This window comes from Pipistrellus hanaki, assembly GCF_964339955.1.
Source record: "Pipistrellus hanaki genome assembly, chromosome: 2".
Classification (NCBI taxonomy): domain Eukaryota; kingdom Metazoa; phylum Chordata; class Mammalia; order Chiroptera; family Vespertilionidae; genus Pipistrellus; species Pipistrellus hanaki.
In genome coordinates, this window is record NC_140504.1 from 196,440,459 (window position 1) to 196,919,400 (window position 478,942).

General features: G+C 47.3%; 4 protein-coding genes, 2 long non-coding RNA genes and 1 pseudogene across 12 annotated transcripts; 4 read left to right on the forward strand and 3 right to left on the reverse strand.

Moving 5' to 3' along the window:
- Positions 1-5,346: 5,346 nt before the first annotated feature.
- On the forward strand, positions 5,347-33,146 carry LOC311618364. Of its 2 annotated transcripts, none has more exons than XR_014794304.1 (3): positions 5,347-5,912; positions 21,632-21,829; positions 33,010-33,146. It is a non-coding gene; the product is annotated as an uncharacterized lncRNA (long non-coding RNA). The 2 variants fall into 2 exon arrangements; XR_014794305.1 differs by lacking the exon at positions 33,010-33,146 and adding an exon at positions 23,000-23,104.
- Positions 5,745-16,925, reverse strand: CA6 (carbonic anhydrase 6; the record flags this gene model as incomplete). Its single annotated transcript, XM_084873829.1, has 8 exons — positions 5,745-6,115; positions 6,749-6,872; positions 8,749-8,906; positions 10,303-10,372; positions 11,732-11,824; positions 12,928-13,076; positions 13,957-14,136; positions 16,847-16,925. The coding sequence occupies 8 exons, from the start codon at positions 16,923-16,925 to the stop codon at positions 5,994-5,996; spliced, it is 975 nt and encodes a 324-aa protein (XP_084729955.1). The 3' UTR covers positions 5,745-5,993.
- A 22,235-nt stretch (positions 33,147-55,381) lies between the features above and the next one.
- On the forward strand, positions 55,382-66,791 carry ENO1 (enolase 1). The gene is made up of 11 exons (XM_084875796.1): positions 55,382-55,468; positions 58,048-58,143; positions 59,582-59,640; positions 61,122-61,191; positions 61,584-61,717; positions 62,238-62,460; positions 63,461-63,658; positions 64,423-64,624; positions 65,079-65,187; positions 65,469-65,527; positions 66,376-66,791. The coding sequence occupies exons 1-11, from the start codon at positions 55,384-55,386 to the stop codon at positions 66,443-66,445; spliced, it is 1,305 nt and encodes a 434-aa protein (XP_084731922.1). The 5' UTR covers positions 55,382-55,383; the 3' UTR covers positions 66,446-66,791.
- Positions 66,792-91,232: 24,441 nt separating this feature from the next.
- RERE (arginine-glutamic acid dipeptide repeats) lies at positions 91,233-441,288 on the forward strand. Of its 5 annotated transcripts, XM_084875723.1 has the most exons (23): positions 91,233-91,725; positions 211,409-211,877; positions 240,252-240,322; positions 249,281-249,406; positions 288,704-288,809; positions 290,094-290,190; positions 305,881-305,985; positions 327,938-327,986; positions 334,832-334,956; positions 335,914-336,013; positions 353,189-353,287; positions 387,665-387,745; positions 431,044-431,206; positions 432,064-432,156; positions 432,467-432,666; positions 433,476-433,637; positions 433,986-434,099; positions 434,233-435,548; positions 435,626-435,842; positions 436,116-436,836; positions 438,002-438,148; positions 438,526-438,706; positions 438,949-441,288. In XM_084875723.1, the coding sequence occupies exons 2-23, from the start codon at positions 211,553-211,555 to the stop codon at positions 438,980-438,982; spliced, it is 4,632 nt and encodes a 1,543-aa protein (XP_084731849.1). In that variant the 5' UTR covers positions 91,233-91,725; positions 211,409-211,552; the 3' UTR covers positions 438,983-441,288. The 5 variants fall into 5 exon arrangements, with proteins under 5 accessions (XP_084731849.1, XP_084731850.1, XP_084731851.1 ...); XM_084875724.1 differs by lacking the exon at positions 249,281-249,406; XM_084875725.1 differs by lacking the exons at positions 91,233-91,725; positions 211,409-211,877; positions 240,252-240,322; ... (2 more) ...; positions 290,094-290,190; positions 305,881-305,985 and adding an exon at positions 312,455-312,648.
- On the forward strand, positions 308,235-309,506 carry LOC311618346 (mitochondrial nicotinamide adenine dinucleotide transporter SLC25A51-like; annotated as a pseudogene). Its single transcript has one exon. The product of its transcript is annotated as a mitochondrial nicotinamide adenine dinucleotide transporter SLC25A51-like (transcript).
- On the reverse strand, positions 399,399-405,788 carry LOC311618362. Its single transcript, XR_014794302.1, has 3 exons — positions 401,712-405,788; positions 400,595-400,751; positions 399,399-400,270 (listed from the first exon to the last, which is right to left on the reverse strand). It is a non-coding gene; the product is annotated as an uncharacterized lncRNA (long non-coding RNA).
- Positions 441,289-452,502: 11,214 nt separating the features above from the next.
- On the reverse strand, positions 452,503-465,698 carry SLC45A1 (solute carrier family 45 member 1; the record flags this gene model as incomplete). Its single annotated transcript, XM_084875781.1, is given in 11 exon segments — positions 452,503-452,895; positions 456,207-456,412; positions 457,252-457,428; positions 458,225-458,375; positions 459,981-460,627; positions 460,875-461,099; positions 461,420-461,512; positions 462,474-462,891; positions 465,534-465,650; positions 465,652-465,683; positions 465,686-465,698. Coding segments are annotated over 11 exon segments (2,343 nt in total). The 3' UTR covers positions 452,503-452,631.
- Positions 465,699-478,942: the final 13,244 nt, after the last annotated feature.

Here is a 478,942-nt window from a genome sequence, read left to right on the forward strand (position 1 = left end):
GTCCAGTGTTCCGGATGCTCCTTTCTCTTCCTGAGATCGTGGATTTCGGTTGACAAGGACCTTGGTGAGCGGTCCCTCAGTCCCTGTCCCCAGCAGGCATCCTCGGCAGCTCCTGGGACAGCCCTGCAGCTCTCAGGCCTTGGCTTGGGCGCCTCCGTGGACAGGCAGGTCTTTGCCGGCCCGGCCAGCGCCGCCCAGCACGGACGCCGGGCCCAGCCGGGCCTGCACGCCGGGCCCCGCACTCGGGTAAGCAGCTTCCCCGGCTCATCTCCCGCCTGAGACACGGGGACACTGCTGTTTCCGGCCCGCCCACGGGATGGTTGAGGGGATGGCAGTGTCAGTGTGTGTGGGCAGACACCCTCCGTGGGCTCTGGCCGGCTCGGGGTCCCGTCTGCCCGCCTCCCCTCCCCCTGGAGGCATCTCTGAGCCCAGGCTGTCGGGAGAATGGGGAGGGGCCCGCCGCCCAGCTCCTGTGGCTGCTGGAGTTGGTGTGCGGGCGCCGTTCCCCGCCCCCTGTGGGCCCCGTCCGCGTGTGTCCCGGGCCCCGTCTGCGTGTGTCCTGGGCCCCGTCTGCGTGTGTCCCGGGCCCCGTCCGCGTGTGTCCCGGGCTCCGTCCGTGTCTGTCCCGGGCTCCATCTGCGTGTGTCCCGGGCTCCATTGGCACGTGTTCTGGGCCCCGTCCGCGTGTGCCCCGGGCTCCGTCCGTGTGTGTCCCGGGCTCCGTCTGCGTGTGTCCCGGGCTCCACTGGCACGTGTTCTGGGCCCCGTCCGCGTGTGCCCTGGGCCCCGTCCGCGTGTGCCCCGGGCCCCGTCCGCGTGTGTCCCGGGCCCCGTCCGCATGTGTCCCGGGCTCCATTGGCACGTGTTCTGGGCCCCGTCTGCGTGTGTGCTGGGCCCCGTCTGCGTGTGTTCTGCGTGTTTCCTCGCGTGGCTTCAGGGGAAGAAGCCGGTGCCCGCTGGGATGGCAGCTCTCTCCCCGGCCGCCTGCTCCTCTCGGCTCCGTGCTCTCTCCGCCTTCCAGAGGCTCCGCCGCCGGGGCTGGCCGGGCTGGTTCTGGGGAAGGCAGGCCGCACGCCGAGCCTGCCCCGTGCTGGCCGCCTCGCGTGCACGCGGTGCTGACGGCTATCGGGAGCCGCCTCGTCCCATAAAACACGTGTTCCCAACCCGCTCTGATCCCAGCCCCTCCGTGGAGCTCGGCCCCTGTCCCCCCTCTGCCTGCACCCATCCCCGCCCCGGCCCGGACACCTTCCTCTGACGGTGTCGTCCCCCGATGGATCGGTCGTTGTGTGTTTTTTTCTTCTTCTTTTTTTTTAATAAAATATTTTAATTGGTTTCCAAGAGGAAGAAACAGGGATAGAGAGATAGAAACTTCCATGATGAGAGAACCATTGATGGGCTGCCTCCTGCACGCCCCCCACTGGGCATAGAACCGTGACCTCCTGGCTCATAGATCAGCGCTCAGCCACCGAGCTACACCCGCCCGGCAGGACTCATGTCCAGGGAGACGCCGCCTCCTCAGCGTCTGCCCCACAGCCTGGGCCTGGCCGGCCCCGGTGCGGGAGGGAGACCCGCTGGTCAGGAGCCGGCTCGCCTTCCTCCCCCGTCCTGGGGGCTCAGCGAGGGAGACACATGGCATCTTACTGTGGAACTTTTCAAAATAAAGTCATGTTTTGGTATAATACCTTGATTTCACATACAAAAAAAAAAAAATCAATCCCTAAATACCATCTGCTATTCCTCCACGTTCAATACCTGCATCCCCCCCAGATGTGTTGGCACTGCTCCTTTCAGGCACCAGGAGGCGCCATGGAGCTTTCTATTCAGTTCTCCACCGCCACCGCCACCGCCACAGCCACCTGTGTGCTGCCTGCCTAACAGGCGGTGATGTGAATTGGAGCCTGGTGCTTGCCTGGTGCTTGTGACGCTGCAGGCCCAGCTGCAGGCCCAGCTCACCCCCTCCCCCTCCCTCTGGGTTTCCTCCCTCTCTCTCTCCCTCTCTCCCTCTCTCCCTCTCCCTCCCCTAGGGCCCATTGTGCCTGCCCTCCCTCTGGCTGCAGGCATCCTCTCTGGGGTCCCGCTCTCAGTGAGGGCCTCGATTCTCTGCGGATATTTACTGGGCACGTGCAGTGCCATGTCATCCACACGAAGATTCCGATGACCGGTGATGACTTAACCTATGACCTCTCCCTGCAGTGATTCCTTTACAAAGCAAAGCTTCGAAAGGGCTAGCTGCCCCTCTGGTATTTTTAAAAAATGTATTTTTATTGGTTTCAGAGAGGAAGGGAGAGGGGAGAGAAATAGAAACATCAATGTTGAGAGAGTTATGGATCAGCGGCCTCCTGCACACCCCCTACTGGGGATGGAACCGTAACCTGGACATGTGCCCTGATTCCCAATGCAACCATGACCTTCTAGTTCCGTGGTCGGCAAACTGCGGCTTGCGAGCCACACGTGGCTCTTTGGCCCCTTGAGAGTGGCTCTTCCACAAAATACCACGGCCTGGGCAAGTCTATTTTGAAGAAGTGGCATTAGAAGAAGTTTAAGAAATTTGGCTCTCCAAAGAAATGTCAGTCGTTGTGCTGTTGATATACTATTGATAGTTGGCTCTGTTGACTAATGAGTTTGCCGACCACTACGTAGGCCGATGCTCAACCACTGAGCCACGTGCCGGGCCGTCTGGTAGTTCGGATCCAGTCTCCCCGGTTGTTTCTGTGGCGACTTATTTGGAGACTGTGCCCATCCAGCTGGGGGGCGGGGGCAGGCCCCTGGTGACAGGGGCGTGGGTGGACAGGAAGGGCTGGGCAGCTGTCCCCCAGGTGTGAAGGTGCTTTGAATTTCATAAAGAGGACCCAGAGGCAAGAGGGCCACCGCCCAGTGCAGTCCCGTCTTCCTGTGGAGAAAGACTGGCCCAGGAACACACGTGTGCTGCCTAGTCCCTCATACGCCTGTGGCTTATCCTGTGACCTTTACAGGTCCTGTTATGTGCCTCAGTTTACCAATATGGAAAATGAGAGGGGATGGGTAGATCTCCCAAGTCCCCTGGGCCCAGCCAGTGTGGCTCAGTGGCTGCGTGAGTGTGGACCTAGGAATCAGGAAGTCACCGTTTGATTCCTGGTTTAGGGCACGTGCTGGGGTTGCCAGATGGATCCCCAATAAGGGCTATGCAGGAGGCAGCTGATCAGTGACTCTCTCTCATCATTGATGTTTCTATCTCTTGCTCCCTCTCCCTTTCTCTTTGAAAGCAATAAAACTGAATAAATGCATGCATACAAACATACATACATACAATATAATCCCCTGGGCACAGGCCCTGCCATCCTCCCAGCGGCCACTGGAGGGCAGCACCTCCTCTCCAAACGCAGCCTTCAGCTCAGCCTCTGTCAGTCCTCTGCAGAACCCTGGCTTTAGTTACATTTTCACTTGAAGGGACTCCCAGGACCTGCCTTTGGGGAAATTCCTGGCACTGGAGAGAGAGAGGAACACCCCTGAGAGCACCAGGGACCAGCTGCTGGGCTGTTTCTACTGAATATTTTGTTTCTCGAACCTTTTCTGGGGCCACGCACTTGTGGGCACCAGCCTTGGACGTGGGAATCCGGGGGCTGCGAGGGCTGGGCCCGCTGGGGCCCCAGAGGCCCCAGGGAGCGGCAGGGCTGGTCCTCCCGCCCAGGAGTCTCCGGGCTGTGTGAAGGCAGATTCCTCCTGCTCTCCCTGCAGTGTGCCCTCCGAGGAAGCTTCTGGAAAACAAACTTGACTTCAGGAACTCAGGTTAGAAAAGTGTTCCCAAGGCCCACCTGGGGGACACCAGATTAGCCCCAAACTAGCATCACTGAACGTCTTGTCGTTTTCCTTCGATGTTTGTTTTTAGTTTTTAAACTAAATTCATCCCGATTCCTCCTCTGTGTTGTGTGTGGTGGTGAAAAGCTGAAATTAGAAATGAACAGTAAGCAATGACACAAGTCAGCAGTAATATTCGCACTATTCCACAAAAATTATTAAAATGTCCATTGGTGGGTGGAAACTTTCATTTTTTAGCCTTTCAATCTTAAAACAATGCGATTGGCTATAAAAAAAAGTTAAATTTTTGAAATGTTAGAAGATTCTAGATCTTTTTCCTTCATTCTTTTTTTGTTTTGTTTTGTTATTCTTTTCTTTTCTTTTATCTCTTTTTACAGAAGCCATGCTTGTTTATTTAAAAAAAAAAAAAGTATAATCTAAGCCGCTTAGAAAAGGATCATTTAAATCCTTGGTGTGGAACCTTCCAGATCTCTTTGTATATTCACACACACACACACTCACACACACACTCACACTCACACTCACACACTCACACACACTCACACTCACACACACACTCACACTCACACACACACACACACACTCACACTCACACACACACACACACACTCACACACACACACACACATACACTCACTCACTCATACCAGCCTCATCTCCAAACTCGCTCTCCAGGGTGAGACATTAACAAAATGTACAGCTACTTACTTCAAAACTGGGTTAGAACAATGGCTAAAATGTACCACAGAACCTACAATTCTAACTGAACTCTACCCTCAGGAGCTGCAGGTGGCCATCACTCTCTGGTCACCTCCCTGGTGCTGTCCTCCTCCTCCTCCTCCTTCTCTGTCTCTTCCCCCTTCTCCTCCTCCTTCTCCTCCTCCTCCTCCTCCTCCTCCTCCTCCTCCTCCTCCTCCTCCTCCTCCTCCTCCTCAGGGGACTCACTTCCTTTTGGGTCCACTGCCCCCCCGCCGTGTCCAGCAGGCGGACAGGAGGGGCCCTGGGCAGTGATGGAGGCCAAGCCGCTCAGCCGGGCTGGTGGGAGGTGGCCGGGCATGGGCAGCTGCAAACACCCCTCTACAGACAGTTCTCCAGCTCTGCCCCGCCCGCCCTGGCATCCCCACCTTCCTCAGCTCCTGCCTCCATGCCCAGCAGCTCCTGCTGGCCCCTGACCCCTGACCCCTGACCCCTGACCCCCCGCTCACCCAATGCAGCAGGTGCCCCTGCCGCGCCCCCACCAGGACCCCCAGGCCCCTGCCCAGCGGAGGGCGCAGGAACACGCTGGGGGGAGCGGCAGGGAGACCGGTGGCTTCGGGGAGGCTGCCTCAGCCTCTCCCACCCTCGTCCTCAGGGAGGAGCACCGGGTGCCCGGGGCCTGAGTGCTGGTGCCGTCCTCCGGCTCTGGGCGCCCCAGACGGCTCTGCGCCCCGTTGTCCTACAGGAGGCAGAGCCTGGCCTTGGGGACCCCCGTCACACGGGGGGCGGTGCCTGGGGCGGTGCCAGGGGGCGGTGCGGGGGGAGTGTGTGAGTGTGTGTGTGAGTGTGTGAGTGTGTGTGTGTGAGTGTGTGTCTGTGAGTGTGTGTGTGTGAGTGTGAGTGTGAATATTTATTCTGATTTTCTGTTTTGTTTTCATCCTCACCTGAGGACATTTTCCCATTGATTTTTAGAGAGAGTGGAGGGAGAGGGGAGACAGAGAGAGAGAAACAGAGAGAGGGGTTGCCTCCCACACAAGCCCAACCAGGGCCAGGGACCGAGCCTGCAATCGAGGTGCATGCCCTTGACGGAATCGAACCCGGGACCCTTCAGTCCGTGGGCTGATGCTCTGTCCGTGCTCCCACCGTGTCTTAATCTTGGTCCTGGAAACCCTCCCAGCGGATCCCTATCCCGGCCCCGGGGTTCCGGGCGGGACAGGAGGGGCATGTGACGTGGGACAAAGGAGGCGGGAAGAGACGTTTTCCAAAGTCATTTATTGCATCTACACGCTACGGGGAAGGGGTGCTGGTCTGTTTGGAAGCTCAGCGAGTCCCATGGGTGTCGCCTCACATCCTCCTCAGACGTTCCCACCCCTCGCCGCCTCCGGGAGGACGGTCTCGGGTTCGAATCAGAGGTCGCACGGGTGCGTCAGGGGGAGCGGGGAGGGGGGGTCGGGTGGGGCCGCCCTGGGGTGGGGCCCTCCTGCCCCGGTCTCTCGGCGAGCTCAGTGGTACCCGTGGTACCGGCCTCGTCTCCTCCCTAGAACCTCCATGGAGCGGATCATCGCATCCAGCTTCTTGTCGATCCAGCGTGTGTTGAGCAGGAGCTGGGAGCTCAGAGCTAATTCTGTGAAAGGAAGAGCCACAGGAAGAGGTTGGGGGGGTGTGGGGGTCCCCGAGAAACCGGGGAGCGCGGGGCAGCAGGTGCCCTCCCCCCCCCGAGCTCAGGGCAGCGTGGGTGATGCCGCCGGAGGCCCCGTCCCGCCGCCGCCTTCCGGCATCTTCTCTGGGTCTGAGTCTAGGCTGGCCAGCGGCCCGCCTGCCGGGGGAGACGTGCCGAAGGCGGGTCTGTACTCCTGCACCTCAGTTTCCCCCGTGGTGCCCAGCGGGCCTGCCTCGCCGTAGAGCATGTCGGTGCTTTCCGGGAAGTTGCCCGCGGCCAGTATCTGACCAGCTGCTGGGACTAGGAAAATGGGTCACCCCCTTTGCCACGCCCGCACACGTGGGTCCATCCGAGCCTCTGGCTGCTCAGACTCTCCTCCCCTCGGTGGCCAGGAGAGAGAGGCCAGGAGAGAGAGGCCAGGAGAGAGAGGCCAGGAGAAATGGCCAGGAGAGAGAGGCCAGGGAGAAATGGCCCAGGAGAGAGAGGCCAGGAGAGAGAGGCCAGGGAGAAATGGCCAGGAGAGAGAGGCCAGGAGAGAGAGGCCAGGAGAGAGAGGCCAGGGGGAAATGGCCAGGGAGAAATGGGGGTGGATCTTACGGTAGTTAGGGTAGTAGACAAAGTTGGCTTCCACCACCCTGCTGTTCAGGGGCTGGGTCCTGCGGTAAATGTTCTGGATGATCTTGTTGTGGTCATCCACTAAGTAATTCTCTAGCTTCCCCACCTGCAGGCAACAAGGAGTGACTTACGGAGAGGCAGGGACACGGGGGCGATGGGAAAGAGTTGCGTTAGAAATGGGACTCGGCCTTGGACTTGGGCCACTCGGATAAAACAGCTGTGAGAGCCCAAGCCCAGAGCAGGCACGGGACACGCCTCCCTCTGTTCTTATTCAGAAATCTCTCTCATTGTTTTCTACGAGTCTCGGGTCCGCAGTAGAAAGGGGAGGGAGAAGTCTACAACAGAGATGTGCCAGGCAGGCAGCAAGCTCGATGTTCATTTTTCCTGAAAACACCTGCATTCCATCTACATCCTCGAAAGGCACTTTTGCTCCGAGGAGAGTTCTAGGTCAGCTGTTCTTTCTCTCTTTGCTTTGGAAAGATGGTCCCACTGCTTTCCGACTCTCACTGCTGCCGTGCGGAGTCTGCTGTCAGTGTAATCCTGCTCTTTCTTCATGGTAATCGGTTCTTTCCCCCTCTGGCTGATGTTTAAATCGCTTCCTTTGTCTTTGATTTCACTCTGATATGTGTAGTGTGTGTGTGTGTTTTAAAATTTACACTGAGCTCTAGCTGGTTTGGCTCAGTGGATAGAGTGTTGGTCTGCGGACTGAAGGGTCCCAGGTTTGATTCCAGTCAAGGGCACATGCCCGGGTTGTGGGCTTAATCCCCAGTGTGGGGTGTGCAGGAGGCAGCCAATCAATGATTCTCTCTCAATATTGATATTTCTATCTCTCCCTCTGAAATCAATAAAAAATATTCTTTTAAGAAATAAGATGAGTAAAATTTACATCGACTCATGGCGTTTCCTGAATATGTGTCTATGTGACTTGGTCTCCTTCAACTCTTCTGAAAATTTGTCAGCAGATATTCCTCAAATTGTACCTCCTCTCTAAGCTGCCTTCCTTCTCCTGGAGTTTCAACTGGATATTTGTTAGATTTTTCCACTCTATTCTCTGTCTCTTTATTTCTTTTCCATCTATTTTTCTCTTTGTGTTTCATTTTAGGTAATTTTCTCAGCTTGGTCTATTAAATGCATTTTTTACTCTGTTTTTACTACCTTTTCAATTCTAGAAATTGTATTTGGGTTTATTTTTTTCAAGTCTATGTGGTCATTTTTATACTTTTTGCTCTCTTATATTTAAAACTCATATTAAACATATTAAACATGCTTCTACCTATTATGCAGTTTTACATACATGAACATTCTTATTTTATATTAACAGATAACTCTGCTACCTGAAACTTGTATGGGTCTCTTTCTGTTGGCGCTCACTCATAGTGTCTTTTTCCTTGTGTAATTTGTGATTTTGTTTCTAATGAAGCTCATTTCCGGTAACTTGGTGGAAATTCGTCAACATATGGATTGAAGGTGTGCATTTCCAGAGATAATTTACAGTTGATTCTATTAGGTATCTGGGCACTTCCAGCTTTTGGTTGGCGACACTTTTGTGTGTGGGAATGGGTCTCCTTGAACGTGGATCTCTCCACCTTCCCTGGAGGAGGGACATGACCTACCGGCGAAGCTGTCCTGCACAAAGCATTGGTGAAGTCAGCATGCAGGCCCTGGGGGGGCGGGGTTTTGTACCTCCTGGGCCTACGGCAGGGCCTCGGAGAGCCCCAATGAGTATTCGCCTTCACTGGGCGACTTCCTTCCCCTGGCCTGGGTTGGCTCCGTCCTTTTGCTGCCTGAGCTGTGGCTCCTTGGGTGATGCCTGTCTGCCCGTCTCTGCCACAGCCCCGGGAAGATACCCCGGCAACAGAGGGCGGCCAGCAGCCCCGCCCTGGGAAAGCACCGCAGGAGCCCGGCATTGGCCTTGTGTGGGTTCGGGGAGCACTCTTGTTGGCCAGGCGGCCAGAGGGGCCTGGGCGGAGGCTGCACGGTACCTGGGCCTTGGAGAGCTGCACGGTGTCGGCCAACAGGAACCAGCGGACGTTCTCGGTGCAGGGCGGCGTGGTGAGCGAGCCCCCGTAGGTGTAGTAGCGGTGGTGGTCCCTGGGCAGCATGTTCCAGACGTCAAGGCTGTCCAGAGTGGTGCTCTTTCCTAACGGGGCGGCAGACAGAGGGCGTGAGGGACCGCGGCGACTCGGCCCAGAGCTCCCCACCGGCACCCTCCTGGCCACGCGGAGGGTGCTGAGTCCCCGGAAGCCTCTCCCCCAGGTGCTGCTTCCTGGAAGGATGGAGAGCAAAGACCTGGGGGAGACCGCCCCCGCTGCCTCCTCCTGGCCGGCCAGGTCCTCCGCCCTGAAGGCTGCTCCTCCTCTGTGACCAGGGAGCGGTCAGGAGGGCTGTTGGGGGGAAGGGGAGTGTTTTAAAGTGCTGGGTGGGACCAGCACTACGGCTCGAGTGTAACTCATCATCATCATCGTCATCGTCACCGCCGTTGTCGGCTGAGGCCAGGACAGAGGGTTTCGGGGAGAAGAGGAGGCGGGAAGGAGGCACTTTGGAGAGGGGAGAGCCGCGCCCGGAGGAGCCTGTCCACATCTGTAGCCGTGAACAACAGCAACACGATGTCTGTTCCTGCCCAGCCGTTCCAGCCGTGGCCGCCGGCTGGGCATGGTCTGGGCTGTGTTATGGAGGATGGGGGGCAGGACCCGAGGGCGTGGAGGGCGTTGGTCAGAATGGAAGCCCTGCCATCTGCGAGGTCACGAGAGATGAAAGGCAGGAGGCTGACCTGCAGGAGGCTGACCCGCAGGAGGTCCACGGACAGGAGGTTGGGAGGCTTGGGGGAGGGGCAGGAACAGACGTGGCCACAGTGGGAGGCACAAAGCCACGCCTTCAAAGCTGACGTGGTTGTTGCTCAAGGTCAAGGGCTGGCCCTGGGAGTAGGTGGTCCCTCTGACCAGAACTGGCCTCCCGGAGGCAGAGGGTGGGAACACCAGCCCCTGGTCTGCATGTCCCCTGGTCTGTGTGTCCCTGGTCTGTGTGTCCCCGGTCTGCGTGTCCCTGGTCTGTGTGTCCCTGGTCTGTGTGTCCCTGGTCTGCGTGTCCCCCGGTCTGTGTGTCCCCAGGTCTGTGTGTCCCCGGTCTGTGTGTCCAGGCACAATGATGAGGGGCTTCCGTCTAGCTCCATGGTCGGCAAACTGAGGCTCTTGAGCCACATGCGGCTCTTTGGCCCCTTGAGTGTTGCTCTTCCACTCGCCCATGGCCTGGGCGAGTCTAGTTTGAAGAAGTGGCGTTAGAAGTTTAAGTTTAAAAAATTTGGCTCTCCAAAGAAATGGCGATCATTGTCCTGTGGACATTTCACTCTGTGGACGAATGAGTTTGCCGACCACTGGGCTAGAGCTTCGTCTCAGCTTGACACTGAGGGGGACACCTCTCCCACAGGGCTCATCTGCCACCCTCCCCACGAGCGCCACCCTTCCCTGCCCCCCCACCCCCCACCCCTGTCCCCACCTCACACTCCCTCCTCCTCCCTCCTGCCGCTGTGGCCTCCTCACCTGAGAACCTGACATTCGACAGGTGAGAGATGAAGTCGCTGTAATAGGTGTTTTCCTCGTAGTCCTTGATCTGCAGGGAAACAGCAGTGACCTCGGTCAGGAGACCGGCCCTGTCCCCTCCGGCCCACCTGCCGGGCCCTGGCTGGCTGGGCAGAGCCGCGGGGGCTGAGCGGGGGCACAGTCTGGCTTTGCCACGACTGCCTGGGCCCCCCAGCCTCTCCCAGGCGGACAAGCTCTGAAGCGTTTGGGCAGCTTCGTGGGAAGGGCCAGAGGTCACGCCGGACCATCCCAGCCACCCCCAGCGACCCATCAGGCCCTGGCTGCCCGCCTGCCCGCCGCCAGGTCTCTTCCGTTTTCAGATGAGTGTTGACGTTCTTAAAGTCAGAAAAGTTGCTCTGGATGGAATGGTCTATTTTCAGCGTTTCTTTCCCGTCAGTGGGGTTGGTCCAGATTTCTGAGATTTATAACCGCCCCCAGCTGCTGGCTTTCTAAATGTGCTGTGTCCTGCCATAGTCGGTGTGGCTCAGTAAGCCACCTTGCTGACTGAGTTACGGATGGGGATGGGAAGTCCCCCGCTACCACTGCTCTTGCTCAAACTTCTAGCCCAGCGGCAGCATGGCCAGTGTTTGAGCTTCAAACTATGAACCAGGAGGTCCCGGTTCGATACCCCGTCGGGGCACGTGCCGGGTTGTGGGCTCGATCCCTGGCATAGGGCGTGCAGGAGGCAGCCGATCTGTGGTTCTCTCGCATCATTGATGTTTCTCTCCCTCTCTCCATCTCCCTTCCTCTCTGAAACCAACAAAAATATATTTTGTAAACAGTCTAGCTCAGGGGTCCTCAAACTTTTTAAAGTGGGGGCCAGATCACGGTCCCTCAGAGAGCTGGAGGGCTGGACTATATGAACTACTAATTCCTACTGTAACACCTTGGCTGCGCTCACTGCCCAAAAAACCTGGCGGGCAGGATCAGACTCCCCTGGGGGCTGCATGTGGCCCGCGGGCCGTAGTTTGAAGACCCCTGGTCTAGCTACTTTCCCCAAGGAAATGCTGATGTGGTTGCTTGTGATCATTTTATCCGATTTAATACTGGTTTGCGGGGGACGGGGTCCAGCGGCTACTCCATGCCACGGAGCCGCAAGTCCACGCTCCGGGCTTCCATGGAGACTCGGGGGTGTTGCCGGCACCCGGGGGCACAGGCCTCCCCGGACCCTCCCCCCAGCGGAGGTCCAGGCAGCCTCTGCGACCCCAGCTCTCTCAGGTCACCTCGCCCGCGGTCCCCGAGTTTGATGGCGCAGAAGGAACATGCGTTAGAATCTTCCCCGAGTCAGCGTGTCCCAGGGCTGGGGGCTCAGGACCGGGAGCAGGGACAGGAAGGAGCCCCCCTGTGGGCACCGGTCTGCACCGGCCATGCGGTTGTGCCCACTGCCTACCTCGAAGAGGGCCCCCAGCACAGCCAGGCCGTCAGGGGCATTCTTGGCCACGTCGAAGCTTTCGTATTTGGAATTGTAGTGAACGACGTGAATCTGGGGGGGCAAGACAAGGTGGGTCAGGGGCCGTTGTGCCAACTCCGAAGGCTTCAGGTTTGCAGGAAGGAGGGAAGCAAAGGCTCCACCGAGGCCTCAGACAAACAACGCCGCCCTCCGTCTCCCTCCATCTCCCTCCGTCTGGGCCATGAGATCTGTCGAGTCCATAAAAGTTCACCCTGGCCAGTTCTGCTCAGTGGTTAGAACATTGGCCCAAGGACTGAAGGGTCACGGGTTCGATTTCAGTCAAGAGCACAAACCTAGGTTGCAGGCTTGATCCCTGGCCCCGGTTGGGGCATGTGCAGGCGGCAACCAATCGATGTGTCTCTCCCACATTGATGTTTCTCTCTCTCTCACCCCCCCTTTCACTCTCTCTTTTAAAAAAGAAAACTAATGGGGAAAAGAAAAGACCAGAAAGTTCTCCAAGAATGGAAAGAGCAGGAGTGGGAGCCTGGGAATGTGGCAATCCGAGGGCATTTCCCTGGCCCCACCTCCCTCCAGGCAGACAAGCTGGCAGAGTCCAGCGCGGTCACATGAGGCCCCGGGTTCTGAGGTCGCCGTGGGCGGGACGTGAGCGCCTTGCCCGGGAGGCCGCTGTGACCCTGGGACCCCTCAGCCAGTCTGAGCAGGACAGGAAACCCAGAGAACCCAGCGCGCAGAGCCCAGGCGGCGTGGAGAGGGCTCTGCCTTCCCTGAGGATGGGGCCCCGGCCCGACCGGCCACGGCACTGATCCCTGAGCATCGAATGAGTAAAAAATAAACGCCACCTCCGGAGACATGGCCATCGCCACCGCAGAAAGTCTCCGGGGCTGTTTGAATAAGAAAAGTGACTATGGCCCCGGCTGGTTTGGCTCAGTGGGTGGAGCATCGGCCTGCGGACCGAAGGGTCCCAGGTTCAGTTCCCATCAAGGACACATGCCTGGGTTGCAGGCTTGTGGGGCGGGGATGGGGGAGTGCAGGAGGCAGCTGGTCAATGATTCTCATCATTGATGTTCCTCTCTCTCTCCCCTCCCTTCCTCTCTGAAATCAATAAAACATTTTTTAAAACAGAAAACAGAAGTGGCTGTGGGTTTGCGGGAGGGGCCTGGTGGGCCCTCACGTACCTCGGCCGGGTAGCGGACGCCGTCAATGGTGTGCTCGGAGCCGCTGACCTCCTTGGCCGCGCCGCCCCAGTGGAAGTGCAGCTGCTGGGCGATGTACTCGGTGCCCTCGGCCGTGGTCATGCGCATGGTGTGGGGCAGGTTGATCTGCACTGGAAGAGAAAATGGGGGGCGAGGGGGTATCAAGGGGTGCAGGCGGCCGATGGGCCAGGCCTCCTGGCAGGCGGCCTCCCCGGTCCCCGCTGAGCCGGCACAGGCTGGCTCAGCGGCCCCAGCAGGGCCACCTGGACGGGCGTGGAGCTGGCTGGAAACAGCCATTCCAAAGGGTCCCAAATCATCTCCAAAGCAAATTTATGACACTCGTTCACAATGCCCGGGGGAATCAGAGGGACGTGCGTGAGCCGTGAGCGTGTTCTGGCTGACGTTCTGCACACGCACAGCACGGCTGTTGCATTGTCTGGTCCAGACTTCGGACGTGGGGCCCTCCACACCCGCTTTCCTGTCTGCCTCCCCCGTTTCCAGAGGGAAGGGAAGCTAGGGCTTCTCTCCAGCCTCTGGGAAGTGCTGGGCCTCCTGTGGACACTGAGCTAAGCAGGCTCCAGAGGGCAAAGGAGGGCAATCAGACGGCACCAGCCAGGGAGCACACCCGGGCGGGGCTGTGGCTTCGGCAGCATTGCCTGCACCTGGGTTTGCCCCTGTCACCTGAGTTTGCCCCTGTCACCTGGTTTGCTGTCACCTGGTTTGTCTGTCACCTGGTTTGCTGTCACCTGGTTTGCTGTCACCTGGGTTTGCTGTCACCTGGTTTGCTGTCACCTGGTTTGCTGTCACCTGTTTGCCTCCGGTTGGGCCTGAGTGAGTGAGGTAATGGGCTGAGGGAGAGCGGGGACGGGGCTGAGGGAGAGGCGCTCCTTCGGAAGAGCCTCCTCGTTTCGTTTCGGGGCCTGACGCCGGTCACCCTCAGGCTGTGCTCCAGGTCAGCGGTCGCAGGGGTCCGTGAGCCCGTGACCGCCCAGCAGCAGCCCCTCCCCTTACCGGTATGGCCGTTGTTCATCATGGAGAAGGAGCCGTTCTGTGGGCTGTAGCCGGTCAGGTTCAGCGCCCCCAGCGCGGGGTTGTACTGCACCTTCCTCCGCTGCACGTCGATGGGCGACTGCCGGTTCCCCCCGCAGGTGGGGTACGCCTCTTGCCAGTGTGTCTGATCCCCCGGCCCCTCTGGGGGAGAGCAGAGGGGAGCACAGGTCAGGCCCTCCCGGGGCACCCCACCTAGGGCCAAGGTCAGAGCCTGCCGCTCTCAGCAGGGCCTGCCCAGCCGGGGCCCCCAGTGGCCGGCAGGATGCCAGGGTCAAGACCAGGCTGCCCTCCAGAAAGCAGATGTGGGGCCTCAGAAGGGGGTGGGGGAGCATCTGAACCCACTCCAGGGGCTCCGCATCTGGGCTTCCCTGTGGCAGTGCCTGCCCTACAGACAAGACATGGTGTGTGCGTGTGTGTGTGAGTATGTGTGCACATGTGCGCGTGTGTGATATGTGCATGTGCATGCATGTGCACATGTGTATGTGTGTATTTAATATGTTTTTTAACAGAGAGGAAGGGAGAAGGATAGAGAGCTAGAAACATTGATGAGACAGAAGCATCAGTCAGCTGCCTCCTGCATGACCCCCACTGGGGATCGAGCCCACAACCCAGACGGAATCAAACGTGGGTCCCTCCAGTCCGCAGGCCGACGCTCTATCCACTGAGCCAAACCAGTTAGGGCACCACCTGGTGTTTTGAAAACAGTGGTGACTACACAGCCTCCGCTTTCCCTCTGAGGGAGGGCCGCTAGCAACTGTGTGAGGGCATCGCCGGGCCCAGGGCCTGTGCCCATGGAGAGCGTGGACGCCCAGGGTCCTGCGCAGCCCCGCCTCTGACGGTGACTCGGCCCCACCACCGGCAGGGCCTCCACCTGCTTCCTGGCCCGTCCTTCCCCCGGTTCCAGTGCCTGAGGGCAGGTGCCGGGCAAGAAGGGAAGCACCAGGTCCAGAGATGAGCAAATGGTTGGTTAAAACTCATCAGAGCAGCCCGGCCAGGGCGGCTCAGGGGCTGAGCGGCGACCTATGAGCCAGGAGGTCAGAGTTCGATTCCTGGTCAGGGCACATGCCTGAGCTGTGGGCTCCATCCCCAGTGTGGGGCGTGCAGGAGGCAGCCGATCAATGATTCTCTCTCATCATTGATGTTTCTCTCTCTCTCCCTCTCCCTTCCCCTCTGAAATCAATACACTGTGTGTGTGTGTGTGTGTGTGTGTCTCAAAGTAAGGAAAATTCTCTCTCACAGCCACAGTGGGGAGAGTGATGGCCTCAGGACAGCTGTGGGTGTGGGTCCTGGCCTCACCCCGTGACTGTGGGTCCAGCCCCCCCCCCCCCCCCCGCAGCGGGGAGGGCACAGCTGGGTAAGGAGGATTTGGACCAGGCCGTGAGCAGCTTCCTGGCTTTGCAATAGTCATTCTATGCTTCTCTGCAGGACGTGCGGACCAGGTTCGCACAGTTCTCTCCGGGAGGCGGGCGCACAGCTCGAAGGCCCTGCCCCGGCCCTGCCAGCACAGCTCGAAGGCCCTCAGGATTCCCGGGGCCTCGCAGTGGCTGCCCAGTTCTCCGGCCCCGGGAGGCTGTCCGAGGCCCACGGGCCCCGCGGCCGGGCTGTTGGCATTCCCTCTCTTCCTCGCCCTCCCAGCAGGCCACAGCCTCGTGGCTCCTCAGCCCACACCCAGCACCCAGCCACGGCCAGGGCTGGCCAGCCACCCTGTGGCTGGACCCCGGGTCTCCCTGCAGTGTCCTAGTCCCTCTGCCCTTGGCCTGCGGGACATAGGTCCCCAGAATGGGTGCTTCCCCATGTCGGGGGGGCTGTGCCGGGTGCACACCGAATCTGCTCCTGGCGCTGTGTGGCCAGCGGCCGCCCGTGTCCTGTCGGGGCCTGAGCCGCAGGGCAGCTCGGAGAAGATGGGGCCGGGGAGGTGGGAGCTCTGGGACTGCCACGGGGCAGGGCTGTTTTGTGTCCACGCCCCACAGACGTGGTCTCCTATCCTTGGCACCCACAGGGCTAAACGCCAGGGGCTTTGATTTCACAGGTAAAAGTCGGGGTTCAGTGAAGTGTAGATTCCAGTGTCAGCAGGTCCTGGCAGCCGAGGGAGGGCAGCTGGGGGCCCCCAAAGGCGGAGCGGGGGGGGGGGGGGTACCGGTCCTTGGCGTCGGGACGTTCTGGGGCGGCCTGTCTCAGGAGACAGCTGAGAAAACGCTCCCGGGCCCTGGAGGCTGCGAGCAGCCCTTGGTTTCTGTTTTTGTTTTGTTTGTAAATCCTCACCAGAGGATAAGTTTTTATTAGTTTTAAAAAGGGAGGAGGGAGGAAGAGAGAAGGGAGTGAGAAAGGGAGGGAGAAGGGAGGAGGGAGGAACACTGATGTAAGAGAGAAACAGCTATTGGTCGCCTTCCATACACATCCCAACTGGGGATCGAACCTGCAACCTAGGTGTGAGCCCTGACTAGCCATCAAACCCCTAGCCTTTGGGAGTGCGAGATGATGCTCCAACCCACTGAGCTGCCTCCCCCCACCCCCAGGCCAGCGGGCAGACCTTTGTGACAACTTTATTCCCACCCACAGGCCAGGATAGCAAAGGGCTTTGCAGACAAACAGGGCGGGGGTCCGTCCAGCCCGGGCGCAGGAACGGTCAGCGCCCAGGAGCGGCGGGGGGCCGGGGCCTGTGAGGGGCGAGCATCCCTTTCCCGCATCGTGGCTGCAGTCGGTGCTCCTCACCCCGCACCCCGCACCCCGCACCCCGCACCCTGCACCCCGCACCCCGCACCCCGCAGCCGGCAGCAGAGGGCACACCCCATCGTGTGCGGGGCTCTCCCCGGGGTCCCGGGTCCCGCAGCCCGGGGGAGGGGGGGCTCACCTGTGTATGTCCAGTCGTGTGCGGCCTGGGCTCCCAGGAGCAGCAGGGACAGGTACGGCAGGACAACCAGAGACCTCATGGCTGCAGGGGGTGCAGGTGCGGATCTGGAGCCGGCTCGGGGCACCCACCTTTTAAAGGCTGCGGGCCCAGCTGTGGGCACAGGGACCGCGTCCGGCTGGCCGTCCCGCCCCGCTCCCAGGAAGAGCGCCTCCCACCAGGCCCCCGGCTCACGTGGCGGGCGGCATGCCCGTGGCGCTGCCGTGGCCAGGTAGCCCATCGGCTTGGCCGCCCGTGTCCTGACCCGGGAGAACTCACGTCAAGGCCACACAGGGCGGCCTTTGTGGAGGGACACCCCGGAGGGCAGGACGAGCTGCTTCCGGCCCCTCGCTCCCGGCCAGCGCGCTGGGGCCCGGCCAGGGGCCTGGCAGGGGCATCGCCGGGCCTGCACTCCCTTGCCAGGTCCCCCCTGGCATTTCCTGGGTCTCGGCAACTGTCCCGGCCACCGCCGCTGCTCGGCTGCCTCAGCCGGCACCTCCGGGCACGATCTGCCCGCGCGGGGCCGGGACGGAGCCGGCGGCGAGGCCGGCGTGTCTGCGCCTCCCTCTGGGCGCAGGGCCCTGGGCGCGCCTCCGGGCCATCGAGCTGCTGGGGCGCATGTGTCCCCGCGAAATGCATCTGTTCCAACCTCTGGGGTGAGCTCCGTCAACCCCAAAGCAGCGGGACATGGCAGAGCCGAGCCTGGCCGAGCGTCAGAGCGGTGCCTGGCCTGACCTCCTGCCCCCAGAACTGAGCCGCCGAGAGCCTTCTTTTTTTTTTTCTTTTTTTTTTAAATATGTTTTATTGATTTTGTACAGAGAGGAAGAGAGAGTGATAGAGAGTTAGAAACACCGATGAGAGAGAATCATCGATCAGCTGCCTCTTGCACACCCCCTACTGGGGATGTGCCTACAACCAAGGTACATGCCCTTGACCGGAACCAAACCCAGGACCTTTCAGTCTGCAGGCCGACGCTCTATCCACTGAGCCAAACTGGTTTTGGCTTGACGAGAGCCTTCTGATGGACGCCGGCTGATGGCCGCTCTTCGCCTGCCCTTCAGAGAGGGCACAGGCCAAGAGCAGTGCCACTGCTGGTGCTGGAGCCCTGGCCCACACAATGGACCCCTGTTCCAGAGCCCGGAGCTAGGCCCCAGCCTCGACATCTCACTGCCAACTCCCCCCGCACCCCCGGCCCCAGCCCAGGGTGCCCAGGGGCAATGGCACCTGGGTTCAGCTGGTGAAGGGCGTGGGAAGGGCAAGGACTCTGAGGCCAGACAGACGGAGCACAGATCCCGCGCTCGGCGGCCATGGGACGGTGGCGGGCCACTCAGCCCCCGCCCGGGCCTGCGTTTCCGGGGTAAGGGGACGCACCTCCTCCTGGGGGTTAACAGCAAACTGTGTGTTCCCAGAGCAGCAGCCGGGACGTGGCAAATGGCACTTTTACCTACTCGGACCCTCACCCCGTGGAGAGAGGGTGTGAGGGTCATCAGCTCCCAGCCTGTTAGCGGGGGGACGAGAGGCCACAGGGAAGGAGTCCTTCAGCCGCGGAGCGCTCTCCCCGTTTGCTGGGGGGAACCCCGCTGTGCACCTTACAGAACCCGCTGGGCCCGGCCTGGCCCCAGGGCTGCCTCGCAGACCCTCAGCTCCCGCGGGATCCCACTCTGCTGGGGACAGCCGGGCCGGCCTGGCCTGTAGGCAGCGGGGGACCCAACTCCCACTGGCAGGAAAGCACGATAGAGCCAGCAGGGTTTTTCCTGGGATCGGACAGAAGGAGAGCGGAGGGCTGGGTCCCGGCGTGGAGGAGGTGGGAGGACTGGGCGCTCCGAGGCAGAGGGTGGCTGGAGGGACAGGAGCTCAGAGGCGGCGAGTGCAGTGGTCGGCAAACTCATGCGTCAGCAGATCCAAACAACAACAGCACAACCACTGAAATTCCTTTGGAGAGCCGAATTTTTAAACTTCTAATGCCACTTCTTCAAAGTAGACTCGCCCAGGCCGTGGTATTTTGTGGAAGAGCCACACTCAAGGGGCCAAAGAGCCGCATGTGGATCGCGAGCCGCGGTTTGCAGACCACGAGGCTAGTGCAGGACGGGGTCAGGGTGCTGCCCAAAGCGGGGACAGGCGGGGCCGCGGGGGGAGAGGAGCGGGAGCAGAAGCTCGGAGACAGGAGGGCTCAGGAGCGGCCCCCGCAGGCTGCGCCCGGGAGAGGGCGGGTGTCCATTGCCGGGGCTCCTGTCCCCGTTCCGCACGGAGGCCCGGGGAGCCCCGGTGCCTTCACTGCCCCCAAGTCCTCACAGCTCCTCTGAGTCTGTGGTCGCAGCAGCCCCGGTGGAGCCCACGGCAGCTCTTTGACCATCAGGCCTGGGGCTGCTCGGGGGCCTCCGGTCCCTGGGGGAGCCTGAGGGGCGGTGACCCGGCTAAGGGGGTCAGGGTGGGTCACTAAGTCCATTACGCCATCGGCCCAGCCAGGCCCGTCGTTAATGAGGGAACGTGGCCAGGAAAGAGGGTCCCCTCCGTAGGGCCCCCCGTCTCCTGGGACACGTGCGCCGTCGCCGTGAGCCACGGGCAGGCAGCGTCACGCCTGTTGCCTTCTGTCTAACTCCCTGTCCTCTTTGGCCCTAAAGTTTTCCATTCGCCGGGTTTCCTTGTGATCGTGAAGCGCGGTGCTGGTTTGGGGGGGCGGGGGGGGGGCGGGGAGGATGGTCTGTGGTTTCCGAGTCACATTGGACTCTGACTGGCTGCTGCTTCCATCCAACCGCGTCCAGCGCATCGAGGCTGTCTCAGCCTGAGCCTGTCTGGGAGATGAGCTGACAGGCCTGGCATTTTCACCACAACAGGGTGTCAGCACCAGAAAGGAGCCATTGTCCCTCCCTGGTGCCGCCACGGCGCCATGACGCAGGCCGCCGAGGCCCGGAGAAGGGAGAGGGGGATGCGGTGGCCCAGGGGAGCGGGAGGTGCCGTCCGCCAAGACAAACAGGGAAGCACCCGGGACAGGGAGAGGACCGGCCAGGTGCACAGGGAGGGACACCGGGTGCTCAGAGAGGGGACACCGGGTGCTCAGAGAGGGGACAGGCCGGGGGCACAGGGAGGGGACCGGCCGGGTGCACAGAGAGTGGACACCGGGTGCACAGGGAGGGGACACCGGGTGCACAGGGAGGGGACAGGCCGGGGGCACAGAGAGTGGACACCGGGTGCTCAGAGAGGGGACACCGGGTGCACAGGGAGGGGACACCGGGTGCTCAGGGAGGGGACACCGGGTGCTCAGAGAGGGGACACCGGGTGCTCAGGGAGGAGGGGACACCGGGTGCACAGGGAGGGACCGGCCGGGTGCACAGGGAGCGGACACCGGGTGCACAGGGAGGGGACCGGCCGGGGACACAGGGAGCGGACACCGGGTGCACAGGGAGGGGACACCGGGTGCACAGGGAGGGGACCGGCCGGGTGCACAGAGAGGGGATACCAGGTGCACAGGGAGGAGGGAACACCGGGGACACAGGGAGTGGACACCAGGTGCACAGGGAGGGGACACCGGGTGCACAGGGAGGGGACCGGCCGGGTGCACCGGGTGCACAGGGAGGAGGGGACACCGGGGGCACAGGGAGCGGACACTGGGTGCACAGGAAGGCCCCAGCACCCAGGTGAGCCGAGGCTCAGGCTGGCGCAGGCCTGGCCTGGGAGAGGATCTGACTCCAGAGGAATGTGTCCGTTTGGGCCGTAAGTAACACAGACAGGACCTTGTTCTGTCTCCCTCTGAGCTGCTGCTCTGGAGCCATAAAGACAAGCCGTTCTGGACGTTCTGCAGCGGCTATGGCCCGGTGCTCCCTGAGCAGCAAGGCGCCTGGTCCATCTGGGATCAGAACTTCCAAAACACATCACACTCTTCCCCGCTTTTCTCAAAAAGATAAATGTAATTCAACGTAACGGCGGAGGCCCCATCCGTATGAAAATTATTGTCCTGCCTTGTAATATCTAGATGCCCACAGGGCCTACAACTGTACAGGGCTGCTCTCCCCACACGAAAGGAACCCTAGCTCCCTGTTTTTTATTTCCTACACGAGGCCCGGAGCGCAGAATCTGCGCACCCCGGGTGGTCCCGCAGCACGGCGGGGAGCCGGCCTAAGCTGGCAGGGGGACACCCTCAGTGCCGCTGCGGAGGGGGAGAGGCTCTGCCACCGCCAGCCGCTGTGCTCGCCCGCCGCCGTGAGCCTGGCTCAGGGCTTCCAGCCGAGCCATGCTTCCCCTGTGGGAGCACACTGACCACCAGTGGGCAGCTCCTGTGTTGAGCGTCTTCCCCCCCCCCCCGGTGGTCAGTGTGTGTCATAGCAACCAGTTGTTCCTCCATTTGGCCGATTTGCATATTAGCCTTTTATTAATAGAATATCTGATATGGGGGGCGGGCAGTCAGCTAGCTTAGCTACTTAAGCAACGTACACCTACGCTCCATGGAGGTCAAACTATTGACCTCCACAGCCAACTGGAACAGAAACGGGACTCGGTGCAGGCGCAGGTCCATGACCCCGGCCCCGGCCTGGCAGGAGTCAGCCCTGCAGCTGGGCCGGGGGGGCGGGGGGAAGCAGGCTGAGAGACCCGGGCAGGGCTGGGCAGCGGGGCACCTGCAGGGGCCCACGTGCTGAGCTCATTTGTGACAGTCAGCATTGCAATGCCAGCTGCCAGCTGCCGCCTCTGAGGGTCGTCTCTGCCTCTCTTCCCCTCCTGGCTTCTTATTTGCTGCATTTTTATCTGTTTGTCCAGACACCAGATGACTATCCTTCTTAGAGCGGCAGGCACAGGAGGGGACACGGAGGGCCCGAGGCTGGACTGACGCCACGCCCGGACGGCACGCGCAGTGCGGCCTCTCCCCGAGGAGTTACAAGTTGCACAACTTCAATCCCACAAAGAATTCCCTGCGACACAGCCTGGCCGAGATGACAGTGCCCGGCACACCTGGAGGTGGGTGTCTGCGCCGGAGCAGGGTGGGAGGGGGAGAGGGAGGACAGACAGACACAGCCCAGCCTGGCAGACGCCCAGCAGAGGAGTTTGCAGGTGAGAGGGCAGCACCTACTCAGCAACCAGCAGCCCCGGGGCCGCGGCAGCAGCAGCCTGGACGGCCACACACATCACGGCGAGGCCGCAGGGGGTGATGGGGCAGAGGGGCAGGTCAGGGTGCTGGGTTATTGCCCTTCTCAGCGGGTCACAAAGGGGCAGTAGCACCCTTCTAGCCTGAGTGGCCAGTATACGTTCTGGCTAGCCCCTCCCCCTTCACCCATTGCGGGGAAATCGATGGGGGCCAGGCAGGGACCACCCTCCTTTCTCTACAAACCGCTCGGCAAACAGGCAGCCTGGGAAGGCACGTGGCCCAGGAGCCTCCCACGGAATTCAAAACCTGGGAGTCAGACCCTCTCCCCTCTGGAGACCACACCCCGGAGCAAACCCCCCTCCGGTTGGCTGTGGCGTGGGGGTCTAACGGGCAGGAGGACATTGGGAGCAATCAGGCCAGCAGGGGGGGCAGTAAGAGGCAACCAGGCCAGCGAGGGGGTGGGAGAACTGTTAGGGGTGACCAGGCTGGCAGGGGGGGCAATTGGGGGTGACCAGGCCGGCGGGAGGGTAGGGGGGAGATAGTTAGGGGAAACCAGGTAGGCAGGCAGGTGAGTGACTAGGAGCCAGCATTCCAGGATTGTGAGAGGGATGTCCGACTGCCGGTTTAGGGACCGGGCCTAAACCGATCCACGGGGTCAGGCCTAAATAGGCAGTCAGACATCCCCCAAGGGGTCCGGATTGGAGAGAGTACAGGCTGGGCTGAAGGAAACCCTCCCCACTTCACAAATTTCATGCACCAGGCCTCTAGAAAAAAAAATACCGAGCACAGAGTAGAATCAGGAGAGCCAACAAAGAAGAAAAAGTAGAAGACAGCAAATAGCAAGCAATTTTGGATTATGAAACTTACTGAAAGGTCTTTTGTTTTTCTGCGAAATTTTTTGGCAGATAAGTTGATATTGTAAATGATTATTGACCATCTACATGTAACAAATTAACTAATGTTAATTAACTAATAAGCATTGCTGCAGGAACTTTCCACTATTGCATTCACTTTTTATTTTAAAACTTGTGTATGTTATTTAGAGAAGAGAATCCAAGATGGCTGCACAGGTAAACACCTAGCTGCAGCCGCACACAACAATTTCAATAAAATACAACTAAAATATAAAATGGACATTACCCAGAACTACAGGAAAGTCGACTGACTGGAAATTCTACAACGAGAAGCAAGGAAAAAAACGGAAGAGCGGAGGAGCTGTAAAAGCCTAAGGTACGGAGACACGCGGTGTGTGTGGAGAGGATGGAGCCAGAGAGGAGGGGCGGTTGAGTGCCTGGCTGGCGTCCCCTAGAGGGAAGGAGATAAAAGCTCTGACTGTGCTGAACCCCAGTTTTAGGCCAGACCCTGGGGACCCAGGCTCAAACAGAGGAAGCCTGGGCTGTGAGGCGGAATCCCAGGGGAGCGGCGAAAGACAGAGCCCCCAGAGGCACGCACATTGCGTGCAGAGGACGGACTGTTGACTCTGCTGCTAGATTGCCCTGGCGGGAAGGAGACAAAGGCTCCGGACTGTGCTGGGCCCCAGGTCTGACTGCTCTGAACCCCAGTTCTAGGCCAGACCCCGGGGACCCAGGCTCAAACAGAGGGAGCTGGGCTGTAAGGCGGAACCCCGGGGGAGCTGCGAAAGGAGGTCCCAGAGGCGTGCACATTGCTCGCAGAGAAGGGACGGTTGGCTGTGCCACGGGATTGCCCTGGTGGGAAGGAGACAAAAGCTCCACACCGCTCTGAGCGCCACCTCCAACCCCACTTCCAACTGAACTGAACCCCAGTTCCAGGCTCATTGGGGGAGAGCCTAGACTGTTTGGTAGCAGGCGAAAATCGAGGGCACCTTTCTCTCAGAGGTGCTTGCTACAAGTACTGAAGGACCCTGGGGATTACTGAGACTCAGGAGCCACATAGGGCGGGGCTGAGGGAAGCCAAGGCTGTAGGCTCCACCCTGAAACTGCGCCCCATCAGGGAAGCTGCGAAAATGCCGAGACAAAAAAATAGATCACAAACGAAAGAAATGGAGGACAAAAAACAACTGGATATAGCGTTCAAATCTCCGCTTATAAGGTTTTTCAAGAATTTCCTAAAAAGGTTGATAAGACCTATGAGGATATGAAAATGGATCAACTAGAATTAATAAGGAATCAACAAGAAATAATAAGGGATCAACAAGAAATAAAGAATACATTGTCTGAAATAAAAAATATTATACAGAGTCCTAAAAACAAAATGGAAGATCGCAAGAATCAAGTCAAAGATTTGGAACATAAAGAGCCAGAAGACAGTCCTCCACAGAAGCAAGAAGGCAAGAGAATCCAGAAAATTGAAGATAATGTAAGAAACCTCTGGGACAACTTCAAGTGAACCAACATCAGAATTATGGGGGTCCCAGAAGATGAGAGAGAGCAAGATATCGAAAACATACTGAAAGAAATAGTGACAGAAAACTTCCCCCATCTGGTGAAAGAATTAGACTTACTAGTCCAGGAAGTGCACAGAACTCCAAACAAAAGGAATCCAAAGAAGACCACACCAAGACAAATCATAATTAAAATTCCAAGAGCAAAAGACAAAGAGAGAATATTAAAAGCAGCAAGAGAAAAGCAGGTAGTTACCTATAAAGGAGCACCTATACGTTTGTCAGCTGATTTCTCAACAGAAACCATGCAGGCCAGACGGGAATGGCAAGAAATATTCAAGGTGATGAATAGTAAGAACCTACAGCCAAAAATAATCTACCCAGCAAAGCTATCACTCAGAATAGAAGGCCAGATAAAGAGCTTCACTAATAAAAAAAAAAAAAAGCTAAAGGAGTTCATTACCAACAAACCAGAATTATATGAATTGCTGAAGGGGATTCTTTAGGAAGAGGAAAAAAATAAAGATAAAAATTATGAACAACAAATACGTAACTATCAACAAGTGAATCTAAAAACCAAGGGAATTAAAAAAAAAAACTGATGAATGATATTGACTGTTGAATATAATAGAATCAGAGGTATGGAAGGGGAGTGGACTGACGATTCTTGGGGAAAAGGGGAGAGGGGGATGTGGGAAGAGACTGAACATAAACTGTGCACCTATGGATGAGGACAATGGGGGGTGGGAAAAGGGCAGAGGGTGGGGTGGGAACCTGGTGGAGGAGAGCAATGGAGGGTGGGGAGAGGAACATTTGTAATAATATGAACAATAAAGATTTATTTATTTATTTTTAAAATTTGTATATGTTTAAAACTCAGATGGTGACTTGTAGTTGTGATGTTGACAACACTTAGAAGCATTCTTGCTTTCACAGAATTGGTGACATGCTTTGAGATCCTGTCACATGTTAATGTGCCAATGTTCTATGAACCTTTTATAAAAGAACATATGTATATTTTTTTCTGTTTAGAAGGATTTTGATTTTTATTTTTTAAATCTTTAGTGTTGAAAGTATTACATATGTCCCCTTTTATCCCCCATCCACCCCCTCCAGCCCACTCCTGCCCCCCACCCTGGGCCCTCACTACTCTGCTGTCTGCATCCATGAGCTATGCATGTATGAGCTATGCATGTATGCATACAAGGTCTTCGGTTGATTACTCCCACCACCCTCCCTCTCCCGCTTTCCCTTCGAGATTGGCATTCTGTTCCATGCTATGGGATATATTTTTAAAGTAAATCTATTGTAATGCACTAGGGGGGAGAGGGGAGAGAAAAATCCCAAATAAACAATCTAACATTTCACCTTAGAGAACTAGAAAAAGAACAAATAAAGCCCAAAGTAAGAAGAAAAAAGGGAAATTAAAATTACAGCAGAGCCCTACCCGGTTTGGCTCAGTGGACAGTGTCGGCCTGTGGACCAGAGTCCTGGGTTCGATTCTAGTCAATAGCATGTACCTTGGTTGTGAGCTCCTCCCCAGCCCAGGCCCTGGTCAGGGCTCATGTAGGAGGCAACCAATTGATGTGTTTCTCACACACTGATGTTTCTCTGTCTTTCCCTCTCTCCTCCACTCTTTCTAAAAATCAATGGAAAAATATACTTGGGTGAAGATTAACAACAACAAAAATTACAGCAGAATTAAATGAAATAGAGAACAAAAAGACTAGAAAAAGTTAATGAAACAAAGAGCTGGTTCTTTGAAAAAATAAGTAAGATTAACAAACCTCTGTCTGGGAAATAAAAAAAAGACTAAAATATTATCAGAAATGAAAGAGAAGTTACAGTGAACACCACAGAAACACAAAAGACTATACAAGAATACTATGAAGGCCTACCTTCACCAAATTTGATAGCCTGGAAGACAGAAGAAATTCTTGGAAATGTACCATCTTTCTAGACTGAACCATGAAGAACTGGAAAACCTAAAATGATCAGCAATAAGGAAATTAAAATAGTCATCAAAAACTTCCCAACCAGTAAAAGCCCAGGAGCAGATGGCTTCACTAGTGAATTCTACCAAACATTCAAAGAATGTGCAATACCTATCCTCCACAAGCTCTTCCAAAAAATTCAAGAAGAGGGAATACTTCCTAACTCATTTTACAAGGCCAACGTTACCCCAAAACCATAACCAGGCAAGGACAACACACAAAAAAGAAAATCACAGGCCTATTCTGATGAAGATAGATGCAAAAACCCTCAACAAAATACTAGCAAGTTGAATACAGCAATATATTCAAAAGATAATGCATCATCACCAACTGGGATTCACTCCAGGGACACAAGGGTGGTTCAACATATGCAAATTAATGTGATATACCACATTAACACAATAAAAGACAAAAGCCATGTGATTGTATCAATAGAAGCAGAAAAAGCATTTGACAAGTTACAACATCCATGTATTTTTTTTTTTAAATGAGTATAGAAGGAAAGTACCTCAACATAATAAAGGCCATATATGCTCTGACTGGTTTGGTTCAGTGGATAGAGCGTTGGCCTGCGGACTGAAAGGTCCCAGGTTCGATTCCGGTCAAGGGCATGTACCTTGATTGCGGCCACATCTCCAGTGGGGGGTGTGCAGGAGGCAGCTGATCAATGTTTCTCTCTCATCCATGTTTCTAGCTCTCCATCCCTCTCCCTTCCTCTCTATAAAAAAAATCAATAAAATATATATTTTTTAAAAATAAAGACCATATATGACAAGCCCACAGCTAATATTATGTTCAATGCTGAAAAACTGTAAATTTTTCCTCTAAGATCAGGAACAAGAACTGTTATGCAACATAGTTCTGGAATTCCTAGCCAGAGCACTCCGTCAAGAGGAAGAAATAAAAAGCATCCAAATTGGGAATGAAGAAATAAAACTGTCACTATTTGCAGATAACATGATTCTATAGATAGAAAACCCTAAAGGCTCCACCAGAAGACTATTAGACACAATAAACAAATATGGAAAAGCAGCAAGATATAAAGTCAATGTACAAAAATATGTTGTGTTCCTATATACTAACAATAAAATGGAAAAGTAAATGAAGAAAAGAATCCCCATTTGCAATTGCAACAAAAAGAATAAAATCCCTAGGGATAAATGTAGCAAAAAAAGTGGAAGGTCTGTACACTGAAACTATATGACATTGTTAAAAGAAATTAAAGACACAAAAAAATGGAAAGATACGCCATGTTCATGGATTGGGAAGAATTAGCATAGTTAAAATGGCCACATTAACTAAAACACTATACAGATTTAATGCAATCCCCATCAAAATCCCAATGGCATTTTTAAAGAAACACAACCAAAAAAATCATCAAATTTGTATGGAACTGCAAAGGACCCCAAATAGCCAAAACAATCCTGAGAAAAAATAACAAAGCAGGAGGAATCACACTTCCTGACTTCAAATCATACTGCAAATCTACAATTTTTTTTTTAAGAGTATTGGTAGAAAAACATACAGGCCAATGGCATAGAATTGAGAGCCCAGAAATAAACCACACATATAGGGCAACTAATTTTTTACAAAATAGTCAAAAAATATAATGAAGAAAGGAAAGCCTCTTCAATAAAGAGTGTTAGGACAATTGGAATGTTATGCAAAAAAATGATACCACACACAAAAAATTAGCTCAAAATGGATTAAAGACTTGACAATAAGACCTGAAATAATCAAATACATATAAAAAAAAGATAGGCACTAAACTTAAGGGTCTTTGTCTCAGAGAGTTTAGGGGAATTTGACCCCTAACGCAAGGGAAGTAAAAGCAAAAATAAATGAATGGACTACATCAAACTAAAAAGCACAAGAAACCATCAGCAAAACAAAAAGACAACCAACTTAATGGGAGGAGATATTTGCAAACAATACCTTCCATGATGGGCCAATATCCAAAATAAATAAACAATTCATACAACACACCAACAAAAGCAACAAACAACCCAATTAAACATGGGCAGAGGACCTGAGCTGGCACTTTTCCCAAGAGGACATGCAGATGGCCAACAGACATATGGAAAGGTGTTCAGCGTCACTAGCCCTTAGGGAAATGCAAATCAAAACCAAATTGAGATCCCACCTCACACCCCTTAGAATGCCAACTACAGAGAAGACAAGAAATGACAAGGGTTGAAGAGATGTGGAGAAAAGAAAACCCTTGTACTGGGCTAGTGGGAATGTAAACGGGTGCAGCCTCTTTGGAAAAAAGTATGTTCTTCAAAAAATTAAGAATAGCCCTAGCCGGTTTGGCTCAGTGGATAGAGCGTCGGCCTGCAGACTCAAGGGTCCCAGGTTCAATTCCAGTCAAGGACATGTACCTTGGTTGTGGGCTCATCCCCAGTAGGTAGTGTGCAGGAGGCACTAATAGATGTTTCTCTCTTATCGATGTTTCTAACACTCTCTCCCTCTCCCTTCCTCTCTGTAAAAAAAAAAAAAAATTAATAAAATATATATTTTTTAAATTAAGAATAGAGCTACCTACCATATGACTCAGCAATCCCTCTTCTGGGTATCTAACCAAAAATTTATTTTAAAAATTTATTAGTAAAGATATATATTTCCCTATATTCATTGCAGCATTATGCACAGGAACCAATGGATGATTGGATATAGTGATATATGGTAAAATGCTACTCAGTCATAAAAATGATAAAATAATTGTCATTTGATCAACATAGACGGATCTTGAGAGTATCGTGCTAAATGAAGTGTCAGGTGGAAAAGGATAAGAACCAAATGTTTTTACTCATAGGTGAGCTATAAAACAAAAAGCAACAAGCTAACAAACATCAAACAAACTCATAGACACAGACAATAGCACAACAGTTATCAGAGGAGAAGGGAAGTGGGAGAGGAGAAATACATGATGAGGGAGGAGACTAGACTCTGGTGGTGAGCGTTCAGTGCAGAATACAGATGTTGCACCGGAAACCTATATAATGTTGTTAACCACCCTCACCCCAATAAATGTAATTAAATAAAAAAAATCAATTAAAAAAACACATCTTTTTGACTACTCAAAAAAAATTTACTTCCTTTCTGACTTTCGGTTCTGTCCATGTAAGTAATTAATGATAGCAAATAACTTACTTGCGGAACATTCAGTCATATTATCCAGCCGCAGTTCACCAGAGACCAGGGACGCCCAGGCCTTCTCTCCCCAGCCTCCCTGGTGGTGAGTTCCCTAATCTTATAGGGTACCTCCATCACATCTACCCTTCTTCCAGTGACCCACATCAGAAACACTCAGTGCAAAACCCTGGTGGACGTTCTCTATGACTAGTTTATTTATTAGCAAACTAAGAACCCAATACCTAAAAATATGTACAGCTCAGACCGCCATCAACACCCCATGCGCCTTCTCTGTGCAAACTCACCGCACGACCTGCCGCTGGATTCGGATGTGGCATCTGTGTCTCCGGCCGGCTGCACCTGCCACCTCTTGGAATAGACAGAGTCCTGCTTGTGTCCCTCTGAGGGACTCCACCCCGGGTTTGCTTTTGTAGGACAAGTTATGTGTCTCGGGCTCCACCCTTCCTTGGTCAATAAGCAATTCCTGGTGTGTATTGAGTCCCAGCTCTTCCCTGGTTGTGCAAGCGGAGAACTGGATTCATTTCCTGTCGCCACCGAGACAAATCGCCATAAACGCCGCGCTTCACACAGCTCAGACTTCCTCTCTCGCAGACGTGGAAGGCGGAAACCCAGTCCAGTCCCCCTGGGCTCCAGTCAAGGTGCGGCAGGGCTGGCTGCTTCCGGAGGCTCGGAGGGAGGACCCGTCCCCTTGCCTTCCAGCTCCTGGGGCCGCCTACACGCCTTGGCTCACAGCCTCCTCCTCGAGTCACTCCAGTCTCGTGCTTATCGGCACATCTGCCCCATCCATTGATCTTCTTGCCTCCCTCTGGGTCCCTGTGACTCCAATTAGGGCCCACGCAGATAATCCAGAATAACCTCCCCATCTCGAGATCCTTAACTTTAACTTACATCAGAGCAAGTCACTTCTGTGACGTTCACAGGTTCTGGGGATTAGGAGTGGATTGGGGAGCGGGGAGTGGGAAGGCGCCAAGGAGGGGGGTGCATTATTTAAAAATTTTTTAAAATATTTCTGTTGATTTTTTTTTTTTTTCTTTACAGAGAGGAAGAGAGAGAGATAGAGAGTTAGAAACATGAATGAGAGAGAATCATCGATCAGCTGCCTCTGGCACACCCCCTACTGGGGATGCGCCCGCAACCAAGGTACATGCCCCTGACTGGAATCGAACCTAGGACCTTTCAGTCCGCAGGCTGACGCTCTATCCACTGAACCAAACCCGTTTCGGCTGGGGGATGCATTACTTATTCAGCCAATCACAAGGACACGGGGAACCACCAAGCTAAAGTAAAGCATGGGTTGCTGAAGTTTGGACTTAGATTTTAAAAAGAGAGTAGCAGGTCCGCCATGTCATGGAACACAGGGATGGAGGGGCTGCAGGGAAATGAGGCGGGCACCGCGGGTCTATCCAGAGAACCTGTGCCAGGCTCTTCCTGAGCTCTTCGCAGCCGCATGGAGAACCACAGTCAGCTGGTTGGACTGGAACAGCAACCTAGTAACCTGAAAAAGGGGCAGGAGCACCAGGAAAGGGGGTCAGAGACCCAGAGTGACCCATCTGCCTGGAAGGGCAGGGACTGAGGCACAGCCTGGCAGGCAGACAAGGGGAACTTCTGCGGGAGAATCCTTAGCGTGGTGGGCCACATACACGCTGCAATATTGATCTACGGTGAAAAGGAAAACGTAAATACACCGAAATTAAAAATAGGTAACGTTTTCGCACTTCAGCAAAGGCAGCCTAGCTTATTTTATACCAAACCTTTTACTGAGAAAACTAGAAATGCTGGACAATGTTTTTTCCTGAGAATTTCTTGGAAAGCATAAGAAAGCGCCAAAGCAGGGATGTATACACAGAATACTATATCACCAGAGGTTGCGTTTACCCCTGGAATGCAAGGTTGGTTTAATGTTTAAAATTTAATGTAACAAAAATAAAGGAGAAAAAGATACTTTAGCACAGGCAGGAAAAACAATTGAGAAAATGTAAAACCCAAGAGAAAAATCAAAATCCAATTATGATTTTTTTTAAAAATTCCCAAGAAAAAGGGTGGAAATTTTTATTAATCTGATAAAAACTATGCACCAAAAATTCTATCATAAACATCATACTTAATGGTGAACTATGGGAAGTTGCCCCCTGAGTTTGGGAAAGAGACTCAGATGCTTGATACCATGATTGACATTGACATTTTCCTGGAGGTTCAAGCCAGTATAATAAAGGGGGAAAGTTTCAGGGATTAGGAAGGAAGAAATAAAACTGTATTGTTCACAGGTGATATAATTGGATAAACAGAAAATCCAAAAAGATCATCAAATAAATTATTACAGTTAATAAGTACATATACAAAGTTGATATACACAAGGACAATAAACAAAATACAATTATATTTCTATATAACAGCAACAATTATAAAAATGAAATAATTTTTTTTAATTTTAAAAACTATATTACCACAGAAACTCTCTGCAGTATGTTTGTAACTTTTATGTAAATGTGAAACTATTCTAAAATAAAAAGTACGTTTAAAAGATTATATCACTTAGGATGGCATCAGTAAACATCAAATACCCTCAAATGATTCTAATAAGAGATTATTTTTAGAGGAATGACAGACATCAATAAATAGGAAGCTAGGCAAGAATATCTTAAATAAGACAAAGAAAAAGGTTACTTACACATCATTAAAATTAGAAACTTTAGTTTATGAAGGCACCCCATACCAAGTGAAGAGTCAAGCCCCAGAGTGGAAGAAGATACTTCCGACACACATAAGCAACAAAGGACTCATGTCCAGAATGTATAAAGACCTCTTGCAAATTACTAAGAAAAACATTCAGCTGCTTATAGATAAAATAGTGGCCGGTGCACAAAATTTGTGCACTTGGGGCAGGGGGCGGGGGTCCCCTAGCCTGGTTTCTTCCCTGTCACAGTGTGGGAGCCCCGTGATCAATTGCCCCAAAAAAGTAGGCAATGCCCACCCATCTGGGGCTCCTTGATGGATTGCCCCAAAGAGGTAGGCCAGAGCCAGGGGAGGCCTGCAGACCCCCAGCCGGGGCCATGGCAGAGAGGGACACAGGAGGGTGGAGAGGCCTCTCTGCCACAGCCCCTCCCAGTCCCCAACACTGCAAGTCCCCGCCCACCTGTGCCTGCTGTGCACGCCACCTGCTGATTGGTCATTACTGTGACGGTGTCCTGGCCAATTTGCATATCACCCTATAATTAATATAGATAGGCACTCACAAGAAAAAAATATTCAGGTGGCCCATTAACACTACTTAGTGACAAAATAAATGAACATTGAAACCCCAGCGAGGTACACTCAGAGCCATCCTGAGCCTGATGGCACCCATGGAAAGGCTGACACACCAGCTGTCACCAGGATCACAGGACAATGTGAACGCTCACCCAGTGCTCCTTTGTGCACCAAAAGGCTTGGGCAGGAATAATCATAACCGCCCTATTCATTATGGCCCCAGACTGGAAACAGCCCAAATATCCACTCACTAAGCATAGGTTAATGATGTCTTCATTCCGGTGACTTCCCACAGCCCAGAGGAATAACTGAAGGCGCTGTTTGCATCAGGCCTCCTGGACTCACTGCAGCCCAGAGAAGGCATGGCCGGAAGCCCACAGTCAGGCTGGAGTCAGGACGAAGCCTGAGGAAGCCCCTCTCTAAGGAGAAGACCCGTCGTTGGGAAGTAAGGCAGTGATCGTGAGCATCTATCGTCCTTCTTTTAGTTTGCCAAATGAGTGCTCCCTTACTGTCTAAAGCCACAGGGTCCCAGGTGACTCCCCTTTCTTGGTCAGAATACTTGAGCAGGGGCCCCAAATATGCCTGGTGCTAGATTTTGAGTTTCCTCTTATAACTGGTGACCCATTGAAACATTCTGGAAAAGCTCTAGCCGGCTTGGCTCAGTGGATAGAGCATCAGCCTGTGGATCAAAGGGTGCCAGGTTCGAGTCCGCTCAAGGGCACATGCCTGGGTTGCAGACTCCGCGCCCCCCCCCCCCCCCTTCCAGGCCTCGTGCAGGAGGCAAACAATGGATACACTGATGTTTCTCTTTGCCTTTTCCTCTCTCTTCCACTCTCTCTAAAAAAATCAATGGAAAGGGGGAAAAAAGACGAAAGGAAGGAAGGACGGAAGGAAGGAAGGAAGGAAGGAAGGAAGGAAGGAAGGAAGGAAGGAAGGAAGGAAGGCCAATGGAAAAATATCCTCTGGCGAGGATGAACAAAACCAAACAAAAAAGAAATATCTGGGAAGCACCAAGAAGCCAGTGTTGCCATTTCGCTCATCCTCCATCGCCCGCACTCTGCTTCTCAGGGCCCTGCTTTCAGAGACAAACCTCTTTGAGGAACCTCATCGGAGGATGCAGTTTATCGAGCTGAAGCATAGACTGTGCACGCATGACATCTAGTGGCCAGAAAAATGTCGTGCACCAGTTTTTTTGCTGTTCTGTACAAAATCCAGTGTCATTGCAAACAGCTAGTCTATGTGAAGAACCCGCAGTGAGACATGCATGGATTTGTATCTCTTTTCTAGAATGTCAAGGACAGGCCAGGCTGGCCTGCACACCCCTTTGAAGAGGAGAAGAGGCCCATAAACGTTGTTTGGATATCCAGAAAATCCCATTCCCCAGGGTACAGAAAAAACGGTGAATTTTCCTTAATCGAGGTGAAATTCACAAAACACAAAACTAACTCTTTCTAAAGAGTACAATTTAGTAGCATTTATATTCACAATGTTGTGCAACCACCCTCTTTATCCAGTTCTAAAACATTTTCATAAACTCCCCACAATCACTCCCTATTCCTTCCTTCTCCTGTCCCTGGCAGCCACCAATGTGCTTCTGTGTCCTGGCTCACCTGTCCTGGGTACAGCGTGTGAACGGAAGCAGAGGATGTGCCACTTTTATGTCTGGCTTCTTTCACTTAGCACAATTTCCTTTTGTGCTAAGGTTCACCGTGTGGTAGCATTGTATTAGTATTTTATTCCTTTTTCTGGCTGGTAACATTCCAGTGTGTGTGTGTGTGTGTGTGTGTGTGTGTGTGTGTGTCCATTTTGTTAATCCATTCGTCTGTTGATGGGCATTTTGGTGGTGTCCATCATTTGGTTATTAATGGTGCTGCTATGAACATTAGTGTATGAATGCCCCATTTCCTTCTTAGGCATGGCGATGCTAGGTCACAGGGTGATTCTGCTTGGCTTTTTGAAGAAAAATGTTTACGTTCCTTAAAACAGGGGTCTTCAAACTACGGCCCGCGGGCCACATGCGGCCCGCAGAGGAGTCTGATCTGGCCCGCCAGGTTTTTTGGGCAGTGAGCGCAGCCGAGGTGTTACAGTAGGAATTAGTAGTTCATATAGTCCGGCCCTCCAGCTCTCTGAGGGACCGTGATCTGGCCCCCACTTTAAAAAGTTTGAGGACCCCTGCCTTAAAACATGATAGAAGAAATGGAAATGTATATATATATATATATATATATATATATATATGTGTGTGTGTGTGTGTGTGTGTGTGTGTGTGTGTGTGTGTGTGTGAAATATAGTGGCAACCATACTTTGGTAAAAACTGCTGTTTGAATTTTAACCTTGCTATCTGACTTCGACCTTCGATTACTTGCTTAAACAATATGGTAGTTATGGGAGATTGACTCCCACTGACTCGGTGGCTTCGGTAGAAACTGTGAATAACCTTTAGTTCTGCTTTTGTGTTATGGGCAGGGTAGGGCCACATTCCAATGTCTAGCAGGATGTGACTGGGAACCAACCCTGCGGGCTGTCCCCAGTCTTTAGAATTTAGTCTTTAGGATTTAGGAACAAAAGGAAAATGCTTGCGGTTTAAACCTTTAAAAGGAATTGCCTACCCCTGAAACGGTGTTCTCCCGGCTGTCCTGGCCAGTCAATAAATCCTTGCCTGCTTTTTTAAATTAATTAATCAGCCTCCGGTGGTCTTATTTTTGAACCCAGGGTTCGACCCCACAACATTGTGTGTGTGTGTATGTATATATGTATGTATGTATGTGTGTGTGTGTGTATATATATATATATATATATATATGATTTTTTTACAGAGAGGAAGAGAAAGGGATAGTTAGAAACATCGATCAGCTACTTCCTACACACCTCCTACTGGGGATGTGCCCGCAACCAAGGTGCATGCCCTTGACCGTACGTAATCAAACCTGGGACCTTTCAGTCCACAGGCTGGCGCTCTATCCACTGAGCCAAACCTGTTTTGGCAGTTTTTATTTTTTAATATTTTTTAATTTCAGAGAGGAAGGGAGAGGGAGAGAGAGATAGAAACATCAATGATGAGAGGGAATCATTGATTGGCTGCCTCCTGTACACCCCCTACTGGGGATCAAGCCCACAACCCAGGCACATGCCCTGGACTGGAATTGAACCTGGGACCCTTCAGACTGCAGGCCGATGCTCTATCCATTGAGCCAAACTGGCTCGGGCTGAAAGGTTTGTAGACTCCTGAAATGGATAGAGAAGAATGTTTTCCCTTGTGACCCAATCCCCTCACCCCACCTTCATTCATGTGTATCTAACTCCTCAGACCGTGGGAATGAATGCAGATGGATGAGAGCAAAGAGCCCACTCAGGGGGAAGTTCATTTGCCTAAGAATCCTCTGTTGGCATTTGTTTAGCTCCGCAAACAGAAATCCGTGCCCAGTCATGGTATGCACGCTGTCATAACACTGCGCTTGAAAATCACTGGCTGACAGGATGAATTTGGACAGCCAAAGTGAATTAATTAAGCTGAAAAGGGTTCACAAAACAATGTTTTCCCTGATGTGGTTTTTATTCAAGCCTTCCAGGTCACTAACTTAGGAGAAAACAATGTTGAGGGGACGGGGGTTGGTGCCCTCTGCAGTAAAATATGCCGATTTGACATTACTGGAGAAGGAGCAGCTGGGCATACGTGAATTTCCCTCTAAGCATCCATCATAAATACATTAACCATTTTTTAATATGTTTTTGTTGATTTCAGAGAGGAAGGAAGAGGGAGAGGAGAAAGAAACACCCATGATGAGAGAGAACCATTGATTGGGATTGATTGGCTGCCTCCAGAACGCCCCCACTGGGGATGGAGCCCACAACCCGGGCCTGTGCCCCTGACCGGAATCGATCCTGGGACCCTTCAGTCCGCAGGCCGATGTGCTATCCAACTGAGCCAAACAGGCTAGGGTTGCTAACCATTTTGGATGAAATGCTTCCTACAACGAAAGGTCAGTGTCCTGTCTTCTTAAAAGAAGATGCTGAACCTGACTAATTAACCTTTGTTGGACCACGTTTGAGCTACAACACAGAAGTCTTCTCAGGAGCAAAGGGCTCGGCAAGGGCATGATCTTTAAGTCCTTCAGTGTGATCTGTACATGAAGCTTAGCTTCAATCTGCTTCTGAGAGGCAGAGGAGCTGACCTCTGCTAAATCGGAAATGCCAGCTCCGCCGGGCGTTAGAACCCACACTTGGAAGACATCAAACGCTCACTCCGGCTGAGTTGTGGCTCAGGGGGGTGAGTGTCCTCCCACGTACCAAGAGGTTGTCCAGTCCATTCTCAGTCAGGGCACATGCCCGGATTGTGGCCTCCATCCCTGGTAGGGGGCATGCAGGATGCAGCCAACCAATGTTTCTCTCACATCGATATTTCTCTCTCTCTCTCCCTCTCCCTTCCTCTCTCTCTAAAAGAAATCAATAAAAACACATTTTTAATTAAATAAAAATAAAGTTTGGTCTTTGATCTTTTTTATAAAAATATGTTTTTATTGATTTCAGAGAGGAAGAGAGAGAGAATCACTGATCACCTGCCTCCTGCATGTCCCCCACTGAGGATCAAGCCTGCAACCTGGGCATGTGTGCTGACCGGGAATTGAACCATGCCTTCCTGGTTCATAGGACAATGTTCAACCATTGAGCCACACTGGCCAGGCAATACAAATGTATCTTTAAAAGACTCGTTGAAAATGTCAAGAATCGCCCAGCTGGCATGGCTCAGTGGTTGAGCATCGACCTATGAACCAGGAGGTCATCGTTTGATTCCCAGTCAGGGCACATGCCTAGGTTGGGGGCTTGATCCCCATGCTGGGGATCGCAGGAGGCAGCCGATCAAAGATTCTCTCTCATCATTGATGACTCTATCTCTCTCTCCCTCTCCCTTCCTCTCTGAAATCAATAAAAATATATTTAAGAAAGAAAGGAAGAGAGGAAAGAAAGAGGGAGAGAAAGGGAGAAAGAAAGGATCAAGAATCTTCAAGAGGCCTTGTGGTAGCTCAGGTGGTTGAGTATCTTGTTGTGGCCGGCAAGACCCAGTGGAGGCAGAGCTCCAGATGGCTAGCAGCACCCTGTCGAGGCAGGACTCCAGGGCAGGGAAGGAACGAGCAACCAGACCCACAACAAAGAAGGTAGCATAACTTAGTCATAAATTAGTTCTTTTGCAAGGCTCTACCCCCAGGCAGGCACGTCCTGTTTCCAGTAGCCGCAAGGCAGGACAAACAGACCAAGCCAGGTGAAACAGAGACTGCTTAAGCTGAAAATAAACCCCCACCCCAGGTGTTGTATAAACTTTACATGTTACTGTACTAGTGGACTTTTTCTATAACTTATAACTGACGTTCCTTTGTTAAAACTTTTAGCCAATCATAATCTGCCAGGCATCCCTAAGACGGGGATAAAGGTAGCGTGCTTGGAGTGGGTCGGGGCTCTCGTTGCTCGCTGCTGTGTCAGTTGAGGGGAGCCCGGACTCGACTTCGTAATAAAGGCTTCCTAAATCCCAATGTGGCTGACTGGTGGTCGTCATTCGCGGGTCGCCCACAACATCTGGAGGCCCCAGCGAGATCCACTCTGACCTCGTTGTCAGTGGATGGATACCCCAGGGAGGACACTCTGATCTCCGTCCCGGGTTCCAGGGATTCAGAGTGACCTCCGCACAAAACGGCCATCCGGTAGTTGAAGCCATCTGGGCCTCAGACTGAGGTAAGGCCTGGTCTGGTCTGGTCTGGGGAACGTTCCAATCTGGGGGACCCTGGGAGGGCTGGACGCAGGGTAACCTCCAGGTCCAGAATCCCACCGCGACGGCGCTCGGGATTCACAGGTCTGTGGTGTCAGGAGTGGGATTGGACAGGTGTGTCTGGTCTCTGTGTGTTGTATTGTCTTTCTTAGTCTGCTGTTTGTGTCTTTTCTTCGTACGGTCAGGATGGGGCAGGGTCCGTCTGGACCCTCCACCCCGTTGCAATGTTTTCTTAAGAATTTTCAGGATTTCCGAAAACGGGCGGACAAATACGGCTCTGATGTTAATGCTTTTGATTTAACCACTCTTTTTCCCAGGTCAACGCCGGTCTGTGGGATAACTTTCCCCTCACAGTTCCTAGAGTATTAGTCTTGTTTCCTTTGTCCAATATGAGTGCCATTTCTGTTTTGCTGAAACATTGTAATAGTACTTGTTTACTGAAAGGGTATAAGTACAGACGTTTGTTAAATATTTTGTTTGTCTGCTTGGGTATAATTATTTGTTCATGTAAGTGTGAAAATCTGTAAAAAAATAAAAAAAAATAAAAAAAAAAAAAAAAAAAAGAGAGAGAGAGAGAGAGAGAGAGAGATAGAGAGAAAGAAAGAAACCTTTAATTTGTTTAAAGCTGAGGGCTCTGACAGCTAGCAAACCGCCCTGAGTGGCCACTGGGATTCCTTTTTCCCAGGGGTGCTTTGCTTTCTGTCAGAGGGGAATCGGCCCATCTAACAGGATTTATATGTTTATTAATTTAAAGGTATGAAGTTGTAACAATTATGGTCCCAAAAGATTAAAAGCAGAGACCGAATTCTAAAATTAACTATTTACAAGAAGGAAGCTTGAGCTGGCAAAGTCACCAAGGCTGCCCAGCGAGCTCAAAAACTAAATGAATCTTATTTCAGACACCTGCCTCCACCCAGTCTTCATCAGTGGTGGAGGAATGGTCTCAGAAATGTTTGTTTCAATTGGCCATCTAAGTTTAATGTGATTAACGATGATCATTTTAAAATCTTTAGAAGAAAAGGAAAATATTTTGAGGGCAACTTGGTCCTTGTGTGTGTGTGTGTGTCAACTCTTAAGTTATAGTTTTAAAATCAGTAATATTAATGGAAACGCACACAGAGGAGCTTTTCAGAAAGCTCAGGGAGTCCGATTGCAGTGTAGGGGTCACCGGTTCCCCCAAGGCACCTTCGCTAGCAAGAGGCAAGTGGCGGACCGCCTGATGAAAGCGCCCAGGTGGAAGCACTGCCTTTGCCACCTGCGACCCTCGGCTCTCCCTGCCTCCGCCCACCTCCAGGGGTTGTTTTGAGTAGCTGGAAGCGGCTGTGGTGAGGAGGAAAATTCCCCTGTGACCCCCCTGCATCCCAATGAGACCCCAAAACCCCCGGCGACTGCTTGGACATTTTTCACCGTGTTCTGTTAGGGGGCTTAAAGGCGCAGCTAGAAATTCTCCCATTCCCCTTTTCAGGCTTATCAGAATCTGAGATCCTTATCTGTAGGGAAAATGTGGCAGCTTAAATTTCAAGAGGCTGGAGGCCTGGGAACAGGGTACTGAGCCTGCTCCCTCCTCCCTCTGCTTTCTCTAAATATTTTAAAGTAATAGGAAGTTTGAGGCATGGTTATGCATTTTTGAAGAACATAGAAAGAAGATTTGAAGGCTAATTTAAAGTTTTTATGAAGGTTGTGCATGTGATGAGAAGGGGAACAGGAAAGGATTAAAAGGAAGAGAAAGCCAGCAGCCAATAGGACACTGGAAGGGAGGACATCCGGGCAGATGAGCTGGAGAGGCAAGAAGGGAGACTTAGACTCCAAAGGGTTTTGTTATTTTTTTAACTTAGAGGAAGAGAAATGACAGGACCGGGGCTCCTTTTCATCAAGCCCCCACAGGTCACCTCACAAGTGAGAGGCAAACCTATTAATTTCCTGGTGAGCACTGGGCAGTTTATTCAGTCTTGACAGGGCCGATGGGGCCTCTAGGAAGATATCAGTCCAGGGAGCCACCAGACAAACTGCCTGTTTTCCTTGGACATCAAGAAGGACTGTAGACCTAAGAAGGAACACGTACTGGGGGAACGCAGCCACTGAACTGGACCAAAGTGGAACAATGGGCCTTTGAGGAGCTAAAGAAGGCTCTCGTCTCAGCACTTGCCCTAGCCTTGCCAGATGTCACGAAGCCCTTCCACCTCTACGTGAGTGAGGTAAGGGGCATTGCCAAAGGGATTCTCACTCAGACTCTAGGTCCCTGGAAGAGACCTGTGGCCTATCTGTCTAAGAGAATAGACCCTGTGGCAGCAGAGTGGCCATTGTGCCTCTGGGCAGCGGCCACCACTGCATTGCTGGTGAAGGAGGCAGATAAGCAGACTCTGGGCCAGGAGCTAGCCCTGACAACACCCTATGCCGTTGAGACCCTCCTTTGGGTGCTCCAGAGAGATGATGTCAAACACCAGAATCACCCAGTGCCAAGCTCTTCTCCTGGACCAGCCCTGCGTCCGGTTCCATAAGACACTGGCCATCAACCCTGCCAGCCTGCTTCCAGATGATCCAGAGGAACCCATTCATGACTGCATAGAGGTAACAGACGCAGTACTGACAGATGTCCTGCCGTCATCACCAGATGAGGTACTGTACACTGATGGGAGCAGTTACATTTGGGATGGGATCTGATATACAGGGGCAGCAGTAGTCACCCTGGACCACACCATTTGGGCACAGTTCCTGAACTTTTGGCCTTAATCCAGGCCCTTCAATGGGGACACAGTGCCATCCCCCAGGAAAGAGGATTACCAACTTCAGCCAGAAAGAACATTAAAAATAAGGAAGAGATTTTAGCTTATTTGAGTCCATCTGACTCCTGAAAGCAGTTGCCATAGTGCACTGCAAAGGACATCAGAAAGGGGAGACAATTGAAGCCAGAGGAAATAGAGCCGCAGACCAAACTGCTAAGGAAGATGCCCAAAGACCAGTGGGGCCTTTACAAGTCTTAGTAACCCTGCCGGACCCCAACCTACACCAAACAAGAGGAGGAATTGGCTGAACAGAGCAAGTGGTCAAAGGACCAGATGGTTGGTGGACCCTACCAGATACAGACTGTTGGTCCCAGAGGCTCTAGGTCAGACGTTAGTTGCCCAGTTACACCAGATTACCCACTTAGGCATCATCAAGACTTTTGAACTTCTGTGAGGCAGATACTACGAAGCTTAAGTAAGGTAAAAGCATAGTCACTAGAAGTACTGTCTGTGTACAGGTAAATGCTAAGCAAGAATAGAGGGTCCCCCTGGGAATTTGGGCCCCAGGGAAATTCCCTAGGAGAGCATTAGAAGGTGGGTTGCACAGAGATTAAGCCACCAGCATTGAGGTACAAGTACATGCTAGTTTTTATAGACACCTTCTCAGATTAGGTTGAAGGATAGGACAGAAACTGCCTCTACAGTAGTCAAGAAATTACTCCAGGAAATTATTCCAGGAGATTATACCTAGATTCGAGCTGCCAGTAGTCATAGGATCAGATAACAGCCCAGCCTTTGTAGCAAGGTATCTCAAAGTATAGCTCAAGCCTTAGGACAGGCCTGAGTGGAACTCTAAAAAGTTTAATTAAATTTGTCCTGGATACTGGTGAAAATTGAACCAACCCCCTGACCTTCGCCCTATTATGGGCCAGGTGTATCCCTACTGGGATGGGCCACCCTCCCCTTTTTTTTGAGATCATGTATGGTAGACCTCCTCTCCATCCTTCCCAGAGTCAGGAAGAAACTGAAAGCTAGAATTCATAATCATTCCCTTGCTCAAGTCCTTACAGGCTCTGCAATTTACCCGTGTATAAGCTTGTTCCAGATGCACTGCCAGTGCCCCCCGTGGACCCTGTACACCCCTTCCAGCCCGGAGACTCTGTGTGGGTAAAGAAGTTCACTTTCCAAGGACTCACCCCAACCTGAAAGGGACGCTACACTGTTATCCTGAGCACACCCACGGCTGTTGAAGTAGACGGCACCCAAACTTGGCTACACCACTCCCAGCTCCTGCACAGAAAACAACCTGGATCCTGGCAACCAGCAGCCTCACCCGTGAGATCCCTAGCCTGGGCTCCACACAGGCCAGGAGGAGACTTGATGCCTGCAGGAGGGGAATTGGACTTCAGTGAGGACAGTACTAATGGGAACTGTGGTACTAGAGGTTTTGGTAACTGTAAGAACATTTTTGCTAGCCAGTGAGAAAGTCCGGGGCTAGGTAATGTGCAAGGGAACGGGAGAGCAGAAAGAGAGGAACGGAGAAGACAAGAAGGAAATTGGTATGAAAACTTATTTTCCTGGCCCCCCTGGTTAACGACCTTAATAACAGCTATAGCAGGGCCCCTCACTCTTCTCTTACTCGTGTAACTCATTGGACCCTGCCTCCTCCGCAGCCTGACAACCTTCAAACAGGATAGAATTCAGGCAGTAAAGCTCATGGTCCTACATACCCAGTATCAGCCGATCCGGGAGGAGGAATGGGAGCAGCCAGAATCAACGATTTAATTCCCCATAAGACCAGTGGGGAATGTTGTGGCCGGCAAGACCCAGCGGAGGCAGAGCTCCAGATGGCCAGCAGCACCCTGTCGAGGCAGGACTCCAGGCCAGGGAAGGAACGAGCAACTAGACCCACAACAAAGAAGGTAGCATAACTTAGTCATAAATTAAGGCTCTACCCCCAGGCAGGCATGTCCTGTTACCAGTAGCCGCAAGGCAGGACAAACAGACCAAACCAGGTCAAACAGAGACTGCTTAAGCTGAAAATAAACCCCCACCCCAGGTGGTGTACAAACTTTACATGTTACTGTACTAGTGGAATTTTTCTATGACTTATAACTGACGTTTCTTTGTTAAAACTTTTAGCCAATCGTGATCTGCCAGGCATCCCTAAGACGGGGATAAAGGTAGCATGCTCAGAGTGGGTCGGGGCTCTCGTTGCTCGCTGCTGTGTCAGTTGAGGGGAGCCCGGACTCGAGTTCGTAATAAAGGCTTCCTAAATCCCAATGTGGCTGACTGGTGGTCGTCATTCGCGGGTCGTCCACAACATCCTCCCGTCTTCAAATATAAAAATAAATAAATAAATAAAACACCCTCCCCCCAATAAAATAAAAAAACACACGCAAGGACCACTAAATCACCAGGTCACCATCAGCTGACACTGTTAAGCCTGCACACATTGTTAGAATCAGCTAGAATAATAACATGTAAATTTCATTCTTTTAAAAGACAACAAAACCAAACCATCAAGCATCCATTGACGTCTTTGTGTCACTTTCATTCAGCTCAACCTCCGAGATCAGAGATCGCAAAAGGGAGATTCTCACATTGACCAGCCAGAGGGTCCGGGTCACCCAGGAGTCACCCCAACACAGTGGCTGGTCCACCACAGCCGCCCGGGCTGGCACTGCCAGTGCCCTGAGCGTGAACTCCCCATGACGCCCGTGTGCGTGGAGAAGCTAACCTGAGGGGCCCTCCCAGGCCAGAGGCCCCCTTACTGGGAGGTGAGGCCGGTAATCAACCAAGACCAGCCTCGTCCTAAATGTGGACTTTCTGCTCAGCTGTGCATCTCACGCCTGGGGTCCCTCCGGTTCAATTACACAAGGCTTCCTCTACGTGATCAGAGGAACCTTCTGGAAACAGGCCCTGCAGGTCCTTAGCACTCCACAGGGAAATGTCGCTGTTATTTCCTCGGGGGGGGGGGGGGGGGGGGGCCTGGGGTAGCGCTCACAGCAATAAAACCGGTCCTCCCCAGGAAAGAGGAGATGGCCAGGGCCCCAGGGCACCGCCCGTGCCCCACCAAGAGGTCTGCCTCACTTGTGGCTCAAAACCCAGTGGGGGGAGGAGGGGAGAGAAAGGGAAGGTGAAGACCAGCGGGACCAACCACCGCTGCCTCCCTCTTCCTTCTGCCGTCCGCCCCCCTCTCCCTGGCCCCTTTATTACACCCGCCCTGAGTCCCCGCCACAGACAGATGTGTGGTGGGCTCCAAAGATATACAAGTAATCCATGCTTGGAAAAAAAGAAACGAGATGAATAAAATAATGAAGGACCCAGGCAGTGTGCTGAGGAACAAAGGTAAACGCTTCCATTCCCCTTCCTCCCCTTAGTCCATCCCCTGCGTTGGCCTTGTGGTATGTGTCCTCCTAGCCAGCCATGGACGCACGCGCACACACACACACACACACACACACACACACACACCTGCAGGCATGCACGCATAGGATACACACGTGCACAGGCGCACACACCTTGTTTCCCAGTGACTGTGCCTATGAATATTCCTGCTTTATTCCTTTTGTTCTGACCTGGGTTCACAAAGCTCAGGCTGCTTTCAGAAAACAAGGGAATCATTTGATACGACCCATCAGCATTTATGAAGGTCCTGTTGTGTCCTATTTGGCTCTAATTCTCATTTCCACTTGTCACAAGGCTCGCTGGAGACGTAAACCTCCATCTGTAGCTGACAGTAGAGATGTCCCATAAAGACTTCAATGGATGCTCGATGGTTTGGTTTTGTTGTCTTTTAAAAGAATGAAATTTACATGTTATTATTCTAGCCGATTCTAATAACGTGTGCAGGCTCAACAGTGTCAGCGGATGATGACCTAGTGATTTAGTGGTCCTTGTGTGTTTTTATTGGGGGGCGGGTGTTTTTATTTTTTACTTTTATATTTGAAGACCTCTGCTTCCCGCGGAGTTTGTTTCCATCTTGAAGGGCATCTCAATTAACATGCAAAGGGGTCCCCCAGGACCCCCCGGAGAGCCTGAGGGAAGCCACAGAAGAGCACAGCTCAGGTTTCTTTACCTCCCGCCCCACTCCTGTGAGAGGACCAGCGGGGCTGAGGAATAAACATGAAGAGAAGCTCAATTTAACGACACTCATAAAGTGCAAATTAAAGCAAGATGATGTTTTCCGCCCCAGAGACGAGTGAAATTAAAATGCCGGTGTTCTCAAATGCTGGGAACGCGTTTACACCATGGAATGCTGTGTGGCTGGAAAAAAGAAGGATCTGTCACCCTTTGCAGCAGCATGGAGGGACCTGGAGAATATTATGTCGAGTGAAATAAGCCAGAGAAAGACAAGTATCACATGATCTCACTGATTTGTGGGATCTAATGAATAGATAAGCAAAATACGTCCCAAGGCATGGATGCATGGAACAGACTGACAAACCTCAGAGGGGAGGGGGGTGGGGGAGATGGGAAGAGATTAACCAAAGGACATATATGCATATAGGCACAGTGCATGGATACAGACAAGAGTGTGGTGAAGGCTTAGGGAGGTGAGGTGTATGGGTGTAGGATGGCAAAGGGAGAGGGGGGGGAATGGGGAACATTCTGTAATACTGTTAACAATCCTGTATAATAAAAGCCTAATATGCAAATCTACCAAATGGTGGAACAACTGGTCACTAGGACGTTCACTGACCACCAGGGGGCAGATGCTCAACGCAGGAGCTGCCCGCTGGTGGTCAGTGTGCTCTCCTGTGAAGCTGGGCTCACGGCTGGCGAGCACAGTGGCAGTGGTGGGAGCCTCTCCTGCCTCTGGAGCAGCACTCAGGGGCAGCAAGCAGGCAGGCGGTAAGGACAAGGCTCCCGGACTGCGAGGGGGAGGTCTGCCTGCTGGCTTCGGCCCACTCCCGCCCTGAGAAGGCACAGGCAAGCCTGAGAGGCCCTCCCCTCCAGGGCACAAATTTTGTGCACCGGGCCTTTAGTAAGTAAATAAAGAAGAGTGAGACTTTTGGAACAACTTAAATGTCCATTAGCAGGACACTAATTACATCATGTGTGATATTTAAACTATGACACTCAATGCAGCCTTAAGAAGAGCAGGGACAGATAAACCCTTTGGTGTACTCAGAAAGTGTACAGAGGGGTGAGGGAAAAGAGAAAATCACAGACCGATACATCTAGCATTGTTCCATTTTGGTTTTTTGTTTTGTTTTGTTTTGTTTTTAATATATTTTATTGATTTTTTTACAGAGAGGAAGGGAGAGGGATAGAAAATCAGAAGCATCGATCAGCCGCCTCCTGGACACCCCCCACCGGGGATGTGCCCACAACCAAGGTACATGCCCTTGACCAGAATCGAACCCGGGTCCCTTGAGTCCGCAGGCTGACACTCTATCCACGGAGCCAAACTGGTTTCAGCCCATTTTGGGTTTTTTTAAGTATGTCTCCATTTCTGTATGAATGTGTATGTTTTCTTGGCAGAGACAGGAAAACCCTTGGAGAGTCGCATGCAGGACTGTCAACAGTGGGAAGCAGAACACGGAGGAGGAGGGCAGCAGCACGCTTCTGTTTCATCTGGAGTTTTTATGACCAGCAGAGAGTACTTCAATAATTCTTAAAGCAAGTAGTAAAATAACACACCTGCTTCTTTCCTGTCCTACTTAAAAACAAACAAACAAACAGGAGACACTGTAACGATATCAGCTGCTGGGATTTTACGTTGAGAAATTGTCCGATGGAATAAAGGCCACATTATCCATGCACACAGGCTCCGCCGGCGCCCCCTTGCTCCGCGAGAACCTCTGCCAAGGACTGCGTCTCCTTGCCTCCTGCCTGCGTCCTGCACCCAGTGTACCTGCCGTGGCTGTCCTGCCTGCAGCCCCCCAGCGGGGCCTGCTGCGGGGCCTGGCACGGGGCCGGACGGGGGGAAATGTTTGTTGAATGAACCTTGACCAGCGGAGGGAGAGCCAGGGCCTCTGGAACGTGCTCTGGGGATCCTCCAACACAAATCGGAAACCAGAGGCGTCGCTCCCCCGGTCAGACACTGTCAGAGAGGAAATCCTTTCCCCTGCTCTCCCGAGTTCAGGCCGTGGGGCCTGCAAATTAAGCGGAGAAAGCACAGACTATGAGGGGAGCCGACACAAAAGCATGACTCAAGCTGAAGCTGGTTTGGCTCAGTGGATAGAGCGTCGGCCTGCGGACTGAAAGGTCCCAGGTTCGATTCCGGTCAAGGGCATTACCTTGGTTGCGAGCACATCCCCAGTGGGGGGTGTGCAGGAGGCAGCTGGTCGATGTTTCTCTCTCATCGATGTTTCTGGCTCTCTATCTCTCTTCCTTCCTCTCTGTAAAAAAATCAACAAAATATATTTATTTTTTAAATATATTTATTTTTTTTAATACATTTATTTTTAAAATATATTTTATTGATTTTTTTTTTCCATTGATGAGAGAGAAACATCGACCACCTGCCTCCTGCACATCCCCCGCTGGGGATGTGCCTGCAACTAAGCTACATGCCCTTTACCGGAATCGAACCTGGGACCCCTCAGTCCGCAGGCCAACACTCTATCCACAGAGCCAAACCGGTTTCGGCAATAAAATATATTTAAAAATAACAAAAACAAAAAACACACAAACGTGAATCAAGGGGGTGATTAGGGTTGGGGTTTATATACCATCTTCACAGGAGGGGAGCGGAGGGAGGGCCTGAGGCAGAGATGGGAGAGGGACCGCTTTGTCACATGCTGGCAGCCTTCCCTGGTTGCTGCCAGGGTGGGAGGGAGGGGACACTAATGACAACTGAGTCCTGTTGAAAGGTTCTGCTTTTGGCCAGAAAGAGCAGTTCGGGGGGAATCCTGCTCTCAAATACCTACGGCGCAGACGCATTCTCGTGCCCGGGGGCATGCAGGCCCTTCAGTGTTCAAGGTGGCACCGTGGCTGCGTGTGCTTCTGCATCCGCCGGCCGGGCACCTGGAGGGCGGGGCCAGATCTGTCCCTGGAAAGTGTTTCTTAGTGGTCACTGCGCACAGAGCTTTTCAGAAGAGCTCAGAGGTAAAGCAAAGGAGGGGTGCTCTCTCCCTCCCCTGTGTCTAAGAACACCCCAAAACTCTGTGTGAATCCACCCACTATTGGGGGAGAACCCCAGGCTCACCAGCGTGGCTCAGTGGTTGAGCGGTGACCTATGAACCAGGAGGTCACGGCTCAATTCCCGGTCAGGACACGTGCCTCAGTTGCTGGCTCCATCCCCAGTGGGGGGCGTTCAGGAAGCAGCTGATTGATGACTCTCTCTCATCATTGATGTTTCTCTCTCTCTCTCTCTCCCTCTCCCTTCCTCTCTGAAATTGATCAAAATACATTTAGAAAATCCTTTGCGTATCTTAACATAGATGGATCCTGGAGACAGAATGCTAACTGGGGGAATCCCGGCGTTCCTTGCGCCTCTGAATGTCCATGCCCAGAGTCCTGCCCGGGTGAAGACGCTCCATAAATGGGACCAGGCTGGCAACTCCTCGGAGGAGAATAAACTCAGTTCCTAACGAAGCTCCTGCCTCGGGGAGCTGGCATCTGTGGATCCGGTGGGAATCCCGGGGCACGGTGAGGGTGGGACTGAGAGAGACCGTGGCGCTGGCCACAGGGAGTCCCTCTCCCATCGGTGCCACCCCGCAAGGCCGGGGCCGTGTCCAAACAGGGCAACTTCCCCTGGAGAGTAACAGAAGCGTCTTTGTCTCTCCAGGAAACAGAGGTCTGCTCAGGATGAATGGAGGAGCAGGCAGGAGCCCAGGATGCCGACTAATGCTCAGCCTTGGGGCTGTGGCTTCCTTTCCTTTATTTTCATCTCAAGGAGTGATCTTAGAGATGTTCCAGCCCTGGCCGGTTTGGTTCAGTGGACAGAGCATCGGCCTGTGGACTGAAAGGTCCCACGTTCAGTTCTGGTCAAGGGCATATGCCCAAGTTGTGGGCTCGATCCCTGGTGGGGGGCGTGCAGGAGGCAGCCGATAAATGATCAATGATCCTCTCTCATCACTGAGGTTTCTGTCTCTCTCTCTCCCTCTCATCTATGACATCAATAAAAATATAGTTTTAAAAAATGTTTTTTTGTTGTTTTTTTTTTAAAAAAAAAAATGTTCTAAAGCTCTCTGAGGGATTGAGAGGTGACTCATTGGAATTCGCCTTGGGTTTACACACCGGGAAACCCTTTTGACAGAGGGAGCAACAGTCAGCCCAGTGGCAGGAACCTCGAATCATTTTGCAAACTGTTCATTGTTTTTCTCTCAAATGGAGCTGCTTCGGCCTCCGTGGGACCTCCTCTCTGTAGTCATCGCACTCATTTCTGGAGCTCCGAGATTAAATCATCCCCTTTGCTGCCTGATCTTCAATAACCTGAGCTCAGCTCCCAGTTCCTCTGAATTCCGTCTCCTCCTTGGGACGGGGAGGGAGGCATGGTCCTCACCCCACCCTCCTGCCTCCCCAGAAGGGCCCGCCGCGGCTCCCTACGGATCTGAGTTCCCTTCCTGAGCGTGACCTGTTAGTGCAGCTTCAGTGCCAGCGGCTCCGTCGCCCTGGGCCAGGGACTGGGGTGAGGCCTTTTTTTTTTTTTTTTTTTTTTTTTTTAGTTTAAAAAGCTGAGTAAACTTTTTTTTAAAAAATTAGCCGAATTTTTATATGTATATATCTCCATATCCTTTGGCATATCTCTCTCTCCCTCTCTCCGTCTCTCTCTCTCTCTCTCTCTCTCTCTCTCTCTATATATATATATATATATATATATATATATATAGAGAGAGAGAGAGAGAGAGAGAGAGAGAGAGAGAGAGAGAGAGATCTGGGAGCAGAGACACAAGGGGAGGCATGTGACCGCAACCGGTTTAAAGCGACACATCTACAGGCCACGGAGGGCCAGCAACCACCAGAAGCCAGACAGAGGCCAGGAGCAGACGCTGCCTCAGTCCTCTGGACTCCAGACCCGAGAATGCATTTCCATCCTTTGAAGCCACCAGGGACCAGCTCTGAGGAGACCCGCTGGGCAGGGAATAAATGATCCAGTCTGCAGTGCTCTCCTCGCCACAGAGGATGCGGATGGGCTCTGAGCAACGCGGGGCTGAATTCCAGTCTCCCCTCAGCATCCTGACCGTCAGGGAACAAACAAAAACCAACATCAGTCAGCACTTCCAACGCAGGAGGGCAGGGACTCGCTTCAAGGGAACTGTTACAGGTTCCTGGAAAACCAGAGGCTTTCTGCCCTGCCGTTAGGAGGTGCCGGCAGAGCCAGCACAAGTGTGGGGCGGGGAGCATTTTGGACCTGGAACTGGAATTGTGATGCAACGTAACGCCTCTCCCACTCGGACTGCTCTCTCCTCAGTTGTTCTCGAAAGACTACAGCACCCAGCAAACCCTGAGCCACTTGTCTCGAACCCGCAGCTGCCACAGTTCAGCTGTGTCTGTGGGTATAGCCATGGTCTGGACATGCAAAGGATGGGAAGGCTCCCGGGATAAAGTTTAGGGTTGCGGCCTCTCACCCAGACTCAAGGCTGGGGTGAAGTTCACCGTGAGGAGCAGGAGGCTCAGTGGTTGGGTCGGTCCCTGGCCCCTCCATTCACTAGCTGCAGGGTGGGCAGGTCAGCTAGCCTCTGTGCTCTGAGAAGTGGAGATGATCCATTGTCGCCGGGATTAAGTGACTGACAGCTGGCAGAAAACAGGCCTCGCGCCGTTATAATTGGCGACAGGTGAGGGGAGGGGTGTTCTCATTACCTCATGGTCCATGCGGAGCCTCCATGGAAACCCTGTTCTCAGTCAGTGAATCACAAGGAGCCACATGCTCCCGAAGGCTTTTCATCCGGGGCTCACGCAGTCTTTGGTATGTGCAAAACAGTGATAAACACACACATCTTCATGGTATGTTATGTGGAGGGACCATCCACCTAGGTCCTCTAAAGCAGTGGTTCTCCACCTTCCTAATGCCTCGGCCCTTTAACACAGCTCCTCATGTTGTGGTGACCCCCAACCATAAAATTATTTTCGTTGCTACTTCATAACTGTAATGTAAATATCTGTGTTTTCCGATGGTCTTAGGCAACCCTGATTCATAACAGTAGCAACATTACAGTTATGAAGTAGCAACGAAAATAATTTTATGGCCAAGACCGGTTTGGCTCAGTGGATAGAGAGTCTGCCTGCGGACTGAAAGGTCCCGGGTTTGATTCCGGTCAAGGGCATGTACCTTGGTTGCGGGCACGTCCCCAGTAGGAGATGTGCAAGAGGCAGCTGATCGATGTTTCTCTCTCATCGATGTTTCTAACTCTGTCCCTCTCTCTTCCTCTCTGTAAAAAAATCAATAAAATATATTTAAAAAGAAAATAATTTTATGGTTGGGGGTCACCACAACATGAGGAGCTGTATTGAAAGGTCCCAGCATTAGAAGGTTGACAACCACTGCTCTAAAGTCCTTCCTAAGTCCTCTGATCCCTTACCTCCCTTGAACCACGTTTGCAACCCTGAAGACTCCTATCTGGCTGGAGACCTGCCCCTTTTTCAGCCAACGGGCAGTGTTCAACCAGGGACACAGAAACCGCAGGTGGGTCAGAGGCAGCTGCAAATTCACCTTCTCTCAATCCCAGTGTCCAGCTGCAATGGTCTCACAGGTGCCACCTGCAGTTCTTCAAGATGTAGTCTTCTGACAATAGCTTTGGGCACTCGTTACCCCTCCCTGCCCACCAGCAAGGTGAGGGCCATTGGTATGCCATTGCAGTGAAATTGCTCAACTAGCACATCAGTCAGTGCTGACAAACAACTAAACGCCTGTAACAAGGTCAATGTCCCTCACGGCCTGCTAACAAAGCCTCAGGTCAGGAGCCATGGAGACGGGGAGGGCATTTGGCAGCCTGTGGATTTTGGGAAAGGTCTGAGGGCATCATCAATCATTAACGTGTGAACTACAATTTGAGGTCCTAGTGCTGGCTCAGGGTTCTGTGCTGTGGTCCCCAGAATCTTGCAACAGCAGCTATCTGTGATCATGTTCTACATTTGATTTCCTGGGAGCAATTACTGGTTCTGGCCAGAGAGCCAGTTTCTCTCTCTAACCACTTTAAGGCAAAAGAAAATATTGTGTTGGAGCCTGTCCAGGGCCACACCTTAAAATTGCTCTGAAAATGAGAGCTGATTTCTGTAGGGACGATTTAAGAGATGTTGGCTGTTGATTTTGCTGCTGAGTCATAGGGCTGGGATCTTGGTGTTAAGCAGTCTGAAACGTCAGTTTATTGCTGGTGAAATCACAAACTCTGCTTGCAAAATTCATCTGGTGCTTTAGGAAACATTTTACAATTTCCTTGTGTTTTTTGTTTTGTTTTTGTTTTTTTGCTTAATTTAATCCTAAAGGTCTTGCTTATTAGTGGAAAATACCGTGCATTCATCTTTACTGGATGTCTTGGAAACCTAAGCCAGTAGCATCGGGAGATTTATTTTTTATTTTTTAATGCTAGGAATTAAGGAAGAAAGGCAGTTTTTGCCCTGACCAGAAGAAATAATTAAATCCAAATACATATTTGAATGTCTCTATGCAAGGCAATTGGGAAAATATGGATAAAGTCCCCAGGCCAGCGGCGGGGAGCCCAGCGCACAAGCGCCGGCGGGGGCACCAGGGCCCGGAGAGGGGGCGGGAGGACGCGGCTCCGAGGCCAGGGGCCCACCGCATCTCTGGGCCACGGGGTCTCCGACGCCCCGCTGCGGGGGGGGGGGGGGGTCGGCGGAGAGAAAGGGCAGGCCGCGAAGGTCGTCATCAAGGTCGAAGGCCCGACGTGCGGCGCCGGCGGGACGCTGCGTGCGTGCGGGACTCGGAGTACGTGCCGGATCCCGGGAGCCTCATGCCGGCCGGCACCACGCCCCTCCGCTGGGGTGTCCGCGCCCCGGGTCCGGGGGTCCCCACGGGGGGAGGGAGTAAACTGGGCGGGCCTCTCCGCACCCCCCCAGCCGCCGGGGAGCCAAGGCCCCCCCAGCCCTGCAGCGCCCCCTCCCCTCGCGGGTCGCCTCTCCCCCTCCCCCCGCAGCCCCAGGGGCCCGAGGCGCCCCCGTTTCCCGGAGGGGAGGGTCCGAGTGACAGCGCTCCGGGCCAATGGCGAGGCGAGGCGGCGCGGAAGGGGCGTGGGCGTGGGCGGGGCCTCGGGCGCCGGGCGGGAAGTCCCGGCCCGCGGCGCGGGGACGGGCTCAGTGCTCGCCGCGCCGCACATTGTGACTGAGCTCCCTCCTCCTCGGCGACGTCCCGGCCAGGTGAGGGCCCGCCGAGGCCGCCCGCAGGGTCCTGGGGGCTTCCGGTCCTTCGGACGCGGGGCCGGGGGATCGGCGAGGCGGGGCGGCCCGAGGCGGGAGCGCGGCGCCGCCGTCCCCGGAGGGAGCGCCCTGTGGTCGGGGCGGGACGAGGCCGCCAAACTGAGGTCGGGAGGCGGGCGCTCAGCCGCTCGGGACCGGGCGCTGGGAGCGGGAGGTTTGGGGCGATGCAGGCCTGGCCTTTCCTAAAATGGAGCGAGGGCCGGAGCGGGGGAGGCGGGCGCGGGGAGAGGCGGGCGCCGCTGCCCCTCCCTCCCTCCGCCGCCCGAGGGGCCGCGGCCCGCAGTTGGCGGCCGGGCGTCCATCCGCCGCGGCTGCGGGATGAGCGGCGCCTGATGTGACCCCGGAAGGGCCCACCCTGGGGCGGCCGCAGAGCCGTTGGGGAGCGGGAGGCCCTCCGGCCCGATGCCCCCGCCGCCCATCGCACGGCCGGAGGGTGTGGTTTGGGGAAGCCGCCGGCCCGCTGCTCCCTCCGCCCCGCGGCCTCCGCTGCGGCCGGCGGGGATGGCGGGGGCGGCGGGGACTGCGGGTTGAGCCGCCCCCGGGGCACATGGAGGCCGCGGCCACGCGGTCCGCTCCCGCTGCCCGGGTCCGGGGCCGGAGATGGAAAGCTGCGGGGACCCCTGCTGAGACCCATCTTCCTTCCTGCCTGTGCTCCCCGAACCGGAACGCCTTCCCCACAGCATTTAAGCACGAATTTTATTTTCACGTCATGAAATAAGTCGGTTCCTTTGTCTCCTATCCCTAAAATGAAGCGAAAAAATGAGCTCTCGCCCCCGGGTGCGGAGGCGAAGTGAAGATGTGCTCAAAAGTGCATCCAGACTAAAACCCACCCATAAACTAATTGCCTTTTTGTACGTGAGATAAAGAACCAGATTCCTTTCCGCCCGCTCATAAGTAAAGCCCCATTGTTACACAGAAGCGACTGAGGATCTAATTTTGAAACTTTAAAGAAAAAAGATGCCCTTTGCTGTTTCAGAGAACATTCCAGAGGGTATGGGAGGGCGCCGGCTCCATGATGGCTCCTGAGCACTCAGTTCCTCTGCCCACACCAGCCTCTTCCTTGGAGAGGTCAGCGGGAAAGGCCGCTGTCATGTTGATGGGTTTTTAAGGAGGGCCCCTCCCTGGAGTTCGCTGGTGTTCAAAGATGGAATCTTCCCTCTACTTAGAAACCATAACAGCTCATAATTACTTTTTAAATGGGGTAAAATGCCCTTTGAAAGCAATGCTAATTGGGTGTCATTATTGACGTGTCCTTATCTTGCTAAAGACCCAAGTCCTGTGAGTTTTGGAAGCCCAGAGGCTGGAGGACAAAGGTCACAGTGCAGAGGCCACGGGGCTCCCTGGTTATCTAATACCCACCAGTGGAGCGGCCTGCCGCTGCCTCCAGATTTCATTAATGAAATCTGGGCCAGGCTTCCAATCCAATATTTCACTACAAATCACATTTTCCTCCTCTCTCCACCCTCCCTTTCGTCCTAAATGGCTTTGCCTGTGACCTTCATGTCCCCTTGGTGCCTTCCCATGGGCAGTGCCAGCCCCATTGCTCCTGAATGGCAGTAACCAGTCTCCACCCTGATTACCATTCCCCTCTTCACATTCCCCCTCAGCACGGGAATCTCCTGCTGGCTTTGCTTTCCCGGCACACACCTCTTCAGCTTCCTTTGCTCACGGGCAAGGCCTGAGCCATTCCCACTGCTTCCCGCAGGCTTTCCCCTCCCAGTTTCTGGGCGGTCTGAATGCATCCCGTAGTCAGTCCAGGGCAGGTTCCTTCTGGTCTGGGAATCCTCAGAAGTGACCTTGAGTGAATGGTCCAGAGGCTGCATTGTGGCTCACCGTGTGCACTCTTCCACAGAAATTCACCATGTCTATCCTGAAGGTGCACGCCAGAGAGATCTTCGACTCCCGCGGGAACCCCACTGTTGAGGTGGATCTGTACACCGCAAAGGGTATGTGCCACCGTTTCTCTGCTTCCTTCCGCCACCCTCCGTTTTTGAAAACTTCCTTAAAGTGACAGGGTCTGAGGCAGGAAAGTCTCTTGCTGAAATAACACCTTTCTTGCTGCACATGCTGGGGTTGTGACTCCTGGCTGGGGATGGGGGGGTTGTAAGACAGGGGTCCTGGTCTTGCTGTGACCCTTGATCCTAAATAGGCCCATCAGTAGTTTGCTTCCAGGCTTGATGTGACCAAATAAGCAAATGGGAATAGACTATCAACTTGTTTCCAGAGTCACTCTAGCCAGGGATCGGGACAGGTTTTGGGGTGTTAGGCTGTTCCAAAGGCTCTAATTTACCCCTAGGAAGAGTTTGCTCACATGAAAAAATAGGATGGGGACTCTTTTTTTTTTTTCTTTCTTTCTTTCTTTTTTAATATATTTTATTGAGTTTTTACAAAGGAATAGAGAGGGATTGAAAGCTAGAAACATCGAAGAGAGAGAAGCATCGATCAGCTGTCTCTTGCACACCCCCTACCGGGGATGTGCCCACAACCAAGGTACATGCCCGTGACTGGAATCGAACCTGGGACCTTTCAGTCCGGAGGCAGACGCTCTATCCACTGAGCCAAACCAGTTTCGGCAGGATGGGGACTTTTAAAAGCTCCTCTGTAGCCAGCCTCTGTTACCTCCACCAATGTCAGCTCGCTTCTAAGTGGGCATGTGGGGAGGATGGAAGAGGAGGTTGGCCAGAACCGCTCAGTGTGCTGAGCACGTGAACACCTGCCAGTCAGAGCTGAGTCACCCGTGACTCACAGGCCTGCCGAGGAGCCTCCGGCCCTGCCCTTCCTGCCTGCCTCCTCGCCTCCGCCTTGTCCACGGAAAGAAGCCCTGAGTCCCGATGTCATTGGACAAAGTCCGCCTGTGTTCTGCCTCTGTTACCCTCTGGGAGGCGCTCTCAGAGAGGGGGTCCCTCTGAGCTGGGGCTTCGGGCACGTGCATGGGTGCTCCCAGGATGCCCAGGATTTCCTTGCATCTGACGGGGTTGGCTTGCTTAGTCAGCCGGTGGAACTTTCCACTTAGAAATTAATGGGCTTGAAAAAAAACAACATAAAAAGATCCAAGCCACTAGAAGAATGTTGGGAGTGGGGCCATATTCTATTAAAAATCTTTAAAATTTAAGTAAATGGAACTTTCCCTCTTGTGTGTTGTAACCCTTTTCAGATAAAACAGGAAGTAGATTTGTTAGCTTTTCATCACTTCTTCCTTCCTTAGAATGTGTTTTCTAGAGCAGTTTTACGTTCACAGCAGAATTGAGCAGAAGGTATAGCATTCCCATGTAGCCAACCAACTTCCCCCTCCCGAGTGGTCCATTACTTCCGGTCAAACCTGCCCTGACACTTGTCACCCCAAGTCCCTGGGTCAATTAAGGCCACTCCTGCTTTCGTCCCTTCACCTGATCCAGTACTTCATGGACAGAGGAGCCGGGCCCGTGTCGAGAACTTGTGTGTCCTGCTTCACAGTCATGGCAGCGACCAGCATATGAATAGACCATTTGATTGCAGTTCCCAGCTGATTTTTTTCTTTGTTCATTCGCCTTCACATCCCCACACACCCACCAGTTCTTTGCAGACCCCGACTGGGACATTGCCTTACACGTTCAAGAAGGTTGATGAGGCTGCCTGCCCGTGTGGTCAGATCTCCTCTGTACCGACCTTGACACTGTCTGTCCCAGGCTGTGCATTTTCCACTCCACAGTGCAGGCTTGGCTGGCTGGCTGGTTGCTGTATGTGCAGACGGTGGTTCTGGCTTGATTGTGTTCTGGTGTTAAACTCTGCACTTTGTTATCTGGGTTCCTCTTCCCCGGTCTCTCCTGTTTCCTGGTCTCCCGTTCTGCAGAGAACCCCAAGTAGCGCTACCGCTGCTGAAACTGGAACAGCCAGGCCATAGGCTTCCTCTGAAGCCAGTACTTCTAAGACTTGAAAGCTGGCCGGAACTCAAGGTTGTCCCAGGGTGACTTAGCAACAGGGCCTGGTGACTTAGCAACAGGGGCCGGAGCTGGACTGGCTGAAATACCTCGGAATGTCGCTGTTGATTATGAGTTGAAAGGATACATCGGAGACATTGGGCTAAATAAGATACGTTAAATTTACTCCCTGTTTTTAATTTTCAACTTTAACACAGCTGCTAGAAAATCCTGAATCCCCTAAGTGGCTCACGTGTTCTATTGGGCAGTGCTGCTGGCGGGCCCTTGGACCAGCTGTGGGCACAGCCATACGAGCTCCTTAGAGACCCAGACCCACGGCGCTGCGGGTGGCAGTCTGCACTGTTAGGTCCCCAGGGAATATGTGTGCGCGTTGCACTGTGAGAAGCTCTGCTCTGGAGCGTTTTCTTAGCCTGGAGAAACTCATCGGCTTTGCTGTAGGCTCTGCATTGCAGAACCATGCAGACTGCAAGGCAGGACAGTCTGAGTCCCAGCTCGGGGAAGGAAGTAACGGTGTTTCCTAATGACCCAGTCATCTGTGGTGGGGGCCTGGGTGCAGGCTGTAACTTTCTTAGCCATCACTGTCTTTTTCCCTCTCCCTCCCCACCCAGGTCTCTTCAGAGCTGCTGTGCCCAGTGGTGCCTCAACTGGTATCTACGAGGCTCTGGAGCTTCGGGACAATGACAAGACGCGCTATCTGGGAAAGGGTAAGAGTCCGCGCCGCAACCTGCCTCTAGCGTGGCTGCTCCTAGCCTCCTCCTATTTTAGAGAGAGGAAGGTGAGGGTGGGGGTGGAGAAACGTCAGTCAATTGCCTCCCATATACACCCTGACTGGGCATCGAACCTGTGACCCTCTAGTGTAGGGGTGTCGAACTCAATCAGAGAAGGGGCCAAAATCTAAAATCCAGCCTAAATCGCGGGCCGAATGGTTTACTGAACAGTCATAAACTGACAATGTCATAAACTGACAGCGGAGTGCAGTGATGACAGCGCGGTGCGGGCCACATTGCAAGGCCTGGCGGGCTGGATTTGGCCCGAGGGCCTTGTGTTTGACACATGTGCTCTAGTGCATAGGCTGACTCTCCAACCCTGAGCAACATTGGCCAGGCTGGGACACGCCTTACGATGCTATTTCTGTTGTGGCTTGTCTCCAGTCTGTAAAACTGGGTAGGCCAAGGAACCTCTGGGTAAGAAGACATGCTCATTAACTAACAAAAAGCCTTGCCCGTCTCCCTGGCGGGCCCTCAGGGTCTCCCAGACCATCCGCCCTCTGCAGGTCTAGGAAGGAAGTATCTGGAAGGTCTGGCTAACGGTGGCTGCAGGTCAGCGTGCAGCTTGATCTTTGATTGGTCCACAGCATCACTCGGCAGGGCTGGCCTGGGGGCTGTTCGCCGCTCTGTATAGAACCAAATGGGGGGGGCGCTCACCCCAGGGGGTGGAAATTGGTTCTTCCAGAGAGACGGGATCTTATAGAGACAAAATAAAATCTGCATTAGCCCATATGAAAGTCTAGGAGGCTGCGGGGGTGGGGGGCCTGGCCGTGGCGCTGTCGGCAGGCAGTGTTCTCAGCCTGTCCCTGGTCTGCAAAGGGCCCTCCCCCGGTTACCGTGGCTTGGGGCCCAGTCCGGTACTTGTCTGAACCAGACAGGGCTGTGCCTTGACTGTAATGAGGGTGAGCTCAGTCCCTGCAGCATTCTCCGCCTTGTTTCCTCTTTCCCTCACTGCCCTTCACCGCCTTTCTCTTCTGTTCTTTTCTCCTCTGTCCATCTCCACTGGTCAGGTGTCTCCAGACCCGTTAAGTATGTTAATGAGTTCCTGGCACCTGCCCTGTGCACGCAGGTAACGCATCGCACGCCCTTGGGTTTGGCAGCTGGTGTTTCCAGTGCATGGTCTTGCCAACTAACCGCCCCCCGGACACTGCGGTGTCTGCTCGGTGTGCGGCTCTAACCCCGGGTCTGAGGGGAGAGCGCTGAGCCTGGGCCGGAAAGGCCTTTGATTTCTCGGGAGAGAGAGATGGGATTTGAAGGAGGTGCCGTCCGAGGTCTCTGGTGGGCTTCGGACTAGCTGGGTTCGCAGCGCAGTTCTCAGCCATCTGCTCAAGCCTCTTCATTAATGTCAGTAATTTGATGTGATTGCTCCTTCTAGGTGTCTCCAAGGCTGTTGAGCACATCAATAAAACTATTGCGCCTGCCCTGGTTAGCAAGGTAGGCCTGCCTCCGTAACTAATGACTATGAATGCCATCAGAGCTCTCCCGGCCGCGGCTCCCGTAACCGAGGAGCGATTCTGAGCACGAAGAAGCCGGTCGGACTCCCTGTCAGCAGGAGAATAACTGCCTTTTTAACAATTCCCTGTGTGTCCACATCTAACAGTGCATGGAATGGGGGGCAGGGGGGTCCCTGGCTTACAGCCCTGACTTCCCTCCAACTACCTTGCCCTTTGGGGAGTTAACATCCAGGGGTGTTGGGTGTGGTGTCCATGGTGACTGACTGATTTTTCATGAGCTATGGAATTTTTTATTGTATTCCTACTGACTTAACAGTTGACTCTTGTTCAGTCTTGGGAGCTCAGTATGTAAACGTATTGAAAGTAGAGCTGCTGGTGGGGAAATAGGGCTGGGACCCAAACGCCTGACCACCTACTCAGCGGGTTTAGTTCTCCTCCAGAGCTCCTGGGCCCTCGCACGGGGATAGTTAAAGCCCCTGGCTGGAGAAGCTTCTCGCGCCAAACCCTCCACAGCCGCCTGGTCTGGTCCCGGGTGTGGCGCTGCCTCTTCCGAATCAGCCTGTGTGCTGGGGCTGATGTTGGCCTGGCCCTCATGGCACTCTGTAATTGGTCCTGTTTCGTTACTGCCCTGGCGGCGAACAGCCTGCTCTTTGTGCCCTTACCTGGCATGGCTGGCAGTGAGCGGCCTCTCCTGGGCAGCTTTCCCTCGGGGAGGGCATATGTCAGGCTACCTCGTGGTGAGGTAGCTTAAGTCACTGCTGACTTTTCCCACAGATGTCTCATCAAAAAGCAAAAGATGCCAAATTGTTAACATGGCGTGATGGAGTTACATGCAGTTTTATAGTAGAGCTTTCTAGAAGGAACTATAAATAAAATGATACATTGTTGTGATTCAATTAAAGTAATTTTTATTAGAAATTGACATGGAGCCAGTTTTCAGATACCAGTTTTATTACTTTATAATCTCACCAGAAGTATGCACCCTGATCCTTGATCAGCTGCTGAATTTCACCGTCGTGGCGAGTTGCCATGAGGCACCCTGAGGGGGGAGCTGCCTTTGAATGGCTCAGCTTAGCTGTTTGAACAGCGAGTTGCTCACTATTGCCTGGAAAGTCACACTGCGTGTGGTAATCGCACCTCACTTGGCATCACAAGTTGACTGTCGTGTGAAGTGTGACTCTGGGTTCCTCGAGCAGAATAACCTGTCCCACAAGGACCAGACCGTAGGTATTTCTGTGTTGGCTCCTCGGTGCTTGGAGAAATGCCTGGTGGTCTTAAAGCAAATGAAGGGCAGTTCAGTGTCCCGATTCCTCTGCAATGACAGGAAGTTTGTGCGGCTCCCCTGTGGCCTGCCAAACAAATACATAACAACTGATGTGGGCTCCGCACAGTCCACTCACATCGCTCCCACGAGGGTGCAAGGCCGTGCCCGTGGGGTGACCTCGCTTCCTCTCCCCGCAGAAGCTGAACGTCGTGGAGCAGGAGAAGATCGACAAGCTGATGATCGAGATGGACGGGACGGAGAACAAATGTGAGTGTCCCAGGGAGGGCGTGCGGTCCTTTGGGGAGAGGTTGGGTTACATGGTCCCTAACGGTGAACACAGCATTTGTGGTCCCTCCGAATTCCCTGCCTTGCCCTAGTCAGTCACAGCTTCAAGTGTCAGGAGCATAACCAGGTGACAGCAGCTTGTCTGAGCGTTTCTCAGAGAGGAGTCCTTTCTATGCAGGTCCATACATCAAAGGGGCTTTCTCTCAGGGGAAGAGGCAGGCAAGGCCCCCTGGGATGCAGTTTGCGTTTCTAACTTGAACTTGGGGAGGAACTAAGACAGACGAGAGGAAAAGATTCAGGATCAACTCAAGGTGCACTCCCAGGCAGAAAGTTAGTGAGTGAGAATCCCTCAATTTAACTCTGTTCTGTTCCAGCTAAATTCGGTGCCAACGCCATTCTGGGAGTGTCCCTGGCAGTCTGCAAGGCTGGGGCTGTTGAGAAGGGGGTGCCCCTGTACCGCCACATTGCCGACCTGGCTGGCAACTCCGAGGTCGTCCTGCCCGTTCCGGTGAGTGGCTTCTTTGGGAGTTGAGAGTGTTGGCTTTCTTGTGGGACCTAAGACCTCCACATCATGAACTTGTCCACCTGCGACTCCCAACATGGTGGTGCGAGCAGGCACTGGTATTGACAGCAGCAGGCAACCCTCCGGTGACTCAGTTTCCCTGTCCCCAAGTCTTTTATATTGACTAGAGGCCTGACGCATGAAATTCCTGCAAGGGGCTTGGCCCTCACAGCCCCGGCTTCATCCAGACAACCTTCCGGCCGGTCGTTCTGCTGTTCAGTCTAATTAGCACGTTAGCTCTTTATCATACAGAATTATATGGTATAGGGGGTGAAAATCGCACTTGCTGTGCTGTGAGCATTCTCTGAGGAATAGCGGTGCTAGAGGGGTGTGCACCTCTGATGGTGCCCATCGGGGTTACCAGGGTGACCGGGGAGTGGTCGGAGACACGTGGCCGCGCAGTTAGATGCGGGTGATGTGCCGTTGAGCAGCTTCTCCGGACTGAGCTGTCCTCTCTGCCTCCCAGGCTTTGAATGTCATCAATGGGGGTTCTCACGCCGGCAACAAGCTGGCCATGCAGGAGTTCATGATCCTCCCCGTCGGCGCCGCCAACTTCCGGGACGCCATGCGCATCGGGGCCGAGGTCTACCACAACCTGAAGAACGTCATCAAGGAGAAGTACGGGAAAGACGCCACCAACGTGGGGGACGAAGGTGGCTTTGCTCCCAACATCCTGGAGAATAAGGAAGGTGAGCCCTGGAGGGCCCATCTCACTGCCCCGTCTTGGCCACCCACCCCCCCGGCCGGTCTTCCACACCTGCCTCCAGGGAGCAGCTCCCGCCTGCCTTTGGCGAGCATCAGAGTGCAAAACTGCAGAGTTTGGGGAGGGATGTGGGAACTAGCACTTTATTAAAAAAAATAGCAGGAACTTTCTTATTAGTTGGACTTCTGAGTAGCCTGTGGTTTGTTTAAATTGGGCTTGTGGGGCAGAGAGCGGTTGATTCTCTGCGCTGTCTGGCAATGGCAAGAATTTAAAATCCCTGTATTCAAGGCGACGCCATCTGTTCAGGAATGTGATCGATAATACGCCGTTCCTTTAACTCCAGGATGCTCACAAGCTGTCTGAATCCTTAGGCACAGAATTTCGTGGGAATTGAGTGGAGGGTGCAGGGAGTCTTAGCACAAGAGGTCACACTGAGTGTTTTGGGAAGGAAAGGGGGGCTTGCGCTTCTTTGGTCACTTTCAAGGGCACCTGGTCTTCGTGTCAGCCCTGTAGAGGGATGGCCTCGGCCACTTGACGTAAGATGGCCCTTCCGTGGCTTAACCTAACCATCTGCTGGGGGTGTTTGCTGTGGAACAGAGGCCACATGTGTGTGTCAGTTTCCCTATGGGTGCTGCTGCCACGTGAGGCAGCCTGGGCCCGTACCCAGCCTCCCTCTGGGTCCCAGCCTCGCTCCGTTAAAGCCCGTGCCCCGGGACGGCTGGGCTCGCTGCCACTGTCACTGTCCTGTGGCCAGCACGGCGTTCCTGGCGCTAAGCTCGGGAGCAGCTGTCAGTAAGCACCTCTTTTCTGCTTTGGGATTGGGTTTCCACTCGGGGGTGCACTAGGGTGCTGACCACAGCAGAAAAAGGAAACCGGGATCCTTAAACTCTGGTTTTCCAGAGCCCCTCTCTGTGACGGCTCCATTGGCAGCTGGGATAGAAAACTTGACCTCTGGTTTCCAACCTGTGGCCGCCGTCTCTCCCCAGCCCTGGAGCTGCTGAAGAACGCCATCAGGAAAGCCGGCTACACCGACAAGGTGGTCATCGGCATGGACGTGGCTGCCTCCGAGTTCTTCAAGTCTGGCAAGTACGACCTGGACTTCAAGTCGCCCGACGACCCCAACCGGTACATCACCCACGACGAGCTGGCCAACCTGTACAAGTCCTTCATCAAGGACTACCCACGTGAGTGCTCCCGAGCCATTCCCTCCTGCGGCCGCTGCCACGCAGGGAGGCCAGCGCCAGTGAGAGCGGGTGGCGCCGGTTCCGATGGCACCGCGCAGAGGGCCTCGCGGTGCCCTGGGGCAGCAGCGGACTCGATGGCTCCAAGGCCGGTGTTTGCACAGCGGGGCTGCCTCCTGTCACTGTCCCAGGGGCCTCCTGAGCAAACACTGTCACTCCTGTGCGGGGAGAGCGTGGTGGGCAGGCTGGGCCGGCACTCTGGCCCTGTGCTCACCTGGCACGGTAAGTGCCAGTCGGTCTCCGGTGACTGACACTGAACTTCCCATCGGAAGACAACGGGCGGGCGCCTAACGTGTTAGTACACGGGACATGCAGGGGCTCTCGGGACCGTTTTATAAGAGGAACTGAGGCACAGCTGTCAGTACGTTGCCCAAGGGCACTCAGCGAATGGTGAGGTGAGATTTCAGACCAGAAAGGCTGCCGCTAAGTCCCTACGGGTAACCCCCTGCAGGTAACCACGGAGCTAGGTAACCTGGTCAGGGCAGAGCCCGGATGCAACCACCAAGTGCCCGATCACGTAGTCACAGCGGGTCCCAGGGCGGCCTTTCCAGGAGCGTGTGGGGAGGGCAATGTCCTCGAATGAGCCGGAGCCCTTCCTGCCCTGCAGGGGAGCAGGAGGGGGAGGCTGGGCTGCACTGCATGGCGGGGGGGAGGGGAGGCTGGGCCGCGGGCTGGGGGCTCACTGATGAGCGGCCCTCTCTCCTCAGTGGTGTCCATCGAAGACCCCTTCGACCAGGACGACTGGGAAGCGTGGCGCAAGTTCACGGCCAGCACAGAGATCCAGGTGGTGGGGGATGACCTCACCGTGACCAACCCGAAGCGCATCGCCAAGGCCGTGAGCGAGAAGTCGTGCAACTGCCTCCTGCTCAAAGTGAACCAGATCGGCTCCGTGACCGAGTCTATCCAGGCGTGAGTGTCCCCGAGCAGCCGCCCGCAGCAGGGTCCGCGCTTCTGAGAGCTCCGCCCCCTGCCTGGAGCTGTGCGGGGTTTCACGTTTGAACTCGGAGGGGCTTGTGAAGAAAGCACTGTCACCAAGGGGACGAGGGCATTAGGCAGCTGTAGCCTAATCCTGATCCACTACATGACCCCAGCCTTGTAATTTCATTTCACCCGAGAACGGCGGGAAGCCAAGTCCCGCTCCCCTCAGGAAGGCTGAACCCCGGTTTTCCGATGTGACTAGGGGGCTGATGAGGTCCGGGGTCGCGTGAGTGCAGAGGGCGAGGGCCATCATCTCCCCAGGCCGCCTGCTCTTGGGTCCTGACCCCTCTGGTGTCCTGCCAGGGGTGGTGAATCGTCCATCCAAGGGCCAGCGGCTCTGGTGGGAATGGAGTCAGCGGCATCTGGGTTGTTTCCTGGCTTCTAGGTGCAAGATGGCCCAGTCCAATGGGTGGGGTGTCATGGTGTCCCATCGCTCCGGGGAGACCGAAGACACCTTCATTGCCGACCTGGTGGTGGGGCTCTGCACTGGGCAGGTAAGGAGCTCCCTGGAGTGAAAGCTGGTTCTTCTTCCCTCTGAACTCACTCCCTGAGCACAGACTTGGGGGGAAGAGGGTGGTGAATGGGGTCCTGGAAGCCCCATTTTCGTGTGTGTGTGTGGGTGTGTGTGTAGGTCCCTTTTGTCCCGTTCTTCTGAGGGTCAGAGATCCTCCTTAAGAAATGGTTTTCTTGCCATAACACACTCCCCTTGCCCACAATGTCTCCCAAGACTCGATGCCCACTGTAAGCAAGTATGACCTGTGTTTTCTCCTCCCAGATCAAGACTGGTGCTCCCTGCCGATCTGAGCGCCTGGCCAAGTACAACCAGATCCTCAGGTAAAGAGGATGCGTGCCCTGAGTGTGGGTACTGCCCTCCACTAGGAGCCAGGCTCTGGGGCGGGTGCAGTCGGGGGGCCTGAGCAGGGTTAGACTAGAGCAGACGTGGGTGCGGAACCCAAGGTGCCTGGTAGCATTGCCCTGAAACAGGCCCTGGTCGGTACAGTGCTGCCATCTGCTGGTGGAAGAGGGAACATGCTCCCCGTTGCACATGGTGAATTATAAAAGCCTTAATGATTTTATAACTCCCCTCTACCTCAACCCTGGAAGATTTTAAGCACAAAAGAAACAGTGAGCAGAAAAATATATGCCCTTTCCTCATCACCCAGACTCGCCAGCTGTCACTATTCCTCCATGCTTGTCTCCACCCTGCTTGTGACTTGAATGCAAATTCCAAATGACTTAGAATTTCATGTACTTTAGTGTGCATCTTTTTCAGATCAGGGTGTTTTTTAGATAACCATCTATCGTTATAGTGCCCCAAATTAGTAGAAAGTCTATAACATCAGCACTATGTTTTCATCTGTTCAGTATCCGTGTCCTCACTAAGTTCCCTTACTTCCCCGTGCTGCTTGCTTGTTAGGGAAACTGGACTTGCCTTTCATTTTTAAAGACATGACAATTGAAGCATGGAGGGGATGGAGAGGAGGAGATGGGCTGCAGATGGATGACAGTCTGCCGAGCGGGTTGGGCGGACGGGAACTGAGTGTTCTGTTTTCACATCTCAGAGACACTCAGTTTTAGAGGATTCGAGAATAAGTTGTCTCGACTTCTCTGGGTGAGAAAACGTACTGAGTTGAGATTTGACTTCTGTTTCTCCCTCCCCCTCTGTCCATCTGCTTCCCAAGAATCGAGGAGGAGCTGGGCAGCAAGGCCAAGTTTGCCGGCAGGAACTTCAGAAACCCCCTGGCCAAGTAAGCTCTGGGCAGGCAGCCCGAGCCCCCGGTCACCACTCGGCTAATCAGACCCCTGCTCCTGACATCTGCACGGGCAGCCAGGGCCCCCGCCCGTACCTGTGGGGGCCTCTGCCTCTCCCCTCCCTGTGGTGTTCGCACTGCTTCTTAGAGCTGCCACAAAGCCAAGCCTGACATCGAACCCTGGTGGAAACCCTAGCCCTGTAGTCATGTGACTGGTCCAAATCATTGTTCTTCTCACCTCGCTTCTCAAGTGTCAGCCAAGTGCATCTGCATCGTAATCTCCGAGGTGTCCACAGGCGAGATCCCCAGCGGTTTTGTGTGCAAAATAAAGTCTTCGTGTCCTTAGGGATACTCGGTGTGTGTGTATAGATCTGTGAGTCTGTTCTTGCGTCGTGAGTGTTCACAGGGCATTGCCATAGGCCTGCAAGAGTTGAAGGCTGTGTTTTGTGGGGGGAAAGGACGAGTTTATTGACATCTGCCCCTTGAAGTTCAGTGTTTGATGTTTCCTCCCCTGATATAACTTGATCAGCCTATTGAGTTGTGTTTTAATATTTATTTGGGACGAGGCCCCTGGTGGACATCCTTATTCATTGCTTACCTCAGGATTTAACCCACAAAGCACCGGTACGTGAGGATATCTCTGTTAAGAGATTTATCACAAGGAATTGGGCTGAGCAAACCCAAAACCCATAGGGCAGTCCATCAGCAGGGAGGTGACAGGGCACCCTCTGGCACAGGTGAAGTGCCAGTTCACAGATGGAATTTCTCCTTGAGAGGAGGGGGCGGAGCCTGAAGCCCGGATGAAGACCTATCTGATCTGTCAGGCTTGTGCACATCACCCTGGTGATTCCTTACTTAAAGGCAGCTGATTCATGGCTGCATTGTGTCTGGGAAATAGCTTTACAGTGACACCTAGATTAGTACCTGCATAACTACTCCGGTTAAGGTGGCACGTACAGCCACCACAGTCCAGCCCTTGTTAGTGCTGCTCCCGTGCACATCTTAAATCATCTCCAAACTGACCGCACACAGCCCTGCTTCCACCACTCCTGACAGTCTTACTGGCGTGTTTATCCAACTCAAAAGCAGCAAATAGGCTTGAGAAGTTTTTTTTTTTTATTATTGATTTTTCACAGGAAGAGAGAGGGATAGAGTTAGAAACATCGATGAGAGAGAATCATCAATCAACTGCCTCTTGCACACCCCCTACTAGGGATGTGCCCACAACCAAGGTACATGCCCTTGACCGGAATCGAACCCAGGACCTTCCAGTCCGCAGGCCGATGCTCTATCCACTGAGCCAAACCGGTTTCATCAGGCTTGAGTAGTTTTAAGTTTGCTGTAATAATTTGATGCTGGTTTCTAAAGCAGTGACTGGCAAATAGCATTTATCCTATCACATGGGTTCAAGGACAAGTGTAGGCAGGAACCCTTTCTAGTACGCTCCTCTGGGGCTCCAGCTGGGGCTGGTGAGGCTGGGTAAGCACTGGTGACCGACATCTGACGCAGCAGAAATGAAGCCGGTCCTCCCGTTGATTGTTGGCAGAAGAATTGCTGGCCAGGGGACCTGATCCTGGACCACCTCCAAAGCAGGACAGGCCGTGGACCCACTTTCCAGGAAGCCATGTGTGGGCTCTGGTGGCCTGGGGTGTTGCATGTCTCTGGACCACATGAGTTTACAGGAACTTGGTTTTGAAATAAAATCTTCGTGAGCACACGTTTGCTGTCTCTGGGCTTACTTTTTCTCTTTTTAAAATTGGCTTTTAAACCAAAAGATAGATATAGAGACAGTAAAGCAACAAGCAGACTGTCAAATTACAGCAGGGAGGTTGGGGAGATCTGGGGGAGATAAGAGAGCAACTGAAGGACTTATATACATGCATATAAGTATAATACAACCAATGGACACAAAACTCTGGGGAGGGAGGGTATGTACGGGAACGGGGGGCAAGGGTATATGTACAAAAATAATAATTTAATAAAAAAATATATTTAAAAAAATTGGCTTTTAGACGGAAACATAGTATTGTTCCACTTATCCATGACCAGGCATTGAGCCGCAACCTGGATGTATGGGGACAACACTAACCAGCTGATGCCGGGCCGGGGCAGATACACGTGCTTTGAGGGAAATAAAATGGCATAGAATCCTGGCTGGTGCTCAGTGGTTAGAGCATTGGCCCAAGCACCACAGGGACAGGTTAGATCCTGGCCCCCGTCAGGGTGCATACTGCAGGAAGCAGCCATGTGTCTTACATCCATGTTTCTCCCTCTCTCTCCCTCCTTCCCTCTTCCTCTCTTCTTTCTCCTCTCCTCTCCTCTCCCCTTCCCCCTACTTTCTGCTCTCTAAAAATCAACGGAGAAAATATCCTCAGGTGGGGATTAACAAAAAAAAAGCAAGCCCAGCCATAATTGGGTCACAGGTCACAGGTGGTTAGAGCAGCGGTCACCAACCTTTCGGACCTCACGGACCACCAGTGGTCCACGGACGACCTGGGTTAGAGCATCTTCCCGGTGCACCATGGCTGCGGGTTTGATCCAGGCAGGGCACATACAAGAACCAACCAATGAATGTATAAATAAGTGGAACAACAAATGGGTGCTTCTTTCCCTCCTCTCAAATCCATCAAGTTTTTAGGAAGTGGAAAGTTTAAAAAATGTGTATCTCATGTCCTCCAACTTCCAAATGACTACATCTCTGCCATCTGAGCAAACACCGATGGGAACTGTGGCAGTGGGGGTCTAACTCAGCCCGCACTGCCCTCACCTGGGAGGCTCCGGGGCCCCCTGGCCCAGACCAAGGAGCGCAGCCCCACGGGTACAGAGAAAGTTCCCCAGCTGCTCCCGGGGGCCAGGCTCCCGGAAACACCCAGCCCGGAGCTTTTAAATGAGAGCAGCTGAGGCCCGGCCGCGAGCTGGGCCATGTTGCGGGGAGGAGGCTGGGCTGTGGCCTGCTTCCTGGCGGGTTCATGCTGAGGCCCGTGGAAACAGCCAAGTCCGCTCTCCTGTGAGCAGCCGGAATGCCAGCATCTCCGCCTCTGCCCCTCACCAGCAGCCTCGGTGCAGGCAGCGTAGCGGCTGAGCGCAGTGGAGCCCGGCTCTGAACCTCGTCTGCCCACCTGTGAGATGGGGCTAATGGATGGCACAACCAGGTTATGCCAGAGTGAGTACCGGGAATGAGCACATGAATCCACCAGCCAGGTGCTGACACACGTACGAGGTACAGGGACCCGGGAGCCAGGGGGCGGGGGGTGGGGCCTTCTGAGCATGTCCGGTACCCGTGGGCGCGATGAAACAGGAAAGGGGGCCAGTGTGGAGTGGGATGTTCGCAGCAGCCTGGGGGAAGCGCCAGGCCCCACTGGCCCACGTGTCTAACAGCCGCGGAGTGTCGTTTACATGTAATAGCAGGCACCAGTTAGCACGGCGTGGTGTGTTCTCATAGTCACGGCAGCATTTCCCGCCTGGAGCCCCTTCCCTGCCAATCTCCACCCCCAGTCCCCAGACCCAGAGTTTTTTTTAAAGTCTAATTGTCAAAATCTAAAACACAGATTTCCTGTGAACATTACCGCTTCTGTGTTGTAAGGGATTGGAAGGTTGCTGACACGGGGCCTGCATTCCCAGGAGGAACAGGGGGCTGTTCATGGGGCCGCTGTGGCCCCGCCCGCTGCTTCCTTCCACGTGTGGCCCGTTCTCAGCTTTCGAACTGCAGCTCGGTCCACGGTCTCCCCTGCAAACGACCCGCCTGCTCCTCTCCTTTTCCATAACGTCCTCTGCCCCAGAGGCTCCGAGAGTTCAGGCCTCCAGGCTCCCCAGACGCAGCCCCGAGCTCGCAGCTCAGCCAAGACCCAGCATTGGGGCGGGCGGCGCCGCCTTCTCTGATGGCTCCCGCGGTCCGTAATGGGAGGCCACCTGGCCGCGGCCCCCTGCCTCCTCCTGCCCAGCGTGAGGGCTGGTAACCAGGCTGCTCCTGTCCGTGGGGACCAGCAGTGCTTGCAGACTCATTTGCATACGTGACCTAAGACGGTAATTAAACCCGGGCGCCCCAGGGGTGAGAAGTAAGCACATTAATTCGGGAGCAATTAAAGCCCTCCAACATCACCCTCACACAGCCACCTCTCCCGAGGCTGGCTCTGCCGCTGACAGTCACCTCCCGCAACCTCTTCGAGCGACCAGACTGCGGCCGTGGCTGCGCACATTTTCGGGGGCACGCGTGGGCCTCGGTGGGGGCGGCTTCCCTGGCTTGGACTTCTCCAGGGCCCCTGACCGACCCTACTGTGGAGACGTTACTATGCAAGACTGTGCCCCAGTCCTTTTGTTTTTAATTTTGGCAACACGCACAAAGCAAAATTTGCCCTGTTAACCATTTTCAAGTGTACAATTATACTAGCAGTAAGTACATTCAAAGTGTGGTATAATCAACACATTAAGTATTTGCAGAACTTTATTGTCCCAAACAGAAACTGGATACACAATTAGGCAGTAGCTCCCCATTTCCTGCTTCCCTTTCCCCAACCTCTTGTAACTTCTATTCTTTTTTCTGTGAATGTGCCCACTGTAGGTATCTATCTATATAAAAGCTTAAGCGACTGTCTCAGCCGAACAGGCTGCGTGGGGTGACCAAACAACAGACAGTAGGCTGTGTGGGGCCACCAGGCTGGCGGAGGGTGGGGGGGCAGTGAGGGGTGACCAAACGACCGAACAGCAGGCTGCATGGGGCGACCATGCTGGCGTGGGGGGCAGTTAGGGGCAACCAGGCCAACGTGGGAGGGAGCAGGTGGGGACGATCAGGCCGGCAGGCAGACGCAGTTAGGGATGATCATGCTGGCGGGGGGTGGAGGGGTGTTAGGGGTGATCAGGCAGGCAGGCAGGTGAGCAGTTAGGAGCCAGCAGTCCAGGATTGTGAGAGGGATGTCTGACTGTTGTTGGATGTCCCCCAAGGGGTCCTGGATTGGAGAGGATGCAGGCTCGGCTGAGGGGACCCTCCCCTCTTACCTACCCCCACCCCCATGCACAAATTTTGTGCCCCAGGTCTGTAGTTTTATATAATATTTATGTACAATATTTATCTCTTTTTTTGAGGTGGGGGGGAGAGGGTTTGGCTTATTTTACTTAGCATGGTGTTTTCAAGGTGTATACATGTGTCAATACTTAATTCCTTTTATGGCTGAATAATGTTCCATTTTGTGGATAGACCACATGTGTTTGCCCATCCATCTGCTGATAGACACTTGGATTATTTCTACCTTCTGACTACTGTGAGTTATGCTCGTATGAACATTGGTGTATAGATATGTGTTCCAGTCCCTGCTTTCCGTTCTTTTGGATATGCGCTTAGCCGTGGGATTGCTGGCCATATGGTTCTTCTATGTTTGACTTCCGCAGGAACCACCAAACTGTCCCCACAGTGGCTGCACATCCTACTTTCCCTCCAGGAATGTGTGAAGGTCGCAGCTTCTCCACATCCTTAGCAACATTTGTTACTTTCCGCTTTTTATTATGGCCATCGCAGTAGGTATGAAGTGGTATCTCACTGTGGTTTTGATTTGCATTTCCCTAAAGATTAATGAGGTTAAATCTCTTCACGTGCTTATTGGCTATTGTTTATCTTTGATGAGATGTCAAGTCATTTGGCCACTTCTAATTAATTAATTTATTATTTCTTTAAATATTTTTTTTATTGATTTCAGAGAGGAAGGGAGAGGGAGAATAAGATAGGAACATCAATGATGAGAGAGAATCATTGATCGGCTGCCTCCTGCATGCCCCTTACTGGGATGGAGTCTGCAAACCCGGGCAGATGCCCTTGACCAGAATAGAACCTGGATCCCTTAACCAGAATCGAACCTGGGTCCCTTAAGTCCACAAGTTGACACTCTATCCATCGAGCCAAACCGGATCTGGCCAATTCCCCATTTTTAAAATTGGGTTGTTTGTCTTATTGCTACGTTATAGAGTTCTTTATATTTAATGGCTACTATCAGAAATATATGCAAAATATATGATTTACAAATATTTTCTCTCATTTTGTCATTTGTTTTTTCACTTACAATTCTTTTTTTTTATTTCAGGGAGGAAGGAAAAGGGAGAGAGAGAGAAACTTCAGTGATGAGAGAGAATCATTGATTGGCTTCCTCTTGCACATCCCAAACTGGGGACTGAGCCCACAATCTGGTAATGTGCCCTGGCTGGAATTGAATCATGATATCTTAGTGGTCATTGCTCAAGCACTGAGCCACACAGGCCTGGCTGCTTTTCACTTTGTTGATAATGTCTTTTGATGCACAAAAGTTTCTAATGTTTATGAAACCCAATTAATTTTTTTTCTTCTGTTGCTTATGTTTTTGACCCAATTTTTAAGAAACCATTGTCTAATCCAAAGTCTTGAAGATTTGTACACACATTTCTTTTTCAGAGTTCCATTGTTTGGCTCTCACATTTAGTCTGTGAGCTATTTGAGTTCACTTTTGTGTAAGCTGTTGCACATGCATAGCGTGGTCCTAGCACTATTTGTTGAAAAGATGTCATTTTTACCTAAGTCATAACTCCTGTCAACAAGTCACCTTAAACACTGTTGGAAAACCCTAGGCAGTCTGGCTCAGTTGATAGAACGTCGGCCTATGAACTGATGGGTCCTAGGTTTGATTCCGGTCAAAGGCACATGCAGGGGTTGCGGGCTTGATCCAGTAGGGGGTGTACAAGAGGCAACCGATCAATGATTCTCATCATAGATGTTTCTATCTCTCTCTCCCTCTCTCTTCCTCTCTAAACTCAATAAAAATATATTTTTTAAAAAACCTGCTGGAAAGGTAGTATTTATAGAGAATGAGTCCCCTTTTCCCCACTCCCCTCAACCTGCCTCACCCTCCTGTGTCCCTTGTTCTTTAAAAGAAGAGCCCTTAGGAGGCAGTAAGGCCTTCACTGAGCTTAAATCTACCAGGACTGGAAAAACCCCGGTCAGCAAGAAATCGGTCTGTTGTGTGGAGCCAGGACCCCAGACATGTGTGATGCCTGGGCCACACAGGAAGGACCCCGAGCCTCCTCCCGCCTCTGCTGGTGCAGCTTCAGCTACCCCTTCCCTCCTGAAGCCCAAGCCTGGCATGAAGCGAGGTGCCCCTCCTTGCACTGCCCCAGGGTGAAAGCCAGGGCCAGGGCCAGGGAGGGGCAAAGAGGCCTGCAGGGCCCGCCAGGTGGGGAGGCACCCTTCTCCAGGCTCGTCCTGCCCACTCCTTCGCTGGGCAGTGAGCTCCTCCCTGCTCATCCTGGCTGGGGTGGAGGTGGGGGGCCTAGGTTTTCCCTCGGCCACCGGGGGGCACTGTGGGAGCTGCCCTGAGCCCCTGGGCCTCGGCCTGGCCCTGCCCGCTGGGCCCTGCCTGCTGGCTCTGCCAGGTGGGCGCCCCCGCCTTCTCTCAGCCCCAGCTGGCTGGCCCGGGCTTCCCTTCCAGCTGACCGTCCCCTGTGGCGCCCGGGCTCGGGGCCAGGACAGAGCCAGCCCAGAGCGCTGGGCAGAGCCCGGTGAGGTGAATGGAGCTGTCACCGGACGAAGGGAGATTCCTGGACAGCGAGGCCTTGTCAGCACCTCGCCTGTCACCGCAGATGCTCTGGCGAGGCTCAGAGGACGGGCCCCACCGCGCCACGGAGCCCGGGTCAGAGCTCCTCCCTGGCTCTGGATCCTTCGAGGGAGCGCCTCCCTTCCTCCCACTTCTTGCATGTTGAGGGCTTTTGTTCAGTCTTTCGAGGGACAAGGGGCCAAAGAGGGAAACTGAGGCAGAGAAGCAGAAGGACGTGCCTTCCTTCGACCCTCGCTGTGCTGCCCCGAAGACCAGCCCCCGGTGCTCCAGCCGTGGCCTCATCTCGCCGCCCAGCCCTCCAGGGCACGAAGCCAGGTGGCAGCTGCCGAGCAGGAGCCAGGGGGCAGGGAGGGCCCAAGCGGCACAGCTGTGCTGGCATTGCCGGGGAGGAGCCGTGCCCAGGCAGCCACATGTCAGCGCACCAGCCCCCGTCACCTGCCCGGAAGGACACAGGCAGCATGGCTCCCTGCAGGCCGCGGTGGCCGGACCGCATAAAGGATTCCCACAGGGGCCCTGGTGACACACCAGCTGCCAGGGCTGCCCTGGTCTTCCCAGCTCTGTTCTTACCTGGTTCCATCGGAGCATTGGCAAGTCCACAAAGGGCCAGGCCCCTGGACGCCTGGCCTGGGGAGGACGGGTGGGGCGTGAGCCGATGCCTGGTCTCTCCTCCGGGACACCCTGTGCTGTCCTGGCCTCCCTGGATTTCATGGAATGGTGGGCCTTGTCTTCTTCACCAGGCCAGCCGGCCTCCAGAGGACAGGGACCTAGAATAGCCTCGAACCACTGACATCAAGTATTTGAGCCACAACAAAGCACGCCCCAGCCCTCAGGGCTCTGGCACAGGAGGTTGGAGATAGTCACTCAGGAACCAGCTGGGGAGGGGTGGAAGGGGGCGGTCACCAGACAGCACGTAAGGTCCCAGGATGCAGTTCTTTCCAAACACACGCCGGTGTCTGTCACCAAGAGCCCACGCAGAGCAGCTGCATTTGATGGCGGCGGAGCTGGCAGTGGTGCAGACACGGGCTCAGCTGGCTCTGGCCTTATCCGTTCTCTGTAGGGCTTCTCCACTCCCCACTCCTCCTGCTAACACTTCACTGGAGGGTCTGCCTATGACCTTTTCCTGCAGAACTTGATACACAAAGCATGCCCAACGCACAGAGCTGGGTATTCGGAGCCATTTCCCAGGCAGAGAGAAGCCGACCCCCAGGTCCTCGGCGGTGCTAAAGCTCCCCGTGCCTGCTCCTGGAAGCCGCCCCGGACTCGGGCTCTGTCCCGCTGTTGGCCTTGGGACGTCTTCACGGTTTTCCACCTGCTGTCCGCCCTCAGCCCTCTGCGCCTGAGTCACCAGCCACGGCCAGGGTGTGCAAGGCAGCACTCCCTCCCCACCCCCGGCCCCCCAGCACCAACATGTGGATGTCAGAGCTGCCATCGTGACGCTCGGGCCCGTGGCAGCAGCAGGCCTGACGTGCCGGTTCAGACCTTGGCGTGGCTTATCCTATCGGTGTCACGGGTTCCTGGAGTTTTCGCTTCTTTATCCTGGAGGACGGCTGAAGGGATTGAAGGCGGGGAAAGGAGCGGGCTGAGGAAGCCATCAGGAAGGAGCGAGGGAGGGGTCAGGTCTGCGCTCGGCTGAACCTGACGTGGCCACCCGTTGCTGGAGCAAGGCCGCATCCAGAAGAATCACGTGTGCTTTTCTGCCCGGGTCCTTTGCAACTCCTCCCTCAGGAAGAGGCATCCACGCGGCTTCAAGAGCAGGAGAGGCACAGTGAGAACGAAGAGTCAGAAACAATGTCCCGCTCTAACCGGTTTGGCTCAGTGGATAGAGCATTGGCCTGCGGACTGAAGGATCCCAGGTTCGATTCTGGTCAAGGGCATGTCCCTTGGTTTCGTGCACATCCTTAGTGGGGGGTGTGCAGGAAGCTGCTGATGGATGTTTCTAACTCTCTATGTCTCAGTGAGGGTGGGGGTGTGCAGGAGGCAGCTGATCGATGTTTCTCTATCATTGATGTTTCTAACTTTCTATCTTTCTCCCTTCCTCTGTAAAAAATCAAGTAAAAAAATTTTTTTTATTGATTTCAGAAAAGAAGGAAGAGGAAGAAGATAGAAACATCAATGATGAGAGAGAATTATTGACCGGCTGCCTCCTGCACACCCCTCACTGGGGATCGGGCCTGCAACCTGGGCATGTGCCCTGACCAGGAATCAAACCCAGGACCCTTCTATGCAAAGAGCCAAACCAGCTAGGGCCAGCTTAGTGATTCTCAACCATCGGCCACACATTCACGTCTTCACTGACAACCACAGTTGGACTGAAATACTTCAAGATGCCTGCTCAAGTCTGTTCTCAGAAACACAGCACAACTTGCTCACCAGCCTCAAAGGAGCCACGCGCCGGTGAAATGCAAAGCCCGGGGTGGGGGTGGGGGTGGGGGCTTCCCAGACGCTCCCTAGACCCGCAGGGATGCCCTGTGCCCAGGCAAGCGTCTCGCACAGGAAGGGAACCAATACCGGTGTGAGGGCCAGCTCTTAGGATTATAGATAGCTCTGACGTTCTAGCCTTTGTGAATCAACGAAAAGGCCTGAATTTTGAGTTAAAATGTGAATGAAGGACTCACTTTGCTCTTTTTAATGAACATCAAGAATCTAGGGACAGCCCTAGCTGGTTTTGCTCAGTGCATAGAGTGTCGGTCTGCAGACTGAGGGGTCCGAGGTTCGATTCCGGTCAAAGGCATGTCCCTTGGTTGTGGGGACATCGCCAGTAGGGGGTGTGCAGGAGGCAGCTGATCGATGTTTCTCTCTCATTGATGTTTCTAACTCTCTATCCCTCTCCCTTCCTCTCTGTAAAAAAAAAAATCAATAAAATATATTAAAAATAATAATAATTTTTAAAAAGAATCCAGGGACAGCCCTAGGCAATTTGATCAGTGGATAGAGCGTCGGCCTGCAGACCAAAGGGTCCCAGGTTCCATTCCAGTCAAGGACAGGTACCTTGGTTGCAGGCTCCTCCCCAGCCCCAGCCCTGGTGGTGGGTAGGGGGCACATGCAGGAGGCAACCAATCAATGTGTTTCTCTCACATTGGTATTTCTCTGCCTTTCCCTCTCTCTTCCACTCTCTCTGAAAATCAATGGAAAAATATCCTCGGGTGATGATTGAAAAAACAAATCAAGGGAAAGGTTGACAAAGGGGCAACAGTGAGAACGTCAGTGATTTGGCTAATGTGTTCCTTAGTTCATCTCCTCAGTGCAGGGAACAGTAGGGAACAGTACACACTATAAATGCATTTTATCCTTTGCAATGATTTATTGCTTTTATGATTTTTTTATTTCATTGGAAATGCAAAATATTTTATTATGAAAAATATCGTTTAATATTTTTTCCATTTCTTCACCTTTCCTTTTTTATATGAAGGCTGTTATGACTGTGCATTAATGACAAGGGGATACCACTTAGACTACTGATTCCTGAGATTTATAATGAAGGGTAAATGATTCTCAAGAATCAGTTTGCCACATTAAAAATATCTGTTGCATTTTTTTTGACAAGGTGGTAATTCTTTGGGATAAGGACATGCTGAAGGGTATCTGGTTAAAGCAGCCACACATTAATAATCCAAAGATTGACAGCCCGAATCAGATCTTTGTGGAAAAGTAATAGTGACGAAGGTGTTGGTGACATTATTTGTAAACTAGCCAAGTTGAGGATGAGCCAGATGGTCCCATAAAGACATTGCCTTTTAGAGAAGCACTGTTACATTGTGAGCTGAGGAGCAGAGAGGACCACACTGCGTGGTGCGTGATGAGCTCATGGACAGTCCTAACGGTCTCAGCAGCCATCAGAAAACCTATAAAGTCTAGGACATTGTGAAGAGACTGTTTTGGACTCAGACCAAAATAAAAGTGTTTGGGGTTTTTTTAATCCTCACCCAAGGATATTTTTCTTTTGATTTTTAGACAGTGGAAAAGAGAGGAAAAGACAGAGAGAAACATGGATGTGAGAGAAACAAATCAATTGGTTGCCTCCTGCACATGCCCTGATCAGGGCCTGGGGCTGGGGAGGAGCCTGCAACCAAGGTACGTGCCTTTGACCGGAACCTGGGACCCTTTGGTCTACATGCCAGTGCTCTATCCACTGAGCCAAACCAGCTAGGGCCAGACATATATATCACTTTATTCCCAAATTAGAAAAATCTCACTTTAGTTACCAAGAGCTGAGTCTAGTCTATCAAAATCCATACAATATCTTGACTGGCATGACTCGGTGGTTGAATGTTGACCTATGAACCAGGAGGTCACCCTTCGGTTCCCCATCAGGGCTCATGCCTGGGTTGCGGGCTCCATCCCCAGTGGGGGGTGTGCAGGAGGCAGCCCATCAATGATTCTCTGTCACCATTGATGTTTCTATCTCTCTCTGAAATTAATTTTAAAAATGATTATTTAATTACCCAGTGATGATCTTTCAGACCTTTTTACCCCTCTGCCAAGGTGACCAGCAGCACTCAAGATGGTGTCCTGAGCTGAGACATGCCCCTGAGCAGTGACGGTGCTGAGCAGGCCCCACTGCCTGCCCGAGATGGCACACGAAAAGGAAATGATCGCCAATTCAAGTCACTGAAATGGTGGGGTTACTTATCACCGCAGCCTAACCTAGGGCCGTGGTCAGCAAACTGTGGCTCACGAGCCACATGCGGCTCTTTGGCCCCTTGAGTGTGGCTCTTACACAAAATACCACGGCCTGGGCGAGTCTATTTTGAAGAAGTGGCGTTAGAAGAAGTTTAAGTTTAAAAAATGTGGCTCTCAAAAAAAAAATAAAATAAAATAAAAAATAAATAAAAATAAAAAATGTGGCTCTCGCTGAAACCGGTTTGGCTCAGTGGTAGAGCGTCGGTCTGTGGACTGAAAGGTCCCAGGTTCGATTCCGATCAGGGGCATGTACCTTGGTTGCGGGCACATCCTTAGTAAGGGGTGTGTAAGAGGCAGCTGGTCGATATTTCTCTGTCATCGACATTTCTAGCTCTCTATCTCTCTCTCTTCCTCTCTGTAAAAAAATCAATAAAATATATTTTTTAAAAATGTGGCTCTCAAAAGAAATGTCAATCGTTGTACTGTTGATATTTGGCTCTGAGGACTAATGAGTTTGCCGACCACTGACATAGGTCATCTCAATCGATAGAGTCGTCATCAGGTTTTGGAATGAGGAGTGACACTATTTAACCTGCACTTTAAAAGGATCGCTGCTTGTCCTGTTGAAGACAGCACTCAGGGGGACAAGATGGAAACTGGGAGGCCAGCAGCTTGGAGACTATTGCAATAATCCAGGCAGGAGATGACCATGGCTTAGACTGGGGTGGAAGTGGTGGTGGTGGTGAGAAGCAGGCGGCTTCTGGACACTGAAGGGAAGGCCAGGAGGGGCGTGAGAGACCTGGAGCTTTTCATCAGAGCCCTGGGAGGACGGAATTGCCATTGACTGAGACGGGGAAAACCTCAGGGGGGACAGGAGTGCCTTTGTGGACACATTCAACCTGACGGCTGAGTGGAGACGTTGAGTTGGCCATTGGCTAGACAAGTCTGGGGTTCGGACATATGTTTGAGAACCGTGAGCAATTGCATGGTCTTTAAACCATGGCAGTGAGTGAGATCCGTGACAGGCTGAGTGCGCTTAGAGAAAAGATCAAGGACTGGACCTATGGCCTCCAGCATCCGGAGGCTGGGAGGAAGAGGGAATCAATAAAAGTGACTGAGATGGAGTCGCCAGTGAGGTGAGAGGAAACCCAGAGGATGCAGTTTCCCGGCGGCCAAGTGAGAAGAGCCTGGTAGGGAAGAGAGAAGGCTAATTGTATCAAATGCTGCGGGGAACGGAGAGGTGGCTCTTGGTGTTAGCCGCATGAAGCTCCGGGTGACAGTAATGGGAGCATTTTGGTGGAGAGGCTAAGTCACAGTGATATTGCAGTGGATTTAAGAAGAATGGGAACACCTGAAACTGGTACAAAATAATATTGAATGTAAACTGTAACTGGGAAAAAGACTATTGAAAAAAATTGGAAAGAGGAATTGGAGATCCCAAGTATAGATCATTTTATGGACGATGTTTTGCTGCAAAATGGAGCGAAGAAACAGGCAGTAGACACATGTAAAGTGCAGTCAATAGACTGCAGGGCTAAGGGGGAAGAAACCATTTTATTTGTGTTCTGATGGGAATGACCCAGCAGGCAGCAAAGGAATTGATGGAGCCGGAAGAGGGGAGAAGGGCTGAGCGGTACCCTGGCGATGAGAGGGATGGGATCAAGGGCCCAGGCCGAGAGCTGAGCTTTGATAGGACCGCGGGCGATTCTTCTGGGATAGAGGGCAGGAAGCCAGAGTGTGGGGGCTCAGGGATGGATAGACGGATGTGAGGAGGGGACAGTCTGCGGAGTTCCTCTGCCGACCGAGCCAATAGCCACAGTGAATTCCAGAAGAAGGGAGGGATATAGCAGGAGAGAGGAGAGGCTGTGAAACCACTGGCTGAAAAACTGGGAGAGAAATTCACGTCGCCAAGTAATGTATGGATGTGTGCTTGCCAAGGGCGTTCAGATCTCAACTGAGGCTCATGATCACGAAATTAAAACACGGGGACTGTGACGCCAGCCTCATTTGGCTGGACAGGTGCAGTGCCTACCTCCTGGCAGCAAGTCGGAATCATCGCCAGGTTGTGCTTTTGCCCAGACTACTCAGAAGGGTGGGAGAGAAGTGGCTGAGACTTAAGCAGGGAGAGGGTGCTGTGACTACACAGAGCTGGAGGGGAGAGAGGGCATCGAGCCGCTCGGGATGTGCTTTTTTTAAAAATAATTTTTTAAAAATATATTTTATTGATTTTTTACAGAGAGGAAGAGAAAGGGATAGAGAGCTAGAAACATCGATCAACTGCCTCTTGCACACCCCCCACTGGGGATGTGCCCGCAACCAAGGTACATGCCCTTGACCGGAATCGAACCTGGGACCTTTCAGTCCGCAGGCCGATGCTCTATCCACTGAACCAAACCGGTTTCGGCTGATTCAGGTTTTTTTTTTTTAGGAAAACAAGAATCTGAATTCTTCTCAAACACACACACCATTATGTATATACAGTCCAACCACATGCTTTCAGAAAATATTTAAAATGAAAACAGTGCCTGAAGCTTTACACACTTGCCTATTTAATCTGTATTAAGTTAATTAATGTAAGCATGATAGGACAAACCACTTATTTTACACCAGAAAAGAGAAATTGATTTGATGCATTTCAGTGACTTTAAGTTAAATGGTTAATTTTTTCCCATTTTTTAAGTTAAGGTATTATATGTGTACATATCTTACTATTGCCCCTCCCACTCCCCCCAGAGTTTTGCGTCCATTGGTTATGCTTATATGCATGCATACAAGTCCTTCTCTTGTCTCCCTCACCTCTCCCTAACCTTCCCACTGTCGTTTGACAGTCTGTTTGATGCTTTACTGCCTCTGTATCTGTCTTTTTGTTCATCAGGTTATGATGTTAGGTAGTTAATTTTTGTGCTGCCATGCTCACGCGAGCAGGTGAAAGGGTTGTTAAGGTGAAAGAAATGGGCAAGTGGTAACCCAAGCGAGCATGGACTGTTCATCTCCTTAGTATCACCTCTCCATCCAGGCCGGCCCTCCAGATGTGAGGCCTGGGCCTTAGAAGAGAGAAGGTAGAAAGATCAATGATTAGATGTTCTGCTGGGGGCAAACATATTCTAGTAACTGGTACAATGCAAGACTGTTCCCCAGCTGGAGGGCCGGGCAGGGAGGATGGGGTGCCTGCCGTTGAAATTGGGAGGGTGGGAGATTTGGGGTCAAGGTAGAGACTAAGATCATTGGAGGAGAGAATTTCAAGTTCAAAAAGCTAAGTTGGCTGAAACCAGTTTGGCTCAGTGGATAGAGCATTGGCCTATGGACTGAGGGGTCCCAGGTTTGATTCTGGTCGGGAACATGTACCCTGGTTGTGGGCACATCCCCAGTGGGGGGTGTGCAAGAGACAGCTGATCGATGTTTCTCGCTCATCAATGTTTCTAACTCTCTTCCCTCTCTCTTCCTCTCTGTAAAAAATTAATAAAATATATATTTTTAAAAATAGCTAAGTTGTTGGTATTACCTCACACCCATTAGGATGATGGCTATAAAACAAACAAACAAACCGAAAATAAGAATGTGGAGAAACTGGAACCCTTGTGCACTGTTGGTGGGAATGTAAAATGGTGCGGCTGTTGAGGAAAACAGTATGGAATTTTCTCAAAAAATTAAAAATTGTATAGCTGAGCTGAAACTGGTTTAGCTCAGTGGATAGTGCATTGGCCTATGGACTGAGGGGTCCTAGTTTCGATTCCGGTCAGGGGCATGTACCCTGGTTGCGGGCACATCCCCAGTTGGGGGTGTGCAGGAGGCAGCTGATCGATGTTTCTCTCTCATTGATGCTTCTAACTCTCTCTCCCTCTCCCTTCCTCTCGGTAAAAAAATCAATTAAAATATTTTTTAAAAAATTGTATAGCTGAAACTAATAAATTAATATTGAATGTACACTGTAATTGTAAAAACAAACAAAGAAACAAACAAACCTACCACATAATCCAGCAATTCCACCTCTGGAATATACCCAAAAGAATTGAAAGCAGGGTCTCAAAGAGGTATTTGTACCTCATATTCATAACAGCATTATTCATAATGGTTGCACATTGGAAGCAGCCCAAACACCCACCAACAGATGAATGGATAAACAAAACGTGGTGTATACATACACAACGGAGTACTATGTAGACGTAAAAAGGAAATACATTCTAATACATGTGACAACATGGATGACCCTTGAAGGCTGTTATAAACTGAATTGTATTCCCCCAAAAGTCACATGTTGAAGCCCTTACCCCAGGGTGTCTGTATTGGGAGGGGGGATAACCTTAGTCACTTCCTTTACACAAGCCTTAATGCAGGAGGAGGAAGCCACCCTGGGGGTGCCGCTCACAGAAAAGGCCGCGGAAGGCCACGGCGAGAAGAGGCCTGTTTTAAACCGAGGACGGGGCCCTCAGGGAAAACCAGCCCCGCTGGCGCCTTGATCTTGGACCTCCAGCCTCCAGAGCAGAGAGAAGATCCATTTCTGTTGTTAAACCATCAGTCTGCGGTATTTTGTTATGACAGCCATAAGAAATTATTACACAGACATTACGTTAAGTGAAATAAATCAGTCACAAAAAGACAAACACTGTTTAATTTCACATACTCGAGGCATCTAAAGTAGTCAAACTCATAAAAACGGAGAGCATGGTAGTTGCCAGACGCAGGGGGAGGAGGGAGAATGAGGAGTCGTTATTGAATGGGTGTAGAGTTTGGCAAGATGAAAAGTTCTGAAGATTGGTTGCTCAACTACTGAGCTGTGCACATAAAAATGATTAGGTTGGTGAATTTCATGTTCCGTGTGCTTTACCACAGTCCACACACACACACACACACACACACACGAAGCTAAGCTGTTAGAAGGGTCATCTATGTGTATATTGAAATTGTCTAGAATGAAGACACGAGAGACTGAGCATCTTTTTAAAAAGATGTGTTTATTGGCCCTAACCGGTTTGGCTCAGTGGATAGAGTGTTGGCCTGCGGACTGAAAGGTCTACCTTTATGGTTTCATACAGATCAGTTTCACTGCCCTAAAAGCCCCCGTATTCCACCTATCCATCCGTCATTCTCCACCCCCACCTACCCCCACCCCCACCCCCGGCCACCACGGGCCTTCCCGTCCTCTCTCACCACGTCTTCCCAGACCCAGTTCTGCGTGCCCTAGAACGTCTGTCATTGGAACCGCACAGTACACGGCCTTCTCAGACTGGTTTCTTTCGCTCAGCCATGCCTCTAAGGTTCGTCCATGACTTTCCGTGGCCCGGCAGCTCGTTTATTTTTGGTGCTGAATATTATTCCACAGAACGGATCAACCACAGCCTATCCATTCCCTCACTGAAGGAAAATTTGGATGCTTCCAAGTTAAAATGCTCTTTTTAAGAAAATAAAATAACATAGCAGGATTTATTCTGGAAGTCGTTGTGTTAGGAGTTGAGGGGCCTGGGAATGTGGGTATTTAAACATTAAAATGCCTTCCATGTTGCTGAAACTGGTTTGGCTCAGTGGATAGAGCGTCGGCCTGCAGACTGAAGGGTCCTAAGATCGATTTCGGTCAAGGGCATGTGCCTTGGTTGTGGGATGTGCAGGAGGCAGCTGATCAATGTTTCTCTCCCATCGATGTTTCTAGCTCTCTATCCCTCTCCCGTTCTCTCTGTAAAGAAAATTCAATAGAATCTATTTTAAAAAATAAAAATAAAATGCCTTCCATGTTGAAAGCAAAGGAGGGAGGCATTCAAGTGACATGCCTAACACACACAAGTGTGAGTGCAGGGCTGAATTCCTCTGGGTTAGTTACTTGCCTGTTTGCTGTGTGTACAATATAATACGCTTGGACCAACGAAGTGAATTTCGGTGGCAGCAGCACCTGCCACATCCATGCTACACGATTCAATTCTGGATCCCCCACACGACACGGGAGATCTACAGTCATTTCTCTGGACCCTCCTTCCGAGGGCCCCGTGTGACCAACGCCGTTTTCTTCGTTCACCGTTTGGACAAAATCGCGTTGGTGGGTCATTTTTAACTCCCCATAATCACGCCCTCATTTTCTCTAGAAAACCACGCCTTTCCTCCAACGTAAACGTAAGTGATTTACCGGTAGATGTGGAGGGAGTGTTTACCATGAATGCAGGGTCCCCCGGGTGGAACTTGCCGACTCTGTGGCTCCTGGGCTGACAGTGGCAGCTGTTTATAAGGGGCTGCGGGCTAGCGGGTCTCAGCCAGATCTGACCGAGGAGGAGGCTGCTAATGACCTGGACCTGGGCCAGGACAAGGGGTCGCAGCATCTCCTCCCCTTCATACTCCCACCAGGCCCCGGGGGGCTTTTCGGTGACCACTGGCGGTCAGAAGTCAGATGCTGGATGTAGGCCTCACCCAGAAAGCGGCGAGTGCCCTGGGGCAGCACGCTGTGGCGCTGGCTGGCCCCGTGTGACTCGGAGAAGGCGTCCCCGCGCTGGCTCTGATGGGGCTCCGTGGAGCGGAGTTTCCTTGAAACGTAGCCGTCAGCGTGTTGGTAACCAGACCCACTGCTGCTCTGGTGGGAAGAAAAGGCGCTGGAGTCTGGAGTTGAATCAAGAACCTTGATTGCTAGCCACGCTTAGCCACGTCCAAACAACGGAAAAGGGCTTCTGATGTGTGATCCTTCTTTTGGGAAAAGCTGTTTCACTTGTGTGTGTGTTTGCATGCATGGCACAGCCTTCTGCAATCGGCCCGATAATCACCCGTTCTCCGTTCCAACTCAGCGCAGGGACTTGGAGAAAGGCTGTCTAGGGTACTCACTTGGCCTGAGGGAAAAGACTGGAGAGGGAGCAATTCTGATTTACAACAAATTATAACGCAAAGCCCACTGTGGGTAAGTGCGAGGTGTGTGCGTGGGGAGCACCCGCAGCAGGACCCTGTGGGGGGCAGTAGCCAGCCCTCTCGCTCACGTGCAATGGCAGGCAACGGAAGCTCATTACTGTCTTGTATTTGCGCTACATAAACTTGGGAGGCAATTTCAAAGAAAATGCCTAGAAACAAGCTTCGATTTGTTACCAGGCTTGATAAAGCACGCCAGGTCTCCTTGAGACATTTTCTAAAATCCTCACTCGAGGTTATGTTTGCCTGATTTTGAGAGAGAGGGGGAGGGAAAGAGAGAAAAACATGGATGAGAGAGAGAAACATCGACCCGCTGCCTCCTGCATGCACCCGGACCACAACCTAGGTATGTGCCTTGACCAGGAATCAAACCTGGAACCTTTTTGGTGAGTGGGACGATGTTCTAACCAGCTGAGCCACCGGGCCAGGGCATCTTAAGGCATTTTAGAGGCAAATAATTGACGTGTTCTAAAGCTTGAGTACTTCTGGTGAATTAAAAAGACCAGTTGCCAGTGAAATGTTCATAGAACTTATTATTACTTTTTTGGTGAGTTTTTATTATTTATTTTAAAAATATTTTTATTGATTCAGAGAGGGAGGAGAGAGAAACATCAATGATGAGAGAGAACCATTGATCAACTGCCTCCTGCACACCCTCACCGGGGATTGAGCCCAAAACTTGGGCATGTGCCCTTGACCAGAATTGAACTCAGGACCCTTCAGTATGCAGGCCGCTGTTCTATCCACTGAGCCAAACCAGCCAGAGCAAATTTCTTTCTTTCTTTTTTAATTATAAAAATTATACATGCTTGGTGTGAAGAGAAAAAAAATCACACAAAACAGTAGACTGAATGAAAGTCAGTCTTGTGTTCTCTCCTCACTCTCTCTTCTGTGCCCAGCGGACTACATTCTCCTGGCAGCTATGTTTCTAGACATTTTTGAAGCATACACAAACTTGTCCTTTTAAAATTACAACTAGAATTATACTTTACATAACTGCGGCGTGACTTGCTTTTTTCATTTAACTCTGAGTCCTGGTTATCATTCCATATCGATTCAGATTTACCTAATTCTTTTTGAACCCTGTCAAGTATGCCATTGTATGTTGAAACATTATTCATTGTGGATGTTTAAGTTTTCCCAGGTTTTCACTATTATAAATAATGTTGCAAGCTTTTTGTATATATTTGCATATGGTTATGCAAAATTATTTGTAGGATGGCTTTCTAGAATTGCTGGGCTATTCACTATCTTCAGAGATAGTGTCAAATTGTGTTCTAAAAAATGGTATGGTTATATTTTTTCACCAACAATGCCTCAGAGTGCCCCTTTTCCCACATTCCCATCATGCTGGGTATTATGAAGTAAAAACGAGTTCTAATCTAAGACATGATTTTAATTTGCATTTATTTAATTATGATTATGTTGTGTTAAAAAAGTTAGCCCTTTGTTTTAGGTGTTAAAAATATTTCCCCTCTGCTTCTTCGTTGCATTGCTTTGTTGTTTCTTCTGCCTTACAGAGATGTAAAATATTCACACAGTAAAATTTATTGGTGTTTTTCCTTATGGCTTCTGGGTTTCCTGTCATGCTTAGACAGAATCTCCTCAATCATGATTTGAAAAATTTTAGTATTCCTTTAATACTTTTATGGTTTCTTTTTTTTTTTTAAATTATAAAATATCTGACATATACCTAAGAATAAGCATAATCTATATGTAGGTTATAGAGGACAATAATAATAATATAAACACTAGTAAACTCAGCCTAAGAAATAGTCATTTAGTGATTCAGTTTTTACATTTAAAAATATCTATCTGTAATTTTGGGGAGAGTTTAGAAATAATAGGAATTCAGTTTAAAAAATGTTCTGCCTTGATTGTATTTTTCTATATCGCTATCTGGTTGTCACATCACTTATTAAACTTTCCTCCTGGCTTCTTTTAAATAATGGTATTGCATTTCTTTTTTTTTTTTAAAAAAAAACATATTTTTATTGATTTTAGAGAGGAAGAGAGAGGGAGAGGTAGAAACATTGATTGATCGGCTGCTTACTGTATGTCCCCCACTGGGGATCGAGCCCACAACGTAGGCAGGTGCCCTGACTGGAAATCGACGGTGACCTCCTGGTCCACAGGTCGACACTCAACCGCTGAGCCACGCAGGCTGGGCTCGTATTGCGTTTCTGATTCCTCTGTATACAAAATAAAACTACTTCTATCTGTAGTAAGATTCATAAAACAACTAACCAAAGTCCTTGGTATTTTCAGATTCAATAACCAAAGTCCTCCCCATTTTCTAAAGCTTGCTGGAAAGAGAATAGGAAACTTTTTTTTTTTTTTTTTTTAATTCTCACCTGAGGATATTTTTCCTTTGATTTTTAGAGAGAGTAGAAGAGAGAGGGAAAGACAGAGAGAAATAACGATGTGAGGAAACACATCAATTGGTTGTCTCCTGCGTGTACCCTTACCAGGGCCCGGGAAGGACCCAGGACCCTTCGGTCTGCAGGCAGATGCTCTATCCCAGTGGTTCTCAACCTTCCTAATGCCTCGACCCTTTAATACAGCTCCTCATGTTGTGGTGACTTCCAACCATACAATTATTTTCACTGCTACTTGATAACTTTGCTACTGTTAATGAATCCTAATGTAAATATTTGTGTTTTCTGATGGTTTTAGGCGACCCTGCTGCTGTAGAGCCTAAGACCATTGGAAAACACAGACATTTACATTATGATTCATTAACAGTAGCAAAATCACAGTGATGAAGTAGCCATGAAAATAATTTTATGGTTGGGGTCACCACAACATGTGGAGCTGTATTAAAGGGCCGTGGCGTTAGAAAGGTTGAGAACCACTGCTCATCCATTGAGGCAAACCAGCTAAGTCAGAAAACTTTAAAAAAATATATATATTTTATTGATTTTTTACAGAGAGGAAGGGAGAGAGATAGAAAGCTAGAAGCATCGATGAGAGAGAAACATCAACCAGCTGCCTCTTGCACACCCCCTACCGGGGATGTGCCTGAACCAATGTACATGCCCTTGACCGGAATCGAACCTGGGACCTTTCAGTCCGCAGACCGACGCTCTACCACTGAGCCAAACCGGTTTCAGCAGAAAACTCTTAATTTCATGAGTTAAAAACAACCCATCTTGACCTCTTTACCTTAAGCAAGTTATTTAATTCCTCTAAGACCAGTTTCTTGACCTTTAAAATGGAGATAATAGTAATAACGCTTCATGGACTGTTGTCAGGACTAAATGGGCTGGACTCTCCATTCCGATAATTACAGGCTGTTGTTCCTTGTGATTAAGCCCCTATCCCAGTAGTCGGCAAACTTCGGCTCTGTTAACTAATGAGTTTGCCGACCACTGGGCTAAGGGATGCAACATGCATGGCCTGATGCTTTTGATCAATGGTTTCACAGATGTTCTTATTAAAATGCATTATTATTACCTTATCAGCCTCTCTGGCCCTCAGAAGGAAGGCTGTATGTACTCTCTGGCTGTATGGCTGGACTGTGTGGGATTGTTAACAGGTCTAGTTTGCTAATTTCATGGCCCGATACCATACTATTATGCTTTACAACTAGGTGGAATTCTGAGGTTTCTAAATTTACATTGTTATAAATGTAACAATACCATGGTAAATGTAGGTTCCTGATCAGCAGAGCCCCTCTCGTCACTGCTCAATGACCTGCACAGCCACAGGCTCATCTGGGAAGCCACGTCCATTTGCTCACCACCCGCTGACCCCTGATTAGAAGTCACGCTCCTGTAAACGTGGGTTTTGAATGAAACCAAAGCCATCGATACACTTTACCCCTCACTATTTCCAAACTGATGTTGAATGGTTTCATCCATACCTAGGATGTGGAGAGATGTTTACTGAATCTGTTATGTTGTGAGAATTCAGTTCTCACATTATTAGGTGTGTAAGGCAGTATTAACCAGTTTTCCCATTTCACAGCTGAAGGAATTGTAGCAGACCGGATTTTTCTTCCTTGAAGTTCCTGGGGTGGGGTGGAGCGGAGGTAGAAGAGGGTACAGAGGGATAAATGATGATGGAAGGAGACTTGACTTTGGGCAGTAAGCACACTAAGTACAATATGCAGATGGTGTATTACAGCATTGTACACCTGAAACCTATATAAGTTTATTAACCAACATCACCCCAATACATTCAATTAAAACATTTAAATATTTCTTGGATAAGTCCTACTTGTTTTTAGATCTTGTGGGCCACAGTCCAATAATATCTGCAAGTTAAATTTTTCCTAAAAGAAAAATGTTGGTCCAGCCAGTGTGGTTCAGTGATTGTGGGAGGTCACATTTGGGTTCCTGGTCAGGGCACATGCGGGTTTGGGGCTTGATCCTCAGTAGAGGGTGTGTAAGAGGCCACGGATCAATGATTCTCTCACTGATGTTTCAATCCCTCTTCCTTCCTCTCTCTGAAATCAATGAAAACATTACAAAAAATGTTGGATGTGAAACTATAATCTGAATAGCTATTCCAAAGAGAAAAATGTGAAAAAATGAGTTAGTTATTTTGTGCTATGCTCTATCCCTTAATCATCCTTTTATATACAGATCTGAACTCCAGGAAAAGTGTGGCATCAGGACACCCAAAAGCATTTAAAGTCTATTAAGGAGCAAACAATAGGTTGATGGCTCACCCTGGAGGCATGCTAGGGTCTGTGACAGAACCCAAACATGCTATGCATTACAAAACTGCTAATCATACTTAAAATTCCCAAGGCCCCTCAATCCTATAAATTATATTCTATTAAATAGGATGTATTTGCCGAAACCAGTTTGGCTCAGTGGTAGAGCGTCGGTCTGTAGACTGAAGGGTCCCAGGTTCGATTCCGGTCAAGGGCATGTACCTTGGTTGCGGGCACATCCCCGGTAGGGGGTGTGCAGGAGGCAGCTGGTTGATGTTTCTCTCTCATCAACGTTTCTAGCTTTCTATCCCTCTCCCTTCCTCTCTGTAAAAAATTAATAAAATATATAAGCAAAAAAAAAAAAAAATAGGATGTATTTGGTCTGCCCCTCACTCCCTCATGGCATCATAGACCCTGTGATTTCTCAGTCTTGGGGGAAATGGGAGAAAACGATGTTTCTCAAAGACAAAACGGTGATTATTTAGATTTATGGGGGTTTCTCCCCACCCCCAAACTTAAGGCACAGAGTTGGCACATCGCTCTCTCTGAAATCCCCTGACAGTCCCTTCTTTATTCCCTGATGAGATTTTTCAGGCTTTTCTCCTTACTCGATCCTCCAGTCTCGTTTTTCTCTTAACCTTTTGCCAGAGCCTTATTTTGAAAACGTTCATGCTCATTAGAATTTCGAGAGTCCGAAGCGGATGGTTTGAACCCCCTCCGTGTTCCCCGGGGACGTGAACCCGCGTCTTCAGGGCTGGAAAGGCAGATGGTGACTCGGGTAAGAGCCGGAGCAACGGGACCGCGCGGCCCCTGCTGCCCCCGGGACCTGCCCCCGGCGGCCGCGGGCCCCGCCCGCACGACCCCCGCCGGAGCCCGGCCCACCGCCCGGCCGCTGCCCACCTTCCCCGCTGCCCATGTCATGAGAAAGAAAAAAAGAAAAAAGGAAAAAAAGGAGGGGTCCCGCCCCCTCCGCCCGGTCTCCGACTCCCATTGGCCCCGCCTCCGCGCGCGTCACGCCGCGGGGGGCCAATAGGGAGGCGCGATACTGCGAGGTGGGCCGGCCCCGGGCGCGGAGTGGGCTGCGGGCCGGTGCAGCAGCCCCGCCGCGGCTCGGCCTCCATCGCTGAGGCGCCGCTGCTCCCGCAGACGCTCGCGAGCTGCCCCCCGCGCTCCCCGCTCCTCTTCCTCCCGCGCCGCCGAGACGCTGCCCGGCTCGGTCCGTCCCCGCCTCCGCCCGCCTCCGCCTCCCGCGTCGCCCCCACATTGTCCGCCCGCTTCCCTCCCGGGGGAGGGAGAAGCCCATCACCAGCATCCTCAGGGAAACAAAACAGACATGGTCCCCGGCGCCCGCCCCTGAAGCCCCGAGCGAGCGAGGAGCGGGAGCGGAGACCGCGCGGAAGGTCACGGGAGGGCAGCCCGCCGCCGCCGCCGCCGCCGCCGCCCCGCGGCCGCCCCCTCGGCCCGAGCCCGCAGCCCAGCCCCGTCCGAGGGCCTCCGCCCGTCCCCGCCTTCCCGGAGCCGCCGACCCTCCACTGATGGTGTAGCGCCGCCGGGGAGGTAAGTCTGCCTCCTGCCCGCGCGGGGCGGGCGCCCGCTTTCCCGGCTCCCGGTCCGGGTCCGGGGCGCGGGGCGGGCGGCGCGGTGGGCGTGGACCGGCCCGTCCGGGGCGCCGGGGGCGGAGGCCCGGTGTGTCCCTCCCCGCCGGCCGCCCCCCGCCCCCCGCCCCCCGCCGGTGCCCGCGTCCCGGGCCCCCGCCGGGCTGAGCGGTCTGCGGGCTCCGGTGCCGGCGGGACCCGGGGCGGCGGGGCATCTCCCGCCGGTTTGTGGGCCCGGGGGTCTCGGGGGAGGACTTGGCTGCTTGTCTTCATTCTCACGCTGGAGAAGATTCGCTCTTTTTTTTGTTTTTGTATTTTTTTTTTTTTTTTTTTTTTTGTTCTCGATCTCTAGTTCTCCGATGACTACATTATGAGACCCAAAACTCAACTTGCAGCGGAATAGCTGCTTCTGCTCATGTCTTCCTTCTGCTCTGGGAAAGAGAGCGGCTCCTATTTTATTTGTTTTTCTTTTTAAGGTTTTGGAAGCGGGAGAAGTAGTTTTACATGGATGGTGTGCGATGGGAGGCTGGGGGGGGGGTGTTTTATGTTTTAGGTTTCCTTTGAAACGGGTTGCTGCAGAAGTTGTTGAAAGGAACACAGATGATTCATTGTGGAATTGTCATTTTCCTCCGCCTCTTCTCCAAGGGTTTGCTTACAATCCCCCCCACCCCGCTGGGTTACAGACTTCAAACATTGACTGAAGCAGAATGTGTCCTTGTGAAACTGGGTGTCTTAAATGTTTCAGGATGTGTTACTATTTTAAGATACATTTAGAAAGTAGTTTTGTGTGAATCCTGAAATAGCTTTCTCCAGAGGGAAAAAAAATTTTTTTTTAACCCCCCAAGAAAGGTATCTAGTAAAAGATATCTAGCACCTGGAGAATTATAAAACAAACATTTTAATGCAACACAAATGAATGCATCCTGTGCTTAGATTGGAAACAGTTTTGATAGTTGCTTTCCATGTAAAGAGAGACCTTTTTTTTTGTCTGGTGTACACTGGATTCTCTAGCCTCAGTCTGTTGGGGGAGGGGAGAGAGAATAATAAAATCATCTTTGGGTAGCTATTTCCTTCCCTGGGTTTGCTCGGGGAGTTAATCCCACCGTAAATTATAAACCACTTCTGATTGTGAGGGCCTAGGCTGGACGGAAAGCTGGCTTCCAGCTCTCCCTGTTGTTGAGGTCGCAGGGAACAGAGGCAGAAGCTTGGTCTGTCTCTCTCTCTCTCTCTCTCTCTCTCTCTCTCTCTCTCTCTCTCTCTCTCTCTCTCTCTCTCTCTCGGGCTGAGGGCTCATTGTTCTTCATACACACATTCGTTCTCTCTCCCCCATATGTGGGACTAGGTTTGCACAGACAAACACAGCTCTTCTGGGGCCAGAGGAGAGACGGTGGGGGAAGGGCGGGTGCTTTTCTTTCTCAGCTTTCTTTCCGCCCATCTCATGCCTGGCCTCTTTGGCCACCTCGTGAGAGGCAGAAGAGCACATTGGAAGCTAAAGGACACTCAAAAACGTGTTCAGACTCCTCCACCTTCGTCTCTTCCCTTTGCACACCTGGTGTCTGCTGCTCTTTCTCTTTTGTGCACGTGAAGATACACCCCGTTCGTGTGTCGTGGCCTGATAGGCAGTTGCCTCCGCATTCCTCATTGCCCCTGACTTCACTGGGGACGGGGATTTGTTCCGTTGACTCTTATTTGTTGTATTTATTTAATGTGACCAGGGTCGCCTCAGAAGTAGTCGGTCTCGGTTACGCTTCAGATCGCACTTGAGGTTAACATTTAGCCCAGTGTGTGCGGGCGCTGTGACATATTAGCGGTCTGATGGTTCGATAGTCCTCCGGCTCCGGAGCTGTCATTGTGTTTTGTTCTGTTTTATGAATAGGGGTTATGAGACAAGATCTGGTTTTCTGCTTTGGATGCCAGTGTAGAAGCTTTCTTGAACATGGACAGGAAATAAATAATAGGCTGAGAGGGTCCACCCGGGGTGAACCCAGCTCTGGGCCAAGGATGGAGGTTGGTGTGGATGATGGTAGGCTGCAGAAAAGCACCTTCTACTGCTTAATTGCTGTGAAGGATGAGAAGATGAGGATGGGGGAGGGGAGTAACAGTTGAGGCCTAATGATTTTTTTGGATCGCAGTTGTGCTCCTCAGCTCATGCCACTTCTCTGAGCTGCCGTACAGATGACCTTTGACGGGTAATGTTGTATGGAGGTTTTTTGCGTTATTGGCTGTGCACCTTGACATTAATTTGTTGTATTATCAGAAGCATTTACGCATTGTGACTTCTAAGGACTCTTGAACTGATATTCTCATATGAGAAATTTAATTTGTCTTGAAATATTAAAGTAGGGGGTTTATTTGGTTTTTGGTGTGGGAAATTATATATACATTAGCAGTCTTTAAAAAGCTTTACTTAATTTTTAAATCTTTATTGTTACAAGAATTACATATGTCCCCTTTTTTCCCCTACGAACCCCCGCCAGCCCACCCCTGCCCTCCACCCCAAGCCCTTACCACCCCACTGTCTGCATCATGGGTTTAAAAAGTTTTCAGTATCATTAATAAAAAGTTAAATAGACCTACCCTATAGACAAGAAAAATCCTATCACCGGACTCAGAGTTTCCTTTGGGATTTAACCGGGGGAGGGGTGTGTGTGTGTGTGTGTGTGTGTATGTGGAGTAAGGCAGGTAGAAGGTAGAGGGATAGGGGAGAAGCTCACTAAAATCAGCAGGTTTGCATGTGTACTGTCGTTGACTGCAGTGATGTTTTCAGTAGTCATGCAAACATATATATAGTCGTCTGATAGAATGACTTACTGTATGGTTTAGATTTAAAAAGTCAGAGGTAAGAGAACATGTGACAAGAGTGTGCACATAGATTAACACACCAAATTCCTGTTCAAAGGTTTCTAAACCAAGGTGTAGTTTGAGAGATAATCTGCTTGACAAATGCCTCAAAGGGTTTTTATATCATACATCTTTCCCCATGCCAATTGTTTTAATGTAATAGGCTGTTGGAGAGGTTTGTAGTGGCAAGGGGAACTCAGTAGAGCATAAATATCTCTCTTCCAGACTTTCCTCCTAGCAATGTGATTTCTGATTCACTTTGCTTTCAAAACTTAGCGCAAATCTCTAGAGTTGTATATCTTTTACAATGAAATATGAACAGTTGAAATGTATTATTTATTCAGTAGGAATAGAGTCATGTAATTTCAATCCAATATAGTCTTTGCCAGTGTTTTGTTTCAAGGTAACTAGAGTAACTAGAACCAATTCACAACAAAAAGGTAATCCAAATTAAGAAATACATGCACCAATTATTTTTTCAACCTTGACTTATTGTTCAGTCAAAACTCTTTTAAAAAGTGGGACAGGTCCTAACTATTGTAGTTTCGCTCAGTGGCTAGACCATAGGCCTCCAGACTGAAAGGTCTTGGGTTCAATTCCAGGTCAAGGGCACATGCCTGGGTTGTGGGCTTGATCTCCATTAGGTGTCATGCAGGAGTCAGCCGATTAATTAGTCTTTCTCATCATTGATGTCTATCTCTCTTTCCCTCTCTGAAACCAATAATATATATATTTTTTTAAAGTGGGACAGTAACCACTGTCAGGTCCTGCCATAATTGTATATAATATTGGACAAGAATATGCCAGGTGCTGTAAAATGTACATATAAGAATATGAAAAAAAAAAAAAAAAGAATATGATCTGTGATCTTCTAAAAACCAGTGTGTGTTGAATATTATTAGGGACTTGGTAAGCACCCATTACTTTTCAAATTAGTTTTGAATCTTTAACATCTTGTCCAAATTTCATTAATAAAAAAACCCCATTTAAGTATTAAAATGAGTTGTATATACAAAATTCTTTTGGGAATTGTGTGCTTTCCTACTGACTGCTTTTGGCAGCTTCTTTTGCAGTTGATTTAAAGATTAAGATAGCAGAAAATTCAGATGTTTGAGTCATTAGTATAACATAGCTGTGAACGTCATTACATATACACATACTCCCTTGAAACAATGCACTATTGTTTTACATAATCAGTTTCTGATAATGCTGTGCTCTGGTTGATCACAGGGGTTTTCAATAACCAGGAATTTCTCTTGAATCATATTTAAGTGATTGTTAATTATTAGTATCTTGGTAATTATTCCAAATTTATAGTTTTGCTTGTCCTATTTAAGCGTGATTTTGGTGAGCCTGTTGGCTTGTGCTTGGTTTCTTATCAGAGTCCTAGAGTTTCTTAAATAATGAGAAGAAAGCATTTATGTGTTAGAAAATTGTTAGATAACTTAAGCCATTTTAATGAATATTAGGTTACTAATAACTAAAACATTCTCAAATACTAAATATATTTACTAGCTTGGAGTTTGGTTGGAATTGTGATTTGTATAACTAACTTGGCATGCCAAGCAATATAAGGTGTAACACGTATCTGTAATTAGATTGGATAGGATGGCTCATATAAGGACTATTTCTATAAATGAACTATTTGTGCCAATGTAAAATTATTATTTTTATTTGGTAAAATTTGCCAGTATATCATTAACCATAAGCAATATATTTAACTGCAAAAATTTTCCCTATGTGGTTAAATTACACATCAATATGACCTCTAATTCATAGAGCACTTGGTGTTTGAGGAATCCTCACAGCCTATTTGTCTTTGGGCCTTTGCATCAGAAGTTGAAGCCACTAGTCAGGCACCAATTCTAAAGTAGTTATAGGTGTGATTTGTAAGGGTTTTGGTTAGGCTGCTTTGTTACCGAGAATAGGATGTATCCCAAGTCATCTCAGGTGTTGGGGAAAAGTGAAACATAAATGTGAGCTTGGGAGGCAGGCCTGACAGCAAGACAAGAATCCCAGGTTCAGTGGAGACTTACGGGTACTGCAGTACTGTGAGGGATCCCACCAGCTCCAGTGGCCAGACTGCCTTGTTCCCTCCTTAACAGGCAGGCTGTTGAGCCATACCCTCGTGCAGGGCTGTGCATGTATGTAGCATAAGGACACCACTCCAATGGGGACAGTATTTACATTAAGGGCCTGGGCTACTGAAAGAGAGCTTGTGAGCACACATGGCCATGTAGCATCTCTAGAGTCCTTTTCGGGTTCAGTCGGGGTGTATATGTTTATTTTCTGTGAATCTCTACAGCAGGGGAGAGTCATTCCTACAAAATCCCAATCCAGCACACGGCCACTCCGCACACCGCCACTCGCACACTCAGCAGAACATGCACACGTGCATTCATGGACCTATGCATGTCCACCAGGCTCCTAGAGGTCTGACTCCTGACCCTGTTACTTCTTCTGGAGGTGTGTGTGTGGTGGCACTTAACATGTGTGAGGGGAGTGTGAACAGGTGGGAATGTAGGCAAATGTCTGCATGTATGAATTCAGAGAAGCTGCCTGGGAGGCTCTGGAAACCTCTCCCTTCCTAAGCAGAATCTGGCTATACTTGGGAGCTGTAGTCTCTGGGGAGTTTGATTCTTAGTGGGACACATAGGCTCTGGCCACTGACTTAAAAAAATGTTTGATATATGAAAATATCATTCAAGTGACTAAGTGCTCCTTATTAAATCTAGAGCCTGTGTCCTCACTGTCCCCTCATTCCTCTTTCCCTCCCTTCTCCTTTATGTGTGGGTCACTGCTGTGACATCACCAGTCTGTGATCCTGCTCTCTCTGGCAGGGCCACCACCAAGGCTGCTCAGATTGGGCAATACTATACTAACTTACCCTTTTCCCTCATGGGCTGGCTCACCTAATCCTCTTACTTTCACTCCACTGTTTTATCTCCTAAGGTTTCTTTCTGTCTTTATGCTTCTGTTTCCATTTCCAGGGACTTTAAAAAAAGTTTTTATTGATTTTAGAGCGGGGGAGGGAGGCAGGGAGAGAGGGAGGGGGAGGGAGGGAGAGGGAGAGAGGTAGAGGGAGGGAGGGAGAAACATTGATAAGTTGCTACTCATATACACCCCGACTGAACCCGAAACCTGGGCATGTGCCCTGACCTCGAATCAAACCAGTGATGCTCTCCTTATATTTTCTGTGAATCTATCCAACTACTTATCTACTTATTTATCTAAGTCATTGGTTCCCAAACTATATTCATAGCGTACTAATATGCTACAAGTATTTTAAGTGTTCTGAGGACATTTTATTTGTTTGTGTTGCTTGGTTTTCTTTTTTTCTTCCCCAAAGAATACTATGACCATCTTATAAAAGCTAATATTTTGTAGAACAGTTTGTAAAACATGTAAAATTAATCCTTTGTCAAGTGGCTTGTCTATTTCTTCTTAATAAGGAAGTTCCAAATGTTAGTCTTATGTTTTGCTGCTGTGCACTATCTTTTTTTTTTTTTTTTTTTTTTTTTTTTTTAATCCTCACCTGTGGACATACTTAGATAGGAGAAGGGAGGCGGGAGAAAGATAGAAACAGTGAAGTGAGAGAGAAACATTAATGAAAACTGTACTTGGAACATACTGCCTTACTTTTTTTTTTTTTTTTTTTTTAATATATTTTATTGATTTTTTTACAAAGAGGAAGGGAGAGAGCTAGAGAGCTAGAAACATTGATGAGAGACAACGACCAGCTGCCTCCTGCACACCCCTTACTGGGGATGTGCCTACAACCAAGGTACATGCCCTTGACGGGAATTGAACCTGGAACCCTTCAGTCCACAGGCCTACTCTCTATCCACTGAGCCAAACCGGTCTCAGCCTGCCTTACATTTTTTTGTTTGGCCACTTATTTTCTACCAATTCAGTGCATTTTCTTTGGTTCTTTCACTTTCTCACTCATTTTGTCATTTTATATCTTGTGTAAATGTTTACTTGCATTTGTGTCTTAGTTTTAATCTTTTTCTTTTTATTAAATTGTAAACCTCTTGAAGACAGAAAATTTCCCTTTAACTATACTATAATAATATGTATTTTTATACACGGAATTAGATGTATTCTGAAAGTCACAGTTCATTGAATCTAAGATGTCATCGGTAGTAAGATGCATCATTATTTTATGTACCATAGAATGAAAAAAAGATGCTGCAATTAAACTGTAAGACCCGTTCCCAGTTCCAGTGCTATACAAATGTAAAACATCGTGCATCTTAGAATCATTGAAATATGGTCATTTAGGTTATCTTTCTTTTTACAACTGTATATTCCATGAAAAGCATGTCTGAAGATAGATCTTAAAGCAGATTATTTTCTTTTTAGGAACAGTGATATATGTGGCATTCTTGCCTAAAGATTTTGCATGAAAACCTAAGCTATAACCAATGAACAATAAAAATAGATGCTGCCAGACTGTGGAGTCTTAGAGGGAAGGCGGGGGAGGGAGGGTGGGTGCGAAGAGATCTACCCAAAGAACTTATATGCATATATACATAACTCATGGACACAGACAATAGGGTGGTGAAAGCATTGGATAGGGGGTGGGAGAGGGTAAGCTAGAAGAGGTCAATGGGGGGAAAAAGGGGACATATGTAATACTTTCAACAATAAAGATTAAAAAAAAAAAGAATATTAAACACACACACACACACACACACACACACACACACACACACACCACACACGCCCTAACCGGTTTGTCTCAGTGGATAGACCATCGACCTGCGGAATGAAGGATCCCAGGTTCGATTCCAGTCAAGGGCATGTACCTTGGTTGCAGACACATCCCCAGTAGGGGGTGTGCAGGAGGCAGTTGATTGATGTTTCTCTCTCATCGATGTTTCTGGCTCTCTCTCCCTCTCCCTTCATCTCTGAAAAAAGTCAATAAAATGTATAAAAAAACAAACACACAAATGCTGCCATAAATCTGTAGTCTTTTAGTTAAATTATGGTATAGTTTCCATAGATTAGGTATAATCTTTATATATTTTGATTTGAAATAATGTGTTTTATATTTATAATGTGCTAAAATATTACCCTCTTGTGTTATCACTTTCACCTAAAATGTGTTAACTGCGGCCCAGGCTTGTGTGGCTCAGTTGGTTGAGTGCCATCCCATGTACCCAGAGTTCACTAGGTAGATTCACACAGTCAGGACGCTTGTTCTGATTGTAGGCTCGATCCCCAGTTAGAAGGCATGCAGGAGATTGATGGTTCTCTCTCATTGGTGTTTTTCTTTCTCTCCTCTTCTCTCTCTCTCAAATCAATAAAAACATTAAAAATGTGTTAACTGTATTTTGAAATTATTTTAAAATATTTTATTTTTCAATTACATTCTACCTACAATATTATATTAATTTTAGATGTACAACATAGAATTAAACATTTATACAACTTATGAAGTGATTATTTGGATAATAAGTCTGATAAACTCTGACACCATGCTAACTTTGTGTTAAATATTAGTGTGCCTCCTGATTCTGTCCATTAACTTCTCCGTTAGCATTGTCTTCCAGAGTGACCTCATTTCACCTCAAGTTTATAAATGCAGCCCTTCTCTCTCTCCTGCAATCCATATCCATGTTGCCCTCTGTCTCCTTGGATATTTTTTGGGCACCGAGCCTCAAAATTTACCAATCTGTATTTGTCCGCTCTTAACCTCTTTACTATTGTAGCAAAGTATTTAAGAGCTCTAGTCTCAATCCCTAATCTGTTTCTTGTTAACTCAGTGATGTTTCTTTGTCACAGTTTCCTCATCTGTAAAATGGGGATAATAATAGTACCCATATCACAAGTTTGTTGTGAGGACCAAAGTAATTAATACATATAAAGTGCTTAAAATGTCTCTGGTAAAAGTACCTGCTCAATCAATATTAATCTATATTTGTTGTTATTATAATTATCATCAGAGATCTAGCCTTCCACTATGTTCCTTTTTTTTTTTTTTTTTTTTGGTCTATGCAACACTCAACAACCAGGAGATACGTAGAAGCAATGTGTCAACTCTAGAAGGTTTGCATAAGTTCTCTTTAAATAACCAACTGTAAAGTTTTTACTGTTCCTTGAATATAGGAAATATTACAAAACAGTGCATGATTAAATACCAAGTAAATGGAGTAATGATGAGTTTTGGGGTGTTGATAAATAATTCTAATATGATATTAGAACATCATAGCTCTGCTGTTCATCTTATGATATTCCTGAAGGAGACATATATGTGTGTGTGTGTGTGTGTGTGTGTGTATGTAGAACAATGGCAAGTTGGAAATGCGAAGTATTATTTTATTATTAACTAGAGGCCAGGTGCATAAAATCTGTGCGTGGGCAGGGTCCATAGGCTTGGTCGGAGATCACGGCTAATTGGGGCCTTCCCTGGCTGCCAGCTGCTGGCTGCCTGCCAGGGCCTTTGTTCTGTACCGCCCCCTGGTGATCAGGGCATGTCATAGTGAGCGATTGAACTCCTGACCTCTCAAGGGGACACTGTGTGTGTGTGTGTGTGTGTGTGTGTGTCTCTCTCTCTCTATATCTATCTATCTATCTATCTATCTATCTATCTATATCTATATATCTATATATCTATATTTATATATCTATATCTATATCTATATCTATATCTATATCTATATCTATATCTATATCTATATCTATATATACACACATACACACACACACACACACACATATATGACTCTTGGTTAAAATACCAGTGTAGAGCTGCCTAGTAAATTGCTTGGAGTGTATTGCTTAAGCTTAAGGCTTAGGTAAGCGATTTCTCTTCCTTCTAAGTCTCACTAATTTACTACAGTCTTTTAGAGTAGTGGTCGCCAACCTTGGGACCTCACGGACCACCAGTTGGCAACCGCTGCTCCAAAGGTTTACTTAAACCAGTGGTTGCCAACCTTTTGGACCTCGTAGATTACCAGTTGTTGGCGGACCGTTGGTTGGGGACAGCTGTTTTAGAGCATGTTTGAGAGAAATGAATAAGAGCAAGATAGCAGAAGACCCTCATATACTAGTGTATGTAGCTTTCAATCTGCATTTAATCTTCATACTTATAAAGAAGATCTATGCCCAGCTGGGTGTGGCTTGGTGGTTGAGCCAACTGTTGACCCAGGAACTAAGAGGTCACCGGTTTGAGTCCCTGTCAGGGCACATGCCTGGGTTGTGAGCTCGATCCCCAGTAGGGGGTGTGCAGGAGGCAGTTGACTGATGATTCTCTCTCATTGTTGATATTTCTATATTTCTCTCCCTCTCAGTTTCTCTCAGAAATCAATAAAAATATATTTAAAGAAAAGGTCCAATCAATGTTTTTACTTAAAGAAAGCCCAATCATTAACAATATTCCCTCTTAGAGAGGGTCTAGATGGTAGAGAATGGACACACACACACACACACACACACACATGAGTTGTGCATCTTATTGGTATAGCTTCAGCTCTGTAATAGCTTGGTTTAATGGTCTGTGAGGAATAGTTAAAAACAGTTGGCTATATATCCAGCAGCCCCACAGCCTGACTTTATTTATGACAGTTCTGGGACTTGGAGGGTGAGTGGAATGGCAAGGGACTTGCAAAGCATTTTTCAAATTTTAGGATCTTGGAGATGAAATTAAAGAGAAGTATCATATGCTAAATAAGAATTGCCATTCAGAAAAGTGGCCCACCATTAATAAAAACTGCTGTGGCATTTTGGTAATATGCTGATTCTCATTTTGGTAACAAGATTGTAATCTTTGAGACTATGATTATATATGACTGAGGTTAGCAGAGCAAAGCTAAGCCCAATCATATTATATTCAGTCTGAAACAAGAATATGATGACAGGACAGGGATGCTAGAAAAGAGGCATCTGGACTGTTGTACTCAGATTCTGCAACCTCAGTTTTATTGCTGTTTTGTAAACTCTAGAAGGGTTAAGACTACGTCAGCTTTGGCCACTAAAGTTGCACTAGTATACTGAGTGCAACTGTATAATTGTCATAAATAAATTAACTCTTAAATGCCACAAGTTGTTTCTATCAACTTAGACCCAAAGTTATGAATACAGTTCTAGTGTCTAAGGACTTCTTAAAATTTTGTGTTAAGAAGTTGATTAGTGCCCTAGCCGGTTTGGCTCAGTGGCTAGAGTGTTGGCCTATGGACTGAAGGGTCCCTGGTTTGATTCTGGTCAAGGGCATGTGCTTGGTTGCAGGCTGGATCCCCAGTAGGGGGAGTGCAGGAGGCAGCTTATCAATGATCCTCTCATCATTGATGTTTCTATCTCTCTCTCCCTTTCCCTTCCTCTCTGAAAATCAATAAAAATATACTATCTGATAAAATAGTAATATGCAAATTAACCATCACCCTGCTACATCCACCATCCATGCCTACCAGCCATGCCCATCAGCCACTCAAGAGCGGGTATGCAAATTAACCTCAACCAAAATGGCTGCAGCCACTGAGCAGCAGGAGGGAGGCTTGAGTTTCCCTGGCGATGGAGGAAGCCAAGCTTTCTGCATACCCTGGCTGGCCCAGGCCTCCACTCAGGGCTACAAAGTTTCAATTATAGAAGATAAATAAATAGTAACAGAAATGGCTGCTGCCAGGAGCAAGCAGGAGGCTACAAAGTTTCAATTGTAGAAAGTAAATATATCCCAGATACCAGGGCCTCTGCTTGGGTCGCTGGGGGGTGTGGCCAGCCTGCAAATCACCACAGGCCTCTTGCCTAGGCCATTCCATGCCCCAAGGGAATCCTCACCCTGATCCGGGACACCCTTCAGGGCAAACCAGCCAGCCCCCATCCTTGCACCAGCCCTCTATCCTATCTAATAAAAGAGTAGTATGCAAATTGACCATCACTCTAGCTTACAAGATGGCTGCCCCCATGTGGTCAAAGATCCTGCCTCCATGTGGACACAAGATGGTCACCACAAGATGGCTAGCAGGGGAGGGCAGTTGAAAGGGACCAGGCCTGCAAGGGAGGGCAGTTGGTGGCAAGCAGGCTGGCAGAGGAGGGAAGTTGGAGGCAACTGGGCCTGCAGGGAAGGGCAGTTTGGGGGGGAGGGGACCCAGGCCTACAGGGGAGAGCAAGTTGGGGGGAACAGGCCTGCAGGAGAGGGCAGTTAGGGGTGATCAGGCCTGCAGGGGAGGGCAGTTAGGGGCAAACAGGCTGGCAGGGGAGCAGTTAGGCATCAGTCAGGCTGGCAGGGGAGTGGTTAGGGAGTGATCAGGCTGGCAAGCAGAAGTGGTTAGTGGCAATCAGGAAGGCAGGCAGGTAAGCAGTTGGAAGCCAGCAGTCCTGGATTGTGAGAGGGATCCCAGATTGGAGAGGGTGCAGGCTGGGCTGAGGGATACCCCTCACCCCCTCTGCATGAATTTTGTGCACCGGGCCTCTAGTATCCTACCTAATAAAAGAATAATATGCAAATTAACCATCACTCTGCTCCACAAGCCACACCCACAAGCCAATCAGCACACATGCATTTATGTATGAAATGGGGCATACAAAACCACCAAGACAGATTGTGCACTTGATGAATTTTTTCACTAATGGGACGGAGGCATTTACCCAGTTGAGTGATAGATAAAGTGCCTCAAGAGATGTACTACGGGTTAAGAAAGATAATTTGGCCCTAGCTGGGTTGGCTCAGTGAATAGAGCATCGGCCTGCATCGGCCTGCAGCCTGAAGGGTCCTGGGTTTGGTTCTGGTTTAGGGCATGTACCTTGGTTGCGGGCATATCCCCAGTGGGGGGTGTGCAGGAGGCGGCTGATAGATGTTTCTCTCTCATTGATGTTTCTACCTCTCTATCCCTATCCCTTCCTCTCTGTAAAAAAATCAATAAAATATATTAAAAACATAAAATGAAATAAAATAAAAAAATATATATAAAAAGAAAGAAAGAAAGAGAATTTGCCCTCTCTATGTGGCTCTGTTGGAGTGTTGTCTCATATACCAAAAAGATTCCCAGTCAGGGCACATACCTGGGTTGTGTAGTTGATCCCCAGTTGGGGCACATATGGGAAGCAACTGATCAATGTTTCTTTCTCACATTGATATTTCTTTCTCTCCCTTAAAAAAAAAAATCTATATCCTCAGGTGAGGCTTAAAGAAAGTAAAAAAGAAAGAAAGAATTAACTCTGGCTGGGGCATTAGAGAGATTTGGTGTAGGAGAAGGTGTTTAACCTGTGTTTTGAAGGATTGGCAATATTGGACATGTGATAAATAGCTAAGAGGATTTCAGGCAGGAAACTGGAGCAAAGGCACGGAAGTTGGAAAGCATGGGAATGGTGAGTACAGTGCTTTTGTTGCTTGTATGATGAAGATTATTAAATTGTTTCAATTTCCTTTTCAAAAAATTCTTTTAAAATGTTCTGTAACAGATACAGGCTGACATAGTTCTTTAAACTAAGGTAATTTATATTTGGTGGGTGATCAGATTTAAATTGTTTAACAGCGTTCTGAAGAGTAGTCCTTTGGGCTGATATCTCACAGGAAGAAGACTGGTTTGGCTGGAACCAGACAGCACTGAAAGACAGGTGGAGTCATAGCATGGGGAGTTTTGACATTGGGGTCTGACTTTGAGAGCCTAATTCATTCAAATTAATTACAAATTATAATTATAAAACTTATACTCAATCACATTTATACTCTCTAAAAAGAGTAATGCCCACTCCGCAATATTCTTGCAGGCTTTTTCTATAAACTTACAAGCATGTATGTACACATTATACATACTATCTTTAATATTGCTTTTTACTTAATATTTCAAGTCCATATTTTTCAAGCCAATACCTGTAATTATACTTCAGGTCTTTTTTTTTTTTTTTTTTTTTTTTTAAACTACTGCATAATAGGACAATGTGTGGATATACACTGAGTGGCCAGATTATTATGATCTCTGAACGCATTAATCTGGCCACTCAGTGTGTGTGGCCCGGTACATGAATTTGTGCATGGGTGGGTTCCGGCCAGCCTGGCCAGGGAGAGGGGACATGGGCAGTTGGCCGGCCTGCCTGCTGGTTGAACTCCTGGTCGAGGGGACAATTTGCATATTAGCCTTTTATTATATAGGTTATACACTGAGTGGCCAGATTATTATGCATTTAGAGATCATAATAATCTGGCCACTCAGTGTATACTTGAATTTCCTGTTGATGGACAATTAAATTGGTTTTGATTCTTCTTTTTAAATCCCTTGAACATGTACAATTGTATAGCTATATCTGTATAGTAAATTCTTAGGAGTGGAAATGCTGAATTAATAGGCATGTACATTTTTAATTTTGAAACTGTTAATAACTTACCCTTCAAGATGTGCCAGTGTACAAAGAGTGTTTTAGGGTTTAAATTTTCATGTTTCCTCATCAATTCTGGGTATTTTAAGCCTTTTTTGAAAAATATGTTTTTATTGATTTTAGAGAAGAAGAGAGAGAAACATCGATGTGAGAGAAAAACATTGATCAGTTGCCTCCTGTATGCACCCCAAGGGGGGACCAAACACAAACATGTGCCCTGACTGGGAATTGCACTGGCAGCCTTTCAGTGCACAGGATGATGCCCACCGAACTGAGCAACAACCAGGGTTGGATATTATGAAAGTTCTTAATTTTTGCTGACCTGATGACGAGTGTGCAGTATCTTATCTTAACTTGCATTTCTTTGACCAGGAGTGAAGTTGATGTTCTTTTTATATACCAGAATTTTAAAATACACATTTTGTGATCTCTCAATAATAGACCCAGGTGATTTATATGTTATATGTAGTACTTCTTTCTAAGTACCATTTATTTATTTATTAAAAATGACAGCTTTATTGAACTATAGCTTCACCATACAATTTACTCTTGTAAATATATAATTTGTGGGTTTTAGTCTTTTTTTTAAAATTGAGTGCTAACCATTGTTGCTTCACCTCTCCTCCCCCGGAGAGAGAGGGATAGAAACATCAGCGGTGAGAATCATTGATTGATTGATTGCCTCCTGCATGTACCAATCCTCACACTGGGGATTGAGTCCTAAACTGGCTTGTGCCCTGACCTGGAATCAAACCCTGACCTCCTGGTTCATGGGTTGACACTCAACCACTAAGCCACACAGGCCACATGCTTTATTATTTGTAGTAAAATTTATCAAGTTGAGCTGTAGGTCTTTACTTTTTTTCCAAGCTCATTGGCCTATTAGATCCATGATATGAAATGCAACTTTTTCTGTTAGTCTTCCAGGCTGTAGGCCTCTTACCAGTCCCAGTCAGGCAGGCTGGGTTCTAAAACGGAATTATGCATGACAACTGCTTTGGAATCTCAGTGCTTTGGTACTGTTGGGGAGTGATTTCTTTTAAATAATTTGTAGTTGAAACTGATTTCCAACTGCTAGAGGTGATGCAAACTTTTCGATTTTTTCTGAAAAATTTTAATTACAAAAAAGGCTTCTGAGGTAAAGAACTTTTTAAAATGTGATAAGTGTTTAAAAGTAGTTTTTAAAAAGATGGGTTATTCAACTCCTTTGTTAGTTACTCCGGTCATTTTTTATTTCAGAGATTTCATAATGTCTACTAAAGTTGTGTGTGTGTGTGTGTGTGTGTGTGTGTGTGTGTGTGTGAGTGATGATTACATTGCTTAACTTTACGAACAGGAATGAAGTAATGATCTGGTCTGCACGTGTTTCACTTAGCATTCACAGATATTTTCGTGTGGAGAAAAGCATTCAGGTAATTTAGACTGAGGCTCTTACAGTCCTCTAGCATTGCTCCCATCTCACAGGGTCCCCAGCAGCTCCTGGCCAAGGCTGGGACCCTCATCTGTATGCTGTTCCACTTGGGAAAAGATGTCTGCGGAGGCTCAGAGTAGATGGTTTTCTTTTGCTTTTGATAGAACCAAATGTTTCATTCTTTTTCTTTGATTTTGTAAAGTAATGCTTTAAACTTTTAGTTTCCTGTTCTTAGTAAGATATCCTTCAATTTGTGATTTTCTGTCATTTAAGCACCCCTCTTCCATTATTTCTTCATCTTTTTAAAAAAATATATTTTATTGATTTTTTTTTACAGAGAGAAAGAGAGAGGGATAGAGAGTTAGAAACGTCGATGAGAGAGAATCATCGATCAGCTGCCTCTTGCACACCCCCTACTGGGGATGTGCCCTTGACTGGAATCGAACCTGGGACCTTTCAGTCCTCAGGCCGACGCTCTATCCACTGAGCCAAACCAGTTTCGGCATTTCATCTTTTTATGATTCTCCCCCACCCCACCCTTTTTTTTTTGTTTTTTGTTTGGTTTCAGTCCTGTAAATTAGTGTCTCCTCTTTTTTACCCCTTTGACATCTCTTGTTACCAATTTTTTTTTTTTTTCATGTTTCAGGTGTTTTTTGTTTTGTTTTTTGTTTCTACTATAAAGTCTCTTGGCTTTTGGGCTATAATTTTTTATTAGAGTGGATTTTTCCTTGGGCTTTTAATTAGATTTTCTTTCCCTTTAGTTCCTCTTTGGGAGATTAGGTCAGTGGCGTGAATACTAATGTGAACATTGAATGGCTTGAAGATAGCATTTAGATCAGCTTGTGGATATTTCCATTTACACTTGAGGCTGTTTCCTGGCTTAGAGACACTGTCCTAAAAAATACCAAAATAAAGTTCTTGTACATATATTCATCTGAATCAAGGTGAAATAGGAGAATAAGGTAACTTATGGGGGGCAATATAAATCTAGAAACAATGTATTGCTAAGAAATGTGATGTTGATTTGATAGAATAGCAGGGTCTTTTAAGCATACTATGTATGTGCTATGTAATTCATGTTTTTTTCCTGCTTCACCAAAATGTCCTGAACCATGATAGCATATGAGCATTAAAAGTAAACTCAATATATGTCTCTTATTCAGCTTAAGAAGGCTTAGATCCTGATTATGCTTGTAGAATGGTTTTGAAGTATGATGAAGTGCCCTGCTTCCTTAGCTGTCAGATGGCAACTGTAGTATATATATTGAAATGAAAAAGAAAAAAAAAGATATGGAAATACTTGGGGAAGAAATGTTCTGCAAATCTGAACTGTTCTAGCTATCTCTCAGGAACTAAGGACTATTGCAACCAACAACCCTTAATCGAGCCATATTTATGCTCTGTAACATTACCTAGAGAAATCCACTGTTTTCTTTTTAAATTTTTATTTACTGAGTTGAGAGAGAGAGAAACAGAGAGAAACATGGATTTGTTGTTCCACTTATACATTCATTGGTTGATTCTTGTATGTGCCTTGACTGGAGATCGAACCTGCAACCTTGGAATATCTAGACAGTGCTCTAACCAACTGAGCTACCCAGCCAGGATTCCACTGTTTTCTTGATGTGTTTCTTACACCAACACTATATGCAGATGTATATGTTCCACATAATTTGATCCAGATACTATTAAGTGCTCAGTAAGTGTTCAGCTGTAGTAGAGAACTGTTTTTTGTTCTTTGGTGTTTTGTCATAAAATAGACTTTCATTTTCATTTTATGACACAAGACATTGAGGAGGCATTTTTTATGGCAGTAATAATACATGGCCTTTTTCTTTGAACAAATTCAGCAATTTTTTAATCTCCGAAATCTGTAGGTATACTCTTTTGTGTGTGGAAAAATACAATGGGGCTGACATCGATGTGTCTTTGTATGAGTTAGGAAGAACAGTTTTTCTGTCACCTCAATCATGAGCCCAGGAACGCTTCATAGAAAGATTTGGAGGAGCTAGATTTCAGGCCATTTCTCTCTCTCAGGTTGCTTATTTAGGAATGAATCTCTGAAAATTTTTTGTTTTCTGGGAGTCAAAGGTTAATCTGTAATTTTGAAACTTTCAATATGGGCTTTTATAGAAAAATCTATCCTGAATCAGGGGGCAGTTATCTGGGTAAGTGCCTCTTCCGATGAAGTGCACTTGGTTTGGACATTCGGGGTAATTTCTCCTCTTAAAAATTAAGAAGTGGCCATATTTGTATTTATTTTCTTAGAATATAGAGGTAGGGAACCTTCTTTCTGCCAAGGGCCAGACAGAATTATTAACTTAAAAATCAGCCTGCTGTATTTGGTCAAACATTTAATTAACTCACCCCTAATGCCTTGGCAGGGCCAGACCAAATGGTTTCTCAGGCCTTCTCCGTTTCCCACCGCTGTCTTAGAAGAGTACAGGTGTGCAAAGGCCGTGCATCCCCCGATCCTTTGTGCTTGGACCTTCCTGCCTTCTTACAGTTTCCTAGGATGCTGATTGCCAGCCTTGCTGATGTGGGGGTGGTTTTGAAATCCAAGCATCTTTTGAGGATATCAAAGGACTGAAGAGGAGGCAAATGTTAAGGTTACAAAATGCTTACAGAATACCGCATGCTATTGATACGCTTACTACAGTGATTTGTGATCTTTGGAAATTTGGGTATTTGATACAGCTGTCATCAGGGTGGGTCGGAGTCTGTGCATTGTCCTGAGATGATTCAGTCATAAACATAGGCCTGTGCTTCTCTGATGTACTCTCTTTCCCCACCCCTCACAGCTTCTTTAAATCTTGAAATTGAGAAAAAACACTCTGTGCAAGACACCACTTAAAAGAATCTAACATCTGGGGGGAGTGCTAAAGAATTGAATGTTGCTAAAGCACCAAGGAGGGAGGGCTTTGACCTATTTTGAGCTCATATGTGACACCTAAAAACTCCCGTGACACTGAGTTTTAGAGGACACTTTATTGTAGATGCAGTGGTAGTTGTCTGTCTTTTAGAGATGATTGTCTCGGAGTAACTGTATGTGCACCCGTGGCACCGCCTCCCAGTCACTCACAGTGATGGTGTGAGAAGGGCTTTAGGCGCCTGCTCATGGTATTAACTGGAAAAGAAACTGGCCATTTGATCTGGTTCTGGACAGAGACCTGTTGTTTGTGTTACACTGAATTAGAGGGCAGTATTTAACCTGTTCTCTGTTTCTGTGGATATTTAAGAAGGTCCATAGAGTAATGGATGACTGTTAAAAGTGTATTTCAAAGATGAGGTATACCTGTTGTGCTTGTGGCTACCTGTTTCTGCTATCAATTACTGATGTTTATTATTATTTTTCAAAAATATATTTTATTGATTTTTTTACAGAGAGGGAGTGAGAGGGATAGAGAGTTAGAAACATTGATGAGAGAGAAACATCACATGTACCTCCTACTGGGGATGTGCCTGCAACCAAGGTACATGCCCTTGACCGGAATCGAACCTGGGACCCTTGAGTCCGCAGGCCAACGCTCTATCCACTGAGCCAAACTGGTTAGGGCTGATGTTTATTTTTAGATGCATAGGAAAAGTTATACACTTGGGACTCTTTCAATTATAGACTTGTGGGTTATGGAAAGATAAAAGTTGACTTCATTAAGTGAAAAAGGCGCCCTTCTAATTTATCTTTTTCTGTGATGCTTAACCTGTTCTGTTGATGATAAATTCTGAGACGATTATTCTAAGTTTATAATTATGATGTACTTTATTTATCCTTAAAGCATTTCTGACAGAGTTTTTTTCCTTCATATTTTTTATTTTGCTTGATTTTTGAGAGAACTGTAGGTTGAGGCTCATGTCTTTTTCTTATCAAATATAGGAGTCTTCTCCCTTTTCTTCTCTAGTTCCTATGGGTGGCTAGGAGTGAAGAGTTCAATTTAAAGCAGATTTTAGAAGCATCATACTTTTCATGTACCTAAACTAATTATGAAAAGGAAAACTCAGTCTTTATTTTTAAGATGTTTTTATTGATGTTAGAGAGAAACAGAAAGGGAGAGAGAGAGAGAAACATCGATGTGAGAGAGACACATCAATCTGTTGCCTTCTGCATGCACCCTGACTGGGGATCAAACCCACAGCCTGGGCATGTGGCCTGACCAGGAATTGAACCAGCAATCTTCCAGTGCATGTGATGACACCCAACCAACCCAGTCTCAATCTTGTTTTTTTTTTTTTTTTTTTAAAGGAATAAGCAGGTAATTAATAAGTGATACGTAACAATTACTATAGAAATGGTCTGTAATTTCAGGCAATAGCTTCTTGAGGCTGCTCTCATCTAAGGCTCCTTTTCTCTGGGCAGTTGACTATTAATAAGGGAGTATCTGAATGATAAAAGGGGCTTGTCCATTTATTTGGCAGTAATTTTTTTTTAGTGTTTCTTGCAGGGCAATATACAATACTAGGCACTGGGAACATAAGAATGAGTGAGGTGGGTTCCTGCTCTCACAGTTCTTGACCAGAAGAAGGGAACAGCCCAGCCGGTGTGGCTCAGTGGTTGAGCATTGACCTATGAACCAGGAGGTCCTGGATTAATTTCCAGTCAGGGCACATGCCTGGGTTGTAGGCTTGATTCCTAGTGTAGGGGAAACAGGAGGCAGCCAATCAATGATTCTCATCATTGATGTTTCTATTTCTCTTTCCCTCTCCTTTCCTCTCTGAAATCAATACACACAACAACAACAACAACAACACAAGGATCACCTTGGGGCTTTATTAATTAAAATCTAAGCTGTTAGTCATATAGCTATTACCTCCATTTTTCTCTTACTGGTATTAAGTTTATTTATTCATTTGTAGTGTCAAATAGATTTGTTATTTATTTGTATTTTTGATATTTGTTAGCTAATGTACAGGATGATGGGGAGCCTTGAAATGTGGGGGTGTTTGCCTCCATTCAGAATAAATAAATGAATAAGTCTTTTGTTTAGGTTGTTTTTGTTTATTTGTTTTTGTGCCTTTAAGTATCTTGCATTACAGTGTATATATGCTCTGTCGCCTGTCCCAAAAAAGCTTGTACATTCAGTCCCGATCCTGGTGCTTAAACCTGAAGTTTCAGAGAGAAGCAGCTGGCACTGAATTCTCTCTGACTTAACCTTCTACCCAGCATCTGTCAGATGGCAAACAGGTTTGGATGTGTTTTCCAAGTTTAATACTGATGTAAGTGGGATAAAAAAGAAATAAAAATTATTACGTTTGCTCTCACAACTAGGAGGAAAACCTTGCAAGAATACAACATTTAGAGATTTCTAGAACAAAAGTGGACTGTAACCAAACAATGTAGCTACTCATTGTTTAGCATAACAGATAAATATAGATCAAATTCAGGTTAACAAGAGCTTATTGTGGATTAGAGAAATTGACTAAGGATTCATTGGGAAACTAAGAGTAGGCCCTGAGGAATTGGTGCTGTTTGAGCAGGAACTGGGAGAGCGAGTTAGGACCGTCCAAGCAAGGGTCACCCTGAGGCAAGAAGGAGTGTGGTATGTACAAGGTCAAACAAAGAGAGCCTCGAGGGAGTGAAGGAGGAATGAGGTGAGGCCAGAAGATGAAGGCCCGGGATGCTAAGCACAGGATTCCTGTTGGCATCCAAAAGCACAGGGAGAGAAGGAATGAAGTAGCGGGGCAGCCAGAGGTGTGGAGGTCTGAGTACTTTTGGTCCCCAGTTTGTAATAGGAGGGTAGGAGATGTGTTGGCTAGCCCTGGGAAAGACATGTATGTGCACTTGTGTGCTGTGTTAAAATTGCTTCTGTTCCTTCTGTATTTGGTCAGACATATGACAGACAGAAGGAAAGAGACATAGCTGCAGGACAAAATGGGCTTTTAGAAACGAAGTGATTGATGTATCACAGTTAGCTTGTATCATATTTCATGAAAAACCTAGGTTTTTATGACACATTTCAAAAACCCCATCACCAAATTGAAGTATTTTTAGTTAAAAAAATAAAAAAATTATAGCCCTGGCTGAAACTGGTTTGGCTCAGTGGATAGATCATCGGTCTGTGGACTGAAAGGTCCCAGATTCGATTCTGGTCAAGGGCATGTACCTTGGTTGTGGGCACATCCCCAGTAGGAGGTGTGCAGGAGGCAGCTGATCAATGTTTCTCTGTCATTTATGTTTCTAACTCTTTATCACTTTCCCTTCCTCCCTGTAAAAAGTCAATAAAATATATTTTAAAAAAAATTACAGCCCTGACTGGTTTGGCTCAGTGGATAAAGCATCGGCCTGCAGACTGAAGGGTCCCAGGTTCAAATCCAGTCTAGGGCATGTGCCTGATTTGCGGGCACATCCCTAGTGGGAGTTGTGCAAGAGGCAGCTGATCAATGTTTCTCTCTCAGCGATGTTTCTAACTCTATATCCCCTCTCCTTTCCTCTCTAAAAATCAATAAAATATAGTAAAAATAAAGAAGTATAAATTATTAAGTTCTTGTATGATTCAGTTTCATCTCTTCTCTTGCCTCTCACCCCAACTCACTGTAGAGGTTTCAAACTTATTTCCTCCTCCTCTTTCTTTTTTTTAAAAAAAATTTACTATCACCTATCCTTCAGGTATTACTTTAGGCATTATTTCATCTGGAAAACCTTCCTCAGTCTGGGTCTCTCCCAGCTGTGCTCTCCTTCCTAGGGCTCCTCTACTGTCATGAGACACCTCTTATCACACTGACTGTCATTGCACGCTCAGCCTGGAGCTCAGAGAGCTCAGGGACTTAGTCTTGTTTGCCATTGAATTCTCATCTGCCAGGGTGGGTCGGCACATGTCACATGGCTAGTATATATTTGAGCAATGTAAAGGGCTTATTTATCATTGCAATTCATTTTCTTTTTAAAACTTAACATCCATTATGTTTTTAATGTATATATTCCTTAAGTATTTTCCTGTAATTGGGCATGATTATTTTTCCTACATATTAGTACTGGTACCATACACTTTTTAAAAAAATATATATTTTATTGATATTTTACAGAGAGGAAGGGAGAGAGATAGAGAGTTAGAAACATCAATGAGAGAGAAATATCAATCAGCTGTCTCTTGCATACCTCCTACTAGGGATGTGCCTGCAACCAAAATACATGCCCTTGACTGGAATCGAACCTGGGACCTTTCAGTCAGCAGGCCGATGCTCTATCCTCTGAGCCAAGGCAGTAAGGTCTACCATAAACTTTCTTGTACATACAGCACTTATCTTTCTCTTTCTCTCTCTCTCTCTCTCTCTCTCTCTCTCTCTCTCTCTCTCTCTCTCTCAATCCTCACCTGAGGATATATATTTTTTAAATTGATTTTAGAGAGAGAGGAAGAAAGGAAAGGGGGAGAGAGAGAGAAACATCAATGCATTGCCTCCTTATGAGCCCTGACCTGGGATCAAATCTGCAACCCTGGGAACTGAACCCACAACCTTTGGTGAATGGGACAACACTTAGTTGTCCACCTGGCCAGGGCCAGCACTTCTTTTTAATACTTTAAATTAAAAACGATAAAGGAAAATTATACATAAAGTACATTTTATTCTTAAGATATATTGTGTTTGACTTCATAGTGAGTAGCCTATAAAATAGCATTTGTCCAGATTTCATTTTTTCAAAGAAACTATGCCTCTATTCTTATTCAAATTAAACAAATTATAAAGTGAAGCCACTATGTTACTTAGAGGAGAGAAGAGACACTGTTGGGGGTTTGAAGTAGGGCATTTAGGGACAGCTTCTCTGAAGAGCTGACATTTGAGTCAGGCCTTGGTAAGGAACCCTGCCGAGAGAGGGGACAGAGCATGGCAGGCAGAGGGAACTTTTTGCCCAGTACAGAAGTCCTGAGGCAGGAGCCTGCTGGTCCGGTCAGGGGGCAGGGAACTCTGGAGAGTGGTGGGCGCTGAGGTCAGGGGTCAGATCTCACAGAGAGCACTCACTCCAAGTGTAAAGGGTGCCGCTGGGCAGGGGTCTGACAGATTCTCGTTTTCTCTAACCCACTGGCTGCTGAGCAGAAGTTAGGCTGCTGCCAGCCAGAGTGAAAGCAGGGAGTCTGGTGGGGAGGCTGTTTAGTGCAGTAATCCAGGTGAGACATGGTGGGGTTTGGGTAGGGTAGGGGGGCACAGGTGATGAGTGGTCAGGTTTGGGATTTGGTAAAAAGCTGTATCCTGAGAAGAAAATTTTACCACTAGTTAAAAAAAAACAGCAAAAGGCAAACCTCTTGTTGAGAATATCAGTTAGTAGTGTTCAGAATGCCGTTTTTTTCAGAGCATTTGGTGTATTTTATATCCTTGACATTACTAAATTGGTGAAGTGCGAAAAGGAACCCGGAAAGGTATGGGCTGGGGCTTGATTGTATTGGTAATCCATTTGCCGATGGAACAAGAAAGATTCCATAGCAGCAGAGGTGCAAATTTTCATCTGTAACGGTCATTTATTTAATATACAGGGCATGTCTGAAGAATGTATGCTTGGATAAATTATATACTGAATTCTGATGCTTAGTGTGATTGTATTCCATACCTATTTAGCATTAACTGTGAAATATATTGCAACAGTAATAGGGAATGCAGTCAGTGCTGTTGTCAAAATCCACTAACAAGTTTTGTTGTGCTTGGCTGCTTTTCATTGTTACACTTTATGGTTTGTATTAAAGCTGTAGATGTAGATGACATCCATTCTACAATGCTTTCTCAAGGCTTTACAAACAGTGAGGTTGTATTTTGAGTAAACATCTGTTTACTCCATAATAATGATAGATGCTAGACAGGTTATGGCTTGCTTTGGTTCTGCTCTGTATAAGGCTTTAGCCAAGTAGAGAAAAGTATTTGACAATATTCTTTTAAAAAAAATATATTTTATTGATTTTTTTTACAGAGAGGAAGCGAGAGAGATAGAGAGCTAGAAATGTCGATGAGAGAGAAACATTGACCAGCTGCCTCTTGCACACTCCCTACCGGGAATGTGCCCGCAACCAATGTACATGCCCTTGACCGGAATCGAACCCGGGACCTTTCAGTCCGCAGACCGATGCTCTACCACTGAGCCAAACCGGTTTCGGCTGACAATATTCTTGAGCTTTGTGAAACTACATTGGCTATGTGAATGCTTCACACAGATGCGTACTTTTCTTTATTGTTTTAGCTTTAGAAAGACATTAGCTTAGCTCTGGCTGGCGTTGCTCAGTTGCTTAAGCATCATCCATGCACCAAGAGGTGCCGGTTTGATTCCTGGTTAGGGGACATGCCTAGGTTGAGGGTTAGATCCCCAGTAGGGGGTGTGCAGGAGTCAGCTGATCAATGTTTTCTCTCTCCCTCTCTGTAAAATCAAAGGAAAAATATATATTAAAAATGTTTTTATTGATTTCAGAGAGGAAAGGAGAGGGGGCTAGAAACATCAGTAATGAGAGAGAATCATTAATCGGCTGCCTCCTGCATGTCCCACACTGAGGATCGATCCCACAACCCAGTCATATAGCCTGGCAGGGGATTGAACTGTAACCTCTTAGTTCAAGGTCAATGCTCAACTACTGAGCCATGCAGGCCGGACCAATAAAGATATTTTTTTTAAGAAAGGATGACATTAGCTTAGCCTAGGGACATCCTTTAGTGTAGGAGATCCTGTGAAAAGTGGGTGAAGGTACTTCTCAAGCCACTAAATTGAAATGGAGTGTCATTTTTTTTTTTTAATTTGGTTTTGGGAGTACAAAATTTAAAATTAATGATATGTGCTATTCACAAGATGTAAGATATTAAGTCATAGTGTTGAGTGTTTATTGTTTTTCATTTGCTTTTTTTAAGGGTTGGTGTCTTTAAAATATTTTTTTCTTTATTGATTAACGTACTGCATATGTATCCTTATCGCCCAATCACCCCCAACCCCAAATTAAAAAAAATAAATTTTGTTGATTTTTTACAGACAGAAAGGAAGAGGGATAGAGAGCCAGAATCATCGATGAGAGAGAAACATCAATTCATTTGCCTCCTGCACACCTCCCACTGGGATATGCCCACAACCAAAGTATATGCCCTTGACTGGAATTGAACCTGGGACCCTTGAGTCCGCAGGCTGACGCTCTATCCATTGAGCCAAACTGGTCAGGGCTATTTAAAAATAAATAAATAAATAAAATCAATAAAATTTTATTTATTTATTTTAATATATATTTTATTGATTTTACACAGAGAGGAATTGAGAAGGATAGAGAGAAACGTCAATGAGAGAAAAATCGACCAGCTGCCTCTTGCACCCCCCCACTGGGGATGTGCCCGCAACCAAGGTACATCCCCTTGACCGGAATCTAATCTGGGACCTTTCAGGCTGCAGGCCGATGCTTTATCCACTGAGCCAAACCGGTTTGGGCAATAGAAACTTATTTTAAAAAAGAATTACCAAGCTGGAAATTAGACTAGGAAGGGTCCTTCCAGATAAAGTAAATGATAGCTATTATGACTGCCTTATTCCTTGCCATATACAAAATAAGATTTCAATCACTGTGCCATGGTGGCGGCGGTGGCAGTGGCAAATCTTATGTGCTCTAACGCATCTTCCTCCTCGCCCTCCTTCTCCGGAGCGTTCCTCTGTGCAGTGCTGGCGCTCCCGGGAGATGCAGAGGGGAAGAGGTGAGGGGAGCGAGGCAGGTGGGAGGACTGGAGAGGTTGGGTGTGCTAGTATGTTTCACTTCCCATTGTGAAAGTGGGATGCAGCTGACCCTCTTCCTCATCCTCTTCCTCCTGCTGCCCGCCCGCCCTTCCTACATGCCCATTGCCCCTCCCCTCTTGATTTGGCTAGATAGGGAGGAGGGAGATCTGATAATTTGGGTTACTGTGTAGGTGGCCTCTTTCATCTATTCAAAACAAAGCTGAGCTGCCTGCTGCTGCACCATCACAGTGGCTGGCTCAGGGCTCCTGGGCACACTAACTGCACCGAGCGTGCTCCTGCTCGTGCCTGTGCCCTGCCCATGCCATGCCCATGCCTGTGGGGGTGCTCCAAAGCTAGGGTTTTGTTTACCAGGGCAGTGGGGCAGGGGTAGGGTAGAGGGAGATGCCAGACACAGGGAACTATGGCCTCAGGCACCAGAGGGTTGCCTCTGAGGCTGGGAGCTGGGCCACAGGGAGGCTGCAAGGACGGTTGACAGGTGTGGAGCATGGCAGGGAGGCCCTGCAGTGGGTGGGGTTGCCACCATCTTTGTTGTGTTAATTTGCATACTCCTGATGGGCTGTGGACATCACGAAGTGATGGTCAATTTACATATTTCTCAATTATTAGTAAGATTATGCTTTGATTGGTTGAATGGCCAACCAGATGACTGGATACTCAGCATATTAGGCTTTTATTATATAGGACTAGAGGTCCGGTACACAAAATTTGTTCACTGGCGGAGGGGGTCCCCTCAGCCCAGCCTGCACCTTCTCTAATCTGGGGCCCCTCAGGAGTGGCTCGGGGGCTGAGAGGTCTGGGGACTCCGGAGGCAGGCACACACCTGCTGCTTGGCAGGCTAAGGGACCTGGGCACCACCATATTGTGGCTGTGGGCACCACCATCTTTGAGGGTGTGGTAATCAATTAGCATATTCTCTCCTTATTGCCTGTGGGTGCCACCAGCTTTGTGAGAGTGTGACAGTCAATTAGCATATTCCCTCTTCATTAGATAGGATAGTCTGGAGGCCACAAGGTGAAGGTGTGGCAGGGTTATTTTCTCTGGAGGCTCTGAGGGAGAATGCATTCCTTGCTTCTCTCCAAGCTTCTGGTGGCTGCCAGCAATTCTTGGTGTTCTTGGCTTGTAGACATGTCACTCGAATCTCTGCTTCTGTTTTTACATCTTCTCTGTCTTATCTCTGTCTGGCTGCTATTGGATTTAAGGCCCACCCTCGGGTATTAAAAAGTCTAAGAGAAGAACAATCAGCAACAAAAACTGCTGAGAAGAGATCAGTGCAAAAAGAAAACCCAAGAGACAGGAATGATTGTAGTTGGTCCAAGTGAGAAAAATGTATGAAGCCAGAGGGGGGAAATGAAAGTCTCAAAAACCTCCTAAACCAGGTCACAATAGGACTGGGAATTGATTATTGTGTTTAGCGCCGTGGGGTCAGAGGCGATCTTGACAAGATTAGTGTCAGAGGACTGTTTGGGTTTAAGAATGAAAGGATGATTTGAGAAAGTGAATATAGGGAGGATATTTGTTGTAAAGGAGACTAGAGAAATAGGGCTGTATTAGTGGGGATTTAGCGAAGATAATTTTAAGACAGGAGAAATAAGAAATAATAGAAGTACCTTACCACCTTTTTTTTTTTTTAATATAATTTCAGGGGATTAATAGGTCCCCTGAATCTGTTTGTGAACCTGCAATTTAGAACTCGTGGCCTGTAACTTGTCAGTAAAACCATGGGGCAGCAACTTCATTTCTTCCCTAGAGATTTCTCTTTTCATATTAAGAGTTTGCATGGTCTGGTAATTAGACCACAAGGAATGAAAATTTCTAAATGTCTTTAATTTTTTAATAAGGAGTAGGCCTTTGTGCAATTTTATTATCTTACACTAAAAAAGATTATTTTAGGCGTGATACTTGCTCAGGCACTAGTTCTACATGAACTTAATCTTTACAGTAACCCTATGAGCTAGGTGTTATTCCCATGTTACGGTGGTAGGGAATGGAGGCACAGAAAGACTCAGTAACTTACCCAGAGACACTTAGCTAGGAAGTGGCAGAGCCAAATTTTGAACTCAGACAGTCTCACTCCAGAGTCTGGTCTTCTAACCACTGCAGTATGCTTCATGGATTTGGCCCAGGTGATATATAATGAATATAGTAAGACTAGAGGCCCCGGGCACAGGATTCATGCGCTGGTAGGGGGCGTGGCCTGCAGGATCGCCCGCTGTGGGAGCATCGCTCATCCCAGTGACCGAGTGGCTGTGGATCTGCCCTCTGAGCGGCTGTTCCCTGGTCCGCATCTTCCGTGGAGCCAGAGCACTTGCCTCTCCAGGGGACCCGGCCCAGGATAATAGCACTGAGAGGTGGCAGAGTAGGCCTCAGTGCCCTGGCGGCCACAGACCCGCCTGTGGGCGTCTGGAGGAGGTGGCAGGGGACGAGGAGGAGGAGTCTGGGGCAAGGAGGCGATGATCACAGCCTGGGGTCCTGCCTATCGTTCCGGGGTTCGTAGTGTGAGCAGATGCTTCTCCTGGTCAGCCGAGCAGCGGTCCCCCTATGGTAGTGCACCGACCACCAGGGGGCAGCTCCTGCATCGAGTGTCTGCCCCCTGGTGGTCAGTGCACATCATAGCGACTGGTCGACTGGTCATTCTGGTTGTTTCACCGTTTGGTTGCGGGGCTTTTATTAATAGGACTAGAGGCCTGATGCATGAAGATTTGTGCAAGAATAGGCCTTCCTTCCCCTAGCTGCCGGCGCCGGCTTCTCTCTGGAACCCGGGACCCGGGCCTTCGCTCTGGCCTCTGCCCTCTGCCTTTGCTCTGGCCCTGCCGCCCTCCTGTAGCTCCCTCCACCCCTGTCACCCCCCTCATAGCACGCGTCCTGCTCTGCACTGGCTGTTCATGCCTGCACACTTGCGCTGTACAGCGGCCGGAGAGCCGGGGTGGGACAGAACGCCATCTTTGTCACATCAGCTTGCATATTCCCTCCTTATTGGCTGTGGGCACCACCGTCTTTGTCTTGGGTTCGTGATCATTTTGCATGTTCCCGTCTTTTATTTTTATTTATTTATTTAAAAAAAATATATTTGAGCTGGGACCATTTTGGCTCAATGGATAGAGCGTCGGCTTGGGGACTGAAGGGCCCCGGGTTCGATTCCGGTCAAGGGCATGTACCTTGGTTGCGGGCACATCCCCAGTAGGGAGTGTGCAGGAGGCAGCTGATCGATGACTCTCTCATTGATGTTTCTAACTCTCTATCTCTCTCCCTTCCTCTCTGTACAAAAATCAATAAAATATATTTAAAAAATATATATGTATTTGATTGATTTTTACAGAGAGGAAGTTAGAAACATTGATGAGCCGCCTTCTGCACAACCCCCACCGGGATGTGCCTGTAACCAAGGCACATGCCCTTAACCGGAATCGAACCTGGGACCCTTCAGTCTGCAGGCCGATGCTCTGTCCACTGAGCCAAACCGGTTCCAGCCCATCTTTATTAAATAGGATTATAATAGTTTTTATCCCAAGCACTTGAGAATAGCTGCTTTTCCCCAGGCATATTGGTAAATGTCCTTTCCCGTTATATAAAAGCTGTTGCCTGGCACAGGGATCTACATTTTTTCCCAGCAGGTGAGATTGCTCCCTCTTCACCTCTATTTTATTTTCTTGGGTCCTCTGACAAGGAAGCTTGGTATTTTGGTGTACCCTGGATGGCACTCTTCTCTTGAGTCAGATGGCCTACCTTCTCACTGTTCATTACAGCGTGGCTCAGTGTGCCGGTAGGGATCTGGAGTTAAAACGGTGTTTCTGAGTCAGTGTGGTGTGAAGAACACGTTAGTAAGGGTCTCCTAGTCCATTTGGGCAGCTCAGACTCCACTTGCTTTTGGTGTAGATTGGGTCTCCTTTTCTTTACCTGCAGTCAGTCTGTGTTTCCTGAGGTAACTCAGGCGTATTCTTCTCCCTGTAATCTCTCCCCCAGAGTGGACCGGCCAGAGCCAGGTACACCGGAGGGTAGAGACTTCCAGGGCACAAGTCTAATTAGTGAGTGAGATGGCACTGGAACCCAGTTTTCTTTTGATGTCTAGGCCTGTGGTGGGCAAACTGCGGCTTGCGAGCCAAATGCGGCTCCTTGGCCCCTTGAGTGTGGCTCTTCCACAAAATACCACGGCCTGGGCGAGTCTATTTTAAAGAAGTGGCGTTAGAAAAAGTTTCAGTTTAAAAAATTTGGCTCTCAAAAGAAATTTCATTCGTTCTACTGTTGATATTTGGCTTTGTTGACTAATGAGATTGCCGATCACTGGTCTAGGCTAATGCTTAAAAGAAGTTATTTTAAACAGTATAAGTACTTTCGTGCAATTATATAGTTTTCATCATTACAACGAATGTATAATGTTTCATGCATGTTTTTTCTTTTTCACTATTGTCAGTAGCACTGTATGGATCGCCCCACTCAGCCCCCTGTAAATATCAAGTGTGATTGTTCTAGGCCCTGAAGATATGGTAATGAATAAATAGAAAAAAAAATTCTGCTCTCAATGAGCTTATAATAGATACTAAGTATCTTCTTATAGTTATAATTATTTCCCTAGGAAAAAGTATAAGTGAGTTCTGATATTACAAATAAAATTGTTCAGTAACTGCATTTCTAAACATTAAAACAACTTTTTTAAATGGTAAAAAAATAAAGTCTTTTACAGTACTTATTTCCTTTTATTAAAATGTATAGTGTTTGCCCCTTACCACACAAGTGCTATAAAAAATTAAATAGGGACCTCTAAAAGGAAGTGTTTTAAGTATCATCCATTTTTGGTAATTAGAGAACTTGGCTTAATTGCTTTTTTTCATCCATCAGGAAAAAAGTACAAATAGGTCTTGTAATTTTTGGCATGGCTGAGAAATGTTTTAAAAAATGTTTTTATTGATTTTAGAGAGAGAGGAAGGGAGAGGGATAGAAAGGAACATCAATGAGAGAGAAGCCATGGATCAGCTACCTCCTGCATGCCTCGTAATGGGGATCAAGCCCACAACCCAGGCATGTGTCTTGACTGGGAATGGCACTGTGATGTCCTGGTTTTTTGGTTGATGCTGAGGCACTGAGCCACATTGGCCAGGTGATAACACTTCTGGTTTGATTCTTTTTTTAAGTCATTGAAGTAAGGAAGGATGGGTATAATTTATAAGTAGTTTATTAAAACGAAGGGGGAAACATGAGGTTCCTACAGCTGGTGAGTGTACAAGTCAGAGTAAGTAGAACTGAAATCTAAAAGATGCTGACAGGGAGAAAGCAGGATCAAGGACCAAAGGTTCTTTTGAGGCTGGAGGACACATGTATTTGAGTATTCACATTGCTGGGGCCGTGGTTGATCGAATGGGATGCCCTAAATTGGTGGTTTCATACATGGAGCATGTTGTGGCTGGGCAAACGGATGGCGTCACGGAGCATACCCAGGAACCGGCGATCTGGCCGTCAGAGGGGCATCTCTTCTTGTTGCCCTCTTGGTTTTGGCAGGACCCAGGTGAGAGGAAGATACTGAGCAGATGTTAAAGACTTCCAGAAACAGGGGAAAGGACCACCAGAGATCGTTCTGTTAACACTCTGTGGTATTTCTGTTGTGTAATTTCCTTTTCTTTGTATTTCATTGTCTTTGAATATCATTGAAAAATTGATATATATTTTATAATTGGCTTTAAACTATTTTCATGTTTTTTTTTTTAATATTGATTAATTTTTAGAGAGAAAGGAAGGAAGAGGGAGAGAGAAACATTGATTGGCTACCTCCTGTATGCACCCCCACTGGGGATTGAACCTACAATTGACGGGTATGTGCCCTGGAATTAAACCAGCAATCTTTCCGTGCATAGGATGTCACTCAACCAACCGAACCAGGGCATGTTTTTCTTACTATATAAAGTGGTAGTCGATGTTCATTGCATAAAAGTCAGAAAATACAATTAAAAAGAAGAAACTAAAAAAGCATCCATATATAATGTTAGCTACTTGTGATACACTCTCCCAGACGTTTTTTTCTACAGAGGCTGTATAAATACACTTAAAAAATGGTATCACATTGCTCTAGCTGGTTCGGCTCAGTGGACAGAGTGCTGGCCTCCGAGATGAAGAGTACTGGGTCTGAGCCGCACATACTTTGTTGCAGGCTCCTCCCCGGACCAGGTCGGGGCTCACATAGGAGGCAACCAATTGATGTGTTTCTCTCACATCGATGTTTTCCTCTGTCTTTCCCTCTCTCTAAAAATCAATGGAAAAATATCCTCGGGTAAGGATTAACAAACAAACAAAAAATAGTTTCAGACACACACACACACACATTTTTTTTTTTTTTACAATTACTACACATTCAGTACAACATGAGTATTTTCATGTAATTCATGTCAGTAAACATACTTTCGGGATTATTTTTATTATATCTGGCTATTAGAGGGGACAGTTATATGGTGTATGTGGAGAAGTAACTTTTTATATGAATTGACTAATTTACTGACTGAATCTAATTATTATTAAGCATTTCTAACATCTGCTATTTTTTTTCACCGAGTTGTATTATATATTGTGTCTTTAAATTAATGTGCTTCATGATGGGTGGACAGTGTTTTTGGTGGGAGAATGGATGCACTGAGAGTACTGAATAGTTGTTTTTAAGACCTGATTTGACACATAAATTATGGAGGCCAATTCAACTGTGTAGTTAAGGCCACACACATGAACATTTTACCTGTAGTATGAACTTTCCAGGGTTCTTGGAATTGATATTTTTTTAGGAGAGGAAGTTAACCATGCCAGCTTGGGTTTTTGTGCCTTCCTGGGCCAGAAGATTTATATTAAAAATGCCAGATGCTTAACAATTTGGAATTTATTTTGCCATGTTTACAGCCAGATATTCTCATTTGCCTTTCTTTAAGGAAAAGGGATAGTCGTTGACTTTTTATTCCTTAATTAAGCATTAAAAGCCAAATTGGGCATGTAGAATCCTGAAAATTACATAAATTGCCTTGTGTTTTTTCTTTTAAATATATATGGTTTTTATTGACTTAAGAGGGGGGAGAGAGAAACATCAGTGATGAGAGGATCATTGATCAGCTGCCTTCTACACACTCCCCACTGGGGATCGAGCCTGCAACTGAGGCATGTGCCCTGACGGAATTGAACTGTGACCTTCTGGTTTATATATAGGCCAACGCTCAACCACTGAGCCTCTCCAGCCAGCTCTTTTGTTGTTGTTAATACTTACCCGAGCATATTTTCCCATTGACTTTCAGAGAGAGTTGAAAGGAGGGGGTGAGACAGAGAAAAAAAATTGACGTAATAGAGACACATGCCCTTGACTGGTATCAAACCCAGGATTCTTCAGTCTGAGGGCTGACATCTTATCCACTGCGGCAAACCGGCTAGGATGCCTTGCAGTTTTGTGTGATGTCCTTGGAAACAGTACATGTGTTTTGCATAATGCTTTGATTGAAAATATTTACACAAAATGAACACATTGAAACAACTAATTTATTGCTCAAAATAATTTTGATTCTAAAGATAGGATTGGACTGGGAAGACCGATGACTGACTTTTTCACATGATTTCTTCAAAGCACTGTTCTATAGTGAGTTTTTACTTTTTTGTTAACTTGTTTATTATTTGCCTGTGACTTCCCCACATACACCAGCAAGCAAGCCACAGTTCTATTTACACTGTGTTTCTAGTCCCAGTTAATAAAGATTGTTAAATGAATGAATCAATTATATTGGATCTGTTTTCAATACATTTGTTACTAAATAGATTATTGGCTTCTTTACAAGAGTCATTTTCCAGATACACATGCATAATATGAAAGGAAGGCAAGAGTTTGTCTACGGTGTTGTGGTGATACAGGAAACTATAATAATCTGGGCCTCCTGCTTTTACCTAACTAGTACTCTTCCTTCTAAATCTCCTAGGTAAAAACTATAACTTTACCACTTTGACCATTTCAACCTTTGCATATTTTTCTAAGTCTTGATTCTGAAATAGTAGTTCTTATTCTGGGGCTACTTGGATGCATTTAGGGCAGCACTGTGTAAGAGAAATTATAAGGTGAGCTTTAACAAAAGCCACATTTTATAGTAGCCACATGAAAAAAAAAAAGGGTGGAATTAATTTTAACAATATTTTATTTAGCTCAGTATGTCCAAAACATTATTTAAACATGTGACTAATATAAAGATTAATTAAAAAATTTTTCACTTTAAACATTTGAAATCCATTGTGAATTTTACACTGATATGTCAGTTTGGATTAGCACCTTTCAAGAGCTCAGTAGCCACATGTGGATAGTGTTTACTGTATTGGACACTGAAGTTCTAAGAATAATTTAAAAACAAAACTGTGAACCAAAATGCCAATAATGTATGTGATGGCAAAGATAATCCATTTAGTCTTTCTGAGGATAGCTTTAATAGTTTCTTTTTTCTTTAAGGTTATTTGGTAGAGATAAGTTCACATAACAATAGTTTTTGCTGCAGGCTGGAATTTATACATTGAATTGGTGAAGAGTTTAACTAGGATAATAAAAATGTGTTATAGATTTTATAAAAATCCAGCATCCCTGAACTTCTAGTCCCTCCTTTTTAAATGTTTAAAAAAGGGGTTAGAAAGGATCTCTAATTTTATTAGTTGCTTTAGGGGAAGAGAGTTTTGAAGCATATATGGCAGAAGTTTAACATTTGTTATTCTGGGTGGTAAAAACATAGTGTCCCTTATCTTCTCTAATACTTGCCTGCATGTTATGTTTTATGAAAAAATGTAAAGATGTAAAAAACTGGGTTCATTAAAGTGTGAATGAGAACATTATTTGATGTGCTATCTATTCTGGAGATGATGTGCTTGTTCTTTTACATCGTGACCATATTCTTTCTTGTCTCCAGTTACTAGTGAGTTGCAGAAAATGGAACTTATTTTCAGTAACTGCTTTTTTTGGATGAGACTTGTTATGAAAGATACACCATCTGGATATAATTTAATGTAATTTCACATTATAGGTATAACATTTCAAAGAATGTAATGTTTCTTAGACATCTCTATTTAGACAGATGTTTGACTTGTAGATTTTTAAACTGAGATGTCAAGTAGTAGTGACATTTTGAGAGTTTGACTTATTTAAAAACGTAAAAAAATAATTCAGTCAACAAAATTTTTAAAAAATTTGATTTCGGGTTCAAGGTGCAGATCAGATGTTCATTTAGTCAGTGGAAATAAGCCTGGATATGTATGTAATTCCTTGACAGAATCTCTAGTGTACTTTGTAAAAGTTTATTTGTTATGACATTTTGAGAAGATAGGGTAAAACAGTATCATACATTTGGGATAAAATATTTGAAATAGTAGTAAGTTTCAGTCCAGTGTAGAAATGGGTTAAATTGGGGATATAATTAGGAATTATATATATTTAGGATGTATAATTTGATGATTTGGTATACATATACACTGTGAAATAATCACCACATTGAAGCTAATGAACTTATCACCTCAGATAGTCACACTTTTTTGGGGGGGAGGGGTGAGAACACTTAGGATATAATCCTCTTGGCATATTCCAATATACAATAAAGTGTTAACTATGGTTTCATTGTTATGCATTTGAGGAAGTATTTTTCATTAGACAAATATTTATTTGTTAATGAGTACGTATTTCAGTATAAAAGAATGGAAACTTCTGCCTTCATGAAATTTATAGAGATAATAGCTGTTTGCCTTTTGGTGTTTTTCAATCTTTTTCTAATCATATGTATTAGAAAAATTTTTATAGCTTTTCCTAAACCAGTATTTGCAGCATCAGCAATTTCTTACAATATTACAGTCTTTTGCAAACATCTTTTAAAAAAATATATTTTTATTGATTTCAGAGAGGAAGGGAGAGAGGGACAGAGAGATAGAAATATCAATGATGAGAGAGAATCATTGATCAAGCTGTCGAGTCCCCAACTCAGGCTTGTGCCCTTGACCAGAATCGAACCTGGGACCCTTCAGTCCGCAAGCTGATACTCTAACCTCTGAGCCACACTGACCAGGGCTGCAAACATCCTTTAAAGTGCTTCTTGGCCCTAACTAGTTTGGCTCTGTGGATGGAGCGTTGGCCCGCCCCCTGAAGGGTCCTGGGTTCAATTTCCGGTCAAGGGCACATGCTTGGATTGCTGGCTTGACTCCTAGTGGGGGCCATGCAGGAGGCAGCCTGATGATTCTCTCTCATCATTGATGTTTCTGTCTCTCTCCCTCTCCCTTCCTCTCTGAAATCAATAAAAATATATTTTAGAAATAAAAAAGTGCTTCTTACTATTGTCTTTTTTGACACTATCTTTTTAAAAAAAATATATTTTATTGATTTTTATACAGAGAGAAAGGGAGAGAGATAGAGAGTTAGAAACATCGATGAGAGAGTCATCGATCAGCTGCCTCTTGCACACCCCCTACTGGGGATATGCCCGCAACCAAGGTACATGCCCTTGACCGGAATTGAACCCAGGACCCTTCAGTCCCCAAGCCGACGCTCTATCCATTGAGCCAAACCGGTCCCGGCTTTTGACATTATCTTAATTATAAACTTGACATACATAAAAATGTATAATTTGGCAAAGAAAAGTCTCTTAATAGTTCTGACCTCCAAAATGGTAACTGTTAGTAGTAGGTTGGTATGTTATTCCTAACTTTTTCTGTAAAAACATATATAATAGGTGACTTTTCTACTTTTTTAAATAACAAAAACAGTGTTATACTCTACACACTGTACTGTAGCTTACTTTTCACTTAACTACAAATCCTGAACATTTTTCCATAACAGTAGACACAGTCTATTTTTAATAATCATATTTCATAGTATAGTACATTACTGTTGCAATTTAGCCATTTTTCTGTTCATGGATGTTTAGTCTTTTCTAGTTTTTTGCTATCATGAACAATGTTGCAATTAACATCCATCTCACTTCTCCATTTCCATTACCACTGGAAGGGTTAGTTTCACATTACATTTCACCTAGTCACCTAGAAATTATTTTCCTAAAGTGCAACTCTATTTATATCACTCGTGTTTTAGAAAACCTTCCAAAAGAGTTCATTTCCAAAATAAAAATTTAAATAAAAAACTCAATTCCCACTTTATTTCAATCTACACTAATAAAAGAGTGAGATGCAAATTGACCATATCTGTAACACCCACTAGCTAATCAGGAGTGAGTATGCAAATTAACCCAAAGATGGCAGGTTAATTTGCATATGCAGGTGCCAAGTGGCTGAGGGTGGGGTGGCACTTGCATTGTTGCCATGGCAAAGACGCAGGCTTTCTGCATTGCCCCAGCCACTCCAGGCCTCTGGGCAGTGTAGGAAAGCAGAAAGACGGCTCTGGCTGGAGCGAAGGTGGTGCTGGTAGCCAGGGGAAGGAAAGCCCATTGCACGAATCTTCATGCGTTGGGCCTCTAGTATTCAAATAAAACACCCCTTCCTCATGCAATCTTGTCTAATCACTTTCCCCTTGAGAATTCATTGCTTTCTCTGCTGAACTTTATAGCACTTGACCTCATGTCACAAGTATGTGTAAGTATTTATATTACATACATGTGTCTTCCCTACTAAGCTTCATAGTAGTAAGATCAATGTCTGATTCCTCTGTGAGTCTTCCACAAATTCTGGTAAAAATACAGTGTACATGGTAAGTACTCAATTATATGATAATTGAATGAAAAATTCTGACTATAACAAGCTTTTTTTTAACAAAAATATTGTGTCCGTATACTTATTCAATAAAAAACATACAAATCTGTGAAAGATAATCATGCCAGCTCTTTATAAAGTTTTATTTGGTTCCTGGAATAGTCAGAGGAACAGTGCTTATTTTATCTGAGGACAGAAAAAAGCATGTGTTGGCCGGGTCAAGCCGCTTCAGATCCGACTAGTCCTCACTGAGCCAGGGCCATCCCTTGTTGAGGCCTCGGCTTTGGTACTTCTGGATGAAATCTCAAGAGAGCCCTCTTCTGAAAGGCACTAAATTCTTCGAGAGGACCACTCTGTTTAAAACACCCTCCACACCCTCCTAAAACCTCTCTTCCAAACATGTAGATGTTTCTACCGCACAGTCAGCTCCTCTTTCTCATCCCTGTGTGGCGAGGCCTGATGGCATGGTGTGGAGAAGCCACGTAAATGAGGACTAGGAGTTTAAAATGCCTGCGTATCCTGGACCATGAAGTATAGTCCTAGAAGTGGGATCACTGGTCAGATGGCAGTTCTATTTTTTAGTTTTTGGGGAAACTCCACACTGATTCCACAGTGGCTGTAGCAGTCTGCATTCCCGCCAGCAGTGGGGTAGGATTCTTTTTCTCCACATCCTTGCCAGCAGTTGCTGTTTAACTCAGATTTTGTTTGACAGCCTAGTCCAAGGCTGACTACTGGACTGTGGCGATTAATTTTTATAACTGTCCAGTGAAATATAAATTATAGACCTAAGGCTATTTACTTGTGGGGAATTTATTTGGAAATATTTCTCAGATAAATTTTCCTTTTTCCCTATGGGGAATTGGCCTTGATTAAGTAGAGTTGCACAGTGTAACAATGCATTGATCATCACCATATCTTAGATATGTAATAAGAACTAGGAATGACCATCCAGGTGTTAGCAGAAAGCTTCTCTCCCTTAGGAATTTTGTAGGTCACCCCGCCCCCATATTGAATTTGCTAATGTTCTTATCTAACTTCTTTGTGGCTCTTTTGCACTTGAGCCTGGTGGGTGTATTATTGTGCATAAGCTGCAATCAAAACAGTAGAGTAAGTTATTGGGATCTAATTGGAACCCGAATCTCTTGATTTTGATTTAAAAAAACCACAACTATACTAAACTGTATTCTCCAAAGGAAACGATAAATAATTTTGTAGTCTTTATTTTGTTTTTACTTTCCTTTCTTTAGGAATAATATGAACATTTTTAATTTTTGTAAAGTAACTGCAGAAGTCTCCTACTTCTGTTTTACTACACTTTGAGCCTGTACCAAGAGGGAGGCCTGAGCGCCTGCTTTGTTCTGTGTGCCTTTGTCTTCTGTCCAATTATTGGGGTTCTTCAGCCTCCCCTTCTGGAAGGTTGGTGCTCTTTCATGTTACATCTACTGGATTCTGAGGTGGGAGCCTGCTTTAATAATTTCCTCAAGTAAAAGGGTTTTGACATTTAATGTGTGAGAAAGAGGTAATAATTGAAAATAAAAAATGATTTTGAGTTTTTCTGAGGGGAAATGATAATCTTTTAGTGACTTAATAGTTTTATTTGTCAGTCTGTACTAAATACTTTCTTAGACGATACTTTGATTTCCTTTGTGACATTTGCCAGTTGACACTTTGTTTTTTTGTATCCTCATATGAATATTAAAATTCTATATCTTTATGATGGGGAAGATGGGTGTCTTTAGTAAATAAAATGGTATTTTGGCTGAACTTTAATACCTTAGAATGGAGACAAGAAAAACTAAAGCCCAACTAACTAAAAAGTGTCAGTACTTTCTTCTAGTTCTCTTAATCCAATTGCAAAGTTTGATCAGCTGTCGGGAGAGTTGAGCATAACAGGAAAATACAAACCAGCATTATCCCATTTCCCCCTCCTGGTTGTATATTTGTTCCTCTGTTAAGATTATGGGGAGTTCTGTAAAACCTTGGTCTCATTTGGTAGAGCATCATATTTGGTAGTGGATTTGGTAATGCAGAGAGAATTTGATTTTGGCAGTCTATGAAGTTAATTCACTTCCTCATGGGTAGAGGATCACAGTTTCCACTGATATTTCTTCACTGTTAATTTCAGAAAAAAATGGTTATCTAGTGAAGAGGTAATGGAGCAATACCTTGCTAACATGGGATGGTGGTTATTAGAAGTAACTTCTTTATAACTGGAAAAGGAATGTTTCCTTGGGACATTTGCCAGTTGACACTTTGTTTTTTTGTGTATGCGTGTGTTTTTTTGTTTTTTGTTTTTATGTTGAATGGCAAGTAGCTTCATTATTTTTCACCATTGGAAGCAGTGAAGAAAAATCATTTTCAAAATTTTAAATCCACTAAAACGAAAGAGATTATTTTCAGTGCACATTTTTCTCCTAATGTTAAAGTGGTCCTGATAGTCAAAGGGAACTTTCAAAAAGATACACTAGTACAGCAAAGCAGACTTAATATTTTAGAAAGAATCTTACCCGTAATAAAAAGGGCAGAATTCTGATAGTTTGATGCATTAATTTTAATAACTCTTCCCCTGCAGCTCTTGAGTCAAGATGAGAAATGTTAAACAGAAATATGGTTCTCATTTTGATTGTACTGACTTTATTATATGAAATATTATCTTCCCTTTAGATGCAGAATCAGGGTTTTGTTTGAGTGCGGGTGAGGCTAATTTGATATAGCAGGGGAATTAAAAAATCCTCTTCACCATGTATCATTCAAAGCTTGTAATAAAAATGAAATAATTTGAATACAATATTATAGGCAGTAGTTATTTGATTTACAAGTGGTCTGCATTTTAAAAATAACAAATTGTTAGAGATTCTAATTGTTTTATGAAATAGGTATTAGTTCATTAAGCTCATACTTATTCCTTGTCCTGTAGTTATCACAAAACTGACCATTTGTTTTTCCCTCCATAAATTTCTCCTCTTTATAAGAGAACTTGTGTTCCAGTGGTCTGTCACAGATTTGGGGTTCTGCATTTTATGAACATGTTACAAACCCATTCTAAGAATGTAGTTTGTTTTTGCTGATCTGCCTGTCTAGAAAGTCTGTTTTGCTCTCTTGCAGGTTGTCAGTTAAATCATCTGTTTTTTAGATGTTTTAAGTAATTTGTACCAATTCCATGTGCCACTCGGGGTACCATTTATTCTTTTTCTTACAGTCTTTAAATCCTCCCCAGAGGCAGATTGTCCATGGAGCTCATAGAGCTTAAACCAAAGGGACCCTCACTTGTATGAGACCCGTGGCATTTTATATAAAATTTTTTTCTTAAAAAAGTAGTATTTTTCTTAAAGAAGTCTCCAAAATTGTATAAACTTTAGACAAAACCTGCCTTTTGTAAAATAGAAGACTGTTTGAGGAGATGAAAAATAAAGTTAATGTAGATGGTTAGCTTTGTGTTTTAGGTAAAGAAGACATAAATAGAATATTTGAATGGTTTGTGTGTGTGCCAGATTTAATTTATCATGATAACCATCAGCAGTGCACCAGATGTTGAGACTGCATTTAGCTTCACATTAAATTAAGCATAGCTAGTGGCCTCCAGAGCCCGCCTGTACGCCTGCCAAAGGTAGCACTGAGATGGCCTGTCCGTCTCTCCCCAGCGCTGGCTGCTCTTTCCCGCTGGCCCTGATATTTAGGCTGCGAATTGCTCATGCAGTAGGTGAGCCTTTGTGTTTGAAATGTGTATTCTGTAAGCCTGCTGTACTGGATGGAGAGGCTTGCATTTTTCTCTTTATTTCAGTAGGTAGTCGTTTTTAATTTTTCCTTATCTATAAACCAGTCGAAATAAATTAAATGACGTTCCTTAGGAGTTCATTGAGGTGTGAGGTTCAGTGAGAGGGAACCCATTATACACAAGTGCCAGTTAAACCTACGTATTCCTGGGAAGATTTTCCTATACTTGCTTCTAACCAGGGAAAAATTAACTTACTGATTTTGTCGTATAAATACATATTAAGATCTGAAAATTCTTAGTTTTAATAACACTCAGAATAAGAAGTATTAAAATCTCTCAGAACCTTTTGTAAGGATTTAAATGAATACCCTTTGACGTTACTTGATTCCTCTCCATCAGTGTAATCGGAGAATGCATGGATTTCCCCAGAGGAGGGCAGAACAAACATCTGCAGTGTTCTGAGCACGAGGATCATTAAGATGGCAGCCCTTGCAGATCAGACAATTTCCTCTCCCTGTTTCCTGGAAAAGCATTTAGATATCGCTGAAATTAGATCTTTAAAGCGTGCTAACTCTAGAACAAATATCTTAGAAATTTTATTATAATGCTGCCTTTTAAAGTCCTAAATGTCCTCTATTTAAAATGAATTCTTTTGTACTCACCTCCTTTCATATGCCAGCTTTCACCAGGCAGCAGAATTGCCTGATTTGACTTTCTAATGTAACTGTAATGAATCTTCTGGGAAGCCAAACGATTGAACACACATACTCTGCAACTCCATTGTAAAATATTCAGTCCTGTCGATGCTGCTGATTAAAAAAAGAAGAAGAAGAAAAGACTTGGGGGAAGGAGAGGAAAACTCCCTAATGTACACTGAGGCTTAAAACCGAACATGCTCGCTCAGGGGTTTCAGCCTTCACCAGACATCATGATGGCTTAAGCGTATTCAGGAACGCCTTAATAAAAACATGCAGTGGGGGGAGGCAGAGCTGGCTTTGGAAAGCCAGAATCAGGACATATGATTGCATTCAGTTTTGACACATTCACGTGAAGAAGCACTTGGGGAAAAACCTGGCCCATTTGCACAGGCAGACACATTGCTCTCTCGTTATGCTTGAATATCGGCAGAGTTAATATTTGCTAGCCAGTAAACGCAGCACCACACAGCCCAGAGCCCAGTGTGTACCAGTGGCCTTTCAGCTGTGGGACCCTTATAAGATACGCGGGATATTTTTAACAGCCAGAGAAGCATATTACAAAAAATATGCTTGATATTACAAAAAATATTTGTAACTGATTTATCCTAGTATTTATAGTTGTAGCAATATGTGTTTGGCTTACCCATGTGAAAGAAACCGAACACCAGAATTTAATAATTAAGGATATATTAATTAAAACTGTAAATTATAATGAGCCAGATGCTGCTGCATTGAAACAGCCATTTTCATTAGCATTTTGAAATCGAAGAGAATTGAATGTAAATTTGGAGTGCGTTGGCTCTGATGAGTTAACATTTTATAATCTTTAAAAATTCATCAAATAAAAGGTAAATGCCCTTTGATTTTATTGAAAGACAGCAATACTCACTGAAATATCAGAATTAAAGCCTCTAATTTTAAAAAATACTGATTTCATTTTTTTGTATATTACAAACTAATCTTAAAACAATTGCAAAAACTTGTGGAAATAAATAATTTTCCTGTAAATGGAAAAGATATGAATCACTCGTATGGAAGAAGTGGTGAGTGGGAATGTGGAGGTGTATTTTCCCCTCTTATCGCAGGGAAGCATTTTTAATAATAGCTTGAGTGGTTTGATAAAGCATCTGAAGGAAACTCCCTGGAGAGGAAGATTATACTGGAGAGAGATCTCTCTATGAATCATTTACGCTAACCTCTTGCTGAAGCACAGCTTGCATTTTTAATGAAGGATGATTGTGTTTCATAAACAGACCTTTAAAAATTAAAATAATATTGATCCTTCCTCATTTAGACCTATTAAAATAGCATGCTATACATCTCTTTCTAATGCTTAGGACATATTATTAATATTTTAAACAATACATTCACAGCTTAATAATTTTTAATCAGAAATTTCTTTAAATAGGATTTCGATTAAAATGTTTTAGGGGAATATTTTTCTGTGTTTAGTAATAGCCATGAGCGGGAAATTAAAATTATGAGATGGTTTAAAGTTTGGCATTTTAAATTATTTTCAACATAAATTATCTGTGATAAGTTTCATTTGTTTTTCTTTATTCCTTTTGGTCACATCAGTTTCCTTAAGAGGAAGTGGGTTTATTACTTGAACCATTTAATGTAGCGTAGGAAGGGGACTGGCGAGGTTTCAAGAAACCTTGCTTCACTTAGACCCTTGTAACTGAGGGCGAGGCATGTTATGTGTCAGGAGTCAGTGTTCTTCCTTTTGAAATACGTCACTCAGTGAGATGAAATATGTGCGAAGTTACCTTGAAATTTTCTGAATTGGCACTTTACAGCTGTGTATCATTTTGAAGATTCTTCTGTGAACAAGGGTCAGTAGGAATCATGGACTAGTTCACGCCTTACCATGTCTGACTTAACTGGATGCTGCTGCTGGTTTTCTTTTTTTTTAAATATATGTTTTATTGATTTTTTACAGAGAGGAAGGGAGAGGGATAGAGAGCTAGAAACGTCGATGAGAGAGAAACATCGACCAGCTGCCTCTTGCACACCCCCTACCGGGGATGTGCCCGCAACCAACCTACATGCCCTTGACCGGAATCGAACCTGGGACCTTTCAGTCCGCAGACCGACGCTCTACCACTGAGCCAAACTGGTTTCGGCTGCTGCTGGTTTTCTTTTTCTTTTTCTTTTTTAATGAAAATGTTCCTAAGGTAAAGATTTGGTGCAAGAACATAAAACTGCAAAGGCAGTGCTTCTCTTAGGTAGAAGGATTAAAAATATAAAGCAAAGTAAAAATTCAGCAGCACATGACAGTCCTTTGGGTGACAGTCAGTTTGATTTCTTTTCACTCGAGAAGCGGCGCGCTGTGGCGATTAGGGCACAGATGCAGGAGGCATGTGCCTGGCTGCCCTCCTGTCTTCGCCACGCATGAGCCGTGTGACATGGCGCGTCACTCAGCCTCAGCATCTGCTTTCTGTGAGAGGGTCATAACAGTGGCTCTTCAGGAGCTGTTGTGAGAATCAAATTTTTCTAGTAAGTTTTAGCTATTACTGTATTTTTTATTTTTATTTTGTCTTTTTTACTTTTTTTTGCAGTGGCTAAGGAACATAATTATTTGGGGAATGCTCTTATTAGTATAATTAAGTGGGAGAAATTCTATTATAACTCGTGGAATCAGATTTTACCCTCAGTTTGCCTTATATCTCTTTAATGCTTTATGTCATCAGGTGATGATACTGATAGTGTAGTTAATTACCTATGTACCTTTTTTTCTTTTTATAATGAATGATCCTCAGCTAATGATTTATTATCATAATATAAAAGTGCAAAGGCAGGGCCTCTCTGAGGTTGTCCATGGAGTTAACTCTTGGACTATGGGACTTGTTGCTGCAGGAATAGCACAGTATTTGGGGCTCTTCCGAATAAAAGCCATACATATTGTACACGTTTCCCCTGAGATTGTAGAGGGAATCAGCAGAGCAAAACTCACAGACCAGTATAAGTCTAACTTTGGTATAGTTCAGGATCCCTGGCGGAAACATGGAATTTGGCCATCTGTACCCTGACCTTTACATTCTCTGTCAGAGGTTTGCAGGTGGTGCCGAGTATGAAAACATACTTCCTGTCAGAATTTTGCCTTCATTGCCATCCATTGCTGTTTATTTGGAGATAAAATGACCCCCCCCCCCTTTTTTTTTGTAATTTAACCAAATATTAAGTGACATGTGGTCAGGCTGAGTGTTCCTGACATGCCCTAGTTTGTGATGAGCCTGGTGGAGCACGTGTGCATCCAGCTTGCTCAGGGAAGGCCCCTGCTGCTCCGAGACCAGCAGGGTGTGTGGTTCCCCAGATAATTATTTGTCCTTAATGTCTTATCTTTTCATAGCGACGGAAGGAGAGGCTGCTATGGAAAATCAAACAATATAATTCCAGTTGAGTCCCTACTTTATTAATCCTTTCCCAATCCATTGCCAGTCTTGTCTGGTGACCTTTGTCTGAAGAAATACCGCAGAGAACAGTTTCTTTCCTTGGGAACCAGTGTGGACCAGAGACAAACTAGGAAATGGACAGTTCGTTTGGGGACCCTATTCTCCCACCTCCTTTTGTGTGACCCTCCTCCTCCTCCACCCACCTCCCTCTGATGCGGCAGCTGGGGCCTGTCCCTCCTCACCCTCAGGTGCTCCCAGCAGCAGCGCGGCCGCCTCCCTCTGAAGGAGAGACTTTGGGACTAGGTGTTCCTGCGCCCAGCCATCTGATTAAACGGTTACAAATGAAGATGTTTTACTCCTAACTCACCCAGAATTATTTGCATTAAAAGAAGATAACACAAATACTAAGTGGCCTTCATTACGTGCTTACTGTGTGCCACACACCGCCCCAAGCTTGTTGGCAGCGTGCTAAGGAAGTGTGTCATTGTAGCAGTACTGAGAAGGAGACGCTGTTGTTCCTATTTACACACGAGGAAACCGAAGCAGAGAGCACAGTGTGAACAGGGCTGCGCAGGTGGGAAGTGAGAGCAGGGATTCAGACCCTGGAGCCGGGATCCACAGCCCGATGCTGCATCACCAGCTGAGCTAGCTCTGTCCGTGCGAATGGTGTCCGGTTGGCAGTTCCCAGTGACCGAGGCGAACGCCTGTGCCGGTGTGTTGCCTGCGGGAGGGTGGGCAGAGGTGCGGGACGTTTTTACTCTCTCTGTCCCTTCATTTTATTCAGGCTGGCTAGAGTTGCCTGAAAATCAGCTTTCCCACACTTTATCTGCTTGCCCCAATTCTTTCCTTCCTCTCCTTCTAAGTGGCTGGTTAAGAGTGTCAATTCTAGAGAAAGTGTTGCATTTAAATCCTGACTGAGTAAATTTGCGCAAGATACTTAATCACTTCAAACCATGGCTTTCTTTAATTAAAATGGGACTAACACTAATACTACTCTTAGAGTGTAGTCAAGAATAAATGAAAAAATGGATGTAAAGTGCCCGGTATAATTCCTGGAGCATTTTAAGTGATCTCCCCCCCCCCAGTGACAGGGTGGGCAGAGATGGGCGGTGAGTGGTGTAACAGGGACTGCCTGGATAAGTACCTTCCAGAGTTAATGAGAGATGGTCATGTTGGCAACCAAACACCTGCTCAGGAAGTGTGTTGGGCGTTTCAAGTACTCTGGAGCAGTTCACATGGAGGCGGACAGTAATCGCTTTTGAAATGATATGTTCAGAACTGTGACGGAAAATCTTACCAAGAGCTTTTCATAGATGATAAGTAGTGGAGATTATTAGCAGTTCCAGAGAGAATAGAAAAAAAGGCAGATGGATTTTGCATATAGGAATATACTATATTTGCCTTGGCTAGCATGGCTCAGTTAAAGCATTGTACTGTGCATTAAAGGGTCGCAGGTTTAATTCCTGGTCAGGGCACATACTCAGGTTGTAGGTTCGGTCCCTATTGGGGCACATATATGAGGCAACTGATTGATGTTTCCCTCTCTGAAATAAATGAAAAGCATATTCTTGGGTGAGGGTTAAAAAAATACACAGAGCCCGGCCAGTGTGGTTCAATGGTTGAGCCATCGACCTATGAACTAAGAGGTTACAGTTTGAGGTTTGATTCCTGTGAGGGCACATGTCTGGGCTTCAGACTCAATCCCCAGTAGGGGGTGTGCTGAAGGCAGCCAATCAATGATTCTGATCATTGATGTTTCTATCTATCCTTCTCCCTTCCTCTCTGAAATCAGTAAAAAAAATATTAAAACATATCAAGAGGAAGGAATTCATAATGTAAAAAATTATTTTTATGTGGTGTTAGGACCCATTTCCCCAATCTCCAGTTAAATAAGATAAAAAGTTTGCCTTCCCAATCTTACAGCTAAGTGAGAAAACACTTGTTTGACACTTATCTTACTACTAGGTGCTTAAAAATGATTTCTTCTAATTAAAAAGGGTTTTGTAAACAAGCTTTTAGCTCTTAGGCTGTGTTAATATTAGAGTTAATATTTGTGACTCCCCCCCCCCCCATTTAAAAGTAAAAGTGATATTTAAAAAGAAACTCCCAAAATTAAATGAGACCTTAAAAGCCTAATTGTTGCTAATTCTAAAGCATTTCTAAGTTTTTTCTTTGACAGTGAAAATGTCTGATTTTCTCAGTTTAATGTCACCATTAAATCTGAAAGCATGGAGGCTCATAGCCATGGCAGACACTATAGAAAAGGTGTGTGGGAGGAATTATCTGAAAAAGACAGACTGAGTATATCTTTTCTGTAATCCAGTTCGCAGATTCATTTTAAATGTTTAGTTTTTCCTTAATTGCTCTTTCTCATTTCTTCTATTTTAACTATACTATCTTTCAATGTAAAGATTTTTTCACACACAGTTTTCAAGAGCCAAAAGATTTTAATATAGCATTTATTTTATATTATGCATGTACTAAGGAATGGAAATATGTTTATTCATATATTAATCAGAAGTATTTAAATTAATTTAAAAAAACTACTGGTTAAATCCTCATTCACTTTTTCAGAAAAATGTTCCTACAGTGGGAAAACCTTGTTGGTAATTGGCTTGGCATGACATTTTCTTAGTATTTTTTCTTTCTGTCTATTATGTGCAGCTTCTGACAGTTACAGAAGCTGTCCACAGCATCCAGTCCTCCCAGGAAATTCCCTGGGGTGACTGGCTTTGATGGATTCTGGTTGTGCAGTCACATCAATCTGCGCGAGAGCGAGCTGCCCACAGAGCCCGAGGGTTCTCTGTCCTCAGCTTGAAGCATTTCTCGGCTCCTTTTCTTGGCAGTTTATTCAAAGGCATATTTGCTACATTTACTGTCTATTTGCTTCCTACATAGCTTCAGCTGTCACTGGAGAGGAAAACAGTATCCTAAGATTCTGTGCCTAACACCAGTATTTGTTTGTAACAACTTTTAAGGCATTTGATATAAAGAAATTATGTGATTTCAGCAATAGGTAAAAGATGTCTTTGTTCTAACTATTTTTAAAGGCACTTTAAAAACCTGTGCTATTTAGTACGAGGTAGTGGCAAGAGTGTGATTATATTGGTGGCTAAAATTATAAAGTTTTCTGGCAAAAAGGGAAACAATGTAGAATAGCCCACATCAGAGGCAGAGCCTGCTAGGGCACCACGGCTCTCTGTAGGTGACAGTATACCCCTTATGATGCGTGACAGAAAAATATTTTTCTTAATCCCTGGCTTTTGTGAGGAGGGACCGTATTTTGAGAGAGTAAGTATATTGATGGCACAAAATAATATAACATTTTAGAGTTTAATTGGTGTATTTAGTAGTTCTGAAAGATTCTAGAGTTGGTTAGCATAGAAACCTAAAAAAAAGAACAATGATGTAGGTTGGCAGTCAGAATTATTCTGAAGAAAATTCAACATTGTGCCTTCCTTGACAATGCATCTTAGGCTTGGTAGACTAATTTTATTAATAAACTGCGATAGGAATGTTATAGAATATTAAATGTAAAGTCTAAAACTGGTAGTTTGCGTAAGAATGAACCGCTTTAGTTAAGCTCTGTGTAGAAGGGAGAGTTGCACACTAAGCGGATTTATTGTTCACAGTTATTAGGTTCTTTTGGCTATTAGTAGCATTCCGTAAAGGCAGGGAGTGTTGAAAAGGCTGAGATGGGAGAGGAGTTGGGGCTTGTAGTAGGACAGCTGATGATGATGTGCAGAGAAGGGAAATAATAACTTGCTGATAGAGGATGGAACCAAAGTCTGGATCTAGGCAGTTTGATTCAAGAGTCCAAGCCCTTAACCAGGACCTGAAAGAGCCTGAACCCTGCTCAATAAAAGAATGGCGATTGGTTCTAGAGGGTTTCTGTCACTCAGCAGGCATTGATTGCACAGAGGCAGCACTGCGGTGCACATGCAGCTCTGTGCCTCCGGCCTTGGCTCTCATCTTCTCTCCCTGGACTGCTGCAGCATTCACCCACTCGGCAGATTTTTATTGACTACTGAATGTGTCAGGCATGGTTCTAGGAGAGATGGCCTCCTAATTCTTCGGTAGCCTTCCACTTTGGTCCCTCTAAAATCCATGTTTAAAACAGCGGAAATGTTTTTTTTCCTCAGAAACATAGATCACATCATTCTCCAACTTACTACCCTGTTTCCCCGAAAATAAGACTGTCTTATATTAATTTTTTCTCCCAAAGTTGCACTAGATCTTATTTTCAGGGGATGGCTTATCTTTCCATGCGCTAGGTCTTATTTTTGGAGGATGTCTTATTTTCGGGGAAACACAGGCAGTAAAACCCTTTAGGAGTTCCTCATTCACTAGGAATAAAACAGATTTCTTCACATGACCATATGCCAGCATAGTCTGGCTCTTCCAAGCCTCTGGTGTAACCTCTGACCGCTCTCTGCCTGCTCTATTGGCTCAGGTGCAGTGGCCTGTCTGCTTTATTATTCGGAGATCTGCCTCCTCTTCCCCTGGGTCTATTGCATTCATGGGACCCCAGCCCGAGTGGTCTCCCGCAGCTGTGCTTGCTGTGCTTGCTCCACTGTGTAATGCAGGCCTCCTTCAGTATCACTCCTCAGGGAAGCTTCCCTGGCCAGAGGCTAAAATAGCCCATCGCCTTGTCCTGTTTTGTTCTTTTAAACCATTTATCATCTGAATTATGTTGTTTATTTACTTATATATTATTTGACCTCCTCTGCTAACTATTCCCAGCACCAGGAATAGTTTTGAGAACATAATAAACTCTTCAGAAACATTTAAAAAATGAATGAGTAAGCTTACAACCATTTCCTCCACATGTCTCTGTAGAGTCAGCTACTATAGTCAAGCTGTAAGTAATGAGGTAGTTGGGAGCAATGGGTCTAGGATTTTAATCTTGACACCATTTACTTTCTGTGTGACCTTGGACATAGTGACATGTCTCCTAACCTCCAAATCTCAAATTCTTTATCCAAAAAATTGTGATGGCCGAAACCGATTAGGCTCAGTGGATAGAGCATTGGCCTGCAGACTGAAGGGTCCCAGGTTCAATTCCAGTCAAGGGTATGAACCTTGGTTGCGGGCACATTCCCCGTAGGGGGTGTGCAGGAGGCAGCTGGTCGATGTTTCTCTCTCATCGATGTTTCTAGCTCTCTATTCCTTTCCCTTCCTCTCTGTAAAAAATCAATAAAATATATTTAAAAAATTGTGATGATGATGACAACATAATGTACTCACTTTATGAGGTGGTTATGATGATTAAAGGAGTAGATGATTAAATACTTGAAAAGCAAGTAAAACGGTGCCTGGCACACAATTTGCTAGATCTTGGTAACTGTCAGTCATTATTATTATCACCATCACTGTCTTTTGAGACCCATCCTTCCTATATAGTAAAAGGCTAATATGCAAATCGACCAAACGGTAGAACGACCGGTCCCTGTGATGCACACTGACCACCAGGGGGCAAATGCTCAATGCAGGAGCTGCCCCCTGGTGGTCAGTGTGCTCCCACAGGGGGAGCACTGCTCACCCAGAAGCCCTGAGCCAGTGTCATGGCGCTGCGGCAGTTGGACATCCCCTAGGGCTCCCAGACTGCAAGAGGGTGCAGGCTGGGCTGAGGGGACCCCCCCACCCCAGTGCACAAATTTCATGCACTGGGCCTCTAGTTTGTTTAATAAGTTTCTCTTTAAAAATATATATATATGCCTTGATACCTCATTATAAGATACTTTTTATCAAGTCAGTGCCTATTTGGGACTTTTAGTAATGGAAATTTACTAAGTTGGATAAGAGGAAGCAGGAATAAGTTAGGAAGGTGGGATGAACTTCTTGAAATGCTTAATGTCCCAGCCTGTGGGATTGGGAAGATAAAGCCTTTTTTCTACTTGGCAATATTAGCAGTTCTCAAAGTTGGAATGCTGCTAAAAATTGCTTGGTAAGTTGCTGATACTATAATTAATACATGCTTACTGATAATGAAAGCTAAGCTGTAGCCTTCAGCTTTTGAATTTTTAGCTGTATTTTCCTAATCCATAGGGTTCCCAATCTTATGCTGAGATTGGAGCACAAAGTTTGGTTTTGGAATTGAAGAATATTATCTTCTGTCAATATGGGGAAAGAATGGGAAGACATTACAAGAAAAAGCAACATTACCTATGAGACTACTGAGGTAATAGGTTAGATACGAGGAAGCTCAATTAAGGTAATGATGGTGTAAGAATGAATAGAGAGGAATAGAAGTTGGTTGTTCATAATTTATGAGTAATGGGCTAAGAGAGTGTCTAAGAGTCTAAAATTATTCCCGGGTTTCTGACTGATGTGACGGGTGAATTAGGGGCACAAGTTTGAATCTCAGCTCTGCCACTTCCCAGCAGGTAACCTTGGGCAAGTTACTTCATTTTTTTCTGAGCTCAGTTGTATTGTCTATAAAATGGAGGAGGTAAATAATGGTATTTGTCTCAGAATTATCTTGAGGTTTAAATGAGATATTTAGTGTATAGTAAATTGTATGGTAATTTCTAAGTAATTGGTAAATATACTTACTTTCTTTTATTTATTTATTTATTTATTTATTTATTTATTTATTATTAAGGTATTATATGTGTACATATCTTTCCATTGCCCCTCCCCCCCCCCAGGTAAATATACTTTCTTATTATCTTTAGTAACAAATATGATTTGAGATATTACCAATGAGATAGATTATGGGGCAAGGGAGCAGTAGGTTTTGGGGATGAAGTTTTGGAATACAAAGAGGCAATTTCAAAGATTTGGAATACAAAGATTTGGAATACAAAATTTCAAAGATTTGGAATACAAAGAGGCAAAGGACACTCTTTCGGAGAAGCAAGAAGAGAAGAGAATCCAAAAAGTTGAAGATAGTGTAAGAAACCTCTGAGATAACTTCAAGCGAACCAACATCAGAATTATGGGGGTGCCAGAAGAAGAGAGAGAGCAAGACACTGAAAACCTGTTTGAAGAAATAATGACAGAAAACTTCCCCCATCTGGTGAAAGAAATAGACTTACAAGTCTAGGAAGCGCACAGAACCCCAAACAAAAGGAACCCAAAGAGGACCACATCAAGACACTTCATAATTAAAATGCCAAGGGCAAAAGACAAAGAGAGAATCTTGCAAGCAGCAAGAGAAAAACAGTTAGTTACCTACAAGGGAGCACCCATACGATTATCAGCTGATTTCTCAACAGAAACTATGAAGGCCAGATGGGAGTGGCAAGAAATATTCAAAGTGATGAATAGCAAGAACCTACAACCAAGATTACTCTACCCAGCAAAGCTATCATTCAGAATTGAAGGACAGATAAAAAGCTTCACAGATCAGAAAAAAATAAAGGAGTACATCACCACCAAACCAGTGTTATATGAAATGCTAAAAGGTGTTTTTAAAAAGAGGAAAAAGAAGAAAAAGTAAAGATAAAAATTATGAACAACAAATGCGTATCTATCAACAGGTGAATCTAAAAGTCAAGTGAATTAAAAATCTGAGCAACAGAATAAACTGGTGAATATATTAGAATCAGGGGCATAGAATTGGAGGGGATTAATAATTCTCAGGGGTAAAGGGGTATCTGTGTGAGGGGTATGGGAAGGGACTGGACAAAAATCAAACACCTATGGATGAGGACGGGGCGGGGGAGGGGGAGGTAAAGGCAGAGGGTGGAGTGGGGACCAGGTGGAGAGGAGCTATTGGGGGAGCGGGGGGGGAAGGAGAAACAATTGCAATAATCTGAACAATAAAGATTTATTTTAAAAAAAAAAGCCAAAATTCTTACAATGCTATTCAGCCTTTTCACCCCTCCTCCCTCCATTTCCGTCACTCCATGCTTGCCCAGCCACTCCAGGGACATTAACTTTTTTGTTATCTCTCTTACCTGCCAGGTATGATCTTTTCCTTCTGCCCTGAGCCCTATTAATTATAATATAAAACAGACCATGGTCATAACTTATATTAGTACTTTGTTAGTTGACAACTGGCAGAAATCCAGTTCAAACAAAAAGGGAAATTTGAGTTTCTATAATTTGGAAGCTTTGTGGGTGAACCTGGGTAGGTACCGAAATTCAGAGAAGCATTGAGAATCTCTCCCTCCTTTATCTTTGTTTTCCTTTGTGTTGGAGTCATTGTCATCAGGCTGCTCTCATGTAGCAAAAATAGCTGCGTGGCTTTGTGCAGCTCTAGACCTCGTCCCTTTGGCTAGGGCAGTGGTCGGCAAACTCATTAGTCAACAGAACCAAATACCAACAGTACAACGATTGACTTTCTTTGGAGAGTCAACATTTTTAAACTTAAACTCCTTCTAACGCCACTTCTTCAAAATAGACTCACCCAGGCCATGGTATTTTGTGGAAGAGCCACACTCAAGGGGCCAAAGAGCCGCCTGTGGCTCACGAGCGGCAGTTTGCCGACAACGGGGCTAGGAGATCCAGCAAAAATAAATTGTTTTTTTTCCTCTAATGGTTACAGCACAAGTTCGGGGGGGAGGGTTCCAACAGGCTGTGCTCGGGACGTAGGCCCATTCTTGAACCACGGGTGGTGGCTAGGCTGGTTCAGCACACTGATTGTGCAGCCCTGCCTCTACCCAGATCCCTAAAAGAAGGGATTCCTTTCCTAGGAAGGGGTAGGAAGGGGGCAGGCAGATAAAGACTGTTATCAGACTTCAACTTAACATGAACATCAATAAAATCCATTTTAATAGAGGTACAAACAAAATACTTCGATAATGCTCAGGAAGCGCCAGGTAGTTCTGATTGTGAGGAGCAGAGGACCTTCACATAGATGACAGTTAAGCTAGGTATTTGAACAGTTAAGAGGGGTGTTGAAAAATATAAAAGAAAAGGAATGTGCTATAGGTGGTTGAAAAGTGTGTGAGCCAAGGCATGGTGGTTGGAACATGGAGAAGGGCTGAGAACAGAATTTAATCCATAAAATGAGTGCTAAAGAGTTTAGACTTTATTCAGTAGATGTTGGAATCTAGTAGAAGTTTTTGAGTAGGGGAGCAAAACTACCAGACTTCTTTACAGTGAACTAGCCAGTGATCAGGAGGGCTTGAACCAGGCCAAGGGTAGTGTGGTATAGAAGGGAACAGATTGGAAGACATTTGGGACATAGAAATGAAAGTATTTAATAATAGCTGGACATGCCAAGCATCAGTAGATGGGAAAATATAACCGTGGAAGTAATTAAAATAGCCTTGGGGTGACCAGGCCAGCATGAGCAGCACACACCTGAATCTCTATACACTGACCTACTTGACTGCAGGTAGGGAAAACTGCACCAATAGTGCTATTAAAAAAAAAAATGTTTTATTGATTTTTTTTACAGAGAGGAAGGGAGAGGGATAGAGAGTTAGTTAGAAACATTGATCAGCTGTCTCCTGCACACTCGCCACTGGGGATGTGCCCACAACCAAGGTACATGCCCTTGACGGGAATTGAACCTGGGACCCTTCTATCCACTGAGCCAAACTGGTTAGGACAGTGCTATTGATGTCAAAGAAAAATCCTGTTTTTCTGTGGTATGGGGTGTCTGTTTTCCTCAGTCTATATGATTTTGAAATTTTCCATTAGATTATAGGCATTCCCCTTCTTCCCCCCATAACGCTGCTGCAATTCCTGTTTATTTTGTCACAACCAGATTTTAAAGTCTTTTATTATGTTTTATTTATTTTTTGTTTCTGATTGCAAAACTCAGTATGGAATTATGCATTTGTTAACACCTCTCCTATGTTTTTCTTATTTTATTGCCTCATTAAATCTGAAGGTGATCTCTTCTTGACAAAATACATATTGTGAGCTATTTGATCAGTTCTGTATTTCCTATTCTGGTTTAAAGGCCAAATGGCACAACTGATAGCATCATTCTCTTCATCAGAGTTCCTTGAATTTATCTATCAGTTATATTGCAATGTACATGATTTTTAGGTAGTGAGAGTATTTAAGAATGCAACTACCATGACTTACTGTAATGTTAGTCAAGAGTTGTAGTTTCAGAGAAGTCATACCTGCGGGAGATTGTGTAAAACTATAGTCTGGACCTCAGAGTGCTATGAGAGGTATGCTGTCCAATCCCTAACTAGCCATGTGTGGAATTTAAATAATCTGCGTTTTCCATAGCGAGGTGCTCTCCGGTGCTGAAGCAGGACATGTAATTCTTTGCTTTTGTGAAAATGGACGTGAGCAGTTTGTTCCTCAGGGGCAGTCTCAGTGACCTTTGGGTGCAGCTGGAGTAGCAATTTAATTTCACAAAGTCCTTTGGGCTTAAGTTAAATGAAGAGAATCACCACCTATTTGAGAGAATCACCACTCCCACTCGGGGAGCTTCCATGTCACAGCCTCAGTGTTAAGATCAATTTCTGGGGCTCTGTTTTCATTCACTCAGCCAATGTACATTGAGCTCGGAGGTGTGTTTTCCACATGCAGTTCTGAGAGCTGAGGAAGTGGCATTGAATAAAACAAACCAAAACACCCCTTTCTTCATGGAGAAACATTCCAGTGTGTCTGACAAAACAGGCAATAAAAGAGAACAAACAATGTTGATGGTGCTAGGAAGAAAAATAACCCCGGAGGGCGGCTGGGGGAGGTGGGAAGGACCGGAGGGCTGTGGGAGTGGTGATGGTAAAGAGTGATGAGGGAAAGGGGCATTTGAGCATAGAAGTGAGTCATGCAGATATCCGAGGAAAGATCATTTTTGGTGGAGTGAATAGCTCTTAGTCCTTTTTTGAGTTTCATTTTATTGATTAGCTTTCCTTGATTAGACTATGGATGTATATACAGTGAAACTTTATAGAAAATGAACTATACATCGGTTGGAATAAAAACAGTTAAAGGATAATAACGTCATGAACATATTTGGAACTTGAAATTTTCTTGATTTTGGACTACAGTTAAAGCTACGTGTGGAATGTGTGAACATGTGTGTCCCTGACTGTGTGTGTAGGAAGACTTTATAAAGGCGGCCCTAGTAATTATATTGTGGAATGTCTTATAGAGGACGTTGTAATTGGTCATTTGAGTTCAGCAGAGTTTTATTATGCTTTTGCTGTTGTTAGTATTGGGCTGAATACTGGGGAAGATAGAAAAGGACAAAACATAGTGTTCTCGTCAGATTGGCCAGATTGTCCCCTATAGATAGAGTGAAAGGGACCACCGTGGTTGAGTGGCAGCAGTACTGGGCTAGCATTCCCAATATCCTTCCACAGGTGGGACAGACTTCCATAGGGCGGGACAGCCTCCCATAGGGCAGACAGTCTTCCATAGGGCGGGACAGCCCTCCCACAGGGCAGGACAACCTGACATACAATCCTCAGAGCCTGAGCAGATTCCTGGAGAGTCCGCAAGGTTGGAGTTAGGTGTCAGAGACCATCTAGTTTTGATCTGAGACGGCTTTAAAGCGCTTGAGGAGACTGCATTGCATGATGGTTTGAGAACTGTGTTTGGGTAAACAAGTTACCGAAACTGAACATGATGTATTGGTTTTCTACTGTGGAAGCATGGCGTACTATGGAATGTCATATTGTAATATTTGGTTTTTATTATTGGGTATAAATAAACTGAATCCTTTGATATATATACTATATTAGAATGGCACTGTTCACCTTGGAAAATAACAGTCTTTTTCCTTATCTTATACAATATAACCATATAAATTTATATTATCAGTTGGTTGAATTAGTTTCTCCCCCCCTCCCCCAGAGGAATAGACTACCGTATTTTCCGGCGTATAAGACGACTTTGAAAGAGGGGGGGGGGGAAAGTCAACGTTCGAAAAATGTCATTCATTAAAAATTTAATTAAAAAAAGAACTGGTGTTGCCTCAGAAGTGGGGGGTAGTCTTATACAGCGAATATAGGCCTAAACCTATGTTTTAACTGTAAAATTAGGGGGTCGTCTTATACGCCAGAAAATACGGTATGTTTTACTTTATTTGAGTTGTTAAGTATGGAACAAAGACATTTTCTTCTCATCTTTAGCATGAAGTATGAGTCATGTTACCGCAGGGTACTGATCAACATGTCAGGAATAATGTCAAAACCAAAATCTTTTCCTTTTAAGCTATCACTTAGTTCATAAAGTCTTTTTCCTCCTTCATTCAACATTAGAAACATCAGTGTGAGAGAGAACTGTCAATGGAGAAATACATCAGTGTGAGGAAATATCATCGATCTGTTGTGGCTCCTGTGTGTCCCCTGAGTGGGACTGAAACCGCAGGCCAGGCACGTATCCTGACCAGGAACCACACCACCTCCTGTACGTGGGACAGTGGCCAGGGCTGGAAACGTCTTTATTTTTGACTCAAGTCCTTGATATTTACCTCAAACTCCTTCTGGGGTCTGGTTATAATCATAAGTCATAGTCATAACTCTCTCAAACCAGTATACGGTATGAATGAGCTGCCTCTGTCAGTTCTTCCTTCCCAAGCGTTCCCATAATGTTATTTTCTTAATTTGAGCATCTGTAATCCTCTTTTGTTTTTTCAAGTCAGTCTTCTTCCCTCACTTGTGCCCATGACATGCTTCTAAATCTCTGTCTGGAGAAGGCTGAGGAATCTTGTGTTCTAGAGCAGATTTGGCAGACTTTTTCTGTAAAGGGCCAGATAGTAAATGTTTTAGCCCCTGCAGGCCATGGCTCTGTTATACCTGCTCTGCTCCTGTAGGACAAAGCAGGCAGTATGTAAATGAAGGGAATTGGCTGTTACAATAAGACTTTTACTTATAAAAACAGGCTGCATGCCTTTAACCCATGAGTTTTCTAGTCCCTGACCTGTAGAAATTTTATTTTTACTTTTAATGCCCCAAAAGGTGCTGCTATTTTTATTTAATGAATTGGTGCTCCAACATCACTTTTATTAGATTGCTTTAAAAAATAATAATAGCTATTTTGCTGTGGAACGTTGCATCTTAGTTTTGTTTTCTTTTTGGAGACATGTGCTTTCTTGGTGTTGAAGAGATATAGATCCCTTCCACTTCCCCCTAAACAAAGTTTGAGCAGGGTTCATTATTTGTCTCATTGTGAATCAGCAAGAGAAAAAACCCTTGTCACTTACTGTACACCTGAGGCAAGCTACATTACCTGGGATGCATGGTAAAACATGTCTTTTGATAAGTTCTTGAAGGTAAAGGGCAATAGAAAACCTCAGGTTATGGTGTGGTTAGGCGCCTATAGAGTCATTAGGTCAGGGGGATGGCTTCAGTTTACTCTGAGTCCTCGTCAGGGTTCTTCTGCATGCTCAGGAAACGTGGGTATTGCTGTGTGTGCTTTGCAGCTTCCGCAGGCCTTAGTTTCCATGGCTTCTCATCAGCTCCGTAAGATCCCCTTAGGGCTCTGGCTGCCTGGCTTAGTAACGGAGGGGACAGGTGCAGGCTGAGGTGTAGCTCTGGGAAGCCCTGGCAATCTGGGGCCAATATGTGTGTATTCTGTTAAATGGATGAACTTGGGTTTTGCTAGAGAGAACTCTGGCCATGTGGGTTAATTATTATAGGCTATAAGTCACCTTTGTTTTAGAGATCTATGCAGTTTGCATTATTTAAAACTTAAATGTAAATTATAAAATTCTCTTTTGGAAAGTATGGCTAACCTTTCATAATGGTAGGTAATTAAATTATTATAGATTTCAATAACAACTACCAAGCCATTAAAAATGTTTGTCTATAATATTAGAACACTGAAAGCTTGCTTAATTAGGAGGGTCTTATGATTAGAATTGAACAACTTCGAGCTAAAATGAATATCAGAAGGTGGCTCTAGAGGGCAGTATAGCTCAGTATGTTCATGCTGCTGGCATTTAAGTTTTGCTTTGGAAGAAGAACTCATGTGTTCTGAATTTTCCCCACTACACAGTGAGTGTCCCAATTTGGTAGAAAGTGAGTTTTGGAAAGAAGTGCTTTGGTTTGGCTTAGAAAGGTCCTTAGATATATATCATAATTATTGGCCCTAGGGAATGTTCGTACTTAGTTTAAAACATTCTTAGCAAACCTGGAATATTTTAATTGATCAAATTAAATTAAATATAGTTTGCTTTTCAAGCATTTGTGGAACATTAAGAAAAAGGAATGGTATATCTTGTGTTTTCAGATGTTTTGAGGTCTGAAGTGAATGTACCCTTTCTAGAGAATTCAGACAGATGGGAGTTGAACTTATTCTGACACTTAAATTTTTTATTTATTTAATACAGTTTTATTTTTAAAAATGTACAGCTGGTGAGGCTGTAAGTCACCTTTGTTTTAGAGATTTGTTCATGCATCTTCCCCTACAGCGGGGGCATCACCACCTTTGGTGTTTCTGGTGTAAACGACTTGAGCTTTGTGCTTTGAAAGTAGCTTTTTTAAAATATATTTTTATTGATTTCAGAGAGGGAGAGAGAGAGAGAAACATCAGTGATGAGAGAGAATCATTGCTCGGCTGCCTCCTGCACGCCCCCTACTGGGAATCGAGCCCGCATCCTGGGCATGTGCCCTTGATTGGAATCAAACCCAGGACCCTTCAGTCTGCAGGCCGATGCTCTATCCACTGGGCCAAACCGGCTAGGGCTGAAACAAGTTAGTAAGTGCTTTACTAAGGAGTTTCTGCAGGGCTGCCCTGGCCAAGGAACTAGGTGGGGTCTTCAGTCTCAGAGGCAGCAGCTGGGTTATATGATAGTGGGAACTTCCTTACTGAGTGTGTCATTCGTTGCTTTGTCAAGCAAAACTAGGTTGTTGAGCTTATCCAGGATTTTGCGTTTGGACCACGTCTTTTTTTGGCCTTGGTTTTTTTTTTTTGGGGGGGGGGTGGCTTGCCCTCAGATTTGTCACTGGATTCTGTCTGTCTTGGCTGGATTTCTGGCATCTTCCTTTTTCTTGCCGTTCCTGGTCAGCAGAGCAAAACTTGAAAGGCTGCTGCCTCCACTGCGGCCTTAATGAGATGGTTGGACAAAAAGACATGGCGCATTTTACACATCTCTTTAAAATTGGGAAGGTTGAAACCAGAAGGTTGCTTGGTGATTATCTGTATATGTAGAAGTTTTTAAAACTTTTCAAATGTGAGTATTCAAATTATGCCAATAATTTTCTTTTTCTAATTTTTGAGCTTTATATTTTCAGGGAAATCTAATCTGTATGCTTATGACTCATTTACACATAAATGATCAAATATGTTTTGGAAAGAACTACCGTATTTTTCGGACCATAAGACGCACCGGACCATAAGATGCACCAGTTTTTAGAGAAGGGAAATGAAGAAAAAAAGATTCTGAAACAAATAGTGTCCTAAAATATTTTATGTGCATTAAAACCCAACATCACAGTCATAAACACATGTAATCAACCCTGTAAAGTAAACAGCAGCATTTAGAACCATTTTAGAGCCGGGCAAGCACACAGAGACCACACAGAGCCGGGCAAGTAAAAAAACCTTTTTTTTTTACAGTATATGTGTAGGCTATATTTGGACCATAAGACGCAGGGACTTTTCCCCCCCACTTCTGGGGGAAAAAAAGTGCATCTTATGGTCCAAAAAATACGGTATTTTGAAGTCTAAGGAGTTTTTGAGTCTTTTAGCTTTTTCTCCTTTCAAAGCACATACTGGGGATTCTGAAGGACAAACTAATAAGCATCTTAGAATTTTTGGTTTGAGATTTTAAATTTAGGGAACATTTCTTGTGGTTGTGTTTCCTGGTGTTCTTACAGTGTGAAATTGGCATGTCTTCTGTTGTGTGACAGATGGACATTTGGGGTTATGAACATTTCATTTTAATTTTGACCTCATAGAATAACACAATGTGTACTTTTCTTTTTCTTGTTTTCTTTTTTTAATTCCCACCAATAATATCCCCCCCTCCCCCAATTGATTTTTTTAGAGAGTGGAAGGGATGGGGAGAGACAGAGAGAGATGTGTCGATTAAAGAGAGACACATCGATTGTTTGCCTCCTTCACATATCCCGACCTGGGGCTACAGCCTGGGATGGAACCTGCAGCTGAGGTGTATGCCCTTCAGTCCACGGCATATGCTCTAGCCACTGAACCAAACCATCTAGAGCTAAAGTGCACTTTTTAAAGGTTTTTATTTTCTTTATTGGATCAAGAATAATTCAAATGAATGTATTTTTAAAGTACTCTGAAATTCCTGGATGAAGGCATTATGAAAGTGCAAATAGTGCAAAATTAAGCAACAGACTATTGTGGGGATCCTGTTTTTTTTTTTTTTTTTTTGTGTGTGTGTGTGTGTGTGTATATACATTGCTTTATAGATACCAACTAAAGAAGTTTCTTTTTGTTTAGCGATTTATCTCCATATTGCTATCAATCTCGGGTTGTATAAAAATAGTTACTTTGATATACTTCTTCTTTGTTCAGAAACAGATCAGGAATTATTTTCTAACTTGAGGCCCAGAGCACAAAATTCCTGCATAGGTAGGGTCCCTAGGCCTGGCCGGTGATCAGGGCAGATCAGGGCCTTCTGGCTGCCGGCTAGGGCCTGCCTTTGCTCCACGCTGCCCCATGGTGGTCAGCACACGTCAGAGCGAGCGATCAAACTCCCGGTCTCCCTGCCAAACTCCTGAGGGGATACTTTAATATATTTAACACATCAGAGCTTGCACCTGAAATTGTGTGCTTTAAAATTTTATAAGAATTAGTATAGTATGTAGGTAAGCCAGAATTCTATTTTTAAGGAACAAAAAACCCTGAAATTATTATTTGGAGGAAGAAGGTTTGAGGTTGAATATTCATTTATACTGTATCTAGAAAGAGAATGTAAAATTTTAAAGCAACTATAATATGTATAAAAAGCAACTAAGTTTAACTAATTTGCAAAGGATTTGAGAGACATTGCCTAATTCTCAAACTTGCAATTAATAGACTTGTAAAATTAAAACTTTTTAGATTCTAGGAAATGACAGAACGTTACTTTGGTGTGGATATTATTAGTGGTTTTGTTGTTTTTAAGTATAAATTGCCAGTCTGTGGTATTTTGAAATATATAAGAGAAATTTTCCTTAATCTAAGATTTAAATACCATTTAAATTATTATAGTTATATATATATATATAAATATATACATGCACACACACATATACACACACACACACACAAACATATGTACATATACATATGTATATGCCTCAATTTTTTTCATACACTTTTGAAAATTTCCCTATGTATAATCCTTCTACCTTTGGAGAAGATTTTAGTTACTATTTCCCCCAATTTAAAAACAATTACGTTTCTATATTTAGAGAGAGGAAGGGAAAGGAATAGAGAGATAAAAAAGACATCGGTTGGCTACCACTGTCATGCCGCCTTCTGGGGATTGAGCCCCCAACCTGGGTACGTGCCCTAACCAGGAATCGAACCAGGGACCTCTTGATTCATAGGTCCATGCTCAACCACTGGCCCACATCAGTTGGGCCAGTGGTGGGCAAACTTATTAGTCAACAGAGTCAAATATCAACAGGACAATGATTGAAATTTCTTTTGAGAGTCAATTTTTTTAAACTGAAACTTCTTCTAATGCCACTTCTTCAAAATAGACTCGCCCAAGCCATGGTATTTTGTGGAAGAGCCACACTCAAGGGGCCAAAGAGCAGCATGTGGCTCGTGAGCTACAGTTTGCAGACTGGGCTATTTCCCTCCAATTTATCCCAATCTACTGAAACTCATTGTTTTGCTTTCCCCAACTTACCTGTTTTGTTCCCCAATTTGTCCTCTTTGATGGCAGTAGCTTCTTTTGCTCTAGAGAAGAATTTTTCTTAAGTCTGATGATAAAATGTCTTGAGTTGTTTGTCCAGATGTCTTCTTTTATAGGATACACACCTTTGAGAGTACTACAAGTTCTGACAACTTCAGATCGGGTGCATTTCATGAAACAGAGATGTCAGCTGATCAGTGCTAGCAGGAATTTACTCTCAGCTCCAAATGTGCCCATCAGAACATATTTCCTTTCAGTAATTACACCCCTTCTCGTCACTTTTGCTATCCAGTGCTCCTTAATAACATGCTCTGTAAGTCTCTGACAATAGCGATCACATGATGGGCAAGCTTTTTCTGAGGAGGGCCAGATAGTGAATATTTTGGGCTTGTGGGCCTGGTGGTCTCTGTAACAACTATTCAACCTTACCTTTGTAGCACAAAAGCAGCCAAAGATAATTTTTAAGTGAATGGGTGTGGCTGCTTCCAATAAAACTTTATGGACACTAAAATTTGAATTTCATAAGATTTCTATGTGTTACGGAATATTCTTCTTCTTTGGATTCATTTTCCACCCAAACCATTTACCAGTATAGAAACCATTCTTTCCCTTGTGGGCCAAGCAGAAGCAGGCAGGGGGCTGTTTGGCCATTAGCCCACATATTGCCAAACCCTGAGCTAGTAACCTCAAGAAGGAGGTGTAGGAAGAAGTGGTTACTATGGACAGCTTCAGGACATGCACATATTCAGGGCTGCTTTTGTTACTATAAAAAATGAAATAAATGTCAATGTGATAGGAGATATAAATGTCATTTGTCATGGTAAGTTTAAAGTTGAGTCTAGTTATATAGCAGATTAAAGTTGGTTTTCTTGGTGACATATTAAATTTGGAAAATTTCCAAAGGCTATGGAACAAAAATCTTTAATATACACATTGTAAAAAGGTTAGAATATACAGAAACTGTATAGATTCGGTATAAAGGCTTCGTTTTAGGGAAAGAACTGCCTTCAAGACTTTTTAGGTTGTGATTTTTATTTCTGTGTACTCTGTCCCTACCTGATGGGTCGTGCAGTCTAAAAATGGTAATTAAGAGCTGGAAAGTAGGTTGTCTCTTTCTTAGCATCGCAGTTTTTTATCTAAAATACTGAGGGAGCCAAACTGTCTTCGGTACAGGTGGGGGTACTTTTCGTCTGCTGTAAAATACAGCTTGTTTGTGAGCTTCTGTTGGCGCCAAGTGGTGTTTGGACACTGTATTTCACAGCAGACAGTCTTTGTACTCCACATTGGGAGCAGTTGGTTAATTTGAAGAACTGTTACTTCTCTTGATCCTCGCTATGACAAAAATCAATTTACACAGCGCAGTCTGAATTAATAGGGCTGGAACTCATTAGGCCATGGAAATGGTGTCATCAGCAGAGAACCCTTTAAAGACCTGTCAGAGAGTATCCTAAAACATGTTCAAGGAACAATATGGTTAGCACTTACAATATTTGTTGTTTCACAGTTTATGACCATCCTTTTTAAAACCTTCAATAACTTCTGGGGCTGCTCCTATGTTATAATTAGAGGAAAAAAACCCTATATTTGTATGCTCTACATTGAACCGTGGCCATTCAAACTAAATACTAATTTCTTCTTTGTAAAAAGCCCCCTCAGACACTGAAAAGCACTGGTTTATTTCTTTATTTCTAACCTGAGGGTATATTCTGGCTGAGTTGTTAGATTTTCTTCCTCTCTGTTGTCATTCTGCAGTTTCATCCTTCTCTGCCTTTTCACCCCCATTTCTTTCTCCACCTCCTTGTTGTGGCAGTGCTTTGGTGATTTGGTATTTGTGAGGTATTCAGGATTTGATAGCTGTGAGTGAGGATCAGCATTACCTTCCAAGCCTCCTCTTTGCTCCAGTGAAAGTTTGAATTGGATTGTGCTGAGGTTAGTTTGTGAAAGGTAAGTAAAGGATCAAAATGGGAAACCAACTTTCCATGTCAGCTACTCTTTATTTTGGGGTGCAGAGCCCAAGTTTAAGTCCCCGTTCTAAGATTTACTGGCTTTATGAACAGGTAGTAGTTCATACCTTTGCTGCTTGGTTTGTTCGTTTATAAAATGGAGATGATAGTAGTGCCCCTTCTATAGGAATAGTGTCCTGTATGCACAGTGCTTAGAACAGTACCAGGCACCTTGTCACCACCCAGAAAATACACGTATCGTCATTGTCATTCACAGTTTGGATGAAAAACAGCTAATGTGGGTCTTAAACATGAAAAGGAGATAGAAATTGAAACTCAGAAAGATTGCTGGGTGGGATTTGCATATTAGGTTTATGCAAGGGGAAGATGTGGTTAAGCCCCGTTGAGCAAACGTAGAGGCAGGAAGACCAGTGCTACAGGTTCAAGTGCGTCTTCCCCAAATTCCTGTGTTGAAGACCTAACCCAGCTTTGTGAGCGTATTTGGAATTCGGGTCATCGCAGTGTGATTAGTAAGGTGAGGCCATTAGGATGGGCCCGTCCAGCATAACTGGTGCAGTGGGAATGGAGACACAGACATTGACACACACAGGGGAAGCCATGGAGAGGCACCCGGAGAAGATGGCCGTCACCAAGCTGAGGAAGGAGACGGGGAACTGATCCTCGCCTTACCTCCCTCAGGAGGAATGAGCTGTGTGGGCACCTTGATCTTAGGCGGTCAGCCTGCAGCCTGTGAGACAGTAATCCATTTCCATAGGGTAAGCCCCTCAGCTGTGGGACTTGGTAGGGAAGCCCTGGAAAACCATACAGCCAGCAGGGAGATATGGTTTCAGAGCTGAAGCAGGGGGTGGCACTGAAGAAAGGAGAGAGGTTTGAAATGCAGGACCAGCCGTTCTTAGTGCTGGTTGGCTGTGAGCAGGCAGGAGGAGGGAAAGGTTATTTTGCTTGAGTGGGTGGTAGTGCCACTGATTGATACTGAAGATACCTGAAGGGGAAACGGAGTCGGGAACGTGCTGCCTTTGAGGAGGACGTTATGGACCTGCAGCTCAGGAGGAGGGTCAGGCCTAGAGATTACCAATTTTCCATTATGTGACCGGGGTTGCGAACATTGGAGGACAAAATTGCTTAGAGTGAGTGTGTGGTGTGTGACTAGGAGTCCATAAGACGAATACTCCTTTTTAAAAGTGGCCGGCAAGAGAGAGTAGTTGTGGCACAGAAAACGGGAGCTGACCACACACACACACACACACACACACACACACACACACACACACACGTGCTGAGGACTGCTGAGACTGGAAGACTAGATCAGTAGCATTTCCAGTTTACATGTGGAGGTGATTTTGTCACAGGGCCCAGCAGCCCATATATAGGTGCTCATATTTTTAGTTCTTATTAAGTGTCAGGCTTTATGTCAAGTCAGGATTTGAAACCAGGCGGGCTGACTTCTGAGCCTGAATTCTTAATTACTGTACCAGGATGCCTCCTAACCCAAATTCAGGCTTGAACATTTTCTGGGTAGATACGAGGCAGGAAGAAAGGAAATTGAGGGATGAGGTGCTAGAAAGAGCAGTGGAAGGAAAAGGGAATGTTCAGTTCTATATCAGGAGTGATCATTTGGGACAAAAGGAGCAGATCAGTGGACTGTGATGCTCATTGAGAGCCAAGAGGGGGACAGGCAGTTGGGCAGAAAGAGAAAGTCTGTCCACAGGGAACACGGACCTTCTCTTTCTGCTGCCGGAGGCTCAATTCCCCAGAACTGGGTCCTTTTGTCATTTTTCTATGCCAACCCCCTCAACCTCGAAAAATGAAGTAAAAACTTATTGAGATTTTAATGGAAGTAGTTTTAATTAATTTGAGGAATAAGACATAAGACTTTTCCTGGTAAGAACATTATATTACTCTGTTAAAGCCCTCGATAAAATAAATATAATAAATGAAAAATTATTTTTATAAGACAAAGTTTTACTTGTTTATATCCTTTAGTTTTAGAAAAACAATTGCTTTTTCTTAACTGCTAATAGCATTATTAAATTTCTATTAGTTTGATACTTGCCCAGTTTTATTCTCTTAGGTTATTTCTAGTTAGGCAATCATATTGTTTACAAATATAATAGTCTCTTTTTCAAGTTTTAAACCTTGTTTCTCTCTCTCTCTCTCTCTCTCTCCCTCTCTCTCTCTCTCTTTAAAATATATTTTTATTGATTTCAGAGAGAAAGGGAGAGGGAGAGAGAGAAACATCATGATGAGAGAGAATCATTGATTGGCTGCCTCCTGCATGCCTGGGCTTTTATTATTGTATATAGGATGCTTGTATGTACAATGGACTTTGAAAAGAGAAGGAAGATTTACAATACCAAGATTACTGATTTATTTTTTGTTTGTTTTAAAGAATTAGATTAATAATAGTCTGCTCTTACAGAAAGATTTTTTGGACATTGTCAAAATCAGCCCCCTCTTCCCAGTCCCCGCAAGCTATTAACTAGAAAGGAAAGTGCTTTTTCATGCTTAATTCACCAATTCCTAGTTTCTCTCCCCGTTTCACCCTGTACTTTCCATTCCTCAGGCAAGTCTGAGTTATCTTCAATCAGTTGATCATTCCATAAGTGTTTATTTCTTAAAACTTGCTATATATCTAGCACTGTATGTAAATAAAGAGCAGCATCTCTATATGAAAATATGTGTAGAGGTGGAAACTGCTTACTAGAAACACAATGATCTGTTTTAAAAAAACCAAACTCTCATTCCTTGGCCAATTTAATGTCCCCCTTCCCAATGGTAAGCATTTAAATAAATCATTTAAGTGTTTTTTGAAAAATGTGAGTTTTTAATTCATTAACTGTGGTTAGTCCTACATTTACTAGTCCAGAGAAAATAGAAATGAGGGAAATTATTTGAATACAGTACTTGTGACCTTATAGAACGCTTTCTTTGTTTGACACATCTTTCCTCTAACTTGAATTAAGCGGATGGCATGTGTCTATCATTTGTTCTTCTCTCTGAATTATGTTAATTGGTATTATTTCAGTAATTTCATTAGTTCTGCTTTGGTAAATACATAGTAGAATGCCTATTGGAAATGTTATCTGTCCTTCCTGACCCCTCTCCCTCCCCTTCTCCTTTTGTTTCTAATACACCTTGGGTCTCTTTGGACTCTTAATAATACCTTAAGGACATAAATTGGGAATAAAAAGAATAATTTAGTGATGGATCATTTCATTTCATCAAAATCTATGGCCAGAATGCTTAGACAAAAGCACTTTGATATTGTGCGGCCACTGTGTGTCTCCATTGCTCTCTCGGTCCAGGGACATGACTGGTGAAGGGAAGGGGTTTGCTGCTGAGACGGGCATTGCCTGTTGTGATCGATGCTCCAGTCGAGCATCTGTCCAGACACACTCCTCCCCGGTCATATAAATAATGCAGCAGTGGCTGGTAACAAGGATGAAAAGCAAAATACTGATTTTCCTGCCTTTCCCCTCCACCCCCACTTTTATAGAGTGATGTGCTTTGTAAACAAGTAATGAATTGGGAACCTTGCTGAGGGGCAATTTGGGCCCAGGCTGATTGCTTTAATCAGGTTCTTAGAGAGTCCATGATGGAGCTCATGATCACAATGCTAATAATACCTCGCATTCATTGAGCATTTCTTTTTTTCTTTTCTTTCTTGTTTTGTTAGTCCTCATGTGAGGATGTTTTTTCAATTGCATTTTGAGAGAGAGCGATGTGAGAGAGACCCCTGGAATGGTTGCCTCCTGCACTCGCCCTGACCAGGGCCAGGGATCCAACCTGCAACCCAGTTACATGTCCTTGGTAGGAAATCGGACTTCAGTGTGTAGGCCGATGCCCTAACCACTGAGAAACACGGGCCATGGCTCATTGAGCATTTCTTGTGGGCCCAGCACCTAGTGCTTTACGCAAATAATTTCATTCATCGTCCTGAAAACCTGAAGTAGTAGGTATAATTATTGGCCAACATTTTACAGATGAGACTTGCCCAAGATTGCTGTTAGTAAACTAGAGCAGGGACAACTTGGCCATGGGACTCCAGAGCTGGTGCCCTTCACCACTTGGCAAATTGCATGAAGACTGGGAAGCCATTCAGGAGCTGGGGCTGCAGAGATGTGCCTGCTCTTGGAGCACCAGATGAGGAGAGCATCACTCAATTCAAAATTGAAAAATACACAGGACTACACTGCAGCATTGGTGAGATGAAACAACAGCTTTACCCCCAGAACTGAAAAAATCCCAGCTGTGTCTAGTTCATTGGCTGACGCTGTTGCTTTTTTTTGGTCATGAACTTAAAGGCATTTCTGCGTTGGCCTGTCTAGTGGCTTCGTTTTCTGAATTTGCCACTCTACCTTGTGGACACAGGCACCCTGCCTCGGTGGTGGGCACAGAAAAGCAGCAGCAGGGGAGATTGCATGATCTGATGTTATTTCTTCAGAAGATCTGTAAAGTTCTAGAAATCTATCAGCTTTAGAACTTATAATTTTAGGAATTTATGTGAAAGGCTCAACATTTCCTAAGGTAAATTGACTGTTCTTTCTTTCATGTGTCATACCTGCTCTTATTCTTACTCTCATGTTGTCTCTGAGCAAAATAACAGAGGATACAACAAGGATACTATTGATAAAACTGATGTTTTTTTTACTTTGAAATTGCATGCACTTATGGTTTTGTGTGTTAACCACTCTTAACAACTGTGTTTACTGTTGAAACTGGAAATACAGACTTTGATTATAGTTTAGCCAGTTTTTCCTGTACTGCTCTCCTGTAAGTGGATTATTTTTAGTTTAAATTTTTGCTGCAAGCCCTTTCCCACTACTTAATTGACTCTTCAATCATCACTTGCAGTGCACATGTCAGCATTCCTATGGATGCTAAACACACAGTATTGTCGGCACAATGGCGGGTTCACTGTGAATTACTGGACTCTTTCTGTCACTTTAAATATTGTAGTTGGGTCTGTCTTGGTCCTACCGGTTCTTTAATGGAAAATTAGGGAATGTTATAACTGTCTCCAGTCAAAGTTTATCTTAATAGCTCTTGGTGGTCATCATAAAATACCGTAGTCCATCTGAAATTTAACAGATTGCAAATGAAATAAATGCAGTATTTGTTTTGCTGCTACCTAATGATACCTCTATTTGAGTCATTGAATACTTTTAAAGCATAACCTTTAAAGTGTGTTCTCATATCTTAATTTGCCACTTGGCACATTTAGTTCTAACAAATCAGAGCAAATTTTGTTTTATGAGAACTGCTTGCCAAGCTTTAATTTTGGTCTTCTTAGAGGATTACTAATGAACTTGTGAAGTGTTTATTGACAAAACAATGGCATTAAAATTCAGCAGTATTCTCAAACAAAGACAAGGCATGGGGTTTGGGAGATACTGAAAAACACCACGTTAACCTAACGATAAGCTTACAATTTCGCCTCTAACTAGTATTTGGAGATATCCTAAATTTTCGTTTATTTTATCCATCTTATTCTCTTTTTAAAAAACCTTTAGCTGATTATGGAACATAACTTTGAATAAACAAATGGGTAAAATGCTAAATATCTTAAAAATGTAAGTTCTTTGAAGGTAGATAATATATTTATATTTCTGCTTTTTTACCATTTATCTTTTAAAAGCTATTTAGTGGTGACATTTTTCTCATTTATGCATACCAAAATTATAGTGATTGAATCTATTATATCACTAGAGGTCCGGTGCACAATATTCATGCACGGGTAGGGTCCCTAGGCCTAGCTGGTGATCAGGGCCCATCAGGGCCTCCAGCTGCTGGCCAGGGTCTCCTTTTCCCTGACTGCCAGCCAGTGCCTCCCTTTCCTGGCTGCCGGCTGCCGGCTGGGGCCTGCCTTCGTTTCGCGCCGCCCCCTGGTGATCAGCGCACGTCATAGTGAGTGATCAGTCTCCTGGCCGAACTCCTGTGGGGGCAATTTGCATATTAAGCATTTATATATATACTAGAGGCCTGGTGCATGAATTCATGCACAGGTGGGGTCCCTTGGCCTGGCTGACAATTGAGGCCTATCAGGGGGCTGGCTGGTGGGGGGAAGGACCCCAGGAGGTTGGCCAGCCGACCCTCCCCGCTACCCCTGATCAGGGCCTATCGGGCCAGATGGCTGGCAGGGGAAAGGGACTGCAGGAGTTTGCTGTGGGAGTGCACTGACCACCAGGGGGCAACTCCTGCGTGGAGCGCAGCATAGCATCTGGTTGCCCGGTTGTTCCAGTTGTAACAGTTGCTGAGGCTTTTATATATATAGGCATGTCCCCTCAACTGGAATTGAACCTGGACACCTCAGTCAGCAGGCCCACCCTCTGTCCATTGAGCCAAACCATCTAGGGCTACCATTCTTTTTGATAGTCTGTATAAACAAATGCTAACTAAAGACTAGAATTATGAAATTGGTTATTTTGAAACAAATATCTTTGTTGGATATGTTTCAGATTTCTTTTGTACTCTAGTATAACTAAAATGTTTAACCTAACCGTTTCATTGGGGATAAAAAGGTGTGGTTTTTTTTTTGTGTGTGTGTGTTTTTTAGTTTAATCTGCATTGATGCATGTGTGCCTGTGATTTAAATTGATTTGATTTGAGCAGGAGGTTGGGAGAGAGAGAAAGAGAGGTAGGCATACATCTACTTATTGTTTCACTTATTCATGCATTTATTGGCTGATTCTTGTATGTGACTTGACTGGGGATCGAACCTGCAACCTTGGTTTATTGGGTTGAGGCTCTAACCAACTGAGCTATCCGTTGGTTAGAGCCTTGACCCAATCATCCAGGACCTGCATTGATTTGTGTGTTTTCTTAGCAAGAATTTGCATCCAAGAATGATTGTCATTCTAATATATAATTAAAATAATTAATTTTCTATAATCCCTTATAATAATAGGGTAATAATCAAATTGACCCTAATGGTGGAACAACTGGTCGCTATGAGGTGCACTGGCCACCAGGGGGCACTCAATGCAAGAGCTGCCCCCTGGTGGCCAGTGCGCTCTCACAGGGGGAGCTCTGCTTAGCCACAAGCCAGGCTGACAGAAGCCTCTCCTGCCTGGTTGGCAGCACTAAGGATGTTCCACTACGGCGTAGGCCCACTCCTCCCAGGGAGCCGTAGTCAGACATCCCCAAGGGGTCCCGGACTGCGAGTGGGTGCAGACTGGGCTGAGGGACCCTCAGCACGAATTTTCATGCACTGGGACACTCATTTCGTATAATGATAAATTATATAATCTGTTGAAAACATGTATAAAATGGCAAGTATCAATTCTTTAAAAAAATATATTTTATTGATTTTTTTACAGAGAGGAAAGGAGAGGGATAGAGAGCTAGAAACATCGATGAGAGAGAAACATTGACCAGCTGCCTCCTGCACACTCCCTACTGGGGATGTGCCCACAACCAAGATACATGCCCTTGACCGGAATCGAACCTGGGACCTTTCAGTCCACAGACGGACGCTCTATCCACTGAGCCAAACCGGTTTCGGCTCAATTCTTAATCTAACTATTAATTGTTACTAGGTGGCTGTCTTAGTATTGATTACTATGGTATTCCTTTAGCTTTTATAAATTACTACAAGAGATTAAACTATCTTCTTTTACACTTTCTAAATTAGCTCGTATTTAATGTTGAAGGGTAGCAAGGAAATTGATAGTTCAGATTTTTAAGAAGTCTTATTTAGGGTAATGTGCTTTTTAAAGTTGTTTTGGCACCTTTTTGGCCTTTTCCCCAGACATTAATTCTTGGCTGGAAAGAATAAACTCTAGTTCTCCATATGCCTGACTACAAACAGAAAGCCTTAGACTGTTAAAACAAACATTTCTCAACCTTATAGCACAGACTTCCTGTTTTTACAGCTTTTCTGACCTTCCTGAGCAAAAGACCAATTCAGCTATGGTTACATCCCGTGGTTATTGTCATAAAAAAAAAAAGCCTATTGCATTTTTCAGAGCCCTTGAGTATAAAAGTGATTAATGCACCAAAAAATGTAAATAGCGGTGGACTCCTGTCTGATCTTTGCTCGGCCTTCAATAAAAGATAATAGAACCAGGTCAGCTTTCAGTGTGTCTGTGTTCAGTGTCTGCTGCTGGAATGCCAGGGAAGCTCACGCTAAAGAGACCTGCTCTCCGGTCTGGGCGATTGTAAAGGAAGCATTTGGCAGGCATTTCCTTTCGCTTGTGAGAATGAACATGCTTTACGTTCTAATTGTTTAAACATACCAGAGTCTGCTGTTCGGGCTCTCCTATTTTCCCCTGTGGAGTTAGCTTACTCTACAGATGGGAGGGAGGTCATTGTTTAGGATTCATTGTTAGAGTTGATTAAATAATGAAAATGTTAGAATGTCTTTTTTTTTTTTTTTTTTTTTTTTTTTTTGTGCTGTGTTGTTTCCTGCATCCCAAATATTTGCTTTATCTAGTCAGTTAAAATGAAAGGTAAGTGGATGTTCAGAATCTGTCTTCATGACAGCCTGTCACCTCTAACACTTCCCTTCTCCAAAACAAAAGAATCCGCCCTGTGTTGTAAAGGCCGAACATCCTGGACTGTGGCTTTTGATTTTTGTTTTCGCTAATGTATTGCATGTGTGAGTGGATATTTTGAACTAGAATTTTTTGACATTTTCTACAGAGGAGTGTGATTGGGTTTTAAGCAGGAAAACCGGACCATTAACACTACCTGTGATGTTGAAACTGGCAAGTGGTACTGGTTTAATCTTTTGAAACATTTATATTTATATTTTTCCTAAAATAGATGTTTGTGATTATATTTAGAAAGAGTTTAGTTTATTGGAGATATATTACCAGACAAAACATACTTAAAATTTTTTTTAAAGTGCAAAGCAGTGTTTGGGATTTGTAAGTGTTATTTTAGTTGCACAGATATCTATCCATGTGGTTGAAATTTTGAATTCTTGGTATAATAGTTGAAGTTTATCATTGTCATAAGGTTATGGACTTTCAATAAACCTGACTGGATTGCCCCACCGATTTTATCACATATTGTTAGACCTCATTCTCCACATCCTGTTAGGGTCCTGAGTCCCTAAACTATTTCTTCCACAAACCTACCTTCTCTCTTTCTCTCTCTCTCTCTCTCTCTCTCTCTCTCTCTCTCTCTGTAATGCTTTTCCACATGAGAAATCTCTCTTCTTAACTCTCTTTTTGCCTTTTCAAAGTATCGCTCTGTTGGAACATTATAATTTCATCTGTAGAATCTGATATCGCTACTGAGTTGATGAAAAAATGTCCTTAAATACGTTGAAAACATATGTTATCTAAAACATCTCACATTCTTAGTTGCTTTAAGGCTATTTCACATCCTGCATTTCCAAGAGGACTATCCACTTCCAAAAACTGAAGCCTTCAGGCCTGACCTTGGATTGACGTACACGCTGTGTCAGATGAGTTTGCTGTGACTGCATACTGAGCGTCTGCTCTCCGTTCTTAGAAAAGAGGGATTTGATGTGTGGCAAGCTGTGATTTCCCCCTCCCTCTTCCCGCCTTTATTTTATTTTATTTTATTTTATTTTATTTTATTTTATTTTATTTTAATAATGTCAGTAATTTTGTACATTATGAAATCACACTACTTATTAGGAGTTTATCACTCAAATATATGTTTGAGCTATATTGGAAAGTGTTAAAAAAAGGAAAGTTGTAATTAACATCCAACTTGAATGTTTTACCTATGTATGGAGTATGTGCTTTTTATAGTTTTACTAAAAATTAGCCTCTTTTGGAATTTTATTTTTTATTTATTTAGTTCTTTAAATATATATTTTTATTGATTTCAGAGAGGAAGGGGGAGAGAGAGAAACATCAGTGATGAGAATTAAAGATCGCTGTCTCCTACACGCTCCTCCTGGGGATTGAGCATGTGTCTTTTACTGAAATTGAACTCGGGACCCTTCAGTCCACAGGCTGATACTCTGAGCCAAACCAGCTAGGGCGCTCCTTGAATTTTAGAATCTGATGTTATTTCTAGTTATTTTTAAGTGTTTTATGTAGATTCCAATATTATCAAGGTTGATATTAATGCATAAGTTTTATTCTTAAATATAAAAGTAAATATTAAGATTCTGGCATTAAAGGACATAAAAAACTCACTTTCCCTCAATAATTTGGAATATTATTATAATATACATGTTCATGGTTTTCTGGTAACTCTTTTTCTATGGATATAATTATCACCGACCAAATTAATGTGTTTATATTTCTGTTCTTCTGCAACTTTACCACAAAGAAGCTGTGAGTTGATCATTGAATGTTGGCTGGATGGAAAGTGATGTGATAAGTGAACGGATAGGTAATTATGTAGAAGTTTTTTTTTAAAAAAATTCATATTTGTAAATGCCTGACCTTGATTTACCTTTAAGACTTGCAAACTATGGATTAGATGATAATTACCTATTACCTCTCTATATAAAAGCCAAGCAGCTGGGATGATAGAATGACCAGAATGACCAGTCCCTATTACGCGAACTGCATCAGCCAACCGGTGCAATCGGGGTCCCATTGACCCCATCTCATCCTGATTGGGGGTAGGGCTGGCTGGCCAGGCCCCTGCCGGCTGGCCCTATCTCCAGTTGCCACCCCCTATTGGGGGCAGAGCTGGCCAGCCGACCACCGTGGCCCCTTTCCCCAGGGTCCCTGTCCTGCAATTGGGGGCAGGGCCAGCCAGCCAACCTCCTGTGGCCCCTCCCCCTCTCCGGTCCTGCCCCCAGTTGGCGCCATGGGGTGGGCGGGCTAAACCCCACCCACACATGAATTCGTGCATTGGGCCCCTAGTTAAATAATAAAACTCATTTGGTAGTATTAAAAGCTGAGAAATAGTTTATATTTAATGTGCTAATTCTAATTTCATGTGCATTTTAGGATATAAGCCATAATTTTCTTATTTAAAAAAGACATTCTATTAATACTTATACCACGGTAATGAGTCTCCTGGGACTATGTGGGGGAAGCTAGGACACACGGGGAAGAACATTGCTTTGGGTTAGGATGATTTGAGAGGATCTGTGGAATACCATTGTGGTGGAGCGCAGAGGGCATTTGAAACGTGGATCTGTTACTAAGAAGCAAGCTCTGGGAGGGGCGGGGAGTGGGGAGATAAAATTTTGCAATCAGCACAAAGCAGCTTGAGTGAATCTTCTCACTCAGGAGAGATGCTGGAATGTGACAAGAAGTGCTCAACATGGACTACACATTCTTGGGAGAGGAGTCATGGAAAGAAACAGAGAATGGCCAGGGGCTAGGAAATCCAGGAAATGTCCTACCAGGATGTAAAACTTCAACAAACCCCCAGAATGCTAGTGTGGGACCAGGCCTTACCACCCGGAGGAGCATCACTTGGAAGGTAGCTTGATTCAGTCTCCTTGAATGAAATAATGCGTATTGAGATTCCAACAGTATAGAAATGAGAGATTCCAACAGTATAGAAATACTCATATGCATAGATACACATAGAACCTGGTTATGATAATTAATACTTTTAAAAGTATTTATTTAATTGATTTTTAGAGAGAGAAAGAGAGAGGGAGAGAGAAACATCACTGTGAAAGGGGAACATTGATTGGGTGACCCCTGCATGCCCCCTACTGGGGATTAAGCCCACAACTCAGGAATGTGCCCTGACCAGAGGCACAATCCAACTGAGTCACATGGGCAGGGCATAATTAGACACCTTTTAATTATTGTATTCCCATACTATAGAAATCTGTGCAATTAGATAAAGGAATCAAATGGTCTGCTGTATAGTGAGAGAAGCAAGTTGCCATATAGCATGAATAGTAGGATTTCATTTTTATGAAATAAAAGTCAAGGAAATGACAATCTCCCGCCCCCCCCCCTCCCCCCCGACAAATAAACATATATGTCCTCAAGTATTTGTGTATTTGTATACATGAGTTCTAGAAGAAGGTCTGGAGAGATGCACTTCAACTTGAATAGGTTTGGATTGTCTATAGGAATGTATATCATTCAAAATCCAAAAGGCTTTAAAAAAATATATATTATTTTTTTTTTGAAAATGAGGTTTTGTCAAGTTGGAAAAAGGAAAGAAATTATGGTTAGTTTAAAATTATCACTCCTTATTCTGCGTAGTCAAATAAAACCAAACCTCCCATCTTAGGATACTATGGAGACATAGCGAACTAGTACTAGCCCTTGGTTCATAAGTGTTTGCTTGACTTGGGCATTCTTTTGACATTTTGACACTGGCATAAGTTAAGTTACTTGATCTGAATGATTTTACTAGATAATGCTTAAGAAAGAATTTTAATAATCTCAACTTGATAGTTATAAATTTGGCAAACCTTACTAGTTATTGTTAGATGAATGTTTGTTACCTTAAAACTTCCATAAAAAGGTAATCTCCTGTCCTCTTCGGTGGCTGTGGGGATGGGCCAAAGTCACCATCCTTGGAAGACGTGGCCAGAGGCCTTCCTGGCTGCCAGAGTCAGGGCGGTGGAGGAGCAGATCAGTGTGGCGGTGTGAGGTAGGGATCTGGAATAACCTGGGTGCCGCTCAGCTTATACTTCCCATCTCCCCTGTGTACTGCTTCTGGTCACAGCTTTGATGTGGGTTGAAGCAGACTCTGTATTTAGTTATAACTGTTGGGGTAAAGTCAGATGGCAGCCCACTTGGCTGCATGCTGAGGCCTGTAGAATATGGAGTGCTTTGCCTCTAACCTCATCTGTGGTCTCCTCTCATTATCTGTTAATGGCACTCAACTTGACAGGGTTGTTTTGATAAATGAAGGGTGTTATAAAACCTGGTGCTGGATTTTCTGTGGAATGGAACTTAGGACAAAAGGAAGCAATGGCACAAAGCCAGGGTGAGATGTGGGAACTGAGCAGTGCCACGTAGAACATTGAAAATCCGTGGGCATTAATTTGGGAGTGAGGTTGGATATATCTAATTTTTTTCATTCCTCTCACAAACTTACTATTTCTTTCACCGTTTCATGAGCTCATGTGCAAAACATCTGAGAAATTGTCTTGTGATAACTTCTCTATTTCTTATCTACAGATCTCTTAATTTACAAGCTCACATTAATGGGGTTTAAAATTAACTTTTCACTTTGAGGAGTTGGGGAGGGCGGTTTTGAAATGCTATGTCACAACTGCTCTTACAGAGGCTTCCATGCCAGGGAAATACAGGTGTTTGAAAGAGGAAAAACTGAAAATAAAGCAAGAGGGTATGGTAAAAGAGAGGCGAAGGGTTATCCTCTCCCTCATTTACCGCTGCAGTTTGAGTTTCATAGTACTTTTGCATTTAGAGAATTTTGGAAGACAAACTAGTATACAGTTGCTCTCAAATTTTTATGCTCTGTTTATATTTCTCTTCGTGTGTGTACAAGATTTAGTGATGTGTCCAGTTCACCTGTGGCTGTTTGCCTCTTGCATAAATGCCAGGTAAGCAGGAAGACCTTGGCTCGAATAAATTAATGATGGCTTCTGAGTCTCAGTAACTTAAAAAAAGTGTAGCTTGCAAATAGGATCCTGGTTATGGTCTCAGTGTTTTTCTGAGTAACCCCCGGCGCAATTATTTACATCTCTATAAAGTGGGTATGAAAATCTTCATTTTACTAGACTTCTAAAGGTTAATAAAACATGAGTTTATGCTGTTTATTTGGATAGATGCTACTTATTTGAGAGAGGCTTCTTTGTGCCAGGAACTGTGCAGAGAATATACACAAGGAATAAAACGGGATCCTGGAAAGCAATTCATTTATTCATTCCATAGATCTGTGTGCTTGACACCCGGTACAGTTAGGCCCCACTCAGTGACGGAGATTTTGTGTGTAACGAACATCCTATAATATAGTAACAGGAATCTGATGGTGCAGCCTCCTGCACACTTAGGAAACAGAACTGCCTCTAATGGAGCCACTGCCTGAGGGGACTGTGGACCTTCCCCGAGAACCAGCCAGGGAGTTTCACACTGAGACACACGCTCTCAGGAAAGGAACACAGTCCCTGAGAACTTACCACAAAGGAACTTGGCCTAGAATGGAGTCTCAGGGGAGGCTTCTCCGGCAGTCAGACTTGATCTGAGATCTGAAGGAGGAGGCTGCAGCTGTGTGCGGCTGGGCGGTGGGGAGGCTGGGGCAGGGAGATGGGGAAGAAGCCGGCATGGTCTGCAGTGGAAACCCCAATTCCTTGGGGAATTGGAAGTCGGGGGGGGGGGGGGGTAATTGGAAGGTGGGGCTGGGTGTGGATGGCTTATCAGAAAGGATGCGAGACAAGGACAGAAGTGTAGGTGTCAGAAGTGCTGTCAGCATTTAGAGTCCCTGAGAGACAGGTACAGAATGGATTCAGAAGAGCAGTTTGGTGGTTCTCGCCAGCCCTTTCAGTTCACTTTAAACCACCGTTTTCAAAAAGGTGTGCAGGAAAACACCACCAGACACTTCTCTTTACCCCCGCTGTGCCGATGGGGCGGTTAGAAATGGAAGTGTGCCCGCACCGGAGCGGCTTTGTAGGGCGTTAGGGCTGAACCCATCTCTGACTTGGGTGGAGTGACTTCCCAGCCACTTGGTGATGAAGCAGGTTTTCAAGCTGCACGGCCCTCAGGATGGACTCAGTGAGGAGTGGTGTTTAGTGGGGCTTATAGCACAGCTCATAGTGGTTACACTTGCACCCTAGACATACCTGATTTTTTTTTTTTTTTTTTTTTTTTTTTTTACCAGTAATTGATTTTTCTTTGAGGGGAAAAAGAGGGGGCATTTGTTGTTCCATTTATTTATATGTTCATTGGTTGATTCTTGCATATGCCTTGACCAGGATCAAACCTGCAATCTTGGTGTATCAGGCTGAGGGCCAGACCACCTCTGGGTTTTTTTTTTTTTTTTTTAATATGTTTTATTGATTTTGTACAGAGAGGAAGGGAGAGAGATAGAGAGCTAGAAACATCCATGAGAGAGAGTCATCGATCAGCTGCCTCTTGCACACCCCCTACTGGGGATGTGCCCGCAACCAAGGTACATGCCCTTGACCGGAATCGAACCCTGGTCCCTTCAGTCCCCAAGCCAACGCCCTATCCATTGAGCCAAACCGGTTTCGGCAGACCACCTCTGGTTTTTATAGGCCACAGCCACCTTTTAGGTGCAAAAGCTTTATGCTTCATCCACTCTTATTCTCAGGGCCTGTGCTGTTAGTAGTTTTAGATAGATATTTCCAGCTCCTGAAGAATAACTTGATTTTTCTTTAAAAGTGATTAGGAGAATGATGTTTAAATAGTAAATATGCATGTTAGCCTGTCAGCTTGGTTGTCTGTGCCAGGAAGGCTGCAGTTGCCCCCCCCCCCCCCCCCCCCCTAGACTGGGCGCAAATCCCTTATCTGTCTAAATCTTGGACTGCTGGTAAGAGGGTACCTATTAATTCAGCAACATTAGTGGGCCTGGGAAGGCCCAATACATTTATTTGAGAGTTCAGTGAAACTTGCCTGGAAGGTAAAAAGGTGCAATATGAAAGATACTAAAAGTGATCATTTAAATTTTGAGCTTGTGATTTTCAAATTTTGGTTGACACTAAGCCTAATACTTTGAATTCATATTCTATCGGAATATATTTTAAAACGTTTTCTATAGAATGCCTTATTTAATAGGAAAATTTATCTTGGCTGCTACTACTAGAGAGTACATGGTATGAATGTAGTTTAATTTTAATAAATTTCAGCAAGTTGATGTATGCTAACCATATTGGGTGTGGGGAAGAAACTGATTGTAAATTAACAGTTGGTAATCGTATTTAGATGGACATACAGTGGAATTAATGAGGGGGCCTGGAATCTGGTAGCCAGTGGGTTATATGTATATGTAAGGCCACTTGGAAAGAATGCACATTTATTTTATTTCCTTATTAGATGGATAATAAAGCCCAGTTAAAAAATCTGTTTTCATTTATTTCAGAGAGGGAGAGAGAGATAGAAACATCAGTAATGAGAGAGAATCATTGATGGGCTGTCTTCTGGGGATGGACCCCGCAACCTGAGCATGTGCCTTTGACCAGAATCGAACCTGGGACCCGTCAGTCCGCAGGCTGACGCTCTATCCACTGAGCCACACCAAGTAGGGATAAAGCCCAATTTAAGTATGCTTTGTATAAAAGATGTATCTTTATTGTTTTGGGGGGAATGATTGGAGAAAAGCATTTTAAACAAATGACTTAGAAAATTCTTAAATTGTAAGGAAAATTGGGGTCAGGATTATTGTTTGACTCCAAACAGCGATTCTCTCTCCTGTGCATCTTTCAAACACATGTTGGGGCTGTCTGGGATTGTTGGCTATTTCATCTGCACTTCGTTAGACGTCAGAGGCGTTGGCATTAGTATTCCTGGCAGAAGCAGAGGCACCTCTAGGACGTGTGAACTGCTGATCACTCACGGGGCGGTGCTGCCCCTTTAATATCTTGCTTGCAGATGCATTTTCTAGCTGACCAGGCTATTAAGAGCTGCCATCCATCACACAGCCTCTCAGTTCCGCTGTCAGCAGGGAGGGAGGGAGGGTTCGGGGAGGCGCGGCCGCCGGCCGGGAAGCAGAGCATTGCCGCGCTTTGTGTGCGCAGCCGGGCTCCAGGCCGGGTTTTGCGGGCCGCCGCCGCCCGGGGAGCCTGCTCTTTCTCTGGTGTCTGGGCCCGGCATGTGGCGGCGCTGGCCCGGCCTCCGGGGCTGAAGGAGCGGCTCCCACCTCCCCCAGCGCGGGCGGCCCGCGTGGCCGCGACTGCCCCCCGGAACCGCGAGCCTGGGACCCGGACCGCCGCCCCGCCGCCCCGCCGCCCGCCCCGCCAGGCCGCCTTTTGTGGGGCAAGTGCGGCGCCTGCCCCAGCCCGCCCCGCCGCCCGCCGGCCTGAGTGTGCGGGCCTGAGCGGCCGGCGCCCGGAGGACCAGGCCCGGCTCCCAGCTCCGCTCCCGCCGCCGCCCGGCCGCAGGCAAGTGCCCGCGCCTGTGCCGTGCGGGCCGGCTCCGGCCGGAAGTTGGTCTGGTGTGGACGCGGGCGCGGAGGTGGGTGGAAGGGAGGGTTGTTATGACCCTAGAAAGATGAACAACTCGGCTGTTAGTGAGAATGGTGGTGGCTTTCCAGGAATCCGGAGGCGGTGTAGGCTGTGTCCCATTGCATTGCTGTTGGATTGTCTAGTCCCGATCAATTAAGTGAGTTAAGATACCTCTTTAGGGCATAGAAAGCAGGATTTGTAAAGAATGCGTGTGTATTTTTGTTTTCTCTGAAAGGAAAGCCATATTGAACATGAACAATGTATAACCCAAAAGTCACTGGTCAGAAACTTCATTGCTTACTGTGGAGTAAATGTAAATTTAAAAATTAAATGGATTTGATGGACTTGATTATAAAGTAATTTTTGGGTATCTTACAAGTAATTTAGTTCTTAGATCAAAATACAGTCATTTCTTAAATCAAGATACGGTTATTTTATTGGAGTAGCTAGAATGCAGAGACAGAAGAAGGTTGCTTATAGTTTAAACTGTAAAAAATATTTTTGGTTTGAGATGGTGGCTTCCCTGCCCCCTTCCCCGTGTTTACTCAAATCTGTACTCTCTTGGAAACCACGGGCAGACCTGCTTGACCACTCTGCTGGGCAAGAAACTCCGTAATGGATGACTGTTTCACTCCGCTTTCCTGGTGCACATGTGCACTGTGCTCCTGGGCATTGTTCGCTGAAGGCCTCCTTTCAGCCACATGGAAACTAAAAAAAAGGGTATGGCATGAACATGGACACCGGTCAGCAGAGGCATTGATTTTCCCTTTGGAACTGTGTGTCAGTGTGCTTTAAGACAGGCAGTAAAAGTTGAGAACAGAGTTGACAAACTCCTTACAATTCTATGCCACAATTACTATATTGAGTCTGTCTGATTCCCTCCCTCCCCCTCCCTCTCTCCCTCCCTCCCTCCCTCCCTCCCTTTTTTACTTCCAGGAATGCCAAGTTTAAACTAGTGATTACAAACCTTGCAGATGGGAACAATATCCCATGTAAGCCATTGATCTGTGGGCAGTTATTTCCAGATGCACAGCCATCTCTCCATTTGTATGTGAGTTAGATTGGGGCTCTGAGAGGCAGTTGCCTTTCTGAGTATTTACATTGCCTAGTGAAATAACACAAGGCAGACATTTTAGCAGCTTTACAGTAACTTCCAATAGTGTGGGAGTAGCGGTTAGAAGCTGGCGTTTGTCGTTTCTTTTCCAAATGTAATTTAGTAGTGTTTAACCGCTTTATAAAGATCCCTGGGACCAGGGAAAGGTGGCTTTCAGTCCAGAGCACTTGAGAGCTCATTGCGCTCTGGCAGCCCGGTGCACTTGGCAGGCCGCCTGAGTGCTATTTGATCTGCTGGCGTGATAGAACGGCTTAGATTGCACTCTTCCTCCCTGTGGCTGTGGAAAGCATGCATCAAGGAGCACTGAGCAGGAACATACTTAGAGACTCAGCCTACATTCATTCACTCTGAGGAGGCTTCCAGAAAAAAGGCCATTTAGATTTTTGTCTTGTTTTGTGGTTTTGCATTTATGAATTGAGGCAGGAGCTGACGTCATGTAACCAGACCACTTCCTTTGTGTGTATATAGGTTTTTATAGCCCGTGTGTCTATAGGATATGCTCCAGTCTCCATGGCTGTGATTATTTGAATGTGTGTATCTTTTCAACTGGGCACTTTGAGCTTTGTGCCAATTTATTGTTTACATTGTAGGTCTGCGGGGGCGGGGAGGAGGGCGGGGAAGAGTGTGATGGCGAACCCTGCCAACTTGGCAGTAAGGTTCGGTGAATTGCCGGTGCTGTGCAGACTAGCCTTTCACTTATTAGTGCAACTGAGTACGGCTGTGAGGTCAGAGGCACTGGCCCTCCCGCGGAGCAGTGTTACCTTACACGGAGGTTTTGTGCACTGTCTGCCTGTGCTTCTTAATCCCCTCCCACCGCCACTGTGCTTGCTTGTAGGCAAATGACAGAACAAGACAAGCTTTTGTTTACCCATGTAATAGTTTACTTGTGAGGGTTGGTTTGCTTGTTTCATTTATGAGGTATTCCATTTACTATGCTTTCCCAAGGTCAAAGGGTTTGCTTGCTATTGTGTAGTCAGAACCATAAAATGATATAGGAAGCCAGTATTTTTTCCCTTCCAAACTGGCTCTTTGTTTGCTATTCTAGGATTAGTCTGTAAAACTCAAACAGAAATAAATGTTAGCTCAGTGGAGATGATAACATGGATAAAATGTTTCTCCCTGTCTCTTAACTCTTGTCACACTGTACTGAAAGCCTCGGTGAGCCCGCCTAGTAGCAGTTTGGGCAGGGGCTGGGTGATTAATAGAAGGGTTTGGAAATGTGTGCTCAGGGACATGTGTGGTCACCTTTAAATTGTAAAATGTATTTTTGGCTCCAAGTTGTTGGAAAGTGTTTTCTTTAAGAGTGAGTAGCTTTGTGTGAATACAGAGCTATGACAGAATCCTTTTGCAGAGGCCCGGTTTACTGATAGACTGGGGGGATATTGGGGACACTGGTGGGGATGGTGTTGGGTTCTGCTGGGGTGGGGAAGGGGAGGAGGTTGGTTTAGGATAAGAAATCTCTTAAAAATTAAAAAATAATGTTTTAAAAAATTGATTTCAGAAAGAGGGAGAGAGATATAGAAACATCAATGATGAGAGAATCATCAGTTGGCTGCCTCATGTACACCCCCCGCTGGGGATCGAGCCCGCAACCTTGGCATGCGCTCTGACTGGGAGTCCAGCTGTGGTCTCCAGGTTCCTGGGTCGATGCTGAACCACCAAGCTTCACCATCTGGGCAGGCTGAGACAGCTTTTAACTCATTGAAGATACAGGTTCTTCTTAAAATAACCTGGAATGAGGAAAGAAAGTGCAACATTTTAAAACATGTTTTTATTGATTTTAGAGAGAGAGAGAAAGAGAGAAACATTGATTGGCTGCCTCCTGCACTTGGCCCCCACCAGGGATTGAGCCTGCAACCCCGGGCAACCCCTGCAACCAGGAATCAAACTGGCAACCTTTTGGTTCATGGGAAGATGTTCTACCAACTGAGCCCCATCAGCCAGGGTGGGAGTGCAACATTTTTCAGAAAAATCTGATAATTTCAACGTAACTTACCTAGAAAATGTTTTCTTTAATTAAAAGAAATAACATTTAGATTAGCAGCAGAGACTGCTGAATCTAAGGAAAAACAGAATAGTAAGTATCTTTAGAGCTAAACAGGTTATTTCAAAAGTGCATTTATAAGTATTTTTTCTTTTTGAGACTGTATTTCTTGATCCCAGATTTTAATGGTCGTAGAAAATCTATTTAATCCTTGACGTAGTTGACATACTACATATTTGTAATGAAAAACAGTAAAACAATAATGTTGGCATTTAATTAGCAGGGAAATTAGCATAATCATACTCAATTTTTAATGCTGTCACCTGGAGCTCTGGTGGTGTAATTAATCAATTCATTCAGAATAGTTTGGTGGTAAATCACTGGGCTGCCTGAGTTTTATTCCTTATTCCATCATTTACTGTGGGACCTAGAATAAGTTACTTAGCCTCTTTATGACTGAGATGAAAATGTTAAATCTACCTCAGAGGGTGTGCAAAGTTCTTAGGAACGTAATGACAGCTAAATACTTAATTATGGCCGAAACCGGTTTGGCTCAATGGATAGAGCGTCGGCTTGGGGACTGAAAGGTCCCGGGTTCGATTCCGGTCAAGGGCATGTACCTTGGTTGCGGGCATATCCCCAGTAGTGGGTGTGCAAGAGGCAGCTGATGGATGACTCTCTCTCATCGATGTTTCTAACTCTCTCTCTCCCTTCCTCTCTGTACAAAACCAATAAAAATGTATTTTAAAAAAATAAATAAATAATTATGCTAAGATAACTTTTGGGCTTGCCAGTGAGGTTTTTTTTTATTATCATTAATTTTTAGAAATTTAATAATATGGGAAGTGTAACATCTATTTTTTAAAAAGTTAAATATTTTTATTCAAACTTTTTTTTTTTTTTTAAGAGAGAGAGAGAGGGAGGAAAGGAAAGGGAGAAAGAGAAGCATCCATGTGCGAGTGGAACATTGATCGGCTGCCTCCCGCACCTACCAGGGATGAGCCTGTAACTGGGCGTGTGCCCTGGCAGGAATCGACCCAGCACCTGTTGGCGCACAGTACAACTCCCAGCCAACGGAGCCACACCAGCCAGGGCTGACCTCCGTCTTTAAGCCAAGCTTCTTCTTCCTTGATAAAAATGTGTTTCTCGCACTGCTAGATGAATGACTAGCCATTGGGAACAACTTTTGGCTCACAGGGAGAGTGAGAAAAGAGGAAGCTGCTTTTCTGGGGAAGGGAAGGAGGAGCAGAGAAGAAATCAAAGGTATGATTTCTTGGTTTCAGTGCCCAGCAGTAGAAGGGAAGGGAAATGTTGAATCGTGGCCTGTGGCCTATTCTTAAAAAGAAATACCTTGCTTCCTTTAAAAAGCATGATGTAAATAAATCCTAATGTAAACGCCCATCTGTGTATGCAGCATGGTGCCAGTCATGTCCGCGCTCACATTAACTCACTAGGAAGAAGCATACAAAATGGCAGTAGTGCTGATCTCTGTATAATGGGATTATGGATGATTTCATTTCCTTAATAGTGTTCTGTCTTTGCATGACTTACTTAATTCTCCCAGGTTTAAATGCCTCTGAAGTCCAAAGGAGGAAACAGGTTTAGAGAGAGGCCATGTGCTTTGACTGCGGCCCCACAGCTAGTGAGTGGCCAGGCCAGGATTCTAAGCCGCATCTTGACCCCTCCTCTCCTCCTAACTTGACCACCTCTCATCCTGCAAACGTGGCCTCTTCTGCCCCAGCCCAAGCTGTGGGCCAGATGGCTCTGGAATGTGTTTATGTTAATCAGAGGTGCTCACTGACACTTCAGTGGAAGGAGCTGATGCTGAGGTAATGCTTGTACATGTGGTTATTGGAGAACCGTGTTCTGAAAGAGGGGGAAATGGAGAGAGACTTGAGAGAAAGGTCTGAAAGGCACAGCACATAAAAGGATAAAGGTAGGAGCGCTTTGAAGTGGGAGTGGCGCAGCCACACTGTGCTAGGTTCTGTGCTGAGAGTGGGACTGAGAAGAACACGGTTGGAAAAACACCATGTGTTTGGTCAGGAGTCAGGTAGCCCCTGAGAATTAGGTGAGAGCAGAGCAGCCACGGTGGTGGAGGATGGCCAGTGACGGCGGAAGTTAGTTTGCAGTTGGAAGGAAATGTTGAGAAGCTTGCAGTAAGAGAGTGACAGAAGGTAGCTGGAAGGGGCTGCAGGCTAATGGAATGATCTAGTTGATGCACCCAGAGTTTAAGGGCGGGGCATTCTGTAGGTAGACTTGATGATTAACGTGACTGTTGTGGTCAGGTTTGGGGGTTAAAATGAGGCAGTGATTGTGAATCACTTTAGAAAGTAGACAACATTTTAAATTTAGACAATCAGAAGTTTGAAGAGTTTTTAAGAACATGGTAGATAGGTACGGGAAATAAATACTTTATAAAATTAAAGTATTTATGTAGTAAAATTTGCAATAATCACTAGGTTTTAAAGATGAACAGTTAGGTCTGTTTCTCATGTCTTGTTTTCCACAGAGTGAACGAGCTTTTGTAATTGTGGTTTTAAAAAAAAGGGTCAGTTTATGTGTGACTACTGAGCTTCAAAGGAACAAAATAGAGCGAATATATTGTGCATTTGAAAAACTGCTTAAGTCAAAAGCCTCCAGATGGTGTGTGCTGCTGTGTCCACAGCTGCATTTACTGCAAGCTCACCAGCTTACCTACTAATAAGTTAAAAATAGCTGGGTACAAACAGTGGTATATTCGAGTCATCGCTGGTTGTGAACCTCAACACCAATCGTAACTTTTTATTTGTATGCGTTTAGTAAAACACCAGTTGAAATGACTTACTTCCTTTTGTATTGCTTTCAAGATTTCTTATTTGGGCCATTTTATGCTTTGCACAAACAACCAGAGTGCTTACATACAGAAGTAGATTTCCAGGCTTTAAAATTTTTATTTATTTATTTATCTATCTATTTATTTATTTATTTAATGTAGTCTCTTAGGAGTAGATTAAAGAATGGTTCTTACATCTTTAAAAAATGTTTTTTTGTTTCACTATTTTTAAAATTTTAAATATTTTTTTTTATTGATTTTAGAGAGATGGGAAAGAGAGGGAGAGAGAGAAATACCATATTTTGCATTCCCAATTGCAGTGAATGAGAGTTCCCTTTGCTCTACATTCTTGCTAGTATTTGGTGATGTCATTATTTTGGATTTTAGCCCTTTTTATGTAGTAAAAAGTTTAATGCTCGTGTCTGGTGTCAGCTATGGTGCAGTTTTGACTTTGTCTACTCTTTGCCATAAAGAATAAATGAGACCTATAAATATTGTCTCCCTGTGCCTCATTGTCCCATCCTGTAGGGGAAAAGGCATAAAGGAATAAATTTGGGAATAGCATAATCTGATTACACTTAAAAAAAAAACAAAACGGGTGTAATTATATAATTTTAGGTTGATTTATTTTAGTGTTCCCATGTACATATTATTTCCCCTTAGTTACCCATTGCTTCTCATTTTGCAATAGATTTCACTTTATAAAGGAAAAGAAATGCTTTGAATGTTTTGAAACAAGCTCATTCTGTCAAAGCTCTTTGTTTGCCAGATGTTTATGGATGTAGAGGTTTGTGTCATTGAGTGGCCACGGCACTCAGGTAAGAGAAGATTTGACCCTTAATCGCAGCAGAGGACTATTCGGGCTTACGGTAAGGCACATCATGTACACTTCTTAAGATGAGGTACTTTCCAGCTATGCTTACGGAGAGCATTTTGACTTCACATTATACCATTAACCTAACTGTGCTCTGTGCCTGCCCACAGCCGTGCTTGTGAAGATGATTTGATAGGCTCTGCTGATAGGTGTGGAGTTCATGAATTCCCTGCCAGGGGTTCTTAACTTTCTCTCTATCAGGACGCCATCGGACCTTGGTGCAGTGATGGTCTCTCCCCCCCTCCCCCAGCGCCCCCTCCTGGACCGTTTGGTTACATTGCACAATGCACGATTGCAGGCAGTTTATGGCATCCCGAAGCCCCTCCAGGACCTCTCCTAGGATCTCCTGTTCCAGTGAGCTCTGGATCTCTTGAAATGACTAGGAAACCTTTGCATTTCTCACTTTGGGCAGATTTGCTTTACTCGCAGAGTGTGGTGAGGTCACTGAGTGCACGGAGCCTGTGGAGTTTGGCATCTGTGTTCTGGTGTATCCGGGGTTGGTGGTGGTGGTGGTGGGGTGTCCCCAGGCTGCTGTTTGCCATGCAGATTGTGAGAATCCAGAGGAGAGGCAGTCTCAGCTCTTCTAGCGGAGAGAACCGGCCTCTCCTGAGCATGTGGCTTGTGTTTACCTTGGGCATTTAGCATCCTGTGACTGGTTAAGCTTTCTTGGAGGTATTTGCTTATAAAATTTTGGTCACGTCTGAAAAAAAGATAAAAAATGAACTGAATACTTCCCTCGTGGTTTCATCTTTTCAATCCCCTCCCTCCCTTCCCTGCGATGTTCCTTTGTCCCAGCAGAAGGAGCAGCAGGTAGTGGCAAGGGGAGGCTCTGGCCGGCAGGACCGGGAGACTTGCCTTTATGACCCGAGGACCAGGTTTCCCCCCCATGTGGTCAGGGTCCTTATCTCTGAGTCGCTCCTGCTCCGCAGGGCTCTGTGAGGGTGACATGGAAGGCTCCTGGAGCAGTACTGGTGCGTTGAAGAGCTAAATCAATCACACCAGCGCCTTCATCTGTTTTCAGTTTTATTTCAGAATACCATGAAGCTCAGTGAGCTGCCTTTAAAAGTAACCCATGCTTTAGACCTTCCCCACCCTGTTTGCTTTTTGCCTGAAGACAGTCATTAAAGAAATTATGTGGCGGAGTGCTGTGGACTGAACCCTGTCCCCCGGAGTTACTCGTGTTGAAGCCCTAGCCACACATACTGGCATTTGGAGGTGAGGCCAGTAATTAGGCTTAGTGAGGTCATGAGAGCTTGGCGGTGGGTGGGAGAGGGGGGAATGATGAGAATATAAGAAGTGAAAGACCCAAGATATCCCCCCCCCCCCCCCCATTCCAGGTCACAGTGAGAAGGCAGGGAGCTGACTTGGCTAAAACTTTGCTTTTGGGCTTCCCAGCCTCAGAACTGTGGGAAATAAATTTCTGCTTTTTAAGCCACCCAGTCCGTGGTATTCTGTTACAGCAGCCTAATTCGGAGAGTAAATTTCATACGTGCAGAGAAGGGGATCGATAGCTTATCATAGAGGCACCGAGCTTTTTGAACGTGCAATGGGGATCATGCTTCTGTTTGCAGAAAGCTTTACATCTCCCGAACCTTCCCTGACCTGGGCCTGCTCCTCACAGCTGCCTGTGGAGGAGGCAGACAGACGCTGCCTCTCGGTTATAAAGAGAGAGCCGGCCAGAGACGGTCATTGAGTGCCTCCATTCAGTTTCCATTTCGGAAGTGGCTGAGCCTCTTAGTAGCTGTGTTCTGTCTTCTCTCTCTGTTGTCTTCCACAGACACCTTCATATTGTCAGCTCAGCGTTCCAGTTCTTTTGCTTAAGACCTTTATCTTTAGTCTTTGTAGGGATATTATCATCAGAGTGGAGAAATCTCTCACTTTTTACTTTTGGATATGGAAACTGAAATTGTAGAATGTTTCTTAGGGGGAAAATAGAATTTTTGAATTATTTGACTTGATGATAAGATTTGGAGAATAAAATTACTGTGAGGTATTATAATTCTAAGAAATGTCACAGTACCTGAATTAGTACTTGTAACATTTTATCTTATTTTGGTCCAGGTATTGGTTTGTCGTCAATTCTTGCTGATGAGCGTCTGGAATGTAGTCGTTATTAGGAGCTATGTACAGTCAGAAGATTATCACTCATTTTAGTTAAGGTGATTTGATTATGTCTTGCTCAAAAGGATGAAATAGCAGTGAGAAGCTATAAACTTTAAGTAGTTAAAAGGGAAAATAAAATTTCAACCCAAGAACCCTAACCCAAACTCTGCCCTTCATTCTGAAATTCTACAAAGTTAGTATTTATGAGCTGTAGTACATACTGTATTTGCTTCATTTCCCATTATATTTTAACAAGGAAATAAAAAAATTACTTCCTGTTGGTGATAATGATTTGTTTGAGGTTAAAAACTTAGATTAAAAATTTTTTTGAGATAAAATTCTCATAGCAGACAATTCACCCATTATACAAGTGTACAAATCAGTGGTTTTTAGTATATTCAGAGTTGTGCAAATCATCACCATGCTATCATTAAGAATACAATTTTATATGGGAGTTTCTAGTGATTAATTGAATGCTCCCAGATAATCATTATATGTAAATTTGTACTTCTATGAGTAAGAATATAATTTATATAAATCATTTATCATTACAACATATAATTGGCTCAAGGCTTTCAAACCCAGCTTTTGTTTAGCCGGTCTGACATGAGGGAGTTAACTTCAGCCCAAGGTTACATGGCTCCTCCCTGGAAGGGACAGGGCAGTTATGAATGTGGTGTGAAAATGGGATGTCTTCTCTCAGCATATTATCTGGAGAAATCGCCACTTTCCCAGAGCATTGTTTTTATATTTGCTGTACTCAAAATGTGTTAGACATTTGCTATTTTCAGCAGTTTGTGATAAAGAATTTTTCATTTGTTAGTAAAAGGGCAGCCAGCTGATATGTCTCAGATTAGGGGAATTTCTTATTGTTGATTCCTTCCCACGGTTCATAAAATTCAAGTAGGCCCTTAAGGCTATGGAGCAATCATACTCAATTTTCCTCCTCCTTTTCCTCGCCCTGTTTCCTAGATGACTGTTGCATGCTTTCTTCTTTTACACCTCCTCCCTGTTTTTTAAAAATATGTTTTTATTGATTTTTAGAGAGAGAGGAAGGAAGATGGTTAGAGAAATAGAAACATCAATTAGAAACATCATCGATTGGCTGCCTCCTACCTGGGGGATGAGCCCGCAACCTGGGCATGTGGCCGGCCAGGTAATTGAACCATGGCCTCTTGGTTCCTGGGTTGATGCTCCACCACTGAGCCACGCTGGCTGGGCTCCTCTGGTCTTTATACTGGGCTTTGTGCTTCAGTAAGAAAAAATAAAACAGTCAGAAGAGAAGTCACAGATTCTCACACCTTGCAGCCCAGCTGCTGCCTTCCTGGCTGTGTGTGTGGAGTGCTGTTCTCTCGTGCCCTCCAAGGCCAGCCAGCCCAGCTGGCCGTTCCACCCCACCCTGGCTCTCTCAGGTAGTAATTTTCTGTCTCTCATGTTATTAATGTTTCAGACTCTACTGGATCTTTCCCAACAAAATACAAATGTGCTGCTTTTCTCCCAAATACAAAAACAAAACCCCCCTTTTTTGACCTGACTCTCCCTGTTGCTATTGCTTATTTCTCGGCTCCTCTTTGCAGGAGCACATTCCTTCTGCCTGGAATACATTTCCCGGGTATCGGTGTGACCTCATTTCTGAGACCCAGAGGGGCTTACCTTGACCGTGGTGTCTGCTCCTGGTTTCCCTCAGCCGGCTCAGGTTCCCCAAGAACATGGTCTTTTCACACGCTATATGTGTGTTTATTTTCGTTGCTTATTGTCTTGTTCCTCCCACTAGAATGTGAAGTCCTGAAGGGCAGGGATTTTTATTTTTATTTAAGCTGATGATTACATTTACCATCTACCAGGTAAATTGTTAATCTTATTTATTTTTGTCCATGAAACTCTTTCAAGGAATCTTATCCTGGTAAATTAATATATGTTGATAATTTATAGGACATTACCTGGACACTATAGGTGGACTTGTTAGGTAAAAAAATTAATAGTGATTTATTATAAATATTTATTTTAGATAAACATATAAATAAATACACACATATTTAATCCAGTTTTACATTTCTCTGGATGGTAGAGATCAAAGGAACTTGAAATAATGGTCTCTCTTTTTTGGAACCAGTAAACCAGCAGAACAATCCCATTTAGTCTCATTTAGTGCAGTATCATTAGGCAGTCAGATTGTAATCAGAACATGTCAAGACAACCCACTAGATCAGTGAAAATGTTAGTTGTCATTTGGTAGAAAGTTGGTTGGCATTTGTTAGATGGAAAAAGGAGGAATTTGCCTGAAGTTTTTGCTTTTTAACCAATTGCTTTTTCCTTATGCACCCAGTGCATTAATGTAGGATCTGTTTTTATTTTTTTAATTTATTTTTTTACAACTAAATTATTGTTGTAAATCTATTTTTTAAAATATATTTTTATTGACTTCAGAGAGGAAGAGAGAGAGAGAGAGAGAGAGAGAGAGAGAGAGAGAGAGAGAGAGAGAGCGCGCGCGCGCGCGCGTGTGCGCGCGCGCGCCATGAATGATATGAGAGAAGCATTGATCGGCTGCCTCCTGCATGCCCTCTACTGGGGATTGAGCCTGTGATTCGGGCATGTGCCCTTGATTAGAATCGAACCTGGGACCTTTCATTCCACAGGCTGACTCACTCTATCCATTGAGCCAAACCAGGTAGGGCTAGGATCTGTTTTTAATAGCTATTTGCAAAAAATTTAGTATGTGGTAGGTCTATGATGAGCTATACGGGTAGAGATAGTCATTGGTTTACAAGTCTGATAACACTATAAAATCCTCGAAAATCCTCAGTGTAATGTCTTGAGGTAGGACCATAATTCCTGTTTAACAGAGGAGAAAATAGCTGAGAGGTCAAGTTGCCTTACTCACTGCTCCTTAATGTCTAGTGTGATTTCCATGTCTGATGCGGTCTCCATTACACCACAGCCTCCAGGTTTGTTGGGAGAGCTGAGAAAGACAGCAGAAGTGGGCCTCTGGGGGGAGATTTCTGGAGACCAATGGGATTGACTGTAAAGGTGGAGAGTGAGGGAGAAAGCTTATACTTTGAATATGGTTGATTTGGGCAGATGACTTAACCTTAGAGAGGATCCTTAGAAGGTTGATTTTGGTCATATCAAACCTAGCCACTTCTTTGTGTTGAGGTGTATTAGAGAACTGTTTTGAGAGGTAAGATAATTTTATTGTCCTTTTCCTAATAATGCATCTTTAAAATGAAAACATTTAATCTGATTTTAGTTTTTTAATTTTCAGGAGATCCCTGCTAGTGGTTGAATTTTAAAATAAAGGGTCCAGCCGAAACCGGTTTGGCTCAGTGGATAGAGCATCAGCCTGGGGACTGAGGGGTCCCAGATTTGATTCTGGTCAAGGGCATGTACCTTGGTTCGGGCACATCCCCAGTGGGGGGTGTGCAGGAGGCAGCTGATTCTCTCTCACCGATGTTTCTAACTCTCTATCCCTCTCTTCCTCTCTGTAAAAAATCAATAAAATATATTTAAAAAAAAATAAAGGGACCAGGGAGATTGTTTATGTTTGGTACCTGCTTTTTTTTTTTTTTTTAAGTCAATTTTAGCATATATATATATATATATATATATATATAGAGAGAGAGAGAGAGAGGGAGAGAGAGAGAGAGAGAGAGAGAGAGAGAAAGAAAGAGAGACAGGGAGAGAAAGAGAGAGGGGAGAGAGAGAGAGAGAGAGAGAGAGAGAGAGAGAGAGAGAGAGAGAGAGAGGGAGTTGATCCTAACTGTGCCCCAGTCACGACTGGTCAACAGGCAGGAGCTGGTGGGCAGGGACAGGGGTGGGGACTTCTGCCCACACCGCAGGCGCGCTGGCAGGCCTGCCCAGAGGCAGAGGCCGCTCCCAGTGGAGGCATGTGCAGGCAGGAACTGCGGGGCAGGAGGGCGGGCAGGGACGAGGGCGGGAACTTGTGCCTGAGGCTGCTGCCAGGGGCAGTCCCCCTGGCGGAGGTGTTGCCCATCCCAGAGAGGGGCTTCAGGACAGGCCGGGGCCTCATCTGAGATCTCTCAGCACTCCTGTGCTGGGTCTGAAGGCACAGAGAAGAAGGGAGAGTACGTAGGCAGGGAGTTTAGGCCAGGAGGGGAGAGCAGATATGCAGTTAGGGGATCAGACAAGGAGGGGAGAGCAGTTGGGCAGTTAGGGGGAATCAGGCCAGGTGGGGAGAGCAGTTAGGGGGATCAGGCAGGCAGGAGAGCAGTTAGGGGCATCAGGCAGACAGGCAAATGAGCGCTTAGGAGCCAGTGGTTCTGGATTTCGAGAAGGATTCCAGATTGGAGAGGGTGCAGGCCAGGCTGAGGGACACCCCCCCCCCCCCCCCCATGAATTTCATGCACTGGGCCACTAATTTAATAATGAAACATAAGGAAGCAGAGGCTTGCTCTAGCCACAGTGCTATAGGACTAATTTAACTTGTTGAAATTAGCGTTCCCTTGATAAATAAACCATTTCCAGGTTCTTGGTGGATGGATTTAACTAAGAGCAGATTACAAATGATTATATTAATTCATATGAATTGTTCGCCAAATCTGAAACCATAGAAAAAGAAACTAAATTGTTTTTTTAGTTGATATATCATTTAGGATCTCCATCACCTTCATCTTTAATACCGTTTTTTCTAAGATTAAAATAAAATCTTCCATATTGACATGTAGTACTTAGATATTCTTATAATTAATTAACTTCAATTTCCTTTAACTTCTGTAACACTCATTTGAAAAAATATTGATGGGAAAAATTTCCTGGTTTTTAGGTTGGTAGAAACTCAGAAGCTAATAAACTACATTTATAGTTCTTTGATCTATCACTTGGGATATGATGAGGATTAGTTAAGAAAAGGACTTTAATTGAAAACTGATTGCTTACATTGAAGGCATCTGTGAATTATGTATTGGCACTCAGGAGGGTTAGCTTTAAGTCAGTGGTCGCCAACCTTTCGGACCTCATGGACCACCAGTCCGCAGACCACCAGCTGGCGACCACTACTCTAAATATAATGGACTAGTAAAGGGGTTTCCAATCCAGTTTTGGTGTTAGCTTCTTGAAAGTGACAAACTGGTCTTCCATGTTCACTGCCTTTGTAGGAGGCCAGATGGTGGGGATGTACAGACCTTGTGTTAATGGGGAGAGATGGGACCGTGGAGGGCATATGATTGTACTTGATTTTGATTGTCTTCTGTCACAAAGATTACTTAACCAAGTACTTTAAAAAAATATATATTTTATTGATTTTCTACAGAGAGGAAGAGAGAGGGATAGAGAGTTAGAAACATCGATGAGGAAGAATCATCGATCAGCTGCCTCCTGCACACCCCGTACTGGGAATGTGCCCGTAACCACGTTACATGCCCTTGACCGGAATCGAACCTGGAACCCTTCAGTCCACAGGCTGACGCTTTAGCCATTGAGCCAAACCGGTTTCAGCTTAACCAAGTACTTTTAAACTTGATTATTGCTTAATTCATCATTCTTGTGGTTTTCCCCCCTATTTATTTATATTTAATTTATTCATTTTTTATTTTATTTAAAAACTTGTATGGTTTTAGTGTTGTTTTTTAAAACCCTACTTGAGATACATGGTTAAAAATAAAAAGTCCAACTCTTAGTGCTAACAAAGCAATTTAACAAATGATTTCATAAGCCTGCACGTTTCAGCATTAATTCCATCATGTGAAAGGAAGGGCTTTTTGTTTATGCCCAAGATATTTTCTTAAAAATAAGAAATGATTCGTTGTTAATGACACTGGTTTGATAATACTTTCTTTTCTAACAAACTGTCTATTATTGAAGAGGATGTAATTTTAATAATATGCCCATTGTGTTATTTGGTAGGTTAATTTATTGAAAACGTATTTGGTCACTGGTCACAAATGTCTGCTTTAAAATGAAGACAGAATCATGGAACAGATTGTGGAATCTCAGAGGGAAGGCGGGTGGATGGGTGGGTGGGAAGAGATTAACAACAGAATTTATATGCATATGTGCATAACCCATGGCACTAACAGTAGTGTGGTAGGGGCTTGGGGTGGGGGGCAGGTTTGGGCTAGTAGGGATCAATGGGGGAAAGAGGAGAAACATCTATAATAATTTTCACAATAAAGAGAAATTTTAAAAAATGACAAAGCTACAAAAAATAATAAAACGAAGGCTTTTGGAAGTCTTTGAACCATGAAAAATTTAAATCTGTTACTATGATGATAAATGGAAATTTTATTTACTCTCTGCCTATTATTACTAAGATCCTCTAAGGCCAGCTGTATAAAAACACCTAGCATTTAGAACTTGGCTGTTGTTAGCCTAGCCTATGGATTTAATGTGACTTTTTTTTTTTTTTTTTTTTTTTTTTTTTTTTTTTTTTAGTTCATATTAGGTTTAATAGCCCCTTGGAGTTGTAGATGTTATTTTATTTTAAAACAAAATCTGATATTATAATAGGTAGCATATATTTTATTTTCTGCCATAAGTGAGTGTTTTCTACTTTCTATTGTATTGTATTCTCTCCCAGGCAGCACCAGGAGGAACTCTGGGGGATAGTGTCCCGGGGTGCAGCCTGCGGCACAGCTTGCAGGGTTTCCGTGTGTCACTGAGGAGGTGGTGCAGCATTTGTGGTTTCCCTTTTTCCTTTCTGGCATGGTGGATGTAGCAGGTTAATATCTCTAGTCTTTAAATAGAACCATTGGATCTAAGGGTAGTGCCCTTTGATGCTGCTCTCAAGCGGAGAATTTGGGGGAAAGCGAAGAGCAAGCCTGGAGGGAGGAAGGGGATTTAAAGGAAAAATCCCGGGTTTGTGTGGTATTAAGTTGTAGGGCCTGCAACGGGACTGGCTGGCTGCTGTGGGGGAGGGATGCCACTGGCTTCAGTGGGCCCCCATTGCCCCTCCTACTAGAATGTACAAGGTCTGGTGTTCTTACATCGACAGGCTTTTGGCACCTAAAATATTGATAACTCATAACATTTGTTATGTTTGGTTTACAAAGTTACTCCACTGACTATTGGTGAATCATGCCAATAGGACTGTTCCTCCTTTCCCACTCCCACCCGCTTTTAACGTGAAGAAAGGGAGGTACACTGAGTTGGTAAAATTACAGCCTAACCTCCATTGGCCTCTTTGGGCTTCACCAGTGCCCAGCCCACCAGGTCAGAGCATTGGGCAGCTTTATTTCCCACGTTTGAATCTGTTACCTTCCTGAGACCCAGGTTCTCTTTGGATTGAATTAAGGCATGTGAAAGAATTATTTGTCATTTCTAATAAAGGCTTGTTTCAAAAAAGCTGATTGAGGCTGGTGTACTTGTGAAATACATGTCATTACCTGCCTCTATAATTTTTATTGTAGGCTGTATTACTAGAGCCAGCATTTTTCTTAAATAATCATTATATGCTTCATATTCCTGAATATAGAGGCGTTTGTGAGTTAGTATACTGTTATCTCTGTTTTGTAGGTGACATTAGTTTCATCATCTGTACATGGGAAGGCTCGGTGTCAATTCATAGCAGACATTTTGATCTCAAAGAAACCAGGAAATATACTCATAAAACAAGACACTATCACAATTATCTTGTGAGAGTTCATGGGAGGTCATACTCAATTGGACAGATTATTAAAGTCAGTACAACAACAAATTACACTTAGGAAAGTTTCACTTAAACAAAGCAAAACAAAACAAACAAAACCCAGGAAACCACATAAATTTTCAGTGCCCCAGAACAGAAACCCGTTGTGTGGTTTAAGAAGCAAATTCAAGGGCTGTGCTTTTGATAGCAAGATATATTGAAATATGAAGAATATATTGTGTCGTAGTCCTTAAAGGAAGTGAGTTGTAATATACTTGCAATTATCATATTACTCATGAAATTATGAAGACTATAGAGCCTGACTTTATTATTATAGACAGCCCATAGAATATAAGAAAAAGAACAGTCCATATTTTGTATGCGAATGAACAGACTTAAGCTCCTGGTCTGACAGAGTGCTAGTACAGGGACAGTGGGGGAGAGGAAGGCAGAAATCTGTGTCCCTTTGGGGTTGGGAGAGGTTAACCAGTGAGACTTGTGACCAAAATGAGGCCCAGTCTCATTAGGATTCTATATGATTATGCTAAAATGAGAGTAGAGTATATAAAAATATATTTGGTTTGGAGTTTATTATACTTAAGTGCCTACTTCCATACTTAGAACTAAGTTATTTTATTTGTCCAGATTTCTCAATATGAATATTGGGATATATATAATAACCAGCCCTACCTCCCCTCCTTTCTTACTACTACTTTGAAAATTCCAACTACAGACTGATTTTATTTTTCTGGGATCTGTGAAAAAAATCTGTTTATTTAAAAAAAATATATTTTTACTAGAGGTCTGGTGCATGAAATTTGTACATGGTGCGGTGGGTGGTGGTGGGGGGATCCCTCAACCCGGTCTGTGCCCTCTCACAGTCTTACTACCAGAGGCATCCCTCTCCCACCACTGCCACTGCACTTGCCAGCCATGAGCCCGGCTTCTGGCTGAGCAGCACGCCCTCTGTGGGAGCGCACTGACCTCCAGGGGGCAGCTCCTGCATTGAGCATCTGCTCCCTGGTGGTCAGTGGGCATCATAGTGACCGGTCGTTCTACTGTTCAGTCAATTTGCATATTAACCTTTTATTAAATAGGATTGGTTTTATAAAGGGAGGGAGAAGGAGAGAGAGAGAAACATCAATTATGGGAGAGATCACTCATCGGCTGCCTTCTGCACACCCCACACGGAATCAGTCCCACAACCCTAGCATGATCCCTGACTGGGAATCTAACCGTGGCCTCCTGGTTCCTAGGTTGATGCTCAGCCACTGAGCCACATCAGCTGGGCTATGATGTTTATATGAGTATGCATTTTAGGTAATTTCTGTCTGTGTTGGTCTCCAGTGTTTCCCAAACTTTTGACATATGTGCACCCCTTCTATAATTTTCGTAACGCAGAGTACCCCTCGTACTCATGAGAATGTAGAATTAGGCGCAGCTAAGCACGGTGCAGTGCATATCCCCACCAAACTCTGGTGCAACGCGTACCCCCACCAAACTCTTCCAGTACCCCTGGGGGTACGCGTACCACACTTTGGGAAACACTGGTCTATACTATAGATAAATTACATTTCATTTTCTGTGATACAGAACTTAGTGTTGCTGAATCTGAGTCTGTTTAATAACACTTTTTTTTCTTTTGAATATATTTTTATTGATTTCAGAGAGGAAAAGGGAGGGTTAGAAAGGTAGAAATATCAGTGATGAGAGAATCATTGATAGGCTGCCTCCTACACATCCCCTACTGGGGATCGAGCCTGCAACCTAGGCGTGTACCCTTAGCCAGAATTGAACCTGGGACCCTTCAGTCTGCAAGCTGATGGTCTATCCACTGAGCCAAACCAGCGAGGGCTAATAGCACTTTTAAATCTGTTGCTTAAATTTAGGCATTCCTGATTTTAGGTTTTATCTCACAATTCATAGTTACAGGGGAAGGTAGACTAATACATAATGACTAAGATAAGCAAATATTTGCACTTGCCCACAGTGTCAGGTCTTCTAAAGTCAGATCATTGCTATGGAAATGAAAGCCTAGCTCAGCTACAGAACCAGCTGTCTTACCTTTTAAGATTGGTAAGATGTGGTTTCCAAAACCTTTATTTTCATAGCACCTGACAGAATATTAAAAAGACTCCCAGATCACTATAAATAATTTATAAATGAACAGTGATCTATGAGATCCTTATAATTTATTCCTTTTATATAAAACTCATGTCTGGTTTGGTTTGAAAAGTGCCGGCATCATTGTAAGAGCTAGTTGAGAGCAGTGTAGCTTACTGGTGGTTATACATCTCCTGCTGCTCCTTTCCCCTTCTCTTTTGCTGCTCCTTTTTTATTTTTATTTATTTATTTATTTATTTATTTATTTATTTTTAAAGTAGATTTTATTGATTTTTTACAGAGAGGAAGGGAGAGAGCTAGAGAGCTAGAAACATCGATGAGAGAGAAACACCGACCAGCTGCCTCTTGTACACCCCCTACTGGGGATGTGCCCGCAACCAACGCACATGCCCCTGACCGGAATCGAACCTGGGACCTTTCAGTCCGCAGACCGACGCTCTACCACTGAGCCAAACCGGTCACGGCTACTCCTTTTTATTTTTAACTTTGGGTGTTTTCTGTTAGCTTTTTTTGTAGGAAGAGACTAGTGGTTTTAAAAGCCCAGAATTTTTGTTTTTAGGGACCTCCCCTCCTCATTTTTAGTATTTCTTTAAAAAATATTTAATTTAAAGAGGAAGGGAGAGGGAGAGGGAGAGAGAGAGAGAAACACCCACTGGTTAATCATCTGTCCAATTGAGAATCATTGATTGGCTGCCTCCTGCACATACCCCGAGGGGGATCAAGCCCACAACTCGGTTATGTGCCCTTGACCGGAATCAAACCCAGGACCCTTCAGTCTACAGACCAATTCTCTATCCATTAAGCCAAACCAGCTAGGGCCCTCTTTTTTTTTTTTTTTTTTTTTTTTTTTTTTTAGCATTTTTCTTTTGGTGCTTAAAATTGTATTATGATGCCGAAACAGGTTTGGCTCAGTGGATAGAGCGTTGGCCTGCAGGCTGAAGGGTCCCGGGTTCGATTCCGGTCAAGGGCATGTACCTCGATTGCGGGCACATCCCCAGTAGGGGGTGTGTAGGAGGCAGCTGATCGATGACTCTCTCTCATTGATGTTTCTAGCTCTCTATCTCTCTCCCTTCCTCTCTGTAAAAAAATCAATAAAATATATTTTAAAAAAATTGTATTATGATGAATTTCGAATTTTCATTTTCTCTTTTGTTTTACATGCTATCCTACTTCTTTCTTTTCTAACTTTTCATTCAGGTGGTTGATCTGTTGTAAATTTTGACCTGTATTTATCATTTGTAGATGACATGTAATGCTTTCTTGACATGTATTCCTGAAAAATTGACGTATTAGTGGGGAGCAATTTCCCCCCCTTTATTTACCTGTGCCCTTTACATGGGTTATAGTGTTTGTAATTCCTGGTCTGAGCTAGATGTGAACAAGGAAAGGGTGTGCCCTCATTTCTAATTGGTGGGGCACCCAGGTGGTGTAAACCTTTTCCTTTTATCTTAGCCGAGTGCTTCCTATTCTCTCAAGAACCCATGTAAGCATAGATGTTATATTTCAGTCTCTCTGCTTTTTACCTTGAAGCCTACAGTTCTGATTCTCATGCCTTGAGATCTAAGATTTTTTTCAGATTCATCTATCCTCCTTCCGTCCCCCTTTCCTATTCGTATGACTTTATTCCCTTGTTCTTGAATGTCCCTTTGTCAGAATCCTCCTGGAAACATTTCTGTTCCCCGGGGAGATGTGCTTTCTAGATCACCACCCTGCTCTCGCTGGCTTCCTATTAGAAGGAAGAATTCTTTCAGCGGGAAGAATAGCTGCTCACATTTGCCTTCCTCTCCCGGCAGATGGTCGGCCTCTGCCCGCGGAGCTCATTGGTACCTGGGACGCGGGGTGAACGGGAGGCCTCCAGAGGAATGCAGCTCATGCGCACACAGGGGCGTGTTTTTCTTTCCTCTTTATAATGACATTGTAGCCAGAAAGCGTGCTTGGACAAGCTTATCTGGCCTTCCCTACTTCCCCCCAAGCTTCATCAAAGGCTGTTGATGTTATATTATATATCTGCCAGATTCTCACACATTAAATCCCTTTACCCCACACTTGGTGTGTAACAGCCTCTCCTTCCCCCACATTACCCGGAAAACAGGTTCCCCTGGCTATTGTTTTAAAGCCAGTACCGTGGTATTGATAAAGGCAGATGGTTATGGTTGGAATTGTATTAAAATACCAGGCACAAAGTCCCGAGTTCTTCCTCACCTCTGCTGCTTCTCTTCCTGTAAGCAACCCGTGGCAGATAAAGCAGCCAAGAGCTCAGGGAATGCTTCGAGATATTTCAGTCATTATTGAGAAATTAAGTGATTGAAAACATATGCTCCTAAAAGCTCTAGTTTTGTAGAAAAACAGAACTCTGCCTGTCATTTTGTGTTATAAATACAGAGGTAACTTACCGCCTTTATAGAAATTGGGGTTTTATTTTTATTATGAAGAAAAATGTGCAGCCTCCCACAAATGCACAGCAATTGCATAAGATTGGAAAAATCCTTTAAGAGCAGATTTACGATTTTATCCAGACTGTCATTACATATAGCCTGTCTGCCAGAGACTCGGCTCTGGTTTTAGTGATGCCAATAGGCTGAGTGAGTGGAGGAGATCCTGTGGAAAGGAATTTACAATGGAATGCTGATGGTGTAAGATAATGGAACATGTGATTCTAAAACCTGGCAGGTGTGACTATGTTAAAGGTCTAGTGGAGAAAAATGCTTCCTTGCTCTTTTTCCTCAGGTCAAATGGTACAAATCGCTGAAAGAATAGAAGGCAAAGCCTAGATTGTTATGTTCTAGGAGTTGTCATCTATTGTCTTTGTGAAAGTCAAGGATCAAGTCCTTGGGTTTACATTTATGTATATTCTTGTACTTAAAGCTAACCGAGTTGATTAAAAGGGAGTGGATTACTGATGAAATGGGATTCTTAATGTTTTCATTTATATACATTTAAATCTAAATCAGTGCTGTCTACCATGTTTCCCCAAAAATAAGGCCCCTGAAAATAAGGCATCCTCTGAAAATAAGACCTACTTACAGGTTTCCTTTTGAGTGAAATATAAGGCATCCCCCCAGAAAATAAGGCCCCCCCCCCCCCCCAGGCTAAACATGAGAGATTTGGTCCACTGATTCTGAAAGAAATGGAGTCACAAGAAATTCACCAGGAAATTCAGGAATTGGATTGTTATGATGATGTTCCAGAAGATGATGACATGATTGTCATTGAATAAACGAGTAAATTCTTGATACTGTAGGATTCACAGTTTGTCTGGTTTGTGTTGACAACTACCGTACTACCGTACCGTATACAGGTAGTAAATTTCCTTTATTTTCATTTAACAATAAATGTGTACCGTATTCTTCATGGAAAAATAAGACAGCCCTTGAAAATAAGACCTAGCGCATCTTTGGGAGCAAAAATTAATATAAGACACTGTCTTATTTTCGGGGAAACAGGGTAGTAGAACTTTCTGTGATGTTGGAAATATTCTTAATTTGTGTTGTCCATCGTGATAGCTACTAGCCACATGTGTCTGGTGAACACTTGAAATTTGGCCAGAGTGACTAAGGAAATGAATTTTAATTTAATTTAATTTAATTTAAATGAATTTTTAACAGTCACATGTAGCCGAGAGCTACCATATTGGACAGCACAGCTCTAGATGAAAACTCATAAGTGATTTATCAGACCATAGGAATAACATCTCAAGGTATTCTCTCACATACAGACATGTTATAATTTCGTGGACATGTGCTTTTAGTTCTTTATTTTAGAGAAAATTGGAATGAAAGGGAATCAGGCACTGTTAGTGTATAATATGGAGAGTTAAATTTAATTTTAAAACAAAAACCCAAAGGTGGTCTTTTTTAATGTACTTAAGAGAAAGATTAATGAGAACCTTAATATTCTGCTTTAAGAATCTGTGCACTTTGATTATTAGAGGGAAGCTTATTGATGGATAATGGAAAACGAAGCTTAATTAATAAGTATATTTTGTTCACCCAATATTTTATTGCTTTCAAGGTTAAACATGGCACAATTCCTACTCCCAGGAATCTGAACAGAAACCAGGGACCGTACTCATGCAGCCAGGGAGTGAGGGCTGGTGTGGGGAAAGCGGGTTCCCAGAGAGCCGGGAGAGCCCTCAGAGGGGTGTGAGGCGGCCGAGCAAGCTCCTCTGAGAACTGACAACCTTCCTCTTCAGCAATACAAACTAAACGATGTTTCCAGATCAGCGAGGTACATTCTAACAGGGCCTTCTGCAAAGTGTTGCTTGTCTCCCTGTGTGCTGAGGGAGTCTGTGTGGAACGTTGTCATTATCATTGTTAGCGGACACGCTGGGCATCTTGTATTTGCTAGGCATTGTGCAGACTAGTGCTTCTCAGGGCCAGCTCGTTCCTCACAACGACTCCAGGGGCTGTCATCCTATTCTCTTCGTTTCATAGGTGAAAAATCCAGTCTAGGCAGAGGGATTGACTTGCCCACAGTTATAAAGCTAGCAAGGACCAGACTATGTTTCTGAACTTAGAGAGAAGGATGAGAGATTATATATGAAAATTATTCAAATGTTATGAGGTAACAGTGAAGAAAGGGTGAGCAAAGGTGAAAGAGAAAGCCTGAGTGCCGGGGGTACATGGAGGAGCTGTTATCGGAGTGTTGTGGGTGAACAAGGTGAGGACCGGAGAGGCAGTTTGGTGAAGGAGGAAATTAGACCTCATGTAGTCTTTCCTTGAAAGTTCTCTTTTTAGAAAATTAAAAAAAAAATTAAGATACAGTCGACACAAAACATAATAGTGTAGATGTATAACATAATGATGCTATATTTGTATATTTTGCAATAAATCTACTTAGCATCCATCATTACACATAGTTACACATTTTTTCTTGTGATGAGAACTTTTAAGATCTCGCTTAGCAGCTTTCACATATGCATTACAGTACTATTAACTATAGTCACCATACTATTATATTATACCCCTTGACATGTATTTTATAACTGAAAGGTTGTACTTTTTGACCTACTTCATGTATTCTTCAGAAGTCTTGATTGAGGCTATTCAAAATGGAGACAAAAGGTACGATATTTACAGAAAGTAGGAATTGAGGTCCAAGATAGATGAGGACGTTGGGAATGGAGAGAAGATGGACGCATTTCCCCCAATGCTCTCCTCATTCGGAGGACCACAATACCACTGTCCTGCACTCTCCAGCCTGTTCTGTGTGCTCATCACTTGGATATGGGTCCTGGCTGGGACCACCGGGAGGGTCTGTCCCTTTTCCTGGCTTGGCACCTGGGTTGTGGTTAGGGCCCTCTGAGGCCAGAGGTACTCCCACTGCCGTGGTTTTCCTAAAGTTATTCTAGGTTTCAAGAGTCTTTTTTTTTTTTTTTATCTTGAGTTCCTTATAGGTCCCTTCTGTTTGTTAATATTTTAATTAATGTCCCACTCGAGGGAGTTGATTCATCTTTTGCTGACAGGCAGATTTGTGGCATGCTCTCTCCTCCCCTTTCCGCCCTCCCTTCTTCCCTCCCTCCTTCCATCCCTTCTTCCCTCTCTTCTCTCCCTTCTCTTCCCTTCCTCCCCTTTCTTTTGTAAAAATATACCTGATTTGTTTTATTTAGTCCTTCAACTTGCTATCTAAGAATGTTTTGTGAAGCAAATAATTCTTTTTGTGTTTCTGCAGTTTAGGTTTATGTTGATTTCTAACTTGGGAAGACAATACCACTTGGATAGTTTGGATTACTTTTCTACAGTTGATCAGTGGTTAAGACGCATGTTGATGTGTCAGGTATTTGGGTAGTCAGCTTCCCACCAGGAACTTCTGAGATTACTTAGGCTGTAGAATTTCTGTTATTCCTAAGGAAGGATGAGAATTGGCATTGTTCATTATAAATTTTGTAATGTGAACATGAATTACTCCGGGCAGTGTGTTGTGAGTATTTGATTCTGCTGATGATAACGTGAACAGTTTTCTTACCCATAGGTTTCTTAGACCCTTTCATGTGACAATGATTATAAACTTTAAGAGTATTTATAAGCAATATTTCCTACACTTACTTTACACAGAGGTTTTTTTGTTTGTTTGTTTTTAAGGAATATGGCTTGGAAAATGCTATGGTTTTACATTTTTCTCTACACTCTTCATCTAATGCTCTTTCCCGTGTCATCTCATTTAGTGTCTCCTATATGTGGATGACTCCCAAGTCCATGTTCTTGCCTTGGTCTTTTTCCTGAGTGTCATTTTGTATTTCCAGCTGCCTAGTAGCTAACACAGTCTGTATAGCTACTTAAAAATCTCCTGTCCATTCAGTTATGTGTACCACCCGCCAAACACATGCCCCCCTTGTAGAAACGGGATAGAAGCCCTGACATCTTCTTCCATTCTCTGTCTTTGATTCCCACCCGGGTGATTCCCAAGCCTGCACTTCGTGGGAGGTTAACAGGATCACCACAAACATGTACACTACTGGCGTTGATCTTAGGGTCAGTTGTGGATGTGGTGGTAATGGGGCTCCCAATCTATGGGGGGACCCAGGAGTTTTTCATAGTGAGAAGAGCTTCCTTTTACTACTAGGTCTTTTCTGCACAATTCTAAGTTTCTGTAATATTCTAAAAAATGCTTCTTACCTGTTTATATTATATCACTTGTTTAAAAAATATCAAAAGTGACAGACTTATAGGGAACAAGAAACACATCATATCCAGCTGGTTAAAAACAACAACAAAATAAAACTGTGAATTGCCAGTTGCTAAAAGTGACACACATGTCTCTAGGTAGTTAGTCAATTTGCAGGTTGTAAGGGAGGAGTGTGAGGAAAGGAGCTGTGCGCTCCCCCAGGCCCCACAGAGTGCGCCACGTTCACTTCAGTCAGAAGTGGCAGTTGTTCACGGAAAACATTCGGGAAAGACGCCTCTGCTCTGTGAAGTGAGGAAGCAGGTGTCTGGGGATGCTGGGACGCCCATGCTCCATTCCATGCCAGCCTTCCCGGTTGCGTTTGCAGTTGCTTTTGAGATTTATGTTCTTGAGGTTGAATACTGCCTTGCTTGCATTTCCCAGGTGTTCGGAAAGGTCAGTAGAGACTAGAGCTCTTCCATACACGTTCACATTGGTCAGTAAACCGAGCCTCCGATATTTTTGTGGTGGTGCAGTATGGAATGAGTATTTTGCTTGTAGGTTTCATTTTTTTCTTAATAATAAAACAGAGAAAATCTGTCAAGGGAACTTGACTTTGAACTGTAGGGATAAGACCTTATTTAATCTGGCAATAGCTCTACCATCCTTTTATCTCCCACTCTGTGAGAGGAAGATTAGAAAAGAATACCTGTGTGGTATTGATTAGGCCGCCCACCCATGACCAGCACAAGTCTTGTGAGTAGATTTACTTGCCTCTGGAAGAAATGCAGTCTGCCTCCTTCAGTCCTGCTCAGAGTTATCACAGTTAGTGTTCATGGGTGCGATTCTGTTTAGTTGCTTTCATATTTTAAAAAGCTTATTTTGAAAAATTCTGAAGACAGCTTTTCTTTTCTCCTTTCCCTGTATTTCTTCTGTTGCTAATGTTCAGGTCTTTAAATCAAAACGATCTCCTTTAGTCTAGTGGTATAGGGCTGTGCTCATCATTTCTAAATGTCAAGATGAGGTTTATTGGAAAAAGCTGCAACTTTGCAAATATTTAACCTGTGTTTTAAACTGTAATGCTATAGATTTCATTTATGTTTTACTATAAACTATAGCATTAAGCTTTCTCACCTGATTCTTTAAAGAAACATGACAGTTTTTCTTATTTTGGCACATATTTCACAAATTAATGATTTCTCAGGAATGATCTTCTTTCCAAGATCTTGATGGACACTTGCTGGAGAGCGGTGCCATGTCTATATTAGAGACCCCTGCTGTAGACCGATGGTTATTCTCTTCGTTCTCAGGTGGGCCTTGTACCAGAGGTAAAGGATATTTTTATAGAGAATCTCCATGCTGAGCAGGACTGGGATATATTATCTGTGACATGTGACCATTATATCACCCTCTAAAGCAGTGTTTCCCAAACTTCTCTCATGATGAGAATCACCTGGTGGAGTTGTTAAAACACAGATTCCTGAATCCCAACTAAGAAGTGCTAAACTAGAATTTTTGAGAACATATAGGTAAAATTGCATACCTAACTTAGTGCTCTGTATATAACATCTGTGTTAGAGCACTAGTTAAGTATACAATTTTACCTATATGTTCCCAAAAATTCTAGTTTAGCACTTCTTAGTTGGGATTCAGGAATCTGTGTTTTAACAACTCCACCAGGTGATTCTCATCATGAGAGAAGGTTGGGAAACACTGCTCTAAAGCTTGCTATAATAAACCAAGTAAGCTCCTCTGTAATAACAGGGACTATTTTATTCTTGAATGCATGGCTGTTTCTCTTATCAAGATAAAATTTGTGCATGGAGGGGAGGGTGTCCCCTCAGCCCACCCTGCACCCTCTCCAATCTGGGACCCATTGGGAATGGAAAAAAGATTGACAGCTTTGACATATACCATCCTCTCCAATCCTGGACTGCTGGCTCCTAATCGCTTACCTGCCTGCCTACCTGGTTGCCCTTAACTGCCCACCACTGCCAGCCAGGTTGCCCCCAACTACTCCCTGCCGGCCTGGTTGCTCCTAACTGCCCCCTCCCACCGGCCTGGTCACCCCTTACTGCTCTCTCTGCTGGCCTGGTTTCCCCTACTGGCGCCCCCCCCTCCCCCTGCTGCCAGCCTAGTTGCCCCCAACTTCCTCCCTGCTGGCCTGGTCATCCCACCCTAACCCTCTGCCGGCCTGGTTATAGACAGCCATCTTGTGAGGGCGTGATGATCAATTTGCATATCACCTCTTTATTATATATGATTAAGCTTCTTTTTTTTAAGTAGGTAGAATTGGTATTTTACCTTGAGCAAATGGTATTAAAGATTTTTGTGTGTAAACACCTGTTAGAAGGGTAGTGGCATATTCTTAAGAGCTATTTTTATCTTGTGAGAGGGCTCTAAAAGTGACTGAAGTACAATAGGATTAACATAGTGGGACCAGAAGCCAGAATATCTGAAGCTGACACCTGCCGTGGGAACTTTAAATGACATTCTGGAGGTCTGTGCTGTCCCATGTTTCATTTCATAGTTTCTGCCTTTCCACTTACAATTTCCTACTTTCAAGTTCCAAATGGAAAGTGTTCGGTTAGCTTATTAGTGCCTGCACATTTGGCTGTGTGTCTTCGCTTCATGCTATACGCGTCATATGTCACTTGACGGCTCTTGGCAGTCCTGAGTGCCATTCCTGGTCATGGAGAGACTAGTCCTGAGAAGAAGTGAGTGATGCTTCTGTCATTGCCGATGACTATTAGCGGCTAGATATTATACGTAAGACCCTCGTTTTGAAGTCCAGACTTTCTTACTGGGTCGTGACCTCCTCCCCTCCTTTTACGGCTCTTCCTACTCTGACTGGTAATGGAATCAGTCATTTGGTGCCAACAAGCACAGGGAATCTGAAACGGCCAGCTGTGGAACATGAGCGCCCTGCCAGAGGCTGCCTGGAGCTCCTGCTTCCTGTCGCTCCCATGTGGGAGAGGGTGTTTGTATAGCACAGGGTGCATTGGACATTCTGGGGGAGCTCCTATGGGACTTTGTGAAAATCTCATTACGTATTCTCTAATAATGCAAGACCAGAAATACAACAAGGGAAGAGAATAAACTGAATTTGCCTAAAATATGAAATGTAATGTCTTCAGATTTTCATGGGAAACGACTCCATGCAGTTTCTGAGGAAGACATTTTGATGAGCATATCAAATTCTTAAAGATCGCCTTTAGTGGAAGAAATTGGTTCACACAGGAGGAGGTGGCAAATGGTAGAAGAATATGGCATTTTTCTCTAGTTATTGGGAACATCTTTCTTATTAGCCAGAATGTGGTATTTTGATAGCTTTAAAATATCTCCAGAGTATGATTATTCTTTAAATCTAGCTACTTTCCCCCTTTTTAATTGATAAATATAATTGTAATTTCTTGATAATGCACATAGATTTTTTAATCCATTTAAAACTTTTCATATCAAGGTTTTAAAAACAATATGCTCTCCCTCCCCTCTATTTTCCTTAATTCTTCTTTAGGATTCAAATTATGACACCAAATAAACATCACTAGTGAGCCTTTAAAACCCCATTTTTCTGGAATTGCGCTTTTGTTTTAAATTCATATACTTGGTTACATTTTCTTTCTCTCCTTTCATGTAAACCGTATACAATGTTCAGTTTAAGGCCTCAAAATGCTACTTAGGAAAGCTATTTTTAAAATCCAGTTACTCCACTAATTTGCAAGGTAAGCTTTCAGATGGCCTTCACCATCCCTCGTCTTTATTTGGACAGCTGGTCTATTTCCTTTGGAGGTTTGGAGGTGGTGGGGGAGAGGGGTGTTTCTATCTGACAGTATGTGTCTTCCTAGATGTAGCTGCCTGGATTTTATTAAATGCAGCATTTGGAATTAATATGGAATTTGTCTATAGGAAACTTACACAGGTAGAGGGCTTCTCTGTGACTAAAACAGTGTGCTGATTTTATCCAGTACTGATACACCCTTCCACTGGAGCCTCACTGGCAGTTAGCACACTTATCCGGCCTGCCCATAACACCTTATTGCTTCAGAGCATACTCCTGCCACCTGGACTATCTCATCCCCACTTGTTTCTGTGCCCTCCGGTCCATGGCTGTCGGGACTGTTTATATGGGAGGACTCCTAGATTTATCGCTCTAGCCCAGAGTTTCTGACCTCCCACCACCCATGTGCCTCTGCTTTGGGTATCTAGGCATCTCAGACTTCACACGTTTCCTTCTCCCCTCCTCTCAGTAAATGACAGCTCTACTTCTCCAGCTGCTCAGGCCAAGTCTGGCCTCTCTGACTCTCCTCTTTGGCTCACAGTCGGTCACAATCTGACAACAGATTCGAAGGCTCTGTTTGTAGAACTGATCCACAATCTGACTGCTCCTTAGCACTGCATAGCCACCTCCTTGCCTGAATCAGTGATTTTCCAACCCCACAGCCACCAGAGGGAGTCTGTCTCAATTCTCAATCCAACCCCCTACAAGGCTTTTCTATTATTTCAGTCAGTGCTCCCATGCTGCCTCCTTGTTCCTGACTTTCTTCTTCGCCATCACTGCTTCTGCCCTTGCTGTGTGGATATGCCGGCAAGCTTATGTCTCCGGCTTTTGTACTTGCTTTGTTCCATCTGGAATGCTTTCCCCCAGATAACTGTACAACCTGCTCCCTTCCTTCCTTCCCGGTAAATGATCCCTTATCACTGATTGATTACCATAGGTTAACCCTTGCATCCCCTTTGCCCAGCTTAATTTTTCTCCATAGCGCCCATTGCCAGCTAATATACTAGTACAGCGTTTTTCAACCGCTGTTCCGCGGCACACTAGTGTGCCTGGTGTGCCGTAGGTGCAGACAAGACAAGAATTTTATAATTTTTCACTATTTTGTTTACTTAATATTTCATAATAAAGTAATTATAAAATACTTTCTTTGTGTTTATTTGATTCCTATTCAAGAGAATTACTTTATATATAGTCAGTATAGGCACAGAGTTAAATTTTTTAACATTTTCTAATGGTGGTGTGCCTCATGATTTTTTTCATGAAACAAGTGTGCCTTTGCCCAAAAAAGGTTGAAAAACACTGTACTAGTATATGTCTTTACTTGTTAATATTTCCTCTCTCCACTACTAAGCTATAAGCTCTCGAAGGCAGTGGTCGCCAACCTTTCGGACCACAGACCACCAATAGTCTGCGGACCACCGATTTGGCAAGCACTGCTTTAAGGGTAGATTGTGTGTATTCTTAGCAGCATGTATGTGTCTTCAGCTCCTAGGGCAGTGCTTGGCACCTAGTAGGTGCTCAGTCAGTATTTGCTGAATTTATGAGAGAATCGACGGGGACTGTGCTCTGGACATGGATGTTTGATGGTGTTGGGTTAACACTACAACGTGTGGTCCAGGGCCTGGGGTCCTCTCCCCTACACCCCATCACTCACTAGCTGCTGGCATCCGGCATTGGACAGTTCTCTTGGCTCTTCGGCTTTTCTCTTTGAATGACATCAGTTAGCAAAGAAGGCAGGTAAGACATTTGGTCACACCCAGTTAGAACAGCTCAGGCACGGGTAATGCAACTGGAGTTTGGCTTAGACTTTGCTTTTTGTCAGAGCCCCCTTTCCTTTCCGTCTGACTCAGATTCTAGGTGTTTTTAGAAGGACTGCTCCAGTGAGTTTTATGGTCCTATTTTTCCCCTGGATATTACTTGTACCTATAGATTAGAAGTACTTTATGAATGCTTTTGGTTTTTCATATGAGTATGAAGTGTAATTGTCTTAAGTATAAAAGTCAGTCTGTCATTTCCATTCACCAAGTGGTCAGAGCTAATGGCCATGGTTTTACATTACTTCAATAATGAAGCTCTGTAAACGGAAAGAAACCCTGCCCGACTTACTGTGAACATGTCGTGCAGAGGTGGTGAGCCTGACCAGCCATTCTGTACATTAAAGATGGAAATGGGACTTCTCTGTGTTTAGTTAACTATGCTTTTTATAGCGGTAAGAAGTGGTTTTCTCAGTGGCAGAGAGCGCTCATCGTGAAGTTTATAGCCAGATGCTTTTTATTTTTTAGCTGTAGCAAAGCTTGTGCTTTTTCTGATTAGTTTGTAGTGTTGCTGTGTATGTGTGTTTATTTATTTATTTTTTATTTTTATTTTTTAATATATTTTATTGATTTTTTACAGAGAGGGAGAGAGAGGGATAGAGACTAGAAACATCGATGAGAGAGAATCATCGATCAGCTGCCTCTTGTACACCCCCTACTGGGGATGTGCCCGCAACCAAGGCACATGCCCTTGACTGGAATCGAGCCTGGAACCTTTCAGTCCGCAGGCCGACGCTCTATCCACTGAGCCAAACCGGTTTCGGCTGTGTGTTTATTTTTTATTGATTTCAGAGAAGAAGGGAGAGGGAGAGAGAAATAGAAACATCAATGATGAGGATCATTAATTGACTGCCACCTGCATGCCACCCCTCCCAGCTGGGGATTGAGCCCACAACCTGGGCATGTGCCCTGATTGGGAATCGAGTCATGACTTCCTGGTTCATAGGTTGATCAACCACTGAGCCACAGTGGCTGGGCTTTGTGTATTTTTTGACAGCATTATTGAAATGTAATTCCCATATTATGTAATTGACCCATGTAAAGTGTACAATTAATGGCTTTTAGTATATTCACAGATTCGTGCAGCTACCACCACCGCCACCACAGCAGCTCTACGTTTTTATCTTCCCCCAAAGAAACCCCATAGCCAGAGCAGTCTCTCCCAGCGCCCCTCCACCTCCAGGCTACTACCAATCTGCTTTCAGTCTGTGTGGATTTGTCTTTACTGGACATTTGATATAGATGGAATCGTACAATATGAGGTCTTTTGTGACTGGCTTTTTTCACATAGCACATTTTCCAGTTTCAGCCAGGTTATATAACATTAGTATTTTCTTTCTTTTTATTGCTGAATTGGATTCTATTGTATGGCTATACATCTTTTATTTATCAATCTGTTTGGTTTTTGTATTTATTTTTTTCCTACTCTTGGTTTTCTATTTACGGCCCTATTTTGGGAGAGTGAGATTAGGAATTCTATCCCTTTCCCACGAGGGATTTGGTTGATAGGCTTTTGGTTTCCCTTGTGTTTAGCATTGCGGACACCAGGTTTTCTCCTGAGTTTTGTGATAACAGGAGCTTCCCTTTGGCCCATGACCAGAGCAGGTCACCAGTGAGTGATGGTACCTGCAGGGCTTGCCAGGCAGCATCACCATTTTCAGGATATTTACATCTGTTTTCCAAATTCCGCTTCATACATCTGTGTAATTACTATTTCAGGCAGTGTTTTTTAATTAGTCCAGTTTATTTCAGAGAACAAAGAACATGCTACATTATTTTTGTAATGGTGTTAGCTTTATGGATTCCATATTGGTCAAGCACAATTTGAATAAACACAGATGCTTAACCCTTTGAAATCCCTGTGATAGACGATTTTGTTTAAAGTTCTGGTTTTCAACTGTGAGCAGTTTTGCTCCCCAGAGGGTATGTGGCAGTATTTGAAGATATTATTCTGTTGTCCTGATGGGAGCAAGTGGGTTGAGCTACTAAATTTACATGGAGAGAGAACAAAGATAATACACAGGGCAGGCACCACTCCACCCCCACCCCAGTTTGGTCTAAAATGTTCATTGCACCATAGCTGAGAAGCCCCCTGAGGAGAAGAGACACAACTGTAGGCAGTGTGCAAGAAGTGAAAACTGTATGTGATTGGCAAGAACTTCACCTTGAACAGTATGGAAAGCGATGGCGGGTATTAATGAGTGTGTGCGTGTTCTTTAAAGAAAAGGAGGACTTTGTATTTCTTATTTTTAAAATTTCCTTCGGCACCTCCTCATCTTTGGTAATTCCTTAAGCCCACTTAAAAAGATTATGTATTCTTGCTATTTAATTTTAAGTCTTTAATTGTAACCTAGAGTTTTGCTGTTTGGGGTACTTCCGCCTTTTGCAGGCCCTGTGTTTTGTTATTATGTCTTTTTGGAAGAAATTAAGTTTTTGTCAGAGGCCACCGATCTTAGTTCTCCCACATGCCCCCCCAAGCGACTCAGGGAGCGGGGGAAGTGCTGCTTATTGTGAGCGAAAACCACTGCTGATCAGGGTGTTCATTCTGTGCTTCTGTTTTCATACCGCCAAGGCCACTCTCTGAGTTCGGCTAGCTCATTCCATGTCGGTTATTTAGGTGCTTTCAGTGAGACACATGTTCTGGGAAAGAGCGTAAACTCAGGGTTGGTTGGGTTTACATATTCCTTAACCCTAAATGTAGAGAGCCATTGGAGGGCGCTTGTCAGGTGGAGGAACTTCATAATCCATTTATTTTACGTGGAAGAATGATTCTCGGCACCACAGCAGTTTCAGATAAAACCCAGTCTTCCCTCTTCAAGGGTTTTCAGATCTGCTGAGCCCACACTTCAGTGGTTCTCTGGCATAGTTTGATATATTCCCGGCCGCAGGTTGCTGTTTATGAGAATGGCTGTTTCTTATCCAGTGAGTCCAAATATTAGAGTGACATTTCTCTTTCCAGAGCTGAAGTCATTGCATTTTCTTTCCCCAGGATGTGGGAGAAAACTGTTCTCTTTCTTAGGAGGAGAGGGCAGAGTGCTTTTTCTAAACCTGTCTGTTCAGATTACCCGTATGGATACATGTGGGGAAAGTTGGCACCGTGAAGAGCTCGTGACCGTGGCAGTACAGGTTTTAACCTGAGCAGTGGGTAGGAATCGGGTCAGGTGCGGTTCATCGTTAGAACTGTCTTAGAACCTTCCATTGGCTGTGTGGTCGTGTGCAGATGGTATCTTCTTGGTTTTCCTTCTGTGGTCTGCAAAGTGGGCATGGTGGCTTCTGTTTGGCTCAGTTTATTGAGTTGTTGAGAGAGGATCAAATGGGATTATGGCAGGGATCTGGAAACTAGTTGTTATAAAGATGCTGTTGAATTGTCTACTTTATAGATAATTTCTAGTAAATGGAAGTGATAACTGCCTTTCTCAGTGCCATCTGGTTCCTCTCTGGGTTCCTTTTTTCAAATGTCACATTAATATTGTATGTTGGTCATTGTATAATGAGGCTCAGAAAAAATTATAATGTTATTGGAAATGCAGAGGAAAATATTTATAATCTCACTGAGCTATGTATTAGAGTCAAATGTCAATGACAATTGCATTCCCTTTTGCTTTGGAACAGCACTATTCTTAGTTATCTGAAAGTTGGGGGGACACACACATTTTGTTGACACCTCTATTGTTTCTTAAATTTTTCTTTCTAACTCACTGTTGGCAAAATGACTCTGATTTCTTTGTACATAGAAACACAGTATATTATTTTGTAGGGAGTACTGTTAAGTACAAATTTGGATTTCTTTCTTTTTGAGTGCCAAAACATTTGTACAAAATTTTCTGGACCATTTATCTTATTTACTGTAGGGAGAGTGATCTTTTTCTTATATTTATCAGAAGTCTGTATTGCATCCGAGAGGTTTTCAGCCTAAGCTCCTTGTTCTTTTTGGACTGCTGGTAGACCTGGGTGGATACTTTTTCAATGTCAGAGGAATGTTTTAACAATGGTGTCAGCTGATATTTCGGTCAAGGGCATGTACATTGGTTGTGGGCACATCCCCAGGGGTGTGCAAGAGGCAGCTGGTCGATGTTTCTTTCTTGCATGATTGGCCTGTTCATGCTCTGAACTTAAGCCTGATGGAGAAAATCATATGTTTCTGGATTTTCAGTTACTATCACCAGTGGATTACAGGGATTTGGAAGTTTATTACTATCTGTTTAATAGATGATTTATCTAGGCAGAAATTTTGCAGATACTAGAATAATTTTTCTTGAAAAATATTTGAAAACTTGAAATCCTATCTGAAAAGCATCTTTCCTGTGTAGAAGGAAGTAATCTCGGTGTGTGCTACATGTTCCATCTCTCTGACTTTGCTCATAGATGTCAGCATTATTGCTTCATTGGTCTATCCCAAAGGTGGTGGTTAACATTTTTTATTTTCCTGAATGCCAAAGGGTATTTGAAGTGCTTTTAAAGGGAGTTTTTTTCTGGTACTAGGTTTGACCCCCGATAAGAGTATATGATAATTGGAAAAAGTATATGATAATTTTAAAATATATATATTTTATTGATTTTTTACAGAGAGGAAGGGATAGAGACAGAGAGCTAGAAATGTTGATGAGAGAGAAACATCGACCAGCTGCCTCTTGCACACCCCCTACTGGGGATGTGCCCGCAACCAATGTACATGCCCTTGACCGGAATCGAACCTGGGACCCTTCAGTCTGCAGACCGACGCTCTACCACTGAGCCAAACCGGTTTTGGCATTTTTATGATTTTATATATATATATATTTTATTAATATATATATATATATATATATATATATATATATATATATATATATTTTACAGAGAGGAAGGGAGAGAGATAGAGAGTTATAAACATTGATGAGAGAGAAACATCGATCAGCTGCCTCCTGCACACCCTCCACTGGGGATGTGCCCGCAACCACGGTACATGCCCTTGACTGGAATCGAACCTGGGACCCTTCAGTCCACAGGCCGACGCTCTATCCACTGAGCCAAAACGGTTTCGGCAATTTTTATGATTTTTGACATGATCAATGAGAATTTTCTCTGCTTATGGCATATAATTACTTTGTTTGGTGTTGTCAAAGTAAAGAGGACCAATCTTTTGTTTGCATATGTTGTTTTATCTGGCCCTAATAACATGAGAAACAGATGGTTCTCGATCAGTTGTTTTTTCTTTTTTCTTTTTTTCCAGTAGAGCATTGAAGGCCAGGATTCTGAGCTTTCCCCTCATTTATCTTTAGTTCCTAACACCTGGCTCATAGATAATGTTTGGTACAGATTGCTGACCACATTAGATAAGCTACTGGGGAAGATGGTAAAAGATTGCAAAAGATAAATTACTGGTTGTTAAGTCTGTTCCAAACTGACTTGTATCAGTAAACAAAACATTTTTTTCTCTCCTAAGAAATTTTTATTAGAATTGTGTTGGGTTGAAGTTTGGTATTTACTCTTATTTTTAAAAATCCTTAACTTCACACTTTTCTTGTTGGGTTTAGTTTTAGGGAGGAGTTTATTAGGAAAGCTATTAAATAGTAGAAATTTGGAAGAATATAATAATCATTTAATAGTCCCTAATGAAGGTTATTTTGGGGAGCTGTTATATTTGGTGAAGGCAGAGATAATATATCTTTAGAGAAACATTTTTTTTTGGAAAATAACTAGAACAGTAGACTTAGAAGATGCAAACAGTTGTAAAGAAGGCAAAGAAATCTTGCTTTGAAGTCATTTTATTTGCATCACCTCTTATATTTATTGTTGTTGGAAGGCACTCTGGAAATTTTATGTTTATTGTTGGGAGGAAACCTGGAAATTTGGAGAAGTGGATAGAAGGAGTCATCAGAAGTTTGTAACACCTTGGACATTTTCTAAGGCTATCCAAATTTTGTTTTTTTGGGTGGAAATAATTTTTACTATAGGTGCTTTCTCTTTTGAATTAATTTAATGGCTCTGAAGTGCCTTTTATATACTTGTACCCATTATATGTTGCCTACTAAAGTACACTTTTTCCTTAAAAAGGAAAGAACAATTGGTATCTAGAAAGTAGAGTTCATCTTACACATTCAGACATTTTTCTTTATTGCTGTTGTAGAAAATCACAAACCGTATGCCAACTGAGGCCTAAACTATATATAATTAAATTTTTTTCACTTGTAATCTCCCTCCTTCCCCCATGGCCCATGAGAATTTTTTAGGGATAAAGTATGAGGAGGAGATTTATTTAACAAGACATTTCAGGTAGCTTAGCTGGTTTGGCTCAGTGGATAGAGCATTGGCCTGTGGATTGAAGGGTCTCAGGTTCAGTTCCGGTCAAGGGCACATGCCTGGGTTGCTGGCTAGATCCCCAGTAGGGGGAGTGCAAGAGGCAGCCGATCAAATCAATAAAAATACATTAAAAAGAAAGACATTTTAGGGGGGAAATATGAGGAAGTGATGAAGTAAAATCAATTTCTCTCTTTTTTCCTCCTAGCATTTTTGAAACGTTGGGGTTGTTGGAGTGGTTGGATTTTCCCTGGAATTGAGTGAGAAATTCAGAAGACTGAAGCCCAGGCTTACTGTCTACCTTTCACGGAGGCCTAGCCGTGAGAGGACAGAAGAAGGCACGTGGCGAATCATGACAGCTGACAAAGACAAAGACAAAGACAAAGAGAAGGACCGGGACCGAGATCGGGACCGAGAGAGAGACAAAAGAGACAAAGTCCGAGAGAGCGAGAATTCACGGCCACGCAGGAGCTGTACCTTGGAGGGAGGAGCCAAAAATTATGCTGAGAGCGATCACAGCGAAGACGAGGACAATGATAACAACGGCGCCACCACGGAGGAGTCCACGAAGAAGAACAAAAAGAAGCCGCCGAAAAAGAAATCTCGCTACGAAAGGACAGACACTGGCGAGATAACCTCCTACATCACCGAGGACGATGTTGTTTACAGGCCGGGAGGTGAGCAGCGGTGCATGGGGTCTGTGCGTGTTTGTGGGGGGAATGGCACACTGTCGGGCGCGCTGGCCCTGGCAAAGCAGGCAGGGCGCCAGAGGGTCCGCGGTGGGGTGGGTGGACAAACGCAAGGCAGGGAGCACGCTGACCCTCTCTTGGCCAGGGGGTGTGCTCGCTCCTGCTCTGGCCTGGGTCTGCCTCTGCACGGTTCCCTCCCGGTCTGTGCGCTTGGCGGTTCTCTCCTGTTTTCTCATGTCGCTGCTTCTCTCCCTGCATCTGCTCTGGTTTTCATCTGACTTCTTCACAATATTAGGGTGCAGCGACTCTGGTGTGACAGTAAACCTAAGGTTCTTGGGAACAGGACATTTTACATTGGCTACAGAGTGGCCAGAGCTAGGGAGATATATTTAATGGCCTTTGATCGATGTTTATTTCTTCTGACAACCTTTTCTAAAGAACTGAGTGAGTTCAGGTTCTCTAGTCCAGTGTTTTTCAACCTTTTTTGGGCAAAGGCACACTTGTTTCATGAAAAAAATCACGAGGCATACCACCATTAGAAAATGTTAAAAAATTTAACTCTGTGCCTATATTGACTATATATAAAGTAATTCTCTTGAATAGGAATCAAATAAACACAAAGAAAGTATTTTATAATTACTTTATTATGAAATATTAAGTAAACAAAATAGTGAAAAATTATAAAATTCTTGTCTTGTCTGCACCTACGGCACACCAGGCAACATCTCGCGGCACACTAGTGTGCCACGGAACAGCGGTTGAAAAACGCTGCTCTAGTCAATGATAGTAGCTGAAGCCACGTAACCTGCTTTGGTTTCAGACAATGTGCTGTGTTCACTGGTGCACTGAGGTGTATAGCATCGTGTGGAGGAGAGGCAGGCTTCAGAGGGGATGCAGAGCAGCAAGTGTTTGAGAACCTGTCAGGCACCAGCAAATCCTGGTTTTCCATTTGAAATATTGTGTGTATTCAGATACTTTTCTTACAGAAGTCAGTCAAACTAGCTACTAATCATTCTGTTTGAATTACTGATAGGGCTGAGGAATGACATGGATTTCTATGAGCTGTAATTAACAGATTAAAAGCCGCCCAGTTTGAAGCTTTTCCAGGAAAGGGAGATTGTAAGGAGATTGAGGTGTAACTGTTCTGAACCTCACCTAAAGTACCACATTCTCCCCCTGCCTTCCATATAGGAATTAGTTTTGAATTTCAAAAGAATCAATATTAGAACTTATATAGATAAACTTTATTCACAACTACAATTTCTTGGTTGATGATTAACTGAGGAGAAAGATATTTATGTAATATTAAATTACCCAAGTTCAGGTTGTAGAGAGATTAGAGCTCTACACATTTAGAGATAATGTGTAGATTCTGTGTCAGTATCTTTTATCTAGACTTAGGTATTGGACAGTAAGAATTTCTTAGCCACTGAAGACTGCCTCTTGATAGAGTTACTATTTAGTTCTGGATCATAAGAAATGGACAGAATGTGGTACCTCCTTTGGCTGTAGATTATAGTATGATAACTTAAAGTAAGAATTACTTGTTATCCTTTCCTCTGGTGCATAATAACTCAGTATGGTAATGCAACCATTTGGCTCGCTGCCTGGTGCGGTGTTGAATGCCTGCCTCTTTCCCTGGCACGTTATTCCCGTATCAGTAATACCACCCAGTGTTTATAGTCAAGTGAATGTGGGAAGCGCTGCACACAGTGCCCCTCAGGAGAGTGGCATGAATCATGGCTCAGAGAAGCCCCGCAGTTAGGGGGCCTCTGACAGGAAAATAGAAGACAGAACCAGCTGCCCTTTCTCCACTCATGGGACCACGGCCCCCCTTCTGCGTATCTCCCCACGAGAAGCCAGTTTTGAGAAAACTAGTTTGGGAACTGTGGCACATTCACATTGCACCTTCTGCAGAAGGAAGGAAGTCCGTCCTGCTTGATGTTCAGAGAGGGCTGCTGCTAGGGGCTCATTTACCTGGGGTTTGGGAAGAACTGAGGGCCCTGGTGACATGTGAAAATAAAATAGCTGCATCTCTTTGGACTAAATATGTGGTCATAAAGGCTCTGGAACCAGAAATGGTCTGGAAGTTTCCCAGGGCATCCAGAGCGTGACCACTGGTGCAGGGTCCCTGTGCTCGGGTGGGTGGTGTGGCTGTGTGTGGGTCTGGGCCTGCCACCTCTGGTGGATGCTTGACTCTAGTAAGGAGCCTGTCTCTGACCTCCTCAGTGGTTTCTTTTCTTTTTGGGGGATGCATTAGAAGCTGCCTGACTTGGTGGCCTTCTTTAAAAAGTTTCTTTCTAAGTGGAGGTTGTCAGATATTGCCTATTCTTAGGTTTACCTAAACCGAAGAGTCAGAGTTGGGTACTATGATTAGATCCCCAGATGGGACTAGATTTTTTTTCCTTCCTTTGTCTTTCTTTCTGGTCTTTTTCTTTCTTGGTGCAGAGTACTACAATAACACCTTTTGTTAGTGATGAAAAAACGTTATCCTCCCCAGTGGCAGAGATTTAGTATGTCTAGTTGTATCTTAATGTTTAGGTGGGAGGGAACTCCATGGGACATCATAAGTAAGGGATTTCTTCAGTGTGTTATTAGTTGTTGAAAGTAGGTCTTTTATGCTCATTTGTTTCTAGGTTATGAAGCACAGGTTTTTCTCTTGGCTTTGTACTCTGCTGGATTGCTTTCAGTATTCAGATTAAGTAGAAATTATAGGTACCTCTCCGAATGTCATTAGAGCCCACTAGTGAGTGATACCACGAGGATAAAAGTAGACAGTTATGTAACTGTACTACTTAGCCTAGGGCAGGGCTGGGGGACCTTTTCTCTGCCACAGGTTATTTGGATATTTCTGACATCATTCGTGGGCCATATAAAATTATCAGCTTAAAAATTAGCTTTCTTGGAGACCGTTTTGGCTCAGTGGATAGAGCGTCAGCCTGCAACTGAAAGGTCCCAAATACTATTCCAGTTAAGGGCATGTACCTTGGTTGCGGGCACATCCCCAGTGGGGGGTGTGCAGGAGGCAGCTGATCATGTTTCTCTCTCATTGATGTTTCTAGCTTTCTATCCCTCTTCCTTCCTCTCTGTAAAAAAAAAAAAAAAAAAAAAAAAATCAATAAGATATATTTTTAAAAATTAGCTTGCTGTATTGGTCAGACATTTAATTAACTCACCCCTAATGCCTTAGCAGAGCCAGACTAAATGATAAGGCTGCAGGCTAGATGTTCCTGACCCTGTCCTAGGGGAACAGGTCGATAATCTGATTATGTGGTCTGAGAAGAAAGATTTTATTGACAAATTGGGTGTTATTTAGAATGTATCCCTAGTTAAGGTTCAACCTCATGCATGTCAAAACCAGCTTGTTTTGCCCCGGCTCCTTATTTCTGGAGTTATTTGTACTTTGTTTATAGGAGCTCAGCATAATGTACATTTAGCTACACTACCCTTGTTACTATTTGCTGCAGGGCCTTTGTGCTTGCTCTTGTCACAGGCTAGTGAGCCAAAACCTCCCAGTACCCATATTCTCAGGCACACTTACTCAATCCTTATCCTTTCTTCAGCTCTTTCACTCCAGGGCCATTGCCTTTCCTCCCCAGGTTACCCACATTCCATTCAGAGAGACTGTCATAGCATTATGCATCTTTTCTTCCAGCGCAACACTTTCCTACTTTTTTCTGTTACCGTTTTAAGGTTAATATCTCCTCCATAAAAGCTGCAGCTCGGTTTTTGTTTTTCATTGTATTCCTGGCATCTATGACAATAGTGTACACTTAGTGTGCATTCCATAGTATTTGTCAAATAAAGGAATTCCTGAAAACTTTCCAAAGATCTATTGACTGATTACTGATGCCAAAATTAGAATAATGCACCTGAAAGTCTATTTTGAATCATTTATTTCCTAATGATTGATTTAACTGACTTGTTCTAAAATAAAAAACAAAACAAACTTTATGGTGCTCTGTTACATATTGCCTCTGTGTCTAATCTGACTTCTTTGTTGCCTGTCAACCGTTCCTCTACTTTTGAGATGACTGTCACGGTAACAAATTGATTTATTACACAGCTGTGTGCAGTCAAATTTTCCTTTTGGGCTTCTTTAGCATAACATACTGAAACCTAAAGCTTGCTGTGGGTAGCATATAAATTTCTTTCTACTGTCCCCTCCCCCAGCTTTATTGAGATATAATTGACTTATAACACTAATATGTACAATGTAGTGATTTTACATATGTATATATTGCAAAAATAATTACCACAAGCATCCATAAGCTAACATAGTTGCAGTTTGTTTTGTGGTGAGAGATTTTAAAATCTACTCATAACTTTCAAATATGCAATACACAGTGCAGTATTGTTAATTATGGTTATGTCTGTACATTATGTCCCCAGGATTGATTCATTTTATAATTGGAAGTTTGTATGCTTTGGCCACTTTCACCAATCCTTTCCTTCCTCTCTCTTTCTCCCCCCCAAATCACTAATCTGTTCCGTTTTGTTTTGTTTTTTACCCCAGAATCCACTTATAAATGAGATCATACAATGTTTGTCTTTCCTGTCTGACTTTTTCAATCAGGGTTCATTCATGTTGTTACAAATGACAGGATTTTCTTCTTTTTTTATGGCTGAATATATTCCATTGTATATATACTGCATTTTCTGCATTCATTCTCCCCTTGATGGACAGGAGGTTGCTTCCAGGTCTTGGCTATTGTAAATAAAGCTAAAACGAACCAGGTGCAAATAGCTCTCGGAGACGGAGACTTTATTTCCTGCAGCTCTTCACTCAGTGGAGCTTGCGGGATCTGTGGCGGTTACATTTTCGTGAGGAGCCACCATATGTACTATTTTCCATAGCGGCTGTGCCAATTTGCATGCCCACAAGCAGTGTATCCACTATTTTCAGTTTGATACTGTGGCTCCTTTATTCCTGATCAGGTAAACAGTAACAAAATTCAAATTATTGGGAGGTACATTTTCATTTTGGTGTATCAGTTTTGTTTTCTCTTTTGATTATCCATTTCTTGTATTTTTTTGAATATATTTTATTGATTTCTTACAGAGAGGAAGGGAGAGAAAGTTAAAAACATCAATGAGGGAGAAACATTGATCAACTGCCTCCTGCACAACCCCTACTGGGAATGTGTCCCCAACCAAGGCACATGTCCCACATCGGAATCAAACCTGGGACCCTTCAGTCTGCAGGCTGATGCTCTATCCACTGAGCCACACCGGTTTCAGCCACTTCTTGTATTTTGTTATATTAACTGATGATTTTGTGTATATTATGAAGATGCTAGACATTTGATTCTTAAAATAACAGAAATCTCCATCACATGTGAGAGGGGGAAAATCAAGATTCAGGATTTTCAAATTTGATAGTCTTTTTGAACAAGTTTGAAATTTTACTTGAAGATAAATTTTATACATAAAAGACAATGACCCTTTTGTTGTTGTTATGAGGATATTTTTTCTATCTCTTTTCAGAGAGAGTGGAAAGGGACGGGGAGAGACACAGCAACTGGTTGCCTTCCACACGTGCCCCTCTTGGGGCCAGGGAATGAACTCACAACACAGGTACTAGCCCTTGACTAGAAATCGAACCCAAGACTCTTCTCAGGCTGTCGCTCTAACCACTGAGAAACACCAGCAAGGGGCAAAGGACTTTTAAGTTTGTGGTTTATGAAATCTTAGGTGAAATAAATATTTCTCCTTTTTATTGCCAGACTTTCCGCATTATTGGCAAGAATTGGTGACTTGAATTGAAAAAGGACCTAGAATCTAGAATTGGTTATACATTGAAGATTGAGGTGTTAATTTCTTTTGATGCAAATGGAATTTAAGGAGGAAAAAAATCCAAAGTAAACAAAATGAAACTTGGGGATCTAGTTTGCATCAAAACTGAAGTTAAAAGTAGGCTGGTTAATTGAGATAATGTTGAGTGGACACAAAGGAGTGTAATACTATATGGTTCCTTTTCTATACATTTTAAAAACAGGCAAAACTAGTCTTCAGTGTTTTGAAGTCAGGACAGTCGTTACACTCAGGTGCTGGGGTCTGGAAGGGAGCGTGGGGACCCGCGGGGGTCAGGTCCTGTCTTGTTTCAAGATGACAGTGCTGGTCACGTGGATGGCAAACATTTCCTTTTTTAAATTTTAAACAAAACTCTGGCACTGGTGCTTTAGTTCATTGTAGTTTTAGTTTGTTGTGACATGAAAATGCAGGTGTATTTTTGAAGTATCTTTTTCCTGGTGTGCGGCATCTTCTGACGATGGCAAGAAGGATTTTGTGTGAAGCGAAATGAATTCTGGCAGAAAGGACCTTTACACCCTGCTTGAATGAAAGTGGTTTGGCATGTGTTACAAGTTTTATCTGAACTTAATAAACCTAATGTAATCTGCTTAAAGCCTTCAGTGGGTGCCTGTTGTCAGTTGGATCAAGTCCCAAATCTTCACCTGGCACACCAGCTTTCTGTGATGTGATTGCACATCTGCACAAGCTTCTCAGACCTCACTTCCTTCAGGAGGAGCACAGTGAGGCATTGTGCTAGTGTGCGAGGCTGACATGAAGCGCTACAGACTGAGTGGCTAGCAACAGAAATATCATCGTCTCTGCTTTGTAGGCTGGAAGTTGTTGATCAGCCCTTGCCTCTCTCTCTCTCTGGGCTTTGCAGGCAGTCCCGCCTCTCTTTCTCTCTGGGCCTCCATGATCAGCCCTGCTTCTCTGATCAGGCCCAGAAATAGGCCCAGAGACGCTGATTGGCATAGAAACCGACGAATCAGAACAAAATCGGCGTGAACTGTGAGGAACCAATGGCTGCGTAGGAGACAGAGCTTCTGACCCTGACTGGTATAGAAACCAACCAATCAGAACCTAAACTGGGTGAACTGTGAATGGCAGAACCTAAGGTAGGGGCTGAGGACAGGTTTTAAGGGCAGCAGCTGTTTTGTGTAAGGTGTAAGAAAGCATTTCAATTTTTTAATGACCAGTTTGGCAGAATAGTACATATGGCTGGCTATCAGTCCAGATATAGGGATTATGTATTTTTATCTGCCAAGAGCATCTCCTCCTGCTAAAAGAGGCTTCTCCATTCCCCCAATTAAGCAATCCTATGCTGTATAATCTATACTAATAAAACAGTAATATGCTAATTTGACTGGGTTGATTGGCCATCTTCCAGATGTCCGACTTCCTTCCAGACAAAGCCATGGTGGTGGGGGCCGAGGTATAGGCAATTAGGGCGATCAGGCCAGCAGGAGAGAGCAGTTGGGGGAGAGATCAGGCTGGCAGGGGAAGGCTGATGGAGGTGAGATCAGGCCAGCAGGGGAAGGCAGTTAGGGGCAACCAGACTGGCAGGGGAGGGCAGTTGGAGGTGAGATCAGGCTGGCAGGGGAGGGTAGTTGGGGGCGAGATCAGGCCAGTAGGGGAGAGCAGTTGAATTGTGTGCCTTTGTCTTGGATATAAAAAGACAGAAACCTTGATTTATTGCTCCCCTAAATCTGTACATGGTGGGGTTAAGATAATTCCCCACAATGGAATTAGGGAGCTGTTTGGTCGGGGAAATAGATGGGAAAAGGCTAGAAAAACAACACATGTTCACTGTATACCACTTCATCAGGAGAGTCACACCATTACACTACATTCAATGAGAACTTGTAGCAGCATATGGTTATTTATAAATAGCTTGTTTTGCTATGTATGTGATAGGTAAATAGAGGAATGATGACAGTGGAATGTACAACTTGTGCTGGTTTATATGCAACTTTTCCTAGGAAGAAGGCAGAATAGAGAGATAATTACAGTGTATAATTACATGGTATAATGTAGGATTGATTGTATTTTAGCAGGAAAGGAAAAAGTAGGTGAGAATTTAAGCCTCCAACTTGGCAGTTGCACTGGCAAGAACCCCTTCATCTCTGTTTGAAGTGAAATGAAAGAATGAGCACCTGCACCCCGCGGCTCCTGCCCCAGGGAGGGCCCCCCCACTTCACCCCGCGGCTCCTGCCCCAGGGAGGGGCCCCCCACTTCACCCCGCGCTCCTGCCCCAGGGAGGGGCCCCCACTTCACCCCGCGGCTCCTGCCCCAGGGAGGGGCCCCCCACTTCACGCCTGTGCCTCCGAATGAGCACCTGCACCCCGAGGCTCCTTCCCCAGGGAGGGGCACCCGCCTCACGCCTGTGCCTCCGGCGGGTTGTCTCGCCTGCTGTGCTCGCCTTCGCCAAAGCCCCCGATAATCTGCATTGCTTTGGTTCTTTCAAGCCAGCGTCTGTCGTTTAATGTGTTTTAAATACTCCGTGAGACAGTCTTCGGATACTCTGGTGCCTTATTTCTTAAGGTTATAATTAGTGATTATTCAAAAATAGTAATCTGATTTCAGAGTTGCCTAGGTTTTCGGTTATCTGCCCCTTACCCTGTGCTTTATGTAAGTCCTTTAAGTTTTAAATTTTTTGCTCAACGTGAGGTTTTCCCAGCAACATATGTCTTTTCCAAAGATGAAGGTCTTTAACCCTTTTGGGATCTTATGTTCTTACATTTTCATAGGACTATATAATCCTTTTGGATATTTAAAATGTTCAGTGGAATGCTTGCCTGCCTATGGTGACAGTTGATGAAATTATTATGTGACACAAGAGTAGGCTTAAGCAAAACTCTTTATAAGAGGCTCTTTTGCCTGTGCAAATGCTAAAAAAAAATCTCCATGTAAGTGTGGAGAACAGGGAATTCCTGGCTGAGGTTATTCGGAGAGCAGACATTGCTGTCAGGCATCTCCGCTCGGATGTGAATGTGGCTCCTGTTGAATACATCAGGCTCTGAGGACTGCATGCTGCCGGGTCCGTTGTGACACGCTCCCCGTTACATGTGTATATGTGTCTGAGTCTGAGTTGGACTTGCCTCTTGCTATGGTTTCAGGTTGTCATGGTTGACAGAGAGCTTTACTTTTGGTTGTTTTGGTTACCAAGTTTAGTCGTTTCTCCTTGAGACACTCTATGGAGTGCCATGGTAAACATAGAAAGCCCTTTTTCTTGGGGGAGGGGGGTCCACAGTGGAACATGCATCTCTCTAGTTCACTTAGGGCATTATGTAAAGCTTAGATGAGAAGACAGTATGCAGGGCTAATCAAGAGCCCCTACATACTCAATAAGGGTGGGTAAAAGAAGGTTTACAGTGGCTTGTATGGAAAATAATCCTATATGATAAAAGCCTAATGTGCAAATAGACCAACGGGCACAACGACTGGTGGTTATGATGTGCACTGACCACCATGGGGCAGATGCTCAACTCAGGAGCTGCCCCCAGCCCACAGGCCCTGACTGGCGGCGGTGGTGGTGGGGGGCAGAGCAGGCAGCACCAGGCGAGCCAAGGCAGGTGCCAGCGACCCCCAGTCGCCCTGCCAGTCATCCTGCAGAGGGAGGCGACTGGCAGTAGCGATGGGGGGGTGGGGCCAGTGAGCGGGCAGCTCCAGGCCAGCCAAGGTGGGTGCGGGTGGGAGCCCCGATCACCCCGCTGGTCACCCCACAGATCAGCCCTGATCGCCGGCCAGGCCAGGATCCTACCCATGCACGAATTTCATGCGCCGGGCCTCTAGTAAATTAATAATACAAGAATAAACTATTTTGCCTACTCACAACTGTAAATCTACTTTTGCCTGCCCTGTAGTTTGATAGACTTAGAAGCCTAGTTTGTTTGTTCCTTCAATTGGTTGTATCTTGGCCTGTTAATGCCCTCTCACACATAACAGAGAGTTAGCGCACCTGTTCTACTTTCATTTTATGGTTGTCCTTCCTTTCAAGTTCCAAACATAGTTTTCACACAAGCAAAGGATCAGGAACAATGACAAAGGAAGAATGAGTGGTAAAGCAGTCCAAACCAGATGAGACCAGTAGAGGATGCTCTACATTAGGTGGCTGGCAGATGGGGTTCATCTCCTGTCCTAGCGAGCCGGTGCTCGGTCAGTGACAGTGTTTTCCTGGGCACAGGTATGGGAATAGGTACCGTCCACCTAGATTCCCAGCAGGCTGAGTTTCAGCCCCAAGAACATGTGTGGCCAGGAACTGGGGGTTGTGACCTCAGAGGCCCTGTGTTGTCCTGTGAAGGCATTGACGGTCAGGTTTCTTTTGTGTTCTTTGGGCCTACATGCTTGATAATAACCTCTGGAAAAGTTTCTGAGCATTTTATAAACAAAGTTTCTGAGCATATGTGTCATTACCAGATAAAGGCCCATTTACATTGTAGTCTTGTATGTTGTAAAGTTTACGTTGCTGGTTGAGCTGTGTTACTATTTATACTACTACCAGCACGTGAGCATTTCCAGAGCAGCGGCCGCAGCTCCTTCTGGAACGGGTCAGGTTGCACACCTTTCACCCCGTAGGCCATGCCCCTGCCATGCCTGCCTCAGCCTCTAGTCTTTCTGTTCTTACAATCCTTAAAACTCTAGCATTTAGTATTTTACGCTACACTTTAAAATATCATTTGCTTTGGTGGTTTTTTCCAGCTAAGTAAAAAATACAAATTTTTCTTGTTTGTATTATGTAAACTACGCAGGCATTAAGCTGTAACTTTTTTTGCTTTCTGGCAAAGTCGGTGTCTGAGGCATGGAGTGGCCTCTCCCCCCATCAGTTCTGTACGTGCTCTTCTCCAGAAGCTGCAGGAAGGTAGCCTGGGAAGCATGTGCCCTCCAGATGACGCCACTTTGAAACCCAGTGCGTGCGTTCCTCCCTCCCTCCCTCCCTCCCTCCCTCCCTCCCTCCCTCCCTCCCTCCCTCCCTCCCTTCCTTCCTTCCTTCCTTCCCTGTTTGCACATCTCTCTCCATAGAATCTGAGTAGATACTGAATGAGGAAAGTGACTTAGTTAAGATGTCACTCTTCTAAACTGGCATACATTCCGAGTATCTTGAGACCCATTTGTTATTACCTCATGGTTGTAGGATATGTTTTGAGAGTCTTGTTGGCTGGTTGGTTGTAAAAGCAAGCCAGCTGGAGGCCTTCTCTGCAGCACAGAGCCTCGAAGGGCCGGTTAGCACAGTAGCCCTGGGAGCTAGGCGGGGTGCGGTGGGGGGACTGGCTCTTTTGTTCACTCTGAGCTGGACACTCAGCTCAGCCCGCGGACTGTGACGAATAGGCGCAGCACAGTGGAATGGGATTTATGTTTACCTAGGGTCTAATTGGACCGAGATTTCCTGCCGTTCTGTTCACATCCTCTGCCCTTTTGTTTAGTGAGCAAGTGTTTGAACTCCTAAGCTCTGGAGGTTTAACTTTTGCTGGCTCAATTAATTGTTAAATGTTCCCTTTATTATAATTATACGTTGCTGCCTTGCTCTGTAGTAGCTGAGGACATTCTGAAGGAGTTGTTTAATCTGTTATACTCTATCAGTTTTGTAAAAAGCTCTTTTCAAAAGGAAACAATTTTGATGGGAAAGTGGCATGGTGGTATTTGGGTTGGCTAATGTTTGAAGTGAAATGCAGGAATTTGGCTCTGCTCTTGACAGCGATGGTTTTTATTTGACATTGACCCATGTGTTTGTCATCTTTCCAGATATTGCCTTCTATTTATTCTGCCAGCTTCACCAGCTGAGAAAATCAGACTTTCCAAAATTAAAAATATTTTGTCTATGAATTTAAAGATGGAGCAGTGTATTTTCTTGTTGATTACTTTAAAATGTATGTGCACTAGAGTGATTTCTTTTCCTTTTGCAAAATATTTAAATACTCCAGAATAGATTCTTATGTGCATGAATGAATTTTGCTTTGGAGACACCTGAATATCATAAACACGTGAAAAACTAAAAATAATATGATTTTTCTTTTCTACTCCTTTAAATGTTTGTATTAGTGAATGAAGTTTTAAGTACCATAAAATAGATGGGGAAGGTAAGTTATCTTGTTCTTTTACGTTACTGCGTAAGTGCTTGGAAATTGATAAACGTCTAAAGTTACTTTACCAAGTCGATTAAAATCATACATAATGACACCTTATCATTACTTATGTATTAAACCACCCATTCCTTTACGTTTTCCTTCATTACTTCACCAAACTAATTAGGCAGCATGCTATATGCTACATTGAAAGATATTCCATATTTGCTCACTCATTTAGCCCCTACATTTATTTCTACATCTCTGAATTTCCTTATTCAGTTGCCTTTGCAGGGAACACCTTTTAATGATGTAATGTGTGGTAGTCTAATGTGTTAAAAGAATTGCAAAAGGCAAAGAGAATATTTTACATTCTCTTCTGAGGCTGTGGCTGCTGCTCTGGCTTTCTTTGTGTGCTGGGCAGATGCTGCCGCTTGGCAGATGGTGTGTTAGTGTCTCATTAGATTAATCAATGAAGATCAATATAGTAAAAAGAGGAGGTTTTGATTATGGCTGTGTCTTTTAAAAAGGAAAAATAGGGTGAGTTTATACTAGAGATTTTAAATATTGCTGCAATATGTTGCTTTTCATTCTCAGCTTTAATAGTAACATTTTACTTTGTACTTCATTTAGTAAATCTATGCATAAGTGTTGGCTCTAAGGCAAGCTATTATTATTAGGTGGTACTTAGTTTTCAGATTTTACTTGTCATTAACATCCCATTGTACTTTGTATTATCAAATACAGGTATTGCATAATCAAATCGATTGAGGGAATGTTAATAACCCTATATAATAAAGAACTTATATGCTAATTAGGCTGAACAGCAGAACAACCATCCGGACGACCTTCCAGGCGACCTTCTGGCCGAAGCCGGGGCTGCAAGGGCTGTCCAAGGCTTCGAGGGGCTGCGAGGGCCGAGCCACTTGTACGGATTCCGTGCATCGGGCCTCCAGTACTTCGTATAATGACGTATTTTTTCTTTTTAGTAGAGGGAGGGAAATGTCACAAGATGGTCTCACCTGGCATGTATTTATACTGAAAAGTAGTGTTTGCATTTGAGAATAACTCCAGAGCACTCAGACTTGGGGAGAGTCTGCTTCTTCCTTACAAGGGATGCTTCAACCTAGACAATGCAGGCTTGATTTCCAGTTTGCTCTGGGTCCTGACTAGAAGACATTTTGAAGGAGAAAAACCCTGAGTATCTTTCTGGCAAACTAGAATGCTCCCCCCATTTTATTTTATTTTATTGATTATGGTCTCACATAATTGTCCTCATCCCCAATCCCATCCCAAGCCCCTCCCTACATATGCCCTCAACCCCCCCCGCTCCGTTGTCCATGGCCACTGGCCAGGCACACAAGTCCTTTGGTTGATTTCTTCCCCTTTACCCCCACCCTTCCCTACTTTCCCTCTGAGGTTTGAAAGTCTGTTCGCTGCTTCTCTTTCTCTGAGTCTATTTTTGTTCATCAGTCTATGTTGTTCATCATTTCCTCTAGATGTGTGAGAACCGAAACTGAGAAAAGCCATAATGGTTATGCTGAGAGGCAAATGAATCAGTCTGTAGTGAGTTCCTTTCTGGACCAATAGTTCTTTTGAGTCCCAATTTCAATGTCAAACAGTTCCTTATGTGTACATGTCACCCATGCTATTTCAGATCTGGTTGTTGGCCAAATGGTGGTGATGCAGGTCCGACCGTCTCTGGTTTGGTCCTGGGCATCCTTCAGCAACACGCAGCTGCTGTCTGCTGGTATGGCGAGGTGTCGTCAGCATCTTCCATCTCTGAACTGTTTCTCTTCTGTCTTCATGGCTGGAGCACTTCTGTCTATTCCTCTCTGTTACAGGATTCCAGATGGTCTCGAAGTTGTTTTCTGAAAATATACAAACATATTCTCGACCAAAAGTTAATAAAGGGATATTTTCTATAAATTTGACTTGGGATCCTTTTTCTTCCCCCCACCCCCCCTTATGATTTTCCTCTGTCTTGTTTTGACACCATGTGTGTATTTTCATGGGTATCTTTCTGTTAGCCTTTCGAATGAAGGTTAATTTTCTAAAGTACAAATTTTTAGATGTAAATTATTCGCAGGATATTTTTCCTTACATGATATTCTTCCACTGTCACCCCCTTTTTTAATTTAAACAATAGGAGACTTTTGGAAATTTTATAATTTAGTCTTGATAGCTTTTACATTTTAATTATTTGTGCTAAACTATGACTGCTTTAGGTTCATAACATGTTATGCAATTTTACCATGAGATGCTCTGCCAATAAGAATTTTTGTTAACACTTTAGGAAAATCTTTTTGTACAGTATAATCAGGTTTTTTAGAATATTCATTTATTTCCATTAGCCACATTAATTTTCTCTGAGAAATTGGCTACTATTCAACTGTCAAACTCAACACTCTAGCAACAATCTTATTTACCATGTGTGTATTAGTGGAATTGACTATTTGCCTTCTTGAGAAGGACCTGAGCATTCCTGGTACTGGGCTGGATTTAGATATTAAAAACCCTCTTTTCCACACCATGGGTATCAGACCTCTCAAACAAGTCTTGTTGCAGTGAGAGGGCAGGTGCTGTCAGCCAAGTTTCTGTCTGTGACCTGGTCCCACTTTGAGCTGTGCATGGGAAACTAAGTAGCCATGGGGGCAGCAGACCTCCCTCAGAATGGGAGAAGGTTCAGTGCCTGCCACATTGCGGGGGCGGGGGTGGTAAGGGTCTGTGTCCCACCTCTGTTGACCCCAAAGTCCTCTGCGACTGTGCCTGTCTTAGGTTGTTCCTTCCCTGAGGAATCTTACCCGTCTCTGGCTAACCAGCCATCCTCCGGGGCCATAGAATGCTTTTGAAGTCTGAAGCACTCTCCAAAAAAAGAGATCTTTGGCACGAGTGCAGCGTTTTAAGAATTGCATTTGGCATTCAGATTGTGATTGGTGGAGGCTAGGGTTTATAGAGGCCGTTGGTTTTATCATGGCAGTAATTATAAATATGAATCAGTGTCGCTTAGAATGCCATTAATACTGGAGTTTTTAACCTGGGGGCCATAGTCAAACCTAGTGGAGTCTGAGTAGAATTCCTCACTGCACTGGGTGGATAAAAATTACATCTTTGTTTTCACAACTTCATTGCATTTCAAATGACATTTATCATTTGCTTCAATTATGAAGGCAGGTGATACGCCATAGTTATATTGGCAGTACCTGTGACACTGATATAAATAATAAATATTCTTATAATTACTTCACAGAGAGAAAAATGTCAAAATAATGTTTATCATGGCTGAACTCATGGAGGGTATTACGAGAATAACCTCTAGTAAGTCTTATTATTTAATGAGAAATAATACATATATTGCATTTCTTTTCATATTGTGATAATTATCTAATATGTGCTTTTGTAAATTCAAAACATACATCTATTTATTTGTTTGTTTGTTTGTCTGTCTGTCTATCTGTCTGTCTGTCTATCTAGCTATTTATCTATCTACAGAACGAGTGTGTATAGATTACCAAAGGCATCCAGAGCACAAAAAACATTAGGCACGCCCACATTAATGGGTAGATCCAGGATGTGTCTAGTTAATAGATTTTAGGTTCTTTTTATATAGTTCCCAGGGTAACCAGCAGCGGTGAGCATTACTCCTTTCTGCCTGCTTTCCTTAGTGTGCAGTTGCTGAGTTGGAAGGTGTGTGTGGAGCCCTAAGGCATGTCTGTGCATTGCTGTCCGTTTGTTTTAACTAGCCCTGGGGTCCATGGATTCTGGGCTCTGCAGGAGACTGAATTTGTGGTTTTGAAATTGAAGACGTGTTCTTAGGTAGAGCAAGAGACTTGACCTTACCTTTGGATAGTAAATCTTCACCTCAGGATGGATCGGACACATTTGTGTGCTCGGTTTTTTATCCACAGTTAATGGCGTGGAAAGGAGGAGATAAAGCTGTGACATTTGAGAGAACATCTTCTTTCTGGTATGAAGTAAAGTGTGGACTATATTCTGGGAATTAGTATAGTGTGAATTGTGGTCAGTTTTACCTTTCATAAATGATACAATGTTCTAGAACATTTGGTTATCAGTGGTCCCTGTGTTCTTGTTGGAGCAGCCACATGCTCTCTCTGCAGTCCTGGAATTGGAAGAGAGGGAGCCTGAGCGGTGCCAGTAGACACCAGCAGCCTGTCCTCCACAGAATGCCCCCAGCCTGCAGAAGTTACCCTCCTCCTCCTCCTGGGCACCGCGGGGTAGTGTTGTACCGGGAGGGTGGCTGAGCTGGGAAGCCTCTTCGGAAGGCGCTTGTGGACTTATTTCATCTGACTGTAGGGGCTGACTGAAGGCGATATTTTATGCTCTCTAAGCAAAGTGTTTTAGTAATTCTAAATCAAAAGGTCTGTGTTCTGTGCTTTTATATATATTCGTGCTAAGGTTACCTGTTCATTCCTAGCTTTCACTATTAAAAAAGAATATTTTCTCCAATTGTTCCGGGTGGCACTCTGTTCATTAATGTAGTTTAACTGTTTTGCCTCATTTTAAAATAATTTAGACATATTTGTATACAGTGGCCAGAGATACTGAATGGTGAATCAGTAAATTCTTGGTCTGGTTCTTTAGCAACAAAAAAAGGGTTTCGTAATTCCATTGTGTGTGGCCTCCATTCCATCATCATCTAGTGATCTGTCTCATGTTCCACCTCCAGTCGATACATTGCTTTCAGGGTAACAGGAAGGATAAGGAAGAGCTGGCCTCCCTTTTCTGGATTCAGTTTCCAGCAGTGGAATATTGTGCCTGTTCATATATCCCATGGCCAGAATTAGTCACGTGGCCAAGCCAGTCGGACGGGAGGCTGGAAAATCTGAGGGCCGTAGGCCCTGCTAGACATCATCTGCTCTACTGTTAAGGAAGAAGGGAAAGTGAATATTCCCACCTAGCATTCTCTGTACGGAGACTAAAAAACAATTAAGAATATTGATGCCCTGACTGGTTTGGTTCAGTGGACAGAGCATCAGCCTGCGGACTGAAGGGTCCCGGGTTCAATTCCAGTCAGGAATACATGCCCAGGTTGCAGCTATTATAGATTCCCAGTGGGGAACATGCATGAGTCAGCCAATCAATGATTGTCTCTCATCGATGTTTCTATCTCTCTCCCTCTCCCCTCCTCTCTGAAATCAATAAAAATATTTTTAAAAATAAAAAAAAGTATTGAAGGCATATACTTATTTATCTGTTTTTATACCTAGCTCTAATATTATTTATTAGAGGCCTGGTGCACAAATTCATGCACGGGTGGGGTCCCTTGGCCTGGCTGGCAATCAGGGCTTATTGTGGCTTGGGAGGTTGGTTGGCTGCCCTCAGTTGGAGCTGATTGGGGCCATCAGGGTGGGCCAACCAGGGGGAGGTTCCGCAGGAGGTTGGCTTTGGGAGTGCACTGACCACCAGGGATCAGCTCCTGCGTTGAGCATCTGCTCCCTGGTGGTCAGTGTACGTCATAGTGGCCAGTCGACCTGTCGTTTTAATCTCCACTTGAGGATATATTTTTTATTGATTTTCGAGAGAGAGGAAAGGTGAGAAACATGGATCTGTTGCCTCCTGTATGCACCCAAGTCAAGGATCAAACCCACAACCTAAGTATGTGCCCAGACTGGGAATTGAAACCTTGACTTTTTGGTGCACAGGATGACGCTCCAACCAAGTGAGCAACCTGGCCGGGGCAGGAAGGACAGTGTTTTTATATTCAGTATATTAGCACTTAGCTGGCACATAGGTGGTGCCCATAAGTCCCTGTGTGAATGTTTTATGAGTTTTTGGTTCTGTTCCTTGTAGACTGTATTTCCATTTTTTAGCTTTATTGTAATCTTGACAAGATTTGCCTGTTGCTAGTTCACTTAAAATGGAGAAGCCTTAATCTCCCCCACCCCTCAATTCTGATTCATTCCGACTCAGCAGATGTTCAGAATTGATTTTTCCAAGGTATGATTTACAAAAAACAAAACTCTCGTTAAGAGTTACATTGGCCCAGAGCAGCTGCACTCATTTGTTGAAGTGTGTTGAATACAGTTTTGTATAGAAAGCATCCGGGGCATCTTATGGCCCAAATAATTAACAAAATCTCTGATCTCATTTTAGAAATCAAGAGGCATTTAGATACTTTAAATACTGCTCCCTTGCTCAGATCTTTGCTGATTTTGATTCTAAAAGTGACAGTGGATGGCAGATTACCAGACAAGATCCCATCTACCCCGACTCTCCCACTCAAATACTTTTTAGCCTGAGAATGATGTATATGTGATGAAGCAAAATTACTACATGTCGATTCTTAAGGAGACTGATAATCAGAAATTGTTGTGTGGGTGGAATTATTTTTTTCCAAATACCTGTGAATATTTATAAATGACATTTATAATTCATAGTTGGCTGAAGATCCTTAATGAAAATCTGAGGTCCCAGTATTTATTCAGTCATGTGAAAGTGACTAGATATTTTTAATTCTTAAAATATCTATTGTCTTTGATTTTAATTTTAAAAGAAATGCTTGGCCAAACAACAGTCCGTACAACACTGAGAACCAAATGGAACAGTGATGACTTAAGGAGGACCAGAGGGAAGGGGTATGGGTAGGAGAAGAGAGTCAGGGAATAGCTTTCATGTGCCCTGAGAAATTTCTCTAAATTAAAGCATGTGATTTAATGTGAAGCCCACTGAACCTGTAATAGACTTTGAATAGCTAGTAGAATTTAATGAGGTATGGTAGATGCCAGCTGCAGTATTATTAGTGTTTTATTAATCATCTGGTAACATAAAATCACCATCTTCTATGTGTATAACTTTGTGCAAGATATTTTGTGGAGGTGAGGAAGAGCAAGTTACAGAAATAGGATTCTAGTTCTTGATTCTTACTCATTTTAAAGGATGAAGTTACATCATTCAAGAAATGTTCTGGCGATAGTAACGGGGTGGGCAGATACCAGCTGAATAGGACAGGTTGTCAGGTGGTGACACTGAGGAAGACACGAGGACCATAGGCACGCTGGCCTGTGTCTTGGAGGTTGGCAGAATTACAGTGGGACCAGCAGTGGAAGCACATCTCTAACAGCCAACAGCATGAGCATTTCATGGGCTGGGCGTGAGGGGGGGGAGTGTGCTTATAGGAGAATCAGAAACCAGCCGAGCAGATACCGAATACCAAACTGATAAAAGGCATGGAAAGACTAGTGGTTTTCCTTTCCTTTCTTATTTTTGTGTGAATTGCAGTCTGTCTGTGATCCTGGTTGGTGTATAGTTTTGAGGTAGCAATTAAGGATGCTTTCCTTATTATTATTTAGGTCTTGATTTTGTAAGTTTCTCTTACAGTACTTTGTTGTATGCCTTTTCTCCTTTCAGCATCTCTTTCACAGCTGTGTGGATACTTAGGTGAAAGATTAATCGCTCAAGAAGAAAAATCACTCATGGGATTGTAATATTGTCTGATAAATAAAACTCAGGAGTAAATTTCTGTTTAACAGAATGTCAGTCTCAGAAGTTATTCAGTACAGTATTTAGTAATATGTGCTGTATGCCTTCATTGTATATCTAAATCCATATGCTAAGTTTAGCCTACTTTTATTTATTTATTATTTATTTTTATTTTTGTTAATCTTCACCCAAGGATATTTTTTTCCATTGGTTTTCAATAGAGAGTGGAAGGGAGGGGAAGAGAGAGAGAGAGAGAGAGAGAGAGAGAAACATCTCACATCAATTGGTAGCCTCCCGCATGCGCCCCAACTGGGGCCAGAAATTGAGCCTGCAACCCAGGTACCTGCCCTTGACTGAAATCAAACCTGAGACCCTTCAATAAGTGGGCTGGTACTCTAAATCATGTAGCCAAACCAGCTAGGGCTACCCTACTTTAAAAAATATATATATTTTATTGATTTTTTTATAGAGAGGAAGGGAGAGGGATAGAAAGCTAGAAACATCGATGAGAGAGAAACATCGACCAGCTGCCTCCTGCACACTCCCCACCGGGGATGTGACAGCAACCAATGTATATGCCGTTGACCGTAATCGAACCTGGGACCTTTCAGTCCACAGATCGACGCTCTACCACTGAGCCAAACCCGTTTTGGTGGGCTAGCCTACTTTTAATAAATTTCACTTAATGTTTGCACTGTGACTGATTTGAAATATTTAAGGAAATCACCTAATAGTATGTAAGAAATATATATATATATATATATATATATATATATATATATATATATATATATATGAATATGTATATGTATATATATAGCAGAAAGTTTTAATCTTTAGTTTTGCTAGCTTAAAAAATCCATAATAATTTAGCATCTGTTCAGACTGACAATTTTATTTTCTCTGCTTTTAGTTATAATTTAAGTACTAACATTCTGGAAAGTTGGTAGTAAATATTTGGGAAGAAATAGTAAATGAATATCTACATTGATCTTATAAGAAAGGTTTACAAAATGTATATATGCTTATAAAATACAAAAAAACTAATTGGTGTGGAAATTTTGTAGCTTGATGCTTGCACTGTGGAATAGTTGCTTTTACAAAATTGAGAACTGCAGACAAAAATTAAGTGTCATTAATTTCATTGAACAGAAATATGTTCCATTTACTGTACAATCTGGAGCCAGGCTTGAATGAGTTTAAATAGATGAAATCTAAATTATACTGACAGTCCATTAAACAGTAGCAGAAAACCCGTAAGGAAAATGGATTCACTATGATACCAGCTTATAACAGAATCATTTGCCAAACAAGAATGATAGCCAGGCATCGCGGGCTCTCCTGTGGATTGCCAGCGAGCGCTGCAAATTGGCTGAGCCGTTTACTGTGCAGCCCAGGCTCCCGGCTCATTGTTTCCTGAACGGGGGCGAGCAGTGCTGCTTGAAATCTGCTCCGCGGGATGTGACACCAGCAGATCAGACGTGCAATTTGTGGGTTGTCAGCCATGTGGGGCGAGTAGAGCCTGCACGCCAGCCTGCTGTCCCTGGCGATGTTTGGCCTGTGAACGCCGGGCGGAGTGTTAGCGGTGTTTGCGTTTTCTCCACGTTGGTTTCCTAGGTGTAAGCATTTCAGTCACGTTCCAGTTGTAATCTTGTGTGTTACGGGCCTGTCGGCATTTCCATTTAAGCATCCTCTGCCTAACGGGCTTGATGGCAGGATTTACTTATTTTTTTATAGGGCTCACTGAATCGAGAGTTGGGTTGTTACCTGTCTTCTCGGGCGTTACAGTGGTAGTTACGGAGGGAAGCAAGAGTGCGAGCTGTCTAGAATTTCCTTTCCTTGTGTCTCTAGTGTCTAAGCCACTTGGCTTCATGGGGCAGGTGGCCATCACTGATTTTTAAAACAGATTCCTCCCACCCTTCAGTCCCCTGTGTTCCTATGGCATCTGAGCGCTATACACACCATGATTAGAATGATTACTGGAGTCTGGGTGTTAGACTGGTTAGAATCCTTTCTCCTAATAGGGATCCCTATAGGTTACAGGGAGAGCTTTTTAAGGAGCATTTTCAGAATAAAATGTGATGAGAGGGTGCTGCCAGTGCCAGACCATGGCTAACATCTAGCATATCAGCATAGCTAATAAGATTGCTACCGCTGGCAGGATGATCTTGCTTTTTCATATTTGACATAGTTTTCAAGTCCATGTAGTATATGATTGATTTGGGAAGGTCTTGCTACAGCATTTCTTCCAAAATACCAGCATAACTTCTTCAAGTTAGAAAGGTGTCTTGGCTCAGTCTAAGCTTTTGAGGACAAAAGAGAAATGTGGGAAATTTAAACAAAAATCCCTTTGTTTGTTATGGCCTGCTCACCCCCTCCCCCACCACTCACATTTGGTTTTTCTCATAATTTAATTCTCGGTTAGCATAGTAATTCCCTGTCAGCAATGCGGATAAAGGCAGATCAGTGTTAGCTAGCAGCAGATAGTGCTCTGCTTTTAGACAGAAGCCAGTGTGAGCTTTTCAGTATTAGGAGGGAATCTGAAGACATTTGAATACATGGGATTGAATTTTCATGATGTTTAAAAAGGAAGGCACCAAAGAGATATGCTATCTGAGACCTCTTTTCCACTGAGGTTAGACTATTCAGGAACAGCCCATTTTGGTGACCTTTTCCAGGCTCAGAACATAGGGTGAGGGTGAGGACAGAGGCTTTACTTACTGAATGGCCGTTTCCTTTTCCCTTTCCCATTCTCCATCATCCCGCACTGTGAGCATCCCTTCCTCACAAAGAACCTAGCAGAAAACTAAAAGTGGGCCATCCTGCAATTGAGTGATCTCTCAAAGAAATACTCACTAGAAAACATCATTGTTTATTTTTATATTGATAGAGCAGAGCGGCTTTCTTGCTAGGATCTTGTATAACTTCTTTTTGATTGCACATTTTGGTTCAGTTTACTTGTTCTTCACATAGTTTATGAGTGTTTACCATGTAGATTATTATTTACTGAGGTGAGGGGTGATGCGTTTGACTGTTGTACAGATGGGGAGGCTGGAGGTGAGAGCTCTGCTAGAGGCATGTAGCATTATGGAGTGATTTGGATGTCAATCCATGTTTCTAGCATGTGCATATGTACATATACTCCTTCTTGGATGCTGGAAAATTGGAGCATGCAGTTTACCTAGTGAGATACCTGTCTGTGCAGTTTCTATTCTGCACTATTAGACCAGCCTGCTGTTGCCTCATTGGATGGTTCAGTGTGCAGGTTGGAGGTGTCCTTGTAAGAGAACTGGAAGGTGGAAGAGCAGTCCAGTCCTGAGGGTCAGCCTCCATGTCCAGCACTCTGCCCCCCGCTGGCTCTCTGTAAAATTTGTGAGGAGGTCTTTGTTCATGCATGCTCTTTACAGCTGTTGGGAATTACATGAGAGTGGCACTGGCCATGCTTTGCAAAGGATGAGGAGGTATTTCGAAGGTGAGCAGGCAGAAGGGCGGGCATTGTGGGGAGGGGAGTTCTCTAGGGACGCACTGTGGCTAGCACTGCCCGGCCAGGCTTACTGCTGGCTCAGCGTGGGAAGTCCGCGCCGCCGTGCGGGTGAGGAGGCTGTCAGGAAAGATGCTGACAGCTCCTTTGTGCTTCAGGATTACAAACTGCCTGGAGCTCCAGGCTGTGGTGTTTACCCTTGAGAGGACTGTGTTCTTGCTCTGTTTCAGCAATTTTTTTTCTTATTATTAATTAAAAGCCCCATTTTAATTTGTATTGAATTTTTGGGGTGACCTTGGTTAATAAAATGATGTAGGTTTCAGGGGTAACTGAAACACGAAGTTTTTGTATTGTGTGTTCACCACCCCAAGTAAAGTCTCCTTCCACCACTATTTTTCCTGCCTTTACTCTCTTCTACCCCCATCCCCATTTCAGTGATTTTCAACCTTTTTCATCTCATAGCACACATGAACTAATTACTAAAATTCTGTGACACACCAAAAAATAACCTGATCTAACAAAAAAAGGTATTATTTTGTTTCATTCACATTACATGGCTATTGTGTTGGCTGTTGTCATTTTTTAATTTGACAGTCTAAGTGGAAAGAGGTCAGTGCCCTGACTAAATAGTCAATTATTGCGTGTTTTAAAAATTCTTGTGGCACCCCAGTGTGCCTCTTGTGGCACCTGTGTGCCTCTTGTGGCACCTGTGCCTCTTGTGGCACCCCGCTTGAAAATCACTGCTCTATTTCTGCTGATTTGCTGAGTGTTGAGAAAGTAGGGCTTTATTTGCCTTGAGAATTTGCCTTTACGTTTTGGCTGACTGCCTTCCTCAGCTGAGCATATGCTCTGTTGTTTGCAGATGGTACAATGGATTCTTGGACACAAAGCTGAGTTGAGGTTTTGCAAAACAGCCAGAAACACCCCTGTTCAGTGTCATTGCCCAAATCATGGATGCAGGATTTGAGGTCATTTAATCGTGGGATCCATTCCCAGGCAGAGGCTAGGTGTTAGAGAAGTCTTAACTTAGACCCATGGTTTCATTTACACACACCCCTATAAAGACAAAAATTAGTTATCATGTGTTGTTTTGGCATAATTGATATAGATGGTGATAGCCTCTTATTTTTCTAGCCCATTTCAGGCTTGCTGATTTTAAGATTTAAAAAAATATATACATGTATATGTATTTGCCCTACAGCAGCTGTTAGCTCAATCTGATAAATATACATTTTCGTATGGGTAATTTTGGAAGTGTGCATTATGCACTTAATGCATTGCATCAGCTTTGCTCTGTTCTAGCAGAACTGCTAGCTTTCTGATTTTTTTTTAAAGCTCGTTATATATATTTATATTAAAAAAAAAAAGGTGTTGGCAGTGCTTGTGTTGATCAGGGTGGATTTTCAGGTTGAGGATAATTGAGATCTGCTCAGACAATCCATGCACTCATAAATTGCATGAAAATTTTTAGAAAATAATTTTGGCTTTAAGCGATTACTGGGCATATAATCCAACTGAAATTTTAACATTGCTCTTAATTTGAGTTCTCATCTTTCCCTTTCCAAATAAACAGCTTTATTTGGTGGCTAGCTATAGACATCTATATAAAGCTGTTTTCTTAAATAACTGCTTGATTAATGAGATAAGGGGAATATTTCTTATAAGTATTTGGCCTTATTTTGTTTTGAAAAATCATTAAGAGGACTAAGTAGATTTGTGTGTGTGAGACTTAAATTCCAAAATGTTTTTTAGAATATATTCTCTTTTAGTTGGATCACCCTAATTTTTATGGGTTATAAAGAAAAGTTATAGAGATCACTTAATACAGTACAGATTGCTAGCATTGGGCATTGGACTCCGATGTGAATTTATAGCGTTGGATCAATTTGGGTTGCTATGGTAACTTATTTATTTTCTTATTTATTTATTTTTAAAATCACTCTTTTGCTTTAGAAGCAAAGCCAAAAATTTAAAAATATATATTTTTATTGATTTCAGAGAGAAGTGAGAGAGAGATAGAATCACTAATGATGAGAAAGCATCATTAGTTGGTTGCCTCCTTGCACGCCTCCTTCTGGGGATTGAGCCTGCAACCTGGGCATGTGCCCTTGACTGGAATCCAATCCAGGACCTTTCAGTCCGCAGGCGGATGCTCTGTGTACTGAGCCAAATTGGCTAGGGCCCACTTATTTTTGTTGTTCCTTCATAACTGTAATTTTGCTACTGTTAATGAATCTTAATGTAAATATCTGTGTTTCCCGATGGTCTTAGGCTCTACAGCAGTGGTTCTCAACCTGTGGGTCGCTATGGAGCCTAAGACCATCGGAAAACAGATATTTACATTACAATTTATTAAAAGTAGCAAAATTACAGTTATGAAGGAGCAACAAAAATAGTTTTATGATTGGCGGTCACCACAATTTGAGGATCTGTATTAACGGGTCGCAGCATTAGAAAGGTTGAGAACCACTGGTTTAAGCAAAGGGATGTCATCTGTATATTGTGTTTTGTGTTTACCACCTCAAGTCAAGTCTCCTTCCATCACCGTTTTCCTCCCTTTCTCTCTCTTATTCTCCTCCCCCCACCCCTCCCATCTCAGTGAGGACTGTCTTCATGGTTGGCCCTTATTCCCATCTCTAAAGTTACATCCCGGTGTGCTTACGGGTAATCATTTTCCTGAATGTAACTTAGCAGTGAGAAATGAGAGAATATAGGTTCTCTCCTTTTTTTCCCCCTGGAAATTGTTTTTCCATACTACAAATTAATAACTGCTTTATGTCTCAGTAAGAGGGCTTATAGTAATAATGATTCTATTGATTATGAAAAGTGTATGTAGAGCTTTTCTTTATATAAAAAGAACAAAGTTGCCCATAGTTTTCATTGTCTAAGCATCTGTCATATTGACTGCCAGACACCAGTTCTTGGTGGTTGCAGAGAACACTAAAGTGAGTAAGTTTCTCTGAGCTCAAAGCTCAAACATAGTAATGTGGACAGTGCAGACCATCTGACTGCCAAATAACTGAACAAACAGGCAACGTAAATTGTTAATTTTATGTAAAAGAAAGGAGATGTTTCTTTATAGAGGAGCCATGAGAATTCACTGCTGCTGGCGGTAACTCGTTATAAGGTTGCAGGTGCTGGCAGAATGAAGGAGTGAAAAGGGTTTGGCATGAATGGAGGAATGGAGGTAGTGGTCTTGATTTTTCTTTTGGTAGAATGCAGCCTAGTGGAAGATGAGATGTGGTCTACGTGGTATGGGATCAGACTATAGAAAATGGAAAATTTTTGTTATGTGGGCTTTAAGAACGGGCAAGTCATTAGTTAAGAAAGTGACCTATTAATTTTGAAGCCAGTGAATAGTAGCTAGGTATGACTGTTCTGTTAGAAATAGGAAGAAGAGGGCATATACACTGCCATTTGTGGTCAGGGTGAGTGGGACGAGTAAATAATTGCTATCTAGAGATTTGACATACTGGTACAATAGGGATTGGAACACAGAAATAAGATCCTGGGGTGTTCCAAAATTGTGCAAATTGGAGCTATAGGAATGGATTTCTGCTGTGTGTGTTTTTAATGTTTTTATTGATTTTTAGAGAAAGAGGAAGAGAGATAGAGAGAGAGATAGAAACATCGATGAGAGAAACATCCATCATCGATTGGCTGTCTCCTGCACGCCCCCACTGCAGATCGAGCCCACAATCAGAGCATGTGCCCTGATGAGAAATTGAACCTGTCACCTCTTGGTGCATGGGATGATGCTCAATCCACTGAGTCACCCCAACTGGGTGGATTTCTTCTGTTTTTACTTAAGTACCAAGTTAGAGGTAGGAAGAGAGAGATGTGCCTTAGTGGGAAGAGTTCTCTTGTTTCTTATGTCAATAAGCATGTTAAATGGATGTTGCCTGAATGTTGAACAGAGTTATTTAGCATCCTGGATTCTGGAACAGGCTAGAAAAACTTGGTCAACAGTTCATTCATACATACAGATTGATTCTTTGTTGTTGAGTCTACATCTGAGTAGAGAAATCAGTTGGGTACTTGTGGATGCCTGAATGAGTCCTCTTTCTGGAATGGCTTTGGACTACAAAAATTCTGATGTCTTCAGAAAGTTTTTTGTAAGGAAGTGTCCTTTATTGAGGACTTTCTTCGTGATCTATCTCTTAATGGTCTGCTAACACTTGTGGTGGGACTGGACTATCTACTGGATAAATGGCTCCAAATCGTTGCTCCTTTGCTATTTCTTGACTCTTAACATGTATGAAATGAGGCAGTAGAAGAATCTGCTTGAGTTCTCAAGGATCTGAGTTATTCTGAGACATCTACATTATGAGGGGTCAACAGGAAAGATAAAATCAAGGACATTTTAAATGTGGGCATTACGGCCACTCTCTAGAAAACTTGATTGCCTATAGATGCTTTTACTTCCCAGTAAATAATACATGGCCTTCTTATCCTAAACTTAGAGTGATGTTGGATTGTAATGTGAAGAGTTTTTATATTTCTTTATAACCCTTGCTTCCTTTAATATCGCTGCTTTTTATAAAAACTATATCTCAACTTGCTATTTTATTTATTTTTCTTTATTGATCAAGATTTACATATGTGTCCTTAACTCCCCATTGCTCTCTCCCCCCCCCCCCCCCCCCCCCCCCCCGTGTCTATGTTCATTGGTTAGGCTTATATGCAATGCATACAGTCCTTTGGTTGATCTCTTGCACTTACCCACACCCTCCCCTACCTTCCCTCTGAGGTTTGACGATCTGATCAAATGATTCTCTGTCTCTGGATCTGTTTTTGTTCATCAGTTTATGTTGTTCATCAGCTTGCCGTTTAAAAAGCAGCCTGCAGACTGCAGCAGTTGAGAGCACCAAACATAATTATTCAGCCCCTGCCCGGTCAGGTGCTGTGTAAGAAAGTGCTCTTCTTCCAGAGGAAAACGCAATTTGGTTGACTTCATTCCATCTCTGATTGGCTGCCTTGCTTCTCTCTACAATTAGAAAGTAAAGTGTGTTTACTTTTTGTTCTCTTTCTTGGTTTAAGTGAAAAGTTCATTATAATGGCATGTTCAAGCTAGTCGCCTTTACATTTCACTTCTTTCCTCACAAAATAATAATTGAAAATAAAATATTAGGACTTGGTCAAGCCTTTCTCTTTGTGACGACGAGGCATCTATTGAATAAGTTATTCAGGATTTTGTCTTGGTAGCAAGATATTCAGGTTTTGTCTTGGTGGGTAAATTAGAGCAAGTACCTTCAACTGAATGTGGATAATCCCATGGGTTTCCTCCTCCCCCTTCTGTAGGGACCCTGAAAACAGTAATTGAGGCTTTATCAAGTTCTTTAAATTAACAGAAAAGTGGTAAAAAAAAAAAAAAAAAGAAAAAAGAAAAAAAGAAAAGAAAAAAAACCCAAGGGCTGTTTCCCTTTAGCTTGAAATTATTAGTAATTTAATATTACCTTTGAGAAAAAATTTTTTTCTAAAATGTATGTGCTTTGTCATTTATTTATGTATGCAGTGGCTTTATGAGTCCTGTCTTTGTTCCCTTAAAGGTAAATGCCATTGTTTTAAATTTTTCTTTTTCTTTTAAAGACTGTGTGTACATCGAGAGTCGGAGACCAAACACACCGTATTTCATCTGTAGCATTCAAGACTTCAAACTGGTAAGCATTTTTCTCACGTGCTCCTGATTCTCCTCTGGACCTTCTCCTTTTCCAGTTCCTTTGGCTGTCTCATGATTGCGTGTCTCTCGTATTGACTTGATAACCAGTTTACCTTCTGAGTGCTTACGCTCCCTGGTGGCTGTAGCACTCACATAAGGCAGCCACCAGCTTTATCTTCCTACTTAGATTTTCAGAGCTCATATTGTAAATAACGTGTGTAAAGTTTCTTCCTTCCATAGGGGTTTCACATAAATTTCCGATATTCCTTTGAGTTCCTGAAGTAGTTTGTTTCTTAGCCGTTGGGAAGATCCTGAAGCAAAGTAAATTTGGGATTTGATGGTTGGAAAAGAATGTAAATTGGCCAGAGTCTGGTTTTGGTGGTGACCATAACTAATTTACTTAGATATTTTAGTGAGAATGGAGTGTTCTTGAATCTTTTTGGGGGTCCCCCAGTAGTGGGGGCTGGAAGTCTGGCTCGGGGTGGTATAGCTATAGCACTTTCTCAATAAAAACTTTCTCTAGGCCCATGAGTATTGATGTTGCCCACTATGATCTCTGTTTCCGAGCAGCGGTCCCCACACTAGGGGTTTTAGACCCTGGATATCTGTAGAGATTTTCAAAGGTGTGCAAGCGAACATTCTCAGTCTTAAATAAGTGCACCTCACACACCTGTGCAACTGCTTTTCAATGTATTAATATGCTGCTGTGGTTTTTAAATTTACTTATTTAATGATAATATGCACTGAAGAATCCCTGTATGTTAGGTATTTTCCTCAAAAAAAGCAATTGATAAGTGAAATACTACTGAAGTACTGATACTTGGGGATCTTTTGAAACATTTAGGTCTTAAAAAGGGATCCCTCTACCAGAAGGGTTGTGACCACTTTGTAGTTTTAGGTGTAGAGAAATCCTAATCCTGATTTGTAGAGATTTTATCAGTGTCTGTGACTGTCCTTATTTCAGAAACCCTTTGAAACGTTTGACAATTCATTGTATGTGATATTTCAGTCTAAGGAAAAGTAATGCAGTAGTCTGAAGAGATCTTTAACTCTGCATCTTCTTTGTTTCTAATGGCCTCAGATATCTAGTTAGTATATTCCAATCTAGTTAACAAGTGCATGCCATTTATTTTTCTTTATTAAAAAATTACTGCATGTGCAGTACATGCTTACTGTTACAAAAGAAAGTCAAATGTGCTATTTACTTCTGAGGATTATACTTGGTAAACTGCTTTCAACTTCCTTGCTTGTTTTGCAAGATGGCTTTGCAGTTTAATCTTGCAAAAATCAAATGTTTTTTATTCAGATTTTATGTCAACACAAAGTTTTATCATTTTAGAGTCTTTGTTATTTGTTGCATGTTTCCTTCCATGTGTTTTTTACAGAAGCTACACTGGAATCTGGGCGGGGGCCTTGCTTCCTGGAGTTTTGTCTGCCAGTGGCTGCGGCTGCTGCCCTTTTTCTGGCCACTGTCTGTGTGTGATGTTCACCCAACGCAATAGCAGTGCGCCACGGAAAAGATGCAGCTGTGAAATGAAATGCAGAGGTTTTTCTCTTACCTATTAGAACCGAAGCCCCTTTGTACAGTGTGTGCACTTTAGCCGGTGCCTTCGTGTTTGAACAGCGTTGCTTATGAAATGCTGATTATAATGTGATATTCCAGGGCGGAGGTTCCTGCTGAGTTATAGTAATTGCTCAGGGTATTAACAGCAATAAAAGCTGAAGCTTCTGCTGTCAGCATTGGGCTAGTACAACACATTAACGCTGTGTGCACAAGCAGTGTGGGAAGAGGGTAGGGTGCAGTATGTTAGGTACCTTTTTCTAAATCACACACTGCTATGCCTTATGGTTTTTTTGTTTTTTGTTTGTTTGTTATTTAGTTCTGTATTCAGCACACATCATAGTTATGTAAAAATAACAGTAATATTGAAATATTTACTACTGAAAGAAATGTAGTTATTGTCTGGATATCTGCTTTCTTCTTTCCTTTTTCAGTACTATTTATAAAAAGGTAACCCAATAGAGGAGAATAATTATAGGTTGTTTTTTTTTTCTTCTTCAGCTTACCCAAGCTATAAGGGGAAAGGATGAACAGAAGGAAATACGCTTTATTTTTCCTCTGCAAGATTTTAAACAAAAGAAATTGGAGTTGGTTTTGCCCACAGGAAATACCATGCGTGACAAGTGGAGCGATGGAAAACAAAAGCCAATAGCTTTGGAATATTGTTGGTTATTTTATCTCTATTTGTTTGCGGGTGTAACTAAAATGTGTTTCTTTGTTTACACCACTGGTTAGAATTAATCCTTTTACCACTGCGAGTTTTGAATGTAGGTATGTTTGGGTAACTAAAAAGAATTGGGCGCATGCCCTTAGCTAAGAGCACAGTGTTAAACGTGTCAGAGGCTAATGGGTTGAGAAGTGGACTTAGACAGCTACCACCTGTCACCAGCACGATGCAGTGTATTGAACTGAGGATCCTGGGTAAGAAGGGTCTTTGGATTTTATGCCCTGATTGTCTTCCCACAGATTCTGAGTCCATGATACGAAACACAGCTGCTTCTGTTGACCAGGTTTACATCTGTTGTCCTGGTAAACTATCAAACAGTGCCCCTTTCACTCAGACATGTCCCTATTGGGGTGACAGGTTATATGGGGATGGGATCAGTGGCTCCCATTTTATTAACACTTACCCATCAAAACACATCCATAGGCCTCTCTGTCCTACAGTGCTAGGTATATTGAGGACCTGCCCTTTCACGGGTAGGTGAAAGCTGTGTCACAAAAAATTGAGTTCCTAACAGAACTGAGGGTTTGGAAGTAGCATTTTCAAGGGAAGGGAACTGTGTATTCTATTCGGAAGCTTTTATTCTCTTAGGAAGTGTTCTAGATGGGCTTATTTACAGATGGGGAGACCTGGGTTTATTGACTACAGTGGCAAAAGTATCTGCGGAATATGTGAAAGGCAGAGGCATGAGAGCAGGAGAGGTCAAGTTGAATATGGATAGTGTATGCTTAGAATAAGCAGGAAGAAAGAGGGATCATCAGATAAGGCAGCTTTACACCTTAGGTTTCTGAACTAAATGTTAAATCAGTTGGCAAAATCTTTAGCTGTTTGAGAGAACAGTGATGTGGAATGGCAATCTGTGATCTTTGTGGGCTGGCTTGAAAGGATGACTGAGAGACTGAGGAGCTGGCAGGGAGGGCAAAGTCAAGAATTGCCTCAATGAGAGAGGGTTGGGCAGGCATAAGCAGGGCATCGGAGGCTGATGTGAGGGGGCAGGACCAGGGAGAGCAGAGGATTGGACGCAGCAGAGCTGAGGGGGAGAGTGCACGCCTCCCTGCGCTCTCCCGATGCTGCTTCCAGCGGAGCCAGAGTTCCGCCCAGTGACGGCCTCTCCTTGGCCAGTTTGAGCTGATCTCCAGGAATTGCCCCTGCCAGAGCCTACCGTGCCACCCTCAACCCTTTCTCCTGCTGCACTCCAGAGCTTTGCTGGTCACCGTGGGACTTGGTTTCTTTGAGAATGTTGTTTTTGAATGAGTCGGTATCACCAAGGAGCTTTATATCCCAGAGCGCAAATAAGAATGCTTTGGGTTGTAATCAGGGCCTTTGACAAGCCTTTATTGAAAACTTGCTTTGTGTTCTCTGCCCGGTGCAGCATCATAATGGGGCTGAAGGATGTGAGATCTATTGTAGTTCCTTCCCTCTGTGAGGGCGGGTTCTAAGGCAGGCAACGGTGGCATTTCGGGATATCACTCCTCTTTGGAGAACACCGAATAGGATTGATGTGGGGGAAGACATTCACTTTTTGTCCCCAAAGAAAGATTTCTTTCTTGCTTTTGCTAAAAAACAAAATTCCATTTTTATAGAAATCCAGGCCTTAGCATAATAGAGTTAATTTGCTCTCTAGAAATAATCTAGGATTCTGAGAATGCTCAATAAGGAGATCATTGAGACTAGTAATTTCCATTCAGTATAATACTCAGGAGTTTCTGGTCTGGGTCTAGCTATAGTAGTTCATACCTAAGTCTTCATTCACAGGTAAGTAGTCAAAGCTGTTCCTTTAATAGTTTACATGGCAATTTTGTGTGGATTCTTAATGAATTTCATTCATATAATAGAACAACTATGATTTTGGTTTCATAGTTACATAGTTATCTATTCTTCAGTTGTTATAGGAAATGAATTTTCAGGTAGGATATATAATTATTACAAGTATTATTTTGAGCAAATAACATTGATTCATTTGGGCTCTTATGTGGTTAATTAAAACTGGAATGTTATTAAATCTATACCTGGTCTAGACATTCCTCAGAGTTGGGGCTATGTCATTAGGAACATTGTGGCTATTTCCAGTTTGCTGTTTAGGGCTCAGTGTGTTGTAATGGTTCTGCCTGGATGAGTGTGCGTTGTATCCTTTGTGTCCCTGACAGTCAGCTCTAAGCACTGAGAGTGAGTGTAGAACAGCTAAGTCCTCAGTTGGCCACTAGTCATCCTGAGAGGGCACCTCCGGTTACTGCTGTGACTGTGGGGACCAGGTTATTCCAGATTTCAGTTTCCCTCTTTGTGTCGTTGCCAAATGTGAGCAGCAGGGAGAGGGCATTTGGAATTTCTTTCCAGTTCCTGGTTTGACAGGGTTACACCCCAACAGCTGATCACAACAAATCACAACTGCAGAAAAGTAGCTTCTTCTTAGGTTCCATTTACTATTAAAATGGCCTCTCTACCCCAAGTTGAATTTCTCAGAAGTGGAATAAAAGTAAGAACCTGCTATTCGTGTTCACTTCAGCAGCACACACATGAAATGGGAGCAGTACAGAGCAGATTAGCGTGGCCCCTGTGCAAGGACGACACACACATCCGGGAAGCGTCCATAAAAAGAAAAAAGAAAAAAGAACCAGCTATTCCTTCTTTAAAATGGAAACTTATTGAGGATAAGTAATTATATCCTCTCATTTTTTGTTAGAGATCTTTACATAGATAATGCTGGTAGGTGTGAGAGACACATTTATGCGCACTCTTTGTGCGTACATACATGTGTACATACAGTGAGTTATCGTTATGTACCATTTTAACATTAGGCGATTCTTTTATTAAAACTGCTCTGGTGGTGGGGCAGGAAGTCCACATTAATTTGAACGTGGCTACTTAAGAATTTGAGATGTTTTTCTGGGACTGAGATTAGGGATAGAACAGTGCATGGACAGCTTGACCTTGACATCAGTTTGTCCCATCAGTTGCTCTCTTTCATGACCTTCGGCAAGGCACTTAATCCTCTTAACCTAATTTTATTTACTTCTGAATTTGGAATAGAAAGCACCTATCTTGCAGGTAGATTGTTTTTTGGTTAAAAGCTAAGCCTACACAATGGTTAGTGGCACAGGGCCTGGGCCATGGAATGACAAAGACCATGACGTTGATGTGTGCTTAGGTGTAAGCTGTGTGAGGGCAGACGCCACACCAGTTTTACTCATTGGTGTGCACTGAGCACTTGGCATATTGCCCAGCCCACAGGAGGTCCACAATGAATACTTATTGACTATTGAATGAAGTAACATTTCAGTGGAAGGACTTCACTGGGTAAAAGTCATAGTTTGATACAATGTTTGCATTAGCTACAGATTAACCTTCTGTTTATTATTCAAGCCAAAGAGATCTGCTTCTTTACTTTTTGTATAAGCTTGTAATGTGTTAACATTTTCTATACTTAAATAATAAAATTCTATCCTTAAAATACTTTAAAAGTCGGTTTTTTATTTTCTCCAGGAAGTTTACGTGAGGGTGGCCAAAGTCAGAACATTGTTTAGGTATTACTATAATGTTTTGAGTTCTCTATAATAGTTCTGGCAAAGAAAAATGAGGGCTCAGTATACATGTAAACATCCCAGAGGCCAGCTGATAGGAAAAATGTCTTACTATGATTAATTTCTCTGTGAAGCAGCGGCTGTCTTTGTTTCTCTTAGTCAGGCCTGCAGAACTAGTCTTTCTTTTTCGAGTTCTTTCTTTTCGTCCCCCACAAGGTCAGTACCACCCAGCCGCAGCTTTGTTGCTGGAGTGTAACGTTGGACAAGGAGGTGAAAACGGTGAAGTTTGTCATCCATGTTTTCAGTTTTCTGGGTGAGGAATGAGTGTTACTTAGAGAGGGATAGCGGGGTGTGGGGCGGGCGGCTCTTTAGAGGAGCTGCTCCTTTCTCTGGCTTAGTTTTCACTGTCAGAGTGAGTGCGCAGCGGGCAGCCCTCTCGCACCCCGACTTCTCACCACGGAGAGGTGTGTGCGACTGATGGTGCCAGAGGATGCTTAGGGAGGGCCACGGCTTTTCTCTTCCTTCTTTGTTTAAAATAAAGGCCAAGGTTGCTTGGTTGTTTCCATAGCATTGTAATTAATGAACTTGCTCAGTGCTGTTTGGTGTAAGCCACCAATAACAACCACACTCAGTCCTCACTGAAGGTGGTTGAAGGTTCTGTGAATTTAAGGGGAATGACATGTAACAAACCAGTTCTACCACAGCTAGTTGATATAAAGAAGCATTAAGTTCCTAAGACAGCTCCTCAGTGTTATAATGACACGAAGATGAACAAAAAGAAGACCTGCTGTCGATGCTCCAGTACTAAGTGTCTTTTTCACATGTAGATTCGATGTTATCTGTATGTAATCTTATATAGTCAAGAGTAGGATGAAATCTCTTAGCCAGGTGAGGTGATGTTGGATCTTGGCTGCTAACTCCTCCCCCAGTTCTAGAGCAGTCATGTTGAGAGTTATTTTGAATCACCACAACCATTTTGCATGATATGAATGTCAGCTTATAAATGGCTGGGGTGGTGGTATTCACGCAAGTGAAAATCAAAACGAGGCTTTGGGAATAAATAATCTAAGAGCAGTTTATTGGCCCCATTTATTCAGCTTCTCATCGATCTGTTCTCACTCATGACTGACAGTCATAGACCACATGGGATTTAAAGTTTTAATGGTTCATGGTTACTGTAAAGTTGGTAAATCATTTTGTCCTAATTTATATGGATTTTGGGACTCTTAAGAAACCACTGGAAAAGTTTTACTTAATTCCATTTATTTTCATAAAATATTTATCTTAAATGTTATTTACTAAGCCTGTTCTCTATATATAATTTTTTTTTTCAATGCGGAAGACTCTAGGTATTCTAATTTTTTAAAAAGAAGCTTAGGGAAGTTTGAGACAATTTGATATTTGCAGAGATCTGCAGTGCAAGGATACTTACAAAGTCTTGTCATTCAAACTCAATTCCATACAACTGGAAACTTGTAATTTGGATGTGGATGTTTGTGTTAAGAATCAGCTCAAATAGTCTAAAAAGCTTATTAGAACTGAAATAAAATGAGGGAAACTGAGATATTGTGTCAGTTTTCTGATTCCTTAATAAGAACAATGATATGCTTTGAAATGATGCCTTTTTTAATGCTTAAAATATTTTAATCATTGCCTGAATTTTTGTGTATTTAAAATATTGCCAGGGTGCTTAGAAATTATTTACTAGGTGTTTTTGTTTGAAACCCTTGATTTGAATGTATAAGGATTTGAGTGGTCTGAGTAATTGAATTTCTAGTGCAAGAGATTAACCACAAAATTATTTCCGTTTGATGCTTATGATAAAAAGTATTGAGTATACTTCACATTCTTGTGCACAGTTGACGCTTTGGTTTGGAGTCTGTAGTGTTGGTAGGGGGAGGCGGGAGGTGTGTGGTGGAGGAGGTTATGACTACTAACACTGATTTAATCCCGTATTGTACCCCGGACGGTGGGAGTCAGACTGACCACACACAAAGCGTGGGGCCAGCGTGGGCTGTCGGAGGTGATCTGAGGGGAGAAGGAAAAGAAAACCACCATGATCGAGACATGCCCAATATTAGCTTATCTTCTTGGGGTTTTTCTGTTTTGTTTGTTAGACATAAACATTAAATCTTAAATTACAGGAAGTTGTTAGAGAATGATTCTTTGCTTCTCAAAAGGAGTTAATGTGACAGGACTCCCTAAAAAGATTTAATATTAAAAAGTTTGCTTCTCTGTAATTTTTAAACAACTTTAAGAACAGAAATCTTATATAAGCATTTGAGTCGAATGATGTTTTTAGTTCATTTAAAACTTCATGAAATTGAATTGTTAGTGTTTTTGTGTGTGTGTTTTTTTAAAATGTATTGCTCTCTAGAATGTTTGAAAGGGTTCATATTCAAACTTACTGAGATATCTTTTTTGATACTTAAAAGAACTGTGCTGGCTTTCAGAAGTTGCTCTCTAATCATTTGCTGGTTTTAAATTTTCTATTTTCTTAAAAATACCAAACTGCTTTTGCCCTTAAAAGAAATAATGTCTTTCTTGAGCTTTATGCTCTGTGCCTGGTCACTGTACTTACCTTACAGGCACTGGAGAAAACGGAAACTCATCTGAATGGTGTTTTCCTCTGCTGCTAAGCCTTCGTCTTTCCCCTTGCCTTTCACTTTCTCAGATCAAAGAGGACTTTGAGAAAATGCTAGGATCTTTCTTTGAAACCCCTAATGCTTTGACTATTTCCTTATTAAGTACATGTCTTATGACTCTAGCATCTCTCATTAGAAACACTTCTGAAAGCTCACTTTGTCCACTTGGGGTTCATTTTTATTATACACAAAGCATGCCACTGTCATGTGCTTTGGCTCTGTGTCATGTTAACTTGGTTATTTTGGGGGCACACACCATACTGCTCTGTGACGGGATCCAGGTTAAAGTGTAAAGCTGGAAGGGTCATATGCTTGTTCACGCTGAGCTAATTAAGGAAATGGTTTTGATTCATGCAGAAAGGTTAACTTTAGTGGCCGAACAAATTCTCTGAGATTTCAGATGCCATCTGCTAACGGGCTGTGCAGATGCTTGCTGGTGTGCTGAGTGCCCCTAGTAACCAGGTGTGAGGGCACGTTGGGCGCGTTAACTTAAAACTCTTTTCTTTTTTAGGTCCACACCTCGCAGGCCTGCTGCAGATCTCCAACTCCCGCTCTGTGTGAGCCCCCAGCATGCTCTCTGCCGGTGGCATCACAGCCGCCACAGCATCTTTCTGAAGCCGGGAGAGGGCCTGTAGGGGTAAGGAGAATCCCGTTTTTAAAGCTGTCAATATTTTATATCCCATAGGGTATAAAATAGGAACATTACCTCCCTCCCCAGGCCCCTTTAAAGATGTGCTGTATTGTATGTGTTTTTAAAGGAGTGACAAGTACATGCACAGAGGAAGCAAAACACGGGACTTGCCTTACCCCTCTAGGACAGTCCAGAAGGTAGCGGGTTTGGTAGCGCAGGGTGTTTTGGCACCAGCAGAGAGCATGCTGGGCTGCTGCAAGGAGCAGGAGCTGGCAGTCAGCAGCGAGTATGGATGTTGGCAACTGAAATGGGGGACGGGGTAAGTGAGACCCAGCCCGGAATGTGCGTTTCCCGGGACCATTGGGACTCGTGGCCCACAGATCTCAGCTGTGCTGGGTGCTGTCCTCTCGGGTACAGCTTTGTAGAGTGTTGCTAGGCTTCTCTGCAGGGCAGATACAGACTAAAGCACTGAAGGCGTGGGGTGAGCGTAGATAGAGTACTCCCAGCTGTACGCCGCTCAGTCCTCCGTCACCTGGTGGTAACGTGGGTGTTGTGAGGTGTAGCAGGACGCCATGTCCCTAGCTGGTGGTTCCTTGGAACACAGGACCCGGTGCACGATCTTGGAGGGCTAGTTCTGTCTTCTGTCCAACCTTTCCTGAAAGCTGTGTACACACTGTCTTTTCCTTTATTTGTGAGGATTTAATGGGAAAGCTTTCTGAAAGATAGGTGTTATTGTTCTGATCAACTGCTCTAACCATTGAGAAATGTAAGACCTGTTTTTCTCTTGCATGTAATCTGACCATGGGGCTCAAAATGACACAGGGGGTAGTCATCACAGAGGCACATGCAGTTGGGATCCTGGGCCTGGGAATGCATTGCTCCTTTGCAGTGAGAACGGTCCTGTCGGTAAGAGAAGAGAGTGCTCCAAAGGGCCATAGGACCGGGCAGGTTGTGGTGGTAGGGGGCAGTTTTGAGGACTGGCGATGTTTTTGATGCATCAGTCACGTGTGGCCAGGCAGAGTGCCGAGCCTCCCAGGTGTACATGTCAGCTTGTCCCTAAGCACAGAGATTGTGAGCCGGTGAAGCTGCGAGCTGTGAGAAGACCACCGGACGGCAGTGAAGAGCACAGGTTAGTGGGGCTTGGGAGGCAGAGGCGGGATATAAAATAGGGCTGGATCATAAGGATCTGGAAGGTCAGAAAAGGCAGTTCTGTGTGATAGTCGGAAGAGCCTTTTTTATTTCCGGCAAGCCAATGTGCACGTCACTGCCTAAGAAGCTTCACTGGGAAGCAGAGCGCTGGGTGGAGTGGGGAGAGACGGAAAGTTCCAGTTAGGAGGCTGGGCTGTCATCCAGGCATAAAATGAAGAGGACCCAGACAATAGAGACGGGGTATTAATAATTGTACCAAAATCAGGAATAATTGTCACAGCAACAGTTTCATGTTTGGGTAATCGCCAGTGTAATTTATCAAGAATTAGACCAGAAAAAAGGTTCACATTATGGAAGCCTTGGAATTATTGCTATAACAGCCATTCATAATGTGAGATAAACCCAGTGCAGTGGAGAAAAGTCTAATTTTAATCCCTGAGGAGAGAGACTGACATTTTAAGGGACAAATTAGCAGAGTCCTGACTTGACTACCTACTTCAGAAGCTTCAGCCTTTACCACTTAGTGTCTTATTTCCATATGTATCTAAGAAGTGGCTGTTAGCTGTCAGGTAATTGTTTCTTTATCGTCCAATCAGCGTGGATGTCACTGTTAGACTGTTTCATTTCCACGGTACTCGCCAACCAGGATTTGCTAAATAGATTGAAAATTTTTCCCATAACAGTAAACTTGTTCTGTGAGCATTAGTGATGGCCACTATTTAATTTTTAGCAGTGAAAGGGTTGTGGTCACTGAATATTTAAATAAGTTTATGATGGGTGGTGCACTCAGGCACCATCATGTGAAGGCTTGAGAAGATTCTGTAATAAGATGATAAATCTTTCAGTCCAGACGCTGCTGCAGAAAGCTAACTGTATTGATTGTTCTGTAACAATGCTTCAAGCTGCCAAAGTCATTTGAGCTGGATCTGAATCGGATCCAATTGGCAAAACTCCCTCCCACCCCACCTCGTGTGGGGCTCTCATAAATTCTGCAGGCGCACAGATCTAATACATGTAATGAGAGAGCTGCCGGGGAAAAATTGATTACAGGGTTGCAGACAATATCATTAATGTTTCTTGCCATGATACACCAGATGTCTTCGCTAATAGACCATTTTTGTTATTTTAGTTTTATGCCCTGGCATTGCTTGCATCATAATTTAACTTGCTTTGCGTATTCAGTTATATGTGATCTGTGTTTCTACATTAGTAGATTATTGACTCATAAGATTTAATTTTATAAATTTTTAACTTATTGACCATTTTTAAAGTATTTGTACTGGAAATGCAACACTTTTACTTGTAATTGAGAATCTGTTAGCTTGGATGTTTTTTAGCAAAAAGTACTGTGTTTACTGGTAGTTCGGGGGTAGTGAGGGAGATGAGATCGCAAAGAAAACATTGCTCAGATCCTTGGTGCCTGGGCAGAGATGATCCAGTGTAAGGTGGTGTGAATGGCACAAGAGACTCCCAAGCAGAAATGGCGCGGCCATTTGAAGGGATGCGGTTTCATGTGTGCTGTCAGGACGGGCTCTGCAGGCTGGTTCTATTGGCTGCACCTGTCCTCTTCCTCAGGCATCAGGCTGGCGAGGGGGTTTAGTCATTGGGCTTCTTTACTTTTTAGTCATATATTTGTGTGTGGCTAACATATATAATATAAATAAGGTAGTGGGTTGAGCTGTTTTATTTCAGTCTTTTTTTTTTTTTAAACTTACTGGCTTTTGGTGCATTATCTTTTGGAGAACATTTTTTTTTTCCTTTAGACATGTTCTTGTATGACAGGACATACTAATCAACCTCTCTAACCCTTAGTTTTCTCACTTAGAAAATGGGTATAATGATACTGTCTATTTGAAATAATTAAATACCATATATAAGCATTCATTAAGCATTATCTGTTATCACATAGATATTTGTTATACAAATTCAGATTTTAAAATGAAAAAAAAAAAAAATATATATATATATATATATATATATATATATATATATATATTATTGATTTCAGAGAGTGAGTGAGAGGGAAAGACAGATAAAAACATCAATGATGAGAGAGAATCATTGATCGACTGCCTCCTGCTTATCCTACACTTGGGGATGGAGCCCACAACCCAGGCATGTGCCCTGACATGGGATGAGCCATGACCTCCAGGTTCATAGGTTGCCACTCAACCATCGAGCCATTCTGGCTGGGCCAAATTCAGGTTTTAACTAAACTATTAGCTTTTAGACATCCTTAATATGGACATAGATCCCCAGGTGGTTTCTCTGAGTTTAAGAGACCCTATTAAATTCCTAAAATTGCTTGGCAAGTCTTATATGTAGAGCAATTTTCTGCAGAGAGTATACTTTTCAACCATAGATACTAATCAGATTCCTAAAATGTTGAAAAAATCTAAAAATTAAGATTAAAAGCTGGTAGGTCATTTAAAACCTCAAATCACTAGCTGTTGTTAAGGAGGTAAACTAACACTGAGCGTTTACTTGAGCCCAGGCACTCTGCTGCTCTTTTGATCAATTTAATCTCCACAACAGTCTGATATTTACTTAATGTGCAGATGAGAAAACTTGAGGTTTGCATTTGTATAAAATCTTGCCCCGAGTGAGTGGCAGGACTCAGGAACTTACCCTGGTTTTACATAACCTTCACTGGTCTCACGGCGCCTTCTCCCCGTGACCCTGCCATGATGCCTGCCTTTGCCCCCACTGTTCTAGAAAGCTCCAGAGCCCACATGCTGCTCCACACTTGGTATGGTAGAGGGCTCCTGCCACTGAGCGTTTTACAGTGAATTTTGTTTTCCTGTTGGCTCTTGTGGTCATATCTTTAGTGTCCTTTTGTTTAAAAGAAATGCATGACCGACAGCTACTGTGAGTTCCCTTTTCATTCATCTTAATAGCATCTACAGTTGACCCTTGATCAATGTGGGAGTCAGTCCCCCCTAAAGTAAAAAATCCATTGTAACGTCGACTCCCCTAAAACTTAAGTTGTTCTTGGTATCTGTGGGGGAGAGGGGGTTGATTCCAGGACCCTGTGGATACTAAGATCCGAGGATGCTCAAATCCCTATATAAAATGGCATGGATCAGTGCATACGGTCATCCCTCTGCATCTGCTGACTCCCCTCTGCAGATAGAAAACTGTACAGTATTTGTTGAAAAAATTCGAGTCTAAGTGGACTTATATTCTTCAAGGGTTAACTATGATATACATTTGAAAAGGAATTCCTGTAGTCTGATTATTAGTCTGTGTTTGTGTCTGGTAAGACTTGGTACATGTAAGACATTTGGTGTTGCACTTCCTTTGGAATAAATCCACCCCCGTGTAGGTAAACCTGCCCGGTACCAGGATGGGAAACCGGAGCCCAATGACTTCCCAGCCCCGGTTCGCAGCGGGCTGCTCAGGCCGGACGCCAGGCCCCGGGCCCGGTCAGTGCTCTCTGCCGCTCCTGAGTTTCCTCCGCCTGCAACGGTGCTGCTCAGGCCGGCCGTGCGGTGTGCCCTGTGCCTCCTTAACAGCTGAGAACCCTTTACTTCCGACCGGGGTTAGCGTTCGTGACTGCATCTCCAACCAGTGTTAAAACAGCATCATTTTTGGCTTATGTAAGACATTCGTTATTTTTAAGTATTGTTTCTAACGCTGATACTTCTCACACTTGGGACTTCAGTACCATTTAACAACGAAAAGCAAGCATTTATTATCAAATGCTATTTAAAAGTAGAGTGGTTATATTTCTTCCTCTTTGCTGCTTATAAAGAACTGTAATCTGGTTGCTTGTTTAGCTTTTCAAGAGTTTCTGAAGATAGCCTGTTTTTTTCAGTATTTACTGTGGCTTCCCCAGTTGACATTAAATATGCCAAAAATAACTACTGCCTTTTACTTTTAATTGTAGTTAAAAGTGCTAAAATTACTGAATTCAGAAAAAATGTCAATATAAATGCTGAATTAGCCCAGCCACCCTAAATGAAAGATGATTAATAGCTATTGGGTTTTAATGTAGCAAGTTTTTAAAAATTCTTAAAATTTTTCCCCCTGGCCAATGTGTTCTGCAGTTAGAGCTTCGGCTCTCGCACCAAAGTGTCTCAAGTTCAATTCCTGGTCAAGGGCATGTACTTGGATTGCAGGTAAGACCCCTGGCCACAGATGGGGCTCATGCGGGAGGCAAGAATCCATGTGTCTTTCTCACATTGATCTTTCTCTCTCTCCCTCCCTTCCACACTCTTCAGAAAGCAATAGGAAAAATATCTGAGGGTATGGTGTGTGTGTGTGTGTGTGTGTGGTGTGTGTGGTGTGTGTGGTGTGTGTGTGAGTGTGTGTATATGTGTGTGTGTGTGTGTGGTGTGTGTGTGGTGTGTGTGTGAGTGTGTGTATATGTATGTGTGTGTGTGTGTGTGTGTGTGTGTGTGTGTGTGTGTGAGAATTGATTTCAGAGAGAGGAAGGGAGGTGAGAGAGAAAGAGAGAAACATCAGTGTGAGAGAGATACATCAGTCGGTTGCCATGTACGCCCAGACTGGGATCAAATCTGCAACCTGGGTATGTGCTCTGACTGGAATGGAACCCGTGCCCTTCCGTGCATGGGACGACACTCCAACCAGCTGAGCCACACTGGCCACGGCTAAAAATTCTTAAAACACCCAACCGACTAATGTGTACCTGCTTCCTGAACAATTCCTTTCTCTTGGAACGGCTGTTTTCATACCCTGCTCTGCCGTAAAGGCTAATTGTTAGCTAGTTTGTTCTTACGGCTGTCTTTCCACCGTATTCATCTCCTTTTTTTATGAAAGGGGCATGGCGCCACCCTCTCAGAGCGTAGATTTGAACAACCTTATGATTTTATGAAACTGCCTACTGTGTAAGCAGCCTTTTGTAATCGTGGGTCTGTGTGAGCTGCAGCGATGGCTTCTAAGGTTGTGGCGCTTCCTTTCCCCAGGCACAGCGCATTGCCCTTCACTGCGCACAGGGACGGTTCGGTCTTCACCCTTGCCATTTTCGGGCTGTTTCAGATTGTTCAGAAAACATCTAAGCAAAAACGTGGAAGTCCCGGGCTTCACAAGTTCTCTAGAATTAACGTTACCAGTGCGAATTGCCAGGCAGTCCAAGGCCCTCCATGCCATGGACGGGAAGCTTGCGTTTAGTTTAGCTTATTTGTAGTGTTAGCCCCTCCCCACCCCATTTTAGGATACCATAGTACATTCTTCAGGTGGCGGTATTCCTTATGACTAAAGGCTGTCAGTGAAATTCATGTAATACGCCTAAGGTTAACCAGTTCTTTCAGAGTGTATAGTAATTACGTCTCATGCCTGGAAGTTGGTATTTTCTGTTTTTATCTTTGGTCTCATGCTTTACAGTTAGATTGAATGTTAGATATTTCTTCATTTGTTTGTTTTCTCTCTCTCTTTTTTTTAACACGATTTTTTTTAGAGCAGTTTAGATTCACAGCAAAATTGAGCGGAATGTACAGAGATTTCCCACAAACTTCCCCACTCTACACCACAGCCTCTCCCGTTAGCAACACCCCCAGCAGAGGTAAGATGGAATAATGGCCGAATCTGCATTGACACATCATCATCTTCCAAGCGAACATTAGCTTCGCTGTTTGTGTTAAACATGCGATGGGTTTAGACAGGTTTCTAAAGCCGCGAACCCACTGTTACAGTTTCATAAAGAGGAGTTCCCCTGCCCTGATCCTCTGTGCTCTGCCTGTTCACTCCCCCTTCTCCCCAATCCCTGGGAACCAGTGATTGCTTTGCTGTCTCCATAATTTAGCCTTTTCCAGAATGTCATACAGATGTAGCTGGAATCACACAGAAGCCTTTTCATATTGTCTTCTTTCGCTTAGTAATATGCGAAATATGTTTTCCAAAGTAGCTGTACTAGTTTGTATCCCACCCGCAGTGAATGAAGAGTTGCTGTTGCTCCAGTTCTTTTAGCATTGGCGCTCTGGATCGTGGCCATGCCAGCAGGTGCATGGTGGTATTTCACTGCTGTAGTTCGCGTTTCCCCATGACATGCGATATGAAAGTACTTTTCAGATGCTTATTTACCACCTGTGTAGCTTCTTTGGTGAGATGTCTGTTAAGGTCTCTGGTTTATTTTTTAACTGAGTTGTTTATTTTCTTATTGTCGTGTGAAGTGTTCATGTATATACTTTGGATGACAGATGTGTCCTTTGCAAATTTTTTCCCCCCAGTCTATGACTTGTCCTTTTCTTTTCTCCACAGTGACTTTTGGAGAGCAGACATTTTTAGTTTTAATGAAGCCCAGCTTACCAATTCTTGCTTTTGTGGGTTATGTGCTGTTGATTTTGAAGCTGAACAGACATCACCATTCCTGTGGCCATCTAGGTTTTCTCCCATGTTGTCTTCTAGGAATTTTACAGTTTTGCATTTTACATTTAGGTCTGTGACCCATTGTGAGTTAATTTTGGTGAAGGGCATAAAGTCTAGATTTCTTTTCTTGTTGGTGCCCAGTTGTTTAGCCTCCTTTGCTGAGATACTTGCCTTGCTCTGTCCTGTTGCCTTTGCTCCTTTGACAAAGCCCAGTTGACTCTGTTTATGTGGGTCTGTTTTGAGGTCTTTTATCCCATTGTTCTGAATTGAGAGTAATATGCAGACAGATGTCTTGACTCCTTATTTCCGAAATACTTAAAAGTATATCGCATAGAACAAGGACATTCGTTTATATAGATACCATATAGCCATTAAAATCAGCAAACTTAACAGTGTTACAATGCTATCATCTAGTCTATAAACACATTTTGCCATTGATAGCAATTTGTTTTTCTTGTCTAGTAGCCAGTTCAACATCATCCTTGAAACTAGTTATGTGTCTCTCTCGTCCCCTTTAACCTGGAACAGCTCATTTCCTTTCCTTTCCTTTTCCTTTTCCTTTTTCCCTTCCCCCTTCCCCCTTCCCCCTTCCCCCTTCCCCCTTCCCCCTTCCCCCTTCCCCCTTCCCCCTTCCCCCTTCCCCCTTCCCCCTTCCCCTTTCCCCCTTCCCTTCCCTTCCCTTTTTTCTTTCCTTTCCTTTTTTCTTCCCTTCCCTCCCCTCCCCTTCCCTTCCCTTCCCTTCCCTTCCCTTCCCTTCCCTTCCCTTCCCTTCCCTCCCCTCCCCTTTTTTCTTCCCTCCCCTCCCCTCCCCTCCCCTTTTTTCTTCCCTCCCCTCCCCTCCCCTTCCCTTCCCTTCCCTTCCCTTCCCTTCCCTTCCCTCCCCTCCCCTCCCCTCCCCTCACCTTTTTTCTTCCCTCCCCTCCCCTCCCCTCCCCTCCCCTCCTCTCCCCTCCCCTTCCCTTTCCTTTTTTCTTTCCTTTCCTTTTTTCTTTCCTTTCCTTTTTTCTTTCCTTTCCTTTCCTCTTTCCTTTCCTCTTTTCTTTTCTTTTCTTTTCTTTTCTTTTCTTTTCTTTTCTTTTCTTTTCTTTTCTTTTCTTTTCTTTTCTTTCTTTTCTTTGTTTCATGACATTGGCATGTTTTAAATTGGGCAGCCCAGATTTTTGTAGTTCACTGTTTCCTAGTTATTAAATTGAGGTTATACATTGCAGGCAGGACTGTTATGTTAGTGGTATTGTGTCCTAAGCACCTTCCTTCAGAGGACACATGAGATCAGCTTGTCACATTATTGGTGACGTTACCTTTGGTCACGTGGGTAAGTTACTAACTTTCCCTTTGTAATCAGTAAGTACTTTGTACGGAGAAGCTTTGAGGCCATGTGAATATCCTGTTCTTCTCCAAGCTTTCACACATCTGTTAGTTCCTGTTGGTTATTTTTTGCCTGACTCTCTGGGGCAGTTGCAGAATGTCCACCTTTAAAAAAAATTATTTTGTACTTAAACAAATCACTGTCTTTGAAAAACTGATCAGCACTCACCTATCAATTCAAATTGGAGAATTTTTAATAAAGTGAGAGAGAGATGGGAGGGAGGGAAGAAGGATGGAAAGAAAAGCATGAAGAAGTGAGAGAGATGAAGGGTGGAAGAGAATTTTTGAGCCCTCAGGTGTTTTTGTTTGTTGTAGCAATGAAAGGACTTGATGACTTTTCAGTTTTTGTTTTTTTGAGTTTTTTTGTAGTAAGAGGAAAAATCTGTGATGGTGTTTTGTTCCATTTTTTGGCTCCAGGGAGAGAAAAGCTGCTTGAAAGAAATAGATCACACATGTGTTTTAAAAAATACACATTTTTACTGTTGAAATTATGATATTGGCTTGATTCATGTTGGCAACATTTGCTTATGATCCAATTACTTAATTTCTCTGCACCTCAGTTTCCTCACTTGCAAAGTGGTTTTTATTTCAGTGGTTCTGGACTAGGGCCCAGGAGTCCGTAGCTTTTTCTAAGAACTCCCCAGGAGATTCTGCTGGGCAGCCAGCTTCAGCGGATGGAGGTCTGGCTTCCATCCCAGTGACCGTTAGAGACGCAGGTCTGGCCGTGCCTGTGCGGGATGGGAGCTTTGGCGCAGCTCCAGGACCTGAGTGCCCTTCGCACCTTCATTTCCCACCTTCTCCAACACACCGTTAGGTGTAATCTCCTTGTTTATATCCCCAGCACAGCTTTAAGAGTCAGTTTATAAATTAGTTCAGACAAAACTATAAAACCAATAAAATTTTAGCTACCAACATTAATTTAATAGAATGGATGATGATGTTTTGCTGAAATGAAATAGCCACTTTTAAACATATATTTGTGACTGATGGCTTAGGGTGCAGATCCTTAGGGACTAGGGGGTCATATATGGCATGTTAAGACTACTGGGTTCTTGTGGTGACTCCGTTTTTCTATTGTGCATTTTTGCATGAGGTGACTTTGCTCTTACTTGGCACATGCGTAGCGTATTGTGTTTATCTTATTTACTTACTAACTTGTGATAATTGTGGTAGTATTATTTAGTTATTTGATTGCATGTAAACTTTCAGAGTCAAAATCATGAAATTACAAAATAGAGAATCCAGAGGATGAGTATATTAAAATTGTAAAATACACATTGAAAATAAAATAAAAAGTGGTCCTCTTTATCCCCCAACTCCCCATCTCTTGCTCCTCTTCGAGAGCCAGCCAGCCAGCTCCCTGCCATCATGGCTACCTTATGCCTGTGGTCAGTCTTTGGGCAGACTGAATGAAGGGGCAGCATTTCATCCACCTTTCTGTTGGCAACGGGACCAGTTCCTGACTCTGAGAAGTTGTCCCATAACAATTGAATAATAGTTTGCTTCATTTATGAGACAAGAAAAAAAGTACTTAGAAAACTAGATAAGGCTGAAGCCGGTTTGGCTCAGTGGATAGAATGTGAGTCTGCGGACTGAGGGGTCCTGGGTTTAATTCTGGTTGAGGGCATATGATTGGTTGCGGGCGCATCCCCAGTGGGGGGTGTGCAGAAGGCAGCTGGTTGATATTTCTCTCTTGTTGATGTTTCTGGCTCTCTGTCCCTCTCTCTTCCTCTCTGTAAAAAATCAATAAAATATATTTTAAAAATTAGATAAGGATTTATTTTTTTAAAAAAAGGCGTACATTAAATGTGACTGAATGGGACCGTCAACAGAGGGAGTATTTATTTTATTTATTTATTTATTTATTTATTTATTTATTTATTTATTTATTTTTAAATCAATCTTTATTGTTCATATTATTACAAAGGTTCCTCATTTCTTCCACCCTCCGCCCCCTCCGCACCCCCCATTGTCCTCATCCATAGGTGCACAATTTATGTTCAGTTTCTTCCCCCCCTCCACCAGGGAGTATTTCATTTAAAACAGGAACAAGATTGGCCAATACTAGCCAGAGAAATAGTGTGCATGTTTATTTTATTTTGTTTTTCTAGAACACATGTGTCAAACACAAGGCCCGCGGGCCAAATCCAGCCCGCCAGGCCTTGCAATGTGGCCTGCACCGCGCTGTCATCACTGCACTCCGCTGTCAGTTTATGACATTGTCAGTTTATGACTGTTCAGTAAACCATTCGGCCCACGATTTAGGCTGGATTTTAGATTTTGGCCCCTTCTCTGATTGAGTTCGACACCCCTATTCTAGAAGGAGGTGACCATTGGGTGTCTTTCCCCTTTGTCTTCCATCTCCTGTGAAAACGAGAGAGGAGTATGCCAGGAGAGTACTTTTGTCTGCTATAGTTTCAGTGATTAGATATTAACATCCAGCTCAAGTCACATTTTCCCCTGCCCTGTTGGAATTCTCATGGGCTTGTGAAACTCATACAGCATACATCTTGTACACATTTGCATATCCGTTTTTCAGCTAACACAGTACAAAGCTATTTTAATATGTTATTGTTTTCATTTAAGGCTGGTTTTGGACTTTTGAATGTTTATTGGAAGGGCTGTGCTCTTACAACAGAAAATGGTTCCTCTCACACCGAGGCCTGGGTTGTGAGGCCGCCGCCTGTTGGCAATGGTGATTCTCCCCGATGCCTGACCGAATGGAGAGTGCTCTGCACTGCCTGGCGCCTGTAACAGTGCACAGCGTGGGTGGCAAAGCAGAAGGACCGCCATGCCTTTGGTGGCCAGTAACAGATGCGTGTGGGGACCTTGCCCCTGAAGCCCTTGGCATTATGGTTCCTTGGTCCCAAGAGTCATGGCGGGATGCTTTAGAATCACATCCAAAGGCAAATTAGCCGCTGAAATGCCTGCCTCCCCAGGCTCCCACTCCCACACGCTCAGTGGGAAGGCAGAGCTCATGTCCACAACCTAATGATAGCTCAGAGATGTCGGTGGGGTACTAGATAGTGTGACTGGAGTGTAGAACGTTCTGTCATGATGAGAGCAGTTTGATTTGTACTTGAATCATAAATCATTGGCTTGTTTTCGGTCTAAAATTGTTTTGAGTATTTTTCTGGTATATAAAGATGCAGGAATACTCATAAATTAGTATTACTGCTAAATTTAATACTTAGTTCATTTTCCTTGAAAGTTTAGGAGCTTTCTGACCGTCCATGTTGGGATGGAGAAATAGTGAGTGGTTTTTTCTTTATTAGTAGCATCTTGGGTGATTAGAAATGTCCACAGATGTCCATAGATTGGCACACTTACATTATGATTGAACATCAAGCTGCTTTTAAGAAATTGAGCAGATTTGTTAACAAACAAGATGAGAATGCATAAAGATATCTGGTGCATTGTAAAAATTATTTAAAAGGAAAGCAGCTGGTGAGTGATAATTGACAGATATGTTTGATCTGCAGAACTTGAAATGCTGCGGATTAAGTTCCTGTGGCTTAAGTAGGGAAGACGCATCCATGAAAGCAGGGCTTTTCTAGAAATGGATTGAGGAATGGCAACAAAGCGCAGGTGACCGTTAAAGGATTGCGTGACAGGAAAGGCATGGAGATGCAATTCCTGACGTCACGGAGCTATGAAGCTGAAAATAACACTCTTTCCTTCTGCTGAAAAGAACAATCAGTGCTCCTTGAGGGCTACGTTATTAACAAGAGCCATTCTTGCAGTGTTTCATTATCTGGGATTTGCCTCAGCTGGTGATTTGTCAGTAGCGTAGGGATGTTTGCAAGGCATTTTGTCTTAAAATCATTCAGTCAGCTGATGGAGCCCTTCTATGAGGAGTTGACTTCCTTTTATGGAGCTTTTAACAGGGTTAGGGTGTAATCTGTTAAGTGGCTGGTGTGATGTCAGACAACCGATTGCAAAAGAAAGCAACCTCGTCTTGTGGGCTTCAGGGGCAAAGACAGGAAACTGGCAAGGTGTTGTCTTAGTGCTGGTAGCGCACTGGTCTCACACAGCACAGAGGGAGGGCGCGGAGAGGGAAGAGCCTGTGGGTGGATGTGGTTGCCATTGTCCGCCGCTGGGAGAAGCCGTGCAGGAGCGTGGGCTGTGGGAGCACAAGCGGGCTTGCCCATGGGACTGGCCCGGTTGGGCTCTTCCTGGTGAAGTGGGAAGCCTGTCCTACCGTCTGAGGGCAGCTCAGACTCTGCCTCCCTCAGAGCTTCAAATGGGCGCTGCGATAGATTTATGTTCTTCTGCTGGAGACAATGCTGTTGATGAAAGATTTTCTGATTCTGCCTCAGGAAGAGCTGGTCAGCTTGACAAAACCCTGTTAAGAGTGTCAGTCCCTGCTGAAACCGGTTTGGCTCAGTGGATAGAGCGTCGGCCTGTGGACTGAAGGGTCCCAGGTTCGATTCCGGTCAAGGGCATGTACATTGGTTGCGGGCACATCCTCAGTAGGGGGTGTGCAAGAGGCAGCTGGTCGATGTTTCTCTCTCATCGACGTTTCTAGCTCTCTATCTCTCTCCCTTCCTCTCTGTAAAAAATCAATAAAATATATTAAAAAAAAAAAAAAAAGAGTGTCAGTCCCTGTAGTGGAACCTGACGTGAGGTGGTGTAAAATTACATTTCTGCTTTCCTGGAAAAATGACCAGATTTAAAAATTACTTTCTTGAGAGTGGGGGTGAGAAGGCTGAGAAGGAATGGAGACTAAAGAAGAAAGGTGGAAAGAGAGCGAGGTCTTTGAAAGCTTACGGCTGACAGCGCCTCGTTGGCTTGTGCTCATGGGCCGCACAGCAGCGCCCAGCGGCCGGGGAGGCTGGGGGGGCGCTCACTGCGGAGGGGAGGCAGGCTGCAGGCTGGTGTGCAGGAAGCTGTGGGAGAGAGCAGTTCCTGAACACGGCATCCCACCAGTGATGGTGTCTGAGCCGGGCCGGAAGTGCCCTTCAGGGCTCCTCTGGCACTAGTTGTAGGCAGCCTGGTCTTCCCCCGATAGTTCATTATTGCTTCTCTGTGCCTCCTTCCTCCTGGTGTGATCTTTTGTTGTGCTGCTTTTTGTGGCGGACTGTGTGCCATTTGTTTCCTGTTTACCCAGCCAGATTCATAGCTCCTACTCTGCCCTGCTCATTTCGGTGAATGAGTAAGTAAGGACATGGATGGCGATCTGTCTAGGAGAGAGAGAAGTGGCCTTACAGTAGGCAGATTCACTGTACATCTAGTTCCAGTGAGAGAGTCTTTAGAACACAGTATGTTCTGTCACAGTAATCTGGGGAACACGTCTGAGTTGCCACCTTGTTTTCTTAAGCTGCCTTCAGTGGAGATGGAGTTCTTTTGCATTTCCTGCTCTATTGGGAAGGAGACATTTTGCCCTTTGATATTTTGGAGAGAAAGGCAGAAGGCTCATACCTAGACAACCTTTTGTCTTAGTTCCTGCTTGGATGAAATGACACATTCTGCTTGTTTCTTGGGGAACCCAAGAATCAAAGATAGTATTTCCGCTTGTTAGCAACTTAGTGACCCTGATAATGTACTCAAAAGGGGCCATGAAAACATGCCTCCTAAAAAATGGCATTTACACGAAAACTATTGAAAACAGGAACATAATCCCACCAAGGGAAAAAGTAACAAGAAGTACAGAAAGAGTAAAGGTAACAGCCCAGCCAGTGTGGCTCAGTGGTTAAGCGTTGACCATAAACCAAGAGGTCAGTGTTCGATTCCTGCTCAAGGAACATGCCTGGGTTGCCGGCTTGATCCCCAGTATGGCATGTGCAGGAGGCAGCTAATTCTCTCTCATCATTGAAGTTTCTATCTCTGAAATCAATAAAAATGTGTATTAAAAATTAGCATCAGTACAAATTAAATAGTTAAGCACTTGCTATTTTAACAGCTAATGGAAGCAACAAGAGGCGAAACCCAGTTAACTTTCCCTTTTAACTGATGCATACCATGAGCACTGTCTTGTTTAATAACCTGACCTTTAGGAATATTGAACTTGAATTTCTCTTAGGTTGTTTTGAGAGCCTTGGTACTTGGACACTGATGCACTCTCTGTGTCAGCATTGTTTCCAAAGGTCCACACCATTCCATAAATCTCTGAAGTTAATTCATTAGGTAAATTTGTTTTCTGATTCATATTGTGTTTTCTCTGTAAAGGAGATGAAATATCAGTGCAGCTCACCGGACTTCTGAGTCGTTTGTGTATGGCATACAGGTTGGAGAGGGTTTGTGTTTGGGTCAATTTTTTTCTGGGCACTCATATCGCATGAACTATGTATGTACTGCACATACATCCAACTGATTGACCAGCTGTTTATGAAACAAAAGGCTCATTTCCACTATTTCCAGAGAAGTGCCATCTGCTCAAGTAGGTGACTACCAGCATTTGGTACTCATTGGCAGATGCTTGTTGTACCGGGTGGTAAGCTTTTTGTAAGGGGCAGGTAGTAAATGTTTTCAGCTTTGTCTTCTCTGTGGCAACTGCTCAGACTCAGCCCTAGTCAGTATTTGACACTGTGTCCCAGTCAGACTGTATTTACCAAATAAAGTGTAGCCTACGGGCCTGTAGCTGCTGATCCCGAGCCTGGTATGAACTGAGGCTCACCCCCTGAAGAAGCCTCCAAAGACTCCTCCCTTCCCCGCCATGGCCTGAGCCACAAGGATTGCTTGTGGTTGGCAGCCAGCGATTGCTTTTTCTTTCCCGTATTATTTTTATTTTTTTATTTTTATTTTTTTAATATACCCCATTGATTTTTAACAGAGAGAAAGGGAGAGAGACAGAGAGCTAGAAATGTCAATGAGAGAGAAACATCGACCAGCTGCCTCCCACACACTCCCCACCGGGGACGCGCCCGCAATCAGATGCCCTTGACCGGAATCGAACCCGGTACCCTTCAGTCCGTAGACCGACACTCCACCACTGAGCCAAACCGGCTTCGGCTTTCCCGTATTATTTTGAGCGGGTGAATATTGTACATTACAGCTATGCCTGCATCTTTTTCTATAATTTCCTACCCACAGTTGTTCTTTGTATAGTACAATAACAGATAGGTGTTTCTTTTAAGAACTCATCCTCACTGATGATCCTTGAGGAGTTTTACACTAGGAACAATTAAATGTGTTTTTTCTTTGGCAGTTTATATCTATAGAGAAAATTAGAAAGGTTAAATGTTTGTAATAATATATCTAAAAGTTCATGTCTTAATTTTCCTTGTGGGTGTTTTTCTAATTTTCAAAAAAATCTTGCAACAAAATATTCAGAACAGCAGAAGTGCCTTTTAATTTGCATTTAATGAAAAGTATGATTTCCTGTTAATTTAATATTTAACAGATAAGTATTGATATGGGAAAGTTTATTTTAGCGGTTGTTGTTGATGAAATAAAACATTTGATACCACATAGGCAAAGGAAATTTACCCAAGTGAAAATTAGTCCACAGATGAAATGACTGATCCCAACCATCGGCTTCTTAATAAGACACTTCCTACGAGGGAATCCTGGGCAGCGAATGGGGTGTCTCTGTGCCAGACTTTTTCACCCTGAAGGAAGGCACAGAACTCTTCTGATACAGTGATTCTCGGAAGTCTTATTTCTATTCAAAGGTGGTATATTATTATTACCCGACATTATGACCGAAAGTATTTTTAACAAACATCATTACTTATCGATACATTTTATTCATATCCAGGTAGGATATTAGTGTTTCACTTTTGTATGTGAGACTAGGGTTCGAGGGTTTGTGTTATAACGTAAACTGAAGTGATTTGTATTAGTTGCTATGTGGCTGGCTAAGTTGTTATAAAACTAGAAGCCCAATGCACGAAAATCGTGCAAGAGTAGGCCTTCCTTCCCCAGCTGCCGGCTTCCCTCTGGCATCTGGGACCCGGGCTTCCCTTGCCCCAACTTCGTCCGGAAGGACGTCAAGAAGGACGTCAAGAAGGACATCTGGTCTATTTAGCATATTCCACTTTTAATATTATAGAAGATTGCCTGTAATTTCTACCTCTTCATCTCCTTTGTACAAATACATTTGTTATGACTGTAAAAATGCAATATACTCAGACGGTAGCCATTAAATTGGATTTTGTCTTCACTAGTTGACCATGGCATTTTTGTGGCATCTTTCTACCCAGTGGCATACTCACTTTATGTAATTTATTGTGAGTGCACCACTGGTCATGTATATTTTATTTTACTTATGATCATGATAAGTAATTGTACCTCACTGAGCAGTAGATTGCTCTCCTGGAGAGAGGAGCCACTCAGCTTCCAGGCTCAGCTCTGCTGTCAGTGCTGTCACTTCAGGCAGCTGTTGACTCTTTCAGGAGAGTAGGCTCCCCGTCTGTCAGATGGAGAATTTGTGTTCTGCTTACGCCACCGTTATCCTCCTGTGAGAATAAAAAGAGGTAACATGGAGCTTTGAAAAATTTCCAGTGCGCTACAAATATAGGAGAATCGGTTATTATGATCGACTGTCTGTGATAAAAGCCCCAAGACAGGGAGGTGAAAGGCCTGCACTCACGTACAGTGAGGTGTTACCCAGGGTGTGTCATCAGGTGGCGCACATGCGACTCTCAGGTGCTAGTTTCCTGCGTCTGTTCGGTGGTCCTTTCTCAAGGCCTCTTCGTGGTCACGTGGCCACTGCAGCTGCAGCTGTCAGACTCCGGCTCCCGGACAGTGTCATTCAAGTCATGGCCATGGCCGTGATTGTTACTAGGCCGCCATGGGAGAAGTACGGAAAGTGAGCTAATCATTTAGAACCTTTTATAGACGTTTGGCATTGGCACGGTCTTGTATGTATTTTTAAAAGTATTACTCCGCAATGAATTGGGGGAAACTGGTTCTTCACTACCTCAGGCAGCTGGAGGGGCGCACAGGCAGAAGCTAAGGTAGGCCCATTGCAGAGCTCTGCTGGCAGTCCTGCCTGCCAGTGTTGGTTTACATAAAGCTTCCCGGGGGGCTGGGTTGGTTTTGGCTGCGCTCCAGTAAATACAGAGGCTCCGTTATTAAGGAGAATGCAAGTTGACCGAGGCAACCAGCAACCTCTGGAACAGCTGGACATGTCTGAAACCTCAGTCAGCATCATTCAGCACCATTCGACACACCGTCAGATGCGTAAACACAGCCCGGTCCACGAGTGTAACAACGCCACGGGATTAGAACTGCAGTGGAAAAGCATACTGACAAGGCCAAAAGCAGCCTGGCCAGCATTGCCTAATGGTTAGAGCATCGGCCCTTGCACTGGAGGGTCTCAAGTTCAATTCCCATGCCTGGGTTGCGGGTTCATTCCCCATCTCCGGTCGGGATACATGTGGGAGGCAACTAATCGATCTCTCTCTCATATCCATGTCTCTGTCTCCCTCCCAACCCCCTACCTTCTACTCTCTAAAAATCGATGGAAAAAATATCGTCAGGTGAGGATAAAAAAACAAACCCAAATGGAGTAAAATATTGTATAGTTATCATTGGTATAAAAAGAACATTTTCAGCAGATTTTAAGTTTATTTACATTTTCATAAGTTAGAACTAAATTTATGAATTTAGTTATAGCTGTAACTAAAATTTCATCTTAACCCACATATATTTATGCAAATATGATTGAGTTTTATTCTCTTAGGATAAGATGTGGCTGTAGAATGGGCAAAGGTGACTTTTAAAGGGTACCTTTTCAAACTGGTTCAGAGTAGATGCGAGTGAGCCTCTTTTGTATGTTGTATGTTTCACAATAGGGTGAAAATTGTAGGGAGGATTTTAAGAAACAAGTTTATAAGAATGAAGTGGCATGTGATTTAGTTGAATTTTGTGTTTTCAAGTCTTGTTTTCATTGTCCTGTTTCATTGAGAAATGTAAAATGTTTTCACTATGAATATAATACTTAATATTGGCATTGCAATACTTTTCCTACTATACAGCCTTTGTCTCCTTCCAGTGTATTAAGCCTTGTTTATTAAACCCTCTTATTAGGTAGCTTTTGGTAATAGGCACATTCAGAGGAGGGACTGAAAAAAGAAAGGTAGAAAAAAAATTTAAATTCTTATCCTCAGCGTGTGCAGAAGTTTGCGGGAGGTGCTGGCCCTAAGCAGGTGTCCTGACAGTAGCAGAATGCAGTGATTTGCCATATGGTGTACCGTCCGAGGAGGCCAAGATGGGACCTGTCTGCTGGCTGAGGTGCAGGAGGAGGCGTCTTAATGAACCGAGAGGTTGGGAGTTGGCTTTTTCAGACATGGGGAGAGGGAGGAGAGGGAAGCAGATCCTAGTAGATTGATTGGGAGTTGGCTTTTTCAGACATGGGGAGAGGGGGGAGAGGGAAGTGGATCCTAGTAGATTGGGAGTTGGCTTTTTCAGACATGGGGAGAGGGAGGAGAGGGAAGTGCATCCTAGCTGGAGAAACTTTACCTCTGACTGTTGGTGTCCTCTGCAGTTCTCACCAGAGGGATAATGGTTAGTCATAGTGACGGCTTCTCCAGAATCCTCTAGCAGTTTATGTTGACCACCAACATGCATGGCTGCAGGATGTGTCTTAAGAATCACCGCCCCTGCTGAAACCGGTTTGGCTCAGTGGATAGAGCGTCGGTCTGAGGACTGAAAGGTCCCAGGTTTGATTCTGGTCAAGGTCATGTACATTGGTTGCGGGCACATCCCCAGTAGGGGGTGTGCAAGAGGCAGCTGATTGATGATTCTCTCTCATCGATGTTTCTAACTCTCTACTTGTATCTCTCTACCTTCCTCTCTGTAAAAAAATCAATAAAATATATTTTAAAAAAAAGAATCACCGCCCCAGATAAAACCATAAATACTTAACATTTCCATTCATTTATTCATTCTTTCATTCATTCAACAACTATTTAGTAAATAGTCACAGAGTAAGACAGATGAGGTGTTTGCTCTCAGAGAGTTTTGTTTTTTTAGGAAAGGAAAACAAGTAAAAAAATAAACCAAGATCATTTCAGATGTTGATCAAAGTCATAAAAACATCAAAACTGGGCAACATCTAAAAACCTAAAGAAGGACAGGGAATGAGGCCTGGGGAGGGCGGTCAGAACAACCTCCAGGGTCAGTGGCATTCGAGTTGAGACCTCAAAGATGAGCCAGCCACTCAGAGATACAGAACAAATTCAGCAAAACAAGAAACAGCCTACAATCCACACTGAGATGCTAGGGACCATAAAAATATCAGGAATGTTCAAAACAGTTTGTTCCCTCCACTGTAGAACGCATTTACAGAGGTAAATTAACTCATGAAACAAGCGTCATGAAACTGTTCAGATTCAGGTGGAAAGCCAGAGACGCTCCGCGGACAGGGCACAGGGGAACCGCTTTGCAGCCTCTGGTCACGTTCCCTCCAAGGCCAACCACGCTGGTCCGTTTAGCATTCTGATTCTGACACTGCTGACATAAGCTATGCCTCCAAGCTTCCCAAAGTGAAACCTGAAATTTTTCTAATCTTAATTAGTTCGCCCTTCAAAAGGCACTGTGAAGACAATGTTGCACGCAGCAGGGTAAACAGCGTTAATTTGCTAATCAATCAGGAAAATCTATCCTCAAATCGCATTTCCCCACTTAATAGTAAGGGTACTTGACTTCCCATTCCTGTAGCCTCCTCCACCATGCTGATTCAATGAAGGTTTTCAATGACTTATTTTAAATTACCTCAGTGTATTAATTGTTTGTTTTTTTTAATTCTGTACAATTCAGCCAACACTCATTAAATGAATATTGTGTGCCTAGCACTGAGTTCATCGTGCAGAAGGAAGGAGATATGAATTAATCTCCCCATCCAGATGGCCAGCTCCGGGGGAGGGGGGAGGTGGGGAGAGGGATGTTTGCCTGTTCTGTGGATTACAATAGCTACAGGGCTATACATAGAAGGAGCTTAATGAGAATTTGTTGAATATAAAAGTATGAATAAAATGTGGCCTTTGTACACAAGTGGTTCCAGACAAGTCGGAGAGATGAGACGTGCCGTCGGGAATCCCGCACACTGCAGGGAACGGGGGTGCGGAGAGTGTGACGCTTTCCAAGGGGAGGGTTGGGGCTAGGGCCCCGAAGGTGTAGCTTTTGAGCTGGGCCTTGAAGGTTTGGGAGAATTTTGACTGGAGAACAGAAGTTTTTAGACAAAGGACAGAGGCAGAATATTGGGTCTAACGTGTTTTGGTGTAGGGAATGGTGTGAGAGAACGAAGCCATGCTGAGAAAGCAGAATTTTGTTGGCCTTCGGGGAATGACGTGTGGATTTTTAGTGGGTGAGTACGTGGTCAGAACTACGGTTTTAGAAAATTACAGATAAGTTCACGAGGAAGCTCATAAAAGAGTTCAGATGAACCAGCATGAGGCCTGATCCAGGGTGCTATGAGTGAGAGTTGGAGAGAAAGGAGAAACTTGAAGTTTATCTGCTGGTCACCAAATACACGTGTCCTTGCTGCGTTCACTCTGTCTGGTGGTGGCTGGAGGGGTTTTTATGCACTGGGCCTTCTCTTGTTTATTATGTCAGCCTCTGGAAGACGCCAGCTCTTCCGCGCCCTCTTTTTCACCTCCTCACTGCTTGGTGACGGCGTGTATAAAATTCAGTGGTGCATGGAGAACACTACCAGACATTTCTCTATGTTCACTACATAGTCCACTGTATGAGTGTGTCCTTTTTTTACAGGAAGGGGGACATTGTGCCTAGGTAATACATTTACAAGAGAAGAGCTTGGCATTACTTGGTTTGCGAAGTGCTGTGAGCAGGCAGCTGTTCCTGCCCCGGGAACAGGGCAATGCTAATGCGATCACATTAAAAAAAATTTTTTTTCAAAGCTACGTAAGCAGATTCCCTTTTGATGGGACTTGAATATAATGTGATTTTTGTGAACTGTCACTAAAGATGATTCTTTGTACTTTTTCCCCTTTAAGTAGGTTTCACCATTTCCCCCTAATTTTGGCTATTTCATAATGTGTGATGTAAAGGCATGGCAAAATCCAGACCACAGTGGAATATCATGGCTGGATCAGCTAAAAATATACTTGGAGTCCATTTATAACACTTTTGGAAAAGGGAACTAAGGAAGCCATAACATTTTCTGTTTATTGTGAAAGACCAGTAGTCATTTCTTTGCCTCTATTACAGATGCACAATAATGAAAAAAAGTTATATATATATATATATATATATATATATATATATATGTATTTAAATATATTTTATTGATTTTGTTCAGAGAGGAATGGAGAGAGATAGAGAGTTAGAAACATCGATGAGAGAGAGTCATCGATCAGCTGCCTCTTGCACACCCCCTACTGGGGATATGCCCACAACCAAGGTACATGCCCTTGACAGGAATTGAACCCGAGACCCTTCAGTCCCCAAGCTGACGCTCTATCCATTGAGCCAAACCGGTCTCGGCTAAAAAATATTTTTATTGATTTCAGAGAAAAATGAAGTGGGAGAGAGAGCTAGAAACTTAGTGATGATAGAGAATCATTGATTGGCTGTCTCCTGCACACCCCACACTGAGGAATTAGCCTGCAATCCAGGCATATGCCCTGACTGGGAATGGAACCCCTGACCTCCTGGTTCATAGGTAGATGCTCAGCCATTGAGCCACATTGACTGGGCATGAAATTTCACACAATAGTGAATCTGGGTTTGTGTATCATAAGCAGATTTACACATACTAGTTTTACACAAAAATGGAAACATAAAATTTAACACTTTTGTTCAGAAACTATGATTTATTTTAAGTTGCCGTTTTATTTAAAAGTAACTTTATTGGAGCCAGTGTTTAATGAGCTGCCGAGGAGTAACCTACCCGTTAGCACGGTGTGCTCAGAGGGCGAGGACCTCACATTGTGGAACAACATGAGGCTGGGCGGAGCCAGCTCCACTGAGCACCGAGGGATATCATGTCACTGAGCGAGGGCCGGGGCAGGTTTTCAAATCTGTATTGTAAATTGTCTCTCTGGTCTAGAGCAGCTTTTAATGTTTTGTTGCTTGAGGTAGTTATGCCATATTTTTGTTTTTTATTGCCATTCATTCAGTTCTTTGTCTATTCTGAACAAGACCTTGTTTTAGCTCCTGGGAATAGCTGGGAACAAAGCTGCTGATCCTTGCGGGCCTGAGGTTCTCTGGGTGCTGGGTGAGGATGCACAGCACAGAAACAGGCTTACAGAGAGCTCAGCAGGGTTTGAACTGGGGGTCTCTGAACCTTCAGACATTTTATGCACTCGTTTGCATGGCACACACTGTCTCTTGGGAGAGGTCTTAGCAAACGTTAAGAACCGTAGCTCCAGAGCCCGATTTGAGGTGGAGCTGACCAGGTATTGATTTCTGTATATGTGCAAAGAGGCAGTAGCCACTGTGGATTCCCTAGCCAGTTTTCCCACTATCTCCTCTTCTATGTGATCAGGTTAAATTTTCTTGGGCCTTGTTTTCATGTTATGTCTCAATATTTAGTACCAATTAGAACTATGAGCCTATCTGACATAACATTGGTAGAGATAGAAAATGATTTCCTGCAACTCCCTTTATAGTCATTTCCTCCCTCAAATTACAGAATATGGTAATATTGTTCATAGGTAAGTGATGGCTGTATTGTGTATTAATTGCCAGGAGTCAGCTATTAGTGTTTCCTTCTGACAATAAAAGCTTTTATGAATTTGAGGATTGGGGAGTTATTAATAACTTGTTTTAAAGATAATCATTAGTGATCAGTGGAGAGCTTGAATATATATTTCTACAAATCTGTGGAATTCCTCCGGCACTAATCCTGGTGACTGCATGAATCAGGCGGCAGCCCAGGGGAGCAGAGCTTTGTGCCTGGAGCTGGTTTAGCTTTGGGACTTCAAGCAGGGACTTTAGGAAACGCTTTTGTTTGTTCTTAAAAACTGGGGCATTAATAGATGTTCTGGCCAGGATGGCTTCCCAGTTTCTGTAGGACACTGGCCAAAAACCCGGGACTCCATAGTGTTAATATAACTTTGCATCTTTGTTAGCCTTAGCTAAAGCTTTTTTCCCTGCATATTTATTTTTCATACTAATGATCTTTCACTGTTTGTATTTTAACATAAGGGGCAGATGTCTCCAGCTCTGAGCTGGGCTTTGCAACATGCCCTGCCTTTTGAATGTTTCGTTCAGCATGGGAGTTCTTTGTGAAAAGGCCAGCCCCCTCAGTGAGATGATCTGGGAAAGAGGACCCTTGATATTTGAAAGGTGAGGAACCCATTAACCACGCGATGGCTTCTGACGGCCCGCGCTGGTTCCGCTGGTTTTAATAGAAGTGATCGGCGCTGGTCGGCGCGGAGGCTGGTTGTGCTCAGTAATTGGATGTGAACTGTGTAAGTGACATTTCATGGCAAATGTGAGGGAACTGGATGGCACTCGATTGCAGCGTTGCGGCCTTCAGGTTTGAAGGTAGAAACCATAATGGAATTTAATTATCAGAGATTAGTTCGATGCATTTGTAATACGCTTAGCTGTTAGGGAACTGTTTGGCTATTGTGCATGACACCGGGTGTGTGATTTATGCCAGCGCACGCAGTGTGCGGGAGCAATGCTAATGAGGCTGTGTGTAAGGACTGCCATCCATACTTTGTCAGCAGCTTGCTGCCCCATAGCCGTGTGGGAGAGACAATCTGTAATCAAAGGAGCCTGTGGAAATAGCAAACAAAGACTGTTATGATGAAAAAGAGTGCTCATTGCTGCTTTCAGGAGAGATCTCAATTACGTCTCATTCATGACACCGCCCTCCTTTCCAGCGCGCACAGAGCCCGTGGTGTGTCCCTGGGCGAGCCGGGAGTGGGTGCTCCGTTCTCACTCAGGCTGGCTTTATAAGGGAGCCAGAGCAGAACGCTTTCTGTTCATTAGAGACTTTAGAGCTTCGTGTTTAAAAGCTCTGTGCCTCTTTAAATTCAGCACACTGAGCATTTTTAAGGTGAGGGAGTCTGCATGAGGACGCTGTGGCATGCATGGGCAAAGGTGAATGTGATTTCTCTGAAGGCAGTTGAGAACACATATAACTGCTTTATATTTACTTGCCTTAACATTTTAGAAGTCTTAAAGTGTACCTGGTTGTTGGCATGGACAGCTGTAATTAAATAGGCTTGTTCTTGTTCATTTTATTCTCTAACAATCTGGTTGGTACTTGTGCCAGCTCTGTTAGCCAGGCACTGTCTGTCATCCGGGGAAGGAGAGCAATATGAAAAAGAAAACCACAGAAACATGCTAAGGAGAGAGGGGACTGGGGAGGGGAGGAGAGAGAGAGGAGAGAAGGTCTGTGACATAAACAAACTGCTTGAAATTTTTCAGAAAAGTATTAAAAGATGCCCTGCAAAGTCTGTCTCCCATCCTTGGCCTTTTATTTGTCCACGTTCTTTTCTTCATACCTCACCCCATGCAGATAATCAGGTATTGTATAAACAAATATAAAAGCTATCAAATTTTGCATACTATTCTGTAGCTTGCCCTGAAGAATATATGTTGGTATATGCATAATCCATGGATGCAGAGGGGGCAAGGGATGGGGGGATCTGGGAGGGGGGGGTCAATGCGGAGAAAAGGGGGACATATGTAATACTTTCAACAATAAAGATTTTTAAAATAGAACGTATGTTGGGGGCTCTGCTAGGTAGTTACTTGGTAGTGTCGTCCTGATACACCAAGATTGTGGGTTCAGTCCCTGGTCAGGACATATACAGGAGTCAACCAATGAATGCATAAATCAGGGGAACAACAAATAGATGTTTCTCTCCCATTCCTCCCCAAAATAAATAAGTTGTTTTGTGTGTTTTTTTTTAAAGACTCCATGTTAGAGATCTTTCCATATCAGTATAGAGAAAACTTTCTGCATGGTATTCCATTGTGTGGATGCTTCAAAATTTATCTAATAGTTCCCTATTAATGGGCATTGTTCATATTATTTTATGTATATGCAAATGTATGTTTAGAATAAATTGCACTCAGTAGTGTTGCTGGGGAAACAGGTGAATATATTTATAATTTTGATATGTATTGCTCCTTTGTTCTTCATAAGGATTTTTACTAATTTTTGTGTATAAATAACGAGAGTCTATTTCATCACAGCCATTAGTGTATATTCTTAGGGTAATTTTAATTTGTATTTTTCTCATTGTAATTTTATTGTTCACATTTCCATCTTTGTTCTCTTTTTTATTTAAATTTATTTTGGAATTTAGTTTGGATGCAGCTGTTTTTTTCAGATAACTTTATAAGAATATAACAGTTTTAGTCATTTCAAAGGAACACCTTATTTTTGTTTGGTTTCTTCTCAGTATTTTTTAAAATGCATTTTTATTAATTTCAGAAAGGAAGATCAAAAATTGATCAGCTTCCTCCTGCACGCCCCCTACTAGGGATCAAGCCCACAACCCAGGCGTGTGCTCTTGACTAGAATTGGACCCGGGACTCTTTAGTCTGCAGGCTGATGCTTTATCCACTGAGCCAAACTGGCTAGGGCCTTCTTAGTACATTTTAGTAAAATTGCTTTTGAAAAGCCAAGCCTGTCTCAGAAGTGTGGAGGAAACACAAGGAAAGACTGTCCACTTCTTTGTTTTAATTTCCCCTCAAACTGGAAGATTAAAAGGAGATAGATTACAAGGTAAAGAAGCAGTGAAGAAGTGGTACTCATAAAAAAACCAGAGGGAGAAAATCTGAAAAAAGATGAAAAGCAACTTTTGATTTATAATTGATTCATTATTGATTCATTAATTTGAGCTCATTAAGTTGAGCTCTTTTCATTAGTTCCTTTTCTTGGGTTTAATTTTAATTTCTTTTTAAATAATATACATATTGCCGAAACCGATTTGGCTTAATGGTAGAGCATCGGTCTGCAGACTGAAAGGTCCCAGGTTCGATTCCGGTCAAGGGCATGTACATTGGTTGCGGGCACATCCCCGGTAGGGGGTGTGCAGGAGGCAGCTGGTCGATGTTTCTCTCTCATCAATGTTTCTAGCTCTCTATCTCTCTCCCTTCCTCTCTGTAAAAAATTAATAAAATATATTTTTAAAAAGTTAAAAAAAATTTTTAAAAAATACATATTTAGACAACTGATTTTATCCAGCCTTTTCTATTTTCCTTATATATTTTAGCCTTATATATTTAAGGCTAAAAATTTACCTCTCAACATAGTGTTAGTTATCTACCTAATAAAAGGGTAACATGCTAATTGACTGTACCTTCGCAATGCCCACCAGCCAATCAGAAATGAGTATGCAAATTAACCCAACAAAGCTGGCAGGTTAATTTGCGCACACAGGCATTCCACACCCAAAGATGGCAGGTTCATTTGCATGCACAGGTGCCAAGTGGCTGGGGGCGTTCCACACCGCACCAGCTTCGTGCACCAGGCCTCTAGGTTAAGTAAAGTATAAAACTGCAGAACAACGCCTTATGTATCTCTCCCATGCGTAAAGCACTGCCTGGGAATGAGAAACGGAATTCAAGGTTACCTCTCGGGGAGCAGACAGACCTGCGTAGGAAGAGTGCACAGGCAGCGTGTTCGGGTCTGGTAATGTTTTATGTTTAAAAAATGTGTGGTATGTGGTATATTTTTATACTTTTCTGCCTGTGAAATGTTTCACACTTAAATCTTAAAAGGAAAAATGAGACAGGTGAGGAGGGTAGAAGAACCTTCAGGCGTTTTCATGAACAGAATTGCGCCCAGCGGAGAGACAGGCACACACCTGGCTTCTGCCTTTCCTGTGGAGTAGACTGTGTGTGTGCTCACCGAGCCATGTAGGCCTTTCTCTCTGCGTCCCAGGACACGTGCTCCTGCCAGCCAGGTGCAAAGTTCTGAGCAGACTGCTGGTGTTAAGGAAAAGAGCACCTGAGGAGACTAAATCCAGTAAATAATTTTACATGCTTAGAGTTGTGTGGACACTGAGGGACAGCTGTTGTTGCTCATGGCTTGCTTAAAAAAACACACACACACAAAAAAAAACTCCTTTAAGCATTTCAGGCCCGGAGGGGTGCAAAGGGTCTGCCCCTCAAGGCATCGGCACGTGCAGGTGAGAGCTGCTCTGAGTGGGACTTAACTGTTTCCCTGCCTGAGCCTGCCAGGTCTGTCCTAGAACAGTGTGTGCTCATTAAACGTTGGTTAGCACAGTGTACCATAGAGCGACTCTGACATTATTTTTCATTTCTTTTCATAACCGTTATCGCGGTAATGCTGTCTGTGTGCTGGGGTTTTCAGGAGATCAGACAGTCACAGGCCGGAGGTTTCACCCAGCACATCTTTGGTGAGAGAGCATGGCCTGGGCTGCAGCCTGAGCAGGCGCCAGTGGAGAAATGTCACAGCGAGCGGCCATTGTTTTCCCTCTGCACTGGCTCTGCGTGCGGAACCGGAGGAAGGGTTTGGATTAGAGTTGTTTTTGTAGCGCTCACTGGCACCACGCTCTCTCAGCACAGCACATCCATCAGTTCTGAATGGAGGTAGTCTTTTTGTGCTAATGGAATGTTCCCTATTTTGATTGTGGTGGTGGTTACACAACACATTTGTCAAAGTAATTGAAACTGTAAATAGGTTAATTCTATTGTGTATAAATTGTATCCTAGTAAAGCTGATTTAGGAAAAAACACCACAGATGAACCAAAACAACATCACAAAATCCATAAATTAAAACTCGTTTCCGCTAGATGAAGGATTTTCAAGAAAAAGGTTTTCTTTCAAAAGATGTTCACATTTATAAAAATATATATTATGTTAGTACTCGAGCATGATGGGAATCTTTTTGACAAAAAATGACCTATTTTAAAATGAATTGTGGCTCTGGTCAGATGCTCTTTGATTTTCTTTCTTTTTTAAAGCAGCATTTCCCAGCTCAGCTCACACTTGACTGAATACACTGATCGATTATCTGGGGATTAACTAAGCCTTCTCATTTCCTGCTTTCCCTTTCTGCTCCTCTCCAGCAGGCCGGGGCCTTTGTTGTCGGGCATGTGGACTGAGATAAGCTACCAGGGCATGTTTGTATTAGAAAAATGGCCGTAGATGGAGCAGTTATAAATAGACTAACAGGTTTTTAAGGTTGCAATCTCTGTTTTGGTTTAAGTCAAAAGGAGAGAAGGATAAATAAGATGTTTAAAACAAGGTAGACTCATTTACCTAGGAATGAAAGAGGAAAACCGTTTTCAGGGTCCTACCGATCCCCCACCTCCCCTTTTGTAAACCAAACCATTTGGATTTCTGTATTGGCAAGTTGAAAATGTTTGCTGGCTGTAGTTGGATTCCTATTATCATGCAGGCTGACTTTATTTAAATCAGTGATAATTTCCAAACCTATATTTGTACTCCTTAAAAGTGCAAATACTCATTCAATTCTAAAAATTGCCATGCTGCCAAAAGATATATTATTTCACTGTGCTTCCAGCTGTGCAGTTTTATTCAGAAAGCAATTGTACAGAAAGGTTATCACCTAGAGAGGAATTTTGCTGAATTCATATAAAATAGGTATGTTCGTCTTTATAAAAGACTAGAGACCCAGTGTGTGGGGTCCCTCGGCCTGGCCTGCACCCTCTCACAGTTTGGGACTCCTCGGGGGATGTCAGAGAGCCGTTTTCAGCCCAATCCCTGCAGGCCAGGCCACGGGACCCCACTGGTGCACGGATTTGTGCACCAGGCCTCTAATATGCATATAAGAGTTTTGTTAATCTCTCCCCACCTTCCCCCTCCCTCCTTTCCCTCTGAGATTCATCAGTCTGTTCCATGTTTCCATGCCTGTGGTTTCTGCTCATGCGTTGAGTGTCTGCCCCCTGGTGTCAGTGTGCATCATAGCTACTGGACAGTTGGTCAGTCACTTAGGCATTTATATATAGATGGTTCAATATAGTATTGTAAGCCAAATGTCTTTTTTTCCCCTTAAAAGTTTGTTGTTTCAGGTTCCCAATTGTCTGGAGAGAGAAGCAGTGTACGGGTTTTTGAAATGGTAACCAAGTTGCCTAGAGTTGCAGATTGCTAAAGTAGCCCAGGCTAGTGTTTCTGTGTGCATGCTTTCAGCTCAGTGGGTTCGCCATTGTTTTAAGGTGCACCTTTTTAGTGTAGACCTATTTATATTGTTGGAATCAAGCTTTAAATGTTTCTCTATGATGAGCTCAATTCCAGAGGAAAAAAGTACCTTGAATTGATAGGAGAGGCTTCTTACCTAGATTTTTCTTCTTGTTAACTCACTACTGGAATGTCTGATTGTATAAATAAAAATAAAATCTATTTAAAAATATATATTTTATTGATTTTTTTTACAGAGAGGAAGAGAGAGGGATAGAGAGTTAGAAACATCGATGAGAGAGAATCATCGATCAGCTGCCTCTTGCACACCCCCTACTGGGGATGCGCCCACAACCAAGGTACATGCCCTTGACCGGTATCGAACCTGGGACCTTTCAGTTCATAGGCCGACGCTCTATCCACTGAGCCAAACCAGTTTTGGCAATAAAATCTATTTTAAATTACTATCTCCCTTGTGAACACACGTGTGCCATAAAATCCACAGTCAAGGTTCTGCTTGGGAACATGCTCGCGTTGTTTAAACTGCCGGCTTCAGAGGAGGGTGTCCAGGAGCCTGTGTGCACTGGTTTACTCAGCCCGCTATGCAGGCCCTTCTCCGGGAGGGAGAGCAGGACCAGCCTGCCTTGTGATTACACCTTGCCACCCTCACCCTCTCCCAGTGCACAGCGGACTTTACAAAGGCTAAATGGAGTGTGATATATCTCAACCGATTGAGTGCAGAATCAGATAGGAACATGTTTTCTTAAGTTAACATAAAAGAGATTTGTAAAACCTTGAGTATTACTCATTTCCTAAATTTTCTTTGTTTTAAAAATTATAGTTATCTATTGTAATTACTCACGTTAACATGTTCTGGGGTTATTGTTAAGTGAGTTAGTAAAAATCTTTGAAGTTAAAAAAGTCCCCCTGCCCCAATATGGTAAATATTGACAAATCATGCACACACAAACCAAAGTTCTTTGAAGCCCTCCATATTTTTGAAGAGAATATGGTGTGGTGAGTTTAACAATTTTGAGAACCACTCTAAAGCACATGCTGACTCAGTGAAATCTTTTCAAGATATTTCAGCATCAGTTTTTAACGGCAAAATCTGTGTGAATTATCTTTAATCATAAGTTAATAATTTATTTTTAAAGTAGTGTGATAGTTTAAATTTAATTTGTGAAACTTATGGAGAAATTTGAAAGGCGACAGACAACTCCCCTCCTCCCCCCGTTCTTTAATTTCCTTTCACTACTGAATGCCTGATTTGTGTGGTGCTCGCTGATTTTTCTGGCCACGTCATGTCTAACAAGACATCAACTCCCCCAGAATTAGTAAAATCACCACTACTATTCCACCATCACCAAACAAAAAACAAATATTGCAAAGATATCAAACTTTATAGTATTTGGGCTTGATTTTTTTAAAAAAGGAATTCAGCCCTAGCCAGTTTGCTCAGTGGATAGAGCATTGGCCTGCAGACTGAAAGGTCCCAGGTTCGATTCTGGCCAGGGGCACATGCCTGGGTTGTGGGTTTGATCCCCATTGTGGAGTGTGCAGGAGGCAGCCAATCAATGATTCTCTCTCATCATTGATGTTTCTATCTCTCCCTCCCTCCCTCTTCCTTCCTCTCTGAAATAAATAAAAACATATTTTTAAAAAAGTTCAGTGACTGTTTCATTTCATTTAGTAGGGTTTAAGGGTGATTTGACAGTTTCTTGTGGCACTGACTAGGAACAGCTATTTTCCCCCCTCTTTTATGGGGGAAATCTTTGGGCCAAATAGAAAAGTTGTGATTATGGATTTATTAAATATAACCATAGCTGTGGTGAACAGTGGCTTTTTAAGCAGAGTTTTATGCTGGTTTTGAGCAGCAGATTTTGGGGGCCCAAGTATAGGGGTCTTAATTTATCTGTGAAGTGTCAACTTCCTGGTTTGAGCCTTCAATTGCACTTTGGGATCTTTTAAATCCTGGCTCTGACATTTTATATTTTATCAGGCTGGTGTACATTTATCAACAGGACTCATGAGAGCAATTGCAGACATGCTCTCTGTTTGGTACATCTGTCCGTATCTACGAAGGGCTCCTTTAAGACTAGCTTATCTGTGTGTGTGACGTAAATGTTATTCACGTGAAGATACAAGGACAGGAGGTTACCTAGTGACTGCCTCCTGTCTACCGGGGAGACCAGGAAGTAGTTTCCCAAGGCAGTCCCTGTCCTCACTCTGGTCTCTCCCTGCGGATGTTTCTGTTCATACAGTGTGATCCTAGGTAGGATGTGCTGTGGTAAGTTTACTCCGTAGTTGGCAGGTGAGAGAGGATTTCATTTTCATGTACCTTCCTGGTCCTTCCAAAATACTGATTGCATTTTGTCCAGATTAAACTGTAAAGAGACCCAAAAAGCAGGCATTTGTTTAATCAATAAAGACAACACCAAGAAACGGTGATTTTGAAAATGATTTCCGGTCATCAGAGGCTGTGCTTCAGCACACTGGTAGTCGCATCATCTTTCTGGGGTTTGTATGTAGCCGGGTATTTGCACATCCTGGTTGTGAACACTAAAGCAAGGTGGAACCCTGCCCGGCCAGGCCCACCTGCTCCACCACCTGCTCCAGCTGGTGTACAGCCTCGCACAGACCAGGTGCTGATGTAATCGCCTGGAAGCAGTCTGGATTGAGCGCCACAGGTTTGGGAAAGGAGCTGGAACCTTGTTCTAGTGCCGAACGGCAGTGAGCAGCTTGGTCACATGGGTGTGGCTCGTTTATCTGTCTCTTTCATCTATTTATTTATCTTTAAAGAAAGAATTTATTATGCTTGCTCACAATAGACCTCAGTGTACTTCCATGTTATGTCCATTTACAAATGCAGTAAATGATAAATCAGCGCTTGTATTAGGGTTCTCCAAAGAAACAGAACTGTGTGTGTGTGTATACATAAACACTTATGTATACACACACACACACACACACACACAAACACGGAATTGTCTCGTGAGGTTATAGAGGCCAAGAAGATATGCTGCCTGCAAGCTGGAGAAGCAGAGGAGCAGATGGTATATAATTCATTTCAATCCAAAGGATTGAGAATTGGAGGGCCACAGGCTGTGAGTCCTGGAGTCTGAAGGCCGGAGAACCAGGAGCCCACTGTCTAATGGCAGAAAAAGACAGATGTCCCAGCTCAAGAATAGAGATAATTTGCTCCCCCCCCCCCCCCCGTTTTGTTCCAATCCGGGCTCCCCAACAGGTTGATGATGTCCATACCCATCTGAGGACAGATCTCAGTCTGCTGAACCAAATTCCGCTCTCTTCCAGAAACAGCCCCACAGACAGACCCAGAAGTGAAGTTTTACCGGTTACCTGGGCATCTCTTAGCCCAGTCAAGTTGAGACACAAAATTAACCATCATCCCGCTAAACAGGATCTTAGGCACTCATGGGCTGGCCCTGAGAAGGGAGCGGTGCTGCAGTCAGTTTTTCCACAGGCCGATTGTCACCTGGGAGGTGGATGCAGAGGGAACGGGTGTTCTTTCAGGCACTGCACAGACAACCTGAGAACACTGGGAGAAGGGCATTTTAGGACAGAGCAAAAAATCACTGTCATGTCACTTTGTCTACTCAGTGGCAATAAGAAATGTAGTACAAAAGAAACAGTGTTGTCTCAGTACATTAGGGAGCTCTGTGCGTGATGAGTGTTTATTTAGAGGAGGTTCAGCCTTCACTTCTCTAAGAAGGAAGCTCTGGAGTCGGTGCTCTGCTTCTCTCCCTGAGATGGGGCACCTAGCGGGCCTGAGCCCTGGTGGCCTGAGGTTTTCCCGTTACTCCCCATGGCCTTGTAACTGGAACGGCTGTAAGGCTGTAGGTAAAAGCTATTTTCAGACAGAGGCATAGAAAGTGTTCCATTCCGGTGTCTTATGTTAGGAGAGCAGTGGCTTGAAATATTACAGGATATTTCCTATCTGACTTTGTTTTACTGATCTCAGTCAGTTCCAGGGTTTATCCACCGAGAAGTAATAATCATCTCACTGGTCAGAAAACATCCTTTAGATTGGATTATGTGTGCATATGCCAGGAGTTATCTTTGGCTTCGAATAATAGTACTCTTTGACCCCATTGACTGTCCCTCCGCCCCTCTCCCAAAGTCAGGAATGATTGAAGCCACCAAGCCTGCCTTCCCAAGGTCTTGGTGAGGATGATCTTCCCAGCAGGCATTGCCTGTGGCGGCATGTGGACCCTGAAGGGCTGAAATGCAACTCTAAGCCATCTGTGCAGCACTGGAGGGAGGCCCGGCGTCTCTGGTGGGCTGTTTCCCCTCTCGCAGGCTGAGGAGACAATTCTGAATTACACAGTAAACTCCAAGACTTCCATAACTGTCTACCCCATTATAGCCATCTTGTGGAAATGCATGAAAAGTTTCTGCAAAAAGTGTATTTTTAAACCATACTGTATGCAAATGTTAAGCCACTTCAACTTCCCAAGTTTCTTGGAAAAAATTTTATTGGCTCTTTGGTGTTATAAAACAAGAATTTGGTCTGATTTCACCTGAAACTGAATCTAGATCTATTATATTTTTGAAATGTAAAATCCCAAGAACTAAGCAGCTAAAATTAAATTTGGGTTTGTCCAATTGTTCACTTGATGAATCCATCTTCATATCCTGGTTCGAGTCTTTGACCAGATCTGTCACAGGTGATGACAGTAAAGGGACTGGAGGGGCCTGTTTGGCGGGCTTCGGGGCCCCTGATGGTATCTGCCAAGACCTGGTAGATGACTTCTGGGGCTGAAAAGGTGTGCTCTGGGACGCAGGCGAATTTAAAATTATTGTTCTCCCATTTCGGGTTTGGGGGCCTCCTCCATGTGTGTCGAGGAATCTGCACTTGTCAGTCATTTCTGAACTTCTGTCCTTCTCTTCCTACCCCAGCTCCCTGTGTTAGAACCTTTTCCCAGAGGATGGTGATAATGCTTCTAGGAAAGAATCAGATTGGCTATTTAAATCAATTGAAGTACTTCCTATGTTAATAATCACGAAAAATATGTTTGAAAGGTCCTGGCCTTGAATCTTGTATTTGTGTTCGGGATGGTTGTGTTGATAAAAAGGAACCAGTATCCCTTCAACAGGGATCTCCTGTTGCCTTCCTTTCTTCCTTAGTTCATGATCTCATTCTGAATGTTGAATTTCAGTTGTGAATTTTTAATTCATTAATTCTCAGCCTGTTGCTGACATTCACAGCTCTCGGTGTCCTCCTCTGATCCCAAACATCAGGCTGGCTTTTTCCTAAACCCAGAGGGGATGGGTTTGTCTTCTGCTAAGCTCTTCATTTCCTTAAACTTACACAACCCCTCATTTCAAAGAAATCCAGCCAGGCATGTGAAGAACCCACAGTTTAACCCAGAATCAGCTGCTCCCCTTTTCTGCACGGCCACTCCTGTTGGAACTATTGTAAGTGCGTGCTCCTGTTTGGTGTTTCCAACCGCCTGGACTCAGTCAAAATCAATCTCTCTCTCCTCTCTTGAAAGATAAAATGGTGGGAAAGGATTTACTTCGCAGTGGGCTCTGCTCTGTATTCAGAAATATACCCTAGGGTGCCTTCGCATAGGAAGCTTCTCACCACATTCTGTTTAAAATGTGTCATTTATAACCGCTTTGACCTTTATGCAATTGTACAATTATATCACTAGTCAATAATGAGGCGTATTTGTCAGATATACTTGATATGCTTCTTGAATTGTTGCAAAAGCAAAGATACATCCGCCTAATTTGCTACATGATTTGTTTTTTTATTGCTATTGCTAGCATGCTTTTTGAATTGGAGAAAATAAATTTATAAGCCACTTCTTATTATAACTTGACTTCTCTTTTCATCTGTAAAACAGGGCTGGTAATAGCCAGCATTTATTGAGAGCCAGCCCACTCTACTTACATTCATTTATTTAATCCTCACAACCTGATGAGCTAGAGACCATTATTTTTCCTCATTTTACATATGACAAAATGGAGGCTTAGAAAAGTCATTTACCCGAAGTCACACAGCTTGGTAAGTTGCAAAGCCCTGATTTAAACCCAGGCGGTTCGGTTGAATCAGATGAGCTCTGAGTTCACTTCTGCCTTTAGTTTTCTGCGATTTTGAGCGGAAGAGCGGGAAGAAGTCCTGTGGCTCACATGTGAGCAGCCCCGTGAGTGGGAGGGGCGTGGGGGCTTTGGGAGGGGTGTCCTCTCTGCTCCCGTCTGCTCCCCGTGCACCGCAGTTAGCTTCCACGGAGGATGACATTTTCATTTGTTAAACCCTTTCAGGATGGGAATGTTAGCTAATGCCATTATGTTGATGTGGAGAAAACTACCCTAATCCCATTTTATCTACTTGGTTTTGTCTGGGAAAGAAATCTAAGCATAAGCCAGATGGAATGGGACCATTGAAATGATCTTGTTCTATCCCTTCACTTGTCATGTGGCTTGGTGACTCCACTAAGGTCACCCCAGCTAATAGTGATTGCAGACAGGCCTAAGACAGTCTAGTGCTCTGAAACAACTCCCTGCCTCCCTTTATAGATGTTTAATTTTAAACCAAATTTCTGGTCTATTTAGAAAGACTGTATCTATTTCAGCTACTTAAATTTGCTATGGTACCATTGTTGTGTTATCTGTGGAATCTGGCATCTGGAGGCTTGTTAATGCAATGCTGCCGCTCGCTGGTTATTGAGTAGTACTGCAGTAGAAAATCCAAGTCTAACATTAGGAGTCATAATTCTAGGTACAAAGAAACCAGAACAGTAATTTTGTATGTGTATATAATAATTAACTGTGTTTGGATTAGAAGATAACATAAATATTATACTTCAAGAATCACTGCCTTGGTTCTGAAAAACAGACATTGTACAGTTGCCGTTTATGGCACCTTTAAAAGGTTTTCTGTTGCCTGTGGTCCATGCTCTTCACCTGACAGACTTGACCTAGGTCTTATTCTTACCATTCTGGTTTAGCTTTCATTAAGGAGGAAGCAGTTAGACCATTGGGTTTCACCTGCAGGTAACGTGTCCCCACAGGGGACATTTGGCAAAGCTTTGGTTGTCACAATGAGGGGGAGGGTGCTACTGGCACTCAGTGTGTCTGGAGGCAGCGATGCTGCTCAGATCTCACATACACAGGGCGGTTTCCACACTGCCCTGTGGGGCCAGAGGGCAGCAGTGCTGAGGCTGGGAAACCGTGTATTAGACAGTGTGTTTACTTAAGGGAGTTTATCCCCGAGTGCCGTCAGACAGACTGCCCTTCGCCTGGTTTGCTTGTTTCCATGAGGAGTGCTCTCATCCTGGGCCTGTTTTATACCTTGTCTAGGAGTGAAGCTGGAGCCCTCTGGCTGCTCTCCTGTTTGTGCCTCACTGCCTATGGGTTTGGCCAGCAGCGGGCTAGTGGACCAGCTGGAGGCCAGACTGCAGGCAGGATTCAGGTTCTTTTCAGCACCATGCTGCACACAGATGGACCATGTGCATGTGGATATGTCTTCTGTTTTCTCTTCCTTGTATCTTTCTTTGTATCTTCCTTTGTATATGTCTTGTATTTTCTCTTCCTTTGCCTAGAAAGAATCTAATGAAATATTTCCCATTTTCCCAGGTTAGATTTTACCTCCTTCATAATTCCCAGCTGGAACTAATTGCTCTTGTCCATAAGCTCCTTTATGTAGCATTCATTGTTATTATTTAACACTAGAGGCCTGGTGCATGAAATTCATGGTCCCTAAGCCCAGCCTGGACCCTCTCCAATCTGGGACATCCTTCTCATAATCCAGGACTGCTGGCTCCTAATTGCTCGCCTGCCTGCCTAATTACCCCTGACCACTTTGCCTGCCATCCTGATAGCCCCCTAACTGCTCCCCTGCTGGCCTGATCACCCCCACTGCCCTTTCTTGCCGGCTTGATCATCCCCAACTGCCCTACCCTGCCAGCCATCTTGTGACAATGTGGGGTGTCAACTGAAGGACTTGTATGCATGCATATAAGCATAACCAATGGATGCAAAACTCAGGGAGGGGGGGTGAGGATATGTATCGGAGTGGGGGGGGGCAATGGTAAGATATGTACACATATAATACCTTAATAAAAAAATGAAAAAAAAATGTGGAGGCGGCCATCTTGTGATGATGTGGGGGGCCGTCATCTTGTGATATGAGGGTCAATTTGCATATTACCACTTTATTATATAGCATACTGATTTGTTCTCATCTTCCCACCTGCACTATATAAACAGACTGGAATATAAAGTGCAAATTGGATAAAAAGTAAAGAGTACCCATTATGCAGGATTATTCTTTGTATACAATCTATTGAATCTATTTATTTACACACACACACACACACACACACACACGCGTCATTTAAGCAGGAAGCATAATGACGGCTCCATTGACATATTTGAGGAGTTAGCCATCTCCTTTATAAACATGAGGCATTTCTCAGATTGTAGCTCTCATTCATTTCTGACCTGCTGACTTGTGATAAGATAGAAACTGCTATGAGGGATACAGCATTCACCTTGGGGAGTTTCTTGAGGCTCTCCCTGTTGGGAAGCTATTTGATGAGGCCCCGAGAAGCCTTAGTGTGCTGGCATGTTGAGATGTTTCACAGCCGGTGGCACGGAGATGATGTACCTCACTGTGTAGCCTTCCAGTGGAAGGGCGGTGTTTGATTCTGTGTTCTTGGAATGAACTGGGAACAAAGGTAACTTTTAGAGCTAACGAAATCAAGTGTCTTATAAACATCTATGGGTCCCTGATCATCATAGAACTCTCATTATTCACAAATATTTATGTACAAGATGTTCAGTTCTCGAGAAAGTCGAAAATAAATAAACCAGGGTCCATGTTTCATGGACCTCAGCACCTTCACCACTACTCGTAGCCTGCTGTGTCAGTCTGCCATGCAGCAGAAACTGCACGTTAAGTGGCAGTAAGTGGAGGGGAAGGTAACTCAGTCTGGGTGACTGGCAAACCCTGGAGAGAGGACTGTGCTAGGCCTTGTTCTAACGTACTGCCCTTCATGGCTTCACAGTGTGTGTCTGTGTGTGTATGTATGTATATATATATATATATAACACAGTTCATAAGTAACACAGTTCATAAATGTTTAAAAGAGTCAAAGTTAAGATAGGAGCGTGTATTCATGTAGAACTATGTAGTTAATGCCAAATAAAAATATATAACATTGAGTGAATTAAACTGGGGATACTTATAGATTTAGATTTGGTCTCCTTTGTTTCCCTTTAATGAGCAGCTTTGAGGGATCAGATCAGAGGGGGTCCTGTGGCTGTAATTTAGAAAAAGTAAAATTTGACCTCATTATTGACTTACGTATTTTTGTGGTCCTGGCGGTAATTGTGTGTTTCCCTCTCTGCCTGTCCATCTGTTTTCAGGGGTTTGTTCATGGGTATGGTGTGCAGCTGTGGGCACCTGAACCCTGTTCCTAATGCTGTTAGAGTTTCCTTTTCAGAGTAAGAGGGACCACCTACTCATGAACGTCAAATGGTACTACCGTCAGTCTGAAGTTCCAGATTCTGTGTATCAGCATTTGGTTCAGGATCGACACAATGAAAATGGTAAATATTTCCTTCATAGCTTTGGACAAAGTTTGTTCTAAAAAGATTTAGTAAATGAAGATCACTACTATGGACATTTTTTCCTAAAATAGCTTCTTATAAATAGGACGTTAGTAGAATACTCACTTTCTGCTGAGTTCTTTCGTTGTTTTTGCCTTTAAAATGAAAGACCCTGAGCATGTGCTAATGATGTCTCCCTCTGAAACTCAGAATGTGGCTTTTTTGGAAATGACAGTAATTTCTTTTTCTCACCTAATGATGAACTAATAATGCTTATAACCTACAGGATTGTACTTTCTTTCTTTTCTCTTTTTCAACAGAGTCTGTGTCAGTGAAGTTCTCTGTATTCAGGGTTTGAACTTCAGTTTCAAAGCAAAGCTTTCCTGAATGTTTTGGAATTCAGCTTGCATCTTGACTTTCCGAACAATAGGAAGGTTGTTCAGAGCATCTTTTTTCTTCCTCTGGCACTGTGGTGTCTACCCAGTAACGCCATGTACACATGGGATGTGAACATGCGATGTCTTACGTTGGTTCAGATGGATAATAGCTCCCTTTCGTTGATTTTTTTGAGAGGTGCTAGACCTCATGATCGCTGATTCCCAGTGTTTCCCATTAGCTGTGGTCGCTCCCCACTTCCGGATGAGGAAATGGGGCTGAGAGATGCTGAGGAAGTTGCCAGGGCCAGCTCTGTCCCCGATGTCTGTGCCCTTCTCTCTTCACGCTGCTTTTGGTGATAGGTTTTCATTCCACCGACCATCGTCAGAAATAGTTTTGAAGAATCATAGAACGATATTCTTTCACATCTTACTACTTATTTTCTCCTTTGAAGCTATAAAAATTTCTGTTAATGCAGTTAAATTATGGTTTGTTATTTAAAAATAGTAACTTAGTTATTCTTTTCAATGGAAACTCTGATTTCATTTCATCCTGGACTATTTAGCAATAAAAAATAAGATAGACAGGAGGATTAAATATTTAGTAGTTTACAAATTGCTAAAATGCAATAGTTGTTTCTTCCCTTTTAAAAAAAAATGTGCTTATTGCATTTCAGCAAACCATGGGGACTTTAGTAAAAGGTATAAAACACCCAGCAGAATATTTGTTTTTGTTATTTCTGCTCTACATTATCCCTCTTCTCTGTTTGCTGACCAGGCTGGTGACTTATTGTGCTTTCTTTAGAGGGAGGTGGGCCTGAAAGAAACACTTTGTAAAATTTTCCTGATTGTTTTGGGGAGACAATTCCCTCAGTTTTAATATCCTCTTACTGAATTGGTTTTCTGACAGACTCTGGAAGAGAACTCGTCATTACAGACCCAGTCATCAAGAACCGAGAGCTCTTCATTTCTGATTATGTAGACACGTACCATGCTGCTGCCCTCAGGTGAGTGCGGAGGGCTCTGGGAAGGAGAAACCCGGAGTGTGGGAGGCTAAGCAGTCCTGGTCTCCTTCGATGATCGTGGTGTTAATCAGATGACTCCTGTGGTCTCTGCAACATTTCAGTGTTAACTCTGTATTACTGGGGTTTGGGAGGTTGCCTAAATTTTCACTAATTTGTTGAGGGTGTGAAGAGGGGGCTTTTTTTTTTTTTTTTTTTTTTTTCCTATTTCATTTTTTTATACCCTCTCTAAACTTTTTTTTTTTTAAAAATATATTTTATTGATTTTTTACAGAGAAGAAGGGACAGAGATAGAGAGTTAGAAACATCGATGAGAGAGAGTCATCGATCAGCTGCCTCTTGCACACCCCCTACTGGGGATATGCCCGCAACCAAGGTACATGCCCTCGACCGGAATCGAACCTGGGACCGTTCAGTCCCCAAGCCGACGCTCTATCCATTGAGCCAAACCGGTCTCGGCCCCTCTCTAAAGTTTTTTTTAAAAAATTCTTCATTTCTGCTGAAACCGGTTTGGCTCAGTGGATAGAGCGTCGGCCTGTGGACTGAAGGGTCCCGGGTTTGATTCCGGTCAAGGGCAAGTACCTTGGTTGCGGGCACATCCCCAGTAGGGGGTGTGCAAGAGGCAGCTGATCGATGATTCTCTCTCATCGATGTTTCTAACTCTCTATCCCTCTTCCTTCCTCTCTGTAAAAAAATCAATAAAATATATATTTAAAAACAAACAAACAAACAAACAAAAACCCTTTATTTCCTTGAAAATTATTATCCTGGTGTTGGTCACTAAAGTACTTAGGCTGACCTGTTTTGATGGTCTGCAGATTATTTCCTAAAGAGCCAGTCACTGCTCTGCCCAGGACAGGTGCAGACATGGAAGAAGCAAATGTGGCAGCATGTAATTAACTGAACATGTGATTATTAATCTAGGCAGAGTTTGTAGGCGTTTCACTAACCTGTTCTTTCAGTTTCCTGTGTGTGTGAAGATATTTCTACTAAAAAGCTCGGGGAGGGAGGTTCTGTTGAAGACTTTATTGGGAGGCAGAGGTGGCATGGCCGGTCACTCTTACTGCCCCTGGTGACTGTGCCAGAAGGTGACCGTTAGCCCCTGCTTTGCGCCTCTGGTGTTTTGCTTCTTCCGTCCCTTTCAAGAAAGCGATGCACGTGTATCCTGGCATATTTTCTATAAGTGGAAGCCTTTGGGCTTCTTAAGTGGCAGAAGCAGTAAAGCAAGTAATAACTGTCCCCACTGGGAATAATAAAGTGATTTGATGGAAGAACTACTTTGTTGTTAAAAAATACAGGCGGGTTTTTTGTTTGTGTGTGTGTGTGTGTGTGTGTGTGTGTGTGTGTGTGTGTGTTTTCAAAAATGCCATAGAGATATGCTGGCTTTTAGCTTATCTACAATGAGATACAATACTTTCTCTGTTATGTTATTCTGATGGTATTCAGTAAAACCATCTGGAGTTTCTTATGCAAAGCTACATAGCTAAAGCCAATTATTTCAAGGCAAATTAGCAAAACTTTTAATCCTGGCAGGTTTTGGCAAGCTTTTGGGCAGATAATCTTTCATCTGGTCTCTTACAACCACTCAGCCTCGCCCTGTAGCACAAAAGCCACAGGCAGCGTGGGTGAGGTGGCTGTGTCCAGAAACACTCTATTTGTGGACACAGATCTGAATTTAATTTAACTCCCACATGTCAGGAGGTGTATCACTCCTCTTTTGATCTCCTTCTTTGCCATTTACAATGTAAAGGCTGTTCATAGTGCAGGGGTTCTACAGGAGCAGGCGTCGGGCCAGATGTGGCCTGTGGGCCATAGTTTGCCAAACCCTGCTGTCAGGAAGAAGTGTGCGTGGCTAGAGTTGGCTTCCCAAAGGACTTCATAGATAACTTTGGAGAATTCCTGTGGTGTTTTGTAAACTTCTTCCAAAAGTCCGCAAGCTTTCTGTGACGGTGGCTTATGGATCTCACACTTGCGTCTGAATAGGGACGTTAATGGAAGGTTGGATCGATGGATGGAACCAGTACATTGTTAGCTAAGACAAGTAGCTTGATCCTGGGATTATTTCTTATCCTGCTTTGCATGCTTTTCCCTCCTCTTCCCATCTTGTTTCATCAGTTGAGATAAATGATTTCAAATAATTTAGAGTTGAATTCAAGTTAAAGCTATATATATTTCAACGTTTTTCACATGATTGACTTGACTACATTTGAGTATTTATCAGAAGTTATTAAGATTTGTAGTCTTTATTTTTCGTTTTTTAAAAATCTCACCTGAGGACTTATTTGCCATGTTACTTTTTTTTACCCTAAAGGTAATGTTTTATTGATAATCAAAGATCTAGAGCAAGCATGTCAAACTCATGGGCTGCATGCGGTCCAGCCAATATAACAGCATGTAAGAAACTTTTTAATAAAAATTTTGTAACTTAAATTTTACAATATCCTGTTATACATAGTTATTAATAATGAACTACACTGTTCGCTAATGACTGATTATTATAATCGTGTTGCATTCATTTCCCTTACTCACCTTACTTGCAGGTGCACCATTTCTCTCCACTAATACTAGCAGCAAATATTTTAGCAATTGATTGCCACATCATTAGTCTTGGACTGACTTGTTTGGTGTGCGCAACAAGAAATATTTCGCTGAGAAAAAGAAAAATAGGTCTCTTTGTGTTACGCTTATTAATTTGTGCAGTTATTCATATCTGGTAAGTTAATGTTAAAGAAAAAAATATTGATTTTTATTAAGATGTTCTATTTTATGTTAATGATTACACATTTATTTCAGCCCTTTGTATTCAGCATATCTCTATTGAAATAAACCTTTTTTTAAAAAATATATTTTATTGATTTTTTTTTGTAATATATTTTATTATTTTGTACAGAGAGGAAGGGAGAGAGATAGAGAGCTAGAAACATCCATGAGAGAGAGAGAGTCATCGACCAGCTGCCTCTTGCACACCCCCTACTGGGGATATGCCCACAACCAAGGTACATGCCCTTGACCGGAATCGAACCCGGGACCTTTCAGTCCCCAAGCCGACGCTCTATCCATTGAGCCAAACTGGTCTCGACTGAAATAAACCTTTTGAATATGAAAATTGAAGCTTTTGGTTTTTTGCGACCCACATAAGCGTGAAGCTTGTTTATTTGGCCCGTGTTTATTTGGCTTTGAGTTTGACGTGCTTGGTCTAGGGGGTAGCTTTGTGATTGCACTGAGCTGTGAGCTGGGCAGCGCTCTCAGGTTTCCCGGGCCCCTGTGACAATGAATTTCCAGTACTGGTGGTGGCGAGCAGCATGAAGGGCATCCACGTTTCATCAGCTTGAGGGCCCTTTTCTAACATTTATTTGTTGCTGTTAATCCTCACCCTAGGATATTTTTCCATTGATTTTTAGAGAGTGGAAGGGAAGGGGAGAGACACACAGAGAGAAACATCGATGTGAGAGAGACACATCCATTGGCTGCCTCCCTCACATGCCCAGGGCCAGGATTGAGCCTGCAACCAAGGCACCTGCCCTTGACTATATCAAACTTGTGACTCTTCGGTCCGTAGTTGATGCTCTATCCACTGAGCCAAACTGGCTAGGACTCTTCCAACTTTCTGATTATCTGCTTCCTACTTCACGTGATTGTTAGGGGAAAAACATTTTAAGGTAGATAAAGATACAAGCTATCACCTTACTGGGAATTCAAATTATAGAAATATTAGAGGCCTGGTGCACGAAAACATGCACAGGTAGGGTCCCTAGGCCTGGCTGGCAAACAGGGCCAATCAGGGCCTTCCAGCTGCCTACCAGGGCCTTCCTTCATTCTGTGCTGCCCCCTGGTGGTCCGTGCACATAACAGCAAGCGACTAAAACTCTTGATCCTCCAGAAAAACTACTGAGGGGACACTTTGCATATTATATATTTAATTTTTATTTTTTTTTTTTGAGTACGTTTTCTGAAAGCCTGAGACCAAGAAACCCTAAACTGGCTGTAATCTTCTTTCCATTCCGAATTAGTCTATCTCCATACTATGTTATGGTCAGCCAGGATTATCTTGTATAATAAAAGGCTAATATGCAAATTGTTCCCTTGGGTGTTCGACCTGCTGAGAGTTTGACCACTTGTTGTGATGTGTGCTGACCACCAGGGGGCAGCGCAGAACGAAGGAAGGCCCTGGCCAGCAGCCTGGAAAGGAAGGCCCCTGATCACCGACCAGGCCTAGTGAACCTGCCCGTGCACAAATTTCATGCACCTGGCCTCTAGTAAATATATAATGATTGAAGTCAGTTAATTATATCTTTGTATAAGTTCCCCAACCATCGCATAGCATTTGCAAAGTTCCTTTAGCTCCTGCAAGTTCTTACTTAAGGAGTTTCATGATCCCTCTGAGGTTTTACAGTTTAAGTTTCTTTTCCTGTTTTTAAATTTTTTTTTTTTAAATATATTTTATTGATTTTGTACAGAGAGGAAGGGAGAGAGATAGAGAGTTAGAAACATCGATGAGAGAGTCATCGATCACCTGCCTCTTGCACACCCCCTAGTGGGGATATGCCCGCAACCAAGGTACATGCCCTTGACCGGAATCGAACCCGGGACCCTTCAGTCCCCAAGCGGACGCTCTATCCCTTGAGCCAAACCAGTCTTGGCTCTTTTCCTGTTTTTAATCTGTTGTTTTTATAAGTGAAATAACTTCAACGTACAGCATTTTTATTGTTTTGTCTATACATACTTAGTACTTCATTAGATACCATAACTTGTCAGTCATTTTTTAACTTATCCATTCATCATATCACATGTTACTGAACCATCAGTAGGGGAAAGATTCTGGAGGTACAGGGGACACCTAACTGAATAACTCTCTGCCCTTGGATACTTCATGGTCTTTTAACAATATTTTATTTGGAATTACTTATAGACACAGAAAACGTGTAAGAACTAAGTTTTCTTATGTTCCTCTCCCAATCTTCCTCAGTGTTTACATCTTATATAATGATAGTGTAGTTATCAGAACCAGGGAACTCACATTAGTCCAAACATGAGCAAAACCATGTCTATCTACACTAATAAAAGAGAAACATGCAAATTGACCATCACTCTGCTACACCCACCAGCCAATCAGGAGAGAATATGCAAATTAGGAGGACAAAATGGCGGCCGCCCAGCTTCAGGTGGAGTAGCCAGGACGCCTGCTATGAGAGGAAGGGCGGGGGGCGAAGGTATCTACAGGAGCTGCACTCCCACTGCAGCGAAGATGAAGACTGCAGACTCTGGCTAGAGGAGCAGCGAAGATGAAGAGGGCAGACTCCAGCTGGAGTCTGCAGCGAAGATGAAGACAGTAGTCTGCAACAAAGACAACAGACTCCAGCTGGAGTCTGCAGTGAAGACGAAGACGGCAGACTCCACCCAGAGCAAAGGCCTGGGTCCCAGATGCCGGAGGAAAACCAGTGCTGGAAGCCAAGGGAAAGAAGACCTATTGCATGAATCTCTTCGTTCAGTGGACCTCCAGTTTCATTATAATCTCTTCTTTCTGATCTGAATGTAGCATTACTATAGACACTCTGTACTTGGCTTTTTTCACTTAGTGCCACGCTCTGGAAATTGCTCCATATCAGTGCACAGAGAACTTCCTCATAGTACTCCATTGTATGGATGTACCATAGTTTATTCAGCTGTGCTTTCATATACGGGCATTTCGGAACGTTCCCAGGGTGTTTCAATCGTAAGTGATACTATATTGACTATGCTTGTGCATATGCATTTCCTTATTGTTAGGTGTGTATCTTCATGGTGGGTTCATAAGAGAGAGAATGCTGGATTAAAAGGTTCATGTATGTGTGATTTCCCTCCAGAAAACATATACCAGTTTGCATTTTCCCCAACAATGTATGAGACGCCCTGCTTTCCCAACAGAATGCGTTGTCTTCTGTTTTTTAAGCGTGCCGTCTGATAGGTGAGAGAGCGGATCTCGGTGCTGTTTTACTTTTTCCTTGCTACCATTTTTTTTCATATGTATGAAGGATGATTTTGCCTCTTTTTTGGGAGTGAAGCATCTGTTTATGTCTTTATATCTTTCTTCTGGTCTCTTATGTTTTAAAAGTTTTTCATATATCTGTTGTATGTTGCAAATATTTTCTCCCACTCTGTCACTTTTCTTTCTTACGCATTTTTTAAATTAGGCAAAGGCTATTTTTATCTAGCCCCCTTTATCGATCTTTTATTTCCTCAGGTTTTGAGTCCTGGTTAGAAAGCCTTTCCCTTCACCCAATTTAAAGAGGATTCCACCCAGGTGTCCCAGCACCATGCGCTTAGGGAGTCTGTCTTTACGTAACTGCAGCTGGAGATGCCACCTTTGTCACAGTCCTTTCCACACGTGTCTGACTTACCATTGTATGCTCTCCTGTCTGTCTGTGCCAGAATCACAGTCTTTGAATGATAGGGGCTTTAAGCTATGCTTTATTGTCTGAGAGAGCTAGATTGTCCCCCGCCCCTTTTCCGTGTTGGTTTTTCCATGTGAGTTTTAGTGTTAACTGTTTGAGACCATGAAGCCGAAGGTTGGCATTTGTATCCGGATTGCACTGAATGCACAGGCAGGCTGTGGGAGAGGCCATGAGGGGTTTCCCCCGAGAGCAGAGGGATTTCCCATTTGTTCACATTTACATTACTTTCAGGCGTGTCTGGGAATTTTCCTCATAGACATTCCCCCATTCTTGTTACATTTATTCCTGCACATTTAAACTCACAGACAAATATTGAACTGTAGACCCTAGCAGAGAATACACGTTCTTAAAAAACGAGCATATATTGCGGCACCAAAAAAACCTCTTCGGTTAAAATGGAATAATAATGAAGTTTACAAATAAAAACATAGAGCAGAAAGGTCCTTTCATCTGGAAATTTACAAGGTCCTATTAAACAACTCCTGGTATAAGGAGAACCACAAAATTAAAATGATAATACAAATACTATAAACTGGAATATATGGCATGCATTTAAAGCAATGATTAGAGAAAAACTAGTTATATGAAACACATTGATTTGAATAAAAAATAAAATTAAATGAATTCAATTTTCAGCTTAAAATGATTAAAAAACAACAATAACAACAAATAAAAGAATGCACTGATGTTTGCTAAATGTTATAGAAGAAATACTTAAGACAATTATACTTACCAAGTGGGCAAGCACAGGAACTGAGTGGAAGCAGTGTTGTATAGTGTTATTCTTAGAGCAACCACTGAGAAAACTATACAGAGCGATGTGTTAAAACACTGTAAGTAAAGCCAGATGGAATCTTGAAAAATGTTCAGATAACCCGTAGGAAGTCACAGGAAGCAGAAGAACTAGAAACAGAAGAGGCTTAAAGAGCTCCTATGCCTGTCATTAATCAAATGGCTTACACTAGACATCATACTCGCTGTTTCGGAACCTGCTCTCGCCTTTGCTGTCAGGTAGAAGTGAAATACCGTGAGCACACGCTGCTCAGCACCTGCCACCGCACCGTTCCTCTGCGGGGGCCGTGCTGGGGAATAGGAAGGCTGGCGAGCTCCAGGGAAGGAATTTCTGGGCCAGTTTCCATCTGCATTCCCTCCTTGCATAGGCGGTTCTTTTCTCTCTCCTTCCTCCCCTCTCTCCTTCCTCCCCTTCTCTCTTTCCTCCCCTTCAGATTGGCACCTCACTCTCCTTCCTCCCCTTCAGACTGGCACCTCCCTCTCTCCTCCATCGCCTTCAGAGGGCACCTCCCTCTCCTTCCTCCCCTTCAGACTGCACCTCCCTCTCCTTCCTCCCCTTCAGAGGGCACCTCCCTCTCCTTCCTCCCCTTCAGAGGGCACCTCCCTCTCCTTCCTCCCCTTCAGACTGCACCTCCCTCTCCTTCCACCCCTTCAGAGGGCACCTCCCTCTCCTTCCTCCCCTTCAGAGGGCACCTCCCTCTCCTTCCTCCCCTTCAGACTGGCACCTCCCTCTCCTTCCTCCCCTTCAGACTGGCACCTCCCTCTCCTTCCTCCCCTTCAGACTGCACCTCCCTCTCCTTCCTCCCCTTCAGAGGGCACCTCCCTCTCCTTCCTCCCCTTCAGAGGGCACCTCCCTCTCCTTCCTCCCCTTCAGAGGGCACCTCCCTCTCCTTTCTCCCCTTCATACTGCACCTCCCTCTCCTTCCTCCCCTTCAGAGGGCACCTCCCTCTCCTTCCTCCCCTTCATACTGCACCTCCCTCTCCTTCCTCCCCTTCATACTGCACCTCCCTCTCCTTCCTCCCCTTCAGAGGGCACCTCCCTCTCCTTCCTCCCCTTCAGAGGGCACCTCCCTCTCCTTCCTCCCCTTCAGAGGGCACCTCCCTCTCCTTCCTCCCCTTCATACTGCACCTCCCTCTCCTTCCTCCCCTTCAGAGGGCACCTCCCTCTCCTTCCTCCCCTTCAGACTGGCACCTCCCTCTCCTTCCTCCCCTTCAGAGGGCACCTCCCTCTCCTTCCTCCCCTTCAGACTGCACCTCCCTCTCCTTCCTCCCCTTCAGAGGGCACCTCCCTCTCCTTCCTCCCCTTCAGACTGGCACCTTCCTCTCCTTCCTCCCCTTCAGACTGGCACCTCCCTCTCCTTCCTCCCCTTCAGACGGGCACCTCCCTCTCTTCCTCCCCTTCAGAGGGCACCTCCCTCTCCTTCCTCCCCTTCAGAGGGCACCTCCCTCTCCTTCCTCCCCTTCAGAGGGCACCTCCCTCTCCTTCCTCCCCTTCAGACTGCACCTCCCTCTCCTTCCTCCCCTTCAGACTGGCACCTCCCTCTCCTTCCTCCCCTTCAGACTGGCACCTCCCTCTCCTTCCTCCCCTTCAGACTGGCACCTCCCTCTCCTTCCTCCCCTTCAGAGGGCACCTCCCTCTCCTTCCTCCCCTTCAGAGGGCACCTCCCTCTCCTTCCTCCCCTTCAGACTGGCACCTCCCTCTCCTTCCTCCCCTTCAGAGGGCACCTCCCTCTCCTTCCTCCCCTTCACAGGCACCTCCCTCTCCTTCCTCCCCTTCAGACTGGCAGCTCCCTCTCCTTCCTCCCCTTCAGAGGGCACCTCCCTCTCCTTCCTCCCCTTCATACTGCACCTCCCTCTCCTTCCTCCCCTTCAGAGGGCACCTCCCTCTCCTTCCTCCCCTTCAGAGGGCACCTCCCTCTCCTTCCTCCCCTTCATACTGCACCTCCCTCTCCTTCCCCCCCTTCAGAGGGTACCTCCCTCTCCTTCCTCCCCTTCATACTGGCAGCTCCCTCTCCTTCCTCCCCTTCATACTGCACCTCCCTCTCCTTCCTCCCCTTCAGAGGGCACCTCCCTCTCCTTCCTCCCCTTCAGACTGGCACCTCCCTCTCCTTCCCCCCCTTCAGACTGGCACCTCCCTCTCCTTCCTCCCCTTCAGAGGGCACCTCCCTCTCCTTCCCCCCCTTCAGACTGGCACCTCCCTCTCCTTCCTCCCCTTCAGAGGGCACCTCCCTCTCCTTCCTCCCCTTCAGACTGCACCTCCCTCTCCTTCCCCCCCTTCAGAGGGCACCTCCCTCTCCTTCCTCCCCTTCAGACTGGCACCTCCCTCTCCTTCCCCCCCTTCATACTGCACCTCCCTCTCCTTCCTCCCCTTCATACTGCACCTCCCTCTCCTTCCTCCCCTTCAGAGGGCACCTCCCTCTCCTTCCTCCCCTTCAGAGGGCACCTCCCTCTCCTTCCTCCCCTTCATACTGCACCTCCCTCTCCTTCCTCCCCTTCAGACTGCACCTCCCTCTCCTTCCTCCCCTTCAGAGGGCACCTCCCTCTCCTTCCTCCCCTTCACAGGCACCTCCCTCTCCTTCCTCCCCTTCAGACTGGCAGCTCCCTCTCCTTCCTCCCCTTCAGAGGGCACCTCCCTCTCCTTCCTCCCCTTCATACTGCACCTCCCTCTCCTTCCTCCCCTTCAGAGGGCACCTCCCTCTCCTTCCTCCCCTTCAGAGGGCACCTCCCTCTCCTTCCTCCCCTTCATACTGCACCTCCCTCTCCTTCCCCCCCTTCAGAGGGTACCTCCCTCTCCTTCCTCCCCTTCATACTGGCAGCTCCCTCTCCTTCCTCCCCTTCATACTGCACCTCCCTCTCCTTCCTCCCCTTCAGAGGGCACCTCCCTCTCCTTCCTCCCCTTCAGACTGGCACCTCCCTCTCCTTCCCCCCCTTCAGACTGGCACCTCCCTCTCCTTCCTCCCCTTCAGAGGGCACCTCCCTCTCCTTCCCCCCCTTCAGACTGGCACCTCCCTCTCCTTCCTCCCCTTCAGAGGGCACCTCCCTCTCCTTCCTCCCCTTCAGACTGCACCTCCCTCTCCTTCCCCCCCTTCAGAGGGCACCTCCCTCTCCTTCCTCCCCTTCAGACTGGCACCTCCCTCTCCTTCCCCCCCTTCATACTGCACCTCCCTCTCCTTCCTCCCCTTCATACTGCACCTCCCTCTCCTTCCTCCCCTTCAGAGGGCACCTCCCTCTCCTTCCTCCCCTTCAGAGGGCACCTCCCTCTCCTTCCTCCCCTTCATACTGCACCTCCCTCTCCTTCCTCCCCTTCAGACTGCACCTCCCTCTCCTTCCTCCCCTTCAGAGGGCACCTCCCTCTCCTTCCTCCCCTTCATACTGCACCTCCCTCTCCTTCCTCCCCTTCATACTGCACCTCCCTCTCCTTCCTCCCCTTCAGAGGGCACCTCCCTCTCCTTCCTCCCCTTCAGACTGGCACCTCCCTCTCCTTCCTCCCCTTCAGAGGGCACCTCCCTCTCCTTCCTCCCCTTCAGAGGGCACCTCCCTCTCCTTCCTCCCCTTCAGAGGGCACCTCCCTCTCCTTCCTCCCCTTCAGAGGGCACCTCCCTCTAGCCAGGGGCTCAGCAGTGCTGCACTTCCCAGCTGTGCTGGCACCGCACTGAGCACTGCAGAGCCCCCAGGCGGTCTTTTTCAGGGCCCGTGGCTCCTCACCGCTCAGTGACCTCAGGGCGTGGGGCTTTCCTGCCTTTGGCACGTTTCTGATAACACTGAGGTATCACTTTAGAAAGAGGGTGACAGGACTTTAGGGGACCCCAAAACCAGCTGTTTCAGCAAGGTGGCAATGATGGCGATTTTCTCTGACCAGTCTCTCCTCCTGCCTTCCACAAACATGGTCACATGGTGTACTGAGAGAGAGCACGATGAAAAGGGAATGGGGAGGGGGGGGGGGTTGCTTCAAATGTACACACATGCACGCATTTTTAGATGGAAGCTCTCCTCTTCAGCAAGAGGTGCGTGAAAATGCAGGGTGGGCAAGGGAAGCGTCACGATTGGGAGTAGATGAAGCACAGAGTTCATTCTGAGTTATTTGTTAGTTATGCTGTTTTCCATGCTAACAACTGTAAACCTCCTTTGCCCCACTCTGTATTTCAAAATGGATGCCACCCAGTCAGACCCTCCACAGTGGCCTTACCTGCTCCTTCAGCTCTGCTCTGTACTCAGGGCTCCGTGCCGGAGGGCTCATTGGCCAGCAAATGTGGCAACTTTAAACAGCCACCGCTGCATGCTAATGCCTGTCACTGCTTTATTTTTCCCTAATACTTAAAAAATATACAGCAAAATGCAGATTTTAAATTTACATCTTCAGAAATTTCAATAAATTTATTCGACCCTAAGCAAGGCATGGACTAGTCCCACAATGTGAGGAGGTTCCCTTAGCTACTTTCCACTCAAAACCTCCCACCCAACATGAATGATGAGAGAAAATCATTGATTGGCTTCCTCCTGCACACCCCCCACTGCAGATCGAGCCTGCAACCCCTGCATGTGCTCCTGACGGAATCAAACTCATGACCCTTCAGTCCTCAGGCTGATGCTCTATCCACTGAGCCACACCGGCTAGGGCATGCGTGACTTCTTTTGCTTAGTATTTAATTTTTGAGAATTTTCCATGTTGTGCTATGTATCAATAGCTCTTTCTTTTGTATTGTTGTGTAGTATTTCATTGTACAAATACATAACGATTTGTTCACCAATTTCCTTGATGGTGGGCATTGGGGCTATTCCTAAGCTAGTATAAATAGTTCTGCCATGAAAAAAAACACACACACACAAAAAAAAGTACAAAGACAGGAGTAATAAAAATAAAAGTAGAAGTTAATACTAGATCCGAGTAATCAAATTTTTTTTTAAAAAAACTCTAATATCTCATTAAAAATACATTATGACCAACTGGAATTTATTTCAGGATGCAGAATAGATTACTATTGAGACTGTTAATAGCATTTCTCATGTTAATAAAGCTAAGGGAAAACTGGATCTCTGAAGGCTAAGATTATGGTCATTTCTAAAGCGAGCATCATATCATGGGAACACCCAGGAAACATTTCCACAGGGCCCAGGAGCCAGGCAAGGCTGCCTCCCATGCCCACTGCTTCCCATGGTGTGTTAGAAGCTTAACAAACGGTGAGGAAGAAGTAAAATACGTTTATTTGCAAATCAGATAGCATATCTGGAAAATCTCAGCGAATCAATGATTAAATGATATCAAATACTAAAGAATTCAGTTGATTAACAGGCTATACATGTAATTAAATGGGAAGCAAGTGGAGGATATACAATAATGGTAGATTAAAGTCCTGTTTATTCCAGCTTTGTAGTCATTTATCAGATGAAATCCTTCTATTTCTACTGCTTTTATCCTTCCCTAACCCCCTTGGGTTGCTCTCCCTGGGGGACATTTGGCATTCTCGGGAGACGGTTTTGCTTGTCACAGTGATGTCTGTGGGGTGCTGGGGGCAGAGGCCAGGAATGCTGCTAACTACCAGAGCTCCTGACAACACAGGGTCAGAGTGCGAGACTGAGAAACCCCCCTTAAACGGGTTTGATTTCTAATGCCTGTGGTTAGAATTGGGGGTGGTAGGGTTTTTATATTTCTAGTTAATACATTAATTACTCAAGCTTAAGAGTCACCTTAAATTTAAGAAGTAACAAAGAATAATAAAAGAAGAATTACTGCCGAATCCGGTTTGGCTCAGTGGATAGAGCGTCGGCCTGCGGACTGAAGGGTCCCAGGTTCGATTCCGGGCAAGGGCATCCACCTTGGTTGTGGGCACATCCCCGGTAGAGGGTGTATAAGAGGCAGCTGATCGATGTCTCTTTCTCACCGATGTTTCTAACTCTCTATCCCTCTACCTTCCTCTCTGTAAAAAATCAATAAAATATATATTTTTTTAAAAAAAGAAGAATTACTTTCCTTTTGTAATGGACAATTATGGCGAAAATAACTTACTTTACATAGCACTGAACAGTAGACGTCTTCATGGACTTCTTATTTGATCTCAGTGCTTTTATAATTGGGCAGCAGGCATTGTTTTCCCTGTGTGACTGAAGAGACTTACCTGTTTCTTCTTGGCTTCAGGGACTAAGTCGCTTCAGACAGGCGGGCAGAAAGTTGCTGAGTGAGTGCGCTCTTCATCTGTAAAACTGACCTTACCCACTTGCCTTACTTCCAGCTAAATCTGGAGGCATGGCCGTGGGCCTGAAGAGTTGATACCTAGTCTTTAGTTGTATCTTGTAGCTGCAAATTCGTGCTTCTAATAGAACTTTCTGCAGTGATAGGAATATATCAATATGTGCTGTTCAGTGTGGTGGCCATTAGCCACATGTAGCTATTTAAACACACACACACACACACACACACACACACACACACACACACACACACAGGAGAGGCCCGGTGCACAGATCGTGTGGGGGCCGGGAGGAGGAGCAGGGTCGGGGGTTGGCTACCAGCCCTAAGGAGGGAGCTGGCCCTTGCCCCCCATGGGAAAGGGGCTGCTTCCGCTGCCATTCATCCCTGGCTCCCTGGCCCAGCCCGGGACCGAAGGCCCTGGCGGGTCGGGAGAGAAGGTGACAGTCACTGGGCCAGGCGTGGGAGGAACAGATGCTGGACGCCAATGCCACCGCCAGTGCCTGCCGCCACACTGTGCTGCCACTGCATCGGCGGGCAACCCCCGGGGAAAGGGGAGGATGGGAGCAGGACATACCCTCGTGTGGAGGGCTGACTTTCAGTAGATCGCAGCGAGGGAGCTGCCGTGCTGCATACGAAACCCCAACCCAGAAGCCGGTCTCTACGATGGTTCAGCACCAGGGCCGAGGGGGCGGCCCGCTGTGGGGGGGCCGTGGGAGGCTGGCTGTAAGAGTGCACTGACCACCAGGGGGCAGCTCCTGTGCTGATGGTCAATGCCCATCATAGCGACTGGTCTTTCTGGTCATTCTGGTCATTCTGTCATAATGGTCGCTTAGGCATATATATAGATATTAATTAAGATGAAATAAAATTTAAAATTAATTTCTCTTCAATTATCCACATTTCAAGTGCTCAATAGCCCTCCATTTTCTTCTAATCAGTAGTTCACAAGGGAACTTTAGTAAATCAGTAGATTGTTTTATTTCATTTAAAAAATGGAAATTGTCAGAGCCCATCTTAGCTTCTGCCCATCACGGAGGCTTTGGTCACAGTTAAGTCCCGTGGGAAAGGGGGACGTTACTTTTTTGTTGGTGGGAAGTGAATGAATGTCCATTCCTATGTGGGTATCCCTCAGGCAGTTTCTTTCACTGACACCGTGGCCATTAGCGGGTGTGTGTGTGTGTGTGTGTGTGTGTGAACCAGTAACTCCCGGATTCCCCTGGGAGTGGAATGCTGTTGAAGCCGTGGGAGGGAGGTCACGCCATGTCACTGGCAGCATCCTGGCGCACTCTTGATGTGCTTTTGGCCTTCCCATTTCACCTACTGGAACCATAACCTGTAACTTCCACTTGGTAAAGGTGCCTTCTGTAACCACTGAGGGAGTTGCAGTTCTTAAAACCTCTCTGCTGGCTAGATAAACCTTGCTACTTTCTAGCTTCTAGGAAATTATTTCAACATGTATGTGTGCGTGTGTGTGCCATGTGTGTGTGTAGTGGGAAGGTGGGCCCTACTGCACGGTATAATGCTCCTGACATTGACATTTGGTGCATGAGACACAGCTTAAGGAGTCCTGAGTCCCGGAGAGTTCCCAGCTCTGTTGTGGTTTACGTTTTGTTGGTAGATGGACCTCGAAATCTTACTCCTCATCGCAGTATTTTTATGGGATGTGTTTTTCAACTTAAGTCCTTTAATGTTAACATTTTGGGGAGGTTTTGTTTGTATATTACAATGCATCCATATATGTTAAAAGTTAAAATTGTTCTGTTTTAATTTTCAAGTCAGTTTATTTCTTGTATGTTAAACAAGAAACATCTATGTGACAGTTACACATGCTGCCATCGAAGGAGCAGGAGGAAGGGAAGGGCCATTTTCTTTGATGAAGGAGAAGCGCTTTAGAGCCATTTCGTCATCTGACTAGTTTTACGTTCCCCCGTCATTTCTAGTTTAATAAACTTTCATCACAGTTCTTCCCACAATTTAACTTTGTAGTTTAATTTTACTGTATGACTAAAATGCTGAGATAACAGCAATTAACTTGTAAGTTGAAGCAGTCATGAAACAAAAAATATAGTATACTGGGCGTTTTCTTCTTTTGGGAACGCCCAATTGTTTGAATAGATAATTACAGAGTTTGCGGCCACATTCTACATGTTCTTAGAGTAATATGGGCTTAGTTAATACCTCCCCCCACCCCACCCCTCCAATAGTATTTTGGTTTACAAAGCAATCGAGGGTGTTACTAATGTATTTTTGTTTGTTTATTTTCAGAGGGAAGTGTAACATCTCCCATTTTTCTGACATATTTGCTGCTAGAGAGTTTAAAGCCCGGGTGGATTCATTTTTCTACATATTAGGCTATAACCCCGAGACAAGGTAAGTGAGTCACTCGGGCCCACTCATTGAGAACTTCTGCTTTTCTCACTGGTGTGTGTGTGTGTGTGTGTGTGTGTGTGTGTATACATATGGGTAAACACTAAGAAGGTTAAAAAAACAAAACCTCCAAATCCTGTAGTAAACCTTTGGATGGAGTTGTAATGAATGTCTTCGGTGTCTAAAGCAGCTTTAGTGTCTTTCTATAAAATAAAAAAAAGGAAACGGGAGAAAATTTTGGTTTAGAGAGAGAAAAGACACATTTAGTTTATCTGCTTTGAATTTATTATGAATTGGCAGATTATTACCCTAATGTATTTTCTGTCACACCTTCCATGATACCATATTGAAAACACTAGAACCTCATGGAAAGTTCTATAAAAGGATTTAGAAAGAAATAAAAGATACTTAGCTCAAGGAGGTTAGTGGAAGTACTTCATTAAGTGTAGTTGCAAGATGGATAATTGTTTTAGGGAAAATATTTTCCTGGAGGATGCTGAGAAATTATATGTTAAGACAGTCAACATAAGGTCAATAAGACGGACCATATTTTTTGTCGTGGTTGAAAGAGGCTGTGTGAGGCTCTATTAGGTATACAAAGAGCCGCTATAGTGGTCATAGTGTAAGGGCCACCTTTTTATTTACCTTCTTTCTTTAGAAACAGTGAATTTTAGCTTTTATTTTCTCCTTTGAAGTTTGCCCTGTTCCACTGACAAAGAAGCTGACCAATGGTAATATTGCAAAAGCATCTTATATTTTGAAATGCTTATTTTACATTTGCATTTATTGGCTGTCTGGTCATTTGTGTCTTCCTGTTGCCCAGTGGAAGTGTGCAACAGTTGAACTTGGATTTCTGTCTAGACACAAAGGGGTCTGATATTTTAGTGATGTCATATTTATGTAACTATTTGGTAAATAGTTGTCATATCGCACAAACGTATACATAAGTTGCTTTTGTGTTTTAAATGTTTAACTTTTAGGTTTATCACACCAATCAGATTATGTGTAACTCGTTTTGGTTATGCATCTGTTTTTGATGAAGGCATATTAAAAAGAGGCCTATAAGTTACTGTGTCAGCGAGGGACTCACAAGTTCTTGCTCATTCTCATGGTGTGTCGCTGGCAGTCTTTCAGATCCTTGTTTTAACGTGTGGGTGTGGGTGAGGGGCAAGAGGGGGACACCCTTTGTCTCTCACCTGCAAAAGCAGCCCAGAGACGTGCCTGTGCGGTGCGTGCCGGGCCCTGCAGCTGGGTCTCTGTCACCCTGTCAGTGCTTTGACGTCCAGCCACCGAGTGTCCCTCCCGGTGCCGGTGTCCCCGTGTCCGGCTTGTGCTGGTCTGTGGTGAGTCATAGGAGTGCTGGACGAAGGCCCAGTGTGGAATGTCCACTACAAGGAAAGCTGGTGGCAGACTCAGACTCCTTCCGCGTGAGGAGGAGACTGTAGCAGCGGAGCCAGGTCGGCCCCCTGCCCTGGCGCGTTGGTTTCACTGTGCTCTCGGAGCTGGGTGTGCAGTTCTTGCGGCTGCTCAGATGATCAAAGGCGTGGATGTGACTTAACAGACCACAGAAAAGCTGATTGTTTTCTCCCCCTGGCCATGCGCAGCCCAATCTTCAGAATGCTCAGGGGGCTTAGCGTTGCAGAACTTACCTGATACCTCGACTTCTGTCTGTTCCAAGCTTTTGGGCAGTGGGCTGTATGACGGCTGGCTTCTCGGCAGTCCCCATGTGCATGGTGGGCCTGGCGTGCAATGGTGGCTGCATGGCGCTGTGTGCTGACCCAGCGCCCTGGGCACGGGAAGAGGAACTGCACTAGTCCTGGGAGGGACCATGTATCGGGGAGACACTGGGCGGTAAAGACTGGCCACTCTGTGACCGCAGACTCCGATGACTTTCCCTCCATTAGATAGCCAGGAGCTGTGCTCCTGTGAGCGGTTGGAACCAGAGTTTAAGGTAGAATTATTGTCTCATAGCACATTTTCTGATAGTAGTTAAAAGTTGACTTATGTAATTTTCTGTAATTTATTTAGTATGTTAGAAAGCACTGAAAGTTTGGAATATTTTTTTCATGATTACTACATAGATCCATTATAAACCCCAGTGTTTGGCGAGCTTTTTGTTTTCCCTAACGTGGTTATTACATTTCAGAACGTTGTGTCTTGCCAGGGACTTGGTTGTCCAGGACTTTTGGTTCTGATGGCATTTCGTTGAACACATGTATGATAGGGACCAGACTCGCCCTCACCTTTAAAATGTGCGAGATGCAGGCGGGCACCGGGCGTGGAGCCGGTTGCCCGCAGCGATGGGAAATCCAGTTATCAAAATGACTTCAGAAAAGAGAAGCTAACATCCATTAACAATGGGAAAAATTGAAAATGCTACCAAAAAGCTACCATTCCTCAAAACACCAGGCCCAGATGGTGTCACAGGTTAAAAAAAAACCCTTCATGAAGAAGACAGATCTTAAGCCACATGGTGGATTCAGAGGCTCATAAAAAGAGGTCGCCAATCATAACGTCTTCAAAATGAGATATAGCACCTCATATCACAGATGCTGGTGAAAGAAAGCATTATTTGTGTGGCTGCTGTGCAGCTTTCAGCAACGTAGCGATCCCATTTCCCATTCAGCAACAGCTGGATGGAACCAAAACCAGGGACCAGTGCTTCAGCTGAGGAGGGATGGATTTCGAAACTTGTATCGTGGAATTTTTCCCCCATTAGTGCAGAAGACAACACATTGGCACTTATGTTTGGTCTGAATAAGGATTTATCTTGCCTTCTCCATAAGCATATCCGCACCCCAGATTTTATAACCCATAGCATGGCAGCCATACTGGCAGGGACAACAGAAGCAATTTTCACTCCACTGGAAAGAGTTCAGACACTGCTTCAAGACCACAAGCATCATGACAAATTTATAAACACTTATCAGGCTTTCAAGGCACTGAAATGCCATGCAATTGGAGAGTATTATCGAGCCTTGATACCTGTTCTTCTCCGTAATGGGTTCAGCAGTGTCCTGGTGTTGGCCTCCGGGGTCCCGTTAAGGAGCACCTGCCCACCGCAATGACGTACAACACTCATCTGGTCAGTGATTTTATCTGTGGAGGCCTACTGGGTGCCATGGTGCGAATCTTGTTTTTTCCAGTTAATGCTGTAAAAACTTGCATGATTGCTGGGGAATTTCAGTCTTTTCCCCAGGTTTTCAAAATAATCTGGTTAGAATGAGACAGGAAACTGAAAAAATCTTTTCAGAGGTGCCTATCTAAATTACCACTGGTCCCTCATCTCTTGGGGCATAATCAATGCAACTTATGAATTCCTGTTAAAGATTTCATGAGAGAAATAATTAAGTGCCATGTACCAACTGACTAGACTTTTAAAGAAGAATGTAGTTTGGCCTCGTTCCTAATTGCCAATATAAGTTGGTGTCGTAAGTTCAGGGTACAGTGAATTATGGCAAAGCTGTTTTCCTTAAGCACCAACAAATTCAAAATAAAAGGTAAGAGTAGAAAAAATTTAAATAAAATTGCGAGAGATGCATAGTCTCTTACCTTTAATTCTGAAATCTGAACACTGAAAAAATCAGGGTTTTTATGCTAAGTTTGGTGCTTACTCTTGGTCACACTTGACTTGAACTGATATGAAGCTATTCTTAATCTGTTCGCTTTGTGTGGGTTTGCCAGCTTGTATAGCAAAGTAGTAATGTGATAGAACGGTGGTCATTTCTCGGGTACTGTTGGAGTATCAAAATATATGGTATGTTTCCTCTAGTACTTTTCTAAATCCAAAATGTTCTGAATTCTGAAAATCCTCTGGCCCTAATGATCTTAGCTAAGGGATGGTGGATACTGTATTTCTGCTAACATTGATGTTTAAGTAACAAAACTTATTTGAGGGGGAAATTGGAGGCAGATGTTTTTAGCTTTAGAGAGGATACAACCTAAAGGAATGACAAATGAGAGAGGCTTGAATCTAGTGCTGCCTAAACTGTGAGCCCTTCGGTGGCTTTGTTTTGGAGCTTGGTTTTTCATTGCTGCACCCAGGGAGTGTTCACCTCTGCTGTGTGTACCAGATTCATCCCAGATTTATTTCTGTAGTCAGCATGTTCTGAGTCAGGCCACTGAGGGAGGAGGAGAAGGTAGCAATGGTAACTGGAGTCCCAGAAAGAACAGTAGTGGCCGTTTGAGAGGAGATGCCTGTATCTTTAAATTAGGAAGCATGAGCTCTCCCACGGACCAGCCCAGTGGTTCCCCTTGCTAATGAGAGTTCTTTAGGTCCCATAGAATTTTAAATGAAGCATTTTGTATTGATGGTCACTGATGTATTGTCTCTTTCTCTTCCCTTTTCCTCTCTTCCCCAACATTACTGTCTTTCTTATAAAATTATCAGTGGTTTTGGTCTGTAGCATGAAACATCTGATTATATTCTTGGTGCTTTGGTTTTCAATATGAGTCTTCTCTTAGTAATCCGGTGAAAAACAAGTTGAGGGCTCAGAACTGACCTTCCATCTTACCCAGGAGAGAATGTTCTCGATCATCTGCAATCAGCTCTACCCTCTTCACTTTTCTTCTTCCAGGAAGAGCTGCTGCTGCTTCTGAGGCTTAAGGATTGCTACCATTGTATTTAGAGTAATCTTAAACTGAGGCATCTGCAGGTCTTATAAGTTCATCTTTCCCTGACTGACAATGGCGGTAATGGTATTAACATTGGCCTGTTAGCCTGAACCCTCTCACAGTCTGGGTCCCCTCGCTTCTTCCCCCCCCCCCCCCCCCCCCCCCGCCTGCTCTCCACTCCCTACTGCTCTGCTTGCTGCTGCTTAGCACTGCGCCGAGGCAGGAGAGGCTGTCCAGCCTGGCGGTCAGTGTGCATCGTAGCGCCCGGCAGTTCTGGTGGTTCTGCTAACGGTCGCTTAGGCTTCTATTATATAGACTAGAGATCCAGTGCACGAAATTTGTGCAAGGGCCTTGGCCTCGCAGCCCCTGCTTTGTCCAGAACGTCGTCCAGAAGGTGGTTTGGCTGTTCGGTCTAATTAGCATATTATGCTTTTATTATTATAGATAGGGGAAATGGTATTCTAATCCATAGGTACTTGCTTCATGTGCTGGGTCAAAAGTAAAGCTTTGCAAGTGTACCTGGCATTTCTTGTGTTGTGTAAATTACATTTTCGGCATAATGAGAGCTTTTATTTAATCTCGGTGTCAGAAGGTGGTGATTGAGGAGCACGAACGTGAGCACTAGGAAATGGAATGGGTTCTGCCTGAACTTCAGGAATCCTAAGGACACAGAGTTTTAATTTCTTCACACTCCATTATATTTGTAGGAAACAGAATTGGCACTGCTTTTCCCACCTTACCTCATCCTTTATACATTTTAGGACGTTCATGGTCTCATTTTTCTTAAATTATAATTAAGTCATGATACAAAGAATCATCTCTCAGTTTGCAAAACCTCAGCCTGCATCCACACCCAGACCTAGGTTCCTACATGGCTGACAGCCCAGTTTGCCTTGTGTTGGAGGAGGAGGTTGGGAGAGAGGGCATGAATGTGTTTTTAAGGGTTCTACAGAAAATGCCTTGGCTGGTACCGCGGGCAGTATGAATACTCACGGTGCTCGGTATGACTAGGATCCTGTGGCCTCGCTTACGTGGCCTTAGCAGTCCTTTCCGATTCACGCTGAGTGAATTCTACTTCCTGGGCAGTGTTCTGAGGCAGGAGGCTGCCACCATGTGCTGGTGGCAGGGTGTTCTTTGCCCTCTGGATTTGGGCCTCCCTGTCCTTCCTATTAGAATACATTCTTCCGTTAGACCGTCCTGACTGGGTATGGCTGTAGGAAATGTTTTCATTTGTTTGGGGAGATGTTAGACTTCTTATCTAAAGGGCTGAAGCTCTCTGCATAGGAGAAAGTTGTTTAGATCCTCTGCTCCCTGGACCATCTCCCCTCCGCATTGTGTTAGTGGCTGTGCAGTTCCCAGCACCTCAGAGCTCTGCCAGGATTATCCTAAATGTCTGAAGTTTTCAGAAAGAAATCTGTGGGGTTGCTCCCCTAAGTAGCTGCTGCTATGGTGGTTTATTTTTTAATGTTTTAAAATGTGCTGCAGTGTTTCTGTTAACTAATCTTGTGTAGTATTTCATAGTGTATATTTTTATTTTATTCTTCTTGAAGATCTTGCTGTTTAAAACCACAATTGGTTATTATTTTTTAAAGCTAAAACTTGCTGCTGTCTTACAGAGCAAGGCGTTTTTCGGAAGCCTCTCGGTGGCACTGCTCGCTGAGCCCCGTGTTGGCTGTCTCGCATCCCCTTAGGAAGGCCCCACTTCCCTGCACACTAGCTTGGTGTGCGGGAGCTGCAGAGGCTGTTGGCTGGGCTTTATTTACGGAAACAGCAGGGCTGAGATTGATGGCGCCGAGAGGCAGTGTATGGATGAGGGAGGGTCACAGCACATGCTCAGTGCTGTCAGTGAGGGGGAAGTTTCTGCGATCTGCGCGGAGGCTTAGGTCATAGCACACGCTCAGTGAGAGCGCGGTGAGGTCTCTCAGACCGCATGTGCCTCCATTTTGAGTTGTGAGAGTAGGAAAGGCAGAGTTTTAGCAGGGAGAGAGGTGCAGGGAGGCAGCTAACTCACCAGAGCCTGGTAGTCATGGATGGTCCATTCAGCCCCTGCAGGTAGGCTGATCTCCGGCCTCACTGAGCCAGTGATGGCTTTTGCTGCTGTTTCTCACTTTGAAGATGTTTATGAATCATTTCATCATTCATAGTGCATGCTCCTGAGAGCCTTTAATTCAGCCCCGGCTGGCCGTGTAGGTGGCGTTGCCAGGCGTGAAATCAGAGCTGAGGATGGGGTCTTCCCGGAGATGCATTAAAGCAGACGGGGAACCTTGTGGGTCCCTGTATCCCGTCCTCTTCCCCTCTCTCTGGCTCTCCCTCTGCGGCTGGTTTAACCTGCGTCTTGCCGGTGCCCGGTGCTGAGCTGGTCTGCCTTCAGCACCTGCAGAGCCGACCTGCAGGCGGCTGCAGGGAACGCCTGGGCCCAGCAGCTCCGATTGAGCTGTAGGCAGGGGGAGGTGGGCAGCTATTGGTTGCTTTGAAGGTGGGTGGAACCTGTTTTGATTGAGAGCCTGTTTGCCGGGGCAAATTATAATTCTTGTCATCCTTTGTGACGTCTGAAAATGAAATAGTGCACATGTGGTGACGTATGCAGGGGACAGTTGCGCATTATGGTTGCGACAGTATACCTTAAAATGGATTTTTTAAAGAAATGAAAAGTTATGTCACACCACTTTTTACTGTCCAGTGCTTCAGAAGGAAGCACTCCTTTCTTTCGGAGCTTTTGGAAAATGTCTTGGCAATTAAAAAACATTGTATGCCGAGACATGTGTGTTAGCAGTGAGGTCCCAGATATTTTGTTTACTTATTTGGTTTGGGCCGAGGACTGCACTTGTGTGTGTGTATTTTGTTGTGCGACCTGCGAATTCTGCAGGAGGGGAGAAGGAGAGGAGCTGATGCCTGTCGAAGTGGAGGCCTTGACAGGCAGGTTTTGTACTCACAGCGTGAAGGGGATGGACACTGGTCTTTCCTGGGAGCAGAAATTCCGTTTTGTGTGTGTCCTGTTTGCAGATGAGGCTCAGGAAGATGGCTGTCACTGTGGTCATAGGGAGCTTACTGAAGTGGAAGTCTTAACCCCTTACATGCTAAGTGAGGTGTTTAAATTGTATCAGTTGTTCCTCTTTCTTCTGAGAAGGTTGGGGGGAAACTGAAGTGACGCTTAAGTTTTGTGCATTTGTGGGGAGGAAGGGAAGCCAACTAGAGATGAACGTGCAACTGAAAAACTCCCAGGATGGCACAGGGAGAAAGTCACAAGAGGGGGCCTTAGATTTTGATGGGAAGTTTGGGAAAGCTAATAGTGCATTCTAGACACTGAGAGTATGGCTGACGTGTAATCTGGCTCCTCGCAGTGAAGGTTTAGGATTGCGATTAAGCACGTGGTTATACAGGAGTAATATAGGGTTAGCGCATTTATTACTGTTTCTTAATCCCTTTTTATTCATGTGAGAGCTGGCTTCCTATTATGATTTTATTTATTATTTCTTTTTTCTGTTATGAGTATGTTTATTTGAACATTGCAGTTGGGAGTTTGGAGCAGATACCCACTTTCCCCAAATCAGGGAGTGGTGCTTCTGGAATGTGTCCTGTTCATTCTACGTGGAGGCACATTTACTCTCTGAGTCTACAGTTGTCCTTCCTGTGGAGAAGCCGGGCGCTGAGTACTTGCTGGTCATTCACATGTGGGATCCTGGCAGGACTAAAGGTTCGGGCTTATTTTAGAAAACCCATTACTTGAATTAGGAGACCGCCTCTTGGGGAAACAGTTGTGGAACCACCTTTCTGTTCTAGGATCTTTCTTTCTCCTCAAACTTTTTTATTTTATTTTACATTTAGCAAATAAAATGTGAACAGGAAGCTCTGCTTATATCTGAATCACGTCAGGTTCTTCCCCTTGATGGCTGGCCCGGTCTGGCCTCATCATACAAATGTGTGTTTGTGGAGCTTGAGTGCAGCTACCTGTTTAAATGGTGAGGACTTAATAGTACTGTGGTGATCTCTGGGAACTTTGTTGTTAAGAGTCCAATGTCTATGTTTCAAATCCAGTAAAGTCCTAGAGCTATATCTTGGGTGATGTGTGTTTGTTCTATATGTTCCTGTCTTGGAAAAAAATATTTTGGGAATGTTATTTGCCGGCCAGTCATCTTCTCTGTTTCGGGTTTGTATGCTGCTTGTCTGGTGGTGATAGAGATGCAGGAACAGCACATGGAAAGTTACTTTTTTGGTTAGTGAAGTTGTGTAGGGTCTGTGTTGCCTGGACATTGAAAACATGCTAGTTAGTTTCATGTTAGCTCATTGCCCCCCTCCTGTTGTACTCCACAGTATCAGAATGACATAGGAAACAGAATAGTTTCTATTGAGCGTGGTCATAAATCTCCTCCCAAACTGGTAATCATCTGTGCTGAGTAGTTTCTGATAGAGGAGGATACAAATTCTTGAACATACCTTTAAAGCAAATTTGAAAGAAAGCTAACTTATTTTCATGTTATATACTCTACTACTTTCGGTTTAAGCTAAAAATATAATGAACAGAAATGAGAGACTTTGTTCTAAAGTCTCTCATTTCTGTTCATTATAAAGTTTAATTTCAATATTCAAATTCATTGGGGTCATTAGACATTATTTCTATAGTTCAGAATTATTTGATCTATACATTTATTTGTGACCATTTGGTGGATTATCTAGATTCTAAGCTTTGGGGCATGGTCCACGTCTCTTCATTAGCCTCAGTTCCCAGGAGAGTGCCAGACAAATGGGCCTCCAGCCTAAATACGTTGCATAAATGAGTGGCATCTCTGGTAAGAGAACAGACTAGATAGGGAGTTAGAGCTACGGTTCACATTCCACTAATAAATGACATTGTACCAGCTGTGACATTGGATAAATTCCCTCCCCTGAACCTCAGTTTTCTCATGGGTAATATGGAGATAAATATTAGTTCTTACAGTTTGTTATTAAGATTGGCTAGAAACTATCTTAAAGTGTTTGACATATAGTTGCTTGGTGTATTATTGTTATTAATTCAAAGGCCAACTCTATAATCTATTGTAGGTATAGTTCTCTCAAAAACCTATTTAATGAAAACAACGCTAAGAATTATGTTAGGAATTAATGGTAAGTTAATGTTTAACCACCATTTACTGATCTACGTTTTTTCTTATGCTCTTAGGGTGTTTATAGTTTTCTTTACATTTCTTGAATATCTTTGTAGAGAAGCTTTACTTCCATATTGCACAACATTTGGTGTGTTCAGCATTCATTGTTGTTCTTTTCTTACCATTTTCTCTAATTATGTGTGTGTGTGTGTGTGTGTGTGTGTGTGTGTGTGTGTATTAATGCTTGTGTTGCCACTAGAGGTGCTGCTAGACGTCCTTCCCACCCCCAATGGGCTCACCGTTGCAGTGAAGAATAGTCTATGGTCATATTTTTATAGCATTTTTGAGAGGCTTCCCAGTGGGAACAAAGTGACATTTAGATGTGCACTGTAGAACGACTTATTTGTTCTGAAGCCTCTCATTTTCTGAGGACACTCCATTTCTGTTCATTATAAAGTTTAATTTCAATATGCAAAAAATCAGCAACATTTCTGGTCAGGAGATTGGCTTACTCTTGAAATACTGCTGCTTTGTAAATTATTTTCAATAACAGTGGGGTTTTAAAAATAAGTTTGTTTTCTAAAGCATCAGATATGTATGTGTGTGCAGCTTTGTGTTGGGCTGTGGTCCTTCCAGCCATTTCCTTGTTTGTAGCCAGTGATCACAGTGGAACCCAGAGGAACTGAGATGGGATGCAGTCATGGGTTGTGGGCGGGCACTGCATGCTGCATAGTGGCCGAGGCCAGACCAGACGTTTAGACAGTGGAGTAGAGTCATTCTAGCGCTTTGAAACCAGATTCTTCCTTACATGTTGTTTAACTTTTTTAAATCACTTTTTATGATATTAAATATTGTGTAGAGGCCATGCTTACTTCATCTTATTGTCAGCATGGAAATTCTTCCTATTCCTCGGCCAATGCTTACATTCGTAGCCTGGAATCTGAATGATTTATAGGGGGCCCCTATGGATAGCTGCTTCTATGGCCTGGAATCCTCTGGAATTTCCTCACGGCAGTCCCACAAAAGAGCACCTTCATCTCCTCAGGGCTGGCTGCTCTGTTAAGCTGGAGGCCGGATTCGATGGCCTAAGGGCTTCCGTCAGAGAGTGTTGTACTTATGGTTTGTGAGGAGTCTCCTGCCTTGGTCTTTGCGTTTGTGTGTGAATTTTGGGACAGTAACTCTATCAACTGTGGACTCTGTTTCTTTCGGATTTTTTGAATGAATACTGAATTTTGTTTCTGCTGGGCACTTATCAAACCTGTGTCAGATTAATTTTGCTTGGAGGGCTAGTGTTCTGTTACAAGTGACTTGATTGGATTTTGTAACAAAATGCTTAGTTGCTATTGGTGGCTAAATAATAATTTAGTTAAAAATTTGGAGTCATTTATTCATTTAAAATTAGTGAGTGCCAGTGGGCTCTGGGATATAATGGGGAGCTAAACACAGACTTGGTTCCTATCCACATGGTGCTTTTTATCTAACACGCAAGGCATCCATCGAAAGAAATAATCACACCAAATACATGGAATCATCCTGTGGTGAGGCGGAAGGACAGAGAGGCATTGCTTCGGGAGCTCCCAATAGAGGAATTGGCTTCTGCCCTCACTGCGGGCCCCGCAGCTGGTAAAAGTAAGGACTGTGCAGCGGGGGCTGCCCTCCTCCTCCCAGAGACCAGTGTTTGTTTCTGCCGCTATCTTGCAAACTTAGTCGTTAAGAACTTCGTTTTGTAGATGAGGAAACCAAGGTTCAAAGAGATTGAATTAAGTCTTCACAGTCACACTTGGAGCTAACAAAACCTTGGTACTAAAATTTTAATGCAGGTTAATTTGACTCTGAAGTCTGTGCTCTTCCGGAGCCTGAGCATCTAGCCGCAGGCGTGTCTACCAGCTACTCCCTCCCAGCAGTAGGGTGCCAGAGTCATGGGGGTCCTGGTAGGATATACAAAACATGGTGGTTTTATTCAGATTTAGGGAAAATATTTTCTATCTTAAATGAGTGAGAATATGTTCTGGAATAGAATATAAAATTTACATGACTTTTTAAAATACTATGTATTTAAAGAAATCACAGACTTGCTTAAGACTCCTTCAGAAATAGGTGTTTAGATTGGACAAATCTGAGAAACCTTGTATACAATTCCAGTCTTCCTCCTCATTAGCCTTATTTTAAAATATATATATTTTTTATTGATTTCAGAGAGAATGGGAGAGGTAGAGATAGATAGAAACATCCTCCTGCACGCCTCACACTGGGGATCGAGCCTGCAACCCAGCCATGTGCCCTGACCGCTCAGCTGCCACAGCTGCTGGCAAGGCTCGCAGAGAGAAGCAGGGTCTGATCCACATCCTCCATGGCAGCTGTTGATCAGCCCTTACTTATCTCTTTTTCTCTGGGTCTCACCTCTTTTTCTCCGGGTCTCACCAGCAGTGCTCTCCCCCCCCCACCTGAGAGGTCAGCAGTTCATCCTGCCCGCCAGCAGCCTGGGGAGGCTGTTGATCAACCCCTCCTTGCTGATCAGGCCTGGAGATAGGCACACAGAGACTGACTAGCATAGAAACCAATAAGAACCAAATCTGGGTGAACTGCGAGGAGCCAATGGCTGCCTATTGATGCTGACTAGCATAGAAACCAACCAATTAGAACCTAATCTGGGTGAACTGCAAAGGCAGAACCTAAGGTGGGGGCTGAGGAGGGGTTTTAAGGGCTGTTTGGTATAAGGTGTAAGAAAGCGGTTCAATTTTTTAATGACCAGTTTGGCAGTATGGTGCATATGGCTAGCTATCAGTCCAGATTTAGGGATTATATATTTTTGTCTGCCAAGAGCATCTCCTCCTGCTGAAAAAGGTCCCCCTCCACCCTCATTTAGCAATCCTCCTTATATAATCTATCTATACTAATAAAAGGGTAATATGCTAATTAGACTGGGTTGACCGGCCATCTTCTGGATGTCCAACTTCCTACAGGACAAAGCCAGGGTGGTGGGGGCCAAGGCAGAGGCAGTTAGGGGCAATCAGGCCGGCATGGGAGGGCAATTGGGGGTGAGATCAGGCCAGCAGAGGAGGGCAGTTGGAGGCGACCAGGCTGGCAGGGGAAAGCAGTTAGGGGTGATCAGACAGGCAGGCAGAGGTAGTTAGGGGCCATCAGGCAGGTATGCAGGTGAGCAGTTAGGACCCAGTGGTTCCAGATTGCCAGAGGGATGTCCGACTGCCACGGGGATGGGGCCTAAACCAGCAGTCAGACATCCCCCAAGGGGTCCCCAGTTGGAGAAGGTGCAGGCTGGGCTGAGGGAACCCCTCCCCTCCCATCCCTGTCCTATCCCCACCCCCGCACAAATTTCGTGCACCGGGCAACTAGTGTAGAGGTATTTCGGTGCCATCTACTCTCATTAGGATGAAGAAGTGATTCTGTCCAGGCAGGCTCCCTTTCCAGCTAACAGGCTCTTCCCAAGGAGCCCCCTGGGTCTGCCAGCAGCCTCCTCATCTCTTTGTATAGAGGCGGCTCCCTTTTTGATATTCAGTTGCAGGCTTCCTGCTCCTTTCTGTCCATTCCCTGTTTACTTCTTAGACTAAAATGTTTCCATGGTAACAGGTTACTTTTCAAAGGGAACATCTTGTCATTTTATTTAATCCACTGCAGCTGAAGAGGCCTGAAATATTAAGTTGTAGTTGCCATGGATACTGCTTTGTTACATTGGTTTCTTTTGTATCCGATTTTATAAACAATGAATTTCTCCCCCCCCCCTTTTTTTTTTTAAATACTCAAGGAGTACACACAATGACTTACCATTATTCTTATAATTTGGCTTCTGGGACTATTATTTCATATTCCAAAGCGAAGATTTGTAGAATAATGAGGACTGAGTCTCAGTTGTTTTGAAAAACATATATTATTTGCATTAGCCGCACAGAGAAATTTCTCTTTACTGGTGAGGATGGTGACAGTATTTTTTTAAAGTATGATTTACAGTTCAGAATTTCTCAGAAAGGATGACCCGTATCAGAGATCCTTTAGTAAACACAGAGAAGAAAGAAATATGTGACGAGTTAATTCCTGAACCTCATTGCTCATTAACTATGGCATTCTTTCTTTCCTTACTGTCCAACAGTCTATGGTATATTTTGGGGGGATTCTCTTTGTCATTCAGTCAGCTTTTCTAATGCCTGGCTTTCTTTCTTAGCCCTAGTTTGCCTGTAATGATGTACTCAGATAACCTCTTATTTTGACTTCTTAAAAACTTTGAATTTTTTTAGGGGCACTGGCAGTTGCTGTGCTGCCCTGCACCCTTCTCTCCCCTCTCCCTAATACGTTATATTTACGTTATGTGTTGTAGGCCAGAGGTCGGCAAACTCATTCGTCAGCAGAGCTAAATATCAACAGTACGATTGAAATGTCTTTGGAGAGCCACATTTTTTAAACTTAAACTTCTTCTAACGCTACTGCTTCAAAATAGACTCACCCAGGCTGTGATATTTTGTGGAAGAGCCACACGCAAGGGGCCAAAGCCGACCACGGATGTAGGGCAATATCCATACTTAGACATCGGCATCACCATAATGCCATTTCATCACAAGCGTAGCTTTGTGTAACCACCACCATAATGCTGACCTGTCTGGTCCATCATAGATTTTCCTACCCTCTCCTTCACCATTCCTAACACCTTCCTCCACTGATCTGTTCGCCACCTCTGTAATTTTGCCATTGTCTTATGGCAGTGTTTCCCAACCTTCTCTCATGATGAGAATCACCTGGTGGAGTTGTTAAAACACAGATTCCTGAATCCCAACTAAGAAGTGCTAAACTAGAATTTTTGAGAACATATAGGTAAAATTGCATACCTAACTTAGTGCTCTGTATATAAAATCTGTCTTAGAGCACTAGTTAAGTATACAATTTTACCTATATGTTCCCAAAAATCCTAGTTTAGCACTTCTTAGTTGGGATTCAGGAATCTGTGTTTTAACAACTCCACCAGGTGATTCTCATCATGAGAGAAGGTTGGGAAACACTGTCATATGGTACATAAATTGGCCTTTAACTTTGATAGATTTTCTTTTCTAACATGATTTTCAAACTTAAAAAAAACAACCACTTCTTTTTTTATTATTTATTAGAGAAGAGGATATGGTTTCTCATACTGGTTCTTTTGGTTTGGAAGTAGTTGTATAATTTTGGTTCCGTAACTTAACTCTCTGCCACATGGGACTGGGATTGGGAGTTCTGACTTTGGCATTAACTAAACTTGAGTTCCAATCCTGTGTTATCTGTGTAATCTGTGTCAATTTCTTAACCTCTCTTAGGCTCAGTTTCCTTATCTGGACAGGTAATAGTAACCCTACCTTACAAGGTCATCCTTAAGATTAGATAGAAAATATGTGGAATTTGCTTAGCTTTATTTGGCCTGTGCTTATCTTATAATTGTAAGATATCTGAATTTAGGACACTGTAGAAAACCCCCGGGGTGAGGAAAAAGGTGTACATCGGTGTGTCCTGCTTGTCCTGGGGTGAGTCTCTGGTCTCCTATGTAGTATCCCTTCTCTGGCTTTCCTGGAATTTACACCTTCCTTGTCTGGATTTTCCTTCCTTAATCCGCCTTGGCTTTGCTAGTACCACTGTGTTAATGAAGCAATGCTGTATATAGCGCTGGTGTTTAAACACAAGAAAGAATGAGATCTGGGTCTCTGTAAATATCACTACTAATGAATTAGTATATAAAAGTAGATAATACTGTAGAGCGCTCAGTTGTTAGCTATTGTGCTACTAATCGATAGATAACTCTGGAATCTTCTGGATTGGGGCCTTTTCAATTTTAGCCTTCAATATTTTCTAAAGTTCAGAATGTTTCTTCAAGTGTGGTTTGTGGACCCCATTATAAATTTTCTCAAATCCCAACCCTTGAAGCCTGTCTAAGGTTCTTGGGGCAGAAATGGGAAGTGACACAAAAGACTTCTGTTGCCACCAAAGGACACGGATTGTTTGTTCAGAAGTTTGCAGAGCCATTTTGTTCACACACAGCATTCTTATTTGACAGAATGGACTCCGAGTGTAGGGTGGGGAAGGCCTGAGGTGGGGCAGGGCGGGAACTGGGTGGAGGGGGACAATGGGGGAGGGGAAGCGTCTGTAATACTCAACAATAAAAATAAAAATGAAAAAGAAAATCCGATAAACAAACTGGTTGTTCAGACTTGGGTAACTGGCAGACACTTTATTGAAAGTGGAGGAAAACACTTTCTGTTTCAAGAAAACAACTGATTGTATTATATTTGGCAATGCTAAGGTTTAAGCTTCAGAATAAAAATTAGGATTTTGAAAAACTGGACCCACCACTTTGAGCTTGACAGCTTCTGTGAACCCACAAGCTTGAAAATAAATTTAAAAAATAGTCCAAAAGATCAGCAATAATGTTTTAGATTCATATTGTGCAAAAACCTTTAAGAAACAATTACTTGTTGAGTTTTGGTGTAGTATCAAAAAGAATCTCCATAATTATAGAAAATGTGTTAAAATATTCTTTGTTTTTCCAGTTATATATCTGTATGAGACTAGATTTTCCTCACATTCTTTAACCAAGGCCTGTGGCAACAGATCCAATGGTGAAACAAATAGGAGAATGCAGCTGTCTTCCATTAAAGAGATTTGTAAAAATGTAAAGGAATGCCTTTATTTTCTCTGTCTTTTCGTGTGTAAGTACAGTTCTCTTTCATTAAAAAAAATGTTATGCATGTTAATATTTGATGAGCTTATTGCTTTAAATGAATCAATAAATATTTTGAAATTTCTCAAAAATACTGCTGTTAACATTAAAAAAAAAAAAATTAAAACCTGTAAAGAATTTTGTTTTCGTGAGTTTATTTGAACCAAATTGTCCACAATTGCTGGGAAGCAGAATCTCAACATATTGAGATAGTGCTGTGGAGTATGGCAGCTTTTCACCTTGTTTCATACATGACTCAAAGGAGGAGAGAGAGTGGGTCACATGCATCTATTGGTGATGGATGAGAGGCGGGAGAAAGCAAAGGGGGGCCTCTGGGATTGGATAATAAGTAAAATGATAGACACAATTTTTTACACAGGTGGTGGGTGCAGAATAGTTAACAGTAACAATGAACTAGATGATGTTTTTTTGGGGAGGAGGGGGATTTGTGGTCTCCGCCCTGGCACCATTGGTTGTGCCCTGAGGGGTCCAGAAAAAGGGAAGTTACAAGTTATTTGACATTCCACAGATGTGTCACCTTAGATGCAAAAAGACCAGCGGCCCAGGAAAGATGGAAGCTGATCTTTGTCAGGGAAGATACTGGCCTAGGACATACTACCCACCACAAACTGCTTTGTAATTAAGGGTTTGAGTTTCAGACCATCCTTTGGTGACTTTGCAAGGCCCCCCTCACAGGACCCCCTGAGTGAGGCAGGTCAGCACAGGCCCTCTTTCGTCCACACTACTTACTGAGATGCTCAGTAATTAATAGTAGAGAGAAAGGGAGGGGGAGAGAGAGAAGCATGGATTGGCTACCTCCTGCATGCTCCCTACTGGGGATTGGGCCCACAACTTATCATGTGCTCACCTGACTGGGAATCGAACCTATGACCTCTTGTTGCACGAGACATTGCTCAGCCAACTGAGCCACACTGGCTGGGCAACGTAAAGGGGCTTTTTATGAAGATGGCACTAATCGAATAAGGAGGCTGTCCCACCCAAAGTGAAACCCAGAGCAAAGGCTTTGAAGGCAAAGAAAGCAGTGCTGAAGGCGTCCACAGCCACAGGAACGGTCCGCAGGCACCCTCAGGCCGGAGCCCAAAGAGGCTCCGATGGCAGCGCAGACAGAAGAGCACGCCTGGGAGAAACAAGCTTGACCACCGTCCCGTCCAGTTCTCCCTTCCCAAGTCAGCCGTGGCGAAGACAGAAGACAGCAGTACACTGTGTTCATTTGGATGTGAAGCCAGCAAGCTCCAGATCAGACAGGCTGTGAAGAGCTCTGTGGCATTGACATGGCCAAGGTCATCGGTGATCAGGCCTGGTGGATCCCTAACGTCGCCACAAAGGATGGTCTGAAACTCAAGCCTTTTCATTAAAAAGCAGTTTATAGTGAGTAGTCATGTCCTAGGTCAGTGTCTTCCCTGTCAAAGGTCATGTTTGACTGATGCTTTGGGTGTTGGCAACAAAATTGGGATCATCTAAACCGAGTCCAGCTGGTTAATTCTAAATATAAAAATTTCGTACTGTTAAAAAGAGAAAAGGAGTGTAAAGGGTTCTGAGACCAAAAAGTCTGAGCATATGATTACTGAGTGTTTTCTGCAAGCTGCCGATATTACATTTAAATAATAATTCCTGGTGGTTTTTGTCAAGTTTTACATATTAGTAGTCCAGAGATACTTATGCAGCCAAGGAACTTGTAATTTGTCCTGAATGCCTAATAATGCCAGGCAGGGACTGCGTTAGCCGCGGGGGGCTAGCGGGAGAGATCTTAAAACATGAATTAAGTCTCAGTTCCTGTACTCTGGAAGCTGGCAGTCCCAGGGCGGCTGGAGGCAGGAAATGTCCACAGAGCGGACTGCCATCCTCTAACAGTGCGGCGGGAGCCACAGAAGGAACATCCGGGAAGCAGGGGGCAGTGAGGCCGTGGGAGGAGGGGGTGACTGAATGGGGAGTTTGGATGCTGTCACAGAAGGGACAGTGGGGACGGTGCTGTAGACTCAGTGCGGCTGGATGCTGGCAGTTCCCCATGGGGATGGTGCTGTGGACTCAGTGCGGCTGGATACTGGCAGTTCCCATGGGGACGGTGCTGTGGACTCAGTGCGGCTGGATGCTGGCAGTTCCCATGAAGCCTACTTCTTGTCTTTCTTCCTTAGTTCATATTCTGACCATTTTTCTGTCGGATGCAGCCTGTTTTCTCTAATGGGTTGTGTTGCTTTCTTTTTATTTTGGACCTAAAAAATATTTCTGCCATTTATTCTATATTTGGGAGTTCCTGGATATGGTAGCTAATGTCAATGTCTGCTTACCTAGGATCCTAACCTGCTCAGTAATAACTGTTGTGTCTCTTAGTGTGAAATCCCAATATTGGAAAGTGGCATATGATGAAGAAATGCTTTTGTTGCCCTGGCTGGTTTGGCTCAGTGGTTAGAGTGTTGCCTGCAGATTGAAGGATCTCGGATTGATTCCCGTTCAAGGGCACATACCTTGGTTGCAGGATCCCCAGCCCTGGAAGAGGCGCATGCAGGAGGCAACCAGTTGACGTGTCTCTCTCCTGTCAATGTTTTCTCTCTCCCCTTCTCCCTTTTTCCCTCCCTTCTACTTTCTCTGGAAATCAGTGGGGGAAAATATCCTCAGGTGAGGATTTTTAAAAAATGCATTTGTTGTAAAAATCGATGTTTAAATGTTTCTTAAAAGGTTCTTTGTTTTAGCTTTATTTTGTACTTTTTACCTACTCACCTTACAGTAACCTTTGTGGATGCAATCATAAAAGAGAAAAAAACATTTTCAATTTAGACCCTTAAGATACCCCAACACGCTTTTTTTTGCCTCACTTTGTATCATCATTAGCATTGTGAATAGCGGCTAGCCTCCATTTTTACACAAATAAGCAAGATATAAGTTATTCTATTCAATAAGGTATTTGGGGGCTTGTTTTTATTATTGTGGTACCTTTTTAATATTAGTTTATTAAAAGAAAAGAAAAACACAAAAAATAGGAAGAGGTATTAAAATGAAATGACCCAGGAGTGTATGTCTTAGGATCACGAAGGCCTTTGCCGTGTATGTGGCGCAACAGGGAGACGCTTCCATGGCGGCCACGTGCGGAGCTGGGCGGACAGACGGTTTAGAACAGCCCGAGGGTGAGCTGTGGTGCAGATCGCCAGGCGGGCCGTGGCTGAAGCTTTCTGAGATGATACCTTTTGGCTCAACTTCCATGAAGGCAAGCAAGCGTTTGCGAAGTATTCAGAAAGGAAGGAGAGCTTTTGGCAGCCAGTTTTGCTCATAGCCGGTTACGATTCCGATTCCGAATCACAGGGACAAGTCAGAAGGGAAATGGGTGACGCCGGCTGCTGGTTTTCTTAAAGCAGTGCTATGATAAAACCGCCTTCCGGCCTCTGGATCTTCTGCATACCTTCATGCAAGGCTTCTTGTGATGACTTCCAGCTTCTGTTCCCCAACATGCCATTTGCCTCCTGAAGACACTAAGATGTCAGATGGGGCTTACATTTTTTTTAAAATATATTTTTATTGATTTTTTTACAGAGAGGAAGGGAGAGAGATAGAGAGCTAGAAACATCGATGAGAAAGAAACATAGACCAAGCTGCCTCCTGCACACCCCCCACTGTACTGGGGATGTGCCCGCAACCAAGGTACATGCCCTTGACCGGAATCGAACCTGGGACCTTTCAGTCCGCAGACCGATGCTCTATCCGCTGTGCCAAACCGGGTTCGGCTGGGCTTACATTTTAAAGTGGGCCCTTCTTGCACGTTTTCTTCCCACCACATCCCTCCCTTTCGCCTGTGGCCTGTTCGGCCTCCCCGCTTCCTTCCCCCCCTCCCGGAATCAGTCCTGTGTGCCTGTCCTGCAGAGGTCTTTATGGAACTTAACTGTCTCTCGGGCTTTTTTTGGCCTGCCTAGTTTGGCCACTCCCCTTATCAGTTTATACTCTGTTTCTCCTGAAAGGTTTTGTGCTCGCGGACAAATGCCACCTCCCGGACGGTGGGTTGTAAGCTTATCAGTACCGGGACGCACATCTTTTCTTTCTGTTACTTGTCTCTCCTTCGTCATATCTGCTGGCCACCTTTGCCAAAATAAGACTCTTGGTGAGAAAAATTGTGGACTAAAGAAGGGAGTGCTGGACCCAAGGCTTCTGAAGGAAATAAAAGTGTTTTACATTCACTTTTACAGCTTCAAGCAGAGCAGTGAGCGCATCAGACCCGCAGGGGAAGCGGACTGAGCTCCTCTGGGCTCTGCTGTCTGGCGCGCTCTCCGCTCACGCAGCGGGGCCTGCGCTCTTCCTCACGGGCACCCAGTGCGGGCCCTGAGCGAGGCCTGGGACAGGCACATTCAGCCAATAGTCCGTAAAGGCGTGGGGAGGAAGGCTCCCGCGCTCTGGTGGGGTGAGAAGTGAAATGGAGGGCATCAGAAAGGCTGGTTGGAAACAGCAATTTTAAAAGGAACTTGGATGGCTAGGTAGGAGCAAGGGAGGGTGGGCCTTGCAAGTGCAATAAGAAGGGTTAGATCTAGTGTGCGGTGACACGGCGGAACGCACCGGGAAGGTCACATAGTTGGTAAATGGGGACCCAGTATGTGCCTCCCTCAGAAAAATGGTGAAGGAAATGGAAATGAACCAGAATGCCAAGTACACCTCCTTCTGTGGCGAAACCAAGATAAAGAGATACTCTGTGACTCCTCATATTTATTTATTTATTTATTTATTTATTTATTTTTTTTTTTTTAAGAAGATCTTTCTTTTTTAAAAAAATATATTTTATTGATTTTTTTACAGAGAGGAAGAGAGAGGGATAGAAAGTTAGCCTGCAACCAAGGTAAATACCCTTGACCAGAATCGAACCTGGGACCTTCTAGTCCGCAGGCCACAGGCTCTATCCACCGAGCCAAACCGGTTTCGGCAATAAAATATATAAAAAATAAAAAAAATTAAAAAAAAAGATCTTTTGTGACTGTCCTGTATAAATAACTGTAAAAATATTTCATCATTTACCATCTTATTTCATTCCTTGGCCTTATCATCACCTGACCTATAATTTATTTGTTTTTGTTTGTTTGTTTCAACCTGAATTAGAATGTAAATTCCAAGAAGGCGAGGACATTGTTCTGTTCATTGCTTTATCCCCAACACCTAAGACAATTTCTGGCTTATAGTTGATACTTAATAAATATTTGTCGAATATATGAATGAGTGAATGATCCAGTGTGTGCGCTAGGAACCATCCGTTACCTTGTTTATATTTCAGTAAGGTGTACTGTAGGACATCCTGAATGTTTGGAAAAGAGAAGCATCCGTTGGGGTCACACAGGAGGCCTGGGCCTCCCGCGGAGGCGTGGACGATGGCGGTGGAGGTGTGACAGGAGCGCAGTGATGGGCTTGTTAGGAGAAAAGGTTACAGCGTGTGCAGTGGGGAGTTCAGGGCAGCGTTAGAAATAGCGGTTCTTCCTGAGTTGTACCTCATTTACTTGAAGTGAATTACTTTCCTTGAAAAATATGTGAACATTTATGTCAAAACTCCATTTGTTAACCAAATGTCCTCTCTTCCTGACAGGCGGCTGAACAGCACCCAGGGGGAGATTCGCGTGGGTCCCAGCCATCAGGTAAAGCGCATTTCAGAGCTTCTTGAATGGTTCTCTATTTCTTGTTACCCTGTTGGCCCTTTTATTCTATTTGAGCAGCAACTTCGAACTGTTGTTATCTCTACAGGAATTTTTATATAAATGCAAAGGTTCCCCCCCCCATTACCTCATACTTCTATTTTTTAATTATGATAAAATATACATAATGTGAAATTTATCATTCTAACATTTTTAAGTGTACAATTTAGTGGCTTTAAGTATATTCATGTTGTACAATCATTACCACATTTGACTTGCAGAAAATGTTCATTTTCCCAAACTGAAACTGCCCCCACTAAACACTAACTCCCCATCCTCCTGTCCCTCAGCCCTTGGCACCCACAGTTCTACTTCTTGTCCCGACATCATCTCAGTGGGACCACACAGCATCTGTCATTTGTGTCTGGCTCGTTTTACTGGGTAGGGTGTCTTCGGTGTATAGCCATGTTGTAGCATATATCGGGATTCTTTCTAAGGCTGAATCGCCCATTGTATGTATAGATCGTATTTTGTTATTCATTCACCAGTCGCTCCATAAACATTTAGTTAACATGTACTTTGATTTTAACTTTCTAAATGCTCTCTTTCCTTCGGAGGAGTCCAGATGGTTGGGATACTTGTCATGCTGTGACCTCTGCCCTCTCATGTTTCGTTCCTCTCACTAGGACTCTTTCCTTGATCTCTCTATCAGTTAGGATGTTTTGATGGGCAGGAGCAGAAAACTCTGGCCGACTTGGACTCTTTATGGTCCCACATTCCATCACCCTCTGGGCAGACAGGACCACGCCCTGCTCCCTGGTGGCTGTGCTGGGCTCCTCCTCAGCTGGGGGCTGAATTTCATTGATCCTAGGATGTTCTTCTTTCCTTCTCATCGTACTGTCTCTGACGGACTTCATTGTACATTCTGTGGTGTAATTATAATTGAATGGGCAGCATTTCTCCTTGCTAAATGCACATAAATACTAGTGGATCTCAGTGAATGGAAGGCAGCCAATCTTGAGAGGAGGAAAGTGATCATCCTTCTCTTCCCTTAGAAGCAAAGGAAACCCTCCCAGGCCTCCCTTAGTCCTCACATCTCATTCGCATGGATTGGATCCCTGTCCATTTCTAAACCATGAGGGAAATAGGTGTAGCATGATTGTCATTTCATTGGAATAGATGTTGGGGAGTTAGTCCCTATGGCTCACACAAACTAGAGACAAGACACACAGGCAACTCTAGATAAGGATGTAGAGGTTTTAGTAATCTGTCTAGTCAGTCATTTTTCTGTCTGGTTTTAAGTATTTCCTATATGTCATTCATATTTTTTAAAAACCTATTTTAACTCTATAATGAGAAAGAAATTAATAAGAAGTAAAGAAATATGCCGAAGCCGGTTTGGCTCAGTGGCAGAGCGTTGGTCTGTGGACTAAAAGGTCCCAGGTTCGATTCCGGTCAAGGGCATGTATATTGGTTGTGGGCACATCCTCGGTAGGGGGTGTGCGGGAGGCAGCCGGTCGATGTTTCTCTCTCATCGACGTTTCTAACTCTCTATCTCTCTCCCTTCCTCTCTGTAAAAAATCAATAAAATATATTTTAAAAAAAAGAAATATTAAAACCAAAACACAGAAACAATCGGGGCCTCTAATTACTGGAAGAAACTTCTCATCCAGAGCTGGGTTATAGCTGAGACAGGGCGGAAGAAGCTTCTGTGAAGCCTGCCGTGTCCAGGCCCAGGGAGTCCTCACTTAGCGGAGCTGACAGGCTCTGCGGCCACGCGGAGACACAGTGAAGTCAGCTTTCCCACAGGCCGATGGAGCCACACCAGAGTTCCTGTGGCATCTCATCATGTTACAGTGAGATGGCCTTGAACGAAAGGACCTGCTGCACACCCTTTCCTTGGTGTGTCTCTTTAGTAGGGCTGACTGCCATCTCTCGCTGGGTCCCTGTGCCTTCGGGCCTGGACTTCATTGTAGCCAAGGATCTGGCCTCGCCGAGTACACTCGTTACATCTCCCGCGCTGCACCCTCTTCCCGCCGTGTTTCACACCTGCTTTTCTCACCTCCATGTGCTTCCAGTATCTTGAGATCATTCTACTAGAGTTTTATTTTACAGATTTTTATCTCACTACCATAGCAGAAAAAGGGGTTTTAATTTAGAGATACTTACATTCTTGGAAATAAACATATTTACTATCCTTGGATTTTTGTATGCTTTAATTTAAAATCAGATATTATATCAGATTTTAAATATATTCTGTATGATTTATTTTCAAAAAGAAATGTTTCAAAGCATCAAATATTAGAGGACCTTTTTATGAATTGGCAACATTTGCCTTCTTAAAATTTTTAACTTTTTTATTAGATAAACTATTAGCACATGCAAAAATAGGGAACAATTAGTACAATAAACCTTCTTAATCCATATTACCAAGCTTTCACACATAGTATAGTAAAATTTATTTAATTTATGCTTTCACACCTCTCCCACCATTATTTTGAAATGAACCAGAACTGTATCCTTCACTTGTAAATATCCCAAAGGGCTCTTCCAAAAAAACAAAAACACCCCAAAACAATCACAATATGTCACACCTAATAAAAATGAGCAATTTCTTTATATATATATAATTTCCAAGAGGAAGGGAAATGGAGAGATAGAAACATCAATGATGAGAGAGAATCATTGATCGGCTGCCTCCTGCACACCCCACATTGGGGATTGGGCCCACAACCCTGGCCTGTGCCCCGAACGGGAATCAAACCATGACCTGGTTCATAGGTTGACACTCAGCCACTGAGCCACGCTGGCTGGGCAAAAATAATGAGCAATTTCTTAATATTCAAGTGTCCTCTATTTCCGTAATTGCTGCTTTCTTTTTCTGTTTGGATTACAGTTCAAATTGGAATCTAAATAAGGGTTGTGCGTTGCAGCTGCCTGATATGCCTCATAAATCTCTTTTAATTGATGTTTCTCATGTTCTTCTCTCCCCTCTCGATGCATGTGTTGAAGCAGTGGAGAGTTTACTCTGTAGGGTCCCATGGTCTGGATTTAGCTGGTTGAATCTTTGTGTGTCATTAAACTTGGTCCCTTGTCCTCAGCATATCTTGAAAATCAGTAGTTAAGTCGAGAGGTTTGATCACATTCCAGCCTGGCCCCCTCGCCTGGCAGGAATAGTCAGGGGGTGCTCTGTGACTCCCAGGAGGCGCTTGTGTCTTCTCATGATGATTTGCGTCCTTTGCTTGTTGCCTAGACCCACTGCTTACTGCGGGATCTCAGAACTCCTTTGGCTCATTAGCTGACTGTCGATTCCCTGGCTTACATGGGAAAGGCATGGTTAATGCTCTCCCCCTCCTGCTTACGTTTTCATCCTGTGGGGTCGTTCCCATCATCTTCCCGCAGTGACCAGGAGATTTAAGATCGTTTACTATCTGCTAACCAGTTATAGTTATTCTTATTGATGACCAAATTATTTATTTGGGGAGAGATGGAAGCCTCTCCCTGTTGTGTTTTGTGTCCCTTTGACTCTGCCCCCGTGGACTTTGGTTGGTTTCCTTTATCTGGTCTGACACGATGGTGATGTCTCCTCTTGTACGTTCTCTGCCCGGATCTGCAGCCACCCTTTCCTCACAGGAGCCTCGTTCTTCCAGTGGAAAGGGACTTTTCCACTGGCTGCGTGGGTGTTCTTTGTTATTGGGCTGGCTGCTGTTCCCAGGCCTTTTTAGGGAACGGGTTAGGAAAATGCTTTTGCTTTCATTTTCTTCTTTTTAAAAAAATATTTTTCTTTATTGATGTCAGAGGGGAAGGGAGAGGGAGGGAGAGATAGAAACATCAATGATGAGAGACAGTCATTGATTAGCTGCTTCTGCATGTCCCATACTAGATAGAAATTGAGTCAGTAACCCAAGCATATGCCCTGACTGGGAATCGTGATCTCCTGGTTCATAGGTCGATACTCAACCACTGACCCACACTGGCCAGCCATTTTCTTCTTCTTTTAAAGATAAAATACACTGTGGCTTCTTTCTGATACTTCTAATTCAAATTCAAGTTTTTATATAGACCTTTTAATTTTATTTTTCTTTCATCCAAATCTGTATCTTTTTGTCATGTCTCAAATCTTATTTTTAATGACATCAACAAAAATATTTGCTTTAATCTTGTAATACATATATGACAGCTCAGAACAACAGTAGTCACACTGACAAAAATAATATGACCGAACCATCACCTTACTGTTAATTTTTTGGCCTTAAAATATGCCCCACCAGGGCTGTATAGGCAAAATAATATGTTTTAAAATTACTTAAAATAGTTCCTGAAGAAGAACCAACTCAATGCATAGTTAGGTGCATTTGTTTCATTTTGCTTTAAAGTTTTTAAGGGATTATTGTTTTTAAACTTAATTTTGTTTTTATAATTAGTAAAGTATTTACATGACTCCAAACTCAAGCATATAAACGAAGTATGTTCAAAAGTCTATCTTCTATCCCTGTCTCCTCCCCATGTTCCCTCCCTTCCTGATGGATAATTGTTTTTTAATTTAAGGTTATGATTTCTTCTTACTTATATTCCTCCACCTTCTGTTCTTAGAAAAATGGTAGCTTAGTATACCCATCTGTACCCTCCTCTTACCCTCCACCGAAGCAGCAGAGTGCCCCTCGGTCCCCTTTCCCTTCCTGGATCCCCTGAGTACGCCAACATTCCCTCTCCAGTCCCTGTCAGTGGGGACTTGGGCTGTTTCCAGTCATTTGCGGTTACAAGTAAGGCTGCAATAAATAGCCTGTACAGATAAATCTTTATCTTTTTTGCCAGCATGTCTTTGGTTTATATCCCTACAAGGGGGCTGGTTGGCTTAGAGGGCAAGCGCATATGTAATTCTTAGAATATTGCAAAATTTCCCTCCATAGAGATTGTATTATTTTGCATTCATATTAGCATAGCCTTGTATATTGTCCACTTTGAGATTTATGTTAACCTGATAGATGAAAAATTGTATCTCACTGTCATTCACTTATATTTCTCTTCTCAGCAAGGTAGACCGTTTATTCCTGCCATTAAGGGCCACATGCACTTCCTCTTCTTAAACTAATCATATTTTCCAGCCCATTTTTCTCCAGAGGAGGCGGTCCTCCCCCACACAGGCAGTCCTTCTAATGAATTTAACAAACAGTCATTGGAGAGCTGCTCCACTGGGTACTGTACCTGGTACTGGGGAAGCAGAGCTCGGTACAAATGTTAAAGATCTTTTGATATGAATTTCTATTGTGCTTTAATTTTATTTCAATACATTCACTGTACATTAAGCAGCACTAATTATGGTACCCAATTAAGTGTTCTGAAAGTTGCTACTAGATTAAAGAAGAGCACCCTGTCTGCAGAAAGTGGTGCTCGGACACATGGAGAGATGTCAAAGCCTGAGAAGCAGAGGCTGCGGCCTGGCGGCCTGGCAGCTGCACGGCCTACTCGCGTGTTTTGGCAAACAGTTGTTCTAAAAACTTAAACAACCACCATTTCCCATGATAGTCAGGATTTTTGGACTTTGGAAAAATTGGACAACACACAAATGCTGATTCTTGTTCCTGAAGGGCAGCCTTCCCAGGATGGGGCAGCTCTCCATGTCACCCTGGTCCCCCCACTCATACTGGTACGCCCAGTCCGGAGCCACTGCCACTGCACTGCACTGCCACTGCCACTGCCACTGCCACTGCACTGTCACAGCCACTGCCACTGCCACTGCCATGCCACGCCATTGCCACTGCCACTGCCACAAGTGGCTTTGAGCACTTGCAGTGTAGCTAGTCCAGATTGCGATGTGGTTTATTTAATGTGGATGCTAGAATATTTGAACTGAATTATGTGGCTCTCCTTTTATTTCTATTGGACAGTATTGCCTTATTCTAAGCCTGCTTAATTCATTTACATTTTTTGCCTAGGTTCTGTGGAACTGGAGCTTCAAAACGGCAGCTCTTAGTTAAAAATATTAGACCAATGTGTCCATGTTCAAAGTTTAAGAAAATAAGAACATGTGTGTCTTACATATGGCTGGCTTTTCATAGATCTTTGATGGGTGCAGTAGTAGCTGTTCATTTTGCCCCAGCAGAGTGCGGATGGGAAAATGCTCGAGGTGTTCGAGTCTCTACATTAGAGCTGACTTAGAATCTTTGTTGAGCACTGATGTTCAGATATTTATAAAAATCTTTTATTGTGCTTACGTACAGTGAACTGTTTGTATATTAATGTCTTCTGTTCAGTCTGCTGTGATAGTTCGTTTCAAGACAGACATTTCTGTCATCTCAGAAAGTTCCTTCCTGCCCCTTCCCCAGCTGTCCTGTCCTGAAGCCACTGCTCATCTGATTTCTGCGCTCGTTAGCACAGCTCTGCTTTTAATGGTGACTCCAGTTCTGTGTCTCTGTTTACATGGCTCACATGGACTCTCTGAGAAGAGCATAATTTAATAGGAGAGCTCATTTAATTTTTGAGCAAACATCCTAGGTGAGATTGCATTATTTGTAGATGTCTCTTGTAAACTTGTTATCTTGGAAATGCGTGTGCTTTTTCTTTCTTTATCAAGGCGGCACTGTAAGCTCCTGAGACATTTGTTGTTTTATTTATTTTTTACTCACACGTGACCATTTCTGTTTCAGTCTGTGGGTCTTGCCCTGGTTTAACTCTGACAGTTTGCTGCTTAGAAAGCAGAGCTGAAGCCGTCCATTGTGAAATGCTCAGTGTGAAATGGTCCTGAGACGTGCTCAGGCGGCTTCCGGGACGCAGGGTTTGGCCTGGAGGTCGGCGAGCTGTGCAGCTGGGCCGGGCCTGGTTGTGACTCCTCCGTCCCTGTCTTACAGGCCAAGCTGCCCGATTTGCAGCCATTCCCTTCTCCAGATGGCGACGCTGTGACCCAGCAGGAGGAGCTGGTCTGGATGCCGGGGGTCAATGACTGTGACCTCCTCATGTACTTGAGGGCAGCAAGGTAAGAGGAATTCGCTCCATCCTGCTTTCTGGATCAGGCACTCTGAATTGGTTAATAGGCAATAAACTTTCTCCGGTCCCCCGAAACCTTATTTATATAGTGGGCATCCTCTGACTTCAGTTTTGTTACACCCTCTGTAATCAGAGCCCCGTTTTACCATGATAAAGTCTTTTTTTCCTTCCCGTTTGTCCCACAGCCGAGTTTGGAACTCGTTAGAAGGAAAACATCTAAAGCCATACATGCTATTGTCAGCACTCCTCATTACAATACATTCCATCCGTCTTCAGTCCCATCAGAGAGTTCTCGACTTCATGTCTTTTCATTGGTGCCGGGCCTACATCCGCGTTTTTCGTGGCTTACCTATGTAAGATCTTGCAGAAGAGAAGTTTAAATCTGTCCCTGACCCTCGCAGTGCAGGCAGAGAGCCTGCCTTTATCTGCAGCCATTTCGTGCGCTCACTGCAGCATCGCCCGTGCAGCAGCAGGGCCGACAAGGCCGGCAGCCGCATCCCAGCCCCACTGCTGGGTGCTCGCGGTGCTTGCAGGGGGCTACAGCGGAGATGAGGATGCTGTGGCCGAGGGAATGGCTTCTCTCTCTTTTGTACTTTTAATTCTCCTACAAGTACTTGATGTGTAGCATGGAAGGAATTAAGTAAAGCTTCAGAGGATTTAATTTTGTTTTCTGGGGACTTTTCTTTCAAAAGAGTGTAATGTAGCTAATTGTTGTGGCATATAGTTTCAGATAATTCATGCTCGAAAATTAAAATCTGAGTGCTGACGAAGCATGGGGAGAACAACAGCTGGGCATGGGTAAAAGGAACGTTTTCTTCCTAAGTGAGTGAAGGTGAATTGTACGGGACTGAGAACGCTGGCTTATGTGCGTGTGATAATGGGACTCGGTCAGGGCCGGAAATGCACCTGACCATTCTGCACTGACGTGTTCCCTTCCGCTCCTCAGGAGCATGGCGGCGTTCGCAGGCATGTGTGACGGAGGCTCCACAGAGGATGGCTGTGTCGCTGCCTCTCGGGATGACACCACCCTCAATGCGCTGAACACAGTGAGTGTTTGGAAGTTGCCCGGTGGGAAGGAGGCTCTTTCCTTGCTGGCTGAGGGCGCTGTGATGAGCTGGGACCTGCGGAGTGAGCACTGGGACTGAAAGATGAGCTGTGGCTTTGGCCATCGAGCTCCCCTGACCTCGGCCAGTGATAGGGCATCTCTAGGCTCATGAGCTGAGCTCCGGGGCTGTGGTGAGCGCAGAGGAGAGCCGAGGGTTCGCGGTCAGTCTTGGCTGAGAGCTCCCAAACTGAATGCTGGGCACGGAGGGTCTTGCTTCCTCCTCACAACACCCCCTCTCAGGCATTGGTGTTGCCCTGGCAGACACAAGGAAATGGTTTAGAGCCAGTAAGCCCTGATCCATGGTATACACTCTGGGTTCGAACCCCGGGGCCGTGCTGTTCTGTGGGCAGCGCTGGGCTTTGTGTATGAGTATTCAAAGGGCAGGGAGCACTGGAGAAACTAGACCTCTTCGGACGCATTTGTTTTGTGTAGGTTTGACTTTGGAACCGTGTAAATATTCCACATGATTCTAAAACAAAATTAGTTTTAAAATAGCCACCTGTGAAAAAGCCACAGTAGAATGTACCACCGGAGCCCACAGGTACTGAGGTGGGTGCAGGGGTCTCACTGGGACAACTCGCTTGTCTTAGCCTCGCCCTGTGCACACCGCGCAGACCTGCCGCCAGCAGCGCGGCTCTTCGGCCCAGTGTTCTTCCCGCATCGCCTTTGGACTGTAGGTGGTGCCCTGCCGAGCTGTGCGGGGAGCTTCGTGTGCTTCAAAGTTTCTTGGAATAATTCTTCTCTGTGTGCTCACTAATGTGAAGTCATTAAATCTAACAAGTAATAATGAATTTTTATGGATTTTTGGTACATTAAACAATAGTCTACTTTCATTATTATGCTGATCAGTTGAATTTTGAATAATGAAGATGTTACCATTTTTAATTAAGTATATTTTTGGCACTTTCATGAATTTATCAGATTTATTCCCTTTCTACTCCAAACCCTCTACAGTTTATGGAAAAGCATTCTTCTACACAGAAATACTTTGAGCCATTTTTGCCCCTGGTCATTTGTATTAAGTTTCTTCTGAAGTTTTCTTAATTGCCAGAGGGTGTTTGGTCTTATGAGGTTTTTTTTTTTTTTTAATATATTTTATTGATTTTATTCAGAGAGGAAGGGAGAGAGATAGAGAGCTAGAAACATCGATGAGAGAGAGTCATCAATCAGCTGCCTCTTGCACACCCCCCACTGGGGATATGCCCGCAACCAAGGTACATGCCCTTGACTGGAAACGAACCCGGGACCCTTCAGTCCCCAAGCCGACGCTCTATCCATTGAGCCAAACCAGTTTCGGCTGGTCTTATGCGTTTTTATTTCTGTGAAACTGCCTTCCCATCTTTTGAAATTCTTCTCGTCAAGAACCCTCCGCCCTCTAGGGCTCAGGTATCTTGAGTTATGCAATACACATGCAGTCAGCCGCCAGAGAGCAGCATTCTGGGCACGTTTTGTGACAAGTACGAGGCTTGTACTTCATCGGTGTACTAGAGCGTTTTAGTTGTAGGTACTTTCTTTATTGAAAAGTAGTGAATAGAAAAATCTTGTGAGAAGTTAATGTTTATTTTGACTTCCTTGGAGTAATGGAAATTTTGAATTATGTCAAGTAATAAATTAAAAAGATACATTGTCACTGGAGAAGTATTTATTATTTTCTCAGAGTGTAGTGTAGAATCAAAACACGGTTAGGCATTTATCAATTTAGAATAAACCCGTGTCTATTTCCTGTTCCCCAGGACAACATAGAAATTAAAAAAAGGTGACAATTGCAGCATGGCCACACCAGGGTGTGCAGCACCCAGTAGGATGTTTGAATATGAGTGCATTGAAATACTCTGGTTTTTAAACTGCAGGCGCAGATTAAAAATTTTTGAACTGTCAGTTCTTTATGCAAATATAATTATATGGACCTATTTTTAAACATAAGCTCCTCCGGATTATTTATTTTGACTCCCAGGTGTTTGGGATTTTTGTTGCTGTTTTGTTTTAGTCACATGGGAGATTTTTAGTGTGTCATTTTAAAAACAACTTTCTGGGGTACAATTTATGTATACCAACTGCTCCAAAAGCATGCCATTTGATGAGTTTTTTCAGAGGTTTACACCAAGGAGAGATACAAAACGTTTCCCACACCCCTCCTGAGGCCTGGTTGGTTCCTTAGGGTTTTCTGTACACACCTCATGCCTCTGCAGAGGAAGACAGTGTCAGCTCTTTCTTCTGGGTGCTGGATTTTCCCTGCTTGGACTTCCAGTGGAAATGTAAGAGGAGACACATCTTTGCCTTCTTTTTGGTCTTAGGGAGAGAACAATGTCACTCACTGTTGAGTGTAGTGTAGGGTTTTTTCTTTTTTGTTGTTGTTTTTAAATCACATTGAGAATGTTCCCTTTTATATCTACGTTTATTGTGGTTTTTACCATCACTGGGTGTTGAATTTTTGTCAGGTGCTATTTTTTCTTGTTATACTTTATTTTGTTAATTTGGTGAACTATATCTATTCATTTCAAATGTTAAACAAACTATGCATTCCTAGGATAAATCCTGCTTGGTGGTTATGTACTATTGGGTTCGGTTTGCTAATATTTTGTTAAAAACTTACCTTTGTGTTTATTGAGCTGTAGTCTTTCTTTGTAGTATCTTTGTCTAGTTTTGATATCAGAATAACTAACTTCAAAAAATTAGTTGGGAAGTATTTCTACCTCTTTTTTCTTAAGAAGTTTGGGAGGGATTGATGATTTTCCTTTGTTAAATGTTTGATTGTTTCACAGTGAAACCATCTGGGAATGTTTTTTTATGGGAAGTTTGGAATTACAAATAGATGTAAGCCTATTTAGAGTGTACATTTATTCATGTGCCAGTTGGGTAATATGTTGATCTGTGTCTTTTAAATGTTTTGTCCATTTTATCTGAATTATCAAATTGCTAAAAATTTGAATTTATTCCTATATTTTATTTTTAATGTCTGTAGGATCTATAATTTTTACCTTTTTCCATTCCTGATATTGCTAATTTGTTTCCTCTTAATCTAAATAGAGGTTTATCGACATTATTGATCTTGTCAGATAGCTACCATTTGGTTTCATTGATTTTTCTGTTTTCTATCCCATTGATCTCTAGTCTTATTAGTATTTCTGTTCTGTGGGTGGGTAGGCAGGTATTTTGAACACTTTCACCTACCTTTCTAAAGTAGGATCTTAGAGAACTGATTTATCACAAATTTTGATTTGTTGTTCTTCATTTTTATTCTGTTAAAATATGAAAATTTTTATGTGATTTTTTTCTTTTACCTATTGCTTGTTTAGAATTAAGTTGCTTAATTACCAGAAATAGACGTTTCTATCCCCTTTTTCTTTTTCCTCCATTCCCTTCTCTCTCTCTCTCTCCATGTTATTGATTTCTGATTTAGTTCAGTTCTGGTCAAAAAGTACCCAGTAAGATTTCAATCTTTTGAAATCTCTTGACGTGTGTTTCTTGGCTCAGCATGTCATTTATCTTGGTGAATGTCCCATGTGCACTGGTAATGGATGTACATTCTGCCGTTATTAGGTATACTGTTCTATAATTGTGTTTGTTTAAAACAGTTGATATTATTATTTAAATATTTTGTGCCCTACTAATTCTTTTATCTCGGTGTAATGCCAGTTACTGAGAGAGAGGCATTAAAGTCTTCAACTACCATTGTGGATTTGGTTATTTTTCCTTTTTGGTTCTGTTAGTTTTTGCTTCATATATCGGACCCTTGTATCATTAGGCACATTTGAACATTTATAGTGTATCTTTCTCTGTGTATTCTCCCTTTTACCTTTTTAGTGTGATTCTCTTTGTGTCCAGTAATACTCTCTGTCTTGAATCCAGTTTTGTCTGCATTAATTCAACTACTCTAGCTTTCACATGCTTGTCTGTGTGATATATCTTCTTTCAGGTTCTTATTATGAGTATTGCTTTTTCCTTTAATTTAAAGCAGTGGTTGCCAACCTTTTGGACCTCATGGACCACCGGTTGGCAATCGCTGATTTGAAGTACATCTCTTGTCTACTTTAGATCTTTACTTGTTTCTTATTTTTTACCCAAGCTCCTTTTTGTTTGCACTGTTTAGTCCATTTTAATTTAATGCAGATGATTTGCAGGTTGTATAAAACTTGAGCCACATGTATACATTCTTAATAGCAGAGCCCTCCTTAGAGAACACAGAAATAGTTAATATGTAAATGCTAGAGGCCCGGTGCATGATATTTGTGCACAGGTGCGGGCCATAGGCCTGGCTAGTGATCTGGGGTGGAAGGCAGGTCCTAGCAGGTCCTGGGCAGCACCTGGGTCGCTGGGCCCCCGTGCTCACCTCTCGGGAGGCTCCCGAGTCTCCACGCAGAGATGCGGTCAGCGCAGCAGAAGCCACGGGTCAGGCGCAGCATGGGCCTCGGGCTGCCCCGTAGCACCGCATGAAAGCGGGCAGGCAGCACGCTCTTTCCAGGCTGGCCTAGCAGACTGGCTCCTGCGTGAACCCACGGGGAGCCCAACCAGCCCCTGTGGTCCTGGCAGCGGCGCCCAGCTCACCTGGAAGAGGCCGCGTGGGTGCAGGGCGGGCTCCTTGCGGGCACCTGGCACCTGAGTGTGGGGGCTTCCCTGGTGCACACACGAGCCCTGGCGGCCCAGGGGAGGGTAGCAGGGGAAGTGAGAGTGAGCTTGGCAGACACCCTGCGTTCTCACCGCACCCCCGTCCACCGTAAACCCCGGTTGAACAATTTGCATATTAGGCTTTTATGAGATAGGATCTTATTTTTACCTTTGGTCTAGTGGTGAACTTGCACAATAGTTGGGTACACAGTTGTGCTTTATTTGTTCATTCAAGCTAAAATGTATTTCTTTTTACTTACATAAAAACAGTTTTGAACAGCTGTAGAGGAAGAAGATGTAATAAATGGGTTGGCCTCTCTTTCCTAAAGGAGGAGGGTATTCCTAGTGACAGTGGGTATACTCTTTAACATATGTTGGCAAAGATAAGTTTGATTATATTTTACTTTTTTAAAAAACATACATTTTTATTGATTTTTAGAGAGAGAGGAAGGGAGAGGGAGAAGGAAACACTGATCAGCTGCCTCCACAACCACCACCATGGGGGACCCGGTCTGAAACCTGGGCTGTGCCCTAACTGAGAATCGAACCAGTGACCCTTCATTGCATGGACATCACTCAGCCAACTGAGCCATCCCAGCCAGGGCTATATTTGACTATTTTGAATTGTGATCATCTCTAAATGCAGAATTGCTTTATTTATAATTTTATGTTACGTTAAAAACATTATGTTAAAATACGACAAAGCAGCGGTGCTCCCCCTGGCAGATCTTAGGGGTGTTTCTGTGTATTCTGTTCCAGACCTGGCTTCTCTTGTGCGGTTTCACCAGGCCCTCTGTACGCTTGTAGCTTACAAATACTTCGTAAACATAATGCTGTGTAGCATTTAGATGCTGATATCATTCTAATGGGTTAATTCAGCTATCTTTAAGTGCTCGCATTTACTTGGCCTTTTACAAAATAGACCTTTACTGGTATATTTATGTGTATAAACTATAGCAGAGCCCTATAGTTTCAGACTAAGGTTTTCTAGAAAATAACATGCTGACTTATTTTCTGAATCGATAATTGGATTTCATTCTTTCTCATTTCCTAATACAATGACTTCTTTTTCTCAGAAACTTATTTGCATTTTTGTTTATCTTCTCTCACTAACACTAAATATATATGTATGTGTATATATATGCTCACTTATGTGTGTGTGTGTGTGTGTGTATGTGTGTGTATACACACACACATACATATATATGTAAAATTTGTAATCATGCAGCAAGGATTTCACCTCTTTCTAGACAGTTTAATTGCCTGAAATATGGATTGCTGTTAGACATTTGGGTTAAGCTTTTGACATATTCAAAAGAGTATATATTTGTTTGCTTATTTATGCATATCCATAATTCCTTCAACAAAGGGTTCAGTGCTTCCAATAGCTTAATAAGTTTTTTATCTGTGATCTATAAATATCACTGTTCGTTAACCATTGAATATTAATCATCTTTATTTTCTGGGCCATAGTTTGACGGTAGAGAGGCACTAAATAATTGTTGAATGATTGAATAAATAAACAAATCAGGTTCAAATCCAAATGTAAAGTTGTCATAGCAGAGTATGCCGGTAGGCCTATTTGAAGGGTCATTTTTCATCTTTCTCTCCTTTATTCCAAAATGTTAAGTCTATAGAGTTTCTATTTGTTCACCATAAACGGACTTCACTGAAGTACCTGGCCCTGGGTCAGCTTTGCAGTGCTGAGGACTTCACTGGATGCCAAGCTCCCATTAAGGCCTTGCCAGGAGCCCTTCTATTGCAGTTTGTCTAAAAATATGGTCAGGAGTCTTTTGACATTCTTTCCACACCACACCCTTTACTTACAGTCCTCTCTTTTTACTATTTTTCCATTTGGGTCAGTCACGATTAAACCGTTATAGGATGGTGGTTTCTCTCAGGGTTTTGATGTTGAAAACAGTGATGGGAAAAGTAGATATGCTATATGATTTCTTTTCATGGAAGTCCAGTAATTTTAAAGAACAGTGCCTGATACAAATCAATCCTGACAAACACCTTGTTTTATTTATGTAATAATAGGATATTGGAGCCTACTGTGCATTATGTGTTAAACATCGAATAAGTGAAGATGAAGAAAGACCATGCAGCTGAGGTTTCTTGGTATAATCAATACCTTTTCAACTGATTATCTAATTTACATAATAATATGTAAATTAGCATTCTAATTTATTATACTTGGACCAATCAGGAAAAAAAATTAACTTTTGTTTTGAAAAGTAGTTGCTTAGAAATTTACCTATGTAGCTCTTTTTTTGGCCTGAGAATTTCATAAATTCACTTCTGTTCAAAAGCTGAAGGCAACAACACTTAAACATAAAATACATTATTTAATCTTTTTGTTTCATTTAGATGAAGATGACTTTTTAAACTTAATGTGTTAGTATTTGTCTTTCTTTTTAGATAATCTGTAGCTTGACTTAGAGTTGAACTTTGTGCCCCACTTGATTCTTTCCTCTAAACATGACAGTTTCTCAGGAGCAGGTGGGGAGACAGAAGGCCCCCGGAGCAGTGACCTCGGTGACAGTGCCTTCCTTCCTAGTGCAGCCGTGCTCTCACCTGTGGTCATTTTCACTGAAATGCCTTTGCTCCCGAGGCAGCTGTTTGCTTTTCCATGTGACCCACTCTCACGTTTCTTGAGCCAATTTCTTCTGTCTCCTTTTCATGTAATAGTTTTATTGATATACAAAGGTCTGGTGCATGAATTCATGCACAGATGGGGGTCCCTCGGCGTGCCCAGTGATCAGGGTGATTGGCGTTGTCTCGCCCAGCCCTGATCAGGGCCAGCCGGCCAGTGGGGAGGAACCACAGGAAGTTGGCTGGCTGAGGGAGGGACTGAGAGAGGTTGTCTGCCCCCCTGGTGGTCGGTGTGCGTAACAGCTACTGGCCTATCGTCCAGTCTTAAGGGTCACTTAGGCTTTTATATATATAGATAATTCACATGCTATTTATTTCACCCCTTTAAAGTGTACAAATTGAAGGCTTTCGGTGTGCTCACAGACGTGTGTAAACAGCATCACCATCAATTTTGGACCATTTGTATCACCCCAAAAAGAAATCTTTACTCATCAGTCACTCCTCACTTCATCTGAATGGAGTTGTACAATATGTGATATTTTGTGACTGGCTTCTTTAATTGAGGGTAATGGTTTTGAGTTTCATCCATGATGAAATACTAGCCATTTTTATACATAGTCATTTTATGTCTTCTCTGGTGAGCTTTGTCTGTATGTCTTTTAATTTTTTTCTTCTTTTTTAAAGATTTTTAATTGATTTTTAGATAGAGAGAAACATCAATGTGAGAGTGGAACATCAATAGGCTGCCTCCTGCATGCCCCCTACCAGGGATTAAGCCTGAAACCTGGGCGTGTGCCCTGAGCAGCAGTCAAACTGGCAACCTTTTAGTGCACAGGATGACAGTCAGCTGAACCACACACGTCACATCCACTGCAGTAACATTCCCCGGACTTGATCAGCATCAGGTGGCAAAGAGTAGCCTTAGTTTCCCTACAAGACTATCATTTTATTGTAAGCTTTCATGAAGCGTAATACATTCTTTTTTTTACTTGTGTTTCTGCCTTGTTTAGTTTGTTTTTTCTTTTTATATTTGCCTTTGCTAAACTATTTTTCTCTCACTCTCAGCTTTTTGACTGAATCTTGAACTAGGCACAGGACCTTAAGTTTTTTTACATATTCAAAAGAGTATATATTTTTGTTCCTTACTTGTTTCTTTTTTAGTACTCTTAAGTTTATCACTGTTCTTACAACTTTATACCATAGATATCAACTATTGGTCAGCTGCCTGGTGTCATTAACAATAAAATTAATAACAATAAAATTAAAATTTAGTTGTTATCTAGTGCTTATATGTCAGGCAAAAGTTTAAGTGCTTTTTATGAATGAATGCATGTAATCTTCATACAGTTTTATGAGGTAAATAAGGTTATCGCCTACAGATAAATAAGCATGCCCTGTCATACATTTATATACATTACAATTTAAGCTTGAGGACAGGGTAATCCTATAGTTACTGCACTCCTTGGCATCTCCTTTCTTAAGGTTTAGGATGTGTGTTGGACATTTCCAGTCTGTAGGCCATTGTTTTGTTTTCTGTAGTTGTTGATATATCTTGTTAGGATTATGACGGATTCAGTCTCCGCGGCTTGAAAATTCTATTGGTGTCCCATCTACTCTGGTTTATTTCTTCCCAGTCCTTTCAGCGTGGCTTCCACTGCACGTATAGAATTCTAGGTTCTTCCTCAGAGGATCCTTCTCATCTTTAGTCCCTTCCTCAGAGATTCCCAGGCTCCTGTTTCCACCTCCCTGTGTTCCCTCCTGCTCAGAGTCTGTGCTCCCTCCTCGGCCCACCCGCCCTTATCCCGAGAGAAGCGGTGACAGTGCTCGCTGTGCCGCCGCAGCTAGAGAAGCCCAGGCCCCTCGCGGCCACAGGTGGCCATCCTGTGCTGCTCCAGGACCGAGTCTGGGCTTCCTCCTAGAACATGGTTTATGTGAGAATCCTCTCTCTACCGCCTCCTCGGGGAAGTGTGGCCTGAGCCAGATACTGAACTTTCCGGTTTTTTGTCTGGTTTTTAGTACTCTTGCCATAAAAGAGAAATGTGAGGAATGAAGAAAGCACACCAAAAGCTAACGCATGCACTTCCTAGCACATCTGGTGCTCCGCCAGCCTCGGTCCCCCTCCTGTCCCCTCTGACTCGGGGCAGGGGTGGGAACCGTTTTTCTGCCAAGGGCCATTCTGATATTTATAACATCATACATAGGTCATACAAAAGTATCCACTTAAAAGTTAGCCTGCTATATTTGGTCAAACACTTAATTAACTCACTCCCAATGCCTCGGCAGGGCCAGACCACATGGGTTCGTGGGTCTTACACGGAGGGCCGGGCATTCCCACCCCTGCGCTAGGGGGCGTGCTTCCTGAACATTAGTTACTCAGTATCGGAGGGAGGGTGGGTTCAGCAACTGTATTTCCTTCTGCAGATTAGCTGGATCTTTTCCTCATCCCTTACTCTCGGCAAGTACATTTCTAATCTTTGTCATTGTCTCTAAAACCTGCTCCCATAAGAATATTTAGCCAGAGTTAGCCTCTCTGGTGCTTATGGCGCTATTTGGGATGACAGTGGCCAATAAAAATAAACACTTATGCTGATTAGTGTTAGTTATAATTCCTTAGTGTAGATCTATGTTGTATTTTGAGCTTGGTACTAGGTCATTGGTGATGGAGGTCTGAATGAAAATACTACATTGACACCCGTGAATTTCTGAGAAAAAGAAATTAAATTTTGTCTGGAATAGATTTTGGCAAGATCTTTGTCAATTTATGTCAGTGGTTGAAATAATGAAAACTACAGAAAGAATTTCAAGATCTCTTTTAAATCCAATTTTTTTCCTTTCTAAGTTATTTTGGCAGTTTCTTGCATATAAACAGTATATTTTGCAGAGTAAAAAACTTGAAACCTACTGTTCTTAATGGATTGCAATTACTTAATATTTAGTGTGATTGCAATCTAATTCAGATAGGCTTTTTCTGTAGTTATTATAATAGCTGTAATTGTGAAAGGATGCTTTGGTCTACTCGAAACTGCCAGATGCAATGCCATTTGATCTAAAAAGGTCACAGTATAAGAGACATTTAAATTAAGCTATAAATTACAATTGAAGAACAATATTTTGATGTGTGAGACCGGAGATGTCAGAGCAGGGATGTAATTCATGGGTTCATTACAGAACAGAGGTGCCTGACAGCTGAGCCGTGCCAAAAGGAAAATTTATTTGCAGCATCACACAGACAGAAAATGGCAGCTACAATGAGAAGCCAGAGTGGGAACCTGAAACCTCGCGGTAACACGCAGTTTATGCTAATAAGACTGCCCGCGCCCCAGAGATGTTTAATGATTGCTGTAATATAAATGAGGTGCTGGGGCATGTGCACATTTTTAATCTTATTTAAATTAAGGCCTCGTCCTTGCTCTATAAAATAACACACTTTATAACCAGGCATTAAGGTTGATTCTCTCACCTCTCTGTCCAATATCCAGATTTGCTGAAATCTCAGAATTGTTTAGGCAGGAGAGTTAAAGCTTGAAACAAGATTTCCATCATGATAGCTTTGAGGAAGGATATAATTTAATGTTTATAGCAATCCATGAGAAGTTCAATCATGAGTTAATTAAACTGTAGGCAGTCATTAAGTATTATTTATTCTTTCGAGAAGCTTGCCAGTAAAGCACTTATATATATTAAATTATAGAAAGTAATAAGCAGGGAATGATTTGTCAGGCAGAGTGAGAGGAGCAGATTTAACTCGGGCAATTATGCAGAAATGTGTTTTTCTTCTGGTGGCGTGGTCCCTTCTCCCTGCTGATCACACCGAGTCAGAGGCTGTGCGGAGACAGTGGAGGATGGGCAGCCACCAGCAGGGTTGGCCTGCTTGAGCCCCTGGCTGTTTGATTGAGCCCCTGGCTGTTTGATTGAGCCCCTGGCTGTTTGAATGAGCCCCTGGCTGTGTGATTGAGCCCCTGGCTGTTTGAATGGTTAGGTGAGGCTGTGGACCCACATATCACTCCCAGGGGGACGCCCCTGCACAGGTACAGCCCTCTGGTGTTCAGGTCTCTGTCACCTGTGTGTCTTGTTTAAGGAGCGCTGTTGTCCTCGGATACAGCTGAGGGGTGGTGGTGGTAGGCCCATTGGCCAGAGGGAAACCTCAGCTCCGCTGGTTTGTGACAAAGCAGTAACAAGACTCAGGTCCTGCGCTGTGTTCCCTCGGGTACAGAGTCATTGGCTGGGGCAAGTCTGTGTGTAACTGGCAAACGGTTTTATGCATGGCAGTGTCTTTGGCTTCTGTGACTCAGTGTAGCGGTTGCATTTGTTACAGTGGATCCAAACCACGAGTTTGTTTCAGAAGCTGCTCTGTTTTAGCACCAGAATCCCCACGCAAGTCTGCTCTGAGTTCGCTCCTGCCCTCTTTGCTGGCAGTGTCCGGCAGAAGGAGGTGCTCAGTAACTCTTCGTGGAATGAATGGAAGGCCGTTCTGAGCCTGACACATCCCCCTGGATCCGGCACCAGCGGGTGTGGCAGCGGGACTGGCGGGGCCCTGATGGGGAGAGTTCCTGTTGGCCTTTCACGGTGAAGGATAGGCCACCAGCGGAGGACTCCGGAGCAGGCTCCGCAGAGTGAGGACAGTGCCGCAGAAGAGGGACTTCCATTTTGTGTCCCATTCCCCAGAGCTGGGCCTGCGCCGTAGGGGAGGTGGCGTTGACGGGTGTGGAAGAGCAGCCCGCAGTTCAGTCCGTGGGACAGATGGCCACGGCCCTGCTTCCCTGGTTAGACACACGCACGCGCTCTGTGCAGACGGATCTGAAAGCAGTGGTTTCTGCTGAGTGACCGGAGGAGGGATGCGGATGGTGTGAGCCAAGTGCTTCTCCCAGCAGCTTGCAAAGATTGGAAGCTGATTGGTCCCTGCTTTTTGCAATGATCTTTTCCCAGAGGCTCCAAAATGGTGCAGATCCCTATCCTCCACATTAAAATTGCATTTAATCCCAGATTTTACCAGCCTGGCTTGGCTACAAAGTGGACAGACAGGTTTATTTATCTTGTTTAATTGCTTTCCAAGGCTACAGCGTGAAGCTGGAAGGCATTTGAGGGTGCACACACACACACACACACACACACACACACACCCGCTTTGCAGTTTCTCCAGGGAAATGGTAGAGAAGCTTATCCTTATTAAAGGACATGAGCTTAGCAATGTTGGGAAGCTGAGCCGAGTTTCCTGCTCTATAGATGTATCTGTGCGGGCAAGACCAGTTGTTTAACATGGAAACCCACATAATGTTTTTCATGAGATGAAATTATTCTATTTCTTCAGAGCTAGATGCTGTATCAGAGGGGGATGTTTTTAATGACAATTTTTGCAGATTTAAGATAGCCGGTATTAGGTAAACTTAGGAAACTAATTCACATGAGGAGTAGAGTTGAAATATCCGGTTTAGCTCTTCCTCAAACATTATTTGGGCCCTAGTCTGCACATGGAAAGCAAACCCCTTTTCAGAAGGGCTTGCTGCATGAAGCAAAGGCGGTCGGTAAACCCAGCCTTTAGGAGCCCAGTGTGTGGACGGGACATCTGGTTAGATGTCACACGGAACCAGAACTTTAACCAGCTGTCGCCAAGCAGTGGTCCGCAAGGACCGAAAGGTTGGCCACTGCTGCTTCACACGGCTTCTCACAGGTGCCATCTCAGCCTGGCATTCCTGATGCTCCCAGCGTCTCTCCCAGGACCTGGAGCAGCTCCGGGACCAGTGTGACACTCAGGAGCGTGGTGGAAGGACTGGAGGGTGTCCTGAACGCCAGTAATTTCCCCAAAGTGCTCAACACATTGTCCTCCTTCTTGTGTTAACCTTGAGGAGATAAAAAGCATATGTTTAGTAAAACATAACCGAAGTACTTCTTTAAAGCTCTCAGAATTTCCTCAGCCAGGCTCCTGGGAAGTGGAAATTAATGTGTTTAACGTTAACAAAGTGACTGCCCCGGCCCGGTGTCTCGGCTGGTTGGAGCATCATCTCATGTAACAAACAGGTTGCGGGTTCAATTCCACATTAGGACACACACCTAGGGTGCAGGTTCAACCCCCTGATCGCTGTTTCTCTCTCTCCCTCCTCTCTCTAAAATTAATAAACATACCCTTGGTGAGGATTAAAACGATATGTGTGTTTTTAAACAAAAGGAAGAATAGGGGACTATTGAGAAAGGTTCCTTTTGGTTCCCTTGGAAGCGGGAGAGGCATGCAGGCAAGCCCGTGACCGAGCTTCCGGGCTGCCGCTGGGATGCTGACAGCAGTGGCCCCGCCTGTGTGCTCCGTGACGGTCTCCTCGCTGCTGGTCAGTACTCTTCCTTCTCAAGTGTATTTCTCCGAGAAGTGGGAGCGGTAGACACTCTAAGTATATATTGGGTTTATGTATGGAACATAATATTTTCAGAAGTAGGACTAGTTTAACCGGACAGTAGATCAAACCAAAGGGAGGAGCTCTACCACTATTTAGAGATCAGAGGAGCGGAAGGAAGTCAGGTCACCACAGAAACTGCAGCAGCTTCTTCAAGGGAAAGTGAGAGCTCAGATGAAGATTTGTAAAGAAGGCGAGTGCTGGGCCGCTCAGGAGGATGTGCCTTTCTCTGACACCATAATGTGCCCAGGGTCCTGCAGGCAGTGGCCAGCCTCTGACACAGACAGCCACAGGCGCACGCTCCATGACTTACTCAGAACATTTCTCCCAGCTCACAGCTCTCCGCGCTCACTGACAGGCAGGCCTTCTTAGGGAGGACTGACATTGGGCTGCCCTTCAGTCACTCGTTCACTTTGCAATGGCGTTTCTGTTCTTCTGAGTAATTTCCTATTATCAGCCACGTAAGGTTTAAAATATTTTTAAAAATTTCTGTGTACTGAACTAGAGTTTTAATCAAATTTTGTAAATTATTAATGTAATTAGGTGAAGCGTAAGTGGCTTTGTTTATAGTTTAACAATTACTTTTTAATATGTGTATTTTTAAATTATTTCAGAGAAAGGAAGGGAGAGGGAGAGATAGAAACGTCAATGATGTGAGACAATCATTGATCAATTGCTTCCTGCACACCCCACCCTGAGGATTGATCCAGCATCAGACCCTGATCTCCTGGTTCATGCGTCAATACTCAACCACTGAGCTAACCCACCTGGACCCAGTACTTTTTCTATATCTGAGAAGGCTGCTCTCTATATCTGGAAAATAGATAAAGATTGATATGAGACCACTCCCTTTATTTTTTCTCTTTCTTATTTAAAACTACATGGCTAACGCTCACTTAGCATACTCTGTGCTAGGTACAGTCCTAAGCAATTTACGTGCATTTGGTATCCTCACAAGAGCTCCGAGAGCTAGGCTTATTATTACACTAATTTTTGAAGGTGATGAAATTGGAACCTAAAGAGGGACAAGTACCTTGCTGAGGTCACACACCTGGTAAGCAGGAGAGCCAGGATTTGAATCCATATTCTGGCTCCAAAGTCCACTGTTGTTATCACTCCTTGTAATTACCCATGTACTGTAATTACCGTTTGTAAAATGTTCATTTGCCATGAGCTTTTTATTAAGAATTTATAATTTGATCAACTTGAATTGATTTCAAATTATCACTAAAATGTGTGCTTTTTAAAAAATTAAATAGGCATGCAGCCGAAACCAGTTTGGCTCAGTGGATAGAGCGTCAGTCTGCGGATTCAAGGGTCCCAGGTTCGATTCCGGTCAAGGGCATGTACATTGGTTGTGGGCACATCCCCGGTAGGGGGTGTGCAGGAGGCAGCTGGTCGATGTATCTCTCTCGTCGATGTTTCTGGCTCTCTATCCTTCTCCTTTCCTCTCTGTGAAAAATCAATAAGATATATTTTTTAAAAAATTAATTAAAATAAATAAATAAATAAATAGGCATGCAATTTTTCCTTTTATTCAGATCCAATCAAGATTGTTAAGCTCTCTTTATAAATCCTCACTATATTGTAGAATTTGGCAAATACTTGTTTGGTCTGGATATTAGGCAAACTATGAAAATCTAACTTTATTTTTATTTTACGTTTCTGAAAGAAGACTAGACAGTTTTCAAGCATTTGCAAAATATAGAACTTTGAGTATTTAGTATTTATAGTATATGCTTTTCTTTTTAAAATAGTCTACTGCTAAATTTTATAAAAGTACATAAGCTAATACCTAGCATCCATATCCTACTCCCTCACCCCCGCACACCATACCACCACCACAGCAGATCAGCATTCACCTTGCAGACGTTTTGTCTTGTTTTAAAGTAGCCGACTTATTGTTATAATTAACATATAGCCTTGGCTTCTTGGGACAGTCTGGATTTAAAATGAATTGGGGACCTCCAAACTGAGAATGCTCAGGACATTTTAATATGTAATACATGCTGTTTCCATGAATGAGTATTTGTGAAATGTTTTTTCATTCAACAAGTACCACAGGCTTTGGCCAGCCCTGGGCTAAGCAGTTGCTAGTAAGGCAGTCTGCATCCCTCTGAGACTGTCACTAAGGAGAAGAGACCAGGGCACACTCCGTGTGAGTCCGTGCTCTTTGCCTGCACCTTGGTGGCAGTGGCTTCTACAGCCTGCTTGGTATTGTCACCTGTGTGTGCTGTATCCTCGTAACTCATCCCCACTAGTCTGTACGTTTTCTGGAAATGGAAACTGTGACCTGATACGGTTTGTGACTTACTTGTACTGAGTGTTCAGCAAATACCAGTGATGTCTTCAAACAAGGCGCTGAAGCAAGGTGAGAAGATGAGCATCCACGCCCCGAGGGCAGGGAGCCTCTGCCTGCTCTGTTTGCTGGGACAGCGCCTGGTGGTAACATAGGGCTGAATGAATGCGAGTACATGGAGACTTCGGTTTGGGTTCAGGCACCTAGGGACACTTGTTAAAGGCATTTAGAAATTAATTTAACAGGTATTTCTTCTGGGTCACCTTATGCTGCGGCCTGTGCTAGTCCCCAGAGGCACAAGTCTTAGCCCAAACAGGTGCTTGTATCAGAGAAACAGACCCGAGCGGGAACGGCAGGTGTCCAGGGAGATCTCTGGCAGAATGGCCACATGTGGAAAGGCGGAGTGAGCATGAGGGTCTCTCTGCCCGCCGCTTCTCTCCGCCGTCCGCAAGCTGAGACTCGGGGACCAGGAGTGGGTGGGGTCACAGGAAGCAAGCCGGAGACAGAGGGGGCAGTGGGCCGGGCCCGGCCTGCCCTCAGACAGGATCCGGAGTGAGAGAAGTCCATCAGAATGTGTAGATAACAGCCATCTTCATTCAGTGGCCTGAAATGTTAGTATACTGTTACAGAATTATTTGTTTCTTTTAAAAGCTCTTACATTTTAGTACTTGAGATTTTTTTAGGGAAATTACTGTAGTTTAAAGACTTAAGAGAAAGCATAAGCTAGAGTGTCGTTGGGCTGCTTTGGGGAGAGTGGGACTGAGGAAGGATCACCGTGGCTGGGTTGAGCCTCTTGGCTCGATTGCCTACTGGCTTCGTGTGGGAGCACCTTTACTTGACCTTGCTTTGCCTTGGTGTCCTCATCTGTGAAATGGGGTGATAATAGTGCCTGTCCCATAAGATTCCATGAGAGAATACCTTCCTTGTAGGATTAAGAAAAATAATAAGTGCACGGGATGTGCTCAGCACTGTGCCAGGCCAGCTGTTTAGTAAATACTATTGTTCATAATTCTATTCTTGTCATTGCCACAAGGTTCCCTGCCTACCTGTCACCCTCTCAGAACAGTGGGAACTGGGAGGGTGGCTGATAGAAGCAGATTATCCTGATGACTGAGATGAGTGTGAGTCTGTGTGCCCAGTTAACAGTCCTCGTCGAGTAAACTCGGGGCTTCCCATTATTGATGTGCTTCCCGTTCTGTCATCGTCGCAGTGACTAACTAAAACCCTTGTTGTTTAGCTCCACGAAAGCGGATATGACGCCGGCAAAGCCCTGCAGCGCCTGGTCAAGAAGCCTGTGCCTAAGCTGATCGAGAAGTGCTGGACCGAGGACGAAGTGGTAAGCTGGGGCAGAGCCTCGTGCTCAGGCATTGGCGTTTGCTCTCGTGTGTGACCTGCTCCTCGGGGGCAGGGGCTCAGTCCAAAAGCTCAGTCCCGGGCACAGACTGGCTGTGGCATCTGTCGGGCACGGGCAGGAGCCTCAGGCTTCAGGGTTGGACAGAAAGTTTGGTTTTAGTAAGCGAGGGCTCCATGGATGATGGGGAAGATTTTCCCAGGTTCCACGCAAAGAGAGGAAATTGAGTTATTCTTTTAAAAAGTTTGTTGGTTGGTTGGTTGGTTTTTGGTACAAGCTAGTGTTTGGCACCTCCCTATTTTAAAACACAAGCATATTAAAACCAGTGGATACGTACAGTAGTCTAGAGAAGGGTTGGTGACTTTTGTCTTGAAGGCTGGCAGGATCCCTAACCTGAAGGACATTAGTCAGAAGGACATTGGATCTTCCATACGCGTTCTGTTACCACGCCCTTAAAGAAGGCGAAGAGGTGGAAACGTGTACACAATTAGAGTCACAGCCCCACGGATTCCTACCAGCAGTGCTCAGGAACCAGGTCCCCATCCTGTGCCTTCTGAAAGGCATTGCTAGAAAAAACTTCCCTTGTGCTTTTGCCAATGAGTGTTACCTACTGCTTGACATTTACCCTTTAGGTTGAGTGAAATTAATATGAAGGCTGGCACTGTGACACATATTGATTGGAAGTTCCTCACCTGTGTTTTAAAAGATGCTAAGAAAGCGTGCTTAGAGATTTTATGTGCTTTCATGCTTCTGCTCTTTCATTTTTTCAGCAATACTTATTGAGTGCTAATAATGTGTCACAAGGCTTGTGACTGCTCACAAGACTTCTGTTTTAAGAGAGAGACCACCTGTACATCAACATGTGTCAAGTGGTGGCATGTGGGCTGAGGTCTGAAGGTTGGGGATACCCTGGGAGGGGTGCTTGCTGTCTTTTGTGAGGGGCTCAGAAAGGCCTGGTAGGTGCCACTTGAGCAGAGACCTTGGTGAAGTGAGAAGGTGAGCCTTTGAGATATCGGGGACTGCCGGGCCCTCGTGTGAAAGAAAGCACACCTGGCACGTTTGAGAACGAGGTAGAAACACATCGTCTGGAGGTGGGTGGCAGGGGAGGGATCTTGCAGGAGGCAGGTCAGATGTGGCCAGTGGGCCTACACTCAGCTCCTTGCTGTTTGCTCTGCAGATTCTGAACCAAGGAGTGGCTCAGTCTGCCAGCGGGCGCACCGGACTGAGTGCAGAGTGAGCTTTGGGGCTGTTGTGGGAGTGCAAGTCCAAAACCAGGAATTGTTAGTGCAGAGATCCCGAAGGCAGAGTGTGAGAGTTTGTTCATGGTTGCCAGGAGGTGGGGGGGAGTCTGAGAGGAGTGGGAAAATCTAGGCCACGGTGGGGATGACTGGAATGGCCCTTGAAGGTTGAGTCCCTTAAGACTCTAAGTTTATCAGGCGTATGTGAAGGTGGTGCTGTTTGAAGTTAAAAATTTTTAAACCTTACATGATTATGAAAGTGATGGAGACATCTTAAGCATTTGCGATTGTTCAGACAATGACCAAAGTAAAGATGTTAAACTCACTTGTTTTGAAAAGTCATTTGATGTTGTTTTTCACTGTAGACCTACTTGGGTGAGGAGATAAGAGCTTTGATGGATAAAATTTAAAATCTACAATCCTTTGTAGAAGAAAGACGTAGGAGATGAAAAGGATGGCATAAACGTGTAGAATGTGACCGTTACACACATACGCCATAGTGGCTTCTCATCCTTATTCTCCCTCAGTTCTTGAGCTTTTCCTCCTTCCCTATTTTTTAAATTTTTTTAATATATATTTTATTGGTTTTACACTGAGAGGGATAGAGAGTTAGAAATGTCGATGAGAGAGAAACATCGACCAGCTGCCTCTTACACACCACCTACTGGGGATGAGCCCGCAACCAAGGTACATGCCCTTGACCGGAATCGAACCCGGGACCTTTCAGTCCGCAGGCCGACGCTCTATCCACTGAGCCAAACTGGTCTCGGCCTCCTTCCCTTTTGGTCTCTCCTCTCCGCCACCTCGTGTTCCTGATGGTCCCTCTCTTTTCCCTCCTGCTTCCCCAGCTCCTCACAAGCATGACCCCTTCTCCCTCCTTTAATTTCTGCCTTGACCTTTCACTCCCTTTGGAATTTTAAAATTCTAGTTTAAAAGAAAGCTCTTCCTCCTTGAAAAAGAGCTGGCTTCCTTTCCCACAGCTTATATGGGGCACAATGGACTGTGTCCCCACCACTGCTGCGTGGGGACTCGAGCAGAGAGTGGATGGGAAGGGCGTCTCACACGGGGAAAGTCCAGCTCCGTTAATGAACAGGGCACTGTGCTTCCCAAGTACAGGGTAATGACACACGGTCATGTTTCAGTGGGAGTTTTGCGATTTTTTTTTTTCCATTTATCTTTATTGTTGAAAGTATTACAGATGTCCGCTTCATTTTTATTTTTTCCCCCAGCGACCCGCTCTACCCAGTACCCCCCCACCCCCCAGGCCTTCACCAGACTATTGTCTGTGTCCATGGGCTCTGCACATCCTATATATTAAAGAGGTAATATGCTAATTGACCATCACTCCAATACACAAGATGGCTGCCCTCACATGGTCAAAGATGCCCACCCCCATGTAGACACAAGATGGCCACCACAAGATGATCAGCAGGGGAAGGCAGTTGTGGGCGATCAGGCCAGCAAGGGACGGCAGTTAGGGGTGACCAGGCCTGCAGTGGAGGGCATTTGGGGTGACCAGGCCAGCAGAGGAGCAGTTAGGCACCAATCAGGCTGGCAAGAGAGTGGTTAGGGGGTTATCATGCTGGCAGGTAGAAGCAGTTAGGGGCAATCAGGCAGGCAGGCAGGCAGGCAGGCAGGCAGGCGAGCAGTTGGGAGCTAACAGTCCTGGATTGTGAGAGGGATGTTCCAGATTGGAGAGGGTGCAGGCTGGGCTTAGGGGGGCACACAACCCAACCCCGTGCATGAAATTCATGCACGGGGCATTTATTCAATAGTATGCATATAAATTCCCCAGTTAATCTCTCTCTCCCCCACCCATCCACCCCTTCCCTCTGAAATTCATCAGACTGAACCATGCTTCTATGTCTCTGGATCTATTTTGTTCGTTAGTTTTTTTGCTCATTAGATTCTACATATGAGTAAGATCATGTGATACTTATTTTTCTCTTTCTGGCTTATTTTGCTTAGCATAATACTGTCTAGGTCCATCCATACTGCTGCAAATAGTAAGAGTTCCTTTTTTCTTTTTTTTTCTTTTTTTTTTTTACTGCTGCATATAGCATTCCACTGTGTAAATGTACCACAGCATTTTTATCCACTTATCTACTGCTGATGGGCACTTGGGTTATTTCCAAATCTTAGCTATTGTAATTGCGTTGCTATGAACATAGAAATGCATATATCCTTTCTGATTGGTGTTTAGGGTTTCTTAGGATATATTCCTAGAAGTGGGATCACTGGGTCAAATGGCAGTTCCATTTTTAATTTTTTGAGGAAACTTCATACTGTTTTCCACAGTGGCTGCACAGTCTGCATTCCCACCAGCAGTGAACTAGGGTTCCCTTTTATCCTAGTCCTCGCCAGCACTTGTTTGTTGATGAAAGCCATTCTGATAGATGATACCTCATTGTTGTTTTAATTTGCATCTCTCTGGTGATTAGTGATGTTGAGCATTTTTCATATGTCTCTTGGCCATTAGTATGTCCTTTTTGGAGAAGTGTCTATTTAGGTCCTCTGCCCTTTTTTTTTTTTTTTTTTTTTTTTTTTACTGTATTGTTTGTCTTTTGTTGAGGTGTAGGAGTATTTTATGTATTTTGGAAATTAAGCCCTTATCAGATGTATTGTTGGTAAATATGTTCGCCCATGCAGTGGACTCTCCTTTCATTTTGTTGATGGTTCTTTTGCTGTGCAGAGCTTTTTAGTTTTATGTCCCATTTGTTTATTTTCTTCTTAGTTTCCTTTGCCCTAGGAGATTCATCGGTAAACAAATTGTTATGAAAGATGTCTGAGATTTTGCTGCCTATGGTTTCTTCTAAGACTTTTATGATTTCACAGCCTACATTTTAGTCTTTTACCCATTTTAAGATTATTCTTGTGTGTGGTGTAAGTTAGTGGTCTAGTTCATGTTGGGTTTTTTTTTTTAGCATGGACCTGTACAGTTTCCCCAGCATCTTTTATTGAAAAGACTTTCTTTATTCCACTGCATGCTCTTGCCTCCTTTGTCAAATATTAATTTAGTATAATGGCTTGGATCAATTTCTGGGTTCTCTGTTCTGTTCCATTGATCTATATGCCTTTTCTTGTGCCAGTACCATTCCGTTTTGAGTACAGTGGCTTTGTATTATACCTTAATATCTGGTATTGTGATTTCTCCAATTTTGTTCTTTCTCAAGATTGCTGTGACTAGTCAGGGTCATTTTTGATCCCATATAAATTTTGGAGACTTTGTTCTAGATCTGAAATATGCCATTGGTATTTTAATAGGGATTGCATTGGATGTATTATATAGATTGCTTTGGATAGTATGGACATTTTAATAATGTTAATTCTACCAATCCATGATGTGAATGTTGTTACATTTCATGTTGTCCCAAAACTCCCTTAGACTCTACTCCTGCTTTTTAAATTTTTTTTTTTTTTTTTTCCATTTGCTGCACTGAATGGGTATTTTTCTTCTTCCTTGTCTTCTAATTTGCTGATTCAGTCCTTTGCTGCTTCTGGTCTACTGTTGAATCCTTCCAGGGTGTTCATTATTTCAGCTATGTCATTCCTCATTTCCAACTGATTCTTATTTATTGTTTCAGCCTCACTTTTCATGTTGGGGTAGCTCTCATGACGTCCCTTATAATTCTCATTAAGTTGCTTGTAATTCTCACTGAGTTGTTTGAGCATCCTTATTACCATTACTTTGAATTCTTTCTTTGACATACTGTTTGCCTCTATTTTATTTAGGTCTTTTCCTGGCGATTCCTCCCTTTCTTTCATTTGGGAATTGTTTTTTGTCTCCCCATTTTTGTTGTCCCTTTGTTTTTGTTTCTATGTATTAGATCAGACTGCTGTACCTCCCGTACCTGGTAGCATGGTCTTAAGTAGTAGATGTTTTGTGGGGCCCAGTGGTGCAGTCTCAGACCTCCTGAGCTGGATGCTCTAGGAGAGCCCCTTGCTTGAGTTATTTGGGTTCTCCTGCCGTGGCTGATCTTGAACGTTATTGTCCCTTTCGTGGGTGGAATCTCCTCTCACTCAGCTCCGACCACATGTGCGAGTTGTTGTGCAGGTGTGGAAAGAACAGAACAAAATATAGCACCACAAGATGCAAAACAAGACAAAAACATACACAAGATTCCTGCAGCAGCAACAGAAGAACCAGCAGAGAAGAGAGAATTAGAAAAGAGACCAAGAATGATAGAAGAAAAGGAAGAATATGAGGAGAAAAATAAAACAAAAACACAAAAAAGTAGAACCTCAGTGAATAAAGATCATGCTCCCGAGAATGGCAAGTTACATTTCTATTTATACTTTGCAATCAAAGGAGGGACATAGGTGGGTTACTTGAAATTTATTGGTCATAGATTAAGAGGTGGGAGAAAGCAAATTGAGGGAAACTCCTGGGATTGGATAAAAAGTAAAATGATGAACACATACTTAGGTGGGTGCAGGAACAATTACATGATAATGAAAGAATTTGTGGTGTCTGTCCGTACACATTTGGTTGTGCCCCAGGGGCTCCAGAAAAAGGGGAGTTACAAGTTACCCAGACATTTCCAGGGTGTGTTATCACTGATGCAAAAAGACAGATAGGCTCAGTGAAGATACTGGCCTAGGACGTAACTGCCCACCACCACTGCTTTTAGTTAAATTTCAGACCATCTTTTGTGGTTCCTTTCCGAGCTGTCAGGTGAGCATGTGGCCCCTTCTGTCCACAGAAGGGAGCTTTGGATGATGGTATCTAGATTCAGTCTTTGAATATTCATGTGGCAATAGGCACCTGGCCCAACAGGACTCCTGACCTCAGCCTGGTTCGGGCTGTGAGAGAACACCTGTTAGTGCGTGCATGTGGCCGCCGTCTGTTGAATTTACCAGATTTTCTCATCCCGGAAGCACAGGAATAAGCAAAACAAATGTGTCCCCGCTAAAATAAGGCCTTCCTCACCCTTCCCCTCTGTTGTCTACGTACTTGGACGTTCTGGTTATTTGTCTAGTTATTGCCTCCAGGGTCTGAGTTTGATCTGAGTACCTCAGCAGCAGTGTTTTCCTTTGCGTTTGTCTGAATGAGCACTGAGAGGCCGGGTGGGGTGAGGACCTGATGCCTGCATCCTCAGTTGGGCCGGAAAGGGATCCACGGGCCACTGTTCGGAATGGGCGGATCTCTCTCTCCCATGCCAGTCCAGGCCCTCACCTTCTCCAAGGCTTAGAGACTCAGCCCTGCCCCTCCCCGAACTGCACTTCATCCTTTGCCCTTCGTGCTTGGCTTGTGTGGTCCTCAGCCTTTATGTCTGAGGCAGTTGTCCTCCTGGTTTGTAAAATGGTTAAGAGGGAGAATTTATTCACGCTGGGAATCGTGTCTGTGAGAGAACACCTCTGCCCGTAAAGGACTTGAGTAACATTGATGGCCCTTCATTGAAGATTACTATTTTTAAAGATGTTCACTGTAATTAAGATTTCTCTTAATCCAGCATTTTAAAACTTGTCATAGTTAATAATTATGCATCAGATAAAAGAGGAACACTTTCACATGCTTGGAAGTTACACTTTGGGGGAAGTTTGTGAGTTACTGTTAATGATACTGTCGCTAACCTCCTCTTCACAGACCTCTCAGCTCCGCACTGATTGCTGAGAGGTTGGCCTCAGTCACACAGGAAGCCGCTCGTCGCCGCTTTCAGAGATTCCTGCGGCAGGTCTGGTGGACAGAGGTGATGCTTCTCTTTGAAGCTGCTCGGGGCCAAGATACTTTAAATCTGTTGAGCTAAGGCAGGCTTTGTGCCGGTTTCTGCCAGATCCGAGGCCAGAGAGTGTCCCCTGGACTCTGCGTCAGTGGAATGACTGAGAAACACCTTGGAGTAGCTCATGGCCACGTCTTCCAGGCGAAATAAACCGGGTCAGATGAGAGAAGCCTTTGTAAGGAAGTGGCAGGCCAGTTCATAAAGTTTATTAAACACCGTGGTGAGGGCCGGGCCGGAGCCAGCGCGAATGCTGGCTGCTGCATCGGAGGAGTTACACTGTGTTAACTAGTTTCACGCACAGTATGCTAAAAGCATTGTTCCTTTTCAGGAAGCCATCCAGATCAGAAGAACTTATGAAGAGAAATACGAAAATACACACCAGAACTTTTGTAAAAACCTGAAACCCTAGATTATTAGGCTTTTAATTAAACATGATGAACACATTTAAATAAAGCACAAAGCCCCCAGGCTGAACTGCACCTAATCGAAACGGATTAAGTCACCCTGGCATGCTTGGGTAGTTATTCTGCTTATTTATGCATGCAAGCTGAAGGTGGCAAATGCGCTGTTGTCTTGTTGCTTATTGCACTGGGATTCCATTGCTGCTGGATGCTGGGCTCTTAATTAGCATTCAGCTGTTGATTATGGAAATACTGGGGATGCTAATTGGATTCTTTTTAAAATTCAGGGCCTGCCTTTTCCTGGTGGAGTTTGGCCTGGGCTGGGAGGTTGTAAGACTGGGTGCTCCACTGAGCAGGGTGGCTCACCCTTTGCTTCCCCTCCGCCCGGCTGTTGGTCTGGGAATATTTTTCCTGTTGAATTAGCTTCCAGCAGAAGTCCGGGTGTTGCATAGGAGAAGGCATTGTTGCTTATGCTGTTCCTCATGTTTCCATTCCATCTGGGGTCACTGTAACTTTTTCCTGAAGTGTGCTTGCCCGTAAACACGCTACACCAGCTTTGATGTAATACATTGAGGTGAACAACATATAATAGATACAAGTGACCTGAGAATTGTACCCAGAGATAGCTCACCTGTGGTGGCGATAAAACTTAATTGGTCATGTATATGGCCTTTCAAATGCATGAATTTTACAACCACCCTTCAATTTAAAGTTCGGCTAATCATAAATATAAAGGAAAATCTTTCTTTCAGAACTGACGGGGCATGGCATGGCAAATGAAGCTGTTGGGCATTTGTGACCCAGTGAACCCGTGTGGCTCTCAGGGCATCACTCACACGGAACCCGGCCGCTCGCAAGGTGTCTCCCCGGCGTCTGCGGAGGCCTTGGCTGTCCCTGTGGAAGGTCCGCTCCGGAGGGCGTTGTTCTCATTGTTCCCCCAGCCAGGCACTGGGTGTGCCAGACAGGCTGCCTAGTGCGGCACACACAGTGCGTTTTATTTACTGTCTGCATGGCAGCTGCAGAAAGTGGAATCACAGCAAAACCAAAGCAGAGGTCCTGTAGCATCAGGGGGCTGCGGGGGTGAGAGCAGGGACGGGGTGGGGGGGTGAGGGAAGAGAGCCAGCCGCCCAAGGCCTGCTGATGGTGTCGCATGTGTTTTACGATGTCCATGATCATGTCTAGTTCAGCTCCGGACTGTGCTGAACCCCAGTTTTAAATTTTGTGTCAGCAATGTGAGGGAAGGCTTACTTGTATAGCATTCTTTTTAGGGCTGGTCAGTTTCCAGAGTGGGCATGTTACGTCGTCATTCAGAGCAAGCTGATGGTAGGAGAATCCAGTAGATAATCTAACGTGAATCCGTTTTTCTTCTTTTGTAGGATTTATATGAATTTCCTTCTATTAGAATGTCGTCCTTACAGTTTTCTGGTCTTGTGCTCTCTCTGCATCTCTGTTCAGGTGCATACATTGTTTTATGTAACTGTACATTCAGCTAAATTGAATCGTAACATTGATACTCTCACTTTCTACAGAAATTTTTCTCTGAAAATTTTTACATTTCACTTGGAACCTGAAATACAGACATGTCGTATTTAGTGCAACCCATAACAGATACTAGTGACTTTAAGTGGGACCAAAGTAGACCTTTCTCTCTGATTACTCTTCCTCTGATTTCATGCTAAATTGGTAATGTTTCCTATGAACAACTTAATTTTAGATATAAGAGTAGGAAAATAAGAGAAATATAAATGTTGACTTAGTCCACATAAGTAATGCACATATTGCTCACTCATGTTAGTCTTCGTATGATGGTCCATGGTAAAAACCAACCTTTAATCTTACAAAAGGGGGGTGTCCATTCAGGTAAGATTTGCTTAATGTTTCAAGTATTAATAGAACTGAACTGGTTTTCCTGTGATTGCCTCCCAGCAGCCTTTGATTCAGACTGCTGTTTAAAGAAGTCAGTAGTGTGATAGTTTATTGTCAAGTCCTTTTGGAAATGAGACTGCAAATTAAAAATCAATTATATGTGCAGAAAAGTTGGTGTAAGGCAATCAATTTTGCCACTTAGTTTGCAGAAAGATTCTAACTGTGTAACAAGCTGTAAAGGGAAATGTAATTTTAAATCCTTTAGTAAGTGAGGTAGGCCAAGCATTAGAAAGGGAAAAATATTTCAGTATTTCATGTCATTGGAAGCAGCCTGTGGGTTAAATCTACAAATTCAGCCATGACCTTGCCTTTCACAGACATGGCTTCATTGCTTTCTAAGCTTCCTCATACTGTGGTCAAAAACATTAACATGAAAAGAGAAAACCAAGATGGCGGCATAGGTAAACGCCTAACTGCAGCCTCACACAACAATTTCAAAAAATACAACTAAAATATAAAGTGGACATCATCCAGAACTACAGGAAAGTTGACTGAATAGAAATTCTCCAACTAGAAGGAAAGAGAAAACCAGAAGGAAAATCAGAGGAGCTGTAAAAGCCTAAGGTACGGAGACACGGTGCGCACGTGGGGAGAGGATGGAGCTGGAGAGGAGGGGCGGCCGAGTGCCTGGTTGGTGTTCCCTAGCGGGAAGGAGATAACAGCTCCGGACTATGCTGAGCCTCAGTTCCAACTACACTGAACCCCAGTTCTGGGCGAGACCCTGGCGTCCCAGGCTCATACAGAGGGATTCGAAGCTGTAAGGCGGAAACTCAGGGGAGCGGCGAAAAGCAGAGCCCCAGAGTCGCGCACGTTGCGCGCAGAGGACGAACTGTTAACTGTGCCGCTGGATTGCCCTAGCAGGAAGAAGACAAAAGCTCCGGACTGCACTGAACCCCACTTACAACTTCACTGAACCCCAGTTCTGGGCTCATTGGGGGAGAGCCTAGACTGTTTGGTAGTGGGCGAAACTCGAGGGCACCTTTCTCTCAGAGGTGCTTGCAGCGAGTACCAAAGGACACTGAGGAACACTGAGACTCAGGAACCTCATAGGCGGGGTTGACAGGAAGCCAAGGCTGTAGGCTCCACCCTGAAACTCTGCCCCATCCAAGCTGAGCACAGAGGCTTTTAAATAAGGCTGTCTCCCGGCACAGACACAGCTGATCCTCACAGCCAATTGGCCTGGAGGTCAGTTCCTCCTAGTGATATCAACAACAATTAAGACTTAACTACAAAAGGCTATACACACAGTCCACAAAGGGTGCACCAAGAGTGTCTACCTCAGATAACTGGGAGGCTGACCCACTGAACCATATAGGACACCTTAACACACAAAGCCACCCTACCAAGCAGCGAAAATGCCAAGACAAGGAAACAGATCACAAACGAAAGAAATGGATTTGACAAAAAATGACTGGATATAGAGTTCAAAACCACGATTATAAGGTTTTTCAAGAATTTCCTAGAAAAGGCCGATAAACGAGACCCATGAAGATATGAAAAGGGATCAACTAGAAATAAAGAATACATTGTCTGAAATAAAAAATATTATACAGAGTCCTAAAAAACAGAATGGAAGATCGCAAGAATCAAGTCAAAGATTTGGAACACAAAAAGCCAGAGGACACTCCTCCGCAGAAGCAAGAAGATAAGAGAATCCAGAAAGTTGAAGATAGTGTAAGAAACCTCTGGGACAACTTCAAGCAAACCAACATCAGAATTATGGGGGTCCCAGAAGATGAGAGAGAGCAAGATATCGAAAACATACTGAAAGAAATAGTGAAAGGAAACTTCCCCCAACTGGTGAAAGAAATAGACTTACAAGTCCAGGAAGCACACAGAACCCTAAACAAAAGGAACCCAAAGAGGACCAAACCAAGACACATCATAATTAAAATTCCAAGAGCAAAAGACAAAGAATATTAAAAGCAGCAAGAGCAAAGCAGGTAGTTACCTATAAAGGAGCACCCATATGATTGTCAGCTGATTTCTCAACAGAAACCATGCAGGCCAGATGGGAATGGCAAGAAATATTCAAGGTGATGAATAGCAAGAACCTACAACCAAAAATACTCTACCCAGCAAAGCTATCATTCAGAATCGAAGGCCAGATAAAGAGCTTCACTAATAAAAATAAAAAAAAGCTAAAGGAGTTCATCACCGCCAAACCAGAATTATATGAATTGCTGAAGGGGGTTCTTTAGGAAGAGGAAAAAAATAAAGATAAAAATTATGAACAACAAATACGTAACTATCAACAAGTGAATCTAAAAACCAAGGGAATTAAAAAAAACCTGATGAACGATATTGACTGTTGAATATAATAGAATCAGAGGTATGGAAGGGGAGTGGACTGACGATCCTTGGGGAAAAGGGGAGTGGTGGATGCTGGAAGAGACTGAACATAAACTGTGCACCTATGGATGAGGACAATGGGGGGTGGGGAAAGGGCAGAGGGTGGGGTGGGAACCTGGCAGAGGGGGAAAAAATGAACTTTTGTAATAATATGAACAATAAAGGTTTATTTTTAAAAAATGGGGAAAAAAACGTTAATGTACTTATTTTTCTCTTTTTAAACAAAGCTATTGTTTTTCTTTGGCCAATATGTTTGCTTTTAAGTTTCTTATCCCTTAGCCCTAATTTTAGGGTTTTTTTAAGCCAACAATGAGTTGTTCCAGTCTGGGGCTTGGGCGCATATTTGTGGGAGTTCAGGCCTTGGGGCGATGCGAAGAGAACAGAGACCTGGGCAGTAACCCCACATTGAACACAAGCTTTCTCTGTAACTTACCCCTTGCTTCTCAGAATAATCTTTTAAAATCAAGAGTAATTTTTATGGGTCATTTTTCATTTTTGCTCGAAGGAGGGGGAAGCCTTGGGGAGAATCTTCAGCTTGAAAGATTAACAAACACCAGGCTGCTGAAACTCTGCTGAAAATACTCATTGTATTTTCAAGGGCGTGTAAAAAATGGAGCTGGCACCCACTCTCCGCTCCTCTCGGCCATCTTTCTCTGTTCCTTTAAAAAATGAGAACAAGACACAAGGGGGCTTGAGAGATCGCGTTTGCTCTCCCATAGACAAAGTGGTGGTTTTATAAATGAGGAGGATGAAAAGCCCTTGCCTCTGAGTTTCTTAGCAACAGAAGCGGAGTCAGCTTTCCTGTGTATGCGCGGAGCACTCCGTGTCACAGGTAAAACGCTGTATTAGCCTGGTCACTGGAATTCGGGGTTGGGGAAGGAAACAGGAGATTAAAAAACAAGTAGGAACCCCACAATGAAAGGAAGTGGCTCATTCAGAGCTGTCCATCCGCTCTGAGCTGGTCTGCAGTCTGAGCTCTCAGGTGGAGTGATGATGGCCTCGGAAGCCCCCAGTTGCTGCCTTCAGTGGAGTGCCAGCTTGTTTTTTCTTTTCCTTACACACCCCCCCCCCCCCCGCACGCTGAGGGATGTGAGGCTCCAGCATCGCTGTGAGGCATTGCCCCAAGGAGCCTTTATGGGGGTGACGTTTCCACACAGAAAGCAAGCACCGGGGCGGCAGGAAGCAGGGTGCGTGGTGGTCACGGGTGAGAAAGACTTTCCCAGCTAACCAGCATCGCCCACGCCTCTCCAGCTCCTCTTTCGTGTGTTTGTGGTGGCTTTGGCAGAGGGCAAGCCTGCCCACCTGCACTCTTGCTGATCCCATGTGAGCATGAGGATGGGGTGACCCTGTTGTCTCCCAGGTCACATACTCGCTTCTGTCTTTAGATTATTGCTTGGTGTTCGTTTACTCATCCCACAGATATTTGCAGAGCACCGGCCTCTGCCAGACACCATGCTACGTGCTTGGCACAGCGGTGACCAGAACAGATAGAAACCCTTCCCTGTGGAGTGGCCGTTCTCCTGGGGAAGAAAGATTAAAACCAGATCAGTGAGCTCAGTGCCGGAGTGTGGTGTCTGCCCGCGGGTGGTGCCGGCAGGCCCACGGGGTGTGCCCACCCGGGACTAAGGGAGTCTGGAGGTCAGGGCTGCAGTCTGATTCTTACTGTCTCCCAGGGCCTAGAGGAGGGTGAGATTCAGAAACGATTGTTTGACCAGAGAAGAGAAGCTACTAGAGGCTGTTTCTCCTGCAGACCCTCAGATCACTTCCGTGGAGTTGGCTGAGCTCTGCCTGGGCTGCAGGCGTGGCCTCACGCAGCGGAATTAGCTGGACCGAACACCTCTGGTTCTTCCTTCTCGGTAGCGCCCTTGGAATGAACAACCAATCCCTTCCAGTCATCCGTGGCTTTGTTTTCTGGCTTAAAAGAAAAAAGCTCATTCTTTGCCATCATCACTCAGTACTTAGTGATATCTGTGGGTGAAATGCTTTGCTATGAGAGAGTGAATGATGGAGAGAGAGAGAAGTCAGAAGGTTTAATAGGCAGCCTGGTGTTGACCTGGCGACGCTGACTATGCAACCATCACTCTCTCAGAAATAGAATGGCCTGTTTGCTGACCTTTCTCAAGGCTGTCTTGGTGGTCTTTTTTGAACTGTGATCTGTGATAATATACCTTTGCTCTCAAGTTTCCTTCAAAACTCTAGTGTACTCCCTCTAGTAGGTCACTTTTGAAATGTGTTCTTCCATTGCAAAGGGCTAGATCCTATGTAGTTCATCCTGGCAATAGGAAACAGAAGAACTATCAAATAAATATACCAAGGAACAAATAGGGAGGGGCAAGGAAAGTTGCAAGTAATAAGTGAACCTGGAAATAAAAGAATGGAGCAGCTGAAACCAGTTTGGCTCAGTGGTAGAGCGTCGGTTTGCGGACTGAAAGATCCCAGGTTCGATTCCGGTCAAGGGCATGTACATTGGTTGCAGGCACATCCCTGGAAGGGGGTGTGCAGGAGGCAGCTGGTCGATGTTTCTCTCTCATCGATGTTTCTAGCTCTCTATCTCTCTCCCTCTCTGTAAAAAATCAATAAAATATATAAAAAAAAAAAAAGAAAGAAAGAAAAGAAAAGAATGGAGCAGAGCGAATGACATTATTCCATATGGCCTGAGGGCTAGAAAGTCTGCCAATGCATGTTTAATGATTGAAGTATGTGTTTACACTGTCATTCTGGACCATTTTATTACACATCCCAGAACATTAGGAAGACCTATTCTGGAAGTAGAATGCCTGGGACACCCGGAGTCCCTGTAGCTTGTTGCTGGGGCCCAGGGTCCCGCATGGCACAGTCCACCCTGAGGCGCAGGGCCGGGGAGGAGAAAGTCGTGCTCTCCTGTCTCCCCCTGGAGGACTCTTGTTGGGATGAGGCGGGATTGACGGGAGCACAAGCAAGAAGAGGCCTGGTGGTTAATGGAGAGAATGCTGGCCTGAGCCAGAGGCGGGGATGATAGGTAGTCCTCACACTGGCACCAGCCACCTTTGGGACCTTGAGGAAGTGAGTCCTCCCTTCGGGTCTTAGTTTTCTTGTCTAAGAAACACAGAAAGGAGAAGGGATGGGGAGGGCGTGCACTCTGCGCTGGCCGGCAGGTAAGAAACCTGGATCCGACATGAGTCTCGATCTGCTCCCTGTCCCCACCCCTTTACTCTCAGGTTGGAAATTGGGCAGATGTTTTATCTAGAGCTGATGGAATCATCCCCGTGTACGAAACTTAAAAGCATTCACGTGTTCTTTGAGTACTAAGCAGTCTTGGTTTCCCCTTGCAGCTGCTTTGCGAGTTTTGATTATAAATTTGTTTTTCTAATCTGTCCCATCAGCAGTAATAAAGCAAACGCTTTAGACTTCAGAGATGCATGCTCTGCGTGTTAGAAGCCACAGCAGAGCGGAGGCCGCAGGATCCATCACTGCGGCTCTGCTCCGTTTCCCCGCCGCTCCTCCTGACGGCCCCGCCTGCCTGGGAGCCACTCTGCTGCAGCACTTGGACGCATCACATTTGCTAACAAGACGCTTTCCAAGCAGCTCGTTCGGCTAAATCAGTCATTTTCTTTTTCCATCTAGGCCGCTAACTAATTAGGGTAACAGAGCTAAGGAAGCCTGGCTATTCATTTTTGAAGGGGGGTTTTTAGAAAATGAATTAAGCATAGATTTGGGGAACCAGTTGACCGGGATCCAAAAACACATAGATCATTAATTTTAACACAAAATGGCTTTGCTTGTAGGCAGCATTGGGCCCTTGTCTGTGGTTCCCGTTTCTCTGCTGCCAGCAGAGCACCACTTGGGACTTGATTTCATCAGGCGAAGCTGTTCCAATTCCCAGGCAGTTGAGGGGTGGGGTGGGCAGTGAGAATTCGGTATCCCCCTGCTCAGTCCAGCCCGGGGTAAGGACATTCTCCATCTTTCAGCAATAACAACACTTAGAACATTATTTCAGATCATCCTTTGGGACAAGCAGCTTCTGTGTCAGCTTCCCAAGTGTTCGGCCTCAGAGCAGGCTGACCTTGGCAGTTTGTCTTCCTCACCAGAACTCTGACTTCAGAATCAGCTCACATTTTCCCTCCCATCCCTCCTTTCTCCTGCTTCCTCCCCCTCTTCCTTCTCCTCCTCCTCTGACTCCCTCCCCCCTTTCCCCTGTCACACATCCCCAGGACCCAGTAGATGGCCTTGCTTCAGGCAGACTTGCAGGTGGGTCCTTCCATCGCTCACACGTTCAGAGGAGTCCCTGTGCATCACAGCGTTTGCCCTCCGCTGTTTGAAACACTTTCAGGCACTCGAGTCCCATCCTATTACAAGGTGGGCATGTGCAGGGGAGACGTTCCCCTCCAGAGGAATGGCTTTACAGAGGGTGTGGACTCTCACAGCGCCAAACCAAATCCCGCTCTCAATACCCCACTTTAGGTTTGCCTTTAAGACTATCAGGGAGAAAGGGAGGAAGGGCTGTCCACCTTGTATCGAGCTCAGTGCCACTGCCCTTCCGTACGTGCTCTGTGCAGGCTCTTCCTTTAAGAGCTTGTGCTGCCCTTTAACCACCGTCCTCTGCCCTCCCGCCGCCTCTAATGGGGTCTCTGCTCTGTGCTGCTGGTTCCTTCTTCTGCTATTCAACTGGCTTCTTTGTCTTTAGCTCAGTATTTCAGAAACAAGATGTTAAAACATATTGACTCCCTTATCCAAAAGGAAGGAGACTGATCGCTGACTGTAGGCAAATAGACTGCATCTGTTCTTTAACTGCTAAGCTCTCTGCAGGAGCCACCGCTCACCTTGGTAATTGCCTGGCAGCGTGGCATCCTTGACTGATGTTGGCAGTGGGCGTAAATGAGCACTTGAGTTGGATGTTGTTGCCACAGGCAACCTAGAGAGGAGATGGCAGCCACAGAACTGAAAACCCTTCCCGAGGGCCTCTTCTCCTCCTGATGGTTGGGGACCACAAGGGCCGCGGCGATGAACACACGGCTGCTCTCCTCGGACAGGGGCTCAGGAAGTGCTTGGGAGCAGGAGGGGTTATGTGAGAGGACCTGGAAGGAAGGCTAGGATTTCACTCGCCAGACACAGTGACAGAGGTCAGTGGAAGACCAGAGACATGACAGATCGTGGCTGGGTGGTTTGTGGCTGGTTACCCAGTTTGAGTGAAGCTGTCGATGGAGGAGTGTACAGAGAGCTGACTCAAAGCCACCCACTCGATGGGAACAGAAGTTTCTGTTTAATTTAATAAGAAATGAAGGATGATTACATATATTTGAACGTGGGGAGTGATAGGACTGCCACCATCATTGTAGTTAACCTGTCAGCAGCATGGGACAAATGGAGTGGGTAGAGAAGGGGACCAGTGGCTCTGAGCCTGGCCAAACACATCAGAGTCACCCGGAGAGCTTTAACATGTCCCGGGCCCAGACCACCTCAGACCAGTTAGATCCAAATCCCTGGGTGGGACCCCGGCACCCCTGTCCCAGGCCCTGGGAGCTGTGGGGCTGGGGAAGGACTGCGGTCCTAGTGAGATGCCGAGAGCTCTAAGTTTATAAGCTGTGTTTTCCAGCCTCGGTTGCACACTGGAATCACATGAGGAATTCTACACACACATCATGTGTGTGCGCCCTACATATACCCAGAGCCTTGGGTCTCACCCGGCGTTTCTGACTTAATTAACATGGGATACAGCCAGGCATTGGGCTCTAATGTCCAGCTGGGGCTGGGGGGAACTGAGGTAGAGTTATTATGTGCCAGGTGTTATTCTCAGTGCTCACATGAATTGACGAATTTATTAACATTTTATAGGTACAGAAGCAGGGTCACAGACAGGAGAGAGGACTTTTCCGAGGCCACAGAGCAATTCCTAGAGCCTGCTTTCCAATCCATCCTCCGGGCTCCAGAGCCCAGCTCTTCACTCTCTAGAGAAGCATGGCTGATTGGGTGCAGGAGGGAAGGTAGAAGCTGGAGAGATGCTCCTCAGATTTTGTATCTTGGCACAGGAAGGCGTCTTTAATAAAATTGTGAAACCAGAAGTACTTGCTTTGGGCGGAATGGAAGAGTCATTTTGAACCTGAAGTGACTGTAGAAGATGCAGGTGGATGTAGCCGTTAGAAAGGAAGGTCTAAAGCTAGGCAAGCTTTCTATTCATAAAGAAAGTTCACAGTGGAGGAAGCTGGGCTTGAGGTGCTGAATGAGCACGCTCAGGGTCTCAGCTCGGAAGCGGCAGAACCAGGATCTGATGAGGTTGGCGGGATGATATAATAGTTGGGGAGGAGAGATCGGGATTGTTATGTTGGGAGGTAGAAGGCTGGACACGGGACAAAGGCAGACAGGGAGGAGCCCGAAAGGCAGGAGAACTGCTTGGGTGCCATATTGTTTAACTTGCTACACATGGTTCTCCCTTAATGGGAAATGAGGGGTAATCACACACTGTTACTGTGGGAAATGACATACTTCAGCTGAAAGATTGGGGTAGGAGCTTGGTACAAAGTCGGGATGCTGAGCAGATCTTGTAGTATCGATAGCTTTGTTGAAATAACTGGTAACGAGTCCTGGGTTGCATATAGAACTTGGGAACCAGGATAGAGTTAGTACAGGAATTGCGGGGCACATCAAGAAGAAGAGATGTTGTGTGATTAAAGGTGTCTGCGCCGTAGTAAATCAGAGAAGATCTCTAGATTCATACCTTAGAAGTTTCCATGGTGGCAGGCATAAGGGATGGCTGAGGCTGGGCTGGAATAAAGGGCACCGGGCATTGTCGCTGCAAGCAGAGCATTAGAAGGACTGTGAGCAAGATCGCCATGTTCCTGACAGTGCTGTCAGAGACAGGACAGAGAGAGGGGGGTGAGTGGAGAAGGCCGAGTCGGGAAGGCTGAGTGGGTGGAGGTGCATCGGGAGAGCTGCCTTCCTCACGGGAGCAGCCACTTCTCAGTCCATATTGCCAGTCTTCTAAGGAAGCCTGGGCACATATACCTCTGGTAATCCGAGTCAGGTAATCAAGTGCGACGAATGTTTTTCTAATCATTTAAATTACTTACCCCTGTCTGGTGATCCTTGAAGTCGTGTCTCAGTTGTCTACAAACTGCTCCTTGTCAGGACCAGATAAATGCCTCTAAGACTCAGGAACTTTTGAGAGTTTAGAACTGGCTGAAAGGAGAGAGGAGGGAGCTTTGCTATGGAGGTAAGTCATGTGGCTGTCATGGAAGTAAAAGTTCATGCATTTGTTATACACAGACGTGCGTTTTCCATATGGGCAACACAGTCACGGACTTAATGCCAAAAGGTCTTCTACAGCCTTTGTCCTGACTCTGGATTGGCGGAGAGGTTAGCAGAGAAGAGGCTGGGTCTTGTCACGGCCGTGGCTGATAGCCGCACAGAAGTTGGGGTGGATGTTCTCTATGGCAGGAGAGAGGGGGCTGTGTCCAGCCTGTGGAGGGCCCTTCAGGGGTCGTGTTTTCATTTTCTTCGGTGCTTCCTTCGTGTGATGCTTTATCAAACAGGCCTAAGAGCCTAAAGCAAAATAAGATAAAAGACATGAAGGAGCTGGATGGGCAGGTGATTCATCTCCTCATTATGGAGAACATTTCCTTTTCATCTTGTATTCAGCCACTGTTACCTGTCCTAGATCGTGGTAAGTAAGGCCCCACCAGTCCTGCCTGCTGTGGTCAGCGCTGCCGCCCCGTAGGCTGTGACACCCCCTGGCAGGCGCTTTCCTCCGCGTGTTAAGTAATTTAAATTATTAGGAAAACACTTATCACACTTGATGAACTGACTTGAGTTACCGGAGGTACCATGGCCGGGCCGGGTACTTTTATGTTCATGATACGCCGCAAAACAAAAAACTCCAGTTCTTCCTCATTCCCCCCACATTCTCTCATCACCTCTACTCTTCTTAGATAACTACTCATCTGTCTGTAGAAAACTACCCACTGGTGATGGAATTCAAGCTTGTGGTAGGAAACAAGGTGTTGGCAGGCCTTTCTGGTTGAGGCGGTGCCTTGGACCATTGGTTTTCTTTCTGAGAAACGAGTATTAGTTAATATTAGGCCCTGTACGGCCCTGGCAGGTTCAGGGACTGATGATAGGATTGTCCTTGAAGAACGGACTTGTATGTGGAAAGCACTCTGCCCGATGACCCCAGACAAGACCACCCACCTCAAGGGGAGAGATTTTAATGGTTGTGCCGGACCCAGTGCTGGGCACAGTGTGGGAAGTCCATGGCGGGGCACACAGCACACTCAGCTAGAGGAGGAGGACAGTACAGGCATGTGGCAGTGAGTGCACGTGTTCAGAGTCACCCCAGTGGTGAGTGGTCAATCCACAGGACCCCCAGGCAGCGGGTCGTGAGGAGAGAGGAGGTGGGGGTTTGTTACAGCCTATAAGCTGTTCTGGTCAAGACTCAGGAACTTTAGTAATTTTTAACTGAAAATCATCCCGTGTTGATTTGCTTTACTCCAAATGACGGGAGCACTAGGGGAGCAGCAGAGCCTGGCTATAGCTGACTCTGGGACAGCGGTGGCAGATACGCAGCCCCAGTGCCACCCAGTCCTCCTTCCTGCCCTCGTGTAGACATGGTTCCACACAGCACGGTCCCCGTGAACTGAAATGGAACCGCAGCGTCCATTTTAACACAAGTTCTTGTCCAGACACTTGTGGGGGGGGTGGGCACTGGGCCTGGAGAGACTGGATGGAGGCTGCTGAGCACCGTAATTGCTCACTGAGGAGTCTGAGCTCTCACTCTTCTTGGACAGACAGATGTCACACCCAGTTCTGAAATTCATGCGAAGAATTATCTGTACCTTAGTTGAACAACAGTTACTCCAAAAAATTAAAACATTTTTTCAATTGCTCTTGACATACAATATTAAACTAGTTTCGGCTGTACAACCCAGTGATCGGACATGTAACCTGTGAAATGATCACCCTGATAAATCCACTTTGTGACACAGTCTGTCTTGGTTCCAGAATGTGTGATAGTGACCCTGAGTTGGTTCTGTTAGGTAACACCAGACTCTGATTAGTCTGCCTGAGTGTGGAAGCAGGCCTGGCGCTCCCAAGAATCCCTCCCTGAGTGTCTTCCTTCTAGATACAAAGTTAAATGCCGCCCCCCCACCCCCATGAAGCCCCTAAAAGAATTTTGCTTAAAAAGCCATATATTCCCTCCCAAGTTTAAAATACTATATGCTTTTTTTTTTCATCATTAGGATGTAATTTCTGACATTTGAAATAAAACTGTCCCATCATTATTAAGTATATCTAGTGTATTTTGAATACCATTGAGATTTATACCCCTTATTACCTATTTTAAAAATACACGAGAGAGGCCGAGACCGGTTTGGCTCAATGGATAGAACGTCGGCTTGGGGACTGAAGGGTCCCGGGTTCGATTCCGGTCAAGGGCATGTACCTTGGTTGCGGGCATATCCCCAGTAGGGGGTGTGCAAGAGGCAGCTGATGGATGACTCTCTCTCATCGATGTTTCTAACTCTCTATCTCTCTCCCTTCCTCTCTGTACAAAATCAATAAAATACATTAAAAAAAAAAAAATACACGAGAGAGCCTGGCCAGTTTGGCTCAGTGGATAGAGCGTTGGCCTGCAGACTCAAGGGTCCCGGGTTCAATTCCAGTCAAGGGCACATGCCCAGTTGTGGGCTCGGTCCCCAATAGGGACCATGCTGGAGGCAGCCAATCAATGATGATTGATCTCATCATTGATGATTCTATCTCTCTCTCCCTTTTCTTTCCTCTCTGAAATCAATAATATGTTTTTAAAAAAAATAAAATACACCAATGAGCTATTTTTTACCAATAAAATCTTATACTTTATCTTTCCCCCTTTAACTTATATAACTAGTAGCTTTTTAAAAAATATATATTATTATAATAAATATATATATTATTATTATAAAATCAATATATGCATATGTATTATTGATTTTCAGACAGGAAGAGAGAGAGAGAGAAAGAGAAACATCAATGATGAGAGAGAATCATTGATCAGCTGCCTCCTGCATGCCCCTAACTGGGGATCGAACCCACAAGCTGGGCATGTGCCCTTGACTGGAATGGAACCTGGGATCCACTGAGCCAAACCAGCCAGGGCATAACTAGTAGTTTTTGCATCTGCTTCCCTGTAGATTTTATTCCTAATGTAAAGCATTTTGTCTAGAGAGTCTTGCCAGATCAGCCTTTCATACTCCCTGAAGCAAAAAGGCATGTGTATCAAAATATGCTACATACTGTGATTCCCTTTAGATTAGAAAAAAAGCTGTGTTAAAAGAAAAGGTCTCTCCAATAATTATAGAGTTATCATAATTATTAGTGTGCGGGTGAACAAAAGAAGATATTATAAAAGTAGATAAGCCAAAACTGATTTGGCTCAGTAGATAGAGCGTCGGCCTGCCGGCTGAAGGGTCCCGGGTTCGATTCCGGTCAAGGGCATGTACCTTGGTTGCGGGCACATCCCCAGTGCGGGGTGTGCAGGAGGCAGCTGGTCGATGATTCTCTCTCTTCGATGTTTCTAACTCCCTCTCTCTTCCTCTGTAAAAAATCAATTAAATATATATTTTTTAAAGTAGATAAAATTTTACTTTTTACTATTCATTGGAAATAAGATGAATTAAGTTTTTTTAAAGTTCTTGGATAAATATTATTTATTGTTCAATTGAGGCCATATTCTGTATCTGTTTTATTCTTATTTATTTATAGATATAAATGTTCAGAAATCTTGTTTATATGAACAAGTAGATGGGAATGATAGTTTTTTACAGTGTAATGTAAATATTTGAATTTTACATTGTAATGCCAAAATGTAATTTATCATCAGACATATTTTCAGTAGTTTATCAGATGACACCTTCTCTAGATCCTCCTTCAGTTTGGTTGAAAGCAGAGAATTGGAAAGTATTTGAGTTGCTTAAGGCTCTTGTGGTGACCATATCGGTCCCTGTGCCCACATCCAGACCCATGGTTTGCCTGGACTGTGCTTCTGCCCCGCAGTTTCTGCCCGAGGCTCGGCGCCCCAGATGGGAGGGCCTTTCCGTGCGGCGAGAGGAGGCGGCCTTCCCCTTCTACACAGAGTTCATTCAGGGGGACGACTGGCAGGTTAGGAAATGAAGATCCCACGGGCCCATAAGGAAGTCTTCTGGGTCTGTACCCCAGTTCGCAGGTAGCAGATCTCCATATCTCTCCTGCCAGGCCCTCCTCTGGCCCAGAGACACACAGGGAAGGCAGGCCTGGGAGAGAGGGCCAGCCTGGGAGCCTGCACACCTTCAGAGCTGCCGGCTTCGGGCAATGAACCGGCCTGTGCGTGGCTCTGGTGACTTAGTGATGAATAAACTGCTGTCCTGGCCTGTTTGTCACAATGCCAGAGCAAAACGAAACACCCCCCCCCCCCAAAAAAAAAAAAAAAACATCCTTAGAAACCAAAACCCTCTGGGAGATCTTGGTTTCTTAATGGCAATAAGGTCTGCTTAGTTACCTTTTCAAATGTTTTGGTAACCTGTTTTCAATAACTGGTTTCCTTTTGAATCTAATCATTTTATTTTAGGCATTTAGAACCCATTTTTAGGAAGAGGTTAGACTTTACCAGGCTGCCAAAAAGGGTCCATGGCACAAAAAAGGTGAACCCTGTTCTTAGTGCTGACCTCTTCCAAAGAACCACGGATTTCTGGGCCCGAGATGGCAGCCAGGGCAGTGGTTTCATGGGGGGATGCTGCATGGAAATGACATTCCATGATACGCCGGCAGGACTGGGGTGGCACGTTCCTGGCTCAGGGCAGGCACCGGGGTGTTGAAGTAGATGCCAGCCCTCAGGTGTTGTTACCAGGCTTTATCTGAAGGGCATTAGTGTCTCCTATAATCCAGGTGACTGGCAAGCATTTGGGAATCCACCCACCTGCCCATCCGCCAGGGGGCGTGGTTCCCGAGGGTGCTTGATCTTCCTTGGCCTATTCTACACAAGCAATCGGGCCAGAGAGAGAAAACTCCCATTATCTCCAGGCTGTTTCACAGCAATTGAGCATGTTCTTGGTTTTGTTATTAAGTAACGGGGACCTGCAGCTTCTTGGTTATGGTTTGGTTTGTTTCTGTAACGTTTCCACATTCATTATTTTCTTTCTGGTGCTTCCTCAGCGGCTGGTTTGCTCCACACGCCAGGGCCCCTGACCCAGAGCTACAGAGCTGCATTTAGATCAGGTTTCTCGCATGCTGCTGACTTTATCTCATTTACAGTATCACGTTTCTGTTGCCATACACTGTGTGATCTGGGCCTCCCCACAGCTTTTTAACAATTCGTAATTGAGCAGGAAGTGTTTTTATTACAGTGGCCTTTTGATTTTGATTTTACAATCGTGCAGTGTTGAGCAGGGAGCAGAGGTGGGGAAGTGGCTCTCTGAAACACATTTTTGACAGAGAGAAGTCTGTTGTTTCAGCCACTTGGCTATCTGTCAGCGCTTCTCAGACTTCCCCCTTGTGTTGGTTGCCTGGCAACCTGGGGCTGGAGCAATCAAACCGTGGCCAGTGCTTTTCCAAGCCCAGATTGGGAGATGATTTATTGGTGGAACTGTAAGCACGGTAAACCCAGGCCTCAGAAATGGACCTTTCTTTCATTTTAAACCCGGAGTTTATATAAACCACACCAAGGAAAAATAAAAGATGAAGAGTATCAGTTGGAGCGTGTTTTTTAAAGAATAAAATTAAGGCCTATTGTGAGCTTGTTATTATGTGTATACACACACACACACACACACACACATATACATATATATATATATATATATATATATATATATATATATATATATATAACATTTCTGCTTAGTTGGATTATTACCAGTTTTCTTTCGCCTTCCTAGAACACTTCACAATTTAAAAGCTAGTGCTTTATCTGGTAAATGAGGATACTTGGGATGCATCTTTCATGAGAAACTCAGCCCAGGGAGTGAAAGGTAAGGGTTCGCCTGGGTCATCGGAAGCCTGGATAGGATCAGGCCGAGAACCAGAGCCCAGGTTTCCTGGTCACGTGTCCATATGCGGACTTAATGCAGTGAATATATACTGCTGAGTGCACTTCTCTGACTTCCAAAATTAGCTGAAAAATGCAAAGGACCCTGCCTTCCCCATGCCGTGTGAACGTAACACATTCGTGTAGAGAAGGGAACACCGTCATTGCAGGACAGGTTAATTCTGAACTTTCACGTTCTTCCCACTTTCTGCCTCGCCCATACTGCCTTCTCTTGTCCTCCTCCCCTAATTTACAATTATCACTTTTTAACTGAAAATCATCCCATAGTGATTTATTTTTACTCTAAGAGTTAATTTTAAAGCTCTTTATTGTGAGGTTTCTCCTCCGTAGAGTTTCCAGCACTTTCTCCCATATGGCAGGTGGAAATGAGGAGAACTCTGTGTGGGGGCATTCTGCACGGGAGGAGGGGCGGGAGACAGGACGCGCAGCCTGCCTGTGCAGGGTAAGCATTTCTTAGCCATTTCATTCTATAATATTTTAAAGAAATACTTAGGGACTCAAACCGTACTCTCCATGCAGCCAGTATACCGACTGTGTATGTAACTGTGCTATTAGCATGTTTGTGTTCCTTATAAATATACAGATCTAATCTCTGTGTGTAATTTACACACAGCTGTGTTCATGCTCTCTTAATACCAATATTTTCAGCAAGAGTGAGGTATCATGGGAATGCTATTGTTCCAAACAAAAGCCAGCAGAACAGCCTCATGGTGGGGCCCATTACCAGCACCCCATGTGGAGACTCTCCCTGAGACCCCAGTGGGAGCTGTTCTGCATGGGGACAGCAGGAGGCCAAATGGCAATAAAAAGGAAAACAATGACCACCGTCAGACAGGGATCTGCCTCAGCGCCGAGGCTGCCTTCAGTGATAGGAACACACTCCCTCCCCCCATCCCCGCACATTTCCTAAGGGAATCACTGATTTTCCTCCCTGTTTGGGGGTCCTTCCAAGTGAGCAAAGTTAACGAGGAGCCCTGGGCCTGTCAGATTGTGGTGAGGGAGAAGCAGAGCCCGGGAGCCCTTTCCATGGCAGGAGCCGCAGTGAGCCCCTGGGGCCCGTCAGGGCCTCAGTTTCCCCTGTTTGTGGGCAGATCGTAACTTCTGGGTTTGGCTGAGTTCTTCCGGGGGGTAGATTTCATTTAATTTAAAATAACAGGCTTTTGTGATTTTATTTCATTTAAGACTCTGTGATACCATTGTCCATAATTCTAACTGTACTTATTTTACCTTCCTAATGGAAAACTTCAAGTGCTTTGGAACTTTAAATGTTTTACAAAACAGAAATAAGGATCATTCTAGACCTGTGCTACCTGGGTTGGTAACCACCAGCCGCATGTGGCTGTTGGCACTAAAATGTGCCAGTCCAAACTGAGATATGTTGTAAGTGTATACTACATGCTGAATTTCACAGACCTGGTAGGAACAAAAGAACGCAAACTATTTAAATATTTTTGTATTGATTATATGCTGAATTGACAATATTTTAGATCAAGTTAAAATGGACATTAGGAACTATTATCAAAATTAATTTTGTATTTAAAACATATGGCTACTAGAAAATTAAAGTTACATGTTTGGCTCACATTCAGTTTCCATTGGGCAACCACTAATTTGGACTCTTAATTACAATTTTTTTTTTAATATATTTTATTGATTTTTCACAGAGAGGAAGAGAGAGATAGTTGGAAACATCGATGAGAGAATCATCGATCAGCTGCCTCTTGCGCACCCCCTACTGGGGATGTGCCCGCAACCAAGGTACATGCCCTTGCCCGGAATCGAACCCGGGACCTTTCAGTCCGCAGGCCGACGCTCTATCCACTGAGCCAAACCGGTCCCGGCTTAATTACAATTTTTTCAGAATTCTTCTTCACTAAAGATTTCCATTCTTTTATTGCTTATAACTTACAGACAAGCCACATTTCTTTTTTCAGTTTCTCTTTTCTTGCTGAGGCCTACTCTGTTAACGAAGGGGAAGTTTTTAGTGACTTGTTTATGAGCGCTTACAGGGACATTCTGGGGAGACCGGGTAATATCAGTGATGTCACAGGGAGAGGAGGAGCCTCTGGCCCCCATGTGGGCTCTGTGGTCAGTGCGGGTTGTTTTTAATTTGGGTGTAGCTGGGCAGCCATAACTGGCCAGAGACACATTGCTGGCTGCATTCCTACATCTGTTACTGCTGTCGCTTAACCAGCCAGTTCTCGTTTGACTTGAGATGCACTGAGTGTGCTGATCCTCACCAGTGGCTGTGCTGTCAGGTCGGCCGTGGGGAGAGGACAGCGGCCTCGGTGTAATCGTCATACAGACAGAGATGTATGGACGGCTCAGTGGCCTCTGCTAGTGGGCTCAGTTGCTGTGTAAACCGTCTGACATGAGGTCATTTTCCTATGAGGCATGTGGTCTTTGGATGAAAAATGGAGTAATTTTACTTGACATTTGAGACCACCTGGAAAGGGTTTGGAGCACAGGTGTGTTGAAAAATTAATTACCAGCTTCCTTCTGGGTGCTAAGTGGCATCATGGGGTGGGACAGCGCGGTTCCTCTGGTGGGATTTGTATGTCGAGTGGACAGGAAAGTTGGTGTTAAACAGTTTGTAAGTAGTAATTAGAGAGTCGGAAACTTAGTAGTGAACACATGTCGGAGACACTGAGTCAAGACGGAGGGCGGATGGCTGGGAAATCAAATGGTGCTTTGGGAAGACCCGGTAGCTCACCTCCAGATTCATTCATTCATTCATTCATTCAGTCAGTCAGTCATTCACTCAGCAGTGATTGACTGTTGACCATCTGCTGTACCTATCAGCTGCTGCTTTTGGGGTGTGATACACAGGTGAACACATTTCCTGATGCATTTAGTATCATGTAAAGCATGTCATATTACATATGTGTTAAATATTTAAAACCCAAAACCAAATGATACTTTTCAAAGCAGCATCATTAGTGTACCTCCAGCAAGAAATAGGTTTTAGATGTGGTGACAGGAATCTCTAACAAATAAGACTAGATGGCGGAAATGCAGTAGGTTCTCAGCTGATGGTTGGTCAGTAGGAGCCGTTGATGGACAGGTGGGCATTGTGTCATACGTGTTTGGGAAGGCTTTAATTTCCTCTGCTTGACATCATGCCTTTCCCACCTTACCCCTTGTCAGCACAGGCCCACGCCTGGGGCACACCTTCGCTGTGCCTGTTGTCCTGGGCCTGCTCCCTGGCCTCCCTGCCTGGCTCATGGACTTACGTCTCTGTCCGGAGCGAGGGGGCCTGTGGATTGCTTACTTGCAAATATGCCTGCTCCTCAGTCCCCTGAGAACCAGTGAGTTATTAACATAAAATTCTGTGCAGAAAGCAGGGGAGAGCAGAAGGAGCCATTTTCACAGTGGGAATCATTTTAATACCGACAGTGTTTTCCAAACAGTTATGTAAGAGGATTGAGTGAAGTCACTTTTCGAAGTCCTGGTGAGTTTCTGACTGTGATGTACTAGTTAAAATTCACCGGAGAGAGTTAATTCTGAAAGCTCCAGTCAGGAGTGAATGCAGAGCTGTTTTTCAGCCTTTTCTGAGGGGTAGTCCCCGTCCTGCCTCTGCTCTCTGCTGCGGACCCAGGGCAGAGCCGGCCCTGGAGGGGACCCCGTGCTGGGAGCCCAGGAGCAGCTGAGGGAGAGGAGTGCCCCTCCTCCTGTGAGGGACTGAGCCCAGCCTGCCGCTCTCCTCTTTGCTACCAGTTTGAGCTTCAGAATAATTTTGTGAAATGGATAAGGCAGGTATTTTTTGCCAATTTGAAAGATGAAGAAATTGAGGCAAGAATAAATTAAATTATGAGAATATAGCCCTTACTTATTCATTTATAGATTTTTGAGGACAACTTATCTTGAAAGGCAAACAAAGACAACAGATGCCCATCCATCAGCTGTGATCTGCACCCTGTCCTGGACTCCAGCTTAGGCCTCACCCACCCGAGGCTCCCAGTTGCTCACATAGGTCACCCTTGACCCTAGAGTGATGGCATGGCTAGTTTTCCCTTCTGTAAAATGGAGATAGTGGTCCCTAACTGACTCCTGGAAGGTTGTTGTGATGTTTAATAAGTCAGTGCACGCAGCCCTTAGACAGACCCAGCGCCAATCAGTTAGCGGTCTTGTTGTTGCATAGGGTGGTGTTTCCCTACCTGCCTCATATCATGACCTAACAGCGAAGCTGCTAGCCCTAGGCCCACCCTGCCACCCGAGGGTGGACAGGGTCAGCATCTGGGTAGGTCATGGGCACAGGGCAGGCTCAGCAATAGCACCAGGGACTTTTGAACGTGTAATGTTATCATAAGAGAAAATGTTACTGCATTGTGACCCAATTATGTTTATTCCTATTAAGTATCTCCCATTTCAAAACTGGCTGTGTCTATAAACAGCCATGTCAAAATTTCCTTTATGGACAGAGGAGCGGACGAGGTCCCAGGACTTCTGAGATTTGAATCTCATATTTTGTGCATTCTACCAAAAATAAGAAATAGAGCTTTCCAGGGCCTATTAAAACCCAGTTTAGCAGTAAATACTGTGTTCATTCAGGTAATTCACTTTTTTTAAAGCCAGGAATTAAATATTCTCTACTAGGAACTTACAGATAGGAAACTCCTGATGATGATATGAAGTTTTAACTCAGTAGTGAAAAACTAGAGCAGTTTGTCTAAAAACTGGAGCATAATTATGTAACATGACGGGGGCTCTAATTATCACTACAATGGCAATCATATTACAATTTATGTGTATCAAATTAACATGTACACCTTAAATTTATACAATGTTGTATGTCAAAATACATGAGATAAGCACAACCGCAAACTAAGTTTGTAAAACAAAAATAATCTCCTCACCATAAATAAACTTGTATTTATATTTGGCTCTCACCTGGCTACGAGGATTCAGAAATAGCAAAGGACTTGGTTTCTACTCCCAAGCAACACATGAGGTTAAGTGAAGACAAACACCCGCAGGACCTCAGTTCACGCCCTGAGGGCCGGGCCGCCAGTCTGTGGAGCGGGACCCGCAGGGCTGCTGAGCTCGGACAGTGACCCAGCCACAGTCCCGCCTTTAGGTGAGCTCAGGCTTCCTTGTCCTTCACCCTCACACCCTGGCATTCCAGCATCTGCCCTCCGCCAGGAGCAGGAACGGCACGGGACGTGGAAATAACCCACGGGGCCTGGAATCTCAGCGCTGGAAAAGCTGAACTTCAGCTCCACTGCTAAGAACAGACCATATCTGTGAGCGGACACTCAGAAGCTTAGAGTACAGGCAGGCCTCACAGATGGCCCCCCCCCTTTTTTTATTTTATTTAACAAATAGAAGGCAAGACCCTCCACCAGCAAAAACATTCTGACTCACTTATCGCAATATTGCTTTATTGCAGTGGTCTGAAACCAGACCCGCAATATCTCCAAGGTATGCCTAGACGTGTCTATTTTTAAGTCGATAATGTTAATTGTTAAATTAGTCTTAAAGACTTCAAGGTCTCCATTTGGAGAGAAATGAATTACAAGAGGGAAAGGAAATGAATTAATAGCGGGAAAGGAATGTTGGACATATTGACCTGTTCTGATCACTGACCGACTCTGAGTGGGTTGGCTTTGTTTCGATTTTAAAGGCCCCTCTGCATTTCTGGTAAACCACAAGGTAAAGGCTGGGCTCTGAGCAGCAGATGTTTTACCAGCTTTGAGGTCTTGTGGCTTTCCATAGAGAAGTAGCAGCGCAGGCCACATGAAGCTCTTACTTCTTTTTTTTTTTTTTTTTAAGTGGAGCCAATGGTGCTTTGCGCTTGATAGCATAGTCATTGACAGACATTGACAGAAGTGGTCTGTGTTCACCACCAGATGTCAAGTTCATGTTTCTAGAAGCAGTTTGAAATGTCTGAGACATTCAAGCAAGTGTTCCCCATGGGCCTGGACCACAGGGTTAGCCTTGGGAACGTCGTAAGAATCTTGAGTGATATTTAGAGCCCAGTGGGCAGTGGGCGGCATATTGGGAGGGAGTTTGAGCAGTAGGAAGCCTGGGACAGAGCCGTGGGGAGACCCCAACATTTAGAGGTTGAACAGAGAATTAAGCCAGGTAATAGGAGGAAAATCAGGCGAGTTTCATGTCAGGGGACCAAGAAAGTGAACCCGGTCATCAGCATTCAAAATGAACACTTTAACTTTTAACTATTTCCCACTGTGACCACACTAGCCCAACACACCTGTCATCTCATGTTTTGTTTCACTTACATACCAGAAACATGGATCTCCAACTGCCTGATGCTGTAGGGAGCCAAGAAGAGTAAGATACAGCGCCTTCTTCAGAGCCATAGACCGTTAGTACATGAGACCTTATGCAAATATATAAGCGCCAGACAAATGGGAGGGAGTGGGACTTGGGTTTGAATGAACCGGAGGGATCGTGAGCAGGCTGCGGAGAGTGGAGTTCAGATAGCTGCAGATGGGCCAGCTGGCATTGCTGGATCCTGGCGGCCCTGACTTCAGGGCTAAGGTGTGCACACTCCACTCTGCATAGGTGAGAGCTATCCTTAGGGAGGGCTGGGAGCAGGACAGAGTGGGACTCGGGTGAACTTGGTGGTTTTGAGAAATTCCTTGCAGGGGCTTGTAAACGGTGAATGGGGAGCCGGGTTAAGAGGCCTGCTGGAAGGAGAGGAATAAGGGCTGGCCTGGGACCAGCACTGTAATAGGCAAGAGCGGAGGGCATTGACAGACCTTTGTAGGGAGAATTCTGAGGACTCGGGGACGTGATGTCAGGGCAATCACAGTAACGGCACTGGGACTACACACCGTTCCGTCTGTGGACTCCTACCTCCGCTTCACAGGCCACGGCAGTGAAGGGCACGGGCTTTGGAGCCTGGGTTTGAATTCTGTCTTTTCCTCTGAGGTGTGGGTGACCTTGGTCTATTATTTACCCATCTGTGCCTTAGCTTCCTTGTCTGCAAAATGGAGATAATAATGTACTTCTTCTAGGTTGTGAGGATTTTAAATTAATATATGTAAGTCCTGGCATAGAGTAGATAATAATTATTAGTTGAATGGATGATGTCCAGAGGAGGAACAGAATCTGAGCTCAGGCTTGCTCGGCTCCACCACATTAGCCTGATGCTCTGGAGTCAGCCTTCCTCGGCCTCCGCCTCCATCATGCCGGCCTCCCTGTGGGCCCTGTGTGTCCTCAGCCGATCCTGGAAGCCCACCATCACACTCACGCCGGATCACCCGCCTCAGCTTTGTGCCGACTCTCCTCTCCTGTAACACCTCTGCCTTCCATGGGGCCTTCCGAACCCCTCCCTCTGCACTGTCTTTCCTCGTCACCTGGGGAAAGCGCCCTGGGCACAGACCGTGCCTTTGGCTCCCTTGCCACACGAGGAGCTGTACCTCAGTACTTGCTCCCAGTGCTGGCACACAGCAGGTCCTGGGAGTGGGTGAAGAAGCACTGCTTGTGATTGCCGAGGGTGAGGTCAGGCCTCCCTCACCTCACGCCTGGGTTCTCTCACTGCCTCTTTAGCTGTCTCTCCATTGGAGCCAGTCTGCCCCTAGGCCCCAGCCACATGCCCCTGGAGCCATCCTTCCAAGGCTTTTCATGGCCCATAAGGCTTCCGCTGGTCCAAAAGCTCCCTGCAGCCCCTCCTCTCCTGCCACCCAGCCTTACCCCTGGCACTCTTCTCCGCACACCCTGTCCTCCTTCAGTTCCCGGAATGTTCTGTGCGCCCTTCCCGGCCCACTCCTGCGTTCGAAGCCCTGCTGAGCACACCTGGCAGGCTCTGCTCTTCCCTGTCACTTCCTCTAAGACACCAGCGGTGCAAATTGCTTCCTCCTCCTGGCCCCACCCACAGCCCTTTGTTCCTCTGCTGCTTTTCTGAGGCCCAGAGATTGGGCTGTTTACCTATTCGCCTCGGAGCTCCAGGAGGCCAGGGAGCCTCCTTCCTCTCCGTGTCCCCCACGGATACGCCACACGCCGTCCAGGATGCGTACAGTACTTAGAATGATACTTTGTTAGGTAACCGAGGTCACTCTTGTCCAGACTGGAGGAGGGCTTGCTTTTTTGTGCCTGGACAGACTTTTCCTTTGAACTGTGAGAACTGTATTGGAAATTGACAATGATGAGTCATATCTTAGAAAGGGATGAGGTCTGAGAACGCAGAGCCTCCAGGAATGGAGCAGGAGGTTGCAGATCTGCCTTGCAGGCCAAGGCTGGCTCTCACTGAATTTGCCCGGCTGGTCTAACGGGGAGCGGGAGGGACGCTCCTCCCGGTGGGCAGGTGATTTATGGGCTGGGAAGCCTCCGCGGTGATTTAGTTGTGAAACGGCGCCTTGCGAGGTGCGGGCTAAGGCCTGGGCCTCGCGGGAGCGGCCGCCCACAATCCCCGGCCGGAAGGGACCGCAGGGGCGGGTGTCCAAGGGACTGCGGGGGTCGAGGGTCGTTGGGGCCAGCCCCCCGCATTGGAGCCGGGAGGGGGGGGTGGGGGGGGTGCGGCGGGAGCTGCTCCCGTGCCCGCCGGGAGGGAGGCTGCGGACGGAGGGGCCTGGGCAGCGGGCCCGCCCGGGGCGCCCGCTCGCTGGCTGCGGCAGGAAGTTTCTGCCGGATTCACCCTGAGCTCCGGCGGCAGGAGCCAGGCCAGCGCGCACCGGGCTTGGCGCGGGAGGCCGGGCGGGGGCCGGAGCGGCGGCGGGGGCCGGCGATCCAGGCCGCCTTTTGCAGCCGCCCGCGGCCGCCGGGCTGCGCTCCTGCCTCCTCCCCCGGTGCCAGCGGCGCCCGCGCTGCGCGGCCGGTCACACCGAGCGCCCGCTGCCGCCCGCTTTGTGGGGCCGGAGCGGTGACAGGCCGGCCCGCGGCCCGGCCCGGACCCCAGGGGCGCCCGCCCCGCCGACCTGTGGCTGCCGCCCCCGCGCCCACCGGTCGGGCCTGCCGCGGGGTAGGAGGCTGGGGGAGGAGGCCGGGGGGCAGGAGGCCGGGGGCAGGAGGCTGGGGGAGGCAGGGCTTCCGCCCGGCACCCAGCCCCGCCCCGAGGGGGGGCCGGGAGTCGGAGCTGCCCTGCCGGCGGGGAGGGCCGGCCGGAGGAATGGGACAAAGTGAAAGTCTCGGGACTGCGAAGGAAATGGGCGGAGGGGGGCGGAGGGGGCGGGGGTGAGGGTTCGGGAAGCAGGAAGGGGAGCCGGTGATCTTTATTTGATGCCATGGAGTGGCTTTAGCGGCGATGGCGGGCCAGGCCAGCTGACGTGCAGGCCCCGGTGGGCTTCTGCTCCGGCCCTTCCCGGCCTCAGGAGAGGCTGTAGCCCTCCGCTGTCCTGGGAAACCCTCCAGGTTCGGTTCTGTTTCCTCCTCCTGCTCGCGCGGAAGCCTCCTCTCAGGTGGAGAGCAGTTGTGCTGCTCGGTTGAAGCACGGAGCACATTTGTTGTTTATGTCTCTGGACCAGTGTGCAGACGGCTAGCACCGGCCACAGATGGCTCCCGAGCCGCAGACACGGCGTCCTCGCCCTAATCCTGGGCGGGACGGGCTCGGGTTCTGGTGAAGGCTGGGCGGGCCCTGCCCGGTTGGGGGCCCCGGGTCTGCTGCTGAGGTCCCCCTGGCCCGGTCAATGGCCCCTGGCTGAGACTTTGTTATTCTGCTGATTGCAGATAGCTTTGCTTGCTGACATCCTGTTTTGTTTTCGGTTTTTACATCCCATTTGTTTCTTTTATCGCAGAAACGCTTCGTTAAGGGGCTCCGGCAGTACGGCAAGAACTTCTTCAGGATTAGAAAGGAGCTGCTTCCCAATAAGGAAACAGTGAGTACAATTGGACTTTATGTAACTTGATTTTTTCCTCTTTGCTCCCGCTGCTTCTCCACACATGATCTTATGAAATGGTTTCCTTTAACCCTGCGCTGTGCTCAGACCCGGCTGCCTCGCATCCCCTCCTCCTCCCTCCCGGTGAGCGGTAGATGCTTCCAGATGATAAAGTGACAGACTGCCCAGCTCCCAGAAAGCAAGCGGCCTCCGCTCTAAGAGCCTAAAGGTCCTCGGCCTCAGGGTTAAGGGAGGAGAGAAGGGACAGGGTGTTGGGGAGTTAACGTCTAATTTTGAATACAGGGGCTGACGTAGGAAATACCATTTATCACTAGTTTGGATTTCGTTGATTGGTTTGTAGCTCCTATACTTTGAATTCTGTTGCGACTTTTTCGATATTTAAGGTTGCTATGTTTTGAAGAGTAGTTTTAACTCTCAATTTCCTAGCCCTAAAAGTTTGCACTTTCCATTTGAGAGATGCATAAGAATTTTATAAATTGCTAAAGGAGGCTTTTAAAAATTCCTGTGATATTTTACAAAGCTGAGAGTCAGATCTGATGAGTATTCTTACTAAGCATGGGGTAGGAGGGTTTGCTGAGAACATTTCAGAGTGAAGTTCTATGAAGAAAATATTAGCAAGGGGTTCTGTTTCATTTATCTGTAATTTCCTCCCGGTAATTGAGGGGGGTGTCCTCTGGCTGCGTCAAGGAATAGTGGAGGCTGGGGGTGCAGTAGGACCGGGGCCCTGCCCTGACGTCCAGTGTCTGAGGCCGAGGCCCTCTGTAGGAGCGGGGGATGGGGTGAAGAGTTAGGATTTTCTCCAGGAGTGGAAGGGGAGATGGGTGAAGTGTATTCATTGTAAAAGTATGTAGGTTGCTGTGTTTGGTTTGGTTTTTTGGTTTTCTAATTGGGTTTTGTGTATCGATTTCTTCTTCAATTTTGATTATTTTCTTTTTTAATCTATGTTTCTGGACACTTTCTGGACAGTACCTTAAGAACAGCAATAACATAATTAGGGAAGCGGGTTGCGAGATTTCAAGTACAACCTCCCACAAATCAGTGGTTTGCATCATCAGCCATAACTAGATTACACTTTTAATATTTACTATACATCTAAATATGCTGAGAAATGGATCATGAGAATGGTAAAAAAAAAAAAAAAATGAAAAGAAAAGGAGAAAACTGTTCACAGACATAAAAATTAAATATGTAATAATCCATAAAGCCAACTTATTTTTTTATTTTTCCAGAACAAATTGGAAACCCAGTGAAAGAGGGTTTTCTGAGGATTTCAGTTATTTGAAGTTTGATGCCTATTTTTAAAAAGTAAAATGCCTTTTCCTTGAGTGTAGGAATTTTGGTTTGGCCAAGTTGGGGTGATACTGAGAAAGACCAGTGGGTAGTTTTGACGTGATGCGATGGGCTAGATCAGTGGTCAGCAAACTCATTAGTCCACAGAGCCAAATATCAACAGCACAACGATTGACATTTCTTTTGAGAGCCAAATTTTTTTAAACTTCTTCTAACGCCACTTCTTCAAAATAGACTCGCCCAGGCCGTCTTATTTTGTGGAAGAGCCACACGCAAGGGGCCAAAGAGCCACATGTGGTTCGCGAGCTGCAGTTTGCGGGCCACGGGGCTAGATCATAACTCTCAATTCAACTCTCATCTATCCCTGAGTGCTGCTGTAACTTGCACACTGTGAAGATGTGGCTGGACAATTACTTTATCCTTCTGTTTAAAAAAAATAAATTTATAATAGCAAGATTAAGCACTAAATCTAAAATCTGTCTAGCATTTGGAAATGCTAATTTTTTTCTAGTTTTAACTCTCAAGTAGGATGCTTTGTTAACCTAGATCAAACCTAAATCTTCGATTCTTTGTTTCTTCTTGCTCTTGGCTCCTCCTCCTCCTCCTCTTCCTCCTTTTTAAAATCTGTTTTTATTGATATCAGAGAGGAAGAAGGGAGAGTGTGGGAGCCCCTTTCCCGGCCAGCGTGGTTCGGAGTTCGGGTTCTGGAGAAGGCCACACACAAATGAAAAAGACCAGAAAAGTATTACTTTGGGAATATTGGGGGCCAGGCGGGAGCCCACCTCTAGAGGGAGGATTACTGTTAGGCTCTGGCCTTGCTGTCCCTTTCATTGAGACTATGGGAGACACCCATAGCCCTCAGGCAGGTAATGGGCTGATTATCATATCAATAAGGATTTACATGATTATTTGATGGGGAAGTTGCCTCAGTTACCATTGTCTCAATTAGATAAGGAGCAGGTGGCCCTGACCTTTCAGAGCTTCAAGGTTGACCAGCCTTCTACATCTTCCTATTAGTTTCAGGAAGGAGAGGGAGAGAGAAATAGAAACATCAATGAGAGAGAATCATTGGTCAGCTACCTCATGTACTCCCCACACTGGAGATGGAGCCTGCAGCTTGGGCAAGTGTCCTGACTGGTAATCGAATTGTAACCTCCTGGGTTATAGGTCACTGCTCAACCACTGAGCCACGCTAGCCATCTGCTTCTTACTCTTACTGATAATGTCAAACTCAGTAAGTAGCTTTTTCTCACTGCACCAACTCTTCAAGCTGGTTGCCTGTGTTTTTCTAGCACCTCTTTCCTGGGGCCCTTCCTCATCACTTCTCTGCCATCGCAATTTCCTGGTCACGTGGCTCCTCTCCTTACTTCTCGGGCACCCAGAAAGAAGTCTTTCTGTTTTCGCCTCTTCACGGATCGGAGCTAATGGGAGCGTTGCTTGCTTCACCGGAAGATTTATTCTGGCTGGCTGGCTAACTGTTGCTGGTGTCCGGGTGTCTGTGCATAGAATTGGAGGAGCTTGTTGGTAGAGGAAAGCTATAAGTATTCTAATTAGCTGGGGGAGGCACTGGTGTTTCCCTTAGTTATCAGCACAGGCAGGCTAATCATTCACCGCTCCGGGGAGGGAGGGCAAAGTTCTTTTTCATTTTGCTGTGGAAGATGAAACATGCAGACAACAGTGTTTCTGGTTGAAAGCTTCCTTGGTAGAAACCTTCATATGGTTATGCCTCTTTTATAGCCAATCCTTAGCTACTTTACAGGTTCTGTTCTATTTACCAAAATTATTAACTCATTTCTTTGCTATTCTCAACTGACTTGAAACTTCAGAAGGGTGTCAGCATCCAAAGAACACGCCTGATTGGGCCTGGACCTGGGTCAGCAGACCTGTGCTCTATTCTTGGTTTCACCAGTAACTGTAGTACATGATGATCTCTTTGGACTGTGCCGTCTGCTTTGAGCTGTTATTGGGAAGTTCGGGGCAAATCTTGACAAGCACTGGGAAGTTATTTTTTCTGAAATGGTGTTTCTTTGCATGAGAATTTTTATAGGTGCTCCATACAGTCTTTATAACACGTTCTCACATTTTGGGCTATCACTGTTCTGAGAGCAAAAAACGATGGCTCTCGCTCCTCTGCCACTAACCTGCCCTGGGGCCTTACACAGATTATTCAACCGCTCTGTCCCTTACTGACTGTGTCTGTAAAACGGGCTGATTCTCCTACTCTTAAGAATAGTTTTGAGCCATAGCCAGTTGGCTTAGTGGTTAGAGCATTGGCCTGCGGACTGAAGAGTCCTGGGTTTGATTCCAGTCAAGGGCACATGCCCAGGTTGTAGGCTTGATCCCCAGTATGGGTGTTGCAGGAGGCAGCCAATCAAAGATTCTCTCTCCTCCCTTCCCCTCTGAAATCAATAAAAAGTATGTTTTAAAAAAAATTTTTAAAGAATAATTTTGAGAATTTAAGTGAGATACTATCAATAAAAAGTGCCTAAAAACACTTGAAAATGATTGTTCTTCCCATCTACCCCAAATACTACACCAAGTAGCCAAATGCTATGAAAGTACATAATTAGTCTCACTTGTCAAAAATTATTTTAGTTGAAAAACTGGGAAGGGGTGTAGGCAGTGCCTAGGTTAAGGATGTATTTTGTCTTGAAGCCTTGTTGAGGAGACTTCCTTCCTACCAGTTCCTTCAGTGGGTTGTGCAGACCAGGGCCTGGTGGGAATGGACAGAAACGGCCTTCCTAGCTCTTTTGGTCTGGAGCTTATTACACAGGCACTCCTCTGGCTGCCTGAGCACTGCTGCCATTGAGGTGGGCCTCGGGTTGTGATTGTGGAAAGCCTTCTGGTTGTGGTTGTGTTGATGGAGGTTTAGTTGAGTGGGTATTACATGTTAATTTCATGATACCCAGGAGAGTAACCGCAAGTCAAACATTGTAGTGTCGTGGTTGTACAGAGATCCTGAGGTTTATTATCTTTCTCTGTATCCTTCCATTTGTCCCTCAGTAATGAGGAGTGAATAGAGTAAAGAGTCTTCGCGGAGTGTATCAGATTCTGCTGGGCTGTGCACTTCTCTCAGCACACTGTTGGGCCTCACCCACACGAAGACTCGGGTACGAGTACATCGGTGTAAATCACAGTACGTGTCCCTAGCTGAGGTTCTGAGAGGGTGATCGGAACCAGGCCCTTGGGTTCTGCTTTAGGGACTTCTGGGGCCCTTTGGGTTGATGAGTTACACTAAGTTAATGCCTGAAAAATGAGAGGCCAGATAGAACTGAATCTTAATTACCAGGAGGGGAAACCATGTTATGAATAATATAAAATCATTGGTGTTCCAAAATAGTCTTCTGTCTGGTTTTATACAGACCTTGCAGTTTTCTTCAAAATGAGACGATTACTCGGGTGACAGTGACATTTATCTTTTGTGCTGAAAACACGTTTGTGTTGTTTGGACCAAAGACTTTCCGTATCTGACACCTGGATGGCCGTCCCGGAATCCTGGCTGGACTTGGCGTGTGGCTCTTTCTGCTGTGGCTCAGACAGATTTAGCGGCATTGGCTCACAGACGGGGATCCCGCACGGACTCAGCGCCCTGTCTCGGGCAGCTGACATTAGTGAGAAGACAATTTGATCTGCGCCGAGCTGGCAGAGAGAAGAAATGCCCCCACAGTTGTAATTAGCCCGAGGAGGAAGGAGGTGAAAAGGCGCCCGCCCTTACCTGCCTTGCTCGGCTCTGGAGTTTTACTTTTGAGAACCTAGTCCAATAGAAATTGAGCTGTTACCTGTAAACCCAGTTGCTGGTACATTAATATTTACTGTACTAGAAACTCATTTGCCCATTTCCCATTTGTAGAGCTAAGTATTCCATACGGTTCAGTCTTTAGAAATGTTGTATACGTACCGAGCGCTGTCATGGCAGAGGTCCAAAGAGAAGCGAGGTGCCACGGGCCTGCAGGGTGAGGAACCTGCATGTGCTCAGGGTCCTCCTGGCGGAGGCGGAGGGTCAGGCCCTCCGTGTGCACAGAGGCTGAGGGCTTCTGGAAGGCTCTCTGAAGAGTGCAGTGTGTGACCTGAACTTTGAAGGAAGGACACATTTTTGACAGGCCGAGGTTGGGAGGGAGGGGGAGGAAAAGCGACTTTCCAGCTGTAGGAAATAGCGCGAGCAAAGGCCTGGAGACAGGAAATTGCAAAACATGCCCGGCGAGTGCACTGGCGGCTGCACCAAGCGATGCAGTGGGACTTAGGCCAGGATTGTCCTCGCAGGTGCCTTTGGGGGACCTTAGCGTGCGTGTGGAGACACCCCCGCCCCCTTTGAGGCTTTTAAAGAGAGAAGAAAAGTGAGAGCATCCAAGCTGAGGTCTAAACTTTATTCTTGTAATAACTCAGTCCTGTAGTAAGACCAAAAGCGAGGAGCTGACAGTGACTTAGGAAAATGGAAGTCTGTCTCTTTTCGTGCTTTCCTCTATTGGAAATGTGTCACTTTTTAATGGGACCAAGAGCCCCATGGACAGGTAAATGGTTTCGATGTTTAGTTGTTATTTTTTAACTTTGGGTGATAGGATGAAAAGTATTAGAGATTTAAAATTTTAATTTGAAAAATATCATGAAAATCAACCACCTTTTTCAGCCACATTTCTGGGAATAAGTTCTGTTAAATATGTACATAACTATTGAATATTAATTGTTCATTTCTTTGGACAAATTATCTTTTGCATAAGCCTATTCTCCCAGCAAAGAATGACTAGTATTTGCACAGGGCTTTAGGACTGAGTAATCGAGATTCTGTTAATATTAAGAGGTTAAAAATTACTCTGGCATTCAATTTGAGCATTCAGCATGAAGTTTTGTCTAACTTCAGATTATAATCTTAGATAAACAATTTTCTAGCCTCATTAATGCTTAATCTAATGTTACGTAACAGAGTATAGACTTACTGAATAGGTTGATAGTAAGGAGGACAAATGTGTTATAACCACATAGCGATCCTTCAGGAAGCTCTCTGGTTTAAATCCGAGACCTCTGCAAATGCTGTGCCTCACCCCGCAGTACGACCCGAGACCAGGGTCATCGCATCCCCTGGTTCCCGGGCCAGTGAGGCTCCCAGACTCCATCGGGCCTATTGGACACAGCCGTTTACGTTCAAGAAGCCTTGCAGACCGAAGCCTGTCTCCACATTCATCCTGGGAGTGATACTGCTTTTATTCTGTGAGAGCTGTAAGGACTCAAGTCCACTATGAGGTCTTGATTTTGTTTTTCATATTATTACAAAATTTTCCAAATACACAGAGAAGTATCTGGGCTTATTTTCACTATCAATGATGGAATTTCTTAATATGGCTTCCCTCTTCCACTTCCCAGTCTTCCCCAGAAACTCGGTAGTAACTCCTGTCACATTTCCTATAAAAACTGCTGTCCTCCTGTCTAAGTTGTGACAGTTGTCTTTGTGAGTCAGGCTGGGCTACACCTGTTTGTTTCCAGTAGAAACCTTTTTATCTGAAAGGATGACTTCTCATTAATCTGAAGTTTACATGCTTAACACTACAGATGTTTCTGTTACTGGCACACCTTCGCTGTGAATAGGAAATATAAGTGCTTTGAGGTTGGCAAGATTGGGTAAAAGGGTAGACATTTAAGTGCCATACCTTTTCTCTTATTTACTTGCCCTCAGGTAAACACAGACAGAGCTGGAATTTTCCATGCGAGGCGGAAGTGACCCATAGAAACAGGCACTGCAGTGGTGGGGCCAGTACTGTGTGTAATCGTATGCTACTCCCATGTAGGGGTTTGTTCCCATTAACATGGAGCAGAGGTTTGAATCTCCTCATTCTGATAGTCTGGCCTGTATGGATGTTTGGGCAGTGAGTGGTCCAGTTTTGATGCGGTCCTCTAAGAGAGATTGGCTGATTCCTTGTGGAAGTGAAGCAGTTAAGAATTTGCATGTAGCCAAAACCGGTTTGGCTCAATGGATAGAGCCTCTACCTGCAGACTGAAAGGTCCCGGGTTCAATTCCGGTCAAGGACATGTGGTTGCAGGCACATACCCAGTAGGGGGTGTGCAAGAGGCAGCTGATTAGTGATTCTCTCTCATTTATGTTTCTAACTCTCTATCCCTCTCTCTTCCTCTCTGTAAAAAAAAATCAATAAAATATATTTTAAAAAAAGAATTTGCATGTAAGAAACTTTTGGTGTTGATAGGGGGGGGTGGGGTCTTAAAAATTAAGTGACTTTTTATAATCAGGGACCTTGTATATTTGCTGCTCTCAGTGGTAATGTCTTAGGTCTGTCTCTGACCTTACCTGCGTATCAGAAGTGGTGGGGTGGTATGAGAGTGTGTCAGTGTACATACACTATGCAGTTCTTGTAGGATCTGCACTTGGAAATGGCCTTACACTGTTACTGAGAAAGTGCTGCTTACAGGATCAGTTTTATTTGTTCGTGTTGGCATTTGTTAACCCAGGTTTCTTATGATCCAGCTGGGTCTTGGTTACCTGGGGACTTTTAGATGGAGACATTTGTGACTTTTAAGCCGAAATAGACCCACCCATTTTATTAGCTAGTAAAACCAATGAAAGGTTTGAACTGGTCTTTAAAAAGACTTAAATGTTGTGATTACTCTGGTTATAGTCAAAGAGTTTATTTGGAGCTCATATTTTATATCGGTAATAGATTTTTTTTAACCTTACTAGATCTGTGAACTAACTTTGAAAATTCAGTTTGCTGAAGTTTTAAAAAATACATCTAGTCTGTTAAAAGCTGACATTAAAAATAAATTTCAAAATGTATCTGAAATCATAATCCTGGTATAATTTGGTTCATTTTAATTTTTAAGTTATGTCCTTGAGTAACACTTAGAAAGTAGGGTAGAAATTAATTGCATTGTTTTAAGAAAACATTCACCTCAGTCTTACTCACAGCTTACCAGTGGTAGAAAAATCATGTCCCTCTCCACCCACCCATGAAAATTTTTTTTCCTTGTATGTAATTTGAAAACCATTACTTGTATTATAAAAATAGGAAATGCAAGCAAGCGAAACCTTGCTTGAGACCCAGAATTCCATTCAGCTAAGTTTTCTTTCTGAGATGTTGAATTTTGAAATTGTTTTCATATTAATGTCTTTTTTCCCCCCTATGGAAATATGGTTCTTCTGTTCAAGTGTCTTAAGTCCTCTAAATTGTGGCATCAGTGATCCTAGAATTTGGCCTTTGAGGCTAGATCTAAACCATCATCACAGTTGGCACAATTGGAAGTATTTTGAGAACTGCTTGGGGGAGAACTTTCTGTGGGGTGTGGAAGGTGATTGGGAGCACACTTACCCTGCTGGAGCTCACAGTCTAGAGGAGAGGCGGGTGGGGCTTGAGTTCTTCCCTGGAAGGTGCCTGAGTCTGGGTCGCTGAGACTGCAGAGGTCACACAGATCCTGCCTGGGCTGCACTTTGAGAGCCACCTGATTTCGTTCCTGCATGGACTGGGCCACTACACAAAGCCCAGCTCCTCTCCACAGAGCTGTATTTTGTTCTGCCCATTAAAAATTAATATTTATTTCATTTTAGTCTTGAACTTGAGATTCCACTCCTTCTCCCTCCCCCATGCATTTTCTTTCTTTTACATACATGCACGTATGTTTTTATAGAGATATAAGGCTTTCTGGGCAGGAACCACATTTTATATTTCTTTATGTCATCTTTAGTACCCTCCAACGGGCCCTTAATATCTGTTAAAAATGAAATTGTGTGCCAAAACCGGTTTGGCTCAGTGGTAGAGCGTCGGTCTATGGACTGAAAGGCCCCAGGTTCGATTCCGGTCAAGGACATGTACATTGGTTGCGGGCACATCCCCTGTAGTGGGTGTGCAAGAGGCAGCTGGTCGATGTTTCTCTCTCATCGACGTTTCTAGCTCTCTATCCTGCTCTCCTCCTCTCTGTAAAAAATCAATAAAATATATATATATTTTTTTTTTAATGAAATTGTGTATATGTATTCATGCATGTGTAAATGAGAGATAAAAATACATGGTAACCATTCTACCTAATAAAAGAGTGATATGCAAATTAACCATCACTCTGCCACACTCACAAAGCCATGCCCACTAGCCAATCAGAGCAAGTATGCAAATAAACCCAACCAAAATGGCTTACAGCCACAGAGTGCAGGAGGGAGGCTTGGGTTTCCCAGGTAATAGAGGAAGCCAAGCTTTCCACCTGCCCTTGCCAACCTAAGCTTCCATTCAAGGCTACAAAGTTTCAATTATAGAAGGTAAACAAATCCAAACATAAATGGTGGCAGCCACAGAGCTGGAAAGAGTGGGAGGCTAGGGTTGCCCCTGGCAATGGAAGAAGCAAAGCTTTCCACACACCCTGGCCAGCCCAGACTTCTACTCCAGGCTACAAAGTTTCAATTATAGAAGATACATAAATTCCAACAGAAATGGCTGCCAGCCATGGAGTATCAGGAGACTTGGCTCTGCTCCAGGCTACAAAGTTTCGATTGTAGGAGATAAATAAATTCCAGATATCAGGGCCTCCGCTTAGGTCACCAGGGGGCGTGGCTGGCCTGCAGACCACCACAGGCCCCTCTCTTAGGCCACTCCACACCCCAAGGGAACCCCCACGCTGATCCAGGACACCCTTCAGGGCAAATCAGCCTGCCCCCACCCCTGCACTAGGCCTCTATCCTATCTAATAAGAGAGTAATATGCAGGTTGACCATCACTCCAAAACAATATGGCTGCCCCATTGTGGACACAAGATGGCCAGCAGGGGAGGGCAGTTGAGAGGTACCAGGCCTGCAAAGGAGGGCAGTTAGAGATGATCAACCCTGCAGGGGAGGGTAGTTAGGGGTGACCAGGACAGCAGAGAAGGGAAGTAGGGGGCAAACAGGTTGGCATGGGAGTGATTAGGGGATGATCAGGCTAGGAGGCAGAAGCAGTTAGGGGCAATCAGGAAGGAAGGCAGGCAGGCAAGCAGTTGGGGGCCAGCAGTCCTGGATTATGAGAGGGTAGTTGGACATCCCTCGAGGGGTCCCAGATTGGAGAGGGTACAGGCTGGGCTGAGGGACACCTCACCACCCCCATGCACGAATTTTGTGCACTAGGCCTCTGATAGATATACGATACCAAAAGATTAAAGCTTCTCCGTGTTTTCAAGAAAACGTTTTCCTCACCTTTTGCTCTTCATGTTGGTTTTCATGTTGGTGCTGCTGTAAAGACCGGTTGAAACCTGGCCACCGCAGGCTCTAGGCTGTTAGTGGGCAGAAACTTCTCGTTAACTTGTGTCCAGGACAGTGAGGCTAGGGCTTGGGGCTCGCTGTGCCGCATTGGACTTTCCTCTCTGTTGACCGTGGGCAGTAAGTCACCTCTACTGTTTGCACAGTAATTCTGTTTTCTAGATTATTTATAAGATTGAAGCCCATTGTTTATTTTTCTCAGCAGGTTTATTGAGCAAGTCAAGAATAAAATATTGTTTTAAGTAATAGAGTAAGCCATTAGCCAGTTGCAGCTTGGCTTCCAACTGGTCACTGGTTTTGTGTGTGTGTGTGTGTGTGTGTGTGTGTGTGTGTGTGTAGGTGAGAGCCAAGCGTGTGTGTGTGTGTGTGTGTGTGTGTGTGTAGGTGAGAGCCAAGCGAGGTGGAGGAGGTCACTTTTGCCAGATTCTGCAGCTTTTCAAGGTTCCTGTGACTGTTTATGGATTTTTTTCCCTTTTAGTCAGTTAGTGAGTCACCATCATATGCCATTTTATTATCTTGAAAACAGTCTGGAATTTTTATCCTGTGTCTTTTGCTTATGAGTGAAGCACCACTGAGGCTGTCCTGAACAACATTAAGTTGAAGTTTCTTTCTGCAATGCTTTGGCAGCGTGTTTTCAGCTGCAGCCATTCTATCTTTGTTCCCAGGTACAAGGGTTGGATTTTCCTCGAGTTTGGCAAGAAGTGGTGACTGTGTGTGTCTTATTATTGTAGAGGGCTGGAGCAGCAAAGGTCCAGCACCTCTGGGATTTGGTGATTCTTGATTCAAGCACACACCTCCTAAGGTCAGAACTTCGTTCGCCTTCCCACAGATGCTCTGTTTTGGAATCAGGGTAGAGGCCAAGGCAGGTGTGTAAGTTTTGGAGGAAGAATTTGGAATTCATGGAACAATTAAATTCTAAAGGAAATAGGCCTAGTGAGTCTGTATACCTGGCCAACTTCAGCGAAGCAAGTGAATTGGGCAAACACTAGGCGTTCTGGAAAATGTGGGATTTAAAAAACAAAACAAAACAAAACTTACTTTTGTTTATCCTCATTGGAGGACATTATTCCCATTGAGATATATATATATTTATATTTATATTTTTATATATTTATATACACATCTATTGGTTGCCTCCCTCACTTCCCCAGACTGGGGTCTGGGATCGAACCTGAGACCCTTCAGTGCTCAGGCTAACATTCTTAACCATTAAGCCAAACAAGTGAGGGCAAAACTTTTTTTTTTTATTCCTCACCCAAGGATATGTTTTCAGAGAAAGGAAGGGCAGGGGAGAAATATCAATTGGTTGCCTCTCACATGCACCCTGACAGGGGATTGAACCTGCAATCTGGGTACGTGCCCTGACCGGAACCAAACCCACAACCTTTTGGTGTACGGGACAGTGCTCCATCCTGCTGTGCATACAACAAAACGTTTAAAATAAATTTCAAAATTTGCTCTGTCCTGTGGACTGAATTTACTTATCAGAACTTGAAGCCCTGGTTGGCGTGCAAACCACAGGTTGTGGGTTCAATTCCAGGTCAAGGCACACACCCAGGTTGTGGGTTCGTTCCCCAGGCAGGGCAGGTACGGGAGGCAACCAATCAATGTTCATCTGTCTCTCTCCCCTTCCTCTTTAAAATCAATAAAAACATGTACTTGGGTGAAGATTTTTAAAAGAAACTTGAAGTCTTCATTTCCTTTTTAAATATTTTTTATTGATTTTGAGAGAGAGGAGAGAGAAACATTGATGTGAAAGCAGAACATCTTGGAACTTTGGTCGGCTGCCTCCTGCATGCCCCCTACCAGGGATCGAGCCAGGAACCCAGGCATGCGCCCTGACCTGGAATCAAACCAGCAGCCTTTCAGAGCACGGAGTGATGCCCAACCAGCTGAGCTACCCGCCAGGGCGGGAGCCCTGATTGCTTCTGGCCATGTAAGCCTCTTAGGTGTCTCAGGAGAAGAGTCCATGTGCTTCTTCTCTGTACCATGTGTGTCTACAGATGATCAGGCAGAATAATAGAGATGAAGGATAGGGTATTTCTTACATAGTCATCTGTATGTAAACTAAAATGTGCAAATTACCAAGTAGGTGGGTACATGTTCGCATTTGTCCAGTGTATTTGTCTTAGGCTCATACTCATGCATATTCTTTTCTTTTGCACCATTTCCTATTCTAATTACTAATTTCCCAAGTGCTAAGTGCCTTACTAGGTATGTCTTATGTGTGTTATAACTTTTTTTCTAGAAATCAGTGGCTTAGAAGGTTTAGCCAGTATAAATGTAAGATCTTAACATGTCAATAGTCAGCAAACGCTTACCGAGTTCATTGCGTCTGATGAGAAGATTAGAGATGTGGTTCTGCTCCCTGGGGACCTCCGGCTGGTTCTCACGTGTGAGTTGGCATGGCCCCAAGAGCTACACTCTGTGGTATGGACATGAAGTGGTAATGGGGGTTGAAGTTGCTGGAGATGAGGGCTGAGGGAGTTGTGTGCGGTTAGGGCTGAAGCTGTCTGAAGGCTCGGTGTTTGAAATGTAAAAACTTGCCCAAAAGAGTCCCTGAAGGATCCTTGTGGTCTATTGAGGACAATCCCAGTCCCTGAATCCCTCTTGTCAATTGGCTGCCCTGCTGTCCGGAGAACCAGGTGACATTGAACTCATTAATATGACTACGCTGGCTTTGGACAGTTCTCTTGTGTGAAATGTTTTCTTTTTATTAAGCTGGAATCTGAGTCACTTCACGTCCCTTATGTTGTTCTGGTCATGTCTCTTGAATAGAAAATTATTGCCAGGACCTTCTGGAGGCTCTTAAGAAGGGGCAGAGGAGTTGGCACATCCCTGCCTGGGCTCCTGGCTCCAGGCTGTCCACGCATGCGTCCACCCCCACACATTCATTCTCCGGAGCTCCTCTGAGCCCTCGTCTCAGCAGTGCCGGGCAGCCAGGGTAGCTCTGTCCTTGCCCTCTCCTTCCCCCAGCAGGCCGGCCCACTTTCCAGGGACAAACCACCGCATAGCAGGTCTTCCCCGTGGGCTAGACCCTCCGCCATAGTCACTATCCGGAGCCCAGAGTCAGTCCCTCGGCCCATCCCCTGTTTGGTAAACTGGGGCTGGAGATTAAGATGGCAGTCAGGTAGCAGGCTTATGCCTTCATCTGTTTTGCTGCTTTTGTTTCAACCCCTCCTCCCCCCAAACAAAAAGTCTAGAAATGGGCCGTTCACGGACTAAACTGGGAGCCCTGGATTTTAAGGTGAAATCACTGCTCTGGTGCTTGCTGTCAGTTTTCCAAATGGATTTTTTGCTTTCCCTCCTGAGACCCCTCCGCTTCTTTCCAAGCCCCCAGCCCACCCCCAGTCCCTCCCCACCCCCACCCCCACTGTGCTTCGGAGTGATTGTGTCCAGACCCAGTGCGGGCAGTTGTGCTCTCCTCCCGCTCCTCACCTGGCGGCTCTAACAAACAGTCCTCCCTGGGAGGGAGGCTGGCACTTCCTTCTGGGTTTACCCCTCACACAGGATGTTTGCTGCTGCTGGATGACATGCAGGCAAGGTCAGAAGGTCTGTGACCGCTTCTGGGCCATCGCCCTGGCTGAACGCGAGTCCTCAGCTGCGGGGAAGCACTTCCTGTCCTCGGAGGCTGTGCTCCCTCTGCCGGCTGAGCCGACGCTTCAGGCGTCCACGATGACGCAGCGTTTCCCGGTCTTGGGCCCCAGGCAAACAGACTCTCTGCTCTGGGAAAATATTCCAGTTCTCAGACAGGACGGCAAAGCGTAAATGCGATAGAAAGTTCCTTCTAGTAACACCATCCCCTTCCTAGCATCCTATTCCTAACACATGACAAGCCATTGGAACTTGTTTGGGGCGCCCGGACTGGGCCATCTCTGTGGGGCTTTCTGTCCCTTCCCCTGTTTGCTTCCACCATCAGCCTGCCCAGCCCGGCCCCGGCCCCCAGCGCTCACCCCGGGGGTCGTGTTTTATGGCCACATAACCTCCCAGCCAAAAGGAGAGGCATTGCTTGTAACAAAGTGAATCTCTCTCTGCTTTTATTTTGAAAAACCTCCCCTGTTGTTTAATGTAGGCGTCTGTGCCTCCCAGAGGAACGTTTGATTTATTCCCTTCGCTCTGCCCTGCCCTCCTTTCTCTGTGGCTCCGAGCCTCTAATGATCTGCGAGGCTCCGCGACCTGGTGCAGAGCAGAGCGGTTTATGACGCCGCCGCCGACATGAAAGGCTGCCTGTCCGCACGCTGCTGATTCCCTGCAAGGCCGGCTCCGGTTCTGGTCAGGCAGCGGGCACCCGGGCTGGGCCTGGCTCATGCTTTTGTGAGACATTTCTGCTCCTCTCGCCCTCGCTTTGCAAAGTTGCAGTGAGAATTCCGGGCTCCTGGCCAGCTGGGGGAGGTGATACAGTAGAAATGTTTTCGGTGCCCTTTGTTACTGTTGGGCTGTGATTAGCCTTACTTCCCGTAAGCTTAATTTTGCACTCCCCCTCCCCCCTTTTATGGCAAAGAGATTAATTTAGCCAAGTCCAAGCATTTTATTATGCAAGCTGCTGTGGCCTTACACAGCCACTGTGCCAGAAAGACAAGGCAAAACAACTTTCTCCCGGCACATTTGCATTTTACTTGTAGAGTAAAACGTAACAGGCTGTGCGAGCTGTGCTGGCTTCGCCGTCTCCTCCGCTCAAGGTGTTCCAGGAAACCCTGTACAGCTTGTCTTGCGATCAGTTAAGCTAACAATCACGGGAGACCTCACGCTGGGGCTTCTGCCAGGTGTGGGGAGGAGGCCTCAGCAGCAGTCAACAGGCAGTGACACCCCTTTGATCCCCCTTGTGGTTCTCCAGTTCAAAAGACAGAAGTGGTTGCAGCTAAAAACGTTCTTTAATTCCGCTCTGACTTTGTAGTTATAGCCCTTTTCATCCTTGCAAATTAGGACACTTTACAGACATTATTTCATCGGTTCTCCCGGTAAACCTGTGGAGTGCCGGTGTTATGGCACAGGGATGGGGGGGACTGAGCCACAGTGACACTGAAGGGGCCCTCAGAGGCACTGGCCACGGCAGGGAGGGGGGTGAGCCCAGGACAGAGCAGAGCCTCTTGGTGTGAGAGCTTAGGTTTGGGGCCATGTTTGCTTTTCAGAGGAGGAATGTGAGGTTTTGTTGTCATAGAAATTCTTTGTTCGCAGCAGGGTTCCTTGGCCAACATATGAGTGATGAGGAATGAGCACAGGTAACGCTTGGTGTCCTCGAGTGGACGCTGGTGAGCTGGCACAGGGCCCTGGGACTGAAGCTCTCACCAGTGTCCCAGAAGCTGCCCAGGCTCTTAAAAACGTGGGCCTGCTTCTTCTGGGTGAGATGCCGGGAGCCTGTCACACTGTGTCACCCAAGAAGGTAGTCTCTGTGATGGCAGTGAGCGTCCTCTTTTCCAGGTTCTGTGCGGAAAACGCGCCGTGCCAGCCAGAACGCGGTTGGAAAGAGCCTGTGCCGAGAGGGGCTCCCTAGTGCTAACTCTGCTCCGCCTTGGAACTCCACAGACAGCATGTTCTGTGTTCATACTTTCCCGGGTTAACAATTCTGACCAGTGTTGTTCTTGCTCTGTTTTAATGAAGTTGATTTAAAAAAAAATTTTTATTGATTTTACAAAGGAAGGGAGAGGGAGAGAGAGAGAAACATCAGTGATGAGAGAGAATCATCGATCAGCTGCCTTTCCTAGAGATCAAGCTCACAACCTAGGCATGTGCCCTGATCGGAATCGAGCCGTGAGCTCCAGGTTCATAGGTCAATGCTCAACCACTGAGCCGCACCAACCGGGCAATGAAGGTGATTTTTGAGGCTTAGGGTATATATTTTATTGATTCCAAAGAAGAAGGGGGAGGGAGAGAGAGAGAGATAGAAACATCAGTGATGAGAGATAATCATTGACCAGCTGCCTCCTGCACATCCCCTATTGGGGATTGAGCCTGCAACCCAGGCATTGCCCTTGCTTGGAATCGAACCCGGGACCCTTCAGTCTGTAGGCTGATGCTCTATCCACTGAGCCAAACCAGCTATGGCAAGGCTTAGGTTTTTGTTTTTGCTTTAATGTGGGATAATGGAGAGCTCTCTAGAACAGCGGTCGCCAACCTTTCAGACCTCACTGACCAGCAGTCTGCTGACCACTGGATGGGGACCGCTGGTCTGAAGAACAGAGGCCAAATGTTAAACAGGCTCATCTCTGGGCGATGACATTAATTACCTGGTGATTTACATTTTCTCCCGTGTGTTTCCCAGGGAAAAACTACCAACAACACACCTACAGAGCCTAAAGTCAGGTGCACTAAGATTTTAACTAAAGTAGTAGGGTTCGGGGTGAGCCATCCAGGTATTTTTTTAAGCAGAAGGTAGCAATAATACAGCTTTTATTAAAAAACAAAACAAAATTGTGCATGCTAAAGTATATTCAGAAATAACAGGTCTGTAACCTACCCTCAGAGGAAAGCACCACACATAGGGCTATTACAGGAGAATTAAAAGTAATGTGATAAAATGTTAATACTTAGGGAATTGGGTAAAGGCTATATGGGAATTCTTTCTCATTCTTGCAGCTTTTCTTTAAAATATTTAAAACCATAATTGTGCACAAGAATAATCCAAACTTTAAAAGCTTACAGTATCACACATGCAAATGTTTGTGTGTGCCTCCATGTCTGTGTGAGAGAGAACAGATGGGAATAAGTGGAAGCTTGAGATTCCTCTTCTATTTAGTCCAAGTAGATTCCTTAAAATTCTAAGACAGTAGTCGCTAACCAGTGGTCCGCGAGGTTCGAAATGTTGACAGCCACTGCTTCAAACTGTTCTTAGGCATTTATCACTAAATATTTTCTACAGAAGTGGCCTCGTTCAGTTCTGTTACCTACCATTTTTAAACTGTGACTTTAACATCAAACATGTACCTATGTCATCGTTTTTGATGGCTGTGCTTTAAAAAGATACAACTTCCAATTTTGAGCATTAAGTTACTTCTGGTTTCCAGGTTTCGGACTTTTTTTTTTCACTGTTAACATTTTTTTCCTTGATGAGCAGCTTTGTCTTATTTTGAGGGCTTGTCCGTTTATTTCAATCTAGAGGCCCGGTGCATGAAATTCATGTACCCCTCAGCCCAGCCTGCACCCTCTCCAATCCGGGACTCCTTGGGGAATGTCCAACAGCCAGTTGTTGGACATTGCTTTCACAATCCTGGACCACTGGCTTCTAATGGCTCACCTGCCTGGTCACCTTAACTGCCCTCTACTGCCAGCCAGGTTGCCCCCAACTGCCCCCTCCTTCCCTGGTTGCTTCTAACTGCCCCCTCCCCCTGCTGGCTTGGTCACCCATTACTGCCCCCCTCCCCCATCGGCCTGGTTGCCCCCAACAGCTCCCCCCCCCCTCAACCCCCTGTCATCGGCCTGGTTGCCCCATGCAGCCTGCTGTTCAGTCATTTGGTCGTCCTCACTAACCCCCCTGCTGGCCTGGTTATAGGCAGCCATCTTGTGAGGGCGTGCGGGTCAATTTGTATATTACCTATTTATTATGTAGGATACGTTGACTTTTTTATATTTTTTAAAATAAACCTTTACCGTTCAGATTATTACAGATGGTCCTCTCCCCCCCTCCCCCATAGCTCCCCTCCACTTGATTCCCCACCCCACCTCATGCCCTTACCCCCCATCACTGTCTTCATCCATGGGTGTAAATTTTTTTCCAATCCCTTCCTGCACCCCTCACATCATCCCCCCCCCCCCCCCCCCCGCCCCGAGAATTGTCAATCCACTCCCTTTCTATGCCCCTGATTCTATTCACCAGTTTATTCTGTTCATCAGATTTTTTTTCACTTGATTTTTAGATTTACTTGTTGGTAGGTATGTTTTTGTTGTCACTTTGTTGTTCATAATTTTTATCTTTACCTTTTTCTTCTTCCTCTTCTTAAAGAATACCTTCTGCATTTCATATAATCCTGGTTTGGTGGTGATGAACTCCATTAGCTTTTTCTTGTCTGTGAAGCTCTTTATCTGACCTTCAATTCTAAAGGATAGCTTTGCTGGGTAGAGTAATCTTGGTTGTAGGTTCTTGCTGTTCTATCACTTTGAATATTTCTTGCCACTCCCTTCTGGCCTGTAAAATTTATGTTGAGAAATCAGCTGACAGTTGTATGGCTACTCCCTTGTAGGTAACTAACTGTTTTTCTATTGCTGCTTTCAAGATTCTCTCTTTGTCTTTTGCCCTTGGCATTTTAATTATGACATGTCTTGATGTGCTTCTCTTTGGACTCTTCTTGTTTGGGGTTCTCTGCACTTCCTGGACTTGTAAGTCTATTTCTTTCACCCAGAGGGAAAGCTTTCTGTCATTTCTCCTAATGGGTTTTCAATATTTTACTCTCTCTCTCTCTTCTTCTGGAACCCCCATAATTCAGATGTCGGTATGCTTGAAGTTGTCCCAGAGGCTCCTTACACTAACTTCATATTTTTGGATTCTTTGTTGTTTTTCTGGTTGGGTGTTTTATTTGTTTCCTCATATTTCAAATCTTTGGTTTGATTTTTTAGGTTCTTTGGTCTACTGTTGAATTTCTGTATATTCTTTATTTCAGACAGTGTATGCTTAATTTCTGACTAGTCCTTTTCCATCTTTTTGGCATTCTCATTAAGATCCTTAAAGGTCTCACTAAGTTCCTCAGAGGTTTCTAGAAGAATCTTGAGTAACCTTATAACTGTGTTTTTGAACTCTTATGTCCGGTAGTTTGCTTTCCTCCATTTCTTTCATTTGTGACATGTTTCTTTGTCTCCGCATTTTGGCTGTTTCCCTAAGTTGATGGAATGGTTTTCTGTGGTGGTGACCTGTAGAGCTCAGTAGTTCAGCCTCCCCAATCACCTGAGGTGGACAGTCTTGGTGCACCCCTTTGTGGGCTATGTGTACAGTCTTGGTGTAATTAAGCCTTGATTGCTGTTTGTACACTGGGAGGAATTGACCTCCAGGCCAATTGGCTGTGAGGACCCGCTGTTTCTATAATGGAAGAACTGCTGTGCTGGAGACACCCTTATGGGCAGGATTAGATTCAGTGGGGCTTTGGTGCTCACTGAGTCTCCCTCTTGAATGTGTCAATTATGGATATGAGGAATTGAAATCTGGTGTCATCTTACACTGACCACTAGTACACTGGCTCCTGGATCTCCAATGAGGTACAGGTCAGCTACTGTCTGAGGCCACCCAGCAGGAGCTACAGCAAGATCTGCAGATTTCTCTTCTTTGCTTGGGATTTGGAAGTTTTGGAGGTGTCTGACCAGAGCTGTAGGCCATTTATATGCAAAAGTTGCTGCATACTGTTTGGGTGAGTTTGTAAATTGGGCAGGGCAGGGTCTCAGGGAATCACTGGGATGTGGCTAACAGCAATGGCTGCCAGTCAGGTCTCTGCGTCTCCATGTTTCCACATCCCCGCGTCCCTATTTCCCGTGCCCCAGCACAGTAAACAAGGATTCCTGGGCGCACCTCTGCAAGAAAGCCACCCTCACTTTCCAACCCAATGGCAGGCAGTCCAGCTTCTCCCCCTCGGAGTCTGGATCCGGAAACGAGTAAAGAGCAGTCGGGAGCTTGTGTCTCCCTTCGGGTTGAAAAAAAAACAGCGCACCCAGTCGCCAGCCGGATTCGCACGCCTGCATACCTCTGCTTTTCCGCACTTGTGCACATCCTACCCAATCTCAGTGCTCTTTTCTCTTTCCTTCTAGTTGTAGACTTCTACTCAGCCAGCTTTCCCATGGTTCTGGGTGATAGACGTTTTGTCTTTTAGTTGTAGTTTTGGTGTGGTTGTGAGAGGCAGCATGTACAGGTGTATACCTTATGCTGTCATCTTGGTTTTCTGACTTTTTTTACATTTTTACTTTCTTGTGTGATTTTGCTTAGTTTGGTATGTGTGACATGGAAGTTTTTGTTCTGTGGCAGAATAGCATAGTTGAGAAGTAGACAGTTGGGTTCAAAGTCCAGCTCTGCCATTCATTCCCTGGGAGCTTTTGATAAATCTCTTAGATACTGGGGCATTTAGGTTACTCACTAGTAGAATGAGGGCATAATTAGAACCTCCTTCAAGGCATTATAAATTAACTCTTTCATAGTGAAAATTAAACAAGGAGGCAGTGATTACAGGTAACATAAATTGAGTTCTTATGTCCAGGTGCTATTTTTTATAAAATATATTTTTATTCATTTCAGAGAGGAGGAGAGAGGGAGAGAGAGAAACATCAATGATGAGAATCATTGATTGACTGCCTCCTGCATGCCCCACACCAGGGATCAAGCCCAAACCTGGGCATGTGCCCTTGGCCAGAATCAAACCTGGGACCCTTCATTCCACAGGTGGATGGTCTCTCCACTGAGTCAAACCAGCTAGGGCTCCAGGTGCTATTTTTAGCAATTAAATTGTTGAATCTTTATAGCAACTGCATGAGGTGTAAGTGCTGTTGAAGTCGGTGCTCTATTCCATTACTTGTGAGGAAACGGAGACAGAAAGGTTAGTTGTCCAGAGGTACACATAGTTCACACTGAGTCAGAATTTGAACTTGGGCAGTGTGGCTGCAGAAAGCCACTGTGTTGTTATTCAGCATCTGTCACCTAGTAAATATTCATGAGTGATGGCTACTATCATTTCCTCCCAGGGAAGACACACACTCAGCTCACCATAGCTGTCTCACCAGGCGGATAGAAAATCACAGGGCAGGTTGGAAAACATATTTCTGGGTATTAGTCCCCATTACTCTTTGAATTTCCCTTACTTTTAAAATAAAATACTGATTGAAAATGAATGAACTCGTACTTTGTGGAGAAAACAAGGCTGCAATTTTAATGAATGCCATTTTCCCTTACACTTGATTTGGGTGCTTCGGGGGGTGCTGAGTGTTTTGGAACTAGATAGAGGTGACAGCTGCACACACTGTGACTGTACTAAATGCGTGTGAATTGTGCACTTTGAAGGGGTTAGTTTTGAGTTTGACTTTACCTTTGGAAGTGTAATTACAAAGAGGAGGAGTGAGTGATCCTTCATAGTGTTAGAATTAAACCAGATTTCTCAGACTGCCCATTACTCTTCCTTGTTCTCCAAGCTGAAGAGGGTGTGAAAATCCTGTGTGTGGCTGACCAGTCTTTAGAGTTCAGTTGCATTCCTCCCAAATTCCATCCCTCTAGTCAAGAATAAAAGATTTAATTATAGGGGCCTGGTCCCAAGAGGATAGGCACACTTTATGTGAGTTTTCATCAAGTCATATTCATGTACAGCTTTATCATCTTTGGAATTTTGGCATGGACAACAAGCCTCACACTGAATTCAGATCTAGAAGCTGGCTTTCAAGTTTGTGCCACACAGAAACAGTGTCATCGCGGAATAGACCCCGAGTGATCCCACAGCAGCCCCGCCCCCTGGGCGTTAGTGTGTCCCTGAGGACAGCAGCTATCATGTGTTGCCCAGAGATTTGTATGCCCAGTTGGGTTTTTGTTTGTTTTTTAAACCTCACCCGAGAATGTTTCCTTATTGAATTTCTTATTCAAGAGACAGAGACAAAGAGAGAGAGAGAGAGAGAGAGAGTCAGACAGACAGACAGACAGACATCGATTGGCCACCTCCCATATGTGCCCCAACTGGTGATCAAACCCATTACCTAGGTATGTGCCCTGACCTGGAATCAAACCTACCATCTTTTGGTGCATAGGATAACACTCCAACCATCTGAGCCTCCTGGCCAAGGCTGGGTGCCCAGTTCTGTGCCTTCTTGCAAATTGTTGAGGCTCTTAGCACTGGCTTGAAGATTTTTGCTAACTGAATAGTTAATGCAATGGCCATCCTTTAAACGTAGAGGGGAGGTTAACCCCAGTGCCTTGTGGCAACAGAATAACAAATACCAAGATGATACTTTGAGCATTCCTTCTCCAATTTTGTCCCTATTTTCTTTGGGCTCTCACTGTCTGCTTCTGTCCAACTATCTCATCAGCTAAACCAGGCGTGTTAGGGTCCTGATCTTCCTTCTGTCCTCTCATTGCAAGCATTCATTGGAAGGTTGTTGGGGTTTTTTCTCTCCCTCTTTAGAAACATAGATGTCTTAAATCGCCGCAGAGAATTTTGGAAATTAACCTGTTTACAACAATGGCTGATGAGTTTGACATTGTTTCCTCAAAGCACCTTGTTCAGAGTCCTGAGCAGATAGCCGCCCCTTTAATCAAGCCTCCCTCCTCCTTGGAGCATCTTCGGCCTCACTTGTCCTCAGACGCCTGCACAGCTGAGCAGGAAGTAAGGTTCCTTTTTGCCCTAAACTAGTAATGCAAACAACTCAAAGAGGAAATGGCTCATTCTTTGGTATTATTAAGTTTTTTTTTTAGTTTTTTAGTACTTAACTTATTTTGGAGGGAGGAGAGGGGTAAAATGCAATCTCTTATCAAGGAAAATAACTGGATACGTTATACGAAGGTTTATAACTTAACAAACTTCCTACATTGACTGCTTTTTGAATGGCCCCTAAAATGTATTTTCGTTTTTATTTTATTTACATTTGTTTATTCAGTCCGCTAGTCACTCAGCAGACACTGGAATGTTAGCGGGCGTTTAGACTGGCGGCAGGAGAAGGCAGGTGTTGCTGTCACCCTATGGCTCCAGTGGAAGAAGATTCAGATGCCTCATGCAGTGGGACACTTATTTCTCTACATGGGGATGGAGGTCAGCATTGTTACATTTGAATCCTTCCAGAACAATTAGCGAACTGGCTTCAAACTAAAAAATTCACAGAAGCCACTGGAGAGGGAAGTAGTGCAGAGTGTTGGGCAGTATCTGGCAAGGAGCCGCCCTGTTGGTCACTCAGGGACTAACACTATAAAGTGCAGTCGGAGGGTCTCTATACCTTCTTACGAGTGAGCCCACCACGTAGGCCTCATATTTCACACAGAAGATTCATTGCATCTTTTAGTGTGCGTATTCACTGGGAAGTGTCCACTGTATTTGTGACCATGCTCTACGTAGTTAGAGTTCCTGCATTTCTTTCTATAAAATAGAGAGCCTTGAAAATGCTCACAGAGATGACATCCTGCTCTCTACTCTCACGTCTTTCTGTACATGTCACTTGCGTTAGTCAGTGTCCCCTCCCTCACAAATGACTGAAACTTTGATCACAAACATCTCTCCTGGGTTTATAATTTTCCAGACAAAATAGGCCCAGTTGCTAGAAGTGTCTTCTCCACAGCCTGGCAGCAGAGGTTTACTGTGCGTGTCCTGTCTGAGCAAGTACCAGGCAGGACACCTGAGTGTCTCCACGGCCCTCGTACATGGACTTGTATTAGTATGCCTCCTAAAGACTTTGGGACCAGAAGTAAAGCTACTAAAGAGAAGGAAGTGCTGAATGAGACCCAGCGGGGAGGAAAAAGGATTCCTTCCTGAACTTGTTATTATATTCCAGAGGCACTGAAATTCGTGCACTGGGTGGGGGGTCCCTTAGCCCAGCCTGCACCCTGTCACAGTCAAGGAGCCCTTGGGAGATGTACATTGGACGGCCTTAGTGCTCCTACCACCACCTCTGTGCTTGGCCTGCCATGAGCCCTGCTTCTGTGGGAGCACACTGACCACCAGGGGGCAGCTCCTGTGTTGAGCGTCTGCCCCCTGGTGGTCATTGCGCATCAAGCAACTGGTTGTTTCCCTGTTAGGCCAAAACTGGCTCTCCCACATCCCCTGAGGGCTCCCAGATTGCAAGAGGGCACAGGACAGACCAAGGGACCCCCACCAGTGCATAATTGGAACTGGGGAGGGACATAGGAGGTTGGCCAGCTGGGAAGGAACTTCGGGAGGACTCCAGGGAGTGTCCAACCCATCTCCTGATCGGCCTAACCCCAGCAGCAAGCTAACCTACTGTTTGGAGCTCTGCCCCCTGGTGGTCAGTGCACGTCATAGTGAGCATGTGAGCGGCTTTAGCATATCATTCCATATTATACTTTGATTGGTTGAATGGATGACTGGACACTTAGTATTTTAGGCTTTTATTATATAGGATATTCAGTGTCTAGATAAGATAAAATTATCAGACTAAAATCATCAAGGAAGGATTTTGTTAGATTGGACTTTTTTTTTATTTTTCAACTGTATATTTTGTTGATTTCTATTTCTTACGTAAAAACCAATTTTACCTATAAGCTAATTGGTATAAATAATTGCTAAGTTCCTAGGGCATACAGGAAATAAAAACCTAAAACACTTCTGATATTAAATATTTATTTTAAACGTGAGCTGTACATAGATTTAAGAAATATTAATATAAGTAAGATAATTCTTTTCCAGCTGCTAATTCCAGTTGAGGGTTGAGGGTTGCTGGAGCCCATTATGGTAGCCCGGACACCAGGTGGGACAGGACACACTCCATCTCAGGGCCATTCACCTACACTCACTCAGACTAGGACCCGGTTTAGACACACCAGTTTACCTAACGTGCACGTGTGTGGGATGTGGGAGGAGACGAAGTACCTGGAGAAAACCCAGCTGACATGGGAAAAACATGTCAGCTCCACAGACAGTAGCCCCAGCTGCGAATTAACACCCCCCCCCCTCCCGTCTAATCAACATTATAACTATGTTGAACAAAATTACATTAGTTGAGGACTGCTGTCCTATATAATAAAAGCGTAATATGGCCGAGACCGGTTTGGCTCAATGGATAGAGCGTCGGCTTGGGGACTGAAGGGACCCGAGTTCGATTCCGGTCAAGGGCATGTACCTTGGCTGCGGGCATATCCCCAGTAGGGGGTGTGCAAGAGGCAGCTGATCGATGACTCTCTCTCATCGATGTTTCTAGCTCTCTATCTCTCTTCCTTCCTCTCTGTACAAAATCAATAAAATATATTTAAAAAAAAAAAAAAAAAAGCGTAATATGCCATTTAGACCTGATGTCCTTCTGACAATCCTTCCGGACAAAGCCGGGGCTGCGAGGGAAGCCCGGGTCCTGAGTCCCCGCCAGCAGCGGAGGAGGGAAGCCGGGTGCCCGGTGCCAGAGGGAAGCCAGTGCCGGCCGTCAGGGGAAGGAAGGCCTGCTCTTGCGTGAATTCCATGCGCCGGGCCTCTAGTGATATAGATAGTATTGGACATACCGAGTGGGGCAGAAGTAGGTTTACAGTTGTTCATGTGGCAAATAATACAATAATTAACAAATAGAACAAGAATAAACTGTTTTGTGTACCCATAACTGCAGGCCTACATTTGTCCCACCCTGTATGAGAGTGGCCTAACTTCAGTAATGAAATGCTTAAAGATGCCTCCTTTCAGTTCAGACCCAGGGGCGGGGGGGGGGGGGGGAGGGCGGGGGGGGGGTCACAGGGCAGAGACCAGCCTGTACAGCCGGAGCAGGATGAGCTCGGTCTCAGGCAGAACTCGAAGAAGGTGAGTGCAGCGGCTGGCCACTGAGCAAAGAGGAGAGGGGAGGGACGAGGCGGAGGTGATGGGGATCAGACGGGGTGCTCTTGCAAGCCCCAGCGGGAGTCATGGCGTGGCCTGGGGGCCTCTGATGCGTCAGGCCCTGCTCAGGTGCTGTGCGGGCATCGATGCGCTGACCTCATAGACTCGGGCCTATGTAGCTTGCCCAAGTTTATGAAGTAACGGAACTGAGATTTGATCTGAGGCCGCCTGGCTGTGGAATCCATGCTCCTAAACACCTCATTGTGTTTTTATGCTGAGAAACATGAGACGCCATTAAAGAATTTCAAACAGGGAAGTAATATCGGAGCAGTTTTTCCTTTTATTATTTACTTTTTCAGACGCAGTAAGGAAATTGGTTTAGCAGTAGCCACGAGTGAGAGTTGGGAAACCGGGCAGCAGCCTTCGCTCTGGCGTGCCTGTTGGCCCCTGCGCGGTGCCTCCACTGAGCCAGTCAGCCAATAATTAAATAAATGAATGGATGGCAAGGAGGGTTCTGACGTGTCAGTGACTGAAGAGCAGGACAGGGACACGGCACCCCAGGTGTGGGGATGAGGACTGAGCACCTGGTCTTCTCAGATACACGTTTACAGGGTTGACGAGTTCAGGGACATCCATCGTCTTCGCACAGCGTGCGGCTACTCGCCCGCAGATGAGCTCATTGGAGACGGGTGACATCTGCAGAGAGTCATTTTGGCCTTTTCCAATGGCACAGCTCGGCTATTCTAAGCTGAGCCGAATAATTTTGAAGACTGATCCTTCTCAGCACACATATAGTTTCTACGGCGTCATTTCACAGCACTGCCCTTTCCTTACGCTGTTACCACGGCCAGGAAGACAGTGATTCTAACCCGGCCAGTGAGGAAAGGAGTCAGACCTGAGGCTGCGTTGGGATTTGAGAGCTCGCACAGGCAGATGCAGGCAAGCCGAGCGGAAGCCGCCCTGCATGGGTGTGCCCGCGGCTCAGACAGCAGCACCACCAGCACCATGGCCGGCAGGTGGGGTGGGAGAGTGAGCAGGTCCCGGTGACTCAGGAGAGTGAGCAGGGGCGAATAAACCCCGTACCTGCTGTCCAGGGACCTGGAAGTACTTGCATAAACTTCCAAGTGCTCTGCAGAGATGAGAAGCCTTTTCAAATGGCAGAATTGGGGTGTTTGACAATCTCTGGGTGTGTTTTGTTTTAGTAAATGTTGTGGAATTACTAACGTATCTTTATAAAATATGTGTTTGGTATAAAAGTAAGAACGCTAGAATTTCCATGTGCCACCATGAAGTTTAAGATTATAGCTGTCGGGTATTGGCATTATTCATTCCATTGTTTATGTGTCTGATCCATTGTGATTTTTTTTTTTTTTTTAGACAATGAACATGTTAATTCTAAAATATAATTAGAGCAGTCTGGGAGCTACATTTCCCCTTGTGTTTTTTCTAAAGAGCAGCAGAGGCCCAAGGCCACACTTCACCTGGGCTTGCTAGGAATGCTGGGAATGGAAGGTGAGATGTGATGGCTGGTGTGAATAGTCTTGCAGAACTGCTGTGGGCAGGCAGGCCCTGGGGGAGAACATGTGGCAAGCAGGGCCTGTCGGAGACTGCTCTGGGCTCATGTTACTGCTGGTGCATCGCCGTGGTCACTTCACCAGTTAGGAAATGTGGCCGGATTGGCATTGATGGCCCGTGTTAACTTACCCAGCACGAAGCATTCCATCCTCGCTCCCGCCCACAGGGCTGAGACATGGAGTTCAGCTGGTCTCCTTAGAATTTAAGTCGTTGGACTGAAAAACAGGTAGCTTGTCTTCTTTATTAAAAGTGTACAGAATTGTGGTGTTTCTGGAAATAGAGAGAGAGAGAAAACGCCTTCAAAGCATCTGGCAGTGGCATTGGGGCCTTTCTGAGTCAGACCCGAGGACAGGAATTTTTATTCATCAGATGGCCAGTGTTCTTCCTCTGAGCTGGGGCTCCTTTACAAACGCTGTCTCTGCTGCTGCCTTAGGCAGCGAAGCTCTTCATTTGCTCCCACAGGGGAGTCCTGTGAAGTGACTGCGCTAGTTCCCAGGGGAGGATCCTGACTCCCCTTAGTACTGTGTGAGGGTGTGGGTGCCTTGGTGCCCAGCCCCATCGCAGGAGAGCATTCAGGCACGGACATGTGTCCTGGGAGGGAGACATGGGACAGTGGACGGGGACATGTGTGACTCGGGGAGAGTGAACTTCACAGGTGTCCCAGCTCACACACTTCCTGACCACGCCGAGCGCAGAGGGACAGCCGCTCGCTCGGAGAGCCCACGGGCCCAGGGTGCCCTGAGGGGGTGCAGTGAGCTGGACACCCCGGTTTTCATCCTCAGCTGAGCATCGGCAACACAGATTTTTTAACGTAAACTTCCATGGAGCCTTTTAGACTTCATTTGTGCTTAAAGATTCACGCCAGCAATTTTCAACCCAAGGTTTGTGACACTAGTAGTCCCACACTATGAGAAGAGAATGTTTTAAAGTTCAGTAATAGAGTTCATTGTAGTGCGGCATGATACGTAACCTAATACGTTTCCTCTGGCACTTTTATGAGTAGAGCTAATGGTGTTCTGAAAGTAAATAATGGGATGGTGCAAGTCCCCAAACGGACCTTCATCCGTCCATCAGTTCTGCATTGCAGTGTCAGCACAGTTGATAAGCCCCAGAGTAGCCTGCCACTGATTAGCAGGACATTCTCTTAGGTTATTTTCTCCTTCCTCCTGAAATGTTTAATGACACGATGTGTTCCACTATCTTGCTGATTATCTGAGGACCAGCCTGGGCTGGGCAGAGACCAGACTTCTAAGTTGCCTCGGGGAGGCTGTTAGGTAGGTCTGTGGTGCTCTGATGGTTCTGTTTGGGATCCTCAGGAAGAACGCTGGTCTCTGACCTGAGGTATCTCTCATACTGTGAGCTTACCTAAAACGCATTGTCCTTCCCTGTTCCCGACATGCCCCCGGTTCCTGGACTGTATGAAGTGCCTGTAGTTTTCTGGGGGAGACATGATAGAGGAAGAAGGTCATGTGAGAAACATTCCATTACACTAGTACTTTTTCCAAATGGAAACAGGATAAAAATGACAGCTGTCACTTGTTGGGCACATGTGCCAGGCCTCTCCTGAGCTCTTTAATCCACAAACTGTAAAGGAGCGAGCTACTTCTGACCCACCCCTGTTTACCAAAGAGAAAATGGGTCTCCAAGAGGTTACTTCGCTCCTGTGAGCACATCGCTGGTCATGGAGGGCTGGAAGGGACTCGGTACAGGAATGGGGATGCAGACACCGGGTTCCAGAGGGACATTCCAGCTCATACTCTCTGTGCTCTGATAGGTTAGTGGGTACTGGGAGAAGCAGACAGTGCTGCCTGGGGTGTGGGGGTCTTGTCTGGACACCCTGGTGAGGTTTCTGGCCCGCCTGTGACTCCCGGGGATAGGTGTAGCCAGCCAGTTCATCTCCCAGGCCTCTGTAAGCCAGTTCAGGTTACTATTTCCTCTTAAATACTAGAGGCCCAGTGAATGAATTCGTGCACAAGTGGGGTCCAGCCAGCCTGTCCTGATAAGGGCCGATTGGGCTGGGCGTGGGGGTGAGGGGGACACACGTGGTGGACGTGGCCGGAGACATGGGGGGTTGGCTGGCTGGCTGGTCCCACACCCATTGGGGGTGGGGAGGGAGCCTATAGGAGAAAGGACTGCAGGAGGTTGGGGCGGGGGGTGATCAGGGCCCCCATTGGGCCAGTTGGCCGCTGCAGTGCAGGTCATAGTGACCAGTCATTCCATCATTCCAGTCGCTTGGCTTTTATATATATATATATATATATATATATATATATATATATGCTTTTCACCCAGTTCAGCTCAGTTCTGCTTTTTTTAGTCATATTTTTAAAAAGATTTAATGCTTTTGCTGTTTCTAGAAATGCTGAGTGTCTTTGCTTTCTCTTACTTAGGACTTTGTGTCTTACCTGTGACAGTGACGCAGTTGTTTTCTAGTCAAGCAGGAAGTAAGCACTCTGCCAGTCACGGTCACTGCGACCTTTCCTTTGTCCGAGTGGCACAGCAGATAGTGGTAAATGCACAGTGAGGTGTCTTTCACCATAGATGGCGCCACACCAGGGTTGTAGCTGCATCAGCTCTCCTAGTATCACAGTGCAGCAGTGGGTGCTGTTCTCTTTCTTCGTTTTTAAAATAAAGAAACAGAAACCAGGGAGGTTAGGTAACTGATCCAAGGCTGCACAGCTCCTGGCTGCCTTTCTCCTTGTGGGTTCTGAGAGCTAGGCCTGGTGTGCTAAGCACCCACTGCATGGAATTGTTAACAGGTTTCTTGTTTGTCTAGAAAGGTGCTCGTCATTGTCCACTCCTAAGATACTTGAGAAAAAGTCCCTTCATGGTCTAAGTTCTGTGGTTCACATGAAAACTCCACTTGAGAAAGACTAGACAGGCCGTGAGTTCACTTTTTCCTCCATTTTCTTCCTCAATAGCAAGCGCATCCCACCTCTACGCACCGCGCACACGCGCGTTGACTGTTTGGCCATTTTACCAAACCACAGCCTAAACTGGGAAGTGAGCTTTCCCATCGGGGAAGAGGAGCTTTGGGTGGCACCTGGTTCCCCTGGCACAGAGGCTGCTCTGGGCAGGGATCTGTCACCGGCGGTGCACCGGGCACAGCCCAGCAGGCTGTCCTTTTCCCTTCGGTTTTGTTTCCTTAAAAGTCTAAGAGCAGCGAGCGCGAAGGCAGCCCAGAGCCTCCGGGCCGTTGGCGGCGGGCCTGTGCGCCGGCGCCCAGAGGAAGGCGGGCTCCTTCCCGGCTCTGAGCTCAGGCCTCGCTGACCCTCAGGAGGAGGTGCAGCTGGAACCACACGTGACGTGCTGTTCTGTCAGAGTCAGTGACTTCTGAGCCGTGCAGGGGCCGCGATTAAGCAAGAAGAGTTGGTGTTCATGCAGAGACTTGTGAGAAACTCCCTGTGGGGCCGGAAAGTCAGTGTGAGGTGGCGGGCATGGCGGAGGGTTACCACCGACAGCTGGGGGTGGGCTCACACACCCGGGAGGAAAGCCTTCCAGGGACCCGCACCGAGGCCCGGGCCAGCAGGCAGGACACTGTCCCAGGGTGAGCGCAGTAGATGGAGTCTGTCACGGTGTCGGACAGCCTTCTCAGGGCCAGGAGGTCTGCCTCTGCCCTGACTTCGCTCCCCTGTCCGCACAGGAGGGTGTCTTGACCGAGAGCTCACGTCTGAAGTCACCGCTCAGAGTTTCTCCTTAATTGCAAAGGGAATTGCAGGGAACTGGACAAAGACCAGTTTGGGGTTTCTGCACATGGGAACTGTTAAGCTTTTAGGGCCCTTCCGTCAATGAGAAGTGTACTCACTCCTCATGGAACTGTTTCTGGGATCTTGGGTTCGAATAAGAATGCGGAGCTCGTCCCTGTGTGTGACTTTTGCTAGCGCTGGTTAATGCCTGGGGTCACCGGTCCTTCCCAGGAGCAGACCAGGAGCGCCTGCACATCTCACCTCACTCTCAGTGGGAAATCGGGGGTGGCTCAGGTATCCCAGGAGCACCTTGCGTACCTCTTCCTGCTCACCCCACATCAGGCCAGGGGTGTGGGCAGCTAGAGGTGGGTGACGGGGGACTCCTGTGATGATAACATTGGTGGCTTGTCTCCAGAACAAGAATTGCAAGGATTTTGGCGCAAACATAGGCATGTTCATTATAAGATTGCACCATACTGATTGACAGGGAAGAGACCCAATCCAGCCTACGTTTGCCTCAGATCTGGAGCCGTCCCTCCTTCCCAAATGCCTATGGAATGGCCACGGAAGCTCCAGCTCTGCCCTTGGCCATCAGCCCCATGGCGCCCCACAGCTCCACACCCATCCGAGCCCCCTTGGGTACGAGTGCCAACCACAAGCTCCTCATCCTGAGGGCCCAGCCAGTGTGGCTCAGTGGTTGAGCATCAACCTATGAACCAGGAGGTCACGGTTTGATTTGCTGTCGGGGCACGTGCCCGGGTTGCAGGCTCGATCCCCAGTAGGGGGTGTGCAGCTAGGCGGTCGATCAGTGATTCTCTCTCATCATTGATGTTTCTCTCTCTCCCTCCCTTCCTCTCTGAAATCAATTTTTTTTTTTTTTTTTTAAGAACTCTTAGGGGAACCTAGATAGGAACCAGGAGCAGTGACTTCTGATCCCGTATCACAGACTGTGCACGTTATTTCCATGAGCGACACCCCAAACTCCTGGTGGGCCGGGCCGGGTGTATTTCCTAGGCTGTGGGGGTGCCTGTGGGGGGAGTAACCCGGAACAACCTCTGAGACCCTGGGGCCACCACGCTGCTGCCGTCAGAGTCCTTTGCACGCAAAATCCAGAATTCAGGTGAAGGAGATGGCGTGCTTCATGTCCAAGCAGGAGGATGTGGAGGTGTAATTGTGTTTCTGCGCTTGGAAGAATGTTTGCTTCTGTTCCTTTTATTGAACAAATGTGATACAACAACAAAATTAAATGCCTTTTCCCTCATCTCTTTATAATGAGTGAGTCTGTTCTTTATTTTAAAATTCAGCTTCAGAAACGGATTATACTTGATAATTTGCTGTGTGTTTTTCCATAAAAACCATAAAATATAAGCAGCAGTGTTGCTAGAGTAGCCATTCTCATTTCCTGGCAGTCATTATATGCTTCCAATACAAAAACATTTTTCTCCTGACGCTCCTCTCTGAGCTCAGATTGGGTTTCTCTCAGCCCCTGTCATTTACTTATCACCTCGGGAATGCACGGATAGAAGTGATGGCCCCTTTAAAACACCCTGCAGCATGCCATCACTCCCAGCCCTCATCTTCCGCCCCGGCCCATCATTAGACGTTACAGTGCCAATGTATGTTTTATAGGGTGACCCTGACATATGTCACTTTGATACTGCTCAGGGATAATAAGATTGCACATATAATGAAAGGCCGATAAATAGAAAAATGTTTGTGAGATGGAGAATGGCGGTTTTTAATAGTTTTATGGCTTTTCCCCTCTTCTTCTCTCCCTCCCCCTCGCCTCCTTCTCCAAACCTTTTCTGGTAGAATCATGATTTCATTAGAAAATGTTAAGAAGGGTGGTGTGATACGATAGCACTAGCGCAGTGAAATCATACTTGCCCTGTTGCTGCACTCCAGTAAAATGAGTTGAGGAAATAATGAAGTATTCAGCTTGTGGGGAAGAGCACTGATTTCAGTGAATGAATTCATGGGGTTTGGGAGCCCTACAGAGAAAACAAGTTTCCCAGTTATGGCATTATTGTATCTAAAATGTTAGCAGTCATTTTAACAGCCAGCACAGTAAAACCAAAAATACAGGCCCTGAGCGCTGGGTGTGGGCTTTGTGTTCAGTGAAGGCCCGTCTCGTCACTGTCAGCACTGCCCGGGCTCTGTGGCCCCACCGTGGCTGGCAGCCCCTTCGTTTGGGCTGGGCTCTAGACCAATATGAGTTTTGATCTGTTTTCAAACAGTCATTTCCAAATCTGGCTTTTATTTTGCATTGTTATTTTTGGTTAAGTGGAAAGTCCTTCTCTGTTGCTTGAGTGACAGATAGGTTTTTAATGGAACTGCTTGGACAGGTAGCAACAAGCGTGTAGAGGTTCCGGTTGGCCACTCCAGCAGCCCTTGGTCACCGCCATGATTTTGAGCCCAGTTCAAAGTCACAGCTTCAGATGCTCCTAGCTAACGGTGCACAGTGGAAAGATGCTTTGTAGCACACGCAGAAGTCTTTTCTGGGGGCTCTATTTGATCTAAGTTCTTGACCGTCCTCAGGAAAGGACCAGTCACTGCTTTAGGGCCAACAAGGCCACTTGACTGGCGCGTCTGCCATGGGTAGCCTGGAGTCAAAAGCAGGTCGGAGGGCTGCTCCAGAGTGTAAGCGTGTGGTGGCTGAGGCCTGGTGGGCAGGTCGTGGGGGGTGTTCATGGCGGCTCCCCTGGTCTTCTCACTGTCCGTGGAGTATGTTGGGGTGGGGGAAGTGGGAAGTGTTTATCTAGATTTGTGCACTTGGGCCTACCAGATGGGTTTCCCGTCTGGGTTCCCCTGAAGCTGCTTCAGGTTCTGTCATTCCTGGGTGCTGGGTGGCTTCACCCCGAGGCGGATCCGGAATGCACTGTGCTCTTCAGCCTCAACTATTTAGGGTCCAGTAAGAGGTTTAAGCCGCCATTGCACTGAATTCCACAGATAAAAGATAACGCACATTTGAGCCTCTGGCTTAAGAAGCATAGATGACTATTCGCCTCCAGTGGTGAAATCATGAGACTCTGGGACCACTCCCCGGGCAGTGCCTGAAGCTGGTGGGCTTGACCACATGACTTGTCTCCCTGTGGCTTCGTTTTCTCCTTGTAAAGCAGGGAGATGGGGATTTTATTAGGTGCCCATGAAGATTAAGTATATGAAGGTATGAAAAGTGCATAGTTATCATGCTTAGCTATCATCATGGTAGACTTTGTAGCCCAGTAAAGGGTGGTTGGTTGGTTTGTAAATAAAGACTCTGGTGAGAAAGTGGCGGCCTGGATTCCTCAGCCCACCTCCTGCCAGCCCACCTCCTGCCAGCCCGGCCGCCTGCCAGCCCGGCCCCTGCAGCAGCGTCCAGACCCCGGGCAGGCACATGGATCACGCTCTCACGAGCCCACGGGAGATGAAAAATAACACCAATGTAGTCGTTTCCATAGCACTGAGTGATCAAAGTAAGGAACTCTTATTTAGAGGTTATCTCTCTTTTCTTAGAAATAAGATGTCATATCTTTTATGAAATAATGGCGAGATCAGGCGGCAGTAATTTTTAATGACTTTAGTTGGCAAAATAAAAAGTTGGTAAACCCATATCTATTTCTCAAAACCTTTATCCTTTAGAGCTGATCTCAGGTGGTTTTTATTCTCACGAAACACTCGTTTTGCCAAGTTTCATGAATACTCACTGTATTTAGACGTTGTGCTAGACCTCTGGCATCACAGAGGACGCGGGCACCGGCGTGGGGAGCTGGGCCGGCTCGCTCACGGCAGTCCCAGGCAGAGGCTGTGTGCCCTGAGAGAGCAGCGTGGGAAGGCAATGGAGGCGACCTCGGGGTGGCCTCTGGTGGCTGGAAAAGGCACAGGAAGGCTTCGTGGGAATGATGACATCTGTGAAGACCTGCGTGGGGAGGAGGGCCGCGGCTCAGACTCCCAGGACATGGAGTGGGAGCTCCCAGGGCTGCATCCCACAGGCAGAGGAGAAGCACTGAGGAACGGCAGGCCGGCCGCCTTGGGAAGAAGGTCCAGGCAGCGGGGCCTTTGTTCTGTTGGCCTTGAGGAGCCTTCGATGATTTGGAGAGGCAGGTGTCAGAGTCAGAGCTGGGCTTTGGGAAGACTGATCTAGTATCTAGGGGGAGGGGCCGGGCCAGGCCAGGACCTCAATCCTGGACATCCGAGTGGCGTGGGGACCAAGGTGGGATCGGCAGGTGGCTGAGTCAGTCACTAAAGCAGCGGAGAGCGTTCTCAGTACAGTTTTGTTAGGGAACAAACAGGACACACTCAGCCTCTCGGTTCCTTCACAATCACAAATGTGGTGGTCGTCATTGTTCAAAAAAAAAAAAAAAATTTTTTTTTGTTGCCGAAACCAGTTTGGCTCAGTGGATAGAGTGTCAGCCTGCGGACTGAAGGGTCCCGGGTTCGATTCCGGTCAAGGGCATGTACCTTGGTTGCGGGCACATCCCTAGTAGAGGGTGTGCAAGAGGCAGCTGATCGATGTTTCTCTCTCATCGATGTTTCTGACTCTCTCTTCGTCTCTGTAAAAAAAAAAATCAATAAAACATATAAAAAAAAAAAAGTATTGTTAACCTGCCCCGCTGGGGTTTTTTGAACGGTGTGGGGGACGTTCCCTGGTTCCCGAGCATCTTCGTGTGGCCTCGTCTTTACAGGTGAAACCCAGGAGACCTTCGCGTACTCCAGCTCTTCCCTTCCGTCCCTTCCCTTCCCCTTTCTTCATGAGGAGCTGGAGGTGGCAGGGGGTCTGCCCGGAAGCATCTGGCCCCACCGGTGTCCCCTTGTGTGCGTGTTGGGCGGGTGCCTCTCCAGCATCATGCACGCAGGAGGCCGTGCTTCTGCTGTGACTCCCAGCAGACTCTCCTCCTCCCACATGCGCTCTGAGACCGCAGAGCTGGTCCTTAACCAGCAGCCCCAGAACCGCCGGCTGTCAGGGCTCCTTTAGGGGGAGGGGATGCGGTCGGTTAGAGAAGGAGCCTGGGAGAGCACCGCTTTGGTTACTGGAGTCGCTGCTGGAAGACAACCAGGTGCCGGCTGGGAAAAGCCGTGTCAAGGTGGCTGCTCCTAGACATAGCTCATGGCCCTGCCCCGCGCCCGGCCTCTCACCTCACATGTTCGGAACAGTTGTCACATCCAGCCCGTGGCTCCCGGGAGTGAAGGGAAGAATGACTTGCACGGGGCGTGTGCCAGGAAATGACTGACTTGCTTCACTACCCTTGACTTCATAGCTTTGCCAAGCAGCTGTGGCTGTGGTTCCCAGGCAGGTGGTCGTGGACATCAGCGGCCAGACTCGGCTGCAGGTCACAGCTCTGTAGTTAGACCAGCTCTTCCCGGGGCCGGCTCATGTCGGCCTCCCGGGACCGGCTCCCACAGCCGAGTCCTATGTTCTCGGGGCCCTGGGACGGGGTGCAGTCTGAGAAGCAGTTCTGTGCCTTGTTTCCTTCTCCCTCCTGCCCCTACTGGGTTTGGGCTCTTGTTTGTTGCTTCTTGGAATTCTCCTTGGGAACAAACACTTTAAAAAATTATTTTAGATCTCTCCGTTCTATTCAGAAAGCAGGTGGTGGATTCCTTTCCCCTCTTTATCTGGACCTCCTCGGGGGAGGCAGAGGGTAATTGAAGGACATTCTTCAAAAGTTTTAGCAGAATACCTTGATTCTACATTAGCAGGTAGACTTAAGGCATTGCAGAGAGGTCATTTGACTGTGCTTTCTCTACATATTAATGTTTAAGTGTTTATTTGGCATTAGAACAGTTGAATTATGTCTTAAAGCATTAAGAAAATGTCCTCTAAATGCCCACTTCCTCACCTGTAAAGGGGTGCTGGGTGTACACAGCGGCGCATGTGCCAGCCCTGTACACGGGGGGTGCTGTCCATTTGGCTGACAACAGTAGGTGGGCCCAAAAAGGGCTTGTAAAATGCAGAGAGATGTACATGTATGTGTAATGTATAATTATCCATGAGCAGCTGCCACACCTGCCTCCCTATCCCTCTCCTCTGCTGCCCTCTTGATAGGAGGTGGGGCTTGGTCCACAGAGAGACCTTTGGAAACTTTAGTGGTGAAGAGGAACTCAGTGGAAGCTTCCCTCGCCAGCAGGGGCGGCCTCTCTCGGGTGCCTTCTGAGGCTGGGGCTCCCCACGTGCAGGGACCAGGATTCGCTTACTCCCTGCAGCCCCGTGCTTGCTTGTACAGGAGGAGGAAGCCTGAGCATAGCTGCCACACAGTGGTCATCCTCCTCCTCTGCCGGCCACAGAGCCATGTGAGTATGGAAGCAAAGGAACACAGTATCCATACACTGACTTACAAGGGGGCGTGTATAGGGTTATTTCTGAAGGTTAAGGTCCTCCATGGCTCATAAGAGAACAGGTGCTTGTAGATGGCAGGCTGCAGGCACCCTGGACTTGTGGGCTGGGGCCCCTGCATCTTATTTTCTATCACGTGCCCCAGAGGTGTCCAGACTCCTTTGGGTGGTTGTGGCAACAGGCCTATATAATAAAAGCCTAATGTGCTAAGTGTCTGACCGTTTGACCAATTGCTTTGTCACACACTGACCACCGGGGGGCAGACGCTCCAACCAGTAGGTTAGCTTGCTGTAGGTCTGGCAGATAGGGACTTGGTGAGATAGGCTAGACATGCCTTTGAGCCCTCGATGGTGCACCTGTAAGGTCCCTCGGCCTGGTCTGTGCCCTCTCAAAATCTGGGACTCCTTGGGAATGTCAGAGAGCTGGTTTTGGCCTGATCCCCCGCAGCCCAGGCAGAGGGGGGACCCCACAGGTGTAATGATTGTGCATCAGGCCTCTAGTATGTTATAATCACAAACATTTGGATTCAGTCAGTTGTAGTGTGCCCTCCTGATCCAATGTGGGGCCAGAATAATTGACTCCCTCTTCCTGCTCCTACGTCAGTCCCCAGACAGCTCCTGGCTGAGGAGGCAGGTGCCGGGCACCTGCCTCTGTGCCCAGAACTGCGGACAGACGAGCTTCTCTGATATTAAAATGTTCACAGCACCTTCCCTCGTCGGCACTGTTCTCTGCTTTCATTTCCCCGCGGCCCCTGAGGAGAGATGCAGTGTGTCTCACCTTTAAAAAAGGAATGAACGGGGCAGGACAGGCCGCAGGTTCCCCTGTCTCAGCATCACCATGCCCGGGAGATATTGAAGAGCAGTATGTTTGTGCCTACCACATGCCTGCAGGTAAATGGACCTGCTGTGGGCGGGGGAGGCCCAGTCAGGGTTTCTCCTGCAGCAGGCTGCCAGCTCCCACCTCCCCACCCCTGCTTGCGCCCACTCGGGCCCTGGAACGTGTCTCTGGTCTTGTTTACATGAGCTAAAGCAGAACTGGGCCCAGGCCATGCCAGCAGGTCTCACCTGAAAGGGACTTCTGCTGAAAGCTACCTGTAAGAGCTGAGCAGCCCAAGCCTGCTTCTGCTCTGTGTGCGTGAACTTGATGGACTCAGGCTGGCACAGGAGGCACAGAAGGAAGGTGGTGGCTGAGGAGCTATTGCTCCTACCGGTCCCAGGAGTGGCCTGTGACTGAGCACTGGTGCCCGGAGCCTTTGTCAACCCGACTCTCCCCGGGTCTTACTTTCTGTCCTCCTGTCCCCCTCCTGCCTCCCCCGGTAGATCTGTCTTCCCTCTCATTCTCCTCTGCGTGGCACCACCCACCCTGTTTTCATTTTGGTGGAAGATCTGAGAAACCTCCTGCTGCCTAGCTCCGGCCCTGGCAGAGGGTTGCCTGCAGGAGGAAGGGGCTGCCACCTAGAGCCAGAGCCACTCTCACTGCCAGCGGCTCTGGTGTGGCCTGTCCCGTACAATCCAGAGAACCGCCCCCACCAGAAGTGAGCACTCCTCTCTTCCTTTCTGCCAGCACCTAACCAGTTTGTTCTCGTGCTGCTGCGGTTGTAGTTCTGGGGTGTGAGTGAGGTGTGTTGGCTGAGGCCTTGTTGTGAGATGAGGTGAGAGCTGGAACAAAGTGGTCATTACAGGCCATTCATGTCGACAGCATTTATACCTGTGTTTGCTGCAAGCAACAGCGGCGGCTAATTTGCAAGGCTGCTTTGTGGGCTGTGTGTGATCAATGTTGCCTGTGTTAATGTTTCAGTAAGCTATTGATTTCTGCAGCAGCTTTTGTTCCCTGAATTTATGGGCCGCGGGTCTCCACACAACACACTACGCATGTTTGATTAAAGTTCAATTGACTTCATTCCTGGTGAGGCTCGAGCTGCCCCGCTCCCTGTTTGTAGAACCACAGCCCTCCCTGGCGCGTCCTTTGTTTGTGCTCCAGGCCCAGCCACCCATGCAGTCCCCAATATGCTGCTTAATCCTCCTGGATTTGCTCCATTCCAGTGTTTAATCCCTCCGCAGACATTACAGTGGGTGAGAGGCAGCTCACAAAACCTGGTCCGGACTTTTGTTTATGTATTTATTTTTGGATCAACTTTTTATATATCATAAGAATGTACTCACTTTAAGTGCACAGCTCAGTGAGTTTTGACAACTGTGTAAATCCATGTAAACACCACAGTTGGTTTATAGAATGTTCCCATCGCCCCAAAAGGTCTCCTGGTGGCCTTCCATAAGCACTTTGCCTCCTCTCTGGACTCCAGGCAGCACTGACTTCTTCCTGGTGACCACAGCTTGCCTTTTTTAGGATGGAATTACACAGTATGGGCCCTTCTGTGCATGGCCGCTGTCAGTCAGCACGGTGCTTCTCAGACTGATCCACGTTGTGTGTCAGGGGATCGTTCCTCTTCGCTGCCAAGTGGTGTGCCAGGGGGCAGGGTTCCGCAGTGTCACTCATTCTCTGGGGGTGGGGCGGCTTCTGGGTTGTTTCTGTGAACATTCGTGTACAAGTCCCGCGTGAGCACATGTTCTCATTTCTTTTGGGTGAATACCCAGGAGTGGAATAATTGCCGGGTCATGTGGTAGATGTTTGTTTAGCTTTCTAAGAGTTGCCAAACAGCTTTACAAAGTTGTTTGGCACGTAACATTTCTAGGATATGACTTCCCCCATCTTCCCTCAAGGTTGACATTTACGTTTTCATTTTCTCATTAATTGGTTTTAGACTTGCATGGGAGGGCGTCCTTCTGGCTTGGTCAGTTTGATCCTTGTCCCTCCGATGATGGAATCCTTCTGCTCACCTTCTTCTTAAAGAGCTGTTACTTAAAAGGTGGCAAAAAGTTGGTGTTTATTTCAATGCTGGTTTTTCCCCACGCCCTCATTTTCTCCCGGGCCAGAGGAGGAGGACATGGCGCGTCACTAAAGGTTGGAAGTTGTGAACTGAGCTTTCCTGAGCCTTTTTCTGTCTGGGTCCAGCATCAGGCCAGCCGCAGAGCCTTGCTGAACTCTGGCTCCCCCTCTTTTAACCTGCACGTTATGCCGTCCTTTATTTATTTTATTTGTTTTTAAAATACGTTTTATTTATTTTTTATTTTATTATTATTATTTTTTACAGAGAGGAAGGGAGAGGGACAGAGAGAAACATCGATAAGAGAGAAACATCGATCAGCTGCCTCCTGCACACCCCCTACTGGGAATGTGCCTGCAGCTAAGGTGCATGCCCTTGACTGGAATCGAACCTGGGACCCTTTAGTCCGCAGGCCGACACTCTGTCCAAGGAGCCAAACCAGTTAGGGCCATGCCATCTTTTAAGCCATTTATTTTTTCAAAACATTCGTTCTTGAGAAATAGAAGTAACCCCTGGTCACCACATGGGGCAGTATTGCATCCTAGACCACTGCTGTGCACCAGCGTCAGGGTGGCTGCTGCGTAACAGCCTTGAAGGCAGACTGCGGTTTGACAGACCCTGGTGGCACCCCTCCACCTGATTTTCTCTCCCATTTTTAATTCCTTCCATCTCCTAGAGCTTCACACTTCCTCTCAGATTCCAGGCCCCTAACCCTCCTGGCCCTAGGGGGAGGCGGAAGGAACCACCTTGGGTCTCCCCATTCTTCCCTCCCCTCAGGGTCGGGCTCTGGTTTTCTGCGCCGGCTGCCCTTCTGAGCTGATGAGCACGCCACTCCGGCAGCTGGTGTGAAGAGTGACAGTCAGCTGCCTTGGTGTCTGTTCTGTGTCTTTTCATAAGAAAACCTGAGTCAGATCAGTTTCCTGTCGGTACGTGTCTCTTACTCTCCTGGTGGATTTATGAGTTTGTTCCCTCCAACCAGCCCACACAAAGATCAGTGTAGATACTGGCATTCCAGGTGGGAATGCAGGAGCCACGAGGCTCTGGTATCATGGCCCTAGGGCTCCGGATGCGCAGTCACCACAGGGACAATCAGCCTGCGTTTGTGGAATAGCATGACAGACAGACAGACAGATCGGAAATTCAAGCGCAGTTACCTTCTCATGGAACCACAGGGGCTGGCTCCTGGTCTCCATGGCCTGGGGTCAGACTTCACTGCTAACTATGGGCAGTCACGGGCAGTGCTGAGTGGTATTTGGAAAGAAGCACACCAACACACTCCGAGAGAGATGTGCCGTGTGCCTGTGCTGACCTCTGAGGCTCTGGTGACACCGGGTCCTCAGGAGTGCCCGGGCACAGGCTCCGGCTCCTGAGAGTGAGTGCTAGCACATCGCCTGCTTTACAGAAGCCGCTTTCCCACCCAAAGTCTGCCCGCCTCCCTGCCAGCTGCTGCCGTCGTGTTTCCGTCTTCTGGGGTGTTTTTGATGAAACCTCGTCCGATGGGCACCCATCGCGTGCGTGCATGGCTTACATGGCTTCCGCGCTGCTCTGTCTTTTTCAGTCCTCCCCGCGCTGATCCAGCTCTCAGCTCCGGAGGCAGACTCTTCTCTTTCCCGCTCCTCCATTCACAGGCAGTAAGCCTTTGGTGGCCGCTCTGGTGCTTGGGTGACGCCCCCAGGGCAATGTCCCCCAGGGTGTGACGTCCTAGGATACCGTTGTCTGCCAGGTTAATTGACTTTGTACAACATTTAGGTATTTAATTAGAGGAAATCAATGTGATCTTGGCTCTCTCACTGCCTTCCGTGGTTGTGTGGGGTTGTGTGTGTGTGTGTGTGTGTGTATGTTTTAAGTTAAAGGTATTTTATCTTGGGATTTTTTATTTAAAGAAATCGGTCCTTTGTTAGCGGAGTGCCATTCACCTGTCTGTGTGGATGGGCCTGCTGCCCTGGGGTTGGAGGGCCAAAGTGCGGTGTTTTAGAAGGTGCCTGGGCTCTTTCTGCTGGGCCGGGGAGCAGCAGCTTTCTTTGCCTTGAAGACTGACCTTGTGGCATGTGGCATTGCATCTGCACAGCAGCACCCCTGTGTCTGTCCTCCCTTACTCTGGCTTCGTCAAGCCACAGTCCTTGCCTCTCGGACTCTGTGCCAGCTCCTCCCAGTGTGAGCACCTAGCTCAGAGTGGGGGCTGGAGAGCAGTTTGGGGTGTAGGGGTGTCGAACTCAATCAGAGAAGGGGCCAAAATCTAAAATCCAGCCTAAATCGCGGGCCGAATGGTTTACTGAACAGTCATAAACTGACAATGTCATAAACTGACAGCGGAGTGCAGTGATGACAGCGCGGTGCGGGCCACATTGCAAGGCCTGGCGGGCTGGATTTGGCACGCGGGCCTTGTGTTTGACACATGTGGGTTAGGGTTTCTGTTCTTTCTGACCTCCCACCTGGCCCGAGGGCCCACCACCGCAGTTGTATCCTTGATTGTTTCTGGAGTCATCTGTCTGCCCAGGTGTTTCCTTATCCCTGTGATTTCACTGGAAGGCTGTGAATCACAAACACACACACACACACACACACACACACACACACGGTTAGAGGGCAGCCATTATTGATGCACCTGAGGTGTTCAGAACAGGTGGCACCTGGCATTTCGTAGGCATCCAGAATCCTTGTTGAGTGAGTGGCTCTTCCTGCCATCTAGGGGGTCTGCTCTCCTGGGCGGAGGTGACAGGCCCTGTTCGCCCAGCCTTTGGCACCTCAGCCACACTGCTGTGAGCAAGCCTGTCAGCCCCAGGAGCAAACTGTTCCTGGTCCGCGTCTCCAGCAGAGACAGCTGTCAGGGCCCAGCTTCTGCTCCCGGCAAAGGGGGCGGGAACGCCAGGTCCCTCCGTCCCCGCCCTCACGGCAGCCCCTCTCTCCGCAGGGGGAGCTGATCACCTTCTACTACTACTGGAAGAAGACCCCCGAGGCAGCCAGCTCCCGGGCCCACCGCCGCCACCGCAGGCAGGCCGTGTTCAGGAGGATCAAGACCCGCACTGCGTCCACACCTGTCAACACACCTTCCAGACCCCCCTCCAGTGAATTCTGTAAGTGGGGCTTTTCACACGCCGTGTCCCACTCTGGGTCTGCACGCACAGGCGTCCCGTCCTCGTGCGGCTGCAGCCGAGGACCTGGGAGCCGTGTGCACACGTGCACGTGTGTGCTGGCACACAGCCTGGCCTGAGCGGCACTCAGGATGTGGTAGAGCCTTTTACAGATTCCTCGCCATTTAAATGTTTCTAGTAAACGCCGCATCGTTTTAATTTCTTCCAAAAGTAAGTCTTGGCCGTGGCCTGAGGCTGTGGTAGCTTCAGGAGGTCGCTCCACTCCGCAGACGGTGTGCCGCGTGAGTGCTCATTGCACTGGGTTGTGGTGGCGTAAGAGCAGGCTAACACTCGTTCTTTTCCTCCTGCACACCACGCTCTTCCCCTTGGCCCAGGGCGCCGTGCGGTATGACAGTGGAGCCCACACTAATAACCCTGACCGTTAGGATCAGCAGTAGAGAGCGTCCAGGCACAGGCCTCCAGGGGTCACTGCAGTTGCACATGCAAACAAGAAGCCACCAGTCACCCAGGGCTGGCGGGTGGCGGGTGGCACTGGCCAGAGGCAGGTCCTCGGTCTGCGTGTATCAGGAAGGCACCACGGGGCTCTTCACCCTGATCAGACTCACCGGTTGTGGGTGCCTGCCACCCAGGTTTCAGGTGCGACACCAGCCCCCAGCAATCCAGCAGGGCAGGCGCTGGGTACGCCCCTCACACGCAGTACTTGGTCCTGATGACTGGCTCTGAGAAACCCAGGGGGTCCTGCCTCAGCCTGCTGGGCACTCGGCCTGCGGCTCAGAGCCTGGGCAGGCCGAGTGTGACGGTCCCCAGCCCTCACCCTGTTGTGTGCCTGCCATGCCCAGTGGACCTGAGCTCGGCCAGTGAGGACGACTTTGACAGTGAGGACAGCGAGCAGGAGCTGAAGGGGTACGCCTGCCGCCATTGCTTCAGCACCAGTGAGTGGGGCTTTGACATTGGCCTCGGGTTGTGCTTCAGGGATACCCCCTGCCCCCCGTGAAGTCAGTACAGAATGCTGATCAGTGGGTATGGTTGGGGTCAGGGCAACTGTTGTCACTCCTCCTGGGCACCCCAACATTAGGGGGAGGGTTCCCGAAGTGCTCTCGCCTGGGAGAGCAGGCGGCCCCGCGCCTGAGCGGAGTGCCGGGGGTCTGCTGAGCCCAGCGCTGCGCGGTTGTCATGGCACCGGGCTGGCTGAGCCCGAGGACACTGGTGTTTGAGGCTCGGCCCCTCCCGCCTCCCTCGCAGCCTCCAAAGACTGGCACCACGGCGGCCGGGAGAACATCCTGCTCTGCACCGACTGCCGCATCCACTTCAAGAAGTACGGCGAGCTCCCGCCCATCGAGAAGCCCGTGGACCCCCCGCCCTTCATGTTCAAGCCCGTCAAAGAGGAGGACGATGGGCTCAGCGGGAAGCATAGCATGAGGACGCGGCGGAGTCGAGGCTCGGTGAGTCCGGGCGGCGGCTTCCCAGGAAGCGGTGTGCCCGGAGGCCCAGCTTTCCTGTGGGGCTGGGAGTGCCCCTTCCCGCCCCCTCTCCTCCTTGGGGAGTCGGTGTGGCCATGGGTCTCCGGCCGGTCTCCTCTAGGGGGCATAGCTCTGCTATTTGAAACTTGCTGGCTTTTTAAAAAAAAAAAAATTTATTAACGTTTGATCCAGTTTGGGGAACATTGAGGTACATGTTTCTACTCACAGCAGAGCCGCCTCCTTCCACAGAGACTGTTGTCCAGGTTGGAAATTTAGCCGGCACCTCTGAGAGCCAGGGTTTTCCCAGGCCGGGCCTTTGAGGAAGCGGGTGGCACCTCCACCTTCCCCTGAGCCGCGCTGTCTGACAGCTCGTGTCTCTGGGGCACCCCTCCTGGCGGATGGGAGCGGCAGGTGCTTGTCGGGTTGGGCTGGGCAGGTACATGGAAAGCACAGGCGCGGTACGGAGAGCGGGCTCCGTGTAACTGTCCTCCGGAGGGCGTGGCGGAGTGGACTGTCCCCGCTGACCGACCCTCGGACATCCTCCTCCTCCCAGCGCACATCCTGCAGGAGGCCCCGGAGGCGAGGGCCTCGGGCTGAAGCCGAGAATTGCTCTTCCCTGAGCCCACCCCCTCGCCCTCCTCCCTTCGCTCCATGTGGACCCTGTCCGTGAGGGACAGCCACGTGCCTGTTGGCCAGGGACTGGCGTTGGGCATGGGACCGGCGGTGGGGTCTGTTCTCGGTGCCCTGCGGGTGAGCTGGCCCAGCCTCACAGCCTCGGGTTTGGGGGGCAGATGTCTACACTGCGCAGCGGACGGAAGAAGCAGCCAGCCAGCCCCGATGGTCGCACCTCGCCCACCAATGAAGACATCCGCTCCAGTGGCCGCAACTCCCCCAGCGCGGCCAGCACCTCCAGCAACGACAGCAAAGCGGAGACGGTGAAGAAGCTGGCCAAGGTACGGCGTGGGCGGGCGGCCCTGGCCACCCTCTCGGGGCCACTGATCGCTCAGCTCCCTCCGACACGGCCGCAGGTCATCATGGAGCTCCCAGGACAGCACTGCCCTGCCGGGCTGCACCTGGGCCGGAGAGGGGGTCCAGCTCCGCTCCAGCACCGACCTTCGGGGCTCCCAAGGCCTCGGGGCGGGAGACGCAGGGGGTGATGGGAGAGGCCTGTTCCCGCCTGGCTCCGCTCTCCTCTTCCAGAGCTTTCTTCTGAGATAGAGCTCCACTGGGGCGGGGTGTTAGGTCTGGCCCTGAGGCTGGCGGGACCCTCTGCTGACCCTCCTGTGCCTCGCCCGCTGCAGAAGGTGAAGGAGGGAGCCTCGTCACCCCTGAAGAGCACCAAGCGCCAGCGGGAGAAGGTGGCCTCGGACACAGAGGAGGCCGAGCGGACCAGCTCCAAGAAGACCAAAACCCAGGTGGGCCTCCAGCTGGCGGCTGGTCTCCCTGGGGTGGCCTGCTGGTCCTTGGCCAAGCTTGCTGCCTGCTGTGCCTGTGCCGGGCTCTGGCCACGCAGGGCAGACTGAGCGCCCTCCTCGCCTCTCGCCTTAGGAGATCAGCCGGCCCAACTCGCCGTCCGAAGGCGAGGGAGAGAGCTCCGACAGCCGCAGTGTCAACGATGAGGGCAGCAGCGACCCCAAAGACATCGACCAGGACAATCGTAGCACGTCCCCCAGCATCCCCAGCCCCCAGGACAATGAGAGCGACTCGGACTCCTCTGCGCAGCAGCAGACCCTGCAGGCCCAGCCCCCAGCCCTGCAGGCACCCAGCGGAGCTGCTCCGGCTCCCTCCGCAGCCCTCCCAGGAGCTCCCCAGCTCCCCACACCGGGGCCCGCACCCTCTGCCGTTCCTCCACAGGGCTCCCCCTCAGCCTCCCAGCCCTCCAGCCAGGCTCCACCCGGGGCTGCTTCCCATGCCCATATCCAGCAGGCACCTGCTCTGCACCCACAGCGGCTGCCCTCCCCGCACCCCCCGCTGCAGCCTCTGACCGTGCCCGCTGGCCAGACCTCCGCCCCGCCTCACCCCCAGCCCCCGCTGCACAGCCAGGGCCCACCCGGCCCCCACAGCCTGCAGGCCGGGCCCCTCCTGCAGCACCCAGGCCCCCCTCAGCCCTTCGGCCTCTCGCCCCAGGCCTCCCAGGCAGCAGCTCACCCCCACCCCTCCCTGCAGCCGCCGGCTTCTCAGTCAGTCCTGCAGGCCCAGCAGCCCCCAAGGGAGCAGCCCCTGCCGCCCGCCCCCTTGGCCATGCCTCACATCAAGCCCCCACCCACGACGCCCATCCCCCAGCTGCCAGCACCACAGGCCCACAAGCACCCCCCTCACCTCTCAGGGCCCTCCCCCTTCTCCATGAATGCCAACCTCCCGCCCCCTCCAGCACTGAAGCCCCTGAGCTCCCTGTCGACACACCACCCCCCTTCGGCACACCCCCCGCCGCTGCAGCTCATGCCTCAGAGCCAGCCTCTGCCCTCCTCCCCCGCCCAGCCTCCTGTGCTGACCCAGAGCCAGAGCCTGCCCCCTGCTGCTGCCGCCCACCCCCCTGCAGGCCTCCACCAGGCGCCCCCGCAGCCCTCATTCGCTCAGCACCCCTTCGTCTCCGGAGGCCCTCCTCCCATCACCCCTCCGTCCTGCCCCTCCGCTTCCACTCCACTCGCGGGGCCTGGCCCGTCGGCCCAGCCACCCTGCCCTGCTGCCGTCCCTTCCGGAGGCAGCACGCCTGTGGGGGCAGCCTGCCCGCTGCCCACTGTCCAGATCAAGGAAGAGGCTCTGGACGAAGCCGAGGAGCCCGAGAGCCCCCCTCCACCGCCGAGGAGCCCGTCCCCCGAGCCCACTGTGGTGGACACGCCCAGCCACGCCAGCCAGTCAGCCAGGTATGGTCCCGGGGACTGGGCGGCCCTGGGCAGGCCTCGCCCTGGGCAGGCCCCGATGGCAGCCGTGGCCTTTTCAGGTTCTACAAACACCTGGACCGGGGCTACAACTCGTGCGCACGGGCAGACCTGTACTTCATGCCTCTGGCGGGCTCCAAGCTGGCCAAGAAGCGGGAGGAGGCCATCGAGAAGGCCAAACGGGAGGCTGAGCAGAAAGCGCGCGAGGAGCGGGAGCGGGAGAAGGAGAAGGAGCGCGAGCGGGAGCGGGAGCGCGAGCGGGAGGCTGAGCGCGCGGCCGTGAGTGCTCAGTCCGGGCGGGCGGGCGGGCGGGCGGCTGTGTGTGCAGAGCGGGCACTGAGGCAAGGCTCTGCAGGGGAGGGTCCACAGGGGAGCTACGGCCCAGAGGAGACCGTCACGGGGGGCTGGGCCAGATCCTGTCACAGGCCGTGCCTGAGGCCGCTGGGTGTCGGGGTGGAGGGACCGAGGTCAGTGCAGGGTGGCCACCGGGCAGAGCTCACCTCCCAAGGACACTAGGCAACCGGTCTCCCCCGCCCGCCTTGTCCTCAGCAGAAGGCGTCCGGCTCGGCACACGAAGGCCGCCTCAGCGACCCCCAGCTCGGCGGCCCCAGCCACATGCGGCCGTCCTTCGAGCCGCCGCCAACCACCATTGCCGCCGTGCCCCCGTACATCGGGCCGGACACCCCTGCCCTCCGGACTCTGAGCGAGTACGCCCGGCCCCACGTCATGTCGCCCACCAACCGCAACCACCCCTTCTACATGCCCCTCAACCCCACCGACCCGCTGCTGGCCTACCACATGCCCGGCCTCTACAACGTGGACCCCACCATCCGCGAGCGGGAGCTGCGGGAGCGCGAGATCCGGGAGCGGGAGATCCGGGAGCGGGAGCTGCGGGAGCGGATGAAGCCGGGCTTCGAGGTGAAGCCCCCCGAGCTGGACCCCCTGCACCCGGCCACCAACCCCATGGAGCACTTCGCCCGGCACAGCGCCCTCACCATTCCCCCCACTGCGGGCCCCCACCCTTTCGCCTCATTCCACCCGGGCCTGAACCCCCTGGAGAGGGAGAGACTGGCCCTGGCGGGCCCCCAGCTGCGGCCCGAGATGAGCTACCCCGACAGACTGGCGGCCGAGCGCATTCACGCCGAGCGGATGGCCTCGCTGACCAGCGACCCTCTGGCCCGGCTGCAGATGTTCAACGTGACCCCCCACCATCACCAGCACTCACACATCCACTCGCACCTCCACCTCCACCAGCAGGACCCCCTGCACCAAGGTGGGTGCGGGCTGCCGAGAGGGCGCTGTGGGCGGCTCCCGGGGGACCCCCGGAAAGGAGGCTGTCGGTGGTTACGGAGGGAGAGCCTAAGAAGCATCCTCCTGCCCTCTTCGGCTCCGGCGCCAGCCAGGCTGCCCCGCCCGGCTCACTCTGGCAGTGAGTGCCTGCCTGGCCAGCTCGGGGTGCAGGCCGGTTTGAGGCACACGGGCACAGCTGGAGCCCTATGCCCTCCGGAGCTCTGCAGACCAGGCAGGTGGGGCAGGGGTGCCCTGACCCTGCTCTGGAGTGGGCGGTGTGCCCGCCCCCGGGGACCAGGGCTGCGGCGGAGGGACTGCCTCGCGGGCTGACCTCCGTGCCGGGAGCAGGGCGGCTGATAGAGCGGGACCCGGGGGGCGCGGGCTGCGCCTGGCTTCCTCGCCAAGTTCCCAGCCCTGACAGATGGGCCCGGGAAGCCCAGGAGCGATCACATTTGCCCCGGGGCCCTGACACCTGGAAGTGTCACGCCCCCCAGCGTGGGCCTTCCAGCCCAGTGGAACCAGCAGGCGGCCTGGCGCTGTGGGATGGGAGGCAGTCGTACAGTCATCGGCCAGTGTTTGCTGGGCACTGTGGTGAGCCAGGCGCAGGGGTAGGGGCTGGCCAGGCCCGTCCACGCCCACTGTCCCGGGCCGGGAGGCCTCTGGACGCGGTGTCAGTGCTCTGGAGAAGAGAGCCAGGGAGAGAGAACAGGCCGGTGGGCGGTGCTGCCATTATAAAAAGGAAGCGGGCATAGGGGAGGCATTGGAGAGGGCATCTCTAGGCAGAAGGAGAACTGGAGGGAGCCAGCGAGGACCTGCAGAAAGGCGAGCCCACAGCGCGGAGCCAGCCCCTGCCCACAGCAGTCTGCTGGCGCCTTCAGCCTCGGCACAGGCAGCCTGGACGAGGGGTGCTGGCGAGGGCGGTCAGCCGGGCGGCTCTGCTGGTCCGGTCCTCGGCAGACGGATTGGGGGGTGGGACTGCGGGGGTGCTCCTGGAGCTCAGCTACGGGCATGTGGGGGGACTGGAGGCCGGTCCCTCTGGGTCAAGGTCACTGGTCCTGGTGGTGAGGAGGACGCCCCTGGCTCCAGCCGGGGTGGGGAGCGTCGGAGAGCCTGCGCCTCTGTGTCTGGACTTCTGCCCCTTCTTTCAGGTTCAGCAGGCCCCGTGCACCCGCTGGTGGACCCCCTGACTGCTGGCCCTCACCTGGCTCGCTTTCCCTATCCCCCTGGCACCCTCCCCAACCCTCTGCTTGGACAGCCCCCCCATGAGCACGAGATGCTTCGTCACCCCGTTTTTGGTAAGAATGCACCTGGGGCAGGCGGGGCCCAGGGAGGAGCTGGTTAGTGGTCTGGCCCCAGGGCCCAGTCATTCCTTGGTTCATGTGTTATGTTCCCTGGGGGGAGGGGGGGGCCTGCACGTGTGTAACAGGAACCCAGATGGGAACAGTGGGAATGAAGGAATAACAGAGGCTCCGCGTTTAAATCTGCGGCTTAGGAAGGCGGCCTCTCTGAGGAAGCAGCACTAGGCTAAGGCCTACTCTGTGTGTGTGTGGGGGGGGGGGGGGGGCGGCACTCGGGCACCCCTCCCCAGGGGGCCTCCCGGTCTCCTTGCAGCCTCGGCCTTGTCTTGGTCCTCCCCCTGGACTGTCTGCTCAGGAGACTTTGTTTTTGGCAGGCACCCCCTACCCCCGAGACCTGCCTGGGGCCATCCCACCCCCCATGTCAGCTGCCCACCAGCTGCAGGCCATGCATGCCCAGTCGGCCGAGCTGCAGAGACTGGCCATGGAGCAGCAGTGGCTGCACGCACACCCCCACATGCATGGCAGCCACCTACCAAGTCAGGAAGATTATTACAGGTGAGCGGGGAGGGCCTGAGGGAGGGGCCGGCTGGCCGGGCTCCCACCTGCCCCCTGCGGGCCACTGCCCCAGCCTGAGGGCCGCCCCTCCGGGCTGATCCCACGGCACTCCTCCCCTGGCTACATGGGTCCTGTCCGTGGCCCTGGAGGGGACCCCCAGAGAGCCTTCTTGGGGGTGGGGCGGGCTGGCCTCCCGGGAGCCCCACCTGGTGCTGAGGGCGCCCTCCTCTCTTCTCTTCCAGTCGGCTGAAGAAAGAAGGCGACAAGCAGTTGTAGGTTATTTACTGCTCTCTGGCTGCGGAAGCCCAGGTCCGGGGGTAACCGGGACTTTTTACATGCGATAGGAGCTGCAAAAGCGAAGGAATACCTTCTAAAGATGTCTTTATATATTTAAAGCCCACACCTGAAATGTATCCGCATATAGTGTGTGTTAGTAGAGAGGATTCCCTGCGGCTGGTTCGGGTCTCCCTGCATGACAGCCCCCAGAAACCTAGTGAGTCCTGGACCGGACTGAGCATTCAGAAACTGCCCAGCCATCTTGGGGTTCGGCTTTCGTCTCCTTCCCTTCCTCGACTTCTCAGTAGGTGCTAGAACCCAGTCACACCCTCACTGTGCGTGCAGACACACTCAGTCACGTGTGCCAAAACCCGCGGGGTTGCAGATAGAGGCGGCATCTGAGTTTGGAATCCAAGAGCTATAATTTTTGAAGAATCTTTTATTTTACTACATTGTTGGAAATCTTCATAATTTGAGAAAGTCCTGCAGCACGGCTTTTTACATCTGTAAATAATTTTAGACAGCCTCTTTTTTTCCTTCCACAAACTACGGTTCCGATCTATTTTTTTCCAGCCATGTCACTAATTGTGAATTCCTATCGGCTATTGACAGAGTACAGAGTTGATTTTTTAATAAAAAGTTATATATAATTATCCCTTTAATTAAAGGGAACAGATGGGCGTTACTAATTACAAATGGGCAAACACTTGGGACTGGGTCCGGTCGCAGCAGTGAGCATCCAGGGCTTTGCAGGGACGATGTTACAAATGGCTTTTGTTTTGCTGCTGTGGTTTTCCACTCCTGTCTGTCCCTGGCTTGTGCGTGGCCAGCGGTGCAGACACCTGCTGGATGGAATCTCCTGTCGTTGCACCAGGAGCGCAGGGGTTAAATGTCCACCGTCCTGTGTCTGCGGAGAGAAAGCACATGTTTCCGTGTGTGTGGTTGCAGATCTGACAGGTTTCTGGGCGCAGGTGTCTGATTGTTCCGTCTGGACTGCCCTTCTCGCTCTGACGATGGCATAAGCATTCTCCCAAGTGAGTCCCTATAAGTCACTCGACACGTGTGTGGCCGCAGGACCCTGTTAGCGATCTGCCCTCCCGTGTGTCCTCAGCCACAGCCCGGGGAGAGGAGGCCCCGTGGTTGGCACGGCTGTGGGTGGTGGCCTGTGTCTGCCAGGAGCGTGGTGACCGTGTCAGGCTGGGATACCATTTGTGCCCACCCTTCCTCCCGCAGTGGGAGCTGGAGTGGCAGCCGCACCCGGGGAAGGGAAGGCGGCTACCCTGGGAGGTGCCCCTGGGGCTCGGGCCGCGCTGCGGGGGCCCCTCGGCTGTCTGCGGGCCGAGGGGGCAGACGGCTGTCTGCACCTGCTCCCGCCAGATTGTGAGGCCGCTTCCCTCCGACTCCCGAGGGCTGCTTCTGCCGTTGTGTGTGGTGGCCACATCCCAGAATTGTCAGACGAGAGGGTGTCTGTGGGTCAGGGGACGTGACGGACGTCCAGGACCTGAGCCACTGGGTAGGAAGGGAGCGGGCACTGGGCCCCAGAAGCCCAGGTGTCAGCGCTGATCTGGGCTCCCGATTCACCTGCATTGGGCATTGCCACCCCCAGTAACCCTTTGCTTTCACTGGGACAGATAGAGGATTGTTTTATTTGTTGGAAATGTTTGTAGTTTTTTTCTTTAGTTTTCTTTCATTCCATTTCTGCCTTAAATTTAGCTCCGTGTAGGGGAGACAAGCTCAAATGGACTCTGTCATCATGCTGGTGGCTGGTCGGCAGGGGCGTTGTTCCTGGGGGCCGCCCCTCTGCGGCTCCCGCTGCCCAGCCTCCCGCACCTGCCCCCCTCCTCAGTCAGGCCGCTCCTCTCCTCCCGGCACCCGTTTGTCCAAAGAAGAGGGTGTTTCGTGCTTTGAGTCCGTGCGGAAAGCTGTGGAAGGCGGGTCTGTCGGCCTCGGCCCCCACCGCGGGGAAGCACTGGCTCCTGCAGCCCGGGGCCCGGCGGGTCTCCTTTGGGTCTCCTTTGGGTTTTCCCTCCTTTCGTTTGAAGTTGGGTTTTGCTTTTCTGTGTTTTGTATGTATCTCGTTCAGTGTTGTCAAGGTGGCGCTTCAGGCCTCACCACGGCGGCCAGAGCGGGGCGGCCCGCGCCGCCTGTCTGTCTGAAGCTAATGTACATAGGAGTAGTTTGCCGTGAGCTAACGTGTGAGCAGCGTAGACACCAGAGATCGCGACTTCTGTGCTCTCTCCATTCGAGTATTTTGTAATTTTTGGAAATATTTGTGGACATAAATAAAACCAAGCTACACTACAACAGCTGGGTGTCGACCGGCGGCGAGCCCGCGGCCTGTGTCTCATTCCTGGGGGCGGCGGGGCGCTGGCGGTTGGCCCTACCTGGGTGCCCGGGTGGGGAGGACGGAGGGGGCATCTGGTGCCCTCAGCCGTTCACCTTTCAAAGCTGCTTCTGGGAAGATCCACGTCGGCTCTGGGAGGAAGGTGAGTACACTTGTTCTCGGGAGATGCTCCGACCTGCAGAATGGGCCCCAGGGTGGGGTGGCATTGGGACCAAGACGCCCGCTCCCAGGTCCGCGTCTCCCGCCATCACCCCACCCTGCTGGTGGGCGGGCACCCACCAGGTGTGTGGCCTGTGCACGGCCGCCTCCTCGGGCTCCTCCTGCCCTGCCCCTTCCTGCCCCCTGAGCTGGCCTCGGCGTGCACTGCCCTACAGGCTGAGGACGCCCCCACTCTGCTGCCCCCCAGCAGCGGGCGCCCTGCTCGCACCCGGACCCCAAGGGGGAGCGAAGGAGGGGCAGCCATCATGGGTGAGGAGGAGGCCAAGGAGGGAACGTGGGCAGCAGGAACCCAGGTGCCATCTGCTGGTGAAGCTGGTTTCAGTGGCAGACACTTAATGAGATGCAGATGTGAAAGCAAACAAAACGTGTCTGAATGGACGCGGAGCTTCCCGGGAGAAAAGGCCCTGTCAGCATGCCGTCTTAGTGTCCCAGGCTGGGCTGGCCGTGGCCCCCCGCCGGGCACCGCCTCTGCCCCTGCTGGTGCCGCTGGCAGCTCGGGCAGGGGCTGCTTTACCCTTGTGGCCTCTGGGGAGCCCTCGGGTGTGGACACCCGTGTGGTGAATCCGGAGGAAAATAGAACTGAAGGCGCTCCCAGGGCTCTCCAAGGTCCCTCCCAGGTCCTCGCCGGCACTTCCAGTCTTGGCCACCAGGTGGCAGTCTGTCCGGTCCAGACACCATCTCGGGCTGCCAGCCCTGGTGACGCCCGCGGGATAAGGTCCCCTCTCCCCCAGATGCGCCAGGAGGGAGGTGTGGGTGGTATTTTGTAAAATTGGCATTTCCTGGAGGCAGGGGAGCTGGACATGAAAAGGCACTGGGACAGTCCCGGCAGGGTGAGAAGGCAGGGAAGGGCCTGGGGGCGGGCAGGACCCAGGGGCAGATGAATGACCCAGGACCCAGGGGCGGATGAATGACCCAGGACCCAGGGGCGGATGAATGACCCAGGAAAATGGCCTCTTACTCACCGCTGCATCCTGGCGCCCGGCCCCGTGTTGGGACCTGCAGGGGGGGAGGTGGCTGTGACTCTCACGGAGCGGAAGAGCATTTCATTTGGGGGGTTTCCAAGCATGACGGCCTCAGTGTCACACACACTCACACACACTCACACACACACACACACACACCCTCATTCTCACACTCACACACACCCTCATTCTCACTCTCACACACACACACTCTCATTCTCACACTCACACACTCACACACACACACACACCCTCATTCTCACACTCACACACACACCCTCATTCTCACACTCACACACACACCCTCATTCTCACTCTCACACACACACCCTCATTCTCACACACACACACACCCTCATTCTCATTCTCACACACACACACACACACACACTAAAAAAAAAAGCCTCGAGCTGCTGCCCACGGGCCCTGTGTGCCCCCAACTCAAGACCTCTCATCTCCGAGTCCTCCAGGAGGGGGCGCTCACCTCCAGGATGAGGCCACCACGTGCGCCGTGTGGACCTGCGGACAGGCTCAGCGGGCGGCTCTGGCCGGTTCAGGCACATTCCGGGGAGGCACCTCCATTCCCGCAGCCTGTGGCCGTTGTGAGGGGGTGTCAGATGCCACCACCCTCGTCCCTGTACCCCACAGCGTGCCCAGGGTTCACCGCTGCTTAGGAGGATGGCAGCCGTCTGATCCCTCGACAACGCGTGTCGTCCTGGTGCTGGGACGGCCGTGCGCTCCCAGGAGCACGGTGGCTTTCAGGTTTGCTGAGGGACAGGCATCCATGCCCATGGGTTTGGGTTTGGGTTTAGCCACCCAGCCTGCAGAGCCAGGCCCGGCCGCCGGACCCTGCTGTCGGGAGTGTCTGCCGAGGGGTGGGGCTGCCACCTTCCTCACGGGGAGGGAAGTGAGTCAGGCAGCGCTCGGCTCACGCAGGGCGTGCCCCAGACCTAGGAACCACCAGCAGCACTGACGTCCCACCGTCATCACAGCTTGCTCTTGAGAGACAGAGAGAGGGAGATGCTCTGGGGGGAAGGAAGCAGGTGTGGAGAGAGGGAGGGAGGGAGGGAGGGAGGGAGGGAGGGAGGGAGGGAGGGAGGGGAAGGGAGAGGGAGATGCTCTGGGGGGAAGGAAGCAGGTGTGGAGAGAGAGAGGGAGGGAGGGAGGGAGGGGAAGGGAGAGGGAGATGCTCTGGGGGGAAGGAAGCAGGTGTGGAGAGAGAGAGGGAGGGAGGGAGGGAGGGAGGGGAAGGGAGAGGGAGATGCTCTGGGGGGAAGGAAGCAGGTGTGGAGAGAGGGAGGGAGGGAGGGGAAGGGAGAGGGAGATACTAGGGGGGGGAAGGAAGCAGGTGTGGAGAGAGGGAGGGAAGGAGGGAGAGGGAGATGCTCTGGGGGGAAGGAAGCAGGTGTGGAGAGAGAGAGGGAGGGAGGGAGGGAGGGAGGGAGGGGAAGGGAGAGGGAGATGCTCTGGGGGGAAGGAAGCAGGTGTGGAGAGAGAGAGGGAGGGAGGGAGGGAGGGAGGGGAAGGGAGAGGGAGATGCTCTGGGGGGAAGGAAGCAGGTGTGGAGAGAGAGAGGGAGGGAGGGAGGGAGGGGAAGGGAGAGGGAGATGCTCTGGGGGGAAGGAAGCAGGTGTGGAGAGAGAGAGGGAGGGAGGGGAAGGGAGAGGGAGATGCTCTGGGGGGAAGGAAGCAGGTGCGGGGAGAGAGAGGGAGGGAGGGAGGGAGGGGAAGGGAGAGGGAGATGCTCTGGGGGGAAGGAAGCAGGTGTGGAGAGAGAGAGGGAGGGAGGGAGGGGAAGGGAGAGGGAAATGCTCTGGGGGGAAGGAAGCAGGTGTGGAGAGAGAGAGGGAGGGAGGGAGGGAGGGGAAGGGAGAGGGAGATGCTCTGGGGGGAAGGAAGCAGGTGTGGAGAGAGGGAGGGAGGGAGGGAGGGAGGGAGGGAGGGAGGGGAAGGGAGAGGGAGATACTAGGGGGGGGAAGGAAGCAGGTGTGGAGAGAGGGAGGGAAGGAGGGAGAGGGAGGTGCTCTGGGGGGAAGGAAGCAGGTGTGGAGAGAGAGAGGGAGGGAGGGAGGGGAAGGGAGAGGGAGATGCTCTGGGGGGAAGGAAGCAGGTGCGGGGAGAGAGAGGGAGGGAGGGAGGGAGGGGAAGGGAGAGGGAGATGCTCTGGGGGGAAGGAAGCAGGTGTGGAGAGAGAGAGGGAGGGAGGGAGGGGAAGGGAGAGGGAAATGCTCTGGGGGGAAGGAAGCAGGTGTGGAGAGAGAGAGGGAGGGAGGGAGGGAGGGGAAGGGAGAGGGAGATGCTCTGGGGGGAAGGAAGCAGGTGTGGAGAGAGGGAGGGAGGGAGGGAGGGAGGGAGGGGAAGGGAGAGGGAGATACTAGGGGGGGGAAGGAAGCAGGTGTGGAGAGAGGGAGGGAAGGAGGGAGAGGGAGGTGCTCTGGGGGGAAGGAAGCAGGTGTGGAGAGAGAGAGGGAGGGAGGGAGGGAGGGGAAGGGAGAGGGAGATGCTCTGGGGGGAAGGAAGCAGGTGTGGAGAGAGAGAGGGAGGGAGGGAGGGAGGGGAAGGGAGAGGGAGATGCTCTGGGGGGAAGGAAGCAGGTGTGGAGAGAGGGAGGGAGGGAGGGGAAGGGAGAGGGAGATACTAGGGGGGGGAAGGAAGCAGGTGTGGAGAGAGGGAGGGAAGGAGGGAGAGGGAGGTGCTCTGGGGGGAAGGAAGCAGGTGTGGAGAGAGAGAGGGAGGGAGGGAGGGAGGGGAAGGGAGAGGGAGATGCTCTGGGGGGAAGGAAGCAGGTGTGGAGAGAGAGAGGGAGGGAGGGAGGGAGGGAGGGGAAGGGAGAGGGAGATGCTCTGGGGGGAAGGAAGCAGGTGTGGAGAGAGAGAGGGAGGGAGGGAGGGGAAGGGAGAGGGAGATGCTCTGGGGGGAAGGAAGCAGGTGTGGAGAGAGGGAGGGAGGGAGGGAGGGGAAGGGAGAGGGAGATGCTCTGGGGGGAAGGAAGCAGGTGTGGAGAGAGAGAGGGAGGGAGGGAGGGAGGGGAAGGGAGAGGGAGATGCTCTGGGGGGAAGGAAGCAGGTGTGGAGAGAGAGAGGGAGGGAGGGAGGGAGGGGAAGGGAGAGGGAGATGCTCTGGGGGGAAGGAAGCAGGTGCGGAGAGAGAGAGGGAGGGAGGGAGGGAGGGGAAGGGAGAGGGAGATGCTCTGGGGGGAAGGAAGCAGGTGTGGAGAGAGAGAGGGAGGGAGGGAGGGGAAGGGAGAGGGAAATGCTCTGGGGGGAAGGAAGCAGGTGTGGAGAGAGAGAGGGAGGGAGGGAGGGAGATACTAGGGGGGGGGGGGAAGGAAGCAGGTGTGGAGAGAGGGAGGGAAGGAGGGAGAGGGAGATGCTCTGGGGGGAAGGAAGCAGGTGTGGCTCGGCGAGTCCTGCGCCGGTGGTGGCTGCCCTGGTCAGCTGGGAACAGACTGGGTCCAGGGCAGCTTTTGGGACTGGCCCCAGGGCCGGACACTCTGCTGTCACTGCCCCAAACGGCAGCCAGCGCCCGGCTCCGGGCAGCTCCATGGGGAAAAGGCCGGCGACACCGTTCCCACTTGCACAGGGATCCTGGCTGGTTCAGAGAGTTCCGGGAACAGGCCCGGGCGTGGCCAGCCAAGAGCGAGCAGGGAGCCCCGTCTCGCATTTCACTGTGCTGCAGCAGCAACAGCCGCCCGGAACCACACTCAACATTTTCTCTTTAAAAAAAACCTTTATTGCATTACATATGTCCTTCCTCCCCGTCCCCCCTTAACATTTTCTAGAAAAATCTAAAGCTCTTCCAAGCAAAATGAATGCGGGGAGGATGAGTCTGGAGTCCCAGGAAGGCATGGGGCAACCAGGGGCTCGAAGGAGCTGTGTGGTTTGGAAAGTCACTGGACTTTCTGTGCCACCCACACGTGGAGCGGGAATGGTGGGACCTGCTTTGCTTAGTTCATGGTTTATAACCATGAAGGTAAAATGGCATGATGTGAAGGCAGGGGGCAAAGACTCATTCCAGCCAGGTGGGCTTCCTGGAGGAGGTGGCATTTAGATCGTGGATGAAGCAGACATGGAAGGGCCTCGCCTGCAGGAATAGCACGAGCACAGGGTGGGTTGTGGCTGCCCTGGATGGCGCTGGGGCTGTGTGTGAGGCTGAAGCCGTGCAGGGGACGGCGGGCACGGGGCTGGGCAGGGTCCAGGCTGCGTGTGAGGACCTCAGCATTGGCTCCTCGGGTACTGGGAGTCGCAGAGGGCGTTGGAGGGGATGAGCTCAGATCTGCAGGGTGGACGGTGGGCCACGAGGGTAGACTGCAGGCGAGGGGGTGGGCAGAGGTTCTGGACCAGCGCAAGGGCCACAGAGGAAGGTCCAGACCCAGGAGCCTCACCCAGCCCTCCGCTCCCAGGGGGGCAGCAGGCAATGGCACGAAGGGAGACCAGGGTCAAGTCCGAGGGCAGGCATCTGCTTCATCTTGAGGTTCCCAACTGAGTGTTTTGCTGCCTGTGGTCCCTGAACACGCCAAGCAAGTTCGCACCTCAGATCTCCGCTGTCTTCCACTCTTCACCAGGGCGCTGTTCAGGTGGCACCTCACCAGAGGCCACGCCTTCTCCCCGGGCTAGCTCACTCCGCACCCATCACCAGTTAGGTGCTCTTGTCTATGTACAACTAGGCCAGGCTCTGTCCACCTCAGCACTACTGACATTTGGGGACGGGTTTCAGCTCTTTGTTGTGGGGGTTGTACTGTGCATTGCAGGATATTTACAGCAACTCGACATTAGCAGCCACCCGAATTGTGATAACCAAAATATCTCCAGATATTGCCTAAAGTCATCTGGGGTGGGCACGAGGGGCCAAAATCTCTGCCAGTTGATAGCCATTGAGTTACACCCTAACCTTCAATGATTCTTATTGCAAGAAAATACTATGAACGACTGTGTGTCAGCAAATTTACAACCTGGGTGAAATGGACAAATTCCTAGAAACTTACCATCTTCCAAGACTCCATGGGGAAGAATCAGAAAATCTGAATAGGCCGGTAACAACTAAGGAAGTTGAAGCAGTAATCAAAATATTCCCAGCAACAGCAAATAAAGTCCTGGACTAGATGGCTGAACGAGAGTTTTACCTAACATTCAAAGAACACCTATCCTCCCAAACGATTAGAAAAAAATTCAAGAGACTTTCAAGTTTTTTTTTTACCAGGCCAACATTATCCTAATTCACAAATCAGATAAAGACACTACAAAGAAAGAAAGAAAATTACAGGCCAAAATCCCTGATTAACTTTGATACAAAATACTCAACAAAGTATTAGCAACTTGAGTCCAGCAATAGATCATACACTATGACCAACAGGGATTTATTCTGGGTATGCAAGACTGATACAATATTCACAAATCAAACATGATACGTCACATAAGCAAAATGAAGGATAAAAATCACGTGGTCATATCAACAGACACAGAAAGGATTGACAAAATCCAGCACCCATTTATGATAGACTATCAGCAAAGTGGGAATAGAGGGATCATGCCTCAACATTATAAAGGCCATATATGACAAACAACCAACATACTCAGGGGGCAAAAACTAAAAGCATTTCCCTTAAGATCGGGAACAGAACAGGGACATCTGCTTTCACCATTCTTCAGCAGTACTGGAAGTCCTGGCCACAGCAATCAGACAAGAAGAAAAAGAGCAAAGGCATTTAAACTGGAAAGGAGGAAGTAAAACTCATTAGCAGATGAGATTTGTACATAGAAAACCCTAAAGATGCCACCAAAAAAAATGCTAGATTTAATGAATGAATTTGGCAAAATAGTGAGATAGAAAATTAATGCCCAGAAAACAATGGCATTTTTATATACCAATAGTAAACTCTCAAAGAGAAACTAATTTAAAAATCCCACTTACCATTGCAATAACAATAAAATAATAATATACTTAGGAATAAAGTTAACGAAGGAGGCAAAAGACCTGTACTCAGAAAACTAGAACATTGAAAAAAGAAATAAAGGAACAAATAGAAGCATATACCATGTTCATGGATTGGAAGAATGAACATCTTTGAAATGTCCATGCTACCCAAAGCAATCTACAGATTCAATGCAATCCTTATTAAAATACTAATGGCATATTTCACAGATCTAAAATATTTGAAAAATTTATGTGGAACCAAAAAAGAACCCAAATAACCTTAGCGATCTTGAGAAAGAAGAACAAAGTTATAGGGATCACAATCCTGGCTATCAAACTATACTATAAAGCCATTGTTATCAAAACAGCCTGGCCTTGGCACAAGAACAAGCATAGAGACCAAATGGATCATGATAGAGACCCCAGAAATTGACCCACACCATTTTGGTCAATTAATAGTTGATGAAAGAGGCAAGAGCCTACAGTGGAGTAAAGATCTCTTCAATAAATGGTGTTGGGAAGGTACATACAAAAGGAAAGAAAGAAAAACTAGACCACCAACTTACACCATATACAAGAGTAAACTCAGCATGGATAAGACTAAGTTGTGAAACCATAAAAATCCTAGAAGGAAACATAAGCAGTCAAGTCTTTAGTATTTTTGCCAGTTCATCTCCTAGGGCAAGAGAAACAAGAAAAATAAATAAGATTTCATCAAACTAAAAAGCTTCTGCCTAGCAGAAGAAACCATCCACCAAATGAAAAGGGAACCCACTGTATGGGAGAACACATTCACCAGTGGTACATCTGATAAGGGCTTAATTTCCAAAATACACAAAGAACTTCTTCAAGTCAACACACCAAGACAAACAGTCCAATTTTTAAAAATGGTCCAAGGACATGAATAGATACTTCCCTAAAGAGGGCAGATAGATGGCCAATAGACATGAAAAAATGCTTAATGTCATGGGTCATCAGAGAAATAAAAATTAAAAATACAATGATGTAGCACTTTGCACCTGCCAGAGTACCTCCAATAAATCAATAAACCAGTGCTCATGAGGATGTGGAGGTGAGGGGGACACTAGTTCACTGCTGGTGGGAATGCAGATGGGTGCAGCCACCATGGAAAACGGTATGGAGTTTCCTCAAAAAATTAAAAACGGAACTGCCATTTGATCCAGCGATCCTGCTTCTGGGAATGTGTTCTAAGAAACCAGAAACACCAGTCAGGAAGGATTCTATGCACCCGTGTTCACAGCAGCCTTATTTACAACCGAGGCCTGGTGCGTGGATGCAGGCACTGGTGAGGGCCCTCGGCGTGCCTGTGGGGATCTGGCTGAAACCAGCAGTCCAATGCCACCTGCTGCTCCTGCCTGCCCTCCTGCTCGCCCCGGCCCGGCCCTGACCCCCTGTGCCTGTCGCGGGCTTGCGCCCAGTCCAGATTGGGAGAGGTTTGATGCCACAGCGATGCTCACAAGTCCGGAGCCCCGCATCTGGTGCCCATCCTAAGGGGGAGGGTCAGTCCACCCGGCGGGCCCCGGGATCCAGATCTTGATTCGTCCCGCTGACGTTTGTGCTGGTTCTCGGGAGCCACCTGGGGGCCACTTTCATATCGCTTCTTCCTTGTGGAGCATCTAGGGCAGGTGTTGGCAACCTGCGGCTCCGGAGCCGCATGCGGCTCTTTTGAAGCTTTGCTGCAGCTCCCAACAGCAGGGGTATGGGGAGGGCAGGGAGCCCTGAGGCAGCGGGTGCTCTGTGTGGCAGGTTGCCGGCGACTTAGCATCGCTAGGCCAACCACAGCGTCCCTGTCCTGGCCCAGCCTCCTCCCTCACATCACAGTGTGTGATGTCACTGAGGGCATGCCGAGTGTGCACCTCTGAGCTGGGGAGGAGGAGACTGCTGTGAGGGGAAAGAGAGGTGCTGACAGAGGGGACACTGAAAAATAATAATAAAAAAGCAATAAAGATAAAAAAGGGAGAAGGAAAAAGAAGAGGACAGAGAGGACTGGAGAAAGAGAAAGAGGGCTTGCAGTGTGACTGTCACTGGGAGTCGGGTCTGTACAGTGAGTGGAAAGCATGTATTCTGACCTCCTGCTCCACAACCAGGTCTGGTGGCTGTCCAGAGGCGAGGTGCTAAACGCTTTGTCGCATGTTTGGAAGAAGCAAAAACGTTCCTGGCCAGCAAAGAGCTCACCTTTGCTGAGCTGGAACAACCAGAGTGGCTGGAAAAATTACATTTTATGGTAGACATGACAGCACATCTAAACACACTAAATACAACTCTTCAGGGGAAAGGAGGCACAGCCCTGCACATGCTGGAGGAGGTTTTGGCATTCGAGCACAAGTTGACAGTGTTTGTCAAAGATTTACAGAGAGGCACACTGTCTCACTTTCCCTCTTTGAGAGAGTTCAAACAAAGTCATGATGCGATAAATTTGGAATATTTGAAGTCTGCAATCACCACAATGCAAAGTTCGTTTGGGAAACGATTCTGTGAGTTCAGAGAGGAAAAAACCACATTATCCTTTCCTGTCACTCCCCTGGCGATCGATCCATTCCTATTGAATATGATTGCATTTGCAGGTGTAAGTCAACCTGATCTTGAGATGGAACTGGCCCATATAGCCGACCAAGATATATGGGTGTCCAAGTTCAAATGCTTGGCCGCTACTCTTGAGGATGTTGCCCGTCAGAAGGCCATTCTGGCTCAGAATCATAAATGGAGTGATATTGAAAACCTTTCCAAACAGGACAAACTTGTGTTTGAAACATGGAATGCCATCCCCAACACTTATATAAACATGAAAAAGTATGCATTTGGAGTCCTGTCGATCTTCGGCTCCACATATGTATGTGAGCAGGTCTTCTCCAACATGAACTATATTAAAAACAAACATCGATTATGCCTCACAGATGACAACTTGCAAGCCTGTGTGAAAATGAAGGTAACGTCTTACAGCCCTGATGTGCAGACACTGCACTGAGGTTCAGGAGCAAAAATCCCATTAACCAGGTAAATTAAATATTTTAATTAGCTATTAATTTGCAAAAATATATTTTACACTGTTAAGTGAAAAAGTCCTATTTTTTTTCAGATTGACAGCTAACTGCACGATCTGGTATATAGCATTAAGGTAAGAAACAATATATGCAGTGTTATATTTGTTTTAAATGTCGCAATGGTTTTGCTCTCCCAGGTTTTTTTTTTCCTCAGAAATGGGTCCAAGTGGCTCTTTATGTCTTAAAGGTTGCAGACTCTTGATCTAGGGAGTGGAAGCAGGCCAGTGCCTGAGCCAATATCCCGGAGGCGGGCGGCGCTGTTGGGAAAGTGCTGGTGGCACCGGTCAGCCGGTCCCTGGCCCGTTCTCCGGAGATTGGACCTGCAGCACTGCTGAGGGAGGGAGGCACTGCCACCAGGCTGGGCCAGCACAGGTCCGTCAGCTGAGCCACAGTCCCCCTGTGGGAGCGTCTGCCCCCTGGTGGTCAGTGCGTGACAGCAACCAGTTGACTGGTCGTTCAGTGGCTTAGGCTTTAATTTATAGAGATAGCTAAGATCTGGAAACAGCCCCAAGTGCCCATCAATAGATGAGAGGATAAAAAAAGCTGTGGCAATGGAATGCTATGCAGGTATAGAAAGGAAAAAAAAGAAGAAAAAGAAAGAAAAAGAAGGCGCTCTTCCCCTTTGCAACAGCCTGGATGGAACGAGATGATCGAGCTGCATGAAATAAGCCAGTCAGAGCAAGACAAGTATCACACGATCTCACTTATATGTGGAATCTAACGAACAACATAAACTGATGAACAACATTGGTGCAGAGGCCTGGATGCATGGAGCAGACTGAAGATCTCAGAGAGGAGGCAGGAGGGGGAACCGGACCAAAGAACTTACATACGGACATGCCTGGCCCCAGGGCACAGACAGGGCGGGAAGGCCTGGGGCGGGGCGGGCAGAGGAGGCACAGGTGGGAAGAAGGGGGCCATCCGTAATACTACCCACAATAAAAGCAACTTCTTAGACCTGCCCCCCAAGTGCACGTGGAAAGAGGCCCCTCCCCATGGCCTCTCACTCCCAGGAGAGCCGCACCAGACACCACAGGCTTTGCTGCTGCCGTTTATTGTTTTATCACATATTTACATTCCAGCTGGAGACCTGTCCGTCCGCCCAGGCCCTCCGGCTCCCTCCGGCTCCCGCCCGTGGCTCCGGGCTGGTCACACGCCCAGCAGGAGGGGCTGGCGCTCCTCGCCGGCCGGGCCGGGCGGCAGCTCGTAGACCACACACAGGGAGGAGTAGAGGCAGCCCAGGAAGGACACGAGGCTGGAGAAGTACATCACCGCGCGGGCACTGCCCACCGCCGCCGTCAGCGGCCCCAGCACCAGCGACACCAGGATCTGGGCCAGGAAGTACTGGCAGCTGAGCAGCGAGATGTCCACGCCCATGCCCCGCCGGGTGCCGTCCGCGCTGGACCCTGCGAACTGCCGGAGGGCGCTCAGTGCGGCCGGACCCGACCCCGCGGCCCGAGCCCCTGTCCTCGTCCCCGCGGCCCGAGCCCTCCTCCCCGCGGCCCGAGCCCTCCCCCCCCCCACCGTCCCCGCGGCCCGAGCCCCCCTCCCCGCGGCCCGAGCCCTCCCCCCCCCCACCGTCCCCGCGGCCCGAGCCCCCCTCCCCGCGGCCCGAGCCCTCCCCCCCGCCACCGTCCCCGCGGCCCGAGCCCTCCTCCCCGCGGCCCGAGCGCCTGTCCCCGCGGCCCGGACCCCGTCCCCGCGGCCGCCGGGGCCTCACATTCTCCAGCCCCAGCGCGCACGGGGCTCAGCCAGGACTTTAATAATATTTGTGCTCAGAGCTGGCGGCGGCGACAAGAATCCGTGACTAACGGGGCAGGGGGCCCTCCGCACAGGGGGGGCGCTCTCCCGGCTCTGGTCCTCCCTCCCTCACCGAGAGGAGGCCGCCCTGTCCGGACACACTTCTGTCCGCGGCCTGGCCCGCCGCACACCCTGTCCCCCAGGAGCCGGTCACACACCTCCCTCCCCGCCCACCGCGCACACGGGCATGTGGTGGGCACGGGGGTGGGCGGTGGAGGACCGTGTCTGTGCGCAGGGCTGCAGGGTGACGTGGCAGGAGGCAGTGTGGGTCCCAGCACAAGCCACCCCCACCCAGAGCCACCGATGCAGCAGGCGGATGCCGCCCCCCATGCCGCTGTGTGTGCACCGCCTGGGTGCCCACCGCCTCGGTGTCCATCAGCCTGGGTGCCCATCAGCCTGGGTGCCCACCGCCTGGGTGCCCGTACCGCCTGGGTGCCCATCAGCCTGGGTGCCCAAACCACCCAAACCGCCTGGGTGCGGGTTCGGTCTGGCCCTCTATCCGGACAGGGGTGGCCACCTCGAGGTGGGGGTTGGGGGTGCCGTGCCCTCCCGGGAAGGCGGCGGCAGGGGGCTCGGGGACGGGCACGTGTGACCACATCCAGCTTCAGGGCGCGGGGAGGCCCCTGGGGGAGGCGGCGGTGAGCCCGGCCCCCAGCCCGGAGACAGTGTGCAGAGGCCCTGGTGACGGCCACTCCTTCCCGCAGCTCCGCCCGCAGCCGGGGCGCCTGGGCCCGGTGCCCTCCTGGGGGCAGGCAGCCCCTCACCAAGCCCAGCGCAGGCTCGGCTGCAGGGCAGGGACCGGCGGAGCGGGGACAGCCCCGGAGCGGGGCCCTTGGGTGCTGCTGGCACGGGCCCTGCAGTGCTGGCGGGGTGCGGGTGCCCACAGCCTCCGGCCCCGGGGTCAGGACAGCGGCCGGAGGGGCCTGGCACCACCCGCCCGCGAGGTCTGGCCGCTGGACTGGACCTGCGGACGGCGGTGCTCAGGCCCCTGGGGATTCAGCTAAACCCGGGCCCCGGGCCTGCACCCGGGGGGGGGGGGGGTGACAGGCCCCGAACCACGGGGGGCGGGAAGCTCCGTCCCCACGGTGACCTCCAGGCCGACTCCCAAACCTCCGCTCCGCCCACACCCGTGCCGGGGGCGCCGGCGCAGGAGGGAGCCCCATCGCGCTGCCGGGGTGACCCTGATGGGGGGCCGCCGCGCCCACCGCGGCTCCCGCCACCGTCCGAGCTCCCCAAACCCCCTCGGAGCCGGCGGCTGGGCGCAGAGGGGGCGGGTGCTGGTTCCAGGGGGCCCAGGGGGCGGCTGGGGCAGCGGGCTGGGGTTCCTCTGGATTGGGGTGCTGGTCCCAGGGTTGGTGAATGGGGGGGGGGGGGGGGGGGTTATTGTCAGGATGTTCTCCACCAACAGCTGTGAGCCCGGTGTCCGCGGGCGGAGCCTTCTCAGACCCCCCCAACAGAGGGCGTGTGTGCGTGTGTGTGTGTGCAAGTGTGTGTGTGCATGTGTGTCTCCCCGCCACGGAGGCAGCGTGTGTGTGTGTGTGTGTGTGTGTGTGTGCGCGTGTGTGTGTGTCCCATGGAGACAGCGTGTGCGTGTGCGTGTGTGTCCCACGGAGGCAGCGTGTGCGTGTGTGTGTGTGTGTGTGTGTGTCCCCCACGAAGGCAGCGTGTGTGTGTCTCCCCCCGCCCCCACAGAGGCAGCGTGTGCGTGTGTGTGTGTGTGTGTGTCTCCCCCCCCAGGGAGGCAGCGTGTGTGTGTGTGTGTGTGTGTGTGTGTCTCCCCACGCCCCCACAGAGGCAGTGTGTGCGTGTGTGTGTGTCTCCCCTCCCCACGGAGGCAGCGTGTGTGTGTGTGTGTGTGTGTGTGTGTGTGTGTGCATGTGTCCCCGGCCGGCACAGGGACCTGTCTTTGGCCATTAAAGTCCCGGTGTTTTGTCCCGTGTGGGCTTGGGACACTGAGTCTTGTTTTTAGAAGCACTGGTGGGCACAGCATTGATCTTGAGGCTTTTGTGCCCAAGGGGGGGCCTCACCCCCACCTGGCCCTGTGCGCACAGGTGACCCCGGAGGCTGGCAGGGACACCCTGGGCCTCCCCTTCCAGCCTCCGGCTCCCACCTGCCACCCCTGTGGTCCCCCTGATGTCTGACGGGACCCGTGTTCCCTGTGCACCGGCCCTCCGGGCATGGGGGCCATTCCCGGGGGCGGGGGGCTCTCGGAGCCGCTGATGGGGGGTGCAGGGGGCGGGGGGGTCTCTGAGCCGCTGGGGGGTGCAGCGGGGAGGGGGGCTCTCGGAGCCGCTGATGGGGGGTGCAGGGGGCGGGGGGGTCTCTGAGCCGCTGGGGGTGCAGGGGGCGGGGGGGTCTCGGAGCCGCTGGGGGTGCAGGGGGCGGGGGGTCTCTGAGCCGCTGGGGGTGCAGGGGGCGGGGGGGTCTCTGAGCCGCTGGGGGGCGGGGGCTCTCGGAGCCGCTGGGGGGAGGGGGGTTCTCCGAGCCACTGATGGGGGATGCAGGGGGCGGGGGGGTCTCTGAGCCGCTGGGGGGTGCAGCGGGGAGGGGGGTTCTCCGAGCCGCTGATGGGGGGTGCAGGGGGCGGGGGGGTCTCTGAGCCGCTGGGGGTGCAGGGGGCGGGGGGGTCTCGGAGCCGCTGGGGGTGCAGGGGGCGGGGGGTCTCTGAGCCGCTGGGGGTGCAGGGGGCGGGGGGTCTCTGAGCCGCTGGGGGGTGCAGGGGGCGAGGGGGACTCTCTGAGCCGCTGGGGGGCGGGGGCTCTCGGAGCCGCTGGGGGGGCAGGGGGCGGGGGGCTCTCGGAGCCGCTGGGGGAAGGGGGCGGGGGGCTCTCGGAGCCGCTGGGGGCAGGGGGCGGGGGGCTCTCGGAGCCGCTGGGGGAAGGGGGCAGGCGGTGGGCCAGAGGCGGGGCGGAGCGGGCGCCTACCTCCTGGCTGTGGTAGTAGTCGCACAGCAGCGAGTAGGGCAGCGTGCAGAGCGTGGAGAAGAGGACGCCGTAGGTGACGCACAGGGACAGGACCACGTACAGGTTGCGGGACAGCGTGGCCAGCCCGGTGCCCAGCCCGAAGGCCAGGTAGGCCCCGAAGTAGAGGGTGCGGATGCTCAGGCGCTCCTCCAGCTTCTCCAGGATCGCTGCGGGACAGCGGGAGAGGGTCGTGTCCCGGCCTCCCTCCGCCGACCCAGGTACCCGACCGCCTCGCGGGCCGGACGGGCAGCAGGTCCCGAGCTGACCCGCAGGTCATTGAGCGAAAGGAGACGGCGCTGGGACCGCCTTCCCTGCCTTCAATCGTGTCCTCAACGCCCGCCCAAGGCCATCGACCCAAGGCCATGGACCCAAGGTCATGGGACCAAGGCCATGGACCCAAGGCCATCGGACCCACGGCCATGGACCCAAGGCCATGGACCCAAGGCCATCGGACCCACGGCCATGGACCCAAGGCCATCGACCTAAGGCCATGGACTCAAGGCCATGGACCCACAGCCATCGACCAAGGCCATGGACCCATGGCCATGGGACCAAGGCCATCGACCCAAGGCCATCGACCCAAGGCCATCGACCCACGGCCATCGACCCACGGCCATCGGACCCACGGCCATGGACCCAAGGCCATCGACCTAAGGCCATGGACTCAAGGCCATGGACCCACAGCCATCGACCAAGGCCATGGACCCATGGCCATCGACCCAAGGCCATCGACCCAAGGCCATCGACCCAAGGCCATCGGACCCACGGCCATGGACCCAAGGCCATCGACCTAAGGCCATGGACTCAAGGCCATGGACCCACAGCCATCGACCAAGGCCATGGACCCATGGCCATGGGACCAAGGCCATGGACCCAAGGCCATGGACCCAAGGCCATCGGACCCACGGCCATGGACCCAAGGCCATCGGACCCACGGCCATGGACCCACAGCCATGGGACCAAGGCCAGCGGCCCTCCCGTGAGGGGCCCCGCCCGCCGCACGTACCGGAGTAGATGGCGGCGCTGAAGGCGTAGATGCACATGCCCCAGCAGCCCATGGTGACGCCGCTGTTGTACCGCTGGAACGCCTCCGATGTGCGCGGGGCCTTGGGGTCCCCCTGGAACACCACCTCGCCCATGAAGTCCGTGTAGAAGAGCAGCATCCCCTCGAACGAGAGCCAGCCTGGGGGGGGGGGCTGTGACTGTGACCGTGACCATGACCACGGCACAGACATGGCCGGGCCCGTCGCCAACAGCGGGTTTCCTGACGGTCAGGGTAACGCCGGACTCAAGACCTAAAGAGGCACCAGCTGCCTCACGCCGAGATCTCGTCCCCGAGCTAAGGGGACACGGGTCCTGGAAGGCAGCTGTGCGGGCAGGGCACGGGTGGGGGGCGCTCACCCAGGAAGTGGGTGACTCCCGGAGGGGGGGGCAGGGAGGTGGCAGGGTGGGGGATCAGGAGGGGCTCACCCAGGAAGTGGGTGACTCCCGGGGGGGGGGGGGCAGGGAGGTGGCAGGGTGGGGGATCAGGAGGGGCTCACCCAGGAAGTGGTTGACGCCCAGGTCGGGGGGGGCAGGAGTGGGGGGAAGAGGGGCAGGGGGGCTCACCCAGGAAGTGGTTGACACACAGGTAAGGGGGACGGGGGGAGGCGGGGCGGGGGGACAGGGGTGGGGGAGCAGGGGGGAGGGACACATGGGGGGGGGCTCACCCAGGAAGTGGCTGACTCCCAGGTGGGGGGGCAGGGGGGAATGCAGGGCGGGGGGACAGGGATGGGGAGCAGGGGGGCTCACCCAGGAAGTGGTTGACACACAGGTAAGGGGGACAGGGGGAGGCAGAGCGGGGGGACAGGAGTGGGGGAGCAGGGGGGAGGGACACATTGGGGGGGGGGCTCACCCAGGAAGTGGTTGACGCCCAGGTGGGGGGGCAGGGGTGGGGAAGTAGGGGGAGAGGGACAGGGGTGGGGAGCAGGGGGGCTCACCCAGGAAGTGGTTGACGCACAGGCTGCGCAGCGCGCGGGGCGTGTGGCGGATGGTGGCGCAGAGGTGCCGCAGGGACAGGGCGGGCCCCGGCTCGCTGGGCCCGGGCAGCTGGCTCTCGTACTTGACGCCGTTCAGCAGGATGTTGGCCACCTGCCAGGGGACCCGCCGGCATCAGAGCCGCCGCCGGCCAATGGGGGCGGGAAGGGGGTCGGGTGGTCTCTGCCAGACGCGGGCCTGCAGCGCCCGGGGCCCATCTCCCCCGGAGCTCCTCGGCGCCCCCCGAGGGCACACGGTCGGGGTCCCAGCCCCTCTGGAGGCCCGACCGGAGGGTGCGGAGGACGGGCCCCCAACGGCCTCTGCTCACTGCCCTCTGCCCGGGGTGGAACAGGCCCTCGGGCCCTGGCGAGGGCTCTGTGAACCCGACGCCCCCTGGCACCCGACGGGCACGCCGAGGGGGAGCCCCCGGAGGAGCCTCCGCCGTGACCGCCTGGCAGACACGCGCGGCCGGGGAGCGGAGCCGCGGCCCCGGGGCAGAGGGGAGCCGCTGCCCTGGCCCCCGGGGGCGGGGGGGGGGCTGTGCTGGGTCAGCACCGGACCGGACCGGACCGGGAGGAACCAGAGAGGAAGCACGCCGCCGAGGTGCTGGTCCAAGGTCAGCCCCGCCCGGAGGAGGGACAGCGGGGCCACCTGTGCCACCTGAGCCGCGGGGCCTGTTCGCTCCGTTTTCCTTCCTTCGGACACAGCCCACCGCGGGAGAACGGACGTTATAAAAGGAGCTGCCAGCACACAGGCTTAGATTCTCCGCTAACCGCCGTGTCTGCGCCGGCTGGAGCGTTGGGACCGGACAGGGACGGGGGCCCAGCGTGGAGCGGCTTGAGCGGCCTAGGGGACGGGGACGGGGACGGACGAGGGCCCGGCGTGGAGCGGCCTGAGTGGCCGCGGGGACGGGGACAGGGACGGGGACGGGGGCCCGGCGTGGAGCGGCCTGAGTGGCCGCGGGGACGGGGAGCAATGCCGGCCCCTAAGGAGGCGTCTCTGCCGTGACAGCCCGCCGGACCCGCCGGCCACTCGGTCCTCCCGCCCCCGGGCGTGGGCAGCGGGCAGCGGGCAGTGCTGCCCGGAGTGTGGTGAGGTGGCCGGGGAGGTGGTGAGAGCGGCCAGGCCCCGGGCTCGGAGACGGAGCCGCAGCCCTGGCCGCAGGGTGGGGGGTGGGGGGTCCATGCCCGAAGGGCTGCTGTCAGGGCACCTGCTGAGTTTCTGCCTTGATCCCCAGGAGAGGGCCTGCAGGAGGCAGCCGACCGACCGGTCTCCCTCTCCCACCGATCTCTCTCTTTCTCTCCCTCTCCCTTCCTCTCTCTCAAAATGTCACCAATTAGGGGGAAAGCCACCGGCGGTTCTCCAGGTCACCTCCTGTGAGACGGGGCCTCCCGGGCCCGGGAGGGGGCCTGCCTGAGCTCGCCCCCCCCACTCCCCTCCCCCCTCCGCATTGGGGTCCCCCCGGGCGGGGCCCGGCTGCTGGGGGACCGCAGAGGAGGGGACAGCCCGTTCGCGTCCAGGGGCCTCTTCGCGCTCAGACCCCGAAAGCTGCTCGGATCCCGCAAACCCGTGCCGCCGCCCAGCCAGCCCTCCCACCCCACACGCTGCACACAGCCTTCCGGAAGCTTCTCCGCCTGCACAGCCTGCCGCTCACTCCCTTTCGCACCCAGAGGTTTGCCGGTCCCTCAGCCCCCCTCGCCCCCCCCGGCCCCCCCTCACCTGCTGGCTGAAGGTCACGGTCCTCCTCCGGCCGGGCTCGGGCCCGCCCCCGGCCGCGTCCGGCAGGGCCAGGCTCTGCGGCCTCTTCAGGATGCCGGCCGCCCGCGGCGCGGGGGCGTCCAGGGAGCCCACCCGCAGGCCGCCCGCCTCCCCGCGCGCCCCGGGGTCCGGGCGGGGGCAGGCCGGCGCCCGGGGGAAGCTGCGGCTGAGGGCGGGCGGCGAGGCCGGGGCCGGGGTGTCCGGGGCGCCCGTGAAGCAGTCGATGAGGACGCTGTCGATGTGGGAGGCGGCGAAGGACGGGGCGAAGGTGCTGAGGGCGGCCGGGGAGCCGGCCCCGCTGAGGAGGCTGCCGTACCGGGGCGTGAGCGGGCTGGGCGGCGAGAGGGGGCTGCCGGGGCCGGAGGGCGGGCCCGGGGCGGGCGGCGAGGGCGGCAGCGCCAGGCTGGGGCTCCGCATGGCCGGCCGGGGCCCGGCGCGGGGCCGCAGCGGCCGCTCGGGGATGCTGAGCAGCGTGAGGGCGGTGCTGGCGCCCAGCACCACGGCCGTGAAGACGAAGAGGACGCGCAGCTGCCCGCCCAGCGCGCGCCCGAAGCCGGTGCGGTCCCAGTGCACGCCGCCCACCACGTAGCCGAAGCCGCCGCCGAGGCCTGCGGGGAGCCCGCCTCACTCCGGGGCCACTCCCCCGGGGCCCTGTGTCCTCCCCGGGACTCCCCAAAGGGAGCGGGGAATGGGGGGCCCGGGACCCGCAGGACACAACCCCCAACAACCAGCATCAGCCGCCCGGTCACCCCCCATCCGCCCGGTCACGGCCGATGCCTCGCACGGAGACCCGTCCCGGGGCCGGGGCCGGTGAGCCGGACGTGAGGGCGGGCCCGGCCGCGGCCCCGCACTGACCTGCCAGCAGCGCGTGGATGTTGAGGCCGCGGTCCTGGTCGGCCGGCCCGCACACGTCCATCAGGTACGCGTGGCTGGGGCTGTCGGCGGAGTCGGCGCTGAAGTCCATGAGCACCACGCCGCCCACGGTCAGCAGCAGGCCCCAGCGGTGCTGGCCCGCCCCGTCCGCCAGCGCCGCGCCCAGGTCCCGGCCGTTCAGCAGCAGCGAGAGGCCCAGCAGCGCCCCTGAGGCGGGAGGGGGGTCACCCGGGAACCGGACCGGCCCCGCGGGGAACCCCGGACCCCGGGGCCGAGAATCCTTCCTAACCCGGTCCTTCTGCTTTTACTGGGATCGGGGTCTCTGCCGCCAAGGAGAGCAGAATGGCTCAAACTGACGCAGGAAAATAAATACAAAGCAAGCTGTTCCCAGGCCAGAGCCCGGGTCCGGCGGCCACCAGGCCGGGGGGTGGATCCGGCTGAGCGCCTGGCCAGCACCGGGTTTGCTAAGAGGAAGCGGGGCTCTTTGCTTTGCTTTTTATTTTAATTTCAATTCCCAAACAACAGACCTATGGCCAGGACAAGAATGAAAGGGCGTCTCCGTCCAAACCTTGAGGTACATCGGTCACTCCAGGCACCCAAGAGTGGCTGCAGTAGGAATCCTGGAACAGAGCGGGCGGGGGTCACTGCCGGGGTCACTGCGGGGTCACTGCCGGGGTCCCCGCGCACAGGGGCCCCCACGGACCCGGCTCTGCGCGTTCCCTGCCGCCCGGGTCTCAGACGTGGAAAGTCAGCGACAAGTGCCTGCGCCTGAGAACGGAGGACACAGGCCCCGGGACCCCTCCGCGCCCTCCGTCCCTCCTCGGCCCTCGTACGCCACGAGGCAGCCGTGACCTTGGGAGTCCACGCAGAGCCAGCTCCTCCCAGACCCAGCCCCTCGGGCTACGGCTTATGGTTTGGATTCCCCCGTTAGGGCAGCACCGGATGGCGCGGGTCCGTGGGGACAGCCAAACCTGTTCTAGAAGCCGGTTTATTTGTTTTATTTTGCTATTTAAATATATATATATATATATTTGCCATCGCCAGTTTGCTCAGTGGATAGAACATCAGCTTACAGAGTGCAGGGTCAGGGCACAGGCCCGGGTTGCAGACTCCACCCCCCTTGGGGCGTGCAGGAGGCAGCCCGTCAATGGTTTTCTCTCTCATCATTGATGTTTCTCTCTCTGTCTCTCACTCGCTTCCTCTCTGAAATCAATAAAAAAATAAATTATATATTTTATTTCAGAGAGGAAGGGAGAGAGAGAGAAACATCAATGATGAGAGAGAACCATTGACCGGCTGCCTCCTGCACGCCGCACCGGGGACCGAGCCCACAACCCGGGCCTGTGCCCTGACCGGGAATCAAACCGGGACCTCTTGATTCCTACGTTGACACTCAACCGCTGAGTCCCGCCAGCTGGTTAGACCAAGTTTCCTAAAACACGGGGATGGCGGCCATGCCTGTGTGTCCTACGGCCCCGGACTGACGAGTGGACTTGGCCCTGCCCCCCCTTATCCCCGGGGACCGGGAGCGGCAGGCCCTGGGGCTCCGGGAGCCCCCCCCCCCCCCCCGGGTGCGCTCACCGAGGATGGGGCTGATGAACCACACGAGGCTGTAGAGCTGGTCCGGGAGGCCCATCTGCAGCAGCACGGGCGTCACGTAGGCCGTCTCCATGGCGTAGCTGAACTCGATGCCAAAGAGGATGCAGCCGTTGCAGAGCAGCTCCCGGAAGGAGCGCTGGGGGGGCAGGTCCCCGAAGCCCACCAGCTCGGCGGGGCAGGGGGTGTTGGGGGGCGGGGGCGGGGAGGGCCGGACGCTCCGCCTCCGGGGGTGCCGCTTGAAGTTGTTGGCGCGGTGGCTGATGTGCCGGGCGGCGGCGCCCGCGTAGCCCGCGGCCGGGGGCCGCCAGGCGTCCTGGGGGGCCGCGGGGGGGCCCAGGGCCTCTCCCGGAGGGGGGCTGCCGGCCGGGGCGGTCATGGTGAGGGCGGCCGCTCGCAGCTCCTGGGGAAAGCCCACCGGGGATGGCAGTCACTCACCGGCCTCACCTCCAGGGTCCGCGTTCCGGGGGGGCCCCCTCCGCCACCCCGACTGGCACCCCCTGGCCCTTTCCACCCGGGGAAGGCTGGGTTCCAACGGGGAACCCTGAGTCCATCCGTCCACAGACCCACCCCCTCTTCCTCTAACCCACCCGTCTGCCCAACCCTTCCAGACAGGCAGATAAATGTACACTCACCATCCCTCCTCCCTCCCATCAGCCAGCCACCCACCCCCCTGCCCACCCTCCCACCCACTCACTCACCCTCCCGCCCCCTCTCTCACCCACCTCCTCACTCACCCTCCCGCCCCCTCTCTCACCCTCCCATCCCTTCACTCACCCTCCCGCTCCCTCACTCACCCTCCCGCCCCCTCACTCACCTTCCCGCCCCCTCTCTCACCCTCCCGCCCCCTCACTCACCTCCCGCCCCCTCTCACCCTCCCGCCCCCTCTCACCCTCCCGCCCCCTCACTCACCTTCCCGCCCCCTCTCTCACCCTCCCTCCCCTCACTCACCCTCCCGCCCCCTCACTCACCCTCCCGCCCCCTCTCACCCTCCCGCCCCCTCACTCACCCTCCCGCCCCCTCACTCACCCTCCCGCCCCCTCTCTCACCCTCCCGCCCCCTCACTCACCCTCCCACCCCCTCACTCACCCTCCCGCCCCCTCACTCACCCTCCCGCCCCCTCACTCACCCTCCTGCCCCCTCACTCACCCTCCCGCCCCCTCTCTCACCCTCCCGCCCCCTCACTCACCCTCCCATCCCCTCACTCACCCTCCCACCCCCTCACTCACCCAGGCAACCTTTCACCCCTTCCATCCTCATATGCCCTGCCCATCCTCCAGTCCAGCGGTCCCCAATCGGTGGTCCATGGACCACTGGTGGCCCATGAGGTCTGAAAGGTTGGTGACCGCTGCTCTAATCTGCTCATCTCCCCTTCTCAACATCCACCCATCCGTCCGTCTGTCTGTCCATTCATTCATCTACCCATTCGTCCTCTGGCCACCTTCCCACCCACCTTCCCGCCCACCTCCCCACCCGTGCTCCCTCCGCCAAGTGAGGAGCACACAGACACTGGCTGCGCAGAGACAGGAGACATCGTCCCGCCTGCGAGCCACGGGAGCCACCGGGGAAAGCAGCCCGGGCGCCGCATCGGCCGATGGCGTGCGGGAGAGCGGAGGCCGCGGCCGGTGAGCTGGTCACCGAGGCCTGAAGACCAGCTCAGGATGGGGGCGTCCCCGGAGGACAGGCTGGGCTGGCCGCTCTCACCTCCGTAAGGGGCTCATCTGTGACCTCAGACAGCCCAGCTCTTCTCCACCAGGAACAGGAGTCCCTGAGGAGTCCGTGCACAGCTGTCCTCCATGGCGAACGCAATTCACATCAGGTTTTAGGGTTTGTTAAAGCTCAGCTGGTTATTTAAGTTCCCCTGGTAGATACTTGGCATATTAGGCTCTTATTATATAGGATGTACAAAGCCCTTGTACATCCTATATATTGTAATAAAAGCCTAATATGCCAAGTATCTGGCTGACCAGTCAGCCATTCAACCAATCAAAACTCAATATGCTAGTGATATGCTAAGGCCGCTCAACCACTCACTGTGACATGCACTGACCACCAGGGGGCAGACGCTCTAACTGGCAGGTTAGCTTGCTGCTGGGGTCCAGCTGATCAGGACTGAGTGAGACAGGCCGGACACACCCTGGAGCCTTCCCACGGTCCCTCCCCAGCTGGCCAACCTCCTGCGTCCCTCCTTGGCCCCATAGGGCAGTGGTGGGGTCCCTCACCTGGCCTGCACCCTCTCACAATCTGGGACCCTCAGGGGACTGTTTTGGCCTGACCCCGCAGGCCAGGCCGAGGGGCCCCGCTGTGCATGGATTTGTGCCCGGGGCCTCTAGTGATTAATAAATTCACACAGTGTCCAGGCCGTGTGAGTGCTTAGCGCGACCCTCCCACGCGCCAAACGCCTTTCCTCTTGTCTAATCTCCTACAGGGAACCCGCCCTCCGCCAGAGGTCACCCAGGGCCGCGTCCCTCCCACCCTCTGCCTCCCACCAGCCCTCGGGTGAATCCTGCTGGGCTTGAGGGCGGGAAGTTCACAGTCTAATCACTGGGCTGTGGCCCCTGCGTGTGGGCAGCTGACCCAGGAGCCCCGGGCCCATCGGCACCGCCTCCTTTCCTGCGAGGCTGGAGAGCAAAGCCCGGTGTCTGGCGCCCGGAGCAGAGAGGTCACTCCGTGTCCAGGACCGAGCGGCTGGGAGCTCCCTGCCTCGGCCTGGGCTTGTCCCTCTGCAGGGCAGCCCCTGGGCTGGTGACAGCCTGACCGGACGCCGAGAGTGAACCCGGCTCAGCCTGGGGGAGGGGCAGTGCACCTGGCGCACCTGCCCAGGTGACTCAGGGACAGGCCTCCGCCCCCCCTTCCCGCGGGGAGCCGCTCCCCAGGGCCAGGGCGCCCAGCGGGTCCCATTCACAGCTCCCGGGTGAGACCCACCCACAAAGGCTGCCGGCGACCCCGACCCGCCGGCGCCAGATCGCCTGGGCCTGAGCCGCCGCCTCCCGCACCCGCGGCCGCCGGAAGCAGCAGGGGAGGAGGCGCGGGGGGAGGTGGTACCTGCGGGTCCAGCCGGGAGGCATCCCTCCTGGAGGCTGGGCTCGGGCCTGCCCGCCGGCCGCTCAGCCCCGGTCCTGGTCCCGGTTCCGGTCCCGGCCCGCAGCCCCAGGCCCGCCGGCCGCCGCTGCAGCATCACCGGGGGCGGGGCCTGACGTCACGCTGCATCCTCCGCCGCCGGCCCCAGAGCATCCTCATCCTCATCCTTAAAGCGGCACCGCGGCGGCCCCAGAGCATCCTCATCCTTCATCCTTAAAGCGGCACCGCGGCGGCCCCAGAGCATCCGCATCCTCATCCTTCATCCTTAAAGCGGCGGCACCGCAGGCCTGGGCCCCGAGCGGGGTGTGTGTGTGTGTGTTCCGGGTGTGCCCCCGCCCCCCACACCCCCCAAAGGCCCGGACGCAGGCGGCTGTGGCCTCCGGGTGGGGCCGAGGCTCTCCCTCCACAGCCAGCCCTTCTCTGAAAACAGTGAGCTGTGCTCTGTGCGGGGCTGGTTCACAGGTGGGTCTACCGGTTCTGTTAGCACATTTCCGTGGCCTAAGAGGTCTCATTGTTTCCGTCTGATTTTACCAGAGTGAACTGGTTTAGGAGGGCCCCTCCAGCCCTGTGTGCCCGGCACCGCCCGTGGGGAGGGACGAGGTGCCCCACCCAGCACGTTACTCCACGTCACCCACTCACCTCCGGGCGCCAGGGCCTCCGGGCGAGTCTGTCCGAGGGGCTGGGCTGTGGGTGAATGAGAAAGCAGACAAAGTTCCTGCCCCTGGGGCCTGGCACCCTGGAGAGGAAGAGGCACATTACAAAGCCAGTGTTGCTCAGTGGTTGGGGCCTCCTGACCAAGGGCACATGCCTGGCTGCAGGTTCATCTCTGTCTGGGTCTGGGCGCCTGTGGGAAGCAACCAGTTGATGTCTCTCTCACATCGATGTCTCTCTCTCTTCTCTCTCTCTCATCGATGTTTCTCTCTCCCCCCTCCTCTCCACTCTCTCTTTAAGAAAAAATAAATAAATGGGGAAAATATCCTTGGATGAGGGTTAAGCAATAATAATAATAATAATAATAATAATAATAATAAATAAATAAATAAGTTAAATAAATAAATAAATAAATAGAAAGACAGATCCCATCAGTACGTGATACGCCCCGAGAAGGGGCTCAGCGGGGGCTGGAGGCGGTGCGGGCACTTCCTGTAGAACAGGCTGGGGGTGAGTCCCATCTGAAGGTGCGTTTGAAGAAGGACGTGGAGGAGGGAAGGGGCCGGCCATGCCAGGCAGGGGGCCGAGCAGGTGCAAAGGCCCTGGGGCAGAGGTGAGGTGAGGGGGGCCGAGGGGAGGGCACCCTGCAGTGAATGGCAGCCCAGAACGTGCCCGAGGGGGCAGGCGCTGTGAGCCCTGTGGGGAGGGTCTGAGGTCCTTGAGGCCCAGGGAGTTGGGAGGAGGTGGAGGCCTGGGGTGGGGGCTGGGGTGGGAGGAGGTGGGCGGGGCGGCCTGGGGTGGGGGCTGAGGTGCACAGAGGCCAGCAGCAGGCAGGCCTGGTGGGTGCAGAGAAGAAGGGAGATGGGGCGCGGGGGCCAGGTCAGTGTGTGTGTGGGGGGCGGGGAGGGTGGGGGGGTAGACTGGCCTGGCTTACAGGCTCAGAGCTGCCGTCATTTTGTAAGAACACGATGAAGCTTAGAAATGGTCGCTGTGGGAGGGCAGGTGACTTTAGTTAAACCCGTATTTTGCAAAGATGTGGAGCTGAGGTGGGGATGGGCTTGAGCGGCAGGGGGACCAAGTGGTCACAGCAGGAGCTTGGGGGATGGCCCAGGTGGGAGAGGATGGGGTGGGGGGTCTCGTTGCCCGCTCAGGGCTGAAAAGACAGTGGCCCCTCAGGGGGATGAGCTGAGGGGTCACCCCTCCCCCTGTGGGAGGACAGACAGGCCGGGAGGCGGTGGGGGGGGGCGGGGACCAGCAAAGAGCCCCAGAGGGGCCACAAGGCCGGGCGGGGCCCACGGACTCAGGCCCCCGACTCAGGCCCCCTGGACCCAGGGCCCCGGACTCAGGCCCCGGACTCAGGGCCCCGGACCCAGGACCCGGACTCAGGGCCCGGACTCAGGGCCCGGACTCAGGCCCCGGACTCAGGGCCCCCGGACTCAGGCCCCTGGACCCAGGGCCCGAACTCAGGCCCCGGACTCAGGGCCCCGGACTCAGGGCCCGGACTCAGGGCCCCGGACCCAGGGCCCCGGACTCAGGCCCCGGACTCAGGCCCCTGGACCCAGGGCCCGGACTCAGGCCCCGGACTCAGGGCCCCGGACTCAGGGCCCCCAGACTCAGGCCCCTGGACCCAGGGCCCGGACTCAGGGCCCCGGACTCAGGCCCCGGACTCAGGGCCCCGGACTCAGGGCCCCGGACTCAGGGCCCGGACCCAGGGCCCCGGACTCAGGGCCCCGGACTCAGGCCCCGGACTCAGGGCCCCCGGACCCAGGGCCCCGGACTCAGGCCCCGGACTCAGGCCCCGGACTCAGGGCCCCGGACTCAGGCCCCGGACTCAGGGCCCCCGGACCCAGGGCCCCGGACTCAGGGCCCGGACTCAGGGCCCGGACTCAGGGCCCCGGACTCAGGGCCCCCGGACTCAGGGCCCCCGGACCCAGGGCCCCGGACTCAGGGCCCGGACTCAGGGCCCGGACTCAGGGCCCCGGACTCAGGGCCCCCGGACTCAGGGCCCCCGGACCCAGGGCCCGGACTCAGGGCCCCCGGACCCAGGGCCCGGACTCAGGGCGCCCGGACTCAGGGCTCCTGCTGGGCCCCCGGACTCAGGCCCCGGACTCAGGGCCCGGACTCAGGGCCCGGACTCAGGGCCCGGACTGAGGCCCCGGACCCAGGCCCCGGACTCAGGGCTCCTGCTGGGCCCCCGGAGGCCCCGCCCACGATGCAGGGGCAGCAGTGCCCGCACCCCAGCGGCACCTGGAGAGCAGGAGGCACCCAAAGGGCCTGCTCCCAGGATCCACTGGACACAGTGGACTCAGTCTGACCCGGTTAGGCCCCCCCCCCCCCCCAGCCCCAGCCCCGTGGGTGACGCTGCTGAGGAGGCCCAGCCCCTGGCAGGTGACAGGTGAGTGTGTGAGGCCCCTCCTGCTCCCCCCCTCCTTCTCCTCTCTCTCTCCTCCCCCCCCCCTTCCCCAGGCACAGGGAGAGGAGAGAGCGGGGAGAGCCGGTGGCTCCTGCCTCTCCTGCGTCTCTTCCCGGGCGCCCACCAGGGGGAGGAAGAGCCCGCTCCTGGCCGGCGGGGAGGCCGCGGGAGCCCTCACAGGGGGCCTGGTGGCCGGAGGAGGGGCTGCGCTTTAAAGGCGGGTGTGGGCTGTGTGTGGGGTGTGTGTGGGGTGAGTGTGGGCTGTGTGTGGGGTGTGTGTGGGGTGTGTGTGTGGGGTGTGTGTGGGGTGTGTGTGGGGTGTGTGTGGGGTGTGTGTGTGGGGTGTGTGTGGGGTGTGTGTGTGTGGGGTGTGTGTGGTGTGTGTGGGGGGGTGGAGGTAGGAGAGGTGTGTGTGTGGGGTGTGTGTGTGGTGTGTGTGGGGGGTGGAGGTAGGAGAGGTGTGTGTGTGGGGTGTGTGTGGGTGTGTGTGTGTGGTGTGTGTGTGGTGTGTGTGGGGTGTGTGTGTGGGGGTGTGTGTGGGTGTGTGTGTGTGGGGTGTGTGTGTGGGGGTGTGTGTGGGGTGTGTGTGTGTGTGTGTGTGGGGGGTGTGTGTGGGGGGGTGGAGGTAGGAGAGGTGTGTGTGTGTGGTGTGTGTGTGGGTGTGTGTGTGGTGTGTGTGGGGGGGTGGAGGTAGGAGAGGTGTGTGTGTGGGGTGTGTGTGGGGTGTGTGTGGGGTGTGTGTGGAGTGTGTGTGGGGTGTGTGTGTGGTGTGTGTGGTGGAGGTAGGAGAGGTGTGTGTGTGGGGTGTGTGTGTGGGGTGTGTGTGTGGGGTGTGTGTGGGGGGGTGGAGGTAGGAGAGGTGTGTGTGTGGTGTGTGTGGGGTGTGTGTGGGGTGTGTGTGTGGTGTGTGTGTGGTGTGTGTGGGGTGTGTGTGGTGTGTGTGTGGGGGTGGAGGTAGGAGAGGTGTGTGTGGGGGTGTGTGTGTGGGGTGTGTGTGTGTGGGGTGTGTGTGTGGTGTGTGTGTGGGGTGTGTGTGTGGTGTGTGTGTGGGGGGTGTGTGTGTGGGGTGGAGGTAGGAGAGGTGTGTGTGGGGTGTGTGTGGGGTGTGTGTGGGGTGTGTGTGGTGTGTGTGTGTGGTGTGTGTGTGGTGTGTGTGGGGGGTGGAGGTAGGAGAGGTGTGTGTGGGGTGTGTGTGGGGTGTGTGTGGTGTGTGTGTGGTGTGTGTGGGGTGTGTGTGTGGGGTGTGTGTGTGGTGTGTGTGGGGTGTGTGTGTGGGGTGTGTGTGGGGTGTGTGTGGGGTGTGTGTGGAGTGTGTGTGGGGTGTGTGTGGGGTGTGTGTGGGGTGTGTGTGTGGGGGTGTGTGTGTGGTGTGTGTGTGGTGTGTGTGGGGTGTGTGTGGGGTGTGTGTGGGGTGTGTGTGGGGTGTGTGTGGGGTGTGTGTGGTGTGTGTGGGGTGTGTGTGGGGTGTGTGTGTGGTGTGTGTGGGGGTGGAGGTAGGAGAGGTGTGTGTGTGGGGTGTGTGTGTGGGGTGTGTGTGGGGTGTGTGTGGGGTGTGTGTGGAGTGTGTGTGGGGTGTGTGTGGTGTGTGTGTGTGTGTGGTGTGTGTGGGGTGTGTGTGGGGTGTGTGTGTGGTGTGTGTGGGGGTGTGTGTGGTGTGTGTGGGGGGTGGAGGTAGGAGAGGGGTGTGTGGGGTGTGTGTGGTGTGTGTGGGGTGTGTGTGGGGTGTGTGTGGTGTGTGTGTGGTGTGTGTGTGGTGTGTGTGTGGTGTGTGTGGTGTGTGTGGGGTGTGGAGGTAGGAGAGGTGTGTGTGTGGAGTGTGTGTGGGGTGTGTGTGTGGTGTGTGTGGTGTGTGTGGGGGGTGGAGGTAGGAGAGGTGTGTGTGTGTGGTGTGTGTGGGGTGTGTGTGTGTGGTGTGTGTGTGGTGTGTGTGGTGTGTGTGGGGTGTGTGTGTGGTGTGTGTGGTGTGTGTGTGGTGTGTGTGGTGTGTGTGTGGGGTGTGTGTGGGGTGTGGTGTGGTGTGTGTGGGGTGTGTGTGGTGTGTGTGGGTGTGTGTGTGGTGTGTGTGGTGTGTGTGTGGTGTGTGTGGTGTGTGTGGGGTGTGTGTGTGGTGTGTGTGGTGTGTGTGTGGTGTGTGTGGTGTGTGTGTGGGGTGTGTGTGGGGTGTGTGTGTGGTGTGTGTGGGGTGTGTGTGGTGTGTGTGGGGTGTGTGTGTGGTGTGTGTGGTGTGTGTGTGGTGTGTGTGGGGGGTGGAGGTAGGAGAGGTGTGTGTGGGGTGTGTGTGTGGTGTGTGTGTGGTGTGTGTGGTGTGTGTGGTGTGTGTGTGGTGTGTGTGGGGGGTGGAGGTAGGAGAGGTGTGTGTGGGGTGTGTGTGTGTGTGTGTGGTGTGTGTGGGTGTGTGGGGTGTGTGTGGGGTGTGTGTGGGGTGTGTGTGGTGTGTGTGTGTGTGTGTGGGGTGTGTGGGGTGTGTGTGGGGTGTGTGTGGGGTGTGTGTGGTGTGTGTGTGGTGTGTGTGGGGTGTGTGGGGTGTGTGTGGTGTGTGTGGGGTGTGTGTGGGGTGTGTGTGGTGTGTGTGGTGTGTGTGGGGTGTGTGTGGTGTGTGTGGTGGTGTGTGGTGTGTGTGGGGTGTGTGTGGTGTGTGTGGGGTGTGTGTGGTGTGTGTGGTGTGTGTGGGGTGTGTGTGGTGTGTGTGTGGTGTGTGTGGGTGTGTGTGGTGTGTGTGGGGTGTGTGTGGGGTGTGTGTGGTGTGTGTGGTGTGTGTGGGGTGTGTGTGGTGTGTGTGTGGTGTGTGTGGTGTGTGTGTGGGGTGTGTGTGGGGTGTGTGTGGTGTGTGTGTGTGTGTGTGGGTGTGTGTGGTGTGTGTGTGGTGTGTGTGTGGTGTGTGTGGGTGTGTGTGTGGGGTGTGTGTGGGGTGTGTGTGGTGTGTGTGGTGTGTGTGTGGTGTGTGTGTGGTGTGTGTGTGGTGTGTGTGGGGGGTGGAGGTAGGAGAGGTGTGTGTGGGGTGTGTGTGGTGTGTGTGGGGGTGTGTGTGGGGTGTGTGTGGGGTGTGTGTGTGTGTGTGTGTGGTGTGTGTGGTGTGTGTGGGGTGTGTGTGGTGTGTGTGGGGTGTGGTGTGGGGTGTGTGTGTGGGGTGTGTGGGTGTGTGTGGGGGTGTGTGGTGTGTGTGGGGTGTGTGTGTGGTGTGTGTGTGGTGTGTGTGGTGTGTGTGGTGTGTGTGGGTGTGTGTGGTGTGTGTGGGTGTGTGTGTGGGGTGTGTGTGTGGGGTGTGTGGGGTGTGTGTGGGGTGTGTGGTGTGTGTGTGGTGTGTGTGGTGTGTGTGGGGTGTGTGGGGTGTGTGTGGGGTGTGTGTGGTGTGTGTGGGGTGTGTGGGGTGTGTGTGGGGTGTGTGTGGGGTGTGTGGGGTGTGTGTGGGTGTGTGTGGGGTGTGTGTGGGGTGTGTGTGGTGTGTGTGGGGTGTGTGTGTGGTGTGTGTGGGGTGTGTGTGGGGTGTGTGTGGTGTGTGTGGGGGGTGGAGGTAGGAGAGGTGTGTGTGTGGGGTGTGTGTGTCGGGTGTGTGTGGGGTGTGTGTGGTGTGTGTGTGGGGTGTGTGTGGGGTGTGTGTGTGGTGTGTGTGGGGTGTGTGTGGGGTGTGTGTGTGGGGTGTGTGTGGGGTGTGTGTGTGGGGTGTGTGTGGTGTGTGTGGAGTGTGTGTGGGGTGTGTGTGGGGTGTGTGTGTGGTGTGTGTGGTGTGTGTGGGGTGTGTGTGGTGTGTGTGGGGTGTGTGTGGTGTGTGTGCGGGGTGGAGGTAGGAGAGGTGTGTGGGGGGAAGGGGGCCGTGTGGGTGGCTGATGTCGGGGCCGGCAGGTGCTGCTTTTGCAATAACACGGGTGAGCGGCCGCCCCGCCCGGCTCTGACACAAACATCAGCACAGCCCTGTCCGTGGTCACGGCGGCCAGCCCCGCTCCCCTCGGCTCCCTGGTCCTCTCGGTCCCGGCACGTGGTGGGAAACACCCCCCCCCCATGGCCTCGGTGGCTCCTCCGAGAAGGCCCGGACACGTCTGTAAGACAATCCGCTGGCTCCTCTCCGGACAGGAACCGGGTCCGGGCCGAGCGGGGCCTGTGCAGGAGGGAGGACGATGGTGAACCCTCTGCCGGGCGGGGGAGGCACACTCAGGGCAGAGGTCACAGGGCGGAGGTCACAGGGCAGAGGTCACAGGGGAGGTCACAGGGGGAGGTCACAGGGGAGGTCACAGGGCAAAGCTCACAGGGGGAGGTCACAGGGCGGAGGTCACAGGGGGAGGTCACAGGGCTGAGGTCACAGGGGGAGGTCACAGGGGGAGGTCACAGGGGAGGTCACAGGGCAAAGCTCACAGGGGGAGGTCACAAGGCGGAGGTCACAGGGGGAGGTCACAGGGGAGGTCACAGGGCAAAGCTCACAGGGGGAGGTCACAGGGCGGAGGTCACAGGGGGAGGTCACAGGGGAGGTCACAGGGCAAAGCTCACAGGGGGAGGTCACAGGGCGGAGGTCACAGGGGGAGGTCACAGGGGAAGGTCACAAGGCGGAGGTCACAGGGCGGAGGTCACAGGGGGAGGTCACAGGGCAGAGGTCACAGGGTGGAGGTCACAGGGGGGAGGTCACAGGGCTGAGGTCACAGGGGGAGGTCACAGGGGAAGGTCACAAGGCGGAGGTCACAGGGCGGAGGTCACAGGGGGGAGGTCACAGGGCGGAGGTCACAGGGGGAGGTCACAGGGGGAGGTCACAGGGCGGAGGTCACAGGGCTGAGGTCACAGGGCAGAGGTCACAGGGCGGAGCTCACAGGGGGAGGTCACAGGGCAGATGTCACAGGGGGAGGTCACAGGGCGGAGGTCACAGGGGAGGTCACAGGGCAGAGGTCACAGGGCGGAGCTCACAGGGGAGGTCACAGGGCGGAGGTCACAGGGGGAGGTCACAGGGGGAGGTCACGGGGAGGTCACAGGGCGGAGGTCACAGGGGGAGGTCACAGGGGGAGGTCACAGGGGGAGGTCACAGGGCGGAGCTCACAGGGGGGAGGTCACAGGGGGAGGTCACAGGGGGAGGTCACAGGGGGAGGTCACAGGGCGGAGGTCACAAGGGGAGGTCACAGGGGGAGGTAACAGGGGGAGGTCACAGGGGGAGGTCACAGGGGAGGTCACAGGGCAAAGCTCACAGGGGGAGGTCACAGGGCGGAGCTCACAGGGGGAGGTCACAGGGCAGAGGTCACAGGGCGGAGCTCACAGGGGGAGGTCACAGGGCGGAGGTCACAGGGGGAGGTCACAGGGGAGGTCACGGGGAGGTCACAGGGCGGAGGTCACGGGGAGATCACAGGGGGAGGTCACAGGGGGGAGGTCACAGGGGGAGGTCACAGGGGGAGGTCACAGGGGGAGGTCACAGGGCGGAGCTCACAGGGGGAGGTCACAGGGGGAGGTCACAGGGGGGTCACAGGGCGGAGCTCACAGGGGGAGGTCACAGCGGGAGGTAACAGGGGGAGGTCACAGGGCGGAGTTCACAGGGGGAGGTCACAGGGGAGGTCACAGGGCGGAGGTCACAGGGGGAGGTCACAGGGCTGAGGTCACAGGGGGAGGTCACAGGGCGGAGGTCACAAGGGGAGGTCACAGGGGGAGGTAACAGGGGGAGGTCACAGGGGGAGGTCACAGGCGGAGGTCACAGGGCGGAGGTCACAGGGGGAGGTCACAGGGCAGATGTCACAGGGGGAGGTCACAGGGCGGAGGTCACAGGGGGAGGTCACAGGGCAGAGGTCACAGGGCGGAGCTCACAGGGGGAGGTCACAGGGGGAGGTCACGGGGAGGTCACAGGGCGGAGGTCACAGGGGGAGATCACAGGGGGAGGTCACAGGGGGGAGGTCACAGGGGGAGGTCACAGGGGAGGTCACAGGGGGAGGTCACAGGGCGGAGCTCACAGGGGGAGGTCACAGGGGGGAGGTCACAGGGGGAGGTCACAGGCGGAGGTCACAGGGCGGAGGTCACAGGGCAGAGGTCAGAGGGCGTCTCTGCTGTGGAGGTGACCGCTCTCCCCATCTGACGCGGGAGGTGCGCTCAGGCTCCGGCTCCAGCGTTTGCCGTGAGAATTCTCTCTCGGATGACTGACAGCATTCAGGTGACAAACGCCAGGTCCTGAGCCCAGAGAGGCCTGCTCCCCCTGCCCTGGCCGGGGCACATGGGCCAACGGGCAGCCCAACACCCCTCGAGGGTCCCGGGTGGGAGAGGGTGTAGGCTGGGCTGAGGGACCCCCCATGTGCATAGATTTTGTGCACTGGGCCTCCAGTAAAAAATAAAAACGGAGCAGGACTGTTTCCTTTTTTAAATTATTTATTTATTTATTTGTTTATTTATTTTTAAAATATATTTTATTGATTTTTCACAGAGAGGAAGAGAGAGGGATAGAGAGCTAGAAACATCGATGAGAGAGAATCATCGATCAGCTGCCTCCTGCACACCCCCTACTGGGGATGTGCCCGCAACCAAGGTACATGCCCTTGCCCGGAATCGAACCCAGGGCCCTTCAGTCCGCAGGCCGACACTCTAGCCACTGAGCCAAACCGGTCCCAGCAAATTATTATTTATTTTAAAATATATTTTATTGATATTTTACACAGAGGAGGGGAGAGGGATAGAGAGCTAGAAACATCGATGAGAGAGAAACAATGATCAGCTGCCTCTTGCACACACCCCCCCACACACACACACACTGGGGATGTGCCCACAACCACGGTACGTGCCCTTGACCGGAATCGAACCCGGGACCCTTCAGTCCACAGACCGACGCTCTATCCACTGAGCCAAACCGGTTAGGGCTTAATTATTTTTTATTGACTTCAGAGGGAGAGGGAGAGAAAGAGAAACATCAATGAGGAGAGAGAAACATCAATCATTTGCCTCCTGCACGCCCCACACAGACACGCAGACACGGAGCCGCGGCAGCTGGCGCATCAGGAGCCGGCGCTGGAATGGCCACGGGCAGGGGGGCCCGAAGCAGCTGCCCCGCCGGTCACAGGCCCGGCCCGCGGGCTGGAGCCGGAGGGCGACGGCCTCAGAGCGGGGAGGATCCCTCCCGCCTGGCAGCTCGGCCATCCGGCTCCTCTCCCGGCTGCTTCCCGGTGGCAGGAACAAACAGAGGAGACACCTCCACGGCGAGAGGTTGCCATGGCGCTGGGCTCCCTGCGCCCGGAGACCCGACACCCCCTCTCTGACACCCCCCTCTGACACCCCCCTCCGATACCCCCTCTGACACCCCTTCTCCGACACTCCCCTCTGACACCCCCTCTCCGACACCCCCCTCCGATACCCCTCTCCGACACCCCTCTCCGACACCCCCTCTGACACCCCCTCTCCGACACCCCCCTCCGATACCCCCTCTGACACCCCCTCTCCGACACCCCCCTCCGATACCCCCTCTGACACCCCCTCTCCGACACCCCCTCTCCGACACCCCCTCTGACAACCCCCTCTGACACCCCCTCTCCGATACCCCCTCTGACACCCCCTCTCTGACACCCCCTCTCGGACACCCCCTCTCCGACACCCCCTCTCCGACACCCCCCTCTGACACCCCCCTCTGACACCCCCTCTCCGACACCCCTCTCGGACACCCCCTCTCCGACACCCCCCTCTGACACCCCCCTCTGACACCCCCTCTCGGACACCCCCTCTCGGACACCCCCTCTCCGACACCCCCTCTCGGACACCCCTCTGGGGAGCCGGAGCGATGCCAACAGGAGTGATTTTCCCCCGAGAGGCGGCAGATTTATCCCCGGGCTCTGTCCCCGGACGGGACGTGCGGTCGGGGTGCCAAGAGGCCCAGAGGAGGTGCGGTGGGGCCGGGCCGGGCGGAACATTAACGCCCATTGTGCGGCTCTGGCAGCCAGGCCGCTCTGGGGTCTGGGTCTGACTTAGGAAGCTCCGGCCGGGCCGTCTGGAGACAATCAGGGTTTGATGGCCGATCGGACGTTGTCTGAGTTTCCCTCCCAGAGAGACCGCAGCTCAGACTGGCGGGAGGCGTTCTCCCGGGAGCGGGGGGAACAGTTTCAAACACAGGCTCCTCGTTGAAGCCATTGTCTGAACTCCCCAGCCCCCAGCCCCCAGCCCTCCAGCCCCCCAGCCTCCCAGCACCCCAATCTCCCAGCCCCCAGCCCTCCAGCCCCCCAGAACCCCAACCCCCCAGCCTCCCAGCCCCCAACCCCCCAGCACCCCAAACCCCCAGCCCCCAGCCCTCCAGCCCCCCAGCCCCCAAACCCCTAGCCGCCTGGAACCCCAACCCCCCAGCCCCCCAGCCCTCCAGCACCCCAGCCCCCCAGCACCCCAATCTCCCAGCCCCCAACCCTCCAGCCCCCCGGAACCCCAACCCCCCAGTCCCCAGCCCCCAGCCCCCCGGCACCCCAACCCCCAGCCCCCCAGCCCCCAACCCCCCGGCACCCCAACCCCCAGCCCCCAGCCCCCCGGCACCCCAACCCCCCAGCCCCCCAGCCCTCCAGCCCCCGGCACCCCAACCCCCCAGCCCCCCAACCCCCCAGCCCCCCAGCCCCCCAAACCCCCCCCTCCCCAGTCCTGAGAACTCGGTGTGTGCCCTCTGCAGTCGCCTCCCACAGGGCCGGGGCTAGGGGACTGCTGTCCCGTTTGGCTCCCGATTTCACAAAAGGGGTCCTGGACGCAGTTCTATGCAGTCCCCTCCCCGGGGAGTGTCTGTGAGGATTGTCAGAAACCCCGAGCAGCTGGCAAGTGTCCTGCTCAGCCCCGTGAAAAGAGGCGGCAGCCAGAGGCCCGAGTTTTTCCCAGCGGCTCCTGCGGGGCCATAAATAAGGGGCCGTCGGGCCGGACATAAATCCGCAGCCCTGCCCCCAGCATCCGAGCAGAGAGGCCCTTGTTCGAGGAAAGTGGGGCGCCCCTCCCGCGGCGCCCCATAACTCTTCCCGCCTGGCTTCCTCTTGTCGGGAGGGGGGGGGAGGGAGGGGGATCGGTGTCTCTCCCGGTCGGCGGGGACAGCGGAGAACATTCTTTCTGGAGAAGAAAAGCTGCTGGGTCTCCGGAAGCTGCCGCAGAGCCGCGTAGCAACGGCCCCGCCACGGCCCCGGGGACGCGGACGGCCTGCCCAGGGGGACAGGGGACGGGCAGGCCGGAGGGGGACAGGGGACAGGCAGGCCGGAGGGGGACAGGGGACGGGCAGGCCGGAGGGGGACAGGGGACGGGCAGGCCGGAGGGGGACAGGGGACGGGCAGGCCAGAGGGGGACAGGGGACGGGCAGGCCGGAGGGGGGCAGGGGACGGCCCGCCCAGGGGGACAGGGGACAGGCAGGCCGGAGGGGGACAGGGGACGGGCAGGCCAGAGGGGGGCAGGGGACGGGCAGGCCAGAGGGGGGCAGGGGACAGGCAGGCTGGAGGGGGACAGGGGACGGGCAGGCCGGAGGGGGGGCAGGGGACGGCCCGCCCAGGGGGACAGGGGACGGGCAGGCCGGAGGGGGACAGGGGACGGGCAGGCCGGAGGGGGACAGGGGACGGGCAGGCCGGAGGGGGCCCCGCCTCGGCCCTGGGGGACTCGGACGGCCCGCCCAGGGGGACGCGCTGAGCTGAGAGCAGAAACCAGCGTGGACGGGAGGAACCCACTGTACGTTTGTGTTGAAATCGTTTGAAATCATCTTTAAACGTTTTCATACTCGATACAAAGTTACTAATGAAAGGTAGCCGGTTCCTTAAAAAAAATGTACAAAGTGCGAACCTGACCTTTCCTTTAGCCGGAGACCAGAGCCGAACAAACCCGAGGTGTGCCGTCTCCGGCCCCTGCTTTCCCCCGCGCGGGGCCCCGCCGGCGTGACCCGTCACGATCGGGACACGGGGACCACACGGCCCGCCCGCCGGCTTCTGCTCGCTTTTCTTTTAAAATATATTGTTACTGATTTCAGGGAGGACGGGAGGGATAGAAGCATCAAGGATGAGCTGCCTCCTGGACTGCCCCCTCCTCTGTGGATCAAGCCTGCCACCGGGCCTGTGCCCTGACAGGGAACCGAACCCTGACCTCCTGGGTCATAGGTCAGCGCCCAGCCACTGGGCCGCCCGGCCGGTTCACACAGGGCTTTGGAGGAGTGGCGCTTTGCTCGGGACTGCGTTCTTGTCTCTAGAACGGAGGAACGCATCTCCCTCACCCACAGGCCGGTCTCAGGAAAGCCCACACGGAAGAATACACGCTCACACCCACGCCACGCCGCCGCCTCTTTAACGCCGCGACCGCGTCCTTACTCACAAGACTGGTCTCCCTCGCTTCCCTAACCTGAACGAACTGTCAGTTTTACACAGAAACTGCCAGCGTT

Bases quoted from the DNA above. Each gene is read 5' to 3' on its own strand.
- ENO1 (XM_084875796.1), top strand. From the start codon at position 55,384: ATGTCTATCCTGAAGGTGCACGCCAGAGAGATCTTCGACTCCCGCGGG. The intron at 55,469-58,047 runs GTATGTGCCACC...CTCCCCACCCAG, and splicing joins GGATCTGTACACCGCAAAGG to GTCTCTTCAGAGCTGCTGTG. The intron at 62,461-63,460 runs GTGAGCCCTGGA...GTCTCTCCCCAG, and splicing joins CATCCTGGAGAATAAGGAAG to CCCTGGAGCTGCTGAAGAAC.
- RERE (XM_084875723.1), top strand. From the start codon at position 211,553: ATGACAGCTGACAAAGACAAAGACAAAGACAAAGAGAAGGACCGGGAC. The intron at 336,014-353,188 runs GTGAGTGTTTGG...CTTGTTGTTTAG, and splicing joins CCCTCAATGCGCTGAACACA to CTCCACGAAAGCGGATATGA. The intron at 353,288-387,664 runs GTAAGCTGGGGC...CTTTTATCGCAG, and splicing joins GCTGGACCGAGGACGAAGTG to AAACGCTTCGTTAAGGGGCT.